This window comes from Microtus oregoni, unplaced genomic scaffold (assembly GCF_018167655.1).
Source record: "Microtus oregoni isolate MIOR12 unplaced genomic scaffold, Mior012 000062F_ref0000492, whole genome shotgun sequence".
NCBI classification, from domain to species: domain Eukaryota; kingdom Metazoa; phylum Chordata; class Mammalia; order Rodentia; family Cricetidae; genus Microtus; species Microtus oregoni.
In genome coordinates, this window is record NW_024543872.1 from 10,248,102 (window position 1) to 10,703,277 (window position 455,176).

At 43.0% G+C, this 455,176-nt stretch overlaps 5 protein-coding genes across 17 annotated transcripts; 3 read left to right on the forward strand and 2 right to left on the reverse strand.

The window, feature by feature from the left end:
• The first annotated feature begins 379 nt into the window (after positions 1 to 379).
• Positions 380 to 26,996, forward strand: LOC121439692 (dnaJ homolog subfamily C member 27). Of its 2 annotated transcripts, XM_041640274.1 has the most exons (7): positions 383 to 650; positions 4,032 to 4,114; positions 7,119 to 7,188; positions 11,154 to 11,318; positions 11,974 to 12,096; positions 19,648 to 19,808; positions 23,207 to 26,996. In XM_041640274.1, exons 1-7 carry the CDS (start codon positions 561 to 563, stop codon positions 23,337 to 23,339), a joined length of 825 nt encoding a protein of 274 aa, XP_041496208.1. In that variant the 5' UTR covers positions 383 to 560; the 3' UTR covers positions 23,340 to 26,996. The 2 variants fall into 2 exon arrangements, with proteins under 2 accessions (XP_041496209.1, XP_041496208.1); XM_041640275.1 differs by lacking the exon at positions 19,648 to 19,808 and having other exon boundaries at positions 380 to 650.
• Positions 26,997 to 57,730: 30,734 nt separating this feature from the next.
• Positions 57,731 to 132,193, forward strand: LOC121439725 (adenylate cyclase type 3). Of its 5 annotated transcripts, none has more exons than XM_041640327.1 (22): positions 57,731 to 58,398; positions 58,771 to 59,620; positions 95,411 to 95,560; positions 113,651 to 113,781; positions 114,328 to 114,439; positions 114,599 to 114,726; positions 115,559 to 115,717; positions 116,857 to 117,031; positions 118,399 to 118,524; positions 120,385 to 120,527; positions 120,672 to 120,833; positions 123,041 to 123,128; positions 123,809 to 123,925; positions 124,729 to 124,988; positions 125,256 to 125,321; positions 127,009 to 127,093; positions 127,744 to 127,902; positions 128,773 to 128,919; positions 129,374 to 129,493; positions 130,073 to 130,196; positions 130,666 to 130,790; positions 131,231 to 132,193. In XM_041640327.1, the coding sequence occupies exons 2-22, from the start codon at positions 58,946 to 58,948 to the stop codon at positions 131,411 to 131,413; spliced, it is 3,435 nt and encodes a 1,144-aa protein (XP_041496261.1). In that variant the 5' UTR covers positions 57,731 to 58,398; positions 58,771 to 58,945; the 3' UTR covers positions 131,414 to 132,193. The 5 variants fall into 5 exon arrangements, with proteins under 5 accessions (XP_041496261.1, XP_041496260.1, XP_041496259.1 ...); XM_041640326.1 differs by having other exon boundaries at positions 58,777 to 59,620; XM_041640325.1 differs by having other exon boundaries at positions 57,731 to 58,343; positions 58,777 to 59,620.
• An 872-nt stretch (positions 132,194 to 133,065) lies between these two features.
• On the reverse strand, positions 133,066 to 146,837 carry LOC121439559 (centromere protein O-like). The gene is made up of 7 exons (XM_041640073.1): positions 146,430 to 146,837; positions 146,205 to 146,306; positions 144,696 to 144,865; positions 137,633 to 137,750; positions 136,536 to 136,795; positions 134,705 to 134,876; positions 133,066 to 133,912 (listed from the first exon to the last, which is right to left on the reverse strand). The coding sequence occupies exons 2-7, from the start codon at positions 146,248 to 146,250 to the stop codon at positions 133,746 to 133,748; spliced, it is 933 nt and encodes a 310-aa protein (XP_041496007.1). The 5' UTR covers positions 146,251 to 146,306; positions 146,430 to 146,837; the 3' UTR covers positions 133,066 to 133,745.
• LOC121439560 (putative peptidyl-tRNA hydrolase PTRHD1) lies at positions 146,712 to 150,188 on the forward strand. Its single transcript, XM_041640074.1, has 2 exons — positions 146,712 to 146,984; positions 148,746 to 150,188. The coding sequence occupies exons 1-2, from the start codon at positions 146,733 to 146,735 to the stop codon at positions 148,914 to 148,916; spliced, it is 423 nt and encodes a 140-aa protein (XP_041496008.1). The 5' UTR covers positions 146,712 to 146,732; the 3' UTR covers positions 148,917 to 150,188.
• Positions 150,189 to 162,535: 12,347 nt separating this feature from the next.
• Positions 162,536 to 384,744, reverse strand: LOC121439592 (nuclear receptor coactivator 1). Of its 8 annotated transcripts, none has more exons than XM_041640124.1 (23): positions 384,617 to 384,744; positions 324,177 to 324,311; positions 262,057 to 262,215; positions 257,600 to 257,705; positions 251,910 to 252,076; positions 248,777 to 248,874; positions 245,299 to 245,476; positions 237,317 to 237,496; positions 234,120 to 234,215; positions 229,607 to 229,747; positions 222,889 to 223,036; positions 220,354 to 221,674; positions 212,827 to 213,007; positions 199,886 to 200,003; positions 197,638 to 197,806; positions 197,115 to 197,429; positions 193,366 to 193,467; positions 187,598 to 188,000; positions 180,699 to 180,873; positions 175,736 to 175,919; positions 168,760 to 168,849; positions 164,939 to 164,995; positions 164,710 to 164,851 (listed from the first exon to the last, which is right to left on the reverse strand). In XM_041640124.1, the coding sequence occupies exons 4-22, from the start codon at positions 257,686 to 257,688 to the stop codon at positions 164,951 to 164,953; spliced, it is 4,200 nt and encodes a 1,399-aa protein (XP_041496058.1). In that variant the 5' UTR covers positions 257,689 to 257,705; positions 262,057 to 262,215; positions 324,177 to 324,311; positions 384,617 to 384,744; the 3' UTR covers positions 164,710 to 164,851; positions 164,939 to 164,950. The 8 variants fall into 8 exon arrangements, with proteins under 8 accessions (XP_041496052.1, XP_041496055.1, XP_041496053.1 ...); XM_041640123.1 differs by having other exon boundaries at positions 164,712 to 164,854; XM_041640118.1 differs by lacking the exon at positions 164,939 to 164,995 and having other exon boundaries at positions 162,536 to 164,854.
• Between the last annotated feature and the right edge of the window lie 70,432 nt (positions 384,745 to 455,176).

The window sequence follows — 455,176 nt, forward strand, 5'->3', positions numbered from 1 at the left end:
ATTTGCCTGGACACCCTGCTAATTATGCCATCTTTATGTGACTGGAACATTCGCAGAATCCACTGCGATCCTGGGAGGTCAGTCCCCTGCAGAAACTGAGGGGTCACTGTAATGATGGAGAAAGAAAGAAAAAGTCCATAGTTTGCTTAGACTTTTTGGCGTGCCTGGGCCTTACACTAAATTTCAGAAACTCCCCGTGATGTTCACTCTTCTTTTTGCCACTAAGTGCAGACCAACCCTGGGCCAAGCAAAGAAGCCCCGACTTCTAGGTGTCGTCGCCCACGTCGCCTTGGCCCACCAGGACCCCGAGACCCAGTCCTCCCGAGCCCCGCAATGACGTCACGGCACGCTGTCATCGCGAGACTCCGCTCGCCCTCTGCGGCTCGCCGCTTCCCAAGCGCCCGCGACGGTCCGCGGCCAGGCAGCGGTGGGGATGGCGAGCCGCGGAGCCAGGGCGGTGACGAGCGCAGCGGCTCCGCCATTGGGCAAGGAGGCCTGAGGGACGGGCTGGCTGGGTGCATAAGGACACCGGAACCGGCAGCCTCGGCAGAGCGAGGGCGATGGAGGCCAACGTGCCTCCGAAGCGGAAGGAGCCAGCCAAGTCCCTCCGCATCAAAGTCATCTCCATGGGCAACGCCGAAGTGGGGAAAGTGAGTAACGCTGGTGCGAGGGGCGGGGCCGCTGCTTGCGGTGAGACATGACCATTGGCTGAGAGAGTAGCCACTCAACAGCCCGAAGCCCCGCCTCATCACTGCTCCGGGAGCAACCCTGGAGGCCTTGCAGCTTCCAGAGGAAAACTACCTTGACCTTTTTTGACCTTTGGGCTGCACGCTCTCGTCACCTCCCACAAGAAGGTGCCTGGGGTGGCCTCTGACCTTTGACTATATTTCGAAGGTAGTAAAGAGGCCTAGGTCCCAAATTTATACTTTAGATATCAAATTTGCTTTCCGAAAGAGGGGTCCAAGACATGAAGGTGGGGAGAGTCATTGCCTCCTAGCTGTGGCGTTTAAAGGGATGTCTGTGATAGATTCAGAAAAATGTCGCCGGGCACAGTGACATTCCCATCAGCAGAACACAACAACCTACTGCGTTTCAGGGAACATGCCCTGGCCGCCCAGGATCTTACGTTGTTTTTGTTATAAATTTCTCATGCTGTCAAGTCATTTTCGCAGAGAAGCCTTTATTCATTCATTCATTTATCCATCTATCCATTTCTTTGTTTATTGAACCGTCTTTCTGTGTGTTCCATCTGCTGTGTATTAGCTATTAAACTTCCTCCCCGATGGGCAGTGGTGACCTAAGACTTTCCCCAAATGAATTCAGATGCCTGTTCTTCTTACTCAAGTTTTCTCCCTTAATGAGGGGAAGCTGTTGGTTAAGAATCCCAAAGTGGGCAAATCAGTGACAGGGAGGGGGATTGGAAGCAGAGTCTACACTCTCTCAAATGCGGAAGACCTACTGATGGGAGTATTTAAACCAGTACACTGCACTTAGAAGACGTTCAGTGAATATTTATTACTGCTTTACTGTTTAGCTCCCCCCTCTACTACTTAGGTACCATTGTGTATGTGTTAACCAAACCTTTGTTGAAATTTAACATGTATTGACTATTAACTATGTTTCAACTCTGGTTTACAAAGCTAAGGAAGTTGGGAGAGTCAGTGCTGGGCAAGCATGGAGAACAGGTCTATGCCTAGAACCCTGCAAAGACCTGAGCTAGTGGCACAGGCTTCTGAATCCTAGTGCTGGGCAAGCAGAAACAGGGGGATCCCTGGCCCTCACTGACCAACTATCCTAGCCGAGTCAGTGAGCCCAAGAAAGACCTTGTCTCGCCAGGTGGTGGTGGTGCACGCCTTTAATCCCAGCACTCCGGAGGCAGAGGCAGGCCTAGTCTACAAGAGCTAGTTCCAGGACAGGCCCCAAAGCTACAGAGAAACCCTGTCTCAAAAAACAAAAAAACAAAACAAGAAAGAAAGAAAGAAAGAAAGACCTTGTCTCAAAAAGATGGCCACTGAAGAATGACATCCATGCGCTTAATTAAAACTCCCATTTCCACCTAAATTTTGGCTTTCTGGGTAGATAAAAATTGAACAGTTTTGAAAAATGTGCTTAATAGATTTAGTAAAACAGTAACCACCATTTTTATTCACTACTATTTTTAAAAATATGCTGTCGAAATTAACATATATATATATATATATATGAGAGAGAGAGAGAGAGAGAGAGAGAGAAAGAGAGAGAGAGAGAGAGAGAGAGAGACATGAGGTTTGTGGTGAATGAGAATGTTGGGTCAGATCCTAGCACACCTGTGAAAATTGGCACGACCTTTGGGGTCCATTGTCAGTGCAAGAAGTTGGATTGAATATTAATAAGGGTCTCTGAGAAATGTCAAGTTTCCCACATGGAAAGGAATAAGCCCTTGGGGTTGGGGTGGGCAGTAAGCCTGGTGACCTCAATCAGTCCCCAGAACTCATGGTAGAAGGAAAAAACCTTTATCCAAATTTCTAATTGCCCTCTGACACAGGGCACACATAGCACATACACACACACACAGTCAAATTGAAGGGAAAAAAGAAAAAAGATATTGGAAATAACCCCTTTCTTCCCTAAAGATTAAAAGCCATAAAAAAAAGTCTTGAATAAAAACGCCTTAATGAGGGCTGGAGAGAGAAGCTAGTTCATCTGTTAGAGGCACTTGCTGCTTCTGCAGAGGACCAGTATGCAGCTCCCAGGACCTGTGTCAGATCGGGTGGCTCACAACTGCCCGTACCCCAGCTCAAGGGGAGCCAACGGCCTGGTCTGTATTGTGTTGCCAGCTGCATTCACATGTGTATACAGCCACAGACATACAGTGTACACGTGATTAAAAATAAGATTTAAATTCAGAGCAAAGCCTTGGTGTGATGGAAGTCCCATAGAAATCACTTATTTAAAACATACAACTCGCTGACTTTCAGTTCACTTGCAGTTGTGAAACCGTTACCATCGTCAGTTGTAGAGCGTTTTCATCATCCCCTGAAGAAAAAGCGTAGCTATTAACAGACTCCCTATTTCCCCTAACCAGTAACCCACTTCCTGCCTCTGTGGATTTGCCTGTTCTGGCTATTTCATATGAATGGAGCCACATACTACATGATCTTTTACTACAGACATCTTTCACTTAGTGTAATGCGTATAAGGTGAATCTTTGTTGTGGTATGTATTGGATGTTCTTCATATCGTAGAAATACATTCCATCATGTGGATGTAATACATTTTATTCATCCATCTGGCCTGTTTCTGTTTTTGGATACTGGTACTTAGGATAATGATAATGTGGACTTGAAGACTTGGGCCTTGACTCAAATATGACTTTAGTATCTTGATCTTTTGTCATTGGGAAATGATGGCATGGTTAACAGGGCTCGGTGTCGGCAAGACAGGCTCATCTGGAGACATGCTGAATTGGATGACGGCAGGAGATGCTCAGACATGTGGATCTGGTCCCGGATGTGGCTGTTTGTAATGAAAGTGGGAGGGTGGGGAAGGTCTGCAGAAGGAAAGAGCAATGATTGGGAATAAAACCAGAAACATCCGTATTTGGTATGAAGGTAAGAATTAAAATTCTTTTCTTTAAGCTCTTCACTTGTGCCTTTGATCCCAGCGCTAGGGAGGCAGAGATGTGAGACAGCCTGATCTTCCTAGTGTTCCAGGTCAGCCAGGAATGAGACCTCCTCAAAGCAAACAACAAGTAAAACCCTCACTTTTTATACTTGTTTCAGATGCCTTTTATTTTTTTGTCTTTTGGGGGTTTGTTTATCTTTGAGACGAGGTCTCATGTGGTTGAGGCCGGCCTCGATCTCCTCATTGTTCTATTTCTCTTTCTCGAGTGCTGCAGTCACAGCTCTCCACTGCCACGGCAGCTCGTTTCTGCATTTGAGAACACTTTCATTTTCACTGAGGTGGCTGAAGAAACCCTAATGAAGAAATGTACTCATTTGACACATCTTTCCAGTGTGTATTACTAAATGCATGCATTTCTATCCTCCTAGAGCTGTATTATAAAGCGCTACTGTGAGAAGAGGTTTGTGTCTAAATACCTGGCAACAATCGGAATTGACTATGGAGTCACAAAGTAAGTATACTGTTCTCTGGCCTGTTCGTTAGGCAGGTACTCAGAGTGTGTCCTGAGAGAGTCCGAGTCTGCATCAGAGCGTATGCATGGTTGCACTAAAATAGAGGCTTTGAAGATAAACTGGAAAGGATGGGGTAAGGGACTTCTTCAGGCATCTGGTGCCATCCTTTCAGCCGGCCGGTGTGTTAGGTACCTGCCAGCCCAGACCTGGTTTTAGACGTGGGCTTGGCAGCGATGAGCACAAGCCTATCTGGAGCTGGGGCGTCTGAGGACAGATTTCTGTGTGAGCAGGTCCTACCAGCAAGTGGGCTTTTAGGCTGCTTTGTCTTTTGTTGGTTTATGATCTTGATAGCTGGTTGGAATCCAGCAGATTTGAGAATAATGAATTTGGGGATAAGTGGGAATTTATTTGGAGTGAATCTAGAGTGGCTGGAGAGAGGATTAACGCGGCAAACAAAAGCAAAACAACACAACAACAAACTTTTAAAAATGCCACCAAAGAATAGAATTGGGGTAAACAGCATATTTCTTTTCTTTTTTTTCCCCCATTTTTTTGTTTTTTTGAGACAGGATTTCTCTGTGTAGCTTTGGAGCCTGTCCTGGAACTCACTCTGTAGACCAGGCTGGCCTCAAACTCACTGAGATCCGCCTGCCTCTGCCTCTCTAGTGCTGGGATTAAAGGGTGCACCCCCACTGCTTGGCAATGCCATATTTCTTCCACGTGGAATTTCAGGCCTTACTGTAGAATGCTTGTGCTACTTGTATCTGTTTATTATCCCTGACTTTGAGACAGGGGTATTCTTTTTTTTGTTAACATTTTTATTTATTCTTTGAAAGTTTTATATGTTTGCATAATGTATTTTGATCATATTAACCCACCATTACCTCCATATGTGCATGGGTGTGAGGCCATTCACTAGCATGGGCTACCTACCAGTGGCCACATTCTCCTTCCCTCAGCAGCCATCAGCTGCCTGCCAGTAGCTTCTCCTACCAAAGACGGGGCCCCAAAGGTTCTCTATCCATGCTGGAATTTTGACTGTCTTGACTTGGTCTTGTCCAGGTGACACCAGTTCTGTGAGTTGGGTGTACAGCTGCCACCATAACCAAAGTCAGCATTTCACATCTTTGTTTCCCACCTGCCATTTCTTACATTCTCCTGCCACCTCTTGCTTGCTGGTCCCTGAGCTGGCTTAGTCGAGGCTGATCTAGACGATTTATCTGTAATTAAGCGTTCGTAGTTATCCTTGGCACTTTGACCAGTTAGCATTTATGTATCAACCATTACCCATTACAAGAAGCTTCTCTGACCAAAGATGAGAAACACACAGGTCTATGGGTGTAAACGTGAGTATTGAGAGGGCAGTTTGACATCATGACCTTTGAACAAAACAACACTAGTTCCTCCTCATCTGTCATCTCCTGGCCGTAGCTTTTGACCAGGTTTACAGTATCAGGCATGAAATCCCTCCTGTGGTAGCTGGTTACTCTCCTAACCGCCATGCCACTATTACGCCATGGACATATCTTGCCAGGCAGGTTGATTTTGTAGCATGTAGGGTCTACCACTGGGGGAGATCATGATCTCTTTTCTTCTGGTACTATGTAGGCTAGTCAGGAGAAAGGGAATTTCCTGGTCAGTCAAGATTGATTTTTTTATGTCCTGCATCCAAAGTGAGTACTGTAAGAAGAATTTTTATGTTTTCTCCAAATGTCCAGTACAGTGCTTCTCCCTGGTGACTGCTTGGTAAATATTGTTAGAGACATGCACTTAAAGGTGAAAAATTTCCCTATCAGATTATGAAGGCAATATTCAAGGAGTTCAATAAAATTGATGGGGTATGTCTGTAACAGAATATCAGTTGTGTGAAGGACAGGGTCAAGTTTATGTATGTCCTTCCAGACTGTATTAAGTAGTTCAGGTCAGTGGAACTCAGGAGTTCTATGTAAATTCTCTCGCCATTTTTCAACTGAGAGCAGCAGAAGGTGTTTTGCACATTTTCTCTAAAATGTGAAACTTGTAGATCTTGACTGTGAACGTTATGAAGGCCTTCATTTGAAATCCACATTTCTTTCTACTTTTCCTTCCCATTTTCTACTTCCGAGCATACTCATCAGTGATGTGGTGGGTCATCCTATTTAAGACAACTTTGTTCAGAATCCATATCAGTGCTTAGTTTATCTAAGAAATGGAAATTGTTGTACGATACCATGGAATTGTAACTTATTTATTTATTGAGATGGCAAAATAGACTGTTCTGCTTCTTACAGATTTTTTTATTAAAAAAAGATGATTATTCCATGATAAGTATTGTGAAAATTCCTTCCCAAGGGAAACATAAGCCACGTTTACCCCTCTTCCCAAATCTCAATAACAAACCAAGGCAAGATTCCACCTAGGGAACCAGTGTGTTTCTTTGGCTTACAGAGCATAGGTGAGGGGTTACCTGTGGTGTGGGTACTCCTCTTCCAAAAGGTTGCAGTAGAAAGTCTTTACCAGCTGGGAGAAAGTCTTTCCCCATAGCTGCATAGATGACACCCCTGTTGCCCCCTGTGTTTCCTAGTCTGTATACTCTAGCCCTTCCCCAAGGTCATGTGCAATTAAGATTGTGGGGAGTGGCTGGATACTCTGATGAGGGTCTCATAACCCTCCCCCCATCTCCACCTTCCCACTCCCAGGACATAACCAGTCACCAAGCTCAGGTGGGATCAACCCTTCACTTGGGAGCAGCTTGTTGGTTCAGGGTGTGGATTGAAATATCTATAATGGGAAATGGGTCCTTAGTCAGGGCTCAGTGTTCTAAAGCAAGGCAAAAGGCTTCTCTTGTAAAGAATATCCAGAGTGTTGGGCAGTGGTGGTTCAAAAAACAAAAAAGATTATCTGGAGTTAAGAAGAAGAGGAAGAAAGCTTCTGGAAATGTGACCCATTTCCTTTTGAAATCCATAAATAACATAAATGTCAATGCAGAAACACAACCTTTGAGATGGTCTCTGAATATTTCAGGGTCCAAGTCAGAGACAGAGAAATCAAGGTCAACATCTTTGACATGGCTGGACACCCCTTCTTCTACGAGGTAAGAAGCTTTATATCCTGTCTTGATGCTGGAAACAGTAGAAGTTAGTTTAAATCACATGTAAAGTGTAGCTCATGTTGGTTGCTTACCTTCTGAGCCTCAATTTAGTGAATACTCTTTGATCACCTATGCTTTCCTGGAATCGAGATGGGAAGTTTTATGGCTAGTGTTTCAAACATTTGAATGAAAAAGACATTTCGCTTTTAGCGACAGCAGACCTGCGAGCTCTGCCCAGTGGAGGACAGCAGACAGCCTGGAACTCTCCAGCCTTTCCTCCCCAAGCCTCTGAATAAAGTGCTTTGACTCCGGAAAAAAAAAAGACATTTCCACTTTAAGAGGATGCTGGCCTTTCACTTCAGACCTCAATCCAGAGTGTGAGCGGATAATGATCACAGTCCCCTGTGGATGTAACAGCTCAGCAAGGTCCCTGCTTTCACAGCAGGGCTGCGACCTTCCCATCACTCCCCAGCCTTGGAAGAAGGCGAAGCAGGCCTGCTTGGTTTGTGTTCCTTGGTGTGGCAGGCCTGGAAGAGTCGCGCACTCTCTGCTGGTGACCTGTTTGCTGACTTGGCCACTTCACTTTAGTCCTTATCTTTGTTATTTCCTTCTCTGTACTTTGCTTTGCTTTATTTTGCTCTGGGTTCTGGGTTGCCAGTTGCAGACTCTTCTGTGTGCTGAGTGCTGTGGATTCTCTCCTCGGCCTTGCCTCGTGTGTCCACACACACCGAGATGTTTTTATTTTACTTTTAGTTCTGTGGATCTTTTTAGGATTTTGCTGTTTGGGCTTTTCATAGCTTGAATCCTTGAATCTGTAAGTTATAGCTTTTAGCACGTTTGGACATTTTCAGTCATCTTTTCTTTTCTTTTTCTTTCTTTTTTCTTTTTTTCTTTTTGTTTCGTTTTGTTTGTTTTTTGAGGCAGGGTTTCTCTGTGTAGGCCTGGCTGTCCTGGAACTCACTCTGCAGACCAGGCTGGTCTCTAGCTCACAGAGATCTGCCTGTCTCTGTCTCCTGAGTGCTGAGACTAAAGGCGTGCACCACCCCTGCCTGGCATTGCAAGTCATCCTTTCTTTTGAGGCAGGGACTGGCTATGCTGCCCAGACTGGCCTCATATCCAAATTCTCAGTTCTCTTGTCAGAGATGTCTGCCTTGCTAGGGCTGCAACCACCACGCTGCCCATTCTTCATTTGAGCACTCTCAGCTGTCTTCTTCTTATTGATCTTTTTAGTACAATAGGTTCATGAGTCCCTATTAGTTCATTCATAACCCTCCATTCGCCACAGGCACTCATGCGTACATACACACACACACACACACACACACACACACACACCACTCAGATTGGGTGATTTTTGCTGTTCCACTGATTTTTAATTTTTAAAAACTGCATTAATTTTTGTTTCTTTGTTTTCAAAACTGGGTTTCTCTGTAGCTTTGGAGCCTATCCTGGAACTAGCTCTTGTAGACCAGGCTGGCCCCAAACTCACAGAGATCCACCTGCCTCTGCCTCCCAAGTGCTGTGGTTAAAGGCGTGTGCCACCACTTCCTGGCAAAAAATTACATTGATTTTTGATATGTATACATGTGGGCACATGAATGCCATGATGTGTGTGTGTGTGTGTGCGCACACGTGCGTGCACGCATACCTGTGTGTAGGTAGGTGAGCTTTGGGGAGTTGGTCTTCTCTTTCCACCGTGTAGCTTTTGGGAAGTAGACTAAGGCCATCAAGCTTGGCAGGAGGTGCTTTACCCACCAAGCCACCTCCCTGGCTGCAGGGGCCGCTGTGACCACCACAGCCAGCAGAGCGTGACCAGCAGAGTAACAGCCCACAGGGGGCCAGAAAGCACTTCAGTTCACCGTGACTCGTTACCTGGTGTCAGATCAAAGTTTAGGACCTGAGTAGTTTAGTTTAGGTATGTTTAAGCACAGCACAGTTGGAGTAAACGTCTCTGGTGATAATTAACTCCATCCTGTATGCACAGTAAAGCACAAAGTAAGCTAAATAAAGATCAGACACGACTACATCAAAACTCTTTGTAAAGTGCATGAGATAGTTTGTTTGTTTGTTTGTTTTTGTTTTTCGAGACAGGGTTTCTCTGTGGCTTGGGAGCCTGTCCTGAAACTAGCTCTGTAGACCAGGCTGGTCTCGAACTCACAGAGATCCGCCTGCCTCTGCCTCCCGAGTGCTGGGATTAAAGGCCTGCGCCATCACCGCCCGGCGAGATAGTTTGTATAGATTAAAAAAAACAAGTTCAACTGGATGGTGGTGGCGTGCACCTTTATTCCCAGCACTGGGGACTCATAAGCAGGCAAATCTCTGTGAGTTCTGAAGCCAGCCTGGTCTACATAATGGATACCAGGACAACCAGGGTTCTGTAGAGAAACCCTGCCTCAACACCTACACCAAAGGGAAAAACAAAACCAAACCCCACCCTGTAATCCCATTTAAATGAGATTGAATTTTGGAGGACATGGGGGTGGGGAAACAACTGGGGAATTTTGAGCCAGGCTTTAAAAAGATAAGTTACAGTGTGGCCTGGTGCTGGGAAGCCAGCAGCAGTGTGGTGAAGGCCGCACTGGACTCTGTGGAAGGAAGGGGAGAGGTGGAGAAGCACGCAGACACGATCCATCCGCAGGACCGTGAGTCTGCTAGAGGGAGACAGAGCAGTGGAGGTGGACACTGGGTCTTCAGCCTTAGCACTGATGTCCCCACATGAGAATTCAGTGAGACCTCCAGCTATCCTGTGCTCGCTAGAAGGAAGCTGAAGCGGGGAGCAGGCTGATCTTGGAGCCTGTCATAGTTGAACCTATGCACGTGGTTGATGGTGCATAACTGTAGAGAAAGATTCACAAAGGAAGAGGGCCCAGGGCAGGATTTGGGGGGTGGGACTGAGAGTAGACAAAGGTAGAGAGAAAGAGTTGGTAGAAGTTCATTTTTATCTATTTCATTATATGTATGTTTATTACATGTATATGTCTATTCTATACTCTCACGTATGTCTGTGCACCAGACCTCAGAGGTCAGAAGAGACTGATGAATCCCCTAGAGCTGGAGTTCTGAACGCTGTAAACCATATTTGGGTGATGGGAGGCCGATCTGTGTCCTCTGCAAGAACAGTGCTCTTAGCTACTGAGCCATCTCTCCAGCCCTGGTAGAAGATACTTTAGGAAGCTAAGAAGATGGCTCATTGGGTAAAGTGCTGGCCACACAGCATGAGGACCCATGTTAGAGCCAGGTGTGGTAGTTCACGTCTCTGACCCTTGATCAGAATGTCTGGACAGTCAGACAGAATACCAGGAAGAAAGGGAGAAGGAGCTTATATGGATTGATTTTCCCAGCGCTATACTAAATGGATTGCCATCATGACCTCACCTGGTCCTAGTCCTATGATCCCCTTTTACGGATGAGGAAGTACAGAAGGGTTCTGTGATTTGCTCAAGGTCACACAACTTCTAGTGGTGTGATCCCAGAGCTGCCTGCCTCCTCAGCTTTGCTCCTTACCATCCAATTACTTTGGTCTCTGAATTTGGGGTTCAAATTGATGTATGGCCCTGGAGCATTCTGGGAAGCTGTGCCTGGAATGCTGGATGAAGTCTGGGATGTGATGTTTGTGTGGTGGAAGCCATTGCTCACAATTGTGTCATTTTCCTTTAAGTTCCTTTTGACTGTTTGTCCACCTCCCTGAGGAGATCTTGACACAACTGTCTTCCAAATCTGCCAACAGCTAGAGAGTGCTCGCTGAGGAGCCATGGTCTGATTTCAGCTAAAAATTCTCCTGACCTACAGATTTCCTTGTTTCATTTTGATTTTATATAAAGTCCTCTAAAAGTCAGTGACTACTGAGATATAATAATGAGTACCCTGACTGCAGAAAAGGACACACTTTGTTAAGTTAATGGCTGTGAAATCCATCCTTACAAAGATCGCAGAGCCAACACCTTGTGCCTCTGTTCTTCCATCTGAAGGTCCGAAACGAATTTTACAAGGACACCCAAGGTGTGATATTGGTCTATGATGTGGGACAGAAAGACTCCTTTGATGCCCTTGATTCATGGCTGGCAGAAATGAAGCAGGAACTTGGGCCTCACGGGAATATGGACAATATCGTCTTTGTTGTGTGTGCCAACAAGGTAACTATTTTGAATTGCTTTGCTAACGTGGCTGTTTGAGGACACGGAAAGGCAAGAGCTGGATGTATGGCTTAGCCTGTAACCCCAGACTCAGCAACTGAAAGCAGGAGGCTTCTGAGCCAGAGGCCAGCCTAAGCTATATAGAGAGTCCAGGCCAGCTTGGGCTAATCAGACCTTGTCTTCAGTCTACAAACATGGATGTACACACATGCACACTGCAGGGAGGCGCTGTTTTAGAACATAGAGTAATTGCCTCTGAGACAGAAACCACAAAACCCTGGTCTAACTGGGTTTTTATTCATTTATTTTTTTCCCTTGGTATCCAGCCTGAGGAAGCAAGCAGTCTGGGAAAAACTTGACCTGGTGGGAGGGGTTGTTCATGGCAACAGCAGAAAGTGGCCTCTTGGGTAGGGCAGGCCATGATGCAACTTTCACAGATGCACATACTGGCTGCTTTCCGGTGGGAGGAAGTGGGAAATGCAACTTAATTAGACAGAACCCAGTCAGTGGGCTTTTGTTGTTTGGTCCCATTTAGCCTGGTAATTTTATAGGTCGCTCTGACACTCAGAGAGGAAGATTTCACTGGGCCTGATGCAGTGGGACAAGGGTGGATCTTCTCTCTGCCCTCCCCCAACTTTCTGACTTTCTGTTTCAGATCGACTGCACCAAACACCGTTGCATTGATGAAAGTGAGGGGCGTCTTTGGGCTGAAAGCAAGGGGTTCCTGTACTTTGAAACATCGGCACAAACTGGAGAGGGAATCAGTGAGATGTTCCAGGTAACCAGACATCCTGCTGTGGTTTGTGTCAAAGCCAGCCATGCCTGTTTAGAGTTAAAAACTGTGAGAAGCAGAACAGTAATGAGACTTTCTCAAAAGAGAGAGAGGGGGGTGGCGGGGAAGGGAGGTGGTGGATCTGTCTGCTCTGTTGTAGGTCAGACCTGCTCATCGTCACAGTCACCTGGAGTTGTAGTTACTGTTCTCATTGCTGCCATCAAATACCTGCTAAAGCACATTAAGGAAGGCAGGGGGTTGACTTTAGGTCACAGCTAGAGTACAGGCCATTGTGCAGGGATGCTAAGGGGACGGAGGTTGAGCGTCTGGTCCCGGTGCACCCACGCTCATGAAGCAGAGAAAGGTGAAGTTCATGCTCAGCTTGCTTCCTGTTTCTTCAGTCCAGGACTCATCCCATGGAATGGTGCTGTCATACTTAGGGCGAGTCTTCCTAACGCAGTCTAGAAAAGCCCTCACAGACATTCTGCAGTGAACATAATTCCATCAAGTAGACAGTCAAATGAACCATCACACACGGATGTCTGCTTCCGACCTCTGGAAGCCTCACATTGCCATGGAGACTAGGAATTTTTACTTTTATATTTTGTTTTTTGAGTCAGGGTTTCTCTGTATAACAGTCCTAGCTGTCCTGGAACCAGCTCTGTAGACTAGGCTGGCCTCGAACTCAAAGAGATCCACCTGCCTCTGCTTTCTGAGTGCTGGGATTAAAAGCATGTGTCATCATTGCCTGGCTTTGGATTTTTACTTTTATTTTGGTTGAGACATGGCCTCACTATGTAGTCCTGGTTGTCCTAGAACTTGCTATGTAGACCAGGCTGGCCTTGAACTCACAGAGATCCACCTGCCTCTGCTTCCCAAGTGCTGGGCATATACCACCACCCCTGACTAGAGTCTAGGAATTTGTGTCTAGAAAACAGTCCAGGTGATTGTGATGGTCTTCAGGTTTAGCAAGTTGCTGTGCTACTTCCCTGGGATGGAGATTTTTCTTCAAAACCATCTTTGGATAATGGTGTTGCATTCATATGAAGCTTTGCTGTGGCAGAATTGCCTTGTTACACACAGATGTCTAACCCTGTACTCACAGAGGTTACAGTTAGCTTAGAGAGTTGGAGACAGGCTTTGCAGAATCCAGTTGGTCACACATAACAATCCAGAAGGCAGTAGAAGGATGTGCTCACATGGCAGCCTGAGTAGATGGTCATTTCTTGTTATTGTGTGTGTATGCATGCACAAGCACTTGGACCTGACCATATGTGTATAACTCTACTCTCAGGTGTGCAGAGGTAGATGTCTAGTGTCTTTCTCTCTTGCCCTCCACCTTTGAGTCTGGGTGTCTCGATGAACCTGGAGTTCAGCTGTCCAGATTGGCAGTATCCACTTGTCTACATCTTCCCCACCTAGTGCTGGGGCTGTGGGCACCAGCCACTGCTGCTGGCTCCCTAGCCCCAAGTGTCACTCTTTATTTTTTTTTTTTTATTTTTGTGACAGGGTTTCTTTTTCTCTTTCTTTCTCTCTCTCTCGGGTTTTTTTTTTTTTTTTTTTTTGAAACAGGGTTTCTCTGTATCATAATCCTAGCTGTCCTGGAACTAGCTCTTGTAGTCCAGGCTGGCCTCAGACTCACAGAGAGCCACCTGCCTCTGCCTCCTGAGTGCTGTGATTAAAGGTTGCGCCACCACTGCCAGGCTTCCAGAGGTCACTTTTTTTTTTTTTTTAATTTTTAAGGTGCTGAATCCTTTGTATGGGGAACAGTTTAGATGAACACTCTGGGACCTTTTTTTTTAATTAAAGATTTATTTATTAATATACAATATTCTGCCTGCATGTATCCCTGTGGGACAGAAGAGGGCACCAGATCTCATTAGAGATGGTTATGAGCCACCATGTGATTGCTGGGAATTGAACTCAGGACCTCTGGAAGAGCAGCCAGTGCTCTTATCCTCTGAGCCATCTCGCCAGCGCCCAGATGTCACTTTTTAAAGCCATTAATTTTGTATAATTTTAAGAGATGTAGGCTACTTGAAACAATAAGTCATAAAATCAGGGCTTGATCCATTTGGAAGTGGAGGTGTGAATAAGCTATTTGTCTTCTTTTTTTTTTTTTGTTTTTGTTTTTTTTTTTTCGAGACAGGGTTTCTCTGTGGCTTTGGAGCCTGTCCTGGAACTAGCTCTGTAGACCAGGCTCGAACTCACAGAGATCCGCCTGTCTCTGCCTCCCGAGTGCTGGGATTAAAGGCGTGCGCCACCATCGCCCGGCAGCTATTTGTCTTCTTATGACTGTCTGGCGTTTGAGGAATTCCAGCCTTTTGTGTAGTGGAGCTGTCCTGCACTGTCGGTCTTCACTGCTGGGTGGGATTGTACTGACCGTTTCTCTGGATTTTCTTCTCCCAAGAGGTCATCCTGGGCTGGCAGGGTGATGCTGGGTCGCCATGCTTCCTATTCATTTGTGCACACTGGTCTGCGTGTTTGCCTGTGTGTATCTGTGAATCATGCCCGTTCAAGGGCCGACAGTCCTGGGTATTTACACGTCTCACCTTATCTGAGACGTGACAACGTGTGGCAGCTATTGTTTTTGTTTCACATATGAGAGCATCTCAGGGAGTGTATTAGTAACTGTGAGAGATTACAATTGTGTTTTTTTGTAATTCAGAACCTTTTTTTAATAGATTTATTTATTTATTATATATACATGCTTACATGTATGCCTGCAAGTCAGAAGAGGGCACCAGATCTCATTATAGATGGTTGTGAGCCACCATGTGTTTGCTGGGAATTGAACTCAGGACCTCTGGAAGAGCAGGCAATGCTCTTAACCTCTTAACCTGGAGCCATCTCTCCAACCCCTAATTCAGTACTTTAACTGTACATTGTGTGTGATCATTTGATATGCGTATACAATGCTATACTCTGCAAATCAGGAGGCCCTGCTGGTTGGAGGTTGCAATCTACCCTGGCCTGACAGCAACATGGATGACACCCCCTCCCTATCCCTACTCCAGGCAGAAGGTGCTCTGTTCTCCACCTGACCTTATTTGGAGACTGTCTCTAGGCCCAGATGCCTGCCTTATCTCCAGTGTGACCCTGGATGTAGTTCCCTGCTGCCTGTGTGGTGATTAGATATTGTGCTAGGAACTTTTGATAGGACTGTGCTTCCACAGATGATAACTAAGACTTGTACTGGGGGCCTTATGATAGGTGTGTGCTGTTTAATGCAAGTTAGGTGATTCTCCACTACCATCCCCAGTCCTTTATATTCCCTGAATGTGGAATAAACCTGAGTTGACTCACTGAAAAAAAATCTTCGTAGATTAAATTCCATTCTGTCTGGCCTCTGTGTGTCTCATAAGGTGGAAGCCATGCTCACTCTCTACGTCTCTGTCCACATTGCATCTTCTTCCATTTCTGGATGTTTTGGAGAGTCCGTCTGCACCTTTGGTTTGCAGCAGCAGGCTATGCTGGGGTGTGTCTCTCTTCATATGTATCCTACCTGGGGTTTATTCATTTCTGAGAGTGCCTGGTGCCCACAGAGGAGCTGGATGGAGTCACAGGCTGTTATGAGCTGCTAGGAATTAAACCCAAGTCCTGCGAGAGCAGCACATACTCTGAACTTTTTTAAAAGCTTTTTTGTTTTTTTAAGAGTAGGTATTTTTCATCAAATGTGGGAAGTCTTGCTGTTTTATTTCTTTGTGTGTGTGTCTGTGTGTGTGTATGTGCACGTGTGCACGCGTGCACGAATATGAAGACCAGAGAACAGTCTTGGGTGTCATTTCCCAGGTTCCATCCCATTGTTTTTTGAGATGGGGATCTGTCACTCATCTGCCACTCACCAGTTTACCTAGACTGGCTGGCCGGCAACCCCGGCACCACCCGTCTGTGGCTCCGCAGTGCTGGGTTATAAACACAAACTCCTATGTGCCGCATTCTTAGAAATGAGGGTCAGACTGAGGGCCTCGTGCTGGTGCAGAAAGTCCTGCCAACTAAGCCATCTCTCCAGCCCCTAGTTTTGTTTTTGTAAGACAATGTTTTCTGTGTGGTCCTAGCTGTCCTGGAACTAGCTCTTGTAGATCAGGCTGGCCTCAAACTCACAGAGATCTGCCTGTCTCTGCCTCCCAAGTGCTGGGATTAAAGGTGTGCACCACCACCACCTGGCTGTCCCCATCCCACTTTTTAAAAAGATTTATTTAATTATTTATTAGTTTCTTATTTTATGTGTATGAGTCTGCCTGGTACCACAGAGGCCAGAAGAGAGTGTTGGATCCCCTCGAGCTGGCGTTGCAGGCAGTTATGAGCTGCCATGTTGGTGCTAGGAACTGAACCCAAGTCCTCTCCAGAGCTTTTAGCTGCTAAGTCATCTCTCCAGTGCCCAAATAAGATTTTTTTGTTAAAGACAGGGTTTCTCTGTGGCTTTGGAGGCTGTCCTGGAACTCACTCTGTAGACCGGGCTGGCCTTGAGCTCACAGAGATCCGACTGCCTCTGCCTCCCAAGTGTTGGGATTAAAGGCGTGCGCCACTACCACCCGGCTAAATAAGATATTTTTTCAAGATATATTTTCCTTTAATTCTTTAAGTGTATTTTTCTTTATTTCCTTCCAGTCTTTCTTATAGATAGCTGTTTTGAAGTCTGTCAAGTCCACTATTTGAACCAGCATGGGTTTAGTTACCAATGACTGCTTTCGGCTGACAATGGGTCACCTTTCCTAGTCCCTTTGTATGGTAGTGATGTTTTGATCGGGTACCACATCTCTGGAGAGTACATTGTAGAGACCCCGCAGATTCCTCTGTCTTTGCTGGAAGAATGTTGCTTCTTATTGCAGGAGGAAGATTGCAATGAATTTGATTTTTGTTTTAATGTCAGAGTTCTGAAGGAAGCCCTAAGTGTTTCCTAAACCTAATTTGGCAGGTTTCAACTTCCAAATTCTGCCTCTAGCCAGTCATGTTGGTCTTGGCTTTGGTATAATTAGGATGGGTGAGGTTCCTGAGATGCACACAACCTTTCTTTGTGCCCCAGGGGGATTTCAGGAGTATCCAGTAGGTGTTCTGGGAAGGCCAAGCTCAGGTAGGTGTCTTGGGCTAGCTCTTCCCCTGGAAAGTATGGATTATATTCTCGGCTCCTGTCTGACAAGCCTGAGGTGGCCTCCATCTCCGTATGAGTAACCTAGTTCTTGGTTAAAAACCCACGAGGAAGCCCAACCTAGAGTGGGCCCAGCTCTGCCCAGTTCCCTTCTGCCCAGTACCTTGCTCTGCTGATTTTTGCTACTGCTATAGCCTCAGACTCTGGTCTCTGTCTCCTTCTCTCAGTGGAACTTCGTGTCTGTAAGATCCAGATATGGCCGCTAGGAAGAGAGTTGGTATTTCACCTCCTGGTAGTTTTTCTGTTGTCCACTCCTGAAAGTGGCTGCTTGTGCTTTTGTTGACCAGCTGACAGGAGGCCTGGTCCAGCTTTCTACACTAAATGGACTAAGCTGAGGTTACCGCTTTGACCGCACGCCTGTGGAGACTAGACTGGGCGTCAACACCGTGTGTTCTCACAGCTGCTTGTGCTCCTAGAATCTGTCTGTTTCTAGTTCAAGTTAATCCAGCCTACAGAAGATGTCAACCCTAACTCTGGCAACGCTTGTGAACTGTGAGCCCATCTTCATCTTTTATTCTTCAGTCTGGTTCTTAGTAGACAGGCAGGTAAAGGAATCTTTGTCCTTGACAGGCTGACAGGAGCACAGCGGCTGCGCTGCTCTGTAGGAAGCCTGGAGCTGTGCTTTCCTAGTGACTCAATCGGATAAACATTCTCTTGATTTCCTACCTGTGTAATAGAGACTTTGTGCCAGGAGGAAGATGGTTCTGCCTGATCTAACATTGCTAGCAAAGGGTAATGCTAAGGCCACCACACGGGAACCGGCACCCTTTGGTCCTGGCCTGGTGGCTTTCCCCATGGTATTCTTTCTTTCCAGATGTCAAGACTTCTTATTAGGTTCCCAGTTGGTTTGCAGTTAGTGGAAATGAGAAAGAGAAGCTTAAGGGAAAGATACATTTTTAAAAGACTTATTTTATTTTTAATTATGTGTATATGTTTTTGCATGTGATATAAGGAGGCCAGAGGCATCAGGTGAAGGCAGTTGTGAGCCATCTAGCATGGGTGCTGGGACCCAAACTCCGCTCCTCTAGAAGAGCAGTGCACACTCTCAACCTCTGAGCCAGTTCTCTAGCCCCAAAGATACCTTTACAAAAGGAGATAAAAGGTGCTGCTGAAGAATCTGAAAGAGAGGAAAATATTTTAAGAGAAACTAAGGGAAGAGGAGATACACCAATTAAAAGTAGTTATAGGCACTGGGAGTTTACAGTACTTGCCTAGCAAGAAGGGCAGGGAGAAAGGAGAGGAGAAAGAAGGGGAAGAGAGGAGAGGGGGGAAGGAGAGGAGAGACAGGAGGGAGAAGAGACTTACTGTCCTTATAATTACAGAAATGTGGGCTGGAGAGATGGCTCAGAGGTTAAGAGCTCTTGTTCTTGCAGAAGACTCAGGTTCCGTTCACCCAGGAATACATACTGCAGAGCTGCCTGTGGTAATGGCATGCCTATCATCCTAGCACTGAGAGTTCAGGATCACCCTCTACTACATAGCTAGTTCAGGGCCTGCCTAGGCTATGTGAGACCTTGTCTCAAAAACAAAAAACAAAACAATTCAATATTGTTTGCAGTGACCAAAAGACTTAACTGGCTAGTCCAGGAATAGAAAATTGAATAAATTGTGGTAGAGCCACAATAGGAAACTGAGGTTGCCATAAAACAAAGAAGGTCTGTAAAGGTAGGTCGATTCCAAGGCAGATCTAGGGACCGGACTCAGGTCCTTGCTCACACTAAGCCATCACTCTACTGCTGAGCTGATCCCCAGTCTCCTTAGTTTTACTTTTTGTTTTGAGGCTGGGTCTCATTAAGTTACTGAGGCTGGTCTTGAACTCACTCTGTAGGTTAGGCAGACCTTGAACTCCTGCCAGGTAGCGTGGATAGCAGGCATGCATCACCAGGCCTGCACAAGATGTATTATTGGGAAAACCTCTAGGCATTGTGTTGTGCCCGAGATCTTGCATGTAAATGTTTGTGTATGACATGCGCTGGTAGCCGATGTTTCTGTAGGGACACCAAAGTATGCTAATGACAGCTGTATCAGGGGAAAGGAAGACTCAGGGTAAAGAAAATTCTTAGATTTTACTGTTGGGATTTTTCTAACAGTGTTCATCTATTAGCAACCTAAAATGTGCTTCTCTGAGAGTAGGATTATGAGTCATTTTCATTTTTAAAATTAAACTAATAAATTTTAAGTTAGCTGATACTTTTCTGCTTTAAAAATATGTAGTTAGGGGGTCGGGTAGAGTCCTAAGGCCCTGGGCTCTGTCCTCAATGCCAAGGGAATGGATATAAATACAGTTGGATCACATGAGGAAAGTCTTACAAGTGAGGGGATGACTTGTGACTCTGGAGAGTCACTGAAGCGTGTGAAAGGAGCTCATATTTCACACACTCACCTCTCTGGGTGTGTTCTCTTCGCAGACCTTTTACGTGTCCATAGTTGACTTGTGTGAAAATGGCGGGAAACGTCCTACTGCAAATAACTGTGCTAGTTTCACCAAAGAACAAGCCGACACCATTCGCAGGATTCGAAATAGTAAGGACAGTTGGGACATGCTGGGAGTCAGACCTGGGGCCTCGAGGTAAGCAGCTTTAGGGTGCTTAGTGCGGAATTCTGGAAGAGTCCCAAGGCTTTGTTGCCAAAAGTACTACCCAATCTTTCTTCTTCTAATTGGCTGGACACTTGAGGATGTGTGGAAATAAGTTTCAGAGGGACTCTGCCCCACTGACTCAACACAGAAATAGAAGGCGCGTTTCCTACTGAGCGAGCCAAACACTTGGTGAAATGGTCTGCTCCACATTTGATGGTGTTGAGCAAGAATCGGACACAACCTAAGAAAGCTTTACAAAAAGTCATTCTTAAATCATAGGATTTCAGAAGAAGAAAGATATCTCAACTTGCTCTCATTTTTCTGGGGAAACTGGTGTTCACTGAAGTAAGTGATTATTGAGGCCCTAGGAGACAGTGGTGTCTCTCGACCCAGGAACAGTCTGCCCAGCTGCCTTTCTCATGAACCCTGCTTGTTCTCATCTGTGATTGGGTTATGTGTAGTTACCCGTTTTGTTCAAAAGATTTATTTAGGAAGAGTTGGGCATGGCAGTTGAAGAAGAAAAGTTTGGCTCTTTATTGACTTTGGTTAACTAGAATCTACCAGAGCTCTGGTAAATTCCAGGGCCTCTGTGATTTCTGTTCCCTAGCCCATATAAACACAAGTTTATCTGTACAAACTGTGTATATCAAACGACATTGGCACATTTGGGACAAATCCTTGAACATTAGAGTGTTAAGTTCTAGAGAATTCTGTTTGTACTTGTTTCGGGTCAAATGTTCTTACAGTTCTTGGACTTTAAAGAGATCTCACCACCTGTAAGTGAGACATTGTTGACACACACACCTGCGCCAGTCTTGTTTCCCTAGAACTTTCCTTTGAGAGTCTTTGTGTACCTGTAAATCTCAAAAGGCACTCTGTGCAGGGGCCACGAATAACACTGAGCCCATCTAGACATATCCCCAGAGCAGTGGCTCCCCTGGCCCTGCCCCAGACTCCATCTTGGAGAAGGAGGGTATCCTGTACTACCTCAAGGACACAGGGTCTTCAGCTAAATACAAACTCTGGCCATTCAAATTTCTTCCAAGAAGGAAAATGCTTTTTGATAATACCAAGTCGTATGTAGCGCTGGGGAAGGTGGCTCGGCGGATGGAGTGCTTGTTCTACATGCATGAGAACCTGTGTTTGGACTCCCAGTACCCACACAGAAGCCAGCATGGCAGCATATATGTATCCTGGTTTGGGAGGGCAGAAACAGGTGAATCCCTGGAGTGTAGCATGATTTCAAATTTGTCTTAATAATAAAAACCTCAAGTCAGACAGAGGGGTAAATGCTGAAAGAGCAGAGAAGCAAAGCAGCCAGCCACTAGTTCTTATCACTATGAAATCCTCAGACTGGGGCATCCTGTCTCTACAAGTCCTCAGACTGACTGGACTGAGCTCCTGTCTCCTCCTGCCTTATATTCCTCTCTCCGCCCAGCCATTATCACTTCCAGTCTGCACCTCCCCAGTGCTGGGATTAAAGGTGTGAGCCCCCACCCCTTGGCTCTGTTTCTCTTTTAGACTGGTGTTACCTCACCAGTTACCAGGGTGGCCTTGAACTCACAGAGATCTGTCTGCCTTTGTCTCCTGTGCCACCACTGACTGACCTCTGTAGTTAACTAGTGTGGCTGGTTCTGCACTTTGATCTTCAGGCAAGTTACATTTGTTACAGCACAAACAAAATATCACAGCACAAACAAAGTATTACCACACTAGCTCACAGGCCACCCAGCCTAGCCAAAGCAGCCATGTTGAGGCCTAACAGACCCATTGACGTCTGGCCTCACACATGCACAGACACAGGTACACACCACACAAACACACAGTATAAGCTGGCTGTGGTGGTGCACACCTTTAATCTCAGCACTCAGGAGGCAAGAGGCAGGTGGATCTCTGTGAGTTTGAGGTCAGCCTGGTCTACAAAGTGAGTCCCAGACAGGCTCCAAAGCTACAGAGAAACCCTGCCTTGAAAAAGAAAAAACAACAACAACAAAAACCAAAAAACACTCTCACACACACACGATAAAAGACTGCATATTGCATATGTAGAATATAACATGCAAACAAGAACAAGAAATTCAGAAGGACTCACCTGGCAGCAGGAAAAGCTCTGACATGTATGCCTGAGGCACATGGACTTATTACCGTGACCCCAGACCTTAGTCTCCCAAGATTACACCAGACTCTACCATCTCCAAGGCAGCAAAAGGCATCTCTGTAGTTGGGAGAGTTCTGTGAGAAGTCCTGCCAACAAAAAGACCCAGCATCATGCCATGCCCCAGGATCGCAGGGACTCTGGTGTCGAAAGGAAGCTTGGGAAGGAAAACCATGTGACACCGAGGATGAGTGGGAGTGGGATGGGGAAGGAAAACCATGTGACACCGAGGATGAGTGGGAGTGGGATGGGGAAGGAAAACCATGTGACACCGAGGATGAGTGGGAGTGGGATGGGGAAGGAAAACCATGTGACACCGAGGATGATGGGAGTGGGATGGGGAAGGAGTCTGCAGACTCTGGGCCCTCTCCAGCCCGTCCCTGCTATTCAGGACCATGGAGTCCTCTCAGCAGCTCCCCCTTCGTCTTCAGCTACTTCCACTGACTTTTTTTCTTTTTTTGGTTTTCGAGACAGGGTTTCTCTGTAGTTTTGAAGCCTGTCCTGAAACTCACTCTTGTAGACCAGGCTGGCCTCGAACTCAAGTAAATCCACTTGCCCCTGCCTCCCGAGTGCTGGGATTAAAGGTGTGCGCCACCACCGCCCGGCACTTCCACTGACTTTTGCTTCATGTTGTATGAGCTCCCTTCCCTTGGCTGTTCTCACAGATGCCTCCATCTGAACTGTTGCTCTCAGGCCTGGGCTGCTGTGGCAATCTCCTCCCCGTCTCTCAACGTTGAGAAAACAGCTTCCTCAGTGCCCACTGCCACAAAATGCCTCCTCCTGTTGCTGCCAATCAAATCCAGTGTTTTTCCTTGTTTTGCTTTGGAGGTGGTAGCATCTACTCTCTGCTCCAGGCCTCTCCACCAGTTCCTCCCTGGCACTCCAAATCCTCCACCAAGAGCTAATCACATGCCCTTCTTCTTCCAGAAGCTTCTCCCAGGGGATTTTTCCTGGTGCCCAGGCTCTCCTCCCTTCAGTTAGTGAAGGCTTGCTCTGGGCCCTTGGTGTCTAGAGCTGCCTGGCAGTGGCTGACCCTTCTTGGTCTGTCTTCTAGACTCACAACCATATTTTTCTACTTGTATAGGACCATCTGTCTGTTTGGTTTTTTTAGTCTTTTAGTTCTACCTTTCAGAAAAGGAAATAATCCCATGGGAGATGTGTAGTATATCCAGAGAGCTGGAATGCAGGATTTAGGGACAACTCAGTTACTGACAGAACGTGGTGCTTTTCACAGGGAGGAAGTCAATAAGGCCTACCGGAAACTGGCAGTGCTGCTTCACCCAGACAAGTGTGTGGCGCCTGGCAGTGAAGATGCCTTCAAAGCAGTTGTGAATGCCCGGACAGCCCTCCTGAAAAACATCAAGTAGAAGGCAGAGGAAGCGACATGCAGGCTCAAGTGCAAACAGACTCCCCTTGAGGTGACATCACCAACATGGACTTTCCCTTCACAAATGCTCACTGTTCGGTTCCCTCATGTGCTGTCATTTGTAAGTGAATAGTGGGGGTACCTGTGGGCCTTTCGCGGTGAGATGACCTGCTTCTGTGTGGGAGAGAGCCCCCATCTCATGCACTGCACTTCATTTCTTACTGCCAGATAACTCAGTTTCCATAATTGTAGCATCACCTAGGCATTGGCTTCTCAAATCCATGAGGGTTCTTCTAGAGAGGGGGAGGCCAGCAGGACACTTTGACTCAGCTGTCTCTCCTCCCACCGAGCAATCCATCCATATACCATCATCAGAGAAGGGATAAAACCAGGAAAGAAAATAACAGCAGCAAGCGGACAGCACCCAGCCCCTGAGAGCTTAGCATCCCCGCTTCTTAGCTAGTATTTTAACCATCAACCTGTGGTTAGATCCAGGCATGGGGACATGTGCCTACAGTCCCAGTACTGAGGAGGATGAGGCAAGAGGATTGTGAGTTTGAAGCCAGTCTGGATTACATGGTAAGAGTCTTTCAAAGAAAAAAGGAAAAACAAACACCCCTGTAGAAGAATGTAAAGTGAGGTGGTACTGGTCTGTCCACTTGCCTTTTTAGGAATTCTCTCTGTTCCTTCCTCAGCCAGCAGGGGGAGAGATGAGCCAGGGCTTAGAGAGAAAGATAGTGTCCTGAAGAGCTGGCGACCTGAAGCACACCGTGAATCCCAGGTCTTTGCTCTGCCCCAGACATAGTTGCTAGTAGAAGAGCAAGGAGTGCCGAGCCCCTGGGAACAAGGGACCAGAGGCCAGGACAGAAGCACTTAGAAGGCGTGCTATAGATTACTCGAGGATGTTTGTTCAGCCACACCATACAGAGGGAAAGGCCAGCTGAGCTCAGGTGTGTTGGGCACTAGACTTGTGTGCCTCCTCATGCCTGCCATAGGTGGTGGGAGAGGCAGGCAGGGACTTCTCCACGAGTGGGTCTCTTCCTTCCACACCAGTGTTACTCTGCTTCTCTTCTCGCCCCGTTCTGTTGTCATTCCCCACCTCTGCTATGGCCTCTCTTCTTGAGTCCCTAGTTGCCCTAGGCTCAGCTGTTGGGGGCGCAGTGTGACATCTTGGGCCTGTGCATGGCAGAATCTCTACAGGTTTTCTCTTTGGGCTCCAGATTTCTGAAGAGAATTTTAAATTACAAGGATGAAAACTCATTCCGCATAGAGAAAGCATCCTCCCTGCCTGGTGGACACATAGCTGGACGGAGCTGGATGGAGCTGCATCTCTTACAGTGCTGGCTCATTGCTCGACTTCTGTCTCTTAGCTGTGTTTTTCATATTTTTAGCTGCAGCCACTGTGCTAACTGGAGCTTTGCAGGACAGAAAAGCATTACTAGGCTGTGACTTTAAGCACCTACCTCCTAATGGCTGCCAGATAAGAGTCCCACCTAAGAAGACACTCCTGTCTTAGAGTCCAAGCCACTGCAGTCTCATGAACTGCTTTTCTCTACCGTAGTAGCCTCGCTCTGCATGGCTGTGCTCAGCGACACTGAGCTTAAAGTGCTGTCCTTCATGGATTCAGATCTGTGTAAAAGAGATAAAGAGATCTGGGGCGTGGCTTTGTGATTTCTTCTGGTCCTTGAACTGGCTTCTCGGATGATAGAACTCTATCCACCTCCAGGTTCCTGTGGGCCTCAGTTCTGCTTGAGACTTTTCCCATGCCTAATGTACCCCACTATCCACCTGCTCTTGGAACAGAAGGCGAGAGGCATGTGGATGAGGGATTGTGCTTGGCGCTGTCAACCCGAGTGAGGGGCCCAGTCTTCGCCATGGTTGTTAAAGACACCTCGTTCAGAGCATGAGCAGGTGAACCAGTCACAGCAGGACGCTTGAGTGTTCCCGTGCTGATCCCTCAGAGTGACTTGCTGAAATGGAGCCTCGGCTTGATTCTTACATCTTGAGACTTTGTTTCTGAGATCTTACTTGTTAACATTTGGGTGGCTGTATACTACTTTATAAATGTAATTGTGAGAAAATGAAAAGGCTGAGCCTCAGGATCCCAGGGTTTTTCTGGTTTTCATAATCCCATCAGGAGGGCTTTAGAACCATTGATGCTTGCCTCGAGATGAACCTTAGCTTCTCGGAATCCCTTACAGACCTCTGTGCTCAGTTAAATTCTTGGCACATGTGTGTGCTTTGTCCTTCACCCTCTTTACAACTTAACCCAGTTAAGATCTCAGAACATTAGCAGGAGTCCAACTCAATCATTTCAGTGACTAAACGTTTTTTATAAAGGACCTTATTTCCCCCCAGAAGGGGTAAAACATCTGAACAGTTGTTATTGAAGAAAAGCCATTTCTTCTGCATCTGAGTCACCAACAAGTGTCACTTCTTTAACTTATTGGAAGTCCCTGGAGATGTGTCAGAGTTAGCTTCCAGTCATCTCAAGCACTTTAGAATATCCTCCCCTTTGTCAGAGAGATCCCCTCCTTTGGTGCCTCCCAGGGAACGACTCTTCTCCACTGTCAGTGTCTCTTACTTAAGCACGGCCACTTTATTTCCCCATTTCAGCGTGTCCTTGTTTGACCAGCCTGTCAACTTAAGAGTCCAGATGTGGAGGATAAATTCGCAGTCATTCTATAATCTGTTCACCATTCTTTAAGGCTTGTGTTTCATCTCAGGAAACTTGTTCTCACTGATTGAAGTCTCAGGTGGGAAGTATTTCTTTATACCTGCAAACTGGTACCTAATTCTTAGTCCAGTGAGCCAAAGGTTGGGTAACCAACTGGTCAGTGAGCCATAGGTCGGGCAGCCGGATGGCCAGTGAGCCATAGATCGGGCAGCCAGATGGCCAGTGAGCCATAGGTCGGGCAGCCAGATGGCCAGTGAGCCATAGGTCGGGCAACCAGATGGCCAGTGGGCCATAGGTGGGGCAACCAGATGGTCAGTGAGCCATAGGTGGGGCAACCAGATGGCTGAAAGCTCAGTAGTGTAAGACAGGAGTGCCTGCCAGCACTGCATTAAGGGCAGTGGCAGCTGCCACCAGGAGGATGAAGGAATTGCTTTTGGCCATGACAGTGTCCTCTCCAGGTCTGGACTGGCACTTCCCTCACACTGTGACCCATGGAGCTAGGTCCCCCAGCATTTTTGGGAAACTTTTGAAAATGAATTTAGTTGCAAAATCAAGCTAAGCAATTTCCACTGCAGGCTTCACAAGCAAGGAACCGTTCATCCTTCTCATCCCACTGCCGAGCACAATTTTAGACATGGTTAGTGCCCCTTGGACATTGATTGCGCCATGAACTGTCTCTGGGGCGGATGAACGTGTTCCCTTGTGGTGTGGCTGTGGCTGTCATGCAGTGCGGTGCTGGACTGTGATACGGCTGTTGGTGGAAGGCCTGGTCCTGGGATGCTGGGCAACTGGGGTCAGCTCCCTGCACTGATCGCCCTCTGCACACCCTTCCCCTTGACTGTGAATGCTCTTACAAATTTACATATTTGCTTTCTGTTGAAATAACCGAAAGTGTTAAACCTACCAGTTGTTTATGTCTTGTATACAGAGTGTCATATGTATTTAAGTTGTGTATTTTTATAGAGTAAAGTCAAAGAGCAAACACTGGTCTGCTGGCTGCATTGATTTGTTGAGCCCCTGATTTTTGGTGTAAAACTAGACTAAACAGGAATCCAGTTCCTCATCAGCTGTGACCTTCATTCAGCAAGACATTTTGCTCACCATAATCCCTGCACTCAGGAGGCTGAGGCAGGAAGATCATGAGTTTGAAGCCAACCTTGGTCACAAAGGGAGACCCTATCTCAAAAACATGAGCCAGGTGTAGTGATACCTGCCTGTACTCTACCCACGCCCTTGGGACAAAGGGTCATGGAAATCCTGGTCTGTGCAGCCGGTTCCAGGCCAGCCAGGTTGTAGAACAAGACCCTGCCTCAACAAAACAAAGCAAAGCAGAGAAGGACCACTTAGTTCAGACTCCAAAGGGAAATATGCAGAAAATTGTATTTGTTGGTCCCTTAGACCAGTCTGACTTGATTAAGTGTGGCTTTGTAGCTCACATGAAACTATTAACTTATGTTGAAATAGTGCAGACCAAGCGAAAGGTGTAGCTCACTGGGGAGTCCTTGCTAGCGTAGATGATGCCCTGGGCTTGATGCTCAGCAACACCACCCCCAAATAGTAATGCTGGTTGGCTGACTAATGTAGTTAATTGAGTTACCAAAGCCTTAAGCTGGAGGATTGCATCACCGGAGTCTGAGAGTGTTGCAGGACCACCGTGCAGAAAGCAGCCTGTCTCTGAAGACTGCAGACCAGAGCTTTGCCTTCCATTCTCACGTAGACTCTGGTCTGCCTAGCATCCCAGGACCCCAGAAAATGGCCTGCTTCACTCTCAGAACCACACATCTTTCAGACACGTTCCAAGTACTTCACTTCTTACAGGACCCATCTGTCCTCCCTGGCCACGGAGACAAATCCAGGGGAAAGGAATGTAAGTCCTGGCTCAGCCAGTCAGCACACCATATCGTTACCCACATTGTGTGTATGTGTGCACGCATGTGCGTGCCTGTGGTGCACGTGTGTATGGGTACATGTATGTTGAGGCTGGAGGTCATTGCCAGGTGTCTCTCTTTATCACTTTATTTTTTGAGACAGGATCTCTCACTGAACCTGGAGCTCACTGGCTGGCCGGCAACTTACAGTGAGTGCTAGGATTACAGGCTTGTAATTACCTGGCTCCCCACCTTCCCCCAGTGTGGGTCCTGGGGACTGAACTTTTGTGGCAAACACTTTACTAACTGAGTCATTTCCTCAGCCCTGTTACCTGCATTTTACAGGTGAGAGAAACTGACCCGGAGTTTGATTTTTCCCAAGACTGTGTAGAAAAAGCCAGTCAAAGCCAAGGCTACCTACCCAGCTTTAGAATTCACACTCTAAATCTATTCCTACAGACTCCTCAATTTACCAGGTTATATTCTGATTTTTAAGAATCCCTTAAGCTGGTTGGAGAGATGGCTCATGGGTAAAGTGTTTGGTGTATAAACATGAAGACCTGAGTTTAAATGATCAGAACCCATGTGCGTGGTTTGAATAAAAATAGTCCCCATTGTCAGGTGGTGGCGGCCTTTAGTCTAAGCACTAGGGAGGCAGAGGCAAGTGGATCTTTGAATTTAAGACCAGCCTGGTCAGCTGGGCGGTGGGGGCGCACGCCTTTAATCCCAGCACTTGGAAGGCAGAGGCAGGCGGATCTCTGTGAGTTTGAGGCCAGCCTGGTTTATAAGAGCTAGTTCCAGGACAGGCTTCAAAGCTACAGAGAAACCCTGTCTCAAAAAACAAACAAAGACCAGCCTGGTCTGCAGAGGGCTACACAGAGAAACCCTGTCTCGAAAAGCAACAATAACAAAAGAATAGCCCCTGGTAGGCTCATATATTCACTTGGTCATCAGGAAATGACACTGCTTGAGAGGGATTAGGGGGTGTGGCCTTGCTGGAGGAAGTGTGTCATTGGGGTGGGCTTCAAGATTTCAAAAAGCTCAAGCTAGGCCCAGTGAGTATCCTTTCTTCATGCTGCCTTCAGATCAGGATGTAGCTCAGCTATTTTTCCAGCACCGTGTCTGCCTATGTACCACCACGCTCCCTGTCATGATGACCATGAACTACACCTCTTAACTGTAAACCAGCCGCAGTTAAATGCTTTCCTTTTTTCTTTAAGGTGATTTTATTGAGCTCTACATTTTTCTCTGCTCCCCTTCCTCCTCTCCCCTCCCCTTCAACCCTCTCCCATGGTCCCCATGCTCCCAATTTACTCAGGAGATCTTGTCTTTTACTACTTCCCATGTAGATTAGATCTATGTATCTCTCTCTCAGGGTCCTCATTGTTGTCTAGGTTCTCTGGGATTGTGATTTGTAGGCTGGTTTTCTTTGCTTTATGTTTAAAAACCACTTATGAGTGAGTACATGTGATAATTGTCTTTCTGGGTCTGGGTTACCTCACTCAATATGATGTTTTCTAGCTCCATCCGTTTGTCTCCAAATTTCAAGGTGCCGTGTAATACTCCATTGTGTTTAGTCATCAGAGAAATGCAAATCAAAACAACTCTGAGATTCCATCTTACACCTGTAAGAATGGCCAAGATCAAAAACACTGATGACAACTTATGCTGGATAGGTTGTGGGGTAAAGGGAACACTCCTGCCTTGCTGGTGGGAATGCAAGCTGGTACAGCTCCTTTGGATATCAGTATGGCAATTTCTCAGAAAATTAGGAAACAATCTTCCTCAAGACCCAGCAATACCACTTTTGGGTATATATCCAAAGGATGTTCAACCATGCCACAAGGACATGTGCTCAACTGTGTTCATAGCAGCAGTTTTTGTCATAGCCAGAACCTGGAAACAACCTAAATGCCCTTCGACTGAAGAATGGATAAGGAAAATGTGGTACATTTACACAATGGAGTACTACACAGCAGAAAAAAATGATGACATCTTAAATGTTTTCCTTTTTAAGATTGCCGTGGTCATGGTGTAGACCATTGACTAAGACACCATGTTAAAGCTGGATCTACAGTAGCATGAGTTTCTCAGTTAGGGTTTCTATTGCTGTGAAGAGACACCATTACCACGGCAACTCATAGTGGGAGACATTTAATTGGGGCTGGCTTATAGTTTCAGAGGTTTAGTCGATTGTCATCATGGGGGGCACATGGCAGTGTGCAGGCAGATGTGCTGGAGAAGGAGCTGAGTGCTACATCTTGATCTGCAGGCAACAAAGTGAACTGCCACACTGGGCATGGCTTGAGCATATATGAGACTTCAAAGTCTGCCTCCTCTAACAAGGCCACACCTACTCCAAGGAGTGCCACCTCCTATGGGCCAAGCATTCAAACATATTAGTCTGTGGGGGCCGTACCTATTCAAACCACCACCACAAGTATCCACTGTATTCCTCCAGTGAGATGGAAGGTAGAGATGAGAGTCCCCACAAGTTTGTGGGTATGTAGCCTGACATAGGCAGCCACAGACAGACCCTGCCTCAGGGCTGTAGATGAGAACTGTCACCTGAGGTTGTCCTCTGGCCTGCACACATGTGTCATGGGTGTACCTGTCCCCACAATCACATGAACAGGCATGTTCATACACACAAAATAAATGAAACACACTTAACTTGTGGACCACAGCCTGCACTCTGGATTGGTCTGCCTGTGCTCACAGGTTGCCATGGTTGCCAGTGGGTACTCCCAGCTGCCACTTAGCATCCTTAGAGGATTGGGCAGCCTGGCTTCAGCCTAGGAGAGGTTCAAAATCTAATATTTGATGACGTCCTCACTTCTATTGAAGGTATGTAATTTTTGCACCATCAGGATGCGGGGAATCACAACAAACCACTTTCAGCAGAGGACTTCATGTATTCTGACTCAGTAACATCCTGTTTGCCAGGTGACAAACTACTGTAGCAAGAGGCCTGTACGTTTTCACAGATAACAGCACTGAGACCAACAGGTTTTTTCTTTACAGTAATGGTCTAGATTCAGATCCTTCATGGATGCAGAACAGTGACATAAACTGGTACTGAATAAGGCGTTTCAGCTCCCATATCTGGTGCCCATCACCAAAACCAGTTGTGTAAGAACAACGTCTTTATTCACAAGTCTCCAGGCTTGGGGAGAGCTAGTCTCAACTCCCTGCCCTTGTGCAGTGTTTAGGGGTAGTTACAGACTGAGGTGTGGGGGAAAATGGTTGGAGCGAATGCTGTTGCCATGGTAACCTTTGGGGCAGAAGGGGTTACCTATAGTTAACCAAGAGCAGGTGACTTAAGAGTAGGTGGCACATGTTAAGTCTGGAGAAGCAGGTGACTCAGCAAAGGAAGCCCTGGGAGGTTAGTTAGGCGCCTGAAGTAAGCGGAGCCATTGTAAATGGTTCCCCTCAGCTCAGAAAATGTATGTGGTTTTCCAAGCCAAGATGGAGTCCATGTGATGGCCTTTAGTGAACTGTGTAAAAGTTTATACCACAAAACATTTGGACAGCTGGGCGGTGGTGGCGCACACCTTTAATCCCAGCACTCGGGAAGCAGAGGCAGGCTGCTAGTTCCAGGAGAGGCTCCAAAGCTACAGAGAAACCCTGTCTCGAAAAACAAAACAACAAAAAACAAAAACACAAAACATTTGGACGGTTGTTCCTCTTTTGTTTGCAAATGAAATTTTGAACAAGCTTGCAGGGCCCCAGTCACATCTTACAGGTTGTCTAAGTTGGCAATTAAGGGGCGAGGCATGGACTAAAGGGTGATAGCAAGAGAATGGCCTCAAGGACTCCCTTCTTGGTGACTTTCCTGTCCCCTGGCATTCTTTTGTCACGCAGCAGATGGTTACTAACCTGAACCTTCAGGAGTGGGGTTTGGGTGGAGTGGGGGTGGAGGTGGGGCTGTTGTTTTTTTCTTTGCCCTCTACTTGTCTATTTGAGTTCTCTCCATAAATGTGGATTCCTTAATCCTCTATAAAGCTACGAGAAACCAAAAACTAAATAGAACACCAGTTGGGGTTTCTTTTAAAGGCTGCCTGTGGGACCTGTGGTGTGCAGCAGCTCTGGGCTGTAATTAAATCTTGCATCTTCACATAGGAGGAAACTTCAGACTAAAGAGGAAGAGGCTTTTAGGCACTTAGATTTTTTTTTTTTTTTGAAACCCTAACAGCTATCAGTGCTCAGTGGCTGGAATTTCAAGTCCATTTAATGCAATTAGAGCCCACAAACTCTCAGGTAACACGGAGCAGGAAGAATGAAATGGAAGGTTTGCTGTCTACTCTTCTGCTAATTAATAGTGGTCGTGGGCAAGCTTGAGGGAGCTCCCTCTTCTGACAGGCTGTCTGGTTCAGCCATAGTGCTGGAGGGCCTTTATAAAGCTGGGCCTGGTGTGGCCTAGAAACACCCAACTCCAGAGGCTAAGTCAAGAGGATCTCAAGATCAAGACCATGCTTCGACCATTTAGTGAGACCCTGTTTTTTTTTTTTGTTTTTTTTGTTTTTTTTTTTAAAAAAATGTGGCACATACCTTTAATTTCTGGAGACAGAGAGACAGATCTCTGTGAGTTTGAGGGCAGTCTGGTCTACATAGTGAGTTCCAGGACAGCTAGGACTGTATAGTGAAACCATGTCTCAAAAAAACTTAAAAATTATAATAGAAAAGAAAAAATTACTTATTTTTGAGACAAGGTTTCTTTGTGTATCCCTGGCTGTCCTCAAACTGGTTTTGTAGACCAAGCTGGCCTCTAACTGCCTCCCGAGTCCTGGGATTAAAGGAGTGTGCCACCACCACCTAGGAAGAGAAATTTATTTTAATAAAACAGTGAACTAGGCTTCTCTGGCAGTTTGGAATAGCAGGCATTGTTGATCCCATGGCTCTTAATCCTTGTCTTCATTAAATAAAACCCTAAGCTCCCTACGTGCAACTGATTACAGCGTCTGGTTTTACAGAGGCATGCGATGACTGAGTGAGCTGTCAGGGCAGGGTTTCTGTAACTCAGGAGTTATCTTGACTGCCGTGCTTATGTTTCCCCCCAGGACAACAAGTGAAAATGTGCTAAATTCAGCTTGTCACTCCAGATTTAACCGTGGCGGAAGGCAGATTAAGATGCAGTCAGGACAGGATCCCCAGCCGTCTTGCTCTTTGCCCTTCCCCAGGCATGCAGGAGTTGGGACTGGTGCTGATCACCTGACCCTTCTTCTCTCCCCAGAACCTCCATAGCTCCCACTGTCTCTGAGGTCCATGCCTCAGGCCCCTCCCCAGCTGTTGCTCCTCTCAGCCATATGAGGTCAGGTTTATGTCAGGATGTCTCTGGAGTGGCACCTCCCATGTTCTCTCAAGAAGCCTGCATAAGTCACCTGCCAGGCCGTAGGAGTTACTGCTGAGAGAGTGGCGTGTCAGCATTTGAGACAGGGTCTCTCACGGAACCTGGAGCTCACTGATTGGGCTGTCCTCAGCATTGGGATTATGGGTGTACCCCACTACCCCACCTGGCTTTTTACATGGGTGCTGTGGTTCCAAACTCAGGTCCTCGGGCTTACACGGTATTTTAGGGTTCTAAAATACCGTGTGTGTGTGTGTGTGTGTGTGTGTGTGTGTGTGTGTGTGCTTATCAGAGTGACTTACGAGCTGCGGTCAGCAGCTCTTCCCCCGACCTGATCTCTGTGCCCTGCTTCACCCTGGACTGCTTGCCCTCATCACTGCTCTCCCAGGGGAGCAGTAGCCTGTGGTCTCTCGTCCTCAGAGCACCTCACTGGGCACGACCCAATTCCCCTTTGTGTAGGGATAAGTCCTGCCCCTAAGGGGGCGTGTTCGCCTCAGGCTAATGTTTGCCTATAAATTTGGCGAGCATGCTCCCAGCTGCTGCTTCTGCTTTCCTGGTCTCCTCCGGAACGGTGGTTCTGTAAGTCTATTTCTCCATTAAAGCTGTATGTATATATATATATATATATATATATATATATTTACAATCTGTCTGCATTTGTTTACGCCATTACACCTTTGCTGTTCAAGGAGATGTATTTGGGGAGAGGCTTTGTTTCCTCCTCCACAAGCACTTACTTTCTCAAGCCTCCATTGATCAAAGAGTGGAATCCAGGTTTGGTGCAGTTGAAGTCCTGGTGTTTCCGGAGCACCCACCACACACTAGGAACGCCCTAAGCAACGAAACTGCCCTGTCTCAGCCTGGAGCTGCAGCTCAGAGCACCTACCAGTGTGAGAGGCCTGGGTAACCAGCCTCAGTACAGTAGGGAGCGGGCAGGGGACTCAGTATTAAATCCCAGCATGAGACAGAGACAGAGATGAGGGGAGAAGGAATAATGGTGAGTGAGAAGACAGGCAGGTAATTTGTTAGTTCCTTTTCTGGTGCCGTGTAGAATGCCCTGGCAGAGAGCTGCCCTAGGGAGGGTCTATTTGGGCCATTACTTCCAGAGGGTCCATGGAGGTGGGGAGGGCATGGCAGACGTGTGAGGCTGGTGGGTCACATTTCATCAGCACACAGGAAGAACAGAGAGGACAGGGACTGTGGCCAGGTTACAGAAGTCCAGAGCCCACCCCCAGTGATGTACATCTTCTAGCAAGGCGCTGCCACCTGCAGGTTCCATATATCCCCAAACATTGCCACCGACTGGGGGCCAAGTGTTCAACTACACAAGCCTGTGTGTGCACATGCACATTTTGCATTTCTGCCCCCAACAGACAGGCAGGCTGACTATGGTGTAGGAGGTTCTTCTGTCTGTGTGTTGCTTTTATCGGTTAATGAATAAAGAACTGCTTTGGGCCTGTTGATAGGGCAGAACTTAGGTAGGAGGCGGGGGGGGGGGGGGGGGGGGGGGGCGGAACTAAACTGAATGATGGGAGGAAGGAGGCAGAGTCAGAGAGAAGCCATGGAGCCTCCGGAGACAGACTCTGGGAACTTTACAAGGTAAGCCACAGCCATGTGGCGATACACAGATTAATAGAAATGGGTAAATTAATATGTAAGAGTTAGCTAATAAGAACCTAGAGCTAGAGTCGCCATGATTCTCCCACTCCAGACAGACGCAGGTTAAGATCATTCCTGGTAAGCCAGCTCGTGGGCTACTCAGATTAATAGAAATGGGTTAGATCAATATGTAAAAGCTAGCCAATAAGAAACTGAAACTAATGGGTCAGGCAGTGTTTAAAAGAATACAGTTTCCGTGTAATTATTTTGGGTAAAGCTAGCCGGGTGGCGGGACACAGCCCCCCGCTCCGTACTTCAACAGAGTGGTACCCAACGTGCTAATGAACTCCACGTAAAACCTGAGAGGACTTAAAAAGGAGAGAGAGAGAATTTAAGACAGCTTTTTGCTGTTTGTGGGTTGCGTGCCGCAAAGAAATTGTCCTGACTCAGCAACAGGAAAAACTGGCTGTTTTAAAATGCCGGCTTTCTGGGCTGTGCCGCCATTGCGATCTCTGTCTGGCTCCTGTGGGAGACAGAGCTTTTGAATGGAGCATTTGGAGTAAAGCTCTACGGCTTGCTTGATGGCAATGTGGACTGCTGTGTGCCTGGAACTGTGTGTGGCTCAGGGGCACCAAATGGCTCTGAGGCAGGAGCAGCTTGGCTCAGCTCTGCCATGCTGAACTGTGCTGGTCTCAGGCAGAAACTACCATAATTACCATAAAAACAGCGCATTTAAGGTTTCAACTGGGAAGGACACAGGCGGTACCGTATTACCTGTACATGGTGCAACTTAAGTTTTTAAGAAGTGCTTAACATTTTAAGAAATGCTCCTGGATAGTAAAAAAATGTTAGAGATTCACAATAAAACAGATTCAGACATAAAATACCACACTGTTGGATAAATGTACGTAGGCTTGAGAGAGAGAAGAAAAAGAATATAGAGAATAAAGTTAATGGTTTAAAAAAAAAAAAGGTAAAGTCTTTAAAGAGACAGAGTACAGATAGTTAAGAGATTAAAAGAAATAAAGAAAAATAAGCCACGTAAAAATGGAAAATTCACAGAGAGTCTGGATTATGTACATTGTGCTTTCTTTAAAATTTTTGACTGTAAAGGAGCTAAGTACAGAGAGACATTTCATTACATGGGCTGCTAAGCTAAACCAGAATGGATATAAGGGTATTACGATTTCAAAATTTGGGTTTAAGAATATGATGCTTTGGAGAGGGTCTTCTTTTGTTTTCACAGAGGACCAAACCCTGTGGATTTCTTCTATTACAATTTGGTATGATAGACCACGCCCTCCTGAAAGGTTGTTGTGAACATCTTCAAAAAATTACTTCGCTCAACTGGCAACTGAGATAAACCTGGCACACAGGTTACACCCTAAATGATCTGATTAACAGCGCCCCCATTCAGCAGGAAGCAGTTTGGAGAGAAAAAACTGCGCCCATGTTCCCAAAATATTGTTTGTAAATGTTCTTTTACATTTAAAGGGGGAAATGATATAGGTATGAATAATTTGCATTAATATGGATTTTACAGTCAATTTTGTTATATGTATATGTATTTCTGATCTTGATTAAGGTATTGTGATTGTGTAGTTCATTTAAAAATGTAATGTATAATTAAGAAATATAGGTTAATGGTTAATCATCAATAATAGTCAAGCTTGTAGTCATGTTAGTTAGATTTTCTAGATATATAGAGATACATTTCAGTTAGATAGACATTCTTCATATCTTTCAAAGACTGCAGAATATGGCATTTAATGTTTTAATAACTTAGGACTTTTCATGACAATGAGATACTCTGCTCCTGGTGGCACCAATCTACTTCGAGAGGAAGATGGGCATCGAAGAGGATCCTTATGGAGTTGGATAGCCATTTGGGCAAGAAACTGCTCTTGCCTGGACTGTTGCATAAAATGGACACAGAGAACCCTCAGAGAGAGGACGGCTGAACTTGCCTAAAGGTGAGATGGTCTTTTGGGGTTCATGACTCATGAAAGAGTCTGCGAGACATTCTGCAGGACACAGCAGATAGTGACTGAACTGTCTTTGAAATTTCCTGCTTCATGGAAATGTCTGCTGGATACTATGGGCCTGAAGGCTGAAGATGGATGCCCCAATCATACAAAAGAACTTTGGGTGACTGTCCAGGCAGCAAGATGTCTCTGTCATTTCTAGAGTTTTCTTATTTCTTGTTTACTTAGGTAGTATTATATCCTTCTGGAGTCTTTGATGGAGTTGAAGAATGAATAGTTATTGTTTTCCTTAGTTATGATAAAAGATAAAATAGATATAAATATTGTAACTGTAATTCTTGCTTGATAACTGTTTTGCTATATGTAATTTTACTATGTTAAAGTTAAAGCCTTTCTTTTTTGTTTAAACAGAAAAAGGGGAAATGATGTGGGAGTGATTTCTTATTAATAAAGAAACTGCCTAGACCCATTTGATAGGCCAACCCTTAGGTAGGCGGAGTAAACAGAACGGAATGCTGGGAGAAAGAAGCTGAGTCAGGGAGTCGCCATGATTCTCCCACTCCAGACAGACGCAGGTTAAGATCATTCCTGGTAAGCCAGCTCGTGGGCTACTCAGATTAATAGAAATGGGTTAGATCAATATGTAAAAGCTAGCCAATAAGAAACTGAAACTAATGGGTCAGGCAGTGTTTAAAAGAAAAAAAAAAAAAAAAAAAAAAAAAAGAACCTAGAGCTAATGGGCCAAGAAGTGATTTCATTAATATAGTTTGGGTCTAAGATAGCCAGGCAGCCGGGGAACACCAGGAGGCCTTCTCCAATAAGGCTACATATTTTATTTGTATCTCAGTGAGCCCTTGGGCTGTTTTGTCTCCATTTTATGAATAAGAAAAGGGGCCTGCCCTTGTCCGGTAAACTACCCAGCTTGATGGACCTCAGAGTGTGTGACCTCATCTGGATTAGGGTCTGTACAGATGTCATTAGGGCAGGGCATCTTAACATGAGATCATCCTGGAGGAAGAAGGTAGGCCTTAAATGTGATGACAGACCCTTAGAAAAGACCAGAAAAAGCAGCAGAGAGAAGGCCAGGTGAAACAGTGACAGCTTGCTATGTTTCAACCCCCATTTTTTTTTTTTTTGAGTATTGATAATGATGTTCAAACAGTTTCCTATTTTACAGCATTCCAACTTGGCTTTTCGATTATGTTTAGACTATAATTTGTCCTGGCAACCCAGCAAACAAGCCCAGCCCTGGAGCTATCGGAAGGACAGGGCCTGGCCTGCACCTGGCCTGGGTGTCACCACGACACTTGCTGGCAGAGACCTGAGGAGCCCTGCATTCTCTGTCCTTGCTCTATGTTTTCATCTTCCCTGTATTCTGAACACAATGGACTTAGTGTTCCCAGCCCACACTTGCTGCTCATGGCCTTGATCCTCCATCCAACATAGCCACCTCCCTCTCCTCTTATTTGGCAACTTCTTGGATTTTTTTCTTCCTTTTTTAGCTTTTCTGACTCAGGGTGGCCCTGGCTGTCCTGGAACTTGCTCTGTGGGCTAGACTGGGCTTGAACTCACAGAGATCCACCTGTCTTTGCCTCCCGAGTGCTGGGATTAAAGGCATGTGCCACCACCACCCAGCAATTTAGTGGATTTTTATACCTAACTTGACAACTCTGCCCTGTGAAACTTCTTAGACTTGACTTTGCTGCCTGGGCACCTACCCCGGACTTTCTTCTCAGCAGGTGCAGGCTTTCCTTTCAGAATCTTGTTGGCAAGAGCATGCACCATCATTTCCTCTTTGTGACAGAAGAGGGCGTGAGGAAGGCATGGTGAGCACTTGATGCCGAGCTGTGCCATGCGCTGTGGGTCCCCCAACAGTGTAATGCCCAACCCAAGATGAAAGAAGTTACAGAACACAACCGAACGTCCCTAAAAAGGAGCCTGAGACGATGAAATAGATGTGTAATACCACACTCACTAGCCAGTCAGACTGTGGGGTCGCGTTCCCAGTGACATTTGCCTGAGTGTTTCCTGAGTTTATACAGTCTCCTGCGGGAGCTGGCTTCCTGCTGGAGCCCTGCCTGGCCTTTGAGGAGCAGCAGACCCACACTATCAAGAACGTGCTCAGGAGCCGGTCCTCCCACTTTCTAGCTGGAAGTATCTGCACAGCCCAGAAGCCGATCAGGAATGGCGGAAGCCATCTGTCTTGGTACCAGTTCTGTTGTCAGGCATTGGTTTAGGAATGGGCATCTGGCCCTGCCCCTACAGTAAAGGTATAAATGGACTCGCTCCCATACAGCTCCCACAAAAGAACCCTGTACTCCTCAACAGGAGGCACGGAAAGTGTTTCTCCTCTCCTGCCCAATAATACCCTCTCTTTGTATAACACTTGTGTTTTGGCAGCCGTCTTACAACCATGAAGAGCGTAAGCACATGTGCTAAACCCAGACATCTGAAGGTGGCAGGGTAGAAAATGCAAAGCACTTGGATTTTATTTGTATAGTGACTTCTCACTTTTACATTTTATTATTTTGTCTGCATGTGTGATGTGGGTGTGCGTAGGTGTGTGTGCAGGTGCGTGTGTGCAGGTGCGTGTGTATACAGGTGCATGTGTGTGCATGTGCATGTGTATACAGGTGCATGTGTGTGCAGGTGCATGTGTATACAGGTGCGTGTGTACAGGTGCGTGTGTATACAGATGCATGTGTATACAGGTGCGTGTGTGTGCAGGTGCATGTGTATGCAGGTGCGAGTGTATACAAGTGCATGTGTATGCAGGTGCATGTGTATACAGGTGCATGTGTGTGCAGGTGCATGTGTGTGCAGGTGCATGTGTATACAGGTGCATGTGTATGCAGGTGCGTGTGTGTGCAGGTGCATGTGTATGCAGGTGCATGTGTGCGCAGGTGCGTGTGTATACAGGTACATGTGTGTACAGGTGCATGTGTGCCCAGGTCCGTGTGTATACAGGTGCATGTGTGTGCAGGTGTATGTGTGTGCAGGTGTGTAGCCTTCAGAGAGTTGGTTCTTCTCTTCTATCATGGAGTGAGTCTAGGAATCAAGCTCAGGGCATCAGGTTTTTACGGCAGGTAACACCTTTACCTGCTGAGCCATCTTGCAAGCTTCCAAGTGGGTTTTAAAGATGTTTTTCAGGGGCTATGGTGGCACTCAGCAGTAGAGCACATGCAAGGGTTGATTGCCCTTACTTAAAAAAAAAAAGCAGCCGTGTTAAAGTCCCAGGAATAGGCGGCCTCAGCCTCCCCCAGCTTCGTTTACGGGCTGCATTTCCTTCTCCACTGTCTGCATCAGCAAACTAACACTTGAGGGTGTATTTGTGTCTGTGCCAGTCACTCTGCTGTGCTCTGAGGAAGGAGGGGAAATAAAGGGAAGTGTGAGCGTGAATTTGTAGCTGGCATCGAATGTCTCCTTCGTACCACTCTTCGGAGCTATTTCAGTGCGATTATTTTCAGTTTCGAGGCACATTTGAATTTAGACATGGCTTGTATCAAAAATTCCCTCTCTAACTTCCTTAATGGGAAACTGTGAATGATCTGCATGTCGGGCCGGGGAAGTTTTTCTATAAAGAAAAACGTGCTCTTAGGGACTCTTGAAAACCCATCCCAGACCTGTGTAAGGATAAGGAAGGGGCTGCAGACCCGAGCCTGGCCAGGAATGGGGTAGGGTGGTCCGCTCACTCTCTGAAGATTGGAGCCAGTTGTTTCTTCAGGGAAAGAGCAGGCAGAGGGTGTTCAGCCAGTGGAAAGATGGGCTGAACCTAACAGCTGCTAAAATTAGCAGAGCTTCCCTCTGCAAACGGATCTGACACTGGTGGGGAGTGCAGGGTCCAGGGCGGAGGCTGTGAATGAATGGAGGCACCGCGTGAACCAGGGAGCCCTGCACCGTGTGCTGGATCCCCAACCCAGCCGTGAGTCAGGGCCTCCCTGGGCAGGGGTTGGCTGCCTGTAGAGTGCACAGCATCAGAGAGAAACTGGCAAGACCCAAGATTAATACAGCCCACTGAGTCCTCTGCACAGAGATGAAATGGAATGGAATAGAAAAAATGCATTTAAAAATAAAATAAAATCTCTCTCTCTCTCTCTCTGTCTCTCTCTCTCTCTCTCTCTCTCTCTCTCACACACACACACACACACACACACACACACACACACACACACATCTTTCTAAGGTCTGGCTTTGCAAATGCTAAGCACACATTTCATTGGTTAACACTTTCTGAAATGGGCCTGCCATGCTGGGGCATCCCTGTATGACACAGCAGAATGGGGAGGGAGGGAGGGAGAGAGGGAGGGAGGGAGGGGGGCACATCAACCCCCCCCCCCACACACACACCTCTGGTGTAGCACACACTGTCTTTTTCTTCTTCAGAGTGAGTGACTTCACAGTTAGGGAAGTTGCTCTCTCAAAAGCAGGGATTTGCTCAACAGAACCCTGAATGTGCCTCCCATGGGTGAGAGCCCACCCCTTATCTGCCGCCGGAAGCCTGCGCACTTTGACGAAAGAATCCTAGGGCACATGACCTCTGACTCCTGTCTGCTGTGGATGGTTCCTGGCTTCCTCTCCTGAGTCCCTTCCCTGGGCAAACTGTGCTGTATCCCCAGGGAATCCTCTGAGAGGATGGAGTGAGTAGGACAGGTCATTTGCTCAGCAGAATCTCTGATAGCATCTGTAACGTTCATGAGACACCTAAGCTCGGCATTCAGGACCTTCTGTGAAGTGGCTCTTTGCTGTCCCTCTCTGTGTGTGAGTGAGAGTTTGTGTGTAGGTGTGTGTGTGCACATGTGTGCATGTGGAAGCCAGAGGGCACCCTTGGGGCATTTTTCCTCAGATGCCATCACTTGCCTTGTTTTGAGATAAGAGCTCTCATTGACTAGGGACTCACCAAGGAGGCTAGACTGGGTGGCCAGCCCCAGGTATCTACCAGCCCTCTCTGCCTCCTTTTACAGACTCACATACCGCTTTTCCATCTAACATTCTATAGTCCCAGGGCAGGGGCTGCCCTCCCAGGCATGTCTGCCCACCCCACATGCTGAAGTCCAGAGTTGAGTTTTAGTTATCAAAGCCTATGCACACTTGGGCCCCAGCTGCCAATTCCACTTTCAGTCTGTGTAGACCTGATGGGCTGTGCCCACCTGTCCAGTTCCTGGACATACTTCCTGAATGGTTTAGAGACAGCAGTAGAAACTGAATCATGACCCGATCTCAGCAGTAATATGTAGGCATGTACACTGACTGGGTCAGCAATACATAAATCAGGCTGGTTTGAGCCCTCCAGGCGAGGCTTGGCTGTTGCCCTGCAGTGGCTTAGCTGTGTCAGTCCCTACCTTCTGATTGGGTGCTTCCCTCACTCCAGGTTAAGAAGGATGAGTGGATTTGTGCAGAGAGGGCAGCTAGGAAAGGCCCTGCCACCCAGCTGCCAAGTCCCCTGCTTGGATTTTCCCATGACCCCAGTTTCAGAGCTATCTTGGTTGCTGCCGAAGCAGATGGGATGGCAGGAGTCCCTTATTCTTCCGGCAGTAGGTGATGAAGCTGAGCAGGTCAGAGCCCCGAGTGCCAGACTCCGGAATAGATACTTGGGTGGAACTTGGGCATTGTCCTTTACTGGCTGCAAGAGTTTGGGTGAATGCAAAATCCAGCCTCAGTTTTTTACATCTAGAAAGTGGGCATGGTCATTGCTCTTCCCACCCAGAACTGCTGTGAAGATTATGTGAGGGAAGAAGACTGGGAGCTAGCCAAGGAAACATCTGGATCCTGGAGCCTGGACTGGGAGCTAGCCAAGGAAACATCTGGATCCTGGAGCTTGGACTGGGAACTAGCCAAGGAAACATCTGAATCCTGGAGCCTGGACTTGGAGCTAGCCATGGAACCATCTGGATACTGGAGCCTTTAGAGTGTGACCTGTAGGCAGTGTGAAACTGTGAACATTTTTGGAGAAAGGGATATAGCCTGAACCATGCTTCAGGGGAACAATTCATAGCAGCTAGAAGGAACTTTGGAGAAATGTATCAGTCAAGGCCGTTTCAAGAAATAGAGTGGGCAGAGTGTGTGTGTATATATACATATATGTGTGTCTATATTAAGATTTATTCGATCAGATCACATGATGCAGTCCAGGCAGTCCAGCAATGGTTGTCTTACCCCGGAGGGCTGAGAACATGGTAGCTGCTCAGTCCACGAGGCTGGGTGTCTCACTAGTCCAGTCTGGCACTGAGCCCTGGAGAACCACTAGCCTTGAGCCAGCATTAGAAGCCTGAGGAGGGGGTTCTGATACCAGCAAAGAAGCACCGCAGCAGGACAGATGGACAGACAGCCGACAAGAGTGAAGGTGAGGGAACTGGAGAGGTTGCTGCCGAGGACCTGGCCTTGGTCCACCCACATGTGCTTCACCACCATTGGCCACTCCAACACCTGCTGATTTCCCTGGTTACCAGGCATGCACACATGTGGTGCACACACACACATGCAGGCAAAACACTCATCCACATAAAATAAATAAATCTTAATTTTTAGAAAAGGGAAGGCGGCAGACAAAAAGCAAGGCTTGCCTCTGTCTCTATCTCTCCGAGCTGCCACCAGAAGGTGCCACCCACATTAGGGCGATTCTTCCCACTTGAAGCTATCTGATGGAGAGACTCCTTTCCCACAGGAGTGCCCCGCAGCTTGCCTTTTAGCTGCTTCCGGATTCAGTCAAGTTGACAGCCACGGTTTGCCACCATAGAAGAGTCTCACAGTCTCAGGCATCCATTCAGCTGCTGGTCTCTGCAGCCTCTCGTTCCCCATCGATCTTTGTGGAATGAAGTATACATCATCTGGATGCAGAGTGAGGACACCTAAAAGGGGGTGTGGGGGAGAGCTCTCAGGCACGTACCTTCCAGTTTTCTCCTGTCCCGGATGCTTTAGAGGCTTTCCCCTCGTGGGATGCCTTTCTGTGCTCAGATATGAGTGTTGCGGGGTACTCATCAGGGAAGACTGCTTGGATGTGGGTTTAAGCCAATAGAAAGTCTTTATTGGCCAGCTGTCGACTATGCTGGATGTTTGGGATCCCAGTGTAGCGCTGAGCCTGACTCAGGGTGAGCTTTTAATCATGTTCTGGGTTGACAGACTTCAGTTAACAAGAACAGTTATCCAGAGGCAGAACTACAGAAGGAAGCTAAAAAGTGAGGTTAGTATATTTTGAGACTTTCCCAGAACTATGGACTTTGGCCGATTAGGTCTTTTAGTTTTGGCAGGTGGTGCTGTCTATGTGCTGAGTGTTACAGCCTGAATGGCACTTCCATCATGGAGTCAGTTGTGCTAAGGTTTGGGAGTCTGCTGTAGTGAGCACCCATGTCTTACAGCATAGACTTGAGACACTTGGGAGGAGCTGAGTCTTGTCTCTAATAAGTACTAACAAGATGTCATTATGAACCAACTGTACTAGGCAGAATGATGCCACCATCCCCCAATGTCATCACCCTGGTCTACAGAAACTGTGATGATGTTGCCTTATATGGCAAAGGGACTCTGAATGTGACTGGGTTAATTAAGGGCCCTGGGGTACCTAGGAAAATACCAGGGTCCAGTGTAATCACCAGGAACCTTTGGTTTGCCTCTTTGTTTTATTTGAGGCAGGGTCTCATGTTGCTGCTGTGTCTAAGGGAGACCAGACTACTGAAGGAATTTGAGGACCCCAGAAGCTAGGGAAGGCATCCTCCCTCCCCCTGAGCCTCCCAAAAAGAAGACAGCCCTGACACCACCTTAACACTGGCTCCAGGAGGCCTCTGTGGGCTCTGATCTCCAGAATGGTAAGAAAGGGTCTCAGTTCAGATGCCAAGCCAGTCATGTGTTGAGGCGGCCGTGGAAAATGAATGCACTTCCCAGGAAGTGAACGGGGGTCGCCTCATTTTCCACTGTGGAGAGCTCACCCAGCCAGGGAAGCAGACAAGAGAACTCATCCTCACAATAGGACTGTCTAGAGGGCCTCATTGGCTGGGGAATTAACTCTGCCTGGGGATCAGAGAGGCACAGAGCAGGTGAGCTGGGGCATCTTTAGGATAATAGCAAGTTTGTTTGCTTTTTTTTTTTTTTTAACTTCCCGTCGGGTGGCAAAAGGGGGAAGGGAATCTAGGCTGAGTGGACAGTCTATGCAAAGACACTGGGGTAGGAAAACTGCAATGTTTCTAGCCACAGCTGCAAGGACAGTGACAGTGGAGCCAAGGATGCGGAGAGGCAGTGTGTGTGTGTGTGTGTGTGTGTGTGTGTGTGTGTCTGTGTGTGTGTGTCTGTGTGTCCATCCTTGAGTGTCCTTGGAGTGAGTGGGAGGTGGGCACCTCCAGGCTTTCTGAAAGAGAAGGAACCTTCCTAGAGTTGTGCATTCTGGTCACCAGAAGCTCACTCCTGTCTTTCTTTATGGAATCTTGTTTTACTCCTTAGAAATGGATGTGAAGGGCCTGGGGAACCGATTCAGTCAGGAAAATACTTGTCACAGGAGCTAGGACCTGAATTCAGATCCCCAGAACCCACATAGAAAGCCAGGCACGGCATTGCACCCCTGCAACTCCTGTGTTCTGTGTGCCTGTATGTATATGCCTAGCTAAAGGACGTGCTTTGGGTTCAGTGAGAGACCTGTCTCAGAAAACAGAGAGGGATGGAGGACCACTGAGGTTGACCTCTGACCTCTACATGCATGCACACACAGTCTCAGGGTTACTGTTGCTGTGCTGAAACACCATGGCAAGGCTTAGAGAAGAAAGTGTTTAATTGGGGGTTTGCTCACAACTTCAGAGGGTTAGTCTATGACCATCACGGTGGGGAGCCTGGTGTCGGGCAGGGAGGCATGGTACTGGAGCAGGAGCTGAGTGAGAGCTTACATCCTGATTCACAGGCAGCAGGCTGAGAGCAGGACTGATATGGGCTTTGAAGCTTCAGAGCCCATCCCTGTGACACACCTCCTCCAACAAGGCCACACCCCCTAATCATCCCTAACCAGTCCACCAAGTAGGAACCAAATATTCAAATATATGAGCCTCTAGGGGCTGCTCTTATCTGAACCACTAACACACGCACATGCCCGCACACACACAAATACATACACAGAATTTTTAAAAAGTGGATGTATATTTGTGCCTTCTATTCCACAATGAATCCTTGATGACTTCAGAAGAGACTGGAAAGATGGCTCAGCCATTAAGAGCACTGGCTGCTCTTGCAGAAGACCCAGGTTTGGTTCCCAGCAGCCACAAGACAGGTAGGTCACAGCTGTCTGTAACTCCATTCTAGGGGATCTGGATGATGCCATCTTCTGGCCTCTTCAGGCGCCAGACACACATATAGTGCACAGACATACATGCTGACAAACACTCATACACACAAAATAAAAGTTAGTGTATCTCTTTTAAAATGTGGTGGTGGTGCACACCTTTAATCCCAGCACTTGGGAGGCAGAGGCAGGCGGATCTCTGTGAGTTTGAGGCCAGCCTGGTCTACAGAGTGATTTCCAGGACAGGCTCCAAAGCTACAGAGAAACTCTGTCTCAAAAATAAGTAAATAAGGGGCTGGTGAGATGGCTCAGTGGTTAGGAGCACTGACTGGTCCTCCAGAGGACCAGGGTTCAATTCCCAGCACCCACATGGCAGCTCACAGCTGTCTGTAGCTCCAATTCAAGAGAATTTAACATCATTATACCAATGTGCATGAAATAAAGTTAAATAAAGTTTTTAAAAAAAAATAAGTAAATAAATAAAAATAAAAAGAAAATGACTCCACTACTTAGCAGTTGTATGGCTCAACTTCCCTCCAAGATAAAATGAAAAACAAAATCACTTCCATTATAAAGGATAGCTAGGGGGGAAAAAAGTCACAAGCTTTATGGTTTTTGCCTTCTCCCAGCATGCCCCAGGATAGCCTAGGGGTCCTTAAGTCCACATTGAGAAAGAGGACTGACAGAATTTGGCCCTTTTCCCTGTCTCTGTGTCTGAGTGAATTTGCATGTGTGTGAGTGTGTATGTGGAATCCAGAGGTTGATATCCAGCGTCTTCCTCTGTTGTTCTCCATTTTATTTTTTGAGACAGGGTCTCTTGTAGGCAGGTGTTTCTTTCCCAGTCCCAGCCTCCAGGCCCAAATAACCGACACAGAGGCTGAATATGAATTATAAATGCTTGGCCAATAGCTCAGGGTTGTTACTACCTAACTCTTACATTTTAAGTCAACCTTTATTTCTTATATATGCTTTGCCACGTGGCTTATGGCTTGTTACCTCATTTTCTACATGTCCTGTTTCCTTAGCAATTGGCTGGAGTCTCTTCTGACTCCACCCTTCTTTCCATCATTCCCCTAAGTTTGGTTGTCGGGCCTATAATTCCTGCCAGGCTACCAGTCAATCAGTTTTTTATTAAACCAATCCAAGTGACAAATCCTAACAGCATAAAGAGTATTATTCCACAGCAGTCTCTCATTGAACACAGAGCTCCCTGTTTGGCTAGACTGCCTGGTCAGCAAGTTCAAGGATCCACCTGTCTTCACCCTCCTCTCAGGGTTGGAGTCATGGGAACATGCTGCCATAGCTGGCTTTCACCTGGCAGCTGGGGATCCGAGGTCACGGCCCCATGCTGCACACTCAACTATCTTCCCAACCCTTAATTAAAAAAATATTTTCATTTTGTGTGTATGGATGTGTCCATGAGAGTTCATGTGTGCATATGTGTGTGCGTGTGTGCGTGCATGTGTTTTGCATGTGTGCGTGTGTGTGCATGTGTTTTGCATGTGTGCATGTGTGTGTGCATGTGTATGCATGTGTTTTGCATGTGTGCGTGTGTATGTGTGTCTAGTCTTTACCAGTCTAGTCCCTGAACGATTTTTAAAAATGAATTTAACAAAGCGTTGCTGAGTGTCTATCATGGCTGTCACTCCATGTATAAAAATAGCATCAAGGTCTTGTTCCTGGGCTCAGTGTCTTGGAGTGGGGTGAAAATTACAATTAAAATACAAGTGTGGAAAACTGTGCTCCTGGATCCCACTTGGGCCTCCTGTGGCTGTCACAGCAAGTTAGTGCAAGCCGGGGGGCATCAGATTAGAGTACTTTCTGCCTTCACAGCTCTGGCAACTAGCAGTCTGAAATCTGGGTACCAGCAGAACTGTTACTATCTAGGGGTCTTAACCAAGTTTGCTCTCTCTGACAGTTAAAGAATTAAAAGGCAGGAACAATCTTCAAGGCAACAGGTAGCAGAAGAGAAATCTCAGGCACCACAAACAGAATCATACAGAATCAGTGACTGAAGAAACACTTATTGGGGTGAAGAAATACACATATGCAGCAGGCTCACAGGGAAGAGACCCCCTACAAAGCAGAGAGGGGACCCAGGAAGCCAGAAAAAAAGTTTCTTCTGGAATTTGTAAGGGCTCTGAAGAGTTTTCCTCCCTAATTTAGATTGGCCAGTGTGAAGAAGGATGAATGGCTGATTGGCTCACATCTGTGGTAACACACCCTCAACTTTGCTGAGCCTGCCTGTCAGCAGGGGGCCTGCTGGTGGGAGATAAAGCCTACGTGGCCTTTGTTTTTAAGGTGCCAGGCCTCTATCTTGGGTCAGGAGGGTGTGAGGAAGAAACGGAGTGCCCAGGGAAGCACCATGGCCCCTCCCCCTAGCTGTCCGCCTCCCAGGCGGTCTGATTCTCAGCCCCTCCTAACCTTGTTTCTGCGGAAGAGCTTGAGGCTGGAAAAGCCTTTTGGCCTCCCCCAGAGTCTGGTGGCTCCTAGAGCTCCTGGCTTGTAGCCATCTCCCTCCAATCTCGTCCTCTGTGTCCCACCTCCTCCTCCTCTGTAAGGACATCTGTCACTACCTTGGAGCGCTCCTCAGTAATCCAGGGTGATCTCATTTCCACATCCTTTACTTAACTACACCCGCAAAGACCCGTCCCTCAGAGTAGTTCAACCACAGGTTCCTGGGGTTTGGGTGGGGATAAATTTGGGGGGGGGGAATTCCATTCAAACCACTACATATACCTATGTTCACACTGCACCTACACGCATGAACATATGTGTGCATTCACATACAAAACAGCAAAGTACAGTGACTCAGGGTCCTCGAGGGCAGCGGCAAAGCGAAGGTGACATGTGACTGTTCTATATATAACCCTTCTAACACAGTCAGAGGGCTTGCAAGCATGGAGACCTAAATTCAGTCCCTAGAAGTCACATAGAAAAGCCTTGCAGGGTGGATTGGCAGGTGGCATGGCAGGTGGTATGGCAGGTGACATGGCAGGTGGCATGGCAGGTGGTATGGCAGGTGGCATGGCAGATGACATGACAGGTGACATGACAGGTGGTATGGCAGGGTGACATGGCAGGTGACATGGCAGGTGGCATGGCAGGTGGTATGGCAGATGACATGGCAGGTGGTATGGCAGATGACATGACAGGTGGTATGGCAGGTGACATGGCAGGTGGTATGGCAGATGACATGATAGGTGGTATGGCAGGTGACATGGCAGGTGGCATGGCAGGTGGCATGGCAGGTGGCATGGCAGATGACATGGCAGGTGGCATGGCAGATGACATGACAGGTGGTATGGCAGGTGACATGGCAGGTGGTATGGCAGGTGGCATGGCAGATGACATGGCAGGTGGTATGGCAGATGACATGATAGGTGGTATGGCAGGTGACATGGCAGGTGACATGGCAGGTGGTATGGCAGGTGACATGACAGGTGGTATGGCAGTTGACATGGCAGGTGGCATGGCAGGTGACATGACAGGTGGCATGGCAGGTGACATGACAGGTGGTATGGCAGGTGGCATGGCAGGTGATATGACAGGTGGTATGGCAGATGACATGATAGGTGGTATAGCAGGTGACATGACAGGTGACATGGCAAGTGGCATGGCAGGTGACATGGCAGGTGGCATGGCAGGGTGACATGGCAGGTGGTATGGCAGGTAGCATGGCAGATGACATGGCAGGTGACATGACAGGTGGTATGGCAGGGTGACATGGCAGGTGGTATGGCAGGTGGCATGGCAGGGTGGCATGGCAGGACTTCTGGCCAGTCAGTCTTGCCCACCTGGTGGACCTCAGGCTAGTGAGAAATTCTACCCCAAAACAAGGAGAGCCTGCCATGGCGGCATGCAACTTTGATCCCAGCCCACAGAAGACAGAGGCAGGCAAAACTCTATGAGTTCAAGGCCATACTCTACATAGTGAGTTCTATAGAGAGTTCCTGCCTCAAAAATTAAATATATCTATATATATGTCTATTTATTTATTATAAAATTGTTGAATACACTTGCCTGGTGCCACCAGAGGCCAACAGAGGATAGAAGAGGTCATAGCATCCCCTGGAACTGGAGTTAGAGATGGTTGTAGGCAGCCATGTTGGTGCTCAGAGTCAAACTTGGGTTCCCCTGAAGAATAGCAGCCAGTTTGTTATTTTTGTTTGTTTGTTTTCTGACTGCTGAGCCTGGATCACTCCAGCCTGGGTATTTAGATTCTTGTCACTTTCAGGAGATGCTTGGGGTAGCCTTTCCCTCAGGTCCTGGCTGACTTGCCTTGTCTGGACTTGGACTTGAGAGGAGGTAACCCCCTAGAGTGACCCTTCATCTGCCCCCAGTCAGGGCATTTCCAGCCACTTGTTGCTGTTCTAGGCTCTCCCTCTGCTGTCCTTACCCGCAGAAGGCCTGTAGAGGCTTGTTAGCATGAAGTTCTAAGGAGCTTCTTCCTGAGGGCCCTGGCTCTAGCACTCTGGGAACTCGTGACATTCCCATGGAGGCCTTGGGATGACTCAGCGCTCACAGCGGTTTGTGCTCCTGGGCCAGGTTCTACCTCTCTGAATTTCCCCTCTCTGGTCCCCATCTGACTGCAACAGAATGGTGTCTGGGGTCTCCTTTGGCCCCTGCATGTCTCTAGCAGCCTGGCTGTCAGTGAGACATCAGTAACACAAAACAGATTAACTAGGGAGGCTTTGCTAGCTTCCTTCTCCACTGTGGGGGTCTGGAGCAAGTTACCTCCAGTCTCTGAATGGGGGTTTCCTCACCTGTAAAACAGGGGCCTTAGTAGTAGAGAGGAGAGCGCAGCATCAGACAGGGGCCTGGAAGGCTGGAGGCACAATCGCAACTGTAGGAGAGCTGCTCTGTTGGAACCTGCACTGGACAGCAGACTTCTGCTCCCGCCCCTCCTGCAGACCCAGCAAGCAGAGACAAGCTGACTGAGTCACCAGAACGTGTCTCTTGGCTCAACACCAGCTGCACTGCCCCTCCAGTGAGGGGCCTGGAGACTGTGGCTGTGGTTAAGGGTCAAAGGAGCCAGAGGAGGACGAGGAGCAAGGGAGACTTCCAGGAAAATGCCAGGACACACAGGGGCCTGAAGTGGGATTCCCTTCTGTAAGCCGTGAATACCATTGGTTAATAAAGAAGCTGCTTTGGGCCTATTGTTGTGCAGAATAGGGCAAGGCGGGAGTTCCAAACAGGTGGAGGAGAAGAGAGTAGGCGGAGTTAGGGAGAAGCCACTGCCGCAGGAGACAGACGCCAGATGGAACCTTACTGGTAGGCCACAACCAACGTGGTGATACACAGATTAATAGAAATGGGTTAATTTAAGATTTAAGACTTAGCCAGGAATATGCCTAAGATATAGATCAAGAAGTCTTTTAATTAATACAGTTTCTTGTGGTTATTTTGGGTCTGCCGGGAAACAAACAAGCAGCCTCTGACAACACGTACCCTTTCACACACATGCTCACACTCATGCTTTTCACACAAGCTCAGCCACACTCACACAGTCTGACTCACACATACTTAAAATGTCCACATGTATGCCTTCCCATACATGCAGGGACACTTGCTCATGAATACCATAGTCTATATGCGCTCTCTCTCTCTCTCTCTCTCTCTCTGTACCATACTCTATATGCTTTCTCTCTCTCTCTCTCTCTCTCTCTCTCTCTCTCTCTGTACCATACTCTATATGCTTTCTCTCTCTCTCTCTCTCTCCCTCCCATACTCTCTCTCTCTACCATACTCTATATGCTTTCTCTCTCTCTCTCTCTCTCTCTACCATACTCTCTCTCTCACACACACACTAACTCACACACGTGTTCTCACATATGATGACTCACACATGCATGCTCATCATGTGCACCTACATATGTTCTCTCACACTCTCACATGCTTGCATGTTCTCACATACATTCTCTCACACTTACTCATGTCTCATACGGACTCATACACAACTGTTTCACACGTGCACATATGACTCACCCTCAGTGACTCATATTCTCACCCCCTGGCACACGTATGCATATGCTCACACACACATGCTGTCATGTGCCCACATACATACTTATTCATGCCCTCGAACACACATCTTGCACATACGCACATACACAGACTCGTACATGTGTTCACACATAATGTTCATCGACGTTCTCCTATTCATACATGAAAACACATACACACACACACACTCCCCTTTCTCTCATTCTTCCACATTCTTGCAACCACGTGTGTCCATAGTGGCTCAAGAATCAACACAAAAGCAAAAGTACCACAGAGGGGTACGGGGTGGGGGGGGGGGCGAGGATGACAGAAAGATAAAGAAGTGAGAACATGCGAACAGCAGGCCAATGCTGCCAGAGAGAAACTGCAGTGGAATCAGAGGAACCAGGGAGAGGACACGGGCTGAGGGCAGCTTAGCTAAGCCTTGCACAAGCCACGGGGGCCCAAGTGGCCAGAGCTGCTCACCGTCTAGCTATGAAGTAGACGGGCTACCACTGACAACCATTTTGCACCCCTGCCCCAATATCCGGTCATGTTCTTGCTGTGAGCCCATGGCCTCAATCTCCTGGGCTCACACTCTCCTGCCTTGGCTCCCGTGAGCAGAGGGAATGCATCACCAAGCATGGCCTACCAGCAACCTGGCTTCGTGTTTTCCCTTCTACAGTGATTGTGTCTGGGGATCAGTGCTCTGGTGGTGCTGGTTGGTTTTATGTCAACTTGACACAGACTAGAGTCATTTTGGAAGAGAGAACCCCAGGGGAGAAAATGCCTCCACCAGATTGACCCCTGGCTCATTTTCTTGATTGATTACTGATGTAGGTGGACCCAGCTCACTGTGGGTGGCATCATCCCGGGGGCAAGCCGTCCTGGATGGTACAAGAAGGCAGGCTGAGCAAGCCACTAAAGCGGCATTCCTCCATAGCCTCTGCATCAGCTCCTGCTTCCCGGTTCCTGCCCTGTTTGAGTTCCTGTCCTAACGCCCCTCAGCAATAGAGTGTGACAACCTGAGAGCTGTAGCTAAAACACTCCCCTCCATGGTGTTTGGTCTTGGTGTTTTATCACAGCAATAGACACAGTAACTAAGACACAGACCTCACACCGTAGGAACACTGAGGCACGGGAGGCTGAGCAGTCCCAAGTCCTCAGCCCAAAAGCTGGTATAAAAAGGCCAGTGCGTTTCTCCTCCAGGTACCAGGATCCAAGCCTCTGAACTGCTGGCATCCAAGGGTCTGAGCCTTGCAGGGAGCCATCTAGGGTCGGACTTACTTCTCTACCCGCTGCTCCGCTCTTGCCGTCCAGCATATACACTTGCTAGCACTGGGCTCTTTTGGTTCCTGCCTGGGCACCTCGGCTCAGCCTCTCACACAAGCCTGGAAGAACCAGGAAGGACACCTGCCCCCCCCCCCACCCCCCCCCCAAGAACCCTGTAGCTCCTAGGGTAGGGCAGTGGATGGAGAACTACCCTCTAGTGATGTCTGAGCTGTCAACAGCAGGATGGAGCCCCTCACTGTCCCCTGCCCTTCCAACCCTAGAAATTACTGTTTTCCTAGCACCCTCCCCCCACCCCCCTGGAATGACTTCCCTAATTAAACCACCTGGAAGGCTCTGGCTTGGCTCTGCTTTCAGGGCCCTCCTGGTGCTGGGTCCCACAGGGGACTCATGATCTTCTCTCCTCCCTCCACCTCCTGCCCATGGGACACCAGGGTTCTGCTCTAGCCTATTGTTTGCTGGATTCAGGAGCCGCTGTATCCCCTGGGGGGGCGGGGCAAACCACTCTTGTTTATCTAATAACAATTAATTCTCAGCAATCATCCCAGTCCTGAACCAGACAAACAAAATTGGAAACCTTCAGCAAAGACTACCCCATAGACCTTCAGCAATGACTATGCCATAGACCTTCAGCAATGCCTACCCCATAGACCTTAACAAAGACGACCCCATAGACCTTAACAAAGTCTATCCTTTAGACCTTCAGCAATGGCCACCCCATAGACTTTCAGCTAAGTCTACCCCATAGGACCTAGGCTGGGATGGTGTGGGATTTGGGACTCCCTCCTGGGTTCAGCCCACACCCACAGTTCTGGTTTTCATCAAGGATATATATGAGATACAAGTCACCTAGGCATTTTAAAATCATATTTACAGCTTTTGATGATGGAATTGAAGCATGTCGTCCAGTTCTTGATCAGGCACAGTAGACTGGTGAACAACAGCACCCACAAGCCCACCCTTTCCACTTGACCTGTGGGTGGTGGGGATAGAACTCAGCACCTACTCCGTGGCACCCATTAGGGCTGTCCCCAGCCCTCGAGGGCGGTTGTTTTATTGAGGCAGCATCTCATGTTGTCCATGGTGGCTTCCAACTTGATTTGTAACTGAGGACAACTTTGAGCTTCTGATCCTCTGCCTCCAGAGTGCTGGCTTTACAGGCGTGTGCCACCCTATCTGGTTTATGCAATGTTGGGATTTGAACCTAGCACTTCATGCATGCTGAGCAAGCACTCTGCCCACAGAACTACATTCCCAGCCCGGAGAGGGGTTAGTTTCAAATGTCCTTTTGATCTGGATGTTTGCAGTACCAGGGAAGAAGGCCGTGTGATTGTCTCAGGGACAGCTAGCATCCTTATAAATACCATCTCAGCTGGGCAGTGGTGGCACACGCCTTCAATCCCAGCACTTGGAAAGCAGGGGCAGGCGGATCTCTGTGAGGTTGAGGCCAGCCTGGTTTACAGAGTGAGTTCTGGGACAGCCAGAGCTGTTACACAGAGAAACCCTGTCTCAAAAGACTAAAAAAAAAAAAAAGCAAAACTAAACAATACAAATCTCTTTTAAGGATTCATCCATTCATTCTGCTAGAGTATGTATCAGCTAGTGTCTGGGACCCTGGGGAGCACTGTGAACAACCACACAGATGAGTTCCTTCATGGGTGGGCTGGGATGTGAGCTGCTCCTCTGAGTTGAAATATTCACTCGGAGCATTTAGCTGCCATCGTCAGACATCGGCCAGGTGGCTTCAGATACCTCCCATGTGTCACTCTCAGGCCCAATCAGACCCTCCCTTCCCAACCTGACAGGGTCCTGTCCAATTGTAAAGTCATCAGCAGCTGTGAACCGTGTCTACCTGAGTGTCTGCTTTGTTGGTAGATGTGGTGCCCAGCGGAGCCGGCAGTAGTCAGAGGATGAGGCCGGATCTTCTGGTCTTCCTCATGTCCTGCTGGCTCTTAGAACATCCAGTAAAGAGGTTGCTACAGCAGGGAGGATTATGGAAGAACACTGAGTGGGCAGCTAAGCTTAGGTCAGAAGTGTCTCTGAGTGGAGCTTTCTCTCTTCTCAAGGTGAAGGGGCAGGAGAAGTGGCTCAGCGGTTAAGACCACCAGCTGTTCTTGCAGAGGACCCAGGTTTGGTTCCCAGCACCCACATGACGGCTCATATCTGTCCCTAACTCGGGTCCCAGGAGATCCAATGCCCTCTCATGGTTTCCTTGAGCACTGGGCATGCAGACAGTGAACATACATATACAGAGGCAGAACACTCATACAAAGAAAATGAAAATAAGTCTCTAAATGAAAGAGGGTATAGAGGGGATGGGGGTCTGGGACATGGGTGGCAGTGGAAGCCCTATTAAGGAACCTCAGGGCAGATCTCAGGTGTGTATCATGGCCTTGCCACAAGAGGGAGCACTGAAGACCCTAAGGATTGAGGGGGGGGAAATTAATAGAGCTATAATTGAGTGTCTTTGTGTCATAATAAACCCATGATAAACCATGTGGTGGTGCATGCCTTTAATCCCAACACTGGGGAGGCAGAGGCAGACTGATCTCATCTACAAATTGAGTTTCAGGACAGCCAGGGCTACACAGAAAAATTCAAACAAAACAAAAGAAAACCTATGCATTTATGGGCCTTTAAAATTATTTTATTTAAAAATTTTATGTACATGATTTTTTTTTTTTGCCTGAATGCATGTATGTGCTCTGTGTATGTGCCTGGTGTCCATGGAGGCCAGAAGAGGGCACCAGATTTCATGGAACTGGAGTTATTGAAGGTTGTGGGACACCACATAGATGCTGGGGACTGAACCCCAGTTCTCTGTGCAAGAATAACAAGTGCACTTAACCACTAAGATGCCTCTCCAACCCTTAGCCTTTATTTTATTTTATTTTAAATATTTATTTATTATGCATACAATATTCTGTCTGTGTGTGTCTGCAAGAAGAGGGTACCAAACCTCATTACAGATGGTTGTGAGCCACCATGTGGTTGCTGGGAATTGAACTCATGACCTTTGGAAGAGCAGGCAATGCTCTTAACCGCTGAGCCATCTCTCCAGCCCATACCTTTATTTTTATTTTATGCATATGAGTCTTTTGCCCACTTGTGTGTTTGTATACTTCTTGAGTGCCCGGTGCCCTTAGAGGCCAGGAGAGGGCGCCAGATCCCCTAGAACAGAAATTACAGACTGTTGCCAACCACTCAATGTGGGTGCTGGAAACCAAGCCTGGATCCTCTGCAAGAACAACAAGCGCTCTTAACTACTGTGGTTACTAGGACTGGACCCAGGATCTTGTTGGAGGACATATTAGGCATGTTGTCTGCCACTCAGCTGTATCCCCCGCAGTTCAGGCACATTCCTTCTAACGTTCTCCTTTTAGGAGACAAGGAAGGTCTTACATAGCCTAGGCTGGCTTCAGACTTGACGAGCAGCCAAGGGTGACCTTGAATTTCTGTTTGTGCTGGGATACCAGGCATTTAATACTTCTGGTCTGCAGTGCTTGGGCTTCAGTCTGTGGGCTGAATCCCAGGTCTCTTCATGCTAGCCAGGGACTCTATCAACCGACTCACAGCCCAGGTTCCTTTTTTTCTTTCTTCCTCTCTTCCTTCCTCCCCTTCCTCTTCTCCTCCTCCCCAACATATTCTTTTGTTAAGGGTGAAAACCATGTCCTTTACTATCAAGAAACAAGTTAAAACAAATTTCTCAACACCAAACAAAACAGTGGGGGTGATGGTTCATTCAGACCACCCTCGTATATCCGAAGTTATTACACAGCGCCTTTCTAATCGAAGCCTTGGGGAATGTAGGCTGAGGCCAGGTGGGGCTTCTTCAGGCAAGATGAGGGACACCCATACAGCAATGGCAGATCATGGACCTATTCCCTGGATGTTGGGGATGGATGCCTGAAATCGTAAACAGGCCAACCCAAGCATGGCAAGGCATCCTTAGCCAGCACCTTTTTCCTTCTTCGGGATCCCTTAACGCTGAGAGCTGTCCTCAGTCCCCTGGGCACATTTTCTTCCAAAACAACGACTTTCTCCTCTAACAATGTGTTCTGTCAAATACAAGAAAAATAACTGATACTCCGATTTAGAAGGCTGGTAGATTCAAAAGGAGCATTTGCGTCTTTAAGGAAGAATCCAAACACATCTCAATTGGTAGGATGCGCACTGGAGATCTTCGTGAAGCAAGGCCTCTTCCAACTCCATGTGCCAGGTACCAACCGAGCTACTCCAGTCCGCTTTTGTCCCCAGGTTAGGCTGAGAGATCTGAGAGATCAAGCCCCACGCTTAGATGTCTGGGCTGCCAGTGTGGGCGGGAACACTGAGACGGGGGCGCGCCTACCCGGGGAGCGGCCCCCAAACCTCAGCCCAGGCCTCTCATGGTCCCGGAAGGAAGCCAGGGCTGAAGAAGGGGGTGCCCCGAGCACGCCTCACCTGCAGGGAGTACACATCCCCGGCTTTGATCCTCCGTAATACGGCCTGCCCGAGGCAAGGGGTGGATTCGCCTTATTCCTTCCTTTCTGCCACCCACCCGGTGTTTCCACGCAGCTGTCGCCGGGCGTTGGGACGTGGGGGACACTGGGGACAGCGAGGGGGCCCCTCCACCCCGCGCTTAGGAGGCGGCGACAAGGCGGGGAGGGGCCGCCCGCCTCCTGGGGCCTGCGGCGCGCGTGGATCAGTGTGCAGAGCGCGGCGCACGGACTCGGCTGGCTCGCTTGGCGTGCGGGAAGAGGATGCTGGCAGGCTGCCCCCGCCTGGGCCCGCCATCCGCAGCGTGCGCCGCCACCGTTCTCTGCTCCCGCGGATGCTGAGCCACAGCCCCGCGCCTCTCCCGGTCCGACCCGGGGCCTGACGGCGAGGGGAGCCGCGCTCCGGCTCCGGGCGGACGAGCTGGCGCGGCGGCGCTGCGGGGAGCAGCCTGCGGCTCGCTGAAACCCGCCTGACCCGGCCCCGCAGTCCCGGTCCGGTGCGCGCGGCTCCCGAGTTCTCATACAGGTCAGCGCCAAGCCAGGATCCAGGGCTGGGCTTCCGCGATGCTGCAGAGCCAGAGGTTGGAAAGGGGTTGGAGTCTCCCAGGGTTGGATGGGGAAAAGGAAGTAAACAGAAGGAAGATGCGGGAATCCCCAGGACCGCCCCTGCTCCTTCCAGGCACGTTTTATTTTCAGCATGGAGGAATTGGGCCTGGAGGGACTTTAGGTGAGGAAGTCAGGGATAGAGCCTGGCAGGCGAGGGATGGAGAGGTGGCTAGGCCCCTCCAGAAGCCAGAGGCAGGAAACCGGGTGTCTGGCGTGGACCCGACTGAGTGTGTGTGGGCGTGCTTGGGAGGCTGTGGGGTTGGAGGTTTGTGTAGCCAAGGATGTGTGTGAGGGGTGGGGTGGGTGGCAAGGAAAAAGGCGCTTCCACTTAGCCATGTCCTTTTAAGTTGCAGATGATCGGTGCCACCTGTGTCCTGGGAACCCATCCAGCATTCCTGCCCCAGGTGTACGCCCTTCATCGGTAACCAAGTAGAGCCTTTCCACCCTCCACAGTTAGGAAGACCTGGTGAGCGGCTTGAGGCGGACTTCTCCCTCGTTCCTTCGAAGCTGCCACCAGCCAAGATGCCGAGGAACCAGGGCTTCTCGGATCCCGAGTACTCGGCTGAGTACTCTGCCGAGTACTCGGTTAGCCTGCCCTCTGACCCCGACCGCGGGGTCGGCCGGACCCATGAAATTTCTGTGCGGAATTCGGGGTCCTGCCTGTGCCTGCCTCGCTTTATGCGGCTGACCTTCGTGCCTGAGTCCTTGGAGAACCTCTATCAGACCTACTTCAAAAGGCAGCGCCATGAGACACTGCTGGTGCTGGTGGTCTTTGCGGCCCTCTTTGACTGCTACGTGGTGGTCATGTGCGCGGTGGTCTTCTCCAGCGACAAGTTGGCGCCCCTCATGGTGGCCGGCATTGGTCTGGTGTTGGACATCATCCTCTTTGTGCTCTGTAAAAAGGGGCTGCTCCCGGACCGAGTGAGCCGCAAAGTGATACCCTACCTGCTGTGGCTGCTCATCACAGCCCAGATCTTCTCATACCTGGGCCTGAACTTTTCACGTGCCCACGCAGCCAGTGACACGGTGGGTTGGCAGGCCTTCTTTGTCTTCTCCTTCTTCATCACGCTACCCCTGAGCCTCAGCCCCATCGTGATCATCTCTGTGGTGTCCTGTGTTGTGCACACCCTCGTCTTAGGGGTCACCGTGGCCCAGCAGCAGCAAGATGAGCTGCAAGGGATGCAGCTGCTGAGGGAGGTGAGTGCCACCCTTCTCCATCCTGTGCCTTCCCCTTCCACCCAGGTCTCACCCAGGTGGGATTGCTTTCGATGCCCCCAGGGTGTGCACCCCCATGCCATCTGGTGTTTGCCCTAGAGAAAGGATGCAAAACATTGGGCCTCTGGGCCACAAAGCCACCTGTGCTGAGTGGCGTAGGTCACCGCCCCTAGTCTTGTCCTGCCATTCCATCAGTGAACCCGGGTCAAGAGGCCTCTCAAGGCAAATTCTGATCTCTAGTTGTCTTTGCTTTACTCCAGATGGGGTTTGACTTGTGCGAGCTCAGTACTATCTGTCAGATGGGGATACTGTCAGCCCTGCATGCAGAAATGGCTGTTACCAAAATGCAAGGGAACGCGGGTGAAAGCCTGTGGTTGGATTATGTGAGGAGCTGTAAGGAGCAGATGTGGTTATCAGAGATATCACGCTTCTGCCCCAGAGCTCAGAGTATCACCCTAGAAGTCAGGGTCTGGGGACACAACTGGGGACGGTTGCCTTAGCCACTCTGGTGTGGAGCTTGCTGGTCCTAGTGGGCTATTAATGCTGGAAGGGGTGGAACATTCGCCTTCAGCTTTACTAGTTTTTGTTCCCACCAAGTGCTAAGAGAGGCAGACAGCCAGAGCCACCCAGAGACTGAGGATGGGCTGTCTGAATGCATCTGGTCATCCCCTGGAGGGGCTCCCTAGTCGCTGGATTCCATCTTATGGCACGCCTTCCACTTTTCCATACGTGACCTGAGAACTGGGAAGTGGTCAGTTATCATTGGGTATCTTTTATCTGCTTCTGGAGTTCTTTTCCCCACATCTCACCAAAGCCTTTATCATGGTCTGCTTGAGGTTGGGGCATAGCCTACAGTGACCCCAATGGTACGTCTGGTGGCTGATGAGAGAACTTTTGGGGGCCTAGTCCATTGCCTCCTGGCTGTTTAGAGGAAAACATGGCTTCTGTCGGGGTTTAACTTTTTTTCTGAGACAGGATTTCACTGTGTAACAGCCTTAGCTGTCCTGGAACTTGCTGTGTAGGCCAGGATGGTCTTGAACTCAGAGATCCACCCGCCTCTGCCTCCTGAGTACTGAGGTTAAAGACGTGCTACTCCTGCCTGGTTTTAACTTTTTTTAAAGGTCTCAGTTCAAAGTTCTGTTTTCCTATTCTGGGTCAGGGAGGAACCTATTTCACAGATCTTTTTTAAAATTTATTTTTTATTTTGAGGCAGGATATCATGTAGCTTAAAATGGCCTTGCTGCAACTGAGGATGACTTTGAACACCTGATCCTTTTTGCCTCTACCTGCCGCGTGTTACGGTTACAGATGTGGGCTATCATGCTCAGCTAATTTCACAGAAGGTTTCTGCATGGCTCGGCACTGGGCTAGAGCCCATGGGAGTTTGTGGGATACCACCATGTTTTTGTTTGTTTGTTTCCTGGTATTGGGTATTCTCTTGTGAACACCTGTCGTTGTTGTAGCTTTCTGGGTTGGTGGCTTCAGCTTGTGTCTCTGCTTGTGGATGGTTCTGTTGCGAGGAGGATGCCCATAGCCATTGCTACAGGGAATTGGTCAGGACAGTTAGATTTGGCAGCATTTGGGGCTTGGGGACATATCTTGAACCATTACCTTCCAATAAATAAGCATTTCTTCTTTTTCTTGCCAGGGTCCCTGGGCCTTGGGTATATCTCCCCAGTGTGTTGTTCATTAAGGGAACAAATCAGATGAGAACCCCCTCCCCCCCACTTCTGACCACACCTAGACCTGCTTGTTGGCTGGAAATATTTGAGGTGCAAAAAGCATCTTCTAGTGAAGTTGAGTGTTCAATCCTCAGCCTAGGTCTGCCCAGAGTGCTGGGATGGGCACACAGGGGCTCTGCCATGACAGAGATTCTAAGTTTAGTGGGGAGCAGACTTGAGTGACTGTAGATAGTTTGTCCCCAGGGGCCAGCGAACCACTGACCAGATTACAAGGGGGAGCTGTTTCCAGGATGTGGTCCAGGAAGATTCCTGCTTCTGCTCTTTGTGGTGGGGGATGGGGCTGGTGGTGACCACCTAGGGGCCAGGAGAGCAAGGGTATATACCTGAAGTTCAGACAGAGCCGCTGCCAGACTATGGAAACTGGCCCGCACTGAGCAGTGCCTAGATACTCCACTCTTCTGCCTGATCTTATACTTAGGCCTTCTGATTTGTTCTAGAAATGATCAGAAAGTGTTAGTACAGGTGAGGGCCTGGGAGAGCATCTAGTCCAGAGCCCCAGCAGGTTCCTAGGGATGGAATCACAGATTGGCAGCTGCTACTCATTGGCAGCAGAAATGAGGGGACAGCCCAGGTGTGCTGACTCCCTGATCAGGGCTCCCACATGGAGGTGGGAATTTGTCTCCTTAGTTGAGAGCAGGATCCTGCCTTCTCTTCCTTGTCTACCGGCGACAAGCCCTGTCTCTGCCTGTTTGTTGTCACCCAGATCTCTGTGGAAGGCCCAGCTTGTAGAGACCCTGGGTCTCTGTCCCTCAAGTCGATGGAAGCATCGTCATCTTGGTTTGGAGCCTGGACTTAGTCTGAGGCCCCTCGCTCTGAGGTTTGTGTTGCTGATACTTCAGGCTCATGTCACTCTGGGCCTCACCATCTCCAGTCAGCAAGAGACCTAACTTGGAGGCTCCAAAGTGTCTCAGTAGGGTGGGTTATAGGTGTGGCCTGGGTCCCTGTAGGTCAGTTTTGAACTCAGGATTACTGGTCCTAAAAGAGACCAGGGCTGCAAAGAAATAAGGGCCCCAGTTGGGAACGGGGGAAAAGGTAAAAATAGTAACTCAAGAGTAAAGATACTCGAGGCTGGGAGCATAGCTCAGTGATGGAATGCTTGCTTGCCTAGCACGCTCAAGGCTCCCTGAATTGGATCTCCATCCCCCCCCCCCCAATAACACATAAATACACATTTACAAAATAAAAAAAATGTATAATAAGAATTTTGTACCCCAGGGGAACATGATCTTGACATGAAACCCTGCCTGGAACAACTTGGCTTTGGGATTAGAAGGGAGGAAAAGGGCCCCCCCCCCAAGGTTAAATTGGGAGCCTGAGATAAGAAGCTGGAGGTCAAGCTTCTAGTATGTGTTCCAGAAGTTTCTGAGTCACTTCTTTGGGACCAACGTGACTTTCTTTTTTGATTTTTAACGATTCGTTTATTTTTATTTTATGTCCATTGGTGTTTTGCCTGCATGTGTGTCTGTGTGAGGATGCCAGAAATCCTGGAGCTAGAGTTTCAGACAGTTGTGAGCTGCCATGTGGGTACTAGGACTTGAACCTGGGTCCTCTGGAAGAGCAGCCAGTGCTGTTAACTGCTGAGCCATCTCTCCAGCCCCACAATGTGACTTTTCACAAGGTGCATAGTTTCCCAGGTCCACTCAGCAAAGTCTGCCTTCCCTTACAGCTTTTTTGCATCCCATCTCTGAGCACCGTGGAAACCAAGGTCCGTGCAGCGTTGCTATGGGGACGGATACCTAGGACCCATGTCCCTTGGGCGTGGAGAAAAGCGTCATTCTTTCACCCTAGTGTTTGCTCCTCCAGCCTGTGGGATGGGAACTCTCCTTCGAGAATGAGAGGGGCAGGGGAAAGGGGGCCAGGCATTCAGGTCCTCCATCTCAGGCAAGCGCCCAAGACTTTCCTCAGACCCACCTGGGCTCACTTTCTTATTCAAGTCATGCCCATGTGTTCCTCCTCTTTCTTCTCCTTGCTTGTTGACTCTGGCGAGGTCTCTCTCCTGGCTCATGGAGGTGGCTCCGTTTCAGAGAAGACACCTGTGGTTCTGGTTGGGCCTTGTGGTTTTGGTTATAGCTGGGAGCAGCACCAAGGAAATGGTTCCGGTGCCAGATTGGTGCCAGAGTCTCCTACAGCCCACACACACCATGCCTATACTTGGCTCTATGGGGGAAGGGCTAGAGGTAGACATGGGATTTGGAGCAACCTGACATCTTGTCCTGGATTCTTCTCAAGGGGCCAGCAGATGGGGTTCCAGTGAGGAGACCGTGTGCAGTTGGGTGAAAGGGATTAAGGTGGTGTTGGGGCCTTGTAGATTAGGTAATGAAAGAATATTTACAGAGTGAAGAGTAGAGCTCTGCAGCCTTTGGGTCTGGGGCTTATCAGCTGTGGGATTCTCAGCTGTGGGATTCTCAGGCTGTGCCTAGGGCCGACTGGGGCGGAAGGGTGAGCCAGGAGGAGCTACAGGCTCCAGCTTCTGGGTTCTGACATCTATGCCTCTTATAGCACGGCCTGCCCTCGGCTGCCTTAAATGCTCCTGAGATGAGGCAAGGAAGCCACACAGGCAAGACTCAGAACGGCAGCTGATGGCTGGGGACGGAGGGAGCACGAAAGGGTGGAGGGTGGAAGGTATAGCCGAGATGGCGGTGAACACATCTCTGGCCGGTAACCGCTTCAGAGACCTTTGCACATTCTCACAGGCTTCTGGTAGCTTCTGCTGTGTGTCGTTAAGAAATGAGGGCCTAGGGATCCCTGACAAATAGTTTGTAGACTGATTTCACAGCAGGAGGGCTGTCTGGGAGCAAAGGTCTCTAGCGGAATGAGTAGCCTGTTGAGGTCTTCATTTGCAAGATGAACCTTGAGGAGATTGTGAAGAGACTCCTTGGAGGCTTATGAATGAGACAGCAAGTTACCCCCTTAGGGAGGGAGACTTTGGCTCTGGGGGGTCCTGGAGAGTTTCAGCAAAGAGGATGATGGGAGAGGGGATAAGGCTTCCAAAGATAGTCCTGCCCACAGCGAGAGTTAAATGTGTATAAATACGCACACTATCCCCATTCTGGAGGTTCAACTCTGTTTCACAGATGAGTGTCCCGGAGCTTGTACAGTCCGGGGAGGCAGGGAGGGTTAGGTGGAGAGTCACCTGTAAGCCATGTGGAGAGGCTTTGGGGCTAGGCATCCGAGCTGCCTGCTCGTTACTCTGATTGCCCCAATTCCTTTGTTGAGCATTGTCAAAGACCAGTGCCCAAGACATGGGAGGCCCTGGAATGTGTTAGGAGCCTTCCCCTCTACTCCTGGAAAGTGGGTGCAGAGAGGGGGGAAGCCTGTAACAGAAAGCTCTTTGTGAAGCCATGGTCAGGTGGGTGTGTGAAAGGAGAAGGGTGAGGTGGAGGGGCCCGGGCTAAGAGGAGGGTAGTGGGTCTGGGCTCAGGCCTGGGCACTTTGGCAATGAGGAAGCCGGATATGGGAGACATGCTGGAGGCAGACTCAGGAGAAGGCCTACTCAACCTCGTTTTTTAGCCCCTGGGCCCTGAGCTCTTCCGCTGTCCCGGAGTGACAGAGGGCAGCTTTCCCTCTTTGAAGAGGATATAGCTGGGCATCAAAGGAGGAGGGCCTGGGATCCTGAGAAGATGAGAGGAAGGAGCTGTGGGCCATGGGGTCCAACTTGGTGATTGAAGGGTGATGAATTACTGAACACATAAATGGTCTGCAGAAACCCCACTTAGTCCCTTCTCCCTGGTCACATTTCTCTGTGGTCATTTCTGATCCTTATCTCTATGTAAACAGAGCTTTCCTGGTGTGTCGTCATGGTTCACAGGCAATCTAGGGCCCACCTTTCACCCACATTATTTCACTAACATTTTGTGGTTAGCTTTGGTGTTCCCATGTTTGCGATTTTTTTAAAGGGGGGGGTCAGCATTTTATAGACAGCCAGGATTTTTTTTTTTTTTTGATTTTTTGAGACAGGGTTTCTCCATAGCTTTTTGGTTCCTGTCCTGGAACTAGCTCTTGTAGACCAGGCTGGCCTCGAACTCGCAGAGATCCGCCTGCCTCTGCCTCCCGAGTGCTGGGATTAAAGGCGTGCGCCACCACCGCCTGGCTAGGATTTTTTTTTTTTTTAAGGGAAACAGAAGCTCAGGCTGGACCAGTTTATGGGGAGTGATGCTGCTTTGTATGAACACGTGTGTGCACATACCAGCACACATGAACCCATACTCTCTCTCCAGGGCTTTAGTAAGTTCTCTGTGAGAATCACTAGGATTCTAGATTTCTTGTTATTCAGGCTCCCATCCAAGTACTAAACTAGACCAGACCCTGCTTATCTTCCAAGATGAAATGAGATTGGGTATTCAAGGTGGTATGGCCATAGACTTTGCAGTTTATGTCTAACAACAGATCTCATTCGGGTGGGCCAGCCTAGAATAATCAGTCATTTCCCACCTGCCCCCTCACCAGATCATGCATCCTTAGTCACAGTTCAGACCTGCGTGCCTTGGCCACACTCAGGATGACACCCTGTCTGTGGGCGCAAGGTGACCAGGTGGCCACAGTGACTGAGTTCTTGCTCGGGGCAGCGAGTATCGTATGCTGGTCTCGGTACAAAGTTGTTAGGATAGCAGCACCACTTAGCCCGTGGCCACTGATGTCTCTAACGGTGACTGTCCTCACTGGGCTGTATCATCCCCTTCGTTGTAATATAAAGCCATTCTGGAAATGCGTGGTACCTCAGAAATAAGCATGCTTGACAGAGCATTCACTTTGGGCTTTCTAAGAAGTTCACTAATGGGGATGGCTCGTTTCTCCGCAGCCTGTCTGTGTAGGGGGGCCACTTGTGTAGTATGTCTCAGTTACCCGTTGTTGCCTAGCACCTCCAAAGCCTGGGGTCCTCAAGCAGTTTGTTTCTCGGGGTCCTCTGGGTTGTTTCCTGATTCATGTGGCACCATCTGGGGTCCCTTTCTTTGGCTACGGGGCCTGTTTCGCTCAGTAGTCTGTGATTGGCTCTCCTGGTAGGTTCTCCTTGCCCTGCTTCTGCAGCCTTGATATCTCTGCATGTGGACTTCTGGGGCTCCCTCACAGCCCGTGACCTCTGGGAGAAAGTGGCAGCATCCAGTTTTTAAAGACTGTTGCCCCAGTAATATTGGTGAAAACAGTATAAGACCAGTTCTGGTGCAAGAGGAAATTGATTTTACTCTCTAATATGAGGGTGACCTAGGATGAGGCGGGCATGGAGGTGGTATGGCCAATAGACTTTCCAGATTATGTCTAACAACAGATCTCATTCGGGTGGGCCAGCCTAGAATAGTCATTCAGTCATTTCCCACCTGTCCCCTCACCAGGTCATGCATCCTTAGTCACAGTTAATCTGAGGCTGTCCCAAGCTAGGGGGCACATAAAGTATCCCTAGGGAGAAAGGCCTTAATTTTATTTTATTTATTTTAAATTTAGTTCTTATTTCCTTAAGTTATTTTTTTGTGGTCTATTTTGTTAATTATCATGGTGTGTGCACGTGTGCGTGATGAGTTTGTATGTGTGAGTGCCGTAGCAGGTGTACATGCTATGGCGCACCTATGCAAGTCAGAGGACAACCTTTGGAAGTCAGGTCTCTCTGCTGTGTGTTCTGGGGGTTGAACTCAGGTCATTTTACTGGCTGAGCCATCTTACTGGCCATGCAAGATTCAGGATGTTCAGCAGCCGTGGGAGACTTAAGACGTTGGATGCGTGGTCCAGAACAGGGCTGTGTTTGCCTCCATTAAGCTTCTGGTTCTCAGTGGGGGATGGTGGTGCACACCTGTGATCCTGGACCTCGGAGCCTGAGCAGGAGGGCTACAGGCTTAAGGTCAGGCTGAGCTACACACTGAAGACTCTGTCTCAATACCTCCCCTAAGAACCTCCATCAGACCTCCGTGTGGTTGCTCAGTTTTCCAAAAGGTTTATGAAACTGCTTTATCCTTAGTGGGAAGATGGCTCACAGACTGTTCTGCTTGGGTCCTGTTGTGCCTTCCACGCATGGGAAGAATTTGTTTTCCTGATTTAAAAACAATAAAAAATGCTTCGAGACAGAGCTCACATCACCCAGCCTGGCTTGAAGGCTGAGCTGGCCTTGAACTTTTGATCCTGCTGCCTCCTCCTGACACTGGGGTTACAGGTGGATGCTACCATGCCCAGCTTTTCTGCCCTTTCAAACATGAGCTAGGCCTTATGCCCAGGACATCGTGCCAGGTCACAGGAAGCCACTCCTTGCTCAAGAGATGCCATCTAGCTACACCCTGGTGCCAGTCTGACCTTGCTCTGCACACAGCAGCTCAGGCAGGGTGCGTATGTGCATCTTTTGGACACTTGCAATGTCGCGTTCTTGGTAGGCTGTCGCATGCTTCAAGGAGGAGAAAGACCTGTCGCGGAGTCCCTGAACGTCCCTTGCAGGGCCTTGGTTGCATCTGTTGGTCAGTAAATGTCTGTCGAATGCTTCTCCTTTCCTTCCTTTTTCCCTCATCATCTCTCACTGGGACTGAGGAAATGCCCCGGCGTTGATCTAAGTGGCTTACAAGTAATTTTATTTATTTATTTATTTATTTATTTATTTTGAGACAGAGTTTCTCTGTGTAACAGCCTTGACTGTCCTGGAACTGTAGACCAGGCTGGCCTCGAACTCACAGAGATCCGCCTGCCTCTGCCTCCCAAGTGCTGGGATTAAAGGCGTGTGCCACCACTGCTCAGCCCAGGGGTAACTTTTTTTTTTTAAAGCAAGATTTAACTCTCACACTCTTTCTTTTTAAAGATTTATTCATTTTATTTTCTGTGTCTGAGTGTTTTGTTGCCTGCATGTTTATATGTGTACCATATGCATCCCTGGAGGCCAGAAGAACAGGAGTTATGGTTGTGAGCCACCATGCGGGTGCTGAAAACCAAACTCTGGTCCTCCGCAAGAGTGACCAGTGCTCTTAACCACTGAGTCACCTCTCCAGCCCTTGCGGTTTCTTGAACTCTGAGACTGCTGACCATCACTCCTTTGCCACTTGGTGACAAATATCCTCCCCGGCCCAATCCAAACGCAGCAACCAAGGCAGTATTTCAGGGGTCATTGACATTCCACCGGCCTAGTTTTAGTCTGGTCCTCGGGCACAAGCGCCTGCATGAGGTGGCTCAGGAGCTCCGCTGAGCAGGGTTGGAGCAGTGACCATCTCACCTCCCATGTTCCTCTGTCTGGGGAGAAACTCCCACGCCTTCTGCTACTCACCAGACACTTTGTCAGAGCAGTGAATGTTCAGGATGGGGAGTGTACAACGTGTGATCACATCACCTGTGTGTGCAGAGCCCAGCGGAATAGATCCTGTCTACAGAAGAGTCCCTGTCCAGGGAGATCCAGAAGAGGCCTCTGAGCTGCTTTTGAGTCAGGTCCTGAGCTGGGCGGTGGTGGCACACACCGTTAATCCCAGCTCTCAGGAGACAGAGGCAGGCAAATCTCTTGAGTTCGAGACCAGCCTGGTCTACAAGAGCTAGTTCCTAGTTCCAGGACAGGCTCCAAAGCTACAGAGAAACCCTGTCTATCGAGAGAGAGAGAGAGAGAGAGAGAGAGAGAGAGAGAGAGAGAGAGAGGAGAGGATAAAGAAGAGAGGAGAAGAGAGGAAAAGAGAGGAGAAGAGAAGAGAGAAGGGTCCTGAAGGGTGGTCCTGAAGGGTCCTGAAGGATCAATAGGAGTTTTCCAGGTGGAACAATGGAAATAGGGCCATAGGTGTTCACAGTTGCTTGAGACTGGTTAGGATCAATCACCATGTACCAAGAACATGACTGGGTGGTGGGAACTGGAGGGATAGGCACAGAGCCAGGTAGGGGAAGGACTTAAGTCTCTCTCTGTCTCTGTCTCTCTCTTTGTCTCCACCTCTCTCTAGTCCTGGGATCTGAATCCAGGGCTTTGCCCATCCTGGGGAGATCCTTTACCACTGAGCTGTAGCCTCCGCACTGTTTTTACCTCAATTTTTGTTTGGACACAGGTGCTCATGGAGCCCAGGCTAGCCTCAAACTCTCTATGTAACTGAGAGTAACCAAACTTCTCTTCCTGCCATGCACTGGGGTTCCGGGCATGCACCACCTGGTTTACAGGGTGCTGGGGTTTCATTCATGGGCACTACATCCCCACCAAGCAAGGCCTCTATTATCACAATGATGGAACTGTCCTGAAGGAATTTGAGCTGGGGACGGAATGAATCTGGTGTGCATGGACCAGGCTCGTGGGCCCAAGGATACTCAAGGCAGCATAAGCGCCTGTCAGGGTCACCCAAGGAGGATGCCCGCAGGGCCGCCCACCAGCATAGTGTGATCTGCTTGTGGAGTCCCTGGGCAATTACTGAATTCCTTCTGCATACCATGTCAAGAGACCTTCAGACATCCAGTTGTAATCACCAAACATTTAAGGGGACCTGGAAGGATGGGAAGAGAAGGGGCTGCTCAGGGAGACAGGATAGAACCAGGGGGAAGAGGGCTTCAGAGCCAGTGCTGAGAAGCAGCCATTGTGTAGAGTCCTCAGTGACAAGTGTCCCTCGGCCACCTCTGTGCCTGCTGGGGGTCTGCATGACACAGGTGGCCTGTGAAACCATTAATGTCTGGTAGCATTTTGTACCTTGATAAACAAGGACAGGTGTGATACTCTATTGCCTGGTGAAGGTACATATGATACCTTATAAACTTGCAGAGCTCTGTGTGAATGCCTGCTCCTCCCTCCCTCCCTCTCTCCCTCCTTCCTTCCCCCCTTCCTTCTGTCCCTACTCCCTCCCTCCCTTCTTCCCTTGATCTTAGCCTAAGCTGGCCTCCAACTTATCAACTTCCTGCCTCAAACACTTGAGGGCCAAGGTTATAGGTTTGTGCCTCCATGCCTGGCTAAATTATTTCTCCATTCCATTTAGTCCTGGCAGCCATCTCTCACCTTTGATCTATAAATAATCCTGGCCAAGTTTATCCATTCTTTTTCTACCAATTTCTTTTCCTTCGGAAGATTTATTAAAAATGTTTTGATCTCTTAACTTCTGAATAATATAGCAGAATGTGACTGTAGGGCCTGTGTTTACTCATTAATTTTATTAATCATTCCTGTCTTTTTTTCTTGTGATTGTCATTTACATATTCCAGCTGCGTCTGTTGCTTCTCTCCTTTCCCCTCCTGGCTGTTTTCTGTCTTGATGCTTTTTTATCCTTTGGATCATGTTTTCAGTTTTTCTTTCTTTTTTTTTTTCCTACTCATGGCTCCTAAGAAAGGTGCTTTAATTAGAAATGAACCATTTCTCTCCTCCTTCTGAAGAACGCTTTCCTGTAAACTAGAGATGTTGAAGACACATTTGAGAAGGGCCCACCCTCACCCCTTTACCTCTGTTTAAAACCCCAGGCCAGGGAGATTGGACTTGAACATCAAGATTTCTGTGTTTGTGGTTTGCTGCTGACTTATCTCTTCAAGATCGGCTCTCGAGATACACAGTTCAGTGCCAGCTGAGTCAGACTGGGGCGGCCACTGTCGGCAGCTTCGTGACTGGCTCTAGGTGGGCCCCTCGCTTGTCCTTGAGGCCCGACGTTTTTTTACCCAAGAGAGGCAGGCCAGGTTCCCAAATGACTGGCAGACTGGCTTAGTAACTGTTTTAGTCTGTTTTCCGTTCCTGTAACAAAACATCTAAGATCTGGTAATTCATAAAGAACAACAGTATTTATAGCTTGTGAGTCTAGAGACTGGGAAGTTTAAGAACATGGTGTCGGGTCTACTTCTGGCAAGGCCCTTGTGTGGCTTCAACTCCTGCCAGAAAGCCAGATACTGAGGAAGAAATTATGAGTTTATCATAATCCAGAGAATCAACCCAATTCCACAAGAAAGACATTGGTTTTTTAAGGACCTGGTTACGTTTGAAAGGCTATATTATCCTGGTTGGGTTTCTGCTGCCATGGTAAACACCATGATTAAAACAAGCTGGGGAGGAAAGAGTTTATTCAGGGCAGGAACCTGGAGGCAGGAAAAGGCTGTAGGGGAAACCTTGGGCCCCATGGCTTGCTCAGTTCAGCTGGTTTTCTTAGACAACCCAGGGCCACCCTGCCCAAAGGTGGCCCCACCCACTGATATGCTGGGCCCTCCCCTATCAATCATTAATCAAGAAATTGCCCCCCAGACTTCCTACAAGCCAATCTGATGGGTGCATTTTCTCAATTTTTGTTCCCTCATCCCAAATGACCCTGGTTGTGTCAAGTTGACAAAACAAAACCAAGCAAACCTGAAAAACCATTCAGCTCACCCTCCACTGGTCTCCTCCATAATCCTTGAGATCAGAAGTCAAAAAATCAACATGAATTTTGAAGGAATAAAACTATATTCCAACGATAGCAGCTGCCAGCCTGGTCAGAGTGTACCTCCCTGTGTGGTAGCAGGGTGGAGGCGGGTGAACCTCCCTGTATGGCCCTAATGCTCTGCTCGTCGACTACCCCAACTGTGGGATTAGACTCTCATTCCCTGTTTAGTAAATACCCACATTTACTTTGTCTAGCTATCTTGTCTATTTTGTTTTATTCGAGACAAGATCTCTTGTAGCCAGGCTGGCCCTGAAGTTGCTTTCAGGAAGGACGTAGCCAAGGATGACCTTGAATTTACACTCTTCTCTTTTCCACTTACTGAGTGCTGAGGTTACAGATGTACAACGGTCTCTACCTGGCTCGGAATGGTCACTAAAAACAAACAACAATGAAAACAAACCGCCAGAGAACACCAGGGATGGAGAGAGAGCCCAGCAGGCAGGAATGTTTGCTGTGCAAGCGAGAGGACCTGAGTTCAGATCCCGGCATCCATGGCACAGGCTAGGCATGGTCTTGAGCATGGCTGTAATGCCAGCTCCGTGGGAGGGGAAGACAGGCTTCCAGCCTAGCTCTAGGTTCAGTTAGAGACTCTGCCTTGTGATAGAGCAGGGCATCGGGCATGCTTCTCTGGCCTCTGCACACACAGGCGTGTGACCCTCACCCCGCGTATGTATTCATGACTCTCACACAAAAGTATAACAAAACAAAAGAAAGGCAACAACAACAAAACACGCTTAGAATGGGCAGCTTCACAACGGTTGAACTTTTCCCAATAGTAATTAAGAAAAACCAAACTCTGGAGTGACCTCGGCTTTGTTTGCTAGTCATGGCTTCTGACGACTGCCTCTATCAAGGGGAAACCCTCAGCCAACAGTGTAGGAATGGGGCACAGGCGGCAAAAGAGAGACACTTGGGAGGCTGTCTGGGAGGACAGAGGACAGTATATTTTCAATGTCGTTCTGATGCAGCCCCCCCCCCCCCCCCACTTCATCGTGGCTGTGATTGCCTACTCTTTTCTTTCTACCTTATTTTGTTGGAGCAGGGGATTGGGAGACCCAGTGAAAGTCTCAGGTGTGACGTGGAGAAGGTCAAGAAAACCCTTCTGTTAGATGATCTCTCTTGGTTCTTTGATGTAAAATCAAAGTGGTCCGGACGCAAACGCAGAGCATCCTTGGGCACGCAGGCTGGGGAACAGCCCCATGGGTTCTCGTGGCCTTGCTCCGGTTCTCTGTGCTCGGCCATCATCCCTCCTCCCTAGGAATTGGGACACACAGCTCCGGAAGCTTGTCATTGGTCTTTGCGCCTGTGTTTCTGCGGACCCACTGGCCTTCCTCATAGCCAGCATCTCTGAAGATGCCAGACTATTCCAGAATCATGTAGACCAGGCCGGCCTCAAACCAGAGATCCCCCTGCCTGGGCCTCGTAAGTGCTGGGATTAAAAGTGTGCACTACGGCCACCCGGCTAGGAATCACATGTACATCAGCCTTTAAAGTACCGTCTCCCTGTAGCGTGCCCATTACTCCTCCTTTCACCTCTGCGAGGTGCTTGCCCTTGTCCATGGCATTTTATAGCCAAGAGAGTGGAGGTGGACAGTGACAAGGAACACTGCCCACGCTCACTGGAAACCATGGCGTGCCTGCTCTCAAGGCCAAGTTTTGTAGATTAAAATGCATCCCAATAGGCTAATTCCCAGAGGATGTCCAACATGATTAATGTGAAATTATGAATTATTGTCACAATGGCTAAATAGCTGTGTGTCAGAGTATGAGGCACCATAGTCTACAAAGAGGGCAACGACTAGGTAAGCGACAGTGGATGTTGTCCATGTGGCGTGAGGAGAGCTGTGGTACCTTTGTGGAACTGGAAGGGACTGAGGAAGTTGACTGCATGGGGCACGGTGGGACTCTGGCAGCCATGGCAGAGTTTGGGATATGTTTTCGGGTGAAAATATGGTCACATAATATCCAACAGCTGTCAACATCTGTCAAAGTATATACTTAAAATGGCTACATGGAGATCCACAACTAAGCATTGGGCCAAGCTCCCAGAGTCCAGTCGAAGAGAGGGAGGAGCGATAATATGAACAAAGGGGTCAAGACCATGATGGGGAAACCCACAGAAACAGCTGACCCGAGCTAGTGGGTCAGCTGGCTCTGGACTGACAGCTGGGGAACCTGCATAGGACCAAACTAGGCCCTCTGGATGTGGGTGACAGTTCTGTGTCTTAGGCAGTTTGTGGGGCCACTGGCAGTGGGATGAGGATTTATTCCTAGTGCATGAACTGGCTCTCTGGAGCCCATTTCCTATGGAGGGATACCTTGCTCAGTCTAGATATAGGAGGGAGGGCTTTGATCCTGCCTCAAGTGATGTGACAGACTTTGTTGACTCCCCACAGGAGGCTGTGGAGTGGGTGGGAGGTGAGGTGGGGGGGAACAGCAGGAGGGGAGGGAGGGGGAACAGGGATTGGTGTGTAAAATAAAAAAGATTGTTTTAAAAAACAAAAAAGTAGTTGCAGTCTAAGGCTCAGTGAATTCCATGAAAAGGCAATAAAATCCAAGAGACACAAAAAAGTCTTTGTGTACACACACACACACACACAAGAGTGTGTGTGGAAGCCAGAGGTTGACACCAAGATGGCTTCCTCAGTCACTGTGTGTGTTAGCTTTTGGACAGGATCTCTCACTGAACCAGGGGCTCATCGGTTTGGCTAGAGTGGCCTGCTGGCCAGTGAGCCCCTGGAACTCCGGTTCCTTATGTAAAATAAAAGTGGTCTGGCCACTTTCTTCTCCAGCAAACCCTGTCTCTGCGGTGCTGGGTGAAGACGGAGTCTGCTTGTTCGCTTCCCGGATTCCCAGAGAACCAATAATCACACAGAAAACTATATTAATTACAACACTGTTTGGCCAGTGGCTTAGGCTTCTTATTAACTAACTCTTAAATTAACCCATTTCATGCCGTTGTGGCCTACAGATAAGATTCCGAAGCATTGGTCTCCTTCGGCAGTTACGTGGTGTCTCTCTGACTCCACCTACTCCCTATCTATATCTCTTTCAGCCTGGCTACATTCTGCTCCACTGTAGACCAAAGCAGCTTTATTCATTAACCAATAAAAGCAACACATATATAGAAGGACCTCTTACATCAGCTGGGTGACAGCCTCGTGCCACCACAGTTGGTGTTGGCAGCTATGTGAGATGCTATGTGACTATATTCCCAATCAGAAACATGCAGAGAACTCTGCCATCACCACCTGTGTCCCATGCGTGTCCTCAGAGGTCCCCCACGCACCTCTGAGTTCTGGCCACGTGTGCCGAGGATCCGAATGTGAGATTCACTGTAAGCCTTCACTCACTGAGTAAGCTATAGCACAAAGGTAATTTAATTTCCCGCACTATTTTAACTGATTTTTGCTTGGAAAAATGTCACACAGTGTGGAATTTTCTCTTTGTGGTATCATGTGTAAATCAAGCGGTTTCAGGTTTGGGGACGTTTTGGATGAGAGCGGCTCAGTCATGTACCGGAATTGGTTTGTGTGGTTGCCTTTTGCAACCAGGATGTGTTTGCCTGTGATTTCTGATTTCTGTAGAATTAAGTCACTTAGGCTGGAGAGTTGGCTCAGTTGTTTAAGAACACTTGTCCTTACAGAGGACCCGAGTTCATTCCCAGCACCCAAAAGACAGCGCTTGTCACTCCAGTCCCAAGGAGGTCTGAGCTCTGACGCCCTCTTCTGGCCTCTCTGGGTACCAGGCATGCATATGACACAGCATGCATACATGCAGGCAAAACACACGCACACACGTAAAATGATAAATCTGAAAAAGCTTTTTTTCTTGTTCGTTTGGGATAGAGTCTCTCAGTGTAGACCTGGGTATCCTGGAACTCGCTCTGTAGACCAGGCTGGCCTCGAACCCACATAGATCCGCCTGCCTCTGCCTCCCGAGTGCTGGGATTAAAGGCGTGTGCCACCACCGCCCGGCTCCTTTCTTATTTTTGATCAGTTTTTACTGTGGCTGTTGTCTCTCCACAGCTCACTTGCTCTCTCTTTCGGCTGCTCGTATTTATCGACCATTCCTAAAATCCTTAGAAACAACAACCGTCTTGCGTATTTTGTCGGTTTAGGTTCTATTTTGTTATAAAAACATAATGCCCTGAACCACTTGCGTATACAGATTTGCTACTGAACAGAACTGATTTCTAGGAAACACTTGAAGAGCTGGAGCAGAAGCCAATGCCTGTATTCTAGAGAGGCGCCGGTGCCCAGGACGAGGCTGTGTGGAGCTGACCCACCTCGGCCCATCTGGTGCTGGTTCTTCAGCCATGGCCTGTCCTAGATGAACCACGGGAGGTAGCACATGCCCGCCCTGTGTTTCCTACCCACTGTTGAACTCGGCCATCTTGCTCTGTCCTGGTCTCCCCGAGAGCCCAGCCCATCTGTATGGCAGAAATCTATTGAGGTTTGGGAGCGCCACACCTTCCCTGGCCCCTCCCGGCTTGGGACTTGGGAGCACCTGCAGTCTGACATGCATTTCCTGCTTGGCTTAAAGGTCTCTTCCTCTGCGTCAGATATGGCCATTAGAAGCACTAGTCCTAGAGAGATTGAAGACGAGGGTGCTTCGCACTCCTGGATGGCAGGCTTTATCTGCAGAGAAGGTTCCGTTAGCCACTTGGCTCTGCTGAGACGGGTGCTGCTCTGCCCTGTTTTCCTGTGGGTACAGCAAAGGCCGGCGTGATTGGTGGCTCACACGCCCCCTTCCCAGCTCCTCGCTCCTGTTAGATGCTGTGGCTGGTGTTAAATTTAGAAGGTGTAATTTCATTTGTATGTCTTGTGGTGGACATTGATTTTTCTAATTGTTTTGGATTTTTTTTTTCCTGTCAATCTCACATGCTTGCACAAGCTTCTTGCTGCTGGGAACATAGAGGGCTGAGTCCCTGCCTGCAAGGGAGGCCCTGCCTCCTATTACGACTGTAAAGTTTACTGTGGCTGGGGATGCAGTTCAGTCGGAATAGTGCTTTCCCCGGCATGCACGAGGCCGTCGGTTCAATCCACAGCACCATGTAAACTGGATGTGTTCGTGCGTGTCTGTAATCCCAAGACTCAGGAGGGGGAGACAGAAGTTCAAGGCTATCCTCAGTCATATAGTGGGTTGGAGTCCAGCCTGGACTCCATGAGACCTTGCCTCTAAAAGAAAAAATTGTTATTGTCTGAAGACCGACTTGGTACAGTGAAAGCACTCCCTAAAGTTGGTTAAATATCAAATATTAGGTTGACCTATGTGAAACTATCAATAGCCAATCACTTTCAATCTGCCCAAACTGCGGACTTATTTTATGTGATTCAGTGTGGTATGGGGAAACACGGAAAGCCTGGAAAACACTATACAGGATAGAAAGATATTATCCATAACATCATTCTTCAAGGATAGCTCCTGTTAGCACTGGACTCCCCGATAATAGTCAGAACACTTACTGCAAGTATGTGCGTGATATAGAAGAAAGCAAGAAACTAATTCAACCTAGGCAAGGGCATAAAGATTAAAAACAAAATTTCTCCTTCCCTCCCAACTCTCTGGAGAAAGGACCCTGGCCTGCCATGACCTAAGCATCCCCAGGGAAGTGGCACAATTTAAAGTACTAAGTGTACAAGGGCAAAGTTCAGCGCAACCAAGAACAGCTCCCAGCAAAGACTTGCAGGCGAAAGCCTCTCCTTTCCTGTCTCCACCTCAGTTCCCCATGAGAGAGCCACGGGACTCTCATGAACGGGACCTGAGAACAAGCCCAGCAGATCGACTCTGGAACCTGCTCCACCGCACAGGCTCACATTTTGGAACAGTCATCAGCTCTACAGCAATAGAAGGGATTAGACTGGGGGTCTCGGGGCTTCTGGCACCGTCTGTCTGACCTCCGAAAAATCACTTCTCCCGTCTCCTCTCCAGAAGCGCAGTGGTATTGCAGAGACCCCGTTCCCCGGCTCCTCAGGCCAGTTTTCCAGAACGTAGCAGCAATACACCCATGATCCCCTTTGGCAGCTGGAGAACCCCAGCCCCTCCTCTCTGAAAATCTACTCAGGCAAAGTGCAGTTTAGTTCGCTCCCATAGAAATATATCTGTGGAGTTCCAAGTTATAAATAAACATAAAATAATCTTGATGATATTGCTGGCATTTGAGTGAGGCCATCTGGCTTCCAAGAAGCTTTATTCATTGGCATTACTTGATCTTTACCATAACCCTCTGAGACCTGACACTGTCATTATTGTCACGTCAAACGTAGGGCTGGCACTGTCTCTGATTGACCTCAGAGTTTAGAGACTAATCTGAGGATGAGAGAGACTTAAGCTACCTGACCAAGATCACAGCACTGGTAATGGCAGTGCTTTGGATGCAGATGGTCCAGCCCCGTTACTCAGGATGTCCCGTGATCCTCTTCACTGCAAAGATGGGGATGTGAACACAGCAAGGTCAAATGGTTTATCCAGGGCTCTGGCACCCACAGAGGGCAGAGCGTGAATTCAGACCTCTTTCCCTGACAGAAACAGCTAAGAAACTGTTTTTTAAAATCTGACCTGGCGGGGGCTGGAGAGATGGCTCAGTGGTTAAGAGCATTGCCTGCTCTTCCAAAGGTCCTGAGTTCAATTCCCAGCAACCACATGGTGGCTCACAACCATCTGTAAAGAGGTCTGGCGCCCTCTTCTGGCCTTCAGGCATACAGACTGAATATTGTATACATAATAAATAAACAAACAAACAAATAAATACTTAAAAAAAATCTGACCTGGCCTGGTGGTGCACAGCTTTAATCCCAGCACTCAGGAGGCAGAGGCAAACGGATCTGTGAGTTCAAGGCCAGCCTGGTCTACAAAGTGAATTCCAGGACAACCAGAGCTACACAGAGAAACCCTGTTTCCAACAAACAGGCAAACAAAAAACAGCAACAACAGACAGAATCAAATGTTGCTGAGGGAAAGGGGGTGTCATGGTGAGGTGAAATAGAATAATTCATATTGGTAATACATCAATTTTCCAAGTGCAGATTGGATTCAATCCAAATCAATTAAACATTTTCATAGAAATCAGTAAGATGATTATAATGTATATGAATTCGTGGATAAGAAAAGCCAAAACATTTTCTAAAGGACATATGATTCTTCATTTTGAGATTAATATAAAGTTATATTAATCAAGACAGTGTATCCTGATTATAGACTCTTATATCAAGGACTTTGGAGAAAGTCCAGAAATCACTCTACACACACACACACACACACACACACACAAACATACACACATATACTCACTCATCTGCACTGGAAGTGCATGGTAATTCATTGGGGGAGAGTAGTTTCTTCAAAAATGATGTTAGACAAATCAGTATACACATAAAAAAAATATTTTCCCCCTCCCAAAGAGAAAAAGTAACTTAAAGGGAATCCTGGTAAGATTTCAGATGTTAGATATGTAGACACCTGTGACTCTGGCTCTCTCACTCCCCAGTCTTCACATGGGGAGATGGGAAGAAGCTGAAGAGGTCTTTAGGGAGTGGAAAAAAGAGTTTGGCTCAGAAACCATCCCGTGTCCTCAGCACCACACCGCCTCCTGTTTAGACAAGAGAGAGACTTGTTGAGGAATGATCCGATGCTTAGTTAGTGTCTGTAGACACCAGACAGGTATTGTGGGCTGTGGCATGGGCATGTGGCTCCAGTGGCTGATGGTTCTGTCATTAGGGGCTTCCTGGTGAAGATGGGCATGGAGAAGGGACAGCAGCAGAGGCAGGCTCCCAGGTCTGGGGTTGGGAATTAGAGCTATTCGGGAAGTCTTCATTCCCAGCCATCACATCATGGATACCTGCAAGGCGATGGGGGAAGTGTACGGGACCAGAGAACAGCTGAGACTCTTGGAAGACAGCCCGAGGCATCATTAGTCAAGTCCGCTTTACTAGTCAGGGCTAAGGCCATAGAACCTCACTTAAATTAATCAAGACAAGCCTTGGTGGTGTGTACCTATAATCCCAGCACTTGAGAGGTGAAGGGGAGGATGAGAAGTTTAAGACCAGCCTGGGCTACATGAAGGCCCTCTCCCCAAACCAAAACAATGATGAAAACCCCAAGAACAAAAAAAAAAAAAAAGAAAGAAAAAATCAAGGTCAATGAGATGGCTCCGTGGTGATCCCTGGGACCCACAGGGTGGAGGAAGAAGCTCTTGGGTTAATTTCTGCACACAGGTGTGTGTTCGTGCATGCGTGTGTGTGCATACACCAAATAAATGTCTATAAAATTATAAATACACAAATAAGTAAGGAAATAGCGACATGGGCGAGGCCACGCTTGAGTACAGTGGTTCCCTGCAGGAGTAAACTGTAGCGCAGCTGTCCAAGGAGTGCTTAGCTCTCAGGCGACGATGAGATAGGCCAGAGCACTTTGGGTTTGGAAACCATTGCCAGGAACCACTTTAAGCAAGGAGATGAAATTGACAAACTCAAGGAGACAGGAACTCTGGGAAATGCTAAGCGGGGATTTGTATATAGTGGGCCGGTGCTTGGTGGCCGCTGGACCTGTGTCCAGCACAGTCCTGTGCTGTGAGCACAGCCTGGTGATGAGCTCTGAGCCGCCTACTCGGAAGTAGGTTCCGTGGTTATTCATGCTTCACACAGAAGGGAGCAGGCTTAAAGGGTGGTGACTGAGGGCCACGGCCAATGGGTGGTGGAGTTGGGGTCCTTCCCTAGCCTGAGTTTGGAGCCATGCTTCTCGTTGTAGGATTACATGGTACCAACCAGGGTTCACAGGGGAAGGATGCTGGGCCATCCGGTACCTCCAAGAATTATGGCTGTGGGATGCTGTTGCTGTGGCTAAATCCTTTTCATACCTAAGGGCGAGGGTCAACACTTTTAGAGCGTAATGGTTGCTCTTTCTTTCTTTTTGTGAGACAAGGTTTCTCTGTAACTTTGGAGCCTGTCCTGGAACTAGCTCTTGCAGACCAGGCTGGCCTCGAACTCGCAGAGATCCGCCTGCCTCTGCTGGGATTTTAAAGGCGTGCACCACCACCGCCCCGCGAGAAGGGGTTGCACTTTCTAGGTAGTCGTGTCAATAAGTGCACACATTAGACGGATCTCAAGAGAGTGTATTTTTAAAATATTGGGAACCATTGGAGTGTCAAAGCCTGGCTTTAGAAATCTTCAGAGGGTTCCTGTGTCGAGTTCCCAGGATGAGAAAATCCCACAGTGCAGTCAGTGGCTGGTGTGGGCAGGACGGGAACAATGGAGGCTTCTGGGTAGGAGGGAAAAGATCAAAGAGGAGAAAGGAAGTTGAAGAGTGAGCGGCATGGCATTGCTGGTAAGGGGGTTGCTGTACCAATGGCAGCAGAGCCTTGATGCTCTGGGCCATGGACAGCAATCACAGACAACCACATCCTTACTTCTCTGTAAAGGAGGGCTCATCAGACGATGATGATTCTTCGAGGATATCACTAAGTCAGCTCCTCTTAAAAAAACATCGATCTGTATTATTTTAAAATTATGCATCTGAGCCGGGCGGTGGTGGTGCACGCCTTTAATCCCAGCACTCAGGAGGCAGAGGCAGGCGGATCTCTGTGAGTTCGAGACCAGCCTGGTCTACAAGAGCTAGTTCCAGGACAGGCTCCAAAGCCCCAGAGAAACCCTGTCTTGAAAAACCAAAAAAAAAAAAATTATGCATCCACATGTATGTATCTGATGTGAGTATGTTGTATGCAGATTGAGGGCAGGTGTCCTTGGAAGCCAGGGGCATTGGGTGTCCCAGGAGCTGGAGTTACCTGTGGTTGTAAGCTGCCCAACGCGGATGCTGGGTACCAAACTTGAGTCCTCCGTGAGAGCAGTACATATTTATAATCACCGAATCGTCTCTTAATTTTTTTTAACACACATGTGGGCCTGTATGTCAAAGCATAGGCACAGAGGTCAGAGGACTGGCGAGGGCCACTTCCTTCCTCCCATCATGTGAGTTCTAGGGATCGGCTGTCAGGCTTGGTAGCAAGCGTGTTGTTTACCCACCGGCTCACCAGAGGCCTCCTTTAAGAAAATTAATAGCTTTTATTTTATTCCTACAGTAATAGTCTTTGTTAAAAGCCACCCAAATACCTAAACCTATGCATACATGTTGACCTGTCTCCACACGAGCATCTTTAGAACTTCCTTAGTTTTTCCCCCCATTTAGGGTTTCCAACCATAAAGAAAATTTGAGTGTTTGATTTTATTTCTTAGTTTAGATTTGCATGGTTTAAGGAACCCAGGCCTCTCAGTACATAGATTACCACTGGTTAAGTCCTATCTGTCTGTCTGTCTGTCGTCTGTCTATCGATCTTTCATCTATCAACCATCATTTGAATTTTATTAATTTGCACAATGAAGGGAATGCCAGCCTGTTGTAATCCATGAGAAGTCACCTAATACATGTTTCCTTCCAAGCTTTGGAACTCTAGTACCTAGAAATGATGAAACAGTTCCCAGAATTCCAGCGTTAATTGCAGTCCAGTACATCATTGGGACCCTCATTTGGAAAACAACAACAAACCCCATTTTGCTGTAGTATGTATTACCCACCTTGTGTAGGGGTTGCGGGAGGGTAGTCATCAGGGAAAGGCAATGCAGATTCTCCTGGAACTCAGCAGGCATGAAGGAACCCCTCTTTTTGTTTTCTTGAGTTTTTGAAATGGAGGTTTCGCCATGTGGCTTGGCCTTGAACTTGAAATCCCGCTGCCCCAGCCCCCCAAGTGCTGGGGTTTTGGGTGTGTGCTACCGCACTTGGCTCTGGAACTCTTGTGTGGGAGGGGGAAGGGGTTTTTGAGACAGAGTTTCTGTGTCTAACAGCCTTAGCTGTCCTGGAGCTAGCCTTGAACTCAGAAATCCTCCTGCCTCTGCCTCCCGAGTGCTGGGATTAACCATTCCCCACCACTGCCTGGTTTGGAACGCCTATTCTTAACGAGCTTCCCTCAAGATAGTGATGTGCTTGCCGTAGAAACTGCCTTAGAAAAATAGCAGTTGTTAGAATGCTTGCCTCGTATGTGCAAGGCTCTGGGGTTGCCCTCCAGTATCACACAGAAGCGTGTGTGGTGGTACACACTGTAATCTTGGTGCTCAGGAGGTAGAGACATGAGGATCAGGAAGGACATCCTAACTGGCTGCAGAGTGAGTTTGAAGCCAGGCCCGGTTGCATGAGAGCTGATGTCAAAAGGCCAAGGGAAAGGAAAGGCAAAAGAAAAATGGGAACTCAAGAATAGCAACTAAAGGATTGAGTCAGAAGCAGGAACTGGAAAACATAACCCCAGATGTCCTCAGGAACACGGTGAGAGGTTGTGGGGGAAGGGACTGTGAGGCCCAGTGGAGGAAATGGGAATGAATCAAGCCCCAAGGAAGAGAGCACCATCAGGAGGCAGATGCTGCTGATCTTTGTGGCTGAGTGGGCAGAATGTGTCACTGCCAGGACGTGAGTCTTTCTGAACGCCAAGTTAGGGTACCTTAGAACCGCACAGTTTTCTCTGTTAGGGTTCAGATACAAGGGGAGGAGACTTCTGGACCTGTGGAGTCACGGACCATCTCCCTTCAAAATTTGACAGGCTAAGTCCGTCTGATGATGGTCTTTCTGGAGTTTAGACATTTCCTGTGTTCCTCTTTCTCCTGAAGGGCCAGCAAGCCCCTGTCTACCTGTCTTCCCACCCCTCCCGCCCAGTACTGGGATTATATGTGGCACCACCATGCATGGCATTTTTACTTGGGTTCTGACTTGAACTCAAGTCCTCAGCCCTTTTTTTTTTTTTGGCAAGCATCTTCCAAGCTGATTATCTCTCAGCCCCTGGAACAGTTTCCAGGTTCCTTCCAGTCAGTTCCAGAATGTGAGGAGGGGTCTGTGTTATAAATACAATTGGCATTGCTTAGAAGAAAACTAGAAGCTGGGCAGTGGTGGCACAGACTTTTAATCCCAGCACTTGGGAGGCAGAAGCAGGTGGATCTCTTGAGTTTGGGGCCAGCCTGGTCTACAGAATGCGTTCTGGGACAGCCAGGGCTACACAGAGAAACTCTGTCTCCAAAAAACCAAAACCAACCAAACAACAACAAAGGCCAAGAAGAAGGAGAAGAATAAGAAGAAAGCAGAAGGGAGAAGGCGACAGCGAGACTGTGAAGTGTGGAACCCTATTTATTATTCAGACTACTCTTATACATGGTTTACCTTTGCCTTTCTTTCATTTAGTATTGGTCATAGGTTAGGAGTTAGATGGGATTCTTAGCCACCCAGAATTCATATATGAAGATTTATTGTTGTTTTCACCGTGTGTAAGAAAACACTATTTTGTGAGTCTAGCCACAGCTTCTCTCTGCCCCTTTGCTGACTTAGTCTCCTGCTCCTCAGAATCAATCTCTCCTGTTTACTGCAGCATCTTTACCCTCAGGAGATTCGAGCCCCCTGAGGTCTTTCATCTCTAGGCCCCTGCATGGGGCCTGCCACCCACTGGAAAAGCTCAATAGGTTTAAATTGACCGCTTTTAAAAGAAAGGCCTGAAGCCAAACATGATTAAAGCGTTTTAAAATAGGCTCTGCAAGTGGGATTGGAATTATTGGCTTGGAGAAAGAGACCAAGGTGACTAAATAATGAGGTTCTATCAATAAGAAAAGACAGAAAGTGCTGTGGCCAGCTGTTTTCTGTTTCTTTGCTGAAGCAACAAGAACAGAGGGCTTTTCTTTGGTTTTGTGCTTCTTAGTCATCTGGGGTAATAGATCTTTTTGAGAATCTGATAAAAGCAATGGATTTGTGCTCTATAAAATTGCAAAATGGCAATCTCTCCCTAGTTTTAGGGACTCACCGATTACCCTAGAACTTAGTCCATATTTGAATGATCAGACCCTGGGGTAGTGTAAAATGCTCAACATCAATGCTTCTTATATGCAGGAAAGCAAGGAGATAGACCAGATGGCCTTCTCTGGTTTGCACACCCTCAGGATTGAGGCTTTCTTTGTGAGTATAGTTATCAAGCTACTAATCTTGATACTCAGTAAGATACTGAGTTCATAAACATGAATGAAACGAGTGAATGAATTCTGTTTTCAGGAACAGGGAGGCATGTTGGAGCTGATCTTAGTCTTGACATAATACAAGTTACATTCCCTGCAGGGGGAAGGGGAAGTATACTAGTTCTTGACAAAGCCACATTTACAGAGTCATCCTGTGTAGACCCTTACTGGCAGGAGGGCTGGGGCAAATGGGATTCTAATTAGTTTCACATAGTCCTGCAGTCTTTCATCTTTTTGCTTTTTATTTTTTTATTTTCTGAGGTAGGGTTTCTCTTTGTAGCCCTGGCTGTCCTGGAATTCACTCTGTAGACCAAGCTGGCCTCAAACTCACAGAGATCCGCCTGCCTCTGCCTCCCGAGTGCTAGGATTAAAGATGTGCTGCCACCACAACCACTTGTACAGTTGTTTATCTTGTAGGAGCCTGGACAGAGCCCATTGTGACTGGGGTAAAGGAATGTGTGGGATCAGCCAGGTCAAAGATAGAAGAGCCTGAAGATCATGGCCTCCATGCTTTGAGTCTCTGGGGAAGTCACTACCAGAGCCTCGTGGCAGTGCCTCTGGGAGTTGGGTCTTGCAACTCTGGCAATGTAGCAGGCCACAAGGGACCTTGTCTAAATGTCAACTTGGATAGCTACCTCATCTAGAAGTCCTTTTAGTTTTTGAAAAGACATTAAGTAGCTTTCTCTAGAGGCATGCTCAAGATCATAATAATACAGGAAGCTTCTGGAAGGCCCTATTGCAGAAACTTGAAGTACCTGGATGGTGAGGGCACAACACAGGGCGTACTCGAGTCCTGTGTTTTGTTGGCTGTGCTTAAAGAAGACCTCCAGGACATTGTTGACACCGCAGTTCTGGGACTTTGCCTGAGGCCACACACAGTCACATTAATGTCTACAGACTTTATGTCCCCTTCTACCTCCCTCCCTGGGTGCCTGTCCTGAGCTCCTGGGGAACTCTAGCCCTCATCCAGAGTGGAGTACTCCCTCATCTTGGTTAGCAGAGGAGACTGAAATGTAGGGATGAGACCTGGGCTCAGGGATGAAGACTGGGTTCCAGTCTCAACGTGGCCAAGACACCATGGTTTCGGAAAACCCATATCTCTGGTCTCAAGTTAGATCTCCCACCGAATGAATGTGGAAGAGTCTGTGATTGTTCCCCCATGGTGTTGGGGCTTTTAGGAAAAAGGAGAGGAGACAGGAGACATGGGGAAGCTCTCAGATATTCCTTCCTTGTTATTAAGGATCTTTTTTACCACCTTCTTTTTTTGGAGGCAAAGAAGGAAAATGTCATAAGAACATATTTTGTGCTGAGCCCTGTGTGAGGTGCTGTTGAGTTAATCTCTGGGAAACTTTTTATTTATTTAATTTATTTATTTTTATTTATCCATTTATCAATCTACCTACCTAACTACCAATTATCTGTCTATCTATCTATCTATCTATCTATCTATCTATCTATCTAATCTATCTGTCTGTCTGAGACCAGGTTTCTCTGTGTAGCCCTGGCTGTCCTGGAAATCACTCTGTAGACCAGGCTGGCCTTGAACTCAGTGATTTGGCTGCTTCTGCCTCTCCAGTGCTGGGCTTAAAGGTTTGTGCCACCATTTCCTACTTGAAATGATTTAGACTGGTCTTCAGGATCGTGGTGCTGATGAGGAGCCCTGTGTGGGAGAGGGGACATTTACTGCTCCCAGCTCTACGGCCTGCCAGCTCAAGGTCATCTCTTCCTAGCAATTGGCCCTGGCCCACTTCCCAGTCAGAGGAACAGCCCAAGTACCCCCGCCCTAAAGGAGCTGGCTTAGGAAACAGACAAATGAGTAAGGAAGAAAGGGTGAAAGAAGGGGCAGTAGCTGTGTAGTCTTTATTCCCTGCCATTGGGAAGCAGAGGCAGGGGGATCTCTGTGAGTCTGAGGCCAGTCTGGTCTACAGAGTGAGTTCCAGGATAGCCAAGACTATACAGAGAGATCCTGTCTCAAAAAAAAAAAATCAGCAAACAATAAATAAATAAAAAGAGAGAAAAAGAGGGAGTGACACCTGGGGACAGAAAATGTCCTACAGAGCCATGTGATGTGGTGGGCAAGGTCTCTAGGAGGAGGGGACATTTAAGTAGCAACCTGACTGATGGATGTCACTATGGGTGTCTCTCTAAGGATCCATGGATCTCAGGGTTCCAGAGCTGGGAACCCTGCTTGCAGCGCATGGCATAGCCCCAGGCTCTGTGCACTCCCCTTGGGTGAGAGGAGACTGGCAGCCTTGTGAGTTTGCCATCTCCAGCTCCCTCCTGCCCTGCAGCTGCTTAGAGACTTTTTTCCAAAACATCCAAGTATGTCTTAACGAAGAGAGGCTCCAGAGCTGCCTAACCCCAGTCACAGAGCATCATCGGTCTCCAGGACGACCCACACCAACACTGGCGCAGAGTGTTCTGGAATCTTCAGGCTGCAGTAAGCTTCTAAGGCAAGAGAATCAGCAGCCCACCTCCAGGGGACAGCTTCAATTTTAAAACCATCTTGGAGCAGCCTGTTTCCCCGTGGGCTGTTAGAAAAGTTGAAGGCATCTTGATGCATAGACTTCTAAGTGGAAGGGCTCCTCAAGGGACTCCTCTCAAGCCTGCATGCTGTAAACACTTCCTCAGGCTGCGTGGGCTGGATGAAGCTGTGCTCTGGGCCCTTACCCACTTGGGAGACTTGTTTGTGTATTCATTGTTTTTATTTTGGCTTCATTTTAAAATATATATTTGTTGATTTGTGTGTGTGTATATATAGGGTGTGTGTGTATGTCTATAGTGTGTGTGTGTGTGTGTGTATGTCTATAGTGTGTGTGTGTGTGTGTGTGTATGTGTGTGTGTGTGTGTGTATGTCTATAGTGTGTGTGTGTGTGTGTATGTGTGTGTGTGTGTGTATGTCTATAGTGTGTGTGTATGTGTGTGTGTGTGTATGTGTGTGTATGTGTGTGTGTGTATGTGTGTGTGTGTGTATGTGTGTGTGTGTATGTGTGTGTGTGTGTATGTGTGTGTGTGTATGTGTGTGTGTATGTGTGTGTGTGTGTGTATGTGTGTGTATGTGTGTGTGTGTGTGTGTGTGTGTGTAGTGACTTTACTAAGCCATCTTGCTGCCCTCTTAGCTTTCTTTCCTCTTTCTCTCTCTTTCTTTTCTGAGACAGGGTCTCACGTAGCCTGGGCTGGCCTTGAACTCTCTTATGTAGCCAAGGATGAACTCCAGATCTTCTGCCTCTACCTCTACAGTGATATATATATATATATATATATATATATATATATATATATATATGAGAGAGAGAGAGAGAGAGAGAGAGAGAGAGAAAGAGAGACTGTCTTGTGCTACTACTCCTGGCTAGTCATTCTTTTTCAAATTATTTGATTTTTTTTTAAAAGAAGAAATTTCCATAGAGTAGCTCCAGAGTCAAGAAATCTTTTTTACAGGGGGCTGGGGCGGATGCTGGCTTTTTGTTTTTATGCTAGCTAGGGATGGAAGCCAGGGCTTGCGGTGTGCCAGGCAAGTGTTTTACTACTGAGTTACATCCTAGCTCAAGAAAACAATGCAGTTAGTATAAAGAGACCCAAGGACCTGGTAGCTATGTTGGGGCAACCTCTTGCCACACAGAACAGTCTACGGGGGACCCCTACAGTGGGACACTTCGGTGTCATTTGAGTGTGTCTCAACCTGATCTTTTAGGGGCTCCTTCCTCAGATGACATGTGATGAACTCCATGTGCTGCTGGACCAGATAGTAAGAGGTCCAGCGTCAGCTGTCTGTCTTGTTGGCTGTCCCTGCGACTGTCCCATCTCATCTCTCTTACCTCACTTCCTGGGGAAGGCTTGAGACTTCATGGTGTGCAAGCATCAGCTCTCATCCGTGGTCCATCCTTTCTTTCTCTTTTTTGACAGGGAATTGTTCCATAGCTCAAGCTGGCCTCAAACTGTCCTCCTGCCTCAGCCTCCTGACTGCTGAGATTACAGGACTCTGTCACACGCCTGGCACCCATCTTTCTTTCATGTCCATGCGTCCATGATCATGTTATCATCGCCTCCCTGGTGGAAGTTACACACGTGCATGAATGCACACATGCATGCGCTCACCCCAGCCATGCAGACCTTAATCGGCACCTCCCTATATGATGTCTGGGCCTGGTGGCCTGGTAGCCTGGTGTTCTGGGTGACTCACCAACCACTTGCTCTATTGTCTTAGCCTCTAGCATCAGCTGGGTCTTCCTCCTTTCAGTTCTCAGGAAGGGTGGGTTGGGGAAGTGGGGAATGTTAATGAGGCTCAAGCAGCAAGCTGTGTCTTCGGGTAGCATGTCGATGATCATTTCTGTGCTGTTTGCTGACTGGATGGTAAATATCTGTGTGGTCTGTCCCCATTCAACAACTCCTGGCTTCCTGATCACCTAGTGTGCCCTGGGGTCACAGCCGAGAATAGGGCAGAAAGTGCCTGACTTCCCATCTATCCCATGGGTGGAGAGACTATAGTGGCAAGCATGCCTTCCAACTCTGTGGTATATTCTGTGAGCAGTGAAAGTTTTAGAGTGGATGGGAGGCCTGAGCAGGGTCTTCAGGGTAGACAAGGAGCTGATTGGGTAGTCTGGATGTGGCTGGGGTGAGGTGGAGTCTGCTGCAGTCCTGATGGTTGCAGGCTGGTACAGTGAAGGCTGCAGGCTGGTACAGTGATGGATACAAGATGCAGGCTGGTACAGTGATGGCTGCAGGATGCAGGCTGCTACAGTGATGGCTGCAGGATGCAGGCTGCTACAGTGATGGCTGTAGGATGCAGGCTGACACAGTGATGGCTGTAGGATGCAGGCTGACACAGTGATGGCTGCAGGATGCAGGCTGACACAGTGATGGCTGCAGGATGCAGGCTGCTACAGTCAGTGATGGCTGCAGAATGCAGGCTGCTACAGTCAGTGATGGCTGCAGAATGCAGGCTGCTACAGTCAGTGATGGCTGCAGAATGCAGGCTGCTACAGTCAGTGATGGCTGAAGGATGCAGGCTGCTACAGTCAGTGATGGCTGAAGGATGCAGGCTGCTACAGTCAGTGATGGCTGCAGGATGCAGGCTGCTACAGTCAGTGATGGCTGCAGGATGCAGGCTGCTACAGTCAGTGATGGCTGCAGGATGCAGGCTGCTACAGTCAGTGATGGCTGCAGAATGCAGGCTGCTACAGTCAGTGATGGCTGCAGGATGCAGGCTGCTACAGTCAGTGATGGCTGCAGGATGCAGGCTGCTACAGTCAGTGATGGCTGCAGGATGCAGGCTGCTACAGTCAGTGATGGCTGCAGAATGCAGGCTGCTACAGTCAGTGATGGCTGCAGGATGCAGGCTGCTACAGTCAGTGATGGCTGCAGGATGCAGGCTGCTACAGTGATGGCTGCAGGATGCAGGCTGACACAGTGATGGCTGCAGGATGCAGGCTGACACAGTGATGGCTGCAGGATGCAGGCTGACACAGTGATGGCTGCAGGATGCAGGCTGCTACAGTCAGTGATGGCTGCAGGATGCAGGCTGCTACAGTCAGTGATGGCTGCAGGATGCAGGCTGCTACAGTCAGTGATGGCTGAAGGATGCAGGCTGCTACAGTCAGTGATGGCTGAAGGATGCAGGCTGCTCTAGAGGGAGGAGAGGAAATTCTGAGAAGGAAGCTCCTAGACTCGTGAGTCTGAAGGCCTCATTTTGAGAAAGCCATTTTACACAGTGACTCATTCCATTTTGGATCTCCACTGGGGTTCAAGTTTTCCCTAAAGGCTGCACGCCTCCCCTATAGTTCTCAAAGTACAATGAGAGGCAGTGCCCACAGAGGTGTTTTAGAGTAGGGCCTGCTTGATGCTGATTGTCATGTCCTTGCTCAGCCACACCTGCCTGGCTTTCTCCCGCTTGACAGTGGTCCTGGGAGACAGGGACACATAATAGTCACCTGTCCTCCTGGGCAGCATCGTGCTGGCTTGCTGTCAAAGTGAAAGTTACTCTTTCCTCAAGCATGTCTTGGGGGATACTCCCATCTTCTCTAAGAAAGACAGTCTTACACTATAGATATGAAAGAGCAACCTCTGTGTTTCATACCTTAGGAGACAGTGACTTCTGCTGTGTTTGGAAACTGAGGGAGATCTTCAGACATGTGCCTTTGTGTGGGCTTAAATGTATGCAGCCTGCAAGTGAGGACACAGAAAAGAAGCCACTAAGATGGCTGCTCCAGGATTTGGGCAGGGGGAGGTTTTTATTATAGATGAGAAGCATCTAGAAATGTCCACAGTAGAGAGGAGTTGAAGCAGAGTGGGCATGGCCAGGGGCATCTGCAAGAGAAGTGAGCATAGCAGAGAAGAACAAGGAAGAGAATCGTGGGGGGCTGGGGGAGCCTTGCTGTCACAGAGAGAATAAAGGGGTGTCTGGAAGGCCAGGAACCTGTGAACTGCCACCACCTAGGAGCTGGCACAGTAGAGGAGGAGGGAGAGGTGAGGAGGGCCAGGAGGCCAGCGTGGGCTTTGCTATGCAGCCACAGGTGTATGCCAAGGGAAGTAGCCCTTTCTGGCAGGCAGAGACCCATTTTACAGGTTTCTGAGAAGTGCTGGCTGTAGGTTTTTAGCAATCCTTCTATAGTCCAGCTTGAGCAGAGCCAAGGCTGTCATTTCTTTTGGAATCTGGGGGAATTGGAGTGTCCTTTGGAGCTGACATAGCCTACACTCTTGTGCGTTAGGGCTGAGATTTTTGTGACAGGTTTAGTTTAAAACTTATCTGATGTCCTTTCTGGGGAAAGACGGGGGTTCTGCATATAAGCTGAGTGCTTCGGGGTGGCCTTTCGAACCCAGAGTAAGCCAAGTGTGGGAGGAGGTGGTGTGTTTTGGTTTGGAGACCTTGCTTCGTTGTGCTTCTTTCTGTACGCGAGGGGCGCACAGTAAAACAGTTGACGTGACTGCTCCAGGACATGGTTGAGGTTTTTATCGTGGGTGTGAGAGAAGGAAGCAGCATGAACATAGCCAGGGCAAGGCAAGGAGAGCAACTGGAGAGAGTAGTGGAGAAAGCAAAAGATAGAGAATAGAACATATATGCACATGCGTGCACACGCACACACACACAGTCATAGGAAGAGAGTAAGCAGATAGCAAGAGGTAAGCAGAGAAGAGTGGGACTAGCTGGACTGTAAGGATTAGTGAGGGGAGAGAAGACCATGAGCTAGAGGGAGCTTAGGGTAGGGGGAGATGAGAAAGGGCTAGGATGCTAGCGTGCACTATGCAATGCATAACCAGTACTTGTACTGAGGGGGTCTGGAGGCTATCATGGGCTTTGATATGCTGATAGCTGCTACTGGTAGCCATATGTCCCTCTGCCAGAACAAGAGAAATGGCTCCTTTTGGCAGATGGAAACCAGTTTCACAAGTTCCTAGGAAATGCTGGCTTTTATCTGACGGCCAGAAATCCTATAGTTCATCTTAAACTCACGTCTGGAGATACGGACCGCCTTTTGGAGTCCTGAAGAATTGGAGTTCTTTGGACAACGCTTACTCCTATCAAATCAGAGCGATGTCCGGATCACCTCAGCAGGGACTGGAACTGAGAGGAGGCTGAGGAAGTGTGTCCCTGTGTCTAAGAGCAGATGTACTGTCGACACGGTGGGGAAACCGAGGCCCTGTTGCCCTGGCTTGCTCACTCGGCACACCTCCTGGGTCCTCTGAGGGACCATGGAGTGACATACCGGGAGCCCTCTTCACCATCCTCAGGCCTCCACCTGTGCATACCCGATCCTTCTTCCCTCAAGGCCAGCTTCTGCTTCCCTGGATTATTCGAGGTTTCCTTGGCTTGACAGCCTTGGCCTGCTGGATTCATGCCCTGCATGTGGGGGCTGAGTTGGCCTCGGTGAGACCTTGGCTGAGCTCCCAGCACTCATCACTTAGGTCAGAGACTGCCAAGCTCCTTTCAGGCCCCGTAGCCATAGCAAGGGAGGGCACGGGCTGGGCTAGAACAGCTGGGTTTGGGCAAGTGAAGAAGACTGGGTTCTAAAATTGTTAGAAATAGGTAAATCCTCAGGGTGTGGGGCATGGAGTTTCTTGGCATCCCTGGGCCCTGCAAACCCACTTCCTTACAGAGAGTCTTTTTGGAGCCAGTGAGCTTCAAATACTGATTGGGAAACGGGTGAGGCAGCTGTGACTGTGGGCTCAGGGTTGGAGCCCAATGACAACCTGAGAGCCACCCACCTCACCTCTCCAGCTTTCAGCTCCTTCCTGGATGCCATGGACCAAACCTTCCCCAGTCCCAACTGCTGCCTTCGGAAGTGAGGCTAATAAAGACCAGGCAGTGTCCATCAAGACTGGGCTCAGAACAGCTCAAATGGCCTCAGAGGCCACCTGGCTAGTGAGGGTGGGGTGTAAGCCCAGGGTGGCCCCAAGTTTGTGTCCTACTGTGTATACCTTTATTTTAGAATATATACAGACGCACTGTCTGTCCTGAGAAGAGTGTCATCAGGCATGAGCCTGTATCTACATCTCTTGAATTAAAGTCTTGGGGGGGGGTCATAGTTTTGTTTGCTTGGGCCACCACCCCAATGGATAACTGTGTCTTCATCCATCCCTATGAGATGGCCAAGCAGGAAGGCAGGGCCTGCCCATGTGGTGGGACAGGATAATGTCGAGGTTTAGCTCCAGCTGTTTAGCCGGGGATAAATGTACGCATGCCTTCTCCAGAGTCAGACCTGCGGCTGTAGGGTATCCTTTCCTGGTTGAGCCCTCAGTTTGGGGACACTGAGGTTCAAAGTGGTGACCTAGCTGTATGAGTCCCATTTGCATGCTACTGCCATGTGCAGTGTCTTTCCTTGAGCCTGGCACACACAGGAAGCATAGGATGCCAGCCTGACCCTGTCATCCAGTCTTGCCAGTTCATGGCTCTGTGAGCCTGGGGGTCTGGGCAGAAGCCAAGGGCATTTGGCTCTGCAGGAAGATGGCCTTTGGGCAGGTGGAGATTCTTGGGCATCATCCTAGACTGACCTAACATGGTCCATATGGTTGACTGCATTCACTGGACCCAACTCCAGAGATTTTCATATGGTCAGGCTGATGTTCCACTGAGTCTGTCCACTTCAGATGTTGGGATCTGTCAAGTGAGCAGTTAGTACAGGGATATTGCTAAAGACATTGACCCCAGGTAGTGACAGCTGCGGCTGCCTAGGCCCAAGATTGACACAGATCTAGATGGTAGAACCAGTCACTCAGCAGCTCAGGAATCTACCTACAGTGACTTCTGACTAGCCGAAACACACATTCCACCTCCGAAGTCATCATTACTCAGTAGCTCTGTGGTGGGGCTTCCCATGGACTCAACGCTGCCAACCATCTGTGCCCCCAGACCCGGGAACATCCTGTAGGGTGTGGTGGTGGTTAAGTTCTCAGGGTGCTGATGATCAGCCCTGATTCAACAAAAAACAGCTCAGAGGGGGTTCAGAGGAGATGTGACATAACCAGGAGACCCAGAAAGTGAATCAGAACTCATCTCCTTATCCATCTACTGAAGCATCGATGTAAAATCCTTCACATAATTTCCCTTGACCCCAGACTCCACCATGCACACCACTGGGCCAGTCTTCTCTCCTTGGAGGACCAGAAATGAAACTCCTAATTTCCCTTCCTGCTTTTCAACTCTAAGCTTGAGTGAGGGATAGCCACACTACCTCTGTGGGTGGTGACTGCCCCCTGCCCCGCGTTTTCCTGCAGGACCTCAGGAACTCAGACTGAGAGAGAAAAATAGCTTCATGAAGGTGTGTGGGAGTGGGGTGGGGAGAGGCTAGAGAGAGGGCTCGTTGGGTACTCCTGAAGAGGACCTACGCTCAATCCCCAGCACCCACAAGGTGGCTCACAAGCATCAGGAACTCCAGTTCCAGGGGATCCCGTGCCCTCTTCTGGCATCCTTAGGCACCAAACTTGCACATGGTGCACAGATATATATGTAGGCAAAACACTCATACACATAAAATGAAAATAAATTAATAAACCCTTAAAAAAATTGTGGCACTGGCTCCAGAGAAACAGGTCGAGCTGGACCAGGCAACAGTGTTGCCTGAGAAGGCTCACTCAGATCAGCAGACTTTCAGACCAACAGGGAATTAGTACCTGGCCCCACCACTTCAGGTAGCCAACAAAGCTTAGAGCCAGCAGCTGCTAACATCAGGAGCCGTGTCTGATGGGAACATTTAGGTCTGTATTCAAGGCTCCCTCCAGCAGGAAGCAACTGGCTCTGTAAATCCAGCAGCCTTTTAGGCATGACTGGGGACTAGGTCGCCTAGGAGAGTCTGTAGGGTATCAGATGGGGCAAACACTTGACAGCCAAGGTCTTGCATTGGTGCTGGGCTTGCAGGCAGTGGGCTAGTACTGACAAAACCTAGTAAGCTGGGGATCCATACATGCTGGTTTGACAACTGGGTAGCCAAGGGTCGCTTGACCTCTTGGAGAGGGCTTGATGGTGGTATGATGTAGGAGAGCAACAACCGCCTTTCACCAGGCCTTGTAAACTTGCATCCAAGCCGTGTGGCCTGTACACGTTCCTGGCATGGAGCCCTATCTTGCCGATGGTGGTTTATAGGGTAGGGTCCACTCAGAGGCCTCTGACGTTGATTCCTGCCAGCCCTTACCTCCCAGTCCCTGCTTCCCTGGAGATAATATATTCATCAGTCCTGTTCTTTCCTCCTCCTCGACACGTAGATCCTGGCCAACATCTTCCTCTACCTGTGCGCCATCATCGTGGGCATCATGTCCTATTACATGGCCGACCGCAAGCATCGCAAGGCCTTCCTGGAAGCCCGCCAGTCGCTGGAGGTGAAGATGAACCTGGAGGAGCAGAGCCAGCAGCAGGTGGGATTTAGGGCTTGTGGGGGACCCTGGGGGAGCGGTGGGCCTTGGGCCTGGACGGAGTGGGTAAGGAGAGGGGCCTGTAGGTGCCGTGGGCTTGGGCAGTCATGCCGCCTCCCAGCTCCTCCCCCTCCCTCTTCACTTTGGAAGCAGCAGCAGCAGCAGCAGCAGCCTGGTCCCTGGGGCCCCTCCTGTTTATCTTTCTCCATCTGGAGGAGGGCCTGCTTGTCTCTGCTCCCTGTTTACTGGCCGTGCTCCAGCCTAATCTGCACAGAACGGTCCTCCCAGTTCCCATGTGACTCAGCCTTCTAAGTGGGTTTTGGTCTGGACTCATCTCAAACACGTCTTAGAGGTCTCTAGAAATGACATCCACCAATCTCCTGTAGGTTTGTCTCCCTTCCTCGAAACTGGGTAACATGCCACGTTGTGCGGGTGGTGTGTGTGCGTGGGGGGGGGGGGGCTGTTACAGCTTTACAGAAGCTTCTAGATTCTGCCACCAAGGCCAATGGGCCTTTAGTTTTAGGGATTGCTAACTAAGCTTCTGCTCTCAGCCTCACTCATATGCGCTAAACCAGTGGTTCTCAACCTGTGGGTCACGACCCCTTTGGGGTCACATATCAGATATTTACATTATGATTCATAATGGTAGCAAAATTTCAGTGATGAAGTAGCAACGAAAATAATTTTATGGTCAGGGGTCACCACAACATGAGGAACTATATTAAAGAGTTACAGTTTTAGGAAGGTTGAGAACCACTGCTCTAGACAGCAGTATTTGAAGGCACAAGTGGTCACTTAGCAGATGCGTGCCCTCTCCCCTGGGGTACATGTCCTCTGTTTACCAGAGAGATCTAGAAGCTTCCTAGTTAGGCCTTGGAGTCATCTTTTTCAGAAAGCAGGGTTTATAGGGAGAATTTCCCTTGCCTCTGGTGACAAAGGTTCGTGATTTGTGGCCCATGGTGTTCTCAGGGACCTGCTGTGGCCTGACTGTATTTATAGAATTTCCCTGTATGGCTCTGTAAGGATGCTGTGTGTCTGATCTCTTATGCCATGGTGGCGGCATTGCAGAGTTACCACTGAGCTAGCCCGAAGTTCTTTCATCTATGAGCCTTGCTTTCCTCATATGCAGAGGAGCGGATCCTTGCAGGATCTCCAGAGGGTCAACTGAGAAGCACTTTGTCGAGAAGTGCTTTGTAACCTGTGAACCTGGGGCCGGCCATGGCACCTTTAGGTTCTTATCCCCAGGTCCACACGCTACCTCTGGGCAGGGTCAGCTCAGAGAGCCTGGGAACTGGCAAGAAGGGCCTTCTTGGTGCCCCAGAAATCTGGAACACTGTGCTGGCAGCCTGCTGTGCAGGAGCCGGTACTCCCCACTGCTGCCCGCCCACTCGTGCTAGCCAGGTGGACCTCGGCCCCCCGCATGGAAGCTGCAGGTGAGGCAGACAGGAGGGTCAGGGCAGTATGTAGCTGTGAGTGTCCATTATGCGGGTTAAGTTTAGCCTGGCTGGATCCTGAGTGAACATTCATTCATTCATTTTTGTTTTACGTTCTTGAGTGTTTATTTCTGTGTACCATGTGCGTGCAGTGGCCACAGAGGCCAGAAGAGGGGCTTGGATTCCCTTGAACTAGAGTTGCAGATGGTTGTGAGCCCCCGGTGCATGTTGGGAATAACTTGGGTGGGCTGCAGGACCGGCTGGTGCTCTTAAACGCATAGCCACCTCTCCAGCTCCATTCCTCAGCTTCCCGAGGCCTCCGTTTCTAGGCAGAGCCTCCTTCAAGGGATTGTTTTAGGGGTAACGGGTACTCTGGTGTCATTCGCATGCCAGACTCGTGCAGTAATTAGAGAAGCGAACCCTCTTTCTGCCGTGTGGCAGAGTCAGCGTGCCATCCGCGTAGTGCCCAGATGTTCAGAGTTCACTAGGATGGGGGAAGAATGAACGTCTGTCCCAGAGAACGGGTGGTCAGAGTTCATATTGGTTTTTTGTTTGTTTGTTTGTTTTGTTTTGTTTTTGATAACTTTTGAAGAACCCACTCCAGAAACTTGTTCAGTTTGTCTAAATTTTCAAAGTTCGAATGCAGTGCTCATTTCTTTTACTGCTTACCATCTGTGAGAGTCACCGCCTTTTTTGACTGCTGGTAACTTGTGCTTCGCCGCTTCGTGTCTTCCTCATTTGCCTCACTGAGGTGGAGTCTCAGGTTCCGTCTCAGCACTGAGCCTCTTTATATTTTCGAGGCTCTTTGTACAGTTCTTGTCTATAATTCATTAATTTATACTTTAAAAAAAAACTTTTATCTTTTTGGTGGTGGTGGTGCAGGCATTTAATCCCAGCCTTCAAGAGGCAGAGGCAGGTGGATCTCTGTGAGTCTGAGGCCCGCCTGGTCTACAGAGTGAATTCCAGGACAGCCAGGACTGTCACACAGAGAAACCCTGTCTCGAAAAAATCAGGAAATAAAAGCAAAAAGCAACAAACAAATGAAAAACCCCAAAAAACTCCCAACAATAACAAAAATCCTTTCTCATTTTCTTCTTTCTGTTTTCTTTTTCTTTGATTCCCTTTGTGTCCTTGTTGTCTTCTATGTATATAACCTCAAGGAATAAACTTTGACATGTTTTGTTAAAATGTACTTTAAAAAATTTTTGTTTATTGAGACAGAGTCTCTCTCCGTAGTCCTGGATATCTTGGGCCTCACTCTGTAGACCAGGCTGGCCTCAAACTCACAGAGATCCTCCTGCCTCTGCCTCCCAAGTGCTGGGATTAAAGGTATACAATACCACCTCCCAGTGTCTTTCTGTTTTTTGTTGTTTTGTTTTGTTTTTTTTCAAGACAGGGTTTCTCTGTGACAGTTCTAGCTGTCCTGGAACTAGCTCTTGTAGACCAGGTTGACTTTGAACTCACAGAGATCCGCCTGCCTCTGCCTCTTGAGTGCAGGGATTAAAGGCATGTGCCACCACCACCCAGCTGCCTTTCTGTTTTTTAATTACAGAGTCTCACTTTGTAGCTGCCCTAGAGCCAGTGACAATCCTGCCTCTGTTCCCTGAACACTGGGATCATAGCTGTGCTGTTACCATGCTGATGTCCCCGTCCCTGAACACTGGAATTATAGGTGTGCTGTCTACCATGCTGATGTCCCCGTCCCTGAACACTGGGACTGTAGGTGTGCTGTCTACCATGCTGATGTCCCTGAACACTGGGACTGTAGGTGTGCTGTCTACCATGCTGATGTCCCTGTGCCTCTCATCCTCGTCTTTCCTCCTGTGCTTCTGCGAACTCGTCTGCCCTCATGTCAGGTTTCTAGTCTTTTCTTCCTCTGCTCTGACAGTTGTAGTTAGTCACTCACGATGCCAGGAACGATGGCGTTTATAATTCCTTTAAGTAATGTTACTTCATGATACATTAAGGTGCAAATTCTTTTGGTTTGTAATTCTTAAAAGAATAATTGCAAAAGTGACGCAGACTCTTCGTTGTGAGGGTCTGAGGAAGCAGACGCCATGGCATTAAATGACAGCGATTCTATTTGGCATCCTAGATTAGGTCCCTGAAGCCACATAATTTCCAGTCAAACTTCAACATTTACAGATGAAAGGAGCTTCAGTGCTGCCCCTGAGATGAATGACTCTTAACACATACAGCTTTCAGGTGCAATTTTGATGGCTGAAGTCTTACGTGTTTGCTTTTGAGGTAGGTTCTCTCATAGCTCAGGCTACTTCTGGCCCTCCTCCCTTTGCCTCCTGAGTGCTGGGATTATAAGCATGCACTTTCACACTCGTCATTTGGTGCTGGTCTTTCCTGACGACCTTCTTCACTGTCTCGCTCCCTTTGTAAACACTAGCTCCATCTCTGGTAGTCCACAGAAATCTCACTCTGTCATTGACTTCGTCTGGAGTCTGGCTGAGAATGTGTTAAATGCTCACGTCTTTTTGCTCAAGTCCTGGCGTCTTTGCCTCCCACCCCCCACCCCCGCTCTAAGTTTTTCATAAAAATATTTTGTGTAAGGGCTGGGCTTTCTTTATATAGTGTGTGTATGTGTGTTGTATGCATGTATGTGTGCCTGTGTGTGTGTGCATATGGGGGTCAGAGGAAGATGTCTGCATTCTCTGCCTTATTCCGTTGAGATAAAGTCTCCCAAGAAACCCTAAGTTCTCTGTTTGGGTTAGGCTGGCTAGCCAGTAAGCTCCCAGCATCCCCCAGTCTACCCCGCCTACTGTGCTGGGTACAGGCAGCCACGGCCGAGCCTGGCTTTTCCATGTGTGCCAATCATTCAGGATCAGATTCTTAAGCCTGTACATGAGGTGTCCTGCTCCCCTGAGCTGTGTCTCCAGCCTCTGGGTTTGTTTTTTTTTCCAGCCTTAATAAAAGTGGTGCTCACGGCCACAATGGCAGGTAAATGTACTTGGTGTAGCTCCTTAAATGCAGAGCCTATAACTGTCTGCATACAGGGGCGTGGCAAGTGCAGACTGGTCTCTGCTTTGTACTCTTCATGGGCAATCCTGTTTGAGAGCCAGCTTCAGGAGGAACCCAGTGCCGAGACACATAAGGACCTCCGCTCACCACGGCCTCCGTTCCCTTTTGTCGTGAAGAAGAATCATGACTAAACGTATATACAGAGGTCCCCAGGCACCGATCTCACTTCCTGGATTAATACGCCCTGACCTCTAGTTAAACTTTAAAGTGTGACTTCAGGGGCCCAGCATTTGCTGCTCTTCCAAAGGACCCGAGCTTGGTTCTCGGCTCCCAACTGCCTGTAACTCTAGCTCCAGGCTATCAGACGCCCTCTTTGGCTTCTGTGGGCACAACACGTGTGCACACAACTCAACTGAGTCCTTCAAAAGCCCTGACTTCAGTTTTCTGGTTAAATAGACCATTCTGTATCTTAGAACACTTACGCTAAGATTCTGTCAGCCATAGTATCTGGAATAGGGAGAGTCTATTTCTCTTGATTTTTGGCCCTGTCTCCTGGCATTTATTTTATTTTTTATTTTATTTTATTTTACTAAATGCTAGATACTGTGTATGGGAGGCTGAAGTGACTATGAAAGACACTGTGTCTCTTCAGAGAAATTTGTTTTTTGTTACCTTTCCCACAGTAGACATCTGTGTTTGGAACAGATCCTGTTGGTCCAGTGGGGGAGGGGGGAGATGACTTAGGGCTGAACAGTTTAGAGGAGGTCTACTTCTGCCCTATATGCTCTTAGGAGACTGGCCCTCATGTTAGGGGGTGGAGCTTGAGCGCCCTAGATGGTGAGACTGCTGCAGACATGGTCTTCTGTCTGTATCTTCTTTTCTAGCAGCTTCTGTTGGGATGCTGTGTTCCACCCCTCCCGCCTCTATGCACCCGAGAGGAAGAGAATGCCGGACGTCAGGATTGGGCTTCAGCTCTCTGTTTTCCAGCATCTCAGCCCTGGTACCCTGTCTACAGTCTGTTCTCTAAGTCTCATCTCTCCAGCCCTGAGACTCCCTCACTTCTGTCCTCTGTTCCTGGCCTCAAGGGAAAGATGGCAGAGTATATTAGGTTCACCTAAATGCGATTCTCTTCCCTCTGAGGCTTTGGTCCCTCACGTCCTAGCAACTTCACTATTTCTTATTGCTTCTAGAGAGCTAGAATTTTTATGTGTGTGCGGTGTGTGTGTGTGTGTGTGTGTGTGTGTGTGTGTGCGTGTGTGCGCACACACACACGCACCTGTATACACACTGAAGAACAACCTTGGGTAATGTCTGTCTGTTGTCATCACACCCTCCACCATGCTCCTTAAAGACAGGGTCTCTTACTGGCCCAGAGCTTGAAATTTGGCTAGGCAGGGATAGGCTGGGCTAGGTTGGGCTATGCAGGGCAAGGCTGGATTAGGCTGAACTAGGCAGGGCTAGGCCAGTTGATCAGGAAGCCTCAGGGATCTGCCTGCCTCAGCCTCCTCAGTGCTGGGCTTACAAGCCCATACCACCGGCTATGGCTTTGGGACAGAACTCAGACCCTCGTGCTTGCAAAGCGAGCCATCTTCTCAGCCCCTCTTCTTCTTCTTCTTCTTCTTCTTCTTCTTCTTCTTCTTCTTCTTCTTCTTCTTCTTCTTCTTCTTCCTCCTCCTCCTTAAAAATTTCCACCTCCTCCCCTCCTCCCATTTCCCTCCCCCTTCTCCTCTCTCTCCAGTCCAAAGAGCAGTCCCTGCCCTGTGGGAAGTCCAAGGTCCTCCCTCCCTCCCTCCAGGTCTAGGAAGGTGAGCATCCAAACAGGCTAGGTTCCCACAAAGCCAGTCCATGGAGTAGGATCAAAAGCCAGTCCATTGTCCTTGGCTTCTCAGTCAGCCCTCCTTGTCCGCCATGTTCAGAGAGTCCGGTTTGATCACGTGCTCCATCATTCCCATTCCAGCTGGCCTTGGTGAGCTCCCATTAGATCAGTCCTACCGTCTCAGTGGGTGGGCACACCCCTCGCAGTCCTGATTTCCTTGCTCATGTTCTCCCTCGTTCTGCTTCTCATTTGGACCTTGGGAGTCAGCCCCACCTCTGATCACTTTTCAGCGTACAGTTCAGTGGCACTGAGCTCATTTATGACACAAAGCATTGTGTTGTGCCCCTCAGAAAGGAACCCTGACCGCTCAACGCTGGCTCCTCATCCCCCACAGGCTCTGGCGACGACTGTGAAGCTGCTTATTGTCGGTATCCCATAAGTAGAATCATATAGCAACTGTCCTCTTGCATCCGGCTTGTTTTATTTATTATCCTAAAGTCTTCCAAGTGCGTCTGTGGGTAGCATGTGCAGCTTCCTTCTTCCCAGGCAGCATGATGCTGTTGTAGACCACAGTTACAGCATCAGGACCTTTGAGTGGCATACTATTGAGCATCCTCTTGTTTATCCTTTTGTCTGTGGTGAATAATGCCACTGTGAGCACCGGTGTTTGAGGATCTATTCCAGTCTTGGCTTCACTCCTTCTGGGTACCAACCCAGCAGTGGAATTGCCAGGCACCACTGTGTTTAGCTTTCTGAGGCAGCAGCCTTGTGCATTGTTAATGTTGATAAATTTTGCCAAATTGAACCATATACAGGTTCAAACAATTTATACTCCTCTTAGTGATGGACAAGCGTGGACTGAGGCACTTGCATGTCTCGTGTTTATGTAGGAAATACTTCTTTGCTTGCGGAACCCCGATCCCTTGGGACCGTCCTTGGTCACGAGGTCAGCAGACCCAGGTCCTTGTATACCCCATCCCACTGTGCTGCCTCCTTTTTTGACTGACATCAGAGTCTGTGTCACAGGGGAGCAACCCGCCGCTACTACCCCTGTTTTGGTACAGCAGGGTCTGGCACTCCCCTGGTGACATTGGGGCTGTGCCTCCTTGTCTTCAGGTTGGCCTTCTGAAAAACTGGGCTTAAAAATCTATATTATTGGCATGGATTGTTTGGGAAGTCCGGGAAAGGAGAGGGTAGAGGTGAGCTTAGAAACTGTAAAGTCCTTTGGTGTTGTTCATCACTAGGACATGGCTTCAGCCCCTGGGGACACACTGGCTGAAGGAAGCCCGAGGAGGAAGAAGGCAGTTGGTTGAGAGAGCACCCTTCTCTCCTCTGTTCCCGTCAGGGCAGAGGTCACTCCCTCCCTGGACATCAGGGTTGACTATAGGCCCGAGCTTCAGCCTGGGTAACTTGGGATAGTGCAGGCCCCTGTTTGCTTTCCTCTGTCAGAGCTGGTATGGATGGAGATGAGACGACAGACAGGACACTTGGGACAGAGGGTGGCGGAAGCCCTAGTAGGAGCAGACAGAAGGTGGTCTGGATGTAGACCCTACCCACTCTTGAAGATGCCACTTGAAGTCACTGCCACACTCAACCATCTGAGCAGACCTTGTATAAATGCCAGGCCGTTTCGATACCAGCTCCGAAGGCAGATGAGGCTCTTCCCAGAATGCAGCACTCGGGCCCGTGCCTCACTTGATGGTATCTACAGGCATGAAGTGTTTTCTGAACTGCTCTCATGGCAGATGATGTGCCCTTCACAGAGGTTGCGCGGCCCCCTCAGCCAGTCTCCTCTTTACCTCATCCTTTGATACCACAGGGGCCCTCTCTAGTTCCGGTCCCTTCCCTTCTGTCTTCACGGAGGCGATTGGCTTCTTGCTGGGGGTAAAGGTGGGATAGGCAGCTCCCAGGCCTTTCACACACAGACATTCCCTCCCCCACTTTCACAAGGGAGGCAAGTCTCGGGTGACAGATGGGTGGAGACAGAAAGTATGCATAAGAGGGTCAGGAACAAAATGGTTTGGTCCCTCTGGCCCCGGCCTCCTTGTCAAGCAGAGCCGTGTCTGATCGGCACCAAAGCCTCGTCGGTATGTCTGCACATGATCCTGGCATGAAAAAGGGTTGAGAACGGCTGGTCTAGAGTCTTTGTTCTTGTCTCAGAGGCCATCCAGGAGTCACCTGAGTGAACTTGGCCAGTCTCCCCACAGCTCCATGGGCAATGTTAGTGTAGAGCCAGAGGCCCAAAGGGAAGAACTTTGATTGTGGTGATTCCCATGGGACCTCACTTTGGGTATTAGTTTGGGACCTTGAGAGTTGATAAGCACCCCAACTGGCACCTGGCAACAGCAGGTACCCAGAACGTCACACCTGTTACCAGGTACCAACCTCAGAATCGTGAGGTATCTGAATCACACCCTAGAAGCACTCACTTCCCAGGTGGTGAGGTGCAGCTGAAGGAAGAGTGAGGGGATGGAGAGGTGACGTGCCGGGGAAGCGGCCAGCACAGGCTGTGTTCCCTTCAGCCCGTACCCTCCACCAGTTAGGAAGCTCCAGCCAGACCCCGATGGGAGATGCTAGGTGTACAGGGCTCTTAAGAGAGTCATCCTCTGTCTAGGCGAGTGTCCTGGTGTGGGTGGGGGCTCTCTGTGTCTTGGCAATCCCTCTCAAATAACCATACAGAGACTTATTATTATAAATGCTTGGCTGACCCCACCAGGCAGTGACGCCTTTAATCCCAGCACTTGGGAGGCAGAGGCAGGCAGATCTCTGTGAGTTTGAGGCCAGCCTGGTCTACAGAGCAACATCCAGGACAGCCAGGGCTGTTATACAGGGATGGGGGGGTGGGGGTGGGGATGCATGCCTGATAGCTTAGGTTTGTTTCCGACCAGCTCTTGCAACTTAAATTAACACATTTTTATTCATCTCTGTGCTGCCCCAAGGCTCATTTATCTCCTCTATGAAATTCCCATGTTTCTTCTGATGCTTGCGACCCCTCAGATTTGGCCTTTCTTCTTCCCAGCATTCTCTTACCCCAAAAATCCTGCCTAGCTATCTGCCAATCAGCTTCTTATTAATGAGAGCAACACATTTTCACGGTGTACAGAATTATTCCCCAGCACCCCGGAAGCGTGGCTTAGGGGACGCTACTTCTGTGGCCCCATTCAGGAGAACCGCCGCTGTCACCTGCTTCCTTTTCTGCCTCTGCCTGGGTCACGGTCCTCCCTCTGTTTGCCCCGTGAGTGGGTTTCTCTGCTGGAGCTGTGAACTCAGAATGCACTAGATCATAGCTCAGTGCCCGAGCGTCCTTGTGCTCCGCTCTCTGCTCAAGCCTGCTCTACTGCTTGCCCCAAGTCCTTTGACTGTGAGCATAGGGCACAGAGTCACCTTAACCTTGAGCCCGGGTCTCTTGGGAGGGTCATGGAGGGGAAGGGAGAATCACGTTTCTAGTGCCCTTCCCAAAGTTGTCCTGGCAACAGTAGGGTGGGGCTGATGGACCTGCTGGGTAAAGAAGGGCCAGTGTGGGCAGAGGTCACAGGGGCGTGACCTCTTCCTCTAGGTGCTGGTCCTCAGTGTCTCCAGTGTTGAAAGTTGGGGTGTGTCACCTGACCACAGACACCCCACCTGCAGCATTAATCTGGAAATGGATTTCCATTTCATCTTCTAAACAGAAACACTCTCGAGTACACCGAATGTTCTTAACCTTCGTTTTCGCTTCAAAAGACATTTAAATGTGAGAAAAGCCCGTAGGAGCCACCCCTAAGTCATGAGGTAGACATGGGGCTCTCTGTTGCTTTCCAGCCTTTTAGACTTTACAGAATGTTCTTCATGCCAGCATGGCAGAACTTAGCAAGGCACGTCTGTCCCTGTTTTAGACAGTGCAGTGACGGGACTCCTGGTGACAGGAGGACCCTGCTGTGTTGTGAGGTCTCCAGGCGGCATGGTAAGCTCAGCACTGATGAACCCCGCCCCCAGCCCAAACCCTCCCCTCCCCTAGACTACCGAGCACCTTCCAAGCTGGTTCAGCAGCTCTCCAGTTTTTACCACTGCTGCTGGCAGCGTTTTCTTCCTCAGCAGCTGGGCATCTGTGGTTTGCGGCCAGGGCTGGGAGCATCCCCTCTCTGGCTGAGGATCGAAGCTGTGGCTGGAAGTACAGGTAGTTTATTAAATGCCTACTTAATATGTAAGAAATGTCTACATCCTCTACAGCCATCTGGGCTTTTGGCTACCTTGAAAAGTCTCTCTGTACTTTTTTTTTTTTTTTTTGAGAGAGAGCCTCACTCTCTGGCCCAGTCTGGCCTTGAACTCGTGGCACTCCTACCTCAGCCTTCCAAGTACTGGGATTACTGGTGTGAAGGAGCCACTGTGCTGGGCTGCAGAGCGGGACTTAGATTCCCATTCTAGCCAAACCACTTGTCACATGGCCTTGAGTAGTTACCTATGCCCGCTGAGCCCCAGCCTGTCTGTGAAGTGGGGGCAGAGGATGGTGAAGCCCGTAAGAGAGGCTGGCGAGGGGCCTGGTGGCTAAGAGCACCTACTGCTAGTGCATTTGTTCATGGGCTAGTGCAATGCCCATGTCAGGTGGCCCACGACTGCCTATTACTCCAGCTCCAGGGGATCCAGTGCCCTCTTCTGGCTCTGCAAGCTCCTGCATGCACACACCCACACCCACAAACACACACATCCACAAACACACACACGCAAACACACACAACAATTAAAAGCAAAAATTAAATTTCTCTTAAAAAAAATAGAAGTCAATAAGAGTACATTCAGAGCACAGGTATTCAGGGCCTTCTTCCATGAGAAGATGGCCCTGAGCATAGCAGCTTCTGTGGGGGTGGCTGGCAGAAAAGACACTAGTATATGCAGCAGCGCAGGGAAGGGAACTTACCGAGAACCGTGGGTAGAAGGAAGCTGGTATTTAATATCTCGGGCCAGAGAAAGCTTTCTCAAAGTAGACTGGAGACCTGAAAGTGGGGAGTATGAAGCCATGTAGGGGAGGCAGCATTGGAAAGAACCTGAGGTGTGTCCACAGGACACGAGGAACAGGAAGAGAGGGGAGGAGAGGCAGAGTGGGCCCTTGAGCCACAGCCTGGAGCCTGTAGTCTCTGTGAGGGCCTTGACTTGGTGCTGAAGGGAGCTAGGGTTAGTCATCCCAGGGTCTTCCAATTCAGCAAGGGTAGCTGTCGATGGGGAAGTAGGGAGATCAGTGAGACGTGGTGGTCCAGACCAGGAGTGCGGTGATGGCAGACGTGCTAAGTGCATGGAGGAGCCTAGGTGTGTTCTGAAGGCAAAGCCAGATGGCTTTACGGCTAAATGGAATGAAGAGTGGGAACTGAGGATAGAGAGGGGGCTTCTGGGATGCGGTGGGCTGTGGTTGAGTTTGAGGTGCCTCTGGACATCCTCATGGAGCGGTGGAGAGCCCACACATACGCTTTAGTGAGTAGAGCTTACTGGAATTAACCACACAGCTGGCATGTTTGGGGTCTGAGACCCATGTTTGCAAGAGCCCTGCTGGGCTAAGAGGGTGGGACAGGGCCTCCTGCTGTGCTGATGGGCTCAGCCAAAACCATGCAGCTGCTGGGAAGCCTTTGGTGGCTTCTACAGGGATCTTGTGATAGACAGGTTTCCCCTTAGTAGCATCACATGTGAGCTTTAGGCCTGTCTGCAGTTATCTCTCTGGCCGAGAGTTGCTGGGGCTTAGCAGGAGCTAGCCAAAGGGTACGACCATTGTCTTACCATTTTAGTCAGGAGTCCCTTGTGTTCTGGCCTGCCTGGTTGGGAACATGGTGTGATGGATTCAGATTGACAAAAGGGGCCTGAGGTATGAAGAACTCAGATCTGGAGGGGGTCATACCTGGGGTAAACATGTTCCGATGATTTTTGGTTAGCTGTGCACCCCAGAAAAGAAAGAAAGAAAGGAAGGAAGGAAGGAAGGAAGGGAAAAGGAAGAAAAGAAAGAAGAGGTCAGAATGCAAAATAAAATGTATGGCCCAGGGTAAAAGGCGGAGGGTCCAGGAAAGGTGGGAAGGATGAGGGAATCACCAAGTGACTAGGGAAACACTCAGAAGCCTTTGGAATTGGTTTTAAAACACATGATTTTCAGGGCTGGAGAGATGGCCCAACAGTTAGGACCACTTACTCTTCTTGAAAAAGGCCTGGGTTCCCTTTGCCTAGCATCTGTAACTGCAGTTACAATGGATCCGATGCCCCCTTCTGGCCTTCATGAGCACTGCACACATGTGGTGCACATTCATACATGCAGGCAACACTCTCATGCATATTAAACATTTATAAAGAGCCTGATTCTTTGGGAGCTTTTCAAGAAGAGGGAGGGGCGGGTGAGCAGGGGCTAGTAGAAAGGAGTTCATCCGGGTCAAAGAGCATTGTGTGGGGGTGTGGGCATGTGCTTGCTCTGTGTATGTGCAGTAGGCATGGACACACACATGCTTGTCTCCATGTGTGTGCACAAGTGTGTATGTATATGCGTGTTTGTTTCTGTTTCCATGTATATTTGTGTAAACATGCGTGTGCGTGCGTGTGTGTGTGTGTGCGTGCGTGCGTGCATGCGTGTGTGTGGGTGTGTGTGGGTGTGGGTGTGGGTGTGTGCGTGCGTGCGTGTGTGTGTGTGTGTGCGCGTGCGTGCGTGTGTGTGGGTGTGTGTGGGTGTGTGTGCGTGCGTGCGTGCGTGTGTGTGTGTGTGTGTGTGTGGTGGGGGTGGTGGGGGAACTGTGCTGTGATTGACAGTCTTCATTGGAAGAATATTCTTTGTTCTCAGTGTGGAAGAGACCAGTGTCAGTCCAGCCACTGACTGACTGGACTTGGGGACAGAGCTGGAGGGTAGCTGTGTGCTCACTGTAAGGGAACTCAGGGGCACATTTGGAAGGCGTGCTGGTGAGGTTAACTCTCAAGGGGGTGGCACAGGGAGGGATTGAAGCCGTGGGCCATCATTCCCAGCATGGTGTGGCGCTGTCCTTTTTAGGTCAGTGACAGAGCAGGTGATGTGAGCTGCCAGGTCAGACTCTAAGCACTCACCCCAGCCGCACATAGATGCGACCGGCACATCCCTGTCACCACAGGGCCCAGACTGTACTTCGTTTTCCATAGTGTTTTAAAGTTATCTGTCTAGTACAGAAGCCACTCGCCATAGGTAGCTATGAAAACTGTAACTAATTTCAACTAAAAGTCAGTTCCTCAAGTTGAGTTTTAAAAGCAGGGTCTCTTGGAGCCTTGGCTGGCCGTACCTGCCCTATGTGATACTCCAGTCTAAACTCACAGTTTTCTGTATGCTAGGCAAGTCCTCTACCAACCGAGCCATGTCCCCAGCTCCAGTTACTCGGTTTTATTGGTCATTGTCCGAGCTCAGTACTGCACATGGCCAGGGGCTACCACACCGGCCAGCACAGATTCGGAGCACTTGTGCGACTCATGAAGTTCTGTTAGAGCTGTTCTAGAGAGTGATGGCTTGTCCCTTGGGCCATGTCTCCTACTTGGTGGCTCGTTAACTCACCAAACCTCAGAGGAACACCTGCTCTGTGCCAGGTTGGCTCGGTGAGGACGCCAGGTACCATGCATGTGGCTGTCTTTGGACCCTGAGGTTGCGCTGCCTCCTGAGGTGGCAGTCATGGTGGCCTGCCCACTCTCCTTGTCTCTAGAGACTGCTAGGGGCCTACGCTAGTGACCAGAAGTCCTGCATGGTCAGTGATGAAGAAAATAAAGTATTCCTGCCCCAGGTACCAGTCTTTCCTGGGTATGATGCGTACCCTCCTGCATGTATGGGGATGATCCGTCTTTCACTGAATGGCTGAGTTTGGGACCACATCATTTAGAGCGAATAGTGACCTGCAGTTTTCAGATTTTCCACAATGGTCCTTGGACCTCTCCTTGGGAGGAGCCGAACTGTTTGGACTCTGATCTCACTTCCTGTCTTCCATAGCCTCCCCTGCCCAGAGGGCCAGACTAGGATGGGTACTAGGAGGGTCCAGTGTCCTTGTAGCTTCCAAACAGCCTAGAAGCTCCAAGACTCTTGGTATTTGGGTAAATTGGAGACAGGACCAGGACACATTTTCTAAGTAGTTGCAGGCTTGCTTACAGTGACGTGGGTGGGTCACTATACAAGTAGGTAGGATCCGTGGGCATAAACATGCTTTTACCCATCCTTCAAACTAACAGACTTTACCCATGCCACACAGACACTGTGTGCTCAACCTACATGCCCCCAGGGTCTACACATGTGTACACACACGTACACACATGCACACACGCACACACACACACACACGTACACACCACCACCACTGTTATCTTTTCTTACCTAGCCTCTCCTCTCTCGCAAGGCTGTTATAGCTACCCAGCCTCTCAACCGGAGAGTTCATTTATCCAAATCCCTCCTGGCTTCCTTGCTGTAATTAACTCCTGAATGCCTCATCAGAGTGTCAACTCTAACAACTCAGGGCCCTTGGGACCATGCTGGCCTCCTTCCTCTATCTCAGTCCTGAGCCAGCACGCTGACTCACTGCTGAGGAGGACTTGACTGGTTCTTTCTGAGCTTGGTGGCAGCTGCTTGCAGAAGTAATCCTGGCCCATGCCCATGTCAGGAGGCGAGGACTCTGCCTCGGCTGCTATGGTCCCCACCTCCTCCAGCCCTGCCGGCTTTGTACTCCATTGTGTGTTTGCACCCTGCCTAGGACAAGCCTGGAGTGCTTCTCCCCCAAATCTAAGGGGTTTCATTGTCCCACCTCAGTGGCCTACTGGAGTTCCCAGTCTGATCTACAGAGTTCCATGACAGACAAGGCTACGCAGAAAAACCCTGTCACTAAAAACAGAAATAAATAATTGTTATTTATTTATGGCCTACTGCCTTTAGACCTTCTAATCATTCTTCAACACTGATATAGAAATACATAACACAAAAGTCAAAGAGAAGAACGGACGAATGAACATCCTCAACCATCCCATCCCAGAAGAAACCAGTGGACTCCATTGAGAAGGGATTTTGAGACTCTTATATTTTGGTCTCCAGAACATCCAGCTAGGAGGAGGCAGTGTTTAAAGGGTAGGCTGTCATGATATGATCAGGGACATACAACTCTTCCCAGGGCTGGGCTGGACTCTAGCATCTGTGGGGCTCTAAGGTGGCTTTGCTGTGTCCCCGAGTGCTGGAGGAGTTGGAGAAGGCCAGATGGTTTAGACTAAGCAACCGAGGCGGCTGGGGTTGCAGCACACGGTCTCGCCAGGCTAGCTCTGTGCTGTGACCTTCTTAAACCCGAGTTCTGTGTACCTGCTTACACAGGGGACAGGCTGCCAGGACGTGGGACCGTCAGGGTAAGGTGGTGGTGGGGTCAGGAGCGTCGTGGAGCTTGTGACTTAAACAGAAGGACCCTTATTTGTATCTGCTCATCACCCCATCTGCTTATGCGACCTGAGAGAGCCCATGCAGCCTTGCTGCGGGACCTGAAAGTGGTAGGCCGGCAGCAGGCTATCCAAGGGAACTCCATGGCCACTCTGCAAGCCTACAGGAAGACCACACCTTATTGGGGTCTCAGCCTCAACTTTGTACAGCATAGGACAGCTAGAATATCCTGAGCACTTCCTGGGGCCAGGCATTGTTCTGAGTGCTGCGCGCTAACAATGAGTCACTTAGTCCCAGGTCAGCGCCTAGGAAACAAGGCTCAGGGGAGTTTTGGTGACTTGTCTGATAGCACATTGGGAATATGGAGGCATGTCCTTCACCCTGCCTGCTCCTGCCTACCCCGTGAATTTCGCTTTATGAGAGCAATGTACATATATCCCACTCCAGGGGGGCAGGAACTTGAGATGACCTGTCCAGTCCCAGCCCCCAGGTCCCACTGCTGCCTCCCACCCGCCTCACCAGCTTCAGAGTTCCTGCTTCTGCCATTTAGGACTCCAGCTACTTCCTCAGGGCTGCCCTAGTGGCTAGCAGGGCTCTGGCTCTGGTTTTCTAGAAACCTCTTGGAGACTCATCCATTTCCCGAGCTTCCTCCCCAATGCCTCCTGTCTGGTTTCCTAGGCGTGAAACAGGACGAAGTTAGCTTCTGGATCACGTCCCCAGGTCCCACCAGACATCACCCTCCCCATCATTTTTGCATCAGAATTCCTCTGACTCCACCCTACCGGCAGGGAGGTGGGGATGCCAAGTGCCACAGTCACCTGAGCCTTCCTTGCTCGGCTGGGCTGCAGGGCCCTGGGGAACTCTGCTAGGGCACGGCGCACTGGGGATATTTTGGCTTCTCATTCCTGCACTGTAATGATGCCAACGCTGGAGAAGGCTGCCGTGGAAATGGAAAAATAGCGGCACGGCTGTAAGCAAGCGCTTCAGGCTAGAGTCAGGCCCCAGCCACCCTGGAATCCGCCTGCCTTTCAGCAGCTGAGCTCATGGTGCACTCTGGCCTGGTCACCAGGATCTGCTGGGCCACTGGGCTTCAGCTGCAAACTCTGCCTATAGCTTGGTCTCATCTCCGCCCTTTTCTGCGGCCTGGACTTCTCCCAGGCTGGCCTGGCCTGCTTCACTTCCTAGTCCTCCTCTCCAGTGCTCCCTAGCCTGTGGCTCTTCCCCATTGCCCTACCTCAGACCTGCCTTCCCTTCTCCCCTCAGGGATGAGGGGGATAGTGTTTTTGTTTGTTTTATTCCTCTGACTACCCCTCCCCTACCTCATTCTGTCTACTGTCTCCTCCTTTTCCTTCCACCCAGTCTGACCCATGACCATGATTTCCAGAGCTTCTCCTAAGCTTCACCTGCAGGGTGCCCCCTCATGGAGGCTTTGTGGAGCTCCTCAGCCTAGGCACGTGTATGATCATGCTCCCGACTCTTCCTTCACATCTGCTTTTCCTCTATGGTTCAGTATTTTGAGCGCTGGCGCCATCCCCTCAGATGTCCAAGCCACAGATTTTTTTTTTCCCCCCTCTGGAAAGAGTTAGAGTGCAAATATTTCTGGCTTTGCCAAGCATATGGTCTTTGTCGCAACCACTCAACGCTTGTTGGAGTGTGAAGACAGTCGGAAACAATGTGTAAACAAGCGGGCCTGGCCGGATGCCAATAAAACTTTAGGGAAGCAGACAGCAAACACATTTGGCCCACAGGCCAGTGTGCTGACTCCTGTCTCCACCTAGTACTTGAGAAGCGGTTCTCTCTCTGCCACCGCTAAAATACTCTCCGGTCCTTGCGCTGTGGAGGACTGCGCCATGCGTCTGCTTTGGATTTGTGGCTCTCTCTCTCAGGAAGGCCTTTGTTTACCTGACTTCAAGACTGTAGCTTTATCTCACTTCTGGGAAGACCCCTGGGTACCCCTGCCTCACTGGGTGGGTTTTGACCCCCTCCTCACATGGTACTCGGCTCCCCACTTTGGTGGCCTCTGCTGTCTCCATTCCTAGCAAACTGACACCATTCTCAGCTTGGTGGGCCTCAGGTGTCACCCTGCACTGCAGTGGGCATTCTGACCTGGGTCCCCAGGAGACCCGAGGCTCAGGGACAGTTTTGCTAGCTTTGAGATCACCCGTGTCTGACTGAGTCTTGAATCAGGTTGAGTCTGAACTGGCGGTTGTTTTGTGATGGGCCAGTGGGTGCCATGGAAAGGGCTCAGCAGCGATGGACTGGTGCAGTGGCAGACACAGGGGTGGTCACAGTTCTTACGGAAAGGAATGTGACGTACTGGAGTCCTTCGAGGGCATTTCCCATCCCTGTCAGTGACACAGTCAAAAACTGCCCATCCTGGCCTTTGGCTGCTGCCATATGGGCGTTGGGGCCTCTGTGCCAGGCTGTGTAGTTCCTGGTTGACGTCGCTCGCCAGCATGGGGGTTGGCCCTGTAGGAGAAGTGCAGGCCATTTCCCCTTCAACCCCGAGCTTCTCCTTGCAGGAGAACCTCATGCTTTCCATCCTGCCGAAGCACGTGGCTGACGAGATGCTGAAGGACATGAAGAAAGACGAGAGCCAGAAGGACCAGCAGCAATTCAACACCATGTACATGTACCGGCACGAGAATGTCAGGTATGGCGGGGTAAAGGCACTGATGGCAGAATGGGCCAGCGAGGTACACTGCTTCACGGGGACTGCTTTTCCCAAGGACTAGAGACAAGGCCAGCCCTCAGTGTGTGTCTTGGTTCCCCTAAACTCAGCCCTGTGGGAGGGACCGTACCAGTGGACGGCAGAATGAAAAATGTGTGTTAGCCTGCCTGCTCCAACCTGTCATTGAAGAAATGTCACCCGGAAAAGGGGTTCTTGAAAGGTCACCTACCCATTCAGGACCAGCTCTGAGACTAGAACCAGGACCCCTGATTCTAGAAAGATCTTCAGTCAGGGGCGGGAGGAAGGTTGGGTGGTGGTCACCGGACAAACCCCAGGAGGGGACTCTGCAGGGAGGTGGGGTGGTGGTCACCAGGCAGGCCCCAGGAGAGTCTTTGCAGGGGATGACCATCAGTGTTCAGGTCATGCCAGGGATTCACTAACTAGAGCTGAGTAAGACATTTCCCTGCGGGCAGGAGCGGGTGGTGGAGTCACTGTCTGGAGTCTCACCTCCATGGCCCTCTCCTGCAGCATCCTGTTTGCGGACATTGTGGGCTTTACCCAGCTGTCCTCCGCCTGCAGCGCCCAGGAGCTCGTAAAGCTCCTCAATGAGCTCTTTGCCCGCTTTGACAAGTTGGCGGCTGTAAGTACCAAATGTGCCCACCCCTCCGTTGCCGTGGTTTGCAACCCTCGGTCCTGTCCGTGGCTCCTAGGCTTTCCCTCCCTGGTCCTCCCCCACCTGTTAGACCTTTCCTCCATGGCCAGGGGCAGGGAGCACAAGCCGTGCTCTTGCCCCCTCCAGAAATACCACCAGCTGAGGATCAAGATCCTGGGGGACTGTTACTACTGCATCTGTGGCCTGCCTGACTACCGGGAGGACCACGCCGTGTGCTCCATCCTCATGGGGCTTGCCATGGTGGAGGCCATCTCGTAAGTGGGTGCCTCTGGGAGGGTGGGGTGGCCAGCCGTGCAGCACCATGGAGGAACTATCTGAGATACGGAAGGAGGCTCAATCCTGGCTCTGGTTTCCAGCAGGCATAACCCCTCCAAGAAGGGTGGAGGGGAAGGTCTGTATTGTAGATGGGAGGGAGAGAAGAGCCAGAGGCATCTGGAAGAGTCCAGGGTAGGGAGAGAAAGTGGTTCATGGCCAGCAGAGAGAGAGAGAGAGAGAGCACAAAAGAGAGGGCCAAGAGAGCTCATGCGGAAAAGGCTGGGTTTGTAGGATTGAGAAGCTGGGGGAGGGAAGCCCATGAGCTGGAGAACTTTAGGCCAGGGCAGGGCGAAGAACCTGGATGCCCACATGGACTCCATAACAGATATTTTCAATGCTGAGAGAACACGCCCCAGCATGCACTTTGGTGTGCTAATAAGAACCACAGTCACTCATTTGTCTGTAGTTTCTTTTTGACCTGAACACAAATCTCTGAACTGTGTTTGTTGTTCCTGGAGTTCTCAGGCAAGGGGCGAGCTGCAGTTTTCATTCATCTCTGCATCTGCAGCATGTGGAATGCACCAGACACACACTCAGTGAGACACGAACTGCAAGAATGCATAAGGGATGGGAGAGAGAAATGGACGGTCCCCTGGGGAAGTCACTGTATCTCTGGCCTGTCGGCACTGAATCTGGGCTCTGACTTGTGTTAACCCCAGTGCAGGCCACTTAGCTCAGGCAGAAAGTCAGAGGAGACATGTGAGGTCCTCTCAGCCCAGGGGACCTCATGATGCCATGTTCTACCCAGCATCCCCTCTCTGTGCCTGGCAGGTATGTGCGGGAGAAGACCAAGACTGGCGTGGACATGCGTGTAGGGGTGCACACAGGCACCGTGCTGGGTGGTGTCTTGGGCCAGAAGCGCTGGCAGTATGACGTGTGGTCTACTGATGTCACTGTGGCTAACAAGATGGAGGCTGGTGGCATCCCAGGGTGAGTGCTCCTTCCAGGGGGGCTGGATGTTTGCAATGGCTCTAGGGAGGGACAAGGGGCCCCCAAATCCCATCCCTCCCAGGAGCAGTGTCCCCTAGTTTCTGTTCCGGTAATGAAATACTTTGCCCAAAAGCTATCTGCAGAAGAAAGGATTTATGTGGCTTACACTTCCAGTTTATCATTATGGGAAGTCAGAAGCAGGAACGGGGCAGTTTACAGGCTTAATCCCTTTCTCACTCTCAGCTGGGTTTCTTGTACAGTTCAGAGGCCTAGGATGGCGCTGCCCACAGTGGGCTGGACCCTCCCACATCAATCATCAGTTAAGATCATTCCTTTCAGACATGGTCACAGGTCAGTCTGATCTGGGCAACTGCTCAGTTGAAATCGCCTGTCACCTAGGGGATTGCTAGGTGACTCTTGGTGTGAAGTTGACCAAAAGTATCTAACCAGCCCAGCCAGCCTCTGGGACACTACCCTCAGGTGCCTGTCCCTGGGCTGGCTGTGGGAGGGCCTGGCCCACCTGCCTGCCCTTGGGGCCTCATTAGAGACAGTTCCTGTTCTCTCCTTAGTGACTGTTTGACTTTTAGTTCCCGTGGCAGCAGGGGAGGCAAGGTGGAGAGAATCCAATTCTTGAAGTTAGAGTTCAGATCTGGAGTTGAAATTTGGTATATCATTTTCTCCTTGAAAGATTTCTTTTTTTATTAGTCTGTGGGTGTGCGCGCATGGTATGCAGGTACCTGCAGAGACAAGAGACATCAGATCCTTTGGAGCTGGAGTTACAGACAGTAAACTGCCTGACGTAGGTGCTGGGAACCAAACTCTGGTCCTCTGAAAGAGCAGAAAGTGCTCTTGACAGCTGAGCCATCTCTGTAGCCCCTCATCTGATTCCTAGACAGCCAGGAGAGAAAATTACATTGCAATTCTAAGAGTTCAACGACCAATGGGACTGAAGCTCAGAGCAGTGGGCACCATGCTGCCCACACAGCGAGTTAGCAGCAGGTCTACTCCCGGCTCGCTGCCACACACGCCCTGGGTGGTGTGGTCCCAGCATCAGCCAGTGCTACATGGTCTGCTGCCTGTCTCTGAGGCAGGCAAACGCTACCTCTGGTGCATGCGCAGGGTCTCTCACTGTCCTGCAGGCGCGTGCACATCTCCCAGAGCACCATGGACTGCCTGAAGGGGGAGTTTGACGTAGAGCCTGGCGATGGGGGCAGTCGCTGTGACTACCTAGAAGAGAAGGGCATCGAAACCTACCTCGTCATTGCCTCCAAGCCAGAGGTGAAGAAAACAGCCCAAAATGGTCTCAATGGCTCGGTGAGTCCCCGTCAGATCCTAAGAGCAGAGAGGAGGAAAGAGAGAGATTTAGAAGAGAACAATTAGCCAGGTGTGGTGTTACACGCCTGCAATCCCAGAATACAGGAGGCTAAGACAGGAGTTCAAAGCCAGCTTGGGCTACACTGCAAGTTCAAGGCCAGCCTGGGCTGAACAGCAAGGCCCCCATCTCAAAATTAAAAATATATATATATATATATTAAAACAGAGTGGTTATAGAAAGGTTGGCTGGTAGTTGACCATAGCAAGAGATAGAGCGGTGTGAAAAATGAGTCTGGGTCCCCTGTCACCAAGCCTGGTTGCCACTTCCTTCAGAAGGTGGTTCTGGGTGGGGGAGGGGGGAGTGTCGTGTATGCTGACTGGAGTGAGGAGGACTGTATAGTGTGTCTCATGACAGTATCCAGAAGGGAGAGGCCACTGGAAGTGTGGAAGTGTCCAAAGCTTCATTGGTGACGTGGGCACCAAGGGGGACAGAGAGGCAGAGCAGTGGGGCTGGCCACGAAGGAAGAGGAGAGCCAAGGCTAGGTAATGAAGACAGAACAGGACAAAAGCAGTAGCGGTGTCCTTGGGGGCCTGCCCTGGGCCTGGCCCCAGCATGGGCTCCACCACATTCTCCTCCCCTCTGCTTATCCTGTCCAGCAGTGATGACCTGTTGGCGGCCTCACATCCCTGAGCACAGCCTGCTGCTAGCCGCTCATCTTCCTGTAATTCTACCCCACTTTTTTGAATGCTCCTTGGGGTCTATGCTGAAATGGCATCTTCATAGTGACATTCCCCCCCCCCCCCCCCCCACGGCCCTCTTTCCAGCTGGACTTCCCAGCAGTCCCCACAGCCTCTCTCTTACTCCCTTCCATGTTCTTATGACTGCTTATTTCTCTGACCTATTTTGCCATTGTCTGCCTTTCCTCATGAAAATGTGGGTTCCAAGAAGTCAGATCTCAACAAGTACTTCTTAGTTTGGCAAGCACACGGTTCCCCTTTTCCGCATTTGACTCACTCTGTCAAGGACAAGCCACTGATCCAAAGTTTGTGGAAGCTATTCAGACTTGACATACCCCCCCCCCCAAAAGAGGCCTCGGCTCTGCCGTCGAGCTAGTGTCTTAGAAACAGGAGGAGGAACAATTGGGTCCTTGCTCTGTTTAGACAACTATTCATAGCAATGGATATTAGGGAATGACAGCATGTCAAACACGAATGTCGTCGAGGACGAAGTGAGCAGTGAAATTTCTAGGTCAGCAGACTTCTATAAATGTAGGAGGAAGTTTCTGGAACAATAATAGAACAGCCGCAGGCTGGGGTAGCTAGAAGGCAGTGTTTCGTGCCCTCATGGACACTCCTTGCCACGACAGGCTCTGCCGAATGGCGCGCCAGCATCCTCCAAACCCAGCTCCCCTGCCCTTATTGAGACCAAGGAGCCCAATGGGAGCGCCCATGCCAGCGGCTCCACGTCGGAGGAGACTGAGGAGCAGGAGCAGGTGAGTGGGGATTGGGGCCCGCATGGGGAGCAGCAGCAGGTTGCTATAGGGAAACCTACGCTGGGAGGAGGGTACTGGCCTCTAGCCCAGGTTGTTCCTTTTCAGCAGTGTAGATCCAGTTAGGTGAGAGAATGACATCCCCCGGGGCACGCCCCTAATCTTCGTCTAGCTGGAGAAGCCCAGTCTTGTGGATTTAGGGTCCGTGAGGATTCTGCAGGATGGGAGCCTGTTTGGGAGTGAGTTTGTATTTAGACACCCCCTCTCAGTAGGTAATCCCCCGTGAGTTCTATGCTCCGAAGGCCTGGAAATAAGGGCTGACATGTGCTCCAAAGGATGAGGAGACAACCCCAAATCTCCCATTACTAAGAAACCTGTCAAACATGCCCACTGACAAAGATCATCTCTGCCTTAAAGGTCTGGTGGCTGGAAGCTGGTCGCCCCACTGCCAGTGTCCCTGTGAGAGGAGACAGGAGTTGTCCCCAAGGTTTTAAATGCTGGAGAAGGCACACAGTTTCACAGAAGCTGACTTTCCCTTGAGCTTCCATCCAGCTGCTTTTCCTTAGAATAATTTTTGGGGGGCTAGAGAGACGACTCAATGGCTAAGAGCACTTTAGCTACCCTTTCAGAGGACTCAGGTTCACTTCCCAGCACCCACTTGGCAGCTCACATCTGTCTGTAGCTCTAACTCTCAGAGATCTCACACCCTCACACACATATGCAGACAAAACAACAACGCACATAAAATAAAATTATATATTTTTAAAAAGCTTATTTTGCCAGGCGGTGGTGGCGCACACCTTTAATCCCAGCACTCGGGAGGCAGAGGCAGGAGGATCTCTGTGAGTTCGAGGCCAGCCTGGTCTACAAGAGCTAGTTCCAGGGGCTGGAGAGATGGCTCAGTGGTTAAGAGCATTGCCTGCTCTTCCAAAGGTCCTGAGTTCAATTCCCAGCAACCACATGGTGGCTCACAACCATCTGTAATGGGGTCTGGTGCCCTCTTCTGGCCTGCAGGCATACAGACAGAACATTGTATACATAATAAATATATATAAAGAGCTAGTTCTAGGACAGGCTCCAAAGCTACACAGAGAAACCTTGAAAAACAACAACAAGACAAACAAACAAAAAAGCTCATTATGAATTAATTTTCCTGATAGGAAGGGGACTCACACTTATGTAGCTTGACTCTGACATGGCTTAAGAAGCCTCTGACTTCATGCCCTAACCATTAGTGGGTGTCACTCATCTAGCTTGTGTTCCATGGAAGGAGACTCTTGTTGCCAGGCAGGCCACCCACAGCGTTTTACAGAGGAGAGAAATGGTCTGGGATCAGGCAGCCAGCAGGAGTGCTGAGTTTCAAACCAGGAGTCTCAGTGCTGGCTTCTAGTGTTTTCGGACCTACAGCTCTGAAGGGTCTGGGCAGTGACCACTCGGCTGTGGCTGTATGACCCAACCCTGGCTTCTGTTTCCAAGTGCTACTCTTTCTGATAGGGACGGAAGTGGTAGTGGATGCCCCAGCTCGGCTAGCCCTTTCTCATTAGATCACTAGTGACTGATCTCCGAGTCCTAGGGCTGGGATTATACCTGGCCCCAAAGTCGACCACATGTAAGGATTCTTGTGGAGTCTAACAGCAAGCTGCCCCAGCCCAGGCTAGGTTGGCCCCAGAGCCAGACTTCTGTTCCCCAAGGCACAGCCATTAGTGGACAGCTTCTGTAGACCTCCTTCTAGGGACCCAAGGAGACAATGGCAGGGTGGAACCTAGGAAGAGGTTTGGTCCTCAGGAGTGTGGCCCCTCCTCTTCATTAGTCTTTCTCATACCCTCCCCCCACGTGTTCCATCTGTCCCACTCTGGCTTCCAGGCCGACAACCCCTCGTTCCCCAACCCCCGCCGCAGGCTGCGCCTCCAGGATCTGGCCGACCGCGTGGTGGATGCCTCTGAGGATGAGCACGAGTTGAACCAGCTGCTCAACGAGGCCCTGCTGGAGCGGGAGTCTGCCCAGGTGTAAGTGGCCGCTGCCGAGACCTCAACTGCCACCCCTCACTCTGGTCCTTATGCAGTGCAGGGAACAGTTCTCTGAAACCGGGCCCCATCCCAGCTGCCATGGCAGGTGTGGCACATGGGTCACAGGGCTTGTTTCCATGGCAGGGTGAAGAAGAGAAACACGTTCCTCCTAACCATGCGGTTCATGGACCCAGAGATGGAAACGCGCTACTCGGTGGAGAAAGAGAAGCAGAGCGGGGCGGCCTTCAGCTGCTCCTGCGTGGTCCTCTTCTGCACGGCCATGGTGGAGATACTCATTGACCCCTGGTGAGGAAGTTCAGGGTGGGGCTGACAGGCCAGGAGAGGGAGCTGGGCGAGGGGCGGCAGCAGTGTTGGGGGCAGGCACCTTTGGCCTTGTCTCTTTCCACAGCAGCAGCCAACCCTGCTGGGTTGGATCTGGGCAGGGCCAGGAAAGGTGCCCATCCAGGATGGAGAACATGGCTAGAAGGCTCCTAGAGAGGTTCTGGGGCAAGAGTGGGGAGATCACCTCAGCTTCAGTCGGAGAGAGCACACCGGCTTTCCTTTTGTGGCTCATCTTTGGGAAACTAGCTTTTAGGCTCTAGCCACAAACTGACGTCAGTGGCAGGTCCTCTGGGGCGAGGCAGGGTATTCCAGAGTCAGCTCGGCTGTGGAAGCCCTGCCTGAAGGTTCATTATCACCTTCCTGGCCTCAGGGGACAAACCAGCACCTCCCTTCTGCAGACTCCAGCAGCTGCGGCAGAGTGACGGTGGGGCCCTCCTTGGATTAGCTTGAGGAGCTGTCAAAACCTTTGGGACTTGGCTGCAGGGTCTAAGGTTCTGTAAGCAGGACGATGGCAGATCCCGGAAGGCACCCCGAGCACCTGTTTGTTCATCTCCCTAGTGAGGTGACCCTTGTGAGATCAGAGCCATGCGGTTTACACATGCTCTCTTGGATCTGGGGACCTAGCAGGAAGCAAGCTCTTGTGAAGGTTGCACCTCATGGGGGTGGTGGTGGGAACCAGAGTGAACATTTAAACATGAAAGCACGCTTGCAGCATGATGAGTGTGAGGTAAAGAGAGGAGGGAGATAGGGCCTGCGGGGGGGGGGGGGGGGAGGGGGAGTTTGGTTTGTACGCTTTTGTAGGGTGGTCACAGCAGACCTTGCTGGCAAGGTGGCATTTTCAGCAGTCCTGAAGGACTGGGGAGTGAGCCTTGAGCTCTCTGGGGACACTTAACCTCAGGCAGGCACAGAGGCAGCAGTGGGCCAGGCCTCTCAAGGCATAGTGAGGGGATGGTGCTGGTAGCCAGGGTGTTGCAGGATGGTGACAGGGGTTAGGGTAGAGACCTGGGCACAGTTCATGCTCTCGGACACAGAGGCCGGTGGAAAGCAACAAGACAGACTTGAGAAGGGGACCCCCTGGCTGTGTCAGAACAGGCTAGTGTGCAAGATGGAACCTGAGACCAGGCTAAGAGATGTTGGTGGCTGAGGTAACCGATGGTGATTTGGGCCAGGTAGAGTTAGAGAAGGTGAGGACAAGGGGTTAGGCGCTGAATTTTATTAATGGCTGGATTCTGGGGACAGATTGGAGGAGTCACTGGCAGATTTGTTGTGGAGCCTGAAAGGGCCGAGGCGAGGACATCTCCAGGGCTTCTTTGCTACTTGAGCAACGGCCAGGATGCGGTCGCGTTCACAAGGCTGAGAATCTAGGAGGAGGAAGCGTACGTACCAGAGCAGCAGGGATCTGGAGTTTGAGTTGCCCGTGTGGCACCGCCCTTGAGGCAGCTGAGTTATCTGGTCTAGGGCTCAGGGAGAGGCTGGTGGTTCAAAGCTGAGAGCTACCCACACAGAGCACATTGGGAGCACAAGGCTCACGGAGATCACAGAGAGTGAGTGGGGAGGAAAGCCAGTTAAGTCATGTATGTGTGTGTGTAGCAAGAGAAATCACAGGGACTGAAGGGATCCCCAAACCAAGCGAGAAACGTAAAAGGTGACCCTGAGTTGGATACTGGAATTGCAACCTGGGTTTCTGGAGCTCTTGGCGAGAGTGTTCTCCACGGAGGAGTGAAATGGGAATGGACAGGAGGATCTGGAGGGGACGGATTTCCCAGAGTGGAGGGAGAAACGGATGTGAGAACTCGTTCCCTAGGCTCTGTGCAGTCAGAGGTCACATTAGCAGCCTCGGCACAACGTCTGTGTTCTATTCTTTACAGTTTTCACCCCAGCTACGGGGCTGATGGTCATTCCTAAGACTCCCTTCCCAGGCTATAACTGAGCTATTTCCAGGGCATCTCTGACCCTCCTCACCTCAGGAGAAGTCCCAGTGGACAGTTAGCAGCAGCGAAAGGGTGGTGCATTCCCAGGCCCCACCCTTGGCATTCCTCTCTGCTAGGGCTGCTCATCTTGTTATTGCCGGGCCAGCAACAGCGGCTCCCTGGTGTCACATAGGGGCTGCCAGTCTCGGGCTTGTGCCCAGCTGGCCTCTGTACTGCCCAGTCACCTTCTCTCTGTCCCAGGCTGATGACAAACTACGTGACCTTCGTGGTTGGGGAGGTTCTGCTTTTGACCCTGACCATCTGCTCGCTGGCGGCCATCTTTCCCAGGGTAAGAGGCGCTCTTCAGTTGAGCTCAGAACCTTCTGGTCTCTAGAGAGTGGCACTCTGTAAATGGTGGAGTTGGGCTTCTGGTCCACTCCTGACAGACTTGTGGGATCGGACATTTTCCCATTCATCTATCCACACCCCCACCTTTACCCCCGCCATCCATTCTATAGCCTGGGATCTTGTGGCCACGATTAAGCACTAGTAAGACCAGTCAGGGGCAGCCCAGCTTCAAATGGACCTCAAAAGCCAGCTAAAGAGATGGAGACTTCTGTGGGCACTCAAGTGCCAGGCAGTTTTTGGTCAGAATAACAAGGGGGAAGCAATGCTTTAGGGAAATCAATCTAACAGGCTACTTGCCAGGTAACCTGGGGAATTAGGTATACTGACCAGGAAAAGGAAGAGGGAGGTGGCTAGGCAGGTGGCTAGCCCTGCATGCTGTCCCCTGCCCTGCCCTTGCCTTAGGTGCCCACACATTCTGCTAGCCAGGAGCTATGACCTGGAGGCCTAGGGCTGTACAGATGACTCGAGGATCTGCACACTTCAACCCCCTCCCTCAGTTTTGGGGATTCACAGCAAAGCATGGGCCTTTTGGGTTTCTGGGACCAGAGCAGGGGAGCAGCCAGTCGTGTCTTCAGGGCATGTGGGTGGAGGCTCAAGCCCTTGAAATCCCATTTCTTCTAGGCGTTTCCTAAGAAGCTTGTGGCCTTCTCATCTTGGATTGACCGGACTCGCTGGGCCAGGAACACCTGGGCCATGTTAGCCATCTTCATTCTGGTTATGGCCAATGTTGTGGACATGGTGAGCTTTTGCACTTTGTAGAGGGGGTACTAAATGTGGAGGGGGTACTAAATATGGAGGGGGTAGGGGCTGCACACTGGCAGCATACGTTCAGGTGGACGAACCCGACCCTGAACATCCCAGCCAGGCGGAGAGGGTCTTCAGACAACTTCCGAGACTAACCTAGGTCCTTGTAGTTCCCCCACCCACAGTCCAGCGTTCCCAGTCCTTGACTAGGCACATCGCTGTCTGCAGCTTCACACGAAGGAATTAAAGTTCAGAGAGGTTTGCTCATTTGTTTTAGGTCACACAGTCATTAACAAAGTCAAAAATCGAAGCAGTTCTAGAGGCTGGGAGATGGCTCAGTTGGTAAATTGTTTGGGATCTGAGTTTCATCCCCAGAATGCATATGAAAAAGGCCAGGCATGGTGTGTGCTTCTAGTCCCAGTGATGGAGAGGTGAAGACGGGGATCTCTGGCTAGCTTAGTTCTTGAGTTATCCTGGGCCTGCGGGAGACCCTTTGTGGATGGCACCTGAGGAACAACAGGAGATTGTTCTGGCTTCTAGAAACACATAACTTAGGTATGTACACTGGTGTGCACCCCCCGCCCCAGGCCTCAGATGTCTTCCTTGATCACAGTGCTAACAGTATATAGTGAGGTTTTCTGAACATCAGATGAGAACACGGTAAGGCTCTCCACAGCAGTCGCTAACACGTATACACTGACTCCCTGGCAGATGCCCCCTCTCCCGAAGGCACTGTCACTACCACCACAGGGCCCTCTGACCTGCCACTCATGTCTCCCTCCCATCCCGGCCTCCAGCTTAGCTGTCTCCAGTACTACATGGGACCTTACAACGTGACCACCGGGATGGATCTGGATGGTGGCTGCATGGAGAACCCCAAGTACTACAACTACGTTGCTGTGCTGTCCCTCATCGCCACCATCATGCTGGTGCAGGTCAGCCACATGGTGAAGCTGACGCTCATGCTGCTCGTCACAGGCGCCGTGACCGCCATCAACCTGTATGCCTGGTGTCCCGTCTTCGACGAATACGACCGCAAGCGCTTTCAGGAACAGGAGTAAGATGAAGCCCAAGGGAGGGTGTGCGTGGTCCCCTTCCTCTCACACCCCCCAGGCCCTGCCCGTGTCAAGGTCTTGTGCCTGGGCTGAGGTGGCTTTCTACCTCAGGTTCCTCAGAGAAGCCAACGGTTAATAGGATCCGGGGCTTCACACAGGCCCGCACTGGTAGTGGGGAGGTGGGCCTTTCCATCTCAGGGAGTAAATGTTTGGAGTATCAGTTACCCGCATCCAGATGTGGCTTGAATGTGCTTTTACCTGCCCAACAGCTCTCCTGTGGTGGCCTTGGAGAAGATGCAGGTATTGTCCGCCCCTGGGCTCAATGGCACAGACAGGTAAGAGTCACTGCATTTCCACCCTGTCGGCATTCCTAGCCGCCCTTCTAGACGGTAACTCTAACAGGGCGGAACTCCAGCGCCACACTCTTCCACAGGCGCATGGTCTCAGTACACAGTTAGAAACTGCTGGACAGAGGCTGTGTCCAGTGTGGACCTGGCCGGCCATTCAGTGGATGGCCACAGGCAGGGAAATGAGGAAAGAGGGCTACGTTGCAATTAAGACCTGGGTTCCTACCTGCAGCAATGGCACTCCCCTGTGGGGTGAGGTGCAGATTGGTTTTCCTGAGTCTCTTACCTTCTGAGAACATCGATGTTCTCTCAGATGCATCTGAATATTTTAGACTTTTATGGTTCAGTGATTTTTTTTAAAGGTTTATTATGTATACAGTGTTCTGCTTACATGCCAGAAGAGGGCGCCAGACCCCACTATAGTTGTGAGCCACCATGTGGTTGCTGGGCATTGAACTCAGGTCCTCTGGAGGAGCAGCCAGTGCTCTTAAGCTCTGAGCCATCTCCACAGCCCCAGGAGATTTATTTTTTAAAGACAGTCGTCATGGAGGATGAGTAGGAGACTTGAATATGCCCTTCATTAAATAAGCCTAAATGGCTGGGTGATGGTGGCACACGCTTGAAATCCCAGCCCTTGGGAGGCAGAGGCAGGTGGTCTCTGTGAATTTGAGGCCAGCCTGGTCTACAGTGACTCTAGGACAGTCAGGGCTACAGAGAAACCCTGTCTTGGTTTCTAAATGGACACCAGTGAAGGGCATCTAGATAAGCAGCAAAAAAGCAAAACATCAAAAAAATAAACCAAAGGCAAAAAAAAAAAAAAAGTCAAAAAAAGTTATAAAAAACTGTCACTATATACTCTTACCAATTTGGCCAACTTTTCAAACTCAATAGGTTATTAAGATCAATGTGAACTCATATACTCTTTGGTAATGGTATACACTGTTCTAACCATTTAGAAAACAGCTTGGATTTGGTTGAGAATAGACCTATGGGATTGGAGATGCAGCTCAGTTTGTAGAATACTCACTTAGCATGGACAAAGCTTTGGCTTCTGCATAAACTGGAAGTGGTGGTAATCATAAGTAGAGGCAGGACGTCAGGAGTTCAAGGCCAGCCTAGGACACTGTCTCAAACAGAACCATCTGAAACCTATGGCCCAGAAACTCCACTTCCACATACATCTTAGAACAATTGTACGTGTATAGTATGTATATATACATAGAGCGTGTATATATGTATACGTGCAAGAATGTCCCAAATGACACTGGTAGTCACAGATAAAAGTGTCTTTTCGTACAACAAAGCTGTATACAGTGATGGGAGTTAACTATAACTCCACACAGAATTATGGTCAAAGTTGGAAAAACACTGCAGAGATATCGTACCCCGGTCCCATTGCTCTGTGTATTATGTCTTTCTCCAAAACACTACCCAGTAGTAGCTGCTCCTTGGATGTGTCAGGTGCGCGGCGGTCCCACAGCATCCAAGGGGCAGCCTAATGGGAATGGCCTGTGGCCAGGGAAGCTGGGCTGCGGCTGATTAGTCCAAAAGCCTGATCATGTCCTGGACTATGAGAGGAACTGAGGTGGTGGGGGGAGCGTCTGATGGCCACAGCGACAGCATAGGCCTGCTGGAGGGTGGCAAAGGCACTCGTCACGTGTTCCTGTCTGTCCAGCAGGCCACCCCTGGTGCCTTCCAAGTACTCAATGACTGTGATGATGTTCGTCATGATGCTGAGCTTTTACTACTTCTCCCGCCACGTGAGTGCCACACACCCTCTCCTCCTGTGCTCAGGGCCTCCCACCACGCTGTCCCAGGACTCAGAAGCAGTTTCTTCCCCTATCACGCACGGCATAGGGGAAGCCCTAGCTCTGTGGTGCTCTGCTTTCTTCTTCCTCTCCTCCGGGATGGAGAGATGTTCCTTAGGCAGGGCTCAGGACCTCTACACTCGCCCTGGCATGATGCGCTAACCTCAGGGTCTGAAGAAAAAGGGAAAGGAGCTAAGGAAGTTTTTGTTTAGTAAAGATGAAGTGTCCATACAAGGACAGGTAGCTTGGATGCCCCCCAGTGGTTTATTGGGAAAGTGCAGAATCCCTAAGCCACTTCATAAATGGAGCAGATAGAGATGGGAATGCCACGTGGTTCTGCCCTCTCTGCCCCTCCTTAACTGCAACTAAGTCTCAGGAGAACCCTACACACACGAAAGGCCTCTTGGATTTCCGCTGTACCAAGAGGCCCAGACACTCACAGCAGCTGCGGGATGCTATGTTGATTTGGTGACTCCTCCCTGCTCTTTTGCCATTTAGCTACCTCCCTTCCCGTTTTACCATGCACAACAGTCAAACCCCTGTTGTAAATTTCCATTGGACGGCTGGCTTTAGAGCACACCTCACCTGACCTCTGCCTGCAGGTGGAAAAACTGGCACGAACACTGTTCTTGTGGAAGATCGAGGTCCATGACCAGAAAGAACGGGTCTACGAGATGCGACGTTGGAACGAGGCCTTGGTCACCAACATGCTGCCTGAGCACGTGGCCCGCCATTTCCTGGGGTCCAAGAAGAGAGACGAGGTTAGAGGGTGTCCATTGAGCCTGTTCTTTCTGCACGTGTGGGTCCCAGTCCTTGAGAAGTGGGGCTGGAGTCCAGCTGTGGCTGGGCCTAACCAGACTTTCCTAGGATCTCATCTAAAGGGCTCTGCTGCATCTCTGGGACCCCGTTTCAGAACCAGAGTGCCCCTTTCTTCAAGACCACAAACCAAGGTAGCTGACCCTCCACGAGAGGGTTCTGTTATTGGGATGGAGAAAAGCAAGGCTTCACCTCATCTTACACTTGCAGGGAAGTCAGGGCAGGAACCTGGAGGCACGCACTGATGCAAAGGCCATGGAGGAGTACTCCTATCTTAACTCAGCCTGCTTTCTTATAGCACCCAAGACAACCTCGCTGGGGGTGGCACAGTCCACAGTGAGCTGTCAATCAAGGAAATACACTCCAGGTTTACACACAGGCCAGTCTGGGAAGGGGCATTTTTTTCAGTTGAGGTTCCTGTTTCCCAAATGACTCCAGTTGATATCAAACTAGCTAGCACACTGGGCTGTCACAAGGGCTAGGAAATCTTTTTTGCTAATTACTCAAAGTTCATCATATGTGAGGATGACAGACAGGTTTCCCGTATGTTCTATTTAAGGGCAGCCATCTCTCGCATGACTGCGCCCTGCCTTTGTTGTGTGTGTGGTATGTATGCATGTGTTCAGATGGAGGCCTCTATAGTGGCTGTTTTCCTTAAGTGCTTTGCCCCCTAAATATGGATGGACGGTCTCCTGCTGAACCTAGGCCCACTGTATTCTGATCTGCCACCCTGCCTCTAACTCCGGCACACTGACTCTGGTCCTCACAATTGTGCAGCAAACGCTTTGCCCTAGCCTGGCCCTGCCTCTTTTTAGGAGCTGTACAGCCAGTCTTATGACGAAATTGGAGTCATGTTTGCCTCCTTGCCCAACTTTGCGGACTTCTACACCGAGGAGAGCATCAATAACGGTGGGATTGAGTGTCTACGCTTCCTCAATGAGATCATCTCTGATTTTGACTCCGTGAGTGTCCTGTCATAGAGCTAGCATCTTTTATCAGAGCCCAAGACCTTCTGCACGAGTCAAAGAAGCAAGCTATGCTAGGCTGGCTTCATTTCCCATAGGAGACTTTTATAGTAATTGAACCTCTGTAGCCATCCAGTACTGACGAGTCTGAGGGGTAAGGCAGGATCCTGGGACAGCTCTGGCAAGTGCACGGGATTAAGGACTTCCATTCCTCCTACCTGCAAACCCTTCACATTGACTGGACACTTCTTAGGTGCTCCACCACCTAAGGAGACTGTCCACTGACACTAAGACATGGAAACCGAGGCCGAGGATGGTGTGCCACGGTAGCATGGAATGACTAAAGCCAGTATAGGAAAGTGTCTTTTAGATGTGTTGTTGATCCTTGTAAAACAGAAGAATTTGATCATGAACTCACTCCTCCTCCTTTGACTCTTAATTCTGTCCTCAGCTCCTGGACAACCCCAAATTCCGGGTCATCACCAAGATCAAAACCATTGGCAGCACCTATATGGCAGCTTCTGGAGTCACCCCAGATGTCAACACCAATGGCTTTACGAGCTCCAGCAAGGTAGAGATGGCAGCAGTGTCAGGGCCAGGCGGCCAGCCTCAGCCTATGGGAAATAGGAATCGGGTGCAAAGGGCTCATTCCTACAATGCCCCATACTGTTTAAGAACTGTCAGTTCTGGGGCAGTGGATGCCTAGGGGAGCCCTGGAAACTCTCAGCCACTGTGACTGTAGACCCATGGAGCCTGCTGTGACTTCTAGCCCAGAAAAGGAACTATGGGATTCTTGGGGCTGAGCACTGCTCTTAAATCACCCATCTAGTTTTCCTTTCCATCTCAGCTTTCTGGGTTATGTAATGCAAGCTGAAGGTAGCTCATCACGTGCTTATGATCCTGAGGAACCAAGGCAAGCCCAAACTCAAACCGTAACCTTGTTACAGTCACACAGACACAGGAAGCGACAGAGAGACAGGGCCTCAGTCTTTGCCTTACACAGACATATGGACTCTGCAGTAGTGACGTGCTGACCCTAAAGACATTGCTAACTCTTTTTGGAGAGGAACAAAAGCCTGCTCCCTTATATCCGTCCTGTAACAGCTCTGCCTTAGCTGCTCACTAACAGTTTTATCACTTTTCCACACAGGAGGAGAAGTCAGACAAGGAGCGCTGGCAGCACCTGGCCGACCTGGCTGACTTTGCGTTAGCCATGAAGGACACGCTCACAAACATCAACAACCAGTCATTCAACAACTTCATGTTGCGCATAGGTAAGGGCGCCGGCAGCACTGGGGCACTCAGCAGACCAGACTTAAAAGGTGATGGCAGGCTGGTGGGGAAATCACACTAACAGAGCTAGAGGGGACCCAGTGACCTTTAGTCCTGTTCTCTTTGAGGAACAGCCAAGCTAGACCCATGGCTAAGGTTCGAAGCCCAGCCTCCCTTCAGAGTCAGGCATTGCAATACAGCAGTGTGAGGAGCGGCTCCCCTGCTTCTGTGAGTCTGCACAAGTTGGAAATACAAGATAGGTCACTGAGAAGCTGGCCACTACAGCCCTGAGTATTAGCGTGACACACAGCTGGGCAGGACTTTTCGCAAGGGCTTCCGCTTTAGAAAGGCAACTTTCAATAAGGAATGTAGGTGCTATATGGTCAGGAGCCCTGTGGGGGTCAGGTGATCATCTCTGAATGAGAAATGGGTAGCCTCTGTGAGGCTAATGCTCCACTCTCTCTGCTCCAGGCATGAACAAAGGCGGGGTTCTGGCTGGAGTCATCGGAGCCCGGAAACCACACTATGACATCTGGGGTAACACCGTCAATGTAGCCAGCAGAATGGAATCCACAGGGGTCATGGGCAACATCCAGGTATGTCTGGCACCAGAATGAGCATGTGTTGAATGCAGGGCGTACAACTAAAGAAGTCCGTGTGCTTTGCTGTACATCACTGGCCCTGGCCTGTGGGCCACAGGTCAAAGTTGGCAGTGCTGCAGGGCTATGCCTCTAGAGCCTTAACAGAAGGGGAGAAGGCTTTGGTCCATTGCAGCATTTAAGACTAGGAGTTGTGCGTGAACAAGAGCTTGCCCTTTGGTACAAAGTTCACGTGCAACTGAAGCTCGCGACCTAAAATGGTCGTCTGACACCTGCATGTCCACGGTTCTCGCTCCATGTGGGTTGGGGTAGAGCACTGGACACTGTCTATCTGCACAGTACTGAAGCAGCAGCACCGTCTGGGCCGTCAGTCTTAACCACTACACCCACCAGTCTTGTCTCCCTCTTCTCTAACCTTGTCTGTTCTCCATGTGCAGGTGGTAGAAGAAACGCAGGTCATCCTTCGCGAGTATGGCTTCCGCTTTGTGAGGCGAGGCCCCATCTTCGTGAAGGGCAAAGGGGAGCTCCTGACCTTTTTCCTGAAGGGGAAGGACAGGCCAGCCACTTTCCCCAACGGCTCCTCTGTTACACTGCCCCACCAAGTGGTGGACAATTCCTGAATGGCCTCTGGCCCCCATATGGTCCACATGGGAAGGGAGGTGGTTTTGGAAACAGAGAATGGCTTTTGGGAAAGGGCCACTGACCAAGTCCTGGTGTTCCCGAGTTGTCGACGTGCACATTCCCATAGACCTTAGGTTCAGATTTCCTCTAGCCTTCCTGTGTGGATGTGAGTGCTGAGGGTGGCCATCCCTAGCCTCAGTGTGCCTGTAGCTTCCCCAGTGTAGGGGTCTTAGGCATAGCACTGGGACAGCCTTTCTGGGCCTTTGTCCCAGCTCAGTCCTCATCCCTAGAGAGGCCATGGCCACTGTGAGTAGGATGGAGGTGGAGGAAGCTGCCTGTGCTGCAGGCTCTGCTGAAGGGGAGGGCTCAGCGCAGAGACAGCTCCCGCCTGGCTGCAGTCTGGAGCAGCGCTTGTTATTGGATAAGGAGCGCTCCACGGCAGACGGGCGGGTGGACTGCCTCCTCCTGTGCAGTTAGGTCAGTGGCCCTTACCCCCACGTTCCTGATAATCTTGAAAGGTTCTTCCGGAACCCTGTGTCACCTTAGTCACGGGAGCAGAAAGTGCAATATTTCCTTTCACCTGGGAGGGGGAGGGGTTATTTCTGAAAGAAAAAATATATAAACAGATTGTCTACATTTATATTTTTAACCTGTTTAAAAACAACCTTCCAATATTGCCTTGTCTTCTGAGCTCTTGCTACAGCCGCCTTTGCTACTGCTTCAACAGAGTCTGCAGGTGTTGGTAAAGGACAGGACTGTTTTATTAAAAGCTTTACTCAACTTGATGGTACTGTTGTGGCCATTCTGTTACCGCGACATCTCATCCCCCACCATGTGCCTAGAGGGCAAAAACTGGCCCGAGCCTTTCATTCTAAGCCTCTGTAGAGTGACCCAATGCTGGCTTAGCATCCTGTAGTCTTCCTGGAGTTTGCTGGAGCTCCCACACGACAGAGATTTCTAGGAAGCAGCTAAAGCTTAGAGTGAAGCCCAAATACTGGGCCTGTGGAGTATAAAGGTCTTACTTGGGACCAGCAGAGGAGAAACAGGAATTATAATGGGATGTAGATAGAAGTTTCCATCCTGCCCGGTCCCACAGCCACTCCATCCCAACAAAACACACAGAGGTTATATTAATTATAAACTGTTTGGCCTAATTGCTCAGGCTTATTATTAATTAGCTCTTAACTTAAAATTAACCTGTAATTCTTATCTATGTGTAGCCACATGACTTGGTACCTTTTCTCAGTGCAGCATTTCATCTTGCTTCTTCTGCGTCTAGGAGGCGACTGCAGACTGAGCCTTTCCTCTTCCCAGAATTTTCCATGTCTGGTTATCCCGCCTATACTTCCAGCCTGGCTACTGGTCAATCAGCATTTTATTAAACCAATACAAATGGCAAATCTTTTTTTTTTTTTTTTTTTTTTTTTTGGTTTTTCGAGACAGGGTTTCTCTGTGGCTTTGGAGCCTGTCCTGGAACTCGCTCTGTAGACCAGGCTGGCCTTGAACTCACAGAGATCCGCCTGCCTCTGCCTCCCGAGTGCTGGGATTAAAGGCGTGCGCCACCATCGCCCGGCCAAATGGCAAATCTTTACAGGGTTCAAGAGCATTCTCCCAGAGCTGTGGGAGAACTTGACCAATAGATGGGTCCAAACAGATGTCAAGAAATCCTAAGCCAAGAACAGTGCATGCTGCACACTAGACACCCATGGTTAGGAGGAAAGGCTATGTTAAAAGCACCTAGGAGTGGGAAAAGGACCAGATAGCCAGCTGTGCCTGCCTGGAGCTTGCAGGAGCACAACAGGGAAGGGTCCACTGACTGAAGTGTAGATTTCTAACAATGCTTTCTCAAAGTGACTTCATGCATTCAACACTCAACCAAGATATTTTAGAACACAAAATATTAAATACACATAAAAAGTAGTTTCTCCCACCAAATAGTGGCCTAGAACATGCTACCCCAAACCCAAGATTAAACACTTTCCCTTCTTAGACACAAGCCCTATGGTAGATTTACAGCTCCCACCAAAGCTAGAGATGCTCACAAAATGTCTTTAATTACTCCCAATTTAGCTGATTTTCAGCGAGAATACATACATACGATCAAATCAGCTGCCACCTGTGGAGGAAGAGATGCTCTGGAGCACTGTACTGAGTGACCAGGCAACCAAGGACCTGTCCAAATCGCCCGGTGTCTACAGACACGCACAACAAACTCCTTGTCATCCTGACGGCATGGGCATCTAGAATCATGACAAGGATGGTATCCAGGCAAGCGTTCTCTCTCCACAGCTTTTGCTGACAGGTCCTGGACTGCAGGCAGCATGAATATAATCACTTCAGATGTGTCCCAGGTAGTCTTTCCCAGGAGACCAGGCTCAAATCTAGCTCTTCAACTTCTTTTGAAAATGAAGCAAACACCTTGTGCAGGGGCTTGGTGCGGAAGAGCATGTCATGGGATGCTCTGTGCTCTTCCCAGTGAGGGGGTGGCGCTTCTGTCCCTAAAGGAAGAGATTCTGTCAAGTTCATTAATCCAACCAGGGGAATCAGAACCAGATCACTGCTCTTCTAGACCCACATGACTTTTATTTATTTATTTTGGTCTATAGCTCTGTAGAGGTTGCCCCTTACCAGAACAATGTAATTCTGAGATTGGGAACTCAGAAAAAATAGACGCAATGTCAGAATACTGCTTTAAAAAAAAAATTACTGCCCATGTCAGATTATTATGGTACGGCTACACACGTGAAAACAAGTCTCCTGGCTAGCCCTGGAAAACTGCCACATACTCTAGAGGGCTAAGCATGTATTAACTTCATCACAGACAACCCCAGTTCTCTATCTAGGGTGTGGAGGGTACATACCCATGAAAACAAATTGTAAGTTTAAAGAATTCTGGCCAATCTGGGAAAGGCATGGAATGGGGAAAACTACGATAATGATGCTTAACATTTACAAAGACAGGGGGCTGGAGAGATGGCTCAGTGGTTAAGAGCACTGCCTGCTCTTCCAAAGGTCCTGAGTTCAATTCCCAGCAACCACATGGTGGCTCACAACCATCTGTAATGAGGTCTGGTGCCCTCTTCTGGCCTGCAGGCATACACACAGATAGAATACTGTATACATAATAAATAAATATTAAAAAAAAAAAACATTTACAAAGACAAAAAACTGTGGGAACGAACTTTTCTTAGTACATTTCTAGACTGTGAAGAGAAGGGGCTTGAAGTGTTCCACGGACGTTACTCTACATGCGCCACTCCATTGCTTCCACGAGGCATCGTCCCCCATACCTGGGCACGTCACAGTGACATCCGTGGGAAGAGTTGCTGTCAGGTCCTCATACAGCAGTCTGGCACTAAAGGAGGAGGTCTGGCGCCCCTGATTCACTTTATAGGTAAACGACAGCAAGTTGCACAGGGCGTTTCTCTGCAGAGGTCCAGTGAGGAAGGCGCTGAAGTCCATCTACCAAGGGAGGGAGCAATGAGAGGGATGACGGTTACTGCTCTAGAGGCACCGTGTGGGACAGGCAACATCTGCAGCTCGACAACACACAAGACTTTGTCTCAAAGGGACCAAGGGCCATCAGGAGTCCGTGGCAGGAAGCACTTCAGTGAATGATCAGGGACAGATAGGAGATGCTATTTCTGCCAAGAGTTTCACTGAGATTATCCTGTATGGAAAGATGTTTTCTTTAACTGATACCTGGGCAGAGGTGGAACCGCCCAGCTACAGCATCTCTGGTTCCCACCCTTGGAAGGCAGACCAGAGTTCAGGAGAAGACAAACAGTAGTCCTCTATGATCCTGGACACCTGCACAGGGTCAGCACAGAATTGGGCACATAACATCAGAGCTTAAAGTCTTTGCTCAGTTAAACAGCATGTCATAAAAATTCGAGGGTCACCAGTAGGAATGTGACCTGTGACCCTATAACTAGGACCCGTCCTTCAATGTCACTGAGAGGTGCAAAAGGGTGTGAGATGAAGAGGAACCTGCCCGTAGTGGGGAAACAAGTACTAGAAAGCAAGGGCACACGCTAGTGTGGAGCACGCCTCTAGTCAACGCTGCAGCTAAGGCAGGAGGATTGCTCTTGAGTCTCATGAGGGTGGCTTGGGCTTCACAGTGAGTTCCAGACCAGCCTGGGCTACAGAGTGAACCCCCGTTTCAAACCAACCAACCAACCAACCAACCAACCAACCAACCAACCAACCACAGAGTAAAGGTAACAGACAAACTTCTGGCTCAGAGTTAGGAAACATGAGGGCTGGGGTATGGCTTAGTGGCAGAGTACTTTCCCACCATGCCAAGGCCCTAGATCCAATCTCCAGCCTTGCAAAAAACAAATTTTCATATAAATAATAAAAACAGGGGACGGAGAGATGGCTCAGAGGTTAAGAGCACTGGCTGCTGGCTTTTTCAGAGGTCCCGAGTTCAATTCCCAGCAACCACATGGTGGCTCACAACCATCTGTAATGAGATCTGGTGCCCTCTTCTGTCATGCAGGTGTATATGCGTGCAAAATATGGCATATATAATAAAGAAATAAATCTTCAATAATAAATAAATAAATAAATCAGCAATGTTGGCGTACATTTGTAATCCAAGCATTTAGGAGGCAGAGACTGGTATATAGGCCCAAGTTCAAGACCAGTCTGGGCGGCTTATCCTAAGAACTTTGTCTCAAAAATAAACCTTTAAGAATGCATGCTCCAGGGCTGGAGAGATGGCTCAGAGGTTAAGAGCATTGCCTGCTCTTCCAAAGGTCCTGAGTTCAATTCCCAGCAACCACATGGTGGCTCACAACCATCTATAATGAGATCTGGTGCCCTCTTCTGGCATGCAGGCAGGCATGGAAGGAATGTTGTATACATAATAAATATTTAAAAAAAAAAAAAAAGAATGCATGCTCCATGGAGGTGCATGCCTTTAATCCCAGAACTCAGGAGGCAGAGACAGGTAGAACTCTGTGAGTTCAAGGTCAGCTACATTACAAGAGTTCCAGGACAGCCAGAACTGTTAACACAGTGAAACCCTGTCTTAAAAGGGGGGAAAAAAAAAAAGCCATGCTCCTTTGAAGTCTGTCATGGGCAATAAAATCAGACATAAAACCCCTACACAAATACCTCAAGTTGGTCTATCTGGTACTTCCTCCCCGAGTAGGCGTTTAGGTACTCGCAGAGACTAAACAGGAAGTGCTGGATGTCAGTCTGTAGGTATGCTCTGGCTATCTTTTCTAGAGGGATGAAGACTGGGATGGAGTGGTGATGAATCCGAAGCGGTTTCTCTATGATGAGGTCTACAAAGTAGGAATCCAGTAGCTTCCCCTCAAAGGCAGTGCTGATGCACATACACACTCCACGGCTGGTCAGCTTCCCGCTGAGTCCTAGGCAAACGGTGAGACAACACCTCTCAGATGTCAATCACAAGTTGTGGGTTAGGTCTGGGCATGCTAGCGCCTTCAGAAGACCTGGTATATTGATACACAGTGTGCCCAAGTGCTGGCCAAATATGGTATCAGACACTCTCCCTGACTGGCACACGTGAATCCGAGTTAAAATTCTGGAAAGATGAGGAAGTGAGAAGATATTCTAAATATCAAATGCTGAGGGAAAAGCTAGAAAATTTTATGTATTCTTTTTATTCTCTTGAGTTCTAATTTACGATGGTCCTCACTCAGTTCTTCCCACAGTCCTCTGTGGCATAGACAAAGAGCAAATTCCTATTTATACTGAAACAAAGATTTGAAGTTCCAACCATGACCACTCACTCCCACGTCATAGGCAAGCAGTGAACAAAGTTCCAGCAGGACCTGCCCAGTGCTGTGGGCTTGAGTCCCGCTCCCCACGTGTGGTTACCCCGTCATAGAGTTCTTCTCATTGCTGCTTTACAATTTTAACTTTGCCACTGTTTTTAATCATAATGTAAATATCTGACATACAAGCCCTGTCAAAGGGTCACTAGACACCCGCCCCTCAAGGCATCACAACTCACAGGTTGAAGCCACTGTAGTAGAGGGTCTAGCAAATGACTATCATGCAAAGTAACAGTTTCAGCCAATCTTTTACTGTCCAAAGAGGCCGATCTTACAGGTAGGCAGGCCTAAAAGCAACATGCCAGCTTGTGCATGTACAGCAGTGTATGCAAATAAGTTCTCAGGAACCAAGTCTATCCTAATACAGCTAGCCAACTAAGAACGAGTCAGAGCAGAGCAAAGGCCTACCTGTAAAACGATAGGCCTGCAGAATGGCTTTCATGTTCCTCCACTGCCTTTCCAAGGCCTCTTGCTCACTGGTCTCTACTGTGCTGTTTGGGTCTTCACTGGCCAAAGATGCTTTAACCTACAGGATATGCAGCAAAGCATACTGGTTATAATAGGGGCATCACAAAGTCTTGGCTACCATTTGACTGTATACAAGTAAGGGCAGTTTCTCTAATTCTGTGAGGCGTTCATGACAACTCAGTTGGTGTTGTGATGTACAGTTGACGGACAGGATGTGGTCACAATGTGAGGAATCAGGAGTAGAAACTGCGAGCTAATGAGCCAGGATTTTGATGGCAATGGTGAAGACTGCAGAGGAGAAGAAAGGGCACGAACAAAGCCTAGGATGAGTGCAGGGTGGACAAGACAGTGGGCCGTGAGAAGACAAAGCTGGAAAAGCCGGGACTCAGGCTTACACCCGTAGCTACCCTTTCCTCAGAGGATTAAGTGTGCAAGCTGGATTGCAAGTACAATTGGTGCAGGACAATTCCGTATTCTATCAATTATGTTTTAAATAAATGCTGATTGGCTAGTAGCCAGGCAGGAAGTATAGGCGGGACAACCAGACAGGAAGTAGAGGTGGGTCAAGGAGAATAGGAGAATTCTGGGAAGGAGGAAGCCCATTCCTCCCCAGTCCTGTCCAGACACCAAAGAAGGAAGATGTGACCTACCCTGCTGAAAAAGATACTGAGCCATGTGGCTAATATATACTAGAATAATGGGCTAATATAAGTTATAAGAGTTAATAAGAAGCCTGAGCTAATGGGCCAATCAGTTTATAACTGATGTAGACTCTGTGTGATTTTCTTTGGGACGTAACGGCTGTGGGAACTGGGCAGGACAGAAACCCCAACAAGCAGACCCACATATTACACACAATAAGCAAGCAATCAGAAAATGATCCAACCGCATCAGAGGAAACTCAAACAGGACTGAGAAGAAAACAAAATGCTTTTGAAGAAGCTGGCTCTCCTGCAGTTCCCTCTTCTCTTGGAGCATGTGCGATTCTGCATTTCAAGGTATACTTTCACTGTGTGGGGTATAGCACGAATAATAAAAACCCAGAGACAGATATTGGGGTTCAACCCAAAAACAAGAAAAGCAAAGCCACTAGAGAAGTCTTACTTCTACCAAGGCTGAGCAACTGTAGACTAAGCAGCGAAAGCAGCCTACCCAGCCTAAGAAGACTAAACCTCCCTTCCCCTCCCACTTTATATTCCCTCTAGTGCTGGGATTAAAGGTGTAGGCCACCACCACCTGGATTTGTTTATGCATTGATCTTGTGTAGCCCAGGGTGGCCTTGAACTCACAGAGATCCATCTGCCACTGTCGAGCAAATCCTGGGATTAAAGGTGTGTGTCACCACTAGACCTCTAGTGGCTTAGCTTTGCCCTTCTGATCTTTAAGCAAGCTTTATTTATTAAAACATAAATAAAATATCATTATAGTGGGGGACAACAGAAGACCAATGTTACTAGGTAGCTAAGATCTCACAGGGAAGTGATGTGGGATTCCCCTCTGTATGCTGTGAATATGTATTATTACCATTGGTTAAAAAACAAGCTGCTTTGGGCCTATGGCAGTGGAGAACAAAGCAAGGTGGGAATTCTAAGCAGAGATAGAGAAAAGAAGGGGGAGTCAGGGAGAAGCCATGAAGGAGACAGATGCCCAGAACTTTACCTGGTAAGCCACAGCATTGTGGTGATACACAGATTAGTAGAAATGGGTTAATTTAAGATGTAAGAGTTAGCTGGGCGATGGTGGCGCACGCCTTTAATCCCAGCACTCGGGAGGCAGAGGCAGGCGGATCTCTGTGAGTTCAAGACCAGCCTGGTCTACAGAGCTAGTTCCAGGACAGGCTCCAAAGCCACAGAGAAACCCTGTCTCGAAAAACAAAACAAAACAAAACAACAACAATAACAAAAAAGATGTTAGAGTTAGTTAATAAGAAGCCTAAACTAATAGGCCAAGCAGTGTTTTAACTAATATAGCTTCTGTGTAATTATTTCGGGTCCGGGAGGTCAGCAAGTAAAGGAGCAGTCTCCTTCTAAGGGAAGGGAACCCACATCTGCACACAATCGGTCCTGGCTAAGTTCAGAGCTGCACATGTGTGGCTGGAGTCGAAGAAATGACACAGAAAGAACTGCTGATGGTTATAAAGCCCAGCAGAAGACAGGCCTGTCCCCAACCCACTTTCAGATGTGTGGCTGGAGTAGGGACAGAGGAGAGTGCAGGCACCACAGAGGCCGTGTGCTAGCTGCCTGCTGGGAAAACAAACTCAAGTCTCTGGAGGAAGATGATGCAACCAGAGCCCTTCTAATATTCTCCTCATGCGCATCATTAAGAAAAACGTTACCAGGCAAACTATGCTGACGGTGTTTTGGCCATTCAATATAAGCTTGAGCAGCCATTCTCAACCTGTGGGTCACAACCCCTTTGGAGGTCAAATGACCCTTTCACAGTGGTCACCTAAGGCCATCAAAACCCACAGATATTTACATTACAATTCATAACGGTATAAAAATTATAGTTATGAAGTAGCAACAAAATAATTTTATGGTTGGGGGTCACCACAACGTGAGGAACTGTCTTAAAGGGTTGTAGCCATTAGGAAGGTTGAGAACCACTGCTATAATGGAAAAGAAAAGGGCTCATGGGTACCTACACCTGCCTAAGGATTTCCCCCCCCCCCCCCCCCCCCCCCGAGACAGGGTTTCTCCATAGCTTTTTTGGTTCCTGTCCTGGAACTAGCTCTTGTAGACCAGGCTGGCCTTGAACTCACAGAGATCTGCCTCCCGAGTGCTGGGATTAAAGGTGTGTGCCACCACCGCCCAGCCTGCCTAAGGATTATACATAAGGATTGATGGGGGGGGGGGGGGAAGAGACATTTTCTTCAGTCATGTAGACATTGGTAAAGTGTCCCTGCCAAAGGGCAAACAAACCCTTACCCATACCCTTATAAGCAACCCAGTGAAAGCTACTGGGTTGAAAACCAAAACAAAAAACCATGAAAGCAGAAGGGGAACAGGTTGGGAAGAGGAACTGGGGGTGAGGGACAAAGGGTAATGGGAATACTACATACATAACGAAACTGCTATAGTGAAACCCATTATATATACTTAATAGATGCTAGCTAAAACATCAAAACATTAAAAAAGAAACAATATTAAGAAAAAGATGATTAAATGAAACAGGTATCTTATATTTATTTAAACAAGCATGAAAGCAAAAGTAAGATTAGAAAATCAGTATAGATCTGTTACAGGAAAAACATACAAACTATAAAAAACAAAAAAACCCACTCTTCATAGGAACCCCAGAAATATATAGTAAAGAATGCCACTCATGTATTACTTGAAATGATAATGGTCACATTTTTCAATAAATGAAAAACTTCAAGTACTAATTTAAGCATCACCAAGCCAAATAAACACTATATCTGACCTCATTATGACATAAAACTGTCAAACACCAAAGACAGAGAATATGAAGTTAAAAAAAAAAAAAAGAAACCACATTTAAACAAGGTTGTCGCCTAATAAGATTGATGCCTAATGGTGAAAATGTGGACCTGAAGAAAATGGATGACAACCTTAAAGTATGAACAAAAATATGTACAACCTAATTTACACTCCAAATACAAGGCCAAAGGTATTGTTTTTTTCTTTTCTTGAGATGGGGGTCTCTCTATCATGTGACTCTGGCTGTCCTGGAATTGTAGACCAGACTGACCTCAAACTCACAGGTCTACCTGCCTCTGTCTCAAGAGTGCTGGGATTGGCCTGGAGAGATGGCTCAGAGGTTAAGAGCACTGGCTGCTCTTCCAGAGGTCCTGAGTTCAATTCCCAGCAATCACATGGTGGCTCACAACCATCTGTACTGAGATCTGGTGCCCTCCTCTGGCGTGCGGGCATACATCGAGGAAGAATGTTGTATACATAATAAATAAATCTTTAAATAAATAAATAAATAATCTAAAAAAAAAAAGAGTGCTGGGATTAAAGGCATGCACCATACCTAGCCTTCAAATGTATACAACAAAAAAGTCAGGAAAAAAAAATCTAAAAGATAAAACTGCACGCTTCAGGGGTTACCAAACTATACACAGCTTGTGTCATGATACCCCCGGCTGGTTGTGAACTCTGGATCTTTCTTCCTTAGCCTCCCAAGTGTTGGCATTACAAGACTTATGGTACCATGACCAGCAGGGTGCCTTTTTAAAAATAGGTTTAACCAGCTCACCACCACACCCATCTTACACATCTTTCACACAAACAAGGCAGAGCTATGTAGCTGGTACAGACACCACAGCCTAAAATATCTGCTCCTCGAAAACTAAGGTTAGCTGTTAAACAGACCAATGGAACCAAACAACCCAGAGATGACCAACTCCCATACGAGACAAGTGATCTTTTCAAGATGTTGTTTGGGAGGCAGTGGGGGGTAAACATGAACTATCTGAACGATGAAACAAAGCATAAAATAACAGGCCATCACCTTTACTATGTCAGATGAAGATTTATGAAACCAAAACACAAAAGCACAAAGCTAAATTTCAAAATGGATCTCTACTTACAGAGAGTGGAAGGCAAGTCACAGTCCAAGGGAAAGAACTCAAACCCAAAAATATATAAAGTAAAAAAAAAAATCCTAGCTGATGGCATTTATTTATTTATTTATTTATTTATTTCAGCAGCCATAAGAAGAACACTTGGGAAACTCAGGAATCTACCACAGGCACAGGCGTAGCACAGTACTGAAGGGAGACTGATTCTAGAATCTACTGCAGATATCCAAACCTATGGATGCTCAAGTCCTTGCCTAAAGACCAGACTATCTGCTTTATAACCTCTACTTCTTGTACACTTTAAATTACCTCTATAACACTGTGTAAATATGCAACATTATATATTCTGTTCTTTGGAGAATGGCAAGGGGAAAAAAAGCCAAATACAAATTAAGTCTATAATAAAATACTATTATACCCCCACCATAATGACAAACCTGTAAAATGGACAATGCCAGACTGGTAAAGTTGCAAAACAACAAAGACCTCAGTAGCCACTGTTGGGATCGTAAATTGAACACATACACTTTACAGGGTACAGCACTCGTTAAAGTGAACCTGCAGGCTTGTGCTGAATAGGAAAGTCCTGTGTCTTTAATGAAGCAGCAGCAACAAGAACATCACAGCAGCAATCTTCATGATGAACCCAAAGTGAAACAACCCAAATGACCCACACGGTGCCCACAGGGGAGCAGGAAAATTATAACTGTCAGAGAACAGAACTGCTGCCCAGCAGTGATGGCCTGAACCAGGCTCACAGACTGTACACTCAGCAAAATAAGCAAGACAGAGGAGCTCATAGTCTACAGTTGTATGAAACAGGATGGGGGGTTAACACCGAAAGGTAAGACTAACAGGAGACACAGGATAATTCTGGGCACTGGTAATAACCTGAGTTTTCACTTCTGGTAGAAACCTGGCTGCATTCCCTTAAGATGCTCATTAGCCTCTTCACATTTTATGTATTTTTCTTCAGTAAAAAGCAAATTAAAGAAAAGAGGAAGAGGGTGGGAGCCCATGTGTGACTCAGTTTACATCTAGAGACTTCTGATTTAGCCCGCGAAAAAAGAGCACTCTATCTAGTAGACAGTATACTGCTGACGACAAACCTCAGGAACATCAAGAAAGAAAGTGAGGCTGCTTACGAGCAGCAAGTACATGCTGGAGGGGAGGCTGCTCACTCAAGGACAGGAATGGTCCTGTGGTTAGATACTGACCGACTGTCTGTGCTGTGCTTTGTTCTGCTTTTGTATATAAGCAAGTTCTGTAATAAACACTGGACTGTTTGGCTGCTTCAGCATGACCAGACAGACCTCCCAATTCTATCCTGTCTTCTGTTTCTTCTGACTTTTCTTTGGCCTCGAGGATCCCCTATCCAGGAACCCTACCTGACCTTGTAGGAGTGGGCTCCTACAGAAGAGTGGGAAGGGAGGGAAGGAAAGGGCAGGAAGGCTGGCCTTATGGGTAATGATGGCTATCACTGAGTAGTTACTGCCTGTATTTGGGCAGGGGAAGAATTTGACATTTTGTGCTGTGGGATGTCTTTCTGTATGCTGTTACTATGTCTTGATCTCATTGGTTGATACATAAAAGTTGCTTTGGCCTATGGCAAGGCAGGATAGAGCCAGGCAGGAAATCCAAGCAGAGATACAGGAAAAAAAGGGTGGAATCTGGGAGATGCCATCCATCCATCCAAAGAGCAACATGCCAGCAGACCAGTAATGCCATGGCTACGTGGAAATACACAGATGAATAGAAACGGATTAATTTAAGATGTAAGAGGTAGCAGGCAATGAGCCTGAGCCATCAGCTAAACATTAATAATTAACATTAAGACTCAGAGTAGTTATTCAGGAACTGGTGGGCAGGATTGAAATCTCCATTTACGATTTTGTAACATTTTCTTGGCCCTGCAGGATTAGTGGAAAAATGGAAGTATTAAGAGACCCCCAAACTATTGTAATAATCCTAGGATCCAACCTGCCTGGTAACTGGATTTACCACATATGATGGTAATACTTAATATATGGCAGGGAAGTCAAAGACAGCAGAGGACCACTTGACAGATGTGCTGACTGGACCTCATCTAGAGTGGAAACCAGAAAGAAGGAATGGCCAATGACCACTGTGAAACTCTGAGACCGGGTGACAGAACTTTGGCACGGATGGCAAAATTATAAACAGCTTAGATCTGCTGACGCTGAGGTACCAGGTCAGGTGTCTGTGAGGGAAGGCAGAGGGGAGGCTCACAAAGCACTTGTCTGCCTCTTCATCATCACTTGACAATTACTAGTCAATATTCTTAGCTATATCTCCACAGGTCTGTTTATTTGAAGAGAATCAAAGACTTGAAATCCATCCAGTAGGATCCCAAGTAAAACACGTGGCCCTGGTTGGCTGATCCCTGATCACAGCTGCCCCTCACCCCAGGAGAGCCCACGAGGCTCTTTCACTCACTCTAGCTTGCCGCCGCCGCTTCACTTCAGCCCTCAGCTCTTCTCGCTGCTTCCGCAGTTCCTGAATCCTGGTTCTAAGAGAACTTTCCTTTGTGTGAACTGTCGGATCTTCAAACTTTTTCCTTGATCTGTTCATTTGAGCCTCTAGTCTTTCCAGGTGAGCTAGAACACCTAAGGGGAAAAAAATTAAAAAAAAAAAACAAAAACTTCACCATTGGACAAGGACAAGGGTTTAACTCTGGCAAAAATGCACACTCTAAGAAGTAACAGTTTTGTTTTGTTTTGTTTTTTGTGCTAAACAAAGGGCTATTTCATCTTACAGGTTACAGTCCATCATGAAGGAGACAGAGAAGCTCAGGCAGGAACTGAAGCAGATTGAGGAACACTTGCTCAGTTTGCTTTCTTATATAACCCAGAATCATCTGCTGGGTGTATGTGTGTGTTGTAGGACCTCAGGGTAGGAACTGAAGCAGAGAGAGCAGAGACGGTGGAGGAACATACTTCCTGACTGGCTTCCTCCTCCTCTTCAGCTAGCGTTCCTACACAACCCAGGACCACCTGCGCAGGGGCAGTTCCACCCACAGTGGGTTGGGCCCTCCTCCATCTGTCAGCAGTCAAGAAAATGTCCTAAAGAAATGCCCAGGGACCAAGCTAATGAGGTAATTTCTCCACTGAGGTTCCCTCTTCACAGGTGTATCAAGTTGACAACCAAATCAGCCATCACAATAGATGTCTCATTTATCTAGGATCTGAGAGCCAGCTAAACTGTTAAATGAATTGAGGGCAGGTGCCTTTCCTATTTATCGAGACAGGGTCTCTCCTACATGGCTAGTCTTGGACTCACAGTCACCTCACCTGCCTCTACCCAGAGTGCTGGTATTATGGCTCTGCCATAAATTTATAAAACCAGAGGACCAAACAACCAAAGCAGAGACCACCGGCCTCTCTGCTGAACTCTGGTGTAAAAGCCCTCCCTAAGCGGGATGCTCGTTTACAGAGAACAAGCAACTGGCTTGTCAGCTGCTTGCTTTGTAGGCCCACCACCACTTCATCTAAGCCTGCTGAACGCAGAAACACATCCACGGGGTGCAAAAGGACGATTCTCAATCGCTTCACCACAAACAAGACCCAGTATCTACTTTGCAAGGATTTTGGAAACAGCGGTTTGGCAAGGGGGTCGCGACCCACAGGTTGAGAACTACGGCTTACTTGTGCGTGCAGAACAGTTTTAACACAGAAAGTTGCCAGACTTACTTTTGGTTTTGAAGTAACAATTTAAACCCGCATGTCGTTTATTATCTCACATTAATTTAAGAAAAAATAAAAGAAAGGAGGGAGGAAGAAACCGAAGCAGAACTGTAATGGGTCTAAATCACAGTATTTACAAAGACAGGGCCCTGAATCAAATCCACAGCTCATCGACAAAGTTACTGCCCCACAGCGGCCCCTCCTCCGTCACAAGGTCTGGAAAGAGATACAGCGGTACGGGGAAGGCCAACCCTCTCAATACCTCCTTTGCTCTCCCCGCCTTGACACAAAGTATTCGCAGACGCCATCTCTTGAGCTCAGGTGCCGGCCAGGGCAAGTTTAATACGAACCCAAACGTCCTTGACTGTAAACAGGAAAAGAAAAACAATCATCCTTAGCACTTGGAGAAACCCCGACTGTCCCGGGGTAGACGAGGTGTCCAGCCCGCCTCCCTGGCCGTGAACTTGTCAGACGCATCCACGCCTACCTCACCGCCACGGCCGCTCGGCTGCAGCCGGGCTTCCCCCGAGCACCGCAGGATCTGTGCAGGACGGCGAAGCCGGCTACCCGGGTCCTGCTTTCTCTCTCTCCCTTTCCCTGCCTCTGTCTCCCGAGTGCTGAGATTAAGGGCGTGCGCTACCCGGTTTGCTTTCTCTTCAGAGCGAACTCACTCCGGTTCCAGTTTAAGACTTCCCGCCGAGGGCGTCTTCGAAAACGCCAACCCCAGCATGCTTTGCGCTTCCGCCGTACAAAAACATGGCAGCGCCCACGGCTCCACCCTAATCCCAGCATGCACCGCGGAGTGGGTCCGGCCATTCAGATGGTTAGGAAGATGGCAGGCTCCGGGGCGGAGCCGCAGATCCTCGTACAGTACTTAGTGTTACGAAAGGATCTATCTCAGGCTCCTTTCTCCTGGCCCACGGGCGCACTGGTAGCGCAGGCTTGTCACGCCGCCACCGCAGCCCTGCACCTTCACCGAGAACATCCGCATACAGTAGCTTATCTCCGGGAGCTGGGGCGCATGCGCAAGGTGGTTCTCGAGGTGAGTCGTAGGCGTGTGTAGGAAGGGAGCTAAGGGATGGGCGTGCAGAGGCCGGAAGTAGTTCTACTCGGGCCCAAACCTTGACTTCCGGGAGTCTTTGCGGCCAGACTGTTGGAGGGATCTTTAAGAGTTTGGGGTGTGTTCTGCAGCTTGAGCTGCTACGCAATGACTCTTTCTCTGGGCAGGGCATGACTGTGAAGAGCGGACATAGACCCCGCTGTCACAGGCGTCTCAGCACCTTGGGTCACCAGAAACTGGTTCCCGTGTCCCTTAGGTCCCAGGGAGGGCGGAGCTGCGGAAGCGCGGTCCTTCCTTTCTACCTGTGCACCAGTACGTTTTTTTTTTTTTTTTTTTTTTAAAGCTGTGCCTAAAAGCACCACTACCTTAATAAACGTGGTTAGCCAGGGAAATCGAGGCCGTTTTGTTAAGGAGAAAAACCCTGAGCTGGGAAAAGGTGTATGCTTTTCAGAAGTGCTGAATCTCATGACTGTCATTTACATAGCACCTGTTTCTCTAGAGAGATAATCGGGCAGGAAAACACAGTCAGGGTGAGACTAGACGAACAAGGGCCAAAGGGACCATCGTGCCAACCGACCTATTTACAGCTGTTCTCAGCTTTCTGGGGGGTGCTGTCCCATCGATATAGGTGACTTACACGTCTACTGGATTAATTTGAAATTTTAAAAAAGATGCTTAAATTACGTTTACGTGTGTTTGTGTGGGGGTATATGCACACGAGCGCAGGTATGCTTGGAAGTCAGAAGAAGGTGTCGGACCTTCTGGAGCTGTAGTTACAGGCAGTGTGAGCAACCAGATTTCAGAAAGTTGTGTTTCCACCCAGGTCAAAGGTTATCCTCAATGTGCATGCATAATATTCTAGTTTCCTTTTTGCTGCTGGGAGAAACACCATGACCAAAAAGCAACTTGGAGAGGAAAGGGCTTGTTACATCTTAGAGGTTACATCCATCCTCTGGGGGAAGCCAAAGCAGGAACTCGAGGCAGGAGTTTGATGCAGAAACCACAGAGGAGCACTGTGTACTGGCTTGCGCCCCTTACTTTCTCAGCTACTGTACTTATACAGTTAAGGCCCACTCATCTAGGCACTGCCCACAGTGGACTGAGCCCTCCCGTATCACATAGTTGAGAGATGTGTCCTGCTTCAACACTAGGCTTGGGCCTGAGGGGATGAGAGAGCGAGAAGGAAGCTACACATAATTCTAGAAACACTCCTGGGGTTGGAGAGATGGCTCAGAGGTTAAGAGCACTGACTGCTCTTCCAGAGGTCCTGAGTTCAGTTTCCAGCAACCACATGGTGGCTCACAACCATCTGTAATGAGATCTGGTGCCCCCTCCTTAACTGTAGGCATACAAGCAGACAGAATACATAATAAATAAATAATTCCTTGCCTACTGAAAAAAAATCCTCCTGGTTGTCATCCAAGTGAGAGCTGGCTGAAGGATGAGGGCGAGCTGCTCTAGGAGCCAGCTGTAAAGAACCGAGAAACTACAGAGCAGAATTCAAGAGGGAAGAGAAAATTGCGTTTTATTAATAGACTATTAAGCCTCCTTCTCTGCCCCCTTCTAGCCACTCTGTAAGATCCTAAAGAGTGGAAATAGCAAACCAGGGCGTGAATCTGTTGCTAGGCAGTTCTTCTGTAGAGGCACGTCTCCAGTTTCAGAGCCCCCTGCACCCTTTTGTGCACCTTCTGACACTTCCTAAATGGGCCATGCAGTCTGGGTGTTGTGTTCTGCAACTTGCAGGCTGCCGATGAGACCGCCTTGAAGGAGCTGGCGGAGACTCTGCAGCAGCAGAACATCGACCACATGCTATGGCTTGAGCAGCCAGAGAACATCGCCACCTGCATCGCCCTCAGGCCGTACCCCAAGGAAGAAGTGAGCCAGCATTTGAAGAGGTTCCGATTGTTCAAGTGACTGCATTCTGGCAGAATTGGATGTCAAATGCCCTCCATCCTGAAGCATTGTGGACTTCTTTCAGTTAATGTGCTCCTCCCTTCCAGTTATGATGGTTTAAGAGCCAGCACAGGCTCAAATTAAAGCCATCGTTAGCGAGTACTTCCTATTGTCATTATTATTGTCACCAGATTCAAGCGAGGGAAGCTGGTAAGCAGTGATGCCGTCTGCGGGTCATTACTCAAGCAGAAGATTTTTTTTGGTTAGGAGTATTAGACTTCTAATCACCCAGGTTTAAGTGTTGCCTTTGAGTTCTTTACCTATCCCATCCCCTCCTGCTTCCCATCACTGGCTTCCAGCCTCTAGTGCAGTAATAGACACTTCCTATTCTTCCTCTCTTTGCTGCCTCATGAATTCAGTTAAACACTGTCACCATCACAGCCAAAAATTGTTCCCTTCTCCAAACATGTATACACATAGTACACTGTTCAAAATATTTCTGTTAACATGTGTTAATTGAGCGTTTGGGAAGTCGAGTTTATATGACGTAATCTATTCAGTAGATACCTCTTACGAGAGAGAGAAAAACCAGGAGTGGTGGCTCACGCTTGTAATCCCTGCACTTGGGAGGCTGGGGCAGGGGAGTTGTCTTGAGTTCAAGACCATTTTGTGCTACTGAGCAAGACCCTGTCTCAGAAAAGCTGAAAATATTCAGGTGAGTGAATTGGTCATTGCCCACTTCCTGTAAAACGTGTGGTAATTAACCTACAAAAAGAGAAGACTTGCTTTGGCTGGCTGTTTCGGAGGTCCCAGGAGAAGACTAGGCAGACTCGGGGAGCTGGGTGGCAATTCTGGATGGCAAAGGCAAGCGACAAGGTGGTGAGGCCTGCTTGACCACTCAGCCAGGAAGCAGAAAGAGAACAAGGAAGAGGCTGGTGCACCACAGTCCTTCAGACTGCCCATGAGGTCCTGTCTTGTGAAGGCGGCACTGCCTTCCATTAGGGGCACTCTAGACCAAATACTCAGTGTTAGGATTCAGGCATGATGCTGGCTCCGTCAGCTGGCAGGATGCACTCAGCCAGTACCCGGGCCAGCCCAGGGTCCTATGGCTGCTCCCCACTACAGTCACCACATAGTCTGTCTGCAGGTGAAATGGTTCCTTTAAGAGACAAGCTCCGCCCACTCCTCTTTCCCACGTTAGTCTGAAGAGACAGGCAGGTCCTTGCCTCTCTTCCTCTCTATCTATTTCTTTTTCCCTTCCCTCCCCCCACTCCCTTTATCTCAATAAAACTCCCACGTATGCTCTGCCTGCTTGGTGTGTCTATCCGTCACCCCTTGGAGGGCTCTCACCCAGCGCGCGGCCCTTTGACCCACCAAGGTCCCTCTCCCTCTGTTTTACAACACTTAGCATTTGGACCTTTGGGTCTTTTTTTTTTTTTTTTTGGTTTTTTTCGAGACAGGGTTTCTCTGTGGTTTTGGAGCCTCTCCTGGAACTAGCTCTTGTAGACCAAGCTGGTCTCGAACTCACAGAGATCCACCTGCCTCTGCCTCCCAAGTGCTGGGATTAAAGGCGTGCGCCACCATCGCCCGGCTGGACCTTTGGGTCTTATTTCCTTACGTGGGTCCAGAGTTCCGGGAGAAACTGGTAGTGCCGAGGGCAGCTCCAGGCCCAAGAAAGCCAAATGAAGCGCAGGGTAAGAAAGCACCCAGAGCGGCATAAATCACAGAAAAGGCTTTGGCGGTTGGGCGCGCCCTGTGGACTCAGTGGAAACGGCTTTTTAAAGAGCATAAGGGTGAAAACTAGATGGTAGTGTCTTGAGACAAGAGTGGGAGGGGAGAGAAGCGCTCGAAGCTATTTCAGGAAATTCAAAGGGAAGAAAAGAAGGTGTTGTTTGAAGGGATGCTGGAAAGGTAAATTCTGGGTCTCGCATTGGGAGGAGGGGGACTGTTTGACATGTTTGAGTAAGGACACAGTGCTCACAGTCAGTCGCGAGGCTCTAACACCACCTTCTGGCCTCCATGGACACAGCACCACACGGTGCACAGATATATATGCAGGCAAACACACATAAAATGAATTTAAAAACTTTAAATTTAATACATTTATTTTATGTGTGAGGGTATTGTCAGCATGCATGCCTGTGTGCTGTGTGTGCCTTGTGCCCATAGAGGCCAGAAGGGGGTCTTTGAATTACAGGTGGTTGTGAGCCTGTGACTCCACTGCTGGCTGTCCCTCCAGGTGCAGGTGGGTCCGGTAGGGCCGGTGGTCGCTGGTACCATAATGGGGTGTTGGTGGGAGAGGGTGCTGCTGCCTGGTCGCTGGGGGGTGTCGTAGGTGGGGGAGGGGCCGGGGCTAGGGCCTAGGCAGCAGGGCTCTCCATCTGGGATATCAGATATTCACCTGTCCCTCCTAGTGCAGGTGGGGTGGTGGGTTCAGTGGTCGCTGTTGCGGCGGGCAATGGTTCTTTCTTTCTTAAGGAGCGTCCCAAAAAGATGGAATGTTTCAACCTCAGGATGAAACTGCTACGGAATACCTATTCTGGGAACTGAGGGTATAATATGGTCATTTGGCAGAATGCTTCTAGAATGCACCATCTCTGGGTTTGATTCCTAGCACCTTTAAATATGGCATGGGGTGCAATACTACCATGACAGACATGCAATGCCTGTCTGTGCAGGAACTGGGTTTGAAACAAAGGTCGTTCGTCAGTTCCGGTTTTGCTTTCTCATTGGTATCTACTACTGTTAAGATACCAGTTTGAGGTGTTTTGGAAAGGGACCACAAGCTGTTCAAGCACAGGAACACTGCAGCTACCTGGGAAATTGTTTAAATACATTCACATTAACTTCACATCCTCAAGGTCATATAAATTAGTACCTAGAGCTCAGTTATCACCAGTTGAGCTGACAGAAAGGAGTTTCTGAACTTGGGAAGTGAAGATCACAGCTCTTTGTGGCACTGGGTGTGAGGAGGGCTCCCTTAGTGGGGAATGTGAGAAATAACTTTATGTTTAATTCCAATACAACTCCCTCATAGACTTTCTGTCCTGGATCATCAACTGGTGTTGGCATAAGCACAGGGAGCTGCTGTTTTTACTGATGGAACCGTGTGAGTGTGGCAGGACAGCTACAGTTGCTTCACTGGTTTTAGCTGTGCTCTGAGGTCACGCTCAGAACAGCTCCAGCCTCTTTTCTAAGATCTACAAAGGCAGGCTTTGAAAGGGAATTTAGCCACTGGGGGTTTGCAGTGTCCAAAAAATGACACTCGAGTTCTGATCCTAAGTTCTTAGGGAGGCAAGAGAAAATGCAAACCAAGAAAATGTGAGTCTGCTAAGTCAATGCCATCACTAAAGCTGTGTCTTTCTGCTGCCTGCGACCTGATAGAGACCAAATCTGCTACCTTCAAACTGGCCGGCTCTGATAGAGTGCTTCCTGCAACTAAGAAAGCCAAACCAGTGAACCAAAAGTGATCAGCACATAGATTAACCCTCTGATGCTGTGGAGAAGAGTCAAGAGGAGCATCGGGTTAGAGGCATTGGGTTAATTACATTCCATCTGCAAAGGGGGCTGCCAAGAGAGTGGCCGAAGCCACCAGGCCCTCCCTTACTCTGGGTGTAGGAAGTTCTCGACAAGTACAGGTGGCCACAGACCCATCTGATAACAGATACAAGATATACGTTCTGGGGCTGGGAGGAAATCTGGGACACTGGTAGGAAGATTGAAATAATCAAGGTATCAGACCACGACGATGCAGCTCCCGAAATGGAAACAGACAGAATATGGTGCCTCTTCTTCACAATATAAAAGGAAAGAGCAAGGCAACTGACGGCTCCAGAGGACTTGAGATTAAGACCCAGCTCAGCTATGCAAGGGATGTACAGCTGACAGGACAATTGTGAGATCAAATTAAGTATTGTTTGACCGCATCACAACATAGTTCTCGATGTCCCTCTGTCTTCTTGGCCGTATGCTGTGCTCACTCTACCCCTGAGCTGCCTCAGTCTTTGAATGTGTCTTCCCTTTTCTTTTTCTTATCTCATTGCATTGGCTAGGACCTCATGCACAATAGTGGTGCTAACTGGAATCCCTGGGTTACTATCAGTTTAATGGGAATGCTTTTAGATTTTTACTGAATCAGAATAAGGGGGTTCTTTTTCTTTGCCATGTTTTCTAAAATTAAAACAGCATAAACAGATCTAAAAAATCAAATACCTTATTGTATCTATGGAGGCAACTGTATGGCTTTTCCCTGCTATTACCCTGGTGGATTACACCGCTAGACTCCAAATACCGAATCGTCTTGATTCTTGGAATAAACTCCTCCATTAGGGGATGGCTTAGTTGTGAACTTGGCTTGGAGCCATCTTCCAGTCTCTTTAAAGACTGTCTGCTGATGATTTCCTGTCTGTATCTTCAACTCCAACTTCTCCCCTAAGTTTCAGGCCCATCCAGATCTGGATACTGCTGACCTGAGTTCATTGGATGCCTGATGGGAATCTCAACCGTATGACAGAAAGTAAAGCAAATGCGCGTCTCCTCCCTGCCTCTGCTATGGGCCGTCCCATCCTCCCTGTTGCTCAGACCCAACAGCTGGGAATCACCTTTATTGCTTTCCTTACAGCCTGCATTAGATATGCCGGCAGGTATATACATAAAAATGCCGGCACTCATATACATAAAATAAATAAATAAATCTATTTTAAAAATAGATGAGTGCTTTATCGACTTAAGCAAGAAAAGGGCATCAGAGCCGGGCGGTGGTGGCCCCTTGACCCCACAGGTGGAAGTCTTAGAGTTGGCTTTTAAGGTGTACCATGAGAAGAATGACAAAGCCCACAATCATCACTGTCACGTGCTAGCCATGGCCCTCTGATCGACCGAGGCCACAGACAGCCTGATCCATCTTGTCTGTGCTGCTCCCTTGACCCCCAGGGCTCGAGAACCAATAGGCCCATGTTTCAAATGTGGTAGAGCTGGTCCCTGGGCCCGAGCATGCTCTAATCCTCATCTTGGTCCTGTGAGGCCTTGTCTAAGATGCCATAGGGAAGGTCATTGAGCAGTAGATTGTCCTTGTGCACATAGTGGCATAGAGACATCAAACCCAGAAAATTCCCAGGTTGACCTTCTAGGTCTGGCCATGGACGAAGAAGGCTACCTGGGCTCCTTTGACCTGACCACAACCGTTATCTGTAACAGGGAGTCATGGGTAAACATCACAGCATCAGGATGGCCCATCTCCTTTCTCTTGGACACCAGAGCCACATATTCGGTACTGAGGGAATTCTGGGGGCCTACCTCTCCTTCTAGTTTCCCTATTGTTGCAGTGGGGGACAGCCTTATCTACCTCAGCAGATCCTATCACTTAACTGTGTTTTTAGGGATATTTATCTCCCTCATTCCTTTTCAGTCATGCTAACCTGCCTGGTACCTCTTATGGGAAGAAATTTTTTAGCAAAAGTAGGAGCTTCCATTTGCTCCTTCCATTCACCTTACCCCAGACTCTCCATTAGCTCCCCTCCTCCTCCCAGCCTCCCAGCTCCAATGTGTCTTTTCCTCTACCAGCCTCTCAGGTAAGCACCCAAGTATGAAACACCCAAAACCCCTCTGTTGCTAAACACCATTCCCCCATTGTTATACAATTACAAGAGCCTATGACATACTTTACCCAAGCTCAGTACCCCCCTCTCTCTCCAGAGCCTTAGGGGACTTAAGCCTATTATCTCTGACCTTTTAAGAAAAAAAGCTACTTCACCCCACCTCTTCTCTCTTTAACACCCCTATACTTGCTGTTAAAAAAACCTAACAGAACCTATCACCTGATTCAAGACCTCTGGCTCATTAACTCCTCAGTGGACCCTCTTCATCCTGTAGTGCCTAACCCTTACATACTTTTTTCCACTATTCCCCCAAGGAACCTCCCACTTCTCAGTTCTAGATCTTAAGGATGTTTTTCTCTCTATTCCTCTCAGCTCTCAATCTCAAAATATCTTTGCCTTCATTTCTTGGGCTGACCAAGCAGCTAGAACAGCAGCATTCTAGAGCCCAAACCTACCTCAATCCCCTCAGGGGGTTCATAAAGTACAGCCCACATTCTCTCAGACACCCCCTGACACTGGGCAAATTCTGTCCTAACTACATCAGCTCTTTCATCCTAATAGCAAATCTCTGTTTCACTTTGTCAAGGCTCACCTCCAACCCACCCTTGAGGACTTAGAGTTCTTAAAAGTTAGCACTTCCTCTTGTAAAATCTGTCAAAAGTCAGATCCCAAGACCAAATATCGTAGCTTCCCTTTTCCCACCAGGCCAGGGGCTCCCTTCTAGGAACTGACTGACAGCTTGATTTTACTCATATGCCCACAGGCAGATAAGTTAAATATCTCCTGGTTTTGGTGGACACCATGTCTGGGTGGATTGAAGCATTTTCCACCACTAACAAGAGGGCCCAGTCGGTTTCTGATGTTCTTCTCCGAGAAATTATCCCCCAGTTTGGAATCCCAACCTCTCTTCAGTCGGATAATGGCTCAGAGTTTACCTCCCAGATCTCTCAAACTTTATCTAAGGCTCTTAACATTCCCTGGCATTGTCATATCCCATACCATCCTCAGTCTTCAGGGAAGGTAGAACAAATTAACCATTCCTTAAAAAATGTTCTTGTTAAGATGTCACAGGAGCTTCACCTTGACTCGGTAAAACTTTTGCCTCTGGCCCTTCTTAGGCTTAGGGCTCTCCCCAAAGGCCCCCTTTTCATCTTGCCCTTTGAACTCATGTATGGGCAGCTGGTTTTAACCCCTGGCCTCTCACCTAAAACCTCTCCCCTTCCTGATCACCTGCATACTCTGTGTTATCCCATCTTCGCTCCCTATTTTGGGATTTTACCAACTACTCATTACCTCAACTGTGTGCCAATTCATGCTCTCCGCCAATTAAAATAGGAGATCAGGTACTATTCTCTCCCCAAATCATGGCCCCTCACCCCTTTCCCCTAAATGGCAGGGCCCCTTTAAAGTAATTCTTGTAACTCCCACAGCTGCCAAGCTCGAAGGACTTCCTCATTGGATCCACCTGTCCCACCTTAAACCTTTTACTCTTCCAGCGCAAGAGACCCCCTCATATATGGTAACTCACACAGGGCCCTGCTCCCTTAAGTTCCAGAGGACACCAAGATCAGCCACTCTTTCTCCAGTTCCAGAAAAATAAAAGTCTCATCACCGTACTCAACTCTCCTGTGCTAAAAACTCCATATACTCTCCTTGTCTTTCTCCTATCTACTTTATCAACTTCTCTATATCTCCAATGTCATACTTAAATTTCTAGTTAACCACTCAGCTGTTATTACAGGGACCATCATTAAACATAGAACCGGAGGTACAAGGATTCTCAAAAGCCCAGTTGGTAAGAAACAATAACAAATTTGGGGTCATTCACAGCCCCAAACTCCAAAAACTCACAAAAACAGACTTCAATGTTACAGGTTTATCACTGACTACAGCCATGTCTCCTGGATGTCAAGGTAATACCGTGATGCTAAAGAGAACAAGTACCTTAAGATTTGCTTCAGGTAAAACATTAAGGGCTAATAATTCCCCTTTCCAATAATTCCCCTTTCTTTTCCCCCCTCCTATCCACTGTCTTCCATTCCAACACTATATAATCGTAATCATAAGCTTTTAATATGCCTAAAATTTATTTCTTTTCAAACATTTTTTCATAAGCTCCAGCGAGCCAATTGGACCTATCTAAACAGACCAGACTCGCCCAGAATAAGTATCATTTAATTCTTCCCTCATCATCTTGGGAAACCCTGGGAAATTTCTTCCTCTACCCCCCCCCCCCCCCCAATCCCTCCTATCTACCATCTTGGGACTCTCCTCCCTTAACCACCAGGATCTAAAATTTTTTCCAGACATAATTTTCTGCCTTTCCAACATCTTGTAAGATCCAAGCTGCCAGCCAGTCAGTTCCACAGAGCCCAGAAATAACACAAAAGTAATCAGCCACCCTAGGACATGGTCAAGCATCTCAAGTCTTCGACGTCCACAAAATCAGCAGGAAGCAGTCACGAGAGACCTTACAACGCCCCATTCCCAGCCATTAAATACCCCAAACTACCCAAATTTTTATAATAAACAAAAGGGTGGAATGTTATGATTTCAGCCACAATAAGGCTGACACTTCCAGGTTCTAGGGCCATGCATGTGTGGACAAGCCCTCAGGCAGAAGTGCCTAATGGCCCCGGGGATGTTAAAGGGCCCTGTGTGACTGACCCGCATGTGGTTTGGTTGCATCATCCACCTATGACTCAGCTAAGCCTTTGCATGCATGCGTGATTGCATCATCCACCTATATGACTCAGCTAAACCCTTGCATGTATGCATGAGCCCTGTCATCTGCATATGATGTAGTCACATCGACCCCCTGTGTGCATGCGCTAGGCAACTTTTAAAAGCTGGACGCCCTCTCTCTCTGCACACTGACTTCCCCAGGCCTCTACATGTCCCCTCTAATAAACTCCTAAGCGGGTTTGTTGCGTGTTCCATGTTTCCTTCTCACTCGCGCCAGGTACTTTCAGAGCTAAGCAGGGCTAGACTGTTTTGAGGTCAGAGATCGTAGGTAAGACGTCTGACATCTCCCTGCTCACTGGCTGACTCAATCATCTGCCCTACATTCTGACTGGACAGCTTAGAGGCACCGGCTTTAAAGGCCATCTCATTATTGTTTAATCTTAACACCGAGCATTGCCTTTCAGAGGTGCTCACTGCAGATCAGGAGGAGATAGGGCCTGGGCTTTCTGCTCATCTGGGAAGGAAGTCTGGAAGTGTTTTAAGGGATCAACAGTCTGGCTCGGCTCCTGCACTTGAAGACTTACAAAGACCAGTGAAAATGTACTCCCTCAGAGTTCATGGAAAAGGGGAAACAGAAGCCATCAGAGAAACAGAATCACGCCCCGCAAGTTGTGCATACATTTTAACATTGGAATGCAATGATTTTTACTCCAGGGGGACAACTCAGGGCCTACCTGTCTCTTAGCAATTGAAACACACTGCCTCCTACAGGCCTATTGCTCCAATCTGCCTTTATGGAGAAAATGGTGAGGAGGAAAATGGGTACACAGCTCTTCCGTAAGAGACTCAACAACTTAGTGGAGGAAAGAGATCAGTCTGCAGACAACCAGCTGCTAATGAGGCCAATGCTGCCACAAGCAAAGGGAGCGCTATCACCAGGGAGACATTCCGGAAAAGGGCCTGGAGATGAGGACTAGAAGAATTCCAGACTAGACAGGACTGAACGTGGGAACAAGGTTAATTCGAGTATGAGGATCATTAGTAATTCAAGTGTGGTGCCTCAGGCCTGTATTCCCAGCACTGAGGCCGAGGCAGGAGGACTTTAAATTCAAGGTCAGCCAGGCCTAAGTAGCAAGACCCAGCCTCAATGGCAAACAAGCAAACAAAGAATAAAGGCCAGGGTAGTGCCTGGCTGGAGCATTTGTTTTCTAGAGAGCAGAAGTGGTCACAATCAGAAGATAGGCTGACTTGAGATTTGCTCTGGGCAAGAAGCAGCACCCACGCATAGCGGGTGTGAAGGGGCACGGGAGGGAGAGGGTGGCTATTGAACAAAGAAATGCTTTCAATAGGGCCAGGGAGGAGAAGCCAGGCTGCAAGCCTTTTACAGTCAAGACTCCTTATAATCTGGTTAAAAAGGAAGCTGCTGCCGCTGGCCACTGATTAGCCAACTAGCTCAGATAAACAACACAAAACTATCTAGCAGCAAAATATATCATCTGGTTTGAGGCTTAATTTTGAGATTGTAGGGGCATGGGCTCCATATGTCCATGTCTATCAGTGGTAAACTCAGGGTTGGGTCTTGCAAAATATCCTGGTTATAAGAGGGTACTCAAGATGAGTGCATTATAAATATTGCCTTCACACAAATTAAAATCATGCAATTTAACACCAGTACTGCTTTATTTTCAAAATGGAAACCTTCAGAAGCCTCAATGAAACCTAAGTTCTAGAGAACAGTCTTGAGTTCATTAGGATTCTCAGTGTTGAGACTGGAGAAATGAGTAAGCATTAAAGGGTTAAAAGTACTTGCTGCTTTTCCAGAGGACCAGAGTTCCATTCCTTGCACACACATTGGGTGGGCTCACAACCACTTGTAACTCCAGCTCCAGGGAATCTGTTGTCATGTGATACCCTCTGCTGGTCTCCGTGGGAACCTACACACACACACACACACACACACACACACGTAAAGTAAATCCTAAAAAATAAAAAAAAATATACCAGTCTTAAACAGGTATGGTATACACACCTTTAAACTGGCACAGAAACCGAACCAGGCAGATCTCTGTGAGACTGAGGCCAGCCTGGTCTACATACCGAATTGAGACCTTGTCTAAAGCAACCGTGACAACAACATAGTGCAATGATGCTCTCATCTTTAGTGGTGGTTCTGTGTAGTGCAAAGTGGAGTTCATCCCAAAGCCCAACAACTAACTTGAGGTCAGAATTTCCAAGTCCCTTCACCACAAATTGGGGTTTCAATTTCAACGTCTGCCAAGAGGCCTGTTCTACGTTGCAGTACAGGAGGCCTGAAAGACCAAATGCAGGTCCCAAGAGGTGGCATATTTTCAGTACTAGAGGGAACTTTCTGGAAGAATGAAAAAAAAAACGTTTAAAGCAATGTTTCTCAACTTGTGGGTCGTGACCCCATTGGGGTTGATTGACCTTCTCATGGGGGCTGCATATCAGATCTACTGTACATCAGATATTTACATTAAGAGTCATAACAGTAGTGAAGTTAGTTTATGAAGTAGTAAGGAAAACAATTTTGTGGTTGGGCGTCACTACGAGGAATTGCATCAAAGGATCCGCAGCTGTAGGAAGGTTGAGAACCACTGGTTTAAGGGCTGTGAAGTCTCCACCATGAACAAGGGGCAGCTCAGGCAGTTATCTCTGGTGCTGTCCACAATGCCTGTCACACATCAGCTCATCAAAAACAGAAGTCATTTTTATGGCCCAGGGTTTTCTTTCTTTTTCCCTTTGTTCCACATCTTAGGGCCTCTGGACACTTGGGTGGGAGGAGCATCAAATGAGGAAGCAGCTGTCCCTTTCAACATTTTAATCTTTTGGCCTCTGCTTGCTATGGAGACTTGTTTATAGTGGTTGTAGAAACAACCACAAATGAGTACATCAGGGCCAGATGCAGCGTGTGGGAAGGCTTCACCAAAAGGACTAAGAGCTCAGAACAGGTTCCTCCAACTGTGACCTAAGAAACCTACCGTCCTAGACTTATAGACTTCAGTTACTCTGTTTTCCAGGAAGGATCCCAATGGCCACACGCACTGCTGGGGATCTAACCAGATTCTCATTCACGTTCCGTGAGTGCTCTCCAACTGAGCTACACCTTACATGCTGTCAGACAGTCTTAGTGTATCTGCCTATAACTTACCTTCACCTAAGTGTTGATGCTGTTTCACGGAATCCACCTTCCACTTCCTGTTAGATATATAGAAACATACTACATTGGGACTCTCTGTTAACTATATGCCAAAGAGTCCCTCACCCCATTTACTTGAAGAGCAAGTGGAGAGATTCTCAGGGTCTCTAGAAAAGGGGCCGGGTTCTCTCTTTGCCACCTTTGACCTCTTGCCCTTCTTTTCAAGGCTGGGCTTATCATTCTCCACAGAAGAAAACTGGGCTTAGGTTCACACATAAGATGGAAGTCTTGTAGACTCTTAAATCATCCAGTTCAGGACAGTAAGCTAGAATCTGGCATGAAAAGTGGAGCTCTGGGGGCTGGAGGGATGCCTCAATGGCAAAGAGCACTTGATGCTTTTCCCGAGGACCCAGGTTCAGTTCCCAGCATCCCCATGGTGGCTCACAACCACCTCTAACTCCACTTCCAGGAGATCCAATGTCGCCTTCTGATCGCTGCAGGCAGAGGCACTCACATGACACACATATATAGACAGGCAAAATACTCGCTCGCATCTTTAAAGCTGGGGATTCGAGTGTCCGCACTGATGAACTGTTGTGTCGTAACCTGGTAGAGTCCGTTTCTTTCCTGCTTACTACTCTCTCAATGGTCTGCAGAGGCTGAGAAAACGGTCCTAACAGCACTTCAAAAATTGCCAGAGCATACATTTACTTTCTCTGGGTACCTTTAATATCATCATCAGCTACAGCCGGGTGGATAGAGAACAGAAGGCAATGCTTTTGGTTGGGTCGTGACTGCTTTAACTTTCAAATGAGACCTCCAAGCCCAGCACATGTTCCTACTGGAGTCGGTCCCTTCAGCTACTCTCTGGTGTGCCAGCTGACAGAACTCTGTGGGCTTATGAGCGGGTCATGCTCTGGCCGCCTTCCCTGTGCTGCCCCTCAAAACTGCCCTAGCTCCTCTTCACAGTGCTACTCCTGCTGTTTAAGCACCTCACCTCAAATGCCATCTCTTTCACAAGGAAGCCTGCACTGACCTTTAGGCACTGCCTCATAGAATTCTCTTCTGTACCACTTTCCCCAGGTCTGCATCTAACTGCTCTCCATTCCGGGTCTACAGATGTAAGTCACACAGGGCAGGGTCCACTTCTGTTTTCATCCTTTCTTATTCCTGGAGCCTTGGATAAGGAATAAAATGTGTTGAACAAGTGAATGATGACACAGCTTTTAGTTTTTCAACGTTCTTAAGAGTTAGGGTAGCATTGAGAATAAAATACACAAAGAAAACCAAGATTGCCGGCAGAACAGGCTCAGCCTCCAACAAAAGGAACATATGGGTTCAATTAAGCCAGTGAAGTTTAGAGGCAGAGGGATGGTCAGGGATGGTTTACTGTATCCAAGTGCAGGTGCTCTTCTGGCAAGAGCAATTAAGGTCAGCATAGGGTTAGCATAACTGCTATGTAAACAGACAACCATCTTTCTTTTACTCGGTCAGCCCAAGACACAGCATCTAAAAACTTCTTTATGCTGGAATCTTCCCCAGAAAGACCACAGAGAAGGTAGTTTTCTCCTTCCTTCTTTCTATTGCTCTTCTCTCTCCACTGCCACTCAGGACAACTTTACATCAGTGGGCGACCTCATCTAAAAGAAGCATCAATTTTCTTTTATCCCAGCTATGGATAAAATGTATCATTTCACCTCAAAATATGATTTAAAAGAACAGATGCCAAGTCTGTAGCTATGCGTGGGAATGTATGTGAGAAACACACCCTGCTCTTGTTTTCTTGTTAGGCTTAACTGCTGAACCATCACACCAGCCAGTACTTAACTTTTACAAAATGCATTATCACACTGAAACAGTATCCTCAAGTAAAATTCCACACCTGTATCAGCGCATTGAGAGAGGCATGCTATTCCGTGGTTCTTTAGAGTTGCCTGGACAGTATCCTAGCCTCAGACACAATAGAGTTTATGTTTCAGACAAATGGCCCAACTAAGTTGGCATTTCCTCAAAGCCCCTAATCACTGCTTTACAGGAAAGGCTTCTATTAGAGAGACTTTAGGGATTTTTGGCCATAGCGATCCTTTCTTTTTACTAACCTTTAGTATTGGAAGTCATCTGGGCTTTGGCAATTATTCTAGAGTCATCGCCCCCCACCCTACCCATCTCCACCCCTGCATAAATGAAGAGGCAGCTCATGAGGTTGTTAAACAAATTCTATTCAGTAGCTGGAAAAGTCAATTTCCTGTGGAATGACAGGAATTACATAGAAGCAAGCAATTTTATTTTCCTCAAATGTAGCAATAATTTTAATCTGTACATACATAAAACAAACAGTGCAATTATAAAACCTCGAAGGTGACATGCATACTTTAAGGTGCAGTGGGGATGGGGGAGGACGTTAGCATCTCCAATTTTCCTTACTGCTTTTCTCTTCTAGGTCCTGATGCAAAAGCACTGAGTCAGGAAACTTCATCTGGAATGCTGAAGTTAGAGGTTAACTTCCTGAAGTCTGCACGCTTATCACAAACAAAATGGAAACGACCTCCTAGAGCAGTTTGGGAGGAACTAGAGTAATATGGCTGGGCTTTCAAGCTGGAAATGAATGAGATCAGGGATGCATTTTCTGAAAAACTAAAAAAAGATAATGTTTGCAACTGAGGGTCCTATTTCTGTTTCATAGTTGCTACCACATGAGCCCTTCCACCATTTTCAAAATGCTGTAGTTTCTGAATAGATGCTGTTCAATGGAGTTATTTGAAAGTAGGGGTGGTGAGATGCAGAAGGAAGGACCTGGGGAAATGGCTTCTTCCTTGAAGTCTTGAGTCCATGCTCCTCATCTGCATTGGTTCTTATGGCCTTTCCTCTGCTCTGTGAGCAGAGGGAGCTGGTGCAGAAGGTCAGTATTGTCGTCCGCAGGCCCACGGATGCAGATCAAGGTTAGTGCTGGAGGGCTCCCTTGGCCTCTCTTGCGACGCCTTGCTCAAGCTCTCCTGCCTGTGGCAGAACTTCTAGCACTAGAGTCAGTTCGCTGGCCCCTTTCTCGGGGCCAGGGTGAGACGGGATGTGGCAGAGTAACAAGACAACGGGAAAACATGGTACCAATTAGCCTCAGAGCAGAACAGAGAAACTTGTATTTGCACTGATGGAAATTCAAATTCCCAAAGTCAGAAAAAGCAGATTTGTTTTGAGCGAGCTCTGATTTCCCTTCCTACAAGCGGCCTGCGACACCCTGGGGTGGTCTGCCCTAGCTCAGCTAGAATAGCTCCTTCTGGCACTGCCACTTTGGTGAGTCCCAAAGTAAATCCATACATGGCTTCACAGTCACTGGGATAATGAAATTACTAGCCAAGTGTAATTGTAATCAACCAACATTATACTTCACACACAAATTAAAAAAAAACCAATATGATCAAAGCATAAAATTAAACAGAACAAAATCAATTTCTACAAGAAATCAAAATATATTTACAGTGAGATTTAAGGAAAAAATAAGCTACTCGGATCATAAATTTAATTTTATTTTAAATAACTTTAGCTACCTCGCTGTTAACATAGTAAAAGCAGAAAGAACAGGCTGCTTTCCCCCGCAGACTTAATCAGAAAATTTTATCTACAATAATTGATAGAACTCGGTTCTTGTCTTTCACCCATCTCAACAAAAATTATTGCATTTTCCCCCAAACTGCATTTTTTGGATTCCTCAGTGAATATACTCGTTTCATCCTCTTTCCTGGAGGCATCTTGGTTTCAATCCATCTTTATAAAAAGGAGAAGGGGTGCATATGTAGAAGCAAAATATTCTCTTGATGCCAACAGACAGAGTTGCTTGGAGAAGCTGATTGTACACACGAGCTGCCTGGGGTCGGGGAGGGGTGGCTGTTGGTGGGAGGAACTTGACAGCCTCTGGTGGACAGACAGGCAAAGCCCTATGGGCTCTTCTTCCAGGGCAGGGACAGGGTTGAGCCGGTGAGGCAGGGCTTCATCTCCCCTTGGAACTTGTTATTTTGGTTTCCCTCCAAAAGCCTTCATCCAGAAAAGAAGCCAATGACTGATTATAAAAATAAGAATAATTAACTTTTGGCTCAAGAAATAAGATTGTCCAACTGTTCTGCCTTGTTATTCTTTTCAATATCCAAGGCCTTTACAAAGAAAGTAAAACCATCTCTCAATCTCCCAGCAAAAATGAACTTTTTTTAAAATTTTTATTTATTTATTTTTTTTGCTCCAAATGCTACGACCTGAAGAATGGCTGCAGATTGAGATATCAAAAATCTCAGAAAAATATATAATATATTTGTATATCTCTGCATGTCTATTATTTAAACTTCACATTCCTTTAAAAGTGGTTATTCAGTCAGTAGCTGCTGAAGGAGGCTCTTCTGCTGGGCCTGGGGGGTCTGTGGTCCTGATGTGGGTTTTTGAGTTCCCAGTGGACCAGGCTGGTTCAGGTAAGGGTCCCCGCCTACCAGATTCACTGTACACTGGACGTCAGCAAACACCTGAACCTGTTGCACCTGCTGGAACACAAATAAAAGATGTGTTTAGACAGAAGGGCTTGCCCCCCCGGCTTATGAGTGGTACTACTTGAAGTGGGAACTCACTAGAGCATTCCTCTAGTCTGTAGTCACCACAGAGAAGAACTCTTCTGTCTTCTTGTCCTACAAAAAGAAAATCGCTGCACTCATTTTGCTCAGGGTTCTGGAAAGTTCACACTTAAAAATAAAACCAAAACTGGAACGGTCACGCCTCCTACAGGGTTGCCATCTACACTCAGTGTGTGTTCTCTAATATTACCAAGTCTGGGGAAAACCTAGTTTAGAGTTTGTGGATATAGCAGTGGCTTTAAAAAATAACATGGTAATTGGAAAACTAGTTCAAAATCATTCTATGGATGACTTTAGTAGAAAAAGACCTTTTTTTATGTCACTGAGAAATAAGAGCTTTAACCTAGTATTAGCAAAATAAAACCATCACACTTTGCACCAACACTGGCACCGCTGGCATCATCCAGATGACTAGTATAGTAAACTGTATATAGCTCCTTCACATAGTGGCTTCATATTTACAACAAATATTAGCAGAGAAAGTTTGTTTTTGGTTTTCCCCTCATAGACAATTTCCTTAAACATGCGAGCTAAAAATAACAATAAACATTAGCTGAGAACACTATGAATTTCCCCGTTACTTCCAGTGGTAATGAATGTATTCCTTAAAAATGTCTAAAGCTGCATAGTTCTGGCATCTGCTATTGGAAGGCAAAGCCAGGTAGTAGTCCTCCCCACTAGCCTTATTAAATATTGTCTATAGAACTGATTAGAAGGCCACACTTCTGAATGCTCCTGAGGAGGAATAGAAATGCTTTCTAAGGTGACTATGAATCTTGGCAAATGTGCTTCATGTTTAATAGATTGTAAAGGATTTAAGCTAGTGATATCTTTTTTTTTTCTTTTTGGTCATTTATCTCTAGCTTTTCTGAAAAATTTGTATTTCTGCGGAATACAAGCTGTTTTCCATTACCTTCATTGGGCAAATGGCCAATGTCCCAACCGTCAAGTTTCTATGTCAGGCTGGCCTGTGGTCGCTTATTCTTAATCCTTTTGCTTGCCCACTCCACTCCCTCTCTGGGAAGAAGACAGCCCTGGAACCTTCAGTTAGTTAGGCTAGCATTCTTCCTTTTCTGGTCCTCTTTCACCAGCTTCTAGGCAGACTGCCTCTGGCTCTGCTGTGCTCCTAGGACTCCTTGTTTGAGTTCTTGCTCATGAATCTACCACACACCATCTTTGGTCCCGTGTTCTTCTCATGGTGTGCTCTGCAGCTACTATTCCTATCTTCTTTCTTCCTCGAGACCCAGGGGCCTTCTTTTCTCTCAGCAGCCTCCCAGCCCACTTCCTGCTTCTTTACTCTGTGTCCCTTTCTCTCTCCTGTCTGGCCTCCCACAGCTGGACTCTGGGACTCCTTTGTAGTCCTTCTTCTCTGTGTACCAATCTCTATAGTTCTAGCTAACTCACGTTCCAGTTTCTATTTGGCAAACACAGAAATGAGGGGATAACAAGAGATACCATGATGGGCTACAATGAAAAGAAGATTGAGCCACTGGCCTTCATGTGAGCACAAACAATGATGCTTTTTAGGTACTGAGTTTTTAAAATCAACACAGAAAATTGTATGCTTATTTGTTTCTAAGTATGAAATATTGGGGTGGAAAACACCTAAGGTGGTTTTTCTTCCCTAAGTATTTTAAAACAATTTTGATAAAGAGAGGAACCATAAAACAAACTAGAGAGAAAATATTGCTTCTTTAAAAAGAATATTTTAAAAAAGTACATAAAATTATAAAGATTAAAAAATTATAAAGATTAAGTCAGATTCCAAAGCTCATGTTATCCACTTAGAACTGTTACCTAAAATGAGGATGCCTGAGACCAGATCTCAAGGGATTTTCAAACTGCCACCTCTGCCCAGTCAGGCACGGGAGGACCTAAAGGTGTCTGGAAAGGATGGAGAACTCAGCACTAGACCCTCTGAGTTCCCAGCACATGGTTGACTTTAATTCAAGCACTGTCTGATGAATCTAGGACCTTGGTTGTGCTCCATTAAGTAGTTTGTCGTACCTCCTGGGACATGTCTCTCTGAGGGTGACTTCCATTTTCTAGTGAATGAGACTGTCTTCCATATAGCCATCACAGAATGCCCATTTAAATTGTTTTTTTAACCTCACAGCACTCAGATGTACTTACTACAGCTCAGCGTCTAGACACAACCTCCTGACTCCCCTTTCCCATTCTTAGTCCCCAGAAAGCCTTCCTTCACCTCTTCCAGCCAAGGACAGAGCCAAACTAGTGTGTTCTCAGTGGTTTCCCTCAGGGATGACTTTGTCTACAGGACAGAGCATGATTCCTTAACTCAGTAGTCAAGTCATCTAGGCATTTGATGCCATCTACTGTAACTCTTGATTCCTCTGATTTCTTATTGCAAACTTTTAAATTCTCAATAGATTGGCTTCCTATAACTATGTGAAGATACTACTATTCCCCTGCCTCTGGCTCCCAACAACTGTCTGAAGCATGCTTTATATAAACTCAGAGACAGAAATTGGGGTTCAACCTGAAGACTAGAAAAGCAAAGCAGCCAGCTACTGGTTCTTATCTCAACCTCAGTCTGAAAATGGTATCCTGCCTCTAGGAAACCTCAGAATGAGACTGATAGTGAGAGCTGTCCCCTCCCATTTTATAATCCTGTCTAGTTCTGGGATTAAAGGTGTGTGTCATTGTGGCTACTGGGATTAAAGATCTGTGTTATTGCTGCCTAGTCTGTAAGGCTGGTCAGTGTGGCTATTTTACTCTTCTGATCTTCAGGCAAGCTTTATTTATTAAAATACAAATAAAATGCCATGACAGCTGTCATTATTTTCTCCTTCACATGGCCTGAGAACTGTCCCACCTACTGAGTCCATCTCCTGTGTAAATGTTCTCTAACCATCTTAGCTTTACTCATCTGTTTTTTCAGTACTGGGATGAAGCCCAGAGCCTTCCATGAGGTAGACAGAGTCCTACCACTGAGCTGTATGCCATCCCTGTTTCTTCTTTCCATGAATGTTTGGTTTTGTTATTTATAGCATGCACTTGGTAGATGGCCTTCTTTGGTGACATGAAAATTTCTGTGCATGTATCTGTGTGTTGCATGTTAAAAGAGGCCCCCAAGAAGACTTTGTACTGGGAAGATCTGGGTCTGACCCCCCCGCCCCCCAGCTGTGTGAATAATGCACAGTTAAAGATGCTCAGGTTCCACTTCTTCATCTGTGAAGGAAAGGACTGCAGCCTCCACAGAGTTACACTGGAGGGTTAAATGAGATAAAGCTCACAGTGGGGAGCACAGTGCCCTGCAAATCATAAATGTTACAGTGAAGATGTACATATTTTTATGACTTGTACTATGATACCTATGCTAATATTAAGAGATTAAATACTAAATCAGTTGCCAAAGTGGATTAACCCCATGCCCAAATTTCTGCCAGTACAGAAGAGACCACCTTGCTATTTGTGCTGCTCAGAAACACCCTGCTAAGGAGGTGCGGTACCCAGCAGATGCTGCTTTGCCTTAATTTATTGGCTATGTTGAGATCTTTGATTATGATCTTTTTGATCTGCAGACTTCTAGCATTGTTTAGTCACATGTGACTCCACTATCTGACACAAGAGCTGGTTAAATCCTTCAAAGCTTATCTCATTTAACCCTCTCAACGCCCTGTAAGCAAGCATCCTGGTAGTCACAGAGAGGCTCAAGAGATGTCTGTAAAATCCCCACAGTGCCATGCCGACAAGGGTAGACTTCCGGGGTTATGCTCTCAGCCACATGCTAGGTGATGTCCTCCGGGTATCCAGAGCCTCTGCCAGCTCTGCAGTAGGCTTTCTGTCTTACTGACCTGGTTTCCATCTGCTTCTGCTTTGAGAAGGTCAGTGGATGAGAGCTGGCTGCAGTAGAGGCCTGTGTGTCTCAGTGCTGGATCATTCATCTATTAAAATAAATAAAAGACCAAATCATAAGCTAGTTGTTTAAGCTGCAAACCACATCTTCAATGAGAAACGGACTGAGAGTACTCGGAGGACCGCTAACCTAACAGATTTATCACACTGTCATCGACAGTCAGACAGGCTCCCTCGTGGGTGAAGACTGTGAGGATGGAGCTGGTGCTGCCCTGTTTCTGACCTAGCTGGTTACTTGGAGTCTTCGCCTGTGAAAGTCGCGTTATATACTTTTCTGTATATTCTGATATTTGACACTTGAAAAAATAGTAAATTCTTTTTCTCTGTATCTTTGACTCAGTCTGTCTTAATTTCCTTGTCTCTCTCCTCTCACAGACATACACTCAAGTTGATTCACCATCTCAGTTAACAAAGGCTCAGTGACAAAGGGCTGGAGAAGTGGTGTGCTACCCCTGCAGAGGGTCTGACTTTGGTTCTTAACAGATGGTTCAGCCCATGTCTGACTCCAGCTTCAGGGGAATCCAATGCCTCTGGCTTCTGCCAGCAACTGTCCTTATATGGGGTAATGCATCTGCACGCATGCACACATGCATACATGCACATGAATATAACATACACTTAAAAATTAAATAAATCTCAAAAAAAGAATCAGTAGCAAAGATCATATTTATACCATTGTCTGAATCCACCAAAAAATTAGACAGAGTAAGACACAAAGGCATTTAAGATACCAGACGAAGGCAACGCAGGGCACTGATCTCTACGATCTGGGAAACGACTCACTCTTGTAACAATTTTCTATCCCTAGAGCGCGTCCTTGAGTTAAGCAGCTGCTGGAACCCACAGAGCAGAATGTCAAAGGAGCAAAGAGACAGGTATAGAAATGTTGAGGGTCCTCTAGTCTGTGGCTCAAAATGCAGAGGAAATTTATGCCTGAATAAATGACATGGGATAATTCCAGAAGAACATACAGGTCTCCATCTCAACAGCCAAAATGGAAAAATGTCAGATTCAGGAGGTAGCAGGAAACACAATAGATCCTTACTATAAAAGTAAGATTGAGCCGGGCGGTGGTGGCGCACGCCTTTAATCCCAGCACTCGGGAGGCAGAGGCAGGCGGATCTCTGTGAGTTCGAGACCAGCCTGGTCTACAAGAGCTAGTTCCAGGACAGGCTCCAAAACCACAGAGAAACCCTGTCTCGAAAAACCAAAAAAAAAAAAAAAAAAAAAAAAAAAAAAAAAAAAAAGTAAGATTGGATATAGAATGAATACTACTTTTGTGCCATCAAATAAAGAGTAAGACCTGAAAGGCTCAAATTTCTTCCCGAGAACCGAATCATTTCTCATAGCAAAGATCAAAAATACCTATAGGGATATAAGTAAGAGAGGCTGGAGAAATGGCTCAGAGGTTAAGAGCACTGGCTGCTCTTCCAGACGTCCTGACTTCAATTCCCAACAACCACATGGTGGCTCCCAACAGTCTGGAATGCGTTCTGGCGCCCTCTGCTGGCTTGCAGGCAGCACACTGTATGCATAATAAATAAACATATTTTTAAAAATGAATATAAATGGTAAATTTCACACTTTTGTGTTCAATAGAAAAATTGCCAGTCATATAAATAACATAATTATGAGCCATAATGAAAATGAAAGCCAATGAACCTGAAATCAATTCCCAAACAGTTTGGGTGATAGACTGATTTAAGATAACTGTAATAAGTGCATTCCCTTTGTTCAAGAAGCAAGAAGAGTTCTTACTTTGCCATCACCAACTCCTACAAAGGTAGAGGTGCAGAGTGGTCAAGATTCAGCTTCTCATAGAACTCGCTGCCATATCCAAGGAAGCATTGCCAGTAGAGGTGTGATGAGTGTTAGCACTGACTACAGGAGGGGCTAAAGACATCTACAATGGTCTACACATAAGTTGTGAAGTTTCTAAAGCTTCAGAAAAGAACCAAACCCATCTCTGTATACTTGCATCCAACTGTGATGAGCCAACATATGTCAAGTTGGTGGAGGCCCTTTGTGCTGAGCACCAAATCAACGTAAGTAAGGTTGATGGCAACAAAAAGCTACCCCTATCAGGTAAGCGTCTGCAAAATGATTGAGGGGAAACCCTAGAAAATGGTTGCTGTAGTTGTACAGTGGTTAAGGCTTGTGGCAAAGAATCTTATGCAAGGATGTAACTGAAGAATCCTTTGCAATCAAGAAATGAACAAATTAAAAACCTGGCTCACTCAAGAAAGAAAGAGAGCTAGCGAGATGACTCAGTTGTTCATAGAACACACGTAACGAGATGACTCAACAGGTAAAGCACTTGCTGCACAAGCCTGACGACTGAGTTAGATCCTCAGAACCTATATATAAGTGGGATAGAGCTGATCCAACAACTTAAAAAGCAGAGGAAGGATGAAAGACATGCCAGCGATCTGAAATAGTAAAAAGATTCACATATAACATCTAGATATTGAAATGTCTGAGATAAAAACCACAATGGACAAAATTAACATGTTAGACAATGAAAAAAAATTAGTGAACCTTAAGCTATGGAAGTAGGAAGTATTTAAAATGAACACATGGAGCCTGGAGATGTAGCTCAGATGAAAGAGTACTTGCTAGTGTATATGATCCTTGGATTCAATACCCAGCACTGCATTAAAAAAAAATCAGATGTGGTGGCACATGCCTGTAATCATATTTGAAGAGGCACAAAGATTAGAAGTTCAAGGTCATCCTTGCTGAGTAGTGAGACTGAGGTCAGCCTGGGATATATGACCCACCCACCGTGTGTGTGTGTGTGTGTGTGTGTCTATGTGTGTGTGTGTGTGTGCGCGCGCGTGTGTAAGTGACTGAACTTCAGGCTAAAATCAACCCCTACCTTCTGCCCCAGGGTATCAGTGAATGTTGGAACACCTTCAGATAACTACTACAAGTGTGACTGGAGGGAAGGGTTAGTGTCAAATAAAAAAAATTTAAGAATGACTCACATTTCCTAAATTTGATGAAAATTCATGGACCAAGAATCAAAATAAGCTCCAAGAATAAGAAACAAAGAAAAGCATTATAACAATCACATTACTTAAACTCCATTACCAAGAGAATAAAATGACAGTGGAGACAAAGCCCTCATCAGAATTTATAAAGACACAGGGACTCAGGGAGAGTACTTCCAAACATAAAGCAGAAACAAAGACCTTTTTAGACATAGAAAGTCAAAAGCATCAGCAGCTGAGTTGCACCAGGATAAACACTGTAGGAAGAAGGAAATTATACCAGATGTAAACTGGAATTACATAAAGAACAAAGAAAATGGAACCTCATAACTACATGGGCAAATACAGAAAAATACTTACAATTTAAAAACAGTTGCTGTCTGAAGAAAAATACCAACAATGTAGTGAGGCATATAGAGTGTATGTAGATACAACATAAATGATACATAGCATAGGAAAGGAATATGGAAATACACAGCTGCAAGATTCTTATACTATATATGATATCATACATATAAAAAGGCAAAAAGAGGACAAAGCAAAAATAAGTCAGATGGGCTATTTAAGCCCAACCATACAATGGGGCACAGTGGTATAAGCCTTTAACCCAGAGGCAGAGACAGGTGGATCTCTACGAGTTCAATACCAGGTTGGCTTACATAGTGAGTTCCAGGCCTGGCAAGGCTATATAGTGAGACCTTGTCTCAAAAAAACAAAACAAAACAATTCAGTGATATCAACAACCACAGTAAACATACATGGACTAACCAGTAAAATTAAAAGGCAAAAACTGTTGAATTGAACAAAAAGGCAAGACCCAACTATATAAGGAGCACCTGGTAAATATAATATTTTTACCCAATTCATTTTATTTTGGTTGGGCAGGGGTGGCACCAGTACTTTAATACCAGTACTAAGAAGGCAGAGGCAGGCAGATCTCTGTGACTTTGAGTCCAGACTAGTTCACAGAATGAGTTCCAAGACAATCTTGGCTACACAGAGACACCTTGTCTTAAAAAACAAAAAACACCAAAAAATTCATTATATTTTGTTTTACTCTAATAGATACAGTGAATAATACTCATAACTGAATAGTAACAAAGATAAAAATAAGTCAATTTTGTGCCTTTATTTTGCTACAAGATACAGACCACAAGCTGGATATGGAAGCAACCAGTACTTGGGAGGTACAGGAAGGGGAGGAGGAGTTCAGTCATCCTAATTCACATAGTCAGATGTAGGCTAGCCTGGGCCTTATCTCAAAATGAATAAACAAAATGATATAGATCATTAAATTATTGGGTTCTGTTTCCTTAGGTTTATTATGTAATTCCTAGGAAACAGGGATTTTAAAAAAGGAAATCTATATAAAAGCTAGTACATATATATGTTATATTTAAATATAACTTTCTGTAAGCAATGGCTTCATGCCAACACTTTAGTTCATAATCTACTTTGTGGTGGCTAATATGAATGATGTAAGTACTCACTCTAGGCAGTTACTCTAGTTTTCAGTTTAATCACTGTCACCTAGAAATGTGCAGGAGGCTCAAGAACAAACTCCAAATGTGTGGCTAGCATACATTATCCGACAAGAGGCCTATCACATAAATTCTGCCCTAATTGTAATAGAAATATCCCAGTAATGTTCATTAGCCGTTTACCCTCTATCTCTGTCTAGGTTTTACTTTACTAATCAATTCGGAATATTCTTTTTAATCCACATTGTCTCCTCCTGTTTTGCTCTGGCTTTGCTGGGGACTGATTCCAGACTCTCACATGTTAGGCACACATTCTACCCTAGCCCTAAATTCTTATTCTTTCTTGATTTTTATTTAAACATTTTTGTTTTGTTTTTTGGTGACAGGGTCTTGCTTGTGTAGCCCTAGCCAGCCTGGTACTTGCTATGTAGATCAGGCTAGCCTTGAGCTCCTGGCAATCCTTCTGCCTCAGCCTCTTGAGTCCTGGGATTATAAGTGTGTGTCACCACATCTGGCTTTTCAATATTCATATTCATTCTCCCCTGCTGACCAGGATATCAGGCTTGCTTCAGCTCTGTTTGTTTGTTTGTTTTCTTTTTTTAAAGGCAAGTTCTCCACAACATCTTTCCTGACCAGGCCAGGCCCCTTTCCTTTTAAACACTTACTAATAAGTGTACATACTACTTCATCAGACATGCATAAATACATAAATAGCCCTAAAGGAGTTTTCTTTCTTTCTTTCTTTCTTTCTTTCTTTCTTTCTTCCTTCCTTCCTTCCTTTCTCTCTTTCCTTTTTTCTTCTCTCTCTCTCTCTCTCTCTCTCCTTCCCTCTCTCTCTTTCTCTCTCTTTCTGACAGAGCTCTAGAGAACTTACTATGTAGACCAGGCTGGTGTTAAGTTCACAGAGATCCATCAACCTCTGATTATGAATGCTGGGATTAATGGCGTGTATCATACTCAGCTCTAGAGGTTTACCTCTTATGTAGTTGTTCTCTTCTATTATTTGATGGATTCATTGCCAACAATTTAATATATATGTTCCATGGAGCTATCTTTGTGCATAACAAAGAAAAGTTGTTCAGAGAATAGTGTCAGTGGAGTGGTAACCTGCTCTGTTGTATGGAGCTGTGGGCTGCTTCCCTGCCGCCCCAGCTCCCGGCCGCCTGGCTAGCTTATGCCCCGAAATAATTACACAGAAACTGTATTCTTTTAAACACTGCCTGGCCCATTAGTTATAACCTCTTATTGGCTAGTTCTTACATATTGATCTAACCCATTTCTAATATCCGTATTGCCACTTGAGTATGGCTTACCGGGACGAGTCTAACGGGCATCCATCTCAGAGAGGAGAGTCATGGCGACTGCCTGACTCGGCTTCTTTCTCCCAGAATCCTGTTCTGTCTACTCCACCAACCTAAGGGCTGGCCTATCAAAGGCCAAGCAGTTTCTTTATTAATTAACCAATAGTAACCTCCTTGGCCTCGAGAAGAAGAGGGGGAAAGACTAAAGCCAGAGGTTGGGAAGGGCTCCCGACAGGAAAACCCACTGTGCTCATATACAAGATAAAGGTGGGAAACACTCTAGCATTCTAGCTCCTAAGCCCCCTCCCCTAACTGAAGACCTGTTGATAGCTGATGTTCTATGGGGAAGGAGAAACAGTTTTTTTTTTTTAAAAGAGTTTGACCTCTGGTAGGTGGACCAAACTCTGCTAGAGGGTCCCACATCAGAAGTATGTGGTTCAGCACAAGTTGGGCGGGGAGGGAGGTAGAGGGTGAATATAATCAAAATAAATAATATAAAATTCTCAAGAAATTAATTAAAATGTTGCATTGAATAAAAGAAAATGTATTCAGAATATACAGGGGGTATTTTGAACCAATGTACCACTTTACAATAAGTGAAAATACTACAATCTTGAGAGACTAAAATCTACCTTATAAATTTTATCAAAGTTTGTGTATGTGTGGAGGGGAGGGGTCAGAGGACAACTTGCCTGAATCATTTCTCTCCTTCTACCATGTGTGTACCTAGGGGTCCCAAGGATTAAACTTAGGTAGTCAGAGCTGGCCAGCAAGCACCTTTACCCATTGAGCCATTCCTCTGTCCATTATATCTTATTTTTTAATTTTTATGTGTATGGGTGTTTTGCTTATATGTATGTCTATGCACCACATACATGTAGAGGCTAGAGGAGGGTGTCAGATCCCTTGGAAATGGAGTTACAGATGGTTGTGAGTCACCACGTGGGTGCTGGGAATCAAGTCCTGGTCCTCTGGCAGACCAGCCATGTCTAAGCACTGAGCATCCTTTCTATCTGTGAAGGAAAAGTACTGGTGAGAAGAAACACAGTTCTGCTGGTAATCACCGGCACACCTGACTCTCCTTGGGTGATAACCACCGTGAGTGGTGTGTGTAGCAAGGGTGCCAACCATGCTACTTACCTGCTCAGAGCACACAGTAGTCATCCCTGGCATCTGCAAAGAGCTCATCTGCATCTGGCCCATCATTGGATTCATGTTCTGAACATTCGCATTTCCACCTGCCATGGATACGGTGATGCTCATGTTGTTGTACACTCCTGGCTGTGCAGGTGTAGGCTGGTTCTGGACAGCTTGACTGAACACACTGTTAACTCAAAAATAATTCAGATTACATGTACTGTTCAAGAACATGGGGTTAATGAGACTGGATTTTTTTTTCACTAGATAGAATTCCAAATAAAATATTTTGTATTTTTAAATATGTGTGAAGTTCTTCTATCTTATATAATTAAATAGACCATAATTCAGGTATATTCTGAATTCTATCCAAATGGGTTTAATAATAAAGAGGGCTCATGTCGAGTTCTTTCCTCAGAGATGAATACAGATAAATTTAAGATCTTTTCTAGGAAGCTACATAGAAGGGCTGCTATGTCTTCCAGATGGCTTATTTTACTGACTTCTTTCCTTCTTCATGGTCAGGTTCTGTGTTGTTGCTATTCCAAAGATTTCAAATTTAAGATAAGTGTTCTAGTAGTTAAAATAATTTGGAATAAATTCCAAGTAAATTCAAATTGGAACTTTATATTAAAACTTGAAAATTCTCAATGACACAAATGTATACTTCTAAAAGAAAATAGTGTAAAAATTGTCTTTTATGAGATCTAAAAATACCAAATATTTTGATTATTACTCAATTGTTATTTCTGGTGAAACTGATTCCCAGAACAACTTCCCCATTGTTACTTATTTATTCCTTAGCTCTTCAGTGGTAAGTAGGACACCATGACATTTATAGCTTCAGTCCATTAAGGTGATCACACTGAAATCAACAAGCCAAAAAAAGTCTATTCATCATGTCTGAAGAAAAGTAGCAATTTCCTCCCCAAGATAATTATGAAACACTAAAAATTATATGTCTCAGGACCAGTCAATAATGGATCTATGAACCTTTAATGTCTGCACAGTACGCATGCTTGTTAGGCAGTGTTCCCACAACTAAAGGTACTAAATACATTATTAATCTATGTTTGCTTTCTGACGAGAACATTCGCCTTAGTGTTCGTCTGTCAATTGGTACACAAGGCGTCTCTGTGGGGAGTGACACTGTAAGTTAACACACGTGTAAGTGCTAAGCACTGCAGTGGTACTGCAGTTAAACTGAAAAAGGCTTAGGGCTTAATTTTCTTTCCATTTACACTTGAAACTATACTTTAAGTTTTTTTAGATGTTCTTAATTCCATTTTACTTTCTTCCATCAAAGGAAGAAGATAGGACCCCCTGTGGTCTTAATCTCTGTTCTAGGTCAGCTAGGCTCACTGGCACCTCAAGCTCAATTTTCATGCACCTGCACTCCTGTCCACCTCATGGCAATGATCACTGTTTACTTAGAGAGCACTACTTATCTGTCAACCCTTAAACACAGGAAAGAAAGAGAAAGACACCAGTCTTGAGTGGTTCCCAAAGATGCCATAGGTTAGAAACAACCAAAGAGGTCCTTGTTTAAGTAAGACTAAGACACAATAAGAAACAACAACAGGATGTGGCTTTTCCATTAGTCCTGAGCATTGGAACTTTCCACACAGCAAAGTGTTACATTGAGACACAGTCCTGTTCCAGGACACATAGGTTTGTTGTAACTATTAGAGTTCTGACATCTTGTCTTGGAACTCTGGCTATAGCTGAGACAGGAGGCATCTGCCTTTTGTCTCAAGAAAAAAGTGATGGTATTTTGCCTTATAGTATGTTAAATGCAATAGTTAAGTGGAGCAATGATATAATTTGTTGATTTATTTGATGTGAGATGTGGAAAACAGAAACATTTTTCTTCTGGACAACTAGAAGAATGGAGTTGTCATATATTAAGACAAAGAAAAGCAGAATAACAGGTTTTAGGAAGAATATTAGCTTTGACATGTTAGGCTTATGATATCTTTAGATTTCTAAGTGTAGATGTCAGGCAGGTGGACATACAGTATGGTATTCAGGGCACATTAAAATTTGACTGTAATAAATATAAGCATATGGACACTTGCCACAGTAAGACTAGAAGGAGAGAGAGATAGGGTGACTGAGAACACAAACATAGGTCGTGTGGAGGACTCAGGTTAGCTAGGTGTCCTCTTCAGGATTATCATCTACTTCCTTTGGCCTGAAGCTTACTAGTTAGGCTAGCATAGCTGTTCAGGGAGCTCCAGGGATCCTCCAGTCTTGGGTTATGAAAATGTGCCACTATGCCCAGCATTTTTATATGGTTTCTGGAGTTCAACCTTGGGTCCTTGTGTTTGTAAGGCAAGAACTTTACTGACAGCTGGTGTAGGAGGTCCTTCTGACCATGTGTTGCTTTCATTGGATAATGAAATAAAGAAACTGCCTTGGCCTAGTTGATAGGGCAGAACTTAGGTAGGTGGGGAAGACAGAAGTGAATGCTGGGAGGAAGAAAGACAGAATAGGAGGGAGACACCATGGAGCCACCAGAGATAGACATGCTGAATCTTTCCTGGTCAGCCACTGCCATGTGGCCATATACAGATTAATAGAAATGGGCTAAATTAAGATGTAAGAGTTAGCCAATAAGAAACTAGAACTAATGGGCTAAGCAGTGTTTTAATGAATACAATTTCTGTGTGGTTATTTCAGGGCTAAGCTAGTTGGGTGGCCGGGACAAACAAGCAACCCACTCACTCTGCAACAGATAGCCAGACAGCGATTCCTCAAGCCTCAACACTCATGGTTTTTTAGCGGCAGGGTATCATGCAGCTCTTGTTGGCCTTGTACTCTCTAGGCAATGAATGATAACCTGAACTCCAATCCTTCTGTCTCTACTTCCCAAGTACTGAGATCACAGGTTTGTCACAACGCTTGCCTTTAGATCAGATGTTATGCCAGGCAGTGATGGTACACACCATTAATCTCAATACTAGGGAGGCAGAGAAAGGTGGATAGTTGATGTCAGCCTGGTCTACAGAGCGAGTTAAAACAAACAAACAAACAAACAAACAAAGAAAAAAAGGTTGGATGTTACAACCAAGGGAACACAGTAGTTATGAGAAAGAGGTCTAGGATGAATTCCTGGGCTTGCATGATGGAGGCCAAGAAAATGATCTAGCAAATGATGGCCTCCAGCGAGAGAAGATTAGGAGGAAAGTCACCAAGAGTGAGAGAGCAGGAGAGATGTTGTTCCAAAATTCAAAAGAAGAAAAGAACTTTACAAAAAAAAAAAAAAAAAGAAGAAGAAGGTACATCGTCAAATGCCACTGACAATATGGAGGACACCAACTACCTTGGCAAGAACATTTTGGTGTAGTGGTAAGATGTGCCTGACTGGCTCGACAGGGCGTGGGAGGAGAAGAGGTGAACAGAGCACACTCTTTTAAAGAATTAAACTGTAAGGTGGAACAGAAGAACAGGTTAGAACCCGTCAGCATAACTTTTCCCAATCGTTCGTTTTTCATTCTCTCTTCTCTTTCTTCTTTACTTCCTCCCCACTCTCTGTCCCTTCTTTCTGTTTCTAGGAAATCTACCTTATATATGTGTAAGCAAGAACTCCACTGCTGAGCTATACTGATAGCCACCAACATATTTAAATTAAATACAGAGATGCCTGCAGTATGGAGCAGCCGTCACTAGGTTTCATTAGAGAGTTGCTGTGTGTGCCAGACAGAGAGCTGGACAAAGTAGTTGTATGCATAGAAGGGAGCAGTTAGAATGAGGGACAGGGAATCACAAGCGAGTTTAGGAAGTTGGGATTAGAACACATTAGGAGGCTAAATTCTTTTTGCATGTTTCAGAGATGGCTCCACTCCCATCCAATTTATACACAGCCTTTACCGTGAGCCACACAGTTCTTTTACAAAAGATTGCCTCTCTCACCTTTCCGTGAACTTTAAGAGAATATGGTTTTATGTTTTCAACTTTAACTGCCTTACTTATTATGTTGTCAGACTAAATGGCTTCCCTGTCATCAGAACCAAGACACAACCAAATTAAAATCCTTATAAAATCAAGTGATGTGTGAAAAGTTCAGAATTAAAAAAAAAACTTTAGTGAGGTAATTTTATAAGCTAAACGGGTAAGATGAGGCCACTAAAAATCCAGACATGCACGAAGAGGTGAGGCAGAGTAGCTCAGGAAGCCTCGAGAATGATGGTTGCCATATGAGATTTTTCAATACTCTGAGGAGAGTGAGGTTATGAGGCCCTCTGCTCAAATGAATGCCAGCATTTTACTAGTGTGGCTTTAAGAAATTTTCTACTCTATTTTCAATAAAACAATTTTCTTACAATCATAGTTTATGGAGAACTAATTGTGGATATCAAGTTTGATTTTTTTCTGTATGAGATAATAAAATATATTCCCTTTGACAAAAATGTATCTACTTGTACATCTGTCCTAGAAAAGTGTGGGCCACATCCTTCAGGTATGTAAGGACTAGGGTAAAAAGGCCAGAGGCCACTAGATCCTCATACTGTAAATACACAAATTGACCTAAATGATGAGTTGATATTCAAGCATTTGACAGTCCCATTTTCCTTTACTGATAACAAAACTCACTTCTTTCCAGCACATCACTGGATTGTGAACACACAGTCACCTCAAGAAGTATGGCTTCTCTTATGAGCCGCAGAGCGCCAGGGATGCTGTTGCGGGAGGTCCTCCCTCCTCCAGCCTATAGCCACTGAGATACCAGCCCATTGGGGCGTGGTTTCTCTCCCTTTAAAAAAGCGGCCACTTCCCTCTCCTCTCTTCACTTCCTGCTCTGGCGACTAGACTCCCTTCCTGGTTGCGCAGAGGGCTGACGGTGATCTGTAAGTTTTTTCCCCTTTAAATAAATACTACCCTATTAATCATAATTCCAAACTGGTGTGGCATTGTTTATGACTTACGCCTTCAGGATGCTCAAACAGAAAAACTATTCCCTTACTTGTTGTTTCCCATTGTTCCTTGCTGCCAGGCCTTCATGTCTGGTGACTGGTACCCAGAAGCGGGTGGAGTTTGTTGGAGCAGAGAGCTCTGAGGAGGAGGGATTGGCATCGGCACCATGGAACTCCCAGGGCTTAGAGATGGGGCAAAGTTGGCCTCACCTTGGGGAACCAGTCCTGAAAATTAACACATATTAATCGATGTAAATACACTATGCATATATCAACATAATAAGATAATAATAAAAAGCACCTGCTACAATTTATTTAGAAATGCCTTCTTTGGCTGGGTGGTGGTGGCGCATACCTTTAATCCTAGCACCTTGGAGGCAGAGGCAGGCTATCTCTGTGAGTTTGAGGCCAGCCTGGTCTAAAAGAGCTAGTTCCAGGACAGGCACCAAAAACTACAGGGAAACCCGGTCCTGAAAATCCAAAAAAAAAAAAAAAAAAAGCCTTCTTTAACAGAGGAAAAATTAAGGAAAAGTGGTCTTTTAAAATATATTAGGAAATCCTAGTACAAGTAGATAAATAAACACAAAGTTTGGAAGAAGGGTTTTTAGTTGCTGAGATATTGATTTGTACAGCAGGGCTATATTTGATCTCTTTCTGTTCTTTTTGTGCTAATAAAAATTTTTAAATGAAAAAAGAATAAACATACATAGTAGATTACTTGTCTAATAAAAATAATATGAGATAGGAAAATAATCAGGCGAGAAAAACCTACTTGTAAAAGGACAAACCATTGGGTTGGAGAGATGGCTCAGTGATTAAGAGCATTGTCTGCTCTTCCAAAGGTCCTGAGTTTGATTCCCAGCAACCACATGGTGGCTCACAACCATCTGTAATGGGGTCTGGTGCCCTCTTCTGGTCTGCAGGCATACACACAAATGGAATATTGTATACATAATAAATAAATATTTTTTAAACAAAGGACAAACCATCAGAAAGCCACTGGCCACTCCTTTCTAGGCTTCTTTGTGTGCTCTGCTTCCCTTTCCCTCTTTAAAAAAGCTTTATTTATAAACACAAATGTCACCACGGGATATACAAAATTCAATGATGCTAGTGAATGTACAGAGTTGTGCAACCGTTATCACAGAGCAGTTTAGGCATCTGCATCACACCTGATTTCCCTGTGTCTGTAATGGATAATTCCCGCTCTCATGCAAACAGTGATCTGCCTTGTGTTTTTGTTTGTTTTTGAGACAAGGTCTGAAGAATTCCAGGCTTGCCTTGAACTTGCTACAGAGTTAAGGATGACCTTGAACTTCTGGCTTTCTTGTTTCTACCTTTTGAATTGCTGAGATTATAAGTGTGTATGCAACCATATAAATATGAAACCCAGGGCTGCTGCAATATAGACAAGCATTCTTCCAATGGAGCTAAATCTGTAGACTTCGTAGGGATATCATCATACATATTGCATCTGGCCTTTTGTGTCTGGCTTCTTTCATTTAGCACAGTACTTTTGGGAGTCAATCATTCCGTATAGCATTTGTCAGCTTAGGGTTCGTTCCTTTTTAAAACCAGAAACATGCTTATTAACAAATATCCGTACAACTATCTTAAAGGCAACTGATATAAAATAGGAGTTTATTTTTAGGCTTCTTATTCTGTTCTTGTGATATATATCACTGTGTGTGTGTGTGTGTGTGTGTGTGTGTGTAAAATCTTTGAAATTAGGTAGCTGTCTAATTTGTCTTTCCTATACAAAATTGTTTTGGTTACTCTAGTCCCTATAAGTCTCTATATACATTAGAATGTATAATGTAAATGTTATCAATTTTGCTAAAAAAACATGTTGAAATTTTAAATTACAATGGGTTATAGGATCAATTTCAAATGAACTATCAGGAATTTTTTTAAAAAAGATTTTATTTATTTACTCTATCTATGATGCTCTATTTGCATGCACTCTATTCAGAAGAGGGCATCAGATCCCACTACAGATGGCTGGGAGCCACACAAAGTTGCTGGGAATTGAACTCAGGTCCTCTGGAAGAGCAGTAAGTGCTCTTAACTGCTGAGCTATCTTTCCAGCCCATCAGGATTTTTTTACTCTGCTTTTCTTAAAAATTTTGAGCATTTTATTTATTATTTTTATGTACATGGATGTTTTGCCTGCACGTGTGTCTGTGCACCACATGCATGCAATGTCCGTGAATGCCAAAAGAAGGTGTCAGATCTCCAGGGACTGGAGATACTGACAGTTGTGGGTGCTGGAACTCAAACCCAGATCCTCTGGAAGAGTAGCTAGGTGCTCTTAACTGCTGAATCATCTCTCCATCCCTTATCACAATTAGATTTTTGAGACAAAGCCTCTCTGTATAGTCCTGGCTGTTCTGGAACTCACCATGTAGACCAGGCTGGCCTCTTCTGTCTCCTGAGTGCTGGAACTAAAGGTGTGAGGTACCACCAAACACACATACTCTTCTTTCTCTTGAATAGCTTTCATTGTCATTCTTATGTAATTTTAAATCAGCTTTTCACCCCATCTACTATGTTTTTCAGCTATCCTCCTCTGTAAGTTTGACTTCTATTTTACTGATATTATGCACACATCTATTTAATATGCTCAAGCTTCCTTCTAATTTAGTGAACACACAGAACATATTCATAGTTTCTAAGTTCTTAAAGTTCCTATTTGGAACACTAATATTTATAATCATTCTAATATCTGTATCTGGTTTTTTTTTTTTTTTTTTTTTTTTTTTTTTTTTTGGTTTTTCGAGACAGGGTTTCTCTGTAGCTTTGGAGCCTGTCCCGGAACTATCTCTTGTAGACCAGACTGGCCTCGAACTCCCAGAGATCCGCCTGCCTCTGCCTGGGATTAAAGGCATGCGCCACCACCGCCCGGCTTATCTGTATGGTTTTTATTAGTATGTATGAATTATATAAATAATAGATCACACTATGACATTTTTACATATGTATATAATATGCTTTGGTTATATTCACCTCTGTCATCGTACTCTCTTGTCCCCTCTCCTTCTGGTCCCTTGTCTTCTCAAATAGTCTAGGTTGGGTTTGATGGCTAATTTTTCTCATTGTTACAGACTACATTTTCCTTTTTTTTTTTCATACCTGATGGTTTTAAAAGCCAAACTTCAGATAATCTAAATTTTACCTTTATAAGAGCTGGATTTTAAAAAGTCAAATAATCAAGTGTTTCTGAGCTTACTATTTGAGCCACGGTTAGCCTATATGAAAACCTTAGCTCTTTTAGGGTCTTGTACCTAGAGAAATCAAGAATGAGGCTTGGGTTGGAACTTATTTTGCCCCACTACTGAGGCAAAACATCAATTATGAGGATTTCCAGGCTGGTTAGAAGACAAAGTGGCCCTGTGTGAACTTTGAATACTATTCTTTCTAATCTTCAAGTTTGCTGTCTGGCCCTGTTCTGTGTGCATGTGTGCATTCATGCATGCACACATGTGCACACACTGAAGTCATTTGAAACCCTCTGTGCAGAACCGGCTTTCCCAGGCTCTTGAGCTGGACTCTGCTCTACAGCACAGTCTGCCAACCCCTAGAACTGCTGTATCCAGTCTGCCAACCCCTAGAACTGCTGTATCCAGTCTGCCAACCCCTAGAACTGCTGTTTCCTGTTTCTTTCTGATATTGTTGCTTTCACATTGAAGAATAAACACAGCCCTGGCTACTCTACCCAATGTTAAAATAGAAGCCCTTAAAAAGTGTTTCTTTTAATGGTTGGATTGTGCTAGTATTGTTTTTTTAATACTTGTTTCACTAAGAAAATGTATACCATAGCTAAAGGCTTTAAAGACAAAGTTATAAAAGTCTAGAAAAGAAAAGAATACCATAAGCAGCTCATAATAATTTATTATAATTCTTTCAAGTCCTCCTCAGAAACTCATGTTTATTTTTTTAAAAAAGATTTATTTTTATGCGTATATGTGTCTATCTGTATGTATATGCACCATGAACATGCCTGGTGCCTGTAGAGGGTAGAAGCGAGCCTCAGATCTCCTGGAGCTAGAGTTAAAGATAGTTGTGAGCTGCTACGTGGGTGAGGGAACTGAACCCAGGTCCTCTGCAAGAGCAGTATATGTTCAGCCCCTTCTCACACAACGCTGACCTTCTGTTTTCCCTTGTCATTATACCACACGCATGCTACTACGTTCTTCTGTCTTTATAAACACAACTGCAGATCCCTGTATATAATATTCTATTGTGTGCTGACACTGATAATGACTTTTTTTTTTTTACCTTTTTGTATGGTTAATCTGTACAGAGATGTACTTAATTTACTCACTTTATATTTTCACAGGCTATAATTTTAAAAATACTTTAAACTTTCTGTGAAAACTAATGTGTAAGTTTCTAAACTCTATTTCACTTAATACTTAATTATTTTTAAAAACCTGATATAAACAAGGCTATGTATTCTTTATCTATATGCAACTCAAACTCTAAAAAATAACTTGGACATAGATTGTATGGAGAAATTTTTCTTTCATTTATGATTCTTGAGGGCACATTTTTGTATTTGACACATTATTTTCACTTTTATGTGGATGATTTCTGCATGAATTCTACATTTAAATTTTTCTTTGCTTGCAGTTTTTTTTTTCTGAGACAAAGTTTCTCTGTGTAACAGCTCTGACTGTCCTGAAACTCACTTTGTAGACCAGAGTGGCCTCAAACTCACAGAGATCCAACTGCCTCTGCCTCCTGAGTGCTGGGTACTTGCAGTATTAAAATATTTGTGTTGGACGCATTGTTAATTTTATATGTGAGAGAAAAAGGTAATCCTGGAGGAGAAAGATACATTATTCTATGGAGGAGAAATGATACATTATTCTACAGAGTTAATATACACAAGTTAGAAAATCTAAGTACATTGCAATTTTTTCTTTTTTGAGACAGGGTCTTAACCCAGACAGGCTTTGTAAGGGACCTGTGGTTCAAGCCAATTTTGACCTTCTGATCCTGCTTCCACCTCCCAAGTGTTAGGACTATAGGTATGTATCACTATGCCTGGTTTGCATAGTACTATGGCCTCATGCATATTATTACCAACTGTGCTAAATCCTCAGCCCCCATTACCGTGTTTTGCTGTTTTTCTACTCTATACACTATGTTTGTTAGAATGGTTGCCTTTGTTTTTGTTGTTTTAGTGCGAACCTTTTAATTTTAACACCTACAAAAAAAAAGATTTCTTTTACTTTATGTTTATGAGTGTTTGCCTGCATGTATACATATATACCATGTGTCAGTGGAGTCCAGAAGAGGGCACAGCATATAGTGCTGGGAACCAAACCTGGATCCTCTGCAAGAGTAGCTAGTGCCCTTAACCACTGAGCCATCTCTTTAGACCCCTGGCCCCAGTTTTATAATTATTTTAAAAGGGCAGTTTTAAAAGTAGTTTATAAATTCAAAGCAAAACAGAGTGAAAGGTGCAGAAGCCCTGCACTCTGCCATTTCACATGTATAGCTCCCAACCCTCAACTTCTCCTACCAGCATGGGACTAACCTATGCTGACATTGTTATTATCCAGAATCCAGTAGAAAGAGAAACTTGGCTAATAAAGAATCTGAGGGAGAGTTGTAGCTCTGGTCTCAGTTGTGTCAAATTTACTGGCAACAGAAATAGAAGCATAAAACATAGCTGAAAAGCCCTTGCATCTGTGTTTCCTTAAGATGCAATAAACTACTTCCTTCCCCCCACTTCCAACTCTCTTCCTCTCTGCTCTCTTGCCCTGATCTCCTCCTGCCATTCCCTGTACTCCCCTGCAATCCTTCACTTCCGTTTTCCTTTCTGGAGAGATCTGAAAAAGGTTGAGCTTCTCTGGAACTTGGATTCCACCAATTTAAAACCTGGTTTCAAAGCACTGAGAGCTGACTGCTGTCACACGGAGCACTTCTACAGTCTAGCGAGCAGAGATGAAACACTTGATCTTGAAACATTGTTATTCAATGAAAAGTAACAAATTTATAGTATTCTTTTGAAGCTGATCATCCGAGAACTGAGGGCTGCCATTTCATTTCAGTTTGCAAGCTGATAAAGCTCCTTTCCTTGCTGCACCCACCTTCTAGGTTTCCCTTATATTATAAATGCTGACTTTACAAAGAAAAGTTACGTTTTGTAAAGTTTTTTTTTGTTTGTTAGAAAAAAAAAAACAAACAAAAAACCAAAAGCTGGTCTGGAAGAAAGAAAAATGTAGGTGCCAGATAAAGCTCAGATGCTGGGGCACATGCTGCCTGCACATGTCCATGAGTTGCTTTTTATTGGGATTCTTTTCTAGGCAGCCTTAAAATTCATGTTTAGTTCACTTATATAATCAAAGGGTTTCTCTTTTTCAGGAATTAGTCATTAAACATGATACTTGATAGATTAATCAAGTATGTATTATCACTACTGCCTTTTAGAATCTCAAAGTAATAAAAAGGATCATTGTCTAGAATAAAGAGTATAAAACAATGAAAGCAAAAAAGAAAAAAAACTTCTATAAATCAGAATATTCATTCTGGAGAAAGTTACAGCTTATTTAGTTAAAAGTGGTATCATCAATAAGAAGTCTGATATACTTGGTAAATATTGGTTATTCTTATATAAACTATCAAAACAAAATCATCCAGTGACTGAGTTAATGCACTAAAACCTGCCAGCTGAGGATTTTGTTTGGATAGATGTCATAGGATGCAGGAGAGAACAGTGAGTTTGCTTTGTACATAAAATGTCAAAAGTTTTATAGTTCCCAAACTTATTAATGTCAGCAACCAAGCTTAGAAAAGTCTGAAACCACACAACTATTCAGTGATATTGAGCCTGCCGCCTCTCCTGACTTTACCACTTAAATCTTTCCTCTCCAGCACATGCCCCAAAGTCAGGGCAAAAGCAAAGCAGGACCTGCAACTACAGGTGAGCATCATGTACCTGATCCTGGATATTGGAAGACATTCTGCTGCATCTGAGGATTGATGCCAGTGCCAAACTGTCCTCCCATGTTTCCTGCCATGCCTCTGTTCACCATGCTGCTGCGGGTGGCCAAGGACGCCTCAGGATTTGCTGCCAGTTGAGAAAAAGGGCTGGTAGAAGCAGGTGGGGTTCCTGGATTTGTACCATAGTTTGGTGGGTAGGGGAACTGCTGTGGAGCACCCTGAGGAAGACGGGGGTTCCCCATTTGAACTGGCAGTCCAGATGAAGGAGGGATGTTGTTCCCAAAACTTTGGTGCCTCATGAGCATGGCTCTTTGCTGCTGTATAATCTGCCTCTGTCGATGCTGTTGACTGTACAATTCCCGTTGACGCTGAGCCAACATCTGAGCATTCAAAGGTGGCTACAAAGAAGGAAAAATATCTTTTTAAAAAAAGTTGATGATTTATTTTTTAAAACATAACTTTTGTATTGAATCTTTGGGTATTTTATATCATGCACCCCAACCCCACTTATTTCCCAGTCATTCTACATCTGCCCTCCACCCCTGTAGACTTCCCCTAAAAGTAAATAAAACCTAAAATAAAATAAAAATTAGAGAAGAAAAGGATGGAGAAAAGAAAACAAAAACATCTTGTTGAGCCCTCAGGTCAACGGCCTGCTCTCTATCAACTGCAGTGTTCTGTATTTGCACCATTCTGTTCTTCCATCTTTCCCATATCAAGAAAAATATCTTATTTATTAAAATTATTACAACCATGTACCTATCCTAGAAAGCTTATAGAATAAAGCCTGGGAGCTTGGAGCAAAATAAAATGTAGCAACCATCAGGCTACAAGGGAAACTAAAATGGAAAGTAAGGATTCCTTAAGTAAAATCATAGGGAAAAAATAAATCAAGTATATTCTATTTTTTTAAAAATGTTTTTTATGTGTGTACCACATGCATGCAGGAGCTTGCTGAAGTCTGAAGAGGGTGTCAGATCCCCTTGAACTGGAGTTACAGGTGGTTGTGAGCTACCATGTAGGTGCTGGGAACCAAACCAGGGTTCTTTGCAAGAGCAGTCAGTGCTCTAAACTGCTGAGCTATTTCTCCAGCCCCCTAGTATATTTTATAGGCCACAAGTAATCAATAAATGCTAAGATAATATCTGTTAGCTGTTTAAACACAAATTCAAAAATGAATATCAAAAAGAACTACATAAGAAACCCCACAGTAAATTAACTACTTCTGTGATGCTGGACAAGAACAATGCTGAGACACAAGAGCACCTCAAGAAGGGGAGGCCAGTAGTGCTTGATGAGTTCACCCTAACACAGCTAGACTGTGAGTTCACCCTAACACAGCTAGACTGTGAGTTCACCCTAACACAGTGAGACCGTGAGTTCACCCTAACACAGCCTATGAGTTCACCCTAACACAGCCTGTGAGTTCACCCTAACACAGCCTATGAGTTCACCCTAACACAGCTAGACTGTGAATTCACCCTAACACAGCCTATGAGTTCATCCTCACACAGCCTATGAGTTCACCCTAACACAGCCTATGAGTTCACCCTAACACAGCCTATGAGTTCACCCTAACACAGCCTATGAGTTCACCCTAACACAGCCTATGAGTTCACCCTAACACAGCTAGACTGTGAGTTCACCCTAACACAGCCTATGAGTTCACCCTAACACAGCCTATGAGTTCACCCTAACACGGTGAGACCGTGAGTTCACTCTAACACAGCCTATGAGTTCACCCTCACACAGCTAGACTGTGAGTTCACCCTAAAACAGCCTGTGAGTTCACCCTAACACAGCCTATGAGTTCACCCTAACACAGCCTGAGTTCACCCTAACACAGTGAGACCGTGAGTTCACCCTAACACAGCCTATGAGTTCACCCTAACACAGCCTATGAGTTCACCCTCACACAGCTAGACTGTGAGTTCACCCTAACACAGCCTATGAGTTCACCCTAACACAGCCTATGAGTTCACCCTAACACAGTGAGACCGTGAGTTCACCCTAACACAGCCTATGAGTTCATCCTCACACAGCCTATGAGTTCACCCTAACACAGCCTATGAGTTCACCCTAACACAGCCTATGAGTTCACCCTAACACAGCCTATGAGTTCACCCTAACACAGCCTATGAGTTCACCCTAACACAGCTAGACTGTGAGTTCACCCTAACACAGCCTATGAGTTCACCCTCACACAGCTAGACTGTGAGTTCACCCTAAAACAGCCTATGAGTTCACCCTAACACAGCCTATGAGTTCACCCTAACACAGTGAGACCGTGAGTTCACTCTAACACAGCCTATGAGTTCACCCTCACACAGCTAGACTGTGAGTTCACCCTAAAACAGCCTATGAGTTCACCCTAACACAGCCTATGAGTTCACCCTAACACAGCCTGAGTTCACCCTAACACAGTGAGACCGTGAGTTCACCCTAACACAGCCTATGAGTTCACCCTAACACAGCCTATGAGTTCACCCTCACACAGCTAGACTGTGAGTTCACCCTAACACAGCCTATGAGTTCACCCTAACACAGCCTATGAGTTCACCCTAACACAGTGAGACCGTGAGTTCACCCTAACACAGCCTATGAGTTCATCCTCACACAGCTAGACTGTGAGTTCACCCTAACACAGCCTGTGAGTTCACCCTAACACAGCCTATGAGTTCACCCTAACACAGCCTATGAGTTCACCCTAACACAGCCTATGAGTTCACCCTAACACAGCCTATGAGTTCACCCTAACACAGCCTATGAGTTCACCCTAACACAGCCTATGAGTTCACCCTAACACAGCCTATGAGTTCACCCTAACACAGCCTATGAGTTCACCCTAACACAGCCTGAGTTCACCCTAACACAGTGAGACTGTGAGTTCACCCTAACACAGCCTATGAGTTCACCCTCACACAGCTAGACTGTGAGTTCACCCTAACACAGCCTGTGAGTTCACCCTAACACAGCTAGACTGTGAGTTCACCCTAACACAGCTAGACTGTGAGTTCACCCTCACACAGCCTGTGAGTTCACCCTAACACAGCTAGACCGTGAGTTCACCCTAACACAGTGAGACTGTGAGTTCTCCCTAACACAGTGAGACCTCCATTTCCAATGCACTTCTGTGTTTCTCTACAGAGTCACAGTCGTCCTCCTTCTTCCTTGTCTTTACTGTTGCACTCTGTTTAAATGAATAAAGTATGATTGAAAGTGATGCTGATTTTCTTTATTATTCTTTTCTGCAGTTCTCAAATTATTTATAATAAATAGATATTACCTTTATGCTTAGGAAAACTTATAAATGCCATTAAAATGTGGAAAACCACAAATTGGAAGATTCAGTGCCTAGCAAATTATCATTTAAAAAGAAAATAATTAACTAGAAATAAGATCATCAGCAGAAGTAAATGGAAACAGCTATTTTATATCATTATGCAGCATAATAATACTCTAGGCATTATCATAAGTGGCTTAATAGCTACACGATTATGGATGGGGAAAGAGGTGGTGAATTAGGCTGAAATCACTTTTCGTTCTCACATGAAAAGCAGCCTGGCATATCAATAATGCCTTCTTCAGAAGATGTCATTTCAGACAGAGGATCTGATTGAAGCATGCATATATATATATATATATGCATTTTCCTATATATTCCTTAAAACGAAACCTGCCAACTAGATGTTGTCCACTTTGCAAAACCCTGAAACATGGTTTTCTGACAGAAATCATGTGAATTGCTAAAGTGGGGTCTTGTTTCCTTACAACCTAGCTATTCCTACACGGGATTCAATATTAAGGTTTATAACTTAAAAGATGAAGAGACTCAAATTTGGACTCATGAAGATGCTCATATCTGTTTTAGAAGCAGCCTCATCAGCACCGCCTTTTTGATTAGTAGTAGTAGCTTCCTGAATTTGTCCCAAGTTTATCAAGATTCATTTCATGAAGAATCTAAAGATTATTTTTATTGTTTTGTTTTATTTTATTTTTAAGATTCTTTAGTTTTATTTTATGTGTATGGGTGGTCTGCCTTCATGTATGTCTATGTACCATGGGCCAGAAGAGGGGGTCAGATTCCCTGGAACTGGAGTTACAGACAGTTGTGAGCTGCCATGTGGGTGCTGGAAATTGAATCTGGGTCCTTTGGAAGAGTAGTCAGTGCTCTTATCCACAAAGTCATTATTAATCTTTAGCCCATTTTTTTTAAAGATTTATTTATTTATGTATTTTACATATATGGATGTACTATGCCTTTATGTATGCCTGTACACCATAAGAGGGCATTAGAATCCATTATAGATCAGACAAGTGTGAGCTGCCATGTGAGTACTGGGAATTGAACTTGGGACCTTTGGAATAATAACAGCGGGTACTCTTTTAAGCCATCTCTCCAGTCCCATTATTTTATTGTTTTTAATTATGTGAAAGTGTGTATATCTGTACATGGGATGTGGACATGAGTGCAGGTACTCCTGGAGGCCAAAAGTGTCAGATCCTCTGGAACTGGAGTTACAGATTCCCTGACTACAGATTCCTGTAATCTGGGAATCAAACATGGGGCGTCTGGAAGAACAGCCAGTGCTCCTATCTGCTGAGCCATCTCTCCAGTCCATGAAGGATTTTGTTTGATTATCATTCTTCTTTACAATTCTTGTCTCTCAATATTTACATCATCACCTTGGTCTAAGAAAACTTAAGTTGCTTAAGTAAAAATATTAAAAACATATGGAAGTGATCCATTCATCAAGGCCATATAGTCTGTCTTTCTTTCTTTCTTTCTTTCTTTCTTTCTTTCTTTCTTTCTTTCAAGAGTGAAACCCCAGGGATTGTATAGTTTTGCCAGCTATCCCAGATTGGTCTTAAACTTGGGGTTCTTTTGCTTCATCTCAAGTGCTTGGGATAATCACACCTGGATCCATTCAGTTCTTCTAAAAGGGTTTACTGTATTCTTGTGTGTGTGTGTGCATGTGTGCCAGACTGCATATGTAGTGGTCAGAAGACAACTTTGTGGAGTGGATGTTTTCCTTCTAGCGAATTCAGGTTGCCAGGCTCTGAGGAAATGTCTTTACCCACCATGTGACATCACTGGCCCCCAACCAGTTATTTTTAAGTGCAAAATTCTATGACTTTAGGTTTATAAACAAGGATCTTCAAAATAAATAAACCTCAGAGAAGGTAAGACACATTGCTTTTTGGGGTGGAGGGGAAAGTGCAGGGAATGGGAGGAGGGGAAGGAGTGGGAACTGGGATTAATATGTAAAATGAAAAAAGAAACTTTGTTTTTGTTTTTAAGAAATAAAATAAAAAATAAAAAATGAGTGGGAAAAGAGAGGATAATACTGGTATGAAATTATCAAAAAATATTGTGTGCATGTATGTGCAAATTTATAAAATAATAAATCAAATGTCATTATTTATAAAAGAAAAATCTTCTAAAGAAATTAAAACAAAGCCAGAAAATGCTGATGTTTAGGTTGGTCAAAGTGTATAGTTTTCTACTTGACCATCCAGTATCATGAAACAGTAACAAAAACAGTAAAATGAAACACAGAACCTTTGCCTTTAGGTGAAGTAACAGAAAGAGCATGACAAGTAGGCTACTAATTCATTGCCTACTAATTCATTCTGGAAGCAGTTTACCCCACAAACATCATTTAAAGCTGATCCCCCAGGCCATTTCAGCAGTACTCGAGCCAATGCTGAGAAACACTGCTTGTGTTAGAGAAGTTTACCAATGCCTGGCTTCTGTCTTACCTGAGGTGTGATCTGTTGCTGCATGCCTGACCTCATGTTCATGCCAACAGGAGTAGTTGCTGCAAACTGGTTCAAGATGGCTTGCCGGTTTTGGTGCATCAACTAGGAAAACGAAGACAAGAAAGGATGACACCTCCATAGGCAAACATGGCATGACACACACTTTACTTACTAATGAAAAGTTTTAGTAGTATAGGGTTAGTAACACCTCCCATTCTATTTGCCAAAAGACTAATAACTCCCACTCTCTATCAGACAGTTGTTGTGTTCGGAACATTTAAGGTAGGAAATACACATAAATATACACACGTACAACATTAGTGTACTTTTGAAAGCATGTGAATAGTTACTTAAGGGAAGTATGATATTAAATGAAAAGAATCAGCTTTAGATCTTAAAATATCATAAATGAAAAGCCGAGAACAGCCCTGAAAGGTCTGAGAGAAAATGGAAAGCCAAGGCCCCGGGCAGCACTCTCACTTGGATCTTTATATATACTTGGGGAAAATCCAACATGATATCATTAGCCAGAGAGAATTACATAAGAAACAAATGCTCTGAGAAAATGGATTATTTATTTAACTAGAAGAAGTAATCACTTTAGACCCACATTTCCCAAATTGGTGTTCTAAAGAACATTGTTCTGCAGGATATTAATAGATGTGCCAGGAAAATAGCATACTGTGCTGTAGGACGTATTGGAAATGAGGGTTACATAAGGTGAAACAGATTTATTTACTGCAGTAATTTTATGCGCCTTTAATTGGCCAAAGCACATTGTGCATCTCCAAGAAGGGGTAGACTGCAACTTGTTCATCACAAATCTTTTTTTCTGATTTACAATTATCAACATTTATTTCCCAGAATAATCTGTAGGGGACTGGTATGGAAGTTCTGTTTAGATCAGGCTGGTGTCACAGGTCTAGGCAACCCTTTACTTTATCAGATAATAATAAACTACACCTGGAAGATTTCTTGTAAATAATCTATAGATTAAAACTTTCTCCCTCAATATAATTTGGTAAGAATAATCCCTTCAAAGGGCTAGGACCAATAACATTATACTGTTGTTTTTATTATTGTTGTTGCAGTGATGAGTTCTGACCCTAGAACATGCTATGCAAGTACTCTGCTTCTGAGCTATAAGACTAGGTTCTCACTGTTACCCAGATTTGTTTTAAACTGATGGGCTCCAATGATCCTCCTGCATTGGGAGTAGCTGGTAACATAGGCATATGCCATGAAATTCAGGAATGTTACTTGATGCTTATTTAATATTTCATAACTTGTAAATTATACAAATGGATAATTGTGGATATGTTTTATTGGGCTATATATAAGAAGAAAGCCTATTAGAGTTCTATAAAAATGAAAATCCAGGAGCAGTGATTGAGTTTCTCATTGCCTAACAGTTTACCTCTTAATTCTTGATTCATTTATTTTCTGACTTACATGGATCAGAAAAAAATAAGACTATTAGAAAAGGTTGATACAATATAGAAATGTTAAAAATACAAATTTCAAGCCTAGTGGAATAAGATAAAGCATTCACAATTGCTTAAAAATAAAGATGCTTTTAAAAAGAAATCAAAGGGACTCTTGGCACCCAACCTATGCACGGACTACCCTCAAAAGATCATGACCGTAAGTATACAGAAAGAAACTTTCTGTTTGAGTCGAAAATACTTCCCACTTTGAACAAGCCTTCAAGCAAGCAGAGCCCGGCATTCTCCTCTGCTGCAGCCTCATCTCATGGATATTCTTTGCAGTAGTCTGCTCATTAGCCACCTGCCACTTTAGGAACAAATGGACGCAAACCCAGCTTTTTTCCCTGAACTGAATATGAAACATTGTTTCATTAACTCAGGAACCTGACCTCATTCCACATTGGGCCTTGCTTACTGAATCTCTAGCTTCAGGCCCTATTTTTTTAACTTGAGCTGCTTGTAAACTGCATAAGCATAACTCTACTCTTCTGACTTAGCACTCAGCACACTGCTTGCCTGTGATTCAGTGTGTCAGAGAGGCACAAACACAAACATAGGCAGTTTTGATTACTGAAGTTCCTTGTATGATCTACTATTTTTATCTTTTAGGGTACTTAGAGTAGCACTCCAAGTGTGCCTAATTAAGATGCTCAGCATTTCTACTATTACTTCCTTTTCTGAAAGTGAATGACAGATCTGGCTGTGATGACGCTCCCCCTGTGGTCTCAGCTCTTGGTAGGTTGAAGTGGGAGAATTCTGTTTGAGGACAGCCTGGGCAATGCGGACCTTGTCTGAAAAGCTAGCAAAACAAAAACAGAAACCACACCTACAACAATAACCATAAACCAGCAAGTCCAGCAAGAAGTTTTTTCTCTTTAGTACAGTTTAAGACTATGACTTTTATTTCTTTCTCTCACTTCTTAATTCATCACTGAGTGCTTTATTCAAACACACTCCTTTCCCATTTCATCTCTCCTTGTCTTCTCCATCATCATCGCCCTCTGTTTATTGAATAGAAATATGTTTACATTGTTTATTATATTTGCTGAATATAATTTATAAAGCTAGTACTCATTAAATACTACACTATATCAAGCATTGTGCTGAGAGCTTTACATTCTCTTGTTGGATCTATATGTTCTTTAGGAGGCAAAGGAATTGTCTGACTGTTTTTACATTCAGAAGCAGTTACTCTTACAGCCATTATGCCACACTGCCCTTCCTTTCTCTAGGATGTGTGGACTGAACAAAGGACAGTGAGCTGCTGGGAACGCCTTCCACCACTGTCCTAGTTTTCTAACATTTATTGTCCTTCCTGAGTTAGTACAGTTCTAGGCAATTTCTTCAAATACTTTTCTAGAAACTCAAGAAAATATACATGACCGACATCCCCTGCCATGATTCTTAGACATGGCACTATATACCATTTGCCTCTGTGCTCCTCGATGGTCACCTCCCTGTCTGTTGCTAATACAATCTTAAATATTTATAGCACTACATCAATTCATTTTCTGTCATATGAGACATTTAAATCATGTACAAGTCCCAGGTCCGCAAATGTATCTTTTATTTAATTCATAATATCACTAGATTTTAATCTCACTAACTTTAAATAACACAAATTTTACTTTGTATCAACAATCCAATGGTATTTCTTGTTCTACTTTATAAACTAAGCTACAGTTCTCTTTATTAACTTAGCAATTATGTGATATCTAATCTAAAAATAGTTTGTATCTTTAAAAAAACAAAATTATATTACCTTTAAGCTGTAATACTTTGCTACAATTAGCATTCTTTAATAAAAAGATCTTTTACTCATATCCTAGCTATCCTAGGATGGCTTTTTTAAAAATGATTTTTTAAATTTTTTTTTAAATATTTATTTATTTATTGTGTATATAATATTCTGTCTGTGTGCATGTCTGCAGGCCAGAAGAGGGCACCAGACCTCTTTAAAGATGGTTGTAAGCCACCATGTGGTTGCTGGGAATTGAACTCAGGACCTTTGGAAGAGTAGGCAATGCTCTTAACCACTGAGCCATCTCTCCAGCCCTTTAAATTTTTTTAAAATTTTATTTTACATTCCAACCACAGTTCTCCCTCCCACCTTTTCTCCCGCTCCCCTCTCCCCCAGGATAGCTTTTGAGTCTTTTACCAAGGTCTGGGAGTGGCCCAGGCACTTTCACTGCAGCGACTGACTCATCACAGAGAGCTTTGGCAGAGAAGCTGGAGAAGAAAAACTGAGAGGACAGCACTCACCTGCTGCTGTCCCTGTAACCGCTGCTGTAGCTGAAGTCGCAGCTGGTTGGGTGCAGCTGGAGGTCTGTTTAGAGTCTGCCGGGGCTGCATGCCCATGCTGGGTGAAAAGGTGCCTCGGGGAGGTGCCACTTGAACTGGCATGGTCCCCAGGGAAGGCTTCTGCCTGACCATGCCTTGGAAAGGGCCAGGGAGGCTGGCGGAAGGAGAAGGAGATGAGTATGGCTGGGGGTAGAGGGCTGGTCTTTCTTCCATCATCAGAGGGGGCGTTGCTTGCTGTGGTGGGAACCTCTCGGACAATACATCTAATCCACCTCCCTGTTGAAAGAGAAGCCAAAATATTTTATAAACAAAGTCTGGCAACAATGACATGTATGTCTACATAAATTTTCATCTGGGAGCAAGTTATCTCTAGAAAGTATTAGAATGTGTTCATTCTGAATTCATGCTCTTTGGAAGCTCATCATCCTAAGAGACCATTGATTTAAAATTACTCTGGTCACTCAGGCAAAGACTGAACAAGCACCTGGACAAGTTTGTCGATCCCCAGCGCTCTGTCTAGCTCAGCCAGCTCCGTTTCATCTTTGCCACTGAGGAAGGACACCAGTTGTTCCAGGAGGGCCTTCTCGTCGTTTCTTCCTTCTACTGTTGTTGGTGGGCAGAGAAGCTCATCTAATTGTGAGCTAATGCATTGGCTGTGGCAGCAGAAGATGAGAAAGGCAGGAAAAAAAATGATTCAATTTTAAGAGTGCAAATGCAAACACATACATATATGCACAAATCTGATTTTAGAAAGTTCTGTTATGATGCTGGCAATGAAATGTTCTATAATTAGTGTGCAGAATTCAGAGACCATGTGTTCGGATGTACGTGCATTTGTTTTGGTATGCATGTATAACCCCGTATGTGTGTAGGGTTAAGACAGCCCCCAGAGGTTGATGTTAGATGCCTTTCTCTATATGCCTTCACTTCAGTCTCTGACAAGCAGTCTCACGAATTGGCTAGACTGGCTGGCCAGTAAGACAAGAGTGCATCTTGTCTCTGCCTCCCAGAGTGGGATTATAGATCCAGCACACCCAGGTTTCAATGGGTTCTAGGAATCTGAACTCAAATCTTCACATTTACATAAGAAAGCATTTTATCCACTGAGTCATCTTTCTAGATACAAAATAATATTTAATGTATAGCTTGACTGCAATTTCCATTCTTTTGCCAACTACTGTACTTAAAATTTCCATATTCTTCATGTTCGCTTAAAGAAGTATCCTAAAAAATGAACCAAATATAATTAAGAAATGGGAAATACTTTTTGAAGATTTATTTATTCATCTATGTGTCTGTGTCTGTGAATGAGTACGTGTATGTGCACCATGACTGTGCAGATGTCTGGAAAAGCCAGGGAAGGGTGGTGGATCATTAGGAACTGAGTGGCAGGTGGTTGGGAGCCACCTGATATGAGCGCTGGGAACCAAACCTGGATTCTCTGAAAGGACAGTGCTCTTAACTGCTGAACCATTTCTCATAAAGAGTTCTTAAGAAGCCAGGTGGTAGTAGTGCATGCCTCTAATCCCAGCACTTGAAAGGCAGAGGCAGGCGAATCTCTGTGAGTTCGAGGCTATCTTGGTTCATAAAGTGAGTTTCAGAACAGCCAGGACTGTTTCACAGAGAAACCCTGTCTTGAAAACTCCCCCCAAAGAGTCCTTTCTAGCTCTCTGTTTTTTCCTCCCTCCATCCCTCTCTTTCTTCCTTCCTTCATCCCCTTTCCCCTTCCCTTCCTTCTTTTCTTTTCTTTTAAATGTTGGTTCTGGGATCCACACTTGGGTTTTCATGCTTGTTTGGTAACACTTTATCCAGTGAACCATCTCTCTAGACCTTCAGATTTATTTTTATTCTATTTATTGTGTGAATACCATTAATTACTATGACTGAATCAAAGTCAAAACAGTAAATTTATTTATGCTTTCAAAGGTGACTAAATTATCTTGATGATATAAAGTGACTATTACACACAAAAGAAATTAAGTTGAAAATTGTTTACATGCTGGTAGCTCATATACTAGCTAGTAGGTAGTGGCTCAAAAAAATCAAATTGTTCACTGATTCATAAGACAACATGCAGTCTAATCCAAACTGATATTAACCAAAGAGTAAAACTTAGGCATGTATAGAAAATAATAAAAATATAATTACATGAGCAATATGACAAAGAATTATTATTTTGAGAAAATGTAAAGGAAAACAGTTCAGATAATGTTCAAAATTCATTTTTCCTTTGATTGCCATGGATGAGATGTAGTCTGTGTTGCAAAACACAGATGCCTGTGTGAATTGAGAAATTAATTTCAATGAGAATGGACCACTGAGCAGATATATTTTCTTTCCTTACATATTCTTTCTCCAAACAAAGACAAATGATGGACAAAATAACCCACAGCTAAAAGTTTTAAAGGCAACATAACTAGTATATGAAGGCTAGTTTATCTACAGGTCTCAGGAATACATGGAAATCAAAGAAATGCAAGACACTGAAATGTAAAATGAGACCTGCACACCATATCAATCTTGTGGTGATTACAAAGTATAACTGCCTCGTGATCACACTGTAAATGAATCTGCTTGACTATGTCCTCTGGCAACCCCCTTTTAATGAAACATTCACATCAATTTATAGCTCAAAATTACTAGTGCAGACTGGAATCCAGTTTTGGGGGCAGTAGTTCCTGGCTTAGAGGCTGATATCTGATAGTGTACAAAATGTAAAGTGTCTCACTTACTCGTCTGGTTTATTCTGATTTATTGTCGTCACAGTATTATTTGCCCATGGAATCTGATCGCCTGCTCCTGGTTGTCCGAACTGGTTATCGATTGCTTCTAATTCTAGTTCAGGCAATCCTGATTGAAGAGAAAGAGCTTACTGTCACAAAAGAGGATCAGGTGATATTTCAGAAGTAATACATTATACAGGAGAGTGAGACTTCCCCAAAAATATTATTCCGATGATCCAGAGGGAAGGTGTCTACATATAATAAAAAGCGAATGAGAAAAAGGGTTTGACTCAAAACCGAACTGGGTGTTTCCTGTACACATGCTGACTAAAGGGAAGGAAGCATTGTCAGAAGTTACTATTTTAAAGATAACCTCATTTTGGTTAGCTGCTTTTTCAGCATATACCATGAAATGAGTGCAACAATCAGAAGATAAAATAGATCCACAAAAGGCAAGAGGAGACACTGAAAGACCGCTGCAGCTTGTAGGTAGAGCCCTTAGAGAAATTAGCTTAGAAAAATGCACCTCAGAAAAGTTATCTATAACTTTTAAAAATTATTTTATGTGTATGGATATTTTGTTCGCATTTATGTCTATGCACTGCATGCACTCAGTGCCCAAGGAGGCCAGATCCTCTGGAACTGGAATTACAGATGTTGTGAGTCACCATATGGACGCTGGGAACTGAACTCAGGTCCTCAGGAAGGGCAGGCAATGCTCTTGATGACTAAGCCATCTCATTTCTCTAGCCCCACGTAGAAGCTTTCTGGAAGTTTTATGGCCATCTCTAAACTATTTACACTAGGGAAAACTAAAAACAATCTAAATTCCAGAAACTCAGGCACTGATTAATGAATTACAGTAGTACAGATACTAATAATGTAAAAGAGAAAAAAGTATTCAGATTTATATTGAGGTCTTTAATCCATTTGGACTTGAGTTTTATGCATGGGGATAGATATGGATCTATTTTCATTCTTCTACATGTTGACATTCGGTTATGCCAGCACCATTTGTTGAAGATGCTTTCTTTTTTCCATTGTATAATTTTAGCTTATTTGTCAAAAATCAGGTGTTCACAGGTGTGTGGATTAAAATCCAGGTCTTTGATTCTCTGTTTTTATGCCAGTATCAAGCTGTTTCATTATTGTAGCTCTATAATAGAGCTTGATGTTTGTGGTGGTGATGCCTCCAGAAGTTCCTTTATTGTACAGGATTGTTTTGGCTATTCTGGGTTTTTTGTTTTTCCATATGAAGTTGATTATTGTTCTTTCAAGGTCTATGAAGAACTGTGTTGGGATTTTGACGTGGGGATTGCATTGAATCTATAGATTGCTTTTGGAAGGTTTGCCATTTCTATTATGTTGATCCTATCTATCCAAGAACATGGGAGATCATTCCATTTTCTGATATCTTCTTCAATTTTTTTCATCAAAGACTAAAAGTTTTTGTTGAAGCTTCCTTGGTTAGTGTTACCCCAAGGTATTGTTATTTGCTGCTATTGTGAAAGGTGACATTTTTCTGATTTCTTTCTCAGCCTGTTTATCATTTGTATAGAGGAGGTCTACTGATTTTTTTTTTTTTGAGTTGATCTTGTATCCTGCCACATTACTGAAAGTATTTATCAGCTGCAGGAGTTCCCTGGTAGAATTTTTGGGGTCACTCATATATACATCATATCATTTGCAAATAACTAAAGTTTGACTTCTTCCTTTCCAATTTGAATCCCCTTGATCTTTTTTTTAGCCAGAACTTCAAGAACTATATTGAAGAGATATGGAAAGAATGGACAGCCTTGTCTTGTTCCTGATTTTTAGTGGAATTGCTTTTAGTTTCTCTCCATTTAATTTGATATTGGCTGTCGGCTTGCTGTATATTGCTTTTTACTATGTTTAGTATGTTCCTTGTATCCCTGATCTCTCCAAGAGCTTTATCATGAAGGGGTGTTGGATTTTGTCAAATGCTTTTTCAGTATCTAATGAGATGATCATATGTTTTTTTCTTTCAGTTTATTTATGTGATGAATTATATTGATAGATTTTCATATGTTGAACCATCCCTACATCTCTGGAATGAAGCCGACTTGATTTTTCTGTTGTTGTTGTTGTTTTTTTCGAGACAAGGTTTCTCTGTAGCTTTGGAGCCTGTCCTGGAACTAGCTCTTGTAGACCAGGCTGGCCTCTAACTCACAGAGATCCGCCTGCCTCTGCCTCCCAAGTGCTCAGATTAAAGGCCTGGCTGGTGGATGATTTTTTTAAAATGTGTTCTTGGATTTGGTTTGTCAGTATTTTATTGAGTATTTTTACATCTATATTCAGAGGCCAGAAGAAGGTGTCAGATCTCTGGGATGGGAGTTACAGAACCTGTGAGAAGCCATGTGGATGTTGGGAATCAAACCTCTGGGAACATCTACTTGTTCCCTCCCTCCCTCCCTCCCTTCTTCCCTCTCTCTCTTTTTCTCTGTCCCTTCCTTTGTCTTTTTTTTTTAAAGACAGGGTTTCGCTGTGAAACAGTCCTTGCAGTCCTGGAACTCACTCTGTAGACCAGGCTGGTCTCAAACTCAGAGATCCACCTGACTCTGCTTCCTGAGTACTGGGATTAAAGGCATGCACCACCAACACCTGGCCACCAACTTATTTTTCAAGATAATATTTCTCACTGGACCTCAATTCCACTTTGGCTAGACTGGCTGGCCCACAACCTTCTGAGATTCTCTTATCATTTCCCTGGCCCTAGGTCTGGGATTACAGACATACATTACCACATGAACAAAGCCTCTTGTTTGCACAGCAAGTTCTTTATCTACTGAACTACCTCACCAGCCTGATGATGACTTTAAAAAATATTTATTTATTTTTATGTATATGAGTGTTTGTTTGCATATATATATGCATATATATATATATATATATATATATATATATATATGGATGGTGGTCTGAATGAGAATGGTCCACATAGGCTCATATGTTTAACTGTCTGGTCCCCAATTAGTTGAACTGTTTGGGAAGGATTAGGATGTGTGACTCTGCTAGAGGAGTAGTATCAATGGGGGTGGACTTTAAGGTTTCAAAAGCTCCTATCAGGCCCAGTCTCCACCCCTCCTTCTCTCTCTGCCTGCTGCCCGCATACCAGGACATAAAGTTTCTATGTATTGTTCCAGTGCCATGACTGCCTGCTTCCTGATATGATAGTCATGGTCTCACCCTCTAAAACTGTCAGCAACCCCCAATTAAATGCTTTTATAAGATTTGTCTTGCTCATGGTGTCTTTTCACAGCAATAGAACAGTAACTAAGATACACTGTCTAGCCGGGCGATGGTGGTGCACGCCTTTAATCCCAGCACTCGGGAGGCAGAGGCAGGTGGATCTCTGTGAGTTCGAGACCAGCCTGGTCTATAGAGCTAGTTCCAGGACAGGCTCCAAAGCCACAGAGAAACCCTGTCTCGAAAAAGCAAAAAAAAAAAAAAAAAAAAAAAAAAAAAGATATACTGTCTATGTGCCTGGTGCCTTTGGAGGTCAGAAAAGGTCGCCAGATCTTCAGTAACTAGTTACTTGTGGCTGTGCTGACATGTAGGTGCTAGGAATCGAGTCTGGTTCTTTTGAAAGAGCAACAAGTGCTCTTAACAGCTGAGCCAACTATCCAGCCTGAAATTTACTTCATGTAAATGCATGTAACTACAACCTTTAATTAAACTTAAGTCTAACTGTGACCTATGATATAAAAATCAAATTCTGTAGGATTCTGACAGACACAATAAACAGTATAACTAAAGCAATGATGGTAAAGTAATCACTTGATTTCTACCACTGCCTAAATCAGGACGGTGGCCACAGGCTCCCTAAAGTTGTCCCACTGCTCTACTTTAACAGCAGATCTCCAGCACTAAACCTTTTAAGAAATAAAGCCTAGAAAGAGTTAATTATGTTTCATTTTGAGAAAATGTGCATGGCTTTGTACTATCAACACCAAGCACTGCAGTTAGTTTACTTAATTCAATATTAAGGACACAGCATCTTATTTTACTAATCTTTATGAAAAATTCTAAGAGAATAAGTTAAAATATTTTCAAAACATAGCCAGACATGGTGGCCTACACCTATAATCCCAGCATTGAGAAGCTAAGGCAGGAAGTTCTGGAGTTGGAAGGCAGCCTGTTTTTCCTCATATTTAAAAACAAAATGAAAACCCAAAAAGAAACAAAGAGAGTAAAATTCGCGTGTTGAGTTTGATGTCCAGGCAAACATTAGTAAATAAAAACAAACAACAATAAAACCTATAACAAAACCACTCTGATTCACTCAAAAGTTTTACTTCTATAGGTTCTATGCTTAAAGGAACTTGGTTTTATCTTAGGGCCACTTCAATCTTTAGACTTCCTTTAGAAACTGCCTTTTATAGAAAATCTGAGTTATTTCTTAGAATCTAGGAAACATACAAGTTTTCTCTTTTGTTTCATGGCGGGGGGTGGGGAAGCCCTATTTTTAGTTAAGTTTGTTTTCTCACCACAAACGTGAATGTGTGTGTGTGTGTGTGTGTGTGTGTGTGTGTGTGTGTGTGTGTGTGAAACAGGACAAAAGGTCAGATTTTGGAGAGAGGTAGCCAAAGTGGAGTTTAACAAAGGAGCCCCGAGACATTTAGAGGGCATTAATATACGTATGTAATGTTGTTTTTTCAGAAGAAGGTTTGCTACATTGTCCAGGCAGTCCTTGGCCTCAAAACATTCAGACATGGCTCTGCAAATAGCTCAACATTACATCGCATCAACTTAAACCTAGCCAAGGAGAAACTCTGTATCCCCTCTAGCAATAATGAACCCAGAAAAAGGTTATTAAATAATTAAAAAAATTTCTGCACAGCAAGGAGAAGGCATCATCTTTCAGGAGGCTGTTTTTGCCCTAGTTACTACCTCCAATGGTTGATCCAACAGCTTCCCATTCTCACATTCATGGCTAATCCCCCTCAGCTGTTGAAAATGAAACTTCTGGCTCAGTTTGTGTTACATCTGGCAGTAACTGCACAGCAGTTAAGAGTGTCATTGTGGTCTTGTAAACAGTAAGTAGAAAAAGGGGTGATTTCTTTAGTAAATAAAAACTTCCATAAATTAGAGTCCAATAACCAAATAGATAAACAGTCAGAGACTAAGAAGAGGTTGCCTAAGATCATTGAAAACTGTTAATGTCTACATGGGAAGTAGAAAGTATAAAAAGGCAAGATCTCCTGAGTAAATTGGGAGCATGGGGACCTTGGGGAAGGGTTGAAGGGAGGAGGGAAGAGGCAGGGAGGGGAGCAGAGAAAAATGTAGAGCTCAATAAATATCAATAAAAAATGAAATAAAGAAAACAGTCAACGTAACGCAGAGTAAAAGTAATATACTTTGAAATTACATTGTGAAAAAACCCCACAATATTTACAAAGATAAGAAAATGTATAGTTCAAAGTACTGAGAAAGATATATAGAAATAGGAATATCAGTGGTATAATTTGTGAGAGGAATCATTTAGTATTACCTATGCATCTATCTTTTGACCTAGACATTTATATTTAGAATTTATACTTCAGATATACCCTCCCAAGTGATAGTCATCCCTATGTAAGGTTACTTATTACAGTTGCTCTGAATAGTGAAAGGTACCAGTCACCAGTCAGCTCTAAGTAACCCTAATCCTCATGTAGATACGAGAATGTAAAGTTATGAACAGCATGCCACCCAAGAACAAGGTTAACAGACAAAACAGCCAATGTGCATAGTATGATGTCTTTTCCTCAGTGTGTAGCTCAGGCTGCCTGACCTTAAATTTGCTTATGTAGCCAAAGTTGGCTTGTAACTGGTTATCCTCCTGCCATGTGTACACACACACACACACACACACACACACACACACAAACACACACATAACTTAAAAGTACATACATGGAAGATGAAGAGAAGTCTGTCATATACTGTTTAGACTTACAAAAGATATGACTTTATTAGAATGAAAAGATAATACTTCATATTGGTATTGTTTTGCATTTATAAGTATGTGAATATCTTAATTACTAAAATAAATAAAAACCCACACTATATATAATCTCTAAGACAAGAAAGTGAAATGAATCTTAAGTACTAAAAACTTATTTCATGGAGAACTTATTACTTTATAGCTATATATTTTATGATTATTATTTTGCTTTTTTTTGAGACAGGGTTTCTCTGTAGCTTTGGAGCCAGTGCTGGAATTAGCTCTTGTAGACCAGGCTGGCCTCGAACTCACAGAGATCCACCTGTCTTGCCTCCCGAGTGCTGGGATTAAAGGCGTGAGCCACCACCGCCCAGCTATAGTTCTATATTTTAATGATCTACAAGTTAATAGGGATGTATATATTGAGGGAGTTGTAAAAAGATCTGTAGGAGGAGCTCAGTTGTTTACTCAGATACTTCTGGAATTCCCTTGCAACCATTTAATCAGTCTACAGTCTTTTTAAAAAAGTCTCTTTTTTTTTAAATTTATTTATTTATTAAAGATTTCTGTCTCTTCCCTGCCACCGCCTCCCATTTCCCTCCCCCTCCCTCAATTAAGTCCCCCCCCCCCTCAGCCCGAAAAGCAATCAGGGTTCCCTGTCCTGTGGGAAGTCCAAGGAACCCCCACCTCCATCCAGGTCTAGTAAGTTGAGCATCCAAACTGCCTAGGCTCCCACAAAGCCAGTACGTGCAGTAGGATCAGAAACCCATTGCCATTGTTCTTGAGTTCTCAGTAGTCCTCATTGTCCGCTATGTTCAGAGAGTCCGGTTTTATCCCAGGCTTTTCCAGACCCAGGCCAGCTGGTTAACTTAAATGAAGATTGTTTAATTAAAATGCAAAAAGATTGTATTAAAGTACATAGAGGTTCCTGGGGTTGGTGAACATTCGGGTGTTTGATGCTCCTTGCTTCTCTTAACACTAGAAGAGTGTAACTAGTCAATTGCTTGAGGGAGGCTTAGGTCTTGAACTTAGGTCTTACCACAGGGCAGAAAACCCTGACTGCTCTTTGGACTGGAGAGGGAGGGGGAAAGGAGTGGGGGGAGGGGGAGAAGGGTGGGAGGAGGGGGCGTAGGGGGGGAGGAGGGAGAGGGAAATGGGAGGCTGGGAGGAGGTGGAAACTTGTTTTTTTTTTTTTCTCCTTTTCTCAATAAAAAGAACAAAAAACAAAAAAAAAGAAGAGAATGGGAGGAGAAGAGGGAGGGGAAACTGTAGTTGAGATGTAAAATAATTAAATTTAAAAAAGAAAGAAAGAAAAGTTAAAAAAGTCTCTTAATAGGCAAACCTGATTAGTAAAACAAGTGTTACTGGCATGGCAGGATAGTTCAGTAAGGCAAGTGAAGGCACTTGCTATCAAGATCAAGGCTGGCCCATCTTTACCTTGTACATGTGATCCTCCTGCCTCTACCTCCCTGGGATTGCAAGCATGTACCACCATGATCAGTTTTATGCAGTGCTAGAGAGAGAACCCAGGACTTCATGCATACTATATAAGCATTCCGCCAGCTGAGCTACATCCCCATTTACTGTTACTTGTAGGTACTCACCATCTTATTTACTTGTTTACTTTATATTGCAAAACTTTATTACAAATTTAAGATATGGGGAACCCTAATTCTACTGAAAGCATTAATAATTATGGACAGTATTATGGACAGTTGTTCTTTTAAAAGATCCCACTGAAGCTGGGTGGTGGTGGCACATGTCTTTTTTTTTTTTTTTTTTTTTTTTTTAATAATTTTTTTATTAAGACAAGAAGAAAAAAAACATAAACAAAAAACAAGTTTCCACCTCCTCCCAGCCTCCCATCTCCCTCCCCCTCCTCCCACCCTTCTCCCCCTCCTCCCACCTTCTACCCCTCCCCCCACTCCTCTCCCCCTCCCTCTCCAGTCCACAGAGCAGTCCAGGTTCCCTGCCCTGTGGCAAGTCCTAGGTCCTCCCCCCTCCGTCCATATCTAGGAAGGTGAACATCCAAACTGGCTAGGCTTCCACAAAGCCAGCACATGTAAGTTGATCCCGAATTTCCTGAGAAACCGAAACACTGACTTCCACAGTGGTTGCACAAGATGGCATTCCCACCAGCAATGGATGAGGGTACCCGTTCCTCCACAGCCTCTCCAGCAAAGGTTATCCTTGGTGTTTTTGACTTTAGCCATTCTGACAGGTGTAAGATGATATCTCAAAGTTGTTTTGATTTGCATTTCCCTGATTGCTAAGGAAGTTGAGCACGACTTTAAGTGTCTTTTGGCCATTTGAACTTCCTCTGCTGAGAATTCTCTGTTCAGTTCAGTGCCCCATTTTTTAATTGGGTTAATTAGCATTTTAAAGTCTAGTTTCTTGAGTTCTCTATATATTTTGGAGATCAGACCTTTGTCTGTTGTGGGGTTGGTGAAGATCTTCTCCCAATCAGTAGGTTGCCTTTGTGTCTTATTGACTATGTCCTTTGCTTTACAGAAGCTTCTCAGTTTAAGTAGGTCCCATTTATTCAATGTTGCCCTTAATGTCTGTGCTTCTGGGGTTATACATAGGAAGCGATCTCCTGTGTGGCACATGTCTTTAATCCCAGTACTTGGGAGGTGGAGGCAGGCGGATCTCTGTGAGTTCGAGGCCAGCCTGGTCTACAGGCGTTAGTTCTAGGAGAGGCTTCAAAGCTACAGAGAAGCGCTGTCGAGAGAGAGAGAGAGAGAGAGAGAGAGAGAGAAAGAAGAAGAAGAGGAGGAGGAGGAGGAGGAGGAGGAGGAGGAGGAGGAGGAGAGAAGAAAGAGATTCCATTGAAAATATGGCATTCCTAGGCTTAGTTCCACTCCTGTCAGAGTGACACTCTCAAAAAACTAGCTGTATTTGTAAGGTCACAACGCCATCCAGTATTTAAAGCTTAATTCTCACACTAAACTGGAAGGTCCAGCCAGGGTAAACTGCTTCTCAGTAAGATACCCAACTGATTCCTCGCATATTAATTTAGATGACAGCAAGAATTTTTGTTTTACTATGCTTTTAGAGTTACATTTATTGCCCCTTTCCTTTTCAGCACAAAGTGAAAAACTTCTCTGAATGCAGAAGTGTTAATGGGATGTGGCCAATGAAACCTAACTTTACTTGTTTGTATATTGTTGACCTTTCAATGAGAACAGCTAATGAGTATTCGTTAACCCTGATGCTACAGAAGTTAGACTAATGGAACTCAGACAGACCCGCTCAGTGAAGGAGATGGGGCAGGCACATCCCAGGAAGAGTTCCTTTGGTTGAGATCCCTGGTTACCCACCATGTATACTCATTCCACTTGACCTGGAGTAAGGCTGTGCTACAGGTTATAGCAGACACATCAATAAGGCCATGAACAGACAGAGAAAGCATGAGATGTTTTTCTCATGACCAGAGATCTACAACCCAACGCCTCACAGGGTCTCACGTTGAACTTGGAGCTTGCTGATTTGGCCAGCATGCCCCAGGGAACCTCTTGTCTCTGTCCTGGGACTGCAGGTGTGTGCTGTCATGTCTAGCACTTTATTTTCATGTGGGTGCTGGGGATTGAGACTGGGTCCTTATGTTTGCAAGGTAAACACAGTGCCAATCAAGCCACTTCTCCAGCCTCGGTATTACTTCTTTAATAAATGTGCTTGGTTAAAAATAACTTTACAAATTATCAAACATTCAATTGACTCTCAAGGACAAGCTCTGGAGATAGTTAGAAGGACATCGAAGGACGGAGAAGAAAACGGAGAGCTTGAGGCCAGCCTGGGCTGCTTTGCAAAGATCCATCCCAAAACAACAGTGAAAGCTCCAAATAAACAACCAAAAGAACAAAAACTGCAATCAGTGAAATAAGAAAAATAAAAAGGGAAAAACCCACAGTGGAAAGGAGGAAGAAGCCTCAGCAGAATTATGAAGTCTGAAGGATAAAGCACAAATGGAAAAAAACTGATGCTGTAACTCAACTAAATTGAGACACAGGGGAGAAGATTTTCCTAAATGGGTTTTCTCAGAAGAGCGCTAGGACAACTCAGGAACAGGCCATGGGCTATTGCTGGGACAATTAAAGGACAATGAACAGCTGCCACCAGACCTCTGCTCTGATGCAGCTGACTTTGGAATGTGCCCATGGATTAAAATGGTGAGTCTGTGACTCATGGCAGAAGTTCAGCCCAGGGAGTCTCCCAAAGTGGGTGCCAAGGCTGCCACAGGAGTTTCCTTGTTGCCGATCTCTATCCCTCTTAGTAACTGAGAAATGAGGCCTCTGCAATCAGAATCTGGGTTTAATGCCAGGAAAAGAGGCTTCTTTAGCTAAGAAACATGCTAGCTACCATAATTTTCAAATTCTAAGTCTTCCAGGATATACTGAGAGAGTGAGAAGTCACCACTCGAGCAATGTCAATAGCAGCAAAGAGAGCAAGCAAATTTAATACTGCATGAAACTGAAGAACAAAATGGAAGCACTGCAATAGAAAGGCTGGGTCATGAGACAGTTACAGTAAAGGACCGTCGCACGGACGCTGGATTCTCACACTTTCCTCCATCCATTAGGGCAGCCTACCGTTTTGAGAGAGGTCTGAAAGAGTTGAGACTGGTGGGCAGGGTGTCCAGGCCCCTCCAGTGTGGACTCAGTACTTTGTCTTCCCTATGTTCTGAAACTCTTGGGAGAGATATCTCTGGCCCGCTTTGGTTCTTGTGGGGAGACAAACTAAGCAGGGAGGCTCTGGTGCCAGGGGGAATCTAAGCAGGTCATAAAGCAATCTTTGGGGCCAGTAGAGGGTCCTGCTACTGCAAAGAGGGAAGCTACTGAAGTGAATGCAGCCTTGAAGGAGACAGTGCGGATCAGCACCACCCTGTAGAGCAGGTGCTCTCCCAGTTCTCCTTTCAAAATAGTTTACTTCTACGTGTATGAATGTTTGCCTGCATATATGTTTGTGCACCAGATGCATGTCTGGTGCCTGGGAAGCCAGAAGAAGAGAGGCATCTAACCCCTTAAGTCAGAGTTACTGACTGTTGTGAGCAGTCATCAGGATGCTGGGAACTTGGAATCTCTGCAAGAGCAGCCAGCACTCTTAGCCTCTGAGCCATCCCTCCAGCTCTGACTTCTTCAGCTCTTAATCATTGTTTTTTTTTAACTTCACAATATTTTTAGTACTGTTTTACTTTATTTAAAAAATCTTTAGTTTTTACTTTCTATTCTTCTTAAATTTACTTAATTTCATTTATATGGTTTTTTTTTTTTAATGGATTTTTCCCCTTCCTAGGCAGAGCCAGGGGTTGAACTGACATCCCCCTCAATGACAGGCACAACCACAAAGATCTTCTTCCCTCCTCACATTCTCTCCCTTTTCCTTTTTTATTTAACCCTGCTTCTTCTTTTTTGCCCTGTTCCTGGCTCTCGCCTTCACTGTGCTATTTTACTGGCTAACAATGAATTCTTCACACTTTCTTTTCCTCCAGTTACTAAGGCTTGTTTTCTCTTCTCTCTTCTATTGGTTAGCATCAGTACTTATGTAGATGAGAGTTCCCATCTCCATTCGCTCTCTCTCTTTTTTTTTGGGGTGGGAAGCATAGCCTGCTGGTAACAATTATTATTTTTTTAAAAAACATCTTTACTTCACCTATTTCTGAGTGATCCTGGTATAGAAAGTCAGTTGTTTTATTTGTTCTTCCATCATTTTTACATCTTTGTTTTATTTTAAGTGGTACTAGGTATAGAAATTAGTTAGGCTTTTGGTGTTGCTTATTTGATACAATGTGTCATTTTTTTTTCTCTTAAAGATTTCCATTTTATCACTGGTTTTAATTGTTTTCAGGTAATTTGGCTATGATATCTTTGATATCTTTTTTTTTCTCTTATAAATCAAGCCAAACAAGAAGTGTTGACTCAGAGACCTGCCTGCCTCTTGCCCTCCTGGTGCTGGGATTACCTGACTGTAAAAATAAGAGTATTGAGAATATGTATCATGTTCTCGAATTAGACAATGACAAGGTGTACTGTGAGAACTTTTTGTGTTAGGCAGCTGTTGAAGCCTTTGAATCTGGAGAATCATCCTCAACTAGTTCCAGAAAATTTCCCCTATTTTTCTGTTTGGCATTCTCTTCCCTTCCTCCCATCTTCTTCTACTTGAACTTGTGGTGATCTTCCTGACTCTGCCTTCTAATTTTTTAATTTGTACATAACATTTCCAATAGATATTCTTGTCATTTTTCTTCTTCCCATGACACTGTTATCTTTACCTTTCCAGCTGTGTTATTTCAGGCACCAATGAACTCACTGTATGTTTTTATTGCATACTTTGTTTCTTCTGATTTTTTTCTTTATTTCCCCTCCTCCTTCTTTGTTTTCCTTTGGTTTTTGAAGACAAGGTTTCTCTGTGTAGTCCTGGCTGTCTTGGAACTTGCTTTGTAGACCAAGCTGACCTCAAACTCAGAGATTTGCCTGCCTCTTCCTCCCGAGTATATTGAGTGTGACATCATGCCGGGTAGAGTCTTTTTGGACCTCCAGCCCATAAATCAAAACATAGAGACTTATATTTGAAAAACATGATCTGACACAATATTGTGTTTCTGAGTGTTATTATGGGAAACTCTGGATAAAAACACAAATCACTCTCCTTACAGTCAACCACTCACTATAACATCAATTGCAGTAGGACAGGGATTTTACTACATTAGAAACAGACAAGATCAATGCAAGCTGTAATTCTAGTATTGAAAGATGAAGGTAGGAGGGTTAGGAGTTCAAGGTCATCCTCAGCTACAAAGTGGAACACATCAGAACCAGTCTAAATGGAAATGAATGATGAGTTAAGTTCTTATGTCTAAAGATAACTGTTTAATGTTTAGTGTTGCATAATGAAAAGATGTCTCATTCTCAATAGACAAACAGTTTCTGCAATCATGGGGCAAGACAACACGCTAACCCACAGTTCTACTAAACACTTGAAATGAGATGTGGACCCCAGCACATACTGTTCAGCCTGGGAGCAGATCTGGCAGTGGTGGGCTGAAGGGACGCTGGCAGCATCTCTGACTTGATGTTGACGCCAGTGACCGTACCATCCATCCGGTCTGTCTCACACAAGCTGGGCAATTGCGCTGCCTTCTCCAGCGTGGGCAGTAACTGATCAAACTGGTCAAGGTCAGCTGCAAACTGAGAAGAGAAACAAAGTTGGAAGGAACGAATTTTATATTCTCATCTGCAGGTGGAGAATGAAATCAAATGTGACAGAAGCTGATTTAAGAAGGAAGAGGTGTGGAGCTTTATTAAAATCACATGATTTGGCCTGGTGTGGTGGCACATGCCTCCAATCTCTGCACAGGGAGGTTAGCCTGGTCTACAAGAGTGAGTTCCAGGATAGTCAGGACTACACAGAAAATCCATGTCTTGAAAAACAAAAAAAATTTTACATAATTTATCTATTCTACTGGGGAAAATTTAGACTCTATGAAATAATATTCAAATACAGCAGAATGTAATAACAAATTATCTAATACAGCTTGGTAGAAGTGTGAATATAGGAGAAAAACTTGGGCTGGAAGATATGAAGATAGCTGTGCTGTGATGCATTATGGTGTTTTTTCCCCTGTCCTAGTTTTCAAAATACGGTAATACTTTAAATGTATATGATTATATCATTTAAAAATATAACAAGAAGTTTGTGTCTGGGTTACCTCACTCAGGATAATTTTTTCTAGTTCTATCCATTTGCATGCAAATTTCAAGATGTCTTTTTTTTTTTTCCTGCTGAGTAGCACTCTAATGTGCAAATGTCCCACGTTTTCTTTATCCATTCTTCAGTTGAAGGGCATCTAGGTTGTTTCCAGGTTCTGGCTATTACAAATAATGCTGCTATGAACATAGTTGAACAAATGTCCTTGTAGTATGATTGAGCATCCTTTGGGTATATTGCCCAAGAGTGGTATTGTTGGGTTCTGAGGTAGGTTGATTCCCAATTTTCTGAGAAACCTCCATACTGATTTCCAAAGTGGTTGTATAAGTTTGCGTGTGGATACTAGCTGTAAAGCAAAAGATATTGAGCCTATAGTTCATGATCCCAGAGAAGCTAAGTAACAAGGTGAACCCTAAGAAAAACATACATAAATCTACCTGGAAAGGGGAAACAGACAAGATTGCCTGACAAAACTGGGAGCATGGGAGTGGGAGGAGTAGGGAGGGTGGAAGGGGAAGATGAGGGGAGAATGGAAGGAAGTAGGAGAACTTGAGGGAACAGGATAGTCGAGATGGAGGAAGGACAGAAATGAGAGCAAGGAAAGAGCTATTTTGATTGAGGGAGCCATTATGAGGCTAGCAAGAAATCTGGCACTAGAGAATCCACAAGGAAGACCCCAGCTAAGACGGTAAGCAATAGAGGAGAGGGGGTCCGATCTTCACTTGCCCTGTAGCCAGACTGATGAATATCTTAAATGTCACCATAGAATCTCCATCCAGCAACTGATGGAAGCAGGGGCAGAGACTTGCATTGGAGCACTGGACTGAGCTCCCAAAGTCCAGTTGAAGGGTGGGAGGAGTGAGAAAAGAGCAAAGAGGTCAAGACCATGATGGGTTCACCCACTGAAACAGTTTACCTGAGCTAATGGGAGCTCATCAACTCCAGCCGGACAGGGAAGGAAACAGCATAGGTCCAAACTAGTCCCCCTGAATGTGGGTGACAGTTGTATAGCTGGGGCAAACTGTGGGGCCACTGGCAGGGGCTCCAGGATTTATCCCTACTGCTTGTACTGTCTTTTTGAGAACTTATTGTGCTTGGATGGATACCTTGCTCAGTCTAGATATAGTAGGGAGGGCCTTGGATCTTCCCCAAAGCAATGTGCCTTACCCTTTCAGAGGAGTGGATGGGTCAGATGAAGGGAATGGGAGGAGGGGAAGGAGAGGGAACTAGGATTGATACGTAAAATGAAAAAAGAGTGTTTTCTTTTTTAAAATAAATAAGTTTGTGGAAAAAAGTTTAAAGTGTGTAAACTTGAGAGATATCAGAAAGCCCAGGAATTTAACAGAATAGAGAACCTCTGTTTGAGGGTATATATAAAAGAAAGTTGGCCTTTATTTCAGAGTAGTATTATACTATGAGTACTGTGGGATAATTAATTAGCATAAAATATTTACCCTGCTTCAGTTTCATTATTTAATTGAATTAAATTTTACCTTTTGGAGTGTGTAAGTGAATTACATGTATTATTTTAAATGCCCTAGTCTTTCCAAAGTTACAGTTCACATGCTGTCACATGCAGCCGTAATTCCTTAGTTTTCACTGCTGAGTAATGTCCCTCTGTAAGAACATATCACAATATAATTATTTATTCTTCTGTAATGGAGTTTTGGGCTATTTCCAGAAGTAAGGCTTTATGAACAGTTTTAAGCATGGCTTTTATTATGCATGTATGAGAAACATTAGCCATCAGGGAAAATGAACAAATTCAACTACATTAAAATAAAAATTTTACTTCATAAAAACCAAGACAAATAAAATAATAACCACCTAACCATTAATGAAAACACAAGCAATTCATGGAAAAGGCACCTGCAAATATATAACTAATGGAGGATCATCCTTTAAATATATGAGGAACACATTAAAAAAAAGCCAACAGACAGAGGAAAGCACATTAAAATAATGGGTATGACTAGATTAGGCAATGTACAAAAGAAAATATCCAAATGATTAATGGACATTAATCAGAGAATATGAACTAAAAACTATAGGCTGTTATACACATATCCTAGAAAGGCTTAGTTTAAAAGATTGACAATACAAAGCATTACCAAGGATATAGAACAATTACAAGGAATTCTTGTATAATAGAAAAACCACATACTACTAACAATGAGTTTATGCATAATTTAGGATTGTGCAATTCTACTTCTAAGTATAAATTCAGCAGAAATGTATGTACATGAACACTGAGACAGACCTACAAGCATTATCTGATATACAGTGACATTACTTTGTAAAGACATTGTTAAATTTAATTTTAAAGCTTGATATTTAAATATATTTAATATTTAAAACTATTTTTCTGCTTAAAAAATAAAATATTAGTTTTATTTTATTTTATTTATTTATTTATTTTTTGATTTTTCGAGACAGGGTTTCTCCGTAGCTTTTGGTTCCTGTCCTGGAACTAGCTCTTGTAGACCAGGCTGGCCTCGAACTCACAGAGATCCGCCTGCCTCTGCCTCCCGAGTGCTGGGATTAAAGGCGTGCGCCACCACCGCCCGGCTAGTTTTATTTTAACTAAAATGTGAGACACAGTCTTATCTTCAAAGAGCACACATGCAGTCAAAATGGGGAGAAGAACATGGCTTAGCTCAGGAAAGTTAAGGACCTTTCCAGGAGTAGAATGTGTTAAGGAAGAGAGATACTCAAAGAGACAGGGCAGAAAATCAAGCTGTTTCAAGAAGCTCAAGAGCCTGGGCATACTAAGTGTGAATCTTGTGTCACAACAGAGAGTCTTAATAAATGGCACTGTGATGTAGTGTCTTTCAATTTGAAGACCTCTACATAACATGAAAGCTCTTCAAAGAGAAGGTTCATCTTTTCCTGAAATTCTTTCACGGTTTATAAGCAATTGCACAATACATGACTCTGTCTATTAATTTTCACACCTGCTCCACAACATCCTAAACATAGAAGTTTCTAACACTTGTGAACAGGCTTCTTTTCATTCACTCCTGTCTCAGGACATGTTATGGAAAGGCAACAACCTGCTACCCAGAATCTAAGTTCCCGTTCTTTGCTGATGATGCAGAGTACAGCAGAAGCAGCCTTAGAAAAATGCCTTAACGAGCTCACCTTTCCTATGTCCTCATATTTCTCTCTTATTTTGTTCATATCAGAGGCTCCACAAATTAGCTGTTACCCAGAGTCCTTTGAAGAACTTCTGGTCTGCCAGACAGAAACTTAACAGAGAAATACGGGAACTAACAGATGTTATGTCTCCAATGGGCCTAACAGACATCTATAGAACATTCTATCTAAACATAAAAGAATCAAAAACTGACCACATACTCTGTAACAAAGCAAATCTCAACACATACAAAAAAATTGGAATAACTCCATATATCTTATCGGATCTCCGTGCCTTAAAGTTAAAATTCAACAGCAACACTAATTTTAGAAAGCCCACAAACACATGAAAACTGAACAATGTTCACCTGAATTACCAATGGGTCAAGGAAGAAATAAAGAAAAACATTAAAGAGTTCCTAAAATTCAATGAAAATGACCACACAGCATACCCAAACTTATGGGACACAATCAAAGCTGTGTTAAGAGGAAAGTTCATAGCACTAAATGCCTACATAAAGAAGCTGGAAAAATCCCACGCTAGCAAGTTAACAAAACACCTGGAAGTTCTAGAACAAAAAGAAGCAAACTTACCCAGGAGGATTAGATGGCAGGAAATAATCAAACTAAGAGCTGAAATCAACAAAATAGAAACAAAGAAAACAAAACAAAGAATCAATGAGATATGGCTGGTTCTTTGAGAAAAATCAACAAAATAGACAAAACTATATCCAAACTAACCAAAAGGCAGAGAGAATATTCAGATAAACAAAATCAAAAATGAAAAGGAGGACATAACAACAGACATGGAGGAAATCCAGAGAATCATCAGGTTATACTTCAAACACCTGTACTCCACAAAGTTGGAAAACTTAAAGTAAATGGGCAATTTTCTGGATAAACATCACTTACCAAAATTAAATCAAGATCAGATAAGCAAATTAAATATAACCTTTCCTGTAACCACAAATGAAATAGAAACAGTCATCAAAAGTTTCCCAACCAAAAAAACCTCAGGTCCAGATGGTTTCAGTGAAGAATTCTATAAGATTTTCAAAGAAGAACTAATACCAATACTCTTCAAATTGTTTGACACAATAGAAACAGAAGGAAAATTGTCAAACTCTTTCTATGAGGCTGCAGTTACTCTGATACCCAAACCACACAAAGATACTACTAAGAAAGAGAATTACAGACAAATCTCACTCATGAACATTTACACAAAAATACTCAATAAAATACTGGCAAAACGAATTCAAGAACACGTCAGAAAAATTATTTACTGTGACCAAGTGGGCTTCATCCCAGAGATGAAAATCTACCAAGGTAATCTACCATATAAACAAACAGAAAGCAAAACCACATGATCATCTCATTAGATACTGAAAAAACCTTCGAAGAACTTGAACACCTCTTCATGAAAGAAGTCTTGGAGAGAGCTAGGATACAAGGAACATACCTAAACATAATAAAGGCAATACACAGCAAGCAACAGCCAACATCAAACTAAATGGAGGGAAACTCCCAGTGATTCCACTGAAATCAGGAACAAGACAAGGTTGTCCACTCTCTCCATATCTATTCAATATAGTACTTGATGTCCTAGCTAGAGCAATAAGACACCAAAAAGGAATCAAGGGGATACAAATTGGAAAAGAAGAAGTCAAACTCTCACTATTTGCTGATGATATGATAGTTTACATAAGTGACCCCCAAAATTTTACCAAGGAACGTCTACAACTCATTAACACCTTCTGTAATATAACAGGATATAAAATTAACTAAAAAAAATCAGTAGCCTTCCTTTATACAGATGATAAATTGGCTGAGAAAGAAATCAGAGAAATATCACCCTTCACAATAGCCACAAATAACATAAAATATCTTGGGGGTCAATCTAACCAAACAAGTGAAAGACCTATGTGACAGGAACTTTAAATCTTGGAAGAAAGAAATTAAATAAGACACCAGAAAATGGAAAGATCTCTCATACTCTTGGGTAGGTATAATTAACATAGTAAAAATGGCAATCTTATCAAAAGCAATCTACAGTTCAATGCATGCCCATCAAAATCCCAGCAAAATTCTTCACAGATGACAAAAGAACAATACTCAACTTCATATGGAAAAACAAAAAACTCAGGTTAGCTCAAACAATCCTTTACAATAAAGGAACTTGTGGAAGTATCACAATCCCTGACTTCAAACTCTACTACTGAGTTATAGTAATGAAAACAGACTGGTATTGGCATAAAAACAGGAGGGCCAATGGAATCGAATCGAAGACCTGGATATCAATTTACACACCTATAAACACCTGATTTTTGACAAAAAAAAGCTAAAAATATAAAATGGAAAAAAGAAAGCATATTCAACAAATGATACTGGCATAATTGGATACCAACATGTAGAAGAATGAAAATAGATCCGTATCTATCACCATGCACAAAACTCAAGTCCAAATGGATAAAAATACCTCAACATAAAACCAACCACTTAACCTCACAGAAGAGAAAGTGGGAAGTACACATACACTTAAATGCACTGGCACAGGAGACAACTTCCTAAATATATCCCCAGTAGCACAGACACTGAGAACAACAACTAGTAAATGGAACATGCTGAAAATGAGACTCTTCTGTAAAGTAAAGGACACAGTCAACAAACTAAAACGGCAGTGTACAGAATGGGGAAAGATCTTCACCAATCTCACATCGGACAGAGAAATATCTCACATCAGTCTCCAAAATATACAAAAAATCCTCAAGAAACTTGACATCAAAATAACAAATAATCCAATAAAAAATGGGGTAGAGATCTAAACAGAGAACCCTCAATGATGAATCTCAAATGGCTGAAAGACACTTAAGGAAATGTTCAACATCCTTAGCCATCAGAGAAATGCAAATCAAAACAACTCTGAGATTCTATCTTACACCTGTAAGAATGGCCAAGTACAAAAACACTGTTCGAGAGGATGTGGGGTCAAGGGAACACTCCTCTGTTGCTGGTGAGAATGCAAACTTGTACAGTCACTTTGGAAATCAGTATGGAGATTTCTCAGAAAATTCGAAAACATTCTACCTTAAGACCCAGAAATACCACTTTTGAGTATATACACAAAGAATGCTCAACCATACCACAAGGACATGTGCTCAACTATGTTCATAGCAGCATTATTCATAATAGCCAGAACCTGGAAACAACCTTGATGACCCTCATCCTAAGAATGGAAAAGAAAATGTGATACATTTACAAAATGGAGTACTACACAGTGGTAAAAAAATAATGACATCTTGAAATTTTTAGGCAAATGGATGGATCTAGAAAACATCATATTGAGTAAGGTAACTCAGACCCAGAAAGACAAATATAATATGTACTCACTCATAAATGGCTTTTAGACATAAAGTAAAGAAAAGCCAGCCTACAGGCCACAACCCCAGAGAATCTAGATAACAAAGAGGACCCTAAGAGAGACCATACATGGATTTACATTGGAAGGAGGGAAAGAGAAGCTCTCTTGAGTAAATTGGGAGTATTAGGAGCATAAGACAGGGTAGAAGGAAAGGGGGAGGAAGGGAAGGGAGCAGAGAAAAATGTATAGCTCAATAATAATAATAATAATAATAATAATAATAATAATAATAATGATAAGAGATGCCCATGCTGTGAAGCCAGGATCACCCACCTGGCTCTGGGACTCCAGTTTAACTTCCTCGGGAGCAGGTTTGGTCATTGGGGTTGGGTTTGTGTTACAAGGATCCATCTGTTCTTTCTTTTCCACTTTGACCTTTACATCGTCCAGACTCAGGTTTGGAGTTGATCTTAAATCTTTCTCATCTTTGTCTAAAAGGTAGCGCAGGAGCTGATGGTCTTTTGACTCTTTTTTCTTTGAAGCATCCAGTTCTAGTTTTATGCTGGCATTCCCCGGGGCTTGTCCAGGTACTGACACGGCAGAAGTTGATGCACTGTCCTTTTTCTCCGGTTCCACAGACAAAGTGGTGATGTCTGAGGGACTGCCCTCCTGTAAAAGCCGGTGTAGAATTTTGTGACGCTCAGTCAGAGAACTGTGGGAAGAGGGGCAAGTACCTCCTGAAGGATTAGTGGAGGCAGAGCTGGAAGTGCCGGTGCAAGAAAGTACATCTTTGCAGCTTGTGTCTATATCAGCATGCCGCAACTGCTGTTCTGCAGTTGTTGTCAACAGCTGTACTAGTTTGTGACTAGTTTGAGAGTATTTACTGTCTCCATCAGAGAGTCTGTCATTGTTATGCATAAGTCCTGAGTCCAGAGGTTTGCCATCATTAGCACTGTTGTCAGATTGGATCATTTCATTTAAAATGGATGCAATCTCTTTGTTATCTTTGGACTCAGCTTTTGCTGGTTGCATACTTAATCTGCTAGGTGAATTCTGTGAGCTCATCTGCCTAAGGCCTGGAGAACCGGCAGAGAAACCAACAGAGTTATTGGGTCCTTCATTCAGACCTTGTAAAGATGTTACTGGGATATTTGAATAGGGTCGGTTATTATTATTACAGGCACCACTAGTAATGCCAACTGGGGAGCTTAATGTTGGAATATTTGGAGGAAATGAATTGTTTGGCATCCTAGCCCTTGTTGCCAAGCCAGAATTAGCCTGTCTCCTCGGAGACATGAACTGCGTGAGGGAAATTCCTGTACCTTCCATAGGAGAATTATTAAGGTTCAAAGAGGGATTACTGCTCTGGGAACCTGCCTGTCCCTGGTTTAAGGCAACATTGGCTACAATCTGATTTCCAGGTGAACATCCAAAACTCCCTTGGCTGTTGCTAGAATTACTGCTGCTGCTATTAAGGTCTGAGCTCTGTTGGCGGTTTACTCTGGCAGAGGCCATGTTGTTGTTGGATGGTGGCAATGTAGATGAACGGGTCACACCATGAGCTGGAGAGATACCAGGATTGACTGAGGGGTTTATTCGGGGAATTGAAATTCCAGAATTAGTGTCATCTTGAGGAGAAAGCCCACTGTGCTCCCTAGGGGAAAAAAATACATTATTATTCAATCATTTTAATTTGTTTTATTATTTTTTCATGAAGACATTATAAGAAAGGCCATTAGCCTCATTAATGTTCCAAGCTATCAAGTAGAGAGTTTCTGCACCACCCTAAATTAAGGAAAACCAGGGAACTGCCATTACCTCTGTGAAGGGCAGCACTACTTCCTAGAATTGGCACCTATGGGCTCTTAAATCACTGACAGTTTCAGTTGTGTGAAAAATAAACTTTTCTTGGTGTTGGGAAAATAAGCAATAGAAATACAATTATATATTGTAATAACAACTTCATTTGAAAGAGAAACTTCTCATGCCTTTATTTAGAAAGCATTTTATTTATGACTCCCCTGTTACAGCTTTTAAGTATTTCAACTCCAAAGAGGAAGACTGGGTAAGAAAATACTGTGTCACTGATGCAAAAATTAAAAAGGGTGATATGCAGACATAGCAGATGTTTTGAAAGAGAAATCACAATATGAAAAAAGAACTGTGCTAATTCCACTCACAAGAAAATTTTCAACTAAAACTAGAAAAAGTCAGAATACTGAACTCAGGTTTTACCAGAGCTCTTTAATCAAATGTGTAACTATGACAACAGATTTGTGACTGGCATTACCATGTTCCAATAAGCAAAACATCAGATGGAAAAAAGATGAAGTGAGGGAAATGTCTTTGTTTTTAATGCTAAATTTTATGCAGTTATAACTTAGGGCTTTTAAATAAATAACAGCATAAAAGAATAATTCCATGAATTTTCTATGTGTATCAGTATAAATTTTACTTAGTGGGAGGGATCAAATTAGAATATTGAAAAACTTCAAGTTGAGAGTTTAACTAATGAGTAAGGCTTCTATGATAAACTGTCAACTTGAACTCCAGAGTCATAAACGTTGTTCTAATAAAGAACCCTTGAAAATAAAATAAAAATGTTATAAACACTGAGATCTCTTCTAAGACTGTAAGTGCCTATGTAGAATGTTGCAAATTTTTTAGGCACCATTATGTTTTCACCCATAAAAAATGATTTTTTTAGTCCCATCTTTCCTGTCTCCCTTTATGAACAACAAAGCTACTTGATAACAAAACCCTTATACCCATTGTTGATATACTGATAGATAATTAATATTAATTATGGATATACTCATCATACTATTCTTATGCCTAACTTATAATTTCTCTCCAAATAAGTAGTACCTGTCGATGATATGAATTCCCATGATGAAAGGTTGCATGTCAGGACTTTGAGGGTAGCAAAGTTTACACTTGGTGTGGGCGCTAAGCATTGTCCCATCATTCAATATGAATCTATAGGATGGGCTGGAGGCAGTGCCACGAGTCATCACTGTTTCAAACAAAAGAAAAACCTAGTTAAAATTCTGACACTTGAACGCTGGGCAAAGGACGGCTATTAGATCTTATTTCTACTAACAACCTCATTGAAAATGCCTTCTCAATTGCTGCCTGCTGTGATTCAAAGAATAGTTTAGAGATGTGTGTGTGGAGGGGCTCCATTTAAAATATACCACTTGACAAGTTTTAACTTACTCTCATTTGAATGGCTGCCTCCTGATATAAATTAGGACTGTGACAAACCGCAACCTAGTAGGTCTCCATTCAAAATACAGGGAAGTGCTTCTTTGCCTTTAGTATTATCTTTAACAAGTTTTTATTATTATTATTATCTTTGGCTGGCTTATGGTTTAAATTATAAATACTGAGATATAATTCATACACTTTGAGGTTCATCCTCTCTATTTTAAGGGGTTTCTAGAGTTCTTTATTTACTGAGGAAAATCCTTCAGGTCCCATCTGACAAATTATTACACATATCTATATTATTTTTAATGCTATAATTTTTAAAATTTAATAAGCAAATTAAGATAAAATTAATTATTACTAGTAAGGAACAAAAGCTATGTTGTCAGTAAATTGCTTTATAAACAATATCATGTAAGTTCTGTCTTAACTGTTTATTAGCAGCAGGCAAGAATCTAGTTACTGAGGTAAGTGCTTGTGAAATACGGAGAAACTCTCCAAGACGGAAGGACTGAAATGTCATTGTTGTTTTAGTACCACCATAGAATTCTATCTTGAGGCTTAATAGATTGTCAATATAAAGATTAAAAAGGTAATACCCACTGAAATACAAGAACTACTATCACAAATGACTGTTAAAATTAAGCCTGTAAAAATATTTTGAATACATTCATTTTTTGTGACAAAGTCTCTGTATGTAGCCCAGGCTATCCCAGAATTTGTTCTATAGCTCAAGTTGGCCTCAAACTTATACTCTTTTTGCCTCAATCTGCTAAGTACTAAGATTAAAAACCTGTGCCAGTATGGCTGCTTAATTACACTTTAAATATCACATTGAAGAGTTTTAGATGATCAATTAATATTTTTTATGCTACATACTATTCAAGATAAGAGAAGCTATGATCTCTTTTATCTTGAGTGTCTGGTACTGACTGAGGCAGAAGAGTCTGTTGAATTGGCAGTAGGATAAAGCTGCCTGCGTACAGAAAGGAGGATGTAAGCTTTGCATACTTTCTTCTAAGTCACTGCCATGCTTGCCAAACACAGTGCATGGAGAAGTTCAGTAATTAATAAAGGATGAAAAGAATCTTTAATACACACTGATGACTTCTGTGGAAGAGTATAAGCAAATTTTTGCTATAGTCAGTTAAAAAGTTATGTTAACATTCAACTGTTTATAGCTTTTAAATAATATATTTAGAAAAACACAACTTCAGCAGAAAAGTGGCATTATACAATATATTATTTACACGAGTTTTTACAAGGCCAGACAAAGCAGATAACACATCTTACATTGTTTTACTTACTCCATTTTATCCATTTCTTTATCTTGTTCATTTTTCAGATCTCCTTATTACACAGGGAAACACTGGTTACTTTACAGAGCTGCTCAACACAGCAGCATTAGCCTACATGTGGCCATTTGAAATTACACAGAATGAAAAATTTACTTCCTTAGTCACACTACCCACATTTTTAGACCTTGACATCCACATGGTTCAAAGAGGGATTACTGCTCTGGGAACCTGCCTGTCCCTGGTTTAAGGCAACATTGGCTACAATCTGATTTCCAGGTGAACATCCAAAACTCCCTTGAGCAAGGAAGTCAGGACCGCGAGGGGTGTGTCCACCAACTGAGACAGTGGGACTGATCTAATGGGAGCTCACCAAGGCCAGCTGGACTGGGACTGATGGAGCATGTGATCAAACCGGACTCTCTGAATGTGGCTCACAATGAGCGCTGACTGAGAAGCCAAGGACAATGGCACTGAGTTTTGATTCTACTGCATGGATTGGCTTTGTGGGAGCCTAGTCTGTTTGGATGCTCACCTTCCTAGACCTGGGTGGAGAGGGGAGGACCTTGGACTTCCCACAGGGCAGGGGACCCTGACTGCTCTTTGGACTAGAGAGGGAGGGGGAGTGGGAGTGAGAGGAGTGAGGGGGAAATGGGAGGAGGGGAGGAGGTGGAAATTTTTAATAAATAAATAAATAAAACACTTTGTGGAAAATAAGTACTCTGAGTAATGAAAGAATTTAAAATACCCTAAACACGCCATGAATCTCCTAAAATGGGAAAACAGAGCCTGTATCAAACTCAGCTAAGTACAAAACAATGTTTCCTGGTTACATATATTAAAAGCTTGTGAAACCTGGCTTTATATTTTCCTAATTTCTCTGTTAGAAAACATCTTAGGCTATAGACTCATTTAGTAGTATGGTAGGTCCATGAAGTCTGACTTGACAACTGTCACCTGCATCCATCTTGCTCAGGGTACCAGAAGTATCTTAACCTCAACTTCTCTTTGAAGTATTAGTCTGAACTGAACAGAACCTATAAATCTTCGCCAATTTCTTTTTACTCATATCACCTTCCTCCTAGTTTAAAGTTCCTCAAGTGGTTTTAATATCCACTTTTGGTGTGGGAGTTCCTACTGTTGTTAATGAATAAAGAACTGCCTTGAGCCTATGGCAGGGAAGAACAGAACTAGGCGGGAAACTTAGGCTGTATGCTGGGAGAAAGAAGGGCAGAGTTGGGGACAGGCCACGAAGCCACTGCCGGAGACAAACGTGCTGAAACTTTGCTGGTAGCTAACAACCTTGTGGTGATATACAGATTAATAGAAACGGGTTAAATTAATATAAGAGTTAGCCAATAAGAAGCTAAAGCTAATGGGCCAAGCAATGATTTAATTAATACAGTTTCTGTGTGATTATTTTGGGGCTAAGCGGCTGGGAACAAACAAGCAGCCACCTGAAATACACTTTTCTCCAGTCTCAGTGCAGACCTATGGCTTCAGTCTGGTTGAAGCAGTGTTCCCCTGTGTTCTGAGACTGACCTATGGTCACAAATGTGACTCTGGAAGATGAAGTAGTAAGCATCCTTTGGAAGTATTTTATGAGCTGAGTGTCACAGTCTATTGTTGTGATCACAGCACTTGGGTAGTAGAGGCAAAAGGGTCAGGAATTCAAGGGCTTCCTCAGTCACATAATTAGTTCGAGACAAACCTGGGCTACAGGAGAGGCTGGGTCAAAAAAAAAAGCCAAAAAAAAAAAAAACCAAAAAAACCAGAAACCAAAAAACCTAGGGGTACTTCCTAAAGCACTAGCCTAGCATGTATGAGGTTTTAGGTTCAATTCCTGGCAATTCCTGGCACTAACTCTATCTCCCCACCACCAAAAAACTTCAAACAAAACAAACACTTCATAAATTGTCTTGGTATAAAGCTGCCAAAAGCAAAACAAAACAAAAAACTAAGCTAAGAACAAAACTGTTAATAAATATTAGGATTTTATAACAATTGCTACCTTCAAATAGTAAATTATTGGAAAGGGAAAAAGATGACAGATGGAAGAAAATTTTCTCTTGTCTAGTAATCACTATAAAAATTTACACAAAATCAAGGATATAGTAGCAAAATTTGTCTCTTTTTTCTTCTAAATTTAAATTTATTTAGGTGGACAAATAAAATTCTATTCATTTTAACTATGCATTATTATGCCTTGAAGTACTTATTCATCATGAATGGTTTAATCTAGCTAATTAACATATGTTATATCACTCACAATTATCACTTTCATGATGAGAAGACTTAATATCTATTCTCCTTCCTGTGTTCCTCAAGAATGTAATATATTGCCAGGCAGTGGTGGCACACGCCTTTAATCCCAGCACTCGGAAGGCAGAGGCAGGCGGATCTCTGTGAGTTCGAGGCCAGCCTGGTCTACAAGAGCTAGTTCCAGGACAGGAACCAAAAAGCTACAGAGAAACCCTGTCTCGAAAATCAAAAAAAAAAAAAAGAATGTAATATATTGTCATTAGCTATACTGTTTATGCATACAATAGAACTGTTAAGATTTATCCCTCATACATATCCAACTGTGATGCTTTTAGCAACATCATCTCAGCAATTCCCCGCCCCCCCCCCATAAGCCACCTACGCTTCTCATAGCCACCATTCTACTGTTTCTACATCGTATGTGTATAAGATCATATGGTACTTGTATTTCTGTGCTTGGCTTCTCTCACTTATTGTAATGATCTCCAGGTTTATCAGAGGAGTATCGTCTTTTTTATGGCCTTACAGTATTTCATTGTGTGTATGTGTGTGTATATATGAATATTTTCTTCATTTCCATTTATCCATTGATAAGCACTTAAGTTGATTCCATATTTTGACTAATAGAATATAGGTATCACTCTATTATATTGATTTTGGTCCCTTTGGTTTCATACCCAGAACTGGGATTCCTAAATTGAATAGTTTAGTTCTGTCTTTATTCATTTTTTGAGGAATCGCCATACTTTTCATTATAATGGCTATACTGATTTACAATCTCCCCACACATACACTCATCTTTGTCTGTCTGATGACAGTCATTCTACCATGAACATGTCTCACTGGCTTCACACTGCCCTTACGTGACAGGCAGCAGAGAAACTGCAAGTGTAAATTAATACTCTCTCCATCTTTGACAGGTGAATGGTTCTTAAACTTTATCACTATTTTTAAGGTCTGTTAAGATATCTGGGCCCTCATCTGAGATTTAAATTCAGTAGGTAATTTAACAGGTGAGTTGCACATGTTTTCAAAGACTATATCTCTCTTACCAGTATATATCTGTTGAATATAAAATACTAGAAGATGTACTTTATCCATGGCATGCTGTTGACAAATAGTCTTTAATCTCTAAAATCCTAGAACCAGATTCACATGAACTTTGGTGATCTTAGTTTCAAGGGGAAAAAAACATAAAAGTCATTTTTATCAAGGAATTCTTTTTTTCTCAAAAAGTGGAAGGCATTATATTAAGAAATGTCTGATGAGGAAAAGGAGCTGGACTACAATTCCTTTTCTTCACACTGTCCTCTAAATTATTGTACTTCGTATGCAGAAAGATTAACTACTTATTAATTCACAGAGACTCCTAATGTTTTTATAAACTATGGCTCTTTCGTATCTGTGTGAAGCCAAATCATTTGTATAATAAATACCTTTTTTACTCCAGTGGAAATGTATACCAACTATAGGTAAATCTCAGCTATGCTATGGGAGGCTGACTTTGGAAATTATGACAAAAATCAAAGAGACCCACATACTACTTCACACATTAAGTAATGAGTGGAGGCTGTGCTCCAAGTTCCAAACCTATTCAAGAGTCAAACACTGTAGATAAAATCAAAAGTTCACACTTAGTAGAAGGAATCTATCAATATTATCCTTCCAAGTCAGGATGCACATTGGGACTGCCTGGGAAAGTTAAAAATAATACAGATTTTTGGCTCTTTGCATAGTCTTGAGGAGCGGCATGGAGTTTAGTAAGGAGTCCTCTGGAGAACTACTACTCTGTTCCAGAAAAACTACAACTTTGAGATTTCTACAGATGACTTTCAGGAAAAAGAAATTCTTCCTATTAGGAAGCAACTAACCTATAACCTATGATGTAATGGATGATATACCATCAGGAAACTGAGGACAGATGTTATGGGAAAAATGTCAAAATTAAAAAGGGGGTGAGAATAATGAAAACATCTCATTGCATTTTAGGGCTAGCAATTAATAGAATCTATCAAATTAAAGCTTACATTGAAAAAGGAGTACTAGGCTACCATATATGACAATATTTTAAAGTACATAAACAATCCCTTAATTTTAAATCTCTTAGAACTTTCTGACCTTGATTCACAAATAACTTCCTCTACTTTCCTGACAATATTGGTTGACTTCTTAAGGGTATGGAATATACTTGTTTTATGCTCCCACAGACCTCCTAGATATGGTAAGTATGATTACTGTCAGAACTTCAATCTAAGTCAGAAGACACAGACTTCAACAGGCACGAAGTTAAAATGAATGGTATGCCATCCTGATATTCTCTGACACATTTATTTTCCTGGGGAAAATCTTTAAGAGACAGACAAAAAACAGAAAACCCCTTGCTCTCACAAATTATCAAGTCTGACTTTACTTTTTTAATAGTTATACTTCTATTATCATAAGGGTCACACTGATTTTAGCTGCCCTGCATTCTCCTCAAAAACTGTGAGAACAACCCTGCTTCCTAGCAACCACTGTATCCTTGGCACCTTATATACATAGTGTTCTATGCATGTAAGGAACTGGACACATCTGCTGAATGAATGAATTAATGAATGAATGAGTGAGTGACTGCCACATGACATCCTAGTCTTTAGGATGTGCATCCTGGGTTTCAGGATCCACTCATGAGTTACTTTGCTTACCCATTTCTTCCTTTCCTAAAATTTATTACAGAAGCTGTAATTTGGAGAAAATACTTATCAAGCTATAAATTCTAAGAAAAGTTACTCAATAGTAACACACAGATTAATGAAAAAAAATTGAGAAAAATGTTTTACCTTCTTGAAACAGTTGTCGGGCGTAAGATGGCTCTCTGCCCTGAGGTTGGAAAAAAGCATAAATGCATTTCCTTACTAAATCTTCCCAGCCAGTTCTGCCAGCAGCTCTCAGGGAACTAGTATCAATGGAGATGATTTTACCTGCACAAAGAATGAAAATTGACATTTGCATTAGTATGTGAGATTTAGTTCTAGTCAGGTATTAACATCGCATCAAAGCTAAGGATGTAGGTCAGCTGGTCCAGTGCTTGTCTACAATACATGAAGGTCTGAGGTCAATTCCTAGTACTGTTGAACAGGCCATGATGGTACATGTCTGTAATCCCAGCATTTGGGGAGGTAGAGGTACACAAAATTAGAAGATCAAGGTCATCATTAGCTATATAATTAGTTAAAGTCAGCCTGGGCTACATGAGACCCTGTTACAAACAACCACAAACAACTCCCCAAAATACAAAATCAGCAAAATCATCTGGAGCTGTTGAAATGTATCAGTTAAAATCCTCAGACCTGTTCTTTGATCACACTTCCTGCACACTGCTCCTCTTTACTGCTTTCTGTGTGTTGACATCTAACTGCGTTACTTATGAGGTAACAGAAGGAAAAATTAAATGTATTATTCTAGTCTAAGCTATTTCCCAATGACTATGTGAAGAGAATATGAGAAAGAAGCAGGTTTTCCATTTTTATCTCTAGTTAATTCCTATAGGCACGTCTACAATGAAGACTGGAGGCAACTAAATAAAAACCTTAACATTTGCAAGGCATCATACTATTGAAATAATGCTTTATAAAATTCATCAGTTATTTGATATAGCTGTATTTGTCCAAATTTCCTATTGGTTTTGAGAAAATTCTGGCAAGCTATTTTTCAGTTAATAAGAGTTCAGTTAATAATAATATTTTTTGGGACCATTTTTATTATATACACCCACAAGAGCCCAAGTTCAATCCCCAGCACTTCCCTACTCCAAGGGCTCTGCCAACTCAGCATCTTCTCTATCACTTGTTCTTGACCAGCTTCTGTATTTTTTGGAAATAGTTCAGTGAAAAACTGGTATCTCATTGATATCCAGATTTCAATTTCTGTAGTTACTAACAAGGCTGAGTATTTTCATGTTTTTTTTCCTATGAATGCCTGATTGTATTTCCTCCTCTTGATATAATCAAGTCAAGCCTACATAATGTATATGCTTTTTCATTTAAGTAATATTACACACCCTCTTCTCCCACAATTTGGTTTCCTAATTAATAAAATATTCATTAACTTTCCTTTAACTTGTAATGGTCTGGGATCTAAGGTACCCAACTCTACCTGAGGATCTCATCACTCAACTCCTGGAATAAATGTAGATAGAAAGAATACCAGTTCAAAATTAAATAAGAGAATTTTGTTACTTAAAACAGTCTGAAGAGAGTCTAGTGAACACTGAAATTGAAAGCATAAACAAATTTTTAATAATGTAATTTTTGTCTCTATGCCATACACAAAAGTTTATCATAACAGCAACTCACCTGCTACATCATCTTCATATACAATAATGCTCTTCTTAGGCAATGACTAAGGGATGGGGGTGTGTATATATGTGCATGGGGGGCGTCTGGAATTGTGGAGTTATGGAAGAGAAAGTAATTATGTCTTCAGCAATAAAACTAAATGATTATGCTTAAAAGAGGACCATGAAGAGTTTGGTTTAGAGTATCTCTGCTTACCAAAGGGAAGTTGAACCAACCACCAACTAACCAACCAACCCAGAAGGAGGACTTAAAAAAAAAGGGACACAAAGCCAGGCATAATTGCGCACGCCTTTAATCCTAGCACTCAGGAGTCAGAGGCATGCAAACCTCTATGAGTTGAGGCCATCCTGATCAGCAGAGAGAATTCTAGGACAGTCTGGGCTATTATGCAGGGAAACCCTGTCTCAAAAATAAATCACTCCACATATAGTTAAAAAGTAACATTAAAATGCAGTATTCAATATTTACTTTACCTCACTAGTATTTTCAGTAAATTCTACTCTATGATATAAGAAAATACTAGCTTTAAGTTTACTGTATTTCTCTGGTAACTTGGGATAAGAGGTGAAGGACAGTACTGTGGTTGAAGGTAATGTAGTATAAAAGGAGAATACTTCATTGGGGATAAATATTTTCATTCTTAGCAATCAGTTACCATTTCCCACTCAGAAAACAAGTAAGTTGCTTATTTTCAAAAATTATGTGTATGTGGTTTTTTTTGTCTGAGTATCATGTGTGTGCCTGGTGTCCTTGGAGGCCATAAGAGGGCATCAAATCTCATGGGACTGGAGTTACCGTTGTGAGCTGCTATGTGGGTGCTGGGAATCAAACCTGGGTCCTCTACAAGAGTAGCCAGTGCTCTTAACTGCTGAGTCATCTCTCCAGACTTTGGAATCTGTTATTTCTGAGGTCCCTTTTAGTTGAACAATTATTGAAAAGTCCAGAAGTTAATTTTCTTATTTTAAACTGTCATGATTATTTTTATTTATTTATAATAGGTGCAGCTGAAATTTCTATTTAAATTCTTCTGATTTAATTCTACTTTTATGTGGGATATGGAGATAGAACTCGGGCTGCTATGCTGTGCCATGTGCCTTTGCCCCACTGAGCTACACTACTGGCTTGTTCACTAAGTCTTACTACACAGCCTGACAAACATCCTTCTCAACAGGTTTTCATTCTATGTCTCATAAAGCCTTTATTTGACTTCTTTTTATATTAATCAGTTACTGACAAAAAAACCAGTTTTCATTGTCAATGAAACATCCTTTCTTCCATATAAAATATTTCTGGCTTTCAATAAGGGCTCATTGAATTTTTCCAGTGTGGCTCATGAAAGAAAATGGAAGTGAACATGATCCATGCTAGACTGAAAAAGAGTTACAGAGGGGTGCAGTCCCTTCACGTGAACATGATCTGTGGCAGACTGGGAAAGGGATAGAGAGGGGTGCAGTCTCTCCACACTCCCAAGCCTCTCCTTAGTGTTTTTTCATATCTGTGCTAATTTACTTCTCACTTTCTTTTTAGAAAAAGCATTTGTAACTTTTTGTTTAAAAATAAAGAATACAACACATAACACAAGAATACCAGATTTTTAAGAGCTAAAAGTTGTTAAAGATAAAAGAATCTTTAAAGAATGAAGATAGGCTCAGTGGTGCGCTGCCTTAATCCCAGCACTTGGAGGCAGAGGCACAAGTGGATCTCAACAGAGAGAGTTCCAGGACAGCCAGCGCTACACAGAGAAACTCTGTCTTGAAAACAAAACAAAACAAACAAATAAACAAACAAAAAACAGAATGGGAAAAAAGCCATGTACATTAAAATGGACAAAGAAAGAATAAAGTCAGTTGAAGTCATTTTTAAAAATTTCTTCTCAAAAATATATCTCTACCATCTATACCTCTGTTTTACAATTAGGGTGGTGACTGGGAGATGTGCCTTTGGGTAGGCAGAAACGTGAAAACCTGAATGTCACCGTGAAGGTGAATTAGCTAGTAAAAAGCCTTGAGGAATTTCAAACAACAGCTGCAATTTGTCCAAGATGGGAATCAAATCTTAAGGGGCTCTTAAGAAGAAAGCATTATTTTCAGGCACCCCTACTGCCTACCTCTGGGTCCTACTAAGGTTAGACCTGGTCCATCTGTTTCCAGAGTCAGGAGTGCTCATTGTAAAGAAGGCCCTGCCACACTGACCACTTCCAGTGCAAACACTTAGGACACGTGGCACTTTTCATACTTGATGCTCTATGGCTCAATATTAGCTCAACCCTCAAGTAAGACCTTTTGGAATTACCACAATAATTTAAAAAAACGATCCTCAAAAATACACCACAATATGGAACTATAGCACTCACTTTGTGCTTGTTTGAAAGAAGGTCTTGCTATGCTGTTTAGTCTTATCCTAAAATGTGGGTTCAAGTGATACAATTGCTTCAGCCCATTTAGGAGCTGGGGCATAGGAATACACCTACTGGTATGGTTACATCTTATCATTGATTTTTACTTGTCAAATACATTACATATTTTACTTGTATTTATTTGGGTGACTGTGTGTGTGTGTGTGTGTGTGTGTGTGTGTGTGTGTGTGTGTGTATGCTTTGTCTGTGATAGGAACTGGTTTTTCCTTTTTTACATGTGAGTTCAGGTATCAAATTCTTACCCACTGAACCTTCTGGATGGCCCCACCAAATACTTTTAAACAGAATATCAAACCCACCATATTTTATATCCATTTGCAAATGTATAGTTACATATGTTTACAAATTCAAATTTCTTCCTTGATTATAAGATTATAAGATGGTCCAGATATATGAATGGTCTCTACAGTATGATGCCCATGACAACAATTATAGCATCTAAATATCAACATCAGGATGACTATTTAAAATGCTTTCTATATAAGAATGGAAAGCAGAGGATGAATATTACATTTGGATATCATCATTGCTAAGTTTACATTATTAATATCTATGGAGAATTTTTAATTTTTTGAATACCTGTAGTATCTTGCTTGGTCATAAAGGACTCTACGCCTGTAATAGCTGGAGGCCGAGGTAATCGCCGAGCAATACAAATCAAACATGACTGGAAATCTGCCCAAAACAAGAAGAGAAAACTGAAGAATAAAGTATAGAGATAATTACTTAATTACTTAATAGTTTTGATTTTAAAATTGCATGTCTCAGGATTTATTTATTTATTTTTTATTTTTTAATTTTTTTAATTGAGAAAAGGAAAAAAAAACAAGTTTCCACCTACTCCCAGCCTCCCATTTCCCTCCCTCTCCTCCCACCCTTCTCTCCCTCCTCCCACCCTTCTCCTCCTCCCCCCACTCCTCTCCCCCTCCCTCTCCAGTCCAAAGAGCAGTCAGGGTCAGGATTTATTATAATATTAGAATCACTAACATAGTGATTCTCACCCTTCTTAATGCTGGGACCCTTTAGTACAGTTCCTCATGCTGTGGTGACCCCAACCACAAAATTATTCCATTACTACTTCATAACTGTAATTTTATACTGTTATGAATCATGATGTGAATATTTTTGGAGACTGAGGTTTGCCTAAGGGGTTGAGACTCCCAGGTTGAGAACCACTGCTAACATCATAACGTAGTAGAAACAAAATTCCTGGCAACACAAAACTGGTAGCTCTAAGCAGAAAGTGTATCAGGGGAAAGCTCCTGCCACTGAATACTTGCACATAAACTGTAGAGACAGATGCTAACAGCCAGGGGAATAGTCTGGTTGGACTTAAGCAGCACCGACTGTTAATTTTATTTTTGTTGCTTTCACTGCTATGAACTAAGCTCAAGGGACTTAGATTTGCCAAGTACAGGCTCTGCCACTAGCCCCCAATATCATTTTTTAATTAAAAAAATGTGTATGAGTGCTTTACCTGCATGTATATTTGTGTGTCATGGCCATGCAGTGCCTACAGAGGCCAGAAAGCACCAGACCCACTGGAACCGGAATTACTAACAGTTGTGAGTAGCCATATGGGTGCTGGGAATCAAACCTGGATCCTCTAGAAGAGTAACCAGTGCCCTTAACTTTGCAGCGATCTCTTTAGCCCCATTGTGTTGGCAAGCTCTGTGTCAGCTTGACACAAGCTAGGGTCGCTGGAGAGGAGGGAACCTCAATGAAGAAAATGCCTCATACAGGCAAGTCTGCAGGGTATTTTCTTAATTAGTGACTGCTGTGGAAGGGTTCAGCCATTGTGGGTGGGATCACCCTGGGCAGGTCGCACTGGGTAAGAAAGTAAAGCAGCACTCCTCCATGCCTTCAGAATCAGCTCTGTCTTCCAGGTTTCTGCCCTGTTTGAGTTTCTGTCCTGACTTCCTTAAATGATGGACCGTAGTAATGAGGAAATGTAAGCCAAATAAGCCCTTTTCTCCCCAAGTTATTTGGTCATGGTGTTTCATCACAATAGAAACCCTAAGACACCCTTAACAATGTTTTTTTTTTAATTTTTATTTATTTTTATGTGCATTGGTGTTTTACCTGTGTGTATGTCTGTATGAGGATGTCAGATCTCCTAGAACTGGAGTTACAGACAGTTGTGAGCCACCATGTGGGTGCTGGGAATTGAACCCGGGGCCCTCTGAAAGAACAGCCAGTGCTCTTAACCCGTGAGACATTTCTCCAGCCCCTTAACAATGTTTTTAAAAACTACAGTTTTATTTTCAATACCTTACATGCATCAGTATTCCATGCTGCAGATTATTCTCATAACCACTATAAAGATAATGATCATATAACAAAACCAAGACTTATATCTGAAGTGGTAGTACCTTTCTTTTGACAAAGAATTTTCTTGGAGGGGGAGAAGGGTCAGGGACTTTGTATCCCAGTCTGGGGTGGACATGTGATTTAACTTTAGAGATATAAGTAATGCAAGATTTATTTAGTAGAATCAGTAGAGAGTGTGATCTATATAAACCTATGTATGGGTCTACATTTCAACATGAGTAATCTGAATTCACTTGGTGGGACTCTCAAACAAACAAACAAACAAACAAACATCCCTACTCTCCATAAAGTGTCTTACTATGTAGCTCAGGCTGGCCATGAAATTACTATGTAAACCAGGTAGGCCTCAAAACTTGCAATTCCCCTGCCTCTACATTCCCTGTAGTAATTACAGGTTTATGTCATCATAATTGGCAACAGAGAACTTTATATTTTTAGGATATACATTTTTTGAGTCCCATTCCACATTTTTAAAAAGGTGCTACATATACTGCTGCACACTAATGATATTAAAATGGCAATTTGTGCAAAGCTCTTGCTGGTCATCACCTCCATGCTCAGATTTGCTGAACTGCCTCTCACAGACTTATCTCCTCTCTTCCCTGGTCCTTACTCCAGGTCCCCATCTGTGGTGTTCCTAAACTTAACTGAGTCTTTGTTTACATGGATGACATACACATCCACCATTACATACTGAAATTCATGCTAACATCAACTCAACCAAAGCTTCCATTTTTTTTCATAAACTTTCTATAAGATTTTTGCATAGTCTGAAAATTGCAACGCCATCCTCCAATGTCTCCTACATTCTAAAGGTGAAACTTTATAAACACCAGGGTTATTTAACGGCCTGCTGTAACTGGTACATTTCCAACTGTGGGCAGGGAGTTACCTATTTTATTTCAAGGCAGCAAATTGGTTTGAATTATTTGACATCTAAGTGAGAATGCGGGCATAAAGATGAAACTTTAGGGGTATTATTAAGGGACCGATTTGACATATTTGTAGTGTAGTTTATAGTATTAGGAAAAAAATTCTGGCATGGAATTATGCTCCTGCAATTCTGGCACTCATAAAGTTGAGGCAGGAGACTGCTAAGTTCGAGTCTAGCCTAGGCTACATAAGGAGTTGAAGGCCATGAGGGCAAACAGTGAAAAAAGCCAAATGGGCTGGGCCTGGTGGCACATACCTTTATAACAATACTTGGGAGGAAAAAGTAAATGGATCTCTGTGTGAGTTTGAGGTTACCCTGTCTATACAGCAAGTTCCAGGTCAGCCAGAGCTACAAAGTGAGACCCTGTCTCAAAAAAAAAAATGTAGAAAATTGGACTGTGGTTATGACATATAATAGAGTAAGCAGAAACATTATCTTAGGAAGGTAGTGTGTAATTTCCCCCGTTCCTTCAAGCCAAAGATAAAACAATCACTTTAAAATGACGCTTTACCTTCGCCATCTTCTTGGATTGATTTTGGCTGTGACACTGTGAAACATTGCATTACTTCATAGCGCTGGCAAGCTTCTTGGTTCTCAGTACCTGGCTCATCTGGAGGGTGAATTAGCATCCTGCAGTTAAATGTATGGCTATTTCGGCGTGTTGCCTCTTGAGGCCAGGGAACTCCATTTACTAGGGAGGCAAAATTGATTATATGTTTGTGGATAAAGTGAGAACAGCATAAATTCTGAAGATACAAAAAAATACTTCAAAGCATTTGACTAATTAGATATTCATATTAAAGGACTGACATATATCCTCAGATCTAATATACTGAGTCAATAAGGCACATCCATCAGTTAGAAATTATAATATTTCCAAGAAAATATATAAGAGCTCACACAGCAGATACACCACTTCACTAACAGTATTTAGAAACAAAGACAAAATTAAAAATTACTAGTGTGGCAGTTAGCTCTTTTTATTTGCTATGTATTTCAAGTCAGAAAATTTAAGGCCACAGCTACAGTGTTAAGCAGGACTCATCAAAGGCCAATCCTAATGGTAGGCTCTTTGTGCACGGAGCAGAAGACTAAAAGTTTGTCCAAGGACTCTGTGACTTAGACAAGAGTCATATTGGTTTCTGACAGTCATTTTCCTGTACTTGGTTAATTTAACTAGCATAGTTTATATGTTACAATACTTTGAATATGGTAATCAGCAGTACCAAAAGATTGCTAACAAACAAACATTATCTCCTTTAGTATAAGAAAATCAAATTAGTTTTAGGAAAGATGCCCGTATATTTCAAGTACAAATCACTATTGTATGAGCCACAGTTTCCTACCCACAATGTCCTATTCAGCTTATGAGTTCCCAGGTGGCCAGAGGGGTTTTAAATATACCCTGCCACTGTTGACCCACTTTCATTTTACCCATCCCTTCACTCTGTAAGGACAAGAGAAAGTATGGAAACTTACTCTCTTGGACTAAGTTCTGATTTTCACAAGTAGTTAGGTTTGGGTCATTTAATATTTGATTTCCAGTGCTTCATCTTTAAAATTAAGGATCTACTGTATAATCTCTAAAGACAACTGTACTATACAGTCTACAGTAAATCACCCCAAATACCTAGACACTATAATTCCATTATCAAACTAGAGATTTTACAGACCATTATTTCAGGCCCCAGTTACCACTCTTTTCAAAGAAGAAACAAGGTTTCTATTAACACTGAGGAAACAATGTAGGAAATAATAAAATACAGATGACAGTTCATACATATGTCCAATTTGTGGATTTATAGTGAGGGCCTTTTTCTTACTTTTGAAACACATATAGGCTAAATTATACAGTAAAATTAAGGTAAAAATTAACCTACTTATTCATTTTTAGAGATTTCTTCTCCAACTAAAGTCAGTAAGACCCTATGATTAAAAAATGATTTTTCTTTAAGAATTTGTTTGCCACTTGTTTTGCATGGTATTACCCAGTCACTATCTGGGATGATCTCAGCTTGTTGAATGTACTTGAAAAGAAAATCTACTTGTTAAATGTTGCACAAGAAATTCAGCTAAATATATATTTAATTCAGTTCAGATAATGAGAAACAGGAGAGAAAAAAGAAAAATAGGCAGAGAAGGGACTACAATCAAGATGGCATAAAAAGCCAAAAGGAGAACAGGTAGCAGTGGGATGAAGGGACTTCCTTAAAGTTTAATTTCATAACCTGTTAGCCTAAAGTTTAAGAAAAAACTTTTTTATTGTTTGAGAATTTCATCCATGCATATAATGTGTTCTGATTAAGCTCACCCCATTCCCTCTATTACTCACTACTGTTCCCTTCCAATTTCATGCTTTGTTTATATATAAACATAAGTAGACATTTTACATATATGTTTATAGTTTTATTATTTTATGTATATGGGTGTTTTGCTTATATGTATGCCTGTGCACCACCTGCGTGCAGTGCACATAGAAGTCTGAGGAGGGTGACAGACCCACTAGAACTGGAGTTACAGACGGTTGCCAGCTGCTGGGTGGGTGCTGGGAATTCAACTCAGGTTCTCCAGAGGAGCAAACGGTGCTTTTAACCACTGAACCATCTCTCCAGCCCCCTTTCTTTGTTTGTTTTATAAAACTTCACTAAGTCCACTTAGTGTTGCCAGTATGTGCATGGCCGTATGACTATCTTCAGCACATGTCTCAGGAACCACATGTTTGAAGAAATCTGACTCTTTTCCCCAGCAACAACCAATTTCCAACAGCTCCTTAGTCAGCCATGAGACTTTATGACTACCTCCTCTCTCTAGACTGGGAATTTATCTGGTGTGGGCTTATTGGGTCTTGCGTATGCAGTCACAGTCATTTTAAGTTCATGTGGGCAACTGTGTGTCCCTGTTTTGCTGTAGTAATCCTCTGGTTTTTAACTAAGTTGGGACCAACCTGGACGCTTCTCCACTACTGGCTAGTTTACATAATCCTGGATGGTGCTATGCATGCTACCAGGGAAGGAAAGTAATCATCAGTCTTTCTCAGCTATGAACACTGTAGAAACAATATCAACCAGCCTGTCAAGATATGTTTCCTGGTGTTATAGTGGCAAAAATATTATGAGATGAACTTTCTGATTGGATTTAAGGCCCATTCAATATGACTGAACTAATTCCTGGCACTGTTAATGGGGCCAAGAAACAGAGTTTCTGGTAGGTAGGTCACAGGCCCTAGAAGATAACCTAATGTTAGTCTGCTACATGGACGTGTATTAAGTTGACACCTAAAGACATTATTACACCCAAAGATTAGTGCATCTCTCAATCCCCATCAAAGAAAACTCTTTCTGTGGTAGACAGCAAGTAACACATAGACCCACAAATGGTCAATGTATAGAAAATAAGGGACCACGGAGTGCTCAGTCCTAAATGGGGCATCTGTATCAAATCCCCTTCTCCTTAGACTCAGGGATCATAAAGGAAGAGGGAGCAGAAAAACTGTAAGAAAAACTTTTTGGGAACTCCTCTAGAGTCAAGTCTCTTGCCAACTCTAAAATGGTTCCCTTAATTAAGATATATACTTCCCTGCTCCTATATCCACCCTTCCTCCATCCCAACCGTCCCATTCTCCCAAGCTCTCCCCATCCTCCCCTTCTCACTTTTCTCTCCCCATCTCCCTTACCCCCACCTCACCCCCACTCCCAAGTTCCCAATTTTTGCCTGGCAATCTTGTCTACTTCCAATATCCAGGAGGATAACTACATGTTTTTCTTTGGGTTCACCTTCTTATTTAGCTTCTCTAGGATCACGAATTATAGGCTCAATGTCCTTTATTTATGGCTAGAATCCAGTTATGAGTGAGTACATACCATATTCATCTTTTTGGGTCTGGGTTACCTCACTCAGGATAGTGTTCTCTATTTCTATCCATTTGCATGCAAAATTCAAGATGTCATTGTTTTTTACCGCTGAGTAGTACTCGAATGTGTATATATTTTACACTTTCTTTGTCCATTCTTCCACTGAGGGGCATCTAGGTTGTTTCCAGGTTCTGGCTATTACAAGTTCCTTGGACAGCTGAGGAGAGGGAAGCCTGAAATGGCCCTATTCTATAGCCACACTGATGAATATCTTGCATATCACCATAGAACCTTCATCTGCCTTTGGATGGAGATAGAGACAGAGACCCACATTGAAGCACCAGACTGAGCTCCCAAGGTCCAAATGAGGGGCAGAAGGAAGGAGAACATGAGCAGGGAAGTCAGGACCGCGAGGGGTGCGCCCACTCACTGAAACAGTGGGGCTGATCTAATGGGAGCTCACCAAGGCCAGCTGGACTGGGACTGAAAAAGCATGGGATCAAACCGGACTCTCTGAATGTGGCGGTCAATGAGGGCTGACTGAGAAGCCAAGGACAATGGCACTGGGTTTTGATCCTACAGCATGTACTGGCTTTGTGGGAGCCTAGTCTGTTTGGATGCTCACCTTCCTAGACCTGGATAGAGGGGGGAGGACCTTGGACTTCCCACAGGGCAAGGAACCCTGACTGCTCTTTGGACTGGAGAGGGAGGCGGAGAGGGTGGGGGGAATGGGAGGGAAATGGGAGGAGGTGAAAATTTTTAATAAAATTTTTAATAATAATAAAAAAAGAAAAACTTTTTGGTTAGTAAAAAATATTGAGAACTAATAACTACAGCCACTAAATTAATTCTGTCAATAAATTACATTTTAACTAGCATACTTCTTAAATAAATAAATAATAGTCAGATACTGACTCTTCCAATACATACAGGTAGATATTTCAGATGGTACTTCTAGATCTCTATATATCGTAATATTAATTAGATTTCTTTTGGCTTATCTAAATTATTACAAGAGAGCTTTTATTTTAAACCCAAATCTTTTAAACGCTAAGTCTTTACTTACAATGATTGCCATTTCATGGAAAGACAAACAGAGGCTCTGTGTTCTCCACTGGACATGGAAGGCTAGATCTGGACTGGAGATATAAAGTACTGATGAAAGCCAGGGCTTTGTGTGAGTGTGCTGGGGAGGCTGTCTAATCTCTACTAGTTGTTCTTTCTTTTCTCACCACAATTCCTCTCTAAAGAATAAATGCAGCTACTAGTGTTTAAAAAAATGGTAACAAAAATCCAATCAAGATATTGCAAAAACAAACAATAAAAAGGCTTTTTCTTGTTTCAGTATTGGGACTTAAACTCATGGCCTAACTGCTTGCCAGGTGTGTTTGAGGCAAGTACTCTACCATTGAGCTGCATGCTCAGCCCAGAATTCTTTTTAATAAAGAAGCAGTTATTCAGTTCAATTTTATTTTATTTTAAATATTTTTATTTTTAAAGCTCAATTCTAAAAAGAACTAAGGAAAACTGAACTTTCTTACTGACAACTTCTGTAAAAACATCTGCCTCAGTTTTGTGGGGAGCAGATGAAGGAGCATTTGTGAAAGGAAAAGAATGTTCTTCAATGGGATTAATTTCTAAGACACCTAAAATATCATGTAATACAAAATTACAGATCCATCTCTCATGAAATTAAAAGTCCAAAAACATTTAGATAAAGTCAACAAAAGTAATAGTTACTGAACTTAAAGGAAATTCAACTAGGATATAGGTTAAGTATCATTTGAATGCCCTCCAAACTTCCTATGAAAGATGAGGACTAAGAAGGAATTAAATGTGTTTCAAGGTTACACTGCTAGCAGGTGGTAGAGGAAGAACGCATTACCCACGTCTGTTTTATACCAAAATGTCAGCGATCTTAATGATCTTAATTTTTTTTCCCCCTTCTGAGACAGGATTTCTCTGTGTAGCTTTGGAGCCTGTTCTGGAACTTACTTTTGCAGACCAGGCTGGTCTTAAACTCACAGAGATACACCTGCCTCTGCCTCTGCCTCCTGAGTGCTGGAATTAAGGCATATGCCACCACCACCTTGCCAGTGATCTTAACTTCTATAGTGTCTGCATTACTAGAGCTGGAATTGCCACAGACTGTGAGAATTTATTTCCATTTTTTTTCCAAACTTTGAGTCACAGCTTATTAGAATTTTACAAATAAATCTTCACCATATAGGCTTTTGTATGTGTGTGTGTGGTGTATGCACATGTCTGTGTGGGTATATGCATGTGTGTGCATGTGGAAACAAGAGGTTCACAATGGGTATCTTCCTCAATAGTGTCCTACCTTGTCTTTTTCTTTCCACAAAGTCTCTTATTAAACCTAGACCTCCCCCATGTGGCTAGACTGGCTAACCAGCAAGTCCCAGGAATCTTTCTGACTTTCTAGCCTTGGTTTAAAAGACATACTCCACCATGCCCATACCTTTACATGGGCTCTGGAGGATGAACCCAGACTTGTGTGGCAAGCACTTTACCAGTTGAGCCAGTTCTCCAGCTCTGTCCATCTTCATGGACAGAACCTCTCACTATATTTGCTTTTCAGTGTTTAAATTTAATTTTACCCCTTTATAAGTAAAGTATTATGCATGAAAGTAGAGACTTTAGACACCGAAGTCTTCTACACAAATAAACTGAAAAGCAATTTTAAAACACACTTTTTATGCTAGCCTTTGAAATTTCTTGATGTAAATGAAAACAAAAATATAATCTTCGATTCACAGCAGTGAACTATGCATATATAAGGTAAATATATATGTATATATGCAGATTTGTAAATAATGATCTTAATTTTTCAAATTTCTTTATAGTTTGAAACATTTTTTTTGGAAGTTGGTATACATACATAATGATTCAACCTTATTTTGCTTTCTGATTTTTAATAATTTGATAGTTTTAATAATGGAGATTTTAAGTATAGATGCAATAACAATATATTTTCTCTTCAATGCTTCTTAGAAAAGCATCTTTTCTAAGTTAGTATAATTGGGCTTTATTCTTCTCAGTGGTGTCTGACAGGTGACCAAGTGCCACTGCAGAACTAGAAGATAAACTCCTGAGCATGCCCTGTTTGTGGGTGGACTCTCTCGTACTGGCAGTACAGTTAGGCTGTATCATTCCTAGGTTTCTGTTCTTTCCTTCTTTGGGGGAATGGGGAAATGGTGCCGCTGCAGAGATATGCCACATCTCTCCCAGTTGTGTTGGAAGCTAGTTGGAAAAGGCTAGTCAAGGACCTACAGGTGGTCGGAGCAGAATTACCATCATATCAGACATTAGATGACACTCCAGTCTTATTAACCTCCCGGCAGTGATGGGGGCAAACTGAATAGTAACACATCTACAGTAACCACATTGGGATGAGTAATGTTGTGGCTTTTGAACAATGAGCCCCTTCTTCAGGGGGCAGAAGAAAGCTCAGTGTTTTCTATGACCTCAGCTCTCTTCCCAACCAGGCAATCTGCTAAACTCAACAAATATTTTGCTAATACAGATGGGAATATGAATTTTCTCTTTCTTTTCTTTTTTGGAGACAGGGTTTCTCTGTAGCTTTGGAGCCTTCCTAGAATTCCGCCTGCCTCTGCCTCTCCTGGGATTAAAAGCATGTGCCACTACTACCCGGTGGGAATATGAATTTTTTTTAAGGCAACAATAAAATGAATTAGCTTAATTAAATCTGCATCCAAGATCTGCAGAATGACTGAACAAAAGAAACTATAGGGCAGAAGCAGAGGAAGAAACTCAGGTGTCACCTGTAGTGACACAAAGGGATCTTAGTTTCTCTTCCCTGAGCTCCTGCATCAGTAGATGGTACTAAATGGTAGTGAGGACCCTCCTAACTGCTATCACACCGTGTCTCTAAGAAAAATTCATGTTTGATTAATTTATCTGTGTGATGTTAGTCTTATTTCAGAGGTAGTTGAATAAAGAAATAGTGGGAGAAACAGGAACAAAAAATCTGAAATAAATTGAATCGGAAATCAAATATGTAAAGTTTTCCATTTTCTACTAAATAAATGTACACCAACAAAACATATCTACTTTAGAGACTAGGAATTCAATCGATAGGAGTAATTGGAACTTGAGTCCTGAGAATCTTTCTAGCAGGAGTCTCAAAATTCAAGGAGCAAAGGGCAGCCGTGAGTCCATTCACGTCCCTAGAGGATCAGCAGTTTAGTGGGTGAAACAGCAGCTGGAGATAAGGCCATTCATCCAGTCATAGTTGGACTAAGGAGTTGAGAAAAACTTACATTCCAAATGCTTACATTTTGGAAGTATAAAATACAGCAGCATACCCCTCCTGACCCTTCTCTTCCTTCTGTCCTTTATTCTGAGAGCAGGGCAGTGAGAAGGGCTCTCCTTCCCATATAATCAAAACTGAAAACAAAATGAACTTTAAGTAGAATCTTCTTGCAGTAAGGTAACTTAACCATGCTGGCTTCCATACATACTGTCACATCACATGGCAGTACACTGATGATACGGATTCTTATGAGCTATTGATATACCTGAAGCTGTAGCCACATTACAAATACTTTAAGTATATGTTATAATACTAAGTATTAGAAGTAAAAGGTTACTTTCTTTCTACCTAGTGATTTTGGTAGCAGATTCTTGACAAATTCTGCATGATCTCCCACGTGCAGTATGCTGTAGACGCTGGTATTCATTAATTCCTCCTGATTGTATCCCAAGTAGCTGGTCACATTTTCTGACACAAATACAATTCTTCCTTCACAGTTCACAACAAAGAAAAATCCATCTAAAGCCTGCAAAGCCAGGAGAGGGGTAAGGAAGAAAAAGAAAAGGATTAAGACATGAAGACACTGATTAAAAACATTGGGAGGTTAAAAGATAAAAGGAAACACATTTTTCTATTAAAAAGATATTAGAGCTGGAAAGTGGTGGCGCACGCCTTTAATCCCAGCACTCGGGAGGCAGCGACAGGCGGATCTCTGTGAGTTCGAGGCCAGCTGGGTCTACAAGAGCTAGTTCCAGGATAGGCTCCAAAGTTACAGAGAAACCCTGTCTTGAACCCCCCCTCACAAAAAATATTAGAAATAAATATATATCACGTTAAAAAGGAAGACTGCTTCTTTGTGGAGGGAGGTCATGATTTTTCAAATGGGTTTTATACTAAAGATTCCAGCAGGTATGAATGAAAAATATCAACCTTCTTTTTCAGAAACAATTTCATCTAAATATTTATTTTTATAATGTATATGTGTGTGTATGTATGAGTTTGTGCACATGAATGCAGATACCGTTGGAGGCCAGAGATGTTAGATACCCTGGATAGCTGAAGTTATGGGTTGTTGTGAACTACTTGTCTGACATGGGTGCTAGGAGTCAAACCTGGGTCTCTCGCAAAAGCAGTTATATGCTCTTTACTACTGAACAGTCCCTACAATTCTAGAAATTATTTTTTATAGTAGCAAATGTGAAGTAAGTGACTTATTCAGTCTTGAAAAAAATCTCTGCACTATGTTGGTGAATACTGGGCCTTTGCTTGTGAGGAACCTGTGGAAGAATGACACACATAATAAAGTACTAGAGATCGATGTGGTGTCACATATACATGGAACACTGAGCACACACAGGATGCCTCACTGGGGAGTGGTGGGGGTGACGAGAAGCACCTTTCAAAGCCTCCCCAACTCTGGGAGAGCTAGCATAGCGAAGAAGGGGAAGAGCGCTCAGGGGAAGTCACTGGAGGAAGAGAGGAGCACATGGCACATGGCAAGGCAAAAGTCCTGTGGAGCAGAGGAATAAGAAGTACAGCGAGGCCTACGGGTGGCAAAGAAGTTAGTGGAATGGACAGGAGCCAGGTTCCCAGGGCCTCCTATGTACAGAGAGCTGCTCCAAGAGGAGATATATGTACCCCTAGGGACACAGAATATTTCCAGAGGCAGAGAAATTGTTAGAACCTTTAGATTGCAATTGAAAACATATGGAAGAAATAAACTCTAATAAACATATAACATGATGGTCCTTCACGAAGTCCAGACAGTTCCAAATTTCTAGGGAAGATCTAGATTACAGAAGTTGACAGTTTCATCTTGTTTATTTGGAATCTTCTTAGCTATTTGAAAACGATGCAATTAATTTGTTACAGAATATACAAACCAAACAACCCAATTAAAAAATAGGCTATAGATTCAAATGAGTTCTCAAAAGAAGAAATAAAATGATGGAAATGCAAATGAAACAACTTTGAGGTTTCACCTTACCCCAATCAGAATGACTAAGAGTAAAAAAACAATGGTCAACAAATGCTGGTTGGGGAAGGGAAGTAAAGTGGGGTAGCCACTATGGAAATCAGTGTGGAAAATTCTCAAAAAACTAAAAATAGATCTAACATATGACCCAGCTATACTCCGTGGCATATGCCCAAAGGACTCAACATCTTATTCTACAGATATTTGCTCAGCCTGCTCATTGCTGCTGTAGTCACAATAGTAAAAAAGAAATGGAAACAGCCTAAATATCCTTCAGCTGATGGAGATGTGCCACAATCCCAACCTTAAAAAATGACAGTAATTCAGGGAATGCTTTTGGGACTGGCGTTATGAATATGAATATACAAACATCTGTATTTTCTAAACTGTGCCTGATGAAGACAATTTGCTATCATTATTTTTCTACAAGTTTCCCTCACATGTGTTCCTGGGGAGGAGTCTCCTGACAGCTGACCTTATGGCGTTATACAGGGCTGATAACAAACAGACGCTTGTCCATTAAGTTCACCACCATCAACCTGAGAGCCTTCCCATCTGCCCAGGATGTCACTTTCTAAGGAGAGCCACCTTGGTCTCACAGCAGGGCCCATATTGGGCAAGACTTCTTGCAGACCCCTGGCTTTAAACGAGATAGTCACTTAAGGTCACTTGACAAGGGTTTCAGAATAAAATACATAATTCCCAATATTTTTTACAGTACCCATACAGGAAAAACAATGGAAGAATTTACAAAGGTTAAAGACAAAATAAGAATCCTGCAGTGGGTGTAAAGATTCTTTGAATAAGGTCTTTTTTTTTTTTTTTTTAAAGTATTTATTTATTTATTATGTATACAATATTCTGTCTGTATGCCTGAAGGCCAGAAGAGGGCGCCAGACCTCTTTACAGATGGTTGTGAGCCACCATGTGGTTGCTGGGAATTGAACTCAGGACCTTTGGAAGAGCAGGCAATGCTCTTAACCACTGAGCCATCTCTCCAGCCCTAAGGTCTTTAAGATGGCAACACTCTATGTTTGATATAAAACGTGCACTCTGTTGTAATTAAACCACGAGTGCAAATGTGTGCAAGTCTGTCAGGGAGACCCACCGCTTCCAGAAAGGAGGGCTCGAGAAAGGACAAGGAAAACATTTAGTTTGCATATATTTTGATAAATACATAGACAATTTGTTTTCAAGAGACAAAAGCTTTTAAACATTCACATATGAGGGAAAATGTTTATTTAAGGTGATGAGCTTGGAAACAAAGCGTCTATATTCAACATCCAGCAGCAGAAGCTAGAGAGAGCTGACAGAGGTGAAACACTACAGTATTTCACTTGCACAGTAATTCAAGTTCTTCACTTTATAAAGTTTGGTAGTGATTTAATTCTCATTTACAGTGTGTGTATAAAATCAATTTAAACTTTTTTATTCAGAAAATATTTTGGACAGTATCGAATCCAATGAATAGGGTTGTTTTTCACATAAAGGTAGGATTCTACAATATACATACACTGTACTTGCTATCTTAATAATTCAGTTTTCTTTTTCCAGATAATTCTAATCACTCCAGAAACAGAAGGCAAAGCCGTTGTGTAGGCTTTGGTTTGCATCAGATTCCTTAGAATGCCTATATGAAAAATTTTTATGTCCGTTACTCACTTTTATTTTGAAAAAAAAAAAACACCATAAAGCAAGCAGTCTTTATAATAAAATCCTATTTTAAAAGTTTAAAGAAACACTTTGTTTCATATTTTATTAATTGGATATATGACATGAAATGAAGATAAAGAAAACTTAAAAATTGGTAAGGACAGAGATTTGCATTAGGGGGTCAAGGAGGACACTTACCTCCAAAAGAAGAGGGCCTAGCGACTCCTTTTCTATCACCCCTTGACTGCTGGATGAGATGTCGGACTTCTGCACATCATCGTCAGTTGTTGATTTCTCTGCAACAATAAAACTTTAAAAACTATACATCCAAAGAGAGCTCATTATAATCAGAGCAGTTAAGAAGACAGATTTAGACCATTGATATAAGGAAGATTTTTTTTTATTTTTAAGCAAATTATAATAATTTAAAGACTCATTAAGTTCATGTATACTACTATATGTGAAAGAAAAGCACTTAAAATTTTAGGGAAAACTGAAGATGGGAATAATTATGTGTCAGGTAATGGCCTAGGGAATGGGAACACAAGTGAGAGGCAGTTCTGGGTCCTGTCTGTAGAGGAAAGAGGCATTCCTGTCTGTCTTCCTCCACCCTAATCTGGCCAGTGGGATGCAGACAAGTTGGCCATATTTATTACATGTGATGAAAATAGCCTAGGAATGGCAGCAAAATCCACAGGGGGAGTCTGAATCCGTGACTACCTGTATTATTCTGTTCAAGACACTGCATTTTGTTCAAGTCATTACATTTATGCCTCCTACAAACCTCTCGGGATATGTCTTTACATTTTTATATTAATCAACATTTAATATCTCCATAATGATGGTTATAAATATATTTTATTGGTAAATCCAGGTGTATTTTATATTTTGCATAGTATCTATTTTACTGTATATTTTTATATATTATATTTTGTGTATAGTTTAAAGTTTTCAAATTTTCTATGCCATTTAAGTCATTCCTAAACACTACCCCTGAGCTTAGAAATTTCTCTGGCCAGGTATGATGGCACACACTTTTGGTCCTAGCACTGGGGAGAGAGTGGCAGGTAGATAGATCTCTGTGAGTTTGAAGTCAGCTTGTTCTACATAGAGTTCCAGGCCAGGCAGAGCTACATAGTGAGACCCTGTCCCAAAACAGAACAAAACACCCCCTCCTCAAAATCTAACAATAGCCACACAACCAAACCCAAACCCAATAATGAATATCCTTCTCTACTTGGCCAGATATCAGACCCCAGCAGCATTTCTTCTAGAACCCTCTCCACGTGCTCCAATTGCAACTGCTTCTCACGTTTTGCTAGGTGTCTACACAACAGTATTGTCTGTGTCTCCTTTCCCTGTCCTTCTGTGTTCAGATTCCAGTTTCCCTGGGTTAAGAGCCTACATCTCTGTTTCTTAGATTACTACTGAGGCTCTGATGGCAGTGTCTGAAAAAGGGATAAAAGAAGATCCCTGTTTTCCATCCATAATTCTTCATGAACACAGAGTTACAGGTCTAGAAGTCTTGTTTTCAATGTTACTCGGAACTCATTCTGAAAGCAATCCATTGTACTTGAGACCTCTCTCTGGTTTTTCTCCTTGGCGTTTTAACATGGCACCTAATTGTGCACAGGTGTGAGCACTCTGTACTAACTGTGCTGGGCCTGTATGAGTGTGTGTGTCCCGCCACAACCTCCATTCTTCTTCCCCTAGCTCCCCCACCTCTCTTGTTGAGACAGGGTCCTCCTATACAGCACAGGCCGACTTAGACTTGGGGTTCTCCTCCTGCCTCAACATCCCAAGTGCTAGGGTTACAGCTGTGCTCCATCCACCATGTCCAGTTATAGGAGTGTTTTCCATCCCAAACCAAATCCTTCTATTTTCAAGAAAGGGTTTTTAATTTGTTATTTTTAATATTTTATCCCTCTTGGCATTTAATGTCTTCTATCTAGTCTTAAACTAACCCTAGAATTTTTTTGTCTTTTTCTCTTATTTTGTTTTACTTGTCTATTTTATTTTCTAAGGGATTACTTAAAATTAACTTATACGGCATATGTAAAACGTATTGTGGGAAAAAGAAACCAAGAAAGGTGTACTTAAATTTTTTATATAAAGCTGTTGGGAACACTGTCAATGAGAAGGTGTTTGAGAAAAGCATTGGAAGGGGTGAGAGTGGTACACACAGTGGGTGTCGAGGGAAGGAGGAGTGAGCCTGGCACTTGATGGGCGCTGCCTGCAGTGGCAAAGGAGAGAAACACAGTAATGTGCTGAAGATTTTTCTGAGCATCTAGTTTTAACTTCCAAAAGTTCCTGCTGTTCAACGGTGCAATGTCTCCTCTGCCCAAGTGACTGGCATCTTAGTTTTGTTTCTGCCCCCTCACATCTCTGCTTCCCCAGTATCTCCTTTCTTTCTGCTTTTCTTCTGTAACAGCTGGCTATTCTAAGATGCCCGTGACATCCACGAGGAACTAGAAATAGCGAGGAGCTGAGTTTTCACATGGGTCACCCCTGAATATCTCTTCCCTGGGACTGCATCAGTTTCCTCAGAAGAATCCCATTGTCTCTGGCCTCAGATGTAAGAGAGGGCTGGTGTCTGCAGGATTCGAGCCCACTTTCTCCTCTTTGCTAAATCAGCTGTCTCTGGACAGCTCTGCAGTTTCTAATCTTTAAGTCATGTGACTTGTGCTGTTTTAAATAGCAGTTGTCTGTAGACTCCTCACATTGCTGTTAATGTGAAGGCTTGGATTTGTGCTCCTACTCATCACAGATGATTTCCTCAGCACACTCACTGAAAAGCCTAGAGCACTCCTTGAGTAGAAGAATTCTCCCAAAGGGCTTTACCTTTGTTTCTGGTAGGCAACCCAGGGGATTAGTGGTGTAGGGTTCCCAGTAAGTATGGGTGCTATAAATATGAACCTCAAAAAATATAATGGGTTTTTCCACCTCAGAGGACTATTTCTCCCATTGCAAGCTCAGGCAGAGAGGCAAGCTTCGTTAGACAAGTCAGAGAGATTTTCATCAAGGAATTACTGTACATTAGCTCTACGCCAGGGCCTCAGGTCCCACCCCATAACTTGTGTCTCCAGCTTCAATGCCCTATAATACTGGACTCCAGAACCTTCCGGGCTAATTACTTCACTAGTACTCAAGTTAATTTAGTGAGCCATTTTATAATACCAAGAGAGGCTGCTTGGCTCAATAAAATAAAAATTATCTAAACAAAAACATTTCTCTAATAAAATTATGAAGCAATGAGGGCTCTTAATAACGGAAGAGTCGGATGATACGTCACAATACCATAACAACTAAGAACACGGCCTTTTATTTTTACCTTGCTCCATTCTCTTCATTAGCTGTATCTGATCTACTGTTTTCTTCAAAATCTTGCATTTATCTGGTTTTACACTCAAGCTGTCAATGTCACTGATGTTGGCAGACAGTAATTCAGCTAGTTCTTCTAAATACTTATTTTCTTGCTCCCTGCGCCTCTTCTCAGTACTGTTGCACACACAAAAAAACAATCTGGTTAGCACGCATTTATAACATGTTATTTCCTTCTCTGACCAAAGATATTAATGTTCACACATTTGAAGGAAATCTTGTTTTTACTTAAAATATAAAACCAGATTTAAAAATCAAATTTAAATCACATCTAAAACTCAGACACTGCAAAATGCTCAAGTATACAAAATAACTCTGGCTAAAATATAATAAAGAGAATGATTTATGACAGATAGGTTTTGTCAGTGATGTATAAACCTTTCAAATAACAAATGGCTACCAGATATTAAAGGAACCAGACAGACAGCAAGTCTACTCCTTATACTTGTATGTTTGAAATAGAATGTGAATTTTCAAGTTATTCAGATGAATGAATTGTAATGAGGAACCTGATAAGGTCTTCATTCTTACTCTCAATAGGAACATTAGTTGCTCTTTATGAAAAAAGAACTGATCCAAAGTACAATCTAAAAAGTAAATACTAGAGAACAATGTTGTATAGCTTCTTTTAGATATAACAGAAAACAAAAGCTACACATAGTTCTTGTCAGCTCTGAACAAAACCAGACATGACCACCTTACAGCAAACAGAAAGAACAGAGGGTAATGTCAGACAGACAACACTTTAGTCTGCTGAATATATGGAAGAATTACTGTCCATTTTTCTTTTCATTCTTTACCCCAATTTATTTCGCCAAGACACAGAAACTTGCTTTCTATAATGCATTCAAAGATGGTAAAATATTACTCTAAAACTTTCCATTTTCCAAATAAAAGAGGAAAGCCCGGTCATGACAAGCTTTGTTTTACAAACAGCAGTTAAAATCATTTGGCTGCACATAAAAGTGCTAGGAAAAAAGAGGTGAGAAGAGAGAGAAGTCAGTTGCTAAAAACCTTACAATAAACAACAGTTAAATACCCTTTACTTTTCTTAAGGATTGGGAAGATTTAAGCACTTATTCAACACAGTGCGCTAGAAGAACACAGTCAGCTAACTTACTACATTTGCTATAAAACAAAGTACTACAAATGGTACATATCCCCAAACATAATCAAATGTAAAACTCTAGCAAACACACATTCTGTCTTTATCTGTTAAATCTTTCATTACTGAGGAATTACTTCCATCTTGCTTAGTAAAAAATCTATCTTAATAACTTAAACAGAACACAGCAAGGCATCTCGGCAAACTTCACTCTGAGGCACTGAAGCAAAGCACGAATAAAATGAGGAACATATTTTCATATTCACAAGGATTTATCTGTAACACGATAGTATTTGAGGACATGTGATTTTACCTTAGGGAACCTCACAGATAACAGACACATTTAGTAGATTCAGTATTGAGCAGGAACTGTTTAAACTTAACAGGTTTAAATTTCAATAGGGAGTGAGCAATTTAGATTCCCTTGGTGAAGACCCCTCTCTCCTGATACTTTTCATTTGTTGGTTTGTTTTGAGACAAAGTCTTACTATACAGTCCAGGCTATTCTTTAACTGGTGATCAACCTCCATCTACCTTGAGGTTGCTGGGATTATAGGTATGTACTTCCATGGCCAGTTACCAAACATGTTTTTGCCATTAAGTTTTGAGTAATACTGAAATGCCTGAAGCCATTACATAGTAAAAGAAAAGTGTCCCAATACAGAAAGATGGAATAAGAAGTTATATATATATATATATAGTGAGGAATATCAGATGTCAATAAAATGACAAATTTCAGAGCAGGGAAATAAAAATCACTTTTAAATGAAGCAGTCAGTAACTACATAGAAAAAAAAAAGACAGCAGACATGCTCAGAGTCAAAACTAAAGGAATAGAGGACACAGAAACTCTATCTTAAAGGGAAAAGGCTTTACTTACTACTTTGCAGCAACTTCTTCATTTGCTAAATCCCTTTATTACCTTGCATGTGGTAGACACACTAGTAAATGCTATCCTGAGCTAAATTTTCATGATTACAGTTGGCCTCACAATCTCATATGGTGCCAGTTTCAGGATCCCTGTGGATACCGAATCTGGGCACTTGCAAACCCTTTATAAAATGGCATATTAGTTGCATACCCTATGGAAATGTTTCGTCATGCTTAAAATCATCTCTGTATTATTTATAATACCTAATGCAATGCAAATGCTGCATAATTAGTTGTCATCCTTATTTAGGCAATAACACCATGCAAAAACATCAACACATGTTTGGTTCAGGTGTCATTTTTTTTCCAGAATACTTTTGATACTATGGATATGGAAGGACTGACTGCTGTATCTTTCCTTAGTTAATGTACTAGCAAACTCAATAAACATTCCTAAATTTATCATATGACAGATAATTATGTGATATTTCAAAGCACGCTGGAGTAAATTATACATAGCTCCCACTTGAAAGGAAGTAAAAAGGAAACAGGCCTTTGTTATACTTGGTGACAAAACCACAAAACTATAGAAATACACAGAAATGGTATTTCACCCAGAGAAATAACAGCACAAGTTAGAGGTAGGGAAATCTTATTTTCTAGAAAGCTAACTTGGCTTTACCAACTGTATAAAGGAGGGTGGAAATATGAAATTCAAAACCTATACACAATAGAAGAGTATGGCCAAACCACAGAGGTATATGGATAGGAGGAAGTGTAGGCCAGATCAGCAATGTCACCTGTCTGGTCACTGACTAGCTATCCAACCTCAGACAAGGGACAGCAATTTAACCTTTCTGCTTCAATCTCCTTGTCTGACTACTTGGATAATGACATAAATGACCTCCTAGGGTTTGTGAGGATTAAAAACATAAGTCATGAAAATGAATTGCTAAGTTCTTGGCATGTACCATTAGCTCAATAAATGCCATCTAGAATGACTTTAATTAGAATGACTTATTTTTTTAGAAAACAGGAAACCCAAAAGGATTTAAGAAGAATTAGTGGCATGGTCAGATCTGCAAGTTCCTTGAAGATAGAGGACCTGTCTCTCACTTCATTTATATCCTTACAACAGCACACAGATGGCGCTTGATAAACAGTTAGCATTTAATACACACTGTTGAGTTAAGCTGGAAATGCTAAGGAAAGATAAAGCATAGATAGCCACCATTTAAAACCAGCATTTTTATCATTTTCTTAGAACAAATGAGGGGTTGGAGAGATACAAGCTACCTGAGCACGGGAACCTGTAACAGAGAAGTCGCTCTGTCTAGGGCTCTTTAGATAGTCATGTTTGGCTCGACTGCATGGCTGGAAATACCATGTGAGGCCTAACAGATGCTCTTTATGATTAATGAGCTCACAGTCTGTTTGGGAAGACAGCATATAATAATAAGACCAAAGGAAGCATTGCAAGGTGGCATTAATACATAAGCAATTTCAAACTAATAAATTTCTGATTTTCCATATCAAAGATAATGCTTTATTAAAACTGAAGCCCATACATATAAGCCTGAAGGAGTAAGTGCTTTCAAATATCTTTCAAGCAAACATCAAGATAATTATCTCAAAACATTTAAAGAGGAGAAAAAGAATAAATAAAAATTTTGGTATTTGTAATGATGTTATCATGTACAGACACACATACACAAAGGTAATTTACAAATAAACGATTACAAAAATGGGGATTGTTCAGCACAATAGGCAGAAATGTTACTAATGCCCACACCCATTAAAATTCATAAACATTAATAACTATCAATTGGAAAACACAATATGGGCATGTGGTGCATGCCTAGAATCCCAGCTCCCCGAAGTTGATGTAGGAGGACTGATCCAAGTTCAAGGCTAGTATGGACTACAGAATGAAACCCTGAACAAAACAACAACAACAAAGAAATTACGAAAAAAATACAAATATAACAAAATATTAATATAGGAACATAGTATCAATTTTATATGGTTGTTATACGGAGCTTTTTAAATCTCTGTTCTTACATATTCAAAATTTCCTCAAATGAGAAAGCAAACATAAAAGACAATAATTTTATTTATTCTTAAGTTTTCCTTTAAGAAAAACTGAATTTATATGCAGAAACAAACAATGCACTAACTTTGACAAAACACATCTGGTTCATATCTTGGCATAAACTTTTATCCTCGCATCTGGACATGTGTGCTTGAGTAATTAAGACAACTGTTCTGTGAGGAATGGTCGGTCACTTTTCTTTTTCCAGCCTCTAGCCCTAGCACTTTTTATTATTAATTAAATTTATTCATTTATTTTACATCTTAACAGCAGTTTCTCCTCCCCCCTCTCTTTCCATTCCTCCCGTTCTCTCCCCCACCCCAGGAAAAGCAGGCAGTCAACAGCCGAAGAGCTGCTGTGGCCTTGCTCTGGAGATCAGTGTCATCAGTTGGGGTGATTCTGCGTTCCTTGTCCCTGGGGGAACATCTGGGAATGTTTACAGACAATCTTTATTACAACTAAGACACGACTGGCATTTAGGTATACAAGCAGCAACAGTGCTAAACACCTACAACACACATGAAAGCCTCCACAGCAGAAGATTTTCTGGTTCAAAATATCAGTAGTGTAGAAACTGAAAACAACTTAATCTAGCTCCTAGAAGCCGAACGGAATAAAATCTATACATTTCTCTTGTCAGCTGAGAAAATTCTTTTACCCTGAGTGGAGGTTTCTTCTTCACCTGGCACTTGTTAGGATTCCCTTAGCATTAATTTCTCAATGTAGTCATATTTAAAAAAAAACACAGCAAGTAGTTAATGCCACAAATAGTAATTTTAAAAATAAATATTGTAACAATGTACTTCTTAGCTACTAAGATAACATTAAAGGTGTTCAATAGACTTATTTATTCATTTGACAGGATTTATTGTCCTTACTAGTTAAAAGGTACATATTGCACCGTGACTAGGGATACAATGGCAAATGAGCAGATAACATCTCTTACCATATATGCTACATGATAAGCCTAGTTAAGATACTAAGAATTCATGCAATGAGTATACACTCTAGCAACAGCCTGTAGTTATAATCAAAGCCATAAATATGTACAAAACAGATATATAAAAAGGGGAGCCGCATAGTGATGATCCACACCTTTAATCCCAGCATTTGAGAAGCAGAGGCAGGTGGACCTCTGTGTTAAAGGCCAGCCTGGTCTACAGAGCAAGTTCCAGGACAACCAGGACTACACAGAGAAACCCTGTCTTGGTGGTAGAGGTGTGTGTGTGTGTGTGTGTGTGTGTGTGTGTGTGTGTAACGACAAAACCAACCAATCAAGCAATAAAGTGTGGAGGGATTGATCTAGTAGTTGTAGGAGGAAGAGCAGCCTCCCTTTAAGGAAGTAATGATCAACACAGTATGTACAATATACCTATAGGTTAGTTGTGAAAATAAAGAGGATGCAAGTTGAATGGAAGGAGAAGCCCATGCAAAGACTGGAAGTGGGGAGGCACAGAATGCTTCAAGTAAGCAGAAGGCAGGTGACCACTCAAAGTGGAGTAGATGGAGCAAAGCTCCAAAGTGTTGTGGGAAGGGCACAAAAGCTCTGCCAGAAACAGAAGTGCACTCCTACCTTGATGCCAGTGTGTCACATGGCGATCCTTTTCTCTTATGTGAGTCTGGGTTCGCAGGGTCGGATGAACTGTCCCCAAGGCCACTCATGTTGACAAACTTCACACCTAAACAATAAGGGTAAAATAAAAAATAAACTTCTCATGAGCTCTCTAACCAAATATGGGCAGGGGAAGCCCCCTGTTACTTCTAAACAAAAGAACCACAGCACAGACCTAAACAGTGACTAGGTGATGACAGCCACCACAAGCACCAGCATCTAACATTACAGGGACTCCAACCACTCATTGTTCTACTTACTTTTCTAAATCAGTGAATAAAATTAACAATCCCTATGAAAATGTTATAATCAATCAGGCTGAAAAATTTTCCAGGATAATTAAGTCGAAATATGTTTTACCAAGAGAAAAATCACTTCCATGTGTAAATGTAAAAAACAGGACTCTGAAAAATATTTATTATTATTGTTCAGATTTAGAATGATTATTTAGACATTACTTTGCAAAAAGGCTTAAAACAACTTTTCTCATGAAGCTGGAGATTTTATATTCATAGAAAAATGAACAATATGCATATGATTAAAGTTAAGTGATAAGCTCAATGTGGATTTTGAATTGTACTTTCCATGCATGCCTAACCTTGTGTTTACACCACCCAGCGACCAAGATCAAGTGTTTAGTCTACGTTAGGATCTTGGTATGGATGCCAGAGAATACAGAGTCATCCCTCAGCATGTCAGCCAGGTTTTTACACGTGCCAGTTTCTGATCTGTCTCATCAATCACTGCTCTGCAGAATCCTAAGGGAACGTAGAAGTCATCACTTGGAGTCATCACTTCCTTTTGGATTCCAATAGTGCCAAACACTACCATTATGTTTTACTCCATTTACCTTCAAAAAGGGCGAGCAAACTCATGAGATGGGAAGACTTGGAGCTCTTCCTTACGTCTAAGTTATTAAACACCACAGAACTGTGCATCAACAGTCAAGCTCGGAACACTTAAAACCTAGTGAAAACTATGGCAACCTCTCACCCAAACTTAATCCTCCCCTAGTTCTTTCTAAAACTCACTTTCTTGCTTTCTTCTTAAGATCAGACTATTGCCCTCTTCTCACTAGATAAACAATCCCTAAAATTTTAATCATGCAGACAAAAGGAAATATTTCTAATTTCTCCATAGTAGAAGTATAGTTTTGAAATTTTCCAACACTCAAAGTATTCTTTAGTTCTTTAGATAGGATTTTGTTATGATGCAATCTCCAGGCTGGCCTGAGATTAGCGATAAAACCCAGGTTGGCCTCAAAGTCCCAACCCTCCTACTTCCTCCCTCCAGAATGCTGGGAATACAGGTGTATCCCACCACACCAGGCTAGGACTGCAATCTTGCAATTGCTTTTAATTATTTTTTCTTGCTTATCTGTCATTTGTAATTGCTACCCATGTCCTGCCAATTTTTTCTTAAGAGATTTCAACTGTCTCCTTCTTCAGTCTTAGATATAATGATGATCCTAGCTTGGAACCAAATATCTCAAAGATTCCAGATTCATGTAAGAGGAAGTGTGTCACTGTGGGGGCAGGTTTTGAGGTTTCCTATGCTCAGGATACTGCCCAGTGTCTCAGTCAACTTCCTGTTTACAGTAAGATGAAGGACTCTAGCTATTCCTCCAGCACCATGTCTGCTTGCATGCCGCCATGCTCCCTGTCATGTTGATAATGAACTGAACCTCTGAAACCGTAAGAGAGTCATCGCAATTAAATGTTTTGTTTGCTTGTTTTTTATAAGAGTTGCTGTGGTCATGGTGTCCCTTCAAATAAATAAAAACTAACTAAGACAACATATAATCTATATAGAAACAATAATGCAATATACACAATCTGCTTATTCAAAAATGTACTATAGATATTAATTTTAGTTTCATCTTCAATAAAACTCTAAATAAAATTCTGGGCTACATGATTATGTTACTAGCAGAGGTAACTTAAAAAATTTAAATTTTTAAAATTGACCTTAGTGTGGGAAGCAGCCCAGTTTAAGTGGGCATCTAATGTTCATTGAGCTCTGTGCATATAATAACCTCTCTTTCAGGCCCTGGACACCCAGCTGTGAATACAATTTGTAAAATCATTATTTTGATAGTTTCTTTTCATTTTGAGGCATGTAAGTGATAAATTTTAAAAATATTGTACAACCTTGTGGGTGTGAAGGGGAAGCTAGTGTGGCAGGTGGGAAAGGTGAGCTCTTGGGAGGTGGGGGAAGCATGACAACAAACTGAAGGCAGAACATAACCTTTCCTTTTCTTTTGAGAAACAGTAATGAACTGTGGCTGGGACCAGGGTTGGAAGAACAAGCATGAAGTCAGAGGACAACAGGAGGCAAAGCCAGGTGAGGGCTCACACAAGCCGAGAGAAGAGCAATGCCCTTGTTAACATGCTTCTGTAGCTGAATCTCGCAACAGGAATCCCTGTTATGTGGATAGCCACCCCAGCCTCAACATGCCCCAGCTCATTTGCTATCGGAAGCTAAGCAGAGCTAAGCCTGGCTAGTACTTAGATGGAGATTATCAGCTAAGAAGATGTTATCATAACTAATAAAACAATAATCTTATTTATTTATTTATTTATTTATTTATTTATTTATCATGGAGATTCAAAGAAGCATCAGTAAACCCAGTATCACAGAAATAAAGATGCCACTTCATTTTAACACAAGAACAAATAAATATATTTAGATGTATTTATTAAAATAGGCCTAAGACAAGATTCCCAAGTTAAATATTTGCTGAATTATTCTCAAGGAAGAAGGTAGCAGACAAATAGGTGCCCTATAAAACTAAGAACTGGTATTCAAAGAGCCAGAGGAGAATCTCCAATAATTTGTTGATGGTATTATTCCTGTAGTAACTGTTTTGTATTTATAAAACATAACACACAGCGCAATACAAAGCATCCAATGGAAACAAACTTCAGCACTACTGTATGTGGACTGACTTTATATTTGGTTGTTAGGGAATATAACTAGGGGCAGCTAACAAAGCCAATTTGCATATTATTTTTAGAAGACAACCTGTCCAAGTGAAAAGTTTTTAAGGGTTGCTAATTTATACCTAGTCTCATGCAATTTCTAAAGAGTCATTTCCATAACCAGAAACTACATCTATTTCTGGTCAACTGTGCCCGACTAAACTAAGTTGGTGATGGCACAGGACACAGGACCATACATACTCTTAAATTCAATTTTTCTACAAAAAAAATTTGTTATTTGTCTCTCAGATTGAGCGTAGAACTGATAACTTTAAAAGCCAGCACCAGTTAGCTAACAAACAGCTCTAGGAACGTGCCTTAGAGTGCCCAGCAGACAGGGAGCACAGAAAGAAACACAAGAGCCAAAGATCCCCAAACTGATCCTCTGCATGAAGAACAATCATGATGGAGCACTCCTACACCAGCTAACTTGTATATAGAAATGTTTCCAAAACTAGAGTCCTCAGACACACACCTTACATTCTTTACAGCCACTGACAGATTTCTCATGTGACAACAAAGGATGGGGACTTTAGAATATTCACTGCCCTTTCATGGCTGAATGATGTCCCACTGTTTGGAGATACTCTGTTCTGTTTATCAATGTGTCAGTTGGTGAACATTTAAGTCATTTCCTCTGCTGGGTATTTTTAACAACATTTTTATGAATGCTTATGCATAGCTTCTGTATATTTGCTTTAATTATCTTGAGTATAAACCTGGGAATGGAAGTGCTATGTCATACAGTAACTCTAACTTTCTGGGAAAATGCTAAATTTAAGGTGAAAATATACGAGGATTCCAATTCTATATTCTTGTCAAATGCATTTTCCTCTGTAAAAGCCCATCCAAGTGGGTATAAAATGGCACCTCATTATGGCTTTGATTTATACTACCTTAATTGCTTATAATTCTGAGCATCTTCTCACATACTTGCTGGACTCCTTATATCTTCACTGAAAACATAGCTCATTCAGAGCCTTTACTTAGTTTTTATACTAAATGTTATGGCATTTATATATTTACTGTGTACATTTAAGTCGTGATGTTTCCAAACACAAACATATAGTGAACTAGTATTATTATGAAGCAAATTAATCCCCATAATCTCACAGAGACATTATTTTCGCTGCTGCAAGAACAGTTATCATCAAGTCTTAGGAACAATGTGCTGCTGGTAACTGTACTGCCTGTTATAGAAGATCTTTAGACTTGTTTGCCCAATTAATAGTCTTACTTTGATCTTATAAACTCACTGTTTATTCTAAACACACTGCTTGTCAACACTTCCACTTAGGAATGAATATTAGAACTTACTTTACAATAACCAAGAAGCTTCCCAGGCCAAGAACAACTTCCATAAAAAATAATGCTCAAACAGTAATTTGTTTTCCCTCCATACTTTTATAGTGACAAAGTTCTTAAAATCTTCCCTACCTGGGAGACTTCCTTGTTCATAATGAATCCTCAAAGCAGATATAGTCAAATCAAGTGCTCCAGAGGGCAGCTTCTGAGGGAACGGAGTAGTACAATGCTGTCCAGAGATGGCGCTAGTCCATTTGTTCTCACCTCATTTAAGGGCAATTACACGAACAACTAAAATAAGTGAGAAGAAAAAAGCAAATGAGAGGTTAGATTGCCATTTTATTCTTTAAGAAATAATAAAGGTCAGCTATATGAGAGAAATGCAAATTTTCAAGTTGATGGAAAAATATTTCCATAACACAATGGATGAAGATCTGAATTTACAGGCAGAGACCTTCCTGGTGATGTTATTTGAGACAGCTTGTCACTAACGGAATGCATAATTACATTCTGCTCAACTTCGGAGAGACCCATAGAGAAGGCTTTCAAAAATCATTTCTGGGCAGCATTTACATGCTCATCCTTTTTATTACCTATAAATTATGATTTTTTTTCATAATTTCAGCTATTTCATTATTTCAATTTATATAATGTTCTTCCTATTTTTAAAGTTATTTTAACATTTTACTTTCAAAATTTTTGTTGGAAAAGTTTACACGCTTTCATATTTAAAGTTAGTTGAGCTCTGGTTCCAACAATAATAGATCCTCTTGTACTATACTAATCTGTTCACAGATAAGAATTATAAACTGTGGACAAAATAGAAAAGTAACTGTTTGAAGACACTGGAAAGTGATCAAAGCAGACTCAAATTGTAGATCTGACTGTTTTTCAAAGAAGGGAGCCACACTGGGTGGAACACATGCTTGGAAGGCTTTCTCTGTAGAGAGCTTTTTCAAGACTCCTTTGAAGTGCTGGGAGGCTGAACCTATAGATGAAAAATCACATCTAATAGGCTTTAGGCAGTAGTGAATGCAGATCCAAGCTAACAGAAAACTTGAAATTGGTTGACACTCCAAATTCTTAAACTGAAGCTAGCAACTCCATCTGGGCGCATCTAACTTAATGTGGGAACCACAGAAATTCTGGCAACAGTAAAAGGTTTCTGTACATTCAAAGACCAAAAATTAATTTGAAATTAAACACATGACGTGTCTCAAATGTTTCTGGCAGTGCTCATTCATGTTGCATCTCATGACATCTCTGTAGCTTTGGCTCTAAACACACAATATGCACACTTTGCACTACATGTGCCTGCACACCACAAAATGCTAACAGTGATGCCTGAAACGTTTCAGACTACAGCTCACCACATGCTATGAATCATGCAGTTGGACTGAATATACAAACCTTTCTGATCTTAGAGAATATAATTGTTTAATTATGAAAAATGAAGATAGCATTTTCTGTTAGTCTTCAGCATTTAAGTCTCAAATTAGTGTTAGCTTTGGGTAGTAGCATTAGAAAAATTGTTTTGAAAATGGCTGTTTAAGCGGTTGGCTTGAAATTTTTTAAGACCTATTTTTATTTTATCCCTCCCCACCCTCCGGTGTGTGTGTGTGTGTGTGTGTGTGTGTGTGTGTGTGTGTGTGTACTGACTGAGGTCAGAAGATAGTGCCTGATCTCCAGTTATAGACATTTGTGAACCACTTGTGAGCCACTTGCTGTGGGTACTGAGAAGCAAATTTGAGTCTTTGGGGAGGGCAGCAAACGCTTTGAACTACTGACTTCTCTTTTGAGCTCCTTCAATTTTATTTTTTAAAATATAATTAAATAAATTTGGATTGGGATTGGGTTAGAATTTCTATTAATTTCTGAAATGGCCCTAAATGTGCTTTTGCCATTTTGTACTACATATTTGTGTGGAGCAGCTTTCTCAGCACTGACAACTAAAAAAAAAAAAAAAAATCAAAATATTGATGAATTTTGAAAACCACCAAAGATGCTCTGCATCTTGTAGTATCAAACATTCAACCAGGATTTCATTCTCTATTTAATCTTTTCTTAAAGATTTATTTGTTTTATATGTGTGTTTTGCCTGCATGTACATATGTGCAATATGTGGTATCTGTGGAAGTTAGAAGAGGGAGTTGGATCACCTGGAACTGGAGTTGCAGACGGTTATAAGGCGCCATATGGGTGCTGGGAATTGAACCCAGTTCTCTGCACTTTGTTTTTAACTACTAAGCCATTTCTCCAGCACAATTTTTAGTTCCTTATGTAAAAATAAACATATATATCTCATTAGTGAATAAAACTGCTTTGGTCTTTAGTAAGTGGCATGTCATTTATTTTACATAAAACTGTCTTAGAAATATAATTGTTTTAGAAAAATTATAATTTATTATCAGCAAATGTTTGATTTGTTTATCTATTTATTACTTAAGATCATGCAAAAACGTCTCAGAGAAAAAGGAGTGCACAGTGGAAATAGTTAGGAAACCAGGACTAGAGACCCAGGAGAAAGAAGGGTATTAGCACAATGGCAAAGAGTAAAGGAGGGCTTGCCATCAAACACTACATTTAAGTAGCTTTTAGGCCATCATGGGCTCTTTTTTTGCTTTCACGTCCAGAGTAACACCATAAGTTTTGAATGTATTTTTATTTTATGTCAATGGATATTGTGCCCGCATGTATGTGTAGCACTTGTATGAAATGCCCACAGAGGCCAGGAGGGGGCATTAGATCCCCAAGAACTGGTGCTACAGATGACTGTTAGCTGCTGTGTGGGTGCTGGGATTTGAACTTGGGTCCTCTGGAAGATTAGCCAGTCCTCTTGATCACTTAGCCATCTCTCCATTTCCCAGAGTAATGAAATTATTATACTGAGTACCCTGAAAAATCACTAGTACAGATTTAACAGGTTCTTAGCAATTTTCACATAAAACTGGATTTTCTCAGGTTTAATATGATAGTTAATAGTATTTAGGCTGTTTCCTCTCTTAAAATTTTTGTTGACAGTTGCTTCTATTTTCCTCTTTCTCTAATCTATGACTTTAAAGACACCTTACTGATTTTATTTTTGTTTGTGTTGTCTTAACTGTGATTTGGAGAGGGACCAATACTCAATGCCTGCTCAAACTATGGTGTCTACCTGGATTAAGTATTGAATGCTATTTCTAACTTTATTATTTTTAGTATTAGTTATTTTATTTTGTAACATTTAAAACCCTATTTCATATGATCTTGAGCATTTTAGCTCTGCAATTTCAAAATTCACCATTCCGACATTCTTTTTAAAACAAACAATAAGTGAAATTATTGGCTAATGAAAACTTTAATAAACAGCTATGAAAGGTCTGGACAATAATTTAACCAGAAAGGGACACAAGTTGAAACAATGCCTCTGTATATACAGCAAGCACTACGAACTGTGACTTTTAGAGAAAGCAGTAAAAAAATGATTCTTTTACATTAGCAGCAGCAGATTTATGAGATGGTTATCAAAAGTAACCCTGCCTAATGTTCTTTCTGTAAGGAATTAAAAGAAATTCCAATCCCTAAGAACAGTGGAGTCTCTAATCCAGGTATATTAATCGTTGAGTACTGCAGAAGTCATGTTACTAATAACTTCTAAACTACGAGGTCTTTCACATTATTTTAAAAAATTGGTGCGGATTCAAAGTTAACTTTGTTATAAGATGATTTTTATCTTTCTTAGGAAACTTTCTGATGTGGGTATGTTCTGGCTTGAGTAGAAATGTCTCCCTCAGGCTTGTGTATTATACTTGGTCCGCACTGGGGAAGGTTATAAACCTTAGGCAGGTGGAAGTATGGCCCTGTGGAGGGCTTTGAGGGTATAGCCTGATCCTATTTCTTGTTCTTTCTTTCTGCTCCCTTTGTGTTGAATACAATGAGATCTGCCAGCTTCCTATTCCTGCTGCCACATTGTCCCTACCGGTTACCACACCTCTCTAGCTATGGGGGACTCTGTCACCATACACCAAGATAAACCCTTTCTCCTCAAAAGTAGCTCTCATCATAGTATTTTTTCACAGCAACAGAAAACTAACGCAGGGCAGAAACGAATAAAATAAAAACTCCCAGTGAGTTCAAACTAATAGCTTAGATGAACAATGCTGTTATCCAGCAGTGAACCGTCACAAACAAACCATTAACACTTTGTGGCAATTGTAACGTTTTCCATAAGTGTAACATTCTTTCATAATTGTAACATGATCCCATAGTATTCTTATTAATTTTATACCAAATAAATTTTAAGAAAGAAGATACATGAAAAATAGTGTAAAGAAAAATTCTTCTTGGAAGAGACTGTAAACTTCTTCATGAGAAATGAAGTTGTCAACTTTTCTAATAATGACACAAGTGTTGGGTTCCCTAAATTTAAGTTGAAAATGATATAAATAAAAATGGAAATAAATCCACTAATATTAAAATTTACAATTCAGAAGTAAGTAAAGTTTGATTTTGCTATAGGATATATTCACTTGCCTTATTGGTATCTCTGTAGAGAAGAAACTTGGTAAAAATGAATATTTTAAAACTAAAGTTCTTTTTATAATGAAATGGTAACATTTTCTTATTCTTTTTATTTTGTATTTATTTTAAATGTTTAATTTTATGATTACAAAATTTATTTATGGAAATCTTACAATCTCCAAAAAAATGACTTATGGCTTCATACAAATTTTCAAGTATCTTTAAAAAATCTGTGTAAACCTATGGGACTTTTAGAAAAATACAATTTATTACATTTGAACTTATGCAAACTGCTGTTTTGTGGCCAAAGAAAAAGCTCTAAGGGAATCTTCTGAAAACTTGGTCTAAGCATGCTCAGTAAATGGTGCAACTTCTGCAGTGAACTAGCAATATGTCTCTGCACATGAGAAACAAGAAGAGTGAAGAACGTTCATCCCAGCAATTTTTATAATGGTAAAATGGCAACAGCCCAAATGTCCATTGGCAGTTAAAAAATATTAGTCAATTTGGACTATTTGACAAATAAAACCTCACAACAGTGATATAAAGGAATAGAATCTCAACTATTAGCATCTGCCTATGGGCACCAAAACTCCTTTCTTATGATTGAGGGAGTATTAGAAATATGAATAAGAGTATGGATTCATAGTAGTCCAACTACTATGCATTTCCCGACCTCATACTTTTAGTCTTGGATAACACTTGTTCTTTGCCAAGCAGTGTTAGGTGAGGAAACACAATATTTTTAAATGACTTCAAACAGTTTTGTAGACCTTAACTAAGTTTAACCCTCCGATAAATAATGTAAACCATCGTATTTCCAACAAGACCAGTGTGTGTGTGTATGTGTGTGTGTGTGTGTGTGTGTGTGTGTACGTACGCGCGCATGCCTGTGTTCATGCTCTATGTCGTTTATGTGTCTGGTCTATGCAAATGAGTGTAGGGCTGTGTGCACAGGGGAGGCCAGAGTAGGATGTCAGGCACTTCCTACTTTATTGCCTTGAGGCAGATCTCTTACTGAACCAGAAGCTCACTATTTTTCCTAATCTAGTCAGTGAGTTCTTAGGAGCCACAATCTCTCTTCCCCCAGTGCTAGGAGTCACAGATACTAGCAGTCGGGCCAGTTGGCTTCTTTTCCTTTCCTTTCTTTTTTATTCTCTTTCCTTTCCCCTTCCCTTTCCTTCTTTGTTTCCCTTCTCTTTCCCCTTCCCTTTCCTTTTCCATTTCCTTCCCTTCCCTTTTCCCTTTCCTTTCTTTCAGCAGGGGTCCAAGAGACAGACACTCAGATCCTCACATGCTTAAGTGCTCTCACGCACTGAGCCATCTCCCCACACCTCCCATAGTTTTCACCTGACCCGTACATTACTGTAACTGTCCACATATTTCCCCTTTCAGAAGACTTACATGCCTTTATATATTGTTTTTCATTCTCGTTCTTCTTCAAGGGAGATACTGATGCCCATATCTAAGTTTTTAAAAATGTACAGAAAGAAGTCAACCTAGAGTACTTTTTTTTAAAATTTATTTTTCCATTAAAAAATTTCCACTTCCTCCCCTCCTCCCATTCCCCTTCCGCTCCCCCACTCTCCCTCCTCCTCCCCCTCCAGTCTTAAGAGAGGGCAGAGTACCCTGCCCTGTGGGCGTCCAAGGCCCTCCCCCCTCCATCCCAGGCCTAGGAAGGTGTGCCTCCAAACAGACTAGGGTCCCACAAAGCCAGTACATGCAGTAGAAACAAGTCCCAGTGCCATTATCATTGGCTTCTCAGTCAGCCCCCATAGTCAGCCACATTCAAAGAGTCCGGTTTGATCACACGCTCGTTCAGTCCCAGTCCAGCTGGATTTGGTGAGCTCCCATTAGATCAGACACACTGTCTCAGTGGGTGGACCAACCCCTCGCAGTCCTGACTTCCTTGCTCATAGAACCTTCGTCCGGCGATGGATGAAGATAGAAACAGAGACCCACATCAGAGCACTGGAGTGAGCTCTTAGAGTACTTTTTTTTTATCTTGAATTTCTTTTCTCATCTTCTCTTTAATAAGACAAATTATAAATTTACAATCAAAACTGTGTATTCAACAGTCTGCATATCAACTACTAAGGCTAAAAGATTAATGACTTATTCATCCACTATAACATTTATGCAGGAACAAAATACAGAAACCCACAGACTAGTAAATTCCAGCATTATTAGTCTAGATATAAAATAAGCACATTTACCCTTAGAGATTATTCACAAAAGGCTAACCCTACTACTTTTACAGTCCATTTTAAGGCCCGCATCTGTATTCTCTCCCTTAACTGTTTATATTTATTTATTGTGTTTTTGTGTCTACAACTATGCATGCATACCACAGTTCACATCTAGAGAGTCTCTTCTACCATGTGGATCCCAGAGATCAAACTCAAGTTGTCAGACTTGGAGGCATGCACCTTTACCCACAAAGCCATCTTGTCATCCTCTCTAGTTTTTTATTACTATTGTTTGAACTTTGCTAAAAACTAACTTTTCATCAAATCCTTCCATTCTACTCTTCTGATCTTCTTCCCTTCCTCCCTCCCTCTCTCCACAGAATCATTATACCTCTGTAACTGCTGCAGCCTAAACTGTGCACAATATTACACTTGAATTATCTTCCACTCTCACACTACATACATTTAAACAAACTATTTAGTTTGTCCAAAAAGAAATCCCAAACGCACACACAACAATTTGATATCCCACTTCTGCTCATTCTCTTCCATGTAGTTCTCAAAGCATCCTTCGCGCTAGCCACTTGGTCCTCCCCAGTCCTTCTTCCTTACCATGAGGCCTTTATATATCCTCTGCTGTGAATGTGCCCTCAGACTTTTTTTTAATTTGCCACATTTTAAATTTACATATTAGCTGTATGACTGTATTTACTGCTGTTTTCCCCACTAAACCGTACGCTCCCACAAGCATATTTTAAATCTTAAAAACACAGAGAGAAAGGGAAACTAAGGAAGTTACTGAAACTCGGGAGAGTCTCTACATCTTAGAAAAAGCCCACTTCTGAAGCTTCATTGTACAGGGCAATCTTACTTCCCTTCCTCCTCCTCTCCACTCCTTTCCTTTTCTGGCAGGGTAAGAGAAACACCTGAGTGTTAAGAGTCCATATTCAATTAGCTGAACACTAAACCTAACACTGAAATTGCAAGGATTTAGTTACTGGCTAAAGAACAGCTTTGCCAAATTAGGAAGCAGCTGTCAAGGACCACCCAAATCAAGCTATTCTGATTTTCTACTACCCTATTACAGGGCCAGTCCTGGTGGTGCACACCTTTAATCCCAGCACTGGGAGGCAAAAGCAGGTGGATCTCTGACTTTGAGGTCACCTTGGTATACATAGTAAGTTACAGGCTACCCAATACTACATAAAACCCAGACTCAAACAAAACACTCCAAGCATTATTCAGGTATGTTAATTATCAATACAGGTTTGACATTTGTTAGAAGAAATTTTATTAAATGCTCAAAGAAAACCAAGATTAAATCATCTTAGTTAATAGTTAAAATCAGCATATATTTATTAGATGTGTTTATATTGTTGACTTTTTTCTTTATGCAGCTTATTATATCTATTCTACCATATTGTTAATTAACAAAGACAGTCTTACATGCAAAGCTCTTCTTTGTACTTTTAAAGGTAGCAAGATTACTCATTAAAGTTAAGCATAAAATTATTTGTATGTAGGTATTTCTATTTCATTTTTCATACAACTAAATTATAGATTATCTGTGACATAGAGGCACTGTATATACATATAGGCTTTAGTAATTAATTTCATTCTTTATGGAATTAAAAGTTCCAGTCATGTAACAAGGTGTGTCAACATATGGTCACACTTAACCGTCTGTTCTACACAACAACATGCACAGTCCTTGGGGGTGGGAGGAGGAATGCTAAGCAGAGGCTTTAAGAAAATGTGTGGTAAACATTAGTGAGGTATTTTTAAAACAAATTATATATTTAATTTACTAAGTATACTTCATTTTTTGGTAATAGTAGTTCAATCATAAAATACTATGTAAGAATTCACTATGTGGCAGGCACTGTACCAAATTCTGGGAAATACAGCATGAACAAGAGAGGCAGTGTCCTTTAACTTTAGATAAGGTGACTAATAAGTTTATAAGAATAGGTGACATCTTAGCTGAGCTCACACATAAAAAAATTCATTTTTTCTCTTCTGTATTGGGAATCAGACCCATGTCCTCACACACATTGGGAAAATGCTGTATTGATCCTATACAAAATACTTAACTCCAAAATTATTTCAGTGATTCTAATCTTCTTGCCCCAATCTTGAACTTATTACTTATATAATGCCTACATTTGGACATCCAGGCAATATTCAAAGTGTAACGTGCCATGGGGACTGGGGATGTAGTTCAGTTAGTGAGTGCCTGCTCAACATACAAGAAGCTCTGGGCTCCGTCCTCAGCACTGCAGAAACTGGATGTGGTGGCACGTGCTTGTAACTCTAACATTTGAGAGGTAGAGAGGCAGCTTCCTCAGAAGTTCATGGTCAGCTTCAGCTACTTAATGAATCTGAGGCTAGCCTAAGCTACAAGTAACCTTATTTCAAAAATTTAGAATAAATAAACAAATAAAGGTTTAGTAGGCCTGAAAAAATTCTCATCTCTTTTGCTCAAAGTCATTACTATATCCTTACTATTTCACTGTATCTCTCTCTATCTTCATCCTCCTGAGTTCTGAGGTTATGGGCAGATGCCAAAATACACGGTTCCTACTAACTATTTCTGTCTAGTGTGTATCAGACCAGTATGGTGTGAATCACATCCCATATTGTTAGCAATCCAACTCTGAGCACTTCAACAACAGATCTGACCCGTGTCCTTAGTCTGCATACAATGTCATACTCCTGATCACTGGTTAATCATGACTTCAGTAGTTTTCCACAAACAATCCACATCCTGCACTCACATACCTATAATTCAAGCCCTCCCATTAACACAGTCTGTAATGACAGAATTTAAAAATATGACTAATATAAATATAATAAAAATAAATGAAGAAAAAGAAATATAATGTTGTAAGAGTATTTTCCTTTTCAAAGGCTCTCCATCCGTGTGTGTGTGTGTGTGTGTGTGTGTGTGTGTGTGTGTGTGTAAGTGCAGGTACATGCTTTGCCAAAGTGCACATGTGTAGATCAGAGAATAACTTTGAGAACTGATTCTCTCCTGCCCCGGTATGAGACAGGGGACTGAACTCAGATATGCAGGTCTGTAACTGGTGAATTTCAAGCCCTTCTCTCAGGAATTGATGGCAGGAAAGATGCCTCAGAAACAAACACAGTAACAACTCAGGAGGTTTGGCCCATATTTCACACCACTCACACCTGGTAGACTTTTTTTGAACAACACACAATTGCAAAATCTATTTTCAGGCACATGTAAACCTTCTACCAGTAAGGACATATACTGAGAAATTAAAATACATTTAAAAGGATACTAGAATATGGTAAACATAACTGGAATAAATTAAAAGACAGCACATAACATTTAGAAAAATTCCAAAGCTCCAAATGTTTAAAATTAACACATACTAAATAATTAGCAAAAACAGAATTTGAAATAATTAAAACAGGTAATAAAAAATAATAATGAAAAGCATAAGCAGTAACACTTGTTAAAAATTAACAGAGGGAGAGGAAGATATTGCCTTAAACTCTCTTTAAACTAAAACAATTTTTTAAGTTTTGCTCTTAAAAAACGAAAAAACAAAAGCAAAAAATATGAAAGGAGCAACCAAAATGAGAAATCAATAAAAAGAATAAAACAATAGAGATTTTTTTAACCGCTGTATTAGCAGCGGTTAAAAAGATGAACAAGCTGTACTGCCCACAGTCAGTGTGCTCAACTCTTCCTTTGACATGCCTGAAATGAACAGAGCAGACAGGGACCAGTGCTGCCATCCTCTACCGTCAGGTTTCTGGTCTAAACCAGGGGCAAACAACTGTTCATGGGCTAAGCAGGGCTCATCAATGCCTTTTACATTTTTCTAAATGGATAGAGAAATCAGATCAATGTTTCATGGCACAAAAATGCATACAGCTGTTTTACTGCAGTAAGCTAAGCTTGCTGGGGTACAGTCGTGTTCATCTGCTTCTGTTCCCGGCTAATTTTGTACTCCACCAGCTGGGCTGAGTAGCTGCTGCACGGTCAGCAATATCTGCTTCATTACCATCTGGTCACTGATAGACAAAGTTCGCTGCCCCCCCTCTATACATAGTTTCTTCCTGCTCCTCTTTTACTCACTGTTAATTATGTATACAATCTAAGAGTCAGTTCAAAACCTCAGAGGTACTCCCTTTACTTCCTAGAAAGTATCTTAACAAAGTCTTCTAATATTGACCTATAGGGTGTTGAATATTTTCTTTCTCTCTCTCTCTCTCTCTCTCTCTCTCTCTCTCTCTCTCTCTGTGTGTGTGTGTGTGTGTGTGTGTGTGTGTGTGTTTCCTTCATTTAGCAGTGAATTACCTAAAAAAGAAACATATCATTCATGAGGAAAATACCAAGAGTTCAGACGAATAAATGGGTGAGAGCTAAGAACATCATCTCTCCTGTAAAGAACAATTTTCTAGACTCATCAAAATCTGCTGCTAAATGCAGTATTCCAGCTGGATGAGCAGACTCCCCTAAGCCATGGTTAATAACTCCTTCCAATTCATTATTTAGGTTAAGTAGGTAGGAACTGGGGTGCTACAAAAAAATATAGTTTAGTTAACCAGAAGAAAGATACTGTGTGTTAAAACTAGCATTTCTTTTCAAGTATCATGTAGTCATATCTTCCTATAAATCATAGGGACATTTTCCCACTAAGTTTCATCATATAGAGATACCTCAGAAGCACGATTAATAAAAACTCAGAGAGAGAAATTGAGGTTCAACCTGAATACATCTTAATAGACTGCCTTAGAAAAGTCATACATAACAGTATCTGAACTTCTTTTGATATGTGAACTTTTATATTTCCAATCTCATTGTCTTTTCTCTAAATATCATCCTGTAAGTGTATTAAAGACATCTCCTTCAGTGGTATCCTAGTATAAATACTTTTTTTAAATGAAGTCCATCTTAGCTTACCTTTTGCTTTGTAAAAATCAAAATTTTACATATGAAAGACAAGTAAATGAACAGTACTCTCTAACACACACAAGTGCTGGAAAAATAGTTCAGCAGTTAAAAGTACTAGCTGTTCTTGCAGAAGACTCAGGTCCAAGGCTCAGCACCAACATGGTGGCTCAAAGCCATCCGTAGTTCCAGGTCTAGAGTATCCTAACACCCTCTTCTGGCTTCTACATGCACATGGTGCACATAAATTCAGGTAAATATTCATACACAAAAACCAAAATAAATGTTTAAAAACTTTTAAAAAATAAAAACACAATTAAGTCAAGAACTAAATTTGTTCATAGTGGTTTTTGATATTCCCGAAGATTCTTTATTAAAACCTTGAACATGATTATTTGTTGTATAAACTAAACAAACTTAATCATATAAAATTTGCTACACATACACAAACACATGCACAGATGCACACAGTGGTTAAGTGGTTAAGTAAAACAGTACATTAGGGAAGGCAAGGAGGCATGGAAATATGGCTCATCAGTTAAAGAGCATATACTGCTCTTCCAGAGGACACGAGTTGGATTCTTAGCACTCACATCATAGTTGACAACTACTTGTAACTCCAGCTTCTAGAGTATCTAACACCTTCACTTGTGTGTGTATACACACATACAGAATTTAAAGTAATTAAAATAAACATAAAAAATAAAAAGCAACATGATGGTTTAGGAAGCCATGATGAGTTCTGGATCTGGGCCTCTGATTCACTAACTTTGTCCTGTGCTAAGTTCATGGGCTAGAGAGCAGGTGTAAGATCAGATGGGTAGTAAAAACAGTATGAATGGATCAAAGAAAAGTCATTACTACTATTATTAAATTTGAAAGCACATTATTTCACTGACGTTTGAGTCTAAGGCCATATTAGTACTTGAAAAGGTCAAAGAACTTTAAACAGTTTGGAATATTATTTTTTCAATTTCACATACATGTTTTTCAAGAAGGTTTACCATCTAATTTTAAGTCTAAAACACACTCAAAGGAATACTTGGCAAGAATAAACTTAGAACACCACTCATAGAGAACTGCTACTTAGGATACAATTGGCTTATTGGAATGATGCTTAAGTTGGCACAATTAAGCCATTCACAAGGAAAAGAATTTATGAGAGAGTCTTGTTAAATGCTGACTATAGAAGTGTTTAAAATGTATGTTTAAATTTTTCTCAGGCTTAAATTCACTCAAACAGTAAAGGTAATGTAAGTGGCAAGTAATATCAAATTCTTAGTCATAAATGAAAAGAAAGTACAAAACATCTATGTTTTCCTATTTGACCATTTGGAATATATCACAAACTCTATGAAAGAAAAAAAATTGCAAGTATAATTATATTCTGGAACTACTAGCATGACATGCTTCAATAAATATACTCTTGACAAGATCTACTGATAAAAGAACTGACAAGAAAATTGATGGACTTTCTTTATTTGGCTATTTATTCTTAAAAAAAAAAACCATGAAATCGTCCACGGGAACAGAGGAGAAATAAGAAAAGGAAGCAAGCAAGCAAACACCCCACAAACACTCACTAAGGGCACAGTCATGTCACACTATAGGGCAGAAGTGCAAAGGCATATTTGAGGCATATTTCCTCCCTTTCTCTCCCCCAACTCACTGTCTTCCACACCTCTACAAATCTGGCCTAACTCTCTGTGCTCTGGTAAACACTGACTTAAGGACTGGGTGTGTAGCTCAGTCATATCACACTTGCTGATGACACTTTAGGATTCCAATACAAGTACCACGGAAGAGAAAATCAACTTATTAAGATTGGAATATATGAGAAACAGCCACACTGATTTCCAAAGTGGTTGCACAAGTTTGCATTCCCACCAGCAATGGATGAATGTTCTCCTTACTCTATATCCTCTCCAGCATAAGCTATCATTAGTGTTTTTTATTTTAGCCATTCTGACAGGTATAAGATATCTCAAAGTTGTTTTGATTTGCATTTCCCTGATAGGTAAGGAAGTTGAACATGTCCTTAAGTATCTTTTGACCATTTGAAATTCTTCTGTTGAGAATTCTCTTTAGTTCATGACCCCATTTTTAATTGGGTTATTTAGAATTGTAATGTCTAATTTCTTGAATTCTTATATATTTTGAAGATCAGTCCTTTGTCTGATGTGGGGTTGGTGATAGTTCATGATCCTAGAGCAGCTAAGTAATAAGGAGAACCCAAAGAAAAACATATATAGACCCACCTGGAAACTGGAAGCAGACAAGATCACCTGACAAAATTTGGGAACATGGGGGTGGGAGGTAGAAGGAAGGAGAGAAGGGAAAGAGGTGGGGAGAAGGGGAGGGTTGGGGAGAGCTTGAGGGAATGGGATAGTTGAAATGGAGGAAGTACAGATATGAGAGCAAGGAAAGAGATATCTTGATTGAGGAACCATTTTGGGGTTAGCAAAAAACCTGGCTCTAGAAAAATTTCCAGCAAGGATTACCCCAGCTAAGACCCTAAGTAATAGAGGAGAGGGTGCCTGAACTGGCTTTGCCCTGTAGTCAGACTGATGATTATCTTAAATGTCACCATAGAACCTTCGTCCAACAACAGATGGAAACAGAGGCAGAGACGCACATTGGAGCACTGGGCTGAGCTCCCAAGGTCCAATTGAAGAGCAGAAGGAGGGAGAGTATACGCAAGGAAGTCAAGACCATGAGAGGTTCACCCACTGAGACAATGTGCCTGAGCTAATGGGAGCTCACCAACTCCAACTGGACTGGGAAGGAACGAACATGGGATCAAACTAGTCCCTATGAATGTGGTTGACAGTTGGGGCAGACTGAGGGGCCAATGACAAAGGCACTGGGGTTTTTCTCTACTACATGTACTGGCTTTTTGGGATCCTATTCTCTTTGGATGTATACCTTGCTCAACCTGGATGTAGTGGGGAGGGTCTTGGATTTTCCACAGGGCAGGGTGCCTTGCCCTCTCTTAAGATTGGAGGGGGGTGGGAAGGAGGGTGTGTGGAGAGAGTGGGAGGAGAGGAGGAAGTGGGAATTTGGATTGGTATTTTTTAAAAGTAATAAAATAAAATAATAAAAAAGATTGGAATATATAAACTCTTGAGCTGGCTAAAGTCCATCTGACTGAAAGTCTGGACAGCAAGGATAAACATCATGTTTCCTCTTGATGGCTTTGGTGTTTAAATATGAAGCAACTAGAAAGGTTAACTCTACCTTTAAAGGAAAAACTCTACCAGATACAATTTTTAAACATGGCCTAGCAGCTGAGAATGGAGAGTTGTGACCACAGGATCGCCCAGACAGAATGAGCAGCAACAGTTAGGCAAACAAGACACTAGACAATAAGAACTGGGAGTGGCAAAGAGAAACAGCATGTGCAAATCACAGAAGTTGTTTATATTTACTGTGTAACTTTAGAGCATATAGGTAAATGGAGAGAACTAAATAAAATCATCCATAACTGTACAACCTAAAATTAATCAACTATCTGCACATGCACTGTTCACAAATACAAATACATACTTTAGTTTTAATGATTATAAAACCATGATACACATATTAATTAAATTATGTATAGGACTTAAATTTGCTCCATTTTTTCTATTAAAAACATTATGAAAAGAGTTGGCTCAGCAGTTAAGAGCAATTGTTATTCTTGCAAAGGACCCATATTTTATTTCCCAAAACCCATTTGGTGACTCACAAATATCCATAACACCAATGCCAGAGGATCTGACACCCTCTTCTGACCTCTGCAGGTAGTAGGCATACAAGTGGTACATATACTTCCAGGCAAAACGCTCATTCACACAAAATAAATTAAATCTTTTTTTTTTTTAAAGCAAACTGATAACATTGTGATGAGGCATCTCCTGGCTGAAACTTTGCTTACACTCCTGGAAATACCAAGGATCCTGGCATGGGAGGCTCATTAATGCCAGTTAGCCAAGCCTGGGCATATGGTAGATAACAGATGTCTGAAGGAAGGCTAATAAATTCAATTATGTACACATTAATTATGAGGTGGCAACAGGATATCTAAGTAGGAATGTGTGGCTGACTTATAAGGAAGGGGATTTATAGCTCTTGAGATCACTAACATGGAAGCTGTAGTGTAGTGTAGCACATGAGATGACTAAAGAAGAAAGCCAAGAAAGGACATCACATTTCCTGTTCTCTAGAAACACTACAACATAGTGGGGAAAGGACAATGAAAGCTGGAAGAACAAGTGAAAAGACAGTATATAAGTAAAAGGTAAAAAGAAAACCAGCAGACACAAAAATTGGAGAGATCAAAATTTCTGGGTTTAAAAACTATTTTAGGGGGGCCCGCCCAAACATTTAGATAGGAATGTTTGTCCTCAAAGGCACCTTGAAGTCAATGCACCCCAGAGCCTCTACAGCATGTTGTCATGCTCAGTGTTCCTGCCACCCTCCTCAACCATGCCATAAAGACTCCAGTAGTCAAGTCTTCTATGGTAGGTTTGTGGAATAGCATTATAAAGTCTTATTGGGGGGGCATCTAAAAAATGTTTCTTTTTTAAGATCACCACGAATCCTCATATATAAAGATTTATCACCATGGAAAACATGCCAATGGCTACAATTCCAATTTCCTTTTTTTCAGACTATCCTAAATATCCTTTCCAGATTTTTCTTTTATTTACAAACTTGATTTTAGCACCCATTCCCCCATCTTAAGAACTTTAGTCTTCCAACAACTGCTTCCTAATCTTCTCAAATATCCACAGCAACTGCTCCACCTTCTCCAGGTCCAGTGAGGAACGACTTGTGCAGAGTGGGTGGCATATGGATGCCTAAGTAGACGGTAGGAGATCTAAGCATACCCTTACTTCCAGTGATAGCGGAGCACCCGCAGGTCTAAGTAGACGGTAGGAGATCTAAGCATACCCTTACTTCCAGTGATAGCGGAGCACCCGCAGGTCTAAGTAGACGGTAGGAGATCTAAGCATACCCTTACTTCCAGTGATAGCGGAGCACCCGCAGGTCTAAGTAGACGGTAGGAGATCTAAGCATACCCTTACTTCCAGTGATAGCGGAGCACCCGCAGGTCTAAGTAGACTGTAGGAGATCTAAGCATACCCTTACTTCAAGTGATAGCGGAGCACCCGCAGGTCTAAGTAGACTGTAGGAGATGTAAGCATACCCTTACTTCAAGTGATAGCGGAGCACCCGCAGGTCTGTTTGCTCTGGGTGCTCCTAAAGACGGTTTACTTGTCATTCCTGTGTTCCCTGGTGTCCTAGCATCACAACCACTTACCCTTAGCATCCCCTTCCTTTCTCTTTAAGAAGTTTACTGTTCTTTCCCTTTCTTTCTCATCCCTGTTTAGACAAAAGAAGCTCCCTGCGAGGTTTTGAACATGTTATTTTATTGGGAAAGGGTACTAAAGAAAGATGGGAAGAAATCTTAACTCTTAGCATATGAATGTATACAACAGCAACAAACTATACCAAATTAAACCATGCTCTGTGACTGGGAGGTGGTGGCACACACACATTTAATCCCAGCACTTGGGAGGCAGAGACAGGTGAATCTCTGAGTTTGGAGCCAGCCTTATCTACAGAGTGAGTTCCAGGACAACCAGGGCTACACAGAGAAAGCCTGTCTCAAAAAAACAACAACAAAACCATGCATTGTGAATGAGACACATGATTTTCATCACCGGTGAAGAAGAATGAAGAGAAGGGGTAATCTGAAGCAACAGTTAATCACCCAATAAGTGAATGACCACTTCTATCCTTTTAAAATAACTTCTTTTTTCATTTCAATCTCTTTTCCTCAGACATAAAATACAATGTCTCAACTGGATACATGCAGATTCCAAAAGATGGTATTTGACAGAAAATTCAATGATTGTGTAAATGGAGCCATCTTCGTTTTCTTATAATAAAGCTAAAACCTAAAAACAAGTTCCTGATATTCTGGCACCAGCCTGGTAAACGTGTGCTTTTCTAGTATCCCTGAGACGTTCCTAGTAGATAACCAGACACCTTTCAGTGACATATTTCTCCCAATTTTGATTTGGTCTTCACTCTGGGTTCACTCTCTAATGTCATATTCTCACCCTTCCTCTGGAACCTGATTCCTCACCTACCATAGCTGGATGAGTAACTTTCCCATGTGTCCTCATAGTATCCCACACTTACCTCATTAAAGCATCTAGCAGAGTAATTGTCTGTGCATCTGTTGAACATGTAGACAATGGGAATGAAGCTCCTTGAGAGCAGGGAAGCTAAGTTTGCTTTACCGTTTCATGGCTGAAGCTCAGAACAGAGCTTGGCACCAAGAAGATTCTCAGAAGCACCAGCATCAGCTTCCAGCAGCACATCAGCTAGCCCAACTGCCACTCCAGCATTGTTACTGCTCCCCAAACACTACACTGCGCTGCACAGAAGTCAAGACACTAACCACCTACTCTATACCCAGCCATGTATTCAGGTTCTATTTAATTTCATTCCTTCAAAACCTTGTAAGTAAAAATAATTATTCTCTTTTACTAATGGGAGGATCTGTTCAGAAAAGACTAAAAAAAGGTTTTATACGCAAACCAACCTATGAGCTGAAGCCATCTCTCCACTGTTACTCTGCTTTCCTGTTATCCATACTGAATCCACATGGACGGGTACGTAACCACTCAGGTTTCTTTTCCTCACTCCATTTTACAATGTTAGAAAGCAATAAAATTAATTTGTGAATTATCTGGACACATAGAGAAAAGAGGTAAGACCACTTGCTCTGGAATCTGATGACTGTCCAAATACAACTTTGCTACCTACTAGGTCTGTGATCTTGGGTAGTTGGTCTTCTCTGTGCTAGTTTATAAAGTGGGAGTAGTGGAGCTACAGAGTTGCTGTGAGGAATGATGATATGTATACATGAAGAACCAAGTTCTAGAATTAAGTACTAACAGTAGCAATACTAATAGTTAGGACTAATGCATACTTCACACCTGTGCTACCTGCCTTAGTTTGCTTTCTGTTGCCATAATAAAACCTTGACCAAAACTAATGTGGAGGGGGGGCAGAGAAGAATTTATCTTAGCTTACATTGGGAGAAGGCAAAGCAGGAACTAAAGGCAGGAATCTGGAGACAGGAACTGAAGCAGAGACCATGGAAGAATGCTTTTTACTGGCTCACACTTATCAGTTACCACCCACCAAGGGGTGGCACTGCCCACAGTGATTAGGGAGCAGGGAGAGGGGAGAGAGTGATTTTAATTTTCTACAGTACTGCAGAGATTAAAGACCCAAAGATAGGTCCTTGTGTCCTTCAACTGTCTTGCTCATTTAGAAAATGTTTGAGGACTCAAATTGATTTTAATATTACTATTCTTCAAGGACTTGGGAAAGCACTGAAATAACAGATACCTACTTAGGATTCTATTCATGGAACAGAGACATATAATTGAGGATCCCACACCAATGGAATCCAGTTTATCAATGTTTCTAAAACATTGTTCATCATATACTGATCCTTGCAAACAACCTGAATGTATGAAGTAAAAAGCAAATAAAAGCATAGGCTGTAAAAACTATAAATATCCTATTGTGAATATTCCACTTGGGTTTTTTTTTTTTTGCATGAGTCGAATTAGCTAAAGAATCATGAAGTAGGACTTAGGATTGAAGAATCTTGTTCCAGCTAAAAAAAGCTAACAGATTAACTGAGATTGGAAAAATACATACACTCCCTCAGCTAATGTTTCTAGCATGTCATGCAAAATGAATATTGTAAAATGGCAACAGAATTTAGTTCTGTAAAATATCATGTTCAACATAAAATCTTTATTTTGAAATTATTCTAAATATGAAAATTGATTAAAATTCAAGTTCATTTAAGATTACTTTGAATTAAAATTTACTATACTTTTATGATTAAAACTATATTCTCAAATATCACCAAATGTAAAAATCCAGGAGGCAGGTTTACAATATAAAATACAATCTCTAAATTGAAACTTTAAAAGACTACCAGGTTAAACCAAAGAGTTAAACCTCAATTAGAAAGTAGCCACTGACAACAAAAACAAAATATTTAGGAGCCACTGGCCTTGTATTTCATTAGAGATTCCCTTGACTTCTGACAGTCTATGAGTTTACAGTATTTATATATAACTCCATGAGGACTATTTTATAGAAATTGCTATAGAAATTACTGTACAGAGTTCTCTTACCATTTCTTTTGTGGAATATTAGTTAAATATATGTTACATTCGTTCATGTTATGGAATATTTGTTTAATGATGCAAAGATGTGTTGCATTCTTTTATGTTGCATTTGTTTAATTTTGTAAAGCTGTGTTACTTTGCCTACCTAAAACAACTGATTGGTCTAATGAAGAGCTGAATGGCCAATAGTGAGGCAGGAGAAAAGATAGATGCAATTGGCATACAGAAAGAAATCTAGGAAAGAAGGCAAGGAGTGAGGAAAAGTAGAAGGAGTGAAGCACACCAGGGACTGGCCATGAAGCAAGAAGGAAAGAAAAATATATAGAATAAACAAGGTAAAAAGACTAGGGGGAAAATGTAGTTAAAGAGAAACGGGATAATTTAAGTTAGAAAAGCTGGCTAGAACCAAGCCAAGCTAAGGCTGGGCATTCATAAGTAAGAATAAGTCTCTGTGTATTTATTTGGGAGCTGGGTAGCGGGCCCCCAAAGAGTAAAAAGAAAACAAACTCCACATTTCTACAAGTATTCCTTGTGTGTGAGTGCACAGTGTACACTGTGCTGAGGAAAAAGACAGGAGGCAGAATGTGTTGTGTGAATGCTCTACCACTGAGCTACATTCTCATGCCAAGCCTAACCAGTGAAGTAGACATAGTAACTGTATATACATTATAAATATTTCTTAAGAGAATAAATGAAATGTTCACACATATGAATTCCTTAAGTCTGAATGAAATCTCATAACCTTGTTCTTAAAGGCTTGGATCAACATGGATACTGCCAAAGCATTCTTAAAAACTCATAAAGACTAAGATTATCCTCTGCACCACACCTCCAGACATACTGTCTCTAAGAAACATATCATGTCACTTTACAAAATAATTGGGGCAAGATTAGAGATCGCTACTGTGCCCATCAAAGCTTTGTATTCAAATACCAACAACTTTGTACGATGTTAAAAGTACAATAATCTCTTTGCAGAGTCTGGGCGGCTAAAAAGACACTAATATAATCAACCAGAATGTCAGATTACTGTTATCAGTGGGTTCCCTAATGCTGTACAATTTAACCATGAAAAAGTCTCAATATCTTTAACTTACAGGAGTTTCTATCTCCTCATCTGTAAAAACGGATGTTGATCACACTAAACTCTATGATCATGATTTTAGAGAAGAAAACAAAACAAACTATGATACTTCAGAGGCCCATAAAAATGGCTTTTAACTTAGTTAGGTGATGGTCAGCTGTGAAGCTCCAATAAAGACATTTTACCTCAAAAATAATTCTCATAGGGACAAAACTGTTTTGAAAATTACCAGGAGAGTCTGATGACTGTCTGAAGTGGTGCACAGAACTTAAAGATTTGTGATCTGTAAATTTAATGGAATTCAGCCAGTTGGGAGTGTATTATTAAGTCTCAAGACAAAGCAGCATGTAAGAAAAGCACCCCAACACTAAGCTATACCCTCACCTTTTAAAACTGTTATTTTTATAGAATGACTCCCTAAATTACCCAGGTTAGATATAAACTTGCAATGATCCTCCTGCCTACACCTCCAAAATTGGGATTTGCAGGCATGTGCCACCACATACTACTGGAAAGTTAGATTGTTACAGGCATAGACAAGAATCATGACTTACAAGAACTAAACAGTGTTACAAGTATCTCCAACATGTAAATCTGAAATCTAATGCTTCAAATCTTAGGATCTGTGAGCAACCACATGACACCACAAGTAGGAAATTCCACACCTGGCTCTATGATGAGGAGTCTTAGTCAAGATGCAGGTGCTCTAAAGAGATTGTACAACATTATCTTCAGACTTTAGGGTAAGGTAATGGATGGAATATAAATGAATTTTGTGTTTTAACTCATAGTGTATATATTCACATCTTACTGTATATATTTGAATATTAAATTTCTAGCACTCCTGATCTCAAGCACTTTAGAATAGAGATAATCAACTTGCAACTTAGCTAATTAAACTATGCTAGAAAACAAAAGGTGCAGATGGGTGATAACCAAGCCATTATGATTATATAATGTCACTTTCTATACTAATCAGCCCACAATGGTGAAAACGCTTATTTGGAAGTCCACTTTTAAACAAACAGATTAATTCTATTATTTTCATGTAGACAATCTACTTGGGAAACAAAACTTGAATAAAAATACAAAACTAAAAAAAATAATTAAATTATGATAATAGTTTACACTTCTGAAAGACTGAATACCAAAAATGGACATTAAAATTAGAACACAATCTTATTACATCCTAATTTACAATGAAGATTAGTTAAGTATGTTAAGGTAGGATGTGAATTTTCATTATATGCCTATGAAAAATTAAGACACTTTTCAAATATACAAGCAAAGAAAATCAGGAAATTAGAGTTATTGTAGTGGGGAAGGATTAATTACACAATTCTTTAGAGGCTAAATAAAAACAAAAATACTAGTGTTAAGTTTTTTCCTGAATTATGTGTAGAATCGGCCCGGAAGGTGGCAATATCTGCTCATGTAGTGTAGTTTCCGTGCATATCTTTTGCACAAGCTTCTCTTAGGATTTCTCTTGTTTAAAATGGGTCCCCAGGGAAGTAGCAAGAAGAAATTCTGTAATTATTTTCTGATGCAATAAAGGGTGAGGCCTTTCTAATACTGAATTTTGAGGGGGAAAAAAGGCTCTTCACCAATTGTGATAGCAATAACCTTGCCAGGAACATAAGAGGAAATTGGCTATAATTTCTGGTATTTATCTTTTGCCTTTTTTCATTAAAATACACCTAATTTTCCTAGTGGATTTTTAAAATAAGTGAAATCAGAAATCAATTATTTTTTCATTATAAAATACAAATTACAGTTTGTTCTATTCACAAGAAGGAAACCCAGTTATAGACATTTCTAAAAGCAGTGTGAACTCTGGCTCTTCCATGCCGCACTTAACAAATTACTTAGGAACTATGAAGACGGCACTCTGTTCTTCTGAACGACTGGACATTCTCCTCACATGAAGTACAGTGTGTAAAGGGCTGGGAGAAGAAAAGATGTATCTCTAGATCTTAGTTTACAGTAATCCTAGAATCTGAGTGTACATTTTCATTTGTACTCCTGATTATAAAGATGAAAGTGCTTCTTAACACTTGCAGAAGTATTAGTAACAGAGTTGCAGCACAGTCTACATTTAGTGCTTTTCTTCTCTCAGCTGTTCCTTTACTTTTCCAAGTAGTACTTAGAGCTAAACATAGACTGGGCAAGGCTTCATGTGTAAACCCTTGTATGCATCACTGGAGAAAATTTTAGAATAACCAAATAAATCCAGCGCTTTACTCCAAGGAATTGCCACTAGCCTGCTGCTGTGACACCAGGTTAGCACAATTTCTGAGGGACTCAATTTTTGCCATCTATAAAATGAGGCTGTTGCAGCACAATAAACGCTAAGCTCACTTCCAAATAAAATACTCATGTAAGTCTTTATTTACATTAGGAGAAGAATGAGTAGCAGGGTCTAGAGTAAGTCCATGTGAGAATATGAACTTAAACATATGTAGAAATAGAAAATGACAAAGTGCTTTTTAAAATGCAATGTTTGAACTTAACAGTTTCTTTTCACAATCTGAGTTTAGACAGGATAAACAAAGACCAAGAAGACCCATTTGTCTCAATTTCCCAGAACTCTCCTTCTATGCTTCTACTATTCTAATGACCACAAGAATATAATGCGAGTGTGACAGCTAATCTTTATTGCCAGCATGATTGAACTGAGAAAGGCCCAGAAGATAGAGCACAGTTCTGAGTGTGTCTGCAAGGGGGTTTCCAGAATCCATTAAACCATGAGGGTTCTGACAAAATCAACTGTTTAGTTTGCTGATGGATTCAAAGTAGAAACAGACTACTGTGAGGTGGCAGAAACTGTGAAAGGTAGTCCTTGTGGGAAGACGGGGGCACTGGGGACCTGTCTCTGAATGAATGCCTGTGGCCCTTCCTGTCTGCTGTTTGCCATGAGGTTCTGCCCCAGCAACTATGGACCGAATCTTGTGAAACATTGAAGCAAGGAAATAATTCCTCCATCACAGTTCTTTTTCCCAGGCATCTGTCACAGCAATTCCACGTAGTTATCACACTAAGCAATGCTTTCTCCACGTCACTATCTCTGATCCAGTCGTGTAGAGCAGATGTGATGCTCTCTCCAATGTCACTATGCCTCACCTAGTCCATGGAGCAGATGCGGCTCTCTACTTAGGTATTATAGGTTGCAGAGTACAACAGCTCAGCTCTGCCATCCAAATGTGAAAGCAGCTACAGTCTGTACATGCATCGACGGGCACTGCGGCTCTGTGCCAATAAACTTTACTTATAAGACATAGGCTGTAAAAGCCAGTTTTGTTCCATAACTAGTTTTCCAACTATTGGTCTTGATCATATAAAGCAAAACAAGATGTGTAAAAATCAGCTATATAACTAAGAAGGCATAGTTTCAAAATAGAAAACTCTTTTTAAAATGATCATTTTCCCTAAATTTCTCAGAGTCATGAGAAATAAAAGTCCACTCTAAGTGGGACTGTGCTATAACCATAAGTTTATATAGGGTTTCAACTTACACTATATGCTAATGACAACAGTCTTCCTTTACTTTGTCAACATCGTCATCCATTAAGGCAATCCAAGCATTCTAGAAATCACTTAACCCTTGTCTTCCGTAAGAGCTGGGTGAGTAGGGAGGATCAGGGAGGAGTTAGGAAAGAGGAAAAACGTGATCAAAATGGTTTTTATTTAAAAGTTGCCTATTATTTTTGTTTGTTTGTTTGTTTGTTTGAGATGGGGGTCTCACTATGCAACCCTGGGGCTGTCTGTAACTTGCTAAGTAGACCAGGGCCCTGAACTCACAAAGACACCCTTCCTCTGCCTCCTGGGTACTAGGACTGCATGCACCAACACACCTATCTCATGTCATTCTTGTTCACTGTTTCGCAAAAGATTTTATCAAAATATCCTCTTTTCAAACATTAGTTCTCCTAATTATTAAATAATTCAGTCATTTGATATTTGAGTGCCTGTGGCAGGGCATTCAGTGTGACAGGTGATGAAACAGGAGTCGGCATTTGCAAACAGTGAGGAAAGCAGGAGCTTTCGTATTAGGGAACAATTTCACATTAAGGGGTGAGAACCTCAAGAAATGTTGATGTCTTTAAGGGAATTTTTACAATTTAGGAAAATCTTTAATTTTAGTCTCACATTTCATAACTAAAGTTGTATACTATTTTCAAAACAGATTCACTTTTTTTTTTTTATAATCGATGGTTGTCTGTGTGCGCTCAAACACGTATGCATGTGCCGAGAAGGTTCAAATGTGACTGGGCATGTGTGAATGCTTGTGAAAAGATCTGCAGCTTTAAGAATATCATCAAAGAGGTCCTGATCTGACAGAAAATTGGAAACTACTACAGGTAGCCAAAAAGGTGACAGCAGAAGAACTCTTCTTGGTATCTACCTTGTTGTATAGCCCAGGACAGGCTAAAATCCACATGCTATTGGAGATGACATTAAACTGGCCCTGTTTATTTCTAAATCTCTAATGGCAATATACAGTGACATTTTTTTTTTAAAAAAAAGGAGATTAATTTGTTCTCTGACAAAGCCATAAAGGGAACCTGAAATTAGGAGAACAATATTAGTTAGTTGTATCTACTTGGATTAGTCAAGTAAAATTAATGTAATCTAATTTAGAAAATAGTAACCAAGCATGATAAAATGTGTCATTCTTGATTTGTTAAGATATTTGCCACTGTAATCCCAGCACTTGGGAGGCAGAGGCAGGTGGGTGACTCTGAGTTCAAGGCCAGCCTGGTCTGCAATGTGAGTTCCAGGACAGGCTCCAAAGATACACAGAGATACACTGTCTCGAAACAAACAAACAAACAAACAAACAAACAAACAAAAAGATATTTGTAACTGGTTGGACCCCCCCCAGCACCATACCATACAAAGTATAACTAACATATAAATTTTGTTACTCTTGAAGCAAACAAAACCAGGTATCTTATGCATATATTTTAATAAAATGTAATATAGAAATCATCATTCTTAACCCAAAACAATTTTTAAAAATAAAAGATTAATTTAGAAACTTAAATTTCGAGATAATGAGCTATACTTTCATTTAAAAAAATTAAAGTGCTAAAAGTGAGGCACAAAACCAAAATTCTATCATTTCAAGCAACACAGAGAGAAAAGAAGAATTTTTAGTTATAATTAAAATGAAAACAAAGCAGCTGAAAATTAAAATGATTTTAGCTGGCAGTAGAGTTCTGCAGTAGAATACTTGCCTAGCCTCTATCATGACCTGGGTTTGCTCCCCAACATGACACACAGACTCACAGATAGACAGACAGACACACACATGCACATACACATGGCACAGAAACAAAGAGAAAAAAACCAAACTTAAAAGTACTTACTGAGTTGCACCTCTGGGAAGGAGGTGCCATTCCCTACTTCTCCCTCCAAGTAAAACTAAAAATCCTGGACATATTTATCATATGCATAAAAAAATCTCTCATAATCTACTTCAGATAGAATCTCAGAATCCAAGAAAAATCACGTGAAACATTTATGAGTTTTCTTTGGTACCTTGTATATGATAGAATTGGACCCAAAGAAGTTTGGCAACCTGGAAACATCCAGATGGCAAGAACACCCTAAAAACACCAACTAACCAAGCAATCAACCTAAACAAAGTCCTGCTTGCCCTTGCCAATCAGGTACAAGACAATGCAGACAAAAGCTGTTTTACTTAGCCAAATACAAAAACACTGGGCAGGGGTACGGTGGGGTTCAGTGGTCTCCATTCTACCACTACCAGCACAGGTCAAATGGAAGCTGTTTGAGAGGCACTCTTCAGGCTACAATAGAAAGCCCAGTTCTCCCTGCCAGAGTAGTATCAGAGCCCAGCAGTGAATCAGTGCCTGCCAGCTGATAACAAGACTGCTTTCTGCATGCTGTCAATAAAGGCTTGACATTCCCCTCTCTATCATAGGCTAGTGTCAGAAGAAACCTAGCATTGAGCTAGGCCTTTAACCAATGCACAGTAAAGGGAACATGGTAAATATTAATATTAATGAGGCAATGAGGTACTCCTGCTTCTCTCAACCAGGAAATAAGGAGAATCAACTCCTAACTTGAGTATTAGAGAGGCAAAGTGGGGACTTGAACTTCCTACCCATTGGGTAATAATGGGGCAGCAGTCCTCCTTCTCATGCTGGAACAGCACTAGCAAAAGCTAGCTAAATGAGGGGTTTGTTTAGTTTTGGCTTTTGAGACAGGGTAGTATTACTTTACATAGCATAGTCTAGTCTCAAGCTCATAATCTACTTCAGTCTTCCAAGTGTTGGGAGTACAGGGATTTTGTTACCATATCCAGCTACACTAGGACATTTAAATAGATTATAGATTCTCAGAACATAATACCCACAATGTTCAAGTATCCAATGAAAATCACTTACACCACAAACCAGCAAAATTTTTTAAAATTTTTATTATTTTTAACTCCGTGTGTGAGTGCATGTGCCTGAAGCATCAAGAGACTTCAGATTCCCCTGGAGCTAGAGTCACAGGTGGTTGTGAATCACCTGACATGGGTGCTGGGAGCCCACCTGGGGTCTTCATGAACCATTCTCTGAACCATTTCTCCAGCCTCCAGAACTGGGAATATTTATAACTGGATGAAAAGGGAAACCTGTAGATAACAATACCAAGATGTTGTGGATGCAGAAATGGTCTGAAAAGGAGTTGTGAGTGGCCGTAATAAAATGAGTTGTCTCTGCTTCTCTATATCTTTGGCTTTCTCACATATTTGAAACAAAACAAAACAATCTTCAGAGGAATAGCATATAAAAAGAGCAGAGTAAGGGAGATGACAAGGAAGGATCTACGAGGCATTTCAGACTTGAAAATTACAGCAGCTAAAATGCAAGATCTAATGAATGGGGGCAAAGAAAATATTCACAGGCCTGAAAGACAACAACATTTTCCAATTTTAACAACATAGAGAAAGAAAATAAATGGAGCTTCGAGATCTGTGTGATTACAGCAAAAGATCTATGCCATTAACTTCCAAAAGGTGGGTATTGGCCAGGGGGAAAAAAGACACCAGGGGATATAAGATGGTGGCAAGATGACTCAGCAGGTAAGAATATTTATTGGGAAAGACGCGGACCTAAATTCAATTCCCAGAAGCCACATAAAAAAGCTGGAGGTGGTGGCACACATCTGTAATCCCAGCACTCCCACACAGGCAAGCAGGCCAGCTGCCTGAAATATACAGCAAACAAGTGAGACTCTGCCTCAACAAGATGGTGGAAGGAAAGAAGTCACTGTTCAAAGTTGCCCTCTACTTTCTCTCTCTCTCTCTCTCTCTCTCTCTCTCTCTCTCTCTCTCTCTCTCTCACACACACACACACACACACACACACACACACTCTTTCTCTCTCTCACACACACACATCAACAGAGACAGACAGACACATACACACATATACACAGTTAGAGACAGATAGACACACACACACACACACACACAAAAGCAGAGGCAGGGAGACAGACAAAGCTTAAGTAATCCAAAAAACAAAGTCAGATAACTTCAAACTGGGTAAAACATAAACATGTAAAGATTCATTGCCACCTAATTTTGATTGAGGCCCACAAATACATCTGTGAGAAATACAATTTTTTTTCTCTTGTTTCTTGTCTCCTGGCCTATGTGGAATCTGGTAGTGTAATGTAAGACAATGCAACATTTAAAAAGAGGTAGATATGAATGATACTTTTTTTTAATAGAAGAGTTTTAGTTTCTGGTTGGCAGAAGGAAGCAATCCAGAGATGAAACTAATGTGAAACTTATTTTCAGTCTTCATTAGACCTGGTCTATTTCTGTTTCAACCTACACCTAGGATTTAATTGTTCAGAGATTTCCACAAAAACCTGCAGTAGTTACCAAGACTCTTTTCCCTCTAATTCCTTGAAACTATCCAATAAGACTATTGTTCTGGCCAGTTTTTATGTTAACTTGACATATGTTATTATCATCTGGAAGAGGGATCTCAATTGAGAAAATGTTCCCACCAAATTGATCTGTCGGCAAGCCTGTGGTGCCTTTTTCTTGATTGATGATTGATGTTGGTGGATCCATCCTCCTGGGGACAGGGCCACACCTGGTTGGGTGGTCATGGATGGCATCAGCAAACAAGCTGAGGGGCAAGCCAGTAAGGACATTCCTTTACTGTCTCTGCATCAGTTCCCACCTCCAGAGTTTTGTCTTGCCTTCACTGACTTCCTGTATGATGGACTACAAGCTAAAAGATAAAATAAACCCTTTGCTCCCCAAGTTGCTTTTGGTCATGGTGTTTTATCCCAGCAATAACACCTTAACTAAGGTGATTATCCAATAAGTAAACGATAATGGCACAAACAGCAAGCCATTTGGAAAAAAAGTAAATGTGATTTATATATCATACCATCAAAAAGAAAAAAAAAGAGGAAAAAGGGTCAAATGAATTAAATGCCCTGATGTAGGAATTAAATCTGGTTATTAGAAAAAGTATAACTGAAAAGTTGGTTAATGAATATAAAGTTATATGTAAAGAAATACAAGGCAAGTTCTAGAGATTTTTTTTGCATGATAATATGAATTAACACTTAAAAACAGGTAAGATAATACATTTTACAATGTTTTCTAACCAACTTTTGTAAACACATAAGTGAATACTTTTATATATCTGAGCATAGAGTTTTTCAAATAAGTTAAAATGTACATATCCGATATAAAGGGAAATACTAATAAATTTGACTATATGTTTGAACACTGAATACAAATAGTGAATAATTAACATCTAATTTAACTGTAATAATTGTATTATATTGTGAGTATGCTATTTCTTACATCTATAGATCAGGCTGGCCTTGAATTCAGAGATCCTCCTGCCTCTGCCTCCCAAGTACTGGGACTAAAGGCATATACCACCACTGCCCGATATGCTATTTTTTAAAAATGATAGAAATAGAAGACTTCACCTTTCCCAGATCTGTAGTGAAGTGTTTACAGATACAGACCAATTGACATGATGTCTGAATTTGTTTCAAAATATGAGAGTAGAAAGTGTAGAAGTATAGATAAGAACAAAGTTGACTTTGTATTCATAATTGTTTAAGACAGGCAGGAGCTATTAGGCTATTTTCAAAATCAGGTCCAGTGTAATAGCATTATCAAGAACTGTGCAGAAAATATTTTTAAAAGCTGCCAAGCCAGGGACTGAGAATGCAGCTCATCACCATCATCACATAAAACCAGACATTGTGGTATATGCCAACACCACCAGAACATGGGAGGCAGAGGCAGGAGGATGATAAGTTCAGTGTCATCCTCAGCTACTCTGGGCTACATAGACTCTGTTTCAAAACAATAAACAAACAATCAAAAAACAAACTAGTACAGTGTTGTAGCTTCTAAAAAGCTCCCCTCCCCCACTCCACAAGGATGGCAAGACGGTTGAAACCAAATTATTCACTAGATACTCTAGACAAAATATTAGTTACTAAACCCCACTTATTTATTTAAAAATAACAAATGGAGCACACAATGCTGGTATAGGAGGTCCTTCTACATTTGTGTTGATTTCATTGGTTGAATAAAGAAGCTGCCTTGGCCTTTTGATAGGGCAGCCCTTAAGTGGGTGGAGTAGACAGAACAGAATTCTGGGAGGAAGAAGGCAGGCAGAGAGCTGCCCACCATGAAGCTGCCAAGTCAGACATGCTGAATCTTTCCCATAAGCCATAGCCTCATGGTGACATACAGATTATTAGAAATGGGTTGAATCAAGATGTGAGAGTTAGTCAATAAGAGGCTAGAGCTAATGGGCCAGGCAGCAATTTAATTAATACAGATCTCTGTGTGGTTATTTCAGGGGTTCAGCTAGCCAGGCTCTTACAACACAGTACAAAAAGGGGGAGGAGTGATAACTCATATCTGTAATCCTGGCATTAGGAAGCTGAGAGTAGCAGTGTGAGTTCAGCCTGGACCACAGCAGCTTAAAAGACAGCAGATAAGCAGGAGCTGGGGAGATGGCTCAGGATTGTGAGGGGGGAAGGGTATTCAGTTCCTGCACCCACATGGCAGCTTTCAACCATCTGCAACTCCAGTTCCAGAGGATCTGGCACCCTCTACTGGCTTCCTTGGGTACCAGGCATGCACACAGTATCTTACAAAATATCACACATATAAACTTTATTGGTTGTTTTTTTTTTTTTTTTTGAGGCAGGGTTTCTCTGTGTAGCTCTGGCTGACCTGGAACTTGCTTTGTAGACCAGACTGGCCTCAAACTCACAGAGATCCTCCTGCCTCTGCCTCCCGAGTGCTGGGACTAAAGGTATGCAACACCACAGTCCAGTAACACACATAAACTTTTAAATTGAGAAAAAATAAATAATAAACAAACAACAAAGAATAGGCCATGATGGTTGCGATTTTTAAAGTCAAATACATGAAAATAGGGGCTGTCAAAATGGTTCAATGGATAAAGGTACTTGTTGCCACAACACTGAGTTCAATACTGAAATCTACAATAGGAAAGAAAAAACCAACTTCATAAAGTTGTCCCCTGACCTTTGCACTGTGGCATGCACCCTACATCATGTGCATACACACTTCTCCATGTGCTTACACACATGTCTATGTGTGTGGATGACTACTGAGGATCAACTCCTGAGGTTACTCTGGCCTACACACACACACACACACAATGAGAAACAGAACTGTCTGTACGATAATTTTATCTGTCATCACAATGGTCATAATACTAGACCTTAGGACCATGATTTCTCCCAAATATTTTGAATGATGCAAGAAATAAATACCTTATAAGCTAATCCTTTTATTATAGCTTTAGATCTCCCCGACTAATTCTTTTTCTATATTAATGAGTAAAGGCCTTATTTTTTTAAATATTCAATCTAAGCAGGTCATTCACCTGCTTCGGACCATTCAATAACTCAAAAACTCTTACAATTCATAAATCTTACAAGACAGAGTTCCTCTCTATTTAGTTTTACATCATATCATTTTTGCTCTTCTCTTTCAGATATGTCAAATTTTCTTCTTCTATACAGTTCTTTGTAGGTGATCATGCAGTAACCCACTTTTTGGGTATAGTTCTATGAATATAAGATGGGCACAGTATATTAAAACTACTACTATTTGCAAATTACAAGTTCCATACTCACCCCACCCCTACCTCGGACAAGGATTCCCTCATGCTTTGTAAATCATACCTCCTAAAACACCCTACTGGTAACTGTTCTCCATCAGAAGAGTTTTTTGTCAAATACTAGAATACAGGTAAGTGGAACCACATAGCTACCAACTGCCTGAAGCTACCTTCCCTCATCCAGCACGATGCTGCAAGTGTCAATGAGCTGCTCCTTCTCATGGCTTAGTCACCAGTTATGAATACACCGAATTTATCATTTCATCCTTTCAAAAACATCTGGGTTGCTTCCAGCATATTTGATTGTGAACAGAGCTGCCACAAACACTGACATAGTATTTAATTAAAAATAATGTGCCAGTGCTGTTTTAGCTTTTTAAGCTGTTAACTCTATGGAAAAGAGGGGTGTATGAAAATCTTGTCCTATATTTGCAACTTCTCTAAGAATGCAGATTGGTTCCGGTATTACTTAATGACATAATTAAACATATATAAAATTTGTCATTGTTCCCAGTCATGTATAAGCATTCCAGTTTTTCTGTATCTTGGGTGACCCTGGTACTGTCATGATTTCCTATATTAGTTATGTAAGTAGTTGTTTAGTAGTATCTCATTGTGGATTTCATCTGACCTTCCCTAGGCAAGTGGAAAGACTGCAAGGGTTGATGATTTAAAATATCTTTTCAATTGAGCTTACTTACCAACCTTTGATAAAATATTTGTGTGTTTTATTCATTTTTATGTGTATGTGTTGATTGTATATGTCATATGTGTACAGATTCTATTTGTGGAGGCCAACATGGGAATTACTACCATTTTCAATTGTCCTCTAATTTTTTGAGACAGTCTCTTGCTGAACCTAGAACTATGTATTTGGTTAGGTGGGCTACTTGTTAAGCTCCAGGAGTCCTCCTGTCTCCCCACCCCAGAGCAATGGGATTATCACACCCTGTCTTTTTTTTAAGATTTATTTATTTTTATGTGGATTGGTGTTTTGCTTACATGCAAGACTGTATCAAGAAGCCAGATCCCCTGGAACTAGACTTACTGACAGTTGTAAGCTGCCATGTAGGTGCTCAGAATTGAACCCGGGTCCTCTGAAAGAGCAACCAGTGCTCTTAACTGCTTGAGCCATCTCTCCAGCCTCATATCCAGTTTTTAAATGGGCGCTATAGATCCAAAATACAGATCCTCACGCTTGCATAAAAAGCATTTACTGACAGCCATCTCTAAAACCCCTGCTCTGTTAATTTTTAATTGAGTGTTTCTTTGCTCTTGTGTTTGACAGCTCTTTGTATAATCTTGTATGAGTCCTTTACGGAGTCTGTCATTTGCAAACACTTTTCAGTCTAGAGATTGTATTTTCATTCTCTAACAATGTCTTTTACAGAAAAAAGCTCATATTTTTATGAAGTCTAACCGGCCATTTTTCTTTAAAGGACTGCACTTGTGGTGTCTTGTCTAAGAACTTTTTCCTATCCTCAATCTATAGAGGGTTCTTCCTAAAGCTTTATGGTTTCACACTGTACATTTTTAGATATATAAAGTATTTGGAATTAATACTTTGTAAGATATGAAATATAATCACACTCCATTTTCTTGCATGTGAACACTACTTCCTAAAAATGCAGTTCTTTATCACCAAACTGGTTTCTCGACTCTATAACATTCCAAACATCTGTATGTGCATATCTTAACAGTAGCATACCACCTAAATTACTGTGATGCTGTTCTTTTAGTATCTTACATCTTTTAGTATCTTAGCTTTAGATGCACTGATTTTGTCTGCCTGGCACACTCTTCCTCTTCCACTTAGTAATTCCCAACTCATCCTTCCAAAAACAGCTTAAGCATTAACTTCTCAAAAAAAATGTTCCCATTGACACATTATAAAAGTTAAAAGGCTTCTAATGACCAACTCAGGAAGAGCCCATGGCTCCCAGCAGACTTTAGAAGCTGTAAAGACTTCCTAGGTTTGTCACTTTCCCATGCTAACTTGTCATCACTCCCTCTGGTTCTCTCTTCTCCATCTTCTGCCTTTCCCATTGCTATACAATCCTTGGGTGGAAGGAAAAGGCACCTCCACACCTCATCTGAAACAGAAAGGGGGTTCACTAAAGGACAGAATAAGTGCCTTCTTAGGTCTGTGATAAGGAAGGCATCTAGGTTTAATAACAGAAGGGTTTATTCTGCTGGAAAAGCTAAGCTGGTGTCAAGGAGCAGGCTGATCTCTATATTAAAAACAGGACTTGGAGAACTGGTAGGGGAAAAAGTTAAGATTTTCTAAGCAGTGGTTTTCCCTTGAAATGCTATGTTGTTAAGGTAATGACTTCAAAATGCTATGATCAGAAAAGGGAAAAGCAAAGTGAATATTTCCTGAACATTTCTCATGTTTATGGATAGGGATGGATCTCTTACACATATGTTCTTAAGTAAAAATCTTTACAGTAAATCTAAATAGTAGGTATCATTTCTGCTTTATAGAGAAAAACACTAAGCTTAAACAGCTTGGTTGGTTTTATTTTCTTCTTTAGTCATATTTTCCTAATCTGTCTTTATAATATTCTCATTATGAAAAAATGAAACCACTTCTGGAAAATCTCCACTTAGGTGAGAAAATTAACAAATACCAATACCAAGATGACGCAGGTATCTGAATTATCTGGCAAGGACTTTAGAGCAGCATCAGTAAGATGTTCCAAAAAACAATTCTGAAAACAACTGAAACAGATGGGAAAACACAAAGTTTTAGCAAAGAAATAGAATATATTAACAAATGGATATTTTAGAAGTAAAAATTTGATATCCAAATTAAACTCACAGGATTAATTAACTTAGTAGCAAATGAAAATATATGAAGAATGAATACTGAACTTGAAGACAGATCAATAGAAACAATCAATCAAATCTGAATATAAAAATAATAATTGCAGCCTTTGAGAAATGAGAAACAATTAGGGAAAATGTAACATTTTTGTCTTCAAAGCTCCTAAAGGAGAGAAGGGGGAATGGACGGTATTCACTGACTGACTCCCTTTACAGAGTTGAACTACATTCTCACCTCCCACACCCCACTCTGCCATTTCATTTCCAGCATTTATATTCTGCGTAATAACCATAACTGCAAGCTCCATAGCTCTTCAACTTCTAGCCACTGGAGTTCGGTGTCCATCCGATTAAAGGAACACAATCAATGAACCAGAGCTCAGTTGACTCACTGAGGATTTACTTGGGTTCCTTAACTAAAATGACAATTCTTCCCTTTCACAGATGCCTAGGTGTCACACTAATCTGTTTCATTTTTTTTTTTTTAAAAAATACTCAATTACCTGAAGTTAGATATTTTTCTCTCTAATATCTGTGTCCTTCGCTAAAAAGTCAGCTCCATGAAGGCCTGGACTTTATATATTCCGGTCTCTGACATATAATTTAAGCTTAATTTTATATTTGGTGATGGATAACTGAAAACTTCTTCCTTGGGAACTCAGTTCTTAAAATGCTAATTTAGAAGAGGTATGATTTTACATACCATATTAATATTATTGAGACCAAGTGAATACACAATAAAATATGCCAGATTTAAATGTATAGAACAAAGAGTTTTGGCAAAAAAAAAAAGCACCAATGTAATTACTACCATGAATATTCCTATTATCTCACCAAAATGAGTCTTCATAAGTCTTTACAATCTAGGCAATTTCAGCTTCAAAATAGAAAAGGTCCTAAATGACTTCAATTAAGAAGTGGTTTGGCTGATAACAGAAGTTTTATTCTATATGTAACAATTAAAGAAATCAAAATACATATGTACTTACATTGAATGAGGCAAAAAAAGAACATCTTTCTACATGTCTTCCTGATGCACTCTAAATGCCAATATCTTTCTTCCCTCTTCTCCAGGGAGTGTATTCTTGAGTGTAAGTGTGTATGAACACGTGTGCCCATGCATGTGCAGGCAAGTATACATGTGTGTGCTACTATGTATGTGTGTGTGTTGGGCGTGGTACACATGCCTGTGTGGGCATACACATTCATACCAGAAGTCAATTTGTGTGTCATTACCAATGTCTTTGCCTTAGTTTTTTAACTCTGGAGATTTGGTTAGGGTGGCTAGCCAAGGTGCTAGCTCCAAGTATTCTCCTGTCTCCTTCACTGCCACCCCCAATGAGGTTACAGATGTGTGCCAGGGTTTTCCATGGGGGGATCTAAATTCAGGATCCCATGCCTCTGTCCTGGGAGTATGTTCTTGTTTATTACTCAAGTTCTGGCTTGGGCATTTTCTCTGCAGAGCTCTAGCTCTTCTCTCCCCTTGTCCTCCTTCAATAATCTCTATGTTCCCATGACATATTACAACTACTTTCTCCTCAAAATCTGCTACACAGCTTATAAGCAATCGTGAGTCCATAAGGACTAACAGATAATCCTCCACATTTGTGCAAACCCAACAACTGACATGCATAGCAAACAGTCATGCTAGATGAGCAAATTGCTCAGTCTTATGAGTCAGGTAAGACACAGCCTACCCTGCACACCTCAGCTCAGCAACTAACTCAGATATACAATAGATTTGTTAGGCCTTCAGGCATATTCTTTTAAGGTACTTGTCAAACAGTTGAACTGAATAGTCAATTCAATTAAAAAGTCACCATTTGGTAGAAAGCACAAAGCTTTCATTTAATTTTTAAAATACTGAATTTTAACAAGGATGCTTAGAGACACTGTGCAACTGCTTTTTAGAATGTCATTTTAAAAGTCTCCATATGTTTATCTAAAGATAAATTCATTTTCCATTTCATAAACAATGAGGAATTAGTTTTGCACAATAATTGGAAACAAATTGGATTTTCTTTAAAATTTCTTCTTAGTTCTTTTCAAATAAATTTCAGAATCCTAATTCAGCACAACAGCCTGCTTCATAAATGTCAACTTTCACTACCCAACTGCTGTTAACATGTTAAGCACTGGGGAAACAAGCCTACTTTTTCAAAATCCCAAAATCCCTTTCTCTTAAGCCTGATCTTCAATTTATAATGTAAAAACATTTAAAACTGTGTCCTTCACTAGAGTATTAGAATTTTACAAACAAGTTTTAGCAATATATTTGACAAAGTAAGGACAGTTGCCAGTGCTCTTCTGTCCTCAGTGAAGAGAGAGAAGATGCAGGAAGCAAATGAAAAGACTGGCACACTGGCTGGTTAAAGTCAATGGACGTGCCTGAAAACAGTTTTATCTCATCAGGAAACATTTTGTAAGTTATCAGTAAAAGTCTTATGTTGGTTTTTACACTAATCACACTATCTTTTCCCACAACAAAATTCATCTTTTAGAATTAACAAAGATAGTATCTGTTCAAAGACATAGATGGCCAGAATTTTATTCACAGTGTAAAATGAGGACCCCAGCTGTACAGTCAGCACTGAAACAACTCACAGAAAGCAGTAGTCTGTTCCCAACACACAGTTAGCTCTGTGAGTCTGAGGTCCACATCAAAGCCAGATTATCCTTCGGAATTATAGAACTCTGTTTAAAAAATTATAGAATTCTGTTTAAAAAAGAAAAAAAAACCATCAACGACTTCCTATGCTGAAGAACAGACTGATTTGCAAGCCACTCAGAAGCCAGCCCTTACCTGTGTCTCCTACCTGCACTCCAGTCAGTCCCAGCTGGCAGTATTGCCTTCCCCACCTCCAGGTTCACAGATAATCCAGACCCCTCTACACTTTTAAAACCTACTTCAAGTTGCTCAAAAAAAAAAAATTCACCAAACTACATGTTTGTTCCCCATCTCTCTTAGTAAGTCTCTTAAACAGAGGTTCTGAGCCAGGTGTGGCAGCACTCGAAAAATGGAGGAAGGAAAATTGGAAGTTCAGGCTATCTCTGATTACATACTGAGTTTCAAACCAGCCTGGGATACATAAGATCTTGTTTTAAAAACAAAACAAGCAAAGAAAGCTTCACCATATGTTTTAGTTTAAAAAACATATTATTCCCTGAATTTGTTCATCTTAAAAATCAATACTAAGTAATTGTTGAGTAACCACTGTACTCCACGCTATTCTTGGCACTGGTTTAGCAGCAGAGAACAAAAATGATATCATCTCTGTTGTAACAGTACTTACACTTTATGTAAGCAACATGAACTACTAGGCATCAAATTTCCCACTGCTAACCAATTAGGTCACCTTTAGTTTTCACTATCATAGTAATACTGCTGTGAATTTAGTTCCAGCACAGCTCTGTCATCCCTTGGATTGTTTACTTAGAGTCAGTTCCCAAAAGCACTATCATTAAATCAATAGCCTTGGATATGTAAATGACTTCTATGACATGCACTACCATATTGCTATTCCAATTCAAAACACAACATGTGCCTATTTGGTTCCCTACAGCCATCTTATTGCTGCTCAATAAGAAAAAAAGTTGTTATTGTTTTAATTTCCGATGAGGTTCAACTCTTTTCCTTATGTCTATTTCTTCTATGTTGTCTATAACCCAATGGGAATGTCCTATACTTGCTAAAAAATTTTTTTTATAAAACAGTAATCATTTAAGGTCACATTTGGAAAGTCTTTTTTAAAGTTTTAATTATACAAACTTCTTTGTTCACTCACTGCTTTACAGTTTTCTGATTTTAGATTCCTACTTTTTGCATGATATGACTGGCTTTTCAGTTTTAAGAAGTTAACCATAACATCTACATCTGGACAGGCTAACACTACATTTTCTAACTGCTGCTTTTTGATTATCCTAAAATGTAAGCAATTATACCACTGACAAATTTTATGCTTATTGGAATTAAGCCCCTAAATATTGTTTCCTCAATCCTGAAGAGAATTATTTTTCTTAACACATGTAGGACCTGAATCTCAGAAAGGATAATTAAATTAAAAAACATTACCAGCAAACAGGTGAAAGAGTGCATTGTAAAGATATTACTGTTTTCCTGTGTGTAACCTAAGGGAATCCCTACCCTTCATTATGTCTACCCAGGACCACAGATGTCAAGAGTTTAGGTGAACTCACATGTAGTTGAATTTTAACTTAATTTGAAAGCCTGATTTATTGAAAGAGTTTTCAAAAGATGAACCATGATAGAGCACTAAAGTAAAAAGCTATTGTGATGCAAGCTGTCTGTTGCAAACCAGGGCAACTGACGGCACTAGAGAACCTGCAGTCTCTCAGAACTACCAGAGCTGCAAGAGACTGATGTTACCAATCTGCATTTTATCAAGTATTATCACCCAAGTGCTGGGTATCAATCTGTTAGAAGTCTCTAGCTTACTGAAAAAGGAAGCTATTTAATTCATGGTTTCTCTATAGAAAACGGAAACTATGATTTTAGCCAAAAAAGAAAAGCAGATAAATTCCAATAATCTCCCGAATTACTGAAATTTACCCAGAAAATTATAATGTGTGAAGAGACTAGGAAAGGAAACACAGGTGAGGAAAAGCAGTTTGTCTGGATGTGGAAAAGAACTAAACTCCATCTTAGGGTTCTAAAGAAAATTATTATGGACGAGCCTACACTGCTGTCAACACTCTTTTGAATATTTTTTAAGCCTAGCTTTTTTTTTTAAAAAAACATAGGTGTCTCAGTCTCTTTTTCTGTGAGTGTGATAAGACCCTCTGAGAAAAGCAGCTGAAGGTAGGAAGGGCTGATTGTGGCAGACCTTCGGGGTGCACAGCAGCAGGGGCTTGAGGCAGCTGAGGCAGGGAGTAAGCATTTTGACCCCAGAACATAACAAAGAATGATCAGATCAAAGCTAGTGCAAATACATCAGGCAATCACCACATCCTACAACTCCATCTCCAACATCTGGGGCTGGTGATAAAATTGGCAAGGTTCCAAAGAGCCTAGTGGTCCCACCCCCAGTCCTGCCAGCTGTAGTGCCATGCAGATCTCCCTTACCCATTCTATGTCTCCATTCTTCTTGGTGGCTATCTCATGGTTCTGACATCTCTACTCTCTGGGCGTCTCTCCTGCAACTTGGGCTTCACACTCACAGCTTCACACAATGATCTCTCAAAGGCCTTTTTTGCAGGGACTCCAGTCCTGCTCCTTATCACCTGGCCTCGGCTGCTTTCTGAAACCATGGCACAAGCAAGACTCCATGAACCCTCAGGATCTTGCATCCACACTAACAACACTTAGCGCTACAGTTAGATATGTGGATCACAGTCGAGTCAGCTTCTGAATGCTCATCCTGACTAAACATTGTCATATAGGCAGCTGCTCTTGAGATGCAGGGACCCCTTCAGTTTTACCCTTCTTCCTTCCCAGGAATTTAGATAAAAACAAGCTGGAGCCTTAGGACCTCCATATTGTCACATAGCAGCAGAAAGGGCTTCCCCTCCAATGATACTATCTCCTTACCTATTACAACTGCTTTCTCAGAATCAACCTGAATGCTTATCTGTCCTGAGATTTCCTGTCAATTTTAGTTGACTATCTATTAAATTCAATTTTACTCACATTCTCAGGACATGGGCAGAATGAAACCAGACCCTGCCAAACTATCATGCAAGTGACCCTGGTTCCTGACAGAGTCCTTGTTCTCCTCCAAAACCTCAAGCAGCAGGCCTCTGCATTCTGTGTTTACTTCAGCAGTCTTGTCTTCCAAGGTCTCATTAGAGTGAGTGAGCAAACCCATTACAGCATTCAATAGCTTTTCAAAGCCAAACGCTCCAAACTCTCCACGTTCCTCTCACAAACTAGTTCCAAAGGCCCAAGAAGCACATGACCAGTTTATCACAACCATGACCTCACTTAGAACCTATTTCCTTTCCTGCTGCTTGAGACAACACCCTGACAGGAGCAGCTTAAGAAAGGAAGGGATTCGGTTAGCTCACAGCTCCGTGTTCAGTCAGTCCATCACAGGAGAGAAGGTAAGGCTGCAGGAGTCTGAGGCAGCTGATCACACTGCATCCATTATCAGGAAACAGAAAATGCAAGCATGGCCGCAGCTAGTTTTCTCCATTTTACACATTCTAGAATCCCCTGTCCAGGGAATGATCTGCCCACAATTTAGATGAATTCTCCCATACTATTTAACATAATCAAGATACCCACCCACAAGCATGCTCAGAGGCCTGTCTCCCAGGTGGTTATGGATTCTGTCAAATTGACAATTAGCACTAATCACCACAATATCAAATCTATGTCATCTATGATTAATAGTAGAATTGAAAAACTGACTTGTATTTATGAATATATTTATCTACACTTATTCAGTTATTCATTTAGTCATTCATTTCTTGCTTGAAAATAACACAAATAAAGAAGCAGCTCATACAATGCACAAAGATCAAATTATTTTGATTCAAAAAAAATACAAAAGAAGGGAAGAAAATTCAACCCAACTGAAAAATGACTGACCACCAGTGAGGTAAAATAGCAAAAACACAGTCAAGAAAATCTCAAAAACTTGAATAGAAACCATAAAAACGGATTAGGAAAAAGCTAATCATACGGATCTTATTTCACCAAAAAGTAAAAACAATGAGAACTTTCAAACACCGTGTAGTAATTGACCAAAATCAAAACGTCATATTTGTGTGTTTGCATATGTGTGCATTCTGGGAACTGAACCAGAGTCTTGCACAAGTTAATCAAGAGCTTACCATTGAGTTCCATCCCATCCCAGTCCTGGATCATTTGGTTATTATTATTCCAGGGCTTGAGGCACAGGAGACCAGGGATTTCTATTACTCAGTTACAGGTAAGTCAATACACGAAGTTCTGAAAATTTGTCAAACTGTTCTTCTGATTTTTCTTCCTTAGGTCCACACACTTTATATTTTAATTTTTTTCAGAATTTTACGTGTGTATTTATTGTGTAGTGACCATTCTCACCTCTTACCCCCTTAGCACTCTACCCTCTCCACTCTTCACTAATCTCTCTAGGGAGCTCATTCCTATTCATTTGATTTTATGACCTACCAAGATCAACCAGAACCAATGACTGTGAGTTTGGAGCTACGACCCATGGTGGGCTTAGCAGAGGTTAGACAATTAAAGACAGTGATTTCTTCTCTCCCAGAATCTACTGACTAGCCAATAATAGTTCAGAGGGTAGGTAGGGCCTGTGAGTCCCTCCCCCTTTCTCGACTGTTGATACAGCTGGTCTTATATGGGTCCAGTACAGTAACTACAGATATGGCAGATAATGATTACAGTAGCTATGTCGCATCTAGTAAATGGCATTTTGCAGCCATTCACCCTATATTCTGGTTCTTACATACTTCCTGTTCCCTCTAACACAATGGTCACTGAGCCTTTGAGGGGGTGGTATAATTGACTTGTTCAAGGCTGGGTCTACAATGGTCATTTATTTTCTGCTTCTTTATTAGACCTAGATTTTAGCCCACAGAAAAAGAAACTGGAAAAGATGATCGTGAATTTTCACAAACTGCCATGATGGAGTAACAGGAATACAATGTATCCTCTCAGGTTAGACCAGCGGGAAACTGAGTAAAATAAATGAACATTTGGGGGTTTTGTTGTTGTTGTTGCTGCTGCTGTTTGCTTGTTTTTTGGAGACAGGCTCTCTCTATGTAGTTCTGGCTGCCCTGGAGCTCACTATGTAGACCAGGTAAGTCACTCTCACTTATTAAAACTCATCAAGGAGGCTAGGAGATAGCCTACCCAGTAAAGTGTTTGCCAAGCAAGCACAAGGAACTGCATTCAGATCCCCAAAACACACATAAATGCCCAGGTGTGTCAGTGTGCACCTGTTATCCCAATGATGGAGAGGCAGAGACAAGAGGGTCTCTGGGTCTTGTTGGTCATCTTGTCTAGTAAAATTAGTAAAGCAGAGGTTCATTGAGAGACACTGTCTCAAAAAATAATGTAGAGAGTTACTGAGGATGATATCTGACAGCTCTGACCTACACACACACACTTGTGCGCACGTTGCACACGTACATATGAAAACACAAAGAAAATCCCTTATGGACACTAGCCAACCTCTCGTGTGTCATTAGTGCCTTTGTAGTAGAGAATGGTCCCATTTCCTTCTCTTCTCCTTTCTCAATACAGTCTTTCTTTTTGCCTTTATATTTTATCTCAAAAGCCATGTCATCAGAGAGTCCTCTAGCCATTAACTCTTGTTACACCACACTGTCTTCAGAGCATTCCCAGAATTACTAATCTTGTTTATTTGCATGCCTGTTATTCCGTATCAGATCCACAGGAAACTTCATCACTGTGATGGTCATACACCAGCATGATACAGAGATGACTTTTCTTGACTACTTGAATGAATTAACAAGGAAAAACATAGATCCCCAGAAAAAGAAAATCTCTTACTGAGTTAGGTATACTGGAACACACCTATAATCAAAGAGCTTGGGGGGGGGGGGAGGAGGAAGGCAGAAAGATCAGGAACTCAAGGCCAGCCTCAGCTACATAGTCAAATAAAGGACAGCCTGTGCTACTTGAGACCTAAAAACAAATAAACAAACAAAAAACCCCAAATTAAAAACTATCCTCTATTTTTCAGAATTTTATAGCATTAACTTGATATATTTTCATCTTTTTATAATCGGTAGCAAATTTCTCACCATAGACATTATACAGTCCTTGGATGTGTAAAAGAATTCACTGACAAAACAATCCAGTCCTGGAATCAACTTATGAAGAAAATTCCATTAGACTTCCTACCATGGTTTTAGTTTGCACAGATTTTCTTTTTGTCTTGTAATCAATTTGAGTATTTCCTAGTAACTTTAAGGATATTTTACATAAATTGACATAAAGTTATAGTGTTCTCTACCACAAATTCTTTTTTTTAATTTTTTAATTTTTTTATTGAAAAAAAATTTCCGCCTCCTCCCAGCCTCCCCCTCCTCTCCCCCTCCCCCCCACTCCTCTCCTCCTCCCCCCCACTCCTCTCCTCTCCCCTCCTCCTTTCCCCCTCCCCCCCACTCCTCTACCACAAATTCTTATAAAAATTTATTTGTATAATCTCTTTTTAGTTTTCAAAATTTCCCCTAGTACTATCTGTTATAAATTTGTCTATTTTTTTAGCCCAAATCCTATTTATTTCTGTAACCTCTGTCTTGCCACTCCTTTGTTCTTAGTTTGTCTTGTTATCAGCATCTTTTCTACTCAACTTTCCTTATTTTGTTGTTTTATTTGTTTCTTTTACTGAATTTTGAAACTGAATGTTGAGTACATTACGTTGTTCTTTACCAATAGCAAATTCAATTAGGATCATGAATTTGACTTTAAACACAGTACTGGTCTTAGCAGGAGTTCTATTCCAGCTCACTAAATAACAAGTTTTTTCTACTACTAAGTAGATATTTTAAAAAGTATTTGATTTTTCCAAATTTTTAGAGTTAAAAACTTTTAAACTTCTGTTGCAGTTACAAAAAAATATATGTATTTTCAATTTTGTTCATTTTCTAGAACTTACTGAGTTGTTCTTGTTTGTTTTTGTTGCTGTTTTGATTTTTTTCTGTTCCACAGTCAAGTGGAACACATCTTTAACCTCAAATTAAAATGGAAACTTCCTAAGCAACTAAAACTGCATTATCAGTTACACTCCGTAAGGCTTACAGTTTTTCCTAGTATTAAATCCATCTATAAAGGGATGGAGAGATGGCTCAGCAATTGAAAGCACTTACTGCTCTTGCAGAGGACTTGGGCTTTCGTCCCAGCCTCCACATCAAGCAACTCACAACTGCCTTTAACTCCAGTTCCAGGGGATCTGACACCCTCTTCTGACCTCCAAGGGCATCTGCATTCACATGGAACACATAAACACATGCAGGCACACACATACACATAAATAAATAAATAAATCTTGACAAAATACCATGTGGCTCCTGCAGAATAAACTCAGTGCTTTGCGCTTGGTAATAAGCACTTTTACCTATGGAGCCTTCGTGCCAGCCAGGTAAAGATTCTTGAACAAAAAAAATTCTTTTAGAACTCAAAAATTTTAATATTAAGTTACGTGTTCCCATGTTAAACCTCCATCTTACTTTATATTTTTGTGGTGTAGGGGTTGAAGAAAGGGGCCTTGCATATACTAGGCAAGTACTCTTATTACTGAGATATCCCAAGTCCTATGTTCATCTCTATTTGAGGAAATTAAGGTGATAGAATATTTAAAAGTCCATCCCATATCAAACTCCATAGGCTAGGAGTGTAGTTCAGTGGTATAGAACTTACCTATACACAAGAGGCCTCGGGTTTGAGCCACAGTATCAGACACCCAAATCCACAAATAACGCAAGAAACAAAACCACTATTGTCAAATCAATAAAGCATCCTTCCTTTAATACAGGATGATTATATTAATGTTTGTAATGTCACAATAAGACCCATTATTCAGTGCAATTAATATAATTTATAAAATGTCTTTAAAAGCTAAAAAAGTATAGTTTGACTAGTGAGTAGCATGCTAAAATTATGACCTTTCTTGCATAAGATACCATACAACTAATGTATTTGTGACTATAATAATATTCTAGCAACTCCACCATGTCAATAGCCTTAAATTAAACCAGTAAACAAGGCTTTTTTTTTCTAAAATATAAATGCTTTGCAGTCTGTTTACATTTAAAAATAACTAATATTTAACATTCTGATAATCAAATTTTCATTTTAAACCCTGTTTCACCCAAAGGCAAATAGATGGATAAATCCTGGTCTACCCTGAGATGTTTAATTTCTAAGTAAGCCTTTATGCAATTGTTTCCTCTTACATAAAACAGAGACAATAACTTATACGTCATAAGGAAATTGAGACAGTTATCTTAAAACATGTAGTGTCCGTCAAGCATGGTGGCATGGAACACATCTGTGGTCCTAACTATTCAGAAGGCTGTGGCAAGAGTAATGCTTAAGCCTAAGAGTTCTGAGGCAACTTGGATGTCACACAGAAACTCAACATCAGCTCTTTGGGCACATAACTTCTCCCAGCTCAGCCTGTCTGGGCGCTGGGACCGAATCCTTTCAGTTGCCCAAAACGGGCTGGTGGGAGGTCCTTTGTTTCAATAACCTGCCTGCAGCAAGCAAGGTAGGTGCTTTGTTTACAAGCTACCCAACAAGCACGGAGATCTATTCTCAGCACCAGGAGAGCCATCATTGGGAGCTACCCAAGCATCAAGGAGATCTGATCTTGGCACCAGGAAAGACATCACTGGAGCACCAGGAGAGCCATCACTGGGGACTGCCAGCACTGGGAAGATACATCAGTAGGCAAGGAGACCTGATCCTGTAAAAGAAGATCCATAGGGGAGCACTGAGAGGAAGAGATGGGCAGGTGCCAATGCAGGAATTCACCCAACAATCTCAAAAACAACATGAAACCACCAGAACCCAGCGACCTCACAACATGTGGACATGATCACCTTAATCAAGATGAAGTAGAAAAAATTGACTTTATGAAAGTGATTGATGCCCTTAAACAGCAGGTAAATAATGCCCTTAAAGAAATGGATGAGAAATATAACAGAAAGTTTGAAGAATTGAATAAATCAGTGAATGATACCCTTGGAAGCCAAGGAAAAACAATCAAACAGATAATGGAAACAGTTCAAGCATTGAAAACTGAAATGGAGGCAAAGAAGAAAACACAAACGGAGGGCCGGCTGGACATGGAAAATCAAGGTAAATGAATAGAGACTACAGAAACAAGCATAACCAACAGAATACAAGAGATAGAAGAAAGAATCTCAGATTCTGAAGATACCATAGAGAAAATAAACACACTGATAAAAGAAAACTGCAAGTCCAACAAACTCTTATCAAAAAACATTCAGGAAATATGGGACACAATAAAAAGACCAAACCTAAGAATTATAGGAGTAGAAGAAAGAGAAGTGCAGCTCAACAGTCCAGAAAATATATTTAATAAAATTATAGAAGAAAACTTTCCCAACCTAAAGAAAGATATACCTATGAAGATTCAAGAAGCATACAGAACACCGAATAGGCTGGATCAATAAAAAACATCCCCTCGCCATATAATAATCAAAACACAAAGCATACAGAATAAAGAAAGAATATTAAGAGCTGCAAAGGAAAAAGGCCAAGTTACTTATAAAGGTAAACCTATCAGACTTACACCTGACTTCTCTATGGAACCATGAAAGCCAGAAGGTCCTGGATAGATGTACTGCAAAAACTAAGACACCATGGATGCAAGCCCAGACTACTATACCCGGCCAAGCTTTCGTTCACTATAAATGGAGAAAACAAAATTTTCCAGGATAAAAACAAATTTAAACAATACATAGCCACAAATCCAGCCTTACAGAAAGTAATAGAAGGAAAATCACTAACCAAGGAGTCCAACAATGACCACAATAACTCAGACATCTAGAGACCCTTCACCAGCGCAACTCAAATAGGGAAACACACAAACTCTACTACTAAAAAAGTGACCGGAGTTAACAACCACTGGTCATTAATATCACTTAATGTCAATGGTCTCAACTCACCTATAAAAAGGCACAGGCTAAGAGATTGGATACAAAAACAGGATCCAACATTCTGCTGTTTACAAGAAACACACCTCAACCACAAAGACAGGCACCTACTCAGAGTAAAGGGCTGGGAAAAGGCTTATCAAGCAAATGGACCTAAGAAACAAGCAGGTGTGGCCATACTAATTTATAACAAAGATGACTTCAAACTTAAATCAATCAGAAGAGATGGAGAGGGACATTTTATACTCATAACAGGAACAATTCATCAGGATGAAGTCTCAATCCTGAGTATCTATGCCCCTAATATAAAAGCACCCACGTACATAAAAGAAACATTACTAAAACTCAAGGCAGCCATCAAACCGCACACACTAATAGTAGGAGACTTCAACACTCCTCTCTCACCAATGGACAGGTCAATCAGACAGAAACCTAACAGAGAAATAAGAGAATTAATGGAGGTAATGAATCATATGGACTTAACAGACATCTATAGAACACTCCACCCAAATAGGAAAGAATATACCTTCTTCTCTGCAGCTCATGGAACCTTCTCAAAAATTGACCACATACTCGGTAACAAAGCAAACTTCCACAGTTACAAAAAAATATTAGTAACCACCTGTGTCTTATCAGATCACCATGGATTAAAGTTAGAATTCAACAACAATCCTACCTCCAGAAAGCCTACAAACTCATGGAAACTGAACAGTCAACTACTGAACCATACCTGGATTAAGGAAGAAATAAAGAAAGAAATCAAAGTCTTCCTTGAATTCAATGAAAATAAAGAAACAACATACTCAAACTTATGGGACACTATGAAAGCAGTCCTAAGAGGAAAGTTCATAGCACTAAGTGCCCACTTAAAGAAAACAGAGAAAGAACACATTGGAGACTTAACAGTCCACCTGAAAGCTCTAGAAAAAAAGAAGCAGACTCAGCTAGGTGGAGTACAAGAATGGAAATAATCAAACTGAGGGCTGAAATCAACAAAATAGAAACACAGAAAACAATCCAAAGAATCAATGAAACAAAAAGCTGGTTCCTGGAGAAAATCAACAAGATTGATAAACCCCTATCCAATCTAATCAAACGGCAGAGAGAGAATATGCAAATTAATAAAATCAGAAATGAAAAGGGAGAAATAACCACAGACACAGAGGAAATTGAGAGAATCATTAGATCTTATTACAAAAGCCTGTATGCCACAAAACTGGAAAATGTAAAAGAAATGGACACTTTTTAGATAAATATCATTTACCAAAGTTAAACCAGAACCAGGTGAACAATCTAAATAGACCTGTTAGTCGCAAAGAATTAGAAGCTGTTATCAAAAACCTCCCTACCAAAAAAAGCCCAGGACCAGATGGTTTCAATGTAGAATTCTACCAGATCTTCCAAGAAGACCTAATACCTATACTCCTTAATGTATTTCACAATATAGAAACAGAAGAGTCATTGCCAAATTCCTTTTATGAAGCTACAGTTACTCTGATACCAATACCACACAAAGACTCCACCAAGAAAGAGAATTACAGGCCAATCTCACTCATGAACATCGATGCAAAAATCCTCAACAAAATACTGGCAAACCGAATCCAAGAACATATTAGAAAAATTATCCATTATGATCAAGTAGGCTTCATCCCAGAGATGCAGGGCTGGTTCAACATACGAAAATCTATCAATGTAATCCATTATATAAATAAACTGAAAGAAAAAAACCATATGATCATTTCATTAGATGCTGAAAAAGCATTTGACAAAATTCAACATCCCTTTATGATAAAAGTCTTGGAGAGATTAGGGATACAAGGGTCATACCTAAATATAATAAAAGCTATTTACAGCAAGCCGACAGCTAAATTAAACGGAGAGAAACTCAAAGCCATCCCACTAAAATCAGGAACATGACAAGGATGTCCACTCTCTCCATACCTCTTCAATATAGTGCTTGAAGTTTTAGCAATAGCCGGGCGGTGGTGGCGCATGCCTTTAATCCCTGCACTCGGGAGACAGAGGCAGGTGGATCTCTGGGAGTTCAAGGCCAGCCTGGTCTACAAGAGCTAGTTCCGGGACAGGCACCAAAGCTACAGAGAAACTCTGTCTCAAAAAACAAAAAAAAAAAAAGTTTTAGCAATAGCAATAAGACAACATAGAGGGATCAAGGGGATCCGAATTGGAAAGGAAGAAGTTAAACTCTCGTTATTTGCAGATGATATGATAGTGTACATATGCGACCCCCAAAACTCCACCAAAGAACTCCTACAGCTGATAAACACCTTTAGTAATGTGGCAGGATATAAGATCAACTCCAAAAAATCAGTCGCCCTCTTATACACAAAGGATATGGAAGCAGGGAGGGAAATCAGAGAAGCATCACCTTTCACGATAGCCACAAACGGCATAAAATATCTTGGGGTAACTCTAACCAAGGAAGTGAAAGATCTATTTGACAAGAACTTTATGGCATTGAAGAAAGAAATTGAAGAGAATACCAGAAAATGGAAGGATCTCCCTTGCTCTTGGATTGGGAGGATCAACATAGTAAAAATGGCAATTCTACCAAAGGCAATTTATAGATTCAATTCAATCCCCATCAAGGTCCCATCAAAATTCTTCACAGATCTTGAGAGGACAATAATCAACTTTATATGGAAAAACAAAAAACCCAGGATAGCCAAAACAATCTTATACAATAAAGGAACTTCTGGAGGCATTACCATCCCTGACTTTAAACTCTATTACAGAGCTACAGTAATGAAAACAGCATGGTACTGGCATAAAAACAGAGAAGTCAACCAATGGAATCGTATAGAAGACCCAGATTTTAACCCACAAACCTATGAACACCTCATTTTTGATAAAGGAGCTAAAAGTATACAATGGAAGAAAGAGAGCATCTTCAACAAATAGTGCTGGCACAACTGGACGTCAACCTGTAGAAGAATGAAAATAGACCCATATCTATCACCATGCACAAAACTCAAGTCCAAATGGATCAAAGACCTCAATATCAATCTGAACACACTGAACCTGATAGAAGAGAAAGTGGGAAGTACCCTACAACAGATGGGCACATGAGATCGCTTCCTATGTATAACCCCAGCGGCAGAGACATTAAGGGCAACATTGAATAAATGGGACCTACTGAAACTGAGATGCTTCTGTAAAGCAAAGGACACTGTCACTAAGACAAAAAGGCAACCTACTGACTGGGAGAAGATCTTCACCAACCCCGCAACAGACAAAGGTCTGATCTCCAAAATATATAAAGAACTCAAGAAACTAGACTTTAAAATGCTAATTAACCCAATTAAAAAATGGGGCACTGAACTGAACAGAGAATTCTCAACAGAAGAAGTTCAAATGGCCAAAAGACACTTAAGGTCATGCTCAACCTCCTTAGCGATCAGGGAAATGCAAATCAAAACAACTTTGAGATACCATCTTACACCTGTCAGAATGGCTAAAATCAAAAACACCAATGATAGCCTTTGCTGGAGAGGTTGTGGAGGAAGGGGTACCCTCATCCATTGCTGGTGGGAATGCAAACTTGTGCAACCACTTTGAAAATCAGTGTGGCGATTCCTCAGGAAATTCGGGATCAACCTACCCCTGGACCCAGCAATACCACTCTTGGGAATATACCCAAGAGATGCCCTATCAGATGACAAAAGCATTTGTTTGACTATGTTCATAGCAGCATTATTTGTAATAGCCACAAACTAGAAACAACCTAGATGTCCTTCAATGGAAGAATGGATGAAGAAAGTGTGGAATATATACACATTAGAGTACTACTCTGCAGTAAAAAACAATGACTTCACGAATTTTGCATGCAAATGGATGGAAATAGAAAACACTATGCTGAGTGAGGTAACCCAGACCCAAAAAGATGAACATGGGATGTACTCACTCATAATCAGTTTCTAGCCATAAATAAAGGTCACTGAGTCTGTAATTTGTGATCCTAAAGAAGCTAAATAAGAAGGTGAACCCAAAGAGAAACATATAGTTATCCTCCTGGCTATGGGAAGTAGACAAGATTGCCGGGCAAAAAACTGGGATCTTGGAGGCGGGGCAGGATGGGGGTAAGGGGAGAGGGGGAGAGAAAAGTGAGAAGGGGAGGATGGGGGAAACTTGGGGAAACGGGTTGATTGGGATATAGGAGGGTTGGATAGGGGAGCAGGGAAGCACAATTCTTAGTTAAGGGAGCCACCTTAGGATTGGCAAGAGTCTTGAACCTAGAGTGGCTCCCAGGTGCCCCGGGCGATGTTCCCAGTTAGTTCCTTGGGCAGCTGGGGATAGGGAACCTGAAATGACCCTATCCTATAGCCATACTGATGAATATCCTGCATATCACCATAGAACCTTCATCTGGCGATGGATGGAAATAGAGACAGAGACCCACACTGGAGCACCAGACTGAGCTCCCAAGGTCCCAATGAGGAGCAGAAGGAGGAAGAACATGAGCAAGGAAGTCAGGACCACAAGGGGTGCACCCACCCACTGTGACAGTGGAACTGATCTATTGGGAGCTCACCAAGGCCAGCGGGACTGGGACTGAATAAGCATGGGATGAAACCGGACTTTCTGAACGTGGCAGACAATGAAGGCTGATGAGAAGCCAAGGACAATGGCACTAGGTTTCGATCCTAATACATGAACTGGCTTTGTGGGAGCCTAGTCTGTTTGGATGCTCACCTTCCTGGTCTTGGATAGAAGTGGGAGGACCTTGGACTTCCCTCAGGGCAGGGAATCTGGACTGCTCTTCATTCTGGAGAAGGAGGGGGAATGGAGTGGGGGGGAGGGGGAGAGGGAGAGGAGAGCGGGGGGGGGGGGGGGGGAGGAGATTTGTGCGTGGAGGGGGAGGGAGATGGGAAATGTTTTTTGCAACAACTAAAAAAAATAAAATAAACAAAAAACAAAAAAAAGAAACTCAACATCAAAAACAAAGTATGTTACCACAATGTCTGACATATAGCAATAAATATCACCTATCAGATTTCTGTTTCACTCATAATAGCTTTCTGTCTTCTTGTGCTCACTCCAGCCCACACTCTATATCACACAACTACACTTCTTCACTGAGGGCCATCTTCAAAGTAACAACTGTTTCAATATCTTGACTAACTAACAGCTAACAGAAGGTAAGCTAAACACCTCTTGAATATGTTTATTCTTGCGTATTAGACTTTGGCTTCCACAGAGTCCAGACACTGTAAAAACAGCATTTCATTTTTCCTCTAAAAATTTTTATTTAAAAAAAGAGAGCGAGAGAATAAGCTCCTGTCATAAACATTAGTTTTGTCCTTCACAATAGTGTCTTATCTTACCAAAAACCTACAGACCCCTTTTTATATTCAATTTCAATGCTACACTTCCACTCAAGAATTTTAATTGTATACTTTGGAATATGAAAGAAATTCTTCTTTATAATCTGAAGTTTTCAGGTGCTTTAATGTCATTTTTCAAAAATACCATTAAAGATAGTAATAGATTTCTTTGATTTATCACCATACAAAAACAGGTGCAGTTGAGTTGCAGGGAAGAGGGTGATAGTGCACAAAAAAACAACACAACTTTTCCTTACCTACACTAGGTCATCCAAGAGCCACTTTCTAGAAACTTCAGGAAAGAGCTGTGACTGTAACCTCTCTCTTTCTCTTGCGGATGAAAACAAAATTCTTCTTTCTCAGAGTCTGTGTCTTCAATCATAGAGCTTAGCTATCACATCAGCACCTCGTGTTGCCCTGTGCAATCCCATTCTGTTAGTAATATTAGTCAACCTCTCTCAAAGTCGATTCAAGTTCTTTAGAAAGAGCACAGCACTTGTGCATTGAAATCACTATGACACATCTTCATATTTTCCCCACATGCCCAGGCCTAGAACTTTCTAATTTACCAACACATATTTTCTTTTACAATTTTAAATGCTAAAGGAAAAAGAACATTTTTTAAACAGTGGTATAAAGTAGTTGTTTCTCAAATGGAAAAGTATATTTACTAAATACATACTCTATGTGCTAAACAGTGTAGTAAGTAGATTAACTTATTTTATCTCAAGTAGCAAGTAGGGTGCAATTATGTAACAGGTGTGGGAGTTATGAAGAGGAGGTGTAATGTTATATACAGTCACAAAGAAATTCACCAAGCAAGACCAATAAGACCAACAAGTAACTGAAGAAAACTGAGCCACAAATAAGCTGCTTACAGATCAATGGAAAAACATATTTTGAAGCTATAGATGCTGCTATAGCACACTTGACTCTTTAATTTTCTCCTACATACTAAACTAATCCTTAGTTTCTTAATAAATTCCTTGTATTAATAAAGGAATAAGGTCAACAGACTTCTGTATTCTCTAAATATTAAGACATGTTCCAAAAATTAAAATTACAAATGAAAACTGGTCTTTTAAAATTGGACTCATCAACTAGCATACTGAAAAAACAAATATAAAAGTAATTAAATATAATAATTAAAAACAAGTGATTAGAATTAAAAGTTTCAAAGAAAGTTGCAAAACTAGAGAAGTGGCAGAGTGCAAGGCTGGGAGCCCTGGGAGTGAACCCAGCTCCACATACCGCAGCTAATTAACTTTTGGCAGTTGGCATCTCCTCGTCAGAGTTCTAGTGAGAGTCTAGTGAGTTCATCTGCATAAAGTGCTTAGAATAGAGCCTTAAATAATAAATACTACACAGTCAATCTGTCCTTTGTGAGAAATATCTTTTTTACTGAATACTCAAGAAATTATTTGAATTAAGAATTCAGTTCATTGCTACATGAACATAACTGAACAAAGAACAATTTTTGGACCTTTTTTTGTCATACCCTCCTCCCTTCCATCAGTACATTGTCCCAAATCACAAGCACCTATTCTAAACAATCAACTGTCTTAGAGCAAATCTCATTTATCTCCACAAAAGACTCCTTTGTACCCTGGGTAACAAAGAATCAGATCCAAGGCAAACCTTCTACTTGTGAATATTTCAATGTGACCCCCAAAATATCAGGAATGTCAAAATACGACTGTACTTATTATATTTACATCTAAGGATAATTCTTGAACATCAAATATCCAACCAGTATTCAAATTTCCACAATTGTGTCATAGACACTTATGGACAAAATATGACCATCTAAAAGTTCAAACATTGCCAGTAATCTAACATTTTCTCATTGGTTCCTTCTTTTGCTCATACCTTATTTGCTGAAAGGCCTATAGTCCAAGGAGTTCTCCCACTACTTCTATTTTGCGGACAATATCCAGTGTATCATTTCATATGTTACCCTATTCCCATAAACTAGCAGTTAGAAATAGAGACTTGATCAGATTCGGGTTTAAATTTAATTTGGGAACAAGGTTACTTCACAGGAAGGTTGCACTGTAAATGTCCACTAAATTTTCCTGTAATGCTAGTGGCCATTGGTGACCTGTGCTTAGGATCAGGCATTTGTTCTAAAATGGGGGAGTTCTGCTCTATCACCCTTTCTTCTTCTATTAACTAGAATGTTCCAAGGAAAAGAAACTTCTTCTCAGCCACTATTCGGCTAGCCTGAACTAGGGCTGGTTCCTAAGTACGCTCCAAACAAAACTAGGCCTAGCAGTTTGTCAGCATCTTAGGAACTGACATGGAAACGTATTCCATGTGATCCATCATTGTGTTGTTATGCTCACCAATGCTCAATCATCTTTGACCAGCCAGGGCCCACTGACTCTGCATCTGCATTGTTTTGCCAAAGCTCTAATTGTTTTTGTTTTGTTTTGTTCTGTTTTGATAGCCTGTGGTGGGATTTCAATAAGTTTAGCCAATGACTTTTGAGGCAACAAATGCTAGGGCATAGTCTTGTCTGCCTAGACACAGCTTAAAAGCTGAGGAAGAGGGTCTTTCTTGCTCTCAGCTCTCTTGGGTAGTGTGAGCTGAGCAGGCAGCAGAGAGACAGCTTGCGGTTGGTGCTCTTCACCCCTGGGCAGAACTACTGGATAAAGGCAGATGGATCAGTGGCTGCATCCAATTGGTTCTCTATCAGTGAGCATTTGTCTCTATCCTATACCTAAAAAAATTCTTGAGACCCTTTAACAGACTCTAGTGCTTTCATGTAACAATAGCCTCATTGCAAAATATTTATGATCACAGAATCAGCTTGAGGTGCAAACCAATCTTATTCAGCCTGTTTCTTTTTTATTCTTTATTTTTACTAAAGTAAAAATTTCAAATTAAAAATCACCTGTGTCAATAGACTGGCTATTATGGTGGAACATGAAATGAGACATTAAGATTTTTTCTTACATCTACTTTCAGCATTCTGTTGAATTCTTTTTTTTTTAAAGCATTTTATAGTAAAGCTGAAAGTTAGATGTTTTAATCTGAGTAACCTAGATTCTGCATGTGAGAAAAAGCATATGACATTTGTCGTTTTGACCCTGGCTTATTTCACTTTATATGATGGTCTAGGGCCATCACTTTCCTGCGAATGACATCATGCCATTCACCTGTTGATGAGCATCTAGGCTGCCTCCATCGTTAAGGCTATTGTGGACAGTGCCACAGTAAACATGGACATGAAAGTCTCTTTGCTGTCTGCTGACTTGGATTCCCTTTTGTATACATCCAGGAGTGGTATAGCTGAATGTACTTCTATTTAAGTTTTTGAGAAACTTCCCTATAGATTTCCATGGTGACTGCACTAAAAATTTACATTCCCACCAACAGTTTGCTCCACAACCCCTGCTCCCCACATCAATAATTGTATGTTTTCTTGATGACAGTCATTCTTACTGGGATAAGATCGAACCTCCATATTATTTTGATTTGCGTTCTCTTAGTGTTCAATATGGTGAACATTTCCTTATTTACTTGGCAATTTGTACTTCTTTGGGGGACTTTCTATTCAGTCTATTCAACCATTTATTAATTAGATTATTTCCTTTAATTTTTTGAGTTCTTTAGGCTACCTAGATACTAATCTCTTGTCAGATGTATAGCTGGAAAGTGCCTCTTCAGTTCTGTGGCTGAGTCTTCACAGTGCCTCTTTCCTCTGCAGTGTGGCCGTGCGTTTTTGTTTTGTTCTGATACAATCTCATTTGTCCATTCTTGCTATTCTGTTATTAACTCTTTGGGTGTCCTATTCAGAAAGTCTTTGCTATGCCTATATCTTCAAGTATTTTCCCTTACCAGGTTCAGTTTCAAGTTTTAAATTAAAGCCTATATCCATGTTGAGCAGATTATTATACAGGGCCAAAGATGGGAATATGGTTTCATTCTTTTACATGCAGATATACCAGATATTCCAACACAGTTTGTTGAAGATGCTATCTTTCTCCAATGAATGGTCTGGGAACCTTTGTCAAAAATCAGATGACTGTAGCTGTGTGGGTTTATCCCTGGGGGGGTTATTTTATTTTTTATTACATTGGTCTACATGTCTGGTTTTGTGCCATTAACATGCTGTTTTTTGCTCTGATGGCTCTGTAGTATAATTTCAGATTAGTTATTGTGATATCTCCAGAACTGTTCTTTCAGCAAAGGACTGCTTTAGCTATTGATGCTTGTTTGTACTGCCATATGAATCTTAGAACGGTCTTTTTTCTATTGGGAAGAATATCATTAGAATTTTAATTGTACCGAATCTTAGATCATTTTAAATAAGTAGCTATTTTCACAATATTATTTCTGCTAATCCAAGAAGCCTTTGGATTTTCTGGTATTCTCTTCAATTTCTCCCTTTCCCTCCTATTCCCTCAGCCCCAATTTTCTGTGATTGGGACTGTTCTGCCTTCTTCCTTGCCATGCGTATTATTGGCATTCTGAAAAGTTATTGATTTTCTTTTGTCAATGTATCCTGATACTTCACTGAAAGTATTTATCAGATCTAAGAGATCTATGGTAGTGTTGCTACAGTCTTTTATGTATAGAGTTATACTGTTTACAAATGGGGTAATTTGACTTCTTCCTTTTCTGTTTGTATCTCTTTTATTTCTTTGGCTTGATTTAGTGCTCTAGCAAAGACTGTGAGTACATTATATTAAATAAGGACATAAAAAGTTGGGCACCCTTGTCCCATCCCCCACTTTAAAGGAAATGCTATAAAGTTTGCCATATATATCATTTATTGAGACCCAGTCCTTCTATTCCTAGTTTCTTCAGAACTTTTATCATGAAGAATGTAAAATTTTGTTAAATGCCTTTTCTACATCTACTGAGAACATCTTGTGACTTCTGACCTGAAATGTATTTATGTTTTGTTTGGGTTTTGTGTTGTTGTTGTTAAATTGCTGATTAGTATATGATTTATTCTTGCATCTCTTAAGTAAAGTCAAAGTGGTTATGGTGTTGATCTTCTTGATATGTTCTTGAATTCAGCTTATAAGTATTTTACTGAGAGCTTTTGTGCTTACACTCACTAGTAAAACTGCTATACAATGTTCTCTTCTTGTTGCTAGTTTTCCTGTCCTGCTTCAGTGTCTGGATGACTCCCACTTCACACAAGAGCTTTGCTACTGTCTCTTCCATAGGCACGTGAAGACAGCTGGTGTTAGCTGGTGTAGAATACCACAGTGAATACACCTGTTCCTGTGCTTTTCTTTGTTGAGGGTTTTCTTTATTATTGCTTCAATTTTGCTGCATGTTATAGATCTGATTACAAGTTGTATGCATATGTCCTCTTGATTTAATTTTAGTAAGTCATATGTGTCTAGATTTTCCAGTGTTTTGGACTACAGGTTTTCAAAGAGGTCTCTAATTGACCTCTGCATCCAGTAGAATATGTTCTAACAGACCCCTTTCAATCTCTAACTTTATTAACTTAGGTCTTTTCTCTGGTTAATTTGGCTACAGGTTTGTTAATCATTTTTTTAAATACTTTGTTTTATTCATTCTAGTATTGTTCTGTTAGTCTACATTTCAGCATGGTTTTTATTATTTGTTTCTGTATACTAATTTGGATTTTGCCTTGTTCTTTTTCTAAGGTCTTTTGGTACAATCATTTAAAGTTATTTGAGTTCTCTCTGACTTCTTTTAAAGTTTTTATTTATGTTTGTGTGGATATATGCATGTGTGTGTGCACAGAGGTCAAAAGTTAATAGCAGGTAGCTTCCTCAACCTCTGCACCATAGTTTTTGAGAAAGGCTCTCTCTTGTATGTGTAGGTGCATGCCCATGTACACGAACGTAGAGGCCAAAGCAAGACGCTGAATCTTGCCATACCACTCTGACCTGCAGCCTTGAGATAGGGCTTCACACTGAATGCACAGCTTGGGTTCCTGAGCTTCAGCTAGGCTGGCTGGACAGTAAACCCTTGGGATACAGGACAGTCTCTCACTGAACCAGACACTCACTGATTTGATTAGACTGACTGCTGGGCAAGCCTTAGGGAGCCTTCTCAGCTATAAACTTACCTCCTAGAAATGCGTTAGCTATATCCCAAAGGTTCAGGTAAGCGAACTTCCCTACTGTTATTTGACTTTAGAAATTTTTAACTCCCTTATCTATTTTGATAACTTTGTAAAATAATCAAATACAGGAAAATAGTTAAACTCTTAGAGATTGAGTTATTCTGTGGTATAAATCAGATTTTTCCAAAGTCCACATATTTCTTCTTTAACATCAAGACTTGTGATATTAATAAAGCTATAAATTGAGACTGCATGAAATACTAAATCAGGCCCTCTGAAATAATAAAAATAAATTTATCACTTATAAATAAATATCCAATTTACCAAGACACAAATTCATAATGAATAAACATTTTCACCTGTGTCAATAGCAGACAATACCATGGCAAAACATAATTCTATAGTTGCTGACCACTTATTTCTTTACAATTTCTGAAAAGATATGGGTTTAGTGGCCAAACACTGCTTACAGCCTCAATTTTTACAATGCTGAATCAAGATGGAAATATATTACTGAATACTAATTATTTTCCCTGGAAGAAAGCAGGATATGAATTGCTATCACGGTGCAATCTCTTTTACTCAACAATCCAAGACGCCCTTTCTTGTAGTTTTTTGGTAGTTGTTTGTTCTTTGAACTGAAGGAACAAATGCAACTTCTCTGGGCTACAAGTGGCTTTAAAATAAATCAACCAATCAACCGGCCAAAACAAGATTCAAACAAGAAACCTTTGTACCTTCAGTCTTAGCCAGTAACACCTAAAAGAAGTGTTGTTATTTTATCAAAATATCAGAGCTTTCCTTCTACCAAAAACCAAAACACCCTACAGCATGCGTGTAGCAGTAACAGCTTCTCCAATGCGATGGCTTTGATAAGACATTTTTGACAAAAGCTCATTTTACTTTCTCTCCAAGCATAATATTTATCATTAACTTTGAAACTGGTTTTACAAGCTTCTCAGTCGTAGTATGTACTGAGATGTTTTGTGCTAAGAAAAGGAAATTTCTAGATACTTTAGTAGTAGGGTATTCTGGTTTTAATGATAATTTCATTAATATCATTCCAAAATCCATTTATATTGTTTTATACACATATTTTATTTTTTTAGCACAAGTCTAAACACTAATTATTACAAAGCTAAGAAGTATGAATTCAATTTCCCTGGTGCCAGGAAAGGCACAGCAGCAGCACAGCACAGGGCTAGACCTCCCATCACCTACTTTAACAAAATCTGTCTCCAACTCTTTACTCAGTCCAGACAAGATTGTTTTAACAGGTAACATTGTAGCTGTGAAAACTGTAATAAAGAACATATAATCTGGATAATTTTCTATGGCCTTAACTCATTCTCTCATGTTTTAATGATTTCACATAACTGGAACCCACCATGCAACATAATCCCACAATCTTACATTCTAAATTTCTCTAAAACCTTATCAGAGGGTACATACAGTTCAAAGGTATTACGGAACTTGCAATTCTCTTTGTTTTCAAAACAAAAGTAAATATGAATACAGCTATAACCTTGCTATATTGAAGAGGTATCTGAAACTGACATTCAAATTCACTAGAAAGAAATAAAAGACGGTAGGAGACAGCTCTTAGACACAGTCTCATTCTGAGATTCCTGGAGGCAGGATCACCATTTTGGACCGAGGTAGAGATAAGAAGAACCAGTGACTGGCTGTTTTGTTTTTCTGACCTCCCAGTTGAACCCCAATTTCTGTATCTGGGTTTTGATTAATTATGCTACATTCAGCATCATTTATAATAAAGGACTAGAGTAATTTACATCTTTCCACAAATCTAAAAACCATTTTTATTGTTGTTGTTTGTTTTGTAAAGCTTAAGGCATTCAAGTGATATGAAGTAAATTAAAAAGAAATATCACCTAGAAAAAGTTAAAAGTTAACAATGGCTCTAATAGTAAGACAAACCATATGCTGATTTAAAATGACACACACACACACACACACACACACACACACACAAATACACTTGGAAAGGTGGAATGTACCTATCTACTAGACAATAGCACACTTTCTACCTGATATGAGCTAGCTTTTCCCTCTTCTGGGAGGGAATTCTTTTACAACTGAGGTAAACAGGATTGCCACAGAATGAATTCCCATTCTTTTTAATATGCTATTTTCCATATTTTCTTCACAAAATAGAAAAATATGGACTTAGTCCTACTAATAGGTGAAACATTATTCTCAGTTTTTTTACCTTTATATTCTAACAAAATACTATTTTCCAAATTACTGTTAAAAGAGACCTAGATATCAATCAGCTTTGCTTATCCTAATATATTCTTTCCATTTATGTAAAAAAATAAAGAAAAAATTTATATTTAAACAAAACACACAAATAGCTCTCTTCTGTTTCTAATTTGTACATAGATAACTACCGTTGTGTTTATTTCCTTTGATAATTCATTCCTTTTGGGGATTAGTTGTCTTATGTTATTCTCTAAAGTGGAGATCCGCCCCATGTTTTAGAAGTCACTTGACTCTCTAATTATATATCTTGCCTTTCTCCTCCAAGTGAAACTAGTCCACCAGATCCAAAGGTCCCACAGGAGTAACAGTGACATTTCTGGTGGCTAGAAAATCCTTAACACTTAGTTTAAGAGAAAAGAAAAAAAAGTGTCTAACTAAACCATGTTATGATCATTACTAAAGGCCTCACTATGAATGACCAGGCTCTGTTAGGACACTGGATTTAGCGGTTAATGTCAAGAATCATGGCATAATCAAATAACCATTAAATTGACTTTCTTTTTAGTTTTGTGGAAACAGGATCTCACTGTGAGGCCAGGATGGCCTAAATTTCATGATGATTCCCTATCTCAGCCTCCTAAAGGCTGGGAATGCAGGTAGGCACAGAATTCTCAGGTAACATTACTCCAATCCTAGTATGGCTTACTGAGTATAAATTAATCTTCAGTCTATTTCTTAAAGAGTGGAGTAAGGCAGGCCATGGGGAACAGTGGACTGGTATTTAAAAGCTAAACCCTTGCTGGGCTGCAGTGGCACATGCCTTTAATCCCAGCACTCGGGAGGCAGAGGCAGGTGGATCGCTGTGAGTTTGAGGCTAGCCTGGTCTACGAGAGCTAGTTCCAGGATAGGCTCCAAAGCTACAGAGAAACCCTGTCTTGAAAAACAAAACAAAACAAAACAAAACAAAAACAAAAACAAAAACAACAACAAAAAGCTAAACCCTCTAACATGTAAGAACAGTTAAACTTCCCAAACTTACATATAGAACATTATGAAATCAACACCAGCAAGTCAAGTTAAGTAAAACTGTGCCTCAAATACCTTTAAATAGGGAGAAATTCTGAATGTTGATGTCTTCATTAGGAAGCAAGGTTTCCTCCCACGAGATCTTGTCTAATGATCCTTGGTTTTATCATCAGATCGGTTCCAGTTACATTTTCATTAGTATGGACAGATCTAAAGCAGAAGAAAAAAGGCACATTTAGGCCACAGAAATCCATTAGGCACACAAAGGTTCTTAGATGCTCTAATTGGATAAGAATGCCAATTCTCATTGTATCACTACTGCAGGTGGAAAAGAAATTAAATCCAAGATTACAGGAATAACAGAGAAATATATAAAGTTGATGGGAAGTTGACTGCTTTTTTTTTTTTTTAAAGTTCAGGTCCCTTATGGAGAGCTGCAGCAAACTGAGTTTTCACTGATGTCCCAAAGAATCAAAAGGCCTCAGACTACACCAACACAGAACTGCTGAAGTCATCCAAGCAACATCCTCTACACCCTGCCCCAGGTAAAACCAAACAATAAAAAGAGACAGAAGTTCCAGAATAAAAAAAAATTAGGGATAGCAAAGAACCCAGTATTATGGCTAGTGTTCATATTTGGGCCACTGGTAATGCTGACTGTCCCTACTTCACCTCAGAATTACACCAAGCAGTGGGGACCTTACAGGGAGAGCTTTCTTAAGAAATGTGAGTCCTAATGGCTTTAGTTTAATCACTCAGGGAGAAGTCAGCATGCTAGGAATCTAACCCTGCCAACTAACTGAGCTGTATACCAACCCTAAGAGCTAACTCTTCATTCACATTCCTCTAAACCACAAACAGATAACCAAGCTCCAGAGATGATCACTCTATTGGGTCAATTTAGGACCCTGGGCTACTTAATTCCTTCTGTGGTTCCCAGGACTAACGTTCAGCCAGCTGTATTTGAACACTAGCCATCTGGACAACTACCTTCTCTCCTATTTTCATGCCCACAGTGTTCTCTGCTTTTTCACCCACCCTATTTATTCCACAACTGCTGTCCTTTATTCCACACAAATGGGCAAGTGTCTGAAAAAAGCGTTTCGCATCACTAATAAACAGGGAAATGCAAATCAAAATCACAATGAGTTATCATCTCACTTCAATAAGAATGGGCACTATCAAAAAGACAAAAGACAGCAAGTGCTGATGAGGATGTGGAAGAAAGGGAACCCTTGTACACTGCGGTTGGGAATGCAAATTACTACCTCCATTATGGAAAACAGTATGGAGATTCCTCAAAAATTAAAAATAGAACTACCATATGATCCAGAAACTCCATTTCTGGATCTATATCCAAAGGAAATGAAATCAGTACATCAAAGAGACATCTGCACTCCAATGCTCATTGCAGCACTATTCATAATAGCCAAGAAATGAGAACAACCGAAGTGCCCATCCACTGATGAATGGGTAACGATAATGTGGTGTACACACCCAGTGGAAACAGACTGAAATCCTGTCATTTGTGACAAAATGGCTGGAACTGAAGATAATTGCATTAATTGACATAAGCCTGAAGGATGAGTACTGCATAATCTCACTCACAAGTGGAATATAAAAGTTGATCTTGTAGATGTTAAGAATAAAATGGTCATGACTAGAGGCTGTAGAGATTAGGAGCAGAGAGCGACAGGAAGAGACTGAGCAATACATACTAACCTAGATAGAAATAGGAAATTCTGGTGGTCTGTCGTACAGTGGTGTTACTGTACAGCATTGTAGTATACACTTCAAAAAGCTAGAAGAAAGAAATTATTAAGTGTTTTTACCATAAAGAAATGATGTTTGGAGAAATAAACATTTAACTTGACAAAAACATTACATAATGAACATATACATGTATCAACACCATTGGACCCCTGAAGTTTCCTGGTTGGAAAGCTCAGGTTATGTGGCAAGTTTCAGGCCAATGAGAGATCCTATCTCAAAAAACAAGGTGGACAGTATCTGAGGAACAACAGCTGAAGTTCTACTCTGTGCTTCACACTCATGTGCACACATGTATGTGTGCACACACAAACACACACAGAAGAGGGAAATTGCCTGATGCCCCACAAATAAGCACAATTTTTATATTTTCATCCATCAGTTAAAAAGATACATTTAAAAATTCTACCTCATAGTAGGGTAGTGTTGGTATACAACTTTAATCCCAGCACTCAGGGTGCAGAGGCAGGTGGATCTCTGTGAGTTCAAGGCCAGCCTGGTCTACAAACCAAGTTCCAGGACAGCCAGGACTGCTGCACAGAGAAACCCTGTCTTGAAAAACCAAAAATAAGTTAATATTATTTGTACAGTTTATGTATAAATTTAAAAATACATGTATTAGATTTAGGGAAATGGGCCAGTGGACCAAAAGCTTGCTGTACAAGCACTGGGGACCTGAGTTCAGATCCCCAGTACCCATGTAAAAGTTGGGTATGGTGGTGAGCATCTGCAAGCCGAGTAATCAGGGCTAAAGTCACAGTTCTCCAGAACTGACAGGCTAGCCCAACTAACTGAACTGATGAGCTCCAGGGTTGGTGAAGAGACCATGTCTTAGAAAAATAATAATGTGAAAAATACCCAACATTGGCCTCTGGCCTCCACAAGCACACACACATTTGCATGTATGTTCATATATGGATACATACATGCAAGTACATACATACATGCACCAAACACATATAAATTTTAAAAACCTAAAATGTTTATTCTATTAATAAACAAGTTTCCTTCTATACCGTTTTATCTTTTCTTTCAAGCTGACTCCATGGGTCCATTTGAAACTTATTAACTGCTATTCACACTGAAAAATAGAGGGATAATCCTCAAAGAAACAGGTCTCAAAATCTGAAATCATTAACACTTGCTGAGGGTTGATTTCCATGGGCTTGAGACAAATGAAACACAGTATACAAGAGATAAAGGCCAGGGATGTTCTGCTCTACTTGGAGGGTACAGTAAATGCTTTGCTAAGGAAGTAGCCCCCCTGATTAAATTTACATAAATGAGGCAAATAAAGAAAAATGAAAGCATTGTAGAAGATCAGCAAGAAGAGACATTTGAAATGGCATATACCTTATCAAGCACTCTCTCTGATAGTTGAAATAAGAAATGTCCCCAACAGGCTGGTGTGAATGAACACTTAGTTCCCAGGTGATGCACTGATTAGGAAGCTTATAGAGTCTTTAGGTGGTGGAGCCTTGCTAGAGGAAGTACATCACTGGAGATGGGCCTTGAGAGTTTATGCCTTTGCTCTATTTCCTATTTTCTCTCTCTGCTTCCTATGTATAGATAAAATATGATCAGTCAACTTCCTGCTTCTGCCACCATGCCATACGTTTCCCCATGATGGACTTCATCTCTCTGGAACCATAAGCTAAAATAAATCCTTTCTTCATTTAAGTTGCTTTTGTCAGTATATTTTATCATAGCAGCAGCAAAGTAATTAATACAGAAACTGGTACCAGGAAACAGCGTTTGTTGCTGTGAAGAACCTGCCTATGTTGTTTTTCAGAAGAATGTGAAAGACTCTGGAACTTTGGACTAGCAAAGCTATTGAATGTTCTGAGCTGAGCTTAGTAGGCCATTCTCACAGAAGCCTTGAAGATAGTACTGCTGAAGGTAATGAAGACAGTGGAGGTCCGGCTTATGGGGTTTCTGAGATGAACAAGGACTCTATCAGCAATTGGGCTAAAAGCCTTTCATATGAGAGTTTGCCAAAGAATCTAGCTGTATTCTGCCCATGTCCCGAGAAGCTGCATCCGCTAAATTAAAACACAGAAGGCTAATTTATTTGGCAGAGGAAATTTTAAGATAGCATAATGCTGAGTCTGTGGCCTGGTTATTACTGATTACTCTAACATAGCTATAAAATGAAAAAATAGCAACAGATGTGTCATAAAGAAATGAAAGATGTGTCATAAAGAAATGAAAGATGAAAGCCGGGCGTTGGTGGCGCACGCCTTTAATCCCAGCACTCGGGAGGCAGAGGCAGGCGGATCTCTGTGAGTTCGAGACCAGCCTGGTCTACAGAGCTAGTTCCAGGACGGGCTCCAAAGCCACAGAGAAACCCTGTCTCGAAAAACCAAAAAAAAAAAAAAAAAAAAAAAAAAAGAAATGAAAGATGTACAGTTTGGTGAGGAAGCTGAAGACTATAGTAAAGACGTGTGTTGAAAAGAGGCAGTAATGGTTAAAGAGTTTAACCATTAGAGAGAGCCTCCTGTTCTGCACTGGAAAAACAGAGAAGCTACCCTCAGGGTCAAACCCACCAGTATGCCTCCAACTTATGATGAGAACCCAAGGGATTTCTTGCTCCTAGTGAGGTTTTCATCAGTTTCCGTGTGTAGAAGCTTCTGTAGCTGTTGTCCAGGAGGTCAGGGAACATCCTAAGCTGGCAGGTGAACATGGTAGTCTCATCTATGTGGTAATGGTTCTAGAGACAAGAAACAAGATTGAAGAGTTATGGGTTCTTTCCCCACAGTTTATGAGAGCCACTGAGGCTAGGCAATGTGTGGCAGGATTGGAGTCCATGTGAGTAGATCTTAAGAGGCCATAGGTAAAATCAGTTAATGTGAAGCAGCCTAGATTACGTGGAGTTACTAAGATATTGGAGATGCCAGAACTGTAAGATAAGCACCAAGGAGAAGAGCTTACTGGGAGTTGATCTAGTCCAGAGGGGGCAAAAGTGTTAGATAGCAAAGCTGAAGGGGCAGAGCAATCTAAGCTCTTTAAAACTCAAGACCTAGACACATGACAGGATTTAGTGTTTGCCCTGCTGGGTTTCAGGCTCGCTTTGGTCTATTTTTTTCTCATTGTGTTCTCCACTCCTTTTTGGAATGCTTATGTATACTTTGTATTATTGTATTTTGGAACTATGTGAATTTTTTTTCATTTATTTTTACTTTACAAGGGGTCACAGTTAAGCGATTGCCTTGTATCTCAGAAGACACTTTGAGTTTTGGCCTTTTGAACAGTGGGAAGACCATTAACGGTTACAGGGGATGTTGAAAAAATTGAACTAAATGCATTCTGCATCATGTGTTGGCCATGGGACTGCTTTTTCTTTCTGCTTCCTGTGTGTGGAAGAAAATATGATCAGCCACTTTCTTTTTTTTTAAATATTTATTTATTATGTATACAATATTCTGTCTGTGTGTATGTCTGCAGGCCAGAAGAGGGCACCAGACCTCATTACAGATGGTTGTGAGCCACCATGTGGTTGCCAGGAACTGAACTCAGGACCTTTGGAAGGGTAGGTAATGCTCTTAACCGCTGAGCCATCTCTCCAGCCCCCATCACTTTCTTGCTCCTGCCACCATGCCACACTTTCCCCAGTATAATGAACTCCATCTCTCTGGAACCAAAAGCTAAAAGACATCTTTTCTTCCTTAAGGTGCTTTGTCACTGTGTTTGTCAGTGTGTTCTATCACAGCAGCAGAAAAGCAGCTAATGGAACTCCAAGCATTCCACTTTTACACAGATGCAGAAAGCCACAAAAACATGCCATCCCTGATTGGGGGTGGGGGATCACACAGACATAGACAGATACACACACACACACATTCTCTTATTCTGACAAAGAATGGTGCAAAATAGTACAACCAAGTAAATTTATTATTTACCAAGTAAGTCTAGTAAAATTCCTAGTAAATTTTTTTTCTCCTCCAAGAAATGACTGTAAACTGTTTGGTAAATCACAGAAAAAGAAGAAAAAAAGGTTCAGTAAGAACCTAGCTGAAATTCTAATGGATTCTTCAAAATCTAGTATAAACCAGTATGCCATTTTGGAATAGCTGTGGATCCCCAGACACAAAGACTTAAGTGGAAGACAATCCACGTGCCTCAAACAGGTGTCCTAAGAAAGATTAAAAATATGACAGGAAAGGCTACCTTCAATTAGTAAGAGACCCATGGCACATAGAATCAAGATCTGAGCTCTGGTCTCCAGAACTCAAGAAACAGGCCAGTAATTTTCATGGTGGCATGTGTCTATAACCTTACACTGTGGGTTGGGAAGACTAGCAGATTTCTGAAGCTCATTTTTCAACCAATCAAGCAGAATCAATGAACCTCAGAATTAGTGAAACCTGTCTCAAAAAATAAAAGTGGAGAACAGTCCTGAAAGATACCCCATGTCAATCTCTGACTTCCACATGCATGTGCACACGGGTGTACATACACAGAGTGAGACAGGAGGCCTGAGGAGCCCTGAATTATTAGAACAATACGCAGAAAGAATCTAGGAATGGGTTTAAAAGCTTGCCTGTTCTGCAAAAGGGGGAAAAAGCCTAGAATTTGGAGAAACAATAGAAAACCTTTCACTTTGGTATCTAGGCAAAATTCATTGCTTAAAGGGAGAGTAAAATCAAAATGCTTAAGCCTCTGGGGAGGGGATGTGGTTTGGAAAAAACTCAGTGTGAGAAACAAAGAATACTGTTGCTAGGGTTGAGGAACAAGGAAAGGTAATGGGTAAGGAATGCTGCACCAATCACAAGAAGACATCTAATATAACTAGGGGAAGGGTAGGGGGTTCCTGTCCAGGACTAACCACAAATAAATAGTAGAATATGACTTCCATAAGGGAACGAGAACAAGAATGCTGACAAAGCCCAAACCTCAATGCCTGACTGCAATTCATTCCAGACCAGAACAAAGAGAAGCCATATCGATCATTAGGCGATGGACAACATAAAATGCAATCCTCTGTGGAACAGATGTGTGAAGACTGCTGGAAGGTGAGTGGTGCAAAACAAAGAGGGCAAACAGCATGCAAGGCTGTGTGCAGTGATCTAGACACAGTGAGCAGAAGATAGTGTTTAGGAAGGTTAAAGCCAGGGGTAAACTAAAAGTAATGACTGCAAACCCAAACCCAGCTCAGTTCCTGACACAAGGACTCAAGGCACAGCACAGAGGACCAGAAGAAGAACACCCGCATCTCCTCTGTCCCTCTGCAAGGACTCACCATAAGGGAAAACTTAGGATGCATGAACAACAGCAAGAAAAACAGACCTTTAGGGTGGAAGACGAGGCTCAGCAGGTATAGGTGCTTGTTGCTCTTGCAGAAGTCCAATATTCAGTTTCTAGCATCCACATTAGGTTGCTCACAACCTACAACTCTAGCTCAAGGGAATCAACACCTTTTTCTGGCCTCCATAGGCCATACATACACATACATACACATTAAAAAGTAATATTAAAGGAAATCTAAAAAAAAACCCTTCTACTAAGATTAAGAGATAAAACTACCAACAGAATCAGAAATGATAACGTTGTTGAAACCATAGAAGACTTTCATGTAACCATAATAATAGACAATCTAGTAAAAACAAAAAAGTAGACCAGTAAGTATGAGAAATGTTAAAGGAAGTTAGTTCTCCATGCAAGAGCATAATACCAGGTGAAAAACAAAAACAAAAAACAAATGAGGGGTGCTGGAAAAGGAAAATAAATATAAAAATATTTTTCCTCTTATTTTTCTTTTTCCCATTTTTGTATTTTTATGAGTGATGTGCATGTTTGTGTACATGTTTACAGGTATGTAGGCATACTTGTGTGTGTAAGTGCACATGAACATTGTTACTCATGTATGTTGGAGGCCTGAGGCTGATGTAGGGAAATACTATCCATCAATCTTCCATCTTATTCAATGAGGTAGTCCTCTCAAACAAACCCAGAGCTTACCAATATGGCTAGATTTGCTAGCCAGCTTGCTCTGAGGATCCTCTAGGGTCTTTGCCTTCCAAAGCTGAAATTCCAGGCAGCTGCCATGAGCATCCAAGATTTACATGGGTACTCTGGTCCTCATGATTGTAGGGCAGGTTAACTAGCCACTAAACAATCTTCCCAGCTCTCCTCTTATTTCTGTTCACTTGAGGTTATAACTAATTAAACATAGTATAATATACTGTAGGGTACAAAACATATAAAGAAATTTTAAAATGTGCTATAGCATAAAATGGAAGATTAAAATGAGACCAACTTGCTATAAGTCTATCATATGACATATGGAGTGACATTATTTTAAGCAAGATGTGAAATGCTGAAGACATGCATCTTTTTAAATTTGTTTTATTTTGTTTTTGAGGCAAGATTTTACTATATAGTTTTGGCTGTCCTGTGATGGGGTGGCTTTGCTGGGACCCAAGATAAAAGGTGTGCACCTCCGTGTGCACCCTCTCTACACCTTTTCCCACGGGACATTGCTATGCTTGGATTTCTCATTTCCTGTTTCTTGAGTTTTCCCCTTATAATAAATAAAATATAATTGTTTTATCCTTCGCTAGCCTGGTTATTTCTACAGTCATGGAACACACTATTCAGACCAGGCTAGCCTCGAACTCTCAGAGATCCACCAGCCTCTCCCTCCTGAGTGTTGGGATTAAAGGTGGCTAAAATATTCCATCTTTTAAAACTTTGGACTAATAGTTCTCACCAGGAACAAATATTCTCCCAACATCACCCTACACACACAAAGAACTTTTAACAAAGCCTACATACACATATGCATAACACACACACACACACACACACACAAACAAACAAAAAAGACAAAGAAATAAAACAAATTAAATGAGAGTCATGTGCTCAAATTAAATCAAGGGCCTCAACATAGATTTCTACCATTCAAAAGATACTATCCTAAAAACATAATGTTAAGCAATAAACTAGTTGTAAGATAAATATTTGATAAAGAACCTGTTTTTAGAATACAATGAATTGTTTAACACAGCAAGAAAATAAGAATCCAATAAAGTAATAGGGAAATATCTGAACAATGCAAAGATGACAACTCTCAACACATAATCTAGATAATCCAACTCAGGTGTTTAATCTCTCCCACGACCCCTTTGCCCATTCCTGTCTAAATGTTTAATTCAATATTCTGGTTCAAACGAGGAAATATGCATAAATGAAAAACAGTATTCTCCCTTAGCTGTGGTTTTGTTTTTTAGTTTCAATTATCTGTTGTAGTCAATGGTAGTGAAAAATATTAAATAGAAAATGCCAAAACAATTTATATAAATTTTAAATGTATGTCACTCAGAGTAGTACAACAAATTCTATGCCATCCCATTCTGAAATGAAGAGAATAGATACTTTTCTTGAGGTGTTCTCAGAATGTCAACAGTAGCCTGAGGCTATGTCACACTGCCCAGGTCATTTACTCAACTTCAGCAGATCACATGGGCACTACGACATCTCATACCATTACGAGAAAGGTAAGTACTTAACACATTCTTACAGTAGAGTAAGATATGTTTTAGTCCTCCACTCCATCTTCATGCTGGTGATCCAACTAATGCCTTGGAAGCACTAGGCAAGCCCTTTACCATTAAACCACGTTCTCAGATGTTTCCTCCTGTGTAGTATAGCTCATCTCATATCATTTTTATATAATCTCCACATATATAATCCTTTAAACAATTTCACAATATTAAATGATGTATGTAATTTAATTAGTCTCTCACTGGTACTGCTTCAAATATTTTGACACTGACATCAATACTATGTTACTCAGGAAGTAAAATTACTTAGCTAAGTACCCATATTTTAATTATAATTTTTGTTTTGTTTGTTTTTTGAGACAGGGTCTCTCTACATTGACCTGGCTGTCCTGGAGCTCACTATATAGACCAGGCTGACTTTGAACTCACAGAGATCCTCCTGCCTCTGCCTCACAAGTGCTAGGACTAAAGGCATGAGCCACCACACCCAGCTTAATTACGATAATTTTTGATAAACTGTGCTCCACAAAGTTTAGTTGGGCTTTAGGAAAATAGGGAATGTGCCACCAACTTTCCATATCAGGATAAATTCTCATAGTACAGCTCCAATTACTCAGGATAAATTTGTACAGAATGAAAATAATAAGAGATTTTTATATACATACTTTATTTCATTTTTGGTTTTTTGAGACAAGGTCTCATTCTATAGCCTAGTCTGGCCTAGAACTGGCTATGTAGCCCAGTACTTAACTTGTAATCTTAAAGTCTTCATTTCCCAAACACGGGGATTACAGATGTAAGCTACCACACCAGGCTAAAAAGATTGTAACAAGGCCTCGCATGATTTTAAAATCCTTTAAATTAGGGTAATTTTTATTTAACACTTATAACATCCAATTTCTAACAGGATTACAATTAAAGCATAAGATCAATCAAAACCCTGTAAGTCCAATTAAAAGATTGGCTAATATGATTGGTGATAAGGCCACATCTTCCTCCAAAGATGACTCTCATGAATTCCTTCCTTTCAAGTACATTATATGACCTATCCATTTCCCAGACCCTTAACCCTGGCTGGCCCTTCATCTGACCAGGGGATATGATGGAAATGATGTTCTTAAACTCCAGAAATGGGCAGGACTAGCAGCTTCCCTCTTCTGCCCCTTGGAAGCCATAAGACAATGTAAGAGGTCTGAACATCTAACATCACGATACTGTGGAGAAGCCATGTATAGATACCGGAAGTGTCAGTCATATGAGTGAAGTTACAGATAGACCAGTCCAGAGCAACAAGCAACTGAGTAAGTGTCACCCCAGCTGAGGCACCTAAGAGCAGAATCCCTAGCTAAATGGTGTCTGCACACTCTGGTTCCATATAACTGTCAAAGAAAGAAAGAAAGAAACAAAGAAGGAAGGAAGGAAGGAAGGAAGGAAGGAAGGAAGAGCTATTTAAGCTATCAAGTTTGGGGCTAATTTTTGTTCTGTGTCATTAAGCAATTGAAACAGATACTATCAAACTTATGGTAGAAGCAATTGCAAATATTGAGTGTCAAAATTCAATTCATCTATTCCAGGTGCTAAGTTTCCATTTGCTGACAAGAAGAAAACATGTGAAATTTCTATCAGGACTATATCAAGTTACTCAAGTAACAATGAACTTAGTGCACTTAGCTTCAGAGGTAATTTTCGAAAATGCACATTATTTAAATGATGTTTCTTGCAGAGAGGTTCTGTACAGACAGATGACATATTAAATCAGAACTGAGCACACAGGCATTTTCATGTCATAGGAGACCAACATGACATGATCTTGATATTTTTGTTCTCTGAAGGCTTAATATAAGAAACTAGATGAAGGGGCCGGGCGGTGGTGGCGCACGCCTTTAATCCCAGCACTCGGGAGGCAGAGGCAGGCGGATCTCTGTGAGTTCGAGACCAGCCTGGTCTACAAGAGCTAGTTCCAGGACAGGCTCCAAAACCACAGAGAAACCCTGTCTCGAAAAACCAAAAAAAAAAAAAAAAAAAAAGAAACTAGATGAATGCATGCATAATTAAGAGATTCACTAGACTGTCTTCCTCATAGCTGATGTTTTAAGGGGGCTTTTGATAGACACAAAATGACTGTCAGTTTCTGATTATAATAAATATTCTGCAACATTGGTCAAAATTAAAGGCTTGTACTTTAGGGCCCCAAAGTCTCTCCTGGATTTCTTCTTGATTGCTCCCATGACAAACATCTTATGTTCTTTAACATCATGAAAATACCTTGATCTTAGCTTAAGTAATGTTCAACAGCATCTGTTCAAAGAGTTTTCCTTCTCAGTCATGCAGTGCAGCACGCACCCCTTGGGGGTAAACCAGGGATTCTTCATTGGAAGATACATAAATTAGATCATTTATTTAATCAATAATTTCTATTATATGAACTCAAGAATATTTATTTTTGCTTGGGTTATAATCTAATATTATGGGTTTGATTTGTTTGTTGTTCAAATTGTTGCAGCACTTGGTCACTGGGTGCTTTTTTTCAGATCAGTAACCCCATTCCTCTGCCAAGCCCTTTTAGAATTTGGAGTATTCCCTGTCCTGGCCTAAAATCTGCCATTCTCCAAAAACCCTAGTTTTTCTATTAAAGGATTTTTAGTTTGTTTGTTTTCGAGACAGGGTTTCTCTGTGTAGCTTTGTAGCCTGTTCTGGCACTTGCTCTGTAGAACAGGTTGGCTTCATACTTATAGAGATCTGCCTGCCTCTGCTTCCCGAGTACTGAGATTAAAGGCATGCACCACCATGGCCCAACATATTAAGGAATATTTTTAACCCCCAAAGTCTGAGTGTTGTGTGAGTGCTACTTGGTATCACTGTCTCCAGGCCCTCCTGAACGAGATGGGAAAGAATGAGGGTAGTGAGCCATCTGTTCATGTATATCCACAATCAGTTCTTTAGCTGGCTATACTAAACAAGCACTCATACTAATGTCTTTAGTACATGGTTCTTTCTAGTCTTCCCCTCACCTAAAATTTCACTCCCCAAAGTAATAAACCTGTCTTACACCAGTTGCCAGTTATTTATGTTTCTAATATCCACACTTTTCTGAACTAATAGAATCCTCATTTCAGATGTACTGTTCAACAATATGACCTAGATAGTCTGTATACTCTCCAGGTTGATTTTTCACACTCATAACTTTAGACACTGGTGGTTTGGATGTGAATGGCCTCCACAGGCTCATAAATTTCAAAAACTGATACCCAGCTGGCAGAACTTTTAGGGAATGATTAGGAAGTAAGGCCTTATTGGAGAAGATATGTCACTGATATTGGGCTTTGAAGTTTTAGAAGATGCATGTGATTCCCAGTGAGCTCGCTCTCTCTCTCATGGATGTCGATCAAGATGTGAACTCTCAGCTATTCCTTCACTCTGTCACCATGAACTCTCACCCTCTGAAGCAGTAAGCCATGAAAGCTTTCTTTATATATTGCCTTGGTCATGGTGTTTCATCATCACAATAGAAAAGTAAGACACTTCCCAAATTTTTTTCTATCCTGAGTTTCTCTTCTAAACTTTAAATCTGAATAACTGTCAACTAGATCTCAACATAAGTTACCCTATAAGCAACTCTTACTAAACTTATCTTCCTTCCCTAGTCTTCTCCAGGCTTCACCTATGAAATAACATCATCATCTATTTACCTGCAAAAGCCTCAGCATCAATCTAACAACCAATCACCAAAACCTAAACCTACGTATGCTCTCCATCCTTATGATCCTACTATAGTCTATTATCACCTCTGAGCTTATTACTAGAACAAAAATATTAGTAAAACAACCCCTTAATTAAGCTCCCTACCTCCAATTTCACCTACCTCTAATATATTCACACTCTAGCTTAAGTGATCTTTTATAAAATAAACTAGAACCTATCTATATCACTTCTACATTATTAAAAATTCTTTCATAGCTTCCCTTTCCTGTTAAGATAAAGCCCAATTAACATGGCATTGCTTTCCAGGTTCTGCACAACACCCACCCTGATTACCTCTACACCATCATCCATTTCTCTAACTTCATATCCTCTGCAAGTAAGTAATCTAAAATCTCAGTTTCCTCCCACTCTAGCCTCTTGGTTACTACATTTATAGTCATGTACTACCACATGAAACAAAAATTTTCAACTGGAATCTTGCTAGTCCTTGAATCCAAAGATGTAGCATTTTTTCATTAAAGACTGGATTACAACCAATCTGATTATCTTTTGAAAATCATTCCCCAACCCCTTACTCCCACCAATAACTGCAGAATTTTCTCTTAGCAGTCTAAACTAACATATTACTAACCTTGTTTACTTGGTGAGTTCTTCTAAAGGTGAGACTTCAGTTTAACAACATTTTCATTGCTTTCTTTGAGCATGTGCTTATAATTAACACACTATTCCTGCCAAGAAACATCAGTTTATATATGGCACACATATATATATATATATATATATATATATATATATATATATATGGTCTGTCTACTATATATGACATGTTTTTTGTCAGAATCTCAGACTCTTACCATAATTCTGAAAAATCATTTGAATTAATATCCTAATCCACTAGTATGATTTTCTGAAGTGTCCAAGCTTCTCATCACTATAATTTTAGTTCAGAATTAATGGTGTCATTTTCCAAAAGTTTTTACCTGTATTCAAAATACTCCTCATTATAACACATTTCCTTTAAATCTAAGACCTGGGTTTTTGATTCATTTCATTTTTAAAACATGCTCCAGTGCTATAGCTATTTAACAGGTAGCCATCTTCTATGAGAACTCAAACTGGGCCTTAAGATCCTGAGTCATTTCCCTCCTATTAGTCTCCTGTCTGCTTACATCTACAAAGGCAATGGCTTACATTCTTTCAGAATTGGAAGCTGTGAAAGGCTCTCTCAAGGATTATTTGACAATATGTTTAAACTTTTATATTTCTTCATTTGTATCAAAATAAGAGACATCAAATCAGCTGGTTTCACAACCTCCTCTCCATCTGCATGGAAAAGGCTGCTGAGGTTGGTCTCCCACAGCACCTGGGAGAGGCTGCTGAGGCTGGCCCTGGTAAGTAGCCTTGCTACAGTCACTACAGACTCCCTGAGTCAAGCAGGATTAACTCCAGTTGAACATGAACAAAAACCAATGGTTGGAAGAAAGATTTATTTTTCTCTCATAGGAAGTCTGGAAAAAAGTGTCATTTGGGGTAGACTGGCAGCTCAACAGCTATGCAGAACCCTGGGTTATTTTACTTTTTCTTCCTCTTAGCCTTTCTCCATGGTATCCAATGTTGAACATCATCTTATGAACAAATAAAACAATAAACAAACGAACAACTATCACCAAAGCTGCAGCAACTATAAAACAGTAAGAACTTCTCTGAGGTTTTCCAGATGAGTCCATTCCCTTTAAAGAACTTTCCTGGAGGCCCTGCCCAAAGACATTCTATCTATGTTTATAGGCATTAGGAAGTGTCACACTATAGCTGCACTCAGGACGTGTCCACAATGTGGCAGTTCTGTTACTAAGAAAGAAAAGGAGAATAGACATTAGTTAGGTAACCAGCAGGTTCCACTTATTGTTTTTTCCCATCTCAAGCAAGGTTCTAGTTTTTCAGTGTTCCTCTTAATTATGATACTACACATTAAAACCAAAAAGTTGGAATATATGTTCTCCTTAGTTCATTCTTCCTGTAAGTAGGACAGACCTCTTGCATTTTAAGGTTACCTATGTCTTCCCTTAAGTCAAATCAAACTACGAACTCTTTAAAACATAGGTTTGTTTTCAAATACTAAACAGGATCCTCTCATACTTTGTCTGTATAACTGGTTTTCAAATATTTTTTTAATGTAAGGCAAGGTCACTCTATACAGCCCTAGCTGGCCAGAAATTAGCTCTGTAGACCAGTCTGGCCTTGAACTCACACAAATCCTCCTGCCTTCCATGCTGATTACTGGGCTTAAAGGCGCGGGCCACACTGCTGGCTTGATTTTGTTTGTTTGTTTGTTTTGAGGTAGTCCAGATTCAAACTCACAAGCTTCCTGCCTTAAACTTGAGAGTTTTAGTGCTGCTTACAGGTGTGTGCCACTGTGCTTGGCCCAAGGACTCTTGAGTACTTTTCGACACTGTGGTTAAATGGAAAACAGAAAGGGGGACTCTCCTGAACCATGAAAGACTTGCATTTCAAGTACCGAAGGAGAATGAGCACATAACGGTGAACAAAATACTAAAAATTATAGCTTTTGTTCAAGCTGTATATTTGATTGAAACAGGAGGAGGTAAAACAGCAAATAAACAGTCTTATGGTTTGTAGGTTAAAGGTAAGAAGCTAGCAGAGAAAGGCAGAGGCTAGAGAAAAATGGGACTGGTGGATATTAGTTCACTCTCTCTTCAACTCTGCATCCCCACTGCTGCTATCCCAACTCTCACAAACATTAAGGACCCCAGCATATGCTCACAGTCACCTCCATGTTAACGTCCATGTTAATGCCCTGTAATCCGCTTTTAGAGGCACACCACACCCTACCACTCCATGAAGCTATTCCTGTTTGGTCACCTCTTAGTGGCCAAATCCACTAGTGAGTGCATAGTCAGTCACCCTTTGGTAGTCAGGCACTGCTGACCGCTCCTTTCCTTCTCAGGTTTACCTCTCCTGCCTGTGCTGACAGCTGTTTCTCCACAAAGCTCCCAAATGGCAGCAGTCATGCTATTCAGTCTGTCCGTGCTTCCTGAGCATTGTCAAACTGCCACTATCATTCATACGACTCCCCAGTCTCATCTAAGTCCATCTGCAAGCAAATCCACAGACTTGCCGCCAGCATCTGAGCAGACTCCACTTCTGTGTGGCTGTCTATCATCTCATCTCTCTAACCCTAAAGGCCATAATAGTAGTATCTGCCATTCTCACCTCAGAAACTGAGCCTTGCTTAACTTTGCTCTAACACCAGGCTACAAGGAACATACATAATCTCTCCACACAAACAAAATAAAGAAACTAAGAAATACTCAAGTATTCTCCATTCTCTTTTCCAAACCCACATTCAATCTTCATAATTTAAATTTTAACATCTCTATTATTTAGTTCCTCTATATCTATCCTTACTACTAACACCTTAGTTCAGGATCTTATTACATCACTGGATCCAAAAAGATTCCGTTTCAACAGCTGTTTTCATTTCCCAGATCTCAAATTGTCTCTTTTTAACAAAAGCCTTCTCTTATTTTGAAACTCTTGTGTACTTAAAGGCTACCAAGAATTTTATAAATAAAGAAAAACTAGCTGTGTTTACTTTAGAACTACTCTAACATTACTTTACCCTATGGTCCCTGTTTGTGGGTTCTCCTTTATGGTACTGGCATTAGTGAAACACTGAGAAATGCTTGTTTCTGTACTCGGGATCCTGTTACATTCTGCTGAATATGATACCACTGGAAGTAACACTTAGCTCATACTGGTTACAGTAGGAATGGAGGAGGAACACAACATGCCATTAGGCAGGGTTGCTATCCAACCTTATAGATGTAAACATAGCTAGTTACCCTGGGTGCTTCCCAGAAGGATAGATCCAGGTTGCTACAAGCATCTCACCCACGGAGCAGACCATCTATTTGGATCTGCTAAAATGTATAGTGGTCACAGCAGCTTGGTTGCTAATGTTGCAGCAGTGCTAAATAATCATCCTAGTGATTATCTTGGGAACTTGTCTTCTTCTACTCACACCCCACCTCTCTGGACATAAGTATCACCCACAGAATATCCTATTTTTAGAAATTCACCAGTTTCTGAATTACCAAAAGTTCCTGTTCTTATACTAACATAGCTAAACATGGGTGGTTTTGTTTTTGTATTATTTTTATAGATAATATACACGATATTCCATGACAAAACCAGATTTAAACAATACCTACCCACAAACCCAGCCCTACAGAAGTACTAAAAGGAAAACTCCAACCCAAGGAAACTAACTGCACCCACAAAAACACAGGCAGTAGATAACCTCACACCAGCAAACCCCAAAGAAGGGAAACACACAAATACTACTACTGGAAAACAAAAGGAATTAACAATCACTCATCATTAACATCTCTTAATATCAATGGACTCAACTCACCTTGCATACACCTTTAATCTCTGTACTTGGGAGGTATAAGTGGATGGATCTCTGTGAATTTAAGGTCAGCCTAGTCTACGTAGGGAACTCCAGGCTAACCAAGACTACATAGTAGGACACTGTCTAAAAAATATAATGTAAATACAAGTATAAAATGGCATCTCCTAGTAATAAAAGCAATATAAAGTTCCTAAACTTACATATTGTTAGCTTGCAAAAAAGGAAAATACATTTTGGCCTATTTGTTTTTAGTAATGGATTATCATCTTTCCCCTCTTAGAAACAAACCAGTAAAGATATAGAATTTCAATTAAAATAGAATTTTCAACATGATAGCTTTCAACTGAGAAGCACACCCCAGCTACTTTAACTAGTCTTGTACTATTATCAGGATGCTCTGAGATCATTTGTTAATATGAATTTAGAAACAGCACTCCTAAAACCCAGCAAAGTAACAAAGCAGCTAATGTAACCTCTCTGAGCAATTTCACTGGCTGAAGCCTGCAAAGTCGGCTAGGTGTTATGGACACTGGTGTGTATCACACCTAAGTCCACCAGGGCTACAGTTCCATTGTACTTCTCAGACATCAACAACTCCTCACAGACACTCTGGGAACCTCCATGCCAATCTAGGTCTGTCTGAATGGCTTGGCCCCTGTGGACCCCTGAGAAATTGAAAAGGCACCCCCGTAAACACTAATGGCTGTACCGTATACAAAATGGTTAACAAATACTCCCCACCTAAAAGAACTGCGTGACGACTGATAGAACAATCCCACACAGCCCTGCAGCCTGGGCTGCTGACTCACACTCCCACACCCAATGGGAATCGCCAGTGTGATTACAGTTGAAGAACTATGTGGAGATTGCATCAGTGAATCCACCTGAAAACAAACAAACAAACAACACCTACCCAAAAGACAACCCAGACTAATCACCAGGGGCCAGGCTATTACAGCAAAGTCACTTTGTAAAAGTGGGCAAAGTGAGGCAACAGATCCACCTGATTTGCAAATGTGGGGACACAAGAAGAATGCAAAAGGAAGGTCAAAAATGGCTCCAAAAGAACATCCAACTCCAGCAGCAGAAGCTAAATGAAAAAACATACAGTACCTAAAAGGAATTTAAAATAATAGTTTCAACAATTCAACAAGATAAAAGAGATTATAGATAATTCAATGAGAACAGAAAGCCTCAGCAGAAACAGAGACCATAAAAAAGACCCAATAGATGTGGTGACAAAGAACCAAACACAAACCTTGGAGATAAAGAGGAATGGGGGAGGGGCAGAACTAAATATCACATATTTTCTCTTTTAAGTGGAATCAAGATTTAGATGTAAAAGCAGATACTATGTGAAGTACAGCATGGGATAAGCAAGCAGAGTGAAGGAATAGAGTGTGTGTGTTTATGTGCATGCATAAACATCTGTGTATCCATGTACAAATCTCAACAACAGTCCCAATAAAGCAGAAAGCAGATTTACGAGCATGAATTTAGACTTCTTAAATAGCCAGTCAGATTCAGTTTCTTTTAAAGATGTTTTTAAAATATGTATGTGTGGTTATGTATGTATGAGTGCAGCTACCCACAGAAACCAGAGGCACTGGATCCTCTGGAGCTGAAGTTATAGGTGGTTATAAACTGTGGGTACTGGAAATTTAACCCAGGTTCTCTGTAAGATTCAGAGGATCAGTCCACAGTTGCTTTTTCAAGGAAGAAAAAAATCACTATAACCTATGAGATTTATAAACTATAATTATATAGCAAAATATTTCAACTATGGATAGATACTTCCAGACTGAATTTTTTTTTATGAGCATTTGTATTTTGCCTCCATGTATGTCTATATGAAAGTGTCAGATCCCCAGGAACTGGAATTACAAGCGGTTGTGAGCTGCCGTGTGGCAACTGGGAATTGAACCCAGATCCTCTAGGAAGAGCTGCCAGTGCTCTTAACCGCTGAGCCATCTCTCCAGCCCCCGGATAGATACTTCCAAAGGAGAAGAGAAGGTAAAGGCATAGAAAAACTTTTTAATGAGATAAGAGCACAAATGTTCCAAATCGTGACAAAAATACAGTCATCCAGATAGAAGATGTTCAGAGATCTTCAATTGAACATGGCCAAGAAAGATTCCCTCTATTACTTATTACGGTCAAACTATAAAATGTGCAGTTTGGGAAATAAAAAAAGACAAGATCTTAGCTGGGCAGTGGTGGCTCACGCCTTTAATCCCAGCACTTGGGAGGCAGAGGCAGGCAGATCTCTGTGAGTTCGAGGTCAGCCTGGTCTACAAGAGCTAGTTCCAGGACAGGCACCAAAGCTACAGAGAAACCTTGTCTCAAAAAAAAAAAAAAAAGACAAGATCTCCTGAGTAAATTGGGAATATGGTTCGGAGAGGCATATAAAACAAATATGAAGCCGGGTGGTGGTGGCGCACGCCTTTAATCCCAGCACTCGGGAGGCAGAGGCAGGCGGATCTCTGTGAGTTCAAGGCCAGCCTGGTCTACAAGAGCTAGTTCCAGGACAGGAACCAAAAAGCTACGGAGAATCCCTGTCTCGAAAAAAAAAAAACAAAACAAAACAAAACAAAAAAAAACAAAACAAAAAAAAAACAAATATGAAAAAATCTAATTGTAGAAGTATTATCTTAATGTATTAATAACCCTGAATCTAGACAGACTAAACTTACTAACATATTTAGACTAACTGAATACACAAAAGTACCCAAACCCAGTGCTGTGATTGCCTCCTAAAGAGTTAAGACACCCACAAGATTTAAAGCAAGTGAGCGGGGGGAATAGAATATTCTATGCAAACAGAAATCAGATGTAAAAAAGGTTATACTTCTATCAGACAAAACAGATTTCAAGTAGAAGACTCTAACCTCCAACAAGAAAGAGGTCAATTCAACAACATGAAGTAATAATAACATATATATGTATATACACATACATACATGCTTGAACACCCAATTATGTACAGCAAACCTATGAGACATAAAGGTGTAGGCTATAATAAAGTAATGGCACTCCTCTTTCATCAGTAGACAGAGATCATTTAAGAATTACAGTAAAAAAAGAAAAGAAAAATCAACAATGAAACACTGAAGTTAAACTATAGAACAAATGGATGTAACGGACATTCATAGGACATTTCATCTAATGGCTGCAGAATATGCATTCTTCTCATCAGCACATGGAATATGCCCTTAGAGAGGACATGTGTTAAGCCACAAAACAAGTCACAATAGACAGAAACAAAATAACAAAAGCAGCAAAACAACAACAACAAAACTCAGAAACTATAACACATATTGTCTCAGACCACAATGGACTCCAACTAAAAATCAACAAAAGGAACTTTAGAAATGTATGAAAACATGAGAATTAGACAACACACTCTTTACTAACCATTGAGTCAATAAAGAAACCAAAAGGGAAGTGAAAATGTTCTTGAAAGAAATGAAAATAGAAACCAAAACTAACAAGACAGCAAAATCACTATTACAAAATATGGGGTTGGAGATAATGGTTCAGTGGTTAAGGGCATGCACTGCTGTGCAAGGGACACAAGTGCGATTCACAGGACCCATGCAAGGCAGCTCACAACCACCTGGAACCACAGCTCCATGAGGATCTGAGGTCTCTGGCTCCACAGGTACCTGTACTCACATGCGTATACACACACAGTGCATAAGCACAAATATATACACATAATTGAAATTTTTAAGTCTTTTTTTAAATGTAAGTTTGTAACAATAAATGGCTACATAAGAGAACACATCTCACATAAACTACCTGATGATGCAACTGTAAGACTAGAAAGCAAGTACGAATCAAACCTAGAATTAGTAGAACAAAAGGAATAACAAAGTTCAGAACAGAAACAAATGCAGTTTAAAATAATACAGAAGATATAACAAAACAAATTGGAAAAATATTTTAAGAATTAGATTTTTGAAAAGATTAAATTGATGAATCTTTAGCTACACTCACCAAGAAAAGAGGCAGGCACATAAATAAACCAGAAATGAAAAGGAAACATTCTGATCTCTACCACAGGAATGCAAAAGACATTAGGAAGTAATATAAGCAAGTATATGACAACAAATAGAAAATCTGAGAAGTTCCTAACCAGACAGCACAAAGCTGAACGATACGGCCATAGAAAACGTGGTCAAATAATGAGTAACAAGATGAAATCAATAATATTTTTAAGCATTTGCAAAAGAAAAACATGCAATTATGTTTTCAACAAATTTTTAAAGAACTAACAACAATGTTGTAATTATGCCACAAAAATTAAATGAAAGGCTGGGCAATGTACTAAAATGCCTATAATCCCAGCCCTCAGGAGGAAGAGGAATGTGGATCTCTGTGAGTACAAGGTCAGACTGGTCTACAGAGCAAGTTCCAGGACAGCCAGGGCTGCACAGAGAAACACTGTCTCAAAAACAAACAAATGGAGCTGGAGAGATGGCTCAGTGGTTAAGATCACTGGCTGGTCTTCTAGAGGAACCCAGGTTCAAATCCCAGCACCCACATGGCAGCTCACAACTGTCTGTAACTCCAGTTCCAGGGGATCTGATACCTTCATACCAATGCACATAAAATAAAGTTAAATAAATTTAAAAAAAATGAAAACATTAAATGGGAGGAAACTCTTCAAAACTCACCCTACAAGGCCAGCATTATCCTGATACCTAAACCAGGTAAGAGCACAACAAAAAAGTAACTACAGGCTAACATACTTGATGAACTTAACAAAATCAACAGCACATAAAAAAAGATGCATCGAGATCAATTGGGATGATTCACCATGTACAAGTCAGTAAATACATCACATCTCATCAACAGAGAGACAAAACCACAAGACCAGCTCCTTAGAAAAAGCAACAAGAGAATTTACTATCTTAGCATTACAGAAGAGGAAGAAGAGGAAGAAGAAGAGGAAGAGGAAAAGGAAGAGGAAGAAGAAGAAGGATGCAGAAGGAAGGTACTACAACACATTAAGGACTACAGATGAGGAACCCACAGTCAACACCAAAGTGAGTGGAAAACCCAAAAGCCTTTCCAGTCTGGTTCTAACAAGAAAATGATGCTGTCCACCATTAATATCTAATAATATACTATTCCACTTTTGTATGCAGTGCAAGTGATGTTAGCTGGAGCAAGAAAACAAGAAATGAATGTATCAAAGGGGGAAGGAGGGAATCATATTAGCTATTTTCAGATGACAGTTTTATATTTTAAAATTCTAAAAATGACACCCAAATCTAAAAAACAATCTCAGTAAAATCTCAAGATATAAAATCAACCAAAAGTATCTGTATTAAAAGTACAGCAATAACAAAATTGCTGAAAAATTGATTCTAGGGGCTGAGGCGATGACTCAAAGGGTAATGTGCTTATTGTACAGGCATGAGAATATGATTTTGGGTCCACAGCAACCATGAAAAACCTAGGTGGTGATGCTTGTCAGTAATCCCAGCACTGGGAAGCATGCAGAGATGCAGAACAGAGACAGCCAGATCCCTCCAGCCTTCTGGCCAGCCTGTTTGGCCTAAATAGCAAGCTCCAGGTTCAGTGAGAGAGTCTGTCTCAAAAAATAAGGTGGGCAGCAATGGGAAAAACACACACACACACACACACACACACTCAACATTGACCTCTGGCCTCCACAAACACAGGCACAGACAAGCATCACTGTTTAGACATGCATACACCATATACACAAAATAAAAAATAAAAATAAAGAAAGCAATACCATTCACAACAGTGATAGAAACATAAAGTAAAATAAAATACCAAACAAACAAACAAACAAACAAACCACTTAACCAGCTAGGCATGGTAGTACAATACTTTAATCTCAGCATTTAGGAGGCAGAGACAGGCATTTCTCTGAGTTTGAGGCCAGTCTGGTCAACAGAGTGCGTTCCAGGACAGCCAGGGCTATGTGGAGAAACCCTGTCTCAAAACAAAAACAAAGCAAAACAAAAATCAAGAAGACTGAACTCTGGAAGTAAATAACCTCTACGCAGAAGAGAATGAAGCACTGATAAGAAACTGGAGAGCACAAGCGTGCTCTCAGGATAGACAGCTCATGTTCACAAACTAAAAGAATCAACAATGAAATATCCGTACAATTCTAAACTCACAGAGCCCACAGCATGCTGTCTCTCTATGACATTAATATCTCTTCTAATAGATTCCTTACCCAAAAGGCAGTCCCCCTTGAACCTAAAACCTTTCGAATCTATTTTTAATAATTATGAGCACTTTTTCTCTTCACTATTCCCACTGAAAATACATATCTCACCCAGTCCTCCCCCTTCCTAGGAGCTCTGGAGCATTTTTTAAAGGTGCTACACACCTAAGTCCAAATAAACATGGACCCTGGACTTTGTCATCTTTAAGGAAGTAGGGAACAAAATAAAAAAAACCTGAAGCAGTGAGCCTGTGACAGTGACTGGGACGTCACTACACACTGTACTATGTTTAGTGTGCGCATAGATGAGGAGGTAGAGAGTTGCCTGTGTAAAAACAGCTATGGATGTAGCTGAAACAAAGTCACCTAGCAAACTAGAGCCCAAATTCAATTTCTAGACCACAACAATGAAGAAACAAACTAAAAACTAGATTTAAAATAATGGCACGCCACAGGATAAAGTAACCTATCAACAACCTACAAGGCAAGATGGACATAAGTCACAAATCTGAAACACATACTCAAGTACTGTGAAAGGGTGACACATTAGAAAAAGACTTTTCTACACATGAGACACCTTCACCTCCCTTTGAATTAGCTAAAAGTTTGCAGTATTGATCCCAACAGAGGCATCTCACTAAGTACATCTCTAAGTAAATAAATAAATAAGAATAAAATTGTTTATCCACCTCTAGGTTATAGTAAGCAAACTGATGAATTTTTTTTTAAACTTAAGTCAATTGCTCAACAGTCATTAAGATATTCCATTTGTTTATAGGTGAAAGACTTAGAAATAAGCTGGGATGGGAGCTATTGTTAATTCTAAAATGGAAACACTGGGTTGTACGTGATACATTTTATAATCTTGGCTCTCACTTGATAAAAGTATTTTCTAAGAAAGAATAATTCATGGTATGTTGTACGGAGAACTAAAAATAATGTCAATAAGGAATTCAAAACCATTTTTAAAATCTTAAATGCACTAAAACTAAAACGTATCTATACTTTGCCACTAGAAAAAAAATATCTGAGTTCAGGTTCATTTGCTAAATATGGCCAATCTTTTTGATAAGATTAATATCTGTAAATTTTCAAAGAATAATCAAGAAAATACCAAAGAGAATATACATACATTTGACATCAGCTTTCAAGAATTTTATAGAGAGGTAAACAAAGATAAATCATGAAGGTTAGAAAACTTGTGCCCTGCAAAGTCCTGGATGGTGACTCAGAGTCAACCAGTGAACAGGAGGGACCTTATGCTCTGCCTCCAGCTCCATCCCAAGCTACTCTGTTAAGTGTCTTTTAGTGACTTGCAGTAATCTAAAAGCTTGTTCACTGTACCTATTGACAACACAAAGCTAAGTAAGTCAGATGATATAAAGCAAATAATCAAAGGGTAGATCACTGGGTTAAAAACAAGCTAGATCGAAATTAAGAACAGTGCATAGGCTTGTTGTAGTCTCTGTATGGGAAGATTCTTATTTATGCCATTATAACTAGTTAAAGTTTATTCGTAGCAACTTTTTTAGCTGTGCATGAAGGCACAGGCCTATAATCTCAGTACAAAAGAGACAGAAGTGCAAGAGTTAGAGGCTAGCTTAGGTTACATAGTAAGGTCCTACCCTAAAATGATAATGATAATAAATAAATTTAGCATTTTCACCAGTAAAATAAACTGAATTCAAATGTTACATTATATGCAGAAATCAACCCAAAATGGATTAAAGCACTAAAGATACATAAAACCTAAAACCATAAAACTCTTGGATTAAAACATGGAGATAATATCTTTGGCATTCGGAATAACTTTTTGACTATCACACCAAAACGCAAGCAAAGAAGCACTCAACAAAATTAAAAAATTAACCTATGCATTGGAAAGTATTTGTAAACCACATATCTCATAAGGATTTGACATTAAGAACAATCTGGTAACTTGTGCAGGTCTTCTACAGGTAACCACAGTTGCTGTGAGTGGCTGCTGATAGGTTCCTCATGTGCCAGTGGATGGCCAAACACTCATGTGCATATGGTTAGATTAATTGGACTCAAGAGATTATTATTAACAAAGAAGTGGACAGGAAGCTTGGTGGGAGGAAGGATAAGAAACAATAGAGGGAATTGGAGGGAAGTCCTAGTGTATAGATATAATCAGTATATATTACACAAATGTATAAATTTTAAAAGCATAATAATATGATTTCACAAACTCCACATAACCCAAAGGCAAAATTTTTAAATTGGGCAAAGGACATGAATGAAAAGATGCTGAACATCACTACTCATCAAAAAATACAAACAAAATCACTAAGATATCATGACTGTACACTCCTCGAGACAGACAGCATACCAAAACAAGAGGTAACAATTACTGAGATCCAAGAGATAAATGCTTTTAAGGGTGTGAAGAAAAGGGAACTCTTGCACTCTGGTGGGTAGAACTGGGACCATTAAGGAAAACTGTGCAACAATGGGGAAATCTAGGAAAGAATTATAGCAGTCTCCCCTTCTCATTTTACTTACCATATTTTCAGTGACACATAGGAACTACCATCCAGATATACAGGCACTTGTCTTGACTCTTTCAAAAGAGAAAAGCTACATTTGCATTTCTAATATGATTTTCTATTTTATTATCAGTTTCAATTTTTAGTCTTTTACTCTGTATGCATAATCACAAACTGTTTTCTCATTAGATCTTCATGTATAGCAAAAGCAAAAGAGTGTATGAAGGCTTCAAGTGTCTATTGGTGAGGGTGCCACAGGCAATATTCATTGAAAACAAGTGGGTAATGATTCAGTAATCCCTCTTCCTCTATGTATATGCCCAGAGGAATGAAATTGCCTCAGAAAGATCTCTGCATTGTCAGTGCTCACTGCAACATTATCATAGTAGACAAGATAGAAACAATCTAAGGATCCATCAACAGACAACGGATAATCTATACATCTATATGGTGAAACATGATTCAGTCTCCAAAAAGGCAGACATTTTTACCATTTGCCACACATGGAAGAACCCAGAGAGCAATGTACTAAATAAAATAAGCCAAACCCAGAAAAAAATACTGTATAACTTCATTTATAATTTTAGAAAGCCAAAAATACAGAGAAAGAATAAAATGTGGTTATGGATGAGGAAATAGAGGTCAAAAGATTAAAGGTCAATAAAACATTACTATGAATAAAGAAACCATAGTGTGAAGTATTTTCTAATGATTATTTCATGGAAACCTCACAATATCCGTAATGAGGGATTAAGATTCTTAAATAATCACTAGTCCAAGGATACTTTACTAATAAGTGCCAGTGCCCAGTTTTTTACCTTTAAAGCCCAAGGCTCGTTGAAGATAGCCACTGTCCTCTACTCTTGCTTTAAAATGAAGACAGGAAGAACTAACTTCCTGACTTAGTAGCCAATTATGAGAGCAGGTAGGTAGGCTAATTGGCTGATTGGCTTATCTACAGGTATTTATATGATCAAAGAGTTGACCAATGCAAACAAAACAGGGAGTAGATCTATTAGGGAAAAAGCATGAATTACAAATTTAGACAATCTTAATCACACTGATTAAATAATCATTCTATTTTGAACTATGAGATTCGATCTGAACCATTATGTAAGGTTCTAAATAAGACAATTTAAAAGAGTTACAAATTAGAGACTAGTGAAAAGTGTCTCCAGGCATCTGAAAACAATGACCCAGGATGCAATCAGCCTAGTGAAGTGCACCTGCATCAAAGAGCGTAAAAGCGCAGAACCCAGAGTCATCATCAAATAGCCAAGTTCTGACCCACATAAGTGTACCCAGACTTTCCCTACACAACCTCAGGGTAACTAGCTCAAAGACCTATGAGTAGATGAGACAGTGAGGCATGGGGGTTACCAGAATTCCCTAATACCACGAAGACCATACCTTGAGGCAGTTATTTTCATATAACTAGAGATAATCAAACAGAAGTGAGATAAATTAAAAGCAAAGTCTCTTCCACATCAGACTGTTTCCTTAATTCTTGTCCTTACTCTGAAATTCCTGTCCTCCAGGACAAATTATATCCTACTTTAACTGCGTGTTAGTCATTTATTAGCATCTTATGAGCATCTACCCATAAAACAAATGCTGTGTGTCGTAGTTCAACTGGCAGGCAAATCTACAAAAGCTGACTTCACAAACCATCTACCACAACACTAATTACATCTGAGTCTGTTTTCATCTGCTTTTATCTATTTCAGATTCAACCTAATCTTCATTCTTACAACCAGTCTCCCAAACTTGAGAGAGAAAGAGAGAGATTGCATACACTAAAGAAAACCGAGGTCTGAACAAATGAGAAGGGATCATTAAACAAGGACTTTTTAATAAAAACAGGCCTTTAATATTCCTCTCTTGTGAATGCTGTGGGAGCACATTCTGCTCCTTCAGCCAATAGCCTTTAAGATACCAGCCCACTGGGGCATGGTCTCTTCTACTTTAAAAAGCAGCCGGAACCGTGCGCCTGCTCTCTTGCTTCTGGCTCCCAGACTCTGTTCCTGTTTGCACCCAGAGGACGGTTGTTTAGGACGATGACCTGTAAGTTTTCCTCTTAAACAAATAACCCTTTTATTACCCATTCTTCTTAACTGGTGTGGGATTGTTTTACGGCATCATGTGGACACCATTCCCTATCCCACACTCCCCAGTATACCAATCTCAGAATCTCCGAGGCTCCCTAGACCACAGGGCTAAACTCGAGCCATACTCTTGCTGCCCATTTCCCTGTACCCTGTGGTAAATTTCCAAAATTACATTTCTCACTCCAATTACAGCCCCACTGCAAAACTTAAAAAAGAAGGGGAGGGGGGCTGGAGAGATGGCTCAATGGTTAAAAGCATTGGCTGCTCTTTAAAGGATCCAGGTTCAATTCCCAGCACCCACATGGTGGCTTGGAACTATTTGTAACTCCAGACTCAGGAGGTCAAACCCCCTCTTCTGACCTCCAAGGGCACTGCATGTATAATGCTGCACAGACATACATACAGACAACACACACACACAATAAGTTTTAAGCAAAATAGACAATTTGAACAATTTAAAAAATATATAAACAGCCTAACTAAAGGCACATATTTTTACTCAGACAGATGCCATTTCCACTCCTCTCCAGGGCAGACGTGATGCAGCCAGCCGCCAGGTCAGACATGCTGAATCTTTCCCGGTAAGACTGGTGCTACAGAGATTACTAAATATGGGTTAGGCAAGATTGTGAGAATTAGCCATCAAGAGGCTAGAACTAATGGGCCAAGCAGTGTTTAAAAGAATACAATTTATGTGTTGTTATTTTGGGGCATAAGCTAGCCAGGCGGCCGGGAGCTGGGTGGCAGGAATACAGCTCCTACAACACAGAGGCATCGCCAAGATAATGCTTAATGAACAGAATTTCAAACATAAAGAAAATGTTAAAATCACCACTGTGAGTGAAGGTATGTTTATGAAAGTGTACCTTAAGCTTAAGCTGTATGGAATCAGTCTCACAAATGAAGTTTTATAAACTTTTCTCCTCCCTCTAATACTGAGATTTCAAATCCTTTGAAAAGTCTGGTTTCTAACACTGGCATCCCTGGGTATTGAGTAGAGAATCTCCAAAAGTAAGTACATCTGTAGAAAATGGCTTCCAATGGTCCTTGTACAGGTGATTACACTGCATCTGATAAAAACCTTGACTAATCAAGTGTTAAAGAGCAGTTTCCATTGTGCATGTTCATTGTACATGGTACATGATATCTAAGGACATTTTCATCCAAGTATGTACTATACACTGATCCTATTACCCTCACACTCTTTTATCCCCCTCCTTCTTGTTCCTTTCCATCTCATTAGTCCTCTGCTCTCTGACAGTTTTGCTTCTCCTTTCATATCATCTACACATGTGTGATTGTACAACCTAGGAATCCCAAATGAGAAAAGCATATTTGTCTGAGTCTGGCTTCATTTGCTTAATATGACTATCCCCAGCTGCATCTATTGTCCTACAAGCAAAATAACTTTTCTTATGACTGAACATTTTTCCATTGTGCATATCACATTTTTTTTACCTATTCCCTGTCCAATACCTATGTTGGTTTGAGCACTTATTATTGTGAAGATTCTGCAATAAATACTGATATGCAAATATCTCTGTGATATGCTGATTACTGTCCTTTGTGTTAGTTAGTATCTACAAATGGTGTAGCTGGATCATATGGTTGACCTATTGCAGGTTTCTGAGAGAAATCCACAGTGGCTTACACAGTAACTAGCTATATTAATACATATAGAACTGCTGGCAGTGCAGGAGAGCTTCTGTCCACATCTTCATCAGCATTTATTTGCCTAATTGTAGACCTGCATGAACTTGTTACATAAGTAAGCAGTTTTTCCCCTCCCACTCCATAGGCTATCTTTGCTCAATTAACTATTTACCTTTGTTGTAGAGAAGCTTTTTGAGTTTCATGAAATCCCATTTGTCAGTTGCTAGCTTTATATCCTGAGTGACCAGAATTCTATTCAGAAAGTCCTTATATCTCAGAGTATTTTCCTACCTTTTTTTCTAACAATTTCAAAGTCTTGGGTCTTACATTAAGGTGTTTAAGATACATCTGCAGTTGATTTGTATGAGGTGAGAGAATGATCTAGATTCATTCTTCTGCATCTGGATATCTCCATAGCACCTTCCAAGGCAGAGGTCCTTAACCGACAAGGCCCAGTGCATCAGTGACTAGGCCTTTGATATAAGAAATCTTTACCTACTCACAAAGTAAAAGAACAAAGATTTTATGGTATGCATTTTCTATAGTGTTATAGTTTTAAGCAATATATTTAGTTCTATGATTCATTTAGAGCTTTAAATTTTTGTTGTTCTTGTTATTTTTAATATGATTTAAGGTATGGTTCAAAGTCCAGGATTGGCATGTGGATTCCCAGTACCAGCTGTTGGAAAAGCTTGTTGGGAACAGGTAGCATAAGTCCTACAGCCTTTTCTTCCTTTTCAAAATAGTTTTGACTAATCTAGGTCCTTTGAATTTCTATCTGAATCTTGTTAGCTTACCAATTATAAAAAAGTTTGAATTTGATTGGGATTACCCTTTATATGTTTGCATATGGGACAGTCTGAACAGTAGTGACATTTCACCCATAGTTAGTATTCTGATGTAGAAACACAAAATTCTTTCCCTATTTACTTGGGTCATCTTTAATCTCCGAGTAGTGTCCTCACCTTCTCAGTACGGAAAGACCCTCATGGATATGAGAAAGACCTCAGCTCCAAATGAAGGAAGTCCAAGGAGAACCTGGCTGAGAAAAGATGCAAAGTGTAGCCTTGAATACAAAACGAATGCACAGACTCAGAGAAGACCGGTACACACTAAGTCTAGAAGATGGTGGGTAGTGTGTAAAGGCAGAAAGTGATGAGTAGAAGGGATCCCACAGCATAGCAGAGGAGGGACCCTCAATAGTTGAAGGGTCACAAACTGAAATTCTTACAAAAGCCAAAGCAAAAAAAAAAATTTAATACACAAACGACATGAGTTTAAGCCCATGGGAAAGCACGGAGCCTGTATCAAATGAATAGAATACATACTAGACTTCAAATTCACTCATCATTCAAATTCAGATGCTAATGCACCATGAAACCCAGCAAAACTGAGGTGTGTGTGGAGGTGCACATACACATATATAGTTAAGAGAGGTGTGTAGAAAAAACAGTAATACATATAATATGTGTGTATATAAAATGAAAAAAGGAATCTGGACAGGAAGAGGAAAGTACAATGAGATACAATTATAGAAGTAATTTTAGAGCGATGAGTAAATCAGCGGTAGGAAGAGAATACGTAGAAAAAATGACACTAAAGTAGGAAAGACAAAAAGGTCAATTATGTGAATGAGAATTGAAGTGAGTCAAGACAAGTTTTAATGCACATTACTATAAGTATTTACTGACATTTCATAATGGTAGGCATTTGTTTGCATTAGTTAGTAGCAGTGGCAATTTAATGATCTTTTGTCTCAGTTCTTTTTCTCGATTAAAACAATAGCCCACTAGTAACAAAGAGAGGAAAAAAATCACATCCTAATGTTCTGGGCTACAGTCCATGACACCGGAATCTTTACAACACACAAATCAAGGCTCAGCCTACTGCCCCTATATTGTGGAATATTACTTTAACTATGTAAAGATGTGTAACATTTGTTTATGTTGTGGAATATTACTTTAACTATGTAAAGATGTGTAACATTTGTTTATGCTGTGGAATATTACTTTAACTATGTAAAGATGTATTATATTTCTTTATTGCCGTTTGTTTAATGATGTAAAGATCTGTTGCTTTGCCTGCCTAAGGCACCTGATTGGAAAAAGTGTGTCAGTGGAGGTGGTTTTAAGAATATTAAGACTTGAACAAGTTCTAATTCACTCTTTCTGCTTCCTTCTTTTGCCTGGAGTTCACAGGTCAAAATATGCTAAGCACCCTTACTTCTGGTTAAAAAACTTGCTTCTAAATCTGTCAGGACCCTATGAGTGTTGTTGTTAATTTTTACTCTTATGGGCTCTTTTGGCTTTTTGGGGGTCTCACCACGCAGCTCTCAAATAAATCAGATCTGGAGGCTATTCTTAGTTATGAACACTTGACCTTAAGATGGCTTGTTTTTTTGCCAGTTTTTTCTTAACTTAAATTATCCCAACAACCTTTTGCCTCTGGGCCTTTTCCTTTTCTTACTTAAGTATATCTTACTTTTACTCCTACTTGATGGTTGGTTGGGTTCCTGGGTGTCTGGCCCCTGACGTTCTCTTCCCCTTCTTCTCCCATTGCTCGCTCTCTTCCTCATTTCTCCTTCTATTTATCCTCTCTGCCTGCCAACCCCACCTATCCTTGTTCCTGCCTCACTACTGGACATTTAGCTCTTTATTAGACCATCAGGTATTTTAGACAGGCAAAGAATCACAGCTTCACAGAGCTAAACAAATGCAACATAAACAAAAGTCACACACCTTAAAATAATATTCTACAACATTTTCCCCTTTTGTCTAAATAAAAAGGAAAAGTTTTAACATAGAAAACTAGACAGAACAGAAAGTTATCAAGTAAAAATCTACTATTCTCAGTCCATTTGCATTTAATGAATTCAGAGAAAATCCTACATTACCTATCAGTGAATCCAAAGTTTTATACCTAACTAACTTTCTTTCATAATTAAAGAAAACTGCTAATATAACTATCTAATCTTCAACTCCATCCAAGACTCCAGAGGGAATTAACATTACCTCAGTAAACAGGGGATGCATTGCAAGCAACTTCTAAGATTCTAGAAATGACACAGATATCTGGTTGCCTGGACAGTCACACAAAGTTCCTTTTTAACACTGGGGCATTCATCTTTAGCCTACAGGCCCATAGTATCTGACAGACTTTACACTGGAGAAGGAAATTTGAAAGACTGTCCCACCTATATTGGCAATGTTTATCATCACTCTCTTCTGTGTCCTGCAGAATGTCTGGCAGTTTCTTCTGTGAAGCAGGAACCCTGAAGGATCATCCCACCTTGTTTTGACAAAGTTCAACAGTTACTTTTCTGTGGGACCTGCATGTCCAGTTTATACAACATACTGCCAAACAGTCCAAGCAAGAGCAGCTTCTTGCCCAAATGGCTACCAGCCTTGCCACATTGAAAGCAGACTCCTCACAGAGGGTAGCTCACAACTGCTAATAACTCCAGCTCCAGGGGATCTGATACCTTCTTCTGGACTTTGTGGATAAACATATCCTTAGACACCCACATATATATAATTAAAATAAGAATAAAAAAACTAACCTTAAAATAATATCAAATTACTTCCTATAGCTTAAGAGGTGGGTATTATATTTTTTTCCTTCAGCCAATGATTTATTTTTTTTTTTAATCTAGACAAGGTTTCTTCTCTGTGTAGCCCTGGCTGTCCTGGAATTCACTCTGTAGAACAGGCTGGCCTCAAACTCAGAGATCCTCTTGCCTCTACCCTATGATCAATGGTGTGTACCACAACCACCTGGCTCAGCCAGAGATTCCTAATCTCTACAAATACACACAATTTTTCTTACTCGTTCTCTTTCGCTTATTCTATCTTCCACATACTCTATAGAAAGGAATGCATATTTAACTGAAAATATCTCTGACTGAATGTTCTCTGTGCCTCTGTCTAATAATACAACTTTGAAAACTACCTACAAAATGTAGTAAGAGAATAGATAGGTAAACTGTGGTATAACCATGAAACAAATCACAGAGGGGAAATAATGAGGAAAATGCATATTACAACAGTATATACCTAAAGCTTAAAACTTACAAAACAATTAACTATATTACACATGGAGACAAAAACATTCATGATACAGTTTTTCCAGGAAACGGACTGGTACCTCTCCCACAGTTCCCCAAATTAGGACAAATTGTTAAGGTTTCACATGAATTGCATGAAAGGCATATGGGATAATTGATATACTACCCCTTGTTTTTTGCTTCATGTTTAAAATATATGGATGCTATTTAATAAACAGTTAAGGCCTGACCAAGAATAAGTAAAGTCAGCAAAGAACCACCTGTGGCCAACATTTGTTTGTGCTAAAGCTATGTACAAACACAGATACAAATCACCTCATTTAGTCACCCAACAGTACTGAAAAACAATAATATTAAAACTCAGCTGCAAGGCATGTGGGGTATATGTGGCTATAACTGGCCATAGCCACATAACAGAGAAGGTCTAGAAAACACATAGTCATGAAGCAACTTTCATAATAAGTCTGGTATTTCAAAGGAATAGGACACATTAATTCTTAGTTAGAAAAGGATTTCATTGATTTAAAAAACTCCAAATAGCCCCCAAGTTCCTCAAAACAGCTTAATTCTGAATCATATAAAAAGGAAAACAAAAGAGCTACTGGCTAACAGTACTTTGTACTACTCCGGCCTAAGTGAAGTGCTGAGTTTAATCTGGGGCTTGGAGATTTAAAGGGACATTGATGAAATGAGTACTCAGTACCAAGGACAGATTCCAGATGAAAAAAAAAAAGAGTGAACTTTCCAACTATCAAATTCTTAAAAATTAAACCCAACTGCTTTAAGAATTCCATTTATCCTACTATACTGGTGGATATAAGGTTCTTTCTTAAAGTTAAGACACTGTGAGTTATGATGCACTCATCAACTCCTATTCATTTAAAATGCCACAGGGGAAAACAACTGATTGCAACTATGGACAGAAGTGCTCCTAACCCTCTGTTCTTTATTTTAATTTGCTTTATGATTCATGAGGACTCTACTCTGCTAACAGGCTAGGCTGCATCATCGACACTTACTCAGAATCCTCACGTTCTGTAAGTGCAAAGGTTAATATGGCCTTGGTAAACAAAACAAAACAAAAACCTCAATAACAACAAGACACTCATTACGAGGGAATAGAGAAGAAACTAACGAAGTAGCAGAATCATAAAGCAATTAAAATATTGCCAAGCACGGTGATTCACAAAGTGTTGTTGATATGCATATTTGGGAGATAATGTATCTTAGTGCAAAATAATTGAGATCTATCTTACATTTCATAGCAAAAATAACTTGAGCTAGCACAAAGACATAAGTGTAAACACTGAATCTAAATTAGGCAATGGTTTCTTAGCCATGACATGAAAAGCACAACAAGAAAAAATTTTGTTCTACCAAAACTTAAATCTTTGTCTATCAAGGGATACCACTAAGAAATTTTTTTAAAATTTATTTATTTATTAAAGATTTCTGCCTCTTCCCCGCCACCGCCTTCCATTTCCCTCCCCCTCCCCCAATCAAGTCCCCCTCCCTCATCAGCTCGAAGAGCAATCAGGGTTCCCTGACCTGTGGGAAGTCCAAGGACCACCCACCTCCATCCAGGTCTAGTAAGGTGAGCATCCAAACTGCCTAGGCTCCCCCAAAGCCAGTACGTACAGTAGGATCAAAAACCCATTGCCATTGTTCTTGAGTTCTCAGTGGTCCTCATTGTCCACTATGTTCAGCAAGTCCGGTTTTATCCCATGCTTTTTCAGACCCAGGCCAGCTGGCCTTGGTGAGTTCCCGATAGAACATCCCCATTGTCTCAGTGTGTGGGTGCACCCCTCGCGGTCCTGAGTTCCTTGCTCGTGTTCTCTCTCCTTCTGCTCCTGATTTGGACCTTGAGATTTCAGTTCGGTGCTCCAATGTGGGTCTCTGTCTCTGTCTCCTTTCATCGCCTGATTTTAAAGAGACACTCAGAAGAGAGAAGATATTTGAAAACCATGTATCTGATGTGAGATTTGCAATCAGAATAGATGAAGAATATGTATAATTCAGTAATAAAAAAAAACAACTCAAAAAAATGGGCAAAAGATCTGAACTAAGGTTTGCTCATGAAAGATGTACAAGTGGTCAAGAGGCATCTGAAAAGCTGTTCAATTCAGAAGTCAAAATCAGATTTACACTACTATGTCACCAGGATGGATGCAACCAAAAGTCAAATATGAACTTGTGGGGATATGGAGACTCAGAAGCCCTCTTTACTCCTGGTGGGGTGTAAATGCTTCAGTCATTTAGAAAACACCTTCACACTTCTCAAAAATGTTAAACACAGTGTTGCCATATGATCTGTAATTTCAGTTCTATTACAGTCAATAAAAGCAAAACCATGTGCCCATGTAAAAACCTGTACAAGAATATCACAGCAGCATTATTCATAATCAAATGGCTATACAGCAGCTGCTTTTACTGAGAAGCACTGGCTCCCAAATGGGCCCAGAAGGAAACTAAAAACAGATGAAAGCCTGACATCGCCCTTCATTTTGTGTTTGTCACTTTCCTTACTTTGTCTGAAGACTCAGAAATCAGTCGTTGTCCTTAACCTTTCCTTTGGGACCACCTTAAGATTCCAAAAGCAGAAAAATCTCTTAGAAGACTTAGGATGTCTCTAAGTCACACACACACACACATGCATATGCACACATGCGTGCACTGTGAATACAGATGAATTATCCACAAAGGCAAGGCTGTTGGAAACAATCTTGTAGGAACCAGACTGATTCTCACAAACAAGACAGCAATAGGACTTCTATGGATCACGTTGAGCAAGCAGAACTGAGACAATCATCAACCAGCTCATGCCCTGACTCTTGCCCAAATTCTTCTTTCATTTAAGTCTAAAGCTCAACTGGTACCCCAAAGCTAGACTTGGAGTCATGAGGTTCCTCTATCTGTGCCTCTTCACAATGTGGCCACAGAATAAATCTTTCTCCACTTTTAATAATTACTAGTCTTTTAAATACTGGGGACAGGTGACAAACATGGCTTTTTGTGGCTATAGTTTATCCTAAAACCTGGTTACAGTGATAGTAAAAAGGGAAGAGCTGTAGAGATGGCTTAGTAGTTAAGAGCACTGGCTGTTTGTTCTTCCAGAGGACCAATGTTTGATTCCCAACACCCACATGGAGTCTCACAAGCATCTGTAACTCTAGTTCCTGGGGATCTCAACCCTCTTCTGGCATTCCTGGGCACCAGTCATGCACATGGTACACAGACATGCATGCAGACAAAAATACGTTTACACATAAAATAAATAAAATTTTTAAATATTTTAAATGGAATATAATAAAATATCAGTTGGCCATAAAAAAAACAACAAATATCTGCTTTAGTACGAATGAACCATGAAAGTAACTGACAGAAAAGGTCACTCATTGTATGGTGCCAATTATATAAAACGTTGCTAAGAGGGAAATCCACAGAGATATGAGGTATATTAGTGGCTGCCAAGGACTCAGAAATGGAGAACAAGGAGCAACTGCTCCTGGGCATAGAACTTCTGAGATAATAAAATAATCTAGTATTATTAAGTAGTAGTAATAATTGTATAATGCTGAGAAAACACTAACAGCCACCAAACTGTAGTCCTTCAAAGGGTGTTTTATGGTATATGAATTATATCTCAACAAAAATAAAGAGGAGCCAAGCTTGGTGGTTCACGCCTTTAATCCAAGCACTTAGAGGCAGGTACATCTCTATGAGGTCCAGATCAATCAGGGGTACAAAGTCAGACCCTATCTCAACAAATACCCAAATAGAAAATGAACTAGAAAGCCGATTTAGCAGATTAGAGCACTTGCTGCTCTTGCAGCAGATGGGGATTCGGTTTCCCAGCACCTTACATGGTGACTGACAACCATTTGCAATTCCAGTTCCAGGTGACTCAATGCCCTCTTCTGGCCTCTGTGGGCCCCAGGCATTCACATGATGCACATACATGCATGCAGGCAAGACACTCATACATATAAAATAAAACAAATAAATCTAATTTTTTAACTAAAGATTAAAACAAATAAAGAAGAAAGCTCTTTGGGGAATATCATAGTGAAATCCTAGCTATTTCACCACAGTAACTGGCATCAGGCTATATGACTTACAGAGTAATGGAAGAACTGCAAGAAACAATTAACTAAAACCCAAAGATCCCAGTTATGCGCTGGAACATTGTAGTACAGCTGTTACCAAACAGCAGCAAGAGAACAAAATATCCATCACTCTGCATATCTGTAACTAATCATCAGGCTCTCTACCCTGAGCCTGGCCACAGTCACAGACCTTTTCCCACCAGTCCCATGTACTCACTACTGACTTATAGTAAGTGACAGCACAGAGTTCTTTCTGTCTTATCTATTATATATGCAAATATTAGTGGTCTGTACTTTTAGTAGTTTTATAAATCACAAAATAGTTTCAAACATATAAAACATGTTAAAGAATAATTTTAACATATCACCTACTTACTCAGCTACAGAGGCAAAATACTATAAATTCAATTAATAATTCACTTGTAATTATTTGTCATTTTGGAAAAAGAGATTAATAGTTACTCTACTCTTACTCTCTTAAGCATATCTTTACTGGGCCTATGTAACTGGCTCCTGGAGTAATTGGTGCCACAGTTCACAAGGGAGTTTTAGGCAACCTCTGACATGTGATTTTACCACCTATAAAATCTCTGCCATTCTTGTTTTTAGCAAAAGAAAAACTCTCCCATATTTCAACAGCAACAGTTATGGGAAAAGAAGTTAGAAAATGACTAGAGGTTTTCTTTCTTGCAGAATCTTCATTCTCTTAGAGACAAAGGCTATCTTCCTTTACTTGTCGGCACAGTTGCATCTCATTTTAACATCAACCCATTTTTTCAAGGCATTTTCACAAACAACATACCATTAATTCCGCGAGGCCGATGCAGCAGCTATGCTTGTACCCATTTTATAAACATGAAAGAACAAAGTGGTCACCAGCAAATGATGGTGTGGAGCAGAGCTGGAGGCCTTTGGTACCCAACTTCTTAGTGGCATGGCCTTGGACACTTTGCCTAACCTTTCTGAAGAACAAAAAAAGATGATAATGTCTAACTTGTAAAGTAGTTTTAAAAATGAGATTAGATGACATACATAAATTACTTTGCACAGAACCTGGTATACAGTAAGTACTAGTGAGTATTAGCTGCTGCCACCCTTGTGTTAATTATGCAAGGACAAACAGCTCTGCTCAGGGAGCCAAGACCAAAACTAGGTATTCTTCCATTCCTGACAACATTGCTTTTCCCCTCCAACAGTCCATGGCATTCCTGTCTCTACAATGTATGCTACCATTACCATACATTGTCTCCCTATTTTTCAGCTAAACACTATAGTGATCTTTTTAGTATCTTGAGAATCAAAAGCAATAGCAATTGTAACAATTGCTAACACATAAAAGGAAAGCCAGAATATGTCTTGTACCCCTCTCCTCCAAATTAAACCTTAGCCATATTTTTACACCAAAATATCAACTTACATGAAACTCACGGGGCACGGCAGCATGGTAAACTAAATCAAAACCCAGACTACAAATCACCCAGGTTCTTCAAAAGATAAAATTACAAGTGAGGGAGGAGGACAGGAACTTAAGTGTTCTTAACTCTCACAAAAACCAGGAGATAGTGCAACCTCATGTTCATCTTCCCCAGGAAACAAATACACTAGTGACATAACAAGAACATTTAGGAATATTTAGACTTTAGAAAATGTCTTTGTAAATCAACAAACTGACATTTTAAAAAAAGATTAACAGCATGTAACCATCATACTGCCTATGCTATGACCTAATATAAAATTCTTTTTTCCAGAGAGTATTTACAAAGATTTACAAATTGTTTTTTATTTACTTATTTTATTAAATATTTATTTATTATGTATACAATATTCTGTCTGTATGCCTGAAGGCCAGAAGAGGGCACCAGATATCATTACAGATGGTTGTGAGCCACCATGTGGTTGCTGGGAATTGAACTCAGGACCTTTGGAAGAGCAGGCAGTGCTCCTAACCTCTGAGCCATCTCTCCAGCCCCCTGTTTTTTATTTTTTTGTTTTGTTTGTTGGATTGGTCCGTTGGTTTTTGTTTTTGAAGACAGGGATTCCTCTGCATAGCCCTGGCTGTCCTGGAACTTGCTTTGTAGTCCAGACTGTCCTCCAACTGCCAGCCTCTGCCTCCAAGTGCTGGGATTAAAGGCCACCACTGCCTGGCGATTTACAAATTTTTAAAATGAGTCTCACCCCCAAATGTGTAAGAGATGGCTGATGTAAAGATCAAAGGATAAAACAATAAAATACAAGAGAAGTCACAAAGGAACATGTACATAACTGAAGCTTAAAAACTTCACCCTTTCTACAGGATTAACTATAACAGGAACTGATCTAGAACCAGCCTATCTATTCACTGTGACGGAAGATGGAAATTTCCTACTTATCAAGAAGTCGTCATCTTAAGGAGAAAATAATGAAAATTAATGTGACATCTCAATATGGGCATGAATTATAATAAAAATCAGTCATTTCCATACTATCCCCCAGATATCTGAGACAGCTCCCAGGTGCATTACAATTTGTGATGGTTTCAATATGAAGTGTGTGCAACAGACTGGTGTTGGAAATGACTTGTCTTCAGCTGGTAGTACTGCTTTGCGAGGCTGCGGAAACTCTGTGGGTGGATATAGATGGAGGGAGCAGGTCACTGGGGTATGACTTTGAAAGTCACACTAGGTCCCTAGTCTTTTTCCTCTCTCTGTTGACTGTCTGCCATGAGATGAGTAACTCTCCTCTGCCACATATACCCACTGCCACAATAGCCAAACAACCATGGATGGAACCTATGGGATCCTAAGTCAAAATAAATCTTTATCAAAATGCTTCTGTCAGGTATTTGGTCACATCTACACAAAGGTATCTAATAAATAAAAAGAAATTAAATTGGAAAAAGAGAAAGAAAATGAAGGAAGAATATTAAGACTGAATCAACAGTAAATTTACCATATAAACCATATGTCCCAAATTCCCAGACGATTGTAAGGGAAAGACCACTCATTAATCCCTGGGCTCCCTTCTAGAGAGAAACACCATCCATTTCAAGAATTGTAATGACTATGTAATATACACAAGCTGATCAAAGGAAAGACAGCTTTTCCTGGCACCAAGATCAGGGGCAATTTTCTACAAGGGTTCTAATATTAACGATGCTGAAAAGCAATAGAGGGGAAAGAAATAACAATAGCTCATCTTCATTGGATACCCTCCCCCAAGTCAGGCATGTGTTAAGCCTTTTCCTATGGAAACTCAGGAAATGCTCTCATCTTGGTGGAAGCAGTTACAATTCCCATTACCATCAATAGATGAAAAGCTAAAGCACCAACAGGTGAAGCTACCTGTAACCAGGAAGCAGCAGAGCCAGAAGTCATGTTCAGGAACTCCAGCTCCAGAGACCACGGCCTAACTCTTCATTCATCCCACTAATAAGGCAAGGACATGAGCATCTGCCTTCAGCTAGAAGTACTGTTTGTCTATCAAATATTAGCTCATTTGTGTTGAGTGTCAGTCCTCCAGATCAGCTGTTTATAGTTCCTGTAGTAGCAGTAGTAACAACACTAACAAGGGCACTGTGATAAAGGAGATAATGCCTCCACAAGAACTCCACAGTAAGAAGAGTAGTGAATTTCACAATGCTGTTTGTTTTAATGACTCTCAATGAATGTTGATTGCATTATACTAAAGAAAGGTCTGTAAGAGCAATTTTACCCCTCTAAAACAATGTAGCCAACACGAATAGTTCTCAGATATTCTGATTTGATCCAGGCAAAAACTGATTGGCTTTAAAGCTATGTATTGAGTATGTTTTCAGTAATTCTCCAGGAAACGATAATTCTGATTACTAGTTGTATTTTTAAAAAAGTAAGTAACAGCACTGAAAGCAGATGTACACTTGCTGAGTGAAGCTAACTGATAATATGAGCGTGTGTGTGTGTGTGTGTGTGTGTGTGTGTGTTTCATAGTCAATCAAGTTTGGAATAATATTTCCTTATAAAAATTAAGAAATCAATAACATATCAAAGCAGGCAGACAATCTACCTTTCAAATCTGCTAGCCAAGAAAGTAAATGGCAGCAGCTCACCTCTGAAAACAATTCTTAGTAGTTACCAATTAACTAGCAATCAGTTCATTCACAACATTCAACAACACAAAGTGTTGCTAGGAATTGAACACAGGACCTTGTACATACTAGAAAATGTTCTACCACTAGGCTACATCCTTAATCCTTGGTTTATGTTTAAGACAGATTCTCATTAGTTATGTAGATTGGCCTTGAACTCACTGTATAGCTCAGGCTAGCCTCCACCTGGCAATTCCCCTGCTTTAGCCTCCTAAATTCTGAGACTACCAGGCTTGGCTGGAATGGTCATAAAATTTTGACATTGAAAATTTTCAAAGAGTTTCAAAAATTGAGCACAACTGTAAAATTAACTCAGTTAAAGCACCTATGGGGTATTTAACTGACTTCTGCAGATACCTAGTTATTAAACATGTTAACTAAATATACAGAGATGTATGTAAAAATAAATAAGAGCTTTGAACAGATTTCATTTACCTCTAAAAGAACTAATTAGCAGTATTCCAAAGCCATTCCTCGTTGGTGTAAGCATAATTACAACGTTAGTATATTAAGGCCATGAAAGAAACAATTAATTTTAAAAAGGGGCAAGCATGTCAAGAGGACAGTGAACAAATATGAATAGTAGAACTTTAGTGGGGAAACACAAAATACAATAAATATTTGCTAAGATTATCAGCTTTCCCAATAGTCAAGGCACCACAAACTACAAGTTACCATTTTCAACCAGCAGATATGTACAAATAGAGATGGCTGATAACACGCAGAGCTAACAAAGGTGAGGAAAGCAGCTGCTATTACATTTGGGAGTGGGAATGTAAATTAATGTAGCCTTTGGGGGTACAATTTGAATGAACATCAGGATATATATATATATATATATATATATATCCAATAGCCCCATGGGAATGTTCTCATACATATGAAACAAATACAAGTTTACTGAAATGTATTTTGCAACAGAAACACTGTTTATCTTGGGAAGGCAACATGGTTCAGCTGGTAAAGGAGATTGATGCCAAGCCTGAGGACCTGAGATTCCAGGTGGAGAACTGACTCCAATAAGTTGTCCTCTGACTTCCAAGAGCATGCCAACACACATATGTGCCCAACACATATAACAAATGCATACAAATTAAATAAACATTTCTAAAAAGCAGGTATTCAAAACAAAACTTTATCTTATTGTTCATCAAAAGGGTGTTGGTTAAATAATAACATAATATACATTCAATTGTAAAGTTAGGTAGTCATTGAAAAGATAAAATGACTTCTCCATATTCTAGCATACAAAAATACTTATGGGTGTAAAAAAAAAAGGGGGGGGTGTAAAAAAAGGCCAATAACTTATAAGGTATTTTTTGTGTGTCTGACTGAATGTGTATGGGTTTGTGAATATGTGAGCAACATATGTAACAACAGGAATCTAGAGCAGCCAAGAGTCTTTTGATTCCAAAAGCCAGACACCCAATTCACACTAGCACATGCAAATTAAGCAACCAAATAGCTCATTTAACTGAAAATAATGGGTAAGTCTTATTTAAGGTTCTACAGGATCCAAAGGCTCCAAAGATTCTCTATGCTATGCACACAAAAGTATATAAAAAGGTGAGTGTGTATGAAGGAATCTCTGGTTCAGTCAGTCTGTGTGCTGGCCTCTCGTAGTGTACAGATCTGAAATGTTCAACGTTAGGCAGAGCCTAGTTGGAAGGACCCTTCCTTTTTTTCTGCTTTCTGGGTGCCATTCCATGTCCAGCTGTGCTCTGTTATATGACCCCTGAGGCCATGACCCTCTGACTCATAGCAGCCTAGAAAGAACAGACGAAAGGCTAAGGTCTAACACCACAAGTCAAACTAAACATTTCCTCCTTTGAGATGATATTCTCCTTTATTTTGTCAAAGTGATGGAAAACTAACAGCCTCATTCTTTCACACAGCAGAAGTGTAACCCTCATGGTACTCGTCTTCATTCAGTTCAGCAACTCCAATGAGATAAGCCTGGCTCCCTCATCCTAAGTGATTTTGAATCACAGGCAATTACACTAAAACTGTTTTATTCATATAGCCATCCATTCTGCACCAATCAATATGTCCAAGGGAATGGGGTATTATAAAAGATCATGTTACCACCTAAAATAAAAAAATAGAGAACAGGTACTAAGAGAATATATTAACATATGTTATGTAATTTTACTACAATTTCACTTCCTAATTCTATGTACTTTCACTTATTTGAACTTACTATTTGAATGCAGTTAAGTATTTTATATATCTATATCTATATTTATATATACATGGCTTACTTTTTTTGCTCAAAAGGGAAGAAAGTATTATAATGTGGTAAAAATAAAGCCCAAGTTCCAAAAAGTGAAGGACTGATAACTTTAGAAATACAACTAATGGAAAAATATATTTATAGTTCGTTCACCTATAAATAAAGATCTACATGTCCATGATGATTTAAATGAGGATGGCCCTCCTAGGCTCATGCTTGAATGCTTGGTCCCCAGTTGGTGGAACTGTTTGATAAGGATTAGGAGGTGTGGCCTTGTTGGAGGAAGTGTATCACCGAGGATGGGTTTTGAGGTTTCAAAAGCCCATGCCATTATAATTAGCTTTCTCTCTAATGTGGGATTTCCCTATATATGCTGTGATTACCATTAATGAATAAAGAAACTGCCTTGGCCTCTTGATAGGGCAGAACTTTGGAGGAAGAAGGGCAGAGTCAGGGAGAAGCCATGTAGCCCCAAATGGAGTTAGACGGATGGAACTTTATCTGGTAAGCCACAGCCACATGGCAATACACAGATTAATAGAGATGGGTTAAATTAAGATATAAGAGTTAGCCAATAAGAAGCTAGAGCTAATGGGCCAAGCAGTGATTTGAATAATATAGTTTCTGTGTGTTTATTTCGGGGCTGAGCAGCCAGGAACCAACAAACGGCCTCCTATAACATCTCTCTCCCTCCAACTTTCAGAAAAGATGTAAGCTCTTAGCTACTGCTCCAGTGACCACCAGCCTGCCACCATACTCCCTCCATAATGGTCACAGACTAACCTTCTGGAACTGTGATCCCCCAAAAATGTCTTTCTTTTATAAGTTGTCTTGGTCATGGTGTCTCTTCCCGGCACTAGAACAAACAGCAACTGATGTGGTGATCTAGTTCTGCATATGTGGGCTAAATTAGTAACTCCCCAAGATTCCTTATCAAAGCAATCATTAGAAAGGCAAATAAAAAAGAAATACAGACTTAAATTAATTATCAGTATTGATAAAAGGTAAGTAAGGACCTCCAGAAATACTACAGAAAACTTCTCAGACATCAAAAAGTCTCCACTGGTATCTCTTGTTTTTCTCATCCTCTAATCTTACCAAGTTCTCTAAGTAGGAAAGTTTTGAAGCTTATACAAAAGAAAATATTCACTTTCTGCAAGTTTCAAATATTCAGTCTACAACAACAAACTAAAGCTTGTTATTTTATATAATACTATAATAGAGACATTAGTAAATTTGTTCTTTAATTGATCTAAAGATTATATTTAGCAACTACAAACCCCTATTACAAAGAAATCTAACAATAAAAAGTTGTGCTTAGAAACTGTCAAAAGAGCTCAGAGGATAACAGCACTGGTTTCTCTCCCAGAGCACTCAGATGGTTTTCCCAGCACCCACATTATGGCTCCCAACCATCTATAACTCCAGTTTCATGGTATCCAATGCCCTTTTCTAGCCTCTGCAGGCACCAAGGCAATCACAAGGTGTCCATACACACAAGACATGCAAAACACTCATACACCTAAAATTAAAATAAATAAATAAATAAATAAATAAATCTTTTGTTTAAAGTTCTATTTACCCACATATAAAGGGCTTACTCTTGTTCAATAACTCCCAAGCAGGGCCTCCCCATTTTGATATTCAACTCAAAAAAAAAATTAGTTCTTTAGCAGGCAGTTGCGGTGCACATCTTTAATCCTACTTGGCAGGCAGAGGCAGGCAGATCTCTGGGAGTTTGAGGCTAGCCTGGTCTACAGAGCTAGTTCCAAGACAGCTATGGCTGTTACACAAAGAAACTCTGTCTCAAAAAAAATCAAAAAAAAAAGGAAAAGAAAAGAGAAAGAAAGAGAGAGGGAGAGAAAGAAAGAAAGAGAGAGAGAGAGAGAGAGAGAGAAAATTAGTTCTTCTATGGTGAGGCAAAGCCATGTTCTGTTCATTTATGGGTTTTGTCATTATTTCCTAGCCCCTTATACAGGGCTCTATGACTACTTTGAGAGGTAACATGTCACTTTGGGAAAAGCCACAATAACCAAAGAAGTTATTTCATGTTTCAGAAAATATATCAAACCTCCATTATATGCTTAACTACCTAACCCCCTTCTCATGTACCATGGAACTATGTTTAAAGCATCATTCCAGATCCTATATATTCTAACATTAAGTCCACTTCCTCCAGGATGTCTACCCAAACCATGTTGGGCTCCAAACACCATCAGTGACAGCTTTATAAACATACCTATGAAAGCACTAAAGTACAAAATAGTATGAAAATCATCTCTCCCCTGTGCAATTTACAAGTGGGTTAGAAGAAAAGGATACAACTTAAAACAGAAACAACCCAATAATCATTTTCAAAGAAGTTCTTAAAATATATGTTGAAATATATACTTCCATGAGACACTTTTGCACTGTTTTATATTATTTTTCATTTCTGTAAAATTTAAAACAAAAGAGACTGCCTTTAAAAGATCATAATCTTTTTGTCCTTAAATATTTACTTATCTGCATCTATGTCTGTGTACCATGAATGTGTCTGGTGCCCGTGGTGGCTAGAAGAAGGCATCAGAGCCACTGGAACTGGAGTCCCATATGGTTGTAAGTCACCATATGAGTGCTGGAAATTGAACCCAGGTCATCTGGAAGAGAAACCAGCACTTCACTTTTTTTTTTCCAGCACTTCACTTTTAACCACTGGGTCATGCCATGCCTGATGATAATCTTCTTGATGGACATGAACTTGGAGAATAACTTTATGGTTCCTCATAGCACCAACGGGTGTTCAATGAGAAGATACCTTCTCAAGTGAAGAATGAGGTTTAAAACCAAACTAAAAAGCAGTAATGATCAAGATCTTAGAGCCTTTTACTCCCATATCTCTCAGGGCAAAGGCAGAAAGGAACATGAGTTTGTTTGTTCAGTCTATGACAGAGGAGCTCTATACTAAGAATATTAACTTACCAGGCTATCCCAGATTTCTTTTTCTTAGCTTTTCAAGTTTTGAACAGCACTTCTAGCTATTGAACCCAAGGCCTAACACATGCTTAAGCAAGTCCTCTGCCAGTAAGCTATATCCCTAGCCACTGCCACCTTTTATAAAATATTGAAATGAGGTTTTGCTTAGTTGCCCAGGCTAGCCTCAAACTTAAAATCCTCCCATCTCAGTCTTCTAAGCAGCAGCATGTGTTAACTACCACACACAGCTCTTCCAGACAGTTCAGCATCACCCTTTCTAGTCAATGGCTACAGCATAAACATGTTCTCCAAATAATATTCAATTTTCAATTTACTAAATATACTGAGACCAATAAAAAGAATTCCTAGAATATATTATCTATGAGTATTCCAGAAATACACACACACTTTAAATATATTTGTAAGTAGAACTACGAGTTAATCAATGTCATTTGCTAAAAATTTTGAGTCTAAGAATTACAGGGGACAAAATATAAAACATGAACCTTTTTACTCATATCATAATATGGGTAACAGACATATAAGTGACAAAAATTCATACAGTTCAAACAGTATATGTGTGTTTGCATATATAATATCAAAAGAGTGAGAAACATAAGAAGAGTTCACAGAAGGAATATGTTACCTTTATGTTTTAAATTAACAGGAACTGAGAAATCTGGGCGAAGTTCTAAAGAATAGGTGTAATTCCAGGAGCACACATTAGAATGAGGGAAAATAGTACAAAAAAAAAGAGCATATTGAGGGGACAATAAGCCAACAATTTCATTTCATACATTCGATTGTGGAGACTAATTGATAATAAAGCCAGAGAAGAGAGTGGTGCCACACGCTGGCAAGCTTCAAACGCTAGGCTGTGCAACAATGAGGACCATGGAAGGCTTTTAGCAAAGCTAACAAAAGTAAAAATTAGCACGATGGGGCTAGGGAGATGGGTCAGCAGGTAAAAGCACAAGCATCCATGCCAAAATCCTCAGCACCCATGTAAACACCAGGTTGGCATGGAGGCCTGTGAAAGAAAGCTAGGTTGGCCAAGTACTCTGAGAAGCCCTGTCTCAATTTATAAGGAAATGGAGGTTGATCAAGAAGAATACCAGACATCAACTTCAGGCTTCTGGCCTCTGCATGTACACTCACACACATGCACAGATGCATGTGTTCACATACACATACACTCACATACAGGAACACTATGCACATGCCCCCAAAATATAAGGATGTGATTTTACAATAGAATTAAGCAAAAACTAAAGGAGGAGCTACAAGATGGCTCATCAAGTAAAAGTACTTGTTGCCGAGCCTGATGACCTGAGTTCCATTCCTGGAGAAAACCAACTCCTAGATGTAGTCCTCTGACCACATGTTGGTGTAGGAGGTCCTTCTGTCTATGTGTTGCTTCCATTGGTTAATGAAGAACTACTTTGAGCCTATGGCAGGGAAGAACAGAACTGGGGCGGGGGGGGGGGGGCGCTAGGCTCTATGCTGGGATAAAGAAGGGCAGAGTGAGAGATGCCATGGATCTGCCGGAGACAGACGCTGAGAATTTTACCCAGTAAGCCACTGCCATGTGGCGATACACAGATTAATAGAAATGGGTTAATAAATATAAGAGTTAGCCAATAAGAAACCAGAGCTAATGTGTCAAGCAGTGATTTAATTAATATAGTTTCTGTGTGATTATTTTGGGGTTAAGCTAGCCGGGCAGCCAGAATGAACAAGCGGGCCCTCCTCTTACAACATGTAAGCACAGGCACAATGTGTAACATATGCCATATGTACGCATATGGCATACAAAACACACAAATAACTTTTTATTTAAGATTTAGTTTATTTTATGTGTATGAGTGTTTTACCTGCATGTAAGTGTACTGTGTGCATGTTCGGTACTTAGTGGAGGCCAGGAAAAGGCACTGATTTTCCAGGAAAACAAGAGCTATAGACATCTGTGAGCAACCATGAAGGTGCTGGGAACCAAACCTGAGTCCTTTGTAAGAGCAACCAGTGCTTTTACTGCTGAGCCATCTCTCTGGACCTAAATAAACATTCTGAAAACAAAGAAATAATCAAAGAAGGAATTCACTATGGATTACAGCACCACTTTAATACTACTTTAGTAATTAAGCATGAATTAAAATTAGAGTGGGAAAGAAGGAACTAGATAAGCCCACAGAACTCAGAGAGTTTTTAGTGTGTCAAATCAGAGTCTAACATTGCTGAGATTCAGGTGCTAATGGGTATTTAAGGAAGCAATTATGGATCCCAACTCATTCACACACACATACACACACACACACACACACACACACACACACACACCCTTATAGCCTCATCCATACTTTTGTAAAATTGAGGGAAGGCCTGAGGGAGAAATCATATATAAAATAAACCAAATAATGTAGAGCCAGGCAGCTGTGCAACAAACAGAACTCAAACACCTGTAAAGGCCAAAGGCATTTGCAATCACATCTATTGCAAAATGGAAAAACTGCAAAACCAGTCATACTGCGGGCTTGAATAATGACATCAGATATATCCATTAAACTTGGCAAGAGGGTAAAACTGAATGAATGGTGTTATTGAGGTCCCTGTCCTCAACATTAGAGGAGATGATGGATCCTTTCTGGAATTTGGTGAAATCTATAGACCCTCTCCCGGAGAAATTATAAGCTCACAAGATTCTACTTATAAAGTGTTTAAAGACTAACATCAATCTAAAAGTATTAACCCATGAACTCCAAGTTAAGAACCTTTGCTATGTAGTAACTATTTTTATCATATATGCCATGACTTTAAATTTTTGATAGTAAATCACAAGTCTATTTATGATACATATATACTACATAGCAAACTGATAAATTATGTGCTTTATAAAACATATACAAAATATAAATGTAAGAATCTTCAATTATAACAATCTACCAATTTTTAAACAATTACTTTACTCATTGAGTCATAAAAGCTATGTACCATTTCTAATAAATGCTATTATCAATTCCACTACTTTCTGGCAGTACAACAACTAAACATGCTTTTGTGTGTGTTTAGTCTTGCTTTCGTTCTTTCTTTAATACTACAGCATGAGGCTCTAGCCCTAAATTCAGTACATTTTTATAATAAATAACTATTTTGCTGTGGTTAGCACAGCTGAAAAACATACTTTGCAAAGATGAATAAAAACCCAAAGAAGAACTCCATTACTGGCTTCACTGAATAAAACATGATATTCAATTGCAATTCCACTCACCATTTATGCAAAGGCTTTTTGCTGAAAATCAGCTACTGCATTTCCATATTTCCTGATGGCAATCAGTTGTTCTTACAAGCTAATCAGATGAAATTACCTTTTTATATTTTCAGCAGATGGGCTCAAAACCACTAAAACGTCTCTTTTACAAGGTTTTATACAGGTTAGAAAACTTCGTTCATGAATTCAAGGGTTCGTGTAAAAAGTTCTTCAAATTAACACTCATCATTACCAGCAGTTAACTCCAATAGGCTAAAAATGCTTCCAAACACCATCTTCAATATCCTCTCTCCACAGCACTGAACTCTATTTCCTTCCAAAAGGAGCAGATTCAGTGTGCTTATCTGATCGACTGCATACCACATACAACCATGTATCACGGGAAATGTGATACAAAATCAGCAAATTGTATTTGTCTTTTTGTGGACAAAGTCATTATTAAGTTAGACAATTCTTAAATCTTTTGCTTTAAGGTAACCAGTCAATCTCTATGAACTACAGAGCTACATGGTGATTCTCTACTGCAATTCAAAGTGGTGTCAGGAGTCTATCTACCACATAAAATAATAAATCTAAGATTCTCTTTACACAAGCTCCCTAAACTGCACAAAATCACAAAAGACTAAAAGTGAAAGAACTTGCTCACAGATCTCTAATGCTCCTCCCATCTCCCAAACAATCTGCTGCAGATCTGATTTCAGAGACACTGTGCCTTACAACTGATTACACCTGGACAACTGCCTTTAAAGGTACTCCAACTACATTGAAATCATACCTTAAAAAAATACCAATTTGGCAAAAGACACAAAGCACAGCACATTCTGTGAGCACATCTGTCTTCAATACCATTCTCTCAACGTACACCTGGCTAAGGGCATCAACTGATCAACTGAGTACACAGAGCTGTAACAAGGTCCAAGCCTCTTATTTCAAACTACATGTATTTATGTATGTGTGTGTGTGTGTGTGTGTTTGTCCATGTCACAGTATCAAGTGGAGGTCAGAAGATAATTTGAGGGAGTTGGTTCTCTTCTTCTACCGTGTGGGTCCCAGGGACTGAACTCAGGTTATCAGGTTTGACAGCAAGCATATCTACTTACTGAATCATCTCAACCACCCAAGATGGCCTCTGAGTGCACCAAGGTTCTAAAACTTAATGATATATCCTAACCCTTAAATCCTTTTGGGAACATAGTAGAGTATAAATCATGAAATATTGAGAGTTGGGAGTTTCCCACTTGTATGAACAATATCACTTATACAGTCAGGTGTCTTTATATAAGGAGAGGTCATTTTTGAATTTAAAAAAACACTACTGCACAAGTTTAAAAGTGTCAAATGAAGCCAGGGTGTTACGTAGCACAAACCTTTAGTCCTAGCACTCAGGAGGCAGAGACATCAGAATCTCTTGAGTTCAAGCCAGCTTGGTCTACAAAGTTAAGTTCCAGGCCAGTCAGGACTACACAGTAAGACTCTGTCTCAAAACACTAAAATAAAAAGATAGATAGATAGATAGATAGATAGGAAAAAAGAAAAGAGAAGACCAGTAAACTAAGGGCTAGAGATCAGATCATTGGTTAAGAACACTGAGTTGTCTTCCAGAGGAACCCTAGTTCAATTCCCAGCACCCACATGGCAGGTAAAAACTATCGGTAACTCCATTTCCAACCCCCTTCTAGCCTTTGAGTGCCCCAGGAATGCGTGTTTTGGGTGGCTGCACACAGACATACATGCAGGCAAAATGCCCACACACAAAAAAAATAAAATAATATTTTTTAAAATGTGAAATGATAATGCACAACCTGGAAGAATAGCTACTGCTTTAAAAAAGATAAATAATTTAAGGTAGTATGAAGATTTTATTCTAACTCCTAGTCAAAAACCACATGATCCATTTTTAATATACATAAAAATTAGTGAATAAGTTCCCAACGTGATAAGCCTTAAATATGGAATCATTTCAAAAATTATGAAAATATAAAATTTGGGGAATAAAAACGTGCCAAGAAATGATCCACATAAATTCAGAAAATTGACATTTCTCATTCTCACCCAGATCTTACTTACTACATACTGTTCCCACTATCTCCTCCCATTGTAAGCCATTCAGCATCACAAGACTTGTTGTCTACTTCCTGCTCCCACACAGGTTGACACAGTTCCCTTCATCACATCCTATTAAACCCAAGCTCTCCTGCCCTTGCTTCTCTTTCATTCAATCTTTCTGAATACAATGCTCTCCTCATCCCATCCTCACAGAAATCAGGTCCGGGTTTCAGTGCTCATTCACCACCAAGTCTACCATTAAATCTGCCTTGAACTGCTCTTAAACAAGGTAATTGCTCTCTCCTCCTGGACCCCCCAGTCTACTTCCCAGCAAGCTTCTCACAGCACTCATCACATTTAATTACTATTACAGGTATTTGTGTTGTCTTATCACTTCTCTTAGGTCATAATCGCCTTAAGAATAGAATCTGTATCTTATCGTTTCACTTCCTTATCTTTTAACAGCACAGCACCTTGAACAATGTACTCGTGTAACTATAGCTTCAGTGGATAACCAAGTAGCTACTCAGAATCAATTACAGACTTCCTGAACCATCTAAGGTAGAAAAGGAGTATAACTGGAAATTTGTAGAACAAATAACTTTTCCCTGATTTCCTCCAATCAAACTTGCCAAAGTAAAGTCAATATTATACATTACAAAAACCAAGGACATTTTATCCTTCAACTATCTGATCAAATAGTGTGATATATTTAAATATATATACACAAACAATGAAATCTATGATTGATAATAGAAACATATAAATATTTCAACCATATAGGCAAACCAAAATTTTAAGATACAGTATATTAGCTGGGCGGTGGTGGCGCACGCCTTTAATCCCAGCACTCGGGAGGCAGAGGAAGGCAGATCTCTGGGAGTTCGAGGCCAGCCTGGTCTACAAGAGCTAGTTCCGGGACAGGCACCAAAGCTACAGAGAAACCCTGTCTCGAAAAACCAAAAAAAAAAAAAAAAGATACAGTATATTAACATGGTCAGAGTGACCATTCAAAACACACTGCAAACACAAATAATGATCAATTTATTTCAAATGAAAGAAAATACCTTAAGCTTTATTTAAACACTATCAAAACTTAAGAGGAGGCAGAATTTTATTGCTAAGATTCCAAAATCAGCCATTCAAAGATAAGCTTCCCTGGACAGAAGCACAAAAGAATCAACATTACTAAAGTACAAAGGTGAGACCAAAAGCACAATAATCTTAAAGCGACACTTTCATTAAGTGCCTGCTGTCTGCAGGGTTACCAGAAAGAAAGAAAGCTGCAGGAGTCTCTACAGCATCTATATGGAACCCAAGGAAAATCCATTAAGAGGGATACAGAGTGTTGCAAGTACTTTTGGGTAGATGCCAGTTTAAAGGTATGAATATGACTTCTAGTTGGCTGTCCTAGGTTCAAATGCCATTCTTAGCACCCACAAGCTATGTGATCTTACACCAGCCACTCAACTTCCCTGAACCTTATTTCCTCGTTTATGAAATGTAGTTTGTAGAGCTAGCATAATACCTGGCTTAGAGACAATACTCAATAAATATTTGCTGATTCTGAATGAGCAATACAATAAAAGCAAGTATTCCTCTCCAAACATTTTTTTTTTAAATCTTTGAGAGGAAATGGTGTTAATTACTTCCTGGTTAAAATTAATTTGACTCTCAATATTTGTGAGAGACTGAATCCAGAAACCTGTGGAGATACCAAAATCGATGTTCAAGTGCCATCTATAAACGGCACAATGCTTCCATGTATCCTCTACTCTTAACCCTATTCTCTTTAAAGCACTACTAGATTACTTATAGAACCCTATACAATATCAAGGCTTTTGAATTTGATCATACTGTATTATTTAGGGAATAATGGCAAGAAAAATCTGCACATAGTCAATACAGAAACAATTCTTTTTATTTTCCCTCTTTACCCCCACCATTAATGGGGAGTGGACATAGGTCCCATGTAAGCTAGACAAGCACTCTGCCACTAAGCCCTTTTGAATATTCTCTATAAATGGCTGGCTGGTACAAGAATAACAGTGAGTAAACTATATTTCTTCCTTCCTTACCTCATAGATTACTTCAAAGTTTACTAGAATTCTAAAATTCTAAATCTCAGTAGCCAAAAGCTGGTGCCTGGACTTAGTCATCTCCTCTATAATATTAAGGAGGTTATTCTAAATAACCCTTAAGTATCTTCTACTCTGAGTGCTGTGGTTCATTCAATCTCAAGGATTTACCAGAGCAATTAAGAGGAAATGAAGGAGGTGGAGAGAGTCAGAGAAAGAAAGGATGGAGTGTATAAAACAGTCACTGAGGCCAAGGGAGTGGAAATCAACTGCAGAATATACCGGCTTTGGCACTGTTTCTGAAGATCATGAGAACATAAAAGAAAAGGAAAGGGGCTGGAGAAGTGGCTCAGAGGTTAAGAGCATTGCCTGCTCTTCCAAAGGTCCTGAGTTCAATTCCCAGCAACCACATGGTGGCTCACAACCATCTGTAACAGGGTCTGGTGCCCTCTTCTGGCTTGCAGGCATACACACACAGACAGAATATTGTATACATAATAAATAAATAAATATTTTTAAAAAAAGGAAAGACAATTTAAGTAAAGAAAACATGAAACACAGAAGCTCAGAAGCAAGATGCCTCTGGATGACTATGTTTAAAATCAGGTCTTTCTATAACCTTGAGCCAGACTCTGGAAGAGTCTAACACTGTCTTCACTCATGCAGCATGTACACAGTTATAAAGCATTTCTGCATGCTGTCTACAGCAAATTTTCTGGAATGGGAAGTAAGAGACTCCATTTAAATGTCTTAGGGTTTGATAAATTTGTAGAATCTTCACTAAAAACATCAAATGACATTTAGAAAGGGTTTTTTTCTTTCAGTAGCTATGTGTAGAATAAATTAGAGAAGCAAATGCATGCAGGCAAACAGCTCTAAATCTGCAGATTAGAACTGTAGCACAAAAGAAAAAGTGAAATCTGGCCAACAGTTCACTCGGACCCTCACAGTGATTTCTATTACTCCACATCCAAACGACCAGGGACCAAATTATTCAACAAGAAAAAAAGGAGAATAGTCAAAAAAAAAAAGTATGAAGAAAAGAATCAGACACGGTGATGGTTAGGAGTGGAATGTCCATTTGCCAGCTAGTGTTAATGCTTTACTACCTGCCAGATCATTGCTGAACAATGCTACGGAGCTTAATTTTTAAAAGCACAATGATATAAGTACATTTTTCCATTTTAAATATGAAAACCTAGGGTTTAATTTAACTAGATACCTAAGGGTACATGAACTAGGAATCTGGAAGAGCCATGAGCCAACCCCGCCTCTGACTAGAGTCAAAGTTCGACTTCTAAAACAATCTTTAAAATTGTCTCAAAGTTACAAACCAATGGGTGAAAAGCTACACACACACGCGCGGATTAAAAATAAAGCAGCAGGGCTTTTGGTGAGAAATTTTGGTGGTAAAGGTGCTTGCTGAAAAGGCTGATGACCTGGGTTCAATCTCCGAGACTCACATGGTAGGACAGAACTGACTCCCAAAAAGTTGTCCTCTGACTTAAAACACGTTTGCCACAGCATGAATGTGACCACACACACACACGAAAATAAATAAATACTTTTGAAGGTATCACTGTGGGAACATTGGATAATCTGCCGTTAATAGGATTCTGACTCTGCTGGTGGGATTACACCTCTATTCTTGCACCTGTTCCTAGCAGCAGGACTCAAGGCCACTCAATAATATCAATACTCCCTCTTCCTCACAGAAATATGGTATGTGGGGGCAACAGGGCAGATTATAATTAAGGTGGGCATAACTAGACTGATTAATTTCAAGTCTTCTTCCCAAACACTTTACAGAATGACGCGTCTATTTTGGTATAAGCCATTTATCATTAAATATGACGAGTACACTAAGAAAGCCTGTCACTTCAAAGACTCTCGGAAGTACTGTTCTGTGAGCTGAGCACACTGATACACCTCTATAATACCAATACTACAAGGCTGAGGCAGGAGGATTCAAAGTTTGAAACCAGTCTCGGCAACTCAGCACAAATGCCTCAGTCAAGATGAGAAAGAATTGGGGGCTCAGCTGAGTGGAAGATGGTTTGCCTAGCATTGAGAAAATCCTGGGTTCACCACTTCTTATCACAAAATAAATAAAAAAGTAAAATAAAAACACTCTGCCATGGGTGGGTTCAGGGAGGAAACGGAGATGCCACCTCCTTTACTCGCACTAGCAGAACAGATTTACACACTGACATCAGCGTTTAATAATGGCTTCCTATATTACGCTATATGTCCAGTGATAGTTAAGATAATTATTTCTATGCTCTGTAGTAACTCAAATACCACACACCCACAAACCATTTCCAAAACTATACTAGATTATGGGGGGAAAAAAGTTGTATATCCTTAAATTAAGTAAGTAATAATAGTACCCAGCTGGCACGAGGCCGGTTTATGACCCAACACCATATAATAAGGAATAGGCACACAGTCTAACTAAAAATGCCTCAACATCACTTCCAAGAGTAAGAAAAAATCAGAGATCACAAGACCTATCCTCCGTGGTCAGTGAGAAAAGGGTGACTGATTGGTTAACGTGACAAAAGCAATAAAGAACTTCATTCCTATGGTCTAGTCTATACGAATGAGGAGCATTATAAAAGTAGAGACAATTCTGTATAGTTCTGTAACCCAGACCTGGTTCAGGGCTCTGTTGTCCGACTCCTGAAACTCGAGTATTTTATCCGATCGCATGCCCATCTCAGCAGCTAGTATTTGCAGGGAATGTAGAAAAGCACCCACCACAAGGACTGTGGACCTCTGCCAAAAAAGTGATAGCTGGCCCCTGAGAATGACTGTGTTATCAATGCCAAGACAATAACAAGCATCCTAGGGATCTCCCCTACCCATCACTTAGAGATTCTACTGAGTCTTATGTGCGCAGGCTGACCTTCCACACTCGTCCTGAAACCTAAGATGGCCACAGCTTAAGCTCTGGAAAACACGCAACACAACATCCAACAACTGGACTCCTTAAAAATTCTGGAGCAAACGGAAACAAGAACAGAGGCAGGGTTGCCCCAAGAAAAGGCGTGTGAAACTGATGACAATTGAACAAGGAGAGCTAAATGTCCTTGGGAAACTATTGGAACTGCAAGCCGGAATACAATCTGGCTGGAGAAAGGATTTTTCCAGGGATGTCCGACATCATCTCTCTCCCACTCCGCCTTTCAGCACCTCTCCAGCACCCTCAGCACTCACTCAACATTTAGTCCTGGTGAAAATGGCTCTCGGGATTAGCAGGATCAGGAGGACGTGCAGAGAACATTCCATCCTGGGAACAGCATAGTTAAGTTATTTAGACTTGTTTACCATCCTTCCCTATAGAGTTAGAAGCATGAAATTTTGCCAGCATTTTCACAGTATACACCAGTCAGCACCATAGCAACCTAATCCTCTGCCCACCAAAAGATCAACACATCTGCAGTAAACGAGAAATTTAGCAAAAATACAGAGTGGCCCTGGACTCCTGAAGCAGTCAACCAAATGTCTTCATCTTTACATAGCACCTACTTCGTGGTGCCCTCACAGCTTCCTGGCACAAGCAAGTTCTTGGGATTATACAAACTGCTGCTTCTGTTTCCAGCCCAGATTTCTAGAAATGAAATCCTGGAATTGAGGGAGAAATGAAAACAAATGTTGGCAGAAAGGAGAAAAAATGCATTGTCTATATAACCCCAGTTTAAGTGAACAATCATCATTAATTCCGTAGAGTTTTTCTTTTTTTCTTTCAGTAAAACCGCTTACCCAAAATTGTAGCTCTAAAAACATTCCCTTGGCTTAAACCACACATAAAAAAGCAATTTTATAGAAATAGTCCTATAAATTTTCTCAGAAATAAGGAAGAGATTTACTGTAAATTATGTAAAAATTCAGGCTTAGCATCAATAAACCAAAGTTCAGTGTGGATTAAATATGTATAATAGATTAACGTAAAATGTCTGCAAAAATCAAACCAAATACCAATGCTTACAAGTTACGGGCCGCTCTCTCTTCTCTCCAAACTCCTGAAGTCTGAATAAGAAATGGAGAGAAAACCTTGCCAACCTCAGGTCACAGAAGCAACTCGGACCTTTCTGCAAAGCACGGGAGGAGAAGTAGAAGCGCTTCCACTTTACCTACTTTACGACAAATTAACTCGGGAATGCCCATTTATGAAACTGAATCAAATCCCACGGCTACCTTTAACCCAAAACTATTTCTAGCTCGAGAGCCAAAGACCCAGGCAAATACGCAAATCCTTTCTTTTCACCTTATTCCCAAAGTGAAGAAATCCGACCCCTTCCTACTACATCACAGCTTCTGTGAAGCTGGAGGAGAGGCCCCTTTGGCCAACTTTTTTTTTCTCCAAGACTAACCTCCAACCAATTCCAGAAGAGGAAGCAAATCTCAAACAAATTTAACCCTTGAATTCCACTCCTAGGAATCTACAAAATAACCTAGGCTTCACTGCAGCCCTGTCTTGCAGACACTTAAAACGATTTCTTCATGGTTGAAGTGGAAGCATCACGCCTCACAAATCATCACCAGAGATTCCTTTTGTCAGTCACAGAGTGCTGGGGCTGCGATTCACCCACGAACTCCTGACCGGCCAACATCATCCTTCACAGGAAAAACTTAATGTTTCAAAAGACAAAGGGGGGGGGGGGGGGAGTCACCTTTTCCACAAGGACACCTGCCTTGCCTCTAGAGTGGCTCTATAAGGAACGACGACAGCCGAGCCAGAGAGGTTAACAGATAACTCCCCAGCTTAAAGTTTTCCTCCCTATCAAACTCTTTGGCCACAGCACCTCGGCTAGTCACACACACATGGGTGTATTGTCAATCCCTCTGCCTCCCTCTATCATTGTCAGACTAGAGGGTGTCTGGCCCATAGGAGTGACTGATTTTAAAAAATGCATATACAAATAAAATAAAATCGAGTCACCGCAGAGGAGTGGTAAGGACTGGGGACCCCAGTGTCCAGTTTCTCTGAGTCTCTTCCAAGCGACTATGGAGAGCTCAAGTTCCATCACTGACCACTAACCAGATCTACACGCAATCGTTTGGCTAACGTGTGTTCGTTCCCCTTCTAGGTCCTTTCGGCAGAACCCTGCATGGGGACCAAATCCCAGCCTCAAGAAGAAAATTTCCTTTATCCGCCCATTCCTACCTCGGAAGCCCTAGTTCCAGGGGGAGAAAGGCAAGTGCAGCCGCGCTAGGCAAAGGGGCCGTCGAAAGCTGCACGCGCAGAAAGGCATGCCTAGGTCGCCCCCATTTCTCTGTCCCGGGGCGAACAAGACTCAGAGAGGCTGACGGGCTGGCCAAGGTCACCGTGCTTGCTGGTCGGGGCCGAGGGGCGCCCGCGCCTACTTCCGGCTCCCCCTTTCGGCGGCGGCTCGGGGCGCCCGCTCCCCACCCGGCCCGCGGCCGCGCGCCCTCCGCGGATGCTCGCACTCCGCTAACTAGGGCAACTGGAGTGCGCCGCAGGGACGGCGCTCTGCAGCGCGTCGCCCGCCCGCCAGCCCGCCCGGGAGCAGCCCCCAGCTGGTGCCGTGACAGCTGCGACCTCCGCCCCCTGCAGCCGCGCCAGGCCAGCAGGGGAACTCGGGGAAAAGTGGCAGCGGGAGATGGGTCCCAGAGAAAGGAGAGCCCGGGCGGAGGGCGCCAGCTGCTCCCCGCCCCCTAGGGCCGCCGCGGCCGCGCGGCTCGTGACAGCTGCACCCACCGCGAGGCTCCCGCCGCCGCCGCCACCGCCGCCGCCACTGCCACTCACCTGCCTCCGCCGCCGCCTTAGGGCCGTGCTCCCTGGCGCCGCGCTCGCTCGCGACTGTGGCGGCGCCGCCGTGGACTCCGCCGCTCCTCCGGCCGGGCACCCGTCCCCGGGGCCCAGGCGGCCCGCCCGCCGCCGCAGCGGCACTCCGGCCCCCTCCTCCGGAGCAGGAGTCCCCCCCCTACTTCGGGGGGGGGGATGCAGAACCACCCCGGCGCAGGCTGTGCCTGAGGGAACGGCGGCGAACTGCAACCGAGGCGCTTGAGGCCGCGCTCTAACCGACGGACGACAGGACGAGGTGAATCGCGTCAGTCTCCCGCTCGCCCGGCCTGAAGAACAGGCATTTCAGCCGCTCTCCGCGGCCGCCATGTTCTCCTCCTCCACGGCCGCCGCCGCTGCCGCCGCCGCCGCCCCCCGCTCGCGGCCCCGCCCCCCGGCCCCGCCCGCAGCGCCCCGCCCTCGCGCCCGCCCCACCCACTCGCGGCCCCGCCCTCGCCCCTGCCCCCTCTGCGGGCCGGGCCGGAGCCCCGCTGCCCTCCGGCTTCGATGGCGCGCCCCGGGCAGCGCGACCCCACTGGCCCCGCTCAGGGTGGAGCCGCCCCGCGCCCTCTACCGGCTGCAGGCGCACCGGGGCCGGTGTCCTAAGGAAGTGTGAGAAAGGAGGCCCTAACTCTTCCCCGCAGGGACCCTCCCCTCGGGGCGGTCCTCTGCCCTCTGTCAGGAAGCCTCGAACCCCAGGGTGCCGCCAGGCGGGCCGCGGGACCTGCACCCTCTCGCTGTTCTTTATCGTTTCGGGAAGGTTGGGGAGCTATCAGGAGGAGTCTGACCTGGGCCTTTCTCCACTCGTGGGTTGTAATACTTTTGAGTGAGAGATATCCCTCGCGCCTCTTTTTTTTTGTTTTGTTTGTTTGTAAAATTGGGAGGTGGTTTGCTTAGATGATTTCTTAGATTATTAGACAAGGGTAAAGAAAGATTTTTTTTCATATGAAAAGATCTGACTGACACTGTCTGGGTCTGCAGTTCCCTGAATTGACTAAAATGCCTGTCTATCATCCACAAATCTTTCCTCTCGAGGGGGCCCACATCTTTCTTCTTTTCTACCTCCCTAACTTACTCTACAATGGAAGTGCTACATTCAAAAGTAGTGTACCTTGTCATCAGAGGAATCAAGCAACCACAGAACAGGTCCTTGAGCCTTGATCACTATCTGGAAAGCAACCCCTATCCCAAGCCTGGCAATCAAGGTAACTTCTCTCTCCCTGGCGGCGGAAGGGCTGCATAAAAAGGGGCGCTATCCTTCGCTGCTTTCCAGAGTTCTTGTCCTCATTTAGCGGTCTTTACCTGCTAAGCTACCGTCTTCTGCTGTTCCTCATCCTGCATTTGACGCCTCAAAGCAGCCTGTGTAAAGCCTTAAGTCCTCCGTCCCTTCTCCTGACTCAAACCTGACAGCATTTAAACACCCCTACCTCCCTGGCACCTCTCTGAGACAGCCTGTGATGGCTTACATAAAGCAGGCACCGCCATCCAACTACTGTTCAGTGCCATACGCTGCCTTCATCTTCCTGTCCTGGTCATGCTCATAAAAAAAAAAACCCTAGACCACACTCTGCCTTCATTTATGCGGTCATCCTCCTATGCATGCATTCGGTTGATTCTTATCAAAGACAAGCATATTTGACTAGCTCTTGCCCTCACCTCTAGCCACTGCACAGTCCATATTCTCAGTAGTTGCTGAAATGCCTGAAGATCTCCATCAGTTTTGTCTCCTTCTATGGGACCTGTTTCCTGGTCTAGTACAATCCAGACTGTACAAAGTGCCTTGTCCTGGCCTCTGATGCTTACCAAGGAGCCAAGTGTATGCAATACCCCTGTCTCCACTGTACTCCAGTAACTGCTGGCAGGCAGATGCCGTGAATAGATCAGCCTTCTCTTCTATTATTCTTCTGGTTGCTTCTAGCCGCTCCTTTTTCTATCCTCCCCTCCTCCTGTCTTGCTCATCATCCTTCTTTCCACCTGTTCTCTGAACTTTGATCCTCTAGCACTTTTCTTGTCTTCTCTTGTGTGTGTGGTAGGGGCATGTATTGTTCATGTGGGTGTGTGCACGTGTATGCCAACGTCTGGTATGTTTCTCTAGAGTGCTGCTTCACCTTAGGTTTTCTTATTTTAAATTACATGTGTGTATGTGCGCGTGCGTGCGTGCGTGCGTGCGTGTGTGTGTGTGTAGCTAGGACACATGCTCATGCATATGCGTGTGGAAGGCAGGGGACAACTTGCTGGAGCTGGTTCTCTCCCTTCCACCGTGTTTGTTTGCCCCAGAGATCAAACTGAAATCCATCAGGTTTGGTTGACAGCAAGCTCTTGTAGGTCCACCTTATTTTTTGAGGATATTTTTCATTGAACCTGGAATTCACCAGTTGGCTAGACTGGCTCTTCCATGGAGTTCTGAAAACTGACCAGTTTGTGCCTCCAAACTTCAATCTGACAGAGGTGGGGTTACAGATTGAGATCAGCTTTTAGATGGGTCCTGGAGATTGGAACTCAAGTCCTTGTGGTGCTTATGTGTTAGACTTTGGTGGTGGTGGTAGTGGTGGTTTGTTTTTTGTAGCTTAGGTGCCTGTCCTGGAACAGACCAATCAACTTTGAGATCTGAGAGAAGGGGGAAAGGAAAATCCAGGCTGGCCTTGAGCTCACTGCCACTTGGGAGCTGGGACTAAAGGCCACAACCTCCCCCCCCCCACACACACACACCTGCCCATCCATCACCCCACCCCTGAGCTATGTGTTAGGCATTTTATCCACCTTCCCAACCCCTTGCTGTTCCTTTTGTTTTGGTTTGTTTTAAGAGATAGGGTTTCTCTGAACAGCCCTGGCTATCCTGGAACTTGATCTGTAGATCAGGTTGGCCTCAAACTCACAGAGATTCACCTGCTCTGCTCCAACCACACCCAGGTAGCTGTTCCTTTATATATATATTACACAATGGCAGAAAGTGTTGCAAATCTCAGTGTCTTCAATTTTTAAATTGTTTTTCCTTCCCCTTCTCTCATGTAAGTTGATTTGGTTTGTGTCTCAGGCTGGAGCAAAGACTCAGTGGTTAAGAGCATTGGTTGCTCTCCCAAAGGACCCAGGTTCAATTCTCAGCACCCATATGATAGCTCACGGCTGTCTATAACTCCATTCCCAGGGTATCTGACACCCTCTTCTGGCCTCTTTGGGCACTAGTCACAAATATGGTACACAGACATAGATGCAGGCAAAACACCTGCATATTTTAATTTGCATAAAGTAAATTAAAATTTTAAAATATATATCTTTAAGTCATTTTCAGGCTACTCAGCCTTGAGATTTTGTTTTGTTTTGTTTTACAGTTATTTTCTTGTTTATTTAGACATTACCTCGCCACATAGCACGGACTGCTCTCAAAGTCTGACTCCTCTGGCCTCCGCCTCACAAGTTCTGGAAATACAGGTGTGTGCCACCTTGTCCAGCAAGTGCTGAGATTTTGCTGAATTATGAATGTAACTTAAGTGGTATTTATATTGCTATAGTTATACACGGGTGCTAAAGACATATCTTCCCCTGGTGTGAAATCACTAAGCATGCCCCCTGACTTCGCCCCTTCATTATCACTTGCTTACAGTTATGTCATTCTCTGGTCTCTTATGACCTTTTCTCTTGTCCAAATCAGCTTCTCTCTGGCGCCATCTGCTCTCACCAAGGGGGCTTACTTCCACAATAACAAGGACTGGAGAGATGGTTGAATAGGTAAGAACATTGCCCCCTCCTCAAAAAAACTAAACAAAACAAAAACTGTGCCTGTAGCTTCTGTACTGGGGAACAGAGATCAGCAGATCTCGGGAGCTTGCTGACTGACCAGTCTAACCAAAATGGTGAGCTTGTGGATCACTGAGAGACCTGTCTCAAGGCAATAAGACAGTCATAGAGGAAAACACCTGACTCTTGTTCTGGCCTCCACACTGCACACACAGGCATGCCAGCATACTTAAATCTACGAGTACACCACACACAAAAGTAAACAAATGAAATAAAGGGGAAAAATGGTGAGCCAAATAAAATTATAGTGAATATCTTTCCACATATTTTGCATACTTAAGTATATTTACACATATAAATGCTGTATATCTATTCAATTTTGTTGTGGTGATTTTGCATGCCCTGCCCCCCCACATCCTGGGAAAGGAGCCAGAACCTCATGCATATAAGGCAAGCAATATACCAACTGAGCAAGATCCCCCACTCTTATTATTCAATTTTATGTACAAAAATAAAATCACACTATAAATGTTTATTGGTGCTCTGGTATCTTTTGCTGCACAATATAATTTCATCATTAATGGTTGGATGGGATGTATTTACACAATGTTACAAAAGTTTGTTTACAATGTTTCAGGATTTTGTGTGCTTATTTTTTTAATAAAATTCTATAATTATGTGCCTCTATACAGTTCGGAAATTATTTTCTTAAATTCATAGGTTAATTGCTAAATTAAAAATGTTCATTATATGCCAAACTGACCTCCAGAAAAATTATCCCAAACTATGATTCTATAGTACATGAGCATTCTACTTCCCCACAGGTTACCTGCTCTGGATTTCATCTATTTTATATCAGATTATCTTTAATTTTAACCTTGGATTAAAGTATAGGTGTTAAAAAGAGTAGGTTTAGAAATAGGTGTGGCAGCTGACACCTGTAATCTATCACTTGAGAGGCTGACACAGGATGGCTATTCCAAATTTGAGGCCAACCTGGGCTACATAGCAAATTTTAGGCCAGCCTGAGCTACAAGGTGAGACCCTGTGTGAAAAAAACAAAATGAAGGGGAAAATGTTTTAAAGAAAAGGAAGAGGAGAAACAGGAGGACAAAGGAAGGATGAACAGCTCTGGTTAAAGCTGGACAGATCCAGATTTGAGATGGCCATGGCGGTCACTAGTTTGTGACGTTGGAGTAACCATTTCAGCATCTCCAAGCCTCGTTGTCCCATCAGGAAAATAGGAGGCTAGCTCTCACTTCAAAGGCTGTTGTGAAGATTAAATGAAATATCTGCCAGATACTTCATACAGTGTTTGGCATTTAGGATTGCCATGGGAAAGTAAAATTTAGCTGCAACAGAGAAGGTGAAAGTCTACCCAGCTACTCATCAGGCTGGGATAATGGGCACAGATAAAGCCAGCTGCGGAGTTAGCAGGCTGTGGTGTCTTCTGAGGACATACTGCAGCTGTATATATCATAATCACTCCCTTCCCCAAGTGGCTGCTGCTTTCCTATTCACTCAGAAACATTGTTCTCTAAAATCATAGATATCAAAAAACCTTGGTGTTTGTAATTATAGCAGTATCTTGGCTTTTTTGTTTTTTGTTTTTGTTTTTTTTTGACAAGGATAAAGCCTCAATGTACAACCCAGGTGCAGCACTTTATAAACAGGATTTTGAGATACATCCATCTTAACTTTATTATTTCTGAACAACAGGACCCTGAATCCACTTTATCGTCCAACAGTGGGGGACAGGGGAGGGGGGTTGACCCTTTTACAAACTGCTTTGCTTGATTGACTTTAAGCCTATCAATACTCTGCTTTATTTAGCCTGTTTCTAGACTCTGCCAAGGGCTATATTTCTAATGTTGTTAAGTAGATCAGATACTACATATGTGTAGCATTTCATTTGGAGACTTACGAAGGTTTGACCGCTTGAATGATTGACTTGGTAATGCTAGTAAATCAAAGAGATTTGGCCTCACCCGAAACTCATTTTCTAGTACATTTCCTAGCGTTTCTCTCAGTTCTAGAATGACCTTAATCATATTTGGTCAGTAAAGTTATTTACCCTTGAGGTTGATTTCTTTAAAAGCCAGATAAACAGCTTACCGTGCCAATGCTTATTATCCAAAACTAGGGTCACTGACCATTCCCCACCCCCAACCTTGGTGCTTAGCCATTACAACTTCCTATATGTTAGCCAGCAGCTTTGATTCTCTTTTTTTTTTTTTTATGTTCTTGGGTTCTGTGGTAGCCCAATCACTTCCCGGGGCTACGTGATTAGCAACACTGTCTTGCTCTGTGTAGTGAATTTTAGTGAATTCTCCCCTGTACGTGGTGCAGCTCTCGTCAATCTTGAACACAGCAGCACTGTAGGCAGGCGCATGTTTAAATGACAGGCTTCCTTTGCAGACTGAGTGGCTTCTTCACCTCTCTAGTCTAAATAACTGTCTTGTTTCTCTGAAGAAGGACTTCATCCCTGCATGCAAATCCTAATTTAGAAGGTAGTGATGCCATAAAAGTCATGTGGGGTTCTCATCAATGGTGTTTATACTTTGATAGGTATATGCCTACCACTGAGCCAAATCCTTAGTCCTTGATTTTTGTTGTTGTTGTTTGTTTCCGTTTTGTTCCTTTTTAGTTGTTTGAGACAGCCTCTTGCCATGTAACCAAGCTACAAATTTGCAGCAATCCTCCTGCCTCCATCCACCTCTTTCATGCTGGGATTTCAAGCATGTACCACCATATCTAGCTGGTATTAAGAGACAGAATCTTTCTCTATGTAGCCCAGGCTGTCTTTGACCTGGCAACATTCCTACCTTAAAATAAAAAGCACGTCATACCACATCAACCCCCTTTTCAGGTTTTACTCGTGGTTTGTGGAGATTATCTTCTCTGTGGTGAACATTTTGGTTACTTTAAAATTTTTGTATTACTCAAAGAGTGCTGCAATGGGTGGTTTCCTTGCACTCTGCTGAGATTATAAGATGGTGTGTTTCTGGGTATTAATGATGTGAAACACAAGCGTGCCTCCCTAACATATGCAGCCTTCAATCAGACTTGCTATAGTGGCTGCAGCTCAAATTTGAAGTCTGGATGCCAAAGTCAGTTGTCCAAGTGGGAGGATCGGATTGGCAGCAGCCTGTGTTGCAGGTTTTGGGAAATGCCAGGCATACTCCCCCCTCCCAGACACAAACCTTACCGTAGTGCCTGGAATTTCAGCAACAAGATTCATTCCGTTAGGTTTGTAACCTGCTATCTTGGAGTAATCTTTGAGACAAATCATTCCTCCCTGGGTACTGAAGAAAATTGGGAGCAACTAAATTCATTAAGTTGATAAGTGAAAATCAAAATTCCCTGTATGGCTCCAAACACCACATGTTAATGCTTTGATTTTTTTTCCTTCTTTTCCTTTCCTGAACCTGAAATCAAAAAGTTAATCTCTTTATGAAAGTTATTTGTTTTGCATTTAACAGATTTATGGTAAAAGAAATCTGAGGAGTATGAATTCCAAGCATTTTTCTAAATTTACTTCCAGCCCCTTCCTTTGTTCAATAAAGATTACTGAGTACCCATTACATGCAAGTAGTGTTCTTGAGATAACACTGATTGGAACTACAGAACCCTTTATCAGTACATAAATATGCATATATTTTACAAGTCAGTGATCAAACGTGTAGTCTGTGTATTAACTATTGTATTATCTACCTTCTTTTTTCGGTTATTATTTCACACACATACCTACACACGTTCCATACATCTGCCTCAAACTTCTTGGTTTCTAAGGGTTGTCATATTCTATTTTGTTGATTTTAGATACTTTCTCCTCCATTCTTGCTTCTGAATTCTTGGGACATATTCTTCAAGGATGTTATAAAGTCATAGAACGATCACTCATTTGAGCCAGAAGGTCAAGTGAAGTGTCTGCCTTACATTCCTGGTGGACTTAATCAAGTGGGTGGCTTCTTCCCAATTTGTGGAGACAGGGATCCTGAAAGTAATGTGTCACAAAACAAAAGCAGAGGACACCAGGGAGGGCTCAGGGAACTTTCCTGAAAATAACAGGAGTGGTTGCTGGGAGCCATGCCCCTTTCACCACCACCTGCAGGGCTTGGAGGGCAGGGCTTGCTGCATCCAGCACAAAACCAACTGCCTTGTCTCCACTAGACTTGGCTTTCTGTAGGAGAAGCCATGCTTGTGCCCTTTCTGTACTGCTGCTGCTAAGTGGTGCTGATATGCCTATGTTCTTCTGTGTTTCTGCATATCAGGGATGACTATGACCTTTCCACCAAGAGGGGCCTACCTAACAGCTGCTGATACCGGGACGTGTGAGATCTCACTGCGATGTCCATTAGTCCTCCCTATTAGAGCCCGCATCACTTACATGGGACTGACCACACTCCTGGGACCCTCCTGACATACAGACAGCATGAGATTCAAGTAGGCAGCAGTGGGACTCTATGGGTAGCTGTGTGCTGGCAAAAGCTTTCTCTCTTAGAGTGGCGAGGGAAGGGAAGGCATGCTTTTCTCTCTCCCCGACCAGAGCTACCCAAACTGTGCTATTTAGATAAAAGAAAGACATGAGAAACCAGAGAAGCTCAGCTGTGCTAGCTTTAATTCCACAATCCCTAAGGCACTGGCAGGCATTGAGTCTTGAAACCTAATAACTATAAGTAGATATTTTACCCAGAGATTCAGTCATGTGACCATTCAATCAACATTATTAAAACCTAATCTAAAATTATTCCAAATATTATTCTCAGTGCTAGATGCACTAGACAAGAGCTCTGTCCTTAATAATTTATACTACAGGAGAAATGGATAACTGGAAAAAGTAAATAAAGAAAATTCATCAGAAAAACAGGTTGTATAAAGCATAAACATAGTGCTGGCGAAATTCAATGTGTTAATTACTCAGAACTTCCCACCAGTCCTAAGCTGAATAAAGTCTAGGAATATTATTTAGTTCCTTTTTCACAGACTAAATGCCTGAGTCCTATGATTACAAAGTGGAAAGAGAGGACTGGAGAGATGGCATAGTGGTTATGAGAACTGGCTGCTCTTCCAGAGCACCTGGGCTCCATTCCTAGCACCCACGTGAAGGCTCACAACCATCTGTAACCCAGTCCCAGATGATCCGATGCCCTCTTCTGGCCTCTGCAGGCACTGCACACATGCCATGCAGGCATAACACTCAACAAACGTAAAATAAGAATAAAAGTTGAAAAGCAAGAAGGCTGAAAAGAGAGGCTATCTGCCCTAGGAACTCTCTTCTTTGAGTGGGGAAGTTGGATGCATTCAACTAACCAAATGATTGGTGGTTTTGCCATGCACAAGGTGTTAGGTACTATAGACAAGGTGATATGTGCCACGTACAAGGTGTTATATACTATATACAAAGTGTTATGTACCAATGTACAAAGCGTTATGTACCGTGCACAAGATGTTTTGTGCTGTGTACAAGGTGTGATGTCTTTTCATTCTGTCCAGGGACATACACTGCCCATTGCCTCGGCTTCTCAGGTTGTAAGCACTGCTGCCCACAGTCCTGGGTGCCGGGGTGGTGGAGAGCAGGGTGAGGGGATTCCAAGTCCTCATATTGCAGCCTCAGGCTGATCTGTATCTGGAAGTCTCAGCCTGAGAAGCAGGTTAGGAATAATTAGCTATTTGAGGAGAAAGCCTCACTTCTTATGCCCCCTGACCCAAGGTGCCTCCTCCAGCCTTACCTTGCATCTAATATTTGGGGATTCTCAGCTCTAGATGCTCAGGGAATGAGGCTGTTGTTACCTGTGTCCACTCCCCTCCCCTCTCTTCTCTCCACCCTAATCTTATTTTCACGCATGCACAGTTCCTGACGTTGTGCGTTGATTAAATGTGAGTCATGTTTTTAATGCCAAGTGGTGTTGCTACGGACAGATGTTCCAGCCTTTCTGTGATGTCAATGATCATTAGACTGCTTTTAAGAAGGGAGGAGAGTGAAGTCTGTGTTTTCGCTCACGAAGCGAGCAGCCGTCAAGGATATGCCTCAAGCTCGGTGTATCCCGGGTTCACAAATACAGAGCCTGCATCTGACTTCTCCTTAAATGAGGATGTGCAGCAAGGTTCTAAGAAGAGTTAGTTTCACCCTCCTGCCCTTTCACACTGCCTGTCCTTGTTCTCCCTGCCTCTTCTCTCCTGATTATCTTTTCTCCATGAGCTAAGCCAGAGTTTGCCCGCTCCTTTGCTTTTCTCCTATTTCCAGAATCTCAAGACTCCAGGGCACATGCTCCCTCACTCTTCCCTCATCTAATTGGATTGTACTTCCTATATTCACAAAAGCTCCTAAGCCTAAGGTCGGAAGGACCTTCTACTCACTCATGTAAGAGAACTTAAGAAAGTTATCCAGTGTCAAATGGCTAGTTAGCTAGCTGCTTCCTCAAGGAACGTCCCCCACTCCCCAGCCCCTAATCTAGGGAAAGGCTTTCAGGGACAATATTTCAAGCTTAAAATGTTGTGCTTACCTGCTGCTCCCCACCAAAATGAAAAGCCAGAACCTCGGTTAACTAAATAAAGGCAAGTCCAACTGCAATAAAACCACCAGGCCAGGGGCTAGAAGATGGCTCAGTTGATGAAGTGCTTGCTACCCAAGCCTAAAGACCCAAGTTAGGATCCCCAGCATCCATGTCAGCAGCCGTGACTGTGGTGGCGCATGCCTGTAACCCTGGCAAATCCCTGGAGTTTGCTCACCAGCGGGCCTAAGGAAGGCAGCAAGCTTCAGACTTAGCACAAGACCCCGTCTCCATAGCTAAGGTGGAACTAAGGTCACCAAAAAATACCTGCCATCAGCACAAACATATATACACACAAAATGCCACCAGCCAACCAGAGATAGAGGTGTGGAAGCAAGATTTCAAGTGGTTAAAAAGTGAACAGGCAGCGGGCAGTGGTGGCCTTTAATCCCAGCACTCAGGAGACAGAGGCAGGCGGATCTCTGTGAGTTCAAGGCCAGCCTGGTCTATAAGAGCTAGTTCCACGACAGGCCCCAAAGCTACAGAGAAACCCTGTCTCAGAAAACAAACAAACAAAAAAGACGTGACTAGGCAGGGAGGGACCCCGGCTGAGTCCCTTGTAAAGTCCGCTGAAGGGGAAAGATGATAAACAAGCATGAAATGGAGGTGGTGAGATGGTTTAAGGCACACTCCAGTTCCAGGGAATCTGATGCCCTCTTCTGATCCCTGCCGGCCCTGGGACACAAGTGGTATACATACATACATGCAAGCAAAACACTCATTCTATAAAATAAAGTAAATCTTTTAAAAAGTTAAATGGGGGCAAGAAGATTATCATGCCATATGCCTAGAACATGAGCAGGTGGGAGGGCAGAGGGAAAATACTAGAGACAATCCAAATGAGAATTCATCAAAGAATGACTTCAAGAAATGGAAGAAGCCGGGCGGTGGTGCGCCTTTAATCCCAGCACTCGGGAGGCAGAGGCAGGCGGATCTCTGTGATTTCGAGGCCGGCCTGGTCTACAAGAGCTAGTTCCAGGACAGGAACCAAAAAGCTACGGAGAAACCCCATCTCAAAACTCAAAACTCAAAACTCAAAACTCAAAACTCAAAAAAAAAAAAAAAACCCAGAAAAGAAATGGAAGAAGATAAGAGAAAAACTGTAAGTAGGAACATGAGCTTCTAGACTTCTAGACCTTTCTACCACAAGCAACGCCTTTGACTCAAAACTCCATAAGGATAAGGACCATTTCAGGATCTGCCTGACACTGCATTTGGTCCTTGGCACATAGTAGGAAGTCTTTCGTATTTCTTGGATGAACAAATGACTGAACAAATAATAAAGAAATGTTCCAGCGGTGTATCTATGCACTCAGTAGCAAAAATTTAGACCCAAATTAAGGAAGGGGCAGAGGGTGGGGCAAGAGGAAAGGAGGCTGAACTAGCATGCAGATGCCTACTTTGGCCTCCTTGGCCAATATCCTGGATGGCATCCAGGAAATCAAGACAAATTGTCAGTTGTGGCTGTCGTAAAGAGAAACTGACAGTTCTGGTGACGTCAGTGCTGATGGTAATTGGAACTGGACGTTACAGCATAATGCTATTTATCATCCTGGGCTCTAAATGTGAAGCGGAATTTATCGTGCAAATCTTCATGTGTACAACAGGACAGTTAGTGCCCTTGACAGAAAGGTTAACCCCCACCCCGTGTGTGTGTGTGTGTGTGTGTGTGTGTGTGTGCGCGCGCGCACATGTGCTTATAGAAGCCAGAGGACAACCTTGGGTTTTATTTTGAGACAGTGTCTCTCACTGGCCGGATGTAGGTTAGGTTGGCTGGTTGGCCAGCAAACCCAGGAACTGTCCCATCTCCATCTCCCCAGGATTAGGATTACAAACATGCTCCACCACACCCAGCCTCCCTTATGTGGGTTCTGGGGATCAAACTTGTGTCATCGAGCTATCTCAGCAAACCCAGTACAAGGTTTTACAGGGTGAAAGAGAGAATGTATAAAGCAACCTTGCATGCCTGCAGAGGAACTTCTTCCCCACAAGACCTTAGCCTAATGCTTCCCTCTCCATTAGAGAAGAGACTCGCTGTTCCTTCGACTTTGTCCTCCAGGCACTGGCAGCCCCCCAAACTGGCCGCTTGCCCAATCTCTGTCTTCCTTGACTCATCTGGCTCTTAAGCCAGCAGCCCCCGTATGAGGTCTGACCTTCATTGATGCCAGTTATTTACACTAGCCTGCGAGTATCCTCACCATCAACCAACCATCCCAAACAAGTAGCTAATGGATCAAATTCTTAACAAGACTCTTAGCCACAGGTCAGAGACACACACGACATGGAGGGACACTGGAGGAAAAACTAAGCTTTAGGAAGTAATGGACTGGGGCTGGAGAGATGACTCAGAGGTTAACAGCACTTGCTGCTCTTTCAGAGGTCCTGGGGTCAGCAGTTCCCAACACCTACGTGGTAGTTTACAGCCATCCCTAATTCCAGTTCCAGGGGCTCCAATACTGTCTTCTGAGCTCCGAGGGCACTAGGCATGCATATGTCACACACACATCAATGCAGACCAAACACTCATACACAGAAATCCAAACTTTTTTTATTAAAATAAAAAGAAACTCCAAACTGACAGGAGCGTTAGGAGCTAAGAGTACAATCATTTGAGTTTTCTGTCCCCATTTCTATTTTTGAAAGACTGAAACCAACTGCAAAGATAAAACAGTTCTGTTTAATGGCTTGTGAGATTAAGAACCTCTCTAGGCCTACATTATATTTTGTGTTATAAAACTTAAAATATCTCTAAGGTAGGCCTGTGAAAATCCAGAAATGGGTTTCTCAGAAACTCACAGGTAATTCTAGAACCATCTTGACTTCCAGGGAATGTGGGTTTATCCTGTAGGACTACAGTGGACCAGTGTTCCATACCATTAGAGAATGAAAAGAGGCCCTCCCCCAGATTGAAGAGCTAGCTTCCAGCATCTGAGCACATGACTACATTCCATGAACAGGCCTCTAAAAGAATGCTTGCCCTAAGGACCAACCCCATCTCTCCCTGCTGGAGTCCCTGGAATGAGAAGAAATGTAGGGATGAAAAGGCTCCAAGGATGCAAGTCCCTCACTCCCTTCTGCAACTAGGGAACCTCGGTGAGTTTATCCAGCTTGATCCGGCAGCTGAGACAGGGCAAGAGGAGGTGAGGAAAGCCAGGCAGATGGATTTGCAAAATGGAGGGTAGAGAATAACTGAGCCAGCAAACTAGGGCAGGGCTAGGATTAAGGGAAAGGAAACCTAGGCAGAACTAGAGACAAAGCAATTAGTCAGAGGAGCTGGTGTAGAACAGGGAAGTGGGGGCCACTTTACTGATAATCTGTCATACCCAGAGCCACCCCCGACACCCTGGAATGTATCCCAAAGCCTCCATAAACATCTTGGCTAGAGACAAGGAGGATGGCATTAGAGAAAAAAAAGCCTTTTGGATAATGCATTGATAATGAAGGGTCACTGTGAAGGTTGTTGACCACAGGCCAACAAAATGGTCTTTTAGAAAGTGAATTCAGTGGCACCATAGGACTGGCATATCAAGACATGATCTGGAAATTAGAAAGATGTTTTTGGAAATACCTACTTTGATTTATCTTTGTTCACAAAAATGTCTAACAAGCAATGTTTATTCAATAAATGGTAAGTATGAAGCAAACGCCCTCTGAAAAACAAGTGCTTTTGTCCTTCAACTGTCTCCTAGAATAAAGAAACAAATGAATATTGTGGTTCACATATGAAATTCCTCTGAGTATGACCCATGTAGGTCACTTTTACATAGCCCAGTAATGCCGGATGAACTATTAGAACAGAATTTCTGATCTTGAAAGCTTAAAGTCTGGTGTGGAATTCTTTGGTGGAAACCAATGAAAACAAATTCATCAATGAAATTAAAAAACAGCGTATTACCTAGGCATGGTAGCACACACCTGAAATCGCAGCATTAGAAGGACTGAGGCAGGAGGATTACTAAGGTTTAGAAACCAACCTTGGTTTTGGGATGTAGCTCAGTTCATAGAGTGCTTGCCTAGCACGTACAAAGTCCCGAGATATGCCCCTGGTCTCATACAACCAAACATGGCTGGCGGCAGGAGGACCAGACATTCAAAGTCATCCTTAGTTACGTAGTAAGTTCAAAGCGAGCCTGGGATGATAGTGAAACCCTATCTAAAAAACAAATAAGCAAATGAGGCTAGGGAGATGGCTCAGTTGGTAAATAATTTGCCTAAAAGGTGTGATGATCTGAGTTCAGATCCCCAAAACCTACACAAAAAGCCAGGCACAGTGCTATGCATTTGAAATCTCAACAGTGGCAAGATGGGAAGTGGAGATACGCAGTCCTTGGAGGATGTCTGGCCAGCTAGTCAAGCCTACTTGGTGAAGTCCCAGGCCAATGAGAGACCCCGTCTCAAACAAAAGGTAGAAGGAGCTCAAGGAATGACACCTTCTAATCATCACATGTAAACACACATGTGCACATGCACAGCTGCCCATGCATATATGTCCAATCACATGGATATGTACACACATACATAACTCACTGGAAGGACACAGAGCAGACGAGAGAATAAAAGATCTGGTGGATCACCTGACTTCTGTGGGGCAGCACCAAAGTGACTTCAAGAATCGTAGTCATAGCAACATGCAAACTCGTTGGCCCTACCTTTACTTCTTGTATCTGTTCTTTTACTTCTATTTTTGTTCTTTTGAGGCAGGTTTCTCTGTAGCTTTGGAGCCTGTACTGGAACTTGCTCTGTAGTCCAGGCTGGCCTTGAACTCAGAGAAATCCACCTATCTCTCTCTGCCTCCCGGGTGCTGGGATTAAAGGTTTGCACCACCACCTGGCCTTGTATCTGTTCTTTACAACTCAACATGAATATTCCTGGAGTTAACGTTATTGGCCACCCAATACCAATACATGAACAAATGTCAACCTTTATGTTGGAGGTGGACAGTAGAATTTTGTTATTGAAAAGTCCATTAAAAGGCCATATTAGATACCCCAAAAATCACACTAATTTTTGAGGTCTCTGAGTGAGATCAACGACTAGCAACTATCTTCCAAAAAGTCTGAAAAAATTAGAACTACAAAAAAAATTGATGGAGAAAATTTAAAATGCTACCTTACAATAATTGGCATAGCCTGTGTTAGTGAAGCCTTTGAAAATGGGATGTTTAACATGGAGTCAGATTTGCACAGAATGACCCCTTTTGTGGACACTATCTGGCAAGTGGGCAGTGCTGCTTGTGCGTGCGAGGCCCATTCAGGCAGCAGGGGGATGGGTCCCATTCATAGCTGCTCACTTTTTACTGTTACCGAAGAGCAGTTTAAACAGGAGCAAAACTTTACCTTTAATTCTTTTGGTTAGAAAACAATTATCCCAGGAGGGCGGGCATTTGCATGGTAGAATTTTTGGAACTATAGTTAGCTGTGCAAAGCATAAGTGCCTAAATGCGAAAATTCTCAAACACAATTTAGTTTGATTCTCGATCACAGAACAGCCAAACCCATGTGCTTCTCATCAGAGGGAGCAACCCCACTGTCTGCACATGTGGCTTCCAAGGTTATATTGGTAATCGCATCACACAAAAACATGACATGGGAGGAGGTTCCTATGGGCCAGACCCAAAGAGTTGCAGTCATCATTTCCAGACTGGGGATATAACTGCAAGGGAAACTGGGAAATGTAGTCCAGGAGACTGTGAATTTTGGTAAACAGTTACCAGTCTCTGCCATGGGGGTAGGTTTATTTGGGCAGAGACAGTTTCTATTCATACTGTCTCTTACACTAGACGTGTAGCAGGGATGTTTGTTGGGAGATGGCTCAGTCAGTAAAGTGAAGAAGACCTGAGTTTGGATGTCTGGCACCCATACAAAATGCCAAGAATAACTACATGTGTCTGTAATCCTAGCACTGGGGAGGGAGAAGTAGGCATGGAGCCAGCTGGCCATCTTGTTGAGTCAAATCAGTGAGTTCTGTGTTCAGTGAGAGACCTTGCCTCAAAAAAAAAGGGGTGGGGGGAGCAACTGAGAAGCACACTGATGTCAACCTCTGGCTTCCATATGAAGCATATAGAGGAGCACACATACACACACACACACACACCTGTTAAATAAACTACCATAATTAGATCTTAATTACAGCCCTGCCATTTCCTAATTGTATAAATTTAGACAAGTTGCTTAGCATTGGGCCTGTTTCTCAGCATATTCTGAAAATAATGCTGGTTGTGACCTGCTTCCCTGGCTGTGCCAAGTTCAAGGATGGGGAGCAGCTGAAAATTTTCCAACCAAAATAGCAATAGTAATCATTTCTCTGGTCCTGTCTTTCTCCTCTCTCTTCTGCTGTGTTTGTGAAACGTTTCTCTTGGTTTCTTTCCAAACGTTTCTGAGAATGGGTTCTAGCAACCTGGGAAACCGTGGTTTGTGTTCTCCATCTCTGTCATCTCTCTGCATCTGTCTCTTTTCTCTCTCTCTCTCTCTCTCTCTCTCTCTCTCTTTCTCATTTTTAGATAGCTTTCTTTATGCTGTAGCTGAATGTCATAGAGCAGTTGCTTATTTTGAGTGAGGTCCTGGGTTTGAGCACCTCAAAACTTTATAAATTGGCATCTTGGCACCTCAAAAACTTTATAAATTCCTACATAACTACACTCTTTCAAGCAACTGCTAGACTCCGGCAGTTGGAGTCTGCCATTTTCCTGTTTTCTGTCTTTGGCACCCTGGGGTGAAGCCTGCTGCCCAGTGGTCAAGAGCTAAGCTGAGACTATCTTTGTGCTTCTCAATCACTGGGGTTTCCTGCTTCCACACTCCCTCCAGTGCTCCCCAGGCTAAGCTCAGCCACATAAGCTACCCCGCAAGGCTGTCTCAGGTCATAGTACTTTCTTTAATAGCTTTTCAATTGCTCGGTTTATGCCTGTATATGTTCTTTTGTTTAATCCCCCGAAACTAAAGTAGAAATCTACAAATACTGTAGTTTCCAGTATTCATCACGGCCTTGCTGCTTTTGCACAAATTTGCCCCATTGTTCTTAGAATGAGTTCTTTCTTGAGGCACCCTTGATTCTTCAAGCAAAGAGATGCTTCCCCAAATCATCTATATATTTCTAGATCTTTCGGAACCCTGAGAAAAATCAAGATTAGGCAGGCGAGCCAAGATTTGCTGAATTCCACTGTACCCTTTAGTCTTTGCTGAGCTGATGTTGGCATTCAATTAAAACAAAAAACCCAGGGCTGTTGATGGTATCAAGGAGGTATACAATAAGTGTTTGTTCCTTTCAAACTGTTGGACCACTTCTGCCATTACCCAAGTTGGTAGATACATCATCTGCTCTCCTAAAAAGAGTGTCCTAGCTATATGCACGCTTGCATTTTGCAATCTTGGGACAGTTTACATGCTGGAATGCCTTGATAACCAGGATGATGTCAACATTTTCAGTTAATAGACAGTCTTGGATACAGGATCTGAGAAACTTTAATTTTTCACAAAAGGAAGCTGATATAGGCCACCAATGAGTGATATCACAAAAGAAACACATTTTGTTTCCAATTATTCTTGCTATTTACTGTTCACTGGGAAGCTGGCAGTGCCAGCTGTCCCCAGAGCTACTGTATGAGCCCCATGGGTGTCCTGATGGGGAGGTAATGGTATACCCTGAAATGTACATGGAGAAGAGGGAAGGAAACATAAAAGAGAAATATAGACCAAATAGAGCAACACACACCTTCTGGATGAATTATAGCAGAAAAGAACAGAAACATGGGAAACAAGAGCAACTCAGGTTGGCTAAGGATGAGAATTTGAGGAGCCAGACCATGAAGGTCATTCTTTGACTGCTTTGATAATGGCAAGGGTGAGACTTTGTAGAAGAAAAATCCAGAGCACCTTTGGATGGGTTAGATATGGGGCATGATGGAAAAAGGGAGACAGAAACAACCATGATGTTATAAACTTGAGATACAGGGTGTAAGGGTCTTTCCTGTCCCTTTAAGAAACAAGCCCTGCCCATTCCCTTCCCCATTCTCTGAAGCAAGCATATCTTCCTTCCATTTCCAGCCTGAGTTCCTTCCTTTCAGTCTTTCTCCCAAAGAGGCTGGTTTTACCTCTCTACCTTCTCCTCCGCTCTCTGTTTCTCTTTTTTTTCTCGCTCTCTGCTCTTCTCCCTTCTCCCTTTACTCCTTTCCCTTCCATAACCCACTAAATAAATACCACTTTCTCTGCAAGGCATGTCTCTGTCTCTCACCTACTTCACAGCTCTCTGCCTGGGACCCGCTGGCCCTCGTGGCCCACGGGCCACTCAGGAACAGCAGTGTTTTACCAAGGCAGTTCCCCATGGCCACTGACTGCTGCAGCCACTCAGGGAAAGGCACCGTTTTACTTTTACCATAACACAGGGTCCTACCTCCAGCTTAAAGCACTGGGATGAGGGCTAGAGGCTGTCCCCATCACTTTGAGCAACTCACCCGTCTTCTGACTCAGTTTCCTCTTTTGTAAAGTACCTCTATTTAACTCCTTCCTGTGCTTCTCAAACACACAAGATACTATGCAAAGAAGTACAGCACAGCTCACCAGGGCCATCATTGTCAGCAAGGAATCCAGGAAAAACAATCCACCAAAATGCTGGATTACCAGCACAGAGAATGTGACGATAACAGAGATGTAGGAAAGGAAACAAGGACTGGAGGACTCAGAACCATGATGTATATAAAAGAAACATTTTTAAGGAGCCAGGTCTTCCGTTTCCTGATATGGTTTGGGATGTGACTAAACCAGAATCATAGCTTACACACACTTGCACATATACCCTGAGTAGGTATACAAGGGCACCCAAGTAACAGTCTTCATGATGTTTTTTTTCCTGAGCCACGAAAACTTAGGTACAGCTAGGGTCTCACTCGTCAAGATCTTTGCACTTTTGGCAGTACAACACACTTGTAAAGCAGCCCAAGGAAGTAAGATTGAATAGATGGTGATAATAGCATTAGGCAAAGATAGAAAAAGATAAAGCAACTGGGTGGTGGTGCATGCCTTTAATTCCAGCACTCAGGAGGCTGAGGCAGGCAGACCTCTGCATTCAAGCACAGCCTGGTCTACAACAGCTTGTAACAAGAAGTGCAGGACTGGTACAAAGGGAAACCGTGTCTCAAAAAACAAACAAACAGACAAACAAACAAACAAATGACATCCAGGGCTACACAGAGAAGAAACTCTGACTCAAACAGTCAAGAATAAAAAGGGAAATTAAGAAGCAATGCAGATACACAAGACCTGTGTAAACTTAAGCCAGACCAGATCCCAGCATGGAGACAGGAGGTGGGCACAAAGTCCCACCCTGAGCTGAGGAGCTATTGGCTAACAGGTTTTCTGCCCCTGCCACCCATAATAGGTTTCTCTGATGATACAATAAACCAGATTACACTGAATTGAAAAAGTATAACAACACATTTATTTGAGCAAAGCAATTCCTGGATGGGTTCTCCAGTCCCAGAGATAGAGGCTGGAGAATCTGTCCCTAAAAATGAAAGCAGGGAAATTATATAATTTGTAGGCAGGGGGTGATAATTGTCAACCACAACTGACTGCTTTAGGCAGGGTCTTGGTCTGCTAGCAACTTCAGGGGAGGAGGCACTGTAGCTGCCAAGAATGCAGAACTGGGCTTTTGGTGCCTTCCCTTCGTTTGGAGATTCTTAGTGTAGGCAGGGTTTGGAGAGAAAGGAATGGGGGCTTCTTAGCTTCAGGAGCAAGCTGAAGGTTCCAATCAAACATTGGCAACTAATAGCTGCTGGGAATTGTGGATGGATTTTGTTTTGTGCCCACCTGTCTTCTGTCTTCTTTGGAGGAAGTAGAGTGCTGCTGCTAGGAGCCAACCTGTCTCTTTTTGTTATGAAAAGTCTTAATAATTAAGCATTTAAATGCCATATTCCCCAGATCTCTGAGCAGTTGAGGGCTGTTTACTGGGAATAGATGAGTTATAGAATCTGCCTGGAGAGCTGGGTCTGAGCTTAACTGTACTGGCTCTCAACTTAACAGGTGATATTTGTACTTGTGAAAGACAAAGAAGGAAAAAACTGTTTGCAGTAAAGCTTAACAGTGGAACTGATGGCAGGAGAGAACAGCTCAATATATTTTAAAGCAGGGTTGGATTCATATAAAGTATTTTTGTAAGAGACTTCAAAGTACATACCAGTTTAAAACATGAGACTTACTGCTTTTGTAGTCTAAAATGAGATACAATGAACAGACAATTAAAACATTTAACAGTAAACATAGGTGCATTTAAGTTCCATGTATACACACACACACACAGAGTGAACAGGAATTGGGTGAAGTGGGCCCTACCAAAGGCACGCCACTGCACAAAACACACATGAAACAGACTCAATACCAGAGAACCAGGCAGGAATACCTCAGTAAAGATGGTGGAACTTGGTCACCTGATGTGGCTCTCAGTTAAAATGGTGGTAAGGTCACCTGACCTCAGCCAAAATGGTGGCAGTCACATGTTGTATGAAGAAGCCATGTTCTTTTGAGCCACGGGAGTTTTAAACATGATGACAAGAGAGACCTAGAGGCGTGATCCACCATGTTGCTGAGCTGCTGCACCACAAGCCATGGTGAGGAGCAAAGGCTAGAACTGAAAACAGCTGCCTCGTGGATCCAACTAATCTTGTCAGAACAGAAGCAGTGGCAGTGACAGTCTGAGGAAAAGTGGAGCCTGTGGGGTACCGGCAGAGCATTCACAGGATCTATACCATCGGTGGAAACATGAAAACCTGCAAAAACAATGAACAAACATTGCAGGAACTATAGAAGGATGTCTCCTCTCTACAGGCGGGGTGTTAAAGCCTGACTGGCTCCAGTCTGGGTGACTCAGAAGCCAGAGAGGCTAGAGGCCACTCTGAGGAGTCTCTCACAGTGGGGACCACTTACAAGTGGTCCAAAAGAAAAGAAAAGAGAAAGAAAAATCCAAGGAACCCCCAGGCCCCAAAGTGAACACACTGCTCAGTGTGTGCAGTGCTAGCGCAGGAGGACCAACCCTGGATTGTGGGGTCACGTTTTTAGCTATGGAAAGCAACCAGTGGTGAGTGTCAGTAAAGGGCTCAACTGTAGCCATGAAGGCTGTGGTTGGCTGACTGGAAGGGTAAAACTCACCACCAAAGTTGCTGGTGTGTGTAGAGGTCAGTGTTTGGGCAGATACAACACAGAGCTGTTGTAAAGAAACCTGGTTCTGGAGTCCGGGGTTTCCTCAACCAACTCACCTGCGAGTGGGAGAGAATGTGGAGAGAGCCTGGCCAAGTCACAAGCACCAATGTTAATGGCAAAAATAAAATGGTGCTGTCCCTTGAGTGGCTGCAGCACCAAATATGGTAACAATAAAACTCTGTAGGTTCCTGAGTGGCAGCAGTGGGCAGCAGGCCACAAGACCATGGTGGGCCACAAAGGCAGCCAGACCCAGACAGGGAGCCACACAGTGGGTGGGAGCCTCTTGGCTGGTAAGAGACAGAGACACACCATGCAGAGAAAGTGGGTATTTATTTGGTGGGCTATGGAGGGGAAAGGGGTAAGGGGAGAAGGGAGAAGAGCAGAGAGAGAGGCAGAGAGAGAGAGAGAGAGAGAGAGAGAGAGAGAGAGAGAGAAACAGGGGGCAGAGGGAAGAAGGGAGAAAGGCAGAAACTACCTCTTCGGGAGAGAGATAGAAAGGAAAGGAGCTTAGGCTGGAAGTGGAAGGAAGATCTGCTTGCCTCAGTGGATGGGGGAGGGAGTGGGCAGGGCTTGTCTCTTAAAGGGACAGGACAGACTCATTACAGGTATGTCAAAGCTGAGGTTCAATACCATTTTTTACCATCTCTCCCAAGTATTTCTGTTGATGAATGGGGGGCTACGTTCCTGGCACCCAGCCGCCCACACAGCTAGCTTTATACCCGAAATAATTACACGGAAACTGTATTCTTTTAAACATTGCCTGGCCCATTAGTTCCAGCCTCTTATTGGCTAGCTCTTACATATTGATCTAACCCATTTCTAATAATCCGTGTAGCCCACGAGGTGGCTTACCAGGGAAGATCTTAACCTGCGTCTGTCTGGAGTGGTAGAATCATGGCAACTGCCTGACTCGGCTTCTTTCTCCCAGCATTCTGTTCTGTCTACTCCGTCTACCTAATTTTCTGTCCTATCAGGGCCAAGGCAGTCTCTTTATTTAACCAATGAAATTAACACAAAACAGAAGACTCTCCCCCATCATATTTCTTTTTGAATGTGTTCATTGGAGATGTTAAACCATATTTCTTTTCAAACATAACCAAATATAGAGGGGCTTAAGAAAGAGTGTGACCAGAACTGAATAGTCATATGCAGACAGGCGAATGAGGCAAATAAAAAAACCATCCCTTGGATTTTTTTGGACTAAGAAACACAACAGTCATGACTGAAACAGAAGGAAAGCTAAGTTGCCAACCAAAGTTTAAGAGACATGGGAGAAAATGATAAAGCAGAAGAAAATGGCCGGTAGAAAAAGAAAAATGGAGAGTAGAGAAAAGCCACAAAGTCATAAGCCAAAAAAGATGCATTCTGGTGCCAAGGAGATAGCCTGCCATTTTCAACTTCATTGTAGGGGCCCACAGAAGAGGGTCTGCTCTACCTTGGCTGAAGTTTATGTGTCTACTCTTGCTCTTTCAAAGTTACTGACAAGAGGTCTGACTTAAGGTCTGGCTACAAACAAGATACCCTGACCTATGGCGTGGTTACTTGGTGTTTTGGATATTAAGAAGACCCACAGAAGTGAATCTGCTCCACCTTGACCAGAGGTTAGAGAATTTAAGACTACTCCTGCTGCTCCTTCAAGAATATGACAGGACATTTGACGTAGGGAGTGACTGCATGTCCTGCCTAAAACAACAGAATTCTTAACTCAATATAGTAGCTTGATGTTTCAAGTACTGAAGCAAGTAATTGCTCTGTTTGTCCTTTGTGTCATATTAAAGCAATCTTTTGCCTTCTTCTCCCCTTTTTGGGATGCGGGTTTAAAGCATATGGAAAATCAGTGCAGGTGAATTCAGTATTCACTGGATTGCCCTCTAGTTCTTTCCTATGGCTCTGTATTTCTTTCGTATCTCCGTTCCTCCTATCAAATATTTCTAACTCTCAGACCCCTACCCTGGAATGTGTGAACCCTGTCTGGACCTCAATGTGGGGTCATGACACTTCAGTGTGTGATCATTCTTATCGTGATGTACATCTTCCCCAAAGGTATAGTAGCCAGCAATGGTGCCACTTTACTAAGCACTTCCTGGGATCCATGCTTTCTATTATCTACACTCTTCCTTTTTTTTATTTTTTCTTTCACTATGTCTGTGAAGCCAGCATTATTGGCTGATGAGAATCTAAGACCTCATGAGGTAGTAGGCTGGCTCAAGGTCACAAGCCCCTGTGGAGTGTTAGATTCAACATTCCAACCCATGCTCTGAACACCATTGTTCTGCCATTCCTTCCCCAATAATTAGAATACATAGACTTAGCAACTGTGCCCATTCAGAGGCTAGAAGATACATATACCTTGCTTCTGCCCATCAGATTGAAATATTGAAATGAATTTTATTGGTTTATGCCAGAAAAAAAAAACTACCAGATTAGGTTAAAATTTGACTTGTATAATTGTTTCATGGATTTAGTAGACTTTCCTGCCCAGGACTACAACCCTCCTAAGAAGAAAAGAAAAGGACAAGAAGAATAAAGGAACTGAGTGATGTGGACTTAGGAGAAAAGATTAGAAAGGTGCTTTAAGAAGGGAATTTACTTTAAAACTAGGTTAAGAGGAAGGCCAGCAAGAGGACAGTTGCAAGAGATGCTGATGGGTGGAGGGTATCAACTTGGAATTTCAAAAGGCTGAATGGAATGTGACCCGTCCTGAATTTGGAGGGTGAGGTCCCAAGTAGGTTGGGGACTGAGCTTCTCTTGGAGGCAGTGAGCAACAGGGTGTCGAGGCTAGCCAACATAAAACAAAGGAATAAACAATTGACTCATCGGCCCTTAAGAGGTTGTTAGAGGCTAGGTGATAGGACTAAAATAAGATAAATAAATAAGGGAAGACTAGAGCACTGGAATCGTGCACCTCCCATTTGTTGTGGGTGGTACATGATCAAATATTCCCACACTGCTGTGAATGGTGCCACACGCTTCCTCCCTGCCCCTACAAGCTAAAGTGCAAGAAAACAAAGCGATGGTAGGGTCCTTGTGGAGAAGCGGGTCTGAATGTCCAGAACAGGACCAACAGTTTGGTTTTGGATAACCTTAACTCCCTAACATCATCAGCCGCATCACCTCAATGAAATGCTTTCAAAGAAGTAAGTTTAAACAGCCATAAAGCATTTTTTAAAATAAGATCACTTACTAGGGCAGGCTGTTGTCTTAATCATAGGCACGCATACATGTATGCTGAAGGAAAACTGCCTTTTTTTCACTGAGGTTCAGAGGGCATGTCTTGAGAATTTTTCCCTGCTTGGGCTTATTTTCTACACCGTGAAGACAAAGAGCCCCACTATTTTCCAAATGTATGCTCTACTAGTAAATATGTTTTTCTCAAAATGCCCACTCCCCTAATCCTGAATCTTATTTTGTTTCCCAAGGTCCACAGTTTTCCTGACTGAAAAATCACTGGACAGGGTTACAGAGAACTCCAGCCCCCACTTGTATAAGCTTCATAACTCTTCAACAAGGAAGACCTATATGGATACTGTTTGGGAATTTTTTTTTCCCCTGCTGTTCTAAATCTCATCTCACTGTTTCTAGGTAGACAACAGACATCAGTGGGCCACCAAAAGTCTTATAGACCAATGTTTAGGTTCTATGAATTTTCAGGCAGGTTATTGGAGTTAAAAGGCTGTCATTCCCTATGTGGATTTGCTATAAAAACATCAATGTTTTAACCAGAATAAAGGGCTCTTTAAAATATTAACTGTCTGGTCAGCATGGATACTGGGCACTATGAATGAAGGCTGACCACCAATAGCCAATAGGTAGCTGGGTGTAGCGGTGAACTCCTGCAATCCCCACAACTGGAATAGGCGGAGGAGGAGCCCTAGTTTGAGGACATACTAGATTGGCAGGTAGCTCCAAACCAGCCAGGGCTACAGAGAGTCTAAAAACAAAACAAAACAAACAAACAAATAAAACCCAATAGATATATTTCTTCCGGAGGTCACAAGTACTTGACAAGAGAGGAACAGTAGGATTCCCTCCAGCAGTATTTGTGAAATTTGAGGAGACTTGTCAGACCTAAAATTTATGAGCTTTGAGAAGACACCTCAATGTCAAAAGATTAATGGTGAGGCTTAAACTTTTTTTTTTTTTAACATTGAAACTAGGGATAGCTTAGGTATGGTGTGGAGAAAGCAATACATAGAAATGAAATGCAAATAGTCTTTGAGAAAAGGGACAGCTGCAAAAAAGAAGGAGGTAATGTGGGCTTTTGACATTATTGCTTTTATATGTATGGGTCTTTTGTCTGCATGTATGTCTTCAGATTTCCTGGGACTGGAGGTATAGTTGTAAACTACCATGTGTGTGTTGAAAATCCAACCCAGGCCCTCTGGAAGAGCAGCCAGTGCTCTTAACTACCAGGTCATCTCTATAGCATTAAAGTCTACAGGAAAAGTTAAAAGAGAGAGACTTGTGGCCACAAGTCAATGAAATGAAAATCATGTAGTAGCTGGGTCAGCCCAAGTCTGGAGGAAGGAGAAGGGCATAAAGAGGATGCTTGCTGCAAAGGAGATACTATATACATACATACACACATACAAACATGGAAATACTACACATACACACATACATAATGGACACAGTAATACACACACACACACACACAGAAACATACATAGACAGAAACAGGATATTGCCTGAACTCTTCTCTTAGACAGGCGAGTATCCAGGGACTCATACTTGTTTTAGAGACCCGGGAGCCAAGACTAATCTCAGAGATGAGGCAAGATTGGCCTGTGGGTGTAATTGATGCAGCCAAGGGAAAGATAGCATCCATGAGCAAAGCTGGGAGGTGTGACAAACAGAGAGTCCCACGGAAGAATGGGGCCAAAGGATCTGGGCAGAGAGCAGAAATAGGCAGGTGCTGGGCAAAGGAACAGGAGCTGGAGCTTGTAGGACAGAGCCAGCCATTTCCAGCGACAGGTGGGAGGTAGCGCCCTGGGCTTTCCCAGGGCACCGGAGTATCATCACAGGGGATTTTTATGAGGCTGTTTAGGATGCTAAGCTGGTTTTACATAAATGAATGGAGCAATCACTTCTTGGATCAAGTATAAATGAAGGGAAGCAAGCCTTTAACCTCAGCAAGAAGTAATAGCAACAACGGTAACAAAAACTAGTAGTGATAGCACCTAGGCATATAGGTACGCCACTGTAACCTCAGCATTCTACAGGGCTGAGGCCAAAGGATCCGAAGTCTGAGACCAGCTTTGGCTAACAGCATGATCCTAACACACAGATATAGACGCACACAGATACACACACACACACACACACACACACCAACACTCACATACCAACACACACACACACACACACACACACACACACACACACACAATTTAAAACTAAAATAGACCTAAAAAAAAAAAAGGTTTGGACAGCTCCCTAGTTTATCACTCCACCCAAACCTCTCCTCTTAGTTTTAGACTTCTGAAATCAAATACAACTGGTCCCAGCACTCGGGAGGCAGAGGCAGGTGGATCTCTGTGAGTTCGAGACCAGCCTGGCCTACAGAGCTAGTTCCAGGACAGGCTCCAAAGCCACAGAGAAACCCTGTTTCGAAAAACAAAAACAAAAAAACAAAAACAACTGGAACCTGACAAAAACCAAATGAAATTCTTTAGTGCCCCTTGACTCTGGCCCTTGTCTGAGTGGCCCACGTACTGTATACAGTGATTGGCATTCTGGGTCCCGCCTTTCCCTTGACCTCTCCTCAACTGTAACAATTATCTAAATTATTCTGTTATTAATGAAAACTCCGGAGTCAGATAGCAGGGTGGGAACCTGGTAGACGCAAAAGGCGACCAAGAAAAGTCCAGCTGGGCCTCCTCTCCGCTTTTCCAAAATCCAAAAGGCCAGCGAAACTCCTAACCCCAACTCCTTCCTTGCTGTGTCCCTCTCCACATCTGAGTCTGCCAAAAAAAAAAAAAAAAAAAAAAAAAAAACCAAAAACCTCCACGGTTTATTCTGGTCAGCTGAGTGTGGACTCCATCCTCTGAATCAAGCCTCAGTTTATCGACAGTTTCGGGGGGCAAAGCAAACTAATCTCCCGCAACACCCAACTTCAAATCCAAGTACTTTTTTCCATCGCCACGGCTCACCTTTCTTAAATTCTTTTAACCACACCTTGAAACAAGCCTAGGATCTCCATGAACTCTACAAAACCTTCTCTGTCTTCTTTCTTTCTGGCCACCGTCTTCTTCCCTGCCCCCAACTCCTCCTGTTTTGTCCAGGTTTTCACAGCCCTGTTTGATTATGGTTTTGTCTTTGTTATAACCCCTTAGTCTTATGCCTTATTGGGGATGTGTCTTTCTAGTTCTATTTCAGCTTTCATCCTATCAAGCCCCTCACCCAAGGACACTGGCTAACAGATTTCTGAGTCACTATGCTTTAGTAGAATTTAGTTTTGCCCAGAACTGCAGAAGGCAAATCAGTGAGCCAATTAAACCAGTATTTTAAGATAAAGTGTGTGTGTGTGTGTGTGTGTGTGTGTGTGTGTGTGTAAATCTAAAGGTACAGCTTTTCTTATGGGGAAAAAAAATGACCTTTTATGCTGAGACAGGTTGGAGAAGAGTTCATCATCCCTAAGGTAAAGAGACAGACCAATGGGGAGCTGGGCTCTCTGCAGCCGCCTTTTCTGCTTCTTTCTTGCTTTGCAGCTGCCTTGCTCGCCCTCTCGCTTTCCTCCCTTCCCACTCACAGAGGCACCACCATCTGCAGCAGACAGTTGGGTTATCAGCCAACAGCGCGTTTCCATAAAGTAGCGCAGCCCACAAAAGGCAGAACGATAAAAGATTCAAACTCAAGCAGTATTTTTCCCCTCTGAGCAATCTACTTTGGGGTTCATATCTGAACCTCAGAAGTCTCCAGGAAGCCGAGAGGCAGTATATGGAGGGAGAAGACTTGAGAATGGGGACAGATGCTTAAGATACATTTGTCGGAGCAGGTTAAAAGCAATATAATGCTCTGAGATATAAAATTAGGAAGCAGTCTTCATGGAGGATGACAGCTAAAACCTCATTTCGAATGTCATTTCCAGACAGAAATCCTTGCCTGACTATACATTTTCTATGGAATAGCTAGGCTGTTATGTTTAAGTTAAGATCCCTACCAATTGTTCCAGTGCATTGCATTCAGTAGACATTCATTAAATCCTTGTTGTATGAATGTAATCACTCTGGCATCTCAGTGCCCTAACATCTCCCTGCATTTTATATTTTATGATCATTTCCTTATAAACCAACTAGTTTTGTCTTTGACACACTAATTTGGTCTCTCAAAATAATACAGATAGCCTGGCAAGACCTGGGCCTCGAAAAAGACACATGGAATGTTCACACCACATTTGTATTCATCCCCCCACCCATGCCCACACTTCTGAAGGAAGACCAACAGAGAAGACGCTGCTTTTCTCCATTCTACTGGGCCTAGGGAGGCAGATTCTTCCCGTTTTGTGATGGTAGAGTCATAAGTCTTTAGGAACTTTAGAAAGAAGCTAAGCGAGTCAGAGTTCTATCAGGGCTCTGAGACATACACATCACTTACTAGACAGTGAATGAGGTCTCTGTGGACCTCATCTTCCTCTGTAACAACGATAATGATGTCTTCCTTACAGGGATAGCCTATTCTAGGACTGAATGGCAATTGGTTGGCATAGAGAAAAGTATATATGCAGTAGATAAACACAATAGTTCCCTTCTCTGTCCCCCAGAGAAGACACAGCAGAGATAATTATACGACAGTGATAAGATATTCTATTGGTTATCTTTCTTTCCTGATTTTTAAATTTTACCTTTATGAGTATGGGTGTTTTGCCTGTCTGTGTGCCTCTGCATTGTATGCATGCAGTGTGCATGGGGTCCAGAAGAGGGTGTTAGATCTCGTGGAATGGAGTGACTAACAGTTGTCAGCCACCATGTGTGTGCTGGGAATAGAACCAGGAACCTCTGAGAATGGTAGGCAGTGCTCCCAATTGCTAAGCTGTCTCTCCAGTACCTGGTTACTTTCCCTAAAGTTAATTTGATAGTAAAAATAATATGCATAATAGATCAATATTTGCTGTAATTTTAATTTAGAATACATTTCAAGAACATTAATTCTTAAGTCTGGCACATATATATTATCTGGCATATATGTACACACACACACACACACACACACACATCTTTCCTTCCTCATTAGCGAGCCTGAGTGTCACTCAGCCGGCAGAGAGGAGCAGCCAGGGGACTCAGGAAGCCAGGACAAGGAAGCTCCTGAATCAGATGGGTTCTCAGACACTTTTCCCCTTCCCTCAGGCTGAGATATTCTGCCATCTGTTTTGATTAAACCTTTCAAAATTCAACTTGTGTTTTTCCATCCATTCCTTTGAAATCTCCTTTAATTCGGGAGTCTTCAGGCTTTCTTCTTTCCCTTAACTACCATCTGGTGCTTCTATTAAAAAAAAAGAAAAGAAAAGAAGAAGAAGAAAAAGAAAAATAAGAAGAAAAAGAAAACACGTAAAACAAACACTCTCTGAGTTCCTTGGAAAAAAAGGTATAATGATGAGGCTAATTTATTCCCATAGTGAGGCCCATTACTATTTCCATGGCAACAGACTGTGATGTTCTGAACATGGGACTTTGCAATCATCACAAGAACAGAATGGCAAAGGGCCCTGTTCAGACTCTTTGTCCTTATGGATACTTGGGGTAGTCACCCTTGGTGGCTCCCAAGTGCCTACAGAATTGAGTCCAAAGGACTTAGCATATTCAAGGTCCTTCTCAGTCTGGTCCAGTAACCCAAGACTTGTTGTCTGCCAGTCCCAGGGGCCTATGGGTCTCTGGTCTTTTTCTCCCTCTTCTATTGTCTTGGACTTATTTATCATAAACCTTCATGTCTCCATGCTTTTGCCTCTACGGGCTCCTCTCCTAACAACACCCTCCTCCCTAGTCTACTTCTCTCTCCTTTTTTCCTTAACCTAATGAAATCCTCGTTGTTCTAAAGAGTTAGCTGGAGTGCTATTTTCTCCACAGACTCTTCCATGGATCACCCAGGCAATAACCAAACGTTTTTCTGTCTCCCCAGAATTTTGCTTAAACAGATGCAAAGACAACTGAGATTTTGAACCATTGCAGCCTCAAGCTCCCCCGTTTGAACTGGATTCATTGCTCCACCTGCCTGCTTCAGTTTTGCAGACCTCCTCAAGCATTTCCCTTGATTTTTCAATGATTCTGAGGCAAAAGTGGCATCTTAATCCCTTTTCACTGTTAGGAACCCTAAAGTTTGTAAATGATTCGAGCGGCAGAGCCGGTGCAGCTTCCATGGGTGGAAAGAAAGTAGGACTTTAGAGTGAGGTCTCTTTGAGTGCCAGTTTCGGGAACTCTCTCCCAGCCTTCCTTTCCTTCACCTGTGAAATGACAACAGACCAAATGAGATTCGGTATGCTAAGGTATTTAGTATATTAGTTAGATGCCCAACTCTTCTTTTTCTTTCCCGGATCTAGCAATATCTGAGAACAAATTTTTCCCTTCCGTTTTTTCTTGCTCCGACTTTTAAATGATGCTGAAGTTCAGAGAGTCAAGCAAATAAAGGTTTTTCCGCCTCTACCAGAGAGAAATTCCACCTCCCATCCCCTGCCTGTGATGTAGTTTAATAAAAGAAGCTACCGGACAGAGCTGTTGTGAAACGGAGCCGTGTAGGAATACACGGAGCTCTCGAGCACGGCGTTGGAGACACTGTAAGCACTCAGGATGTCGCAATCACATTATCGTCGCCATCATTATCATTATTCTTGTGTGACAGGACAATAGGCCCTGTGAGAATTGCAAAAATTAGCAAGATGGCCTCATGACACCTGTCCTCCCAATTCCCTTCCTAGTGACCCCCCACCGCCTGTGCGGCCATTCCCTTCTCCATGACAGGAGGCTTGAGATGGGCATCTGTGCCTGAGCTGAACGTTCTTCTGTTGAGTCGACCAGAACAAAGCGGTGCAGAGGGTGGGCTTTCAGAGGAAACTTGTCAAAAAGAATGCCAAGTGGGCTTGTTTTTTCTCTCTCTCTAGAGAAAAGGATCTCATACTGAAATAGAACCCCAAGGCCTTAGGCTTTCTCATCACCAAGACATTAATCTTCAGTGGTAGAGTGTTGGCTGGCAGAAGCAGTTTTGTGAAGGTTGTGTGTATTGGAGTGATCTTGTGTGTGGTACTAAGGACTGAACCTGGGGCTTTGTCTGTGTTGGCTAAGCACCTTACCCCTGAGCTGTATCCCTACCCTTGAAGAGATCTTTGAATGCTTAGATATTACTGCTGCTGTTCCTCTTCCTCCTTCGGTATTGTTTCCTTTGGGGACATGATTTCACCATGTACTCGCTCTGTAGTCCAGGCTGGCCTCAAACTTTCAGAGCTCCTCCTGCCTCAGTCACGTGAGAGCTGGGATTAAAGGTGTGTGACACCAGGCCTGGCCTCCTTTAGCATTTTATTTTATTTTATTGAGATTTGTGTGTGTGTGTCCCAGTCCAACCTCAAATTCACTATATAACTGGGCCTGGCTTTGAATTCCAAATTTTCTGCTTAGCCTCCCAAGTGCTGGGGTTACCAGTGTGAGCTACCCTAATCTTTCTTCATTGGATATAAACCATTCCCAGATTAAGAAACAGACTATCTTGATCTCTGGAAGATGACAGGTGGAGTCTAAAGAAAGTGTGCCTGGAAAACATGTTAACCAGGCACCAAGAGGAACCTCTGCTGGATGGTCTAGTGGGATTATCACTCATATTTACTTTTTATTAATTACCAATTTGATGTCAGGTCCACTGTTGAGCTAAGCAACACAATGGTACCCTACTATCAGCTGCAAATCAGCAGCTCCAAGACCTTCAATGAATACCTGAAAGCCCGGATAGTAAACTTTCTCCCCAGCTTACAACAAGCTTGAGAACATTCACCCTTTACTTAAGGGAAACACTTTACAACTTTTTCTGGCCTACTCAAATGCTAGCAACTCTAGTTTTGCTCTTTGTTCATTATTAAGTAAAATAAAGGTTTCTTGAATAGAAGCGGTTTCTTGATACCGCCACAGTCAATCTGCTCGCAGGAATGGCTAAGTTAATGACCAGTCAACAGGCAGGTAACAAACACAGTGTGGATACAACTTAACAAAGGACTGATTCACATCCGTGTGCGATAGACTGGCACAGTGCTAATTTCACCATGCCACTCAGAACAGCATGCAATTTAAAACTTATGAATTTATTTCTGGAATTCTTCTACTTAATATTTTTGGACTGAGGTTGACCTTGGGTACCTGAAACCATAGACAGCGGAGCTGCTGATAGAGGGGGACTACTGTACCATGCAATCTGGTTTAGCAATCTGCAGTACTCCCCCTAACCTCCCCTCCCCTCCCGCCGCAACTACCTAAACTACCCTGATTATGAAGGGTGTTCTTCACTCTGTGTAAGGGAAGGCTACTCCATGACAGCACTCGCTCAAGGGACAGAGGAAGGATTTAAATTTAAACTTAAGTTGCAGGAACCTTAGACCCCATGCTCTTTCCACAATGCATCCTGGAACTCTCGCGATCATCCAAAGATATCCCAAATTGCATTGCGGGTGATTACAGACCACAGTGTCAGCTGCTGGCCCCTCTATTTCTTGATTTTCATCATGTTAAAGTTAGAATTGGGGCTTACTCTCTCTGGCTTTTCCTCTGGCCCTCACTTAGACTGTGGCCACTGGACTGGGCCTCTTCAGGAACAGGTTTGGACCACAGCATTTGGGGTCCCAGGGACCCCAGGGAGGGGCTGTGCGGTGAGTTCTTTGACACTTTTCCCTCTTAAACTTCCCTCCACTCCTTCCCTTCCTTTCCTGTTCTCTGCTGCTGGGGGAGGGTGGGGGACGTTTCCTCTAACTTACTGCAGGCTTTGAGCTCTTCTGAGTCATCTCCGTGCTGGTGTCCTTCCAACCCCAATCAGTATCCTGTGGGTGCCCTTCCCCAGCTGCCCGGACCCGTTCAGATGGACTTGGTTCAGCCCCGAAATGACACCAAGATTCATTAGTAAATTGGACACACACACAAGAATCAAAGACTCCCCAGCAACCAACGGGGCTTAGGCAAGTTTTGGAGTGTTGAGGCCAAGATTAATGTGCAAACACCATTAGAATTAATGAACTACTTTGCATTCAAGCATGCAGTTCGCATTTACATTGGTTGTACCGACTGTTAAAGTCTGCTTCTTAAATTAAGACGCTTATTGGGTAGCTAACTGATGGGTGTAAGTTTTCAGCTTAGCCATGTGTTAAAAGAAACAACCATCACCTGCATCTTATACAGCTGTATAAAATATCCATCTCTGCCTTAGGAATTTTAAAATTTCCCATTTATCAAAAATTAAGAAGCAAGCATGGATTTATCTACTTAGAGAAGAAATTCTTGTGGCTGTTCTCCTAAAATAAATTCTAGGTGTCCCTTCGAGGACGTCAAGAGGCCCAAAGTCATGGAACTCTTCCTGATTCCCATGTTAAATGCTAGGTGATGTAGTTATCCCATTTCAAAGAAGTGTTTTGCCTCTCGTGGAATGTTGCTTCTCACTATCGGCTCATGCATCTTCCTCTGCTTGTCTCATCCCTTCTGGGGGCCACCTGGATTACTCTCAGACAACTTCAAATTCTGGTTCTTACGATTTTCTATGTGACATTGTGATCAATTTTTCTTTTGAATTTTTGGTCTTTGTTAGGGTGGGGTTTCATTTGCTTTGTGTTTGTTTGAAGAAGGGTTTCACTGTGTGACCTAAACTAGCGCAAACTCACAACAATCCTCCTGCCTCACCCTCTCAAGTGCTGGGATTACAGATGTAAGTCATTCACACCTGGCCTGAGGTGGTTTTAAGAAAAATGGCCTAGTCCTACAGTGAGTATCTGCACAGTAGCCATAAGCAACATGAGAACATGGGTCTTCTGTCTATTCTTGTTTGTTGTGCATGAGTGTGTGGTGTACCCATGTGTGTGTTCGTAGCTGATAAGTGGGTATCCACTGTCTTCCTCCACAACTGCCTATAGTTTTTGCTTTGTTCTGAGACCGGCTCTCACAAGACTGGGTGGCCAGCAAGCTCCCACACTCACATCCTCCAGCCTCTGCCTCCCAGCACCAGCACGACAACTGCAGTTTGCCAGGAGCTTTCTGTGGGGGATAGGGACCCTACTCAGGTCCTCAGGCTTGAGCAGAAAGCATTTGATCCGCTGAGCATCTCCCTCGGTTCCCTGCCCCTCCCCTCCTTTTTAGACAGGGTTTCTCTGTGTAGCCCTGGCTATCCTGGAACTCACTTTGTAGACCAGGCTGGCCTGAAACTCAGAGATCGTCCTGCCTCTGCCTCCGTGTACCAACACTGCCTGGACCCGTTTCCATTTTTAAGAATACAAGGCTATGTGTTTTGATGAATCAGGATGGAGAATCTTCAGATTCCATGGACTGAAACTTCTTGTTTTGTACTTGACCTGATGACAGTGGATGCTTTGCTTACTGGAGCAACAAAGATGTCTATTTGCAAAGATGTAGCTATGTGGAGGAGCTGGGATTCTTGTGACCTCCCTTGGCCACACTTTTAAATGTTTCCTAGTAATTTGTGTTCTGCAAGGAATGAAGCAGAGCCATAGTTCTGCAGAAACTTGATAGTGTCCTCCCTGGGGAGCTTCTTGTTGCTGGGCTTCCTGTGAAGCGGCCACCCCAATCTTCCCTCTCGGTGTGGGCCCTCAGCATGTGTGTTTCCAATGTATGTAGAACGAGGGGGTGTGGCAGGACAAAGGCTGGTTAAAGGACTTAAAGAGAAAAGGGGCCTCCTACATGGAACTCAGTCCCATGCCGAAATTACTGCGGTCCCTGCCGCTGCCACCCCATGTGTTCTGGCTTTTTAGTGGGATTGTTCTCTGCAGCTTTGCTTTAAGAGGTAAAGCACCATTGCCCACTGCAAGTCTTAATGAAAAGCAGCTCATAAGCAAGTGACGTAACCTAATTGTAATCCAGGGATCAACTTGGTTATATTATTTAAAGAAATAGCATCCATTTTCGTGACCTGATTTAGAAAAGAAACCAGGGAAGGAAAAAAAAAAAAGAAACAGTTCAGTTCTTGGCTTCCTGTGCTTGCTCTAATGAGAACACTGGTAAATAATTCAGAAACAATGACTTTCAAGAACGTTAAACTCAACTTAGCTTGCGATTCTAGCTCAAAGAGACAAAAGCTGCTTAGAGAAAATTATAAGTGTTCATGAAAGAGTTCATTTTTGCAGAAAATGTAGTCATTTAGAAAGTTTATTTTCCTAAGTAGTTCAACACATTTGGAGCTGAGTAGGTGCAAGGGAACGGCTCAACGCTCTGCTCTGTGGAAGCTTCAAGTCCCACTCAAATGAAAAAAACATCAGTTCATCTCAGAAACAAAGGCATGGGGCAATAGAAAGTATTAAAAGTGGGTAGAGGGAGGCAGAGGCAGAGGCAGAGACAGAGGCAGGCAAATCTCTGTGAGTTCAAGACCAGCCTGGTCTACATAGTGAGTTCCAGGACAGCCATGGCTACATAGTAAGACTCAATCTCAAAAAAAAAAAAAAAAAAAAAGTAGGTAGAGAAAACAGGAAGGAGCTGGAGCTATTGCAGCTCTCCAGACTAGCTTTGCAACTATTCTATAAATCTAAACCTATTCTAAAATTAAAAGTTTATTTTTAAAACCTGGTTGGGGAAATAGTTGGGTGTACAACTAGAAACACATCTATCCTTGTTGCCTGGTTTATAGAAGAAAGACCAGGCCTGCGTAATAGGCAGCTCCGTAAGTGGCATGTTTGCTCTGTGAACTTCAGAAGGACGAGGTGGACTCATGTGAGTCCTGATTCCTATTAATAACGTGCTGGGAATCGAGGGGGTGGACTGGCCATTTGGTCCTTCCATGAACCTCGTCTAACTGAGTCATGCTTATAACAATATGGTAAACCATTTATAGATTGACCTCTCAAGAGCTAACAGTTCTCCAGAATCTGTGTTGGCCCTATTTGCTTCTCCTATGCCACTTGCCATTCACCATTAGGGATAACCGCTCTTAAATTTTGATTTTTCTCATATCCTTGTTCTTCAACTGGTTCTATTACATTGATGTCAGGGACCAAACAATATGGTAGCTTTGCTTCTGAATTTACCAAACTATGTGATAGAAAAAAACAACCAACAGATAAACTATCAAACAAATAGATTAAATGTATACAAATATCACTTACATAAATAGCAGTAATAATATTAAAAAATAATTAGAGGTGTGTAGCACGAATAATAAAAACCCAGAGACAGACATTGGGATTCAAGCTGAAGATTAGAAAAGTGAAGCAGCCAATCACTAGAGAGACCTTTTACCTCTACCAAATCTTCAGACCGAAAGGGAGAGATCCTGTCTCCATGAGTCCTCAGACTCCACATGCCACCGAGTTCCTGTCTCTTCCCCTTTATATTCCTCTCCCTGCCCAGCCATAACTCTCTGTCTCCACCTCCCTAGAGCTGGGGTTAAAGTCATGTGATCCCAAATGCTGGGCTCACCTTCGTGTGAGCTCTTGTTTCTTTTTTAGACAACTTTGATCTTGTGTAGCCCTGGGTAGCCTTGAATTTACAGAGATCTTTCTGCCTCTGTCTCCTGAGTCCTGGGAGTAAAGATCGTAAGAGCTGGAGCATGGGGGAGAGGTGCTGTGAGATTCTGTCTCTAAGTAATGTCACACCTACATCCAACAACCACAAATGGCTTCATTTCTCAAATAATTTGTGAGAAGGCAGAGAGACATGGACGTTCATGGAGTATGCCCCACATCTTAAAGGAAGTCTGCACAAATATTTAAGAACCACACATCATATTTCCGGAGTATAATGTGGAGGAGGTAAAAATAAACAACAATTTTTTTCTCGGTTATTTTGAGAAAGGGTCTCACTATGTAGCCTTGGCTGGCCTAATACTGGCTAAATAGATCAGGCTGGCCTTGAACTCAGAGATTCTTTGCTTCTGACTGGAAATAAAGGCGTAAACAGCCCACACCCAACAACATTTTAACAATGCTTGAAAAATTTAAAACATGCTTTGATCATTCAGCCTTAACAAGTTCAAAAACAAACAGGGAGTACAGAAGGGGCACCTACGGATCCAAGGTATGGGTGTTTTAATTTTAGTTCATTTTCTGGAAATGAACTTGACTGTAAAATCAAAAATTCAAGTTAATGCACTACTATAGGCATTAGAAAATGAATGGCAGCTGGGCGTTGGTGGCGCACGCCTTTAATCCCAGCACTCGGGAGGCAGAGTCAGGCGGATCTCTGTGAGTTCGAGACCAGCCTGGTCTACAAGAGTTAGTGCCAGGACAGGCTCCAAAGCTGCAGAGAAACCCTGTCTCGAAAAACAAAAAACAAAAAACAAAAAAAAAAAAAAGAAAAGAAAATGAATGGCAGTGCTAAAAAATAGAAGGAACAATAAAGAAAATGACGGAAGCCCTCAGGAGGCAGAGACAGGCAGATCTCTAAGAGTTCAAGGTCAGCCTTACCCGGTGAGTTCCAGGACAGGACAGGCTCCAAAGCTACACAGAGAAACCCTATTTCAAAAAGTTTTTTAAAAATTAAGAAATAAAAATAAAAAAGAAAGAAAATGACAGAAATCCATTATATAAAAATCGGAAACGGTAACAATGCAGATCTTTGACAAAACTAAGGGACCATATTTTACCTGTTTTTAGCCACTCTTGTATACTTTAAGTACATAAAATAACTTATAATTGGTGATATCTCAACATAGTAGATCAGCCTATGACAAGCCGATCTATGATTAAAAACAAAACAAAACAAGAGAAGGCTCAAATAAACAATACTGTAAAGAAAACAAAACTTTAGCTATAATCATAATAAAAATTCTTTCACTGATATAGCATACACACACACATTTACACACAAATTTTAATATCTAACCTACGAAGCAGGAACTATACTAGACCTATGATCATAAGCGAAAGAGGAATAATAGTTAAACCTACCACAAAGAAAACATGAGGCTCATGTGATTTTACAGTCAAGTTCATTTCCAGAAAATGAACTAAAAAATGGAAAATTCATTTTATGAGACTAGTATATCCTCAATACTAAAACCAGGCAATGACTACACAAGAAAGAAAAATATAAATCAGTCATGTGCAAAGCCATAAGTATATAAAGGAAATATCCTAAACAATTCAAATCCAGATATGTGGGACTTTTTAATCAAGCCAGTTTGGATTTATCATGCAATGACTAATTACCAGAAGGAAAAATATTCTGTAATCTCATCCCAGCACATTAATAAAAGAAGCCAGCCATGTGACCTTCTCTGAGGATACAGGAAAAGCATTCAATAAAATTTAACAACCATTCATGATTCTAGAAAACATACGACTCTTAGCTAAGTGGAAAGACACAGAGACTTTCCTGAGCCTGGGGGTGGGGATATATACTCAATAGTCAAATGTTAGAAGCATTTTTAAGTTCAGAGAGAAAAGGCGGCCATTATCATAAGGTCCAGTTAAAACCGTCCTGAAAACATAAGATATGTAATGATATCCTCACAGGATATCATGGCATGGTAATCAGTTGTTTAAGATGAAAATCCCCAGGAAGATTAGACCACCACCACGGCCTGATCAGAGCCTGATTTTGATGTTTTGCGGGGGCTCTCTGGAATGTGGTTTTGTTCTTTTGCTATGCCTTGAAACCTTTTGGTGTAAACCAGACATGATACAGACTGGGTACAAGAAACCAAAATTAATAGGTCACTCGAGTTAGGTTTTATATTATCTGGTTGGAGTTAGGCCCTATTTACTGTTGGCTGTGGCTGTCAGTATTTTTACTAAAATGTCCTCCTGTGTCCTTGTTTCTGCCTCCTGTTGGCTTTGGGTTTCTCTAATCTAGGGTCCTTAAATGAGGTCTGAGACACACAAGTGAATTCCTTTGCTTATTTCCTCTAATCTTACAAAGGGATCCAAGAGATACAGCGATAAAGAGAGAAGAGGGCTGTTAGACTTACCTGGAAGGGGCAGACAAACGGCTCAACAAGTAAAGAACGTAAGCGAGCCTGAGGACCCGAGTAATATCTGCAGTGGAAGGAGAGAGCAGATTTCATACGTTGTCCTCTGACCTCCACATGCAAACCATGGGGGTGAGAGCACCCTCCTACACACACACACACACACACACACACACACACACACACACACGAGAGAGAGAGAGAGAGAGAGAGAGAGAACTAGATGAACAAATAAACTTAAAAAACTTTTGAAAATCAAGGTATTTGACTTTTAATAAACCTTTACCTCTGGGCTGTAGCCTTCACGAGGATTTGTTTTCTTTGTTTGTTGTTACCCTGCTCTACCCTTGTAAGAAAGGAAGGTGACAGGCAGTGGACTTAGGTGTTTCTCTCTCCATCCTTCCCCTTGAAGAAACTGAGAGTAATTCCCAGACCTTGGCATAGTCTTTAGTAGAGTCTTCACTAGATAGCTTGCAGTAAAGCAGTTTCCCTTGAAGGGGAAGAACAAAATACTGTGGGCATTTAAAAAGAAGAAGAAGAGGAGGAGAAACAAAAACAAAAAACCCCAAAACAAAACAAAAAACAAAAAAGGGTTACTTTCTATTTCTCCCAGCCTCAAGCATAATGGGGAGTTTTCTATTAACTGTAGAAAGAAATCTCTGAGGTACCAATCTAACAAAAGACAAAAAGTATGTATGAAAAATACAAAGACTTTTTAAAAATATTTCTATTTATACCTCAAGGATTTCATATGTGCACACAATGTATATTATCCTATCTTCCCCCACTGCCTCTCCAACTCCCCTATCTCCACCCTACATGTCCCCTTTCCAACTTCATGTCTTCTTTTAAAAGATCAGTCACCTAGTCCAACTAGCGAAGTGTGGTAGGACATGCATATAATCCCTGCAGTTGGCAGTTAATGCAGGAGAGAGGCAAATCTGCAACCAGCATAGGTTATCTAGTAGACTCAAGGCTAGCCTGAGCTACACAGCCAGGTGCTGTCACACACACACACACACACACACACACACACACACACACACACACAGCCAGGGGATCTAGTGGAGTGATAGAGAAATCATCTACAACAGGCAAGGGCCCCTGGCTTCAACCCCCAGCACTGAAAGTCTCTGTAAATGCCCATACATCTCCTAGGCTGCAAGAATTCCACTCTATAATACTTGCCTTTTTCAATGTGCTTCTTAGCTGTTCTTCCAATGCAAAAGAAACGGTGATTGATACTGTTAGTACTTGACCTTAAAGCAAGGCCATGCCACTAACTGTTCTCTGCATTAGTATATTCTTATTGTCTTGCACACAAAGCAAAACAACAACAATAATAATTCAGTTTAGAAATGTTGGCAACAAGATTGTTAATAAATATTATTGAGTCTCAGGGATTGTCTTGAATGCACATCTTTATAATATTAGGATTAATGAAATGGGAAACCTGCATAGACCTTCTGCCTGCCAAGGCTTGATAGTGGTCTGTCTTTCAAAGAAAAACGCTTGAGAGTTGTTTTGAACTATGAGCTGAAGTTGCCACAATTTTTTTTTCAGGGCATACCATTTTCACTTGAAAGAAAGACTCACAAACCATGGTTATTCAGACTTGGGAATTTGGCAGGCATTTCTTTAAAAAAAAAAAATGAACAAAGTGAGCCCTGTTACTCAGGGATGGAGACCAGCTGCATCTGTTGCCAACCATGAGTGTTGAGCTTTCAGGCAAAACCCGGAATTTCAGGAAAGTTATATCCATCACCATGATCTTCACAATTTTTTAAAATAACTTTGATTATCAAATCAGAAGTGATATAAATAAGTGTGCACTCTGACATTACATAACGAAGCCTGCCGGCATCCTGAGGGACTCTCACATCAGTAAATGAGTGTTTTCAGATGAGCAAGTAGGACCAACAGATTTATGTGACAACGCATAAGGACGCTTAGGTGATTTCAGAGTCCGCGGAAAGTAAGCTTTAGGAACTGTGATCTGTTGAATTGGATTTGGAGTCTTTGATGGAGAATAGCCCTAATGAAGGGAGGCTGGTAGGGTCTGCCTCCCTTTCACAGCTGCACATCTGGGTGACGCCTGTGTTCCTCCGGAGACTCCAGGCAGACAACATGCTGCCATAGCCGGGATGCTGACGGATATGAGAAGCCTCTGACTCTCGCTCTGCAAGGGGAGACTTGTGAAAATGCAGAGCAATGCCCCTCTTTTCATTTAGTTTTTCAACAAGGAAGATAGCTCTTTTTCATTTAAAAACATGGACTTTCTTATTGTGACTTGGTAGTGGGTTTTAAAATAGTTTTGTTCCTCAGTTTTGATTTTGAATCAAGAGACACAACAATCTATATAAACAAAGCTATTTGGAATCTTTAATAATTTTGACAGTGTGGAAGGATCCCAGGAGAAAAACTTTGAGACTCTTTGCCCTAGAGATAATAATAAAAAAAAAAAATCTCTCATTTGTCTCCCCAAGAGAAAGGGAGGAGGGCTAATCTTGGCAGCAATGTTGGTGATTTCTCTTCAAGAACATTATGAATGTATGTCAATAAGAGAGCGGGCAAATACTTCCAGTCATATAATAAAAGTGGCTTTTTAAGTTAGAATGATTGTGCTAGGTTTGCTTGGATTAATGTGGTTAATTCTGAGAAATAAAAATGTGTTACAAAAACAGAGGAACAGAATAATGTAAACACTTGTAGACATTCCAAACCCGAGTCTCACCTCATCGCTTCCGGATGCACCCGTAAACAGTTGGGATATATGCCTTTCACTGCAAATACCTGGGAAGGTCCAAACCAACCTGGCTTGGGGAGATGGATAAGCCACTTGCCCCACACGTGTGAGAACTGAATCAGATCCCCAGAACACATGTAACCGGGGTGGGTGTGGCTCCCACCTATAATTCGAGCTCAGAGGGTGTGGAGACATCCTAGCTAGTTACATCAGTCAACTGTGAGTTTTCGGCTCAGCAAGAGACACCACATCAATTAAAAAGGTGAAGAGCTGTTGAGGAAGACACTTGGTGTCACCCTCCAGTCTCCACAAGCACTCGCACGTCACCCACATGTGTGTAAACATGCACACACACGGGAACACATGCATGAGGAAGAAGAAGGAGGAGGAGAAGTAGAAAAGGAAAGGAAAAAGTCCAAATCAACTCCCTCAGCATGGGGACTGGGGCCAGGAGAAGTAGGAGACATTTCAAATGTATTCATGCAAACTCTGAAGAAAAAATACACGAAACAAATGTAGCCCAAAGTTAGCGTGAACTGATCTGAGGCCGTGGGTATTGTTCTGTACGTTGTATTTTTTTATATAAATATCCTAGCTTTAAAACAACAACTTATTTTTAAATGCTGTGCAGTTGCTCTCATTTAGTAAAGAAAAGCCAGCTAGCTAGATCCCAGTGAAATACATTTTTTTTTTCCATCCAGGGCCAAAGGGCCAGCTGTCCGGCATTTTGCCTGTTGTTTGTTGAGCCTAGTAAAGGATGGGCTAGTTGCGGGGTGGGGATGGCGGAGGGGGGGTAGGCCGGGGGGGGGGGATGTCTTTTCTGTCTGCAAAGCTCTTGATCCTGGGTTTTCAGTCATGGCTGCAGAGGAAATTCTCCCCCAGATTTCTTACAGGACCCCTGCAGCTGTCAGGCAGGGCATGAAGCCAGAATACCCAGAGAGCAGCTCTAACAGGCAACGGTGTAGTTCCCGCTCAGTGCGGAGCTCCCAACACAGAGGATCCTGTTCCCTTTCCTTCTGAAGCCAGAGAGAAGCCTTTGATTTGTGTGCTGATGATATCATGTAGCCTGCTGGGTGTAGCTGGGCTCTGGGCGCAGAGCTGAGAGGCAACTAATCCCCCAAGGCACTCCTGAAGTCTCCTGGGCCCACGGGGTACTTTCAGAATTAGGCAGAGATAATCATACATACTTTTTGCCTTTAAATCCATGCATTCCACCCAGAAGCCCCTCTGCTTCCTGTTTTCCGAGGTTTCTTTCTTTCTTTCTTTTTTAATTGCAAATACTCTGAGCAATAATTTTCAGACTTCATGGACTCTGATAAGGAAGAAAGAGCCTGATATTCTGGTTTTGTTTCTGTTGGAGGAGTGTATGCCCAGAGGAATTGTATGTGTCCCAGATTCAACACAGCTGTTAATTAGAGCTGAGAACACTTGGTTGACCCCTATGTGGCTAATTGCTAGAATTGAGAAGCGTCTCTCAGGGCCTCATACGATAACAACTGAAAATTGTACTGAGCCTCACCTAACGCTTCTGGAGCCAGTTCAGGACGGGAAGCAATAGGCTCCCCGCAGTTCCTGGCACTGGAGAGGCAGCCCTGTGCTGACGGGGCACGATTAAGGATTCTCTTCAGTGATTAAAACACCCACGTTTCACTGTAGATGTGCGGCTTGAGGCGGTGTGGTAGGAAAGACCGGTGGGGGCTCTCAGAATCGTGCAGTGAAGCGTGTGTGGCCTACTTTGGGGGGGGGGGGGGGCGGGCTTCGACTGCTCCCTAGTATTGCAGCCAGCACCAGCACCACCAAGTCCCTTCCAGGCTACTTCTGGGCCACAGGGTGTGGGATATTCCGGTCAGGATCCTGCACTTCTTCTAAATAAGCGATTTGATGTAAGTCTTCTGTTTCCCACACCTTATGATCAGAATAATGCCCAGCTCTCAAAATGGGGCGTGGGGGTTGTATAGAAATCTCCTATCTTGCTACCAGGGTCACAAGAGTGACAATCAGCCCCTGTTCCCTATCTACTCTCCAAGAAGAGAATAAAAAAGGAAATAACCAGAATCAGAAAGGTGGGCGAGAGCTAGAGCTGAGTGGGCACGAAGAGGAGGCGGCTAACCCCGGAGGAAAAGTCAAGCTGCCAGGGATTTCGGCCAGAGAGAGGAGAATGGGGACAGCGAGAGGGGAAGAGGGGGAGGAGTGGAGGTGGGCAGATGAGACCAGCCAAACAGCGCAGCTAGAGAGGCAGCGTGTGCTCCGTTCTCCCCTGTTTCTGGGGGGCACAAGAAACCAACAGGGACTGTTTGGACCTTCTCAGCCAAGAGGCCCAGCGTATAGCCCAGATAGTACTCTGGCCGACTTCATTACCCGAGCCTGGCCCCGGGAAGGTGCGCTGGAGCCAGCATGTAAGGAGAGATTCATGATCCTTTTTCCAGGAGAGGTTCAAACCGTGAGTCCAGTTCCAGGAAGTGATAGCAACAGAAATGCAACTCCAGAGTCAGCGTCGCCCAGGGCCAGGTTGGGGAGAGACCCGAGGGAGTAGAAGGAAAAGGAATCGATTTCAACGTCTATTAGAGCCAAGATAGATCGTCAAGGGCACCCTGTGCCAGCGACAACTGGGAACTTCTACTGGTGTTTTGTGGTTGTGAGGAACCAAACTCAGGGCCTCCTGCATGCTAGGGAAACACTCTGTTAAGGAGCGCTGGCCTCAGCCTATTCTGCAGGGTCTGAAGTCTTTAACCGGACCATTCCCCCTTCTTCCAACAATGCTTCTCATTAATAAATGTGTGCGGAGCCCCTGTGAGTGCTGGGGTTGTGTTTGAGAAGAGTGGGGGGAAATGGAGACAGCAAGAAGAGCTGCAGACGGCAGGCAAGGGAAAAGGAAGTCAAACGTGCAGTGAATCGCGGTGTGCAGCCAGAAGAGCGTGAATTCACTGGGTAAATGGTGCAACATGGGCTCGGTCTGAAGAAGGGAAATGGGATCGATGAGGGTTCAAGTCGTCAAGGAGACTACACGCAAGCAGTAGGTTTTGAGAAGTGGAGACTGAAGGCAAATCTGCAGACCTGCTTTTCTTGGATAAATTGGGGAAGCAGATCTCATCTACTTGGAGGTTCACGTTGGAGAATAAGCCACAGTTCTTTTCCATCATAAATGTACACGAGGCGTTACACATTGAAACTGTTCATAGAAGTTCTCCTAATTGTTCCACAAGCATCTTGTCAACTCCTCCTCCCCAGCTCTGGGGCAGGGGCGGGGCTTGTATATGATAACCAGGTGCTCGATCACTGAGAGGGATCCCTGCCCACTCACAAGGCTTTGAAGGAAGGATTTTTAGTCTTAGAATAGGAAAACACTTAATTTTATTTATTGTAGGCTCCCGAGTTATACTTGAAAAAAAATTAATCGCAGAGTCAAATGACCAACATAAGGTCAAATATAAGTCAGGACAAGGATTCAGGCCTTACTATTCTCCAGTGGAGCTGCCATTTTCATTGATACATTTTTTACATTTATTTGTTTGCTTGTTTATTTTGTAGTGTTGGGGACTGAACTCGTGTATGAACTCATAGCTCCCTACAATCGATACCTAAACTTTTAAAGAATTACTTTTGCTGTTTTTTTAAAAAAAAAAATTTTGGGGGGGGGGATGTGGCAGAGTTTTTGTAGCCAAGACTAGCCTCAAATTCACTATGCAGGCAAAGATGACCTTGAATTCCTGATCCTCATGACCCCAACCCACAAGTGCTCAGATTATGCTATGTGCATCTGGTGTTAATGTAATGGTTTAAGTAAAATGCTGTGGGGCCCCGAAAGAAAGGCCACAGTGGGCAGGGGGCCATGAAACCATGCCACAGGTCCCTGAGCAGTGGCAGGCAGCAGGGCAGCGGGTCCCAAGACCACGGCAGGCCACGAAGGCAGCTAGGTCCCAGGCAGGAAGCTACATGGCGGGTGAGAGACCAAGATGGATAAGCATGCCATGCAGAGTGAAGTTGGATATATATTTCGTGGGTTATGGAAGGGAAGGGGAGAAGGGGGAAGGGCAGAGAGAGGGGGGTGAGGGGGAGAAGTGGAGAGAAGGGAGAGACAGAAGCTGCCTCTTTGAGAGAGGGAGATGTAAAGGAAGGGACTGAGGCTTGAAGATGAAGATCAGCTTGCCTCAGTGGACAGGAGTGGGGGGTGGGGGTGGGCATGGCTTGTCTCTTAAAGGGACAGGACAGACCATTACATTCATATATATATATATATATACATGTATATATATATGGCAGGAGGTTAGGCACAACAGGTTAAAGGAATTGGGACGGTGGATTCTCAAGTCTGCTTCCTGCTTATTTGGGGGTGTCATCTTGGGGGGAACCTAAGAAAGCTGGCTGCTGGTCACATCCTGGGGTAGCTGGTCTCTTTGTTCCTGTCCGGTGTTTGTGGTATTGAAATGTCTGGTATCTCTTATACCTGTTTAAGGTATTGGCAGAACAGAGGAAAAAGTTAAGCTTAGGAAAAAAAATTGTTTTAGGACCAGGGAATTGAGAAGGGTGTATCTGACCTGTTTAAGGTGGATACTTCAATTTGGCTCCTTGGAACTCATAAGAATTCTTTGGGTTTGTGAAAACAGAAGTTTGAGACAGCAGTAGAATGATTGTGGCAGATGTTTTTGCACAATGAAAAGTATTTTTAAGACTATGGAAGGCAGTGTGAGAGAGAAATTTTATAGTGTGTATTTGTCCTCATTCTTTTATAACTTGTAGGTATATGCCTTAATAACTTGTATTTGTATTTTGCTGAAATTTGTTTGGTGAGGCTGTCCTTTTAAATGACAAAACCTCTCAGCTGTCAAACTGCATAGAGATCTTTGAGAAAGATAAATTTTTACTTGAGTTATTGATTAACAAATGACATAGAACTTAGTTGGTTGGCACCTAGAGCTACTCCTCAGGGTCTTCCGTGGTCGCTGAGAGTTGTATTTGTCTTTTGCTATTTAGCTCAGGGCCTGTCAGGCTCCAGAAGAGTCTGTGGGCTAAGAAGTCTATAGGAAGACAAGCCTACCTTAACCTGAGCAGCGAGGCTATCGATTCCAGTGATTCTGTCCACTGTCTGAAGATCTTCACTTTAGATGAAAGGCAGTTTTGCCCAGTGGCCAGCGTTTGGCAGTTGCAATGAATTGCAGATGTACATTGCTCCATGCCCATTTGTCTTCTGTCTTCTTTGGAGGAAGTAGAGAGCTGCTGCTAGGAGCCAACCTGTCTCTTTTTGTTATGAAAAGTCTTTTAATAATTAAATATTTAAATGCCATATTCCCCAGATCTCTGAGCAGTTGAGGGCTGTTTATCAGGTACAACTACAGTATAGAATCTGCCTGGAGAGCTGGGTCCAAGCTTGACTGTACTGGCTCTCAACAGGGAAAGCAGGGTTGGGTTAAATATAAAGTATTTTTGCAAGAGACTTCAATGTGCATACTAATTTAAAACATGAGACACATTGTTTTTATAGTCTGAAATGAGATACAATCAACGGACAATTGTAACATTTAACAGTAAATATAGATGCATTTAAGTTACATGTATAAACACATACAGAGAGAACAGGAATTAGATGAAGTGGATGATCTTGGTGGGCCCTACCAAAGGCATGCCACTGCGCAAAACACACATGCAACAGAGTCTGCAAGTGGAATTTAGAAACAAAAATACAAGTAAGCCAAGGGAAAGATGACGAGACTTGGTTGCCTGACCTAGCTCTCAGTAAAGATGGTAGTGAAGTTACCTGACCTCAGTTAAGATAGCAGTAAGGTCACCTGGCCTCAATTAAAATGGTGGTAAGGTCACCTATGTAACAAAGTTAAGACCGGGGAACCAGGCAGGTAATACCTCAGTAAAGATGGTGGAACTTGGTCACCTGACCTGGCTCTCAGTTAAGATGGCGGTGAAGTCACCTGACCTCAGTTAAGATGGTGGTAAGGTCACCTGACCTCAGTCAAAATGGCAGTGGTCACATGTAAGGAAGAGAGACCTAGAGGCATGATCTGCCCTGTTGCCAAGCCACCATGCCACAAGCTGTGGCGGGCAGCGAAAGGCTGGGATTAAAAACAGCTGCCTTGGGGATCTGACCAATCTTGTTGACAGTAGTAGCAATGACAGGGGCAGTTTGAGAAAAAGTGGAGCCAGTGGAGCTGGTGGGACACCGGCAGAGTGAGGGTTTATACCATAGCTGAAAACGTGAAAACCCACAAAAACGGCAACACCACAAGGCTTATAGGGGGACATCTCCCCTCTATAGGCAGGGTGTAAAATGGCAGGGCTTGGAGAAGAGCGTCCTCTATCTACAGGCGGGGTGTTAAAGCCTGACTGGCTCCCATCTGGGTGACGCAGAAGCCAGAGAGGCTAGATGCTGCTCCGAGTGGTCTCCCACAGCCGGGACCACTAACGAGTGGTACAAAAGGAAAAAAAAAGAAAAAGGAAGCCGGGCGGTGGTGGCACAAGCCTTTAATCCCAGCACTCGGGAGGCAGAGGCAGGCGGATCTCTGTGAGTTCGAGACCAGCCTGGTCTACAAGAGCTAGTTCCAGGACAGGCTCCAAAAACCACAGAGAAACCCTGTCTCAAAAAACCAAAAAAAAAAAAAAAAAAAAAAAAATCAGCTCTGGTTAAAAGAGAAAGGAAAAAAAACTCCAAGAGACCCTGGGCCCCCAGTCAAATGCACTGCACAGCGTCTGCAGTGCTAGCATGGGAGGACTGACCCCGGGTCCTCCCGTCACGTTTTTAGCTATGGAAAGCAGCAAAGGGCTCAACTGTAGCCACCACGGCTGTGGTGGGGACTAGAGGGGAAAACTCACCACCGAAGCTGCTGGTGTGCATAGAGGTCAGCACTCAGGCAGATGGAACACATGGTTGTTGTGGAAAAAATACCCAGTTCCAGATCCCGACCCTGGGAGAGGGGCAGGAGGACCTACCTAGTCTGACAACATCAATGTAATTATAGCACCATTGTAATGGTTTAAGCAAAATGCTGCAGGTTCCTGAGTGGTGGCAGTAGGCAGTGGGCCATGAGACTACACTGCAGGTCCCTGAGCAGTGGCAGGCAGCTGGTCCTGAGACCATGGCAGGCCATGAAGGCAGCAGGGTCCCAGGCAGGAAGCCGGAGACTGAGATGGATAGCGGAATGAAGTTGGATATTTATTTAGTGGGTTATGGAAGGGAAGGGGTGAAGGGGGAAGGGCAGAGAGAAAGAGAGAAACAGAGAGGGGGTAAAGGGGAGAAGTGGGGAGAAGGGAGAGACAGAAGCTGCCTCTTTGAGAGAGAGAGATGGAAAAGAAGGGACTCAGGCTGGAAGCTGAAGATCAGCTTGCCTCGGTGGAGTGGGGGGAGGGAGTGGGCCTGGCTTGTCTCTTAAAAGGACAAGAACAGACCATTACAGTTAAGAAGAATAATTTTATTTATTTCTATTTTTCCATTCCATGTGTGTGATGTATGTGCATACTAGTATGTATGGGCGTGTGTGTGTGTACATGTGTGCATGTAAATGTAGTGGCTATAGGTTGGTGTTGGGAATCATTCTTGATCACCCTTCCATTGAAATAAGATCTTTCAGTCAAACCTGGAGCTAACCCACATGGTTAGCCTTGATAGCCGACTTACCCTGGGGTGGGGAGGTCCCCCGTTTCCACTCCCAAGGCTAGAATTACTCATGTGCTACTGTGCCCACCTGGCTTTGTATATGGGTTCTGGGGATTTGAACTCTGGTCCTTATGTTTGCATGGTAAATGTTTTAACCATTGGGCCATGAACCCAGCCCAAAATAATAATTTTAAAAGTATTGTTTTCTTATAATAAATGTTTGATCATAGATGTATGTGTAATACAGATAAACCTCCAAATTAAAATCATTCATAATTATACTACCCAATTCAGATTATACATTTTATAATCATTAAACATCTCTATGATTTTCAACTGATCCTCTCACACATCTAGCTTTACTTCAGAAGCAAATCTAGCGTGTCTCCTTTAAGGAGAAGCATTTTAGGCAGGATGACACAGTAGAAAAAGCATGAGGTTTAAAGGGCGAAGATTTCAGATCAAGCCCTGTCCAGTCACTATTAGGTGTGTGATCTACTCTGACTTAATTAACTTCCCCAGGCTTTTATTTCTCAATTTGCAAAGTGATCAAGGTCTAGTGATCACTTCAGATGTCTGTTCTGAGTCTGAACTTCAAAAAAAAAAAAAATCAAACGTTGTAAACTTGGAACAGTTAATTAAAACAAAACAGTATCTGATGTTTTAAAGGAGTGTAGCAGCGTGTTAAAATAGGCCTCTTCCTTTCTTGGGAGTTTTGGCCCAAGCTCCAAAGCTGAAAACAATAGGTTGAAGCGCCCTCCCCCACCCCCCATCTCCACATCCTAACTGGGATAGAAGACAGTCTAGGCAGGACCTCCAGAGCTGCGGAGCCCGCGCTGCCATGATCAGACCTGCACAGGGCTCCAGGCACTGTAAGAGAAAAGTTAAGCAGGGACACAGCCGCTGCCTTCTGACTTCACCAGAAAAAAAAAAAAAAATCTGCAGAGAAAAGCTGGCCGGAAAAGTTTTGGTCAGGAGATGAAGCCTGGGGGTCCCAACAGGACACGATATACGCATAAACCATAGGAAGGATTATGGCAGGTAGCTATGTAGAAGAGAGTTGGACCTCAGTCGTCTCGTGGACCCTCTCTAGGAGACCCTTCTAGAGGACTCCAACACAGGAAAGCACTGTGTGAGTCTGCAGGCTTCCAGGCAGCAAGGAGGAAATTTTAAGAGCCTAATTAAAGGGACCGTTGTCCACCCGGGGAATGCTATGGAGTTCCGAGAGGGAAAAAGTCTTTAAATCCTTAAAACTAGAGAAACAGCTGTAGATCTGATATTCACCAAGGGCTCTGGGATTACAAAGGCAAGAACCACTCAAGTCCAGACTTCTTGTTTCCTGATTCTGTCTGTCCTGGGCCCAACCACTGCAGAGGAGACGCAACAGAGCGAAGACAATGGTCTTGACACCTTCTTCAGCACGTTTGAGTCTGGATGTGGTCCACACTAATGGAGAAAAGTACTTCATTTGGGTGAGAAAGTTTTGGCATTTGATCAGATTGAAGGTAGCAAGAAAACCAAGAGTGGGGAAGAAAGACTTGAAAGAGCATTTTGAAGGGGCCGGAGAGCTGGCGCCGTTGGTAAAGTGCCTGCTACACAAACAAAGGGACCTGAGTTCAAATCCCCAGCATTCAAGTGTGGCTCTGTAGATTTGTGGTCCCAGCACTGGGGGTGCATAGACAGACCCGTAAGGTTTGTTACCTCCTAAAAATCGATCCAAATGGGCAAGATCCGGGTTTAATGAGATAGTCTGTCCCCAAAAATAAGATGGAGAGCAATTGAGAAAGACATTTGATGTTGACCTCTGTCCTCCACACACGTGTGTACATATGTACACCTGTAACCCCCCCCCACACACACACACACAAAGGACTGCCATAAGACAGAACAGACTGCTTTCTGCTTGAGCCCTCTTGTTTCCATTTTGTTAAATATATTAGTTACAGGAGGACTAGTTTGACGAGTCGGGGGAGGATGGATTGCAGAGGGGAGAAAGACTGGTAGCTGTACTTTAAAAATCAGACAATAAGGAGATGGGGCCTGAGGACACTGCTGATGTAACTCTGGCAGGAGTTTAATGACGGCTTAGAGGAGGAAGGGACTAGAGTGGATGACTCATGCGAGCTTTTAAAGTTTCGAGCTTGAGTCTCTGGGAGATGGTGACTTGATGGGTAGCGGTGCCACGTGTACAGCTAAATGTGACCACACACTTAGGTCAACAATGCTGCGTTTTCCTTTGTGCTCTGCAGTCGAGCGTCTTCTGGGCCAATTTATGAGTCATATGAAAGAATTGATCTCATTGCTTTTCATTTCTCCAATTTCCTCTCCCCTATTTGATCCATCATTTAGCAAGCTTTGGTTAAGTATCCCCTATATGCTGTATGTTCTGTCAGTCACTGAAGAGGAAGGTCAGCAGGACACAGGATCTGTCCTCAAAAGACCCCAGTTTATCTCTTCTACCTGTTCCAGTGTAAGAAGGGGGGTAGCCCAGGGTTTTGTGGCCTTAGCTCTCTTGAGTCCTTTATGCCATTGTTCTTCATATGAAAAGGACAGAACACTGTGTACATTGGATAACACACCATCCTAAGTACATGATCTTGTCACAATTTGTTTGAGTTGTTTTCTGTTGTGCAGAATTTAAGCTTCTATGACAACATGATCTAGAAATTTGATCTTCGTCAAAATTGTACTTTATAAATGTAAGTTGACCTTCAGGACCCAGACCTGAAATAATCACACAGAGACTATATTAATTACAATACTGCTTGACCAATCACTTAGGTGTATTTCTACCTAGCTCTTATATCTTAAATTAACCCATTTCCATTATTTTATATTTTACCATGAGGCTTGTGGTTTACTGCTAAGGTTCCTGGGTGTCTGTCTCCTTTAGCGGCTACATGGCGTCTCTTTGACTCTGCTTACTCTCTCTCTACATCTCTGTTTGGATTTTCTGCCTGGCTTTACTCTTTTAAGACATTAGCCAAAAGCCAAAAACCAATGTCAATAAAACATAATCACAGCATACAGAGGGGAATCTCACATCAGGTTACCTCATTCAGGATGTTTTCTTTTTTTCTTTTCTTTTCTTTTTTTTTAGTTCCAACCATTTGCTTACAATTATAAAGATGTCATTGTTCTTTACTGCTGAGTAGTGTCCACTGTATAAATGCACACATTTTCTTTATCCATTTTTTGGTTAAGGGACATCTAGGTTGTTTCCAGGTTCCAGCTATTATGAATAATGCTGCTATAAACATAGTTGAGCAAATGTCTTTGAGGTATGATTGAGTATCCTTTGAGTATATACCCAAAAGAGGTATTGCTGGGTCTTGAGGTATACTGAGTTCCAATTTTAAGAAATCGCCATACTGATTTCCAAAGTGGCTGTACCAGCTTGCATTCCCACCAGCAACGCAGAAGTGTTCCCTTTACCCCACATCCTCTCCAGCATAAGCTGTCATCAATGTTTTTGATCTTGCCCATTCTTACAGGTGTAAGATGGAATCTCAGAGTTGTTTTGATTTACATTTCCCTGATGACTAAGGATGTTGAACATTTCCTTAAGTGTCTTTCAGCCATTTGAGATTCCTCTGTTGAGAGTTCTCTGTTTAGATCTGTACCCCACTTTTTAGTTGGATTATTTGGTAGATTGATGTCTAGTTTCTTGAGTTCTTAGTATATTTTGGAGATCAGCTCTCTGTCCCATGTGGGGTTAGTGAAGATCTTTTCCCCTTCTGCAGGCAGCTGTTTTGTCAGACAGGTGTTATATTTGAGGAACACATGGGTTGCTCCCATGACTGTGATTTTAATGGTCCCATAAAGCACTATTCTGTGTCTCCATTATTTAATCAAGACCACGAGTTGGATTGTGAGACTCATTATGTAATCGATCTGACTTTTAACTTGCAGTTTTCGTGCCTCGGCCTTCCGAGTGCTGGGGAATGCCAGCATGCACCACTCCGTCTGTTTTAAGTGTTCACCCATATTGTTCTTATGTCTCCATTCATGACACCTAATTGCTGCAGAGTATTTTCTGATAAAGATCTTTCACCTTGGACGGTGGCGATAGCTCAGTCAGTGAAACGTTTGCTATGCAGACCTAAGAGTGGATCCTCTGCATCCATGTAAAAAGTCAGGCATGCTCAATCTTACACAAAGAACTATAGGCAACCAAAGAAAACTGGGAGCAGAAGAAGCGGTCTTCCCCAGGGAAGCACACAGCAATATGTTGTTCAGTGCCAATCAGTTAGCCATGAAAACATATGTACAAGTAACATACAAACTCAATAGGTTGTATTTAGGGATATATGCATATAATAACAATTAGTGAAAACAGGCCTTGTATTTGAAGGAGAATGGGAAAGAGTATATGAGAGGCATTTGGAAGGAGGAAGGGAAGAGAGAAAGCTGTAATTAAACTATAATCTCAAAAACTAGAATAAAAAGAATTCAAGCTTAATAACTTAGAAAAAAACAACCCAGGCCTGGTGGTGTACACCTGGGACCCCAGTGCTGGAAGGATCCCTAGTCCAGCTGAATCAACAAGTTACTGGTTCAGGGAGAGACCCTGACTCAAAAAAACTGTGGCAGAAGATACACTAGCCTCCATATGCACATGGATGTATGCGCACACACGCACATACACACACATGCACACAAACACACACACCTAAAATAAAATTTAAAAATGCCCTTCACATTTTAGTTGTCAGTTCCCCTGAAGATGCACACTACGGACGTCTTCAGAAAGGTGACCTCTTGGGCCTGCAATGGGCTTCTTTTTGAGGTACTGCAGGGTCATACCTTGAAAAGGTTGGACACACTAGTCCACGGGCCTATTATGTTTCCACAGATGACTTACTCAAAATACACTGAGTCTAAGAGACATATGGAACATATTCAAAGTCAAACAAGTCTCAAAATCAAGATCCAGGTCTTCCAATTCCATTCTAAGCTTTCTCCATTGGGAAAAACGTTTTTCTAAGGAAGCTGACATTAAACCAAACGGGTTTGTATAAAGAAGAGGCAAAGTTGAACTTCTTAAGGGTCGTGTGTTAATTATTTATTGAATGACAACCAGAGGGTACTAGTTTTTTCTCCACGATGTCCAGCCTTAATTATTTTTATCATCAAACAGTCATACCAAGCAAGTTCGTGCTGAGAATCAGCTACTTCTATTCCTGAAGAAATTTAATCTAATTTCTTTTTACAGCACATTGGCATGGGTGGCAGATTTCCTAAGACTTTTCTTTAGTTCTGTTTTCTTGCAGCTGTATATCATGGCCCCCAAATCCCTCAAAATTAACAACATCTACCAAGTTCCTCTTCCCCATTTCCAAACACTAAAAACCCCCTCATGCTGCAAGTCACATACCAGAGTCATCCAGGAAGATGCATGCGAGGTTGGCAGCCGGCGTGTAGCACAGTGGGTTTGTTGAGAGTACGATGCTTTATTAGTGATACACAGAACAGAAACCAGATCTGTTTCGGCCATGGTAGGCCATTCCCATGGGTGTGAAATAGTCACTTTTCTAGACATGTGGCTCCCAGATGAAACGCTTGCTGTGTGATTCGATTTTTCAAGTACAAAAAAAAAAAAAAAAAAAACCCTAAGCAGAAATTCCTGACCGACGCGGTAAGAATTTGATGACCACAAATAATCTCTGCACAGAGCGCGCTAGCGTGGTGTGCACATTTGGAAACAGGAGGAACACACCAGGGGATCTGGACAGGACAATGACGTCAGAAATCAACTGGGGCCTACCTTTTGATTTGACTAACATCAAACAGCTGTCCCACATGTGCAAAAATATATTTGACACTATTAAATAATAAACGATTTAAAATACTGTGAGTACTAGCCTTTGATCCTTCTCTCAACTCAGCAAAGTCCGATAGAAACTCAGTATAGCCCACGTATGAAATTTGTACATTCTCTGATATCACACGGAAAAGTAAAAGTGTAACAAGTGAAATTAATTTCAATGACATATTTTATTTAACCCAAAATAATAAAATATTGCCATTTCAATGTGTGCCATTAGCTACATTTGAAGATTCCACGCAGCCTTCTGACATGATCATAGGTTCTTCTATCATAAATGCCTAACTCATCGACTCAGACCGCAATCTAAGCTGCTTTCTCGTTTCCTTTTTTTTTTTAGATTTATTTTTATTTATGTTTATGTGTGTATGATTGCCTTTGGGTATGTGTGAGTGAGTCCAGGAGAGGACAATGGATCCCCTAGAACTGGAGTTACAGGAAGTTGCGAGGCACCAGATACTGGTCCTAGGAGCCAAACCTAGGACCTCCGCCAAAGCAATCCAAGCTCTTAACCCCCAGGCAGCTCTCCAGTTTCTCACTTGCTTCGTTGTCTTTGCTGTCATTTTGTTTTTCTTGTTTTCTCTGTGGCCCCAAACAGAATATTTTTATCCTTCCCTGTTTCATTTTTGTGTGTCCAGCACTTAGCACACTATCTAGTACAGTGAATGCTCCACCCGGGGGTGGTTTGGAGAGGACCTGGGCAGGAGCCAGACCCAGAGAGACCCTGTGAGGGTGAAGTCATGAGTGCCACTCAAGCTGTGTTTTGAGTTTGTCTCCAGCTTTTGGACAAGCTCTTACCTTTCATGTTTTTATGCATCTCAAGTTGGTTTTGTGTGGCCAATGGCTATGGGGCACGGAGCCTCTCGGTCTATGACCTAGTGATGTCTGAGAAACCCAACTGATCAGGGAGAAAAGCACTCTACTGTAGAATAATCTTTCTTTACCCTGTAAACATGCATTACTCTCATTGGTTAATAAAAGCTGGTTAGCCCACAGCTAGGCAGGATTTTCAGAGCAGAGAGAATGCTGGGAAGAATGAGGGCCGAGTCTGCGGAGTCACGAGCAGAGGCAGAGAGAGAAGCGGGATGAACATGCCTTGTTGAAAGAACAAGGCGCTGCCACATGGCAAAGGGCAGATAAGAAATGGGTTAATTTAAGTTAGAAGAGCTAGCTAAAAACAAGTCTAAGCTATTGGCCAAGCATTTATAATAAATATTAAGTCTCTTAGTGGTTATTTGGGAGCGGCTGCCAGGACATAGAGAAACTCCCACTACGGCACTCAACTGGAAGTGCTGGCTTGAGATCAAGCCAGGGATACCAGCAGGGAGTTATCCCAGAGAGGGAGCTGGCAACAGGGCGGGAGCTAAGCAATTGGGGTAGACATTTCTGCCACCAGAGGCGGCAGCTCTTCGCTGAGATGAAGTTCCACAGTTTGGGTCTGATGGTTGTATCCAGAGCTCAGCCTGAAGCCTGTTCCTCCAGCTTCTAGGCTTATATGAGCGACTTAATAACCCCCCCCCCTCAGTCTCAGCTAGTTAGCATGGGTTTTATTGCTGAAACCAAGAACCTGACCCCGTTTTGTAGATTACAATATCAGTCAAGGGTTTTCTCTAGTTCTATTAAGTGTATGGATACCTCTGTTATCTGATTTATTTCCTTTAAATGTTTTTTTTTTTAAAAAAAAAAAAAAAAAACTCCTGGCGGTCAAGGAGTAAGATTTCCACATATTTATCTCCTTCGATCTTGATTACACAACTTCTCTCTGGTACCAAAGTCCCCAAATTCTGGGTAGCTGCCATTCCCGGACAATTCCTGTAAATAGTTAGAATCATAAAAGCCACACGGAGACTTCGTGGTGCAGGTAGTTTGACTGTCCTCCCACAGATTGTTTTATGGCTGTGCTGTAAAAAAGGAAGAGAGTGAGGAGGAGAGAGGACTCACCCATTAAACCCACACCTACCTTGTATCCAGCTGATTGATTGCCCAGGTCCTGGTATCTGCCTGTGCAGGATGAGAAAATGAGACTTCTCCCCCTTTCTCCTCTTACTTGACCCAAGCTTGTAGGCTTGTCCAACACAAGCTGATCTGTACACGGTACTCAGGATGTTGAGGAATTCATTCTGTTCCCTATTCTGCCGTGAGTGGGAACCATAAAGACCCTCTTGCATTACACAGATCTTTTCCTCATAAAAACCGAGGAACCACAACAGAGCGATGACCACACTGAGCAAAGACAAAAGGCCAGTGACAAGATATTTGCAATTCATATCACAGACGGCTGATATCCTGATACAAAAAAAGGTTTAAAAATCAATAAGGTAAATGCCAAATCTACCCCAGAGAGAAATAGGCCAACTGATGGCAAGCCAGTTTATGAAAGGAAATAGAAGAGATACGCGAAGACAGACAGCTCTTCAACATATGCAAAGGAAAAAGATGTGGTTTTCAAACACTATGCTGACATTCCATTTTTAACCTCTTAGAATGCTACAGACCAAAATGTAGGCCAAACCATGGTGCTGGCAAGAGCTGGGGAGATGGGTATACTTACTGGGAAAAGTATAAATTGGAACTCGTAGAAAGCAAGTTACAATTACACAGACTCTTAACTGGCATTCCAGCTCTGGGAACTTAGTCTACAGATGGACTTTCACATATGCGAATCGGATTATGGACAATGGCACCATGTGTGTGAGAGCAAAATAAATACTCGCACATCATCTGACAGTAAGGAGAAAGGACACTATATCTGACCGAACAGCTAAGCGGCCTTCACCCCGGCCCTCTGGGTACCAAGCCTGTCTTCTGAGAGGATGATCCTTATTAGGACAGGAAGGAGATTCATACAGAGTGCTGGAGATTGAAGAGGGCATGCAGAGCTGCTAAAAGTCAACATACACACACGCACACATGCACACGTGCGCGCACACACACACACACACACATGACGTTGAGATGCAAAATGAAATGCTTTGCTTAGAACAAGGCTTTTTGTGGCCCAGCAAGATAGCTCCGGGGTAAGAACTCAGGTTGCCATCCCCAGGACCCAAAAGGTGGGAGAAAAGGAGCCATTTCATTTCTATCAGCTGTCCATGCAGCTCTCCCCTCCACCGTGACCCCCTCCTACACCCCTTGCACGCACACCAAGATGGAATAAATGTAATGCGCCATTCAGTCATTCAGGTTCCCTTAGGCTCCACTTCTCACTAAAGAGGCGCAGGCAAAGGATCCTCCAGACCCACTCATACTGTCTTGCCGTGGGGACTTGAGTGGAGGAAGAGCTGCCATTGATGACAACCCCCAAGGTGGTAGAGAAGGAAAGGCTAAACCAGCTTACACTGGCACATGTAGGAACCCCTGTTGGGATCAGGGATTTCAGAAACGGCTCTGGTGTCCTCCCCACAAGAATTCCAGTCAACTATTGTCTGGGCAGCAAGTTCCCCAGGAAGCACTCACCATTCTGTTCTGTGTGAGTAGAGCCCCTTGAAGGGAGACTAATTCAGATGCTGCCTACTGGAAACCAGAGAGTGTCAGCCCTGCAGGAAAAGGTGTCCTCATTCAAAGGTGAGAAGGAAACAGCGTGGATCTTTACAAAAGTACTTGGATCCACGGGGCCAAGCCAGAGGCAACTGGCAGACAACACACAAAAAGATCCTTGCCAAAAAGCTGGTGAAAACCAGGATCAAAATTAATCTCTGTGAATTCGAGGACCTAAAGAAAATCATCTGTCTAACAGACACTCGAATCAGAGATGAAAAGTTTCAAGGGGAAAAAAAAAAAGTCAGAGCAACTGAAGATGAAAGATGAGTCTGCATTTCTTTCCCTCTGGGGCCGCGTCGCCTACAATAAAGCCTCGGATGCCTACTGTGGTGAGTGTGTTAAAGTAACCACACCCATGTAACCAGCCCTCAGACAGAGATATGGGACAATACCCACACCCAAGAGAGTTCCTGCATGCTCCCTCACAGTCAAAAGTCTTTTGGTCGAAGTAAGCATTTGTTGCTGTTGGAAATATAGAGAGGAGTTTTTATTTTATGTTTTTAGGTTAGCATGCAGCGGAGGGGGTTCCTTATAGCATCCTCAACACTCGTCTTTACAGTTCGTTCTATTTGTTCCCCTCCCCCATCACCTTCTTCTGTGCTCTTCTCTGGCTGGTTCCCTTTCTTCCCAACTTCTGCTTTCTTATGATTCTCTTATTTCATTGCTGTTTCTCTCCTCCCTTAAGACCTCTTCTTCCCTTCTCATGATTTCCTTTCAAATTTAGTGACCTACATACGTATATGAAAACACACACAACACACATACATAATATATGCATATTGATTTTAAATCTAAAGTCTGCATATGAAAAAGACTATATATGTCTGAATCTGGCTTATTTCGCTTAACACAGAGATTTCAAGTTGCATTCATTTTCTCATAAATGCCATGATTTCATTTTTTAATGACTCAATAAAATTCCATTGTATATATGTAGCATGATTTCGTCATCCACTTACCTGTTGATGTACAATTAGGTTGCCTCTGTTTCTTGGCTATTTTAAGTAGTGCAGCTACACACACGGATATGTAAATGTCTTTGTGATGTGTTCACTTATAGCTTTGGTCATATGGTAGTTCTATTCTCTGGTTTTGTTTTGTTTTGTTTGTTTTTGTTTTTCGAGACAGAGTTTCTCTATGTAGTCCTGGCTATCCTGAAACTTGCTCTGTAGACGGACTGGCCTCAAACCTGCACCTGCATCTGCTCCCGAGTGCTGGCATTAAAGTCATCCTCTGCCACTCTATTTTCTGTTTGTTTTTTTAAGGAACTTCTACACAGATTTCCATAATGTCTACATAAGTTTATAGTCCTACCAATAGTATATAAGGCAGTAGTGGCACACATCTTTAATCCTAGCACTTGGGAGGCAGAGGCAGGCAGGTCTCACTTCCCAACTCTTGAAATCATTTCCTGTGTTGTTAGTGCCTGTTCTGGAAACCCTTGCCTGTGTCTATATCTTGAAGTGTTTTCTGTCTATTCCCCACAGTAATTCCTGACTCTAACTATGACTGAGTGGTTTGGGTCTAGATTCCTAGCTCACTCTTCTCCATGTGGAAATCCAGTTTTCCTAGGAGCATTTGTCAAAGAGACTGTTTCTTCTCTGGTGCATGCTTTTGACAATTTTGTCAACAATAAAGTATGGGCTTGTTTCTGAGCACTCTACTGTAGTCCGTTGGTCTACATGTCTGTTTTTGGGCCAGTGCCATGCTGTTTTGGTCCTATAACTCTGCAATGTAATTTGAGATCAGGTATACCTCCAGAATTACTCTTTCTTCTGAAGATTGCTTAAACTGTTTGGGTCCTTTTGTGCTTCCATATGAATTTTAGGATTTTTTTTAACTCCTGTGAAGAATGTCATTGGTTTTTAGGTTATTCAATATATATGTGTATGTGTGTTTAGTCTTGGCACCATTAGCAAGTTCTCAGGCTTAACAGAATTGCACACATCTGTAATCTGAGCCATATGGATGCTGAAGCAGGACAGACATGAGTTTTGACAACAGCCTGGGTTCCATGTTGAGGTCCTGGAGGAAGGAGTGGGATTGTAGAGTCTAAACTAGGAACAATTCCTCTCATTTTGCCCCTGCCTGGTATTCAACTGTAGCTGTTTCTGAGAGTCTCGGCTCCCTGTGACCTCACTGTAATTTGCATTTCCCTGATGGTTAGAAGTTTGCAGGGTTGCTGTTTCTCAGCCTTTTGGCTAAAACCAAGTGTGAATCATGTTCGTGTTTATCTTTTGTAATGTACAAAGCTTACACTATTTAAATTGGGTTGTCTATCTTTTCCTTTCTGAAACAAAAGTTCTTTAAATATTCCATAGAGGAGTTTTTGCCATGTGTTTGTGTGTGTGTGTGTGTGTGTGTGTGTGTGTGTGTGTGTATTTGATATATTTGATAACTTCTGTAGCCTGTTTAAGAAACCACTGTTAACCTCAGAGGTATGGGGAAATTCCCCCATTGTAAAAATGCTTTATTCGTTTAACTCCCACGATTGGTTCTATAAGTCGGCATGTGGAATAATGCAGGAAATCATGTTGCTGTTTTTTTTCTAGTTCTATGGCCTGTTGGCTCAGCACTGTTGCCAACTGGACTACATCCGTACATTGTAATCAAAGGAGTCTCCCTCCACATATGCAGGCCTGTCTCCTGAGCCCAGAGTGGGAAGCCAACTGAGGCTGGCTGAGGGAGCCCTTCTTGTGTGTCCACTTCTCCTCTCCTTCCTGCCCTGCAGACTTCTGTCCTGGCTTCTGGCAGAAGTCCTCAGACAGAGATACTGCTTGACAGGGTGTGGTCCCGTTTGCTTTCTTTTGCTGTGCAAAAACACGGGCCAAAAGCAACTTGTTGGAAGGAAAGAATTTATTTTAGCTTACACTTCCAGGTAACAGTCCATCACTGAGGGAAGCCAGGGCGGGAATCTGGAGTGGGAGCCATGGAGGAAGGAGGTCGCTGTTTACTTTTCTTACTGACTTATGCTCAGTTGCCTTACACAACCCAGACAGCTGCCTAGGCATGGTGCTGCATACAGTGGGCTGGGTCCTCTGACATCAACTGAACCATTAAGACAATGTTCCACAGAGATGCCCACAGGCCAGTCTGATGGAGGCAACTCCTCAGTTGAGATTCCCTCTTCCCAGAGGACTCTAGGTGGTGTCAAGAGTAAAAACTAATCAGCATAGACGGTGGGGTTAGGGAAGGTGGAAGAGAGTGGGGAGAGAGATGGAGAAAGGGAAGGAAGAGAGAGAGAGACAGAGACAGAGGATTGAGAAATTACTCCTCCTACCTTCTCCAGACCTTAGGCTCTTACCTGTGTAGATCCTTACCTGCATAGACCCTTACCTGAACAGACCCTTACCTACACAGACCCTTACCAGAAGCAGGTTCCAGCTGAAGGAAAACGGACACCTTAAACACCAGAGGACGCCACCCACACACTGAGACAATGGGGATGTTCTTTCGGGAACTCACCAAGGCCAGCTGGCCTGGGTATGAAAAAGCCTGGGATAAAACCGGACTCGCTGAACATAGCAGACAATGAGGTCTACTGAGAACTCAAGAACAATGGCAATGGGTGTAGCGGCGTAAATGAATGCAGACAGATTGTAAAAATATATATAGTTTTAATGTAGAAATAGACTTACAGAACCACCGGTCCCGTGGAGACCAGGAAAGCAGAAGAGACAGCTCGGAGCACGCTTGCCAAATTTATAGGCAGACATTAGCCTGAGGCGAACACGCCCCCTAAGGGGCGGGACTTATCCCTACATCTCCCCTTTTTGTCTAAATAAGACAGAACTAAACCAAATACAACTACCTACAATAACAACAAATAATAAATATAACAAACAATATTGAGAACAAAAGCTTTGCTAAACATTCTATCTCAAGGAGTCCAAATAATGTAAAGAGTAACTACAATTATATAATCTTCAACTCAGTCAAAGATCTGAGAAGGGAATAAACACTACTCAACAAACGAGATATATCCAAAATGTGCAACAATTGACAGAGACAACTGACTACCTGGGCAATCACCCAAAGTCTCGTTTGCAATGTTGAGTCAACCAATTTTGGCTAAGGCCTAACATAACTGACATACCATTATTAAAGGCAAGGAACTTTTCAAAACTATCTTACCCTGTCTTGGCAGGATATGACAGTCCTGTTTCATCCATTGATGCACGCTCTGTATCTGTGTCAGTGGTTGAGGTATGGGCATTTCTTTGCCCAAAGGCCAGTTCTGCCAAATAGAAAGGCTCCAGGTGGAGTGTCTTTGGTGCTCAACATTCTCTCGGGAATAGAGCGGTGTTGCCAGGAGCAATTGTGTCTCACTATCACGAAACTCTGAGTTAGATTAAAGGCCATTTTCTACAGCTCTTTGAAGAGGTTGAAGATTATCTATACTGAGTATAATCTCTATATATCTAAAGAACCTGATTAGTCTGATTATAAATGACAAACTTAGATGACTATCTATATAATTCTCAATATCTATCTAACTTAAAGACTAAGACAACAAACAACTGTGTAACAAATGAGGATACTGACCTCCAAATATAAACATTGTACAAATATACATTGCAATATGGCAAATATATATCAATACACAAACATTATATAAGTATCTTAATCAGAGGTAGAAATGTACATTGCAATATGGTAAATATATACAATATATATATTAATACATAAAAATGTTTTAAACAGACATAGAAACATGCATGCATACAATAGTCAATATAATTTAACTTTGTTTCAATATACAAGAATTGATACCAATATATTTGTCTAAAAGCAGTAACTCACAATTATAAATCTATTATCCCATCATTCCCTCTTTTTTTTTGATCCCTGAGCTTATAAAATTCCTCCCCCAACCTCCCAACCCCTAAATGATGTCCCTAAACCCAGGGGTAAACTTTACTGGGAGAGGGGATGTCGTCCTCTAGAATTACTTCCAGCTGTCATGGGGGCGGCGTTCTTTCTGGGGGATCCTGTGAAAGTAAAATGATGGTTAAATTTCAAGATCAATGTCTTTTAAAATTGCAAATAGTCTCTGAGTATTTTGTGGCGGTCTGGCCAGAATGTTGTACAAGATGTGCACCATTTCAGCTAACCAAGTTGGGATCGTCTTGTGTAGCTGGTATCCAAAACAGGTCTTGTAGTAGCGCTATCAGTATCATGACGTCATATCAACCAGGTAGAGTTGTTGTTGTGGGGCCCCATCTTCTTCCTGGAAACTTCAAATGTCACTTCAGGAAAAACTCATTGTTCATTGTGAAAAACTTAAACATTAATCATATAGACATATATAGACATACATATATATATTCAATGAAAGGCATGATAGATATATTCAATGAAAAGTATGATAGATATGAAGAAAAGCAAAGATGTTTTCTAAACTCATATTTCTTTCTGTCCCATATCATGGCTCTTGACATGAGACAGAAACTCCAGAAACTCTGGGTTTTTCTCTTACTAACAGGCTTGGAATTGGAGAGGGACTGAGCCAGAGTCCAACTTCAAAACCAGCTCTATATATTTATAAAGAAATGTTTAATAAGACATATAAATAAAAATTAATACTTACAAAATGTGTCCATCCATCAGTAATTAAATATTCAGGGTCCCTCAATTTCTTTGAAGATGAGTATTTTCCTGTGGAGATAAGAAAAGAACCCTGCCTCCAACCTATCTGTACTTCTTACCATCAGTATGTTCGCCATCCTTATGAAAGAATTGTTATTTATCTTTTCCAAGTGGCTTCTCTTCTTCAAACCGAACCTTTATTAATTTTGATGGTATCCACAATTTTTCCTCACCTGTGGAGATAAGAGCAAAACCCCTTCCCCAACGTAGCACATATCCTGGCTTCCATTGTGAGGTCAGCACATCCTTGAAATAAACTGGTTGATTTAGTTCAGTAGACTTTTCCATTATCCAATGTCTTTCTGCAGCCGTTGTTCCCTTCTCATTAGCGTTGAGAAAATTCAAGGTTAACAAAGCATTATGTAGCCTATTTCTGGGGGTGTTTTCCACCCCTTTCTGTTTGTTCAACATATCGTTTATAGTTCGATTTGATCTTTCTATGACTGCTTGACCTGTAGGATTGTATGGTATACCTGTAACATGCTTGATATTGTAATAATCAAAAAACCGTTTCATTTTCCTAGAAACATAAGCAGGACCACTGTCCGTTTTTATTTGTGTAGGTATACCCATGATAGCCATGACTTCTAATAAATGAGTGATTACTGAATCAGCTTTTCTGAACTTAAAGCAGTTGCCCACTGAAAGCCTGAATAAGTGTCAATGGTGTGATGAACATATTTTAATTTGCCAAATTCTGCAAAGTGGAACACATCCATCTGCCAGATTTCATTCCTTTGGGTGCCCTTTGGATTAGCCCCTACAGGCAGTGGCATTTGATTATAGAAAGAGCAAGTAGGGCATTTCTTTACAATCTCCTTAGCTTGTTGCCATGTAATTGAAAACTCTTTCTTCAAACCTTTGCTATTAACATGATGTTTATTTATGAAATTCAGAGGCTTGTAGCACACTACCAATCAGTAATTGATCAATTTCTGCATTACCTTGTGCTAGAGGACCTGGCAGACCCGTATGGGATCGGTTGTGTGTTATGTACATAGGGCAAAGCCTGTTCCTGATCAAATCTTGAACCTGGAGAAACAATGAGGTTAGTTCAGTATCATCAGGTATAAATTCAGCAGTTTCAATATGTAAAATAACTCTTTCTGCGTATTGTGAATCAGTGACTATATTAATAGGTTCTTTAAAATCCCTTAGCACCATAAGAATGGCATATAATTCCGCCTTCTGGACAGAATTATACGGATTTTTGTTCCACCTTATCCAAGTCTTCTGATTTGTAACCTGCCTTCCCTGATTTATTGGCATCAGTATAGAATGTACGGGCTCCAGTTATTGGAGCATCACGGACGATTCGAGGAAGAATCCAAGAAGTTCTCTTTATGAAGTTAAGCCTCTTGCTTTTTGGATAGTTGTTATTAATGTCTCCCAAAAAATTAGCACAAGCTCTTTGCCATGGTTCATTATCTTCCCATAATTTCTTTAGTTCATCAGCAGTGAAAGGCACTATAATTTCTGCTGGGTCTATGCCTGCTAGTTGACGAAGTCTCAGCTTGCCTTTTATAATTAACTCAGAGACTTTTTCCACATAAGTTTTCAGTTTCTTACTTGGTTTATGTGGTAAAAAGATCCATTCCAAAATAATATCATCTCTCTGCATTAAAATTCCTGTAGGAGAAATTTTTGATGGTAGTATGACGAGAATACAATCAAGCTCTGGATTCACCCTGTCCACATGTGCCTGTTGTAATTTTTCCTCAATCATTGTCAGTTCCTTTTCTGCTTCAGCTGTTAATTCTCTGGGACTGTTTAAATCTTTATCACCATCCAAGGTTTTGTTCAAATGAATTATTAGATCAGGTGTTATTCCAATAGCTGCTCGTAGACTGGAAATGTCTCCTAACAGACTTTGAAAGTCATTAAGAGTCCGTAGGCGATCTCTCCTAAATTTTGTGTCTTAATTTTTTGCAAACCTATTTTATAACCTAAATAATTAACAGAATCTCCCTTCTGAATCTTTTCAGGAGCAATTTGCAATCCCCATTTAGGTAAAAGTATCTTTATTTCTTCAAACAGTCTGTTCAAGGTATCCATGTTTGAATCGGATAACAAGATGTCGTCCATGTAATGGTATACTATAGATTTGGGAAATTTCTTGCATATTATTTGCAATGGTTGGTTCACAAAATATTCGCACAGGGAGGGGCCATTTAACATACCCTGGGGGAGGACGGTCCAGTGGTACCTCCTCGAAGGTTGAGAATTGTTATAAGTAGGCACTGTGAAGGCAAATTTTTCTCTATCTTCTTTTTGCAAAGGTATAGTGAAAAAACAATCCTTTAAATCAATAACTATGAGAGGCCATCCTTTTGGTAATAAAGAGGGCAAAGGAATTCCAGATTGCAGAGGGCCCATAGGTTGAATAACCTTGTTGATGGCCCTGAGATCTGTCACCATTCTCCATTTACCTGATTTTTTCTTAACCACAAATACATACAGGAGAATTCCAAGGGCTGGTAGATTCTTCTATATGTCCAGCATCTAATTGTTCTTGTACCAGCTGTTCTAAAGCCTGTAACTTTTCCTCAGCTAAAGGCCATTGCTTTGTCCATATTGGTTTCTCAGTCAACCATTTTAGAGGCAAGGCTGTTGGTATCTCTGAAGGGACATCAATTGCTTGTTCTTGTACAGCCCGAATGGCCAGTTTTCTCCGTTTGTAATATCTTTTAATATTATTCTCAGAAATATAGGCTCTAGATTTAGCAGGAATGTTAATTTCGGTATTCCATTGTTGTAATAGGTCACAACCCCATAAATTCATTGCGATATTGGCTACATATGGCTTTAATTTTCCTATTTGTCCCTCTGGCCCTATACATTCAACCCATCTCATGCTCTGCCTTACTCGAGATAGGGTTCCAATTCCCAGGAGCTGAACATTTACATTCTGAAGAGGCCAATACGGATGCCAAGATTCTGGGGTAATGATACTTACATCAGCACCTGTGTCCAGCAGGCCAGTAATAAAAATGCCATTTACACACACTCTCAGTTTAGGTCTTTGATCATTTATAGAAGTTTGCCAAAACACACGTAACTTATCTTTCTGATCATTATTACTTATAACAGTAGGCATGGGGCTTCCTAATTGTCCTGATGAGGCACATTCTCTGCAGAAACTGGAAATGACTGAACCATGTTTGCCATGGGGGCCTGTGAGGCCCCCTCTCTCACGTTTCCCGACTGTATCAGGTTGCCTTGTCTATCTCTTGTAGACCTGCATTCATTCGTCCAATGTCTGCCTTTTCCACATCTTCTACATAAACCTGAAGGCTGAGTCCTCCTATTTCTGTTATTTCTAGAAGATGCATTATTATTATTATTATTATTATTTCTGAAAATCCGTTGTCTACAATTCCTTTTAATATGACCCATTTTGCCACAATTAAAACATTTGGTATTCTGGTGTCTCCTTTTACCATTGGAAATTGCTTCTTCTACCCATGCTTCAGTGCCATAATCAAATGTATCAACATTGAGTGTATGCAAGACCCATTCTTCCAAAGGCGCTGATCTGAGCTTTAAAGGGCCCAAAATCCTTTTGCATTCCACATTTGCATTTTCATAAGCCAAAGACTCAATCATTATACGTCTTGCTTCTGGGTCAGATATCCCTATTTGTACAGCCTTAGTTAATCTTTGTAAAAAGTCACTAAAGGGTTCTCTCTGACCCTGTTTAACTCTGACAAATGATTCCATTCTCTGTCCTGGGTCTCGTACCCTGTCCCAAGCCCTTAAGGCTGCTGTAGTACACATGGAGAGTGTGTTTTCATCCAAATTAGCTTGTTCCTGAGGGTCGGAAAAGAGCCCTTCACCTAGAATTTTATCTAGGGAAATGTCAATTCCCTTTGCTTTTTCCTGCTGTTCTAAGAGTCTAGCCTCTTGCCTGAATAAGCATTGCCATTTCAATTGCGGTCCACTCTCAAGTACTGCAGAGCTCAGCTGGAGCCAGTCCGAGGGGGTTGCTCTACTTGTCGTGGCCCAAGATTTTAGCATCTCTTTAACAAAAGAGGCTTGCATCCCAAAAGTCATGACAGCCTGTTTAATTTCCTTGAGGTCATTCACACGAACAGGCTCCCATGTATCCTCCTTGATGACCCTAGGGTTTCTGGAACCAATCACCTTCTCTGTTGTTATTACTGGAAAGGCAGATAGAGCTGTAGGTAGAGCTTTGTGGAAATTGTCCCGGAGAGATTTACCCACAGATGTAGTTAAAATTTGCCTTTCTACCCTTGTTGAAGACCAGAAGCATCCAAGGCCCATTCAGCCTTCACTGTATCCAATAAAGTCTAACCCTGAGACTTGTGTCTGTGTCCTACTGTGCCCACGGGGTGGATTCAAGGGCTATAGGATAAGGTCTCTCAACAAGGTTGGAGGGAAAGGAAGGTCAAGGACAGAAAGTGCCACACATCCCAGTATCTGAGCTGCTTAGAGACCTCTGCAAGGCCCTTTTCTGCTTTAATTCTAGTCTGTGGACACATAATTGGAATCAAAGAAGAGGTCACTGGGCCCATTTCTCAGGGCATGCCTGGGTGGACACACAGCAGCCCATTTTCCTCATTGGGAAAGACATGGCAAACAACTCATTCACAGGCAAACAAAGAAATCCCATGTACAGACCAGAAGGCTCCAGGACTGGAGAGATGGCTGAGTGGTTCGCTAGCTGCTGCTCCTGCGAGTTCAGGTTCAATTCTCAGCACCCATATGGCAGCTCACAACTGCAACCCTAGTTCCAGGAGACCTAACACCCTCCTCTGGCTTCTGTGGGCACACTACACACGCCAGAGAGAGAGAGAGAGAGAGAGAGAGAGAGAGAGAGAGAGAGATCTGGAGCATGGGGGGAGAGGGGGGACAGAATCTATGATGTCATTATCTGACCTCTGTGACATAGGCTTTTGATACCAGAGAAAGCCTCTGTGACATAGGCTTTTGATACCAGAGAAAGCCGCTTCCACGGAATGAGCCCCTCAGCTCCTACTGGGGGCAGCAATGCTGCCCCTTAGGCAAAGCTTTAGTCTCTGGGAGCCATTTACCTGCTGACCCTACTGGGTCTGACAATCACCTCTGTCAAGGCCAGGTTGAGTGAGAGGGACACCATGTGAAGGGTGACAAGTGACCAGGGGAGCCAGCATGCCAGGAAGTCAGGATGCTTACAAAATCTGTGTGTCAGGGATAGAGGGACAAAACCCTGCACCACAGAAGAGCTCTGCCTGACAGAGGCCTTGAGGCACCACTAGGAGTGGAATTCAGGGTAAGAGTCTGTGTAGGGGTCAGAGGCTGGAGGCAGAGGAGACCGTTTTGTGACTCTGCTTTCTCTTCCCTTTTTGAGGAAGTGTCTTGGAAACAGCAGAAGGAATCCACATTGGTAAAACTGCCTATGATCTCCATTCCTTTCCCATCTCCGTCCTTTCCTCTATCCTTCTGATCTGCTCCGCTGCTTTACCCTTCTCTAAAGCATCTGCCAGGTTTTCTGACCTCAAAGGTGACAAACAGCTAGTGTCTTTGCTGTTATGTTGAGACAGATGCCTGTAACCCAGGTTGATCTTGATCTCCTTGTGTCCCTGCTGGGGATACAAGCTATA

Bases quoted from the DNA above. Each gene is read 5' to 3' on its own strand.
- LOC121439692 (XM_041640274.1), top strand. From the start codon at position 561: ATGGAGGCCAACGTGCCTCCGAAGCGGAAGGAGCCAGCCAAGTCCCTC. The intron at 4,115-7,118 runs GTAAGTATACTG...TGAATATTTCAG, and splicing joins ATTGACTATGGAGTCACAAA to GGTCCAAGTCAGAGACAGAG. The intron at 12,097-19,647 runs GTAACCAGACAT...TTCTCTTCGCAG, and splicing joins GAATCAGTGAGATGTTCCAG to ACCTTTTACGTGTCCATAGT.
- LOC121439725 (XM_041640327.1), top strand. From the start codon at position 58,946: ATGCCGAGGAACCAGGGCTTCTCGGATCCCGAGTACTCGGCTGAGTAC. The intron at 59,621-95,410 runs GTGAGTGCCACC...CTCGACACGTAG, and splicing joins GGATGCAGCTGCTGAGGGAG to ATCCTGGCCAACATCTTCCT. The intron at 95,561-113,650 runs GTGGGATTTAGG...TTCTCCTTGCAG, and splicing joins AGGAGCAGAGCCAGCAGCAG to GAGAACCTCATGCTTTCCAT.
- LOC121439559 (XM_041640073.1), bottom strand. From the start codon at position 146,250: ATGGCGTCTGCGAATACTTTGTGTCAAGGCGGGGAGAGCAAAGGAG. The intron at 137,751-144,695 runs GTGAGTGAAAGA...CATATCCTGTAG, and splicing joins AGCGGCGGCGGCAAGCTAGA to GTTAAAGCATCTTTGGCCAG. The intron at 133,913-134,704 runs GTATGGGGGACG...CTCTTCCTTTAG, and splicing joins TGTCACTGTGACGTGCCCAG to GGACAGAAGCGCCACCCCCT.
- LOC121439560 (XM_041640074.1), top strand. From the start codon at position 146,733: ATGCACCGCGGAGTGGGTCCGGCCATTCAGATGGTTAGGAAGATGGCA. The intron at 146,985-148,745 runs GTGAGTCGTAGG...TGCAACTTGCAG, and splicing joins TGCGCAAGGTGGTTCTCGAG to GCTGCCGATGAGACCGCCTT.
- LOC121439592 (XM_041640118.1), bottom strand. From the start codon at position 257,688: ATGAGTGGCCTTGGGGACAGTTCATCCGACCCTGCGAACCCAGACTCA. The intron at 234,216-237,316 runs GTAAAGCGTCAT...TGTTTTGGGCAG, and splicing joins AATCCAAGAAGATGGCGAAG to ATTTCCAGTCATGTTTGATT. The intron at 213,008-220,353 runs GTGGGTGATCCT...TTCTCTTCTCAG, and splicing joins AACTGGAGTCCCAGAGCCAG to TTTGCAGCTGACCTTGACCA.